General features: G+C 40.6%; 5 protein-coding genes and 2 long non-coding RNA genes across 11 annotated transcripts; 4 read left to right on the top strand and 3 right to left on the bottom strand.

Moving 5' to 3' along the window:
• Nucleotides 1-66,876: 66,876 nt before the first annotated feature.
• On the bottom strand, nucleotides 66,877-79,848 carry LOC134552083 (uncharacterized). Its single transcript, XR_010080761.1, has 3 exons — nucleotides 78,794-79,848; nucleotides 70,884-70,993; nucleotides 66,877-68,487 (listed from the first exon to the last, which is right to left on the bottom strand). It is a non-coding gene; the product is annotated as an uncharacterized LOC134552083 (long non-coding RNA).
• Nucleotides 79,849-90,209: 10,361 nt separating this feature from the next.
• On the bottom strand, nucleotides 90,210-140,807 carry BASP1 (brain abundant membrane attached signal protein 1). 3 transcript variants are annotated; one of them, XM_063400367.1, is made up of 2 exons: nucleotides 140,649-140,807; nucleotides 90,210-91,841 (listed from the first exon to the last, which is right to left on the bottom strand). In XM_063400367.1, exon 2 carries the CDS (start codon nucleotides 91,830-91,832, stop codon nucleotides 91,101-91,103), a length of 732 nt encoding a protein of 243 aa, XP_063256437.1. In that variant the 5' UTR covers nucleotides 91,833-91,841; nucleotides 140,649-140,807; the 3' UTR covers nucleotides 90,210-91,100. The 3 variants fall into 3 exon arrangements, with proteins under 3 accessions (XP_063256437.1, XP_063256457.1, XP_063256447.1); XM_063400387.1 differs by lacking the exon at nucleotides 140,649-140,807 and adding an exon at nucleotides 140,524-140,545; XM_063400377.1 differs by lacking the exon at nucleotides 140,649-140,807 and adding an exon at nucleotides 140,383-140,512.
• Nucleotides 140,808-226,546: 85,739 nt separating this feature from the next.
• On the top strand, nucleotides 226,547-391,786 carry MYO10 (myosin X). The gene is made up of 41 exons (XM_063400355.1): nucleotides 226,547-227,230; nucleotides 261,050-261,148; nucleotides 298,747-298,905; nucleotides 318,450-318,637; nucleotides 326,197-326,331; nucleotides 327,341-327,465; nucleotides 328,385-328,398; nucleotides 328,522-328,606; nucleotides 329,269-329,372; nucleotides 331,400-331,529; nucleotides 332,462-332,580; nucleotides 333,307-333,453; nucleotides 333,633-333,733; nucleotides 333,951-334,017; nucleotides 335,126-335,218; nucleotides 335,967-336,035; nucleotides 336,215-336,297; nucleotides 337,773-337,881; nucleotides 340,640-340,720; nucleotides 362,045-362,169; nucleotides 362,317-362,431; nucleotides 365,491-365,597; nucleotides 366,549-366,758; nucleotides 367,058-367,097; nucleotides 367,529-368,431; nucleotides 369,683-369,806; nucleotides 371,087-371,330; nucleotides 373,532-373,627; nucleotides 376,983-377,076; nucleotides 377,883-377,938; nucleotides 379,471-379,613; nucleotides 380,058-380,252; nucleotides 381,324-381,481; nucleotides 382,755-382,878; nucleotides 383,852-384,149; nucleotides 384,852-385,059; nucleotides 385,659-385,795; nucleotides 386,602-386,722; nucleotides 389,146-389,598; nucleotides 389,971-390,162; nucleotides 390,442-391,786. Exons 1-41 carry the CDS (start codon nucleotides 226,562-226,564, stop codon nucleotides 390,550-390,552), a joined length of 6,831 nt encoding a protein of 2,276 aa, XP_063256425.1. The 5' UTR covers nucleotides 226,547-226,561; the 3' UTR covers nucleotides 390,553-391,786.
• Nucleotides 391,787-405,218: 13,432 nt separating this feature from the next.
• On the top strand, nucleotides 405,219-470,122 carry RETREG1 (reticulophagy regulator 1). Of its 3 annotated transcripts, XM_063400322.1 has the most exons (10): nucleotides 405,219-405,854; nucleotides 419,620-419,726; nucleotides 419,904-419,936; nucleotides 421,471-421,501; nucleotides 456,566-456,692; nucleotides 458,569-458,653; nucleotides 459,849-459,986; nucleotides 461,700-461,764; nucleotides 462,880-463,006; nucleotides 465,899-470,122. In XM_063400322.1, the coding sequence occupies exons 1-10, from the start codon at nucleotides 405,271-405,273 to the stop codon at nucleotides 466,408-466,410; spliced, it is 1,809 nt and encodes a 602-aa protein (XP_063256392.1). In that variant the 5' UTR covers nucleotides 405,219-405,270; the 3' UTR covers nucleotides 466,411-470,122. The 3 variants fall into 3 exon arrangements, with proteins under 3 accessions (XP_063256392.1, XP_063256402.1, XP_063256411.1); XM_063400332.1 differs by lacking the exon at nucleotides 419,904-419,936 and having other exon boundaries at nucleotides 405,229-405,854; XM_063400341.1 differs by lacking the exons at nucleotides 405,219-405,854; nucleotides 419,620-419,726; nucleotides 419,904-419,936; nucleotides 421,471-421,501 and adding an exon at nucleotides 446,394-446,930.
• LOC134552052 (uncharacterized) lies at nucleotides 426,204-437,726 on the bottom strand. The gene is made up of 3 exons (XR_010080750.1): nucleotides 437,004-437,726; nucleotides 436,792-436,843; nucleotides 426,204-430,069 (listed from the first exon to the last, which is right to left on the bottom strand). It is a non-coding gene; the product is annotated as an uncharacterized LOC134552052 (long non-coding RNA).
• Nucleotides 470,123-470,635: 513 nt separating the features above from the next.
• On the top strand, nucleotides 470,636-478,639 carry ZNF622 (zinc finger protein 622). Its single transcript, XM_063400302.1, has 8 exons — nucleotides 470,636-470,697; nucleotides 470,968-471,158; nucleotides 472,854-473,477; nucleotides 474,874-475,137; nucleotides 475,804-475,966; nucleotides 476,739-476,851; nucleotides 477,675-477,818; nucleotides 478,407-478,639. The coding sequence occupies exons 3-8, from the start codon at nucleotides 472,856-472,858 to the stop codon at nucleotides 478,532-478,534; spliced, it is 1,434 nt and encodes a 477-aa protein (XP_063256372.1). The 5' UTR covers nucleotides 470,636-470,697; nucleotides 470,968-471,158; nucleotides 472,854-472,855; the 3' UTR covers nucleotides 478,535-478,639.
• Nucleotides 478,640-520,181: 41,542 nt separating this feature from the next.
• On the top strand, nucleotides 520,182-554,117 carry MARCHF11 (membrane associated ring-CH-type finger 11). The gene is made up of 4 exons (XM_063420037.1): nucleotides 520,182-521,982; nucleotides 522,912-523,067; nucleotides 546,544-546,736; nucleotides 553,792-554,117. The coding sequence occupies exons 1-4, from the start codon at nucleotides 521,323-521,325 to the stop codon at nucleotides 554,112-554,114; spliced, it is 1,332 nt and encodes a 443-aa protein (XP_063276107.1). The 5' UTR covers nucleotides 520,182-521,322; the 3' UTR covers nucleotides 554,115-554,117.
• The last annotated feature ends 22,599 nt before the right edge of the window (nucleotides 554,118-576,716 follow it).

Raw genomic sequence — 576,716 nt, 5'->3', positions numbered from 1 at the left:
ACAGTGATGTATCTCTGCATACCTGTATAAAGCACAAAGCTGTAAACTTAAGGAGAGTTATGAAGATTGAAAAAAACTCATACATTTTTATAGAGAATCGGTGAATGTCATAAGTCAAGTCTTGGTGGATTTTATATTTCAAAACTCTTTTAGGAAGAGTTTTCATTAAAAGAAAAAATTCACCTATTTGATAAAGATTTGGTCTTATAACCTAGATAGAAATTCTTCTTCATTATGTCAGTTTCAAAACTCACATTGAATTCAGCAGAAATTCTACAATCTAAGCAGCACACTACTTTTAAAAGATATGGAAAGAGCAATAAATTTAGAATAAAAAAAACAAATATTTGTAAACATGATAAAAAAGTTGCATTTTTAATAAAAATGTTCTTCTATACTCCCATGACTGGCATCAAGTTGATAATTCACAAGAAATTAGAATTTTAAATGGACAGATAAAACAATAAGCAAAGCCTTTTTTTAGTGACTCAAAACTACATTTTCATTTTAACACATTTCCTACTGGTTTCTTGGTACACATTTCACTGAGGTGTGGAGTAAACAAACTTCAAATGATGTCTAAAGCAGGAATACTGGATCTGACACCTTAGCTAACTCTTACAAACTTGACAAAAAATATTCTTTTAGATGCTACTCTGACAATTTTTACATCATTCTTACAGCAAAAAGAGAAGGAGAGAGACAGAGAGAGGGAAAGTAGCAAAGAAGACAAGGACCCAGCAAATATTTTGAAAGGTTTTTGAGGAAAGTGTTTGATATCAGAAAGTGTGCTACAGGAAGTAACAGAGATACACAGTTCCTTGCTGTGTGTGTGGAGAGGGCACTCACAGGAAGACTCCCAAAGCCAAGCCCCGAAACAGCAAGTCATGGTAGCATCATTTCTTGTGACTGCTACTAATATTTCTGGACTCCAGAGCCTTAACTGCAGGCCTTTGTCATATGAATTTGCTTATCTTCTGGAGAAAATTAACTAAGGTTATGCTATTTTAAAAGAAGGTCTGGAAATAGAAGTTGCTTGCTCTTCAGTTTAACAAAAGCTTGTCTTGTTGCCTTTCAGGCAACACAAAAACACAAAAACAAAACCAAAAATATAAATACGGTAAATATGTAGCCCCCAAGAATGCTTTGCCTTCCTGTCACTTTGAATTTGCAGAGTTCATTTGCTGGCTACTACATCCTTTTGAGGAGATCTAGGCCTTCAGTTGAAATAACAAATACCCACACTCTCAAACGCTGAAATCTGAGAATCATTCCCCACAGGAAACTCAAGTAGATAAAAACTCTCCCCAAGCTCTATCTTGTAATCATTCTTTAAAACAGATTGCACAATGCTGATTTTGAAGGTCAGGTGTTGGAATTAAAAACAGTTATGCATGAACTCTCATTTATCTAAGAGCAGGAGCTTCTAAAGCATAACTGGATGAGTGAGGCTATGCCATACACTGGATCAAGAACAGGCCATGCACTCAGTGGTGGCAGTTCAGCACTGTCATTCACAGCTGTCTGTGGCATTGCCCAAGGCAGAAACCACATCAGAAAGTGATTGTGTCTGTGCTTCCTCCACTCCTGGACCTTTGCTTAAACCACCTGCCAAGGTGAGTGGCCCTAAAACAACAACCTGAAGCTGAAGCACAGCAAGCGTAAATACAGATTGTTTTATGGTGAGTGTGTGCTTAAAACAGTAATCACCAATACAGAGGGTCAGTTCCAAGCATTAATGCCTGAAAGAAACACTAGTGGTGGGTGTACATCAGAACCCTGTGTTTTTCTAAAAGACTGGATGTTGACTCAATTTTTTGCTATTAACTTAGGAAGAAAAGTCATTTAAATTAGGCTTTAGTAAAATCTAAGGTTAGATAAACATGACTAGACTAGCTACTAGTTCAATAATAATTTCTCCATAATGTTGTCCTCTGACTAAACCAAGAACCCCCACTCAGGGACAAGGATTTAACTTTGATCCCTAGAGTAATTACCTTCCTCAGGAGATTCCTATTGATCTGTTGATTCCTTTACTGATATATCAGCAGATAGAAGACAGTCCACTTCAATTAAATGTCATTTCTCCTGTCCAACAGGGTCTTCAGTATGAACTCAGTCCTCACACTCATGTTCACGCTGGAATACCACCATTGTGACTGCTTCAAGTCAGGGTCTTCTGGGTTTTTGCATTTTGGTTTGGGTTTTTTAAAGAGATAGAGGTCATCACAGCTTCTTTTCTCAGCCTCTGGGGTCTGAAATTACCCATCAGGGAGAGGAACTAGAAGAGGAAGTCAGCACAGAAACTTGGGAGAAGTGGTAGGGGTCATAACAAGAACAGCAGAGGAAAGGCACAGTTAGTAAGTTCTGTTATACAAAGACTGTGAGAAGTAAGCCAAAAAAAGAAAAGCTACATAAAATTGTCCACTGAATGATTTGACTCCTCTGGGTTGAAGATATTATGTTATCATTTTCAGAGAATGACTGTAATAAATAACTTGTTATAGAGGTGCACAAAATCTGTATCGTTGTTAGGCATAATTCTGCCAGACACTTTGCAGCAATTAAAACAGTAACTATTGTTTCAAAGCACCCCCACAATGCAGAAGAGATGATATAAACTACTGATTTTACAGAAACATTTTATCTGAAGGCTAGAAGCCTCTGAGTATTGTTAAAAATGCACAATATATTTATAACCAACCTGTCAGCTAAAGCCAAATTACACAGAAGTGGAACGATCTAAAATCCTGTAGACCTAACAATAGTCAATAATTGGCTAATCATGAAGTAGATGATGTCATTGGCAATAAAGAGATAGGCATATATGACTTATTATTCCATTTACAAATAGTTTATGAATAACTAAGAATTTTTTGATAATATTCCTGATAATGTCAAAGTCATTGATAATATATACTATTGCTGGTTATAAGCAATTATTATAAAATATTCATGGATTTCTAGAGCTGATTAATGGCATTTGATTAAAAATCTGCTGGGTCCATTAATAACTTGTTGCACATAATTTATAAAACTTTGAAGCAAAATCCTATAAATGTTTATTTTGACTTTTAAGTTACAGTCCTTATACTTCACATAATGGTTAAATCAATGTGTGAAGAAAATTAACAGAAATTTTCACTGTTGCACAAAGCATATTTTTGCCACACATCATTTTTCAAGTACTTGTGTTTAAAGTCTGGAAATCAAGATTAAAATTACTTCATATACAGATTGCAAAGTGTCTTATGCTACTAATTTACTTTATCAGGTTACTTTATGTGCTAAATTCTCTGCTTGAACACCTTCTTTGTGGATGCATTACTGTCAGAAACAGCTATAAAATGAACCATGCCTTTGAAACAGGAAAAATACGGAATCTGAAATTATGCCATAGCAAAGGAAATTTTGGTGCCATTAATTCATTCTCGCTTTCAAGCTCAGGTCTGCTTCTAGACTGTTCATTTATGATACACCTGTTTCCTACCTTCAGAGTTTTATTGAATTTCTGACAATCGCATGCAGCCTAAAATCTGATCATTTGCCTGTAAATGTGTTGCAAAGGGATGATTTAAGGCAGCTTGAAATTTCATCCCTGTTTCTCATGGGCCTTTGTTGTATAGGTGCCTGTCCTCCAACATGTACTGTCCTCTGTGCTGAATATTTAGTTATTGTGCCCTTTAAACGATGAATTGGTGACCTACTGTGAAGAAAATAAAACTGACTCTTTAAACATTTACCCAAAACGTGACTTAAAAAAAGATTTGTATTTGCTTTTCAGTATTCTGAAAAAGTTCAACAAAGAAAATATTGAGAACTGTTCCAGTCACTGTTGAGAAATGATCATTTATTACTCTCCCTGTCATCTTTCTTCTAACGGGGTCCCTTCATCTGTATGACTTTTTGCATTTTGACTGTCCTAGTGTATTTGAAGGGACACAGTGATTGAACTCATCCTTGTATTGGTTGTGCTCTGCGGACCTCCACTATGCTGAAAATCAACAGCTTCACCAAATTCTGGTTTTCCCTCTCATGTGAATAAAGGAACTAGGCTGATTCAAGGCATTATTAAAAAAAAAAAAAAAAAAAAAAAAAAAAAAAAAAAAAAAAAAAAAGGTAGCCATTTCTTTCCTTTCTGTAGACTAGAGGGATGCATTCCCCCTATATACCAGCACCAAATATCTGTCTTTCAGACTACTAGTACACATTTCTTCTGTGGAAAAATTTCAGAATAAACAGGACTGCCACAGTATTTCCACGTGAAATGTTTTTTATGTTTCTCTAATCCAACTGCTTTGGATGTAAATGTAGAAAAGCCTAAATCGCTCTCATCTGTCCTTAAAATGACCAGCCAAGTCATTGTGTAGCTGTGCAATCACACCTTCAGTCTAAACAAGCCTCGTGATAAGTGCTCCATCAGGAATCCCATTCCAAAGGTACATTCTAACAAATGTGCCTGGCATGCCTGGTGCAGTTGGTTCTTTGATATCAATTATTTGGCAGCTCACTGTTTGCACAGTATAGTCTGGGTTCTGCTTGGAGACAATACCTACTGTAGTCAGACTATTTACTCTGTAAATAGAAATAAAATTCCCCAAGGGAACTGAGGCAGCAAGAACACTTTGCTTTTAATTATTTGATGAAATTAACCAGTTCCAACTGTCTCCAATTTGATCCTGGTTATAGTAATTCCATTATTAATTCAGTCTTCCTCACACAGCTTACAATGACCATGTACAAACCTGTTGTTTGAAGTGAAATAATGCCTTAAGACTAATAATTGATAAGGTATCATGCAGAGTACTATCAGCTTGCAGTCTGGCAGTTTCATTAATGTACATGCTACACAGGCTTTTATTAAGTTTGCTTCTCGAAGTTTCCATTTAAAACCCATTAGGCCCGTGAGAACAGCATACCTGAGCATTTAAAGTGATAAAATAATATCCCCTGTTTTCCAGGTCTCTTTTCTTTGCATGGGAAAAAGCTTATTAAAGCCTATCCTGGTGAGAAACTTCATAAACATGACCCACTCTTGTCCTAAGTCTTACAGATCAGAAGATAATCCAGTCTCTCTGAACACAGGCTCTACTGACTGAGTTTTACATAAAAACATGTTATTCTTCAAAGTGGCTCAACTATACCTCAAGCTATTTTGCTACATATCTAGGAAAAAGAGGGCCAAGTGGTGGGACTGTGAAATACCTGAGTAACTCTGAAAAAGAACTCAGCCATTTAGGTCATTCTAGTCAGGGCAATGACACCTATGGGAGTTTTCAAATATTCCTGGGAATCTATTTCAGTTTATTTCAATTAGGGATTAAAGAGGCTACTTGCATCTTTCTGCCTCTAAGTATTTTTCAAATCTGGCCACTAAGCCAAGCAGCCTAAAATCCTGAATATTTTTGTCCCAGAGCCATAATTCCTCACTAAGCCTTTGACTGGTTGATCACTGTTCCCATGGGTTTCATACCAAATAATGACTTATAGCACAAAATTAAAAAAAAAAATCAGCTTACTTAAAGAAATATTATGTTCTCATTGCTATACCTGAAACTTCACTTGCAATAACTTCCTACTCATATAATTGGAAAAGAATTTTTCTCTTTTATCTTGAAAAAGATAAACAGAGAGGTCTTAGCTTTATTTGTAAGAGATAAATAAAACTATAAAAACAAAGTTGAGAACACACCTCAATCCCCCACCTGAATTTTTTATTTATGTGGATACAAAAAAAATGCATTGTTCTTTGTAATCTTATTAGTTGTTCAGGGGATACTCTGCAAGTCAGTGAGGTGATTAATTGAAAAATAAATAGAGAACGACCATTCTATTTTTTTTCCTATGTGTAAATATGGGGTTTTTAATGACATCCATTTAGTCATCTGAATACTGAAGAAGTATTCAGCACAACACAGTCAAAAGAGCAAGAGTAGATTTCTGGACTTTATTTCTGGCATAGGGTGAAAGTTCAGTCTAGCTCACAAGATGCATTTAGCTATTTCTGATTGTTAAATGTCAGCTTATTCTTGCCTACTAAATAATAAATTTGGTTATGCCCTGCAGTGATTGAAGAAAGTGCCTCTTCATACTGCCATTGTGACACTTCACAGGATCATAGGAGCTCCACATAGCCTTCTTGTTGTTGTTGTTGTTGTTGTTGTTGTATCTTTTTGTAAGTAAAAATACTTTAAACTAAAATAATAGCTGCACACAGCTTTTTAAGCTATCTTGAAAATCAGGCTTTTCTTGGTCTATTACTGAAGTTATTTTCATTTTTCACAATTTTTTACAGTATTTTCACTTTTTTCTCCACTTGTTTGAAAGAAATTATGTTAAAAAGGTCTGTGTTACAACAAAACCATCAGAAACATTTACTTACTTATCAGGCTACTCAGAATTTTGATTAAGTTAATGTATTTTATTAAGCATTTCATTAAACTCAGACTTTGTCATAGGCTGGACCAGCTCCAGATTCATAAGCCCATGTTTTTAAAATTCAATACATATAACTGCCTATCCAGAGAAATTCTTTGAGCCTGAGATGATATCCTACAGAATTGTTCCTCCCATCTACAAGCTTCTCCTAATGCTTGACATCATGAACAGATTCATCATTACAAAGAAGCCCTCAGGCAAGGATCTGGTATTCAGCTTTGAATAAAATCTAAGTTCTCCAGCAAGGCCCCAGACCTCTCTAGATCTATTTCAGTAAATTACTCTCCTGAAAAACAATTTAGTGAGCATTCCCTATGATTGGTGACACTGATGAAAACAACACATCTCTCCCCGGTGTACATCGATACAGTTACACAGAAGCAGAATGACATCTCTAGAAAACGGCAAACCTTCCAGCCTTATTTTACCCTGTCTCTCTAGTTTGACAGTAGAAGATTCTCTGTGGTGTAAAAGAATAATTATTTTAACAAGGTTGGAAGACATTGAAGATGGCAGGAAGGCAATTTAAGTCATTGAGGAAATTAACAGGGCACTTTAGAGTTATGGGATCCAAAGGCATTAAACGGCCCCCAATGTCGAAAATTTTAAAACTATTCAGTCTCTGAATGGGCACTGACCACCAAAGAAACTTCTTAGTCGTTATTTCAGGTATATGGTACAGCCTCAGACACTAGTAAAACATCAGTCTTCAGAGGATTCAAGGCTGGGATTGTCATGAACATAAGTGGAAAACACATGCAAAGCTGTGGACATTTTATAACATGGATCACAGTTCTTTGGAAAGGATAAAGGATGCAAAATATTCCACAGCCATTGTACCAAAGGTTGTAGGTGCCTCTGATCTTACTGTGACTACCACCATCACATGCAGCAACACTGTTCCTCTATATCATGTCCCAGTGCTCAATTCTAGGGGCACAAGTTCAGTACAGACCAACACACTTTACTTCATTACTCCAGTGGGCATTTTCTTTCTCTATTTTCTCCCTGCTGATTTTGCCTATTAGCCCTGTGTTCTGCTCTGTTAGTTTTGCATTCCTGTAAGGTTCTTATCTATTCTACTCTCTTAATAAGAACAAGACTGTGAGATTTTCATGATTCCTAGCCTATGAAACAAAACATGTAGGAGTTATAAAGAGAAGAAATTATAAAGAGAAGAAATATTCTGTGCTAGCTAAATAAGTAAAGAATGAGTAAAATTGTGACAAAAAATAAACAAAACAAAACAAACAAAAATTATGTATGATCATAATTCCTTTTCATTTAGAAGCTCAGTGTATTTTTCCACATGATGGATTATTTCAATTTAGAAAACAAACAAATGTAACCCATTGACCTTCATCAGTACTTCAAGGTTCATTAAGGGGTACTGAAATCCCACTCTCATCTTCATAATCCATTTGCTGGATGTCTACATAATAAAAACCAGATAGATAAAGAAATACTTAACTATTTTATGCATTTTATTCAATTTTAAGAACTAAAAATGCCAAAGTACACAGATAGACCTGATACCAAAGCTGGGTTACAGATATTTAAATATTCAGAGGAAATGGACCCAGGATTTTATGTCTGCCTTACAAAAGCAAAGGCCATGACTTTAAAAAACACAAAAAATACCTAATTCATGTTAAATAACTAAATTATATTACTTTTATCTAGGCAGTAAGACATTGTCCTGAAGTACAGTAATCCTTGTTAGAAATTGTTGCACTGTGACAGCTTGTGCTACTTCTTTAGCACAGAAGGGGAATTATGACCAGGCAAGTTAACTAATTTGCTTTTGTTTAAAAATGTGTGGGTAGTGATTATTAACATTTATTTTTTATGTTATTTTAATTCAGTTTTATTGTCAAACTATTCATGTCACTATTGTCCCTAACAGGCATAATTCTGTTACTGGGTCATGACTAATTTGCAAACCCAGAAAAAAAAAATCTTTTAAATCAGAATCAATAATACCAAATGTAAAAACATTTAAAAAAATGTTTATCAGAAAGTCAAGGCTCAAAAATTCATTAATTGAGGAAGAAATGGGCAAATCAATATGCCAAAGTTTGAGCAGAAGTTAAGGTCTGTATTGCATAGAAGTCCAGCAAGACCTGGTTTTAAACCCCTGCCATGAGGCAACAGGTGGAATCAGTCCTTAAAGTCATACAAAAAGTGAGAAGACATTACCTGGGAATCAGAATGGGAAGGCATAATTTGATCCCAAGTCATAATGATATTATTTAACAGTGTTTGTTTTCCCTCATAAAGTATAGAATGAAGAGTTGTTAACAAAATATCTCTGTCAAACACTGATTGTTGTCAATAAATTAGAATACTGCCCAAGCATGACCTACATTGCCTACCTAACCTGTGTATAATATTGTCATTCCTTTTCCACCCACATCCATATTTTGGTCTATCAGCTTCTTTGTCTCATTGTGTTGACAGTAATCTTAAAAGGATTTCAGTTTCTCAACATGTATGAAGGGATTTGATCACCTTGGACAAGACACAGCAAAACAAACAAAAAAAGCAGAAGCTGAACTTTGAAATTATCAACATTCAAGCACAAGTCAGCCCTCAGTAATGTTGACAAGGGGTCACAGACAGTTACATCCAGAAAGGAATGAAATTAAAGTAATGGTTTTCTGACCTGATAGAAGATTGACCTATCAATTAATAGATGCTGATCAGAACAAGTTACTCAAAATTGGCAAGCTTACTTTCAGAGGCCACAGACAGAATTCCTGCAGGTGTAGGCAGATATAGCACTTTAGAGGCATTGAAATATTTGGTTATGATTTTTTATTTCCTTATTCTTTTGATATCTCATTAAAGATGAATAACTATCAGATAAGTGAGCAAGCCTCTCCTGTACGTTCTCTTGCTATTTCATTAATTTTGTACAGGTTTCCTAACTTCCATAGTAAATTAAAATCATTTTTATCAAGGTTTTCATGCATTTAAAGTAGGTCATCTGCACAGGACTCATGTTAGAGAAGCATATTTGTTAGTGAATAAATTAAAGCCATCATCACTATTCTTTTCCCAGTGGTCAAGTGTTTGAGGCATTAGAGTTCTTATCCCATTCTGACTTTAGAACTGTATCACAGGATAGAAAATAGTTTCACCATGGTTCTTGGGATCAAATGTTGGTTCTTGGGATCAACATTTTTGCAAATGTTTTTTTCTAACAAATAAAATTGAATGCTTTTCTTATTTAGTTACTTTGTAGTTCTCATTCAAACCCCAGAAGAATCCTTGTTTGACATTGATTTTGATGGCAGTCATAGAAAATGAGGACAAGAGGATTTGGTATTTCATCACAATTCAGGAACTGGAGGGCATCCAATGAAATTTCCAGGTGTCAAATTTAAACCACGTTACATAATAAACTGCCCAACCCATTGACACAGTAAGCTGTTGAGGCCAAAAGACTGAACATGCTCAAAAAAGAACTAGACAAAAATCACAGAAGACAGGGCCACTAGAGGCTTTTAAATACAGTGGACAAGTAACAGCCCCTGGCTCAGAAAGTCTGCCCTGTTAAATGTCCTAAACTGAGAGGTTTCAAAGGACCATTTTTCTGTGCCTGCCCTGATTCTCAGTCTCCCTCTAAGCACCACCAATGACCTATCATGAGCAAGCTAAACAGACCTTTGGTCTCAGTCTATATGACATGGCTTAAAAATGAGTGCAATATTTTCCCTTCCAGTGTCATATTTAGAGGGGTTTTTTGAACTTGTTAGGTCATGTTTGAGGGTAATAACTAAGAAGAAAAAAAAAAGAAGGAGGAGGTTTAATCAGTAAATATATATTATTTATAATTTGATATATTGTTATTGCTCAGAAAAATAACAAATTAAATGGCAAAGATGAGAATGTAAAGACAGATCATGTCACAGTTAGATATGAATGAAACTGTCAATTATTATCACACCTGTAACAGATGGCGTGACCATTAATCATTTTGTAGTGATAGTGAATTTACTGCCCAGAGCAAAAATGAAATGTTCCAATTAGGCTTGTGCTCAAGTAATAAGAATGAGCTCAATGGTTTTGGTTTTGAGACATTTGGTTTTGAGGATTCCAAAACCCTTTGAATATGTTTTCTTCTGAAGTCCTTCCTCCAGGATGTTTGAATAGCTTTTTATTTGTTTTAGAACAAGAGACAGAAATGCTAAGGGTTGTGACCACATTCACAGAGGTGTATTCTTTATGAAGTTTGTATTCACAGAATCACAGCATCAAGGAATAACAGAATGGTTGAGATTAGAACAGATCACAGTGAGCCTTCCGATCCAACTTCCTTGCTCAAGCAGGGTCATCCTCGAGTACATTGCATGGAATTGTTCTAAAATATCTCCATTCAGGGACAGTTCTGAAATATCTCCATTCAGGGAGACTCCACAATCTCTCTGAGTAATCTGTTTCAGTGGTCAGTCCCCCTCACAGTAAAGCCTTCCTCGTGTTCAGGTGGAACTTGCTGTGAATCAGTTTCTGCCTCTTGTCTCCTGTCCTACTGTTTGGCATCAACCAGAGGAGCCTAACTCTGTCTCTTGGCAGTGTCCCTTTAGATATTTATACACATTAGTAAGGTCATCTCTCAGTGGTCTCTTCTACAGGCTGAACAGGCCCAGCTCCCTCAGCCTTTCCTCAGAAGCGAGATTCTCCAGACCCTTGACCAATCTAGTAGCTCTCCACTGGACCTGCTCCAGCAGCTCTATGTTTCTCCTGTATTGAGGAACCCAGAACTGAACACAACACTCCAAATTCATCCTCAGCAGAGCTGAGCTGGGGGGAGGATCATTTCCCTCCACCAGGTTTCTGGGGCTGGGGCTGCCTTGGAGCCCCCTGGAACCTCCCTGGGGACTGGAATGTGCTGTGGCCAGGCTGGGCTATAGGCCCACAGCTTGGCCCGTCTTCGTGGAGCCCATGGCCAGGCAGGGCAGGGCTCTGAGGGGCTGGCCCTGCTCTGGGCTCACTGGGGCAGGAGCTATTGGCCCCAGGGGTCTGAAATATGGTCCTGAATCGTGGCAAAGAAAGAGCCTGGCAGGGCTGGACAGGGACAGGCAGAACAAACAGTGCCCTGTTAAAGGAGTGCTCTGGTTAGGGGGTGTTTGGGCAAGCACCCCACCCCCCTTTCTAGAACAGCACACCTCCTGTCTGCACACTGGCATTCCCACAGAGCAGCCTGACCTTAAAAATGACCATCTCAGTAGCAAGAGAACTAACCTCATCAGGAACAGAGTACATTAGTGAAGCTTGAGTCTCTAGTGTAAACTTCTGGTCATTTCACTCTCTGCCTTTTCTTGAGAGTAATGCTGCGTATAATATTCATGGAACTTCAGTTGCAGGGATTTCTAAAAATAAAGTATTTTTCAAAAAAACATTCTCGGTCCTCCTCTGCAATTTCACTAGTTACAGTCCCACCAGTCAGGTGACAGCTTTCAGGTCCCAACTGAGCAATTTAGCGTAAGTGTCATATAAAATGCTAGTATCATTCCAGGCAGCCATTTAGCCATTTCACTTAATGATATTTCCTACACCACTGCAGTAGCCTTCAGGCCTGATTTTTCCATCTGTCTGGAGACTTGGAGATTCAGGGCCTTGATCAGGGCTGCTTTTTTTTTTTTTTTTTTTTTTTTTTTTTTTTTTTTTTTTTCCAGACTAACAGCCTATGGCTATAGTCTAAGGTCCCTAGTTCTCTTTCTATCCCTCATTATTATCTCTAGAAATCTTCTACTCACCAGAATATTGCTACAGATTCTAATTGCTGCCCCAGTGCAAGCTGCATGCTTCTGACCTCTGCCTCCTTGCCCACAGTCCCCATAAAGGGAAGATTTTTCCATCTTGTGCTCATCTTACATATATAAAATGCCATCCAGCACATTATCTTATTCCACTTATTCCAAAAGCAGTCAAATATGGATGCCTGAAAAAGAGTGAAGAAACAGGGCAGGCATGTAGCAATGTCCTAAATATTTAGCAGCTTACTATTAATTTGCAGACTAGAGACTTTCTGAGCCAAAGCAATTATCTGCATGTAAAAGGCCACAGTGCGCTTCTCTGCCACAAAATACAGGTTTCCAAATTTTAATCCTACATGCAGGTTTATTGTGCACGTAAGCCCACAGCAAAGGTTACACAATTTGATTGTATGTTTTCTAATGAATTGTCTTTTTTTTGTTTTGTTTTGTTTTGGTTTGGTTTTGTTTTTGTTTTTTGGTTTTTGGTTTTTTGGTTGTTTTTTTGTTTTGTTTTGTTTCTGGTTTTGTTTTTGTTTTTTTGGTTTGATCTTGCCACCTGATAGCTGAGTCTAATGCCACTCAGTCTGTGTACAGAGGAAGAAAGCAAACAGTTTTCTGTGTTTACCCTCTGCTCTGGGCTATCAGACATAATCAGATACCGGTCCTTGCTTGACATACCCACACTGAAGCTGGCTGGGGTACTCTTACACTTTACTGCAGCAGCACTGGTAATATAGTTGTAACAAAGGGGCCTGCGACTCCTAGATTAGCTGTATTAACTGAAAGCAAAGCTCAGGAATGCATTGAATTTGGTTTGGATATTCTCTTTGAAAAGCTCACAGTTTTCCAGAGTTTATGCCTATAACAGAAGACAAAGACAATTCAGTCTGCCTTGTTCTGCACAGTGTTTAATCTTATCTACCTTTCCCTTTTTTCTTTCTTGGGCAGTAGGTGGGAAGACATCATCACAAGCCAGTGTCAGTAGGATGCTAGAGGCTAGTGAGATAGATAAGGTTTCATAAACCCTGGAATGCAGTGAATAAAATACCTAATATGAGACAACAGACCGGTTGCCATCCCCTTATGGACAGAATCCAAGAGGGGACTGGTGAGTGGTGTCTGGATCACTGCTACTCTGTGTCCTTTGGTTGCTACTCACTCAGTTCCCTGCCCTTGCACCAGAGCTGCTCTTGTCTTGACAAACAATGAGCCCAACAATTAGGGAGGGGTGCATCCTGCAGCAAAGGGGCCAGCACAATGCAACAAAGACAGAGAGTGGGGCATTGGATGCATTAAAGAGGTAAGGATGAAAAGACTGCTTGCAGCAGCCCACTTAAATAGAGAAGTTGCTCACCTGCAGAGAGCCAGCAGTAGACAAAATTTCTGGATGAGGAGCCTATTTTCTCTTTCCCACAGAACAGACCATATCCTCTCATCTTATTCCTCTCCTTAATAACATGATATCACCTTTGCCAGACTTCTTTCTCACTTATAATTTTGCTGACTGATTTTTTTCCTTATTCTTCAATTTGTCTGTCTTTACAGAACACAACAAAATAGCATCAACGTTTTTTAGAACCATTTATCTGTCAATCTGTCAGCTCCTGTTTAACAGATCTGATGATTACAGGCAATCATTTCAAGTGCAGTGTAGTGCTAAATCAGACCTTCCCAGCAGAAACTGAAGTTCCCAGTGAAGCACCACACTTGCATTCTGCCCTCAGAAGGCTGTGGTACCTAACTGAGATAAGGCACGAGACCTGCAAGCTTCTCACAGATAGCATCCAACCACTTTATTTGACATGGGATTATAGGAAATTTTGGGTACCTGGAGACAACTACCAAGTGGCAAACAATTTACATATGATCATTGGACCTTTGTCTGATGGGAATATTTCAAAGTACATTTCTATAGTTATACAGCTTACAACAGAGAGACTTTGTTTGGATTTAGTAGACATGAATATACCTCTCAAAATAAAGAACAGTAGAAAAATGCCGTATTCAAATGAGACTATTCTAAACGATCATGAAACATTTTAGAGGCCAATTCCTAAACTAGTGGATGGGTGTAAGGGAACCTGAAGTAACAAAACATACCCTAGTGTCTCAAAAATCATGCCTTAGGATATAAAAGTGTTGTTTGAGAGTTTCTACAGAAATTACTGGTATCAGTTCAAGCTAATGTTAATCAGCTGACTCAAGTCTCTAGGAAGCCAGAGGATGCTCTTCCCATTTGGATGTGTAGGAGACATTGGAAAATCTTAGAATGCTTTATTCCAATGTTTACCAAATGAGATAGTTTACAGTTGCCTGCATTCCTTCATATGAAGTCGTCATGATTTAACTGCACCTGACAATAAAGCCACTCATAGACACTCATTCCCCTGAGGTGGGATGGGGGAGAGAATAGGAAAAATGAAAAAACTCATGGGTTGAGAAGGAGAAAGTTTAATAGGGAAAGCAGAGATATGCACTGAAGCAAAGCAAAACCAGGAATTCATTCACTACTTCCCATATTCAGCCTTTCCCAAGAAGGCAGGTCTTCATCACACATGAAGATGTCTTGGGAATACAAAAGCCTTCACTCTGATACACAAGCATGATGCCACAGTATGGAATATCCCTTGGGTCATATTGCCCTCCCTCCCCACTTCTTGTGCACCCCCAGCCTCCACACTGGTGGGGTGAGGAGCAGAAAAGGCCTTGGCTCTCTGTAAACACTTCTCAGCAGTATCAAAAACATCCCTGTGTCATCAATGCTGTTTTCAGCACAATACCAAAGCATGACCCCATACCAGCTACTGTAAGGAAAATTAACTCTGCCCCAGCCAAAAGCAGCACATAAGCCATGACATACAAGGCATATGTTGACTCTAGTACAGCTAGATCACCCAGCTTTTATGAACCAACATACATGAGACATCCAAATAGATCAAACAGCATAAAATCATACTGCATGTAGGCAACGCTCCAGTAAGCTCACAGTTCCTTTCCAAGCTGACTGAACCTAATTAAAGCATATCTCAAGACATAAAATTAGTAAGGATATGTCAGAAAGTAAGCATAAGCAAACAGATTCATAAAGAAGTCAGTGATAATTGGAATTTCAAATGGTGACACTAGCTTGCAATGTCAGCATAGTAACCATTCCTATGGAGATTAAGAATTCACTGAAAATTAATGTAGAGCCTTTCACAGGCTAAGCAATGAAAGATTTGAGCAGATGGAGACCCCTTTGCCCTAGGGGTAAAATTAATATTCTCTAAATGCATGTATTTCCCAGAATGCTGCATGCCCTGAGAGAGCTCCTAGTTATTATTCTGCCATTTAATTTCAGGGGAAAGAAAAGTATTCTTAAACATTTTTCGGTAGCAAAGGAGAGAAAAACAGTGAGGTAAGATGCTGCATAAAGTGTGATGTCTTGTCACAGTGAAGATTTCCACTTCAGAATATATTATTTTAGTTTTAATACCATTCAAAAGTTCTGTGTTTCTGTCATGACAAAGCAAGATGATCTTAGGGAATCCATTTTCTGCACTGCACCATCATATGACTGGTATGGACAATGGTACAGTTCTTCACACTAAATATATGAATAATATCACCAGTACTATCACAATTCCTTAACTTTAACCCCATAACACAGAGGTTTTCCAGGATGGTACTGCAGTGCAGTTGGAGAATTTACAAGGGAGTTAAATCTTCATAGAACTCACTTTTTTTTTTTTCTCCATTGAAAAGAGAGTTCATAAATATCCAAGAAAAATTAATGGATTCATTTGGTAGTGGGGCTATTTTGCCACAAGTACACATATACACAGCAGAGGCATAGTGGCCCAGAGACCCATTCCTGCTGCAGGAGCTCTGAGTGCTGCCACAAGGTGTTTCCTGACACACCACCTGCCCTGCTTGATAGAGAATGGAGCCATCCAGAACTACGGAATGGGTCCAGTTGGGAGGGACCCCAGTGGGTCATCTGGTCCAACCTCCCTGCTCAAGCAGGGTCATCCTAGAGCACATGGCACAGGATTGTGTGTCAAGACAGTCCTTGAATGTCTCCAGTCAGGAAGACTATACAATCTCTCTGGACAATCTGTTCCAGTGCTTAGTCACCCACACAGTAAAGAAGTTCTTCCTTGTGCTCAGGTGAAACTTCCTTGTATGCCATGCCTTATATCATACTAACCCAGGACAATGAAAACAATACATCTTTTTAACAATTATCTATTATCTCTTATATGTAAATATTCATTTCACTCTAGAATATGCAGGTAGCATGAGAATCTCAAAGCTGTGCTTCCCTTTAATTTGTTCATTTTCTATAGATTTTTTTAAGGTTGGGATATGTATATTATTATGTATATATATATATATATATATATATAATTTTAATCATATAACAAAGAAAATTAATATCGTTTTTTAACCTGCCATTAAAATAACCCCACATCTGGAACATATTACTGTAGGAGGAGGAAAATCACCTGCAATGATTATCTTGATAAAGGCACATTTTTTTGTGACTGAATAACAGCAATATTTGCATGTCGCAGAATATTCCCCTGGCCTTTTAAAATTCTTGCACCGTAGACATAAACTTCTAAGATCTCTTCATCTTGTTACATCATCAAAGTGAATATTTTATAACTGTAGGGCTAAGAGAAATGGCTGAATCCTCTACCTTAGTGGAGGAGCGCCACTATTAATCAGAAAGGAACTAAGACTCAAAGCTAGTGGGTTTGGGTTCCACAGTCACGGTTTCTGCTATACAGGGGAATGACTGAACACTTTGTAGCTATTTTAGATACTGATAACAAATAGTTGTTGGGCTTTATAAAAACTTCCTGGAACATGCTTAGCTGGCAGATTGTTTGAGGTTTTCTGTGTGCTTTATGCACGAAGTAGAGCACAGGTTTACAAGAAACCTGTAAGAGAAAGAAAAATACTTGTTAAGCCGTATCTTGTTGAGCAGCCAACATTTAGAAAAGTTTTATATGTTTGAAATATACTTGATCTCAGCTGCCATCACATGCATCTCAGGGTTTGATGATAGTTGATGTTCAAGGGAGAACAAATTTAATGTTTGCAGCCCTTAGAATTACAATATAATAACAATAATAATAATAAAGACAAAAAAATTTTAAAAATGGGGGGTTTTTTTGCAGCTCAGAAGTAAATCTAAAATTCCAGGATGTGCCGCTTCCTGGGATGAATAGGTAAAACTGTGTTAAGCTGAAGTTAACTGGGTTTCCTTTCTCAAATTGTGCCAGATCAATAAGGCATCTAAACATGAATTAATTCTTGCTGACTCTCTCTGCATTAGCATGTACTGCAGGCTAATGGAATTCTTCCTACCAAGTTCAAAGTAACAGTACTTTAAAAAAAGTTTTAAAAAACAAAAAAATTACTCAAAGGAACTACCTGGACATGTTTTAAATTTTATATTCAAAAAATACCCTAAAGAGCAGAAAGCACTAATTTATTAGGATAAAGCTTTATATGCAATTCTGATTTCCATCTCAACTAACAGAGCAAAACATATACTAAAGGTCCTATTTTCCTGTGGCAGAAGGCTTTCATCCTGTGCACCAGATAAAACACTTCATTCTGGCCCTCTGAGAGTTGGAGGGAGATCTGTTACCAAAATGGAAGGTCAGAATGTGAACTATGAGTGTATTTTCCATGAATTATTGACCGAGATTTTTTCCAGTAATAGGATAATTGCCTTCAGAAAAAAAAAAATAACTAGCACCAAAAAAAAAGAAGCTTTAAGCTTTATTTTCCCTGTGTGTGCTAGAGGGAGGGGAAGAAGAGCACCATTTCATTGTTTATTTTAAGAAAAGAGCTTTTTATATAAAGATCCATTATTACCCTGGTCACTGACCATACCAAAGTAAGAGCAGTTAGGAAATGCGGTCCTTTTCCATTTTGAGTTGCAAATCAATAATTCCCATCCTGCATTTAATCTGCGTACACTAACGCTCAGAGCTCAACCGTGCCAGTTTTTCTTCTGCATCCATTGAGTGCATCTCCTGTTCCAGCTTTATTGTGTCTCATCCCTCCTCCTTGCACTGAAGAGAACAGTGACAACCGGGGTGCTCCACCACACACACCTCAGCCCTCACTGTGCGGAGTCAGCGTCCACCCTAAACCCAGGACAACTGTCCCTGACAACCACTTTTAGTGTCCAACAACATGCTTGGTCTTTTTGCTCATTGCCTTTCCCACGTTTACGTTTCCTTTGTGCACAGCCAGTGCCTGAAAAGAGCTAAATAGGGCAGTGTATGGTTTAGGGATGCAGGGGTGTAGGAGAGGGTGTGTGCCAACTCAAAGTACCTTCTGCTCTTTGTTTAAAAAAAAAAAAAACCTGGGGGAAATAAGATTAGTCTTCTGGTTGCTTGATAGTATAATCCCCATGAGCAGACTTTTTCCCATCTGGATTAGAAAGATGAGAGTAGCCAGGGCTTGCCTGTTTACAAAACCATAGGGTACAATCCGTATTACTTGGACAGCACATAATAATTTAAAACATTAATAATAATAGATAATTGCTCATAAATTTCTGTGTTGTGAATGTCAAAAGCATTTTCTTGAAGCAGAAATTTTAGGTTCTCTTGTGGGTTTTTTTGTTTTGATTTGGTTTGGTTTTTTTCTCCATTATAAAGTAGAGCGAAGAGTTTAATGAGAAAAAAGAAATTACTTTTTTTTTCCATTTTTTGTATTAAAATAGTAGAAAGTTGGAGACATCTTAGTCCATAGCAAAGTATTCATACCAGGATATGAAGTGAATTAACATTTCAGCAGAGAACCAGAACATATGATTTTTTGCCAAATATTTTTTTCTGCAAGTGAAACCAATTTAGTTAAGCATTTTTAAGTACCAATGTTCCTTCATAAAATAAAATATTGACTAGCTCTAAATATTGACAGATAAATCATGTTGGGTAGATTGTTTGGTAGATTGAGTGCTGGATCCACTGACCTTGAAATCTATCATGTTTTACAATGTATATTCAATTGCCTTAGAGGGACATATTTTTCTTTATTCTCTGTCAAGCAAATACCTGACATAATGTGTGCTCTATTTTCAAACAGAATGATGATTATTTCCATGGAATATGGCATGCAGGTGCAAGAGGAGGAGACAAGCAAAGGTTATTTTAATTTAGTTCTCAGCTCTCCCTTGCTCCCTGACTTGCTTAGCTCACCACAAATTCATCACCACACAGCTCAGCTATTCCTGATACGCTGCCTTCAAAAATGTATTATTTATGGATGCAGTCATGTGTTAACTCAAATGTCTGGAACAATTCCATGACAGAGATTCAGAATGAATATTACACCTTCTCTACAATTCGTAGTAGTCTTTTCTTAAGCTGATGAAGCAATTAAAGTTAAATGTACCATGATCCCTGTTGCTGCACATCTATGTTCAGAAGATACTATTTTACTTCCTAAACCAGAGAGCTCTGTTGCTGCAGCAAGGGCATATAAGGGAACAAGGATAGATACCGCAGAAGGAAAAGGCAATCAGCATGATGCACAAGGAAAAGTTAATAGCAGAAACAGAACGGGTCTGCCACATCTGCATTCAACAGCTCCCTAAAACAAAATACTATTGGATTACATTTTCTCATTTGGGTGTTTGTGTGAAATTCTAGAGCCATCTATACAGGATTAAATAGGATAAGAGTACTCCCCATGATAATAAACGTTAAATCCCTTGGCTGAATGACAGACAGAGGGTGATCTTGTTTGTGTGTGTGCGTGTGCACCGTGTGTTCCCTTGCATGTGGTGGCCCCTGTAGGCTTGAGTGATTCGACTGCATTTCTGGCAGAGCCTGTTATTCTGCATGCACACAGCCAAACACATTAAATATTTATCACATTGGAGCAGAGGGATGCTGCAAATGTGGAGTGCTAGTAACAATCTCGTCCAAGCATCTTCCTAATAAAGTGCAGATGTGATTTCAAAATGGAATGGAAGTTCAGAACACACGCATGCGTGCACACACACATGCACACAAAATACACTGGGGTTTAGTTATCTTATGCCTCTTATTGATTATTACCAGATGGGAGGGCAAAGCAATAGCTGACACATTAACCATATGGATCTGCTTTAATTTACCCTGAGTTATAGGTTTACAATTCTCTCTTCTCACTTTTTGGCTCAGAAACCTACAATTTGCTAAGTGGGAAAAAATGTAAACTTACTGTAAAGGAGCACATTTCCATCACAAGCCTCCTAATGTCACTCTCATGGGCTGAGCTATCTTTCTCTACAAGAACTGCATTTCCAGCACCACTTCCTAAAGCCATAATGAGTACTGTGAACAGGAGATTTTGTTGCAGACTGATGAACAAACAGTGCTTCAATAGTGATGAGCCTTGCAGACAATAGATCCTAACTCAGGAAGCTTTGTTTAAGATTCTGCTTTTCACAGAGCTGCTTCAGCAAGCCTCATATAATATTACAACAAAAAAAAATCCAGAAATGGCAGTCAAGCCATCATTCTATTCTGAAAATTAGGAGACCTCAGCAGATGCTTTGAGCTTCAAAGCCTTGGCTCTGGAGGCTTCCTAAATATTTACTCTTCCTACCAGAGTCATGTATAGCAGGAGCTACAAATTCTCTCAAAGTAACAAATTAAAACACCCACCCAACTGTGACCTTCTGAGACTCGTACATTATGTATTAGAAGGCTGGAGTGTAAATGGATACTTCAGAGAAGCTTAAAGGAAAAAAATAAAAATTATCTAATTGATGAAAAAAGCTTTTTGGTCTGTCCACTAAAAGTAGATTTGAAACAATGTATTCTCAGTACAGTTTAACCTTTAATTTCTATTGTTTTGATTTTACAGTCACCTCCACCCCACTTCCAAGGGCAGAGGGCAAACAATCCTCTACTGCTCATAAGTTTCACTTTATATATATACACCATTATAGTTTTCTAACCTTTCTGCTTTTCAAGTCCATTACTTATGCCCACTGCCAAACAAGTTGCTGCAGCCTTTTCAGTTCTTTCTAAATCCATAAAAGAGCTCTAAAAGCAGTGTCATGGGCATCAGAGAAACAACATAGAAGATCAAGACAGAATGAAAAGAAGAGATGCAAAATAGAAAATCAGGTCTAGAGAGAAATGTGTACCATGCTTCAATGTGCTATTCATATCCTCTGAGGGTTACAGGCAGATTCCAACCTTTTTGACATTAAAAGGCATGAATCCTTTCTTTCGGTTCTTGAGTCAAGAAAAACTGTGATAAAAAATAAAAATTTTCAATTAGTCAGAGTCTTTCCCCTCAGTTTTGTGACTCCTTCTGTGCAATCTTGGACAGCTGGGGGGTTTTATTCAATTTTCTTATCCCTAAAATGGAAATAAACACTAATTCGTGTACAATAATTGCTAGGGGAATTAGCAAAGCATTTTCAAGTTCATAGTTAAAAGCTATGCTCCATCTACTCTGCCTGGACATAATTCTAAAACCACAAAAAAGCTGAGAAGGTTGCACCCTATCTGGTAAACTATTCTCAGTTGAAAATGTAATAGCCCACTGGAACAAATAGCAAAAGCCCTGCTGATTTTAACACAGTTAGGATTTCACTCCACTAAACAAATTTCCTAATGGAAGTCATGCACTTCAAACATTTGCAAAGCAAAGCCATACATATTCAGTTTCAAAAAGGCATTTTGTAATTCATGCATGACTGATGCATTCCAAAAAAAAAATTAAGTTAAATGTCGGTGTTCTGTGGAACCTGTACAAAACATGATGATTGGCCTTCAGATCATGCTATTTGTAAAAAAACACTATTTTTAAATTCAGTGGCTGCTAGAACAAGGAAATCATTTTGTATTATAATTTTTGCTAAAAGCTAACAGCTTAACACTGCAACACACATAATCAATGTCCAAAGACACACTTTAGAAAACTTTTGTAGTCTTTTCCCTTCCTCAGCACAAGAGTTCAATTTACTGTTACACTGTTGGTCACCTACCAAGCCTTTGAGAAAAGCAGTTTGGGAATCTATAGCTCTCAAATCCCAGCCCTGTGCATCAGCAGATAAAGCACACTGTTTCCTTTTGTGCACACACTGCTCCAATGGAAGGAAAGACTCAAGCCATCTTACTATAATTTCACCATAAATGAAGGTATATTACAGATGCTTCCCTGAAGATGAACAACAAAGAGTAATATATGAGAGCTTCTCTTGACAGTAGAAGCTTTGTATGAGAAGACTTGTGTGCCAGAACTACAAGGTGCCTACACCTCTGTGGAGAAACAAGATGACATCCCGGTGATACAGCCTTGGCCATTAACTCAGTGACACAACTCTTCATTACTGGGGCGTGTTGGCCCTTATTTCTAAATGGTCTCCCTGGAGCCATACTGGCAGAAGCTTGCAAAGAGGCAGAGCTGTGCTGAGGTCCTTCAGTTTCAGCCAAAGGCTAATGCATTCGTGCATTACCTCTGCACCTGCACAGTTAGTGGAACAATTAAAAGGATGCAATGAGAGGTATTTAGATTCAATCAGTGTTGTAACACAGAGGGGGGAAAAGAGACTCAGGATGGTACACTACATACATGCAAAAAGGCACACTGGACACACTGGGAACCAGGTTAAAATATTCCCACTGCAGCCATAAAGTATAGGCACAGACCAAATGCCTTTTTTTTAACAGATGACAGAAAGTCTACTGTTTTTAGAAAGCAGCTTGGAGGACAAATTCAGTACAGAGTATGACAGAGTAGATTTTTTCCAGCTCTATTAATGTTTAAATCCAAACATTCACACTGAAAAGTCAAAATCAGAAATGCTGTGTTTCAAACCTCTTTCACCAAACCAGAAAGAAAGCGACCAACCCTTGACAGACACCTTTGCTCCTAATTTCCGATCTGCATTTCAACTCAGACTTTCAGGCATACCTAGTCAATGTTGGGTAAATCATCAGAATACCTAAGTGGGATTTGAGTGACAATGTGGGTGCAAGTCCCTCCAGTACAGGCAGGGGCTGTTATTTGCTTACTTGAGATGCCACATGCAGTGTACAACACAAATGTTCAGATCACAATTGTGTTGGTAGAGCCCCTGAGTGTAGCTCAAACTTACTCAGCAGCTCTGCTGGATTTCTTGATTTCACTGTTTCTATATCAGGAAAATGTTATACCACTTCTGACATCAAGCAAGCATGCCACTTATGTGTCCATGTCCCCCCGTTTAATGAAAACGTATCCAGACATAAAACTATGCAAGAAACTTTAGCTGTATCAGTCACACTGGTTAAATAGGTGTGCATATGACTGGTAAAAATCCTTGTAACACTGCCTTAAGTCCCGGGTTTTTGTTCTGACACATCTGTGACTACAGATTAAAATCCAGGTGTCCTTCTGCACCTTCCTGACAGATGCTGCTAGCCAGTGAAATGGACCTAAATCAAAGTTGTGGGCTGTAACCCTTTCAACTGTTTCATTTTAATCCATTGCCACAAATCTGCTGGATACCATAGAATCAGTTATATTGTCCAAAAGTGCTTTTGTCAGTATAGCTCATCTCACACATTGAACCACTGTAAACTATGCTAGCCCTAGCACTTTTCTGCTAGTATAACTCTGATTCCATTAGTAGGGTTTTATTGGAAAGTTATCCAGTAAAGCTATCTGTAAAGCCAGGTCTTTCATCAGGAATGAAACTGCTAACAAGTTTGAAATTTAAATTACCATTACTAGCCAGCTGAGTTATCTTGCTGAAATGAATGGGCCATTTGGACCCCTCAGAACTACTGCTGCAAGCTCTTTGCTCTCTCCCCTGTGATTCAAGTTCCTGATGGTTTTTTCTTTTCTTTTTCTTTTTCTTTTTTTTTTTTTAAGCAGAAACCATAAAAACTGGTTACTAATTACTATTTTTCAAAAATTCAGAGTATCAAGCCATTGATTTAAAATGGTGTCTGACATGATCTGCTGTCATTTTCAGACCTTCTCCACGCACTTACCTGCAACAGGGTAGAAACCCTGTAGGTTACCCGGAAAGCTTCCAAGCTCCTGCTTTGCCCAAGAAAATACACCAAGAACAATCTCACTGTTAATGTTCAGATCCTCTCTTATGTGACTTTGGGGAAATATTTTTATTTTCTTTGTTATTGTTTTCCTCTCTGGTGAAAGGGTCTAGTTCTCATCCTCTTACCAGCCTGTTGTGATGGACCTTGTAGGTGATTGCCTGAGTAGGGAGAGCAACATCCCGCTTTCAAATGCTTGAAGAAAATAAAAAATAACAATTTACTCAAGAGATCAAGAGACTGCTACCAAAAACAAACCTGTAAATGCATCAGTTGTGCTCTTTCTGGCTGCTGCTCTACTGAGTTGAATCTTTTTGGGTGAAAGCTGCAGAAGTCCTGCTGTGACAGCCATAGGGACCCTTAGCTGAGATTTTGGCTACATGATGGAGGAGGCAACGATGCAGGTGTTGATGTAGATCATAAAAAATGTACCATGGCAGCTCCTGAAAAAGCAGAAAACTGTACATTTGAAAGCCTGTGAAAGAAGCAAGCTGCATACTGAAATAAAGACGTTTGATCATCCAAGAAACATGGCCCTGACTCATCCAAGGGTGCTGTGGGACAGCCCCAAGCTGTACTCAAGTCACATGATGGCTTTGCTGCTTGCCAAAAGTCGGGACAGCTCTATTTGCCTTGGGTTATTGGCTACACATGTCCCTTGCCTACAAGTGATCTCATGCAGCTGTTCATTAGAATGTCAACTTCGCATGAAAAAAAGAAGCAAAAAATGATCACAGAAAGTAAAAACCCACAAGTTTAAGGATTTGATGGGGAGGAAGGTAAAATGCAGAGACTTCATGGGTAATCAATATCCTTCCTGGTTTCTTCATAAAATTACCTGTTAATTCAATAGACTGTGGATTACAGTATAAAGGTAATTTCAGATTCTGAAAAGGTCTTGAAAAATCAGTGGTCACTGAATAAATGTAGGCAGCAGAAGAGTGCTCTTGATTTTGTATGTGAAAGGAGAAAAAAGGCTTGTCATTGCTCTTCCACGGACACTGACACAGCCCAGAATTATGGTCCCATCTCACCTGCTTCGTGCTTCAAAGAGTTATGCCTGTGAATGGAGGCAACCCTATCCCACATTCTTCCCTGTTTGCTTTCATCATCTGCAGTGTGTTCAGGGGCTGACTAACGCTGTGTAATTGATGAATATTCACACTCTGGAGCGTCATGGCCTGGTAGGTAACAGCTGGGAAGAAAGAGATTTTTGTTAAATAAATAGAGCCAGAATTAGAAGGCAAGGATTTTAGTTAAAGCTAGGTCTTCTGATGCATATTTCTGACAGCTATTCACTTGCAGTAAATGCTTCAAGATGTACAAAAAATCTGCATCATTTAAGACAGCTGGTTTTCTTTGCCATCAAGTGTTTCTGAAGCTGCATTTTTACAGTTTGAAAGCTACTATGCTAACTTGATGTCATGTATTTGAAAATTACCTGCTAGAACAAACAAACAAAACCAAAAAACACACTGTTTTCATTTGCTGCCTTTTTTTTACAGGACATTGCAAGGGTTCTTGAAGGATAAAGGTGGCAGGAGCATTTTCTAAGGGAGATAAACATAGACTTAATTTTTCAGAGTTATGAGAGCTGCAGACAGTAAAAACACCCACAAGGCCATGCATAAAGCAGAGTAAGGCAGAAATGCAGAAAACAGGTCAAGCTTGCTGTAGGGTCTCAAGGGAAAATGAGGAACACTATTAAGCTTTACACTTTGGGTTCACATAGCTGGCACAGATTAGGTGTTTGCTGGGTTTCACCCACACGTGTCCCGACAACATTTGGCAGTTTCACTTTAAGATGGCTTGTATACAAATTTTGAGCCAAATATAGAGCCAAAGTCTGACATTCTCATATCAGATTCAAGAGCTTGATGCTCAGGGCCTGCTCAGAGCGGGAAGAATTGGAGCAAAACAGTGCAAGCTCACAGGTACCAAATCAAAGAAAAGAAAAACTCTTTAGTAGGTTTTTTCCTCTTCCCCTTTTATTTCTTCTACATTTTTTGTCTTCATTTTTCTTCTTTCAAACCTACCGTACTGGTTCTGTAGGACACAGAGATCAGATTGACTTAAGAATTTCACAGAGATGGCTCTTGACGTAATACTGAGACATTTGCTTATCTCTCTGGGCACAGCTCTGCACTCCCTCCTGCCTATTCCACTCCAGTGACTGTGCCTTCAGAGCTCTCCATACAGCATGTCTGACTCTTACAGGGTTGATCAGCAATAAGTATTTTGGTCACAGAGGTTTTGAAACACGTGGGAGAAAAACACGGTGATAGATTTGGCTATTTGCACCACAGGATTAATCCAAAAGATACATGGGGTCAGGTAACTGATAATCAGGCCAGGTTTAATCTGCTTGTCTTCCTTCTTGCACTACGCTTTCCTCTCACTGAACAGAGACATTAACCAGGTGAGTGAGTGGGTGGGTGGTGGTGTAGAAAAAGTGCTAGCTCAGCTTGCTAATGACTTGAACTGCTCAACATAATGACAGATTTTGGCAGGTTCTGAAAATCATGATAGTAGTAACTGGCGCATGTTATATTGTTCATCTAAGCTTCCTGGAATATATTATACTAACCATTTATAAAATAATATTATTTTTTCATGTAGTACTTGGACAGAAAGGGAACAGAAGAAAAATTGTTCTTTCACTTTCTACAAAGCCAATGATACAAACAGTTTATAAAGCAAAACTGAAAGTATAAATCACATTTTGGTTTTGCTTACTTCCTTTTCAAAGATTTGTGGAAAGGTAGGAGTTGAACATTCATTAATATATCTTTTCTTATGAAATAGCAAAGTCTTTTGTCAGCTTCACTGAATGTCTTTTGATGGCAAACAATTACACTAAGAACAGTGTACATAAATGAGAAACAGATCATTTCATTTCCCATTGGAAATAAGAGACCATATTAATATAAAGATGATACCGAAACCAAAATTGTAAGTGGATTTTAAAAATCCTTTGTTTACTTACCTAGACAGTACTTAAGCTTAGAAAAAAAATTATTGAGCAGTACTTATAAGGTGCATTTGTTCTTCAAAATGCTTCATAAATGTTACAATTCATATCCTAAAGCAGTCTATAGTTCTTCATTTCTTTTTTCAAATGACTGAATTTAGGAAGTCACTTTAGAAAAAGACTTTACAGATTTCTAAGAAAATAACTTGTTCCTTGTTCATATATAAAGAGGAAGTGAACATAAAAGCTAGCACTGGATGTCCAAAGCTCCAGCCTTCCACCTGCTGAGATTTAGATCAGACTAAACCACCCTCTCTGCTTGTCTGGCTGTGTTTTCAGTGATAAGGGTTCTTAGAAAGGAGGCTGTCACTGTGAGTTTTCAACAGTCACTTGGTCCAGTTAAGAAAACCTGTCTTCAGCATGCAGAAGTAGCAGACTTTATCATGACTAATGAAATTATAACTCATTATCAAGTTCTCCAATAGAACCCATTCACCCATAGAATCATAGAATAGTTTGGATTAGAAGGGACCTAAAAAGATCACCTAATCCAATGCCCCCTGCAATGAGCAGGGACACCTTCCACTAGATCTGGTTGCTCAGAGCCCAACAAACTGACCACGAATATTTCCAGTGATGGAGCATCCACCACCTCTCTGGGCAACCTATTCTAGTGTTTCACCCCCGCCTTGGAAAAAAAAAATTTCTTACATCTAGTCTATGTTCACCATGGCCCCCACTGGTGACCCATATGCTAAGGACCAGAAAAAGGCATTTGTTCAATACTGCATTTTGGTCCCAAAGAAGAGTTCTGCTGGGAACAGGCAAAGTCACCAAGAATAAGTCACTCCTCCGGATTCAGTAATTTCATTGAGTCTGTTTTAAAGAAACCTGGGAATAAACCAGCATGGGTGGCTGAACCATCTGCTGATGGGCCCAGAGGCAATCTTGAGCAATTGAGGCTAGGAGCTCTCATTCAGAAAATGTTTACACCCCACTCCCTGTTGTCTAGAAAAACATTTCAGAGACATTTTTAAGGTACTTAGATCAGAGGCTGCAAGCAAAGAAACAGCCACACCATAAATTTCAAATGGTACTAAGTAGCTCAAATGTAGGAATCAGGTGGGAATCATAAACTGTTGAGCATTGTGAAAACATTGAAAGCAGTACTTGGGTTAGCTAGCTTTTAAGTTACTTTGGAAAAGCCTTTTTTAATACAATGACTACAATGTTGGCACATCCCTAGGTTGCAAGAAAGTAAATACTCATTTGACAGTCCACTGAGTAACTCACAGAATATGTGCTAGCAAGTGTAAAAGCACTCCAACATCCAGCTGGGATTTTACTCACAAATACAAAGTTGGAAGTAAGTATTGATAAAAATAGAATGTCAAATAATGTCAAAAAGATGATTTTTGAGTAGGCCTAGTGAAAAAAACAGTTACTTGGTTTTGACCAAGTGTTACTTTTGCTCATGTCACCATTAAAGCAGGAAATTCTAAAGAAATGTAAAAGTATACATTTCAGACAAACCCTTCCCAAACTAACACTTCAAGGTTTCTCACAGAAATCTCTCTATATGTTGTACTTACTCTGCCATTTTTGTTCTTATTGCTTCTTCCCTTTAATTTTTTTCAAACTTTCATTCTTGAAGTAACTTTTCATACTAACACATTCTCTGCCCATAATTCACCATCTACCTTCCTAAATAATTAAGACAAGATTTATGTCTGATTTGCTGAAATCACTGTATTAATTATTTTCCAATGAAGAGTATACAAAATGAATAAAAATAAATCAAAATCTGAATTTTACCTTTTTTTTTTTTTTTTTTTTTTTTTTTTTTTTTTTTTTTTTTAAGTAAAAGAATGTGGGTTTGGTTTTGGGTTTTTTTTCAGTTCCCCAGGTCACCAACTTTTGTTGCCACAGACTGTGGAACTATGACAACATTTTTAAAAATGGTCTTCTAAACAAGTTAAAATCACGCCATACAGCAAACTGAAATGAAGCAATGAATCGCATCTCCTATGGGTATAAATCTGCAAAATTTCTTTTGGGTTAGTTGTTTTATACTGATCTGCTGAGAAAGTGGAGATGGGGAGGGCTTAATCCCTTTTTGCATCATTCTTCTTATTTCCTGCTACTCTCCTATCCTCTTATCATCCCTTTTTGACTGGTAAGACTTAAAGTCAGAAATATTTTCAGGAAGTTTTCATAATGCTGGTGACACATCAAACATGCTAGAGGGAGCTGAGAGAGAGAGATTAACTAAGTAACTATATTTGTATGCATTAGCTTAAAAAGCAATTAGGTCCTGTAACAGGAGAGCCAACAGATTGGTGCCTAGCAAGAGTATATATGACTAATTCTGTGTGACTGTGTCAGGAAGAGCAGTTTGCCCACCAGAGAAGCTAACGTATTGCTATATAAGAAGCAATCCACTTTGAATTTGCATTTTTAAGCTTGAGCTGCTCTCAACATTTAGGGATATTTTTTTAGTTTTCTGCTTCCTTTTTTCCATAATTATATTTGACAACTCTATCCCTCCCACTCAGCCCAGTGCAAAGCAATGCAGTGGGAAAAGCATTGTACTTCCACCAAGTAAATCAGTAGTTGTATACTTTCTTGTCTGTCTAACCCTTCTTCTCTTTCTGCTCCCCCAGGAAGCCCTAGATCCAAGATACAATAGAGGACAAAACCAGAAGATTCACACTTCTAGAAAAAAAACCAACAATAGAACTCTATTCACTGCAGTGACAGCAACATCTGGCTTTATGTTAAAGCTTTTCTCACATCCTACTCACCCCTAGATTCTCCCTGGTGTAAAGTGACCATCCCAGATGGATGCATTTGACAGTTTTCCCTTAGCATTACTTTGGACTGTAAGATTGGCTAAAAGCAGAATTATCTTGCATGTGGTCCAAACTAGGCCACATCTGAGCTTATTTTACAGTGGTACTTGTTCTGATGTGATTGGTTCTTGATTTAATGGTATCTGATATTGTGGTAACACTGAGAAATCACTGAAGGCCATGACGGTTTGTTCTTGTAGGTTTCTGGCCCCTGGTTCTTGGGAAGAGGGAGATGGAGGATGAGTGAAATCCTGCAGAGCTTCAGGTTGCACAGCTCAGTAGCAACCAACCACACACAGCTGTTAGGTTAAACATCTTTACATCTTTATCCTCCTCCTCAGTGGACCACGTTACCTATGTCTGAAGTCACACATTTTATATCAGCTTTGCATTACCTTTCTGAACACAGATCCACGGCTTTCCACCTAACTGAGGCTGGAGAAAATTACACAACTCCTCTTCTTCAGCTTCCCTTCAAGTAATGCTATCAAATATTCTCAAGTCTTCAGTTCAAGCAAGTGAAAAACACTTGAGGCAAGGCCTAAGCTACTGATTATTAGGTTTCCCCAGCTTACAGATTTCTTACAAGCTCAATTGTATTTCTCTTTTTTTTAAAGCAGTACAGGAAAACTCCTGCTGTAACCTGACACATAGTAAGGGAGTGCAGGAATTGATAAACAATACAAAGACTAAAGATCAATTGCTTTGAGAACAACTGATGAGATCATTTACTTATGAAATAGCAGCCTTGACAACAAGGATCGGGTCTCCCTGAGCTAGTTCCTGAAGTGTAACCATACCAGGTAATTAATATCAGCCCTGAGAGAGGCTAACATTTCTGTTCAAATCACATTTCTTTCTTCTATCTATGGGCTTTTCTGCAGGCTTGAGGCACAGTGGAGCAGAACAACAGGGAGTGAAGTTACTATACAGGGTTCATTGTCTGCAGAACATGCTGCTACCTAGTAGTAGAAAAGGCAACAAAGAGACTGCTAGAGGGTCACTAAGAAATAATAAAAAATAATAATAATAAAAAAAGGATCCAGAGCTGAAGCACTGGATATGCTTGCTATTATGATTTGGCTCAGAAAACAGAGCACTTTCCAGGGCCTTTTCCAGCCTTTGCAAGAGGTTGTGCTTTCTGGAACACAGAACAGAGCAGGCTGAGTGTGTTTGCCATGCCCTGTCACACTGTTCACAGCAATTTTGCCTTTTTTATCCTTTACTTTTCTGAAAGGAAGGGTAAAAAAAAGTGTCCTAAACATTTCAAAAATATAGAAAATGCCAACCCAAAAGAGCAAAAGTAATTAAAACCTAAGGCCAGCTTAAAAACCATGTTGGAAGTCATACAGCTGCAGCCTTCAAAGGCTTACTTTTTTCTGGAGAGGGGTGGAGAAGAGAGCTTTGATTTTAAAACAACCACCACCACCACAATGGATCATTTGATCTTTTAGTTCCTCCTGTTTTATTTTAATTAATGTTTCAAAGTAACGATTTAATGTCAATCCAGCTTTATTATAGGTTCATTGCAGGATTAAGAGAGATTTGAAACCAAGCCCAATACAGTCAGCAGAGACAAGCTCAAAATGGCCACTCAGCAAATAAAAAGCATAACATGCTGGTAGTGTTTTGAGCAATCGACCAATAAAGTCAGGCATCATTTATAAATACTGTGTAATTTCTTTCCCCCGGCAATGAAAATCTTTTAAACTCCCAGTTAATAGGCCTTTGTACCATTTGTGAAACATTTTTTTCTTTTTCTTAAGAGAGCATTCATTCATTTTAGGTTATTAATGAACAGAATCCTGCGTATATGTGCATCAAGTACATATAGTTGTCATTACCCAAGATAAATGCAACATGTGTTAGCAACATCATACCATTTGATTCCACTCTTTTCCAGATTTTCAGGTTCAGAAACATCACAATTTTCTAATTGAAGAGGTGTCAAGGCTCTAAAACATTCATGACTGCACACTCCTCTACATGGGCTATGTACAGGACACAGAAGGAGTAAGGCTTGTGAAGATGATGAGCCTATTTTAAATCTTGCAGAAGCAGACACTTTTCTAACTCTTCCAGATAGATTGCATCCAGTTGACAGCCTGCTTTGTTGGTATTAGAACTTTTTCTAGGAACCTATTAGTATTAAATATGGGTCAGGTGCCAACCTATTTATTTCACTCTCCATTAAAAGAGCAGTGAATCTGAGCTCTTTTATGAAAAAGCACTGTTTTGTTTGTCACAGGTATGAAAAATGTCCCTTTCTCTCTTCCAGAGGTGAAGTTTTCCAAGTCACAATGCTGAACTCCTCAGACCACATCTATAGTACAACTTCTGCCTTCTGGCTTTTGCTGGTTTGAGAAGACAAGGGAGAGGCACGACAAGGTGTAACACCTTGGAAAGCACAATCCCCTTTCCACCATTTCTTCAACGGACATGTGGGAAAAGATGAATTGCCCTGTGTGAGGTATGGATCCAAAGGTAAGGAACCGGGGTATTATCAGGAAAGAGGTGTAGCACAGCAGTGTGGGCACTGGGGCTGCTGTGCAGCAGGTCCAGCATGCGCCAGCACGGTTCATAATTGCTCTGCTTGGTTTGGCACAGCTACTTCCCTCTCGTTCAAATGGACAACAGTTCACAGCTGTGGATATATTTCCCTCATTCACTCTTCCCCTGGGATTGTGTCTACAGAGGCTATCAGGGGCCCCCATTACATTAGCACTGCTACTAAAGCAAGACAGTACTTACAGAAATGTATTTCAGTCCTGAATCCTGCAGACATGCTTTGGCTACTTTTGTCCACTTAATGAGAATATAATCTAGGGCCCAGCTGGTGTAAGTCAGCACGGAAGCAATGAGCCTAAGAAAACTGTGCCAATTTACCTCAGTGAGGATCTGGCCCAGGGGATTCATAATGGATGGAGTTGTCTAGTCAAGAAGAGACTGGAACAGCTCGAGATGACTGTATTTCTCCCCCACTTTCACAGTTCAGACAGCTTCTGCCAAATGGTATGAGCAGCTGGACATCTCTTTCAAATCCATATTTAATTCCCTAAAGCTGCATTGAAATGAAGAATCCTACTCACAAGAAAAGAAAAAAATCAATATTTTGCACTGCTTTAGCTTCAAATTTTAATGAACGAGGAAGGCGCTGCTATAGTGTAGGAAGAAATCATATAACCAGAGTATCAAGGAAGAGAAAGACAAGAAAAAGAAGCATCTTAAAGCATTTCCTTTTTTTATTGCTCATGGAGAATTTATTTATTAAACGAATTTAATAACTTTTTTACTTAAGAGTGAGTAATAGTAGAGAAAACTTACAGCCTGAGAATTTAGATGATTGTGCCAAATAAATAAGTCAATATGAGTTATTGTTATTCATGATATTGCCATCCATAGACAGAGATACTACAAATATATCAAAATACTTGAATTGGGATCAGGTTATTAAGATTAATCTTTCTACTTACATTCTGTCTTTCATCAAAATGTTAAACAAATTTCAAATCAGTGAATAACTATAGCTGTGGATGGAAAATAAATGTCCTTTAAATTCTGATAGAAATTTTGTTTTTCACCTTCTTAATTTAAGCAGAAGAAAGTCCTCTTCAATACTGTTTGGTGCTAAAAAATTAATCAGATATAGCTGAGATGATGTGAACATAGGGAATGGAATATAGGAAAGAAATAATGATGTCAGGTAGTGGTATTGATTTTGTTGGGACTATCTAAATTGTATGAGGGTAGACTACATTATGGAGTGGAACAGAATCCATGTAATGTAGTGTCTTAGATTATATTTATAAATTCTAGTCTTAAGAATCTGTTTTTAGGTCTTTCAAGTTGAATTCTCACTCTCATTAAAAAAGGAAAAATCCCTCTAGATTTTGTTTACAGACTTGGAAAAAAAATAACCTGATACCCTCAGGTTTCACTTGACTGGATTAAAGAAGTCTGGTTTAGCATATAGATATTTCTGAAATTTTTGTTAGCACTAAATATAACATTCCATCAAATTGACATCTGATCCTTTCTAATGGATCACATTTTAAAATTAGCATCTCTACATCTTTTTAATTTTCACTGATAGTCTAAATCAGAATAAAAAATTTGACACCTTACACAATACAGATGTAAGCTTCCACCTGAGACTATAAAAAACATTCAGACTTCTTTTACAGCTGGATCAAACCCTAAAAACCCAAATAACCCAGCAGCCAAAGATAAGATTATATGAATCTCAATTTCTCTTTTTGATCTTTTAAAGGTCAAAGTGGTATTGTTTCCTCTTAAACCAGTAGTTCATCTCTAGAAATAAACAGGAAAATAGTTTTTCAGAGAAAGAAGTTCTATTTCTCAATCAGGTGCAGTTACACTGATATTTTCTACAGTGAAACATCATTTCAAACTCCACCATTAAATAAGTTGAAGGTGCTTTCTGTTGTTTAGAAATAACTTCCACTAAAAGCTATGATATATAGGGTAAACATACCTTATATACAGCATATATTTGAGCAAATGTGCCTGAGCATGTCTTTTGAACTTGTATTTTCCTGGTATACGAGGGATTCCTAAGACTGCCAGAGCTGGTGTGGTTTTGAAAGGTAAAACTGCCTAACCATCAGGCAATGAGAAACCAGATTACCTGCTTGACACAGCTTCAAGGACAATGTGCATGTTCTGTTCCAAATCAGACTTCAAAAGAATACCATAATCAAACAAACTGCACACACGAGGTATCCAAGGACAGCACAACAAAGGCTGCTTTGCAGGGACAGAAAGAAGGAAGGGAATGGGAAGCAATATAGTCAACCCTCATGGGCAAAAGGATGTATACTCATAAAGAAAGTGAAAATCGAAGTATCCAAGTGTATTTGAACAAGGTAAAAAAAGTGGGGTGAGTTTTTAATTGATTGCATAAGTGAAAATTTTATACACCTCCAGACCCATATGGACCGATCAGCTGTTCTTCTAAAGGTTTTCTTCACAGTTAAGAAAAAAGAGGTAAGCCAGAGCTGTGAGTGACCTGTGTAGTAATCCAAATTCTGAAGTAGTAAGTGCAAATTCTGAAGGTATCCCATCTCTGGTGACTGTTCACACCAATAGAAAACCAGTCCTTTTCCATTTTTGTGAGTGGGATAAGACCTATGATAGAGATCTACAGGATCTAGCCTTGCCAAGCAAGCATACTTCTCTGTGACTGGATTTGGGGGGGGAACCAAAACAGAAATCTAGAAAGCAGCATCAGTGCAACTGCATCCAAAACCTATTTTGAGTGTTAGTTGAGTCTAAGAAAATCCAGTTTGGAAGAGTGTTGGGTATTCCCTGTGTATAACTGAGGTTGGTGCAAGCATGACTAAACATGTTAGTTTTTCAACTAAACATCTCAGTCAAACCAGATAAAACAATACCAAGAGTCTGAAAACTGCCCCTTCAAAAGGAAAATGTGTGGGTGGGGGTCAGGTGTCTTTGATGCAGGCCAGATACAACACAGGAATGTGCAATATCCTGCTTCCTTCAACACCATCAAAGAGCTAGAGATCATCTCCCTGCTCACAGCTTCAATCCTTCCAGCCAAAAAGTTCTCCACAGAGGCAACGTCTCTCAAGGGACTGCTTCGAGGTTGTGCTTGGCCATCTGTGCATCTGCTTCTTCTTTTTTTATGTTCTCCCTTAGGGGATTTGTTGTTGTTGTTATTGTTGTTGTTGCAGTTTTCTCTCTCTGACTCCATATTCCACCACCCAAACAGCCCTGTGCCAGTCTACCCTGTACATAGTCCTGAAAGGTGTTGGGCACACCTGTGGTTTGGAGACCAGTTCCATGCCATAAAGCAATTTAAATTTTCCCACTTGGTGTGGTATTTATACTTACCTGCTTCTGTCTGCAGAGGCCTTGATGCTGCTGGGGTGGGGGTGTACAGGGCATTTAGCAAGCACAGGCCCCTTGCAGACTGCAGGGTGCTGAGCAAGCTCAGCAGCTCCCTCGGGTCCCTGGGAGCTGCCTCTGCAACCAACGTGGCGCTCCCTGACCAACTCTAGCTGCACTCAGAGCAGTCACAAAGATTGCACTCATATGGGCCTTAGAGTTCTGCAGCTTAACTCTCGACCTGTAAAGCAGCAGTCATTCATACACCTCAACCTTCCGAAGGCCGTGGGACAGTAACTTAAACAAGGTTTGTGAAGTACACAGAAATGTTATTATCAGCAGCAGGGCCCACGCAGAAATTAATAATTGTTTACTCAGAACAAGCTTAGGTCTGAAGGTATAGCAAACAAAGGGCATTGAATACTGAAGGCTAGTGATAAAGGAAAAAAATATGGCCACTTCCTCACCATCTCATGCACTGAGACATGAGGAGCAAAGTACCAAGTGATTAATAATTTAAACATCTGCTATATCATATACGTGGAGGAATAAATTCTAGACTGAACACAGACTATTAATTAAGTGCTTAAAATTCTTTTCCATTCTTTTTTCTTAAATTATCTACCTTCCACAGTATAAAATTTTGCAAATATTGCTTTACATGCAATGCAAATAATACTTGCAAAATATATTTTGCAAATTCAATTATTTACTAATGGGGTATGATGCATTTCACCACCCAGGTTGTCCACCAGTATTCCAAACCTTGCAGACGCTGTTTTGCAGGAAAAAGGTACCAGATAGTCATATTCCATTTCCTACATTTGCATAGTTGAGACTGAACATAACCACTTGATAATCTCAACAAATATAGGAGAGCTCAATGAAGAAGAGAAACAGCAAGAAAATGTCAGTCAGTGTCTGAGGGAGAAATTAGGGGAGAACACTGCAGGGGGATGGGGGATACAAAATAAGCAAGCAAACCAGAAAGTCAGTTTTTTTCTCTGCCATTAGAGCTGCATGCCAGCTCTAATGAGAGCAGCAGCTAAGTAGTCCTGCCAGCCCTCCAGGTTGGAGACGGCTATGGTGACAAGGAATGTGAGGAATGAAGCACTGCTGCTGCTGTTACATCTGTTTTAAAATCTGACATCAGCCTCTCTTCAAAGCTATCTAACCCAGCAATTTTTGCAGCTATTAACAAAACACACTTGGTATAATGGAACTCAAGGTGGAGGAAGAGTCAGACCCAAATCCATGCAGTTTCACAGCTGTACTGTTTTTATTTTACCCCTTAAGATTTTGCTGTCCATACCCTTTGATAGATGTAGTTGTTTGCTTTTTTAATTAAGTCCAGGTCATTAAAAAGGGTAGAAAAAAACAACCATGAGCACGGTCTCCAAAAATGTTAGAAAATTAAAAATTTTGGCCTCTGTAAAAGATTCCAAAAAGTAAAAAGAATAAAGACAAAAATGGGAAATGAATGGCTGCAACTGGGAGTCCCCAGCTCAGTATGTCTGTCACTAGTAGTGCATTATGCCACAACAAAAAAGATCAGCAAACTGGAAATTCCTCCTGCTGTGCACAAATGAAGCCAGAAATGACTGTCCCTGCTGAAAACATCAACCTCTATGTGCTGCTTCACAAGCTGGGTACATTTAGGTATCTTTAAACGACAGAGAATAATCAGCAATTATCATGATTTAACAGCACACTTAGGCACAAGGTGGTTTCATTTCCATTCTGATGTAGATCCTGTTAAAAGATTTTTTTTGAAACCACTGGAGGATCTGAGATAACCAAGGGGAAAATAATAATAATTTTTTGAAGTTCCAGATAGAAAAGGACTGAATGCCACTCACTGATTTACTGCAAAAAACTAAGGCAAATTATGATTTTTTACCATTTTTCCCCACCAGTTGTTCATGTTTTACCCAGGGCTTTTTAGAGGCAGAATGCTGCCTTTCTGGTCAGCAATTCTACAACTTCCTAATGTGTACATTTGTGTGAACAACTGTTATTGAAATAACTGCAAAATATCACAGTCTCTCCTTACAATGTAATTAGGCATTGGGCATGATAAGAGTATTATTAATGCAATTAATTAAATGAAATTTCATTAATTAATAAAATTAATGAAAATTTATTGCCTTCCAGTATAGTTGCCACAAGTAAGGTTATTGAATTCTCATATTACCTGATTGTATGAAGTGCAACAGCACCCTTTATGTTTAGTATGGGATGTATAAAGGGTTAAACACAAAATTTAGACTATTGAGCAGAAACTGGTACTGGAATGTTACCCACTCTGTGATTTAGTATCAGAACATAATCTAAAGAAGAAATTTCATACACTTTTTCCTTGATCTAATTAGGAGGTAGACAGTTTTTACCATCTGGCAAGATTTCTCCCAAAATAAATTTCAAGTAGAACCAAAAGAACGGCTGACTGTAGAAACAAATGGAGAAATCACCACTTTTTTAAAGCAAGTTACAGGTGTATCTTAAGTAAGGGACAACAGGAGAAGCTTGAACAGAGAAAAACAAACAAACAAACCAACAAACCAACAAACCAAAAAAAAAAAAAAAAAAAAGAAACCACCACCAGTTTGTAATCTTTCTTCTATTAGTCTTTTCATCTGAGGAGTAAGAGGTAGAAAACAAGACATCAATTTTTTTAGGAATTTTCACAAGGACAAGGGAGTTGCAGGCTTCTAACTCTGGCCATATCTATGGTGGGAAAATTAGTAGAAATTATTGTAAATAACAGAATTAGTAGACATGTGGATAAAGATTATATATTTGGGGAAAACATAGCAGGAGTTTTCACATGGTTCTGCCTAGCGAATTTATGGGAGTTCAGGGTCAACAGGTACATTCAGCTGATATAAACTACCTGGCTTTCTAAAGGTGTGCTTTTTAACACTGTCCCTTAGCACATTTTCAGAAAACTAATTAGTTGGGGCATTGCATGGTGAATACCTCATTAAAAGTCAGGAAACAAAGAATAAAAATAGAACAGAACAAGATTATTAAGACTGAGAAAAATCTTAGGCTGCTCCATACACTGATAATTAACCAGAAAGGATGCGAGCAACAAGTTGAAAACATCTGCTGATGATATGGACTAGGAATAGTCCACAGAAATAGGAGAGAATGGGGCTGAAAGAGTGCAGAGGTGCTTTTCACACTGCATAATAAACCGATAGTTTTAGTTCAGCTGACAAAAATGTAAAAGAATACAAAAAATGCACAAGGGCAAGAAAAATCCTAAATTTGTATACAAAATCATGGGCTCTGAGCTGATTATTAAGAACAAAATTGAGAACAAAACATTCCACTGTAAGGAACAGGGCTCCCTACATACTAAGCTCTGTAATTCTGTCTCTGCATTTTAAAAAGGACACAGCAGAACCAGAATAAATGCATGAAAAAGATAATTAGAAATGTGAAAAGGCTTCAATAGAGGTGATGACTAAGTAGAGTAAGACTCTCATCTGGCTCAGAGGGAATCCTGGGGAATTAAGATAAGGGTCTCTAAAACCATAGGCAGCAGGAAGAGGAAGCATAGAGCTCAACCATTCATATTTTCTCTTAAGTATTAAATGTCATTGAAAACACTGAAGGAGCACACTTCAAGACAGACCTAGTGCTTCACTTAGGTGTTGTTAACTATTGGAATTCCTTGACAGAATAGTTTGTGGACCCAGAATTTACTTGTCTTGAAGAGAATATTAGTCAAGTTCATCCTAGGGAAATCCCTCAAGAATTACTTTCTCTCCAGAAACCACATCTAGCTCATGTCCTTTTCAGGTTATTCAAGGGAGGAAAGTCCCTTTCCCCCTGACACCTGGTGAGACAACATGGAAGTTGATAATGAACAGATTTGTCTGAGAGATTTCTCCAGAGATCAGCACCAGCCAACAAAAAAAATGTCTTTGGAGACCAACAGAAGAGTAGAGGGATTTTGAGATATATAATACTCTAGGACTGAGGCATAAATCTGGATTTATGATAGAATAAGATGAAAAATTTAATGAACTCTGGCAATACTAGAATTTTCTGTGAACTCAAGGGAAAATCAGACAAGTCTCTGGAGAAACACCACTACACGCCTGTCCTGTCCGTATATTCTTAGCAGCAGATATCTATCAGTGGATATAGTAAATGGAGTTAGACACAACTTCAGTCTGACCTACTGCAGGTATATTTTTTGATCTGAACTCTGTTTTTATGGCATCATGCAGGCAGGCAGTGGCATGGCTTAAAGCCACCTCCCTACTCCTGAGACCTTGGTTGCTGGGCTCAGGGCCAGCTTAGAGAGAGCACAGCTGCTGACTTTGAAAGCTGCTGTGAAGAAAATTAGAAGAAGCTCCAGCAGACACTGCCTCTCCTTCCCTTGGGAGATGCTTTTAGCTGTGTTGTTAGCTTTGCCTCTTCCTGAGCTATGCTGCAGCTGTGTTATGGCCATGCCTGCACCTGGCCATGTACCCCACTGATCAGAGTTCCTGCTCCTGGCCCACAGGCTGACTGCCCACTGCACCCCAGGACCTCTCTTGTCACTGTGGCTTCACCTGGTGACCACTGGCCCCCAGCTCTCCCAGCCCTTCTCTGCTAAGCTTGCTGGGCATGGTGGATCTGCACCCAGCCAGGGATGGCACAGCCCCTGCAGCCTGGGGGCACCGTGCCCATAGCCCATGGCCCCTGCTGTACCCCAACACACAGCAGGAGTGCAGAAGTTTGATCCGTATCTCCTGCTAATATCTACCCTGGATCAGAAGGACACGTGAACAAAACACGAGGAATTTGAACAGCCAGGAGAACTGTGCCACCATCTTTCATCTGTAGAAGAAACATCTCCTAGCACACTGTCACAATTCAGAAGAGCTTCATTTATGTAAGGATACCTACTGTGAAATTCCATTGATTGCATAATACAACATTTCCTTTTGGAATTGGCAGCTAAAATATATAAAGCCTTTTATTGTAGGAGACTTGTGTCCAAAGTTAGTATAGAGGAAAAGTGGAAAGAAGGCTATACACAGGCTGTTCTCTTTTTCTTTGCAGTGCTTTTAAAATAATGTTCCTCATTCCTGTGCATTTCTTCCTCCAGAAGCGCTGCGAGAAATAACTGGAACTATCTGCTCTAGTGGGATGGCAAAATTGCAAAGCTCTGGCTCTGAACACAAGTATAAAAGCACATTGAAAGCCAAGAAAAAGAGAGGGAAAGGGAAAAAACCCTCCACTGACATTTTCTTTTTTGCTTGGTTCATGGCAGTACATATCCCAGTAAATAATATAAGGCATTAAATTTTAAAATGCTACAATTTTCAAAATGCTGGTTCCTTCTTTCTAGTTTGCATACCAGTGGAGTTCATTTATTTGATTTTTTCCATACTTATGAAAATTTGAATTTTCCTTTTTAGTTCCATCGTGGGAATCTTAACTCATTTAGTCAGCTGACTCCAGGAACAGAGGTTTTAAAAGTAGAACATTAAACATTGACCAATTAGCAAAAAAGCTCTAGGAGTTGGTAACAATTACAATTGCAAGGACCCTTGGTTTTAGGTCTTAAAGTTTTCGTTTGGAATCACTATATTTCTGTCACCCATACTGATGGAAACAGTAGAAGTCACTGTCTCCCAAAACCTCTTCTTTTCAAACTAGGATTCCCATAAAATAGTGCCCAAAAGAAATTTAGAAGGGCTTTTATGCAAAATACCTGTTATGTGCAGGTAAATGTCTGATCCTGATCAGACATTTCACATTTCTTACTTTCCCCACCCCTTTTGTTCATTTGTTTGTCTGTTACCATTAGGTTTTTTCATGCCTCGGTAAAACATGTAGCATTGAGCCAGCGAGTCTAGAGTTCAAGAATATTTTTTCTTTGCAGACAATTTAAAGTATTAATTCTGTGAAGTCAGGTCTGCATATATTATAAAGATTAGAAGTTAAAAATAGATATGAACAGTTTCCACTTCCCTCAAAAATGTCTTTTGTGTTCAAGAAAGGAAAAAAAAAAAGAGTGATTATTAGGAAGAGAATTAGAGAAAAAGACAAAGTTCAGAATAGGCTTAATTTTAATACCTGGTATCACTAGAATTAATTCCAAATGAATACTATCAAAACCAGAATGAGATTTCAGGTAAAGCTTTCTGAAATAAAATTATGTATGTAATTATGATAAATTACACAAAAGGGAAAACAAAGGTTTGTATTAGTAAACCTTGCTCTCCTTCAGGCATTACTGCAGATCAGAACTAGGACATGTCTGGGCTCAGGAAAAGCTGCTGCTGGTAACTCAGATGAGTAACACAGGTTCCTTTCCAGTTACATTTAGATGAGGGTTCACCTGTAGTAGCAACTCTGGTTTTGCCTTTTGTCTTCTGTTGCTAAGTGATATTTAGCTCTTTCCTTTCTCCTGATTCTTGAGTTCAAGTGAGAAGAATAGGCTCAACCTCTCATGAGCATAACTGTGAAAAGTGTTTAGCAACTAAGGTTTCTTTGTCATTGCCCTGCAAGGAAAAATTCAGATACCTGATTTTCCATTTACAATGCCAAAACCTAAACCTCTTATGCCCTCATATAGTCTCTCTCACTCACTATCTTTTAAACCACATATTAACAAGACTAAAGGTTTCTTTCCAAAGAAGCCTTGGAGCATTTTGGCTGGCTCACATAGGGGATGATTTCTTCACATGTAACAGAAATACCATAGTAATCAATCCACTAAGGGAGAAAAATTAAATATTCCCCCAGCTATTCAACTTCTAAAGGATTCCAGCAGTTTCTGAATTTAATTACTGACAAGTTTAGATATGCTGGGAGATTCCAGGGCTGATTTTATGCGCTTTCCCTTGAACCTCTCTTGTCAGACTTTCTCACAGTCCTTCCTAAATGAAGGCCCCAATTGTTTAGACTAAATTGGAACACTGTGTTTATGTCCATACAGCTTAATACTAAACATAAACAAAATCACATGAAAATTCTTGGTATGAGAAAAGAAGACATATCTCCAGTGTAACCATTTTATCAAAGAACACATAATTTATCTTAAGATCCAGAAAACAATATTGCTATTTAAATCCAAACAAATTATACTGGAATGTAAAAAAATGTACAGATTTAGACTCAATAAAGCAAGTGAGCACTGATTTTTTACCACCAAGTGTTCAGACAAGTTACTGTGGTGCAAATATGTTCAACACTAACCAAAAATGCAAGACCGCTGCTGAGGTTCAATTGCACAGAGCAAAGACCATTGAGGAAACTTTCACAAAGTCAGCTATACCAGTGCATGTATTTTCCAAGCCGGGGGCTGTTTGTGTGTACACAGGACCTTTGAATTTGAAATTGGAGTTCTCATCTAGGAAGACCTGGCAGCTCTTGGCTTATGAGTACTGTAGCCTGAAGTCAAATAAATTGTTCAAAGACAATGTAGCTGCACATTCATGCTCAGCTACAAAGGTCACATGTTTGAGATGCAGAGATCCAAGAAAAAGAGTGAACAAGAGTTTGTGGTTGGAACGAAAGTTCTTGAAAATATTTTGTCTTTACAATCATAGCAGAATACTCTGAGTAGAGTCATTTCCCTTTTATTTTTATTTAAACCACTTCATAACGAAACACCTGAAGTTTCTTAAAATTAAAAAGTAAGATTATTAAAATAGTCTCTTTACTAGAAAAAAATCTACATTTCTCTTCACTCTTTCCAGTATCATTATAAAGCAGTCCTCTGTACTCTTTTCCTTGTACTTAAGTAAAAATGCCGAGCAGAGGAAGATCACAACTAAACACATACTCAACTGTAAAAAACTGCAAAATTCAAAGACTGATTTCCTGATCCCTTCTCCATTCATCCTTCCACTCTTACTAAAGCTGTGATCCACACACCACCAGTAATTGCATTTGTGGTCCACTGGTGTTTGAAATTCCAAAAAGTGGCAACAACACCCAGGAATTATAGAAAGGTTGGGGTTGGATGTGTTTATCTTAGATACTTGTTAACTTGCTCTGTCTGGTGAATAAATTGTCAGCAATCACAATATTACCAGTGAGTTACTGAAAATACTAGGAATAAATGCAAAAATTTATATAGCTTGAATGCAGGAGGATTTAAAGGTGTTACCCTTTGCTAATGCCTATAGTGACGATTTCATTACCAAGGACAAGAGGTCTAAATGGATGTCTCTCAATGTCACTTGTGACTTGAACCAAACCATAATTCAATCTGCACTTTCAACTCTGAAGAATCAATGAAGCATGTAGACACACACCACAAGAGAGAAACCAAACCATAGCTGTATTTTGGGGCATTTTTACAAGATGCTTGACATATCTGCTATGGGGTTATTACCAGGAAACAAACAACTGAACACAAAAGGATTTTTTGTTGTTGCAAGAGTAAAACTCAATCCTTTTCACTTCCTACATTCCCATTCATGAGAACTCATAAATCATTGCTATACTTCCAAAGATCTACATTTTCAGCCTATGACACTGAGTCTTACCCTCAGTACACAAATACACCCATGAATCTATTTGGAGGCACCGAAAACACGCTTACGCATGTATAAGCATGTTTCAGATTTAATGAGCAGTGAAATATTAAGTGGCAGTGATAACACTTCCACACAGTTTACAAGCTGGTATTTAGGAATGTACATGCACTGTAAGGGCAGTGCTATACTATAAATTGAAACAAAAATAAACAGCTTCAATATGTACTTCCTCACACAAAAATACCTCACTGACGGCCTTACTTAATGTTGCGTAAGAACACCGTATTTAGAAAACAGCAAGCAGCAGAGGACTATTCTGCAGAAGCAGGTCCTCTCAGGAAACAAATTAGATGCAAAAGAAAATTATTTTAGCTAGATCTTACCTTGCACCAGAACTCATTCTCTGTTGGCAAAAACAAAGATTAAGTTTCAGTTCTTTGTGAAGCTAAATTGCCTTCAGCAAGAAGACCTGAGCAGGAGAGCCGACTCAAATTGGATGGAAAATCACCATTCCACCAGTAACTGCTAGCTAGCTGGATTCTCAGACACATCCTAAGTTTAATTTTTTAACAGCATTAAAATTCAACCAGTATGTGGCATGACCTCTCTTCACTGTGATGTGCTAACGAGGCAAGAAAAAGTAGGAGCTTCTCCCCACAGACCCTCATCACACAGATTGCTTGGCTAGGTTTTAGCCCACAAAGTGCCCTCTCATAAAAAGGACTTTAAACAGGTGTTATCATCATGAGGATAGAACCAGACCAGAAGATGAAGTAGCTTGACTTGAAATACATTAATTCTGTATAAAGGAGGTGTAAAATTGGGAGAACTAGAGTTGATGCAGGTCACTGAGGTGAAAGTGGAAAAATACTGCAGGAAAAAAGAAATCCATTTGTTAAAGTTACAAACTAGTGAATGGAAGGAAAAAATACTGTACAGATGAAAAAATGCACAGTCAAATGAAAGAGTTAACAAATAATTTGAAACAGGGAACTACAAAAGTATTTCCTACTGGAGATAGTTGGGGAGGATATTATTCTGATTCAGAGAAACATGATTATGTTCTCTTCTTCATTTTTTTCAACCCAGCATAAAACAAACCATTGGACATTTGCATTGTCCTTGTAGCTAAATAGAGGAATCCCCAATGAAAAACAAGGGAACCAATTAGTATATTTGTAGGGGGAACCCAAATTACCATGGCTAGGTGGTTCAGCATATACAGCAAAGAACAAGTAAGGTAGAATTGTTTCCTTAAACAAAAGGGTTTGGAATTCTGCATCATCCCAGTTTTGAAACTGTAACTAGGAGACATGATCTAGCATTTTAACTACACTCAGAAGTTATTTTCTTTAGTAGATGGCTTCTCTTGGACTGTAACATAGAGGGAACCAGACAACAACTGAGCACAATACAGCCTAAGAAATAGTGCATTGGGATTTTATTGTAAAACTTCTATTCCCAATCTTACAATAATAAAAGAAAATGATGAAGGTGTTCGGTGAAAATGAGGTGGAACTCTCCAGTAGGCACGTACTACAGGAGATCTTAGCTAAAGAAATGGGAATGAGCTTTTCCAAAAATTACAGAAAGAGAGGTGTTTGTACAAACACCAACTAAGGTTTCCTTTTACAACACAAAAGCAAGAAACAGAGACAGGAAGGAAATCACAGGGAATAGCTTGAGTAATAGCCAAAATGCAATTTCAGATCTGTGTAAATGTCAAGGTGGAGGAAAGAAAGCACGGAGATCTCAGACAGAGGGCAAAAATCAATTCTCCAGTCAAACAAAATTATGTAAGAAATGGGGGAAAAGAGAGAGAAAGGAACAAGCACTTTGAATAAGAGCTTTTCTCCCAAAAGTTATTCTTTCCACCTGTAAAAATAAAACTCACAGTCCTAGCAGTGCCGGTAGACATGAATAACAAACTGCAAACATTAGCTGAAAGAGCAAAAGTGTAATATGATAACTAAAAGAAAAGGCACAGGAAGAAGAATATTCAGAGTAAGAAGTGGTCAGATGGGGAAGACTCACAGATTAAAATTTTATAATATTTTTATCTTTCAATTCCCAGACAAAAAAAAGTTGACCAAAACATTAGAACAAAGAAGGAGGAAGAAACACTAACAAACACTTTTTCTTCAATTTTGACTGAAAGTAATGAAGACTAAAAATATTAAATTATTGCCAAAGGCAGAAATTAGTGCAAATAGGAAAACTATTTGAAAGGAACATAAATAATGTTAGAAGGAAGCACAGTGTGAAGCCTCTCAGGTGTCAGAGACAGGGAGTGCAGGAGATTCATTAATTTCCTGGGTTCCTTTTAATTTATGCTTATAAAACACTATTTTAAAACTTACAATTCTGGAAGTTTTAAAATTCCAATTCTAACTTTTCCAGTTCTGAACTCTTTTGCATACAGAATTTTTCAGATGCCAGGAAAAAAACCTAACATCAAAAATCATAGCATCATCTCTCATAACAAACTTATTTTCCCATGACCAGAAAAATTAAGCCTTACTGCAAGGTAAGAGAAAGAGAAATTAGTAATTATGAAGGGAAGATGTATCATGTGACTGTGGTGGCTCAGGTGCTGCCTTCAGTGATAGGACACATAGAAACAGCCATTTCTACAAGATCAGGCTATGCATGCTGCACAGAAACATCATCCAGAGAAATTCTTGCAGAGTGCTGGCGTGGGAGTGCTGCGCTCAATGTATCTTTCTGATTCTGTATCCTTGTCCAATATATAGCTGCTGGCATGCTGAGGCAAAATCTAAATATGGAAAAGAGTTAAAGGGTAAGTACTAGAAATAAGATTTAAAATGGAGGCAGAAGATCCCTTGTACTAGATCTGCCTTTTAGACTTTCAGGGTTTAGCTTTCAGCACAGCCCAGAAGCTGAAGGACACTGGAAAGTCCTTCTCAGGTCCATTCAAACCATAATAAAAAAATATGATCATGAAGACTATGATGCCAATTTATGTTGCTTATCAGTAACCATGATTGATATCAGAGCTAGACCACATAAATTGTTTTGAAGTCTAATTTAGGAATAGATTTTTGCCAATGAACTCTTTGGATTAGCAGTGAAATTCAAGGAGTTCATTCAGTACGCCATAGGCCTATGTATACCTTATTGTTCCCTTAATTCATTGCACTATGTGATCCAAATTATTTCCTTGCAATGATCCACTAGGTGATCCACTAGCTTTCCAAATGATATCAAAAGATTTAGAAAATGAGGGTGAGTTTTCACGCTACCTTCAGAACTGAAGAAGGAGGTTGACAACCTGAGATGAACATTTGGGCAATCTACACATTTGACCTAAATTAGAGCTCTTTCTGACAGCTGGAAGAAAGTCTGTGAAGAAGCTGAAACCTTTTCATTTCAAAACATTTGAAATACAAGCGGAAGAAAACACTATGTTTTCTTGACTAGGAATTTACATATGTATTCTTGTCTTTACAAGTATAGGCTTAGAAATTGCCCAAGAACTAGGAACACAGGAGATGCTTAAATCAGGACTTGAGGCTTCTAGGAAACAAACAATGACAAGAATAATTTGGTAGGCTTGCTTGTTATTTACTTTATTTATTTTATTTCATTTCATTTTACTTTATTTTATTTTATTTTATTTCATTTCATTTCATTTTACTTTACTTTATTTTATTTTTTCCTTAAAATTACTATAGGTAGATTTTGAGGGCTTTTTAACCTAACAATCCCCTTTAGTTTTTGAAAGACATTGTGCTTGCTTGCCCTTTTTTGAAAATTCAAGTCAAGACCAATGAAGAAGACGGTATAGATGGTTGCCTTTACTTTGGAAAAAAAAAGATGGAGTTAACAGGAAATTGCACAGAAAATCCTACTCTGAGGTTCAGATGGCACATGGGCACATTTGCAAGGTTGGTTACTTACAGATTTCCTCAGGCAAGAAACCAGATTTCTGGTTTCCCACCCTAGGTTTCCTAACATGATGCATTTCTGTGATTTGGGAAGGCTGACCCTGACACCACTGGAATGGTTGCATTGCAGAAACAAAGCATGCCCAAATACAGGTCCAGGCCTGGCAATTTTAAGACAAAAGATAAAAGGATGTAATCCTTCCCTGGAAAAAAAAAGGAGTACAGGCTCTTTTGTCAATTAATGTGAGGAATAATTGACGTTAAAAGCCTAAAAATTAGTTATAGAACCATGGACTGCCAAATTTAATTATAGGTGGAACAAATGTGGTGGGAAAGAGGAGTTTCCTTTTCTGCTGCTGCTCCTTTCATACAGGCACCAATCAATGAAATCAGAATCTGAGGGACAGTCTTTCTACACTTGCTTTTTTGCGAGTAAAAAGTAACATATTCAATCATGTGGAACAAACATGAGGTAGAGATTTTCCACTCTAAACAAGAAAAACCCTAAATCTTTTGTAAGCACGTATGAAAGTTAAAATAAAGACACTCTGAAAGGTTCTTTTCCCAAAAATGGCACACAGTGTTTAGTGCTACTACCATCCAGTGAAAGGCTGGATTGTGTCTCCACCTGAAACTGCTCCTTGAACACTACTCCTCTTCCCCTGTTTCTCCTCAGAAGAGAAAGACTGTATTAAACTTTCTCCAACACCTCTGGTGAAGTGTGTGCATTTACATTCAGGTTTCCCATCCTGATCTATTTTACCTGACCTTGCTGTCCCAATAAGGCTTACTCCAATGCCTAATAACTGCAGCACCTCAGAAATTCTGGTGATAGCTGTAATGGGATAAAGGGTCTTTTCTGAACCTGATATAATAAAGAAAGAAATTCTCAATGAGTCATGTCTGACTGACCATAATTTGATGTTATACAGATATGAAGATGAACATTTATGGTACAGTGATTCGGCATTAGTAGCAATTGAGCATCCCCAGGAAAATGCAACCTACTATGGGAAAATAAGGATCACAGGACTTCAGTCTCTTTTTCATCTCTGGCTGATATGTTCCAAGTCATGTGGCTTTGTAAATTCTTACTGATCTTCATCAACGCGTCTCTTTGATGTTTAAAGTCTCAGCTGGAGTCACATTTGTAAGCCAATAGCTCCTTTCAAAATATTTATGTCCTTTGACTCACAGTTCAAAACAGGGCAAGATTCACTTTGCATAATCACTTTGAGCAAGCACAGTGTTTCTTTTACAGCAATTTGAGGGACAGGCACATTGTGTATTTTAAGATGCTATACCTCATGCAAATTTTGGCACCAGTGCCAAAGAACTATAACCTTTTAGTGACAGATAACAGTGTGCTCAGTTATTTTCACAGTAAGCCAGTTTTGCTGTACTGAAATCAGCCTGAAATCAGCTTCAGTGATCTGTAAGTTTTCCATGACAAGAATCAAACTATAACAGCATTCTGAAAATGGTAATCATGTACGTACTTTACTGCGGCACCCATCAGTACAAAAACTACCTATGAAAAAAATACAGTGGGAAGAGAAGCTGATTAAGACAGTAGGATTCATTAGGCTTTGATCTCATAGAATTTAATAAATAATGACATCTTTTCTCCAGAATTCTTTAAGCCATATGCACTTTCTCCGGTAGGAAACAAAATGGTGGATTTCAGTTTCTAGAGCTCTCTGCAGAATATAGATTTTATGAATATCACCACAGGATTTGCTTTGCAAGACTTTTAGATTTATGAATCCAGTGCCCTTCTGCTTCCTAGGCATTCTTGGCAAGATGCTGAAGCCCCCAACAGGATGTCAGTACTTTGGTTAGATGATCCAGAGAGGGTGTGAGACAGATAGAGAGGAGGAGTAGTGCCTTCATTTCTCATCTATTTGCATAGCTCAGTCTGCCTGGGCTGCAGGGCTCAAACCAGCTGCTACACAAGAGATGGCAATTGCCACATAGAAAGACACACTCCAAATCATTCCATAATCCACATTTCAGATAGCCCTGCTCTCAAAGCCAGAGTCAAATACAGGATTATATTAAACATAGGTGTCAGTTTCAACCTCTTTGCAGCTGAGCCCGAGAGGCGCTGCTGTCTTCTCTCTCTCATTTGCATTCTCCCATCTGTTCTTGCTTCATTTCCTGACAGCCCTCACAAATTATTACACTCCTTTCTCAGTCCTCCTCCATTTCCTTCCTTCTCCCATTACAGCCTCTGTCACTGCCTTCTCGCTTGCCCTTGCCTTTCCAGACTGTCACAATCCTTCCTCCTTCTCCAGCTTCAACCACCACCTTCACCACCTTCAACCAACCTTCCATCCCTTGCTCTGCCTTGCCTCTCCCCATCAGCAGCTGGGCCAGGGCCCAAAGCTTCCTGAACCTGCTGACTTTATGACAAATCAGTACAAATGCAGCAAAAACGTGGTAGTCTATAAGCCTGTTGTGACAGTATATTGCAGTTTCATCTCTCACCAGGTACGCATACAACCCTGAAAACAGTGGTATAGATAAAAGTTGTGTCATTTAAATGAGATGTATTCTTACGTTATATATCAGTTATTTTTTCATGCATTGCAAAATGAAAGAAATGTTTAGGTATTCCCCAGCCCCAGAAATTTTGCAGAAAATTCTGCTGAATTTCTGGCTAGGCTATTTGAGGAACATGGGAAATTACCAATTATCTTTCAATATTTTCAGTTTTTTAAATCTGAGAAGAGTCTACCATGCACAAAAAAAACTTAACGGAACATGGCTGCTTTATAAAATAAATACCTCCACATTATCCTTGCTATATGAAATCCATTAAAAGGCAAGCAGAAAATGCCTAGGCATTTTAGATGATCCAACATCATGACCACTGAGGTGCCAGTAATGCCTCAAGTTTTAGCTTTCATGTTTTTCAGATTCTGTGCTGCTTAGGAGTAGTTCTGAGCCTCATATTAAGTGCCGGTGAGCTCTCTTCACAGAATAGGGAGACAAAACGAATCCTTTTCCTGCTGAACACTAAGGACAACTTTCAGGCCCAAAAGCACAACAAAGGAGAACTGAAGAGAGAAAACAAGAAGAATGAGACCTCACAACCTGAAACTGTAACTGGACAATTAAACCCCATTAGTCAAATGGACCAAAACTTATAAAAATGTAAGACCTCGTGACTGGTGAACCATTTTGTGACCATTCTTGGTCCACTCTGGGTTTAGCCCTGGTCAGGCTCTTGTCATGCCCAAGGTGGATCCTGGAGGCCTTTCAATAAATACCTAATTTATTCTCTAGCTCTGTCCAGTCTCTGTTTCAGGTCACCCTTCCCTAGGCATCACCAGAGCAGGTCCAAATGTATAACAAAAACTGCTTTGCACTGTAACCATCAATTTTACTAGGGGCTACCTTAGAAGTCTGCCCAGGTTATTGAGGATTTACCCTCCCATACTACAAGGCAGAGCTTTTAACCACAGAGAAAACAGCTGACAATTACAATGCTGTGGTTCTTACATCCTATATACTTTCATCCAACTGCAGCAATCCACAGAGAAATCCCCTTTTCAAGACCTGCTTCTGCTTCTCTCCTGTTGCATCCACATTCTTAATGTTTCTAAAGAAGTGGAAAGACACAAACCCACATGGGCAATTTTGTCCATAAGGTAAAGTGGCAGAAGAGATTTTCATGAGGATATACAAGATCTACTTGACTTACACATCTCTCTGTCATTCTCTAGCAAAGACAAATCAATTCTGTGAGGAAAATTAAAATTTAGAAAGAATTGCTGTCATGCAATTTGCCTCTGCTTTATTTCAGGAAGTTTGTTTTTATCTTGTGACTGATCATGTGAGAAGGGCCAGTGGATTGATGCGCTGTGGAACAAGTTGCAAAAATACAGAAAATAAATGTCACTGCTTAAGAAATTTCTTCCCTCTGTGATCTGAAGCATTATCCCTGGTCTGCAGGGGCCTAAAGATTATTATGAAAAGTTAATCAGCTTATTATATAGGGCTCCACTCCATACCAGGATTTTTACTGCTCACCAAAGAAGGTTGAAAATCACTGCTCTAGACCCCTTACAACCAGGTTTTGTCTGCATGGTTACATTCTGCCACAACAGCTACATAAGAGGAATTAACCACATTTTCAGAGCTTGTTTCTCTGTACTGCCCTAGAGCTATGCGTCACTATTTTTACCTAGCAAACCCTGGCTTCAGAGAGGGTCCAATGAGAGTGTGCAGAACACACCCACACGGAACTCCAGCAAGTTTGCTGGGATTCCCCACACTGAATCAGGAACAGAAAATGTATGTGATGTGCACAGCTGGTTGTATTTATACTCCTCTGACCAATCACACATTTGAGGATTTTGGTGCTACAGAAGTTACTCAATTCTCTTTGCTTTATGTTAGGTGTCAAGGAATAAAATTGTACTGGGTTGTAGAAATAAGATGACTTAAGCATCTACACTGAAAGCACAAAAACAGATCCATTGTCATAGGGTGACCTTGAATTAGGCCCTCAAAAAGTAATTCTACTTTGACATCTTGAATTTTTGCTTTGATTCCAAGTGAGGAAAAGGAGACTAACATGCATGACATAATCTGACTATGAATGCCCAAAAAAGAATTTCTTCTGACTATTTACTTTGTATGCAGTCTTGCATAGGTTTATTTTTATATCTGTGACATCTTTATTTGCTGCTTGCTGCCTCTTCCTAAAAACAATAAGCCCTTCCTGTTCTTTTGCTGACCATTGTAAGTAAACAATTCTCCTTTTGGTTTTAAAATTATATTTTGCACAAGAAACATTTGTCCCACATAACAGCCAGTAAATTGAAGAGGACATTAAATGGGAGATACACCTGTGTATAACATATTGCACAAAGGTTTATGACTTCCTACATAGTGACTTCTCTACTATTTTACTGTTGTGGGCCACAAGCCATTCTAGAGTGATCGAGAAGTCAGAAACTTCTCAAGTGCCATATTGTCAAAGAAAATTACAGCATACATCTGATGTTGTATGTAGATCTGGACCTTCTTCACTTCCCAATCTCTTCTTCCACATTAGTTTATGGACAGAGTTTCAAAAGAGCTTGAACACAGTAGTAGACCATCTTGAAGACTTGACCCAGAACTTATAAAAATCTTGGAAGCTTAAAAAACCAAATATCAGAAACCTGGAAATCCTGTCTGCATCTAGTACCTGACCCAATATTCTAGGCTTTCTGTTTCTGGAAGTTTTCAAAATCACTTGCAAAACCTCAAGGAAAATGTTCAAACTGTTTCTGGAAAAGTCTTACTCCAACTATATGGAATCCTTACAATAGCTGGAGAAAATCAAATAGATTTAGCCAAATCTTTAGCCAAATAGCTGGGTTTGAGTTACTGCTGCAGTCTTTAATTTCCATCTATCAGGCATGAAAGGGACAATTCTGCTTGGCTGAATATGGTGAAAAAGAACTATTTGCTCTTATCTTCCATTCTCCTGCCCATGTGGAAATGTATAGACATCTCTGATCCATGCTTTGTGCTTGTTACAAATGCTGTCCCAGTTTTTCCAGTTTGAATACCTGCAGGTTTTCTGTGCAGGAAGAGACATGAAGGCAGCCCTGTGCTTAGAAGAGAGACAGAGGGTTATAAGAGCACTGGAGATCAGTTTTGTTCTGAATTAGAAAAGCCTGATAGAGAGACAGGCAGATAGCAGAGACAAGGCAAAGACAGGCTGAGAGAGTCAAGCAGGTTGTTGATCTCCAGAAGCAATTATCAGAATGACTTTGTGAAGCACATAGGGCAAACAGAACATGCAGGACTGGGAACAGAGAAATCAGGCAGTGAGCCTGGATGAGAAGACAAGATGCTCTCCGGTGAATTCCACAGGTTTGTGCTCAGGGGTTGTCAACACAGATGCAGATCAGAAGTGACAACACAGATACTAGGCATGGAAACCCGACCTTCTAGTGCTGCTATCAAAATCACAGTGGGTTCTTGCTGACTACTGGAAAGAAGCTTCTGAAAGAGCCGTGCTCTCTCATGCTAGCCAGCCTGAGCAGAGGGTGAGTCCTGGCAACATATCACAAATTCAAACTTACTGCTTTATAACTGTCTGTGACTTTTCAGCACGAAAATTCAGCCTAACATATCTGTCATGACTTATCACAACATACTCTGTGAAAATGTACCAATAGTCAGTCAGTACTGGTATTTTATCAAGAATCTCTTTCAAACATTATTTAGGTGGGAAAAGGGAAAGGAGAGCTGCAACAAAGTGATACATTTGAATGTTTTATTTTATTTTTACTGTCTTTAAATACATTAATCAGCTTTATACTTTTTCCAGTTTTGTCCTTAAGTGCAACTTCTCTGGTACAAGTTATCGCATAATGTGGTATGTAGTCTAAAAGCTAATGGTGTTATCTAAGAGGTAAGCTGTTTGCTTTAAGCAACTGAAGATTTCAAGGGGAAGAGAATAGAGGGAATAGTGCAGGGGACAAGATTTTTCCTGGTTTAGGCACCACCTTTTTATCTGCGACTTCTCAGTCAGAGTCACTGCTCAGGAAATGTTCTCATGTTCTCACTCTATTTCATACACAGTGAACTGGGTTTCAATTTGTATTCTTTCTTAGGTTTAGACAATAGTGTTACTAAACAAAACAGTGATCTTCTCTTTAAAAGTTCCCTATAGGAGCAGAAACTATGAAAGGACAAGGTAATGGCCTTCGTATCAGGAAAATGTGCTTTGCAAATTTGCATTTAAAATGGATTGGGCTACAAGCCTTCTGGTGCTGGGGGAATCATCATATTTTCCATATGTATAGTAGAGGTTACCTACTGTTCAACAGGTAAAACTGCTGTTCCACTTTTTCCAGGGATAAAGCAACACCTTCTTTGCCACATCAACATCATCACCCATGCCAGATCCCAAGGAAGGAACAGGAATCTATATGAGTCCTACACTGAAGAACAAAATATTAGATAAGTAGATATCACAAAAAAAAGGTGTCAGGAGGAGGAGCAAAAAGGTGGCTAAAACCTGCAAACCAGCATAAAGATGTTTTGATGGACAGGTGAGACAGATTTGATAAGCATGGGGCATGGAGCTGACAGGATAAAGTTACCACATTACCAAAGAGTGAGACATTCAGAACAGAGCCAGGGGATAAGGAACAAGTGAGTAGAGGCCAGACACAGAGTGAAGAGATGGAGAGGACAGAAAGGTGAGAATAACACTGTCAGAACAGTGTAGAGTTCTTCCTCAGGATAAAATGCTTGACTTTGTGAGAGTGTTGAAGACCTTACAAGTGAAGGAAGGAAAAAAAATTAATGTGGACCTGTTTTGACTATCTTTGCTTGTGCTTATGGACAATTACAGGAAATTCAAAGTGATCTTACAGACAACACAAATAATAAACTGAGGGACAGTACAGTCCAGTGCCTCAGCACATAGGTATTAAAAGAGAGAATTCATAGAACCATTCAAACAAAGGAAAACAACAGATTTTGTCATGACTCTAGAAAGTAGGGAAAGGGAAAAAACCACAAGAGGAGCAGATTGGTACTGCTGTTATGGGTGAAGGCTGTCTTATACTTCAGTGACATCCCACTACATCAGCAGCAGGCAGGGATAAATCTTAATGCTCCCCAGCATTTTAATTCATTAAAAAATCCTGTTACATGAAAGACTCCTTTTTGCATAAATCAAGAACCATCAATGCAGAACAATGGGTCAGAGCTTTGGCAAATTACACAAAGATGACTGATTCATGCAATTACCAAACTGTACAGGCTGAACTAATTGGTGATAGAATAATGACAGGACAAAATTCAGGCACTCAAATGTGAATGCTTAGAGATCCCATTAACTCTACAGAGAACCAGATACGTGGACAGCTATGAAAAAACTCACATCCAAAAAGAGAACACAAAGAAGTCACAAAGGTATTTAAGAGGGCAGAGAAAGGAAAGCATGAAAATTTACTGAAGATTCAGCAAAGAAAGACATACAAATAAAAAGCAGAAGAGATGAAGAAAATTCAAAGACCAATGGTTATGGGGGGGGAAGATAATAATGAAATTCCCTTTACATGGGACCACATTCAAAAATTCTGACAAGTCATTATGGAAAGGATGGCAGACAAGAAAAAAATGCCCCATAATGAAAAAGAAACCAGTGGCTCAGAGATCTTTGCTTGTGACATCAATGAAGTGCAAAAGAGGAAAAAATAAATGGACTGTGAAGTTCAGACTTACACCAGATGCAAAGACAGGGCAGCAGAACAGAGTAAGAAAAAAAAATAGAAATGAACTGTGGGCATCAATGTGTGTGAAAGGTACAAAGACCTCTTCAGAAATGTACATAAAGAGACAGAAAAAATAGCAGAACCAAATTTTGACTCTCTGATAACATAATAACAATACCATGAGGCCAAGTAAATTAAGATAGAATATCAAGTTAGAAGTAGATAAAGTGAAAGTTCGGGTAGTACAGATATTAGGAAGACATTTAGCAAAAATAAGAGAGTTATTACTCCTGCACATTAAACCTAAATTTCAGATGATTCCTGTGAGACACACACCAATAAAAAACACACTCCATGTAGCCAAAACCCTGCTGCATCCATGTAATGAAGCAGTGGACTTTTAAGGCAAGACAGGAACTGAGATGCTTAGAGACAATGAATTATCCTATTCTTAAGACAATAAAAAAGTTAATACCTCTTTTTATTTGCTTCAGTGTCACACATTAAATAGCAACATTTCAGAAAGTAGCATATGATAGAGATCAGACATCCAAACACATACATTAAAAATCAAAAGAAAGAAAATAATTAAAAGAATAATTGCTCACAGTTAAAGAACTTATGATATACTAAAGCAAAATTCTTCATAATAAATTTAGTACAGATTACCAAGTGAGAACAGACATCTATTTTGCAGCTGCCACCATAGCAAAAATGACTAGTGCACATTACAGTGGATAAATTCTGCTCTTTCACTTGGAAGCTCAGAAAGCATGTAGGAATGAGCAGGAGACAGTGATGCACCATGGGGCAGAAAGATCATGCTAGAGCAGAGGAGTCTCTGTCTCTGAGCACCCCAGTCACTGAGAGCCAAGGAGCGGAGCCAGTTTGAGGAGACTGTGGGGAACACACAACCTCCATACCTGGTGGTGGGGATAATTGGAGGAAAAAAAAATAGTGCTGAAAATAGGCAGAGAAAAAGATCAAAATCATTCACTTTTACTTATAACAAGAAACAGTAAATCATGCCTTTTATAATTTTCTCCTACATGACAGTCATCTGTGATTACACACCCAGACAGCAGTCTTTGGATCCACATTTGCAGTGGAGGCACATGGAAAGGACATGGCCCAGGGAACAATAGAGCCAGCTTGAGAGCTGGCATCCCTGTGAGGGCTGCTGTGGCAACCCCATCAGCAGTGGGAGCTGAGAGGAGGCATGGTTCTGGTTATGACCTGTCCCTGAAGGCGACGGTAACCCAGGTTGTTGTTAATAAATCTCTTAGGGCAGACTAGAGTGAAATGGCACTGAATGATTCATGTTTATAAATAAATATATATATGCACATAAAGGGTTTACCTTGCCCACGCACGATCCATGGCCCTGATGAGCCAGACCACTCTTGGGTCCATGTCCCATTCCAATCCTCAGGGACCTCCCCAGTGCCAGGGCTGTGGCTGCCCCAGTGGCCCAGATGCCCGATTCCTGTCTGGAGAGGTGGGAGAGGCCCTGCTGGCTTCTCTGCTCTCACCACCTGGGGAGTCTCTGCCCCTCCCAGCACTCATCCCCAGGGAGCCATCACTGGTAATGTGCTTGGGGCACCATTCAGGCAAAAGAAAATCTTACAGGTCCTGCATCCAGGTCCCCACCAGGCTTCCCATGCTGGCAAGTTAAGCAGAGTGAAGACACAGCCTGGAGCCCTCACACACAGCAGCCCAGCTGTTGAGCTCCCATCCTTGACAACCCCATTTATGAGGGGTGGGAATGGAGCAGAAGGACAGCTTTAACCACATGGAGGTGCACTGTCATGCCTGTTTTATTTACCAATACTGGTGAAAGCCCATTATGTGCCACTCAAGTGGGAAAAGTTCAAGCTTTGTGTTCAAGGAGAGGGAACTATTCAGGCAAAGTTTCAATACCCATGACTACAGATCATTTTTAAAGACTGGTGCCTATTATTCAGCCTGCAATGTTAGGTATTTGATGCATGGTACACAACACAGGTATGTGCTTACCAAGTTATGCAAAGCAGCCTTACAGCACAAAATAAATAGCAACTAAGTCAGATCATGAGATCTTCTGCCAGCTAGTACTTTTTGTCCTTCCATAAACAGAAATATAAAATGTAAGTCTAAGGGAATGTTCTATCACACTGCCAGGGCAAGGGGATAGAAAGAGTCTAGTAACAAATCCTCCAGAGCAAACATGAATACATGTTCACACTTGTTGTGTTCCACACTTGCAGAGCAACTGTGTCTCTCCAGACAGCAGGATTTCACACAAGCCAAATGTGTAGTACTTTTCCCCTTTATTCTCATGTCATAATATCCTCACTAATGACAGCAGAAAATCTCCTAAGAGATCAGAGCCACTCTGAAAATAGGCAAGAAGGACCATAGGGAGGCCAAGAATGGAATTCATCTTTCCTAATTGTAGGCATACAGAAGTTACACATCCTCTAACTACTTGCTTACTCATCTCTTAGAGTTATAGACAGCTAACTCTGGATGAGGTAACTGTCCTGGAGGCCCCTACTTTTTCCAAGTAATTTCAGGGGAAACCTTATAGCTAGTTTAGAGTACAGACTGGCCTTTTTGCAAAATAAAGAATTAGAAAAATCCAATTTTCCCAATGCCAGTCAGAAGAACAAGACAATTAAAATTCATTATCTACTTCCAAATGAAAGGTGAAAAACCAAAAATTTACAAGATCACAGAATGGCCAAGGTTGGAAGGGACCTCTGGAGGTGACTTGGTCCAGCCCCTTGCCCAAGCAGGTTGCCCAGGATCATGTGGTTTTGTAATATTTCCAAGGATGGAGACTTTACCTCCATTCTGGGAAACCAGTGCCACTGCTCAGTCACCCTCACACTAAAGAGGTGTTTCCTGACTTTCAGGTGAAAACATCATATGGCATCTTTCTTGTATTCCAAGAGATAATCATAAAAGACATGGGCCAACCCCTTTGTGACAAACTCCCTGTAACAAATAATGGCCTTGATGAAACAGGGTAGTTTTTGATCAAGCCTCAATTCTTTTTTTCTTCACTGCCTATTGCACCAATGTATCACAGCTGATTGTTTGAAATGCTTGAGGCAACGTGTGGAGTTCATGGGGAGTTCATGCCATAGTAATTCATAAGACTGATTACGAAAGAAATTTTGCACCGAGCAAGAAGAGGTTGAGTAAAACAGGACAAATGGCCTGATTAAAGACAACAGGTAAAACCAGAGCAAACTCTCAGGGAAGGGAAAGAGACCAACAACTTTTTACTGTACATGCTATAAAAGAGAATGAATTTGATGGCAAGTGAAGGTAGATCACTTTAAAAGGAAAAGCAGTACATTTATATTCACAAAGTCTCCTATATGAGGCAACCCAGTATTAAATTTGTATTTTCACTGGCAAACAAGACTGCAACATGACGGAGAAGAATAGTAGGAAAAGAGAATAGTAGGATTTAACATCTTATTCTGAAATTCACTTTCATTTAGTCTTCAGTAATAAGAAGGAACATCTTCAGAAAGTTGTGATTAAGAAAGGGATCCATATCTGCAAATTAATGAAATACCCCCAATACCTTGGAAACTGTCATCTCAGTAGGACTACTGGTAGACAGCTTCTCAGAAAATATATTTCCAAACAAGACACTAAGTTTCAAAGGCTTGATGGAATACTTTCACTTAATTTTGTATAGAAATGAGATATTTCTTAAAATGGGCTCGTAAATTCCAGATATGACTTGTTTTCCCATTAGCAAATAAGTCTGCTTTTAGGAGTGACCACATACACTCCTGAAACACTTCTGCTTTACAGGTCCATCTTGACAACCTATAAAGCAAGAGCACATGGCTTAGCATGTGGTTCTAATGGTCAGCTTGAGTGATACTCAGGCAGAGATCAGATCAGTACTGGGACAGCTCTTCTTTTGCTGTTTATGAAGTCCTTTGTCAGAAAGCAGTTGACAGCTACAAGCTTACAATTTTTTTAAAAAACCCAAACATTTAAGCACAAAAACTGGATATCAAAAACTCTAACAACAGAAAATGGGCCCCACAATTTCAGGAGAACAACAAAACTGATGAAAGGGATGGAAGGAATGTCTTCTGAGGAGCAGCCAAGGATTTTGGGTTTGTGTAGTTTGAATAGAAAGAAGGAGATTGAGTGGTGAAGTCATTGCTCTCTACAGCTTCCTGAGGAGTGGAAGGGGAAAGGAATGTGCTGAGCTCTTCTCCCTGGTATCCAGTGATAGGACATAAGGGAAAGGTTCAAAGCCAAACCAGAGGAGGTTTATACTGGACATAAGGAAGCATTTTTATTTTACAGAGAGGGTGGTCAAGCACAGGAGGAGGCTTCCTAGAGAGGTGGTTGATGCCCCAAGCCTGTCAGTGTTGAAGAGGCTTTTGGACAATGCCCTTAATAATATGCTTTAACTTTTGATCAGTGCTGAAATGGTCAAGCAGCCAGACAAGATGTGCATTATAAATCACTCACAGCCTAAAATATTTTCTTATGTCCTATTCTATTCTAAAAAAAAAATTCTTCAGACAGTCCACCAGTCTGATATGAATAGAACATGAGACAAAAAGCAATAGATGACAAAATAAATTTCACATACCCCAGCACAAGATGAAGCAGGTACAAAGCACTAGCCAGTGCTCAAAAGAAAGATGATATTTTTTGCAGATATTTTCTACTAAGTAAACAGAGGCTTTGTACTAAGACACAGAAGATATTATTCCCCCCAAAAAACAATTAAACTCTCATGTTTAGGACTGGTATTCCCCAATCTAGTGTTCTTCCCCAGTTTAGTGTTCCCCTGAAAACACTCCAAACAATGTGCTGCTCATTAACTTCCTTCTCCCCCCTCTCTCCTTCTGAAAAGGGCTGCAGAGGAGAATTGGAGGTGCAAAAGTTAAATATCACTTGTGGAGATAGGGAATATTTACTAGAAACAATGAGAGAAGAAATGAACAGTTAAACAACAATATAAATAACAGAGTGTACAAGAGAGGTGAACAATTCACACACAAGAGCTTAACATGCAAAATCTGGCACTACCCTGACCACTCACCCTTGTGAGCTGGGTTAATTGGTCCAGCATCAAGAAGAACAACATGTATTCTGTGCAGTGGCACGAGGTTGATCTTAAATCTTAATCTACTTGGACATGACAGTTCTGTAATAGAATTTTAACAGTAAGAATCTGTACCTTTCAGCTCGACACTTCCTGAAATTTTCCCAAACGTGGAAGCAAAACCAAAATAAAATAAGATATGCATGCAGTGGGACAGAAGATATCTGTAGGAAAATCTCATTCTCAGTTCAATGATAAAAGTGGAAGCAAAACATGAAGATCCTGAAGATTTGGACTAATGTAATGAGAAAACAACTTTTAATGGAGACAAAAATGTCAATTAAAATGTTTATAGTCACAGCACTTTTCATTGCTGCATGACAACCCAATATTTGTTCAAATAGCAGGGATAAGCCAATTCCATATCTTCAAAGAAATAAAAGTGAGGAAATTCAAATAATACCATAGAAACAACCCTATTATCACCTCAGTAAAAGAAAATTGGATCCCCCTGGATCTCTACGTGAACACTCAAGGTATTGACACAGAAATCCTAAAACTGATAGAATTGGGTATAATGCATTGCTTCCATTTTTTTACTGTAGTCATTATCTAATCAGAGATGGAATAAGTGGGTTTCCCCACCTTTCTGCACTGCACTTTCCCTTCATGTCAGAATTCCCAGTAACTGATACAAACCTGCTTCAGCCCTGAATTGTTATCAATTACAGCCTGGTGCAATTCTGGTTTAAGTTCATAACAATCTAATATACTTTTGCAACACCAATCAACATCAATGTGAAGGGTAAAAGGGAAAATGTCAAGGTTATTGTTTCTGGCAAAAAAAAAAAGAACTTAATTTTTTTTTGAGTTTTTAATCTCTCTCAAGATTAGATGAGCTCATACACGCTGGCGAGGAGGTGTGCAGCATCAGAAATTCAGGGGTTCAAAACTGGAGGCAATCTGCAGGGGTCAGCAAAGAACAAATGTCAGCCAGTCACATTTAAACACAAGTAGACTACAGCCAACTTCTGTGTCATTTGTAGAATTTGCCTTTCACCTGCATGTCCCAGTGATCACAGCACCTTCCCTGTCCCCCTGTAGGAACCATGATAAGATGAGGTAGCTCACTCACTTCTGCCTAACTGAAGAGCTTGCCAAAAAAAAGGCCTGACCAGGGCTCACACATGTAGCCAATGTGCCATCTCAGAGCAGATGACTCAGGTGAACAGATGCTCATGATTTATTGGGTACTTCATATACCAAAGTTAACAAAAGGCAAGATCAATGAGAAAATAAAACAAAACCTGAGATCAGCTAAAAGTTGTACTTCATGACAGAAACCAGAAGTCCTAAGATGTGCATCCAGCCTGGAAAGAAAGCCTTTTGCTCATTCAGCATAACCACTTAATTTTGAAATAGACTTAGTTTGATTGTATGAGTTCACATTATGATTCATATATTTCCTGGCTTGAAATGGGTCTCCTTATTCTTTATAGCTATCTCTTTATTAGTAGCACTATAAAGAGTGTGATTATTGTCTCTGCATTGCGAATCAAAACCTCATGTTTAAGTGACACTAAAATGTTAAAATTTTTGACTTATAAAACCCGTGTCTTCCATTCAAATCAGTGATTCTTCTACTCAATAGGTCAAAAAAAGTCTTACTCACAAAGAAAATTCAGATACCTGAAGAGGGATGCAGATGTTCTCTAAATTAACGACACTGATTTTATTTCTTGTCATGACTACAGGAGTTTAAAAGTACTCTTAGAAGAAGAGTCTTAAGATTACTCTCCTTTGCATAATTGTGTCTGCATTTATTGTGTGGTTGTGGCTGTTACTAAGCAATATTCTTTCACCAATAGATATTTTCACTTATAAGCAAGTCAAGAACTAAAAATACAGGGTTTTTTGATAAAAGCCCAAACATTACACATATTAAAACAATTTTTTATTCTTAGAAGTTGAATATACTTTGATTAGAAATTTGGGGGTTCAGTTTTGTTTTACTTTCTTGGCATTTCTAAAACTGATTATCAAAAAACCTACCAAAGTCTATCAAGTATCCAATACAAATGAAGAAAGGAAAATTAATAAATATGCTATTTGGACAATTAACCAGCAGTCATTATAGTCCCCCCCTAAAAAGGCTTAATATTATATTGATAAGGCAGAGCTTTTTTTTCACTTTCAAAATTTAAGTGATTCTATGACTGCTACACTATATTAAACAGACACAATTCCAGCTCCAATAGAAGGATAAAATCTAGGAAAGCAGAATGATAGCATCCAAGCATCCAAGATTTTGTTCAAACAATTCCCAAGAACAATCACCTATTGCACGTTTTCCCTTTCTTTGAACAAATTTTTAAAAGCCCATAAAATGAAGATGACATTTATAAGGATCAGTAACAGCCATTTACAAAACAAACAAAAATTGCTGTTGTTAAAATAAAAATATTTCACATTACAAATTTGCATTTTTAAGATATCAGACTAAATTGTGCAGGATTTGTTACTGTCTCAATCCAGCTTTTGTAATCGTGTGGATTGGGATCCTCATGGTTTCTTATAACATATGCCCAAATGGAATCTTATAACATATGCCCAAATGGAATCCACACCCCCTAAAATTCATTTCTTCTTCCCATATTAAATTATTTTACCTTAGCTGTTTTTTGATGGTCTGGTGGCATTTTGAGAGAAGTTCCTGAAGAAAAATATCCAACAAAAGCACACATTCTAATATGAAGTACAGTAACAAAGTAGAAAACATTTCTTACTTAGAAGAAGGAAACACTAGCATACAGGCAACATTTCACCTGAGATTCCAGCTGCTTGAAGAACTGTTCATGGTGAATGAGAGTTTAATTTCTTACAGAACTGTTCTTTCTCTTTTTTCCCCAACTCTTCCTAAGGTAGCACCACAAACTCTGAAATTTCTCCTGTTCCTTCCAAGTGGGGACATGACTGAAACCAGAATATGAGGTTTGGAGAATATGGATTATATCTGCCTATCAACAACCAGCTGCCCTGGTGTTTTGATTGTGCAAGTTCATGCTCTCAAAATATGAAATTCAAACTCTTTCCTATATTCTCATGATTTTCTACCATGAGTAGGTTAAAGAGTTTGTTTTCAACTCCTCTACGTGTCCTGTAGCAAATGTGTGTGACTCAGATTAGTAATGATTCTTCTGCTCAGAGAAATTACTTCTCTCTTTTCAGATCACCTGTGTCATCTGGAAACAAAGCCAGTGACTAAATACAGACTATTAGTAACCAAAATTTGTGGTTTTTAAAGGAGCTGGTGGACCAAAACTGTTTTATAGTGTTTGAGATTAAAAAGAGAGAGAAAATATAAGAAGCACTTTTTCCCCCAAAATATTTCTATTATGTAGCAAAAAAATCAAACCAAAACATTTCCTTGAATCTATCTAGGAGCAATGTCTATTACTTCAGAACAAAGAAAGAATTTGCAAATTTCATCCATTTTCAGTATATAATTGAGGTTCTGCTCCTGCTGGCTCACATGATACATCTGCAAATGTTTTGGGGAAGAGAATAAACCAAGCACAATCCACCTTGTTACTTATTCATTTAAAAATCAAAGAAATACTGACTTACAGAAGGACAAATAAATCTCAACTAACAGAACACAGAGAACTTTGGCAGTCTGCTTGAGCAACTGAAGACCACTAGAAATACTTTTATAACTTTTTTAAAAAAATATTTTCCACTGGGAAAAGATAATCACAGTTAATTACCTCCAAGATATTTGAAAAACAAAATTTGCACTGCGGTTCCCCATATTAAAACCTAATGTAGGAAGCATAATCCAATTGATGTAGTTTTACAAGGAGGACAGGTACGTTGGAAAACTGAACAAATTCTCGAATTTTGGAATGAAATTTCAAAATTTCAGTAAGTGGTGTTACTTCACCAATTAGTTTCAAGGCATCTGCATTTCTATCAATCAGGGTTTCTGAGGGCTCATCAGAGAAGACAGAAGGACCTTCCAGAAGTTCTAATGGGAACCTGGCAGAAGTGGGAAGCTGTTGACCTATAAGCACGCTTGAAACAACTATGACTGGTCAGCATTAATATGAAAATAAATAAAATAAAGCAATTTTTACTTAATTTAAATCAAATTTGGCAGAGAAGATTGTGGATTTCATCTTGGAACATAATACTTTGCACCAGGTGAAATATTCTGGCTCAGGCTGAGTGGTAGATAAGTTTTAAAACTGATCATTAATTCAGAGAGCTCTTGCAAATCACAGACAACCATGAAACTGAGGCCTACTTTGAGTTCATGGGAAAATACTTCACCATAGAAAAATTAGAAAATATGACTATGTAGAACAGCACCAAATACCACAAACACAATTAAATTTCTTGTTCTGTTTATCAATGTCCTCTAAAGAAACAACAGCAACAACAGAACTGTTGGAATAGTTGCAAAGAGATGGAAAAAAAAGCCCAAGATAATTTTTTGGACAATTCAGATGTTTCTCTTCTCTTCTCTTTGTCAAAAACAAGTACTTAAGCACTTTATAGGCTCATAGAGTATTCTAATTTTACCAGCATTATTTTCCTATCAGAGGGTGAACATATTGATGAGAATATTTTAAACACAAAACATTCTTCATGTTCTAATATCCAGTTAGGAGTAAAACATCTAAACTAACTTCAGAGAAGGACACTATTGCATATGATGGTGTTTTGGAAATTGCTTCACGTTGGAATGCTTAACTGTTAGCAGGGAAGGAGACTCTTGAGTACCATATTTGACTTTAATCTGTTGCAAGAGATACACTAACTTCATTTAAAAGACTGCTGCCTGTACACATGGCTAATAAAAACGAATTTACATCTGATAAGGCTGTTGAATGCAGAACCCTATCCCACCTATGCCTTGCTTGCCTTGAATTTATGGATTTGTGCATATACATACCTCGGCACAGAGCTATTTACTTGTACATGAAATGTCTATGTTCATATATGCATCTGTTCACACATGAACGGTGGCATAAATTCCTCCCATTCTGTTTTCTTAACATGCAACAAATACTAAAATAATTCAGAGGGAAAAAATATAAAAAGAAGAACTTACAGAAATTTGAAACAATAAATATGTATTAGTCTGGAGATTTTCCTCTCTGCAGAACCAGGACTGAAGAATTATTTTCTATCCTTTATACAATAAAATTTTCTAACAATTGCTTACATGTTTTCCAACTTTTACCTGTTTATACTGAAGCATTTCTCATGTTCGTTTTTCAGAAGTAAATAAGTGATTCCCTCAGAAATTAAACAATATGGTGGAACCACCATGGTAGAACTTTTTAAGGATATTTTTTAGGGCTCCTCTGTTCTTTTGAGCAGGAGCTTCACATGGATCACTTCCTATAATGGGGGTTTTTTTCTGTTCTGAATGTCCATTCAAACTAGTTGATAGGCCCTGAATGTTTCCATTTGTATCTGCTCAGTGGTTTGATAGCTAAACCTATAAAACCCTATCCTCTCTGGTCAGATGTCTACAAAGCCTGAGGGACAAACAGGACTTTCCCTGGAATTGTATCTGCCATGGCAGAACAACTCAGTGGCTGCTCTAAAAAGACCCAGGGAACAGAGTGATGGAAAAAGAAGCAGGCTATTTTAGAGCAAATAAGAAAAGCAGAAACTGAGTTGCAAAACCAGAAGAGATGCTGGAGGTGTGTGAGACAATGTGATAAGAAAGTAAACAAGCAGCAAAGAGTTGCAGAGCTGAGAGATGAAAGCAAGATTATCCCTTGGCACTGAATATTTTCTGTGACACTCAATATACCACTGAGCCAAACATTCCCAGTACAGATGACCAATGCACAGAGTCTTTTAAATGTCTATTTGCAAACTGATTTTCTCCACTCTCAGGCTCTGAACTGAAGAAGTGCAAAGTACTTTATAACTACTGAGGGCCATGAGAGCTGTGTTCTGAGCAGAGGAGCTGCTTTCAGGGAAACAGACACCTAACTTCCACAACTTCATTTGTCTGGGAACTGAGAATCGAAACATCCTTTTTTTGAGGTTTTTTGGTTTGATTTTTTTTAAAGTTGTTGTTGTTCCAAAAAAATAACTTGCCCCCAGTTCCATCTGTCAGACGGCCCAGACCTTATATCTAGGACTGGTCTCCAGGTGTGCCATATATTGTTCTCAATCTTTTTCACAAATCTTGTTAGTAAGTAATTTGTTCTTAGGAAGTGTTAAAATATAACCAGAAGGGAGAGATGAAGATCTTGATCACACGAGGTTTTCTGAATCAGCAGTGAGATCCTTTGAATATAGTATGCAGGACACCACCCTGAAAGTCCTTACTGTTGGAATGTGTGGTTTTGCTATTTCACAGTATGGCAGGCACATTGTATCATATTCACCATGTGCTTTAATTTGAGAAATGTATGCTATAATCACAGCATCAGTTTACTCATTTTATAAAAATTTTCCATTTCATATGTTTTACAATCTGATGTGACTGGATATGCTAGAAGAAAGTATTCCTCCTCTACTTGTCAGCTTTGTTGTATCACTTCAGCTATTAAAAAAAAAAAAAAAAAAAAAAAGAAGAGGGGAACTTTGCTCTGACTTAGCCCACAACTGCTGACCTTTGTGCTATATATAATTTTTAAACAACCACAAAAAAACCCCAAAAAAACCTACCTAAAGTGGAAATTTTCTCTGTGACTTCATCACATCCATAAAGAGTCCATAGAAGAATGGTGAATATGAAGAATTAATTATGTATATAATTATCACTTCATCAGCTGACACTGTAATCCTGGCAGAAGGGAAGAAGAAAACAATAAATCACTGGATATCAAAGTTTCAGCTGGCAGCCTTTCCCTACAGAAAAGACACTCTATCTCTAGTTTTCACCACTTTTGCCCAGAGCCTAAGCCTTACAAGTGAACCTCTTTGTCCTGCACCACCCTCATCCTCTGGACCCCCAGAGTCAGTTGTTTTGTAGTAAACAGCTGTTTGAAGAGGCAGAACTACAAGCAGGTAGAAAAGAGCACTGTCTTTAGCAAAATGCTTCAGCTAAAGCAAAAAACTTTATTGAATTGATTTTGGGGTTTGCTTTTATCTCTGTATAATAGAGACCTATCTAACTACAATGAAGAGCTATCTAATTATATCACTGCAGTCAGAAGAGCACAATAAATCTAATATCAGGAAGCACTATAGCAAAAGCCTCTCAAAGCTTTCTCAACCCCTTCCTGAAACATTATTCAATCAACTAAAGAATTATTGTGACTTACCCTTCAAAGTAAAAACACTTCCTCTTTTAATCTGGGTAAGAATATATGCGAGCTTCATTATGAAACAATTAGCAATTGAATTAAAGATGGAAGCTGCTAGCTGAAAAAATTTACAAGGATTGCAATGGGCTTTGCTGAATAAAGTAACAGTTTTGAGTGGTGGTGTGAAATATTTGGGGGTTCTGATGCTGATATTGCATACACTTCCCTACAGATTCTCAAAACTTAAATCTGAGCAGACGTGTTTGTATGCTCCTTAATTTTCCCTTTATCCTGAGTCATTTGCTTCTGATAAGGTGTTTGACACCATCCATATCCCTCTTTCTCAGCCCTACATATTCTTATTGTTATATGTCTAATTTCAGACATCTAAATATTTCCTCTGTTGTACATTGATCATCCAGCAGAAAGCACTCAGAGCGGTCTAATTAATCCAGAATATCAAAGCTATCACATCAGAAAGACACATCACAATGTAGAACTTTTTCATATAGTGGTTCCTGGAGATAAAATAACTTGCCTAGAAGAATGTAATCTTATGTGTATATTTCTCTCTATTTCCAAAGTCATAGTGTACATGTAAAACTAATGTTGATTCATGCCCACTTTTATACTTCTTCCTTATTATCATAATAGTGTTGATACATGTTTCCATGTGTTTGTCAAGATAAGAGGTTAACTCTGAATATTTGAAGGCTTCACTTAATTGATTTTTTTTGAAACATAGCTAAATTCTCTTCTGGCTCAAACTAGAACAGCAGCACTGCATTTGATCCAGGCATTTAGAGGGTCAGCAGAGTTTATTGGTCAAATTCAGCTTTCAGTTGCCATAAATTGAGAGAGACTTAATTGATTTCTGCTAATGTATTGTAGAGTTGCACTTGAACATTTGGGGGCCAAATTTAGGCCAAGGACAGTAAGGACTGGAGCCACAAAACAAATGTGACAGAGAAGTAGAATTTAAATTCAACAGTTTAGGGGCAGGTAATAAGCAGAACAAGGCAACACCAGGCTGGGTAACTGACCAGTCAAAAAGCTACCACAGTTACCCTGTCAAAAAAGCAACCACCCTCTACATTTCCAGCACTACCTAGTGTATTAGCTGTTGGAGAGCATTTTGTGTTGTACCTGCAGCACAGGTATATCCCAGGTTATAAGATTATGAAAACACTCCCACTGATTGACCTGTCACCTACTGCTGGTATTTTTTTTTCAAATTAACTCCAAACAGCTCAGTTTCTAAAAGAGAGCTAACCACTTTCCCATGGTGTCATTTACAAAACAGCATGAAAACAACAGCCTCCAGGTGCTGTGAATTTCAAGCTGTTCCTTGTGAGATAAGTGCCATCAAGATTCCCTCATTTAGTTTTGGCAATCCCGTATTTAACCATGTTGTTGAGTGTGCTGAAAGAAAAATCTCAAGGTTTGTTTTTTTCTTTTTTCCAGTGTTCATGTGAGTGTTGCTTGAGAGATTACAGAATGATTATTTTTCAAATTTCCTTTGAAGTACATTTGTTATTTGGTCTCTTTTCTTACACAAGAGCTGTTTCTTGGTTGCATTTTAACCTTAGCTGAGAGCAGGGAAGGGCCTTCCAAAGTTGCACACCAAGTGTGTGCAGAATTTCTAAAACTGAGAGACTTTGAAGCTCTTTTCAGATTCTAAAGAGTATTGCAGTATGGTCAAAACAGGGAAAGATAATCCTGTGCTTGAAAAACATGCTCAAATATAGTTTTATAGATACAGACCCTGTGTTTAATATGAAATGACATGCTTTAACTTCACAATCAGCTTTTTGGATCCCACTCTGCATTAATTTCTGTTTTCTTCCTGAACTGAAAAGATTCAAGTATCAATGAGCCATGTAGAATCAAAAAACCTATGCCTTTCCATTCATAATCATAACAATGAACTTACCAAAATCTCAACATGATGCCCACTCAGTTTACTGGAGACTGAATACAGTTGTTTGACTTTGGCTGGATTCCAGGTACCCACCAAAGTCACTCCATCACCTGCCTCTACAACTGGATGGGTAGAGAAAATATAGCAAAAGACTCATGAGCTGGGATAAGGGGAAGGAGAGATCACTCACCAATTACTGTAATGAGAAAACCAGACTTCACCTGGGGAAATTAATTGAATTTATTTCTAATCCAAATCGGTGCAGGATAACAAGAAGTATAAATAATCTTAAAACACCTTCCCCCAACTCCTCCTTTCTTTCCAGGCTCTGCCACCCCAGCAGCAAGACAGAGAATGGGAGTTGGGGTCAGTTCATCATAGGTTGCTTCTGCTGCTGCTCAGGGAGGGAAGTCTGTCTCCCATTCCAGTGTGGGGTCCCTCCCACAGGAGACAGTTCTTCATGAACTGGTTCAGTGTAGCTCCCCCTCGATGGGTGTGCAGGTCCCTGCCAGGACCCTGCTCCAGCACAGGCTTCCCACAGGGTCACAGCCCCCTCTCAGGCATCCACCCACTCGAGCATGAGTGCCCTCCATGGGCTGTGGGTGGATCTCTGCACCTCCCTGGGCTGCAGGGGCACAGCTGCCTCACCATGGGCTGCAGCACGGGCTGCAGGGGAATCTCAGCTCCAGTGTCTGGAACACCTCCTCTCACCCTTCTCCAGTGACCTTTGTGCCTGCAGGGTTGTCCCTCAACATATTCTCACTCCTCTCTGGCTAGAGTCTCTTCTTCACAACAACCTGTCCTTTCATTCTTAACTCTGCTATCACCAAGGTGCTACTGCTGTTGCTGATTGAGTCAGCCTTGGCCGGGGACAGGTCCATCCTGGAGCCAGCTGGCATTGGCCCTGTCAGACCTGGAGGAACTTCCTGGCAGCTTCTCACACAAACCACCCCTGTAGCCCCCACTGCCAAAACCTGGCCTTGCAAGCAAATACACTGATGGAGAGTAGCAGGGAGCACAGAACACTCTGTGGAGCCGTCTGGCTTTGGGTCAGTAGAAAGGGAGACCTTTTGGGAGCAGAGACTGGGGGATAAGCCAAGACCTAAAGGCCATCCCGTGCCCTTGATGAGGGGGAGCCAGCCTGTGGCACCTCAGAAGGGCTGGGCTATGAGAGAGAGGTCCCATCGATGGCCCAGTGATCATCCAATAAATGCAGGTGGGTGACTTGAGACAAGTAAGGGATCATCCCAGGAAATCATAACAATTCAAAATAACCACCCATGAAATAGCTCAGGAAAGAGATTAGATAATGTCCTGGGCTATCAGAATCATGGTAAAAGTCCCAAGGCAGGCTAGGCAGGGACAGCCAGGGCTAACAGTGCCCTCAGATGTTATACAACAGCAAAAATAATGAATGTTTTGGACATTATGTTTATGCTATGATTTTTGTGTTTGGTTAAGTGTTACTTAAATGAGACTTTAGTCTTCCATTAGAGGTCCAAATATTTTTTTCATGCACAAATCCTAAGTCCTAAAAGCTACCATTTGCAGATATTTGAGAGAAGTGTTTAATCTACAGATGGATTAAGTAAGAACAGATGCAGTTTAGTCTGCAAACTGAAAACACATCAAAAGTATACCCCTTCAGACAGTACACACTCCTACAACCACCTGTAACAGTGATGTTTCTTGCACCTTAAACTTAGTATGTGAAATGAAAATTACTTGATCACAAAAAGTCTGCTTCTAGCAGATAGAAAATTGTCCTGTACCTCATGTTTCTGAGCCAGTGAGACTGGTGAAACCCAGTAAAAGCTATCTCAGCTAAAGAGCTGCCACTGAGAGCTTCCTCATTCCTTTTTTATATGCTGTGCCCAGTTGAAGCATCATTTCCAAAAAGTGCTCCAATTAGGTTTGGTAAAGTTTCCAAGTCACATTTCTGTGGGATGAGGAAGTCCAGCATAATGACTCTGAAACAGACACAGCACATCCATTGAGCTATGAATGCTGCTTCCTCTCCTGCTTTTCTTTGACCACTATTCATTTATTCAGTAAAAAATGCACTAGTAACTAGTATTAGCAACTGCTGTGCTTTCAGAATTTGCCAATCCATGGTTCCAGAGAGGAAAATCCCCTTTCTCCTTTCACACTAGGTAGGAAACCTTCTGGTGTCTGTCTCCTGGTGATTTGAGGTTCTTCTGTAAAGCCCAGATACATCTGAGAAGTTGTTTCAGTGGCTTCAGTCACTGCACATTGAGATGCTCGTTGCCATACTCTCTTGTACATGAATGACACAGAAATAGCTGCCCTGCTTATGTCCAAACCATCATATATCACCCTTAGACATCTGCAAACTATTTTGTTTTCTGTATAAATGTCTACATGTCATTTACCCTCGATCTGATACAGAACTTCCACTAACTGTGTATGGCTTTATGTCTATGACCTAATGATTTTACTATCTATTTATTATTTATTGTATCATTTATTAGTATTTATAGGTTTTTTTCGCTGGAGGAACAGTTGATATTCTTTGTTTTATTCAGCCTCTTTAAATAAATGTAGTTCAAATGTGTCTGAGCATCAAGCAGTGGTGATTCTTATGCAGCAGTCTAAGTCACTGTGGTTCCCCAGAAAGTGAACAGCAGGGGAGTTATGCATCCATTCCTAGGCTTTCCCAGTCTCATACTGTACATGAAACATCCTAAACAATCTAAAAACACAGGGATGCTATTTAGAGTAACACAGTCATGCTTCTCTTGCTACCAGAAGCATGAAAAAAGGATAAAGGACATAGCAGAGAGAAAATATGGGTACATAAAGCCAGCCGTGTCTTAAGCTGCCATGGTTAAATTCACAAGTATGAACTAAGATCCAGGGCTCTTCCTAAATGAAATCTGATTTAATCAACTTGATTTAAATTCCTGATTTGGAAATGGTTTGAGGTAAAAGAAAGCAAGGCAGTAAACCCAGCCTGGAGGAATGTCTCATCCTCACAGTGGTCTGGCAGGTTGCTTAGTGGGGATAGAAGACATAAGCCAGAAGTGCAGTACACACATGTGAAATGGAAAATGGAAGGGAGAAACTAGATAACTTCATTGAAAGCTTCAATCTTAAAATAGAGTTGTTTTAAGCAAGCAGTATCCTGAATAGAGACTGTGTGTGAGCTTATTTCTGCTTCTAAGTCTTCTCTGCTGCCCGCCACAGGAGATCTGTATGAACATGATTGCTAAGGGCTGTAACTTAAAACCCAGAACAATGCATTAATAAATCTGACAAAGAACACAATGAGCACAAGTCAGACTTGGGAACTGCAGCAAATGCTGGAAAGCTGATGTGGCTACAAAAACTTTGTCTCATGACTGCCTGGATTGCTTTTACATGAGTCACCCGACCTCAGAATGTGGTCCTGCAAGGGCTGAGCCTTCCGATTTCCCTTATTAGGGGTTTATCGTTTCTCAGGTTTCACCCTGCAGGACTGTCATTTCAGACAATGGCAGTGGATCTGATGGAAGCATCCCCCAAGGGTGGCTAGTGATTCCTTTTGAGCGTTGTGATAAAATTGCATAAATATTTTGCTTACTTTGCAATATTACTTTGCTTTGCAATATTTTGGTTACTAGATGAGCAGGATGCTAATGTGGTGACTACACATGCAGAGCCCTCTAATGTGGTATCAAGAAAACCTAGAATATATCTCTGATCATGTTTTCACTACATATTAAACTTGTCTGCATCAGAGCAGTAAAATAGGTCCACAGAACCAAATCAAATGTAAAATGGCTAAACTAAAACCAGAAAAACAATATACTGACTTAAGAGTCCCAATTTATTGAGGGACATGAAAAGATCACATGCTAATAACTAACAAAAATGTCCCTTTAGAATATCAGTTCTACCGCTGAGTTCAAATCCTGTCTTACTCAAGTGCTGTGTCATCAGACCGCAAATTTCAGCCGATACTGTGAGGTTTGAATTCTGAAGCCTGCCTAGATCCAGATTTGGGAATTCAATTCTAATCCATCTTGACTTATTATCAACTTCATACCTCCTTTGTTCCTCACAGAGCCCAAGACTACATTTTCTTTAGTGTCAGAAAGGAAATGTTCTCTTTGAAAATTTCAATCTTATTTCAATAACTTCTAGCTGCTGAAATCCACAAGGCTGCATTTTAAGCTTCATTTTAATTTTTATAGGTATTTAAGCAGTTCTACTACTCCTATTTTTAAAATAAAAACTATAATCCATTTCTCACTTGCAAATAGATCTGCTGTTGGTGAAGCAGGCTTTGGCATGGAAGTGACTACTTCCATGAATCCAGAGGACAAAAATTTTATTAAATGTTGTTTCAAATTTTTTTCCACTTCTGGAGCATATACACTGTGAATCAAACCTTTAATCTGAGTGATTGATATGCCAACTTATACATTCTTTGCTTTGATCTTTCAGTTCTACCACAGAGCAAATTTGGCCTCATATTTAAAACTTGGAAAATCCCATGGTTATAACGTCTGCTTTTTCTCACTTCCCATTCTGCAAGAGTTGACTTTTTTGTGGTTCCTTTGAGAAGTTTAGCCCAGCATCTCCCTTGAACTTTGTTTTGTCTGTGTATTTAGATAACTAAAGACCACTGCTTCAAGATTTCTCTTATTATTACTTTACAGCAAATCACATGGTAGAGATCTTAATAAATTCAAAAAAAATGAGCATGCATTCAAAAAAATTGCAAGCGAGCATGACTTTTAAGTAACTGCTAAAGTCTCATTAAGCTCATGCCTGAAGTAAAATCCACCTAAGTATTTTGCTGAACAGAGCCCTTTTGGATCCGATCCAACGCACATTGCAGCCAGTCAAAAATTCCCATTGACTTCAGTGGGCTCCCAGCCGATTCCTGGGAGGTATTGTGTGTGTGAAGTGCAGCGCTTCTGCCAAACTTCAGTTCTTGCTCTGACATGTGTTCTGTAGCTTTTTTATACTGTCTCCTCTCAGCAGAAAAATGTAAAACGTTAAGGCCTCCCTGAAAGGTCAGAGGAGTTTTTTTCACCACCACTTTAAATGCACTCTGCTCAAAACTGAGGCATTTAAAAACCATTCCTTTCATCCTATGGGAAAAATAAAAGTAAATAATTTCAGGTCTAATATATAATTTTAGGTCTGATAAATGTCATTGTAGCTTTATAATTTTTGGTTACATTAGTATTTTTATACAAATATTCAGGACATTCATTACAAATACCATATATATGTATAAACAGAATGTAAACACACTATTGTACATAATCACAAACTTTATATGGTTTAAATAGTTAAAAAATATTTTTCTTCTGCAGAATTACAACTTTCGTAGGTTTACATTCTGTGGGAAATTTTAAAATAGAGACATTTTCAGTTCACATGAAAACCAAATTTCTAACTGTTCAATTTTGCATAGAAGAAAAATTTGTTTTTTTCTGGTGACACCTTCTAGAGTATTTCAGATGATATAACCTTCTATACTTACTTCTGCTGCAGGCTTTTACTAGTAAACATGGATATCCATTTTTTAACATCTTCCTTTATTAAAAATACTTCGTTATGTATACAGCCAGCACCAGAATACAAAACTCAAGTTGCACAAATAAACCTTCCAAGAGCACAATGCATCAGACGTTAATCTTAAATGGGGGCTCGCCATTTATCATAGTGTAGCTCAGACTTGGGGATTTGTACTGTGACTGTTCTGTTAATTAGTGAGCACGAGTATGCACAGCACTTTCGTTTGGCTTGCCTGTTTGAAGCAACTCAGAAACACTAATAAATTCCTTCTAAAATAGCCTTGCAGTTAAATAAATGTGCTTTGTATACAATGTGACAAGCTAAGCTAAATTCAGCAGAGGAGAGCTCTGTTTTCTGGGAACTGTGTTAATTTTGTGGCAGCTTCATTAAATATAAAAATTGAGGCTAAAATCTTAAGAGTCTTAAGACCAATGAATGTCTGAAGTCTAAATGAGCTGGCCTGGTCCAATGCAGCTAGAGAACCAGAAGCTGAATATGAAATTGAATAACAAGAATGGGAGAGAGAGAAAGAGAAATAAAGAGAGAAAGAAAGAAAGAAAGAAAGAAAGAGAGAAAGAGATAAGAAAACGAGAGAACGAAAGAATGAACGAAAGAATGAAAGAATGAACGAAAGAATGAAGGAATGAAAGAAAGAACAAAAGGAAGGAAAGGAAGGAAGGAAGGAAGGAAGGAAGGAAGGAAGGAAGGAAGGAAGGAAGGAAGGAAGGAAGGAAGGAAGGAAGGAAGGAAGGAAGGAAGGAAGGAAGGAAGGAAGGAAGGAAGGAAGGAAGGAAGGAAGGAAGGAAGGAAGGAAGGAAGGAAGGAAGGAAGGAAGGAAGGAAGGAAGGAAGGAAGGAAGGAAGGAAGGAAGGAAGGAAGGAAGGAAGGAAGGAAGGAAGGAAGGAAGGAAGGAAGGAAGGAAGGAAGGAAGGAAGGAAGGAAGGAAGGAAGGAAGGAAGGAAGGAAGGAAGGAAGGAAGGAAGGAAGGAAGAAAAAAGAAAAAAGGAAAAAGGAAAAAGGAAAAAGAAAAAAGAAAAAAGAAAAAAGAAAAAAGAAAAAAGAAAAAAGAAAAGAAAGAAAAGAATTTACACAATGAGCTGTATGTGAAAGATGAAAGGACTGAACTTTCTCCAAGGGAATTTACGTCTCTCTTTCTGTGCCTGAGTAGTCACTGTACTGGCTTTTGATTGGCCTTTTACCATAGCAAGGATTCAGTGTGTTTATTCTGTAAAAAGAAAAAATTAAATCATTGTCAGTCATCTCCTTCAAAGATTTTTTGTCCTCCACCTTCTCTGCCTGCCTTTTATTTATAGCAGTGACTCTTCCAAGTTGAAGAGAAAATCAGAGAAAATGGTAACTTGAAAAATCAGCTGTTGATACAACTTTCTCCTCTCCCACAACAAAATCAGACATGGTGTAATTAATTCTTGCAATGTTTTGCACGAACCAATGCCTTGTTCTGCAAGGATCTTTTTCTTCACTCATTACTAGTCAAAGAAAAATTCCCTCACTTTTGTTCAGAACAAGATTGGGAAATATATTCTCTTTTCTTTCTTTGTTTTTTAACATGTGAAGCAGTGCTTGGTAGGACAAACACAGATAAAGTAGAGAGGCTGTTGGAACAAGAAAGTGCAGTGACTTCTTTTACTCAATAACAAAAAACAACAGATTAATTGGGAACTTTGTTCCTCAAAGAGAAAGCGATCATATTCTTTCTGTCAAGATTTCAAAGTAGTTGAAAATAACCAACCAATGAAAAAGAAAAGAAAAGAAAAGAAAAAAGAAAAGAAAAGAAAAGAAAAGAAAAGAAAAGAAAAGAAAAGAAAAGAAAAGAAAAGAAAAGAAAAGAAAAGAAAAGAAAAGAAAAGAAAAGAAAAGAAAAGAAAAGAAAAGAAAAGAAAAGAAAAGAAAAAGAAAAGAAAAGAAAAGAAAAGAAAAGAAAAGAAAAGAAAAGAAAAGAGAAGAAAAGAGAAGAGAAGAGAAGAGAAGAGAAGAGAAGAGAAGAGAAGAGAAGAGAAGAGAAGAGAAGAGAAGAGAAGAGAAGAGAAGAGAAGAGAAGAGAAGAGAAGAGAAGAGAAGAGAAGAGAAGAGAAGAGAAGAAGAAAAGAAAAGAAAAGAAAAGAAAAGAAAAGAAAAGAAAAGAAAAGAAAAGAAAAGAAAAGAAAAGAAAAGAAAAGAAAAGAAAAGAAAAATAAGAAAGCCTCTAAAGCAAATAAATCAGATCACCGCTGTAGACTTTGCAACATGGGGAAAGTGGGATGCTAGTATGCAAGAGGAAAAGTGTAGATAATTTTTTCAGATCATACCTGATGGATTCTTTAAAAGAAACAATGGTCGGGAGAATTACAGAGTAAAGAAAAAGTCCACAGCAGAGACTTTATACTTACAATATGTCAGCAGTGTCCACCTGCAGAAGATCACAGAACTACTGCAAAGGGAGAAGTGCCAAAAACTGCTGAGTCTATAAGTAAAGAGAGAAAATGAATAGGAGAAAGCAAGAGGAAGCCTCCACCCTTCATGCTTTCCTGACCTCTTAAGTTTAGGTAGTGCTTTTGAATCCTCTTACTGACTGGTTTCCCTGGTGCTTCTCTGGCAACTTACCCCTCTCACAGACTAGTTAAACTAACAGACAGTAATTTATACTTCTGTAATTCACATAACGACTCCTCATCATCCCAGGATAATCCAAAACATTTTCTTTCTTATTGGAGCATAAGCTTATATTGTACAGATATCTACATAAAGGGCAGCTTACCAAAATACTCACTTGGAACAGCATTGTACACAGAGGTTTAACAAATCTCTATACTTTCTGATAATTTAATAGAGTTGGTATTATTACAGATACATGAAAACATAAGCCCTTAAACTCTGTGTCTCACCAGCATTACTTCTCACCCAGTTTTATCAGCAGCTGTACCAATGGCACAGCAGAGCAGCTGCATCACCTTTTCCCCCCCCCTCAGATGACACTGCCTAGTCAGAGCGGAATATTTGGCTGCAAGTCCCCTGGACTTTGAGAGGCAAGGGAAGTGAGAGGAAAAGTGGGCAACATGAGTAACTAGAACATGCCTGATTCCAGAACAGCAGTTAATAATGAAAACCAGAGATAACTTCTCCAGGACGAGGCTGCATTGTTTTCATGTTTCCAAAATCAAAGTGAATCAGGCTGTCATTCTGTAATGCACACTACTTCTTTACCTGCTGTATTACTGCTAGGCAGCTGAAGCCCAGACTAGGTGTGACTGCTTTAGACTGATTTCAAGCCTCGTTTTACAGTGAGATCATTTTTTAACCTTCTGTGCTATTTTTTGCTTCATTAAGGGTAGAGAAATACATTTGAGAACATCTTCAGAATGCTTCAGACTCTAAAAACTTAAAAATAGAGCTGATTTCCTAAAAATAATATGTATTAGTAAAGCAGCTGCTAAGTGCTGCACAATAAGAAATCAATAATATTAAAAATATTTTTCTGTCCCTATCTTTTCGCTGCCTGCTTGAAACCTCCAGCACCTCTTGGGAGCTGTTCTGATTATCCTCTCAGGCAGTTGCTTTAAAACTAAGCAAATCAAGGGGACAAAATTTTGAAAAATTTTTTTGTCTTTGTCCCAAGGTAGAAAAATATCTCATTAAACATAAAGTCATGATAGAGTGGGGATATCTGTGATTGTCTGGGTTACCAGCCATAGCACGTGGCTACACTTCACTGTACAAAATGACTGGGCCCAACTGCAGCAGCTGTATGTAATGGGTAGATACACACTGCCATTTTTTCTTCCACAGAGAAATCAACATATGAAGCATACATCATAGTTCATGAGTGGACAAAGTATGTGTTCTATAATTCCATTTGTTTAATGAATAGAAACAACATCACTTTTTGAACAGCTAATGCAGATAATGAGCATTATGAGCCATTGCAATCATTGTGATACCAAATACTTTACACGTCGGAGAAGTTTGGAATGCTTCCCAAAAAGAAAATCATGAGAACTAGAAATATTGAAATTTTCCTGAGTGGGGGGGGGAAGAATAATTAAACCACAGTGTTATTTCATCTCTCTTAGATCTTTGTTAACCACATCAGGAAGCGAAAAAGAAGCTGTCTTTTCTTCATTAACTATGTTTAGCCTTGATACAATGGCTCAAGGAACATGGCTCTCCCCTTAGTTATTCAGTAACTTCTCATGACGATTCCAATTGTACACTCTGTAAGAAACTCATGTTTCTTATTTGTAAAAGATAAAGCTGTTCAATAAAGATTGGGGACTTCGTGGGAGTAGTATAAATAGGGACAGGCAAGTATGAAAGAACTTCACGCCCGTCTGTATCTGCAAAGTGATAAAACAGTGGAGAAAACCTACATGGTAAAGCAAAAGCCATCCACTTTTTCAGATACCAGGTGAGAGGAACCTTTGGGAACCTCCCATGAATAAACAGTCCAGACCTTGCAGAAGGGCATGGCTGATTGTTCAGCAATTCCAGTTCTTCTTATGGAAAAGATGCATCTTGCCTACATGCAGGTGCGCCTGTTGAACAAATTTTTCCTTTTTTAAAATATTTGATTCTAGTAGCTTTAATGATTATTTTAACAGCATAATTTTCCTGACAGTATAATTTTCCTGGCTAAAATCATGGGATGTTGAATATGTAGTCTGGTCCATAAATTCACTGAAATTTGGAAGAATTTTGACAAACTAAGATGGGAAGCGTGGAGGACACGTGAAATCTGTGGTAGTTTCCAAAACTCTTGATATAAAATCCAGAAGTTTCTGCAGATATTTTGTTCTGAAGCTTTGGTGTTGACAGATGCCAGAAGCCAACACAAGTTCAGAGGGAGAAGAACCCATGGAGCTTTCATCTGGAAAGAGTTTGAAACAATCCTCAAAATTGTTAGTTCCTGGGGTTTAAATGGACCAAATTACTCTGACGCATATGGCTGAGTCACTTAGGAGCAGCTTCTTGTGCCCAAACGTGGCTGTGTGGAGATGCACAAGGACTCCAGAGAGTCTGACATAGCTTCAGTTTCTAATCTTGTTGCTCCCTCCCCACAACAAAAATGAAAGGCTTAGAAAATAATTTTCTCTTCAGGATAAAAAGAGGGGATTTAAAATATTGTGGTTTCCCCTGTGCCTATTCCAGCTCTGAATTAAGTCAGTGCTAGTACATCTACGCACAGGACAGGACAAAAGAAAAAGCACAGAACAGCAATGATTGCTCAGCAGTCAGCACTGTACATGAGGCAGGGGTTTTCCAGGTCATTTTTATCTAGTTCATCACTACCATTTGCTAGTCCAATTCTGCCAAATCAGCAAAAGTACTTCTTAAAAGAAAGCCTCACCCAGTTCTGCACAGGCAGCAGTCTAAGAGTTCGCAGGGTTACTGGCACTTTTCATCAGAGATCCTTTGTGATTGCCCTTTTAAATAAAGCACACAAAGATTAGAAAATTCTCACTGCTGCTGGACATATTCACATCCCCAAAGGGATTGATAACAACTGGTGATTTTGCCCAGTTGTAGCAACATTGTCCTTGCCTATAGCAGGCTGAGACATGAAGTGAAGAATGTGCGCGGAGGCTTGTGACCAAAACACAAGATGTTGTTTCTCCTTTCAGGAGTGATTGATGTACACAGAAAAAAAGGTAAACAGTTTTGCCTATTGATGGACTGGTGGAGAAAAGAATGGCTGGAATGAAACCATGTAAGGGGAGGGGGGGGGGGGGGAGGGGAAGTGAAGTAAAATTGAGAAATATTTCATTGCAGTCACTCAGACAACACTTCAAAAATCCATGTAAGAGTACCTTGTACTGCCCTTAGTCCTGCTGAAGGCAATGTAGAATGAATTATTGTTCCATGAAAGCAGATACAGTCTAACTTTTATTCAGATTAAGCAAAATAGTAGTTACTGGGACAATCTTTGGTAATCACAGAACCATAGCAAACTTGAAAGACTTTGACTTTCAAAGTCTTTTAGGGCTTTCCATTGCCCTGCCCTAAGGGAGAAACAACTATATCCATGTAAATCCTGTCAAAGGGTTCCTTTTGCCATCCTTAAGCTCCCTCAAGGTGCTTCCACGGCCTCCCCAGATAATTTACTGTGCTCCAAGCCAAGTCTCTTCAGGAGGAGACTGGTGCAGCTACATCCCAGGAGGAAGAACGAGCAGCTGGAGGGCAGACAGAATCAAGGAGCCCTGGTGAGCTAAAATGTGAGCAGCTCTTTTTACCCTCGTGGTCAGTCCAGGCCTGGCAGCACACAAGAACTTCCAGAGAAGCTGCTCATAAAATGGCCTCACTGGGTCAATAAGACCATTGTTTTTAAGAAAAATACTAAAACACGACACATCTGCCTGTATATTCATAGCGATAAAACAAGGGAGAAAATCTACATGGTACTAGGGTAAAGCATGTGATGGTTTCAGGTACCAGGTGAGTTGGTACATTTTTGTTTTGTACATGGTTCAAGGTTGTACGTGAAGCCTTTTCAGAAGCACAGGAGCTCTCTGGAAGGCATGTGATACGTATCATGTTCCTTTTAAAGGGGTGATTTGGCCACTTTAGGAAAATCTGACCTATTAACTAAAACATGTACTGGGGAAAAGAAAGAGATCCTTGATGAAAAGGTTTTCCTGAAAGAGGAAGTAAATATATATGTGGGAGAGCTGGAGTGAAAGGAAAATTAAGAGCAGTGTTAAAACTAACAAGGCACTTTCTCTGTGCTTGCACATGCAGGAAAACCCCTCTGCTTTCTTTTTACATAGTGTGGCTAACCTGCAACCCATGCTATCTAGACCAGACTGCCAGGCAATGTATTGCCTCCACACTCATTTAAAGAGTTGCTCTGGAAATCATTATCCTTGTCTTTTGCACTGATTGCAAACTTCTGCTGACATCCCCTGATGACTGACTCCTTCCCAGATGATTGTCTGACCTTGTAATGCCTTTTCAGTCAGCTTCTCTATGTACACATACCCTGCCACTGACTTGCCACAGATGGATTGATTCTTACTTTCAGTGTCATCAGACTGATTCTGGGATTTTAAAACTAGACAGTAAGGTATAAAATCAGTGGAAACAGCCATTCACATAAAAATTGCTCCCTTCAAAAATCCTTATCTATGGTGAAGCATTATGACTAGAATTGACTGTATTGGATCTGATCAACAGTACCATCGGATCTGACAGTATCTCATGACACCATCACTAAAACAGGAAATTCACTGACTATTAGCTCAGATCACTGAATAGAATTGTTGCCACAGCTTCCATCCCATCCTCTCATCTTTATTGGAAACACTGCATGCATTCAGGGCTCAAGAGAGGAACTTGAACTTCACTGACATCACAGCCCATTTTACACTCCTATACCCTGCTGTAGAAAGGTTTTGCTCATGATGCTGAAAAATTGTATGGAGTACACCAAAACATATTTTATTGCATTTTTCATCCAAAATCAGTCTCAGGAATATAAACATCACACAAAAAATCCCTTTAAAGGCATTTCAAATGTAATCTCTTCTCTAAAAATGTTTGCAACAGTGGAAATGTCTTTCTGCCAAACTAGATGCTCCTCCAATCATTACCAGTTTTGCTTTTGCCTAAAAGTGATATCTGTTCTTGCAGCAGCTACATTTTTGTACTCAGCTTCCTCCTCTACAATACTGTATGAGACCCTATACCTGAGGTGCTGCTCTTCTCAGGACACAGCCCATGTCTTTATCAACTTAGTTCTACCATGAAGTTAAATATCACTTTCATGTTTATACCAGCTCTCATCTTGATCAAGGAACTGAATAGCCTTTTTCCTGGTTTTCAGACTTTCAGCTGAGAGAAGCACCCTCCAGCTCAGCATGATAGAATATATCAGCCACCTTTACTTTTTGGGGACTTGGAATAGAGGTAATCAACACAGATTAAAACCCTCTGAAATCTTTTCCCAGTCCCTGCCATTGGTACAGCCACATCAAAGCCACAGGTAACAAGCACAGATGGAACCCAGTACCACAGAGCTAGTCTGAATGTTAAAGGTCCATCTGATAGTTCAGGTCTTAGCCTGTTTAGATCTCTATTAATGCAGGCATCTTGGTTCTGGCAGATTAAACAAGAAAAGTGGTATAAAATTGGGTCAGGTATAGCTAGAAAAAGTGGTAGTGCAGTGAAAAGTCTGGTCCAGCATGTGTGTGATACAGCTAAGCTTGAGCACCAGGATGCAGTGAAAGGCAAAATTCAGGCCCAAGATAAGTGCAGTATGACACACCAGTTTAAATTTAACACTTACCAGGAAGTATAAACCACTTCTCCCCAGTAGCATTATTTTTTATCTTCATTTAATTTTCATGTGCATATGTAGAAATATGCTAATCCTTATGTTGTCCCCTATGACTACAAGAAAAACTCCGAATCATTCATAAAAACTGACTACCTAAAGTCTTAAATAATTCCTTTAAATGTGCCATTTCAGAACTTGTATTACTTTCCTAATTAGTATTCATACACTGCTTCAATTCAAACCCAGATCTGTCTGTTATTAGCAACTCACTAAAGTTAACAGTTTAATTCACTCATATCTGACCATTCAGTGCTACATAATATAATGTGACATTCTATTGCTAATGCTTTTTTTTTAAGTCTGTATGGAATAACTGAAATAAAATGACTTTCATACAGTTCAGTGGACCTAAATCAATATTTTTGTCAGCTGATTATCTGCCCTCCCATGTTCCAGGTTTTCTTTACTTAGTCTGCAATGTGTCCAGATATCATTAGATCATCCATTTACCATCCCTCAATACTTATATTATATAAGTATGATTTTATGGATATGTCTTTCAAAAACTAGCTATCAGAAAACTATTCAAAATTTATTCTAGATTAAATGGTAGAAAATATTTCTAGATAGTTTTAGAGCTTCTTTTACTGGGAAATGTTACTCAAGTTTTAATGGGATTGAAATTTTCTTTTGCAATGTAGTCATGACGAGATACTCTTGTTTGCCTTTTGAAAAAAAAAAAAAAAAAAAGCTAGCTTAGGAATGCTGTCTTTTATTTAAAAATAAAAAAAAATGAAGTGCAGCTGACAAAGTTCAGATAATTGGACAGAGCAGCAGAGCTTAAACCAACAATGTATTCAGCATACTGACCCGTGATATCTTTTGAAATCTCCATAGGGTCTTTTAGCTTACAGTGAGCCATTGCAGAATCCTGGACTGTTGCAGAATAAAGGTTTTGCTCTTTCAGGCATGCACCAATTTCCAATAACATAATTATTTTTTCAGCTTCTCCTTTCCTCCAGATCAATTAATATTCTACTTGGTAAACAAAAGTTTTTGCCACCTCAGTCCAGAATCCTGCAAGTAACGCCAGAATCCTACAAAAAATTAAAATCCAGAAAAATGTGATTTGTGGACCATCAGTAGGGTCTGTCATTACTGCATACTATTCTCATTAAGATGTAACAAACCTATCAGTGGTAGAAAGCCAGTGAAACCAGGATGGGAAAAATGGGTGCTAAATGAGAACCACTGGAATAGCTAGAACAAAAGACCAGCAGCTGTCCCCTGCCACACTGGGTACCTCTGGTAGCCCTGCTTCTCAGGGGTGTGGGTAGCCTGTGATTAAAACATATCTGCTATTCACATTTAAGGCTTAAAGTACTAACTGTAAAGTTTTAAAGACCATTTTGTGGCTAGGAAACTTACAGTCCTGCTGCTATGCGATTTGCCCCATTCCCAATGTGAAAAGGCCAGCTAGGGGCAGACCTTGTTTCTGAACAGGATGGAACTGAATAAAGTTTAAAAAATTTATTCTACTAATTTTCTGTCTTCTAATGTGGACAGATCTGTTTCTGTCCTTGAATTGAACACACTACAATTTGTTTGATTCTCAAGAGGGACCAAATGTCAAACTTTACCAAGTGTTAATCTAAAATTACTGGCCAGCTGAACCAGCAGTGATGTTTAGCAAGCTATGCATTTTGCAGCAACCTGATGACATTATAAAAAACAGACTGATAGGACTTGCAGGAAGATTTCACTCTAACCTCAGCTGGAATATCCTGTAATGCCTTTAAATTTTTGTGTAGTAAGTGAAACAAACTTGTAACTCCATCAAATCTGCATCTCACTTGACTGAACAGTCTCAAAAAAGTCATCTTCATCAAGGCGAGATGTCAAGAAATTAGGTTAGCCTCCTGATACAATAGTCACCCTAGGACAGAGGCTCAAAGAGATGTCAGACCTAAATTGTGCAAGGAAGACAAGCTAAAGATAGAGACAATACATTTAAACAGCCATGAGAATGTGAGCTGGAATTCATATTTATTTCCTAGACACGTAAATATGCTAAAAAAGAGACAAGAATCCTGATAAGTTGGAAAGACTTGGTAGCCCTGTGGTGACCAGCTAACATACAACAGTGCTGTCTCCAGGAAACAAAAGGATTGTGTCATGTGTTCTGTGTCCCAACTCCTGTGGCCATGTTTCAAAACATCCACTCCATTCCTCTTTTCCCCAATAACAACAACAAAGCAAAAAAAAAAAAATCTCCTCTGCTTATCTAACTTTATAGCCAGATCTTGACCCCACCATGATAAATGCAGCAAGCAAAGCTCTGCCAGTCCTGGAGAAGACACTTTTTTTTCATAGCAGTGAGGGAAACCAGAGGTACATTGCTGTTCCTTTTGCTTGCTGTGTTTTTCCCATGGCTGGAGTGCCATGGTTTCTAAATCTGACCTCTTAACAGCTGATATGCATTCATGTTGCATGAAATATGGTATGGAGGTTAAATATAAAACAAGATGTAAAAATTGTATATATATATATATATATATAAATATAAATAATGAAATGAAAGGCAGAAAGTCAACCAGATTGCAATCAAGATAAATGTCAAGAGTTTAATGCAGAAAGAAAATATGTATTGCTGAATAAAAACAGCAAACCACCTGATTAGCACCTCAAAAATCTTTGAAAATAACCTTAAATACTATGAATTACAAGCAATGAGACAACAATGGAAGCATAGCAGAAGATGTACTAAAGAAACGTATTGTAAGAAAATGCTTTCTTGCAGTAGTGGCAATAAATCTGAGGCATTTCTTTGAGACACTCCCCTATTTGGTTAAATAAGGATAAATTCACAGAAATGTGATGCAGTGACAAGAAGCTCCTGAATGAAGACTGAGGACTTGATGCACCCACTGATTCTGCACACTGGCACGAAGCTGGAGTTTGTGGTGATCTGGAAAAGGCAATGGTCAGGTGAGACAGAGACCAGACAGACCTCCTAGTGCAATGCTGGGACAATGGAAGGGCCAGCAGAAATTCAGAAGCCACTGGCTATTTAGATACTGGCAGCCACACGGACATGTGCCTGGAAATGCTATCACAGAGGACATTAACACATCCTGCAGTGTTTTGTTGTATTGTTTCTTCAAGGAGGTGTCTATCCTGTACAGAAGGGTACAGGACCAACTACAGGGCAAGTGGTAGGCATTGCTTCTAGCAAGCCATTTCATTACTAATAATTTGACATAACTTAAGGGTTTTTTCCAGCCCCAAAATACTATAAAAATAGGAGAGGAGAGGAGAGGAGAGGAGAGGAGAGGAGAGGAGAGGAGAGGAGAGGAGAGGAGAGGAGAGGAGAGGAGAGGAGAGGAGAGGAGAGGAGAGGAGAGGAGAGGAGAGGAGAGGAGAGGAGAGGAGAGGAGAGGAGAGGAGAGGAGAGGAGAGGAGAGGAGAGGAGAGGAGAGGAGAGGAGAGGAGAGGAGAGGAGCTGTACATTCAAAGACATCTGAGCTTCTCTTTTCTGTGCAAGTGCAAGCAAAGTATGAGCAAAGTCAATGGCACTGACCTTCCGATTGCTGAAGGGAAAGCAACAGATTCTTGACAGTTTCCAGGGCAAAACAAGGGAGACCTTGCAAACATGACTCTGTGGGGACTCTAAACAATAGCAAAGGTTCTTTCCCAAGGTTGAATTTCTGTATTCCTTTGGCACACTTTCACAAAAGGGTGGGGTCCTTTGAGGTTATCTGCAATGTGCTTATGCTCAGAGCATTAACATGCCTGTTAGCTCTGTTCTCTCAGCATACTTTTACTGTCATTAAGGAGTGATTATAATGCAGAAAAAAAGAGTACCTTGGAGATGAGACACTGGACTGAAGAAAAATAAGCCTCTAGGCTCTCACCTCTTCTCATGGCTCTTTAGGCAAGCAACATGCGTTACATTTCTATTAACTATACATGTTTAGTTCATAAGCTCTTTCAACAGAGATTATTTCTTTTCTTTTGTATGTAGGTATAGCTGCATTTTGGAGCAGCGGCCTTGGCCAGAATGCCTTTAACCAGTTATACACTGAGAAACTTAGGAACTATGAAAAAAAAACACTTGTGCAGGCCTCTCTATTAATAAAAGTATTTAAAACATCATACGGCAACATTCCTTTTTTATATTTTGAGACTACTGAAGACCTCTAAGCACACTTATCTTTGGCTGTGCTGACTCTCAGTTTCCCAAACACAAGCGCATATCTCTTTGACCATTTGCTATTGATTTCCAGCCATGTGGGGCACAGCATTTCTTTGCAGTATTGACACTGTTGGGACAACACTGCCATCAGCAAGAAGGTTGTGAGAACCTCAGCAAGTGTGTTAAGACTTTGCTGTCCTCAGCTGCAGAGGCTGCTGGGTTTGGATACAGCTGTGGAGCACAGGGGTATTTTTAATTACATCAAAGAATTAAAGTAAGACTGCATTCAGCTTCACATTAAGGATGCAAAAGCTTCATGGTGGTGCAAGATTCATGGAGGTGAATGACCTGATCTAAACCCAAGTGAAATATTCCTGCCTTTTCCAGTAAGCTTCTCCCAGGCGCACAGCTGCGTAACAGTATTGCCAGCATGGTATAGGAAGTTTGTTTGATTTCTGAAAAAAATTTAGAATTAGTATTATGCAAGTCTGTAGAGTGAATCATCCTCACTGCATGGAGAGAAAGTATTTGAAATAATTTATACCATTTTAAAACACCATTTTCCTTATTTACTAAATACAAGCCTGCTCATCCCTTTGGTATGTGTACCAGCTGTGTTTCTATTTACCATTGCCCACTTCTTTCAGAACTTCTGCTCTGCCTAGAAGTTTACTAATAGGTAGGCCAAATATGCTACTTTAACTGGTTTTGTGAATCCTGGGCTCTGCACTGAAATCATTGTCCATATCCACCAATGACACAACTGCACCAAAGTGCAATTACTCAGCTATTCTGTTGAACAAAAATAAAACAAATAGGTAAAAGTAGTGAAAAAGGTTTATACTGGGCTAAACTCTACTCAGCTACACAAGGTTATCCATATTTGAAATCCACAGGACTGGCTTTTGTGCCAGCGATGGTTTATCTCCTACACAATAGTAATGAGGAAAAGCACAGAGTGTATCAGCAGTAGAAATATTTTAATAGGACTAGGATTAAATTTAATTGCCTCATTTTAAAAGATCAGTTTATCAAATCCACTGTCTTAGTCCCAATTAAAATGTAGTTTGCATGCCTTTGTCTTGCTTCAAAATAGCAAGAGAGCATTATTTTTCACATGTTAAGGCAGGCAAAAGCCATTTCTACTTTGACTGGGATAAAACTTATATGAGATGTGCTTGTCCACTTCTTCCAACCTCACCTAGGAATACTTGTGGCTGTTGTAGAGTGACTATTTGTAGGAAAGCAAACAGCCCCAGATGTAATACTTCTTCTCTAAGTGTGAGAATCTCCTTTGCCTAGTTCTAAGGGGTGAAAGTGAAGATTTAATCAGTCTTTACACTTATATATTTTTTAAATTATTTAACTTTTATTACTGTTGCACCATTTATACAATTACATATAATTTCAATGCATCCATTGTACATTTTGTTTTTTCATTTGTTTTCCAATGAGTGTGTGTTGGTGTCTGTGACACAGAATGGAAGAGAAACTGGAACTGCAATGAACGCAGACTTTTTCATTTCCACTGACCAATAAACAGAACTACAGGTGCACCCAACCACGGACATGCATTAACTCGTCATGAGAAATCTAGGTAGGCTAAGTAGGATGAGAATGCTTTTTACTCCCAAAAAATATTTGGAGAGGAAGAATTGGAGGATTGGCATTGAGAAATATGTGGACAGCTAAGTGGGTTTTGTCTGAAAGTTGGCATTCATCCACTGCATAAAAAAAATATCAAAATAAGAAAGGCTGTAAATAAAAAAAAAAAACACCACAGAAAATACTGCTTTCATAAAGATCTGATTGCCTTGGCACAAACCTAGTGGGCAGAATCAAACGCATCACTCCCAAACCCCATTACAGAACAAAAAGAAGATTTTGATACACTGGTGGAGTGCATTTACAGCAGTTCAGATACAAAAGATGTGCTGTACTTTCAGACATCCATTTATTTATTTATTTATTTTAATCCAGGACTTGTGTCAAGTTGGCAGAAAGTATATTAGATATTTCCCCACAAAAATACTATTTGGATTCTCCCCCCTCCCTCCCTCCCAACTTGATGGGACATCCTTTTCATTTTTTCTCTTTTTTTTGTGTGTGTTTTCTCCTTCTTTTCTGGGCAATACATATTTGCTATTTCAGATCTGAAACGAGTTAGTATAGCTGAAAAAATAAAAAAAAGACACAGGTTGTTTTAAGTGGTTGTTTCAACAGGCTGTCCAATTTAATCTTGCACTGCTATGGTTTGATCCGAATTAGTGGCTGGAGCTTCAGAAGGTTTCGCTTCCTCTGGAGGGGCTGCAGGGTCCGAGGCCTTAGCAGTCGAGCTAGGTGCTGCTGCTGCCGCGGGCTCCTTGGAAGAAGGCGCAGCCTCGTTGCTGCTAGGTTTTGAGTCTGAAGCTGGGGCCGCTTCACTTTTAGTTTCTTGGGCTGCAGGCGTTGCGGGAGCCTCAGTCTTTTTGGCTTCCCCTTCCTCTTTGCTCTTGTCATCTGCTTTACTGGGAGCTGTGGCTTCTGAAGGCTGGGAAGCTTTTGCATCGGTGCTAGGCTCAGAGGGTTTGGGTGCTTCGCTACTGGCAGCAGGAGCAGAGGCAGCAGTCGGCTCCTCTTGCTTGGGGGCCTGTTCGGTGTTCTTCTGTGGCTCTACTTTTGCATCGACAACAGCCTCTGACTTCTCAGGTTCTGTTTTCTGGGTTTCTTCCTGGGTCACTGTTTTCTCCTTCTCCCCTTCTTTTTCTTCCGTCTTATTGGCAGTGACCTGAGTATCCTTTTCTCCCTTCTCCTCTTTGTTGTTCTCCTTCACTTCTGTGGTCTCTGTGGCTTTCTGGGCATCCTCAGCCTCCTTTGGAGTCTCCTCTTCCTCAGTTGCTGCTCCTTCAGCCTTCTTGTCTTTGTCTTTAGCTTTTTCATCATTGACACTGTATCCCTTCTTCTTCTTGCTCAGTTTGCCTCCCATGTTGGAGCTCTATAACAGAAAAGAGAAAGGGTTGATTACCCAAAGCCCAGTATTCATCACTGAGGGAATCAACAGAGTGCAAAGGAAAAACTGATTCTGGCTCCTGAAGAGGAGACCACATGGGGTTTGGTAAGATGTTGTCAGCTGAATTACCAATGCTGCAGAGAACCACTGCCACTGAGCTTATGTTCTGCTCAGCCCTGCAGAATTTCAGCCAGCAAACACCCTTCTGCCACATCCCCTTACAAACAGTCCTCTGAACACCTCTAACCCTGGTTACAGCTCAGAGGGGAGGAAAGGGACAGAGCAGCAAGAAGTAGCAAGAGGAGGGAGGACTAACATACCACCACAACCCCTTGTGGCCTGAGAAAGAGTGGAAGTAGAAAAAGACATATTTGTATTCAGCTTGGGAATGAACTGAATTTGACTGTCAGTCATGGCATCCAACCCTGTTTAACACAAAGTCCACCATCATTTTGGCACAGGCTCTGAACCACTGCTTCATTAAAATTTGGAGAAATCAAAGGAAGCCTAGAATCAGTGAGAAGGCTAATGCAGAAGACTTCATCTCCTCCCTACACCTCACAGCCTGCTACCTTCACGGCCAGTTTCCCTAGGATGTGCAGCCTCTGTAGAGGGCTGATGGCAGCAGGGGCCAGGAGCATGTGGTTCCCTCACCCAGAGGGATGTGGGCATCCCCATCCCACATCCGGCTGTCCCCGAAGCAGGAACGGCCCCCACGCACAGAGTCCCACCCAGCTTTGCAGCTTCCACAGGGATCGCCCGCCCAAAGCCCTGTGTTCCCACACTCAGCAGGATGGGACACACAGAGCCTGAAGCACAGCAAGACTGTGACCACTCCATAAGATAAAAGAAACAAATACAGGTACTTCTGACCACAAGCTTACACGTGGCACGTGACATGATGCAATAAAAAATGGGAGAAGAGAAAAGCATATTTGTAGCCTCTGCTCCCAGTTTTCAAGCATGACAAGCAATCAGGTCACTGCTCAGTTATTTAAAAGAAGTTGACCACGTGTGTCATATCAGTATTTACATAGCCTTTATGTGGAAGTCTTAACTAAGAATATACAAAATCTTTCACAGTACTTCCAAGCAAACTTTGTCTATGAAAACAGAAGGAGACACATATATACTGGGCCATTAATGAAAACAAAAACCTCTATGAATGGAGAAAAATTGCATTTCTAGTATTAAAGGAAATATTCGATTCATGATTAATGAAAGGTTAAGAAAACTATTTCTGTGTTTCCCATTATTTGAAAATAGGAGAAGGTGACTTTTTTCAAAGAACTGTCAAACAAATGTTTAATTTAAGAACTTCTCCAAGGGAGATGAATCATTCTAATTTTCTGTTTTGCACAGGTAGATATAATTATAGGCTGCATATTTTTCACACACTTGCTAAAACTGTGAATACAAATCAGTAAAAATTCATAGGATTGCTCATAGCAGGCTGAATATAAAGTAATACTACATACCACTAAGAACTAGCTGCCTCTCAGTTGATTATCTGCTACCACAGACACAAGCCCCGGGCAGAGCCCAGCAGCCAAATATCCACAGGTCTTGGGCAAAACTGAGATATTATGGTCAGCAGAGATTTCATCTTCGGCTTTCAAAAAGAGTAACAATTTGCAAATACCATTGAAACATTATCACACAGCCCTGCAAAATGGTAATGTGATGTTACTGAAACGTTGCTTTATTGTCTGAAATTTTAAATGACCAGCAATAAAAAGATTAACTCCCACAGAATCACAGCTGAGCAATGTAATCTCTACCTTCATGGCAGAGTTATCAGGTTTTTAGGTATTTAGGGCAGGCTATGGATATTAGCTTGTCATCTGACAAATGTATAACCTTCTTGATTACTCCACAAATATTGCCCTGATTATTGCTTCTGTGCAGTTACAACCAAATACTTTGAAAGAGCTTTTGCAAGTCAGTTGGATTGGAGATTTATATTGAAGCCATGCGTGTATCCCAATTTGTAACCCCTAATTAAGCCTTTATTTGTTTTCCAGCAAAGCCCAGGTGCAGTGAGCCTAATTTCATTTGTTGTGTCTTCTCTATTTTTCAAGATTTTGCAATTTCATGGACAGTAGTAATTTATACATTACGATTTATATTTCCTTCCATAACCATCTTTTGACCTCAGATACAGTTGGATACATAATGTCTATGCCAAAGGAGCTTTAAAAAGTAGAGAAGCATGCATACGAGAAATGTGTTCCCAAACTAAGAAAAGAACATGCACTGTCTCTGCTTGGAGGTTCACTCTGAAATCTGTGTCTCAACTGGCATCACAGCCAGCTGGCTCAAGATCCTGGAGCGGAAGACGGGGAAGAGGTTCAGAGACTACCATTATGGTCTATTAGCAAACATTTACACTTACAAATGGACTGCCATCTCCCAACACGGTTCCAACTACTTTATAGCAGAATAAATTCACTCTTTGGGACACTGACTCTCATATCTCCCTGTTGAAAAGCTGCCTAGATCATCGTGATAACAGCTATGCCAGGCTATGATGCAAACACAGAGCAATCACTAGGGTCATCACGCAGGTAGTAATGTTATAATGTCCCTTTTTCCCTAGATCTGATTTACAAACATTCCTCCTGTCCCCAGACTTCTGATAACACATCTGGGCTTCCCTGTAACCTTTTTCAGAACAGCCCCACATGCTCCACTTCTTCAAACAGATGCTGGTCTCGTCCTTGTCCAAGCCTGAAGCACAGCTCTGAACCACCCAGCACAGAGTCCAAAGGTGTGGCAGACACAAAGCAGGCCTTAAAAAGTGTTTTAAAATTACAACCAGCTATACCTGCAAGAAGACCAGCATGTGGACCACCACACTTAAGCATCTCTGTGATTGTGCTGGATATTTTTGTGGGGATAATCCTGCCTAGTACTAAGCAAAAGTGAATGTCAATGAAATGTCTCCCAAGTGAAGCAAAGTGCAGAAAGTCATTGAGATGAAAATTCATACAGTGGTAAACCCGCTCTGTGTTACTACCTACATGTTAACACTTGAAAGGGTACAGACATCTTTCCCACCCCCTCACCAAAGGACTAAATTTTGAAAAAAAATAAAGGAGATGCACCCTCTGTCCCAGTGCAACTGGGTCCTGGCTTCACTGCTCAGCCTCTTCCACTACCCCTGCCCCTCCCTAACCCCATAATCATTGCATTCACCTTGTGAATGATGGACCCAGGACCAAAGTTTGCCTGCAACTATCGACCACTATTCACAGCCTGAACCCCAGCATGTCTTCAGTTGCTTGCACTTCCACCGACAGGTACAGGTTTTGAGCTAGCCTAAGCAGCTGCCAGCTGAACATAATGCTCTTTGTAGCAAGCAGGTCCCAAATGAAGATCCTTGAAAATTGTGATGCTGAGCACCACTCCTATAAAATGGCACATTTGATGGCTGTGCCTTCTCACTGCTGGAAAGAAAAGGGTCTAGAGAGAGACAGTCCAGAAGCCAATTTTATATAAGAAGTTGCAATATATCAGTAATTTTCAGACAACTTTGGTGAACAATTCTGCCAAGCAGTACTTCATAAGAGTGGGGCAAAATATAACACTTGTAAGCTACAATAAACTTTGTCTGCTTCCCAGGCTACTCAGTATTCTTTGTATTGCTCTTCTTATGGAAGAAGAAACTCATCCAGAGTTCACTGTGTCTCACTGTTGAAGAGCTATGCCTTGCAACAGGAGCAAGGATTTCTTCAGTTTCTAGAAGTTGTTACACTTTTTGCATATCCTGAAGTTTCCATTCTCCTGCAGGAAGCAGGAACAGAACCAGAGAGCTTGCATAGTTATCTTTCTTATTTTATAGTAGGAATAATCTCTGGCGCAGATTACTTAGATTAAAAAATATCAGGTGTACAAATCACTTGGAGAATGTTAAGCACTTTGAAATTTGCATATTTGTGATAATCAGGACTCAAAGATTCAATGTCCATAATACCATAATGCAAGAGGAAGAAGAACTCATGGCACATTTCATCTGAAGACTCATAGACCTGAGTCCCTGGAACATGAGAAGCACACATTTGTACAGTTTGTAAAAGGAATTATTATTTGGGAGTTTTATACTTCAAATTGTACTTCTATATTGAAAAAGTCCCTACAATTAGACTCTTACTATCTCTTTTGTCAGTAAAGTTTTGTCTGCCCGAGTAGTTTTATGTGCTTATAAACTTATAAACTTCTAACCATTTCCTTTAGCGCAGGCTTTCACGCGCCATTGAAGAGTCTGTTACAAGAACGGGCTTGCCACCACCCTCCCTCACAGTACTGAGATCAGGGCAACAGGGAAGGACAAACACACAGACTGCACCTGATGTTACCTCAGTCTGATTACCAAAGCTAAACTTCCAAAGCTCCTGTCCAACTGCATGCAAAGTGCGGGGAGCTCAGTCCACTGCCAGAAAAACCAGTTCAGGAAGACAATAGGTACACTCTGAAATTCCACCGCCTCCAGCGCAGGGCAGGCACCTGCGGCGGGTCAGGCCAAAGTAGCCCTTGCACAAGCCTGTTCCCAGGCATGAGTTATCTCACACTGCCTGCAGACAAGTGCTGTGAAAGGCACATCCCTCACAAGGCAGAGTTTCAACACTCCAAATCAAATGAAATACCGATCCCAGAAAATGCTCCACCCCCCAGGTGCCAAAAAGAAATAGAAAGATCTTGAAGAAACCATTACATCTCTGTACCTTATTGATTCACCCTACACCTTTATTAAAAAAAAAAAAAAAAAAAAAAAAGTGCAAAAGGTTTTCATTAAGGGACACATATGAGAATGGAAAGAAACAAGGGGTATGCAAATGCTGTTTTTGAAAGATTTTCTGAAATTTTTATGAAAGAAAAACACCCAAAACTTATTACTTCCCAAAATATGCAATAGAATTTCATGCCCCCATTACATGTACACACACGTACACACACATACACACACACAGACATTCCTATCCGCACCAGGTCAATCAGTTTTCCAGGTTAATGTTAGAAAATGTCTGTTAGCATACCCTTAGATAGAATTAGACTTGCTAGCCTTGCCTTTTAGCAAGAAAGCCAGGTTTTTCTGTTCTTTCTCTATTATCTTCACTCATCTTCCTTTTTGTCTGATTTCACTTGGAATTAACAGAACAGAAATGCTAGGTCTCATTCAGGTTCAAGCCTCTTCAAACCTCAGAATTAGTGACTTTTCTTTTCTTTTCTTTTCTTTTCTTTTCTTTTCTTTTCTTTTCTTTTCTTTTCTTTTCTTTTCTTTTCTTTTCTTTTCTTTTCTTTTCTTTTCTTTTCTTTTCTTTTCTTTTCTTTTCTTTTCTTTTCTTTTCTTTTCTTTTCTTTTCTTTTCTTTTCTTTTCTTTCCTTTTCTTTTCTTTTCTTTCCTTTTCTCTTTTCTTTTCCCCTTCCCCTTCCCCTTCAAGAGTTAGAAAAGGGGTGCAGAGTAACAGTGAATGCTTAAAACACAGAAATTATGCTCACTTGATTTCCTAACCTTAATCTTAAAAGAAGACAATTCCAATTTCAGGACCTACTTGTTTTCTTTTAAAACACAGACAATAAAGAAATTCTGGGAAGTAATGCTGCCAAGTTTAAGTGCTTAATTCTCAGCCAGATTTCAGTTCTAGTTTTCTCTGGTGAGCAGTGTAATACATTTAATGCAGATTTCTTTAAAAACAAAAAAAAAAGGTACGTCAATTTTTATATTACTTTAAATTTCTCAGGGACATGTACACCACACAAAAATGGGAAGCATGATTTTTAATATGAAACATTAATATATCCAAATTATCATCGTTGATAATGAGATGTTGAGACTTCAATTACGAGAGTTATAATAATTTAAGCACACTGAAGGCTGATATAAAATTATCTGTCTATTTAAGAACTCGTAGATGAAAAACTGCTTCATTTGAGAAGCATAACTGCTATTAAGACAGTAAGTTATCAGAAAAGTTAACAACCACATGACAATTGTTTTGAGAGCAAATTAAAAAATTGTACCTGAGATACTGCTAAGATTTATGTGATTGTGGTCAGAGGTGTGTATTAATCAATCAATTAGGAACCAAATTTCCTGAAAACAGATGAAGGGTGATAGTCAACAGTTTCATAACAGGTAAAGGTTTTGCCAGAATTGTCAATTCATAGAGCATCAACCTGAAACCACAAGTACTTCATACATATAATCCATCATTGCACTCTGTGTGTAAAAAAGGTAGCTAGCTAGACAGAATTCCTGAATGAAAATAAAATGTGTCCATTATTTGATCAAACAGTGATGAAGATTTTATGGGCTACTTTGAAAGCCAGTGTTGGAGACTCTGGACCTGCATCCTCCTGACTTGGAGGGCCCTACAGATGAAGAACCTGGATGCACAACAGTGACTGAAGGTCCACTACTCACCTGGCTGTGATCAGACACCAGCACTCTCTTTGCTGTAGGAGGGTCTGTGGGAACTAATACATGGCAGCACAGCCTCATGCAGTCTGTGTGTGTGTCACTCCATATGTGCACCTCGTGCAGCCTGTGTGTGTCACTCCATGTGTGCATTCTCTCACGTGAGAACCACTTGAGTGAAGTGCTGCCCTGTGTGCTGCAGCCACTCTGCAGGAGCAGGTCCCCAAATACAGTACACATCAATTCCACAATTCACATCAATTCCACAATACACATCAATTCCACAATACACAAGTCGCCTCTCCAGCTACAGAGCCATCTTGCAGAAAACATGAGCTGCAAACACAGGCCATCCTCACCTTCCTGAGTCAATGAGCAGCATGGAAAGAATGCTCTGCTGTGCATAATTTCCCCACTCACCCCAGGCAAGGCTGTGCTTTGTAGGCAGAGATAACATCCTTTATTAGACCACCGAATAGGGATAGAGATAGCAGCACCCCTATTCTCCTCAGACACTTGTCTACCACTGACATGTTTTGTGTTTTCTTCGTTACTTTCCTATTGCTGGTTTCAAAGTAGAATTGCAGTGTTTTGCCACGTGTGGGCTTTTTTCACTGATCCAACACAGCTCTACTTTGCCCAGCAGTGCAGATACAACTTCCAGCACGTTCAGTTTCATCCCTGGCAGCAAATCCAAGGCTGTTTTGCATTGTGCATAACAAAAACAAGTCATATTAAAAACTGAACAAACCAGAAGCAGCATAAAATATTTTCTTTTTACAGTGCAGTGGATGTATTGCTAAGCTTTGCATTCAGTTCATCTGATGCTCTGATTGTTTAAATTAAAAATGCTGCCATCAATTTCTATTTATTTGCCTCATCTGCTCCATTCTGTCTACCAGTCTTCTTACAGATTCAAGACCCATTCATAACATTTCTTCCATATTCAGATTAACTGCATATGTTCTTTTTGTTGAATAATAAAAGCAGCTTGCAGACATGCTAGTTCAGGCACACACATGCAGCCAAAAGTCAGCCTGCCCCAGAGTGAGATCTTAATCACACTATTGTTAGGCACAAGGTTGGAAGAGGAAACTGCTGTAAACACCTGCTTTGCAGAGACTGAAATTAACCTTACAAGAACACCTCTTGTAGAAACAGCTTGCAGGATTCAAATAACCTGGAAGACTAAGCCAAGACATATAAGCATATGCTGTCTCCTTCTTCTTTCTGAATTGCCACATCATTTTTGGCTTTGAGCGTGTCTCCTCAACAGCCAGTTTATCAAATATTTTGTACTAGCCAGTTTTCTAACCTGGATCCTAGAATCAAGTTCCTAAGTAGGACATTATGCAAATTTCAGAGGTGGTTATTACCCACGTCTTTGAAGCTGTTTAGGTCCCAGGACATGCAACACTGAGGGAGAGGTGAGATTCCACACATATTATTCCAATTATGGCAAGCCACTTTTTGCCTCCCTCAAATACCTGACACCACCACCATGTAATTACAAAAACACACAAGGTGATAAAAGCCTAGATAATGGGATGGTTTCCTTTTAAATAGTGTTATGCTTGAATTCTGTCCCTCCAGTGCAATCCCTACCATGGATCTCAACACCACAGATATGCCTGGCCTGTAGACCCAGGAACAGCTCTTCCTTCGGGTGCCTCCAAAGGCTACATTAAAAATGTAACAGTCAGATGCTAGCAAGCAATGAAAACATTATCCTCCTCCACACTACAGTCCTACTGAGGAGCAGGGGTGGGAAGGCCTCATTCCTGGAGGGAATTCACACTGGAAAAGGGAAGCAAGCTTAACACCTATAGCTTATATTTTTCTAGCCTCTTCCTGAACAAAGAACAAACAGTCCAGAGAACACAAAGAGAGTTGAAACTTATGCTTTCTACATTTAAAAAACAAAAAGAAATAATCATATGATCCTAATCGACATGTTTTCTTCAATAGCAAAAGTTCTTGGTTACTGTTTGTATAAATAGCAAACTTACCTGTTATTTCTTAAAATAGTCATGGAGAGCCACATTCACATTTTGAATAAGGCATTTGGGTATTTAACTAGGGAACTCTCACTGGAGAAAGTTATTTATGGATATCTATATTTACATTTGATCTAACATTCCACACTCAAAAACACCTCTATTACTTTAACGTCCATTTAAATGGTCAAACTAGTTTTAATCAAACTTGAAAGAGTCCTTAGAATATAAAATACAATATGCTATAAGAAACAGATGCATTAGCTTTGAAATCTAGGAACTACCAGTTTTGCTTTGAAAATGGATTCTCCAAGTAATTGCTAAATTCTTCCTCATTTTTGTTCTCCATCTCATAGTGCTGCTCACTGAAAAAAGCAATGGTTGTAAAAAAACAGTCTTAAATCCTGGCTGTAAGAAAGTATCCTATACCTAGGAACAGAACTTAACAGACAGCTGAGACCTCGGATGGGTCATGACAATCCTTAGACTATGTAATTTCCTTCTGTTTGCATGACACCCTCACCACAAGGAATGAAACCCCATTTACAATTATAAACCAAATCCAGTTCTCAGTTTTGTTTTCCATTTTTAAATATGAGGCACACTGACTGCAGCACACCATTTCTGACTGCAGCACACGACTCCACAATTCCACTACTGAAAGGAGGAAAACAGGGAACCAAGAGCAGCCGCCAGTGAATTAACGCAACACCTGCTGCTGCTCTGCACATCGTGGTGTTCACGAGAGCCCTGCAAGCTCTTCCTTCCAAAGTATACAGGATTTCATTTACCCAGCAAAACAAAAACATAGCTATTTAAATGAAGTATTTATTGTTGACTCCTTTATTCCATAACATAACCATTTAAGTATTTTAAGATTTAGTATCTAGTTAACATATTCTGTCTGCTTCTATGTGTTCTATATCTATATTAAGCTGCAGTAATAGCTTTTCTTTCTTTTTCCTCAAAAGGAAATGATTGCACATCCACTTGATGTTACTGGATGTACCACATTTTTGGGTTTAGACATTAGAAGAGGTTGGCTGGTTTTAAAAGGACACTGACAGCTCTTTTCTCCCTAAGAACATGCATCTACTTCAGTCACTGATGATGTGCCCACCCTCCCGATAACCTCAGTCCTGAACCTCAGCCCTGAACCTCAGCCCTGAACACAGCGACAGCATTCCTCACAAACTGAGGCATATGCAAGAATCACAGGATGAAACCAATTTCACCCTCCAGTAAATACACAATTGCTAATGACAGTTAAATTAGTAATTGAAACATTATTCCAAAAATACCTGCACGTCTAACATGGCAGTAGAAAGCTGAGCCTGCTTACGTCTTTAGGATAGTGTTACACATCATGCCTCTGGTGCAATTTAACCTCCTGCAAGCAACGAGCACAAAGCCTACTCACCACCTCAGCAGCACTTATAGGGTATTTTACACCCTGAAGAGCTGCTGCATTTCTCCTTGAAATAAAAATTTCTGGCTTTCAGTCCTGTCTACAAAGTCTCGTTTTAAACAAAAAATGTTGCACTGAAGTCAACATATTCAAGTCAAGTCATGCCTTGCATAACATCAAAACTACCTATAATTAAACCTGTGAGACTTTGGGCTGAATTACAAGTATTCCTCATGTTGCTAAGAAAAATTCTTCCTCGTGATCACAGTATCAGTGTCAGCAGCTTATCAGCTCTCAGCTTCTCACAGCTGTGTTGTAATAACGTCTTCTAGTAAAGACGTGCTCAAAAGAAATCAGGAAAATGGAAGACTGAATGCTCAACACCTTGGAAAACTTTCTAAATTTGTGTTCCTGAGCATTCATTTGTGCTATATACATTTTCTACCGGACCACAGCTTGGTCTATTATATTAAGTTTTTCACTTGGGTCTCTCTCACTTCCTGATTCTCACACCAGCACAATATGTGAATTTTTTTTTTTAAACCAGCACGCATTAAGACAAAAGAAAATCTCATATTCCAGACTTGCTTTTTGATCTTATTTAGAATGCATGCTTAATACTGTATTTTGATTTTTTTTCTTCCCCTTCTCCTTTTTTAAACAAAACTTTACATTCAAGCTGGTTTACCAGTTTCACTTTAGTCACTTGGGGAGGTTTCTCAAAACAACATGGAAGGGGTACTCAAAAATCACTAAAAGAAAAGAGCATTAACCAGTCAATTCTTATTTGTGTCTCATCTCCATCTTTTCCACCACTGCTCATTTGCACTCCTCTAACGGCTGTTAAAAATACCAAGACATCTTATGTAATCCTCAATTAAGACTTGCAATATTCTCAAAAATTTGAGAAATGAGAGCTGCATTTCCCGATGCAGATGGAGAACCATAGGTATGTATCAATGAGCACTGTCAGTGTAGCCTTTTACACTCCTTCATGATGGTCATAAGGCGAAGCATATTCTGTGTGTGCCAGAGGGTTGAGAGGAAAGAGCCACAGTTTGCTTTTTGATTTCAGTGGTGCAAGATGATAGTGGGAACTGCAGAATAAAACCAGCACCTGTTAGAGAGTTTCATCTCCTGATTCAACAGGATAATGGTCAGCTTTAAAAAAGTCACTTTAAAAACTTAAAGTGTTTCAAATCATCCCAAAGTAAGAGGCATGGCAGGCAGTAAGCTACACCATGTCACGTTTTTAAGCCATCAGACGTCAGTTTGGATTCAAGACTCCCAGGCCCGACTGACTGCCTAAATTTCTTTCTGAAATCTTCACTGGCTGTACTTTCTCTTTTCTTTTAGCTTGTTTTGGTTCAGGTTATATTGGGATGTCTGATCAGCTCTGCTAGAGGGAAGGTTACGTAAGACTGGAGGCTAACAAGTCCATTTGGCAAGATATGAAGTGAGCAGCTAGTGCAATCCATGAACTGCACTAAGAGATTTATGTTCAAACCAGGAGAGGCAGAAATCCAATTTAATAATTACTCACCCAGAACCATTCCAAGCTAGCAGCTACTCAAAAAAGAAGAACAAACATTGCAGCAGCAATGAAAACTAGAAATCAGGAAAGATCATCAGATGAATATCTCATCTCAATAAAATAGCTTGGTTTACATTTCCATTTAAGTATCAGTAGGAAATCTGTCCATAAGAACAATCCAATTTAAACTCACTAGATGAGAGAGAGAATAACTTTGCAGGGATGTCTGTGGATTTGGATGCAGTCCCTTTTCCACCCCCTCACCTGAGCATTAACTTGCATTTTATGTCAATGAATTTAGTTAATACCTAATATGGCCACAAATCAATTTCAGTTCAGAATCCATACCAATTGTCTTTGATGATACAGCTCCTACATAGACCTCCATCAAGGCTGAATGGAGGCCAATTTGCAGTTTTGGTCACCTCATACCATATAACAGAAAAAAGCTTACTTTCCAAAGCCCACATGCTATTTATAGAGAATTCTTACAGTCATTCCTTCAATTTAAGAAGATTTCAGCCCATGGCTATGTGAAAAATTATTTATTCTAACCAAAGAAGGTAAGCAGACATCAATATAAAGTATAACTGAGCTATTTCAGGGTTTAAATGAGAGAAGTCTATCAAAGCAATGGAGACTTCAGAAATATGGAAAATTCGTTTTCATTTTTCAAGACAGAGCCATAAATAAAAAGAAAAATACCACTAGAAAGGTTCTGCTAGCTGTTTCAACACTAACATATTTTTGTAGTAGCCCATGTTTCAAACCAGCACTGCAGTTCCATTTCTCTGTCCCCATACTAGCAGATACATGGAACCCCTCTGTGCCTCAGGAAGCCCATGATGTAGGAGTAAGAGGATATAAATTCATTTTAATTCCATTAACAGAACACAGCTGCTACAGCTCCCAACAGTAACTGGCTTTTTCAGAGGCCTTTTATATTCAGTTCTCCTGGCTGCTGAGGTAGCAGTGGTCAGACTGGCCAACACTTCATTTTGGGGATTTTTCCCTTTCTGCTCTAGCAGGTCAGCAGGTGGGACAGGGCCCCTGCATTCCCCTGTGAGATCTCATCAAGAAATGTGAACTGCGTTAGTGCCTCTGCCCTGCTGCCTCAGCTCTGGCTCCCTGAGTTTGGCAATTCATTTGCTTGGGCGTTGGGGAGAGGGAGCTGCACTTGATAAATACTAAGATGTTGGCTGTCAGGAGCCAAGAGGCATTCAGCTCTGCAGAAATCATGTTCACAGTTCTGCTAACTGCAGTTTTCTGGGTAATCCCCCCACTATGCACAAGCTGAGCACTAAATTCACACATCCCAAACAAGGAGGCTGGGTTGAAATATGATTCGAGTGCATAGAAGTCTCTTATCCATATTTGGAAATATTACTTTCAAAGGTCTCATGCTATCTCAAAAAATGCTAAGTGAGACAGTTTCAAGAAATACGTCACAAGAAACACCTAACTATTTTAAGAATATTTGCAAGCCAAATATATTCTTTTAAGTGTCTTACCTACCACAAACTCTTACTGTCTATATTTCTTTTCTTTTTAATCACAGGTAACTGGTAAGCAATACCACAAGTAAGATTATTCTATGATTTACATATAAACCAAAATAAAATCCTTTTTTTCCAGAAATGGCCAATTTCCATGTCCACTTTCAGCTCAGCATTTCTTCATTATCAGTGGACAAATCTTCTATTCAAGTGTTTGTTAGCTTTTGCAAAGTGGTGAATAAAAAAAATTCTTTTCAAATTCTAGTCTGTGTGAATATGTGAGTCTAAGAAGTTTAGATTCTTTTGTTTGCCAATGGCAGCAATATTTGCTCATGTCACAAACTTTGCCTCACAGAATCTGACATGAGCCACTTCATTCCAAAACAGAAATCAGATACAGAAGGAATTACTCTCCTTACTCAGGACAACTTAGATAAATAATGCAAAATGACAACCACCCCATCACATTTTCCCTAAAATCACAGCATTATGATTTACAGAAGGAAGCATCTGATTCTTAAGGTGAAATAGCCATCGTAGAGTAGTGGGACAATATTCTTTGGTTTAAGCCTCTGGGACCTGTCATAGTACAAAGTGTACCATGGAAAAAATGACAGATGAGATTTCCCTTTCAAAGCAGACACATTTCACTGCACTAAAACTGTAACACATCACAAATCATAAGACTACCTTTCTCCCTCTTTCTATTTTCAGGGATCCACAGCAACCTGGGGTCAGACAAGGCAAGAACCCAAAACCTCCTCCACATTTCCCATTTGCTCTTGCGTGGAATGCCATCTAATTTGCAGCCCAACTTCCTTATTTGCAAAACAGGACAATATCCCTTTTCATCCTCAGAAACGCTCTGATGCCAACAGGTGCTGTAAGGGCTTGGAGATATTTCTCCTTGTTTTAAAAAGCAAGCCCATCCCATATGACTCTTGCACCCCAATCCTCTGTTAGAGAAGGCTGTTTTTCTGTATATTGGCACTGTACTGAATTGCTCTCTCTGAAGCTTCTCACTGCACACCACGTATGAGAACAGCATAATAAGCAAGTCCTTCATGGGGATTTTACAGTACTATGTCAATACTTCAGTAGGCATTTGTAAAGCATCTCTGACCAGTTTCAGGTATTGCTGAAAAATCCTTCTGGAACCAAGCTCCTTCACATTTATGCCTCTAGGCTGAGAACATCTGCACATGGACATTTTGATTTATAGTTCCAAATATGCACATTTCGCTCAGTTTCGGTTGACTTGCCGAGAAGGATTTTTTCTCAAGCTGAGAAAGCTCAGGTGTATCCAGCTGGATGAAGATGAAGCTACTGCTTGGCAGCCATCTTAGGGCTTTATTGAAGACAGATGTAAGAAAACAAAGTCATCTTTTCTTAAACAGAAAATTCTAAATGTTTGAAAAACAACCATAAGCCCTTTTTAATCTGCTTTCTTTGGGTTTCTGGGCATTGGACACATTCTGGTCACTGCTATATTTATTTTATCAGATTAGATACACGTCTCTGTTAAAATGACATCCCTTTTAGGAGCAGTTATTCAAATTTGAACAGATACAAGAGGAAGTTCTAAACTGGTTCACTAACTTTCCAAGACCTTTTTAAAGATTACACAAGTCTGAAAATTCTGAGTTATATTTGTCACATTCTACAGAAGCTTCCTTTCCTACCCACAGATCTGAGCTGCAGCAATTACATTATTACAGTCATAGAAAGTAATGAAAATCGGAAGTGTCTTTCTCTAAAGTGTGGTTAAGCATCAAGTAGACACAGCAACATGGCACTGCTGGAGAGGACATTCAACAGAGCAGAATATGAAAGGATCACCTGAAAGAAATGGCTGGAATTAGGGATTTGAAGGGTGAAAAATTTAGGTACATTCCCCTCTATCATGGCACTCAAACTAGTTTCTGTTCTGGAATTTCAAAAGACTTGATAACTAAATCAAGATCAGCAGTACAAATTTGACCAGGTCAGTATGAAGGCAATGAAGAACAGCCCCACAGCTCTCAGTTCTTAGTACCTACACTGAGGGAAAGACAGACTGCAGGCCAGGCTCAGAGTCACAGACTGAATTTGTGAACAGCTAACTTTGTACATTCTGATTTGGGTTTTTTTATATATTATGAGTAGATTATGTGGCACTGAGGGACACTGCTGAACTTTGCAGCGCTGAGTTAAGGGTTGGAGCCAATGATCTTAGAGGTCTTTTCCAGCTTACATGTTTCCATGAGTCTATGTTTCTACAGGTTATGTCAGAACACTTACATTACATAAACACAAGTCTTTTAAAAACATACTTCAAATGCAAAAAGTTCAAAAGTTACAAAAGAAGAAAGAAAAAATCAAGAGGTTTTTTTTTTCCCTTAAAACTAAAAGAAAACTACTTTCATTATCATATTTGACAGAGACCAGTCAGGAAAATATTCACGTGTGCCAAAAAACATTAGAGATTCTAGCCTGAGAAAGAAAAGAACTTAAAGTTAATAAATAATATGGGATAATAACCAAATGACACTCAGCTTCAAATTTACACAGTTTCTATGAACTCTTGTATTTGTAAGTTGATAGCTCATAATTTTATCATAAACCCAAAGCATTTGGATTTTTTTTAATCATCAGCTCTGGTACTGATTACAAAAATACTCTAGATTTCACCTCTAATCTTGGATTTAGCAAGAAAAGTCTTGAAAGATTCCTAAAATGGAAGGCAATTTTTGTCTCATGTTCTCTTACAACATCATTTATTTTAAATGCTTATGCCTGGGAATACTACATGCCTGCAATGAAGGTATGTGAAACATTCATTTCAAAAATGGATGTCGATTTATTTCAATCATTCATACCTGTTAGACTGGTATTGAGATAAGTTCAAGGAACACAAGAGTCCTTTAAGTTTATTTTTAAATTTGTGCGAGTGTTCTTAGAATGCTTTGTTCTGGCAGGTTAACCATACGTACTCAGAAGCCAAGATGTGCAGCACCATTTGAAATAGACCTAATAAAGGACTGTATAAGAAGGCCATAGAGAAAACCAAAGAATTGTAGATGGAAAGTAGAGAACTGAGTCTCTGGTGACTAGTATGTCAGGAGTATGGAGATAGGAGTCTGTCAAAGTCAGCATGGATAGAGAAAAAGGATATCTCCTGGCATTTTTCCATTTTAAATCTACACATAAAATCCAAAAATGCCCCAAAATATTAAATTAACTTTATAAAGTCAAGAAAAAAATTGTCATCTACAAGCTAGATATAGTGAATCACTGTAAGACAATCTATGCCATTAACTCTCCAGCCACTGAGCATTCTGACATAAATTCCTTTGCTCGTTTGCACATAATTGGTATTTTTATTTTTGGTGCTCTTGATTGGTTTTCCAGCTGGACCACTATAGCAGTCATTGCATTGTATTTATTTTATTAATAAAATTCAATTAATCCACAAATTAAAATATAGGGATTTTACCTGAGTGCCTATAAGACCATTTCAACTGGTTTTCTTGGATATTTTTGAACACCATTTTTCTATCTCATTCTTATTTTTGGCATCTGGGAAATAACTATTTGCTATCAGACAAGATTAAAAGAGCAGTTCTAAAACTTTTTCAGAATAATGTGGTAATTCAGATATAAATCAGTGTGACAAGATTCATCAGTGTAAATCAATATTTCAGTATTGCTGCAGAGATGGGGTCTTCCTCACATCTTTTTAAGTTTCAGATTTTATTTGCACGAGTTACATTTTCAAAATTCAGTTAGGTGGTCTTGAGAGCTTTTCCTCATGATCTTTTGCTCAAAGTTAACTATAGATCACAGTGCAAAGCAAGAACTCAGTCTTTAAAAAACGCCATCATCATTAAGAATAATTTTACAGTTTGATTAAATTACAAAATAATGCTTAGAAATGTTAAACAAAAATAATTTGCGATGAATGTCTGTGAGTCAGTACTCAAATAAGTATTAAAAAAACTAAGTTTTATATTTAGGAAGGTGGAACTTAACTGGGTTCTTTGATGACATCTCCAGCATTTACTAGCATCATTCTCTTTCAGTAAAAAAAGCAGTAAGAGACAGAAAGATTCCAGCACTGTTTGCTTGTTCTATGAATGAAGTTAGAAGCTGGAGCAAAGAATACTTAACCAGAGGCTCTGAAGCCAGCTGGCTTTGTTGAACCCAAAATTCAACATTTTTTTCAAAAATCTAATGTTTCATATGCAGCCCAACTGTGTGACATCTACAGTTACTCAAATGCAGTGCTCAGTTGCCAGAAATATGCTCATACTAGCAAGCAGCAGCTGGAATACATTAGCCTCAATGGTAAAACTGGGTGAATATCAGTATCTGTAAGCTAATAGCCAGAGAAAAGAAATATTGCAGCTATTCATGACCACCTGCCTATACAGATTGAAAGAAACTAAGTCTCTTCTCAACTGAGCATCACTCTCCCCAGATCACTGTAATGACTTTCAAGTAGTGCTTAGAAAGTTAGTGGAATCAAATTTTTTACATTTGCAAGATACACCACCATTTCTCCACCGTAAATTGCTGAGATTTTCATCCTCCCCTTGACTAGCACCTCAGCATGATGCTGAGCAGCAGAATGCACCACGGAGCCTGTGAAAGCTCAGTACATATGTAGCATGTGGAACAAAAGACTCAATGTTCAGCTGCAAAAACATTCAGCAATTAATTAAATATTTAACTACAGAAGGATGAAATTAAAAGCCTGAGTTTCCATTAGCCCTCTGTTACTCCACCATGGACTTATGTCCAAGGGAACAGAAAGGCTTGTCATCCATCATGTGACATGATCAACCCCTTTACAGCTCTGTTAATAAGTAGACAGGAGAAGAGAGCAACAGGAGAACGACTTTGTGCACGTACCCATTTTTTGTATTAAAAAAGAGAGACATTAGAGTCTGATTGCAATTAAATTTGCCAGGAAACAAAGTCTGGAGTTTGTAAAGAGGTAATAAGATCTGAGAAAAGAGGGGTTTTTCCCTTTTCCTTGGTACTGGAGAGGTAGAGGGGGGGAAAAGAAGAGTAAATGTTAAAGGTTACCATTCTCCATTCCCATCCCAAGATGTGGGGACTTCACTGAGCCTGTCAGTCTGTGCTTATTTTGAATCAATGGTTACCCACAGAAAATAGGAATGCATCACTGAAATGCTTATTTTCCCTTTAACACCTCATAGGAAATCTTGCAGCTCTGAAAGGGTCCATGCTCCACTGCTGATCTTGCTAAGGTTTGAGAGACCACCAGCAGTCCAGGACACTGTGCAGATTTATAAGCACTATGGGATGAATAAACAATCACAGCCTGAAACAATGATGTCTACATGAAGACATTCTACAGAATTGTTGTATGAACACCTCCAAGCCATACTTTTGTTCTTGGAGCATGATATTGCTGGGGGGTTTCTGTAGCACTAAGGAGACACATTTCTTTCAGGTATTAGCATAACTTTGGTTGTAAAGGTTCATGGAGGTTAATATTCCTATCCACCTAAATCCTCCTAAATTTTCAACTGTACTTCAAATGTAAAAAGAAAATAAAATATACACTATCCTACCACATTTTTTCCCCTGAAAAGACACAGGACTTTGCATCTCATGAGGATTTGGTATCATGAGGTGAAACTGCATAGGAGACCTAGAAGCCTGAACAACTTATATTTGGTTAATGTATTCCATGGAAATGGGATATAACATTTGTTAAATAGTTCTTTCATCCCAGGCTATGTTTTAACTCTTTTCTACAGCAGTGTTTTAGATCTCAAAATTATTAAGGCATTAGGGAACTAATCTGGACATTACAAGCACAGTTGCCAAGGTAAGCTCTTATGTAGAATCTGCAAGTGAAAGGTACAGAGGAAAGTTAAACCACAGATTTAAACTAAGACTACTAGCCCAAATATAAGGTACTGAAGCATGAGTTATGGTTGTAATTGAGAAAACTAAGTTACTTGATGATATTGTCCATACTGAGCATGGTCAAATAGGAAATATTTAGCAAACAATGCCAGGAAAAGGTTACTAAACTGGTCCTTACGCTTTTCTGACAATTCAAATGTTGTATAAGCATTTGACAAATGGCAGACATCTCTGCCACTAAGCCCCCAGGATTAACAGTCATTTTAAGATGCCACCGATTATTTTTGAGGTCAAGATGTGTAAATGTTAAAGAGTAAAACTGCTTTTACATCCAACAGAGTTTGCAAAAGAAGGAGAAAGGACAAAAGGGTGACCCTTTCCCCTCAGAAAATCTGAAGAAAGGATGTCTTATCTGCTTTTAAGTGGATATTAGAAAATGGCATGTCACCTCCTTCTCACTGTTTTTCCACTGGTTTTTTACCATGTTCCTCACGGTAGTGTGGACTGTCCCACAGAGAAGGCAAGATGTCTCCTTTTCTAACCAAAAAACCCAAATCAGCTTGTATACATGGTCAGTGTGGTTCATGTAATTTTCTATTACCATGACAGAGCACCTCAGCCTCAAGCTGTCCTGTGCATGTTCAACACAGGACGTGCCCCATTTTCCTTTTCCTGACACCATTTAACATCATATTCCTGCTTCCTCTGCATTGGCATGTAGCAAAAGATCCCATGAAAAACAAATTGCCAGAAGTAAATGCATATTTTGCTCTGGTAAGGAGGGGAGGACAGGGACCAAAGAGAGAATAAAAAGCTGATATATAAGAAATCTATCCTTCACATGTTCAAAAAGAGCAAAAATATGCTAACACAAGATGAGCCTTCATCTGTTTTTCCAAGGGATCTTTGCAAATAAAAGGTTTTCCCCACCCTTCTAAGTGGAAGCTAGATACACTAGCTGTTGTACACAGGTGTAAGATGATGCCCTGGACTAGATAAGAAAGCATTACACAAAACCAAAACAAAACAGCAAACAAGCAAAGAACAAAAGCTCTCTCAGATCAGTAGCAGCAACTCCAGCAATGGAGCTCGGGATCTGTTTGGACACAAGGCTGGCTTGCCCAGGTGCCTGGTCCATGGGGGAAGGGGCACAGTTTGGATGCACAAGGTTAAGCCCAGCAAGGCATCAAGGGAAATGCCAGCAAAGTGTCCAGAGGAAAGTGTTCTACGTGACCCATTCCTGGTAAACGGCTGCTCAGAGCACTTGGGTTGAGATGTGGGGCTGACCCAGGAACCTGAGCAATCTACATTTACCATAACATTCAGCAGAAAAGGGGCATGAAATTGTTAAAGGATTTGACAAAATCCTCACTTTTAGTTTAATCTAGAGCAGACAGAAAATAGTAGAGTTACTTAGCAACGTAATTTTATTTTTTTTATTTTAAGAAATAGATTAAATTAGAGGCAATAATCTACATCTCTAAAACTACTTTTATAATTGTTCGTATTGCTATAGTTGCATAAACTTCATTTATATGCTGGAAGTGATTTCTGTGCATGTTTTCTGTGACAAGCAGGGATAACAAACAACAGTCTTCTGTTCTTCCCTGTCACCTTATGCTGTATGTCACATTTTGGTCTGTACAGTACCTTCTGTAATTTACCCTCCCCTTTTACTTGCAGTGCCACTTCACTTTTATAAAACACAGCTGTCAAGATCTTCAGTAACCCAGAAATTCCCAAATTCACTCACTCTCAAGCATCTTCCTATCTATTACACTGCTTGCAGCATCAGAGTGGTATTGTGTGGAACAAGGCTGCCTTAAGAGTATAGCTGCCACTATCTATTGGCACAGGACACTTTAAAATGAGAATGTAGTAAGAGACAGAGTTCAAGAATTGTGCACCCAGTCCAGCTGGAGAACATACAAACATCTTACAACTGTCTCATTAAATGAGTTCAGGGAAAGGGCATTGCTAAAAATGAAGAACAAATGTCTTGATTTACAGATCTACAGAGCATTTGCTGCAGTACATTAAACAGCAACAGAAGTTGTTTTTAATTCAGCCTCTTTCTCTGAGAAGCACATAATGACACCACATCACTGCTGCTAAGGAGGGGCCCAGAAAAAACATGTACAGTGTAAGTCTGTGCTACCTTTCCCTTAAAGCCCATACCAATAGAAGGTGATGACAGCAGAATGGTTATATACAAAATACTGCTGCAGTTACCAAAATCAGGACCTTCAATCCTTGCCCTCCCTTTCTGACCACTGCCTGTCCAGCAGCCAGGAGATGCTCTCTACGACCACCAAGTTGCTCAATGCGCTGTACGTCACTGAGTTTAAGGGACTCAAATTCGTGCATACAAGCAGTAGGATAGAAGATCAGAGATTGCACATTCGTATTTTCACAGTAGGGACATACAAATCAGAATACAGATTTACCACTTACCAGCAATAAGCAGCTGGTCCACAGCAATTGTACTGTTGAATGAAGGCAGGTTGCTGTCTGCTACCTCTGTGAAAGAGCTCTGTGTAGGGGCAATTGCTTCTAACTGCTACTCCACTCTTCCCAAAAATGCCTAAGCAACTTCCCACACATTTTATTTCTCTGTTACTGCAAAAGGCCATGCAGCACAGGGCACATAGCCCAGATCCCACTTGGATGCATGTGAAGCGCTGTCAAATGCATCTGCCATGGTGAAACCAGGTCAATAAGTTCATGGCAAATGTAAAAGAGCGCTGCTTGGATTTGGGATTTTGGGAGAGGGGCAGCAACTCATTTCTTTTAGGCACACCATTAGTTAACTTTCTGCAGCTAAGCAGACTATCAGAAAAAGACTCAGGATTATAAGGATCATGTATCCATGGTGATTTTAATAAGAAATCTTACTTGCAGTAGACTAGATAGAAGCAAGAAAGAGAATCAGGCTTCACGGATGATTTATTTTAGTTCATCTCCTAGGAAGTAGAAAGTCACTGGTCTGATTTGAAGCCAAAAATTGTTAGACTCGATCAAGTTCCTGAGGTTCAAATTCAACTATATTCCGCCCTCAAAAACCAGGACAAGACAACTGTGGCTGTCTTTATCTTAAATATACCAGTTCTCTTTGGTAAATTGCTTATAATATACTAAGCCAAGTTTTGGCAGAGTCATGCTGTGAACATTAATTTCATCAACATAAGTATCTAACTTTACCTGCCCTGTTTCTTCTCCTGTAGCTTTCTGACAGTGCAATATTTATGGTACTTCTGTTCCTCCCCAAGGCCACCAACATTTAAGAATGCGCAGGTAAAGTAGCCCAATATAGCTATACCTAATTTTGTTAATTCTTCAGCCAGGAAAGAGCAGGAGTTTGGTTGGATATGTCAAGATGATGTGTAGGAAAAAAAAATAAACACTAAACAGTTACAACTTTTATTTTTATTTATATTTAAATTACAGTATTATAACTTCTTTCAGCTGATTGCAACATTTTCTGAAACAAGTTCATTGTTACTGTTTATTTTGACAAGCTTGCCTATCAAGCATTTTTAAAATGCTCACTACCATTATATTCCCTGAGATCCAGCAGTACCAGGACATCTGGACATGCAATACCCATGGGATTCTGTGACTGAACTGTCCATCTGCAGGTGTATCCCGAGCAGTGAAGCTATTTGTAATGCTATTCTATGTCCATTTGGCTTCCCCAGTTGTCTACAGCTATATTTTACTCAGTGTCCTTGCTCAGTCAAAAAAGTAGAATTTGATAGAAAGACTTGTAAGAATACAGAGAAAAATACCTGTTTGCATTGAGACTGACTCTGTAGGAGGGAGATGCCATGGTTAGAATTTTAGGCTTGAATGAGATAAGACTGGAATAGAAATTATGTTAAGACATCTGAGAAAAGCACTCTGACAAATGGCAAACCAGCAATGAAATGTTTGCGTTCCTTTTGCAAGGTCCAATAGCTCTGTTCCCATAGCTACTGTATGTTCAGATGGATGATGTAGCTACAGCAACAGAGCCAACATCCATGTTCAGTGTAGAATTCCTAAGTCATTACTTAATCCTTCTTTTACCTCCCTGCAAACTTCTAAACGAGGTGGGGGAAACAGGATTATCTTGTTCTTTGAATGAATTAAATCTTTGCTAAAAATACTAGAATTAAAAGATCTACTGCAGACAACTGGTGCTGGAACATGCCTCCCTGACACAAATGACCACTCCCCATGATTCTCCTGTCCAGAGACTGAAGACCATTGCTTTTTTGCTATGAGAGCTTTCTCTGCCTTCTTCAGTGAGTAATGTTTGGCGGTCTGCAGCTCCTCCAGGTCCCACTATATCCAACTGCAGCACACAATCACTTGTAAGCCAATCCTTCCATTGGGTATATTTGGTTGTTTCTTATCTCCCACCACCCACCATGATTCTGAAGATAAACTTCTACTCAGAAATTACGCACTTTTTCATCGCAATTATTTGCTTCCACTTAATAGTGCAAGTTCCTGACATAAAAAGGGAAATATTACATCAAGCACAGAAAGTGTTGTTTAAAGCACAGTCTTTTCATCTTCAGCATGTTGTTTGCCATATGATTGCCAACTGGATAACACTTGACAAGCCAAGGGCATATTTTGTTATATGTATGTACAAGTAAAGAGAAAAAAGTTTAAAGTTTAACCTACTGTAATGATTTCTGCTTTAATACCCCAATGCAAACCTCACCAAAAACAAGGATTCTTATCTAGGGGGATTTATAGTGTGTCCTTAAGAGGAATAGACAGCAGAAGCCTTGATTTCCTAAGGATCCCATACAAATATATGCCTTATCATTGTAAAATGCCAATGTGAAAACACCAACAAAAGCCAGCACCCTGAGCTCTACCTAATTTTGCTTCAATGTCCTATTTAAAACCAGAGTTTTTTCTAAGCTGCATAATCTTAGTCAAGTGGTCAGTCTTTGCTAGAACTCTAAAAGGATTAAGCAACACTTAAGCCCTGATTTAGCATAAATTAATCTGTAACTGTTGATTAGAAGAGCACTAAAGCAGTTTTATGCTAAAGTCAGCCTTAGAATATTCTCAATTAGAAAAAAACCCTCACTGTTTAGAAATAATTTCACAAGAGTCCATAAGGCAGCAGATTCTCAGTGTAAATATTTAAACTTTTAATAACAAGATGTTTAGGCAAGCTCATAAATCCATGTGTGGCATAACTACCCAACATCTACACTGATGTTGCTAATTTTGGTTTGTGTGGACAGAAGGAAGGCTCAAGTAAATACTGCAGGCCACTTTTTTCCATACCCTGTCTTTCTGTCAGGTCAGAATTGCTACGCCTTTCAGAGACATTCAGTTAATGTCAGAGTAAGTTTTTTTCTGTCTGAAAAGGTACAGCATAGGTAGCTTGTATGTAAAGTTTTTCCTTCAGCAAGTGTTATTAGTCAACAGTTTTCCATTAAAAAAATAAGTGGAAAAAATGGTACAAACACAGCCCAAGTTTCAGCATTTTCAGGGACAAGATGACCACACAGGTTCTGGGAAATGACCATTTCGTAGATGAGGCTGGTGTGTTTTCTCCCTCCTCCCCAGCATTACAACATATCTTTCCCACACCCCGGGGCACAGGTTCTGAAAGAGGAAAGTTTCACAAGAGGCGCCGGCAACACCACACACCAGCCTGGGACGGCAGAAATGGTGCAGGAAGTGAAACTACCGTAAGTTCACGAGTTTTCTAACACACAGCTGAACACAGATACCATCTAGCTGGAAGGAATGAAAAAACGCAGGGTTGATTGTGTTCCTGCAATGCAATGAGAGACAGAAAAACTCAGAGCAAAGAAATTATGGGGTTTTAAATCACTTCACAGGTAGTCACACTGGTTGATATTCCACATGTATTATGTTTTGTAAAGAGAATTTACAAATAATATCTCTTTTTTTGTTGTTTTCTTGACAAACTGTATCTGACAAAATAAGAACCTTGCAGGTCACCAGGTCATCTCTAACCCTGGTGTTGTAATACCTTTGAAGTTCTGCAGCAAAACTCATTTAAACATCTAAGGCCAGCTATCAGGTTGCACTGGCAGTGTTTTTAATATCTACAAATTTAGGATGATTGTAGGCTCTGAACTAATTAAAGGCAGAACTGGAGATAGGCTGCTCCACACAAGATCTGCATACAAGCAGGCATTCAGGCATGATTGGAATTTCAATCAGAACCAGGAAAGGCTTCCTACAGCACAGAGGTATTTGCCACCACCCTGAAAGTAACAGTTCTGAGGCCGAAAGGAAAGAGTAGCAGACCATCAACATTTTCTTCCAACGTTTGAGATTCTACCTGCATACCACGGTAGTGTGAAACATGTTTGGTACAAGCCTAAGCAAGGAGAAAAGAGGATTCACAGGGCATTCTGCTGCTTCCAGACCTGAACACAAACAGGCCTTCACCTCAATTTTAACATCAGATTCTTGAAGAATCAATGATCTGGATGACCAGGACTTCTTCAAGCTGTGCCTATTCTATGAAACCAACAACTACACACTACAAGGAACTGGGTCTACCTCATCTGGATTTGGCTTGCTTTATTGCCTTGAAAAAAATTCAACACAAAGAATCTCCATAGGACAGAAGGCAAGCCACAGTTGCAGAGAAAGCCAAGGTTCCTTCCTGCACACCAGACACTGCAAGGGGATAGACAGGAACTCTAAACGAATCCAGCCTTTTCAACATAGTACAAACCCTGTAAAAGTGAAGTGCAAAACTGCAAAATAATTTGCTGTGGGATTGCCCTGGACATGCGAAAAGAAAGGAGTATCACTTCTTTCTGAAGGAAAGATGGAAATAACCGCAATAAATTCTATTTCAATGCTAGGATATCAGTATGGAGACTAGCAATAGGGAATAAATTGTAAACTGTCAGTATCCTCAAAACTCAACACTACCAAGATATTAGTTTTGTGTAATATAAAAAAAATTTAGAAAAAGAAATCCTCCAAATTCAAGAGAACCTAAAGTGTCACTCCCTCATAGAGGCACCAACCTTATTATCAAAAGCAGTTGTGGTATTTATTCCACTGTACACAATAAAAATGCCAGATCCAGGATAACATTTCTTCTGTTCTTCATTAAATTTATTCCTTAAATTTTACACACTCATTCCTGGCATGGTTTTAAGGTGTCCCACCTATCTGAATTACACATTCTGGTGTGTTCAGCATTAATCAGGGCTTTCTCATGGGAGTGCAGTGAACTTTTACTGCAGCAACAAAGATTAGCACAATGATCTGAATGAAAAAGAAAGTAACATCTCACAGACACAGTAAACCCTACGACTTCCATCCTGTATTTATTTTAAGAAATGCAGTAACTTACTCTAGTCTACCTGTGGTAGGAGAAAGGTGTTTTACACACAAGGACATCAGAGCCACAGCATTACTTGACAAATATTTCCGAGCTTATCAAACAAACAACTGTCATCCTCTGATCAGTGTGTCAAAAATGAAGCTTACATAAATGGAAATGAAAATTCAGGTATTAACAGCAGGCGATCTGCACCCATCCAGTAAAACTAGCAAGAGAATTAATCAGTATTCTGGTAAGGAATCTGGAAGTGTGAGAGGAAGTATGGAGGATCATCCCAGAGGCCATCCCATAGCTCTAGACATAGCTCTAAAAAAGTTTGGTTAAGTGGTTCAGCCTTCTTTTCAATAAAGAAAAGTAAAACTTTAAAAGAACAACAGTGACATGAACAATATTTAATCAGTATTATTTTAAAGGAATAAGCCATGTTGTCATGAGAAAAAAAGAACTTTATTCAGACATCTCCATTTTATATATTCTTCTTTTCGTGTGCACCAACAGATTAGAATAGAAAGCCTTTAAAGAGTCAAATGGATGCATTTGACTATGCAAATAGAAGCTGTTTACAGTGAGTGGTCTGAATTGACTGCAGGAAAACTTGTTATTACTCAATGTTGACAGTGGTAGCCATGAGGTGTTCCAGGAAAGGAAAGGAAAAGAATTAGGAGTTGCTGATATGGGTAAAGTCATTCATGTATAAGAATATATTCCAAAAGGCAAGATGAAAAAGTGAAATTGTTCATTAGAGAGTGAAAAACATCCTAAGAAATGACTGTGGGAAAAGATCATAACAGATCTAGAAGCTGTCAAGAGATGGCTGGTCTGATACACTTTTAATGCTAAGTCAGTATTTGCAAGGTAAAAACTAGAGAGCTTTATGCAGCAGAGCAGGGCTGAGCAAATTCAGGTCTCCCCATAGGTCTGTGAAACTGTGTTATGTAAGTTCTTTCCATTCTACATACCTCAATTATTCACTACTTCCAACATACCAAGCCCACAGGAAATTTTCTCTGTATCCAAATGAACGTGGTTGCCAGCTGAAAGTATTTTCTCCAGCAAAGGAAGTAATCCAGAGATAGAAACTTTTGCTTTGAGATACTCATTTGCACCTCCCACTTTGTGGGGGAGGTTGTGGGGGTAAAAACTATCACAGAGAATTTCTTAACCCGTGAGAGGATTTCAACTGAGTGCAGCTGAAGATGTGGCTGATGGTCAAGGAACAAAAGGAGCTCCTTGCTCTCTTGTGCATTAAGAGTGTGCTTCCTGGGCTCCACCCACTCCTACAGCCCACAGTGGAAAAGCTGATCCCATAAAATTTAGGATATGTAAGAGAGGATTTAAAATAAACCAAAAGTAAGGAAGGACCAGTATTTTTTTGAGATGCTGCAAATACACAGAAGAATCCCTGCCAGCTGGCAGGCTGGTGACCATAGGGCCTGCCAGAATAAGCTATCCTGTGCCCTGGCGCAAGGTTTTGGCAAGCTGCAACGTCTACTGGAAGTATATTTCCCGTGAGCCTTGGCAGCACCAGGCAGTCTCTCACCTCATCTGCATCCATGCAGGAGTGAACACAGGGACAGGGGATGAAGGAGAACAGAGGAGCGCAAAGGGAAGCCCACGGTCAGTCAGGGCTCTGGGACTGCCTTGCAGCACGTGGGAGGAAAAGAAGTAGAACTTAGATGGGAACCAACTGCAAGAAAAGCCCTAAGATCCAACGACGTGAAGGATTTGAGAGAAGGCTGAGGAAATGGCACTAGGGGGATTCTTAATGGCAGAGATGCCTGTGCCAATAGTTCACTAGAGAGGGTTCAGCACAATAAATCAATGTATTTGAAAGAAGCTGTTGCTGTGATAAGGAATAGGACAATTGTGACAAATTGTAAGGGCAATGTCCACAGAGCAGAAACACAGAAGCCCCAGACAGGGGAAAATCACCCTGTTAAGGGATCAGAAGAGAGGAAGCTCTAGCCTGAGAGCCCCTGGGTGAGTACAATCTTACCTACCTTCTTTCAGTTTGGAAACTGGGAGGTGGAGGGGCTCAAGGGGAAAGAAGATAAAAGTGGAAACAAACTATTCAAGATAGCAAGGCTTGATTCATACAAACAAATTTTGGTTTGTGTTGCGAAATCCATAGAGAACAAGTGCTTGTGCCTGCCTGCTGCCTTGCAAAGATTCACAAGGTCCTGGAAACAGCTAGATTGGGTCTGGTACTGAACAGGAGTTCAAACCATGGCGTTTTGTACAATCAAACCTCTCTACCAAGCCGTTCTCATCTGTGTTTTTTTCTTTCCCATTATCTGAGCTAATGAAGAATTGTCCATTATGCTGGTCCAGTCCCAAAGCAGTTGCCCAAGAGGAACAGAGGTGAAACAATTTCCAGTACTGCAAAAAACACATTTTGGCAGACAGCAATGGATTAAATACAAGCAAAGGGTTCATCTGTTTTTTCCATTCACTCTAGTGTTTAATTCTATTAAGGTTATTTTAAATAAAGAGCTCTCACTCACTACTGTAGGGGGATATTTTTGAAGTAATTCCAAGATATTTTCACTGTGCTGCATTTTTTCTTTTTTTTACTCTAATGGGAAATCCTTACACACACACACACATGCCTCAGTTTTAAGAAAATATGTCAATTCTTTTATGTCCTCAAGGACTTGGCAAACAGGAAGATTTTTCAAACAGAGGAACGGCCAAGTAGAAGCTTTTAGGTTTATAACACAAAGGCCAGTGACATAAGGCACATACACTCTGTATCACAACTGCTAGCTACTGAATTTTCACAGTGGGTCAGTGACTTGATTACATAAATAGTGGAAATAAGAGATCAAAGAATTCCCAACACAGCCAATCTATTAATAAAATAAAGTCTTGCTGTGTATGAAAAACCAGGAATTGGCAAAAGATTCGAGGAAGGTTCTGGGCTTAAAAGACAGCACAAAACCAAAATTAAAGTTACTGGCTCCAGTAAAGTTTGTTTAAATCAATTTTCATTATCTAAAACTTTTTGAAATATGTTCACTGAACACCTGGTATTTAGGATTCTGGCTACTACAAAAAGGAAAGGTAGTAACTTAGAGAACTTGTTTCTGACTCACAGCTCTCATCTTTACTTTGCTTCAAAGAAACCCTCAGATCATTTTCATTGCTGTCATATCTGAGCTAGGATAAACATGTCCAAAAATGGTCAGCTAATTATCCTCAGTGGGTACTTAAGAGTACTGATGAACGTGACTTTCTCCACCAATGGTAGATGGCAAGGTTTCTCATTTAGGCATTTAAGTTTGCTTCTTAAGATACTTGGCAAGAACTGCAACACTACATTTTCAATTTCTGTAAAACCTACAGAACAGAGCTAAATCTTTTTATGTACCAATGATGTGTTTCAGAGCACTAGGCCTTTGGTGCAAGGACCTTCACAGATGATGAGCCAAGGCTTCAAAATACCATCCAACTCAGGCACGTCACTGTAACTGAATTCAAACACCTGCTAACCACAGCTAAGATATAATCTCCTTCTGAGACCCAGGTCACACTGAAGGGATAAAAAGAACCAAGGTAGGAGTTAAAGCATCTTCTATAACAGCTACTTGAATATCTTAACCAGATGGTCTGTAATGATTTATTGCTTAGCCTAGGCAACTCAACAAAGAAGTCAGGGCTTCATTTGCAGTCTAGGAAATGAAATTTCAGGTGTCAATACATAGCTATCTTCAGATGTAATATCACGATACACTTTTCCTAGAAGCGTGGTAAGGGAATTGTAAATTGCCAACATACTTTGTCACAGGGAGTCCTTAAATAGCACCTGCAAGATGCCCTGTGCAGCCTTGAAGTGCTCCACAATTCTTGAGATAGCAGCCAGTTTAAAAACAAAACATAATCTCATCTTTGCTTTATTCTTGATGTGCATGATATCCTTTTTTAGCTAATTTGAGTGTTGCTCTGTGCAAAAAAATGGGTTATTTGTCTGGAATAAAACTTCTCCGTAGAGTGAAAAAATGTTTTCTTTTTTAATTTTCTTTTAAGATGATGTGAGGAAATTATTTCTGAAGCAGTACAAGTTACGTGTACAGTTGAAATGGAAAACAGAAACATTGTTCCAAGAGGAAACGGCCTCAGAATACTTAATGAATTTTCCATGCATTGCTTCATCTGACCAGTTGCATTACTCACACCATAGAGCATGCAATGCATCTTCTCACCTCCCAAAACTGCGCATATTTTAGACAAAAACAAAATTAAACCCATGTAAAGTTAAGAAATTGCAAGCACTGAAAGCAGGTGATTAATGAACTTATCAATCACACTCGTAGCAGTGCTAAATTTGGAGAAGATCTTGCTCTTAGCTTAAAACAGATATTAGTGAGAGATCTGTCTTTGACATTCAGAGTTATTTTTTATTTCTCTGCTGGAGTACTTCACAGGAGAAGTATCTGTACAAAATTCGTACTTGTTAGCTAGGACAACGCACACAAGCCAGTTGTTGAGGCCAACAATACCCCTGAGCAATGCTTCAGCGCTAGACTGCGGAAACAGCAGAGCAACCCAAATGAACCCAGAATTTCAAGGGAGAGCTCTTTATATCCCTCTAATTGGGTGGACACATCAATCCTTGTTAGAGCACCTCAGTGATTCATTTGTTGTTTACTGAGGCATGTGCTGGAAGAGTCCACTGGCATGCCTTTAAGGGTCACAGAGAAGCCTCTTCCATTGAAATTAAAAATCTAGTTGTCTTTAGCAGCTTTTTAATAAACAGGACTTCCATTTGACCCACATTAAAAGCTTGCTTTGTTGAGATTTAGAAAGAAATGTTTGTCCTCTCAAAAGAGCAGAGGGTGCTGTTAATATTCAGATTAGATTTTTGCAGTGATTATGTATTATTAACACTTGAGTTTCAGATCAAAATTCATATAGCTTCTTCCTTGTCTCAAGAAGTTCTTCTCAAAAAGTCACCTTTCTTCCTCTCAGAGGCAGCAGCTTTTATACCTCCTGGAGTCTTCTTAACAAACAGCTTTTCAATCAGACATGCTAATGCAGGTGAGGAGCCGGAGCGCTCCAAGGCCTCATCAGGCTCAGGCTCGCACAAGACGCCTGCAGCACCAAGGCACTGCAAGGCTGCCTGCCCTTAACACCAGCTGCACCAGGTGCTGGTGGTCATGTGGCCACCGAAAGCACAGCCTGGGCTAACCTCCTGTGTGTCTGTGGTGCTGCTTGCATGGTTTCTGCAGATTGCTGGGCCCTGTGCTGCCACGCAGCTCTAGCATGTACCTTGAGCTAGCTCAAAACCACTGGTCTGTCACAGAGCCATCCCAGCAGCACCAGCAGTGTGGATGTGGAAAGAAGCCCACGGGCAGAAGGAGAGGGAAGCAGATTTTGATGCAGCAGCACAGTTGTGCAGCTTGCCCAGCAGGACCATTGGGGAAGCTCTCAGGCACCGCTCCTCACATCCCCAGTGTTGGGAAGATTCCCCATCAAGAAGCCTAGGGGTGGTCAGGTCAGAAAGCTTTGTGAGAACACAGCCTCACTCCAAGTCAAAAACTGAGGTTTTTTTCAGTCTCCTTGACTGCTTTTAGTATTTATATCAGGGATGATATGCTAACCATACACTTGTTATCTAAATTACATCACAGATTATAGAAGCTTCATTCTTTCACCCAACATGAGTTTGCTTTACAGAAGCAAAACCACTAGAAAACAGAGGTCAGTGTCCTGCTCCCTTTATCAGAGGGAACACTGGTGTGCTTTAACCTGCATTTACGCTGACTGTCTGTGCTGAAGGAAAGATACTGGACCCATTAACACTTGTAGGATGGACTCAGCCTCTGTAGTGTCATTCATATGTAGAAGTGTGCAAATGCCAGGCAGCAGGATCTCCATCAATACTGTCATCTCTCATGCTGCCGTTTGGTAATTACTCAGTTTTTTAAAACTGAAGAGGGTCTGTTAGATTTTACAAGCATTTCTGAAAAGCTGCATGTGCAAAAAAAATGTTTTATATTGAAAAATAAAACTCATATGATTACCGCTGATTTTTATAGGTTACTTTTGTTCCATTTAATTCAGTTGAAAAGAATGGAACAAGGATACTTACTCCAGGCAAAGCAATACTGAAACTGGTACTGAAACGTGCAGTTGAAAGGCAGAACTACAGAGCACAGAGAAGTATAACATACTGGTGTCCATGTTAATGGGAAAGCAGTAGGGCAAAATGCATGTGAAATTCTACAGGAGGTGGTTAAAATTCTCAGAAGGATAAAATTAGCTCCCACAGAGCTTCCTCATGAATGTGGCTATGGTGCTACTGTGAACAGAGCCAACTGCTGCACTTCTAAAGCTACCAAATGCATGATGGACAGACTCCCACTTTTATGGCTCCAATATAAACAAGCAGAAAGCTGTAGAGCTGATGGATGAGGCTAGTCCAACTAGTCTCCACTTCCAGATAAAATCAGAAAATGCATTTACTTGCAGTTGGTTTCTCAAAAATCCCATCAATAGGCCTTTCTTTTTGCTGCATTGCCTCAGGACATGGTAGAAAAGACTTGCCCGGGAGTTTCAGTAGGCAGGAAGTGTCCAGTGAGTTACTGCATGAAAAGACAATATGATTGCTGGGCTCACCTCATAAAACACAGCTTTACACAAGAATAGCACACTTACCTTACTGTCCTGACAAACTGTCTTATTTTTGGCTGACAGTGCTAACTTCCCCTCCCTTGAGCAAGTGGTACCGTTTTCCTGCAGCCAAATGGCTGACACAGTAGACATAAATACAAAACCCCTGTACAAAACCAAGCGCAGATTTACAGCTGTTTCAAAAATACACTAAGTGAGAAATCATAAATTATGCTGAGCAGCTTTCCAAAGGTAAGACATTTCAGAAAAAGTGCTAAGTTCCTGTTTATGATAAAAAGAATTTCTTAAACCAGCACTGGTGTAGCAATTTGTTATGTGCAACATGTTTTGGTTGCTGCTTTACTGAACTAATTCTATCAAGCACTACAGCCTGTAGTCTGAACGATCTGTTTTGTAGTGGGAATCAAGAATTACAGATGAAACTGTCAAGTCAAAATACCCTTTATCTTTTGAAGCAAACTGTGACTCTCTTATATGAAACAAAAAACCCAAACAAAAATCCCACAACTCCTTTGAAGAGATCATAAATATGTATTAGTAATTAAATTATAGGCCCCTTGATTAAAACTCATGGAAATCCTCCCAAACTCCCTCTAACCAGCATTAAGCAAACACTAAGGAACTTGAAAGTATGAACCCAAGTTTCCAGTTCAACATAACAGTTTTATAATAACAAACTACACACTATTTTAATTATTCAAATCAAAAGGCAACATAAAATTAGAATTTAGTGAGCCTTCTGCAACTCTGTTGCAATGCTAGGATGACAACATCCCTTGAGCCGTCTGGCTCCTGGCCAAGACACCAAAATGTCAAATGGTCAGAGACATCCCTTTACTCACCACACCAGTTTACTCACACCTGAGTTTCACACAACAATCTTCACTCAGATGTAAACAGAAGGATTGCATGATAAACTGTAAGGGTTATTGCTTGCTTTAACAGGAAACTACTTTTTAAAAAAAAAAGCAAGCTTAAGATTTGAGTCAGTCTTCATTTACACAAAATAATGGACGTAAGAGATGCAGACATTCATTAAAGGCCACAGTCTGAGTTAACTCGGTTCTGCTTTCCCACACTGAAACTCCTTTGCAAGACCTGTAGTGGTCTTTGAGCATATTTCGCCCTTCATGACAGAAGTAATTCACTTACTATATTTTAAAACATGCATTTTATTGGAAGACTTCACAATTGGGGTTAAAGCACAATTCTTTTTTAAATTCCATAATGTGATGTTTCTATGTTGTAGTCATTAGATGAATCATCTTACAAATGTGGGTTTAGATAAAAGCATGCTTAGGTGAATAACACTAAAAATTTTACAACCTTGAAATGAAGGTGTATTTAGGTGATACAGCTAAGCCAAATAAAGTAGCTTGCTGTCAAGTGGGACAGCCACTGCCAGCTCCTCTTTCCTTGCAGCTGGTCTGGCTCTTAGCTGAGCCTTCTGTGAGGTGATTCAGTTCACTGAGCTGTGAGGAAAGGAGCCCAGCCAGAAGAAAAACAAAACAAACAGGGGAGAGCATGAAGCTAGCCCACCCCATGGAGCTGCTGGTTCAGGTCAGCTGTCATACCTGCACCCTTGGGGCAGAAGTATCCAACACCATAGATGGGAATAGCTCTCAAATAAGAGAAAAAAACACAGAAATTGTAATATAAATTTTAAATTTTCACACTATGTTTTTTGTCTTTAATGTAAAGTAATGGGACCAGCTCTGTGATTCATGCCAGGCATTTGATTGGCAACTGGGGACTTGAATATCTTCCCAGTAACTCCTACAAATAAAACACTGCAAAACAGCATAAGGAGTACATATTTAATTATGAATTCAAACAAAGACATTTTCTTTATATTAGAACTACACGGCAAAAACCTGTTACAGTCCTCCAAAAGATTGGCATTTTTGGCATTTTTATATAAACTTTCACAGTCAAACAGGCGAAAATTTAGCTGCTTAGAGAGGGTCACTTTTCCTGTAAAAGAGCATGTTTCAATTCTCCCCTGCTCATTTTAGACTTGAACCTGAGCTTTCAACACCTCAGTGAGGGCTCAGAGCAGAGACATTCTCCTGCCAGCTGGTACTTTGTACAGCACAAAGTAGACAGCTCTATCAGCAGAGCTGAGCCTGACCCAACCAAAACAAGACAATAGTCTGCTGAATGTTTTATAGGAGACAAGACTAATACCCCAGCTGAAGTCAGCAAGAGCAAGGGTTTGCATCCTGACTGTCTATGTTATATATGTCTTTCTTTAATTAACACTAATTAGTCCACAGGCTTTGTGTCATATTGCATGGTTTAGGTCCTAAACCTAGAAAGTCTTATGAACTGTACTCTTTATTAAGTGGCTAGTTACCTTACAGTAGAAAATGGAAATGTTTTTACTATCACAGAATGGTTTGAGTTGAAAGAGACCTTAAAGATGATCTGATTCCAAACCTCCTGCCGTGGACATCTTCTACTTAACCAAGGGCTGGGGCACCCACAGCTTCTCTGGACAACATGTTCCAGTGCCTCACCTCCCTCACAGCAAAGAATTTCTTCCTAATATCTAATCTAAATCTACCCTTTTAATTTAAAGCCATTCCCCCTTGTCCTATCCCTACATGTCCTTGTGAAAAGTCCCTCTCCTGCTTTCTTATAGGCCACTTCTAAGGTCTCCCTGTAGCCTTCTTTTCCCCAGCCTGAACAACTCCAACTTTCTCAGCTTGTCCTCATAGCAGGAATGTTGCAGATAGTAGTCTCAAAAACATACTCTAGTCCTGAAATACAAACTTAAGTGTTGATTTTGAAATTCATGTTTATTTTTCTTGGCCTGTCTGTTCGGTAGAAAAGGTTCCTGTAAAAGTGACTCATTGTGCCAACCATATCTGACTGATACCTGTGAGAAATTTTTCTGTGACAAATCAGACCAGCTCTGAGTTTAAGCATCACCATGCACATAATACTTAAAGATAAAAACTGTTTTCTGGGATTTATCAACCTGTAAACGAAGTTCCAACATGTCATTTTTAGCCCCTCATCTTGCTTACCTGTTGCTTGCCCTGCAGAGCTCCATAAAGCAGCTGATGAAACAGGCTCGGTTGGATTACTTGTGAGCAGTTTTAACATGAGATTAACCACCAAAACACAGCTGAAGGCAGCTCTGATGCAGGATGCTGACTCAAACCCAGGACAAGCAGTGAAATCCCCACAAGCACTCTAACCCACAGCCCTCATTCTACAGCTCCCACGCAGAGATGTCCTGCAGAGAAGAGGGCACTGCCTGTGCATACACCACTACGCACTCCCTACCTACTGTGGTACATGCGTAGCAGTACACACTTGCAGAACCCAGTTTATCTAGGGCACACTCCTTTTCCTCACTGCCATAATTACTAGGTGTGCTTTATCTCGTGTACAGGCCCATGAACTGGAAAAAAAATCCATTTTGCAGAACTTTGTGTCAGTTTATAAGAGCTTATTAATATTAATAAGACCTAGTGCCAGGGATGTTGTTTCCAACCAAAATAATTCTAACCTAAGGCATGTTGTTTTCTGACCTGTCTTCTCAACATGAAAACTGCACTGCTGCACACACTTACCTTGCACAGATTAAAAAGATAATGCTTCTTTCTCTTCAGGCAGTAGAAAACTCACCTTCAACATTGATACTATTTAAATTAACCTACCACTGTTTTCTCAAAGGAAGCAAGGAGAAAGACAGGCAGAAAAGTAGATGGATGACTGGGATTTAATGTTCTGGTAAATGCTTTTGTATTATGATTGCAAACAAAGGTGTTTTATATATATCTATATATCTCCATATAGATATATCTATATATCAATATCTATCATATATATATATATATATATATATATATATGTATATGAACATCAATCCCAACCAGTGCTGCCCACTCAAACATCCAAATTACAGTGAAATTCTAGTAGCTCACAGCTCTGACTTTATTAGTGCAACTCAATTAGATTCAAATCAGATACTCACGGATCAACAGGAATAAAACCAGAATCAAGCCCACCAGTCCAGTTCTGCTCCTAATCATGCCTCCCTCATGGACAGGTTCACTTTAAAAAGTGCCAACACACTGCTGCACACGACTTGACATCTATACATTGCTAAATAATCTAACAATTTGCAGCTAAGGGAAGGTGAGCATTCCCTTATCTCTACTAATACCAAGACACGGGCAACGAGCCAAGAATCTGGTACATTAAACAGAAAACAGGCAAAATCTGCAAGTGCGTCTTGAGAGCACACTATTTCCAGTAAGCACATATGGAAACTAAATACCTTAAATTAGGTTGCCCTCAGGTAGGAAAAAATGATTGATTGAATGTTTGATTGATTGATTGACTGGTTGACTGATTGATTGATTTATTTCAAACACACAGTCCAAAGTAGCATGGATAGCCCCTGGTATTGAACCAGGAACTTCAACAGCAGCTGCCCATCTGCACACAAAAAATAAACTGGACAAAAATATTCGTTCAGCTAAATACTATCTTTATTCAAAAGCATTATTGAATATACCAAGAATTTCTTTAGAAATTATATAAATTTTCAAGCTATTGTTATTATACCATCAAGCTGAAAACACATGAATAGCCTTCTCCATTCATCTGTGGAACAACCCAGAAAAAATTTCTGCAGCCTATAGAGGAAGTAGCAAAAGACATCCTAGTGTCTTATCAATCAGAAGTATGCAACTGACTCAGATGCAGTCACAAAATTTCATTCTGGGTTTGAAGAGTAAAATTTTCAAACACACACACATGATTACTTATCACAGTCTTGAAATAAAACTTAGGAACTGAAAAGAGACAATAATTTTTGTAAGTTTTACTCCCCTTCTTGCACATCAGCCCTAATTTGAAGAATAGCCTCAAACTTGCAGCCCATTTAAAGAATTGTCAAAAGTACTATGAGAAATCTCCATTTAACAGCCTATGCTGTTCAGTATCAATAAAATAAATAGCCTCTTGCCAGCTCTAGAAAGGCTTTATCTGTGTATTTGTTTCTAGTATATACAATGCTTATAAAGCATCTTAGCAGAGGGTTCATCTTTGGATCTCAGTCTTTACAGAGCTCAGACACACTGCCAATAAATCAGTACACTTGGGAAGGATTTTGTTTCAACTGAACTTATTTCTCTGCACTCAAGAACTAGCTCGCTCCAAAGGTTCCCCACGCCCCTGATCACACAAACCACAAGACTGAAAGATACCTCAAGAGAAGTCAAGATATTTCCTCTCCTCGCCCCAAGGCAGAATGAGTCACATTTTAGTAATCTCTCAATGGTTATTTCTTACCTAGTCTTAAAATAATCATTCACTTCTTTACACTGCACAAAACCAATGTGCTCATATCTCCCTTTCATAGGTCCTGTTCGATCACTCTTATTGTTTACATGTGCATGCACTTGAACAGTAGCTCTCTTTTATGTGGCATGTCACCCATGCAAGTCATATCTTTAAATGTTCAAAGCGCGATATAAAAAAGGAAATTTTTCAATGTGCATTTTAGGATAGTTAAAAGGCAATTTATTCTATTCTGGTTCTAAACACTTAACACGACTAAGGAATGGACCTCTGTTATTGTTTTTTTCCCTTTCTCATCAACAAAATCTTCTTTGTAGTAATTCTGACCATATATTCCCAACAGCTACCACATACTGTCTTTATTAGAAACTTTTCCACAGACAAGGAATTTTGACTATTATTTATTCATTAAAAATTATTTAAATAATTTTAACTCAGCTTACTGATCATCTGTCATCTGTTACACAGCAAAGAGCCACTCTTTTCCTCATGCAGTCCAAAGTTATCTACATGAACAGTGGAAATCTCATTTCTTACGTACAACTCAGTTACTTGCTAGTCCTTAGTGACCAAACACAGGAAGATGATTCCTTGTTTCCATGAAAGGCTGTAATGTGATTGTAATCTGTGAGGTGTATTGCTAAGATTAAAAATTATTCCACTGTGTTAGTTAAGATGAACACTCTGTCTTTTTTATTTCATATGAAGGTATTCCTGGCTGTGACTCTGTAACTTTGAAATACAGTCTCTTAGGAACCATGAGCAGATTTAACCACAAATAGCTAAATGTGCCTAGATACATGAAGTTTTATTTAACTATCTCCCTAGCTAATTAGATCAGAGGACCAGGATCATATGGCTAGATTAATTAAGACAAAGCAGGGCATCTGTAATAACTAAGTCACCTCTTTGGTCTTCCTTGCAGAGCAGGGAGTCAATGAACATCACCAGTGCAGCAGCCAATGACTGGCACTTCCAACCATGGACACAGTCTCACCAAAGCCGCTGTTTCTGCAAGACAGCCCAGAAGGCTCCCCTGGACAGTCTGATTTTATTTGTTTGCTTTAAGAAGACCAGAGGAGCTCCTTCCCAGGTGGAATCCCCAAGGCTGCTCAGAGGTTTCCAAAGACAGCAGAGTGAGACAGGCAAGAGATTCAAGCCAGGACCTAGAAGCTTAGAAAAAAATACTTAAAATGCTGAGGACCAGGCAGTAGACCCACATTCAAATTCCAAGGGTGTTGAAAAGGAAGTCTGGGGACTAGGGAGGAGTCTGGTTTTTCATTCCAATGCACAAAATTTCTGCGTACTTGAAACAAGCATTTTTAGTCAAAACTTGAAAGGCCTTGTGGGCGGACATCAGGCTGTGAATAAACCTTGCATTTATCTATTATTTTGGCTCTATCAGCACTGTCAGTTTTCTCTGTGTATGCAGTCAGTTAACTGAGATGACTAGCTGTAATTCTAATGAAAATAATGTCCTTTGAGGGGTTTTTTTTGGGAGCACGATGTACAGCAGATGATCTAAATCAATACCCTTCAAATCCCTGGCCCCCTGCTTGGGGACCCTCCACAGAGACCAAAGGCTATTTTGTGTCTTCACCCTGTAGGTACAAACTTGTCCCTGAGAATGAAAGACATACATATCTGTCATCATGAACTCACTTGGTCCTCACCTTGATGGCATCATACTCAATGTCCACAGCAATCACGCTGTCATCTCCATCATTTATAGATGTTATGCTCTATGTAGACACAATCAAAATCTAGAGCAATTAGAAGTGGATCCAAAGAATGGCTCTCTATAAAAGAAGCCCAGGCCAGTATGACTGTGACAGCTACTGGCCTTTACGCAATATGCAACCCAGCACAGCCACAGCTTGACAGACAAGCTTTGTCTTTTATAATAGCAAATGTTTCCCCTAAAACTGTATTCTGGAAGATTTTTCAGCTCACTAATGCAGTCTAATTATGAGCTTGCAGCAATTTAATTTTCTACAGAAAGCAAACCAATCTAGTTCTTCTCGAAAATAAGACTGACAATTCAAACTATCACAGAAGGTTTGGGTTTGCTAGTAGATTTTATTTTTTTTTTTAATTTAGTCAAGAGCCTAAACTTTTTAAACTTTTGTTTAAAATTAAAACATGTGTTAAAAGGAAAAATTCTCTCCTCTTTCAGTCAGCAGAGGAAATCACATTAATATTTCTTCAACTGGTAAGAAGTTTAAAACTGCTGAATGCTTTCATCTGGCAGAGCTCCAAGTTTTCCATATTGTTACAGGATTTGCATGAAACTTTGTTTAAGACCAAGTTCTCATGTTGATACGATCTCACTTTACTAAACATCTAGATTTGGGAGCCATATGCATGCAAACCACTGGGGTCTGTTAGCATGAGTTATAGAGATTAAAATTAAAGTTTTACAAGACGAGGTTCTGGACTGTACCTCTGCTCATTACATATGAATTCCAGCACACAATTAAGCTGATGACATAGATCTCCCTGTGTTCTGCATGTCTGCTAATGCACACACTGCATGTTACTGTGTGATTATCAAGGGGTTCCCTGAAATAGGCTGAGTTAGTCCATGGCTGAAAATATGGACTTCTAGACAGGATAAGCAAGGGAAATGGCAACATAGCCACCATGCTAATTCAATTTAAATGCAGGTAAGTGAGCTACAGTAAGATGGCAAGGAAGGGCACAGAGCCAAAGCTAGGTGAAAAATTAGTTTGAAGACAATAAAACTTTTTTTAATGGGATGCATTTACAAATATGGAGAGAGAAAATACTGTATATCCCAAAAGGTTAGAATACAGTGTCTAATAAGAAGCATTTAAAATAGCTTCTTCAGTCAGGAGAACATGTGCCAAAGAACTTGTTTTTTAAGTAGAAAGGAAATAAAAGCTGCTGAGATAAATATTTCTATTCTCAGCCTGTAAATTTACTGTCTTTGTTCCACAGAAAACTCCTGGACAGATATTTTCTTCTCAGCCATGAATCTGTCAGTGCAGAATTTCCTTCGTTCTCTATCACCTCTGTGCTTCAGATGGTGAGGCACTCAGATGTTCCTCACAGGGTCAGTGGCTGTGGGAGAGCATGCAACGCCAGCTCACTTCCCTCAACACCATAGTCCATATATCAGAACTCAGAACACACATGGCAAGTATTTAAAGACACAATATTTATCCTGCTTCAAGCATTTGTCATATGTTAACCGATACGTTTGCTCTTTTCCATAATGTCTTGGTAACAGTGACGTTCCAGGAGGTGTTTGCAAAAACACCTGCAGGTGATTTGCTGTCCAGTTTGAACCCTTGGTAACAGAAGGTACCTCAGCACTGAAGGCCACTTTCAATACATTGTGGCCCAGTGGATTGTCAATACAGTGTGCTGTTCCATCAGGAAATGAGACACCATAAGGAGGGCCACATTCCAATTGCTAGCAGCACCAATGATTTCTTCATGAATCTGTCAGTCACTGACTCATCCACAGAAGAGGATGACAGCTGAACTTTCAGTGACCTAACAATCATTCCAGTGCTTATAAAAAAAATACTGTAATATTAGTTTTCTTGAGCTCTGTTGAGGCTTCTACTCACTATTACACAAAAAGGAAGAGTGGACTCCAGTGGACTATCATATTTCAGTGTACATGGCAGCTCTTACTTAGCCTGGCTCTAAAAGCTAATTCATTAAGGTAATGTCATCCGTTCAAGGCAACTGGATGGAAGGGATGGGCCACTCTGCAGAAAGCTGAATGTTCCTCTAGATATCACTAGGGAAACTAGCACTGAATAAATCATTAAAATGCACAACACTTGTCGAACATCAGATGGCTACAAGTAGCTTAAAAGGTTTCTCCTGGTACTTCTTCACTGGAGGATGTTTTTTTTCCAGATGAAGATCTCCAAAGGTAGGAAATGAGAAAAGGGAACAGCATACAGAAACAGAGAATGGATAAATTCTTCTTACTAAAATTCTCTCCTGTGAGTAATACCAGATCCTTCAAAAAAGATGATATCCTCTAGGGCAACTTGTCACTCTCCTTGAACTCTCACATCCTACATGCAGAATTCTAGAGCTATCAGAAAGCTCTTAGCTGTGATCGCTGGAGTTACACAGAGCATGTGTGGACTGCAAACAAGGAAAGGGTTTCCACATTTCCACATTTGCTTCATTCTGCTAATTTAGGCATTTGAATTACAGGCTATGGGGCTATCCTGAGCACTCAGGTACCCTACAGACGCCTTGCTCCTAGTGAAATCCCCAAGTGAAATAAAGTTACCAACCAACAGTGCTCTCCTACATCTCAAGCAAAGTGTGGAAAGGAAGAGCCTGGAAAATCTGGCCAGATTTTTAATTTTATCCTCTGGAGAATTCTGTCTCCCTTGCTTTGCAAGGCCTGTAGATCTGAAAAGAAAAGCAATGGCCAACACACATCTTTCACCCTCTCTTCAGTGACAGCAGCTATTCCCAGTGCAGGCTATACATTCACTGGTACAGGGTTTACATGCAGGGATGAGTGATGCTGCTGGGGGAAAATGAGCCCCACTCTCTCAGCACATCTAGCTAGGAAACGGCTAGAGCAGCTAGCACATCTTCCCCATTTGCTTCAGTTTTTCTGGGGACAACAAGAAACCCACAAGAACTGTTTTCACCACCTCAGATCTCACTGAATTTGCCTCTCCCCACCAGATCTGCACAATTAGCAGCAAAAGTCAATCATGCACTTACCAGCACTGGCCAAAATACAGCAACTTTGCATTACTGGAAACTTTGTGTATGAAAGGGAAAGGTAGAAATAATCCGAACACCTCATCCAGTGGTGACAAGTTTCACCCTGTCCTTTTCCAGACTCTTAATTTTATACCACCTCTACCCGGTTTTTGTTTTTGTTTTCATTCTCCGCTAATGATGCGCTTCACTGCCTTGAGGAAGGATGATTACAGCAAGCTGATGTAGCAATTCTCTGGCTCTAGTCTATCTCAGACAAGCACATACCAAAGAATTTCTCATTGTGTAACTCTTCCATGTTGACTATGTTTGTAATTGGGTTTTCATTGTTTTCTACATCCCAATTTGTGCACGTTTGGCATTTGTTTTTCTAAGGTATGAAGATGAGAGAAACTTGCATCAGTTCTATCGTTTTTGATCCATTCTTTGTTTTGTCTAACTCTGCTCCCTTTCTTCTCCATAGTGCAGCAATCATCTTAAATTTGTCCAGCAGATGCACATCTACAGGATCCTGCTATGTGACCATCTACTTCATCCTAAAATAATCACATCAAGATGAAATTTTGAATATGAGCCCCTCCATCACCAACCAACCACATAAGAAAAACAGTAATAGCAGAAAATAAGTTCAAAAACTATAACCATGCTCTGTCCTTCTGCAGGGATTATGTTCTGCATCCATTGAGTATTTAAAGACTATTGAAACAGGAGATAGCCAGCAGCCCCCTGATTTCACTGCTTGTACAAAACTAGCTTCTGTTTGTTATGCAAAGTCATAAAGGCATAGATATCTGTCATTAGAGTTAATCCTTGGGAAACTTTGTCATTACAGATACTAGGCTTTTGACTGAAGGAAAAGGTTATGCTTTAACAGTGCATTCATACCCTCTTCATGCCAAGGCATCAGTAGTATTACAATCACCATCATGACATCATCCATCAAGGTTGGTAGCTAAGGCCCAGTCTTACCATACATTTAGTGTTGCACCCTTTGTAAGGACAGTAAGTCTCTAATCAAAACGAAGATCCTGCCATCAGTCCTATGGTTTACATGAAGTACTAGGTCATGCTGCTCCAAAGAACTGCTAAGGCAGTGTACACAAAATAAAATCTTTTGAAACGGCATTCAGATTCCTAAAGGTTAAAAAAACAATCCCTGGATCAGCAGATCATAATCATATGTGGCACCACTTACTAGGCTAAAATCTAAACTATGCAACATGTGACTAAAAAGCACGTGGCTTTCCCAGTGCTATCGCCCTAGTGGGGTACTTGGCAGTATATACCCAACAAGTCAGGCAACTATACAGACTACTTCATTCCTATTCTGCAGAAGACAATACCAAACACATCAAAAGAGATCAGTCTATGATTTATATCCTAAGGCAGAAGGTTTTTATTAATAAAACTGTTTCCTCAGAGTTAAATTCCATTAACCGTACTTAAGACGGAATTACTACACATCTTGCTCCCAGGCAAAACCTGACCATTCCACATGTGTTACAAATCAGAATCTCTTCACATTTATTGGTGTGCAGAAGCAAGTCAAAGGATTTATTTTCAGATTCTGGCAAGTCAAAGATCTTTCATGTTTGAGGAATCACATTGCTATCGATCTATTTCTATTTGAAACTTACGAATTTTCATACCAAATAACCAATAGATACATTTTTATATTAATCACATTTCTCCATCTTGAAGTAAGAAGCTTAAGCAGCATCACTTTTAGGGAACAGAACTGTGACATACAAGATATTGTAAGGAAGACTTTAAAGTCCCTTCCATTCTGCATGAGGTTCCCCCTCTTCTTCCCCCTGCATATTTTTTTAATCTTGAAAGCATTTCCTACTAATGCATGAAACCCCCATTATGCTGCATATGGTTTTTGTTATCAAGTCTATAATGCTTTCAGAATTTCTTTTGATTTCTCTGGTTTTTACCTCATTCTTTTCATTCCTAATTGACACAGAAGAAACATCTCAAGTCATTCCTAAGTATCTTTCTTTAGTTATAAATCAGTCTCCACACTTCTGTAGCGTACTTCAAAATGGTCTGCCTTTACTACCCTTGTATGAATGAAGGTAAGGCCTTGAATAATGGTTGATTATTATACTCTTCATTATGTATTTGAAGATCATCCAGTTTTCTTACTTGAAGAACTTGAAGATTTTACCCATGAAATTAACATTGCACCCATGGCCACTACACTTACACCTACACACCTAAATCAAGACCTGGGATTTGTGCACAAATATGTACAAAAAACTGCAGAATACTCTTCATACACGTGGGACCAAACAAACAAACAAACAAAAACCCCCACCACCCTCCAAAATTCTTTTCAAAATTAGTGCAAGATCAGCTTTCCATGGCAGATTTCCAAATAATTACTAGGCTCAATGGTAGCTGAGTGTCTGAAAATGTAACCACATGGAAATCTCCAAAGATTCCATGGGAAGGCCAGTTCCTACCCTGCTACCAGCTTTTATTTCCTGCCCTGCTCAGTGTGTGCCATTGGGCCACGGGTGGGTGCCGGCACAAGGGAAGAATTCCCCATTGTTCAGACGGAAGCCATCGTGTACGCAGGAGGTTCTGCTGAAGGACTTCATGGTTCACTGCATGGGACAAAGCCACCAGTGGAACACAGCACAAACAGAAGAAGCTTCACTTGGAAAATACAATTTATTCCACAGACTTGATTTTGAAAGATCAGAACACAAATACACAAGGACTGGAGACAGCTCTAGACATGGTTCAGAAATTATGGAGGTTGCATACTCTGTAGTCTTAGGGTGAGGGTATGCGGCAAAATTCCACTTTCTGAAATAAATCAACTTTGTACCGCCACGTTGCTTCAGAGGCTGTTGCATTTCAAATGCAAAGATGTATGGGAGAGGGTGGGGGGGAGAGAAAAAAAAATTCACCCAATCATTGCTTCAGGCAATAACTTGAACAGTGATTTAACAATTTTTACCCCTTTAATGCTGATTTTAACTGGATATTATATACTCAGAGGTTCAAATCAACAGAAAAGCTGCTGCAGATGCCATTTTGGCAGCTACATACAATTTCTCTGTATTACACAATCAGCTATTTCGTACATGAAGCATACAAGAATAGACAGAACCACCATGAATTTCCCAAAGTTTTGTGTTTATTCTGTCCGCAGCCCAGAGCTGGTACTCCCTGGCTAAACTGAAACACCCAGACAAAAAGAAAATACCCACTGCATATACAGTCCACTGGCAAGAGAGATCACAAAACAAAGCTTCTCCCTCACACAAAGTTCTGTGAGACAATGAATGGACAGCAAGTGCAAAAACCTTTGGTCATGACCTTGCTGCTTCTTTTTTCCTCACCCTAATGGTTGCTCAGAATTCTCAGAAACACCCTGAAGACAAAAGGATTGTATGGACAAGATATCTCCCCCAGAGAGAGCAGTAGCAGCAGATGCTGCATCTTCCTTCAGTATGGCACTCCCACTCCAGACTCTTCCTGGCTTAATGGGGAACATCTACCCAGGGGGAAAAAACCCTTCAGTGTTTGAAGCCAGGCCACCAGTTTAGGTGGTGCCTGGCAAGCATCTGGCAAGCTGAGAGGGGACATTTAGACATATTTTAGGGCCCTGATGGCTTCTTCAGAAGAGGTCTTAATTGGAAACACTGGAAATACCAAGTAATTGCTATGCAAGGGGCCTTGGGGTGTATGTTTTCTAGTGAATGTTCATCACCCTCGAGGGGAAGCAATAAAATCCACTGCCATCTCCTCTTCCGCAACCCACTGGCAATATTCTTTTGTCAGCTTTAACTCCAGCCTGACGAACACACCAGTTGTCTTCTATTGAGAAACTGTCATTAGCTTACAAAATTATCCATTTCAAACAGGCTTAGGCATGCTCCCTCTGAAGAGGGATATATATACGAATTTTGGACAATATCTGGGAAAGAAGAGCGATGAAGAAGGAACAGGCACCAAAGCCAGCATCGAGATGCAACAACTCGAACAAAAGAGATCTCAAGATGTCGCACTAACACGCACGCACACAATCTTTCTCTTGATGGATTGCTTCCCCTCGGCGGAGGGAGATGCTTGAGGAGCCCGCGTGTCTCCCAGACGGAACCCGGCAGGGAGCGCGTCCCTGCGGCGTGGCGGCTCCGCGGGGCTGCCCACTGCGGCACGTACGCGGCACCCGCTTCGCCCTCTGCTCCGGGGGACCCACGCACGACCCCACGCTGCTGCAGAGGGACCCCTGCTCCCGCCGCCTGCCCCCAGGCGCTGAGAGGAGCGGGGGCGGGTGCTGGAGCCCGGGGCGAGGAAGCTCTGGGGGCACCCGCGGGCGCTCGCCTGCCGCGGACCGAAACCCGCTGCGGGCGGGGCGGGGGCGGGCAGCACGGCCGGCCTTTCCCCCTTCCGAAATGCCAAATTTTGTGTCGGTGAGATGAGGAGGGGACACGGGCGGGGGCGCACGGGTCCGCTCCGTCACCGCGCACAGGCACAGACAGCTAAGCCAGGTGCAGGCGGGGAAGGAGGGGTGCCGGGTGCCACTGGGTCACCCCGCCGCACCACGCCGGGCTGCGGAGAGCGGTGCGGGGACGCGCCCGGGGTCGCGGCGCAGCGCGGAGCCTTTGTTCCGCCGCCGGCCCCTCCGCGCCGCGCTCCGCGCATGCGCCGGGCGCAGACAAAGGCGCGGGCAGGGCGGCGGGGGCTCCCCGCGTCCCCCGCATCCCCCGCATCCCCCCGCATCCCCCTGCCGCTCCGCATCCCCCCGCCATTCCGCATCCCCCTGCCGCTCCGCACCTCCCCGTGGCCCCGCATCCCCCCACCGCCCTGCATCCCCCCACCGCGCCGCATCCCCCCGCGCGGCGCCCACCCGGCGTGGCAGCAGGGCGGGGGTGTCCCGCGGGTGTGCGTGTGTCCGCCTCCCTTTCCCCCGCCCGGGAGCCGCCACGCCCAGCTGAGGCGCGGGGAAAGCGCCCTGCGGGAGCCGCGCTCGAAAGACACGCGTGTGCGTGGGGAGAGGCGGCACGGCGGGTCGGGAGGGGAAAGAAAAAAGGTCGAGGGGAGTTGTGGCTTTCTTTGGTGGAGGGAAAAATGGAAAGCCAGGAGCTGATGGGGATCTGTGGGGAGCGGGGGCCGGCAGGCGGTGAATATTCATAGAACAGGCGCGTCGGGGCGTAGCGCGGCAGCGGCGGTCCCTGTCTTGTTTGACGGCGGGTCCGTAGCCCCTGCTCGGGCAGCCGAGCCCCCGAGCCCCGGCTGTGCTGCCCCGCCGGGAGCAGCGCTTCCAACCCGCCGGCGCGTCCACGCGCACGCGTGACCGCGGAGGCAGCGCCGCTTCCGCGCCTCCTCGCCGGGGACAATCGCGTTGTCGCCTCGTCGCCGGCCACAATGGGCAAGCGCCGCTTCCCCGCTCCTCGCCCGCCCCGACGCCCCCGGTCCCCCGCGATCCGCCTGCAGCACCGCCGCCCCCTGCCCAGCCGCCCTGCCATCTTCCTGGCGCTGTGTGTGCTCTTCTCCCAGCGCTTCCTTTCATGGAGAGCTTGGGGCAGCTTCCTTTTTTTCCGTTTGTTTTTTTCTTTTTTTTTTCCTTTTTATTTTAAATTATTAATACTAATTAAGCAGACTCCCTTTGGAAACAGGCTAAAAGCACCGAAAAGAAATTGGGCATAAACCACTATTATTCCCACCACACCCACCGCTACCCCCACCCTTCCCCGAGAGAGCCTTCCCGGGCATTTAAATCTCACGGAATCGCCTTCGGTCCGTTGTGTGCCTCGATCCCGTTCCCAAGGTGGTCCCCTCTCGAGGAATCGAGCTCCTCGCAGCGATATTCCTAAAATGTGTCCGGGCAGGCGCCTCCCGGGCTGCTCCGTTCTCTCTGCTCTTACCGATTCACACGCACAGCTCCTCTCCCCACAATCGAGACACAACGGAAGGGGGGAAAATGATAAAAATGGCAAAACTCTCGCGGGCTGCTGTGTAAATGACACAAGTGAGACACACCGCGTCTTACCTTTGTGTGTTTTTCCTCTGTCCCTGTCGGTGTGTTTGTGTGCTGGGGTGTCACAAAGAGAGTCCCAGGTAGCCCAGAGCCCCCTCGCCTCGCTCGGAGCGCTGTGGCTCTCGCCCGCTCGCTCGCCGGGACTGGAGTGCCTAGTGCCTGCTGGAGCACTGCCGCCGCTACCGCGGCTGCTGCCTCTGCATTTCTCACTCTCTCCCCCTCCCTCTTTCCCTCCCTCCCCCCTTCCCTGTGACAGTCTGTGGGCAGTTCAAAAGCCACACGCTTTATTTATTTATTTTCCGGGCTGGCGGGCGGGGGATGCGCTGCGCGGCGCTGGCGCTTAGGGGGCGCACGGACCCCAGGTTTAAATATCAGCCGTGCAGGATGCGGCGGGGGGTGCATCGCAGCGCACCTTGCAGCATTACCCCCCCGCAGACCCCTCTAAAAAAGGGAGGGGAGCTGCCACCCTCCCTGCCCCGAGGAGCGCGGGCGCGGCGCTGGGCGCACGCCGAGATGCGGGGCGCTTCGCACCCGAAGCGCGGAGGGCGCGGCTGTGCACCGCGGGCCGGAGGGTCCGTCCCCGGCGGAGCTGGGATGCTGCGCGGCGGAGGGAGCGGGCGAGCCGGGCCGCCTGCCTACATCTACACCTGCAGCCCTCTCGGGGAGCGGGAAAGCCGTTTGCACGGCGGAGAGGGGCGGCACGGGAGGAAGAGACTTAAAATTCCCGAGCCTGGATGCTCTTAGCACGCTTAAGGAGAGGGTCTGCCGGTTAAACACAAAAGGCAGCAAAAGGGAGGAAAGCAACACATTTCTCAGGAGAATGGATCTCTCTCGGGCACTCCTGCAGCTGAAGAGCTGGCCTGAACGTCGCTGGGACTTCAGGACCGGTATCCCTCCCGCTCAGCCCCTGTTCCAAAGCATCCCTGGGGCCGCCACAGCACAACCGAGGGTGCGGCCCGCACTCTTCCGCCGCCCTCTTTTCACAGCCTGGCTGTGGCAGCGGCCGGGTGCGCCCCGCTCGTTGCTCCGCGCCCGCTCCACGCTGCGGGAGCGCGGCGGCGGCGGGCGGTGCGCGGGGCTGGGGCGCCCTCTGCTCCCCGAGCGGGGCCGGGCCGGGCTGGGCTGGGCTGGGCGCTGGCTCCGCCGGGTGAGCGGCCCCGGGACCCGCAGCCCGGTGGAGCGGAGTCGCTGGGAACGCACCGCGGTGGCGGCACGTCCTGGGGAAACATCTGGCTCAAGGGGCGCGATCCGGCCACGCCGGGGCTTCAAAGCCAGCAGCACCATCTTTCAGCAAGAACAATGGAGGCTGTTTTCCATTTATCTGGGGAAAAGGACCGAGTGAGAGACGCGTGGTAGGGAGTCTCGTGATTAGGTTAAGTCTGGCTTGCGTTTTCGATAGATATAGAGCGAAGAGGAGCAGGGCATGTGGAGAGGGAGGGCGCGGCCGCCAGGGTGTTCTGAGGGCCGTGGTGTGCGGTGTGATGTGCGGTGCGATATGCGGTGTGATGTGCGGTGCGAGGAGTCGCGCTTCCCGGACGTTCCCATGAAGGAAAACTATCGGGCAATAAAATGCACTTGAGTTTGTGTTTCACACACCGCACCCTGCAACCTGTAGCTGTGCCGAGCATCCACCCAGCATCTGCCGGGGCGGGGAGCCGGTCCGATACGCCAGAAGAGAGGCTCAGGGACGACCCGGCAGCGCGGTGGGAGCCCCGTTGTCCCCTCGCGGTCACACAAAAACCCCGGGCGTGAAGGGAGGAAAGGAGGAGCTCGGACACGGCGCGTTCACCGGGAAGGGACATTTCCTTATATTTTCGTGAAAGCGTTCGCAAACCAGTCTTTTCTTCATCTTTTTATTTTATGGGGTTCTATTTCCCTAGTTCTCCTTCGTATCTCCGCGTTCTCGTGGTGGTCTAACCCTCGCTCTGCAGCCGCCGGGGCGCACAGCTCTCCGTGCCACACCTGCCCCGATGCAGCATCCACGCTGCGAGGCGCGGCGCGGGCTGGCTGCGCCTGCCGCAGCGGAGGGGGCGGGCGGGACCCTCTCCCGCCGCGCCCGGCCGCGGTATCGCTGCGCTCACGGTGACGGGCTCGGCGGGGCGGCCGCACCGCACGGTGAGGCGTGCAGCGGCCGGCCTTAAATCGGGTAATCGAGGAAAAAGAAGAAAGGGAGGGGGACACGCCCTGACACGTCCGCGGCCGTCGGAGAAGAAGGTAGCTGCTCCCGCGGAGGCGAGGCCCGTCCCGCCCCCGCGCTGCCTCGCGTAGCCCGGGGAGCAGGGCTCCGCCCGCCCGCTTGCCCGAAAGCATCCCTGTACAGGCAGCGGGAACGCCGGCGCCTGCCCGGCGGTGGCGTGCCGCAAGGTCAAGGGAGAAAATCCCTCTCCTCAGTTTTATTTCTGAGCTAGGAGTATTTGTGAGGCAGGGCCGGAGAGAAGTGAGAGGCAAGGTGGGTCCAAAATTCAGTCATGGAGTAAAGCAGAGGGGGGCAGAACACAGCAGCACGTCCGCAAGAACCGCTCAGTGAGGGGCTGAGGGAGCCCCAAGCTGGGCAAGGCCGGGACAGTCAAGGCTAACAGTGCCCATGAGGCCATGACATTCAGACTGTCGAGATTGTCTTGTCAAATTGCCCGACCACCACACTATTAGTGTGAAGCAATAGCAGAGGGGAAGAAAGAGGCTGTTATTTAAGCTTGTGTTTAAAAGTGGGGTTAGGCAATGAATGCCCACCTGCATGAGATCAAGCACTATCAGACTTTGTAGCCAAATTACACAGGGTTCACAATAAATCTCAGAAGTAAAAGTGTTCTGAGTCATGTGCTTGAAAAAGCCTGTACAACTAAAAATGGCACAAAAATAGTCATTGCTACTATGAGTTTGTGGGGGGTTTCGATCCTTTTACTGTTTTCAGCAGCTAGTGGGCTGAGAGGGTAACCATCGTTTACGTGCTAGTATTCTTTCAAATATACACCTACATGCTAAATTATGTATCTCAAAACAGCCAAATTCAAAATTCATCAAATGCTCATTTCAGTTACTTAGCTGCATCAAGGTAAGATACATATCTGAATGGCTTGTTTAATAAAAGTGATACTGTTAGGCAAATGGGTATTCTAAACAGCCTTTGAATATCTTTGTCTTAACTGAGGGTGTGTAAGGTATCCTCTCCTTTTTCTTCTGAAATGAAAAAACAGTATGTGGAAGAAGAAAAAGTGCAGAACAGAGACAAAAAGATGAATAATCAGGTCTGTTGTGGAAACAGGCAAGTCTAGGCCCTTTTGTGTAATTAACAGCTGCTTTTTTGAAATCCACAGTTACTCTGCTTTGACAAATACTCAAGCTACCTCAGTTTCTTAGCCAGCTCTTCCTGTCACCTCTTGCCACTTACTGTATCTCAGCGTTCTTCCCTCCAGCTTCAGCATTTCAGGCCCAGCCTTGTTCAGCCCTGTCTCTCTTACAGATGTCACCTGCTGTCATATTTCCATCTTTTCCAGAAGGAAAAAAATCCAATCCTAAATACTCTTTCCTCATCTTTTTATTTTTTGGTCTTCAGTTAATAATCAAGTCTTTGTTCTGTGATTATATTAGGTCTCACAAGAGCCACAAGCCACATTTCTTAGCCCAGCACTTCCACAAGTCCAAAATACTCACAAGCCCTCCTCCAATCTCCTTCCACCCCTCTGCCTCTATCCCTGTCACCCACAATTCCATTTTTATGTCTGATTGCTCTTTGGTCTTTTTCCTCAGAAGAAGCTAGGATCAGTAAGGATCCTATGCTGGGGTAGTGGGGGAGATTTCCATTTCACTCCATAAGAAGAGAGAGATGACCAGCAAACAAACAAAGAAACAACAACAACAAAAACCCCACCCAAGTTAAAACCCTCACCTGTGCCCCTCTTTCAGCCGCGTCAATGAGACACCTCCTTCCTCGCACTGACAATCACGACAGAACAGAAGCAAGGCCAGGCTACTCGCAGCTCAGAGGGCTTCCCAAACCTGCCACCTCCGGCTGCAGCTGCAGGAACAGCCGGCCCCCCCCAGGCCTCCAGCTGCTGCCCTGTGCTCTGCTATTCCCGACTTTACACCACAAGAGGGAGCATTTTGTTCAGTTTATTGGCAGAACCTGGTTTTCCCGGTATCCAAGAGAACAACCGCAGTTTCCCGTATGTAGCGATTTTCCCAAGCATTTTCGTAATAATGGGGTTTTTTCTCTCACCACGCTATGCAAATTAAGTATTTTTTAAGATTATTATCCACGTAAAGTAAATTTTATAGTGAATATCCAAACTGTAATTACAGTTTAATTCCCTGTTGATTCTCTTGGTTAGAGAGTCATTTATTCTGGGGCAAATGCAAGATGCTAGTGTAAGACATATCTAAAATTTTCTATTTGCAGTGGATATCATTCTCCTCTCCTATATAACTACTAGCTACATAAATTACAAAAATTGATTGCAATGGCATAGGCAGACACCAGGTATTTCATAAATCTGCAGGCAAAACACATAAAATAAAGAGCTTTGATCACATCCCAGAATAACAACTTTGATAAATCGCTACTGGAACACATCAATCCAAATTTCAGTCCTGACATAAAGACAGATGCAAGCCTCAGATAACAATTTTAATCTGGACAACTCAAAGTCCTGTGGTGGTGGGCCTGAGTTTAGTTTTATGAGTTTTTTTGAGTTTAGACTGGTTCTGTTCATACCATAAGAAGTGGTGCTTCATGCCTGTAGCCAGGTAGGGATGTGTGGGTTGTGAACCCTGCTTTACCCCAACGTTTCTGGCTTCAGCTCAATCTATAACACAAAGCATATGTGCCTCCCAGGAGGTCCTGCACTAGCCCTCGATTTTAAAAGGCTTCTCTGCTCCACTGAAATCTGCATGCAAGTTTTCCCAAAGATGGATATATGTGCTGTTCTGACAGTACAATTATCTGGGTTATTTCTGTCTCTTACCCCAGTTATCCTAAAGAGTTAGAGTTACTTATGTGCAAAAGAAGCAAATGTGCTCAGCTGCCATAGGCTTCCCATATGATTTATTCATGCCAGACTTCTCCATGACAGTCCATAGGTTAGATCTCGGACTCTTTGCTCATTTTCACTGGTAAGTTTCACTGAAGAAATAGCTGAATAAGGTATTCACTGATTGGCTTCTATGGCCACAAAAATGTCTTTCAGTTAACAGCTGGAGTGACCGTATCAGTATCTTGATAGCGATCAGAATTGGCTTCTCTTGTAGTATTTCATTCTGTTCTCATTCAGCTACAAGAATGTCAGTAATGCAGGAGCAAATTTTCACCTGACTGGATGATCAAACTGATATGACAGCTACCTACCATGTACCTCCTAAAAGGCAGGAGAAGTGAGATTGAAGTGGCTTCCCCATAAAAAGGGTCAGATTGTACTTATGCCTTTAAGCCATTATTCCTTGACTAACAACATGCCCATGGAATTGTTGAGAACACTCCTGTTTGCAAAAACACTCCGCTGCTTCCAGTCAAGAGCCAGTTGTGGAGATTTATCTGAAAGCAAAATGTTAGCAGAAGATGGTCACACAAAGGCTTGTCTCACATTTCCTTCAGACTACCAAAAGCAAGTGTGAGCAGCTACGTGGTAAGTTACGCACCTCATACCTAGAAGACCTGTCTTTTCATACCAGAGATGGGCACATTCTCAGAGCATGGGCCTTACATTCAGCCACAGGATTCTCCATGTTGGAGCAAGACAGGCTGTCTGCTTCCTAAATGCTTCTTTGAAATGCTACACTACACTGATATTTTTATTTTCACATTTTTACGTGCCAAGTTTAGCTATAAGAGAGGATGGGTGAAAGTACTTGAGCTTTAAATAAGCCTTGTAATGTGGACTACCAGCTGTTTGTAGATGAATGACAGAGGGTCTGTAGCCAGGCTGTACCTTTTGCCTTTATTGGGTGAATCTTGTGGATGCTACAAATGAAAGAACATATGGGGATTCCTGACATATGGTAGGATCAAGGTTGCCACAGTACATAAATCTAGCACTCACTTACACACACAAAGTAGTTCAAGCTTTACTGAAAAACTTCTGAAGGAAAAAGATGAAGGCCAGTGGGATCTGTGGAGATGCAGAAGCTGGTAACTGAGTGTACCCAACACAGAAGTATCAGACATTGCCTGCTTTATCAGCCACAGTTTGTTGACCAGTGTAACTGGACAACTTCATGTAGATGGGGGGTTTTTTGACCAGCAGCTACTATTTCTTTAGGGGTTGGTAGCAGTCTTGGTGACAGGCTGCTGTTGCCACCACATTGCCATTCTGTCCTTCACTGAAGATCAATTAATTTCAGTAGCAACCACTCAGACCATGCAAACAGCACCTCCAGCTTCTATTTAGTGAGTTAAAAAGCTGATAACTTTCTGATGGGACAAGGAGGGCATCATCTGTTCTCATCAAAATCACTAGAAGAGGCCTCACTGCTGCTAGGTCTGACACAAAACTTAGAGGACAAGCCACCTGTTGGAATGGAAAGGTTTAACTTTCTGCAAGTATTTTCCAAGTGTTCTTCCTGGAACACCATCATTTCCAAGATGGTAAAATCCCAAGCACCTTCCAAGAAGAGCTGTGACCAGCAGTCCGTCATGTGACCTTACCGTCTAGACCACTTCAACATGGGATTTTTGTGAAGAGAAATATGGTTTTACTTCTGGTCAGTCAAGTTCACAGATTCCAGCTTCCATTGACGCCATCTGCTCTTAGGTCTTAGGCAAACTTGTGTGTTTTAATTCATCAGTCAGGATAACAAGGCTGTACCACACCACAGGTAAGTGCCAGTTTAGTAAATGTGCCTTGAGTTCCATGGGCTCCATAATCTTGAGTCTGAGCTGTTAACAAGCAAATGTTACTACTCAAATCATTGAAGGCTTTTTGCTCAAAATATGGTAGCCATTGCATTAGCAGAAGGGCTTTCAGGCAGCTATTTGTTTGAACTGAGAAAGTGAACTTGGAAGTGAGAGCACAGAACAGTGGCCAGTGAACAATAAATTGTTAGAGTTTAAGAGATATTTTACCTCTTCTTTTTACAAGTAGAGCAGTAAGGCCATGGTGCTGTGTAGGCTGCTCGATGGTGTGAGGATCCTAAACAGCATAAGCATGGCTGATACCCCTGTAAGTGGGAATAAAAGAGCCTCAGAGGCAACAAGGCCGGATTTAGTGGGGGCTGCATCCCTCTGTTGTGTTGGGAGCTAATGGCTGTGATTTTGGCTCAGTCACCTCCTGCTGCTTGTCCCAACATAGCCAGATGACTGAAATTCTGCACCAGGGAGGAAATACTGCTGCCAGAACTGCACCTAGAGCAGATGATTTCCTCCTTGCAGAAGAGAAGAAGGGTATTTGAGTTCAGGAAGAAGCTAACCTATACACAATTTTCAGCATGGAAGCCGCCAATGCTAAGAGTAAAAATCCTTACTGTTGCACCTAGAAAGAAAAGCTGACCACGGCGTTTTGGACCAGCCATATTCTGAGAGAATATTGGTTTTCCAGAACAGATGTAACAGGCTTACTTTTGAGGATTTCATGGTGAATTTGCAGTGATGTGTAATGAATGCATAGGCATGTGCATATTCTGAAGCTCCAGTCTTGTTCAGTCTACAGTCTACATCTGCTTGTCTTGTTCTGCCACTTCTACTCAATGTCTGTTCATTTTGTGTACTGAAGTTGGTCACATAACAATGCAAATCCTTTTGCCTTCTTTTTTTGCATATTCTTTTTTAGAAGCCTATTTTTTAGAAAAAGTATAGAAAATGTTTTTTAGAAAAAGTATATCCTGGCCTAAGTAATTAGGCCTCGGAGCACAGATGAAATTCAATAGTAGAGGACAAAATATAAGCTTTCCCATGTTGTTTTCTCAACCTTTTTTTTCTATCTATAGAAGCAAATACTTGCTAGCCTTTTCTATTGAATTTTGGAAATTTTGAGATTTTTAAATTATTTGCAAAAATTACCAGTTACAGAGTAGGCCTCTCTCATGGAGGAACAAACCTGTATCCAGCAATTTATATTACAGCCATGAAGAAATTTAGTCACAAAAGCCACAAGAATGCCCCAACCAGACAAAGAAATAGGAAGCTTGAAGGAAGGATGACTTTTCCTCCTGTTCTCTGTAACCACTGACATTTGTAAAGCTGCTTTCAGCACAAGATGCAAAGGCACTTGGAGCTGGTACAGCTCATTCCCAATACCATACGATGAATGACAGATGATGAAGGCTTGCCTCCACTTTCAGCCTTCTGCTGAAGATAGAACAAGATTTACCTCAGTAAATAGCAGGAATGTTGAGTTCACTGCAAGGTCATTGGCCTGTAAGGAATTATAGGAAGAATATACTGCAAGTTCCTGCACTGTTATGGAACAAAGGCTGAACCAGACAGTTTTTACCACAGTATACTAAAGTTGATATTGTAAACAAAAATTACATGTCAGCAGTTTGACTACAAGTTGCTTTCCATTTGATTGCTTAATTATCAGTTTCTGGATTTACGTACAATCCAGTTTTATTGATTACTGAGACCTTTCAAAATAAAGTGCTTGAATATAATAGTCCCTCTTCTCTCTCCAAACAAACAACTCTAAAAAATATCAGCTTTGAGATAAAGGGGGGGAAAAGGCCACAAACTGAAATGAGTTCCTTACCAATAAGTTTTCCCTGACAATCTGAATTGTTTATCTTTCCCTGATACACAGCCCAGTAGCAAAATGAACTCCTTGAAATGCCAGATTTCAAGATTAGAGACACACTACAGCATATTACAAGACCTATTTTGAGGAGTTAAATAGTTCCTTTTTATGCTTAAATCAGGGCAATCATTAATCCTATATTAGGCCTGTCATGGCTTCATCTGGAGAAGTCTTGAAAATCTTTTAAGTCTGAGACTCTACAACATCTTCATAGCTTCTTCCAGTGCTGCATTACCATCTCGGTGAATAATGTTTTCCTAATGTCTTATTTGAACCTCCCAAGTCACAAAATATGTCCCTTACTCTTGTCTGCTTTGTGCTTACTACTGTAAAAAAAAATCCGACTTTGTCGTCTTCATGACTTCACTTTGTGCAGTTATAGGCTGTAATCTCCCTGTTGTCTCTTCTTTACAAAACTAAACAAGCCCAGCTCCCTAAACTTTTCTTCAGAGATTATGTGTTCTGTGTCCCTAGCCACCTTGGTAACCTTCTGCAAGACCATCTTCCTCAAGAAGTGTGTCCCAGAGCCAGATTTGTTAGTCTAACTGTGGTCTCCCAAGCAGCAGATTAAAGCAAGGAGTAACCTCCCTTTATCTGCCAGCCATGCACCCCTAAAAAACCCTTAACCATTTGCTTTATTCATGTTGGGAGCACACAGTTGTCACATGCTCAGCCTGGCATCCACTGTCACACCAACTAATGCCCATGATCCCAGATCCTTAGCAGTGAGGCTGCTGTTCTTCCAGGCAGTTCCCTACTGATGCACCGGGTTATTCTGCCCCAGGTGTACTTGGCCTTATTGAGTCCCATTTTTTCACATCACTGTGAACCTGTAAAGTTCTGCCATTGGGAGCTGTCAGTAGGTGCCCCCTAATATAGCATCATCCACAAATTTGTGGATGGTATGTGCATCATCAAGACTGTGGATGAAGCAGTGGATAAAATATATTGTAGTGTTACCCTCTGAAGAACTGCACTAGTTAGCAGTCAGACCTCAAGCCATTGAATCCTTTGAGTCCAGATTCCTACTCAAGTCCAAACTTTCTGAGCTGCTAGGTAAGATTTGGGTTAAAGTAGGAGGTGATGTCAAATTCTTTACTAAGGTCAGATATATTGTAGCCATCAGTCTCCCCTTGCCTTCCTAGTCAATCATTTTGTCAGAGAAGGTAATTGGCTAGCAAAGGAGGATTAACCCTTTGGAACTGTTGACTAGCCCTCATTGCCTTCTTGTCCTTGGGTTTGGAAATGTGCTGAGGACAGTTCTCAGCTACCTCTCCTGATCGTTATTGTTTTCTATGGACAGAGGCACCACAATCACAGCAGCCATCTCTGTCAGCTTCCACCTCTTCCCATGAACTGAATATCTCCTCTAATGTGTTTTGTCCCCCCACTCACCACCTCTTCCCAAATATGTGCTAGTACACACAGGGCTCTGGGAAGAGGTTTTGTCTGTGAAGCAAAAAGGATTTATTACTTCAGTATTTCAGTCATTTCCATGTTTGTTACTAGACCCTCTCCTCATTCATCTGCTGACCTACCTTTTCTCTGAGCTTCCTTTTCCAGCTAACGTTCCTGCAACATCTGATATTGCCCTTTCTGACTGTGGCCAGTTTTAGCTCCACACCCACCTTCTGTTTTGACCATCCTGATTTTGTCTCTATGACATTTGTCCTAATGCATTGCTCAGCAATATTGTTAAACACTTATTTCATTGTCTTTCTTTGTATCCACTTTTTGTGCACCTTTTTTTTTTTTTTTTTTTGTGTGTGTGTGTGTGTGTTTTAGTTCATTGAGAAACTCCTGACTTAGCCAAACAGGCCTTCTGCCAGAATTCCCAGTCTTCCTGTCCAACAGGATGGTTTGTTCTTGAGCTCTCAAGAAGTTTTCTTTAAAAATTAGCCAGCTTTCCTGGGCATTTTTCCCCTTCATGGCTGCTTCCCAGGGCACTCTGCCTAGCAATTCCCTAAAAATAAGCTGAAGTCTGCTCTCCTGAAATACAAAATCCTAACCCTGCTGCTTTCCTTCCCAGTCCTCCTTCAGATCCTGAGCTCAATCATGCTGTGGCTACTGCAGCCCAGGCTGCCAACCATGACTGCATTTTCCACTAGCTCTTCATAGTTTGTGAACAATAGGTCTGGTGGAGCTCCACCTGTGGTTGAGCCTCTGGTGTTTGTATTGTGACATTATCACCAATGCAGTTTAGGGATTTCCTGGAATGTTGCCATGTTGTTGACATCTAGAAGGTTGAAAAGCACAAGGATGAGAGCATATAACCAAGAAACCTTTACTAATCATGTTAGAAAGCTTAGACACCTTCTGTGTCTTCTTGGTCAGGTAGTTCTTACCGACTAAGCGTACCCTCTTCCTGGGCTCTTGACATAGGGACATGCTCAGTGAGCAGCTTTATGCTGAAATACTGGACAGTCTGCCTCTTAATAAGCCTCCCTTCTCTTTTTCCTTGCCTATCCCCTCTTTTCCCCTGCTCAGCCTTCCTACAAGGCATGCCTTTACTCCTGTTGATCATGGCCTTTCAGTTACGGTTCAGCAGGGATTTATGCCATCCAAGGGGGGAATACAATATCTGCATTCAAGTCGTCCAGCCTGGAAGCCTGTTTCTAGCTAGCTACCTGTTCACTTTCACAAGTTATGCAAAACCTGCTGTGTTTTAACAAAGACTTATGTTTCATATTTTGGAGTGAGTAGAATCCTAGATCTGTCCCTCTTTTTGCCCTTCTTCACTTAGGGATAGATGTAGTTGTGAACAACACAGTTCTTCCCTGTGACAGGTCTCACAAGCACAGACAAGGTGTGAAATTAGTCACCAGACAAGCCCCAGAACTCAGATTCAGTTTTCTACCCACACCTGTATTTGCATCCTTGAAAATGCAAGAAGGTTAAAATAACAGTTACTTTGCCTACAGTGTGATATTACAGTTATGCTGCACATAAGAACATTCAGGGTGAGGAAGAGAAGAAAGAGAACATGCTCTCAACTTCAAAGTAGTCAGCACATTCCTTTAACTCAGAAAACTCTCATAAAAATGTAAATATATCCTATTTCCTATTGTATTCAGTAGTGCCTATATACATACAGCGATACAGTTCACAGCAATCTTTTACAGAGCTCCAGCCAAGCTAAATGCTTTTGAAATGCTAATGAACACAATGAAGCAATTCTTCATAACCCAAAACACTGCCATGCACTCAATAAAAGGAAAGCATCATTAAGAAAGGCTGTCTGTCCCCCTTCACATGGGAAACACTGTACAGGTTTGGTCTGTAGAATTTTAGAGTGAGAATCCAGAGCCACCATCAAGTGCTCATGTGGATTTCATTATATGCCTGATTATTTATAAAGCAGCTATTTTAAAATGTGTTTCAGCTACAAATAAGGAAAATTATATTTGCAGTCCATGTAACAAGCTGCAAGTAAGACTGTTTGTGGCTTGTGTATGTCTCTTGAATTTCTGATGCCAAACAACTTTCCTTTCCAGTGGAATTAGGAATGCAGTATCCTAATGGAAAAGGTACAAATATATGTGTGAATAAGCAAATACCCCCGGAAAAATTAAGAATCACTTATTTCAATGAAGAGGCATTTTAGATTACTTTGGATTTGTTGTCTCAATCTTAGGATGAATGCCAGTTGTGGAGAATTCATATTTTCTGCATTTCCTATTGCTGACAAGGTAAAGAGCTTTCTGGACTGCAGGTTACAGGACAGTCTTGACAGCGCCACAGTTGATGTTCTTTATGAAGGAAGGTATGGAAAATAAAATGTTTGCAAACAGAAATGCAAAATCTAAACTTCTTTCCCCCAACCCCTTCACAGCTTTGAAACTATTGGGCAGTTTTATCCAACAGTGCCAACAGAAATCGCACGTGAAAAGCTAGCATGTGTTCATTTCTGGAGGGACTCAGAAATGCTCTACTTCAGGAAAAAGTTTTAATGTCAACTTGCGCCTCAAGAACATCAGAAAGTATTGATACAAGCATCCTGAATGCCTTGGGTTTAAGAAAATATTTGGGCACATCTTTAGGCAGACAATTGGGTCAGGAGGCAAAAAGCATTAAAGGCACATTAAAAAGGTTTCTCTTAAGGCACATGTTCATAGCAAGTCAGCATCTGACATAAATGAGACCAGATGTGCTGCGCAGATGTTGGATGGTCTGACTTTGCTGCACACGTGCTTTGCAGTTGCTGTGTGCACATGCAGCACAACATGTGTGTGTGTGTGGTAGACACTGGAAATCAGCCACAGGGATCTGGAAAACAAACTTCCACTTGTTACAGTAACTTCAATTGCTCACAGAGTTCCTTGTTTCCTTGAACAAAGCTGTTCTCTTGATACGTTAAATCTAGCAAGGCCAGCAGGAGGATCACTTCCTTCATCACCGTGAAGCTCTGTAGTGCAGAGTTCTCACAGCTTCCCAAGCGGCTCCTGCCTTTTAGAAGGGATCACAGAGTACCACAAACTTGTGTGCTACAAATATCACCCATTGCTGTCAAAGGAGTTCAAGGCAATGTAGTTTTAAATCCAGGATGGTGGGTAGTCTTCCTAGACTCCTGGCTTTCTGCAGTGTGTGAACCCTCTCCAGTAGTGTCTTAAGTAAAATAAATGATTTGTTGCGTGTCTGGTCCTTGCTTTGAAAAATCAGGCATAGCTTTTAGACTGTCTCCCTGGGAATAAGCTGAGCAGCACTGTTTGCTGCAGCAGTGTGTCCTGCTCCACTAGGAACTGGGGATCTACTCAGTTGATTTAATGTTGGTGACAAATATCCTTGGAGACACTAGATCAGTGCCATTCTCTGCAGCAGGCATTGCTAGAAATGACATGAGCAGAAAACTTCATGTTTCTGCACATTTACCAATCCAAAAATTAGGCAGGACCCCCTTAGGGCTGGTTTTAATCAGAGGGGAAAGACTCATTTCAACTATTTACAATTTGAATGAACTTTTGAAGGAGTAGAATGTTTAATTTATCCTTCAGTTCTACAGAAATAGCAGATTTAATAAGAATCAGACTCTCAGAGCATGAAAAGGACCATTTTTTAACAATTAAAAGTATTTTAGTCTTTCCTAAAATAATTGCTGTCATTTCTATCGGAATTGCATTTTATGCTACAGCAACATGGTGTTTATAATTAGTCCCTCAACATCTTTATAATTTCAACCCAGCTAACAACCACCAGAACTAAACAAGATCTGTGCAAGGTCATAATAGTGCTTTCAATAATAGTACACAGGTCTACTTGGAAAGTGTAAAATATCTGAGACTTCTCAACTGCATTTAAAAACTGGAACATAGAGTGTTATTTTTGTTGACATTTGTTGGGCTTCCAGTGAACAAATAGGCCAGAAGGATAGTAACAGGAAATTCTGTTCACAAGATAAGCAGCTGCTAGCCCCCAAAGCTTCAAAAGTTCATAAGGGCCAAAAAATTTTCTTTCTGTGCCTGATTTAATGAATAGTCAGCATTCCACACCCGCCAAAGGAAATGCTTTGGGGACAGTTTTTACAGAGGCAATCAAATCTTGTGTTTGTGTGAAGAGGGACAGAGCTTGCCATTTGTTTGTGAAATAACAGTTTCAAAGGTTATGCTTTCACCACAAAAATCTTGAACTGTTGTCATTCCAAAATGCTTGAGCTTATTTTGTAACTTACTGTTTAGTTTCTGGAAGGAGTCTTAGTCCAGAACATGTCATTGTTTTTGCTTTGGAAACTCCCATGATTTTAAAGCAGTTTTCTTGAAAAGTGTTCTGGTCTGGCTTATGATCATTCACAAGCAGCTAACAATAATTGCTTCAGTCTTTTGGTCTTTTGTTTGTGGCCCATAGATGCTACAAGCTTTCAAGTAAACCCAAAAAGGAAAGAATAAAAAAGCACCTCAGTAGTAGGCTCCACAATCCATTAGTGAGATCTTAAAATGGGTATGTCTTCAGCAAATTTCTCAAGGCTGTGTGGTAAGACTCCTTCAGCTGATGAAGATGACATGACCTCATTTATTACTTCTCTGCTTATTTACATCAGTCAAAGCTTCAGACCTTGCTAACTTGAAATTCTATGTTTCTTTGGAAATATTTCCTCTTGGAAAAGCAGTGTTGGATTTTTATGCATAAAACATGTTCAAGGACTGTCCTTGATAGCAAAGAAGTGATAAATTTAACTTTAGACAGTATCATTTCATATGAAATTGTGAAATAAAGATGAAATGCAACAAGTTAATGCAGGTCCTGCATGATCTATTTGTAGCTGGGTGGTGACATTTTAGAGCCCTGAATTCTTTCCAATGGAAAAACATGCTGTAAGGAGCTTGGCATTCATGAAATCTTAATCCAAAAAGTAATAAGCCATGCTCATTGCAGGGAGATTGACATAATAACTTCAAACCTGTCACAAGCCCAATGACAGAAAACATGGTAGGCCTTCAGTCAAATTTCTCTTCAGTTCTTTTCAACATATAGGAAGAGAAATTATAAAATTTATGTTCTGCTAAAGTTTGGTAACCTGACAATGGGATCTGACAGCCTACACAATAAAAATTGTGTACATGACACAGCATTAATTTCTTTCACAAATGCTATCATTAATAAACTGATCATTTTCTCAAGGCTTATGGAATGAGGGAACAGAGGACCACACAGCTGCTCTGACCAAGCTGCTTCTGGGCCATGGCTATTCCAAATTGGCAGGCACTTGAGTATTCAGCTGGCTTGGACCACAACAGATCCAACAGGGCAAATCATTTTCTCTGATTTCCCCATCAGTAATGCAGACTCAGAAGGTGCAGGTGTAACTCATTTTGGAAATGACACTGTGGAAAGGGAATAAAAAATTTTTCAGGGACACCTTGGTTTCAACATGACAAGTCATACTTTTTTTCCCCTCTGTATGTAGCACGTTGTTTTCTTAATGTTGTCTGAAGTGCACAGAAGTAGAAACGAGCTGTGGCATTCATATACATTGTTCCTGTCTGCACATTTGAAAATGCATTTTCTCTGGAAAAAGTTGAATAGTTTTATTTTCTTCTTCTCTGTTGCTTTTTAAATTTTTTTTAAATATAAAATGTTCTTTTCAAGACAGAAATAGATCTTTCAGTTTTGTTTGAGCTTGAAAGCTTGAATTTTATTGGAGGAGAGGATGTTCTTTGAATTTTATTGTGTTTATGTGCATGTGCATTTCATTATTGTGTATTTATATAGAAAAGCTTGTATAAAATTTCACTAATTAAAATTCACTGCTTTGCTTTAGAAATATTTTTAAATGTCTAGTCTACAAGAAGCTTGAATTTCACCTGGATCACATTTTAGATTAGTCATCTATGTTTTTGAATAAGCGCACTTCAAGACTGAACCAGTGCACCAGATCATACCTCACTGAGCTTGGACAGAAATTACACCTTTTACTTCATTGCCTTTTTTCTTGACCTGAGCGTCTGTGCTGCTTTCACTGCTTTCCTCCGAGTCACTGCTTGGGTAAACTGAAGTTCCTGCCTTCCCCTTGCTAAAAGCAGCCCTCTGGGTTTCGCTGGATGCTAGCACATGGCATCCTCTTACAGTACTCTCACTGGATTAAGTCTGTAGGTTCTTGTGCTTCTATTTATAATATTGTTTTCATTTGTCACTACATAAAAGTGTTGAGGGCTTTTGTCTGTATCAGCGGAAAAGATGAACTTCCCAAAGGCTCCTGTGGAAGTGGTAAGACTCCTGCTTTGTTCAAAAGGAAAATCCAGTCTGGCCTGTCTCTGGGACCCAAACACAAAACTGAGCATATCAAACTTGGCTGAGGTGCTGCCTGTCACTGCTGTTCCAGAAACTGCTCAAATTCAGCTTTCCAAGCTGTCCTTCAAATTCATTCAAACAGCTGCCAAGAAGCTTTTTAAAGCCATAGCAAGTCTGAGATTTGCTGAGACAGAAGGGGAAGGCAGCTGGTTTTAGTCATCAGAGATCATCTGAATGTGCCCAGGTTTTGCCTGCTAGGTGTACACAGACAAACCACCACAGGAACAGGGAGCAGTGGCTTTTACAGGGACATTAGTGCTTGCTTTGCTGCCACCGGGCACGGTTACCTGAGTTCATGCCATCTCTCTTCACACAGGGAATCCAGAATATTTTGAAGTGGCATGCTTCAGCCTACACTGAAATACTCAGAGACAAGACAGCTTTTCCTCCCACTTAGTTGTTCCTTCTCAAAAACCAATCTGGCATTTTGTAGGGTAAATTTTCACCTGAGTATGGCACCATCCATGTCACTAGTCCATGGATAGTCACTGAGCTAACCCACACCCTGCCACATCCTCAACCCCTCTTTCTCAGCCAGCCTTGGTAAATACAGTTACATCTAGAGGATGCCTCTTGCTCTAGCTTATGAATAAACTTTTGCATACGAACATTCTGCATTCACTTGTTAAGTCAATGTCAAAAGGGTTTTTTCCCCTTCTCTACTCCTAAGTGATTGGTTACACACAAGCAAACACTGTCGGATGTTTTGATGTTTGCAAGCCACTTTCACTTGCAATTTTGAAATTCCTTCTTGTGTTACCCATGCAAATATGTGGTGTCCATTCATGTGGAATTAGAATAGGAAAGCAGTTGTAGCTGTGAGGCTCTTTGTGATGTAGTTAGAAATCCAGCTGCTCTCCTGCCTCCCTAACCCTTTTTCTATTGCTCATAATTCAAATTCCTTTTGGCTTCAATTTTCCACACTCAACCTCAGCCCAAAAGTGATTACATTGGACATCTGAGCAAAATCTGTTGAGCCATTTTTGAACAATTCAAGTGTGAAAAACCTCTGTCAAATGCTCTGACTATATATAAATAGAGGGGAAATTTTGAGCCTTTTTTTTTCTTTAATAATTTGTAGAGGTCACTAAAGAAAGTTTGTCAAGTTTTTTCAGAAGGGGAAGTTTAGAATGGGAAATTTTGTTACTTTGTATACAGCAGCAGCTTCCTAACCCAGCCTCATATCCCCTACTTTTCTCCAGTTCTACAGCCACATGCTGACATTTTACCCATAAGTGCATATGGGCACACAAGTAAAGGGCTTCATTCCATCTGTGCTGTCTGTGCTGACAGCAGCATAATTCAGGTTTCCTCTCTGCTTGATGGAAGTTTACTATTGTGTTAAAAAGGAAACCCAAAGCAACACTCTGCTTTTCTGTTCCAGCTGAACTTTGTTCACCCAAACAAAGTGTCTGAAGGGAAGACAGGACAAGGACACTACCTGGCAAAGCCTCCCTCTCAAGGACTATCTAGAGCTGTACCCCTGGAGAGCAAGAGGAGATGCTTGATGGCTAAAGACAGGCAAAAATCATATGTATCTCAAAATGAAGAAATGCCGAAAGGTCAACCCAAAGAACTACAGGCCAATCTGTTCCACTTTAATGGTCTTGGGGCAGGGGGGGCGGTAATTAAGCATGGATTTTTTAAGTGTGAATTAGGCCTGACCCACCTGATTGCCTGCAGTGATCAGCATCTCTGTTTCTGGACAAAGGCAAAGTAGTGCATGTCATTTGTCCTGACCTCACTAAGGCTTTTAGCACAATCTTGCATAATATTCTTGTATCCAAGTTAGAATGTTGTGGTTTGGATGAATGGGCAACTATCCATCTAAAAACTTATTCATGAGGCTCATAAGGGTAGAGGTTAATGGGTTATATTTTGTCTGGAAGCCGGTAACAAATGGAGTACTCTGAGTCTTTTCCTGTAACCTGTCCTGCTTCACAGCTTTATCAATGGCCTGACTGGGCTTTCATCCAGCTGGGAAATAACACCAAGTTTGGGGGCAATTTTTGACATATTCAAGGTGTAGAATTTAGGGGTGTAATCCATAGGGACCTAGACAGGTTGGAGGAATGGGACAGGAGGAACCAGCTGAATTCATCAAGGACTAATACCAAGTGCTGTCCCTGGACAGGAAATACAACCTGGTGCAAGGACACGGAGTGATGCTTGCCTGGCTGGGAGCAGCTCTGCAAGAAGGGGCCTGGTGCCTTGGCTGGCACTAGCTGGGTGACAGCCAGCTGCACCCTCGGCTGTGTCAATGGCCAGGACATCAAGGGGCGGGCCATCTCTTCTCAGCATGTCTTAAAGCATGTCTCAAATACTGCACCCTCTTTTGTCTTCCTGACACAACAACTACAACATTAACAAACTGGAGCAAGTTCAGTGGAGGACACCAAGCTGCCCAGGGTCTTGCCTTGTGGGGAAAACTGAGGCTCCAGGACTTGTTCAGCCTGGAGAAGAGATGGCTTTGAGGGGACCTATCAGGCCTGCTTGTACCTGCAATGAGGGAATCAAGCAAATGGATCCAGTCTCTCCAAAGCAGAGTGTGAGAGGACATGCACAATGAGCATAATATGAAACAAGAGATATTCAGGATAGAAAATGGAAAAAGGACTGGAAAAATGACTGGAAAAACGACCAAATTTTTTTAAAAAACTCTCAAGACAGTTAAGCACTGAAACAGGTTGGATATAATGGATATAATGTCTCTCTCCATCCTTGGAGAATTTCAAGACCACACTGAATCAAGCCTTGTACAATTTGGTCTGATCTCACAGATGACCCTGCTTGTAAGAGAAGATGAAAATACAGATCTCCTGAGATCCTCCCAGACTGAACTATCCTATGATCCTGTGTTGTATTAAAGAGTAAATGTAGTCTGTTCTCCTAAGTCTGATGATACAAATCAGTTCTGCATCCTGAGGGTACCTGTACTGTGGCCAATATTGTGTCAGGAGGCAGAGAAAGAAACTAAGAGAATACATTGTCTGCAGAGTGGTGAGTGCTCAGCACCTGACTTGGCCTTTAGTCCCTTCTACAATCCCACATGCAGGACTTTTCAATTTTATGTCTGAAAGTCATTACAGAAAATTATTTTGTAGTCTGCTAACAAGCTCTGTTAATTCTATGTGTAAGAATAAGGTCCAGCTACTGGGAACTTGGGGTATATACATATTGATATTTATTTCAAGAAGAGTAATTTATTGTTTCTACTAAATTATTTCTAAGACACCTTCCCCTCAAGATCAGAAGGCCCAAAGCAGATTTATTCAAATTCAGGGATACAATTCTCCCTTTTGTTCCTAAAGTCAGCAGGTAACGATTAGTCTAAGAATCAAAATGGGATTTCTAGGCTTTTTAACTATAATAAAACATGAGGGCCACTGTTATTCTTATTTGAATATAAAAAAATTTAATATGTGAGCAAATGATCATTTTCCAGACTCATTCAGAAGTTAAGTAATTGGTTTTTCCCATCCAGTGCCAGCTGGCACTGAATCAGACTTAATGTGCAGTAGTGGAAGTAAGGCTGGTAGGTTTGAGTCATATTTCAGTCATGACAATAGATCAGCTTGTATTAGAGAAGCAGGGTTGTAAAGAAGGTTAATTCCCAGGCATATAAAGTGGAAATGGATAATGAAAAGGTTGCAATAATGAAGGGCTGTGAGAGAGTAAAGGGAAACCAAAGTTGCTGGATGAGCTAGTGAATGTCATACAGATAGCTGGAACCTAATGTGGATGAATGTCTGGAAACAACAATGTAAAGAAAAACTATGATCAAAAGGTAGCAGGACAAGATCTTTTCCAAAAGCTTGAGTCTCAAACTGGAGACTAAGAATTTAGGTGGCTAACCAAGAAGACTAAACACTTAAGAATTTAGGAATAGTGTTGGATCAATTGTCTCATTTTCAAAATACAGTCTGCAAAAAATTATTTCATCAAGAGGTATATTTGCATGTAGAAGTAAAAAAACACACTTAGCAGAAAGTCATATACGGCATGCAGTAAGTTTTATAGTCTCATGCAGCCCAAAATATTATTGACTCATAGTGGTGGTATGTGATGTAATGATTATAAGGTATTAGTATTACCAATTTTTCCATAACCTAGTAACATCACAAGGCAATTAACAAATTGATAAAATCTCTGTAGCTGTGATAGCAGTTTGTTTTCCCTTAGTTCTTTTTGAGTTATCCTGTATTTAAACATAAGACTTTTCTTATATAAAAACAAGAAAAGTGAAAAAAAAATTAATTACCTGAATGTACCAGCAAGTGAAATATATGATTTATATTTATGTCGATATTAAAAAGAAGCTTACACTTAAATAAACTTGCTTTGTCCTATAGGTCCTCCTCATTATCAGTACAGCCATGATGTATTAACAATCAACACAAAGATACTTCAAAATAATGCAACTTATAGAAAAAAAACCCTAACAAGTAAGACCATATTGCTTTGGACTGTGTTCTTGTCAGACCTGTTTAAATACTTCTTAAAAAGGAATTTTGACTTGAAAGTGGGACCTACATGCATGATTTGAAGTCTGAAAACCATGGCTAGGTATGAGAAAAGTAGATTCAGTCTGTTTAGTGAATTTAAGACTACAGAACTTAATCCCTGTCCTATGATATATAAATGAACTCCAGCATAACAGGAGTTGTAAACAAAATTGTAAGAGTAATTGGATATATTTTGCTTAGTGTCAGAATACATACTGATCATTTTTTGATGTTGTTCCTGACCCTGCTTTTGTTATGTTTTCTTTAGTTTTATAGCACTGGAATGAGGCTGAGCTAGGAATAGCTCCTCAGAAAATCAGTTTCACCTGAAATCATCAAAAACAGTCACTCAGCTTGTCAATACAAATCGCTTCAGGTACCACAAGAGGGAAAAAGAAGGGAATGAATGTTGCAGAGCTCCTGTCCTTTATTGCCTAGCTTCATTTAAAGAATTAACTTATCGCTCATGTAAATGTGATATTATAAGAAAAATGTTTCCTTCTGGGCATAAAGGCTTAAGGCAACTTACTGGCAAGAAAAATTAGAACTAAGCTTAGATTTTTGAAAGGAAAATGGCTGGCATTTTGAAAAAAAAAATAAAAATAAAGACTTTGTGGACATTACTGGAAAGCATGGCACATTGTCCAGTTTATCTTAAGGCTAATAGAGTAGGTATTGATAGACCCAGTGCATAAAAAGGTATGGCTGATGAACAGAATTCCTTGTACAAATACTATAAGAGGGAGGATGTTGGTTCATGTTATCTGTATGGATGCAGCATTCCCCAAAAGCTGAAGTATTCCTCTTCAAATTGCTTATGTCCCTTTACTCTCCCTGGTTTTTTTCTAAATGGCAAAGTTGGTTTTGTCCCTAATACAGAAGGCTGAAGTGCCTTGTTCACCAGGAAGGGAAAGCAGCTCCCAGTTCTGACTGAGATGAGTGGCCCACAGCACAGTCTGTGCAGAAAGCAGCTTTAGACCAGGATTTCAGCCCTCACTTGCCCACAGGTTCTCCAGTTAAGTGATCTGCCAGTGAGACCCACAGTGAACTAGGGGCATTAGCAAGGTTGCTGGGATTGAGCTCATCCTATTCCTGTGCTCCTCACATCCTCGTACACCAATTTTCCAGATGCAGAGATAGAAACACAGGGATGCTCATCCAGGTAAATGTGGAGTGGTCTTAAGGCTAAAGCTATTTTAGATGTGAAGGAATACATACTTACATCATTATTCATGTGTTGGTTCACATGAGCAGTGTCTTTAAGTAAAGACAAAAATAATGGAAACTTTACAGCAAGTGGACATATAATTTTGAAGGCCATCAAATGAAAAGATAATTTATACTGAATAAGTGTTTTCCTAGAAAAATATGTTTACTTGTTTAGAAGCGTTGTGGGTGCCAAAAGTCATTTTTAAAAGACAACTGACTCTGCAGGCAAGCAGAAGGACTGTGCAGGCCATGCACTTCCCTTAAGCTATTACAATGATTGACTCAAATGGCTTGTTAGTTTAAGAGACTTCTAGAAGGAACTGGAGCATGCCATATACTGTTTATGTTTTAAGAAAACGTGGACTATGCTGATTTACAGCTCTCTAGGTTTCTCCTTTAAGCAAAAATACAGACTCCAGACAAATTCCATAGAAAGAGAAGGGGAAAAAAAAAGAGACACAAACAAATGAACCCACACAAAATTCATAATACTAGAGTATAGAGGACATTATACTCAGGCAAGTAGCAGAGTTCAGTTTCCTAGTTTCACCATCTGCTTTTCAACTTCTCTCCCTATGTGCTAAGCTAAAAGTTTTAGGAGGGCAGAGGGTCACCGTTACTTCAAATAATTGGTATTTTAAATATGTCAGAAATACCATGAGTGCTGGCAGGAAGCCATTAGCTACAGACAAGGAAGCAAAATTTGTCTTCTCAGATTTATAATGAAAAGTCCGTACATTACACTAAATCCCCCCAAAGGAAGAATCTTTAGGGATCAGTTCAGTTTCTCACAGTTTTACATTTTCATCAGACTATTCCTCTGCCTTGTGTATCTTAAATAGCTGCTTGTGCAAGAGAATTCATAACCTAGGGGAACAGAGCTCACACTGCATGAACTCTGGTTTCACACTTTTGAGAACAAACATGAACTTAAATCCTTACATTCAAATGGCATTTGCACTGGGTTTTTTGCTTTGTTTTGGTTTTTTCTTAAATTCTGTTAATCTTGTCATTGTCTGAGTTAGTAGCACAAAATTTTTCTTTAGCTGCATGAGCACAAAGGCTTCAATTTTGTCTGATTGTTAAGATACAATCTTAAAACCTTTAGCCACTCTGTATCACAGAGTGGGACTAAGCCTCTGAAGCCAAATGTGCCACACCAAGATACTTTTCCATAAAGAGCTTAGAATTCAAAAGGAAACCAAGCTAAGCCTTTCAAAATGCAGTGCAGCCCAAAGTGAGTCCAGTTAAGGAGAGATATGCAACTGCAGGTCTTGGTTAACAAATATATTTCTTCACGCAGGCACTTCTGAGTGGCATCTAATATAGCTTGACTGAAGGAAATAGGAACTCCCGCACCCATTTAGTCTGAAGTGAAAATTCTGCATCATGAATAGGCGTCATACACTCTCCACCAAGTCACATCCACTTTGTTTTACTCTGGGGAGAATTTAGCAGCAAAAACTTTTTAAAATTTCACATGACTTCTACCAGTCATTTTTAATTCACTGCTTCTTTCATGAAAATGGTACTTATTAGGTAAAATTTCATTTACCCCATAAAATTAATTTGAACTAATAATACTTAGACAGTTCTTAGAAATGTGATATTAGTGTTGGCGGAGTTTCCTCTATTGTCTGCCATGTTCTCTAAAATTATGCCAAGCCACAAGCTAGGTCATCACTGCTTATATAGAAGCAAGTAAAGCTAGCTAGTAATAGTATGCTTTTGGCAATTTTGGAGTTGCTATTTTAAAGCTCCTTTGCCTGGAGCTATCTAGTCTCAAGGGTTACAAAAGGAATCCTAGACTTTCCAAGATAGAATCCCAGACAAGAATGTATCCTGACTTTTCATAATTGAGAATGGCCATAGGATTAGACCACTATTTGATACTGTGTTTGGATAAGACCCTCAATTTAGATGTTATTCATATCAGATGTTTATTTTAAAGTGAGGCATATTTAGGGTTTTAATAGCTCAAGCCAGATTCCACGTCAGCTTTCTCCGTGCTGTACATAGGCACCACCTAGCACAACTGCCCCAGTACAACCCCCCAAGGTTCCAAAGGGGAGCTCTGTGGGACACCAGTAGAGCTTAGCACAGTTCTAACCAGGTGCAAGCTCAACCAGAGCTGCAGCTCAGCCTCTGCAGGACTAACACTAGAGCAGATCACAGGCTGCCAGTACCTGACATGTGACATTGAGGCTTGCATCAGATGAAGCTCAGATGTTTGTTCTCTGTTCACCTGCATTTGTCTAAATTATTGACTGAAAAGCTTCAAACTGGTTGCCATCTGATTTAAATGAGCCTGCTGGGCCTGTTTTCTAGCACCACAGGGCTGAGTCAGCTTATGAGCAGGGGCTTGCCCATCAGGTCTCTAGAGAAACAGCCTGGTGTGTATGAGAACTGCAGTACAAGAATCCAGATAAGGAGAACAAACTTCAGGTAGATGAAAATATTTCATGGTGGGGAAACTTAGTATTCATTTCTTTCATTGGTGACATCTTAGCCTGATACAGAGTGTATTGGCTGAGCCCTTTAGGTGAGGTTGTTGATACTCAAGAGCTCAGACCTTCAGCCCTTAGTATGATCTTCAGACCACTCTTGAATACATCCAGCTGCAGCTCTGGCATTAATTAGTGGTACCAAATATTTTATGCAACCATTAAAGATTAACTGTATATGTAAAATACACATCAGTCTGCACAAATGTGCTTGAAGTATCATTATATTTCTTTGCAAAAGCCACGATGGACTGGCCTTAAAAAAGTATACATGAACTGTTTCTATTTCACACAGGGCAGCAACTTCCAGCCAGACCCCACAGAACAATGACTTAATTGGGCTATTAGGTAGTCAGCCCACATGACCATATTTACCATATTTTCTCACTCTATTTGCAAGGATTACTAATTAGAAGCATCTCACCCAAACACGTTACGAAAGAGCTGAACACAACACCTGCTGTGCATCGTTTGTGTGCCGCATACACAAACAGTGCACAATTGCACACTGGAGAAAGTCAACGTGTGCCTAATGAGTGACTGCCACTGCAAAGCAACAAAGCTTTTGGCATTTCACAAATACTGAGGAAAGTGAAGGTTAACAGTTCTGGGATTATTTATTATATGCCAAAAGCCAAAACAATAGCTTTCTTTTTGATTTGTGTTCTGCTTTACGTTGTGATGCAAAACAGAAACAAAGGAATTAGAGGGATAAACCTCTGTGATATCCTTAAAGAAACACTTGTAAGGGGCATGGCTTCTGCCAGGACAGAAGATGGTGTAAGAGTTCTGCAGGGTTGTACCAGGGGTACAGCCAGACTAACAGCTAATACCTGGAAAAGAGTGAGCAGCGCACTCATGTTGTGAGACATTCCCAGAATATTTTTCTATCCTTTAGCAATTTGCAGTTTATTGGCTTCCAGAAGTAGTAGATGTTGTTGTAGTCTTTGTATGTGATGACCTTTGATGGATACACTTCCAGGAATGCTCGACTGCTTTTTGAATGTGTGTACCCCAGCAGTGCCCACACCGCTCCTTGGCAAGGGATTTCTTGCAACCATTTACCTTTACACTGGATGAGGAGATACTTCCTTTTCCTTTTATATGAAGTACCCCTACTTCTAATCTGGCATGCTAACCAATTCTTCTCTTGGGAGAAGTCAAACATCCAATACAACCTCACCATCTCTATGGCACTGGATGTTTAGGACTCAGTCTCTCTCCAGTTATCCCTTTCCCAAACTGAAAAGTCCTGGTTTTAGTGGGGAAGATCTTCCACACCTTAATAGCTTTCACTAGACCTCTTTTAACTTTGTTTCCGCCTTTTTGAATTAAAGGTGCAGAACTGCACACATCTATAATGGGGGTGTGCCATGGAAGTATTCAGGGACACACTGGTATAATGTCTTCTACATCTTTGCTTGTAACTTTCAATACCAGCCTTGCTTTCTGAAAGCTACTGATGTATCCACACATTAACGAGTAAATTCTTACCTGTGAGTTATAATAGTTTATTCAGAATCCATCAGTTAATATTTAAATTGGAAGCGTGTATTTTCATGAACACCACTTAATACTGAACTAAAATTGAATTTCAACCTTCATCTGAAATTCCAGTCACTCAGTCCAATAAGGGCTACATGCAATTCATTCTCCCTATCCTCTAAAAGCTGAGGATCGGGGGATTTTCTCACCTTGCTGCTTGTGCCCTTCCAATTTCTTTATGACTGTGCTGAACGACCTATCTCATCACATCAGCCTTACCCCATCTCACCATAATGTGCTGCTGATGTCCCTCATCAGAACTAAAACCAACCTTTTTCTCCTATCCTTGTATATTGTTTAATTATCTATGGAGTTATCCTCCCTTGTATGCAAAGGCCTCCTCCTTCCCGTAAGAGATCTCTGGAAGTCCAGGAAGACTAAATCAGACTGCACCTTCAAAAGTTACAAGAGATTTCTGAGATGTGACTTCCTGTACAAAAACATTGATCCTTTGAAGTGTGTCATTTATCCATGTGTTGGCTATATAAAGTAGCTCTGCAGCAACAGTGAACTCACTGATCGAGTTTCCTGAACCTCCCCTGGAATTTCTTTTTGTGAAAGCATCTATCCAAATGATTTTAACCTGCTAGGAAGAATCTGCAGCATGCCAGCCCAAACATGAAGATATTTATAGATTTCTTGCTGAAATCCTCTACGGATTGTATCAGGAAAATCATACACCAGCATGCAAAGTCTCCTACGCTGTGTTTCATTAACTCAGAGCAGTATAAGCAGGAGGGAAGAATTAAGAAAAAGCTGATAGAAAGGGGATAAAAGACCCTCCGAACCCAATCTCAGGTTCAAGGGAGTCTGTCTTTATCTACAGCAGTGATTACAGACACACATTTAACATATGTAATATGTTGGTTTATTTTTATTATATGTATTTATTAATATATGTAATATATTTATTTATTTTATATATTCCTCCAGAATCAGTATTTTCTAAAATAGTACAAAAGCTGGAGATGATAAATGCTATGTTATCTCACTTTCTCACTGTGAGGAAAAATAATCATTTATGCTTGAGCCACATGGGTATCCTGTGATGCCCCAAGAGGGGATGCAAGGCACCAGAAAGTAGTAACTCAGTGATAAACAGATATGTTTCATCTCATAGTACAAGTTTAATATTAGAAAGCAAAGTACTGAGGATGTATTTTCAGAGGTCACAAGATCCCATCACTTCTGATCAGGTGGTATTTCAGATGCTTCAGTACCCTGGGAACTGGGCTTTGTGAACATTTGTAAAAATGCTAACCAAAGACTATAAGGTCTTTTCTGGGCACCCTAATTTGAAAATAGAATTATTGTGTGACTACACTTTTCATAAAGCACAGTGATTTGGAGATTCTCCTTATTACATTAATATTTCAATTAGATCATTAATTGTTGTCACTGACAACAACTGGAAATATCACAACATAAAATGACACTTCATGTTATCCCAGACTCATTGCAAACCCATAAGCGTGATTACAACTTAAAAAGATAGCCATACATTTTTAAATTCACATTAATCAGAACATTGCTGCAAAAAATGAATGTCGGGTGACTTCAGTGCTGCAGGGGTAGTTCATCAATGGGATGTAACTACATGAAGTGTGGTGTGTAACTACTGAATAACTCACTTTCACCTTTCAGTAGGGATCACAGTGGACAATGGAAGCTTTAATATTGGCAAGGTCTTTGCTGTACTCCTCTGATACATTGGAACAATGAATATGTGCCATGGTTGTTCTGGGAATTAATATGGTTAGGGACAAACTGCCAAATGTAAAATAATTCCAGGCAATCTGAAAGTATCACCTCACTGTTATTTTTACCTACTGGCTTTTTAAGCTCCTGACTGAAACAAAGCTGTGCATATTCATCTTGCAAATTTCAGTGAAAATGTCAGAATCAAAAAGAAAAATAATTCTTTAATAATGGTGATTTTCTAAAACAGGTTAAAAGTATTCCTGAAAAATCTGAAAGCATCTGTGGAGTTACTGCCAAGGAGAACTGGATGATACATATACAGAGCTTACATTACATGTATGCAAAAGTTTCTCTTACTTTGGTCTGGCCACTGTTCGACTAATTCCGATAAGGCATCTCTTTGAACAAGCAAATGGAAAACAAATCCATCAAATGCTATTAAGGAAAAAGACATGTCTTCCTTCTCAGTGATTCTCAGCCACAAAATGGTGGAGCAAGTACATAATGGCCTCATTCTTGCATTTCTCCTCCGTCTGCTGCGGGTTATTGCTTTTCACATAAGCATTGTGTCCCACAAGTGTCCCCAGAATACAAGGGGAGGTAGAGAAACACCAAAAGGGAGAGGTAGAGGCAGCAGGCTCAAGAAAAAGCACAAGTGAACCTACAGAAGGTAAGTGTTAAAAGGATGGGGTGAAGGATTAAAGAATCAAAAGTGCAAAGTAGCCAGAGGAGGTGCTTAGCTGGGATCTCCAACAGTGCCCAATGCTCCACAAAATGTTTGAGGAAGCAGTGGATTCTGGCAGGGTACTCTACTTGGAGACATAACAGAAAAAGAGAACAGACACAGGCTCTCCAGTTGCTGAGGTGTCCCCTGGTCATGCTGCTTTTTAAGACTGCAATGGGTGGACAGTTCAGTTTGGACAAGGACAACATGAATAAGGATCTCAGGTATCAAAATCGAGTGGGCAGGTGCAGACAGAACCTTGGCAACAGGGTTTGGATTCAAAAGACTACAGCCTGGGACATTTGATACACTCAGTATACTCCCCTTGGCCATGAATTGGAAGCACAGCCATGTCCATCGCTTTGTAGTTGAGTTTTCAACTACTCTGATCTGTAGAAAAACATACATCAAACACAGGCCATATTCTAACACTCCAAATCACAAATCCAATAATGAGAAAGCTTTGGGTTATAACGTTGAAAAAATGTAATGTTCTGTACCATATAGTGGAGTCTCCAGGCACAGAAAAGAGAAGGAAACTGTTCTGAAAGCTTGGTTACAGCACATTAAGAAATGCAGAGGGTGTATAACTGGTGTGTAAGATGTGACATTTGGAATATTTATGCCAGCTGTGAAGCTAACTGAAAGTTTCTGTGGCTGGGCAGCCAGTTAAAATTAATTAAATTAAAATTCTTCCTGTAACGGTACTCCTGTGTCTCTCAGGAATCATGAGAGTTGTTTAATTACTATTTTTAGAGTACATCTGATAGCTTGATCAAAAAATTGAAGTGATAGGTACTATTTTATTCCAATTCTTTGTTATTGAATGTGACTATAACACTACAAGATCTAAATACTTTTTACTGTACTATAGAGCTTAATTATTTGAAAGTGGCAATAGTATCACACATTATTTTTAAAAACAAGATTGCATTTATTTAAGTTTTGTCTGTTTAGTCTTCTTTGCTCTGACATCATCAACTCCACAATTCTTCCTGTAAGTATGCATCTGCGTTTACAAGGCAACACTATAAGAAACAATAAAAAGTTGCATCTTGGGAATTCTGCCATATATGGATGATATTTTAGCTTTGCCCTTGGATGCTTCTTCAGCATATTGGTGAGAAATGCTTTCAGCTGGTTGGTGCTGAAGCTCAGTCTTAATTCAGGCCACTGAATTTTAATTTAACATACACTACATTTTAATTTAACACAACTTTTCTGACAGGCTGGGAAGAACAGCTAAAATAATATTGCCTCTCCAACATTAGCACAGGTGTCATTTTCAGGAAACAACATAAAATGGAGAGGAATTAAAATTAGAACTAAGTCTGAGTAGCTGCAAACACTGCAAGGGTTGGCAGCTCAGAATCCAAATTCAGAATCATCTGTTACATTTGACCTTGAATGTAAGAGCTGGGATAAAACCATTGGAGAACCACATCAATCTGGAGATCAACCCTCATATATTCTCCTTTTGCCAAACCAAGACCTAGTGTCCATTCTCTCTGCCTTCACATGTGAATCTGGTGTACATGTTACCTCAGCTGTGGTGTGTCTCTCTCTTGGAGGCATGGTCCCTGTGCTCTCTAGATCCAGGGTGCAGAGGGGCAGATGTGTGAGATGGGAGCTTACAGGCATTAGACCCTATGATCATTCTCAGCCAGTGGCTCATGTGAGCTCACTTTCCTTCTCTGCATGAATAAAGAATGCTTTGTTTGTACTGCAGAATCAAAGACTACATGCAGGCGGTTCCCATGGTATAGTGGGACTGCAGAAACTCGGCAGGAGGAGCAGCCAGTGCCAAATATGCTGTGTGGCTCCAACCAGCCTGCTCCCGGGTTTGCATCCCACAGCCACTCACTCTTGCAGACCAGGAAGAATAGTGAGAATTTTCTTTCAAAGCAGAAGACCATGGAAAGAGCCCAGCTGTACCTGTCTGCTCTGTGGGGACCTAATCAGTATTTAAAAAAAAAAAAAAAAAAAGAAGAAGAAGAAGAAAGAAAAAAATGGAAAAGAGCCCAACATCCCCTGACAGCCTTCCTCCTCCAGGCTCTTCTCTGCCAGCCACATTGCCCTGCCTTCACATCTATCTTCTGTCTCCTAGGCTCACCTCCATTTCTCTTTGCTAAGACAGGGAATTAAAATCTCCTTCTGGCCAGTGTCTGACACATGCTGCTGTTGCCAAGAGAGAGAAGCCCTTTTCAAACACTGCTCCTTCTTTTCTCTGTGCAAACACAGCACTTAATTGATTTTGCAAACAGTTCAGCCTGTTTTTCCAAGGGTTATAGCAAACTGTAAAATTTGCACTGTGCACTAAAACTTAGTGGAGGAAAAAATAAAAAATTGATCATACTCAGGGCTTGAAGAGTTTCCACACTGGATGGCAAGAGCTGCCTGTGCTGACAGGAGCAAGCATTGCCAGCTGTGTGTGTTGAAACATGAGGAGGTCTCCCATGCCAAAGAGCAGGGAGTGCCTCTCTTCCCAAGGATGTACTTGTGTGTTAGTAAGCAGCAGCTTCTGTTAAAAGAAAACATTACCAAAGTACATGATCCTAACTGAGTAGGGGCTGCTACCAATCATCCCTGAGTGCAAAAACCCTGCAAAGTTTGATATGAGCTGCCACATGTGGGTAGGATGAGACTGTAGTCTGAAATCATGGGCCCATATTTTAAGGTGGACACTTGGGAGTTTTTAGATAGGAATCCCTTGACAGAGGCTTTGGAGACTGACTTTCTAAAGATGGAGAGACTATCAGTCATTTTTCACTACAGATATTAAAGGTAGGGTACACATTAGTTTGAGAGTAGCTTGGATATCCTAAACAAACCCTTAGTTCATTTTTCTGCTTCTCATCTCCAAATGCAGTTGCATTTCACCACTGACTTCCACATGGCTGCATGATGATTCCACCCAGATTTGGATCCTCTGAGAAGAAGTACTTGTCTTTAAATGAGAAATTGATATAAAATTTCTGTTGCAGAGTCTGCATGGACTATCTTAATCAGGTAAATCCAAAGTTTATAAGCCTTGAGAATCAGAGAATATTTTATATGTATGTTTTATTCCTTTTTAGCCAATGTATTGATACTGTGGATTTCAGACAGGTATTTCAGTTCTTCTTGTGGATTATTTCATTAAAACTGAGTAAACATAGAAGGACAGCTTATAGTAAGTTTTCAAAATAAAAAAGCACTGAAGAAATGACATAAGCTGCTTCCCTTTGATGAAAGCTTTAACAAGTAACTGAAGTTTAAAGACATAAGAGGCATTAGTGTTTATATTATTTTTTTTTTCTTTCTATAATTGTCCCTGGTTGGGAATATTAACTGCTGATACATTGAAGTGAAAACAAGCTTGGTTTACAGAAGGCCTGTCCTTGCCCCTCATAACATGTCTTCTCCTTCATACCCTTCCGGTATATTTACAAAGTGTATGGTTTTAACAGCAAGGCAAACCTTTGTCCTGAAGGTTTATAGTACTGCTAGGTTCCCCATCCTTTCCTCTTTGATTTGAATCTGTATTTCTTTGTGTATTAGTTTAGAGACAACAGGATACTGCATCATTATCTTCCCTGTAGGTAGCTTCTTTTATATTTCTGAAGCAGCCATGACTGCTACCTCTCAGTAAACTGCTGCAAACAGCTCCTAATTGCCTTTCTTTGATAATAAATATAACATATGATGTCTTTTTAACTTTTAAATTTGACATAGCCAGTGGACTTGGCATCATACTGTCTCTGTGAAGTTACAAAAATATGGTTAAGGAAATTTGGATTTGGAAATTTCAGCCTTTTTTTCTAAACTAGCAAGGTAGCATGCCCATTTTATGAATGGCAAGAAATGGAAATTAACATTGATATCACCAGTTTGTTTTTTACAGTATGGTGCACATTCTGTTCCTGACTCTTGGGGCCCCATCACAAATGTTCCTGTACTGCAGCAGTGATAGATCCCTACTTCCTCCAAACTTTTTGTCTTCACATATGTTAAAAAGAAAAGACACACTACATAACATTTTCTTATAATGTATGTATAGGGAACCATTTCTTGGCAAATATTCCCAATAGGACTGTAATTATATCCCCCAAAGGTTAAGGCCAAAAATAGTTATTAATGATATATATGAAAATGTGGAAATATTTCATTTTTTTATTTAGTTCTACTCCAGTATATTGTACAATGTAACACTACCTATTTTATAGTGCTTTCTTACTGAGGATGTAATAGCTAGTGTTCAACTCACAATTTTTTAAAGCTGACAAGTCCATGATAGTCACTGTTCAAGAATTACTAGAAACTAAGTAAAATTACATCACATTGTCTACTGTAGCTGTATTCACTGTGTACTTGAAGAAGTAAGAATTTGATGTCATGCCTGTGGCTGAAACCTCAGTGGCTACTCTTAGGACAAGCAGTGACTAAAGAAGCTTTTGGGAAGGGCACAAGTGCCTGCTGATATACACATGGGTTTGGCTTGGTCAGCCAGACCTGTTTGCAGAAATGTTTGTGCTGCAAAGCCTTAAAATTGGGCACTCTGCTATTCATGTTTGAAACAGGGAATGAATGACATGTTTCCTGTGCCCAAACAGGCTTAAAACCTGCAGGGTAACTGAGTCTAGATCAGTTTATAAAAGTCCAGAGAAGAGTCAAAGCTATAATTCCCCCTCCCCTCCACTACTTGGCCCAGCTGAGAGCTAACAGTTCTGTCACAGCTCATATGGCACCTATGCAGTGGTTTTTGCTCTTCCATTCTTAAATCCCAGAAGTCAGGAGTAGCACCACCAAAAGCTTCCTCCTGCAGGAAGAGAATTGTTGAAGAATTACTACTGAGCATGGCTGAAGAGCAGCACATAATACACAGCTTAGCAAGAGGGACAGTCACGCAAAAGCTTAAGAGAAGAGTTGGCTTTACTGGGGTGCCCAGAGGCAGCAGTGGTTTTGAATGTGTGTTTGGATGGTGCTGGTTCTCCCTGCTGCTCTTTGCTCAGTAAGGCTGTGTTCATGTAGGCTGGTGTACCTTCCCAAGGGGCTGGCTGGCTGAGAGCTGGCAACTGACTGCTCAGCAGGAACCTCTGGAAATAAAGTCTGGTTTCTCTTACTCTTGTACAGCACAAGGAATGTCCTTTTTTTCCTCTGGGATGTAAGCAAAGAACATCTCATTTAATCTTGTTTGATTGCTTTTTAGTTTGTAGTTTGTAGTGCTGCATAGAATCACAGAATCACAGAATATGCTGAGTTGGAAAGGACCCATGCAAGGGTCAAGAACTGACAACCCAAGAATCACAACATGTGCCTGAAAGTGTTGTCCAAACATATCCTGAACTCAGACAGGCTTGATGCTGTGAACACTTCCCCAGCCAGTAATCCACTTTCCTGAAGCTGTAGCACACAGATAATTGAGGGAAAACAGCCCCAAGAGATGTAAGTATCTAATAAAAATGGCATGGAAATTCTTAAAATTAAAATATTCCCTTTTCAATTTGAACAAAATGTTTTCTTCAATCTGAAATTTCTCTTTTGGAGGAATTCTTGCAACTTCCAGATCTATTAAAAATGTTGCCCCTGAGCACCACAATAAAAATCCACTGCTCAGAGCAAGATTAGGTAGCTGAAATGGAAGATACACTGAACCACTGTGATGATAAACCAAAGTTTCTTGTCTCTCTTCTACCCCAGGAAATATTAATATCACAAATTAGGAATTCCTCTGAAATAATGAGGGAATTAATTGACTGTGAATTTGACAGTATACCTGAACAGTCAGCATGCAAAGCACAAGAGATGCTGAAATAGCTATAGATGGCTCTGGTTTACATTTTCTTACTTTGCTTCTGTGTACTTACCTTTTGGTCTGACTGCCCCAGCATGCCCATGAAATGAGTTCCTAGCCACTGTAAAGTAAGCTAAGTAGAATTCCAAACACCTGTTTTCAACACTGCTCACTCACACAGAGAAGAGATTAATATTTTCCTAGAGAATGAAATAAAGTAATAATAAAGCAGAGCAAATACCCAGAGCACAGCATCACTTGCCACATAATAAATAACACCGTCATTACAGAGTATCCTGTTGTTCCAGGTGTAAAGACTCTGCATGACATTGTAGAAAGAAAACTGATTTTTGGGTGCACCAAAATGAACAAAGTGAGAGGGAGAAATGGATTTCTTCTCCTTTTGTTAATAAGTTCCCCATCTGTTTTGCTGCTTCCAGGTCAGGAGAGATTCCTCATCCTTTTCCTGCTAATTTAGCTGCTGCAGAGAAGACTGCAGTGTTGTTCTCTAGCCTGTCTTTCACATGTGTTGCTCCAGAGAATGAGAGGACACAGGAGAGCAGGAGGCCAACAACAGTTCCTATGGCATCAGTTCTCCAAGCAATCCTTACCTCACCAAACACAGCAATTTTAGTTCATTTTTACCATGTATTCATCACCCACAGCACAAGGAATGCACCATATTTTTCTTGACAAGCAAGACTGGCACTAAGGCAGGTGAGCAGGCTTTTCAGAAGACCCTCAGGTAATCTCAGCTAGTTAGAGTGTTGTGAATATAATGCAAAGGTTGTGGGTTCAATCCTATTCACTTAAGGGTTGGACTTGATGACATTTATGAGTCCCTTCCAACTCAATATTTTCTGTGATTCTGTGTCATCAGAGTAGGCAGGATTTGGCTTAATACAGAATGTGAAAATAGCTACTAACCATAAACGCAATAATGGAGATTAAAGAATGGATAAACTGTTTAGTCTGAAAATGCATGAGCTGGAGACTTCCAAGGTCTCTGTGGATGCAAGTGTCAGGAAAAAAATTGCCAAACAACTTGAGTTCAAAGGTAGAGTTACTTCTTAACAGGACGACTCCTTGCTGAGCCTCAGGGGAGGCAGGGCTGCCTCCCTTTGTGCATCCCTGAGAGATGAGATGTTACACACTGGAGTGCTGTGCACAGCACCTGCACAGAGCTAAAGGCTGATGCACCTGTCTACATGGAGTGAAAAGGTAATGTTGAAATCAAATTAAAAAAAAAAAATTAAAAAGTAATGAAATATTGTGTTTGCCCTCATGTTCAGGGTGGCTCAGGTCTTGAAGATGAGGGAGTTGCATAAGAACTCTGTTTGCCAGCCTACACTTAATAGTTAGAAGGAAGAGTAAAAAAAGTGAGTTTCACTGGACATTTCTACATTGTATTTGTCCTGATTACCTGGTCTTGTTCAGTGGAATGAGAGACATCTGATTTTCATCTGCTGATCTGGATGGAAGTGAGGTCATCCCACAGTGTCTGATACCTTTACTAACATGTTGGGAATGTGTCCTCCAGCCACACCATTCCTCCAAGAGAATAATACAGGTTTCACAGGTATGAACAGAACCAAACAAGCCTAGGACTATTTCTTAGTCATGCTGATGGGAAGAAAGTCATAGGAGAAGTGTAGACAGGCAGTATCACTCTAGCTATCATAGCAGTATATCGGATTTGAGACAGAATTGGATCTCATTCCAGTATATGGAAATTGGAGAGTTCAAGCAGTTCATAAATGTAATGTTTTGAGTACCTGCTGTAGCTCTGGGCAAGGGGAAGAAAGCAACCTATTTTTCAGTAGCATTTTGTGCTGAATAAGTCCTAGTGTTTGTCCACCAGTTCCTTTGGGTAATTGGGTTGGGCAAGGAATAGCCAATGACCCTGAACTGATTGTTAGCCTGAAATTTGCACCAGGAAATGTTGGGAAGTGTTTGGAGACATATAGTCCAGAACTGAACAGCTTTAATGTTACACCAGAAAAGCCAGCCTTCTAGTATATATTGATTCATGAAGATTAATGCATAGAAACAGGTTCCAAAGCACTTAATGAAAGGGGATTAAAATGTTTTATTCTTTGGTTACTAGGTCTGAAACCCTCAGACTTATAAAAGATATGCTTAGGCAGAATCAGGTCAGTGCTATGGCCTCAAAGGAACTACAAGCCCTGAGTGTCCCTGCCCAGCCTCTCCTGTGGTTACAGCCACACTACCCCTGGCTCAGGACCTCATCTTAACCCTTCCTGAGGCACACAGAGCTTGTTGGAGCTATGCCAGAGGAGTCCTGGTCTCCAGCCCTGCTTCATGGATGGAAGGCCCATGCTGCAGCCTCATGTCCACCCCTGACTCTATCTTCATCCCTTTTTGCTCCAGAATGCCTCTCTTGCAAGGACCCTGAGTTGGCTCATCAGTTGCTTTGTTTGTGGCTGCTGATGGACCCTGACATCAGCCTGATGTGTTCAGACCCTGTGAGACAGGCACCAAGCAGAACTCCAGCTTCTCCTCTCTTGTAGAGCAGCCCCACTTTCACTGCTTCCTGGCATTCTTGGATCATGTTTGGAGATTAAATAGCTCTGGGTTTATATATAACAGCCCCTTAGCAATGTAAAATAACAATAAGATGTAAAAGTGAGCCTCAAAGCACTAAGACCTTTTTTGCTAAACAGAAAATTGCCTTCTTTTTAAAAGCACTGTGTTGTGTTCTTTCATAAACAAACTCCTCATTTGAATATTTTTTCATAAGTCTTTCATTTTTAGTTGTTTATCCTATGGGATTTTCCCAGTAAATTTATGCATATGCAACAATTATGTCCAAAGGTTGTATACGTCATCCTGGCATAACAAAATCATGCCAGAATAAGCTGTCTCTGTTCAAACCATACTTGACACTTCCTACTGTCACTGGGCCAAGCAAATAGCTGAGGTGTGGGTGTGTGCAGTTCATATGCATTGTTCCATTTTTTCCTGTCACTGTAAACTCAGCATTAAAATTCTCAGGCATGACTTTTTAGCAGAATAAATTGTTCCTATTGAGTTTTCAGGTAAGGATAAGGAAGAGACATTAATAATTCAAAGCTTTCTGCTGCTTTCAGAGTTTCAAAAACCAGCTGTGTTGTCTGATATTTTCCAAAAGGTCAAAGGCATGTTTTTACTGACAGTGAAAGATCTCACATTTGGGTGTTCTGAATGCACTTTACATGAAATGAGCAATAAAAATCTGACAGTCAGTGCACGCTTAGAAAGTTTGCGTCAACTTGAGTGGTTCTCCTGCAGATGATTCTTTCACCTGTATCTACTAGTCATGTGGCCAAGGGAACTTTTTCATCAAGCTGTGAGACACCTCAGGGAGAAGAGCAGCCTCAGGCTGACCTTTAGCAGTGTTTTCCAAGGACTCCTGCTACAAGAAAAAATATTCCAATCCATTTTCAGAGCAGCCCTAAGGAGATGTGGTTGGGCTTTTCTAGTAGGATGGGAGTGTAGAGAACCAGTGTTTGGTCTGCTGGTTTGTGTCCTACAAATATATTTACCCCTAGCAGCCATCTGAAAAACAGCCAACTAGTTAAAAATTGATTCCTCTATGGAGACACAGAAGATTAGTTTAAAAATATATATAAATTTAATTATTTCTTGCAATCTGGAGCATTTTCTCTATAGCACTAACTTACTGCAAAATGAGAATCCATTCAATTTTTCTTAAAAAGGTAATGTAATCTAAGGATAAAGTAATCTTTAATGGGCGTAACCATGATAGCCCATGCATCTAAGCATGTTATCTCAGATCATAGCCATGAATTTGGGATAATGATGTGACAGAGAAGACAAAAATCTTTGCAGCCATGGTTTCAGCTGGATATTTAAAAACCCCAATAAATTCTCTGCTTAGAAAAAACAGTGAAGAAAGTAAATCCCAGCTGTAGGGCTGGGGAAGCTGTAGGATGCTGACAAACTGTGGGAGTCAAAACCATTAGAAGTTGGTCTGTTGACTTTATCCAAGTCTAATTGAGTTACAAATCTTGAAAGATTTGGGTTTCTTACAAGATTTTCAGTAATATGTGATTTTTGGCTTGGGAGGAAATACCATGAGAACAGTCTTTTCATGGACATTAAAGTAGTAAACTTTGGTTGGAGCCAACCACACAGAACATGATGAGGTGTTTGCCAAGAGAGAATTGGAAAAGTTTAAAAACTTCAAACATTTTAGGCAGAAAAGTAGTGATGAAATGTAAGCATCAGGGAAAATTCAAACTGGTTTGTGTATTACCTAAGTATGTTTCCTTTCCTCTTATGGTGATGGCAAGGTTCCTGTTGTCTTTGTTGTGCTTTGAATTGTATCTTTAGCATTATCTTAGCTCCAGTACAGTCGTTTATTATGAATATTTCCAGTGAAAATTTTGAGGAAAAATATATCCAGCCCCTGCTTTTCTTCCATAACACATTTACATCTTCATCCCTCCTCATGGTTACTTTCTGTAGAGCTGTCTTGAGCATCTGATCACTTATTCATGAGCACAGCCACATCCTTAAAGCCATTATCAGGCTTTTTGGGGGCTTAGCTGCACCACTTAGCTGCCAGAAAATATTATGGATCTCCATCTAAGCTTATACTGACAGTTTTTGAATGGCACCAGTAATCCTTTGTGGGGTGGGGATGTATTGGTGGCATATCACGATGAATGTTCCCCAAGCTTCTAACAAGGCCTCAGCTGGGCTGCCTTTTGTACTGTTATTCTTGCATCTTACAACTCTGCTGCTTTATGAAGTATGTGATGGGCAAAAAAAGATATTGCTTCCCAGAGCTTTCTGCTGATCAACAGTATGAGATGAGATATATTTCCATCCAATCTGTTCAGTATAGGAAAAAAAAAAGCATAAAATACAATTACATAAAACTGAATCTGTGGGGAAAAAATTCTGGTTTAAAATAGTATTGCAGAATATCAGTCATGATCAGTTGTTTAAAGCACTGGGTAGATGATACATATACTAAGGCCAGATAGTTTTCAACTCCTCCTGTTATCTACTGATACCAGATAATTTTAGGTTTTGGCTTATTTTATGAAAATATTTTATGTTTCAAAGTATTTGGGGGAGGGAGAGCTCCTATTTTTATTTTGGCTCATCTTCAGGAGTCTTCCTGAAGTTATGGAAATCAGATAAAGGTCAGTAGATGAAACCAAAATATTGCCAACATGACAATCACAAAGTATCATCCTGTGCTTTCTGTCATCCTGTCATTCTATCAGTTCAAGCCTACCATAACTGTTCAATTCAACAGTGATAATTTATTTCCTCACCTCCTCAAAGTGTGTCCTGTTTAATTCCCTGAGAGACTAAGCCACAGGTGATTACACTGTCTTCAGCCAATTGTGACCCTATTCACCATCCAAGTCTTTGAAATATTCCAATCAAATTTACCACAGATGAAAACATCTACAATAATTACTGTAAGCATCATAAAAAAGAGTGACTCAAAAGTTTCTACGTGGATAACTACTACAATTTTTTTTTTTTTTTTTTTTTTTTTTTTTTTTTTTTTTTTTTTTGGTTGGTTGGTTTTTTTTGTTTTTGTTTTTTGGTTTGGTTTGGTTTTTTTGTTTGTTTGTTTTTTGGGTTTTTTTTTTGTTATTATTGTTGTGGTGGTGGTTGGTTTTTGTGGGGTTTTTTTGTTGTTTGTTTGTTTGTTGGGTTTTTTTGGTTTCCTTACTAGCTATCAGGAAACTCACTGAGAAGAAAAGCTCAGAGCTGAGGCCTGTGAGCTCATCTGTAGGAAATCAGGCTGCATTAGTGCTCACAGCCTACTGATCCCTAAGGTGCTCTGCAACTGCTAGCAGTGGATGTCCTCTCCCTTTTCTGGGTCAGATATACCTCACTACTCCCATAAGGCAAGAAAACAAAGAAACAAGCAATGAAGCCAGGGGGCAATACTCGTTCACTTCTTGAGTAAGGTCAGAGCTAGCAAGGAACAAGCAATAGACCTGAGGGGAGTCTTTTTTCCTGTCCAGGAGAACTACAGTCATCATCCTGTGCCCTCTTAAATCTATACATAATGGGTAAAAAGGTCTGAATTTTCAGAAATTTACCACTTACTTTAAAATAATGTGAGCAAAGAGGTGAATTGTGCACTCTTCAAGACTGTAAAACATTTTTCCTCTCACCAAAACTATTTTCATTTTGTAAGAGGTTACATGATGTGTTAATTCACATAGCAGCAGAATTGTCAGGGCAGAGAACTCTGCCTTAACCATTTTCTTCTTTTTTTTCTCCAAAGTTTGCAAGATTTCTAATTTGGGCTTTAGCAGGATAGTTCCCCCTACAATCCTAACACAAAAATAGTTTTCATCACTGTGCAGTCCAATACAAACAGCCCTAGAAAACACCTTCCAGGCTTCTAGCAGCCACTTGATATCCTCTTTGGATAACTATTTGGCTTCAGTAGGGATAAAGAAAACCTATGAATCTATCACCTACTTGTTTGAATTTTGCAATCATACCTTCATCACTGCAGGTTATATTGGTCCTACTGCAAAACGAAGTTAGTGGTTTAAACATTACTTAAGCAAGCATGCTTTCCACTGCCCTCCTTTCTTCCAATACTATGTGATTTTTACCTAGGGTATCCTAGATTTTTCTTTTCCTTTTATCTCCCCTAAATTAACATGCCCTTCACTGATATTATTAGTCCCAGGCTATGCATAAATCCAAGCATTCTTGAACTGTGTGAGAATTTATATCCAAGTTTTGGGTTTGAATGAAACCAAACCCCCAAATCTTAGACAATAATGCAGTTCTCAGGAATAAAGTTAAAATTGGCTGGGCACCAAGCTCATGGATCATTAGAGTCCTTTCTATAAGCTTTGTGTGTGTTACATTGTAAATAGTATATTTTCTTTTTTTCCATCTATTTCCTTTCTCATGATGTTTTTTGCAGTGTTGTAGCCCTAATGGCAACTAATAAAAGGGAAATAAATGTTGGTAAAGGAATCTGAAGTAAGTTTCATAGCTCTTAAATCAAATTAACTTCATGCAGTCATGAACTAATCAATTACCTTTCTCTTTTGTATGATTCAAGCTGGAAGTTGTGATTTAGGTTTTCTGTAATTTAGCTTTTTTTTTTTTTTTTGTACAAAGCCTTTAGAAAGACATAAAATTAGCACATAATAAAAAGAAGCACTGAATTTATGCCATTGAGAAAAAGAGCCATAACACACTCATACATATTATGTCTTATGCTGAAAAGAAATGACACCCCAACTGTTCATGCCTACAAGTGAATGCTAAATACTATTATTTCATGTAGTTACATTAGAGGATTTGGACAAAGATGTTGGAGCTGTTACTATCCTTGGAGGCAAATTATGTTTTAACACAAAACCAGCTAGAAGTCATCAGAGATAAAAATGCTGATATCAAATCTGGAAATTAGTCGTAATCTGGAAGAAGAGGATGACCTTTTAATATGATCCTTCTCTTGGGTGCTATGTCAAGAAATGCTGATCACTCTTTAGATCAGGTCTGATAGCTTGTTAGCAAACTATTTCATACCAAATTTGGTGTTAGTGCTGGGAGAGAGAACAAAACTGATTTAGAAAACTCAGTCGATGTGGAGTTATACTGGGGAAATTATGCCTCCAGAACAACAGCTGGAGTAGCGGCTGAGACAGAAAGCTACTACCCAGCTTCCACTACACTTGATATCAGGTTGCTGTAAGGTATGTTTAAATTCAAGAGTCTGTCACCTGTCCTCAATTTAACAACGAATGTTTCACCTGCTGAAATATTGAGAACAGGCTTTGGTGTTTTTAATTGTCATCATTCCCAGCTAGTTGGGCCTGCTGTCAGTGATTCCTAGCCCTTCTGTAATGTAAAGTTTTGGGGTTGTTTTTTTGTTGGGTTGTTGTTGTTGTTGTTGTTGTTGTTTGTTGTTGTTGGTTTGTTTGGTTTGGTTTGGTTTGTGGTTTGTTTGTTTGTTTTGGTTTGGGTTTTTGAGTTTGTTTGTTTGTTTGTTTGTTTGTTTGTTTGTTTGTTTCTCCAATATGCATTAGGTGTTGGTGGAAGAACAAACATCAAGTGTCTAGTTCTGGGGGTATCTAAGAGATTTTTTTTTACTACCCTAGAACTGGCAGTTCTGCAAACCTGACGATCACAGTTTTAGCTGATGGCCAGCAGAGACAAGCACTGTCCTCCAAAAACTTGAACCAACAAGAACCTTATATTAACACAGGTTCCAATCCTACATGTGAAAGAGTGACTTGACAGGAACTTCAGAAAATAAAGGAAAGTAACTGCAAGTTACTAAGTTCCACAAAATAAGGTAGGCTTCATTTCCACTGCTGCTCTATTATACTCAAAACATTTCTGTTACATTTTAACCTTGGATGTACATTCATTTGCACCAGGAAGTCAAGCATCCTGCACTCTAAGGAGTTCACATAAATTCAATATTGTGGACTAGAATGTCTCAGAGTGTCAAAGTCTAGATCAATTTGGTTTTGTAACATCTGCATTTTTGTGTGTTTCTGGGAAAATGGTCAACAATGGGATGTGGCAAGGTCTTAATTCTCTATGTCTGGTTTCATGCTGCCAAACCATGATGCAGAGGGCTCTCCTGTTGTGATGTGGCAGGTGAATTTAATAAGGAGGTGTTAGGCAATATTGGGAACTGTTGGCAAGTACATCCATGTGGGTTTGAATAAGATGAATTTTAAAAATGTAAGGATTATAAAGTTTTCAACTTTGGTAATAACACATGTATTGGCTTTGATGATTTCACATGGTAGCCCAAAAGCAAAAGTTATGATTCTTGTCCTCATTAGTACAGGCAGCAGGCTGAACATGGGCTTCAGTTGTTTCTGAGTTGTTTCTTCCTTGTACACTGAGATACACTCATCCTCCCAGGGATGTTTTCTTCTTGTGCTTCTGTGACTTTTCAATGAAGAGCAGGTCTTGTCCAATATTTTTTGGCCTAAATTATGTTCTTTTGTGTCACAGACCAACAAAAATGTTTATGGCCAGAATCACTGGCACTGCTACAAGTCCCTCAGTAGTATTTGTGGCAAATCAGTGAGACACCAAGTGTCACACTGCAGGCCCTGGACAGCCTGTCAGTCACTGTAAGACAAACAAGTTTAAATATTGGAGCTCTGCCAAACACAGTGCTTCAATAAGAATCTCAAATGCCTATGTTTTGGCACAGTAATCATGGCCATCACTCTCAAACTGTACAAGTAAAAAAAAAAAAAAAAAAACTAGTAGAAAGGAATCTTTTCTTCTAAGCTCCAAAGTACCGCATAGACAATTTAAGAGGTAGCAACTAGCATTTATCCTACAGTACTATACTGTGGAGAGACGTAGAAAGAAGCTGTGGAAGACTTGAAACTGTCTATTTTGTAAGGACTAAGCTGGAACTAGACTGGGATGTAAGTAATAACACTGTCACCCCTGAGTGAACTTGCTCACATGAACTTGCCCATCAATAGACAACTCAACCACTTGTTTTCTCTTTCAGGAAATAAAGAAAATAATAAAGTATACCTGGGCTGTGAAAGCTCACAGAGTCTCAGCTGCATCATTTGTCAGTCCCTATTGCAGAAATACTTGCACTGAAGCACTGGTCAGAGTCAATATCTAGATGTCAGTCAGTCCACTCTTCTGTTTAAAACAAGAATTATCATCATTCCTAGTTCATTACATCTATCACCAGCTTTCATTGACCTTAAGTAACAGCTGAGCAATGGGGTTGCTTAGTTGAGTGTTGAAAAGCAAACAAGTCCACCCTCTCTCTACCTAGCTTCTTTCAGTGTTGCACTGCTCTGCTTGTGCAGAACATCCTAACGTCCCATCTGAAAATTCAAAGTCAGAATACATGTCCTTTGCCCCTCGTTAAGGTCTCTGCTACTGCAATGAGGAGTCTGTGTTTGGCCTGCAATATCTGTAGTATCAAATTTGTGGACAACACTGAGCCGAGTCAGGCTGTTGATCTGCTGGAGGGTAGGCAGGCCCTGCACAGGGCCTGGGCAGGCTGGATCAATGGGCAAAGGCACGAAGTTCAACGAGGCAAAGTGCCAAGTCCTACATTTTGGCCACAAAAACCCCATGCAGTGATACAGGCTGGGGAGAGAATGGCTGGAAAGCCACCCATTTCAAAAGGACCTGGGGGTGCTGGTTCACCAGCTGAACATGACCCAGCTGGCCAAGAAGGCCAGTGGAATCCTGGCCTGTATCAGCAAGAGTGTGGCCAGCAGGACCAGGGCAGTGATTGCCCCCCTCTACTTGGCACTGGTGAGGGCACACCTTGAGTTCTGTCCGGTTCTGGGCCCCTCAGTTTGGAAGTGCTGGAGCAGAGAAGGGCATCAGAGCTGCTGAAGAGTCTGGAGCACAAGTCCTGTGAGGAGCAGGGATTGTCTAGCCTGGAGAAGAGGAGGCTCAGGGAGACCTTATCACTCTCTACAACTCCCTGAAAGGAGGCTGTAGCAAGGTGAGGGTTGGAATCTTCTCCCAGGCAACAACTGAAAGGATGAGAGGACATAGTCTTAAGCTGCACCAGGAGAGGTTTAGGTTGGACATCAGGAAGCAATTCTTCACAGAAAGTATGATTAGATATTGGAATGGGCTTCCCAAGGAGGTGGTGGAGTCCCTGGAGGTGTTTAAGGAAAGACTGGATGTGGCGCTTAATGCCATGGTCTCACTAATATGGTGGTGTTAGGTCATAGGTTGGATTCAATGATCTCAGAGATCTTTTCCAAGCTAATCGATTCTGTAATTCTGTGATTCTCTGATCTCTTTGTGTAGTCGTAGTCTGCTACTCTATTCCCCTTTAGCCCTTCCTTTGCCAGATAAAGAAGTACAACTCCCTCAGGTTTTCCTCAAAGCTCATGTGATTTACGTCCCTGCCCATCTTTGATAGACACTTCATAGACCCCCTCCAAATGTTAACATCTCTCTTGAAGTGTATGTGGGTTCCCAAAAGTATACACAGTAGACCAGCTATGCCCCACTCCTCCAGCAACAGATTAAGCACAGAATAACCTCCCTTGATCTCCTATGTTTCCCCTGTTTAGCTCTTAGGGATTTGCTTTGATCATGATGGGAGCACATGGTTGGCACATGTTCAGCCTGGCATCAACTTTACTGATTGTCTAAAGAATGTGTTGTATATGTCTGCTTACAGTTTATCCTAAGCTTTTCTCCTGGTTTACAGTGTAAAAGATATCTTCTGAATGGACTGGACCTTAGGTGAATAATACTAAGAGATGAAGGTGACATGTAAGTCACCAGATGGCTTCTGCCCACATGGTATTTTTCAGAGGAGGACTGTCCTGTGCTGCTTTCTTACAAGCTGATCTACTTTAGCTGCTCAGAAAACAGCTGTGGCAGTTCTTAAGAACTGTTTACTGATTGAAACCATGTAATATTATTAGAAGCATTTATAAGTATTGAAAACATAACAATGCTGAATGATCTAGCATCTTCATGGAAGAGCTGATATGCCGGTACCATTCTCTGAGATACGTTTTACAGCTGTAAATTGTGATTAAAAGAGTGGGGGAAAATGAGCACAACAGTGGGAACTATTCCAAGGGCAGTGATAAAGATCTCCTTCCTTGTCTGGAATTGCCCTTTAAGCCCTAGACTCTTAATCAGCAGCAAAAGGAAGCAAAAGCTTCCTTCCCTGACTAGACCTGATTTCAACAAAGATGTGAGAGTGTCTTTCACAAAATTCTCCCATCACAATCTGTGTAAGAGGTGCTTTAAAAATAAAAATTAAAATAGCTTGGTCGTTCCCTTCCTTCAGTTGTTAGACTAAATAATAAGAGACCAGCACCCTTTCTAATGGTCACTTTTATGAATACAAAGCTGCCCCTGTTTCACTGAGATAAAAAGCACTTCAACAGTGTGTGTTCTGCTTCTCCAGATAGTTTATCGTTTTTAGATGATGACATTTATGCAAGTAATCTACATCCAAAAAGTGAAATAGAACCATCTTTATAGAAAAAAAGTATCTAAACTTTGCAGGGAGATGAGTGTGTTCTTAAAATCTTCCCATCAGTAGAAAAGTTTTCCAGTTTCAGATCTGAGAGGGAATTAGGACTGTTGTCCTAAAGTGTATTTCACACCGCGTCATGTAAAGAGCATAAATTCCTGTCTTACTAGCTCAGGACTGACAATGAACACAGGACAGACTGAAAAGTAAAGGCACATCTGTACCTCATTATTAGGAAAGGGCCTGTGGCCTTTCCAATGCTAACATAGCCCAAAGACAATGAAACATAACTGAATAATGGTGACTAGGCCTGAAGAATGATGAACCCATATGGAAATGCACTTTATGAAAGGAGCAAAGGAAGACTGACAGGAACTGGGGTCAGAAATAGCAGCAAAAGGTGGTCAGCTGCTGAGGCAGAATACCCTCTATGTTTTCAGTCAGTGGCTTGGCAGGTTGCTTGAACACTCTCCTTTGCTTGAACAGAGCAATAGAAAAATTGCTAAATGTTGGTATTTACGTGTTTAAAGAACATCCCTGCATCTACATTGAAGGGAACTTTTATTCCAGGCATAGATAAGAATTTGAGTACTTTCAAAAAGTCGCATTAACCAGTTCTGTAAATCATTAAGTGACTAGTGTGGTAAATCACTAGAGAAAGTCTTCCATTGTATACCCCAAGAGGAAAGCTGTTGTGTTTTATACAGGATAATCATTATTCCAAATATAATGAGTCATGCTGTAGATCTGTCATGGAGAGCTTTGAACTCATAGCAAAAAGACATAATTCATAACACTTATAATTTGGAATATTTACTTAGGATTGCATGTGGCCATGGCTTTATGGAGACTAGGAAATATCACTAAATCTGCTTAGTCAAACTGACTGTATTGTAATAAGTGTTGCTCTCACATTTCTTTTCTCTTTTCCCAGCAGATTCTCAGCTCAGAACTAGAGCACTGAAACTGCTTTTCCCTAAGGGAAAAAATCTTCTCCCTTTGTATGCCTGTCCTTGTTGCTTTTATGGTCTCTGGCAGCTTCAGAAATCTGCCCCACAGAAGACAAAAGAGCTGTAGTTTCTGGTGTATGACTGATGAAGCAGGCATGTAGGTATGTCTGTAAGAGTTGGGGAATGGAGCTGAAACATACTCCAAGTGCTTCTATCTGGGGCACAGTTGAATACTATGCTAAATTAAGTTTGCTGACAAGTACCTCAGACCAGTCTATGAAACCTCTTTTCCTCTTCAGGTTTGCTAGCTTTGATGTTCTTATCTGCAGTGCTTTCAAAATGAAAACTTCAACATCTGAAGTTAAGTGTGAATTTAAACCTGTATAAATACCCTCTTTTTCTTTGAACAAAAAGAAAGTCTTCAGTATAACTGAAGTCTTCAGTATAACTATCTTAATCTTACAAATATGGGTGAAATTTGTGGATTTGCACAGTCTGCATTTTTGTTCCCAATAAGTTGTCTTAGTTTACAGCTGATGTTCATGTTGAGTGCTGAAGAAAACACTTTACTTAAATATTAATTGGAGTGAGTCCAAAAAATACGTTTCAACTAAAAAAAAAGCTGACAGTTTAAATTCTTGACCCAATTAAAACTTTTAAATTAAGCATGTTGGTCAGTGCAATATGTTAATTTTCCTTGCCATGTTGTATAAGATGCTTTGAGCAGGCTGTGCTGTTCAGCTTAGGCAGAGACATATATATAGACAGAGTATGCATAACTCCAAGGAAACCTCTCCCATCTGTTTGTGGGGTTTTTTTGCTTTGCAGCTTTAAGCCAACTCCCAAATGACAGAAATGGGATGTTTGACAGGCATTGAGAGTTAGTATGGAAAGAGCAGAGAAAGAATGAGTGAGCAGGACTGTTTTCAGCTGTAATCTAGAAGCTGCAGGGTTTACAGGTGGCTGTGGGATGTCCTTTGTGGACTGGTCATGCAAATTGGATCAATAGGACAGAGCTGATAGGGGGGCTCCAAAGGGCAGTGGTTTCAGTGAGTACAGGAACAGGGCTGACAGTGATGCTTCCTGCACAAGGGTAGTGTTGTTGCTGTGGGTTTCAATCTGAGTTAGATGCATGAATACAGATGTCACTAGGAAAGAATTCAAAATGTTCAGGTTGCCAGAGGTTGTGAAAGAAATTAACAAGGGGTGATAATGTGATTGGTCACATGTTTGTTCTCAAAGTACTTTTTCCCAAGAAAGCGCTAGCCTGGGTCATTCAGGCTGTGCAGAGTTGAGGGTGCCCATGATGGTTTTGACTACCCAAAGTTCAATATCATGCAGTGCTCAGTTCAGGGTAATAATCATGAATTATGGGGTTTCTTATCCATGTATCCAATTACCATTCATTAGCTTTGGGTTTGAGAAGGGGTTTATATGAAAATAGGGGCATATACAAGTGAATGTGTGCTGGCAGGGGGCCACAGTTTGTCCTTGCCTTTTGAAATTTTAAGAAAAAAGTATGAAATTACCCCTTTCTCCACAGAAGCTGATGCATTGCACAGACATCACTGGGTGAAGGCAGAGCCAGGCTGCAGATATGGAAATGAAGGGGAGAGCTAGCTCCTAGATTTAATGATTGGATTCTAAGCTAAATTTGGAGGGCCTTGTTTATTGCAGGCCGTTCTGACACTGTCAAAGAATCAGTTAACTGCTACAAACAGCTTGGTAGCTAGGGTTTTATATAAGCTCCTGTTTACCAAACGCTTCTATTGTCAAATGCAATTTCAGTTGAACTTCCTTGGGATATTTGCCTAAGGAGAAGTGGGTTTTGAGTATCAACTTAAATATTTGTTGTTTCTATGACCAATGCCACAGAAAAAGACATGGTTCTGTTGATAAAAATTCAGTAAATTGGAAAAGATTAAAGGGAGAAGAATAAAGAGGATGTTATGGAATATCAACAGGGATCAGAGAGGGGAGAGAGGATAGTAAAGGACAAGGAATGGTGAGGATGTGGTCAGACAGCAACAGAAAAGGTCTACAGAAGTAGGATAAAAGAAAGTAGGCAGTAGGGATTGTGAAGAACTAGAAGGGATTGGATGCAACTCTCTGAAAGGCTCAGCAAAAGTCACATGTGTCTCCTCCAGTGATCTGCCTGAGCAGAGAGGAGCAATCTACTGTGATTACTGTTGCCTCAAATGATAGGGGTCTGTGCCATGATATTAAAAATCCAGCTGGGTCAATAGACATCCCTAGAATTGTCTTTTATAAGAGCTGGAAAAGGGCTTGAAAATCACTGCCTGTGAAAATATTAAGACTTTAAAATCAAACTCTTGTCAACCATGCCAGAAACAGTTACTTATACTGTTGAAGGTGATTGTCTGTAACTTGCATTACCATACTTTCTAAATGGAACATAGTATGACTTTTTTCCCCCATCACTGTCTTCAAGGGTTTGGCTTACATTGTGTCACCTTTCATGACTCTCAGGGGCTTGTTCAATATTTTGAGAAGTATTAATAATACATTTTGGAAGCACTGCTAGTATTTTCAGAGGACTAATGATTCCTTATTTTGTGACACAAATCTGACCCGAAATTCTTTACTGAATAATATCTTGAATTGAACTACAAGACGATATTAACTGTTTGAAATAAGCTGGAATTTGCTGTTTTCCTAAGAGGATTCATCTTTAAAAAAGGAAAGTCATTCATAAAAAAAAGTAAATGTATCTCATTAAATGACTCTTTCAAAAGTTAATTTGATGGTTTTAGACTACTATGTTCTGCAGGCATATCAAAAGATCTAGAGAGCTTGTAGGGATTTAGTTAAGTACCAGCTTAAAAACGAGCTAAAGAATCCTTAATGTCTCAGCTTTCTCACTGATTAATGCATATTTTTAGTGGTTCCCTGTCTTTTAACTAATTAAACCAATGTATTAAAGCTATGTATGGTTGACATTCAACAAATAACATCTGTAACATATTGAAGTTAATAAAAGGGGAATTGCTGATTAATAGTTTATAAATGACAAAAGGACACCTCTCTTAGTTATATAAATTATTCTTTAACTTGAAGGTTGCTAATGTTGCTAATATAGGCCATTGTTGAATGCCTGCAACAAAGTTTTTAGTACCTCTGACTTTCATTAGTGCAAAGTCCTTGAGTGGTTCTTAATCACATTGCCAATTTTTAAGCAGCTTTAAGACACCAAGAGAAATTACTCCTTTTAAACCCAGTAAGTCCTGACCTGTAGTTCTTAACCTATCCCTCCTTAGACACAACCAGTGTGTAATGTTTAATGGGTGTGCATGCAAGTTCTAAATTCAAATTCAGTATCCCTACAGAGAATGGTTTCAACCCCCACCATCAGTCTCAGCCCCACCATCACTGCCCTAGAGGTACACAACTCAAAAAGGGTAAATATGGAAAGTCAGGAATTTGTTAGCTTGAACCTCAAGTGAGTAAATCTTTGCAGGAAAAGAAGGTTAGGGTAGAAGTGCATACTGGAACGCAGCATGGCACCACCTGTTAAGAAGGCTTGAATGAGGGTGAAAAGGAAGCAAGCATGTCTAATCAAAACAATAAGTAGATTGTTAGAATAAGAAGGCATCTTCAAAAAGATGGAATTGTATCTAAACGAGGAAAAGACAAAGGATTTTAAACTCTGGCAGATTAATTGTATAAATGCAATAGTGCATGTCAAAACAGAGCTCAAGGAACAATGAGCTAAAAGGATCAAATGAATATTAATTTTTTTTTTGCAGACATATGAAGAGCAGGAAGCATCCCAGAGACGTCCCAGAGCCAAATGGTGCTCATGGCATTGAAGGAGCACTGAGGGGGCAAGAATACTGCTGAGAAGCCAAATACATTCTTTAATTAAGCTTTCATTTTGAACTAAATTGGAGATCCATGTTAGATCCCTTTGGAGAGAGAAGATATTCCTCAGAGAGTACGTCTGACTCATGTGGCTAGAGAGGACAAAGAAATATTGACAATGGAAATACTAACTAATGATGAACAGTGTTTATACCTGGGCTTTAAGACAAGTCAAGGATGAAATTATTGAATTGACAATGGTAATGTGTAGCCACTTTGTTTAGAAGTATTTTGGTACATGATGACTGGAATGATGGCAGATATTATACCAGTTTTTAAAACAGGTTCTGGGAAGAAGAAAGGAAGCCACACATCTGTATCACAACATTTAAACCAAAGAAGTTAGTAAAACTCAGAAATAATTTAATTGATGGGCATGTGAATATATGTGGTTGGTGTGGAAAGGTGGCTGGTTCATAATTAGTCAAGTCGGTTTCCTTCAAAAGCTCTTGGGAATCCAAAGAGCCATGGGGTAAGACTGGATCAGCTATGAGATGGGATGCAAGGGGTGAAGAGAAACGTTAATTACAGGCTTTCAGAAAAGTCACCAAAGTCTGTGGGTGTCCATGCTCAAATCTGTGCTACCTAAATGACAGGAGAAGACAAGGAAGACATTGAGTAGGAAGTGAAAGGATTTACAGAGGATTTGTGTTCTTTCATGTGGTAAGGATGAAGACAACAATGAAGAAGAATAGTGTAACTTTCTGAAACTAGTGACTGGACAATAGAATGTTAGATGAAATTCAATGCAGGTAAAAGTAAGGTGGAAAAATTCTTTTTTGCATAAATAATGGATGCTGCATTGACCAGTGACATTCAGGAGTGAAGCCTTTGGATTATGAACTGCAATTCAATGGAAAATGTACAGTTCAATGTCTATTCAATAGAGTTCAAAAAAAGGCAAAATGAAAGGCATGATTTAGAAAGAAATGAAGGACAGACAAATCAATAGCATTATTTTGTATGCATAAATGCATTGTTCACCCTCAGCATTAATACTGCATGCAATTCTGCCTCCCTTATAAAACAAACAAACAAACAAACAAAAAATCACTCCCCCCCAAAAAGCAACAAAAATAACAACAACAACAACAACAACCAAAAAAAAAAACAAAAACAAAAACAAAAAACAAAAAACAAAAAAAAAAAAAAAAAAAAAACAAAAAAAAAAAAAAAAACAAAAAAAAAAAAACACAACCAAAACAACTAAAACCCCCAAAAAACACATAAAATCATAGAATATACTGAGTTGGAAGGGAGTCATCAGGATAACCAAGTCCAACTCCTGGCTCTGAGAAGGACACCTCAAGAGTCACACCACGTCCTGAGAGCATTGTCCAAACACTTCTTGAACTGTGTCAGGCTTGTTGCTATGAACACTTCCCTGGGGAGCTGTTCCAGTGCTCAACCACCCTCTGGGTGACAAATCTTTTCCTAATATCTAACCTAATCATACACCTAACCTAAACCTTGACTCGGCTTCAAGCTTTTTCCTCAAGTCTGTCACTGGTCATGTAAGTGAAGAAATTGGTGCCTGCCCCTTTTCTTCCCCACATGAGGAAGTTGCAGACAGCAATGAGATGCCCCCTCAGTCTCCTCCAGGCTGAAGAGTCCAAGTGACCTCAGCCATGTGGCTTCCCCTTAAGGCCCTTCACCACCTTCATTGCCCTGCTTTGGACATTCTCTTAAGAGTTTAATGTCTATTTCATATTGTGGTGCTCAAAACCTTATACTGTACTCAAGGTAGACTGCAAAAAAAAAAATAAAAAAGTTTGACAAAAACTGGAAAATCGTTTCAAAGAAGATAAACAAGGATGATTGAGTACATGCCAGAACCATAGCCAGTGTAGGGTTACCCAATTTCAAAAATAATGGGTTTATAAGGCAATGTGATAGAGGCCTTCAGAATCATGCATTGTGTCGATATAATGGTAAAGACTGCAAGCTTTCTGTATTTTGCAGTGTATGGCAGGCTTCTAGTCAGAACTGAATCCAAAGCAAATGGAAGAAGGCAGGTTTTGGCACAGCTGGTGGCAGACTTGAAGAACTCCATTCCAGAGAATGTTGTTGATACTTGACTCTTGTGTGAGTTGAAAAGGATAACGTGGAAAAAAGATCTGTTTAGGGTTTTCAAATGGACTAATCATGCTAACATGATTATGCCTAGACTATGTCGATCTAAAAATATGTGGTAGTTAGGAGTGTATTTGAGATAAGTCTTGTGCCTTATAGTTACTCTTCATTGACATCTGTTTATTGCCATTGTTGAAGAGAGGTTATGAAAAAGGAAATTGGTCTGTATTGGATTCTCAATGAGCATACCTCACTGTAGGCTTTCCACTGGGATTGTTCTAGGAGGATAAAATAGATTGTTGTGATAAACCTCACTTATTGGGAGACTTTAATGAATGATCTGCGCTGAAACAAATTTAATCTGTGGTTTATGAAGGATAGTCTTAAAACTAGAGAATCATTCAGGAATATGCTTTATTGTAGTCAAGGCTGCCTAGAGTTTGATAGAGTTGGATGTGCTTAGTAGTTCAAAATAGAAATGGTACTCATTATTTACCCTTTGCAGAATGCTTATCATTGCCAAAATCACCATCCTTCTCCAATCACAGGTGAAACTGGATCAGCTACATGGTGACAGACAACTTTATTTGAGTCAGGATTTGATTAAGAACATAAGGAGAAACAACACTGATTCATACTAGAAGGCCATCTAATATCTTGCCTATGACAGAAGTCAACTGAGAAAGATAATAAAGCATAAGGGATAACTTCTTTAAACAGTTAATCTGCCCTTAGGCAGATTCCTATATGGAAACTGCTCCATGTGTTTTCTTTTCTCTACATCTCTTCCAGTTCTCCTGCACATATTTTGAATGATAATGGTTCTATATAAAGTATTTTGCATGTAGGGATACATTTAGCAGGAGTATTTAAACATAGGATTATATATAGTGGCATGATATCTTCTGTCTTGTTCTCCATTCCTTACTTAGAATTTCCTAATACGTGGTTGGTTTTGTGATTGCTGTTGGACACGGAGTCAAAGATTTTGGGGAAGTATAACTCCTAGATCTTGTTACTGCATGGAAACATTGATCTCGGGTCTTAAAGTAATGGGTGTACAAATTCAGGATTGCTCTAAATTTATCTGAATTTCATCTGCTATTTTATGACCTAGTAAACCTCATAACATCTTTCAGCTGAACATTTCTCTTCATTGTCCTCAACAAATTGCCTTATAATGCAATTTTCTTGTCTTGTCCTTTGTGTGTCCCTTCACAGTGACCTGTAATGAAAGATACCTCCAAAGAGAATACATTTTTGCAGTCCTGATTTATTTAATTTAGCCCTGACTCTGCTATTAATCCCATGCTTTCATAGTGGACTCTGTCAGAGGTATTTCCTCTCTGGACATTATGCTATGAAACAATAAGCACACATGTAATGTAAAACAATTCCATTTATCATTGGTTTCATGTTATGCCTTTCTACAGTAGATCAGCAAATGCTCTGAAATAGTTTCTTTGTGGGAACCCAAGGGCTATGTTACTTAGGGTTAAGATTGTGACTGCTGTATTAAGGAAGGAAAAGCTTCAATGGAAGCCTGAGGCATTTTTTACAGAATTTAAATACATTTTATAACAGCATTGTTGGCCAAACCCCTTCAGGATCACAATGCAAACAAAATGAACTGGCTGCTGCTCGATACTGTGTTTCTCACCGCATGATAACATGCCATTGTAGTGAACTCTGAGAAGAAAACAGTATTTAACATGTTTGTTACTCTCCTCCATAAACTTTTATGATAAATGGCATTTGACACCATCAGAGGAAGATAAATGCTGGTGCAAAACAAACCTAACACAGAATCAAATGGAGACCAGTATACAGTTGAAATATTGTCCCTTACGTTTGGCATATTAGCCACAGCCTCAAGGCAGCCCAAATTTATTGAAATAAGCTACAATCCCCCCTGCACTGAAAATACTGATTAGGTGAATTCTTGGTAAAAGGGGTCTAGGGTGTAAACTTGTCAAACACCAACCAGGTAAAAAAGTTCAAAATTTATTCTCTTTTTACAACAGACTTTCTTACTGCCAGACCAAACTGGTGTAAGTTTGTGCAGGAAGGGGACTGGGAACATGTGGCTAGAGAAAAAGAGGGCATCCATAGCAACTGACATTCTGTAAGTTTTCTCTCTCCATCTATATATGCCTTCTTTTCTCAACATATTCTTGACATATAGTGCATGATTGCAGAAGTGTTCTTACTTTGGTACTTTTCTTCCTTCTGCCACTAATTTGAAATCAGCAGGAGATAATTTCTTATTTTGTGGATAGATAACAGCACTAAGTCTACTAAATAATTTTTTCTGATAAAGAATTTTTTCAAATTTGTGTATAAACAAGGGGCAAATACTGTACTTTTCCCCTTGTAAAAATTAAAGAACTTCATTAGCCTTGATGTATTTTCCTATTTGCTACTCACTTTTTGTAAGAAACATATAATATTAATTTTAGAGAATAGTAATTACCAGGGGGCTAGCAGTCCTATTTTGGTGGTTCTGCATTGCAAAGGTATCACTTGCAAGTAATGGGAGAGAAATTTCACTTGTGAAACTTCATTCTCAGCCCGATGATGATGTACAAGGAATAAAAGGACAGGTCTACCATGGTTAAAAGCCCAATTTGGCTGTAGCCAGAAATGAAACACAAAGCCATCTATTTGTTTCATTCTTCCTGTGTTGAACTTTTTGAATTTGTCATAAATAACTGCAAAGAGCATAGGCAAAAAATAATTTAGATGATTCATCAAATGGTCACACTATTTAGCCTCATTTTTTCCTGGGCTATAGAACTTTGCTTCTCTTTAACTTCTGCTTGGCCTTAAATCCTGAGATCACAGGCACTGTGAAACTGTAAAACAGAAGATTTTCATCAAAGGTGACTGTTTAACTGTTGTGTCATGAGCAATTAAGTAACCAGGAATAAGTTTTGTGCAGAAATTCTGATAGCAAGCATAGTAAAGACTGGCTTCTTTCATCAGTCCATGGAAGAGAAATGTAATCCCTGTTAAAAAAAATTATAGACTAGACATCAAAAAGGAAAACTAATAAAGTATAGTTTCATAATCAGTGAGGGAATTGGAATTTCTATTTATCTTTTGCTTCTGCCAATTTTTTTTGGTATCACATTGGATGAATGGCTCACTTTATAGAGAAGTTATACACAGTAGTGGGACAATGACAGAATCATAAAACATTTTGTGTTGGACAGGACTCTAAAGATCATTTAGTAATAACCCCACTGCCATGGGCCAGCATACCTTCTGCTATACCAAATTGCTCAAAGCCCCATCCAGCCTGGATATTCTCAGTCTCATCTGTTTCCTTACCCTCATTCTTTTCATTTGTTGCTCCATTTTCCTCTTCTGTATGTTAATCTACTTCAGGTCTTGCTTTGGAAAGTGTCTCTTGTTCCTTGTCCTCATTCTCTCCATTCCTCAAGCAGTGGTGCCCCAGCCTCCCAGTCTGGGCTCAGCAGCACTCCCTCAGGACTGCCCACCAGGAGCCACAGGGGGAGGCTCCTATGTTGAACACATTTGTTAAGTACTGGAATGTACTTGCTGATGAACAAAACATACCTGAGGCAAGCTGTGTTTCACCTGAAAGAGGTTTTCCATAAAGACAGTCACTTCTAAAGGAGTCCCATGTTCGCTGCATCTTACTGATAACAGTGCCCTGCTTTTCTGGCCAGAGATCCCTGCAGTGCACCAGGCAGGACGTGCTGTGGCCAGCCTGGAGCTATGATGCTGCTCTGCAGCTTGCAGCTGTCCAGCTGGCAGGAGGGTCAGCCTCAGCTTCTCTCCTTGGGCACCCTATTTCCAATCAGTTGCAAAGCTCGAGGAAAGAAAACATTTATAGAAGTCTGTCCATATATACTATTGTAAAACTTTATTTTTTAAAAGTGGTAAGTTTTCCCTCTTAAAAGCCACATATATAAAAGTAATATTGCTTACTAAAAAAATACGTTTTGGTTCTCTTTTGCCATGTGAGAGTGAATAAGCCTTGGGACTTATTACCTGATTAATTCTAGAAGAAATTAAAAATTTTAATTTTCTTCCTATAAAGGATGATTGATCTTCTGCATCCTAGGAATGGTGATATTTACATAGTTTACAGTGGGAGTGCCACCGTACCAGACATTTTGAATATGGGGCTGCGCATCTGATAGGTGCAAAATGAAATGAGGGAAATTCTCTCTCCCCCAAAGAGTCTGTGTAGCCTCCATCCTTGGTATATGAAAATTTCTGCTTTGCTATGTGTAGCTTTAAAGAGGTGGATGTAAGGGACAGGAAGAGACTCAAGCAGGCCTGTAGGGATTAACCCTGGTAAGCAACACTGGACTTTGCCTAGTCTGGATTCACTGTTTTCTGTATTATCTGTTTAGCAGAGGCCACAAAAGTTTCTCACCAAGCAATTTCCATCCATGGTAACTTATGTAAACTGTAACATACTGTAAAACACTGCATTCTGAAAGGAAAACAATCTATCTGTGTAAACAGTATAAACAGCCAAACACTTTAAAGTTTGCACCCCATTTGAGGTGTGAGCTTCACCTCTATGAATTTCATCTGTGGCCACTGAATTTTGGAAGCCCCTTCTTTTGTGAGCTCTCTATCAAATCTTCATCACAGCATTTGTGACTCTTAACCTTTCTGCAAATAAGCAAACACAGAGCCCATCTTTTTTATCCCTCTGGCTTTTCCTTGTTTGTTTGACCCCTCTTTTTTCACTCTTAGCAGCTTCTTCCAGTGCTTAAGATTTTTGTGTCATCAGTCTTAATTTAGCCCATAAATTCCAACCAGGAACTTTTTTTACCTGTTGCCATGTATTAACACTGGTGTCTATAGTCAAATTTTCGCTATTAGAATAAACAGTGTTGCATAACTCAACAATAATTCTAATACCAGTGTTCTGTGATTAGCCTAAATAAATATTCTGAGTGTTTTTTCCAAGTTTGCAACAACAGTTTAGGGACTTTTTTTCAGTAGTAGTCTTATCTGATTTTTAATCCTGAAGTACAGGTCTTTTCTAAGGACTTTCATAATGCTAAATTAAACATATATATGAGCTTTACCTCCAAACCTGAAGTCAGTGAGGTCGAGGAAGACATTTATTTACATAATAGTCAGGAAATAAAAGAAGAAAAAGTCCTTCCCTATAGCTGTGTCTCTGTATGACTTGGTCCTTTTCAACACTGATAAATCATATTTGCTCAAGTTTCATATTGGAACTACTAATGATGGCAATTTTTTTATTTTTTCCATTGAAGTCTTTTAGAGGTCAAAGTACATCTTCACCTGATGGTCAGGGAAGTGTGCTCTTAACCATGTATTTTGTAAAATGGTAACATTTTGTGAAGTTCTTATAAACTGTGATTTGTGCTTGCATTAGGAAGTTAAGGTTAAAATTACTCACTAGAGCACTTATTTTACTAAAACTGAATAGAAGTATTTTAGATACGGCATTACTTTTGACATGTCAGCAGTAGAATATACTCCAGCATTTTTTCTCACCTAGTTAGTGGATAGAGATCCTATAAATCATTTACCAACTTGATAGCATAGGTGAGTTGTCTTTTTGATAGGAAAGTTTACCCAAATGTCATTTATATCAGAGAATTATTGGGAAGACCATGAGCCACTAACTCCTGATGCTGTGCATGTGCCTACCTCTAGGTCTGTAGAAGTTTATGAGTGTTTTGTTCCTCCAGTCCTGTTCGTGTAAAGTTCTTATTCAAATTGAATGATAGAAGGAAAAGCACTAATCATTTACACCTTCTCAAGGCTCCTGTGTGACAGGCTGTCTATGCTGAAGCCACTTCTGTGGAGACAGTATAATGTAGACCTGACTGAACTACCTATAAAGTGGTTAGTATGGCATGTGACTAGCAGGGCAGTGTAGGACTGCACTAGGCAGAAAAAACATTACTTGTTCCATTGCTTGGATAGCTTTTCAAGTGCAGGTTTCAACACAGGTCACATCTTGTAGCTTGTTGTCCAGGCTAGCACAGGAGGTTGCAGCAGTGTTCCCAGTGCAGATGTCCTTTTTGTTTTTTCAGGTGAGCAATTCCAAATCTAAAACTGTTGTGTGTCAGGTCCACTGGTACTGAACACAGGGCAAGGCCATCACCAGGCACTGAAGAATGGTGTAAGGAGCCATAAAAATGCTTGAGCAGACTGATGTATCCACACAATGCAGTGGGGCAGCTGTGGGATCAGTGTAACTCCTCTGGAGTGGCACTGACAGGAAGCAAAGCAAGTCTGTCTCTTGAACATGAAGCCTCTTGGATCTCAAGCACAGAAATGCTCTGACCCATAAGCACTGCTTCCTTTTCTGGAGACTGGCTCTAGGATATGCATGCCAAACTCCATCATGCACTTCCATGCCCTAGGAGAGCTTTTGTGCAAAATTCCAGTTCCCTCAGTCTATGCCTTGCATGAGCTTAAAGGCATAAAAATCACAAATATAAATTTACTGCAGATCCTTGTCAAGTATAATAGAAGAACCTCTTGTCAGACATTTTCCATTTCCCATAGTAAAGGAAATCGGATACAATACGAACCTCTTATCTACCTTCTGCAAAACATCATTATAAATACTTTTTTGTCATGTTGCCCTAATAGTATTAAATAGTCTTAACATTCAGTCCTTGAAATGTTTTTAAGCCTTCCAGTTGTGTAGCATTCTTTTTGAGAGAGGATGACCAGGCCAGGTTGCACCCCCAGTTTAAGGAGAGTTGACTCTGGCTCTATTTGCCCTGTCCTCTGTCCATCTGACATTTTTTTAGCTTTGCACCACTGGTCTGTCATCACAGACTGTCATCACGGTGTCCTTGAAGCACAAGTGGCAGCCAGCTGCCCTTCCTGCCATGATTTACAAAGCTGCAGGCAGGAGTCTGGCTGTGGAAGCTGCATGGGATAGGGACCAGGGCAGCCTCCTGCCCTGCAGGACAGAGGTAGCTGGGTTTCAGCTGGAGCATTAGAGGGGGAAAGCTCTTGTTTCCCAAAAGTAGCTCAGGAGGTGGTTTCTGGAGGAAGTGGGACTGTGGTAGTATCAGAGAGCAAAGTATGCCCTGTGCAGTGCTGGAATGATTGTTCTTGTGTATCTTGCCCTTGCAGAACCCATGTGGGAGGTGTGAGTAGTGTAAACCTTGCCTACCAGTCAGTACTAAAATTAATTTCTCAGCTTTTTGTTCATTCACTTACTGATGCCATCCCAAATTTTCTTACGTCTCTTGACATGACTTTCACATTTCTTGAAAAATCCTGCTATCCTTTACTTGTTTTCTCCTCTCTGCTCATGCAGTGATACTAAGCACTGGAGCAGAGTGCCTAGGGAAATTTTGGAGTCACCCTATCTGAAGGCATTTAAAGTGCTGGCTTAACAGTTGCACTGGCTGATCTGAAAGGTCCTTTCCAAACAAAATTATTAATGACAGAGCTCTACTTCAAAATGGCCACATACAGGAATCAGAAACGGGGGCAGGCTAAAAAAGAGGGCTATAGAAATATTGCCCAGACATGTAGAGGTGCAGTTAAGAAAGCCAAAACTCCACTTGAACTGGCCAGGCCATCAAGGGCAAGACAAAGTGCTTCAGCCTTTGCATAAGCAAAAAAAGGCTGAACAACATGTGGGCTCACTGCTAAGCAGGGTGCTTGATTTCATAGCTGCAAAGATGGAAAATTAACAACTTACTTCTATACTCTGAATTATAAAAATAAATCTTAGCCCATTAAATATCAAAAATATACATAGATGAAGAAGTCCTTTAGGACTGGATAACTGTATGTTCACTTGCTGGCATATGGCACACATGTTTTTAGCACATGACTCTTTCCTGACTGAAATTTAAATTCTTAAGGTCACACAGCTTATAGTACTAACATTTGGTTAATTCTGTTCTATTCTCAAGGATAGGCAAAGTGACAGATGTTTTTTAAAGACACCTCTTCTCTAGAAATGAAAGAATATAATATATTTTCAAATTAAGTATTGCATGTCTTTGTTGCTACAGAAAAAAAACCTTGAAAACTTAAAAGAAATGTGATGAGTGGGAAGCTAAAAGAAAAAAGAGTCCAAATTATTACTCAGTTCTTGAAAGATAAGCTCATCACCTGGATTTTGAGGATCAAATGAATATTTTTGATTAATAGTTTGAATTGCCTGGTACAAAGCTGGATTATATCAATGGACAAGCTCTCATTAGTTGTTGTGACATCTGCTGCAAAAGGAAAATTACAAAGTAAAAGTATCTTTGCTAAGGCACCATTAAGAACTGTTCTGTTGAAATATTTTCTGATTCCCTTTTAGTATTGGGCAACATGTCGTGTTTGTGGTTATGACTTCAACATAATGAAGTATAAAATATCTGAATGTACTGCAACAAAAAGCATAATTTCTTTCCTCATACTGAGGTAGAACTGACAATTATTGTGAGATGCATGGAAGCATTAGTTCCTTTTAAATACAAAATAACTGTTTCATGGCAGTGTGTCCCAAGGCAAGGTCAGAAAATTCAACAGTGTTAGAGGTAGTAGAAGATAGACCACTGGAGCCCTAGTTCTGCATCATACAGTAATCCCTTCTGGGTTGCTTAAAAAAAAACAGGAGAGTGCTTTGACACTTAGAAAGCTAATGTTAGAAGAGTTGCTGATCTAAGAAAACCCATCAGTGATTTATTACCACAGTTCAGTTAAGCGATGAATTTGTAATGTGTCAGTTAATGAGAAAGATGGGCTTAACCATCCTCCCATCCCCAGCCAGTGTGGCAGGAGGTCAACATCCCCCATGCTTTGATGGTTTACAGCAGCAGTTCATGCAGAACTGGGTGACTAACAGCATGGAGCAGATCCAGACTCAATGGACATGATGCACATTTCCTTCAGCCTCTGCAGCTCTTTGCCAGTACACTTCAATTACGATTTGCATCATCACTGCAAGTCCTGTCTTTCATGTTTCCTGAACAAAAACAGCCATTGTTTGACACGTGTACAAAGGGCTGGAAACAAGTCCCCTAATGTTATTTTTAATATACTGTTGTGTTGAGAATGAGAGTAGCCTTGTTTATCCAGTAAGAGATTTAATTTGCAAAACAAGACTGGAACCTTTCTTCTGACTCACCTGTTTTGTACCACCCATCTTAAGTGTTTCCTTTGCATTCCCTTTATGGATACCGTCTGTTCTAAATAAAAAGTAAGTCAGGATGCTGTGTTTATATTTGAGTTCTTTAGTGCATGTGGATACTACCATATGGTTTTATTTAATTTCTAAAAGGAAATTCCTTCAAGATCCACCTGTGCAACAGCTGACTAGGAAACCTGCAGAGCTATTACAGTTCCCAAATAAGTTACTTCCTGCCCAGATTTCCACGTAGAAGAATTCCAAATCTGCAGAGAGGATGTGCTTTTGACCAGTAGTTGATTTTCCACTGTCTCCCAGCTTATCCACTTTAAAAAAACCCCAAATAAACAAACCAAAACCAAACGCCAAAACTTAAATGATGTCATAGGTATTGGAAGATATATGTGAGGGAGGAAGTTCTTCAGGCTGGGACCTTCTTTTCATGGTATCATTGGCTAGAACAGCAGGATTGTACCTGACATCAGAACTTCTGGGAATTACTCCTATACAAATGTGGAGGTGGGCGGAGAAAAACAGTATCAAGTTATTAAGTATGGTTTAAATATTACCTGAACAGTTTCTTCTGCAGATGCAGAAGAGAACCTGTAAAGCGTCAGAACCAATTTATAGTAATCTCAGTGCAGGAAGAGATTTTAAGCTAACTTTGTGTTTGCCCAAGTTCAGAGGCCTGGGAGCCAGATGAGCTTTTGGTGCAACTCCATATAGCCACAGGGCTAGAACTGGGTGGGAATGTTTTACCTATAGCACACTAATTTGTGTGTTAAAAATGGTTTGAAATCCACCAAGATGTTGAAGGAAGTTGTCTCAGAATAGCTAATGTGTCTGGGTGATCCTCTAGGCCACTTAGGGTAATTCCTTGTTCCAGTGTCTTCATTTATACCAGAATATGTTATCCCCTCAGGGTGACTGTTCTTGGAAAGAGTGGATTGGGCGGGATATTTCTGTTTCTCCCATTTGAAGCTTTTCTGTGTTAATCATTAAATGTTTTGGAAAGCCCAGCCATGAGGTCTGTAACTTGGGGCAGTGGTAACTAAGGTCCAGGTCCTTGTCCCACAGAACATGATGAAAACCATAAGAACTGGACCATTCCAACAGGAGTGACAGGGAAACCTGCTCAGCATCTCTGTTGTGGAGCTGAATCAGACCAAGGAGTAATTGAAACCTTAGCCTGGCTTATTGGCCACTTTAGTGTATATCATTTGGATCAAAAGTCTCCCCAAATGAAATTTCCATTGATCTTAACACATTCCCACAACCTTTTCTTAATCATTGGTATCTTCTGTCAGTTTGGTTGGAGAATTCCCCATCATCTATACTGGGTGTTAACTGTGGTGTGGTATAAAAATAGCCAAAGACTCACAGAACCAGCTGAGACTAAGAAGAGCTTAAGAGAAGAGATGTGCTACACCTGCTGACAGGGAGAACTAGCAGAGGATCCCACTGGTGGCTTTCCATCTTTTACCAAATCGCTTCCCTGTGAGGTGTACCCAGCATAACGAAATGCAGAAAATGGCACAGCACGACTTTAAGAGAGGGATATGATGGTATGGAGATCAGAAAGCAATCATATGATAACAACTTGGTAAATGTGAAAAGTAATTGTAGGAAGGCTACGTTCAGAATAATTTCACTTATGCCAAAAGGTAATAAAATGGCTAGAAAGTCACTGCCAAAGAAAGCTGAGAAATAGAGAGGTTTTCCAGAGGGAGAAGTCAGAGATAGTTTAATTGCTAATCTATTCATAAATTACTTTACTCAAGACAGAACAATTAATATTATCAGTGATGTTTATTTACCTTATCATAATAATAATATTTTGTGTAGCTCAGGATAGTTTTACATTATTAATAACACAGTAATAGAAGAGTCACCTTCCTAGACATTGCCGAGCTATATTTTGACCTGCTGCTGCCTTCAAATCTTCTTTGAAAAACAGACACTGAATTTACATCAAAAAACCTTTTCTATTTTATAGAGTGGGTTTGCTACTTGTTGTTTTCTTAAATAATATCCTAGTTTTTGAGCGAACTTTCTGTTCACTCAATTACTGAACTTACATGTGCATCATTGCTGTAAATCTCTACTATTATAAATCTCTCATGATACATCATTTTGTATTAATACTTATTTATCTGGCTTGTGCATATTTGAAAATGCAACTTATCTTTAAAAAAAATACATTATTATGATAGCTTAAATTTTGGGAGATGGGTTCACCGAACTGTTCTGGTTCCCCGGTGATTAACATTTGTGATTTTTCTTTTTAGTTATTGTTCGTCTGTTCACTATTCACAAAAACTAATTTTTCTGGGGGGAGAATGGCAAAGTATTGGTGGGTGATGAATGTACTCTCCTTCACGTGGTATCACAGTCCAGACACTTTTCCAAGTATTAGAAACTATAGCCATTTTACAGGTTTTACTGGAATAGTAAGTCTCCCATTTTATAATCCCATTAATTAGATAATTTTAACAGGGCAAGCTGAATACCTAATCCCAACAGCATTGTTCTCTGACTAGGGCATGAGTCCAGGATGTCTGGGTTACATGTCTCTTTTTGCCAAATTGCTAAACCTCTTTGTATGTCTCTGTTTCCTTAAAGTGGAAATAGCATGCGGAGCGTTAAAGCACATTTAATATTAGAAAGGGCCTTGAGATCCTTGCATAAAAGATATCATAGAAAATTATAAACATTAGACTCCAAAGCTTCTTACCCATGAGGACTTTATTTCCAAAATTGCAATAAAGTTCCAGTTAACTGTGCATATGAATGGGTTTCAGTATGTTCTACAAACTGAAAATAAAAATTCTAAATCTCCTTAAATGCATCAGCTCTAGCCAAGCCTATGCCAAACTCGCTTTTGAATTAAAAGGGTTTTGAATTAAAATTGTTTTGAATTAAAGGGATTTTTTTTCCAGATATGTGGCTAGAGATGTTGAGATAAGTGAACTGATATTAGGAAGCGGGAAGCCCACGTAAATTAGCCCAGACAAAGAGCCCCAGGGATGAGCTCCCAGTTTCCCACAGCTCAGAGTGCATTCTTGCAGTGTGCACAGGCAGGTATTTAGTGAGCTGCTCACAAAGATGATCTCGCTGGGCCACCACTGGCATTTAATTCCTGGTGTTGCCAGCGGGGCTTGTGGAAATGGGCATGAGGGCTGGGTCTTTCAATTCCTGCCTTCAAGCCATTGTGTTGCACTTAATTTAAAATCCTAGCTGATTTTAGGGAGGATTTGTATCAAAGCTGTTCAGAAAAATGCTGAGATATGCATATCATACCACTGAAAATCACTTTATTTTTACAAACAGTACTCCAGTATGTTAGCTGTAAACCAATAAAAGTGCCTTATATTATCATTCAGCTTTAATTTAAATTTGGACAAGCCTTTAGGAAATACAAGAGGTATGAAAACAACAACAAGCAACTGTAACACCAAGGATACTAGAGACTGCAAAATGTTGATGATTTCAACTGCTGACCTGAGCAGAACAAGCTCAGATCAAGAAGCTGAAAGAGCAGGGGAGATGGAAGCTCTATCAAAACCATTTATCAAAATACATTATTGATATCATGCATAAAATATCTAAATTATTGCTACAGTTTTATTTCCCCATGGGCCAAATCCTGTTGCTATTTTCACAATAAAGAAAGAAAAAAAATGTTTTTACCTGAATGGGAATAGTAGGATTACAGCATTCTCATGGGGAAATGAGAAGAATGCAGAAACACAAACACTGGTTATGCATATGGATGTAAATTTGATGGTGAGTGTAACTCACTTTCCCATGTTCTTCTTTGCCATTTGGTATCTGGTGAATATTATTCAAGCCCTTATAGCCCTAGAAAAATGTAGGCTGAATTATTATTTGTTAGGAAATAATCTCTCATGATTTTTAATTGATCTATTTCCAAGCAGGTCAAGTCCAGAATTGGTTAGCTAATATAAATGTAGATTATCCCCCCCAAACCAGATGCTTCTTCTCCTAGTGTTTTTTTACTAAAATAATGTACTATAAATAATTCAGAGCATTTGCAAGAACATGAAGTGAATTTTGACCTCCCAAGTGTGAATTTAAATTTGCTCCTGGCATGAATAAGAAAACAATCAAATTAATAGCAAGAAAATCACATTCCCTAATTTCAAGTGGGATCTGGACTTTATTATCCCACACAGCAGATGAACTGCCTTAACCACCAAACTGTTCATTCTTCTGGCATGCCTTCGTCATTTCCAACAATACTTCATTCTGGACTGCAAATATAATTAAATACCTCACACTTTTTTCCTCAGTGAGTATTTCAGAAAAACCAGTTTGTCCAAATAAAAATTTTGAAGCTTCTTGCAAGTTTCTAATCTGCTGAACAGAACTACTGAAGTGAATCTCTACTTTAAACCTTTTGGTTACAACATGCCTTTGTTGTGCCTTTGTCCCAAATTCACTTTTTTTTCACATTGCCATATGAGGTCCCCTGCTGCTCACCAGTGCCTGGGAGAAGAGCCGGGGTCAGGGGGAATAGAAGATGCTCAACTTCCCCTGACCTCATCCTGCTCCTGGACATGGATTGAGTCAGCTGGATCCAGCTCTCTGCATCTTCCTCAGCAGACCTGAGAAGTAGGGTAGCTGAGCTTTCAGGCCACTTTGGGTACAATCTGATGGCTGCTTGATTTTTTGTGTTTAATGCCAATCCTCTAGCATTTCTTTCCTCTGAACAAGAAGTACCAGATGTATTGGTGGGAGAGCCAAGCCTGGGGAGGAAAGGTGGTCTGTGGGCATTGGGAACAGCCCCACTCCTGAGACTGTAGGGCAGGGGAAACACTGTGAGCAGTGCCAGACCCTCCATAGGGAAACTTGACAAGAAAAGAGGTTTTTTCCACTCCCTTCCCATTTGTGAGCCCCTCATATCAGCCTCTCATGTCAGCCCATAGCATAATACCAAGGGAGAAAAAGTAGAAGCAGAGAGTTGAGAATGTCCTTCATAGTCCCTGTGTTACTGGAAAACTTAGAAACCAACATTGCAAACCTGCAGCCCCTGTTCTATTGCTGTTATTACATGGAATATCTTTGGACTGGATTGATGTTTTCAGCTGATGTTAAACTCCACACTAAAATTCTTACTTCAAAGCAGCAAGATTATATATGCCCTTGGGTACAAAAGCCTTTGGATCCTGTTGAAATAGAAGAAAAATAAGAAAAGGGGATTGTCGTTAATACTTTTCAAACTCTGATTAATAACCTGGTTTTCATTTTGAGGTTAACGTGCTAAATTTTAAGAAGATCTGTTGCAAAAGATAAGTGACACCAGAAGAAACAAGAGATTATTAATGAATGCCCATGATCTGCTTGCCTTGTTTTTCAGAGGAATTTTCCACATGTTGCAGTAGCTGCGTATCAGCTGGCAAAGTTCTTAAATTAATTTCATGTTAATTTATTATTACTTCATCTTTTCCTTTTTTGCTTATTACTGCTGCTAGTGGAGTTTTATACTTTCTACAGAAGATACCCTGGACTAATTTTTTAAATGCATTCCTTTTGTTTGCCTCAACAGTAATAGATCACAGCCTCCACCAGCCTTTTGAGATAAACACTGATTTCTGCTTTAGAACTTTAGGCCACCTATAACTGAAAAATAGTGAATCTGACACACGTAGAGCCCTTGTATTCACACATAAATAATAAGGACTTTGATTACTCAGTCAGCATGCAGTAATTGCTGCCATTTAAGCAATATGAGTAATCTGTTTTTTAACTCTGTACCACCTTCACGTCTGTAATTTCATGTGGAAGTATTTATAGTGGATAAATTAATAGTCAATTGGATCTTTCCTACCTAATATTTCATAAATGTTAATGCAGATATTCCTCAATTGTCTTAGAAGCTCTTCTTAGTCTGATTACTAGCTCCACTAGCTAGAGAGGAGAGGATTATTATTTATGTTTTTAGTACACGGGAAAACCCCAGTTGCCAGTCTCCTCAACACAAAATCCTACCATAGCTAATCCAGTGGGGGTGGGGATAACAATCTTACTGCATTTCCAGCTGGGGTCTCTCTATAAAATTACAAAATCAGCAACTGTGATTGCTGTAAACAGCCACCATATAAGCAGTGTAACAGTTACTGTTCCTTTTCTGTCTTCACATTTGTGCGAGTTCCAGGGAAAGCTTCCCCCAAAAGGGACTTTATAAGGAATTTGATCTTTGAAAATGTTTTATATTGAGAAATATTTTATGGTGTATTGAAAATAAATTTTAAATATAATGATTTTTTCCCCATTTATGTAAACAAAAGCTTGTTTGAAAAATAAATTTGATGGCTAGGATACCTTGAGAAACAGAGCTTGGTAGTGATCTGAACTGAACTTCTAGCAATATATTTGTTTTTAGATCCATGGAAGAATTGCATAAACTCTCAGCAGCATCCCAGAAGTATCATGTCTACATAAGATGCACTTCACATGCCGTTTTTTGTACTTTCTTTCCCTCGGTTTTTCTCAATTTTTGCACAAGAGAAAACTGAATACATAGGAACTGCAGGATTTTTGTTTGATCTGAAAGATTAGCGTATTTCCATGTGGATTTTACCATTGATTTTTTTGTTATTTTTTTCCAGCACAGACCACTGAGATACCCTAAACTCAGTGGTTGCTGGTGCTGCTCTAAACATCTGGCAGAGAAGTCTGCCGAAGGAGAATGGTTACTGTGTGATGGCAAAATTAAAGCCTGCACAAATGGAGAAAATTAAGGTTGCCGAGGTTACCTCAAGGCATTTCCTGTCTGCTCCGTGCTTCACCCTGCAGGATCGTTGTTTGTTCATTTTGATATGGCATCTGTATGTGCGTAAGCTCCAGGACTTTAAAATTGCAAACAGAACTATGTCCTAAAGTGAAATGTCCCAAAGATAATTCTCCTGCTCTTTTTTCCATGCGACAGTTCCACAGCTGTTCTCAGCACAGATGAGGGGCCGGTGCTGCAGAAAATATCTGCCTGGGGAAACTTGGTCTGTCAGGATGATTCAATAAAGGACTAGGGCCTGTTGGTGAAGGAAGTCGTTCTTTGTTGCTTAGGATGAGTTGAAGGAAAAGAGTATCTTCTATAATTTTAGGTCTTACAGGTTTGTCAGAGACACCTTTGCATACAAAGGTAATCTTTCCTTTGAGGATCCCAATATGTAAATGAATGCAGGGACACAGCATTGAAGGCCTAATCCTTTCACAAGTTTACTAAGTCCCACAGGAGTCAAGTGTGCCTGGCAGTGGGCCAGACCTTTTCAGTGAGTTGCTCAAGGTCAAGAGGAAAATCACTGGCAAACTCACATGCAGAATTCAGGTGTACATATCCCACATCACATGGGCATGTCTCAAGGTTGCTGTTTCCCTGAGATTCTCCTTGGGGTTGCTGGTCCCCAAGGTAATAAGGTTTTTCCCCAAGGTTGCTGTTCCCTGGGAGTTTCCCCTGGGTTGCTGTTCCCAGAGGTAATAAGGTTTTCAGTCTTCTCTTTGCCCTAAGTGTTTCACACCAGAGGTAGAGACGACAAGTTGAGTCTGCCGGTGCACATTTCCAAGGTTGTTTATTCTTCATTATCTCAGTCCTTTTTCAACTCTGCCAGGCCTCCCTGGCAAGGTACCTTATCTTAGTTCTTTCTCAGCTCTGCAAGGCATCCCCAGCAGAGCAGGACACGCGGCAGACTGGGCGGATCAGAGAGCCCCACACCTTATGTACAGTCCCCTGGACCCAACCACTGTCCGAGACGTATTTTTTATTTACAAAATTTTACCAATACCTATTACCTATACTAACATGTCAGTTCTACTCTAAGCCAATCTCTAAAACCCAACTCAGCACAAGATGGGGGACGAGAGCAAGAACAAGGAGGACAGGGGCCACTCCCCAATTCCTCCATCTTGTCTCTTCAGCCCCATATGCTAAGAATCCTAATTTCTATATTTATATTCTATAATAAACCATCCACTACTTATTTTAAATTCTTAGGATTTGTGATTCTTCCTGCATGTGAGTGTTCACTCCCATGGACAGGAATCAGAGCCAATGTCCTCCTGGGATCCGTGTGGGTCTAACTGACCCCCCTGTACCGATCCCAGACCTCCCTGTCTGGTCTCCAAACCCTCCAGGGTGGCCAGAGGGACGTTCTAGACTCCAACAGGCATGTTTCATTTTAGGGATGTGGATACATTGTTAGGGTTAGGCAGCTCAAAAAGCACAGTAGGTCTCCGATCTTGATAAAAATGCACGCATTATGCTCAATTAGACGTGTTGTAAATGATATTAGAACAATGTGTAATGTTCATCATGGGCATAAAACCCTGCAGTGTCATAGCAAACTGAAGATTATAGCTGCACACAATGAACAACTTAAATTGCTTTCAGTAAAAATTTTTATGATGACCTGAAGATCATTTTTGCTACTCCTGCATATTTTTGACACCTTTGCAATTCTTGAAGTCAGTAAATTAGAGTAGGGCTTACAGATTCTTTTCCCAACATGCACATTTAAAACATTACCATAATTTGCATTTCGTGCAGTGCCCTGGCACACTGGCCACTCTCAAACAGGTTTGCCTTGTCTATGCCAGTGCATGATTCTTTTTGATAGATGCAGTTTCCACATTTTTTCCCAATATTTTTCTCATGAAGGAATAGGATTAGCATTGTATTAAAGAAAAAATAAGTCTCTATAACAACCATTTTGTATAGGAGCTTTTTAATTGCATTTTCTGATTTGATTTTGGATAGTTACTTTAATAATAAGTCTTGGCTTTGTATATCAGACATCAACAACATCCTTTCAAAAAATTTAAATCTTCAGAACTCCTGAATCTTAAAAAAATCTTTTTCTTCATTGTTGAAAATGCTCAACATGGTCAAAAATTGGACCATGATTCATTTTTAAACTTTCTATTAACATAAATGGGGTTGTTCATGTGTTCAACACCAAATTTATGTTTACTGTGAAAAAATCAAAGATTTAAAACTAATATGGCTTTTTTGTATTGATTTATTTTCCCCTGACCAATTACACTTCAAAGGAACTAACAGACTGAAATTAAGTTGTACTCTCCTGCCTGTTTATGTTCTTTGTTCTAAAAAATGATCTGCAGATAAGCTGGTTGTGAATAAGGTGCACTTTCAGTATGAGGAAATGATCTAAGCTTTGCTAATCCATTTTGACCAAGGTGTTACATCCAGCAAGGCATTTGTTTTATGGATGTTTATGGTCTCCATAAGTGCTTACTATGAAAGGTGAAAATCAGGTAGATGTAGCTTCCATTTTAAAATGGGAGTCTGCAGGGCTTTTTAAATACTTTCCCACATCAGACTTCAAAATGGGGTCCTTCTGGTCTGCAGGGACTTTCCCCACTGCCTAATTACTGCTAATGACACCAAAACATAGGCAGTGTCAAGGGCATTATTTCACTCTGTGAAATCCTGGACTTTCAAGCACAGACTTTGATGATGTGCAGTGTCCCTGCACTAATTACAAGGGAATTTCAAGAACGATTTTAATTCGGTCCTTGGCTATGGTTACACACAGCTGTCATATTTTTGCACCTGCACAATCTGCTTTCTAGTGCCAAATTCTGCAAGTCTTGGCTTTTTGCAGCTCTGAATTCTGGGTTTTATTTGCTAGCTATTAGGTTTGTTTAACCCTTGCTAGCTATTAGATTTACTTAACCTTTCCAGTATCACCTGATCTGCAGCGTTTTCAGAAAGCTGCAATACCTTAAACTGTGAGCACTGGAGAAGATAAGGTGAGGTGTAGCTCATCCAGGTGTAAATTATGTAAGCCATATATTTTTATGTGTTAACATTTCAATAAAATGTGGGCAGGCACTAGGTGACACGACTGAGTCCCAGTGCCAAGGGTTTGGTGCACTGCACTTTGAAACCTTTTGGGTGGCTGGCAATGTGTGTCCTGGTGACTCGCTGGCACTTGGCTGCACCCACCAGTGCACTGGCTGGGGACATGGAAGAGGTTCTCCCTCTGGTTTCCAGGTACCCTGGTTTTACTATGAAATATCTTTCCATTCAGTGTTAGTAGTAGAATGAACCACGTTTGCATTTGTCAAACACAAGTGATGGAGCCATGGACAGAATGGATGTGAATGTCACAGCCACAGTGCAGGTGACCTGCCAGACTGATATATCCTCACAGAGAGGTAAAATTCCCTTCTATACTCTGCCATGCAGTACAAACTGGGCAGGAAAATGCACAGTGGATCATCAAAAGAGCTACAATAATGAATGTCTTGGTTTGCCTGCTCCTGTAAAGAATGTGGAAATCCTTTCTCCCTGGGTTGTGGTGACTACCTGGCACAGACTGACAGTGCATCCCAAAAATCTGCATCGGGATGGGAGTTATGCCACACCCCAGATAGACCATTTTTCCACCAGGAAGGCAGCACAGACACTTTCACTGATGGATTAAGGCCATTCACTGGCCTGTAGACTTGTGTGTATCATAAATTGTCCCATATTTGCTTTTGCTGACTTTTCTGCAGAGGGCAGGCCAGTGTTAGTGCAAAGTAGAATAGACAGAGATGAGGACTCATGAGCCTTAAAATTGCAGCTGAGACAGTGACTGTAGCTGCCATGCAAAGCAACATGCCCATAGATGTGAGGAGCCACAAAAACAAGGGAATGAGGAAGCAGGAGGAGTTGAGACAAGTGAATCTAGGCAAGGAGGTGTATATGCATCAGTATTTCCTCATGTAGAGTTTGTATTTAAAACTGCAAATAAGATCTCTATTTCCATTGGGATTTTAGTGAATCAGGCTTCTCTCCTGTGGTTTATGATATTACCTGAAGCTTTTGATAGAACTGCAATCTGGTAATTCACAACTGGTTGCAATTCATGCATTATATAAATCTGTCAAGAGCTTTTAATGATATCATAAACAGTGACAACATAAGTTTAAAATTTAAAGTAAAAACCTTTATCTTGCTTATAATTGGACAAGGTACTGGCATCCATTAATTTTAATAATATATGAGGAAGATGAAAACTTGTATTTAGATGTTAGATGCACATGTAAACATCCATGCCCAGTGTATTCCTTTGATGGCAAGTATCTTTTACAAATACCATTTGTGCTAGAAAAGACAATCTTCAACTTTTTTTTTCAGATCTGTCTGTTTATCCCATTGCATATATCTTGCACTTCATCTGTGCACTGTGAGATTCTAAACCATGACATATGTATTCCAGCAAACTGGAACAACAAACATAAAGCTAGCTGTCATCTAGCAATAAAGAAAAGCAGTAAATATCTGATCTGGGAATGGGTCAGTGGATATTTCATTGTCCTCGAGACAGATCAATAATAGCTTGTTTGCTGTATCTCTTGTCATCTTCCCTGGACTCGATGGTGTGCTTTATTGACCTTAATAACTACTGTAATACATCCAGACAAAATGAAAAAAACCCTCTTCTCTGTAATGAAAATCTGATAGCTTATCTGCCAAGATGTCCTATGCAAAGAGCCATGTCCATTCTGCCCCATCCCCCAGGAAATTGCCATTAGATATGTCACAAGATTATGAACTACCACAGAATTTCATATGAGGTTCATCTTGTGACTTCTTACAGTGGTATTTCTCTCAATCTCAGTTTTATCCTCAATAAATTGAATCCTGTTTCTTTCTGTCTTTTATTTTTATGACCTCTTTAACTGAAGGGATTTTTCATCAGGGAAAAGGAGAGTGAGTGAAAGAAAACTAGGCCCACAATGGACCTCATCACCATTATGTTTAACTAAAATTAGATGATTATACATATTCAGAGACGTAATCCCCCATTCTCATTGCATAACTTTCAGCCAAGGAAACAGCTCTGAAGTGAAGATTTTCCATCACTTATAACTAAAGTTCCTAAACTAGTGATTTTCGAAGACCTTTCAAAACATAGTTCACCTTCAGAATTATTTGGACTCCAAATCATTAGCTAAGAGTATGGTGGTACCAGTTTTGAGATGTGAATATTTAAGGGCTGTTTCAGAATTTCCATATTGGCAACATTTTCTTCATCTCACTTTTCTTCTGCAGAAACAGAGACTATTTGCTGGTTTTATAAAAAGTCTTTACTTGCAGACTTTAAATATCTGATGCTATTCGACTGTTACTAACTGGATGACCTATTCATGCCTGCAGAGCTTACTCTCATTGCCATCCCTGTGGACTGTGATCTTCCTGACCAAGCATGGCTTTAGCACAGCTAAAGAGACACCAGCTGTTTCACAAGCTACCTATGTGCTTGTGTGCTGCTATCAGGAATATTCAGTACTGGTGCTGACCCTTCGTGGCAGGCATCCAGGCCAAAACAGGATTATATTTAGAAGCTGGATTGCATCTGCTTAACGGAAAAAGCTTCATAAACGCTTTTATTTTGAAAGATTTCAAAAGCTGCAAGCCACCGGCAGTTGAGTCAAGAAAACGTTTGCTAATTTTTATCTGTCCATTGCATAGCATCCAAGTGTGAGTGAGGGTAATTAGACATAATGTGCCCTTTTTGGCTGCTGTTTTATCATGGTGAGCATAAGGACTGACCGCAAAAGATGTCATGGGATTACTGTACCAGGAGCACTGATGCCATTCTGTCAGCATTTCAAATTTTGCTACTGAGAAACATATAGATGAGTCCAAAGCTGAGGTCAAAGCAATTTGACAATAAACTTCTACAAAATGAAAACAATATTCTCTTTGTTTGCCTGTTTCTCTAGATGGGAATGCTTCAGCCTCCATTCTGTTTCCTACTGGCATTATTTTTTGGAATCTCAATTCTGCCTTTGTGAATTTTTTAGGAATAGTGTAAGACTGGAAGAAGAAAACCTCATGAATGGATCTGATGTATTTTGGACAAAAGATGTTGGGGGAGGACTACTGAGCAAGAAGTGGTCACTGTGACTGTCCTGATCATGCCACCCATTGTATGGTCTGGGTAAGTTAAGGTCACTCAGAAAAAAAATCTCCCACTCCCCCAAAGCCAAAAAGAAACCCATTTTGACTGACAGTTTTAAAGCAGTAGAGACATTAATTAGAAACCATCTTGATGTGTATGAACTGGGAAGTCTCATATCAAATCTGTGCTCTTACAGACTGACCCAATCCCTTGCTGTGCCAACACTGCATCACGCTTTGCAGTAGCACTGCTCTGCCAAATTACACAGGTGAGGCACAGCTCTCAGAGTTCAGACAAGTGCAGAACACCAGAATACCCACAGGACCCCAGGATGTACCACAAAGCCTTTCTCTTTACGGGTTTCAGTTTGCAGCACAGAGTTCCGGTATGGTTTAGCCACAGGCGGAAGGCTTACAGATTTGCCCTGTCCATGCAGCAGCATGTGGTAATGGCAGCTGCAGACTGAGGCCTGAGCAACACTTACTCCACTGAAACTGGAGCTGCTTTCCCACTGCATCGCTGTTCAGAGTGCAGTCCAACTACTTGAATGTTATTTGTGCGTAAATCCCAGCACATTTCCAACAGACCATGGGAGTAACTTGCAATTAGATAAAAATAACATTGGGCGTATTTCATAAACATTGTTATCGACTTTAAATGCTTAAAACAGGAAGGATTTGAAAATTAATATTTAAAATAGCTCACACATCACTTCATTTTCCTGGGTTTTATTGCTGCCCAGTAGCTGTGTGCTTTAAGGACCACTTTATGAAGGGTGCTGTGCCTGGGTGCATTGGTGACGGCTGAAACACAAGCTCATCTTCAGGCAGCTGAGACATCACAGCAGCCTTGGCATGCAGCGTGAAGGGAGTCTGTGAACTGCTGACTGTTGCCATTCATGCACAGGAGTGCATGAGTCTGTGCCTTAGACAGAGCTCCAGGCAGTTCCAAAAGCCCACTCACACGGCAATAATTTGGAAACAAAAGGTACCTGGTAGCAACAGAAACAAACAGGCAGAGGTGAATAAGAGAGGAATGAGAAGAAAACCCTAGGAATGCCTCAGCAGGTTCCTAGCCTTGTGAGCATCTTGAGGACATCTTTTCACTGCATGCATAACTAACTTGCTCAACAGAACCCTGCCCAGACTTTTCAAACTGCATTAGCACTTTACATCTAAGCATAAAAACCTCATTGGTTTTAAAATTTCCTCAGCTGGGGTGCTTCTATAAAACACATAGACTACTAAAAACAATTACTGTAAAATTATTAATGCATACTTTTTTCTGTAGGAGTAGTTATGGATTGCTACCTTGCTGCGGTCAGGTCAAGTGTTAGGAAAACATACAATGACAATGCTGCAATTCTGACTGAAATCTACTGACAATGATAATCCTTTATCATCTTACCACGGGGAACGTCCATTTCTTACATGCCATGTGTTTAGTGCAACATGAAGGCAAAACAGGCCTTACAATTTCTACTGCCTTCAACAGTGCCAGCATCACAGAGTAGAGGCATCATAATAATTATGACTGCTAGAAAGTCCTGGTAAAGATCTAGTACAGTGGTAGAACAAGGTGACTTCCAGTATGAAGTTTGAACTATTTCTCTCTTTTCTCTAAAAGCAAATGTTTTCCACAGCAGTAATCCTGACACCTGAGTAATAGGAAGAGTTGAATTTCTAATCAGGCTGAAACACTTAAGTGTAAACACAGTACTGGGTCAGACATGTGCAGCCCTTTATCTCCTCCTAGGAACAACAGAAAAACAAGTGAAAATGTGTTAGAGATGTGCAAAGAGAAGTCACAGGAATTTTCATCAGAGAGATACACTGAAGGCAGCTAAAATGGATAAGAATAAATCAACCTGGCTGGCTCCTTTAACTCTCTTTCTCAGACCATGGCTGTGGTCTTAGTCCATAGCTGGCAAAGCCCTCCTTTCTGGGGGACAGGGTGACTTGCAAAACCTGGTCTGACTGAGTGGAAAAAAACCAGTACTCAAAGGCTGATGAAATCCTGATTGTTCCCTGTTAGGGAACCTCCCTAGTAGGTGGATAACCTCACAAGATGGTAGCTTGTTCCATTTTGGAGAGCCCTATTTGAGTGCTTTGCTGCCCCTATTTCTTGGTATTGAAGCACACGACAATTGAATCTGGAAGCTTCCTTACATTGAGAGAAGGGAAGAGTTTCTCTCGTTCTAGGGTGAGTGGCTCAGGATGGGTCCAAGCCACAAGCACTTCCGTCATTCAGTGAGTCAGTATCCTCTGAGGATGACATTAATAAAAAGCAAAACATACAACCCTAATTTAGCACACATTTGGTTCTTAACAAAACCCAGCTCCATCTTTCGATGCTTATTTTTTAATGTTGATTTTTCCCTGAGAAGAGATGCACCTATTTTTTTGAAGATAAGAGAAATCTTCTCCCAGTGCTTTTAGGCAAGAGTTGATTCATTAAATGTACCTACAAAGTTGATCTACTTGTCTCTTTCAAATAGCAACGCTTATTCAGGTCAGTCATTAGCAAAGGCTGCCCTGAATTCAGCCATGCATTTTTATTTTTAGTCAGGACAAAATGCCCTTCAGATCTGTTGCCACCAAGAAATTTAGTCTAGATTGGAATACAAAGATTCTCTCTCCAGCCAGGGCAGAATCCCTCTGCCAGATGAGTCTTCAGTAGATGAACATTGGCTGCTGAGTTCTACCTGTGCACAGAGCAAGGGCTTGATCTTCTGCAGTTTTTATACTGATAACTGTGACATGGAGGAATGGCACTATTCTGCTCACCCTCCAGATGATTTCCCTCTATCTGACTTGCTTCTGCTGGGATTGTCCCACAAATATATCAGACTTGGCTTCCTCTCTAAAGAGATTTGGACTTACTTTTGAAATCTTTAAACTTGAAGGAGAATTTGTGCTAGATGCACAAGGGGTTAGATGTGTTGCAGGGCTTCTGAAAGAGTTTAGGATGCTTTTGAGGAAAAAAAAAAAAAAACTCTAGCAAAAATTCAGTAGTTTTCCAATGTAAAAAATTACCAACGTAACTGAAGGGCAGATCCCACATACACCACACTGTACTCAAACTTCTGCCCAGAAATACAAAGAAAAGAAATCTTTCCAGTTGTGGAATTCTGAACCAATTGTGTGTGTGTGGGGGGGAAGGGTTAAGTGGTCAGTATATTCCACTGTATCCTATTTGTAGCAGCTGGGCAGAAAAGGCAAAAAGGAACAAAGTTCTGGTAGCATACACACAGAGGTGTTTGCTGTTCCAAGAAAGAATTTGCAAAGATCCAAATGTAAGTTATTTTCCAGTTTCTGGTTGAAAGCCCATTGGAATTAGAAGGCTTGATACTGTCAGGTTGTTGAAAAACACCATGTTTGCTACCTTGTTTGTTACTCAAATGTTAACAACTGTATTTATGGAATTGTTTTCAATTTCATTTTTTGTTTACAGCTTGCTGCTGCATCCTGTGCAAATCCTGTAATTCACTGACTAAGAAAAGAATTGCTTTGCTACAGTTTTATTGGTGTTAGGGGACTGGTAAATGGTAAAACAATTGGGATAAGAATCAAGGGAAACAGAAGATTAAGTCTCACATATCCTTTAACCAGCCTGGTACTAAACATGACTACCATGTCTTTCCAGTCTACTAATTCTCATATGTGGCAAGAAAACAGAAACATCAAATACTGCTACAGGCAGACTGCATGCCAAGAATGCAGTTAGCACTGGGCTTGCTAACCCCCAACTTCCTCTAACATCTCACACTGGAGTGTTCAGTGTCTGTGTACACAAAACAAAGGTTTTCCTATTTCTAAATAGGGACCTAAGCTACCTCAGCAGCCTTTGATTCTATTCTGGGACAACAGACTGATGTAAGCCAGGAACTTTGCTTTTGTTTTAACAGAGAAATGTCACGTTTATTCACTTGAATGCATTCACTAACAAGGCAAACCTATATAGTTATAGTTTGACTGAAACCTAAACACATCCTAAAATTATGCACAATAATATACTAAAGCAAAATAAATGTATTTGGGTAATGATTTAACTACCAAAATTGAACCTTCCACATTAGTGCAATACCAGAGGAGGTTTTGAGATTTCAGAGCTGAAATTCAAGAAGTCGTAAATGTGATTATGAAAGATACAATCATAACATTTCATTTTTGTATTACTAAATACTGTTTTTAATAAATTTCTAAAGAACATTCTCCTCTACAATGTGTAGGTTCTCAGTATTCTGAGTGTCTCAATAAGACTGTGTGGTTGTCATTTAAGCCCTCACAGACTTTGTGGGAAACTCTGTCTCCTTTGAAATGAATATTTAGCTCTCCTGTGCTATGATGGGATTTCTTGATTTCAAACACAGGAAGGAATCCAGGGGCAAAGGGGAAGAATATTTCTTACCATAGCAGACACATGGAAAGAAACTTTTAACAGAAGAGCACTGACGAAAAGTATCAATTATCCCTCAGGCTGATAAAGCCTTAAATATGTGAAACGGATAAACTTTCTCCAAAGCACAAGAGACTGTGAAGGTTGTTCCTTCTGGCTCTTTGAAGCTGTGACCTGGCCCAAGGAACAAATGCTAGCAGCAGTGCAGACAGAGCACCCTTGTTCCTGTACTTCTCCATGTTGCAACAATATTTGTTTGCAAGGTATTTATATGAACCTGTTCGGGTAATTGATCAGAATCAAAACTTTTTCTGACAAGTTTTTGTTTTAAGAAGACAAACACAAAACCAGAACCCAAACCAAAAGAAAAGTTTAGATCAGTTGTTCCATCCCCCATTTGCTGCATCAATCCACAGAGATAAAACAGCTGTGCTACACAAGTAAGAAGTGCAGGAAAATAAGACCACATCTGTAGAGTGAGACACCGTGCTGGGGGCCTATTGCCCATCCTAGGTGCACTTCAGACAAGCACTAATCTGGTCCTATATCCTGATCCTTATTTACCAAGTATATGTTTCTGGAGCATATCTTTTAGAGTTATTTTCCACAGAGGGCTTGCAGTTGCAATACTCTGGAACTGCCCTCCAACAGGAATCCAAGCATGAGAAGTGGGAGATACCTAGAAAATAATTTTTAAGGTGCCAAGCTACAGCACTTACCCTTCACATGTCACAGCTGAGGAAGTAATAAATGGTGGGGAGAGAGCATAGGCAAGGTTTAAACTGGCCTGACACCACAAGTGAGAAGGCAACCTTTGATTTGTATTTGCTGGCTGAACAGTGCCAATTGCTTAAGATATGACTGGACCTTGCTGGGCTTTGATGCCCTTTTACTGAAGATTTTTCTTTCCAGAGGCCAGGAAAGTGTGGGTGTTGCTTGTTTGCCTCAGCTGAACAAGGATGACCTCGTTTAAACTGCTAGGGAAGTGTTTTGAGCTAAGCTGGCTGACACAGCACTGAGGCAGCAAAAGGTGCCCTCGTGGGCTCCCCTCTGGGCCCTGCTCTGGGGGCAGTGACCTGCAGAGAGGTGCTGAGATGTTTTGCACAGGTGTGACTACCTGACAAATGAACATGTCACAAACTGTGACTTCAGGGCTTGCAACTACAAGTTGCCTTCATGCTCTTGCCTTCATACAGGCTTCCTGGGTGAAGGCAAGGAAAATGTGTTCACAATCTGATTCAAAAAATGAGAGAAGCTTTCATTTCTTTTTATGATTTTCTTATGTTTTACTGCTGTCTTTATGCCTTAACTGATTCCAAGCTTTTTGATAGTTTTTGTCTGTCACTTTACTGTTTTTCTTCCAGTGGGTATCTTCATGTGATAAACCAATGCTCTTTACAATACAGCTCTCTTTTTGTTGGCATGTTCTGTAAAAACTATATTCCAAGCTGACAAACAGAATTTAAATGAATAGGTTGCAAGTAAGATTGTAAGAGAATACCAACTAGATTAAAAGATGCTGGTGACAACTAAGGTCAGCAGCAATCTTAAATGAGATGAAGGGTCAATGAAGCTCAGAACACCAGCACTGAGCTGCAAAAAGGGTATAGGCTGCCACCATGAGCAGTGCTGCTGCCTGAAGGGCCCAGAAGGAAGCAGGTCACTTCATGATATGAAGGATGGAGAGAAGAGGCAGACAAAGGGCTGTAAGCCCTGAAGAGAAAGGCTCTGCAAAGGGATTGACTAGAATGCAGAGTTAGACAGCTGTCTTGATATGTGTGCTGCCAGATGTTGAATGAGGAGGTGGCTCTCTGACATTGGGAAAAAAGTCTGGAGTCCATGAAATCATATACTGAAATCTTGTGATAGAGAATATTTTCTTATGTGGAAATTAAAACTTAGAATCTCCCAGGTGGAAGTTCTGCTCAGAAACTGAGTATAACCACACATACTTAATGGTCTTGACCATACTCTAAGCTGGTAGTGCTAAATGTGCTGTCATATGGCAATCCAGCTCCCCAGTAACAGTTTTGGGTCTGTACATCCCAAATAAGAAACGGGCATTCCTCAAAATTGGTGGCAGAAAATTGTAGTCTATTCCAGTATTCTGCCTGTACCCTGTCAACCAGTACAGGAACATTTGTCAATGCCCAGCATCTTGTCTACAAAAAGTTGGTTAGCTAAAACCTGATATGAGCTGACAAGTGCAATAGCAGCCCCAGAGTGGGGGTAAACCTCCTCTTTTGGAGTAAGTTTAAAGAAACAGAAATTCTCATCAGAAATACAGCCCATAAGCAACCCCTCTCAAAAATAATGTGTGCCATGGACAAAGACACTAAGAAGACCAATCTGAGAGCAGATGCAGATTTTATAGATAATGCTGGAAGAAATGAGGCCTTGAGCTGTGAACAAAGAAACACACTGCCTCATTTTGGTGAGCAGTGAATGTTAATTTAGGCTCCTTTAATCAGTAAGATTGAATTAACTGAATATATCATTTAATTCTTTGACTGAAATCAATCCACATGCCTTACAGAAGGGACAGTAGTGTTGTGGGTAAGGCAGATAACCTACTTCAGTGCTGTCAGTAGGGAAAGGAGAACTCCTCCAGAGGGTGAAAAAAGCTTTTGTGCAATAAACCTGTCAGGCATGCAAAAGCTAAAATCACTCAGTTCAGTGATACCACTGTGGAAAAATGGCGACTAAAAATAAGTTAAGAAAGAGCAAATTATCCTATACATGCAAGGAAAAATCATTAACCTTTCCAAAAAATCATTGAATATAAAACTTTTAGCATAAAGATGCCCCCCACAGATCTTGTGTCAAGGTTTGGGCAACAGAACGAGTCTTTGCTTATTGAAAAGAGAGCAGGATTTGTGAAATGCTTAGAAACTATTACCATGGACAATCAGATGCAGTGAAGACAAGGACTTGCTACAGCCCAATTTGTTTAGTTTCAAACACATTTACTTTTACAGCCTGAGGGCATGGGCAATCCTGACCATCCCTGTAAACTCCCAAGGGCTCTCCCTACCTCCTCATGGCCCAGTGCCCTTGGGGAGGTTGTTGGGATGGGCCAGGCTCTGCCATCACCCACCCAGGGTGTCCCCAACTTTCTCAACCCTAGGACCCACCAAACCTCATGTGGGCCTGATGGTTTTCATAGATGAAAATTGAGGGAAAAGTTACTTGTAAAAAGGGGCATCTAGAATTTGACCAAGTGTGCACAAAGTACTGAATGAGTTAACTGTCGAGATGTAATCACGTCTACAAACTTTGCAATATATGCAATAAATCTTTTTAAAAGACCCTAAAAATCTGGTCTGTGGAAATTCCCTGTGAAGAAACACAGCTCAGGTGAAGCATATGATTTATAGATCACTGGGCTCTAGTCAGTAAGTTGGTTTTGCCTCTGGAGCAGAAATGGAAATCTGCATGCAATGGGATAGAGCTGTTGATAGAAACAGGAATAATTTACATCTGTTTTAAAAGCCCAGCTTTTTTAAGCTCTGTCTTACAAAAGCTCCAGCTGCTAAGAATACTTGGGGATCTAAGGAAGGAAGAGATGTCTGTTTTTGTCAGACACCTTGGTCAGATATGGACTTTAGCAACTACTGGGGGAGGGAAAAAAGGTCAGAAAGACTGGGTGAAGATGAGTCCTGGCCTGTGTAATGCAGCAAATGTAACTGAGGGACACTAAAATAGCCTAACAGACCAGCTGAGAGCAAAGCCAACCTAGCAAATCTAAAGCTGTGCTGCATGGAGCAAGAGAGAGGCAAGAAAAGGGGCCCAAGGACCACCTCACACTGACCCCACACAAGGGGGCAAGATCTTCACAGACTGTGAGGTGTCTCATCAGGGAAGTGGAACCAAGCTTTTGGTCCATTCCTGGTCCTCACCTGAGCTGAAAGCTGAGCCGGCATGCATGTGAGCAGCTTCAAAAGGACATAATTTACCTTAGGCACACAATCAGTGGAGGAATTTCTACCGATTAAAAGAAAATCGGAGCTGTGCAGGACTGGCCAAGTCTCCAGATGTTCATGGAGCTTTGTACACTGTTGTCTGTGGGGTTTTCCAAATTCCAAACCAATTGCATAAAATGAGTAAGAGATTAGTTTGGGGTCATTTTCAGAGTGGGAAAAGGAAACACCGTGTTTCAAACCCCCTTTCCTATGAAACACAGATGCTAGTGCTTACAAACTGTGAGCAGAACTGACACAAAAAGACATAGAAGAAGAAAAAAAAGAAGCTTGTTGGAATTACTGTTTCCCTGTGCTCCTCAAACCCCTTTTCCTGGATCCTTCCTGCAACTTTTCAGTCGTTCTAAATCTTAACGAAATCTTAGGAGTTTAACAATTCTTTTGCAATGCTTCCCCACCACAAGAGAATACTCATTCTTTCTGCAACGTATTTTTAACCTGCATAAAGCTGATCCTATTCTAATGGTAATTTTTTCTTGTAATTTACTGAAATTCTCATTTAAAAAAACACAGGCCACTCTTATTGGATAACTGGTTCAAAGTTTTCATGAATTCCTATGCCAGTTGTGTTTCACAGATCTGAGTACAATGCAGTAGCCAGACATGCGCGCTACATTCCAATAACATGGTGTCAAATACAGTGTTCAATCAGAAGTCAAAATAATTTAACAAATACCACCAATCTGACTCAGCCCTCGCCAAACTAGGGCTTGTATGCGAAGGGAAGCTTTTTGGCACAGTGATTGTCGAAAAAAAATATTTCCCTGGGGTAACTTTGGAAGTGCAGTAGTTTGGAATAGAGTTACAGAGCTCCCACATTGGCATTTATACCTTAAAAACTACAGCAAAATAATGATTTAGGCTAACTTTTCTGTGAGCTGATACTGTGTAGACAGAGAAATTCAGGTGAAATCTTTTGCAAATCTTGAGTTTCAGAGCAACTGTAGGAAGATACAACCTGTTTACCTAGGAGTAGAGATTAGGGGGTGACAAGAGAAGTGATCCCCCAGCAGCCCCCAGGATGCTGCAGGGTGTCCAGCAGGGTGTCTCCCAGCTGGGATAGCAAGCTGCAACTGGGATGCTGCCCAAGGGGCTCTGTGCTGTGCTACCAGAAAGCTGGGAAGTGTTTCTGCTTTTTCTGTCAAAAGCCACTGTCACTGGCCGTGGGAAGGTGAGCTGTGGAGAGCCGCTGGTCTCTAGGAGATGGTCCTGTCCAAGGCAATTGCTCTCTGCCTGAAAACTTTGCCCCACCTTGTTTCTGTGTGATGGACCTGGCAGCCCAGCCCCCATGTAGGCTCTAACAGGTACGTGCTTGGCAGAAAGTCCTCCTTGTGTTGGTTTGTCCCAGTGCTAATCCTAACAGCACATCAGTTTTCATGGATGTCACTGTGTGAATCTCCAAGACCAGCACAACACCATCTTGGACATGACCTATCTCAAAACCAAACATCTTCTACCTGCTCTCCTCCTTATTCAGATTTTTTTTTTTTTTTTGACACAAAAGTGAAACTAGAAACTTTTTCCTTGTAAAGTGTATGTATTCTTAAACTTGCTTTTTTTAGTGATGTTTGTGCTCTATGTGTTGGCCATGACACCTTAAAAATGAGAGTTGCAGGCTCATGATTATTTCTACTACCAAGGGCTGGTCTCCCATACCTCTGCTCACATGCTTAAGTTCCCAAACCAATATTAGGGTTCTGACTGTAGTAGAAATGAAGGATACTGTAATTACTTTCGTTATGGTTCTGACTTAGTTTTTGGTACATTTCTTTCTGCAATGTGAAAGAAACAGGCCAGTATCTGCAAGATTTGAGTCTCCTTTGCCGTGTTTCTTGGTCTGTTAGTTACTATAGGTTCAGTGCAAAATTACGTCCTCAAAACCTGAACACTTTACATCTACTTTGCAGAAACGTAAAGAGCTGGAAAACTATGTAAAGGAGGGCTATTTTCATTTGCAGTGACGTCTCAGTGAGTGGCTGCTGCAAGATGTGCTTCGCAAAGCAACACGGCTGAGGAGAGCTCGTACACAAGTTTGCTACACATTTACCTACGGGCTGCCTGTGCGCAGCAGAGCCCGGCAGGTTCGTATTGTTCAGCCACCTCCGGCAGCCCCTCTGGCCGGATGGCGGAGCTTTGCACGGCTGTGCGCTGCCGGGCACGGGAGCGGAGCCGCCCCCACACCGGGGCGAGCCTCCGCTCCCCTCCCAGCGCCCGCGCTCCCTTCACTCTGCACTCCAAGGCGGGTTCCCGCGCCCCGGGCAGCCGGACACGCGTCTCCAGCACTCCGGGGAGACGTCCCGGGGGCGGCAGCGGGGCAGGACGGGACGGCAGGAGCAGAGCCCCGCGGGGCGCTGCCCGCACTCCGGCCGGGCCGGGGCGGGGCGGGGGCGCGGCCGAGCGCGGCGCAGGGAGCGGCGCGGCCCCGGCTCCGCCTCTGCTCCTGCCCCGCCTGGACGGGACGGGGCGGCCCAGGGCAGGGGCGTGCGGCGGCGGGAGCTTTCCTTGTCCTGCTGCTCCTCCCCCGCGTCACCCTCGCCGCCGGCTCCCCGCCGGCTATGCGCTGCCGGGACCGCCCGGCCGAGCGGCGCTGAGGGGGCGGCGGACAAAGGCTGCGGGCTGCTGCCGGCGCTGGGCGCGATGGAGCAGCGCGGCGGCTGAGGCGGCTCGGTGGGGCGAGCCGAGCCGGGCCGGGCCGGGCCGGGCGAGATCGGCACATGGTGCGCGGCTGGTGCCCGGCGCTGCGCACCCGCGGGCGGGCCGAGGGGCCACCATGGACAACTTCTTGGCGGAGGTGAGCGCGGGCCGGTGGGATCCTCCTCCTCCTCCTTCTCCAACGTGGGGTCGCTTTTGTGGGGCAGGATACCGGCAGCAAAGCGGCGGGAGGCTCACGGAAAGTTCGTTCCCTCGAGTAGTTCGGTTTGCAGGCTGTTCACAGGAGCAGCGCCTGGGGAGGAGGGAGGGAGCTGCGCCCCCCAAATTCCCGGGAGTGGCGGAACTCGGAGCCGCCGAGCTGGAGCGGTGCTGCCGCGGGCTGTCCGCAGCCGGGCGGGCTCGGCGCCGGCCGGGGCTCGGCAGAGCGCGATGGAGGCTCCGGGGCCGCCGCTCTGCCCCCAGCCCCGCGCCCACCTCCGGCGGCGGGGACCCCGCGGGACGCGGGCAGCGGGGGCGCCGGTGCGAGCCGTGTGCTGCTTCCTGCAGCCTGCGGCGGGGCAGCCTCCGAAACCGTGCCTAGGTGCGAGTGGGGAGTCCCTCCTCGGGGTTCCCTGTGTGAAAGCCGGGGAGCGCGCTTTGCCCACCTTGCGCGGGCACGGGAGGCTCCGAAAGATGGAGGTTTCGGAGGCAGGGATGCCGTCGGGCACTCTTTTATAAAGATTTGTTTATTGAGGGTATGTTATTGAGTACAGAGGAAATCTTTTATACAAAATGCAAAGGAGGGAGGCTGAAGTCCTGGAAGTCGTTTGAGCTTCACCGTGGTCTTGTGGATCTTGACAACTTCAATATGTCGGGTGAGGAAACCAAATCAAAGGTTCGTTGCTACTGACTCAGGATATTTGATAAAACTCAGAACCTGGGTCCTCTTCTGGTCCAAGCTAGCTGAATTTCGTACAACAATATTTCACTGGATCAGTTTATCCCACCTGGTGTCGGCACAGCCTGTTGAACATAAAGCGTGCAGGATCAGCGCCTTCTGTGTGTGTGTGTTGTGCCTGTAGCTTGCTGGCAAAGCCCGTGACTGCGCTGTGACTTCTGGTGACTGCCTGCACACTTGCTTTAATTGCACCTCTTGCCGAAGCAGTTGCAGTGTCAGGGTTGTAAATACAGGCCAGGCATCTGTTTCACAGGGCTGTGATTAATCTGCAAAACTGTCCTTTGCCCTCGTGAAACAACGTCCCTCGTGTTCTTGGTGCTGCTGTTGATGCTTCCACAGGAAAAATAGGTGATCTGTTTACCGAAATAGTAATTAGTCAAATAAAAGAAGGTCACACGCTTTATTGCTTGTTGCCTTTTCATTTGTCAGACAACAAAAGTTCTGTCAAGTGCAATAAGAAGGAAGAAATGCAGGATTAGCTTTGATGAAGTCTGAGTTAAGTAGTTATACTGCTTTTTTTTTTTTCCTTTAGAGGATGTAGCCCTCACCTTTCAAAAGCTTGTAAGCCATGAGCAATATGGTAGTATTAAGCTAGCCTTGCAAAATTAGTCTGAAGAGTCATTCGCCCCAACACAAAGTACTGCAGTGTGCACTACTTAAAGGTGAAGAAGAGTTTTCATGGTTTTGACTCCCCTATTAGGCAAAATTACTTGCTCCAGGGAAAATACAAGTAAATTTTGCCAGTCTGTGTTAGCATTTCAGCATATATTTATGTTAATGTGTGGTTGCTTCATGTGGACTTTGATCTTTCTTAAGAACTTTGACTCCTTTTCAACATGTTGATATTACTTTAAAAGATCAGTAAATATAGCACCTTGATTTTAATCTGCATCCAAAGTCCCACCCACAAGTATAAACATTTTCCTTCGCTCACTCTGGAGCAGAGCATATGTAAATGGAAAATAGGGAGCATGAGGCACAATAGCAGAAATGCACCGAGTCTGACCCAGCTACCACAGAAGAATGTCTGTTGAAGGCACTGGATTGAGCCACTAGGTAATTTAATTTCTGTGAGGCAGACATCCTGCAGCTGCTCTTTACAAAAATATTTGCTGACTTATCTAAGGGAATTACTGTTCTTGTTAAAATAAGTTATAGTGTGAGGAAGAAGGAGGAAGCTGGATGAAAGGCACAGGTGAAAAGCCCAATGTGCTCTGCTCTTCCTTGTCAGCAGTGTAAGCCTGCTGATGTGATTATATTTTGGGAGAAAAGCTGAGAGTGGGAAGGGTAAACACTGGCACTTCAGAGGGGTTGTTCTTCAGCATTACCAAGAAGTTCCTGTTCACCACACTGGGGGCAGAACTGTCTTCAGGCCAGCTGCTGCAGAAAATATTGTACAACTTAAAGGTGTTAATAGGAAAAAACAAAAAAAAAGTGTTAATAGGAAAAAAGCAAAACTGTGCAATATTATTTCTCCCATATTTTTCCATCACTAGATGCTAAATGTAGCATGCCTCAATGATGCTTACTGGAACAAAATGAGGCGAGTGAGACACCTCCAGAGAGCAGGAGGTGCATCAGTGGGAGGTACTCCTGTTGGGACTTGCTGCCTTAAGTGAGGTGTGGGATAACACCAGGCTCCTGCCAATCATCTGACGCCACCATCTTTTGTGACTTAGCAGCTCTTTGACTTCTCCATCTTGCTGCCTGGTGTCCTTTCTTTGCTCTTTCTTAATATTCTTAGCTTTTATTGTTAAAGGATGACAAGTGGTTGTACTTGTCTCCTGGGAAGCCTTGATTTCCATCCCTGTCCCAGTTTTCTAGCATGACCAATTTTAAAAACCCCCATGGTTCTGAGTGAAGAATTAGCCTAGAAAAGTTTGTCCTGTAACTTACTCCCCAACATGCTTTAATTGCTGCACGGTATTAATGTAATAACAAAGTTGCACTCTAAATACAGAGGAAAAGTGTTTTCTGAGGTTTTTTTAAAGGTTGTTGATTGGTCTGTGCTACCTTACAGTCTTTGAAGGAAAGTTGGAGATAGAATTTTAATTTTTTTTGTTTGTTTTTGTAGTCATATTTGCTTATCTAAAGTATTAAAACCTGTAGAAATCCTGTATGGGTATGTGCAATAAAGCCATTTGGCTGCATTGCTTAAAACAGCCTGAAAAATTGTTCCCATATGTTTTACCAACAGCCAGAGTGCTCTCAAGGGAACAGGCTCCTGTGGTAGCTGAGGTCAGACTTTTTTTCCAGTGAGAATGCATCCCTGCTAAAAGGGATGTATGCCATGAGGGAAGGAAGAAAGTAATTTCCAGATGAGGCAGAAGAGAAGGGAGGGGAGCTCAAACTGCCCCTTCAGCATCTAAAGCTCCCAAGCAGGTCTTATCAGGGCAGCAGGGGAAGAGGATGCAGAAGTCAGGTTTATCTTCTTCCTTTTGCGTGGCAGTCACTTTGACCAGTAGGTACGGGGTGTTGCACTGAACAGTGGTTGCTGTCCTTGTCACAGAAGAAGTGTGGCATTTGCTGACCCCGTAGAGGTCAGAAAAGGCTTGAGGTTGGGAGAAACTTCTGTAGGCCATCTTGTCCAAACCTGCCCTCCAAAGCTGATGCTCAGCTCCTGTGGAGCTGACTTGCAGCACAGTGTGCTTAGTGGTGGCTGCAGGGATTGTTTGGATTTAGCTGTTGCCAACCTTAAAGGATTCCCCCTGCACTTACAGCTGTGGAAACTGAGGAGAAGGGAGGAGAACAACCGTGTGTCCTGCCCTCTGTCTAGCATGTCTGGGTAGATGATGTTGAAGGAAATCACTATAAAAGCATCACTACCATAGAGGTCCTGCTGATGTTCCTCCAACACTGCACAGGAGTTTATTTGGAACTGCAGGGTACCCTCCCTGTGTCTTTTGAGGCACAGCAGATACTCTGTGTCTACCATGCTTTTATTTTAGCATTACCACTGGTACCTCCAGTTCAGAATGGTTTCCTTCATTTCTTCTGTCCACAGTTGCAGACTTGCTTGTGTACCCTGTTTTAAGGAGAGGGCTCCCAGCATGTGTTCTGAGGGAGCAAGTGTTGAACCTCCCTCTGTGGGAAGGATATGGGGCAAAAGTTTAGCTCCAGGAAGCTGTTGGAGGAGATAGCTGCTTGAACATGGAAACTCTTAATTCAGTTACACGGTTTGCAGCAAACTTTTCCTTGAGGCTCCCTTGTTGCAAAATTTGGCAGATCACAGCCTCACAGCTCCGAGTCCTTTGAGGGGTTCATCATCTCCTGCAGACAAGTGGCCTTGGCACCACCAAGGTTACTCACCTTAAGAGAAAACCTGGTGATGAAAAGAAATCCTTGCATCGATATACATGGATTCTGGCTCTGCTGTGCAGCCCAGTGTATGCATTTGAGGTGACCTTTGAAGTCTCCCCAGTTTTCATTTACAAGTGTTTTTTGATGATAACACAAGCATGAGTCTGATGTTCCAGCTTTTGGTATTGGTTTAAGCTGTGTCGCCTAGACCAGCAAAGTTGTCCTTTAGACTGGTGGGGCAAAACCATCATCCTGTGAGTGATGGCATTAAAGGTGTTTCTGGAGACCTTCTGAGCCAAAGCCATGCCAAGCAGAAACAGTGGCTCTTTTGGCCGTTGACATTGGCTGTGTTCTCTGAAGCTTCTGAGCTGTGACTTCTCATATTTGTTTTTTGTTTTTTCTGAAAGCTGATGGTTGTTTTGTCTACAGTTATTTTTAGGTTAATTAGAGAACACTGTGTTTTGAATAGAAGATGTTTCAATGGGGCTTAGCACTACCTTGTCAAATCAGAAAGATAAAGTTTTTTTCAGGTTTATTTCTCCAAGCTGGAAATCACATTCAGCTCATCAGTATCATGTAATGATTACTGCCCACCACAGATACTTCACATGTGCCTTTCATAAGACAAATTTGTGTAACTGAAACATTGTCATCGCTGGGCTGGAGCCTACCAACCCTGCAGGCACTGCACGTATTGTAAAATCACACAAGAATTCTCTTAAAGCTGCAAGATACATAAGTCTTGAAGTTGGCAATAAAGGTTCTACATTCTGCAGGGTCTGCTTGTGGGTTTTTTTTTGTATGTTCAGTCAGTCTCCAACCAAAGAAAAGCTGTGAAACCCACTATTACAGAAGACTTGGCTGCTTCTGAGTCTGGGGCTTTTTTTAACATTCAGGTGACACCTCACTGAAACATTAAATTTCTTTTTTTTTTGTCTTTTCCCTAATTGAAGGTTTGTGTTAGCACTTCATGTGTAAGCTATTTTGCTCTAACAAGATGTTATTCTTTATATATGTTTTTCTTTCGTGAGTACTGTGTATGGGTGATATTGACGGTTGTGAACCTCTTCAGCATTTTTTCTGTTTCAGAGCTGTCACACAGCCTGCTGGCTGGTAAAAGGGAATAGTATTTGAAAGCATGGCTAGTCCCATCTTATTTTTGAGGCCAAGTGGCACAGGCTTTTATCAGAAATGTTTCACATTTTCTCCCATAATTCTGTGATGGCAGGAGAGGACCACTTTGGGGGAGAGAGGAAGGCAAAAAGGAAGGGTAGCTTGAGCTTTCAGTGTTGGTGGGGACTTGTCCAATGAGTGGTCACTCATTGGACAAGTGTTTAGTGCACTTGTCCAGTGAGTGACCTGAGAAACCTTGCAACCTTTTAGTGCTCGTGTTGCCCCAGTGTTCCTCGACAGATAAAAGGAAAAGTTTGGGGCCCCTTATCAATAGTTATGCATGGTTGTACCACAGTGGGGTTCTGCTCTGGTGATTTCAGCTGAGTCTTTGTTTTCAGCATGGTAAGGCAAATATAGTCTCATGAATCTGGTTTTTTTTTTACTTTAGAAAATACCTGAAGAAAAACTGGTAGGTCTCTGGCTCTGTGTGCTAGAGCATATGTGTGAATACCTATATACAGTGTGACTGTGCTAACCAACCCCTAGCAAGTGAATAATGTGCCTCCTTCTTTTTTATTTCAGTATTGATTGTTAATAGTGATGGTACCTTTAAAAAAAATTCTAGCAAGACAGATACCTTTTTGTGTCTCTTGGATGGGCGCAGACCCAGTGGAAGGTGCAGCGGCCTCCAGCCAAGGGCAGGAGCAGCAGCTCCACCCCTGGAGCGTCCGGCGTGTTGATTGCAGTGCAGTGGCAGATCTGAAGGGAAGCGTGTCCTCTGGGTAGTTGGATCTCACCAACCTTTTTGGCTGCAGGGCCCCAGTATTTTTCCTTAGTGAATCACCGACTCCAGATGTGGTCAGAGGCAGGAACATAGTTTTGGGTGGAGTACAGGTAGCAGGGCAGGAGGTAAAAGTCACTCTGAAGTAAGATGTTTGCTGAGGGAGCAAAAAATAAAATAAAAAAAGAATTATCAGCCTTAAGTCACTAATAGTGACAACTTTACAAGTTTTGGGATGTGACCTCAAAACCTGCTAGATTGATTATGACTTCAGGCTAGTATCAGAGGGTCATGGCTTAGGCGTTCTTGTTTCTCTTGGTTTTTCCTGATATTTATCATTATGTGACATTTTAAACCATTAGCTCGAGATAAATGAGATGATTTGGTGTTATGACCATAGCTAATGATAAATTACTGGGTTTAGGTATTACTGGTTTAAATTTTGCATGGTGACTTTTTTCTCTCTAATTATTTAGGATTTTCTAAGATGTCCTATGTCTGAAATATGAGCACTATCCATTGGCCATACTTACCATAATGAAACTTTGTTCTGGACAGCCCCATGATAAGAAAGGTTAAGTGGATTGTCCTTTTCTTAAGAAGTCTGTTAAGTAGCTCAAACACTCCATTCTTATAAAGGCAGAACTTTTCAAAGTTTGGATTCAGAATGGGAACTGATATTGACTGTGTTCCAGATCTGCCTCATGAAATAAACTATATCCATGCTGAAGAAGAAACTACAGCTTTGCTGTGTGGAAAATGTGAGCATTATATTGGGAAAATATACTGGGAAATATTCATTAGGAAAGAAGGAATGAGTAAAGATTTCTTGCATTTCTAAATGCTCCTGTAAGAAGAAGGGGGATGTTGGGGGAGAATATACTGTTCACTTCTAGACTCATTTCTGCAGAGCTGGTGATTAATACTGTCATCTGAGGTAGGTTCAAATATAGTTTATGCTTGTTCCTGGTATCCTGAGTAAAGACAGCCAATGTAGGGATGTCTGGCAGCTTTTCTGCAAGGTCTTGTTCTGTGGGCATTGTGACTGGACGGACACTTTCCCACTGCAGACCAGTGAGTGACTGGGGAAGGCTGCTGAGTTGATTCAGCTGTAAATGCGTCATAGCCGTGCTTGTTTTACTCATAAATGTAAATACATGCTCTCTATTTAGCTGCTGTTTTCCTTTGGGCCAAGTGACCTTTTTTCAGTCCAGCCTGTGAAAGCCTTCTTATTTAGTATAAAGTTTAGGGAGTTGTTTTTTTTTTTTTTTCGCTGAAATTGCAATCATGAGTGATGTTGGAGTAACTTCATAATATATGGGGATTTTTTTGTTGAATAGGTTACTATGAACAGACACAATTTTACTTTGCATTGAAAGCATGGCAGAAATTGGGGTGTGTTTGGTTTTGCTGGCCAAAGTTAACATTTCTGTTTTCTGCAGGCTCTTCTGTAGAGGGGTTTAACATAAAACTTCTGTATGAGATCTTGTAGTTTCTCCTAGAGTGCAGTTGTGCTTAGGTATTTTTTCACCAAGGGGTAGTCACAGTCAGTAACTGGAAAAACAAAGAAGGCACACTTTAGCCCTTTTAAGGCTTTGTGGAAAACTCTGCAGTTAACCCTGGTGTATGGAAGGAAGTCTTCAAAAGTGAAAGGTGCTGGTCACTTGTATGGTTTGCTAAACTTGCATTGAAAATTCAGATGCAATGCAACTTAAGCTAGATTTCTTATGCGTTTCAGTGACTCTGTCCCCAGGGGTTAAATGTAAGTGTATTGGAGCAGAGGCTAAAAATGGGAGTCAGTGTAATACCTTTTACAGTTTCTAGGATTAATGGCATACTGCAGGAAAACATTCTAGAGGATAGACTTTACTCCTATACAGTCCTGCCAGACTTTTAAGTTTAATAGGCTTCCTGTTTTTGTATGTTAATACATTATAGCAGATACATACAGTGGATGCATTATTAATTATTGTGTGTATTAATTGTTTCAGTGGGGCATGTTGCCTGGTTTATGATATCAGACTTCGTTTTTTTTGGGAGTATGTTGTCTTCATCTTGCAGCAAGCCTCGCTAGGCTTTTGACTTAATATTAAGCTAAGGTGAATGTTCAAGAAATCAATGTTCTTTTGAATCCATCTGTTAGATGGATTAAATGTTTCTATGACATTTTTGGTGGGTTTGGTTCTGGTTTGTTCCAAAGGAGGAAGAAATAGAGGGTAGCTCAGCAGCAGATTTCAGGGACCAAGCTGTGCCTTCACACGGGATCCTGGCTGGTGGCATGCACAGGGTGAAGGGGTGTATTGGAGGACTCAGGAAATAAAAGATTTGCTGCCCTTTGATGTATTAGTATTCCCTTTTCCTATATATTCTTGGGAAACTATTCATAATCCTTTATTATAGGTCAGTGGTACAAGAGTGTGTTAATACAAGCCTCTTTTGTTTTGGAGAATGCCCTTAGGGGCATTGCTGTAAGGACGCTTTAGCAGAGGAAAATGTTTGGTTGTTGCTTTTTCCCCTGGGGGCAAAACTATATTCCCACTCTGAGCAGGTTTACCTGAGGGTGTTTTATCATGGCACATCTGGCTCTATACTGGGGTTGCCATTAAAAGTATTGAGAGTCTTCTGGGTTGTGTTCTCTCTTCTTAACTTCTTGGCATGGTAATGCTGGCAGAGTGGCACCCTGCTGCCCAAGTCTGCTATCATGGTTTCAAAGTCAGGACTGATTGTGGTGCCTGTAGGACAACCTCAGGTAGAGACCTGAGGCTCAAGGGTTGCTGAGTACCAACTGTCAGCTGGAATTACAAAGCAGAGTATTACTGAAAGTTGTCATCAGAGTTAACACCCCAAATCCCTTGGCCCTCTTTCTCTTACAGAAGGCTTTAGAAAACTACTTTTGATGAACTATCCAGCATCTGGAGAAAACATTTCTGTAGTTCTTGAAATGATTGTGAACCGTGAAAATGGTGCTACTGGCAAAGCCTTGTGTGGTTTTGGTGTTGTGTGCTGCCTGTGGATCTTGCTGAGAGAAGTGCAGGATTTCACTGAAAGGTTCTCACGCCTTCTCTTATGCATTCAGCCAAACTGGCCCTGGCTTTGGGGACAGGCGATAAGAAAAGTTTATTCCGTGTTTTAAAAAAGTATTGATGTTTATAGCATTATCGGAAATGGATTATTTGTTCTTATTTTAGTTGCTGTTGTTTAGAGTGACGTTAAAATGTTTTTGCAGATTAAGTTAAATATATTTGTTAAGAGAATGGGATTGTTTTTCTTATGAAGTTGTTTATCCTGGGGAGAAGTCAAATCCTTTTGTTTAATGTGCGCATCTGATTACAGAGCCAGTGAACATCATTTCTGTTTGACCATTTTAGTGGATCAAACCCAGCTTTGTGTCTTGGTTAGGTTATATTTTTATTTGCTTCAGAAAGGAGCCAAGTTGGCGGGACACGAGTCACATCAGGAGTCACATTGGAGTTCACGTCAGGACAAGGAGTAGATGCTCGTTCTGTAGGTCAGACTTCTCGCTTTGTTGGCTGTCTTCTTGGCTCTCTTCCCCTTATTAAATATAGACTGGGTTTGTGATTAGGGTTTATCCCCTCATTACAGCTTTCTGGTGATGGGTATGATGAATAGGTTTGTTTGGTGTGTCCAATCAATTAGTATATCCCCCAGAAGAAAGTAAAAGCAGCGTTTACAGCAGGGCTTTGAGGGGTGGCATTTCCTGCTGCCTTTCAGACCGTGTACCAGGATTGTCCCATGAAGTGAGCTCTTTGTTCTTGAAACTCCAGTCAGATTCTGCCATGTGATACTTGATAAGCTGTTTCAAGTAATAAACATATGCAGCAAATCTATGCTAGAAAATGTAATATGTGCAGCAGCCCCTTTTTTTCCTCCTTGTAATAATATTTATAATAATTTCCACACCAAATTTGAGAAGTTTTTATAGATGGGATTTTGGCGTTTTCACAGCAGTTAAGGCAAAAGGCTGATTCTTTGTTTTCTGTTAATTTTAAGAGCCTCTACTCTCAATTTCTGTTCCTGTCACACCATTTCTGCCATCATTTTGCCTTTGGTGATCCAGCACCTTAAATGACTAGGACTCTGGTGCAGTAGTTAATACCCCAGGTTTCTTTTGTACAGAAGCCCATGAATAAACTTAATTGCAATGTGATGAAATAGTTGTATTAAACTTTTACTGTGTAGTTACACCTTTGTAAGTAGGATGCCTTTGTACCCTGCAGTTAAGGTGGAGATGCCATCAGGGCCTGGTAGAGGACAGAAAGCAGTACGGAAATCTGTGCATTTTCTTACAAGCATCCAGTGATCCTTTGCTGGTGGCTTGTTCTTAGCTTTACTGAGTGAAAAAGGAAAGCACTGAGTCGTGGAATCATTTTCCTTCAGAGAGGAATTCAGCAGTTATTGTATTCCAGATGCTTCTGGACATAGGCAAATAAAGGCTGTAATTCTGAATTTTGATTTCTTGAGCTTGTGTGCCACTTACAAAAGCACTTCTTTATATTGTTTGGAAACGTTTGATTTGAAAAGTGCACCGTCGCTTTATGCAGTCAGAGAGGCCACAAAAGCTTTGCTGTTTTCCTGGGATTTTGATTTTTGTTTTCTTTCCCTGCTGGAAAGCATCAGAGGTTTTGGTAGGCAATATGAGCTGTGACTGTCCAAGAGCACAGGGATGTGCCTCCCACTCTGCATGTAGATGTTAGGCAGGAAGAGTGGCTGCACATAAATCAGTGGCTAGATTGAGAGGCTTAAGGCAGCAAAGGACCAGACACCTGCAGCAGCAGATCATGGGTCACACTGCTGCTGGGGTGGCCCCAGGGACTCCTGGGGAGGTGAAGGAGAGGAGCTAGCATCAGGGTCTGAGCAGAAGCGGGTGCTTTAGCAGGATGGCTCCTCAAAGGGGGCTCCTTGTTGGATACAATGTTTGATAGTTACCCCTTTGAAATGCATAAATTGAGGTGTTTTTATTGGTTGGTTGGTGGTGGTTTTTTTTTTTTTTTTTTTTTGAGTGTGTATTTGCTGGTTGGGTCTGGTATTATGGAATCACCTAAGTTGGTATTATGGAATATCCTAAGTTGGGAAGAGACCCTCAAGAATCATTGAAATCCAGCTCCTGGCCCTGCACAAGACACCCCAAGAATAACACCATGTGCCTGAAACATTGTCCAAATGCTTCTTCATCTGTGTCACGCTTGGTGCTGTGACCACTTCCCTGGGGAATCTGTTCCAGTGCCCAATAAGCCTCTGGGTGAAGAAACCTCTTCCTGATATCCAGCCTAGACCTCCCCTGACACAGTTGCATGTCATTCCCTCGGATCCTGTCACTGGGCACCAGAGACAAGAGTCTTCCCCTCTGCTTTCCCTCAGAAGGATGTTGTAGACAGTGATGAGGTCTCCCCTCAGTCTCCTCTTCTCCAGGCTGAATAGACCAAGTTACCTCAGCTGCTCCTCGTATGACTTCCCCTCCAGATTCTTCACCATCTTTGTGGCCCTCCTTTGGATGCTCCTTAATGGCTTTATGCTTTCTTATATTGTGGCCCTCAAAACTGCACACAGGACTCAAGATTGAGGCTGCCCCAGCTCAGAGCAGAGCAGGACAATCCACTCCCTGTCCCCACTGGCCATGCTGTCCCTGATGCCCCCAGGACAGGGTTGGCCCTCCTGGCTGCCAGGGCACTGCTGGCTCATATCCAACTTCCCATCAACCAGGGCCCCCAGGTCCCTTTCCACAGTGCTGCTCTCCAGCCTCTTGTTCCCCAGCCTGCACACACATCCAGGGCTGCCCCATCCCAGGTGCAGAATCCAGGACTTTACTTTGTTGAACTTCATGTGGTTGGTGATTGCCCAGCCCTCTGATTTGTCAAGGTCTCTCTGCAGGGCCTGTCTTCCTGTGAGGAAGTCAACAGCTTCTGCCATTATAAATGCCAAAATTTTGGAAAGTCTTGCATTTTATAGTAGTCTTTTTAAATATCTTTTCTTTTTTTTATGATGTTCAGCAATGATGTGCTTCTAGGTGGTAGAAGCATTGGTACAGGCATATTGGAGAAATCTGTGTTTTTTCTCAAGAAAGCTGCTGTAACATATGTTGCAAAAAATAGGACTTTGGCACTTGTTAGTAGTGCTTCATGGGTGGCAAAAATTATTGTAATAAAATTTTCCCTTTGTGGGGAACTGAAGTTCCTACTTTTTGTTACTGTGTGATCATCTTTTCCACTCATTTTGTTCCAGACACTCTACCAGAGGAACTAACAGTCACCAAGTGGCTCTTTCTCTCCAGAAGTCCAGTTGTGGTATTACCACTTGTTTTTCAAGAAAAAGCTGGATTTTTATCAGATCTTTGTAACTGTTAGAAAAGGGAAAAATTTCAAGAGCTCTCTGTCACTTGTTAAATGCTTTGCTGCTGAGACTGCTGGAGGTAGTCTGTACCTGAGACCATTGTTATGTTTGCTCTTTAAATCTTCACTTGTGGAAGGGTCTGAGACCACTGGGAAGTAAGGATGCTCCCTGTGTGTGCTTTGAAAAAAAAGAAAAGGTTGTGTCAGTCAGCTCAAAGGTATGACTCTGTAAGGTGCTGGTTCCTTTGTGGGTGTGTATATTTACTTAGCTTACCGATATTTTATTGTTCTCCAGCCGCAACGCTGTGCTGTTCCTTCCTTTCCCCATGTACCAATGGAAAGGAAAGGCGTGGGGGAAGAGAATACCTTGTATTGTTTGCTGATGTAGATCTAAACAGGATATTTGTGCCTTCTGTTAACCTGCTGTTTCTTACTAATGCTGATGTTACCTATGATTCTTGTATATTGCATGTACTTTTTTCCATTTCTTCAATTTGAGTAAATTATTTGGCACAGCTACAGTTAACTGCACAGGAGGAAATATATGGCAAGGAATTGCTTCAAGGTTATTTAGAAACAAAAAAAAAATTAGTTTATGTGTCTTCTACCTATTTCTGACCTTTGTAGTTGAAATTAACTGAAGCAGTAAAAAAAAAAATTGCTGTATGTTTGTTTATTTTTCCCAGTGACCTGGGAAGCTTGTTCACAGCTCAAAAGCCATATTGAGCAAGAATAACATAAATGTCTGAATTGCTGAAAGGTTAAATTCCCTGATGGAAAGGTGGTTTGTTGAGGAGGAAAAAAATAAGGTCAGAAGTAGTAGCCATTAGTGGCTATAAATAAAGCTACTCATTTAGGCCCTCAGAGGGATAAAAGAGAGAAGTTGTTGCAGTTTTTCATCTTGACCATGTGGTAAAAAGTAAGGTATGTCATGCCCTGCCATTTTTTAGGTGGTTTTAAAAATAGCTCCACTTGTGCTGTTTTCTGCTCAAGGGAAGGTTTTCAGACATACTTGGATAAGTGACAAAAGCTGTTTGGCCCCAGTCTGAAATAAATACAGGAGTTTATGAATCATTTCACTTTTAGTAAGTTGTGATCCTTGCAGGGGAGTGCCTATTCTGTCAGTACAGTTACAATTCTGATAAAACCCTGAATTTTGTTTTTAACCCAAATCTGTGATCATGTGTGCAATATGGAAATGGTGGATGGAGTAGCTAAGGTGTACCCATGGGTCAGTTGGCCTTGTCTTTTGAAAAATAAAACATGGTGTGCAACCTTGTGAAGAAGCAGACTCATTTTCTTCCCTGGGGACAACAGCCATGGGAGTGAGGAGGATGTAACAAACCAGCCTGAAGTAGCAATGCACTGAGACTGCCCTGGGGACCCTGGCAGAGTCTTGAAGACTGCAGGATCTCCCTGCAGAGTTTGGGAGCTGCTTCAGACAGATGGCTGGTTTTCCTAGGCTCCAGGTGTTGGGATTAACCTTTTTCAGAAGGGCACTAAGTGCAGTCTGGGTCTTTCTGTGTCTTTATTGCACTGTATACAGTGCTGAAACCACAAATTACACTTTTAGTTTAAAAGTCTTTGTTTAAGAAGTGATTCCCTTCTATGCTTAGCTGTGTTTTGGCCCAATTAAGTGAAGGATTTTGGGGCTCGCCTGAATAGCTGGGTAATAATTAACCTCTGTTTGACTTAGTGGTGCAGAACTAGAACGTTCATCCAGAGCTAGATTTCTTCTGCCTTGGTTTTGGCTGACTGAGCAGTGACACGTCGTGTCCTCTTTCCCCTTTCATGCCAAGTGTGTTTGTGGACATTTTACATGTGTCGAGCTTCATTGGAAAGTAATAAAAATGCAGTGCTCTTGTGCTTATCCTGAGTCCAAAGCTTGGCACTGAGCCTCCTACTCATTGTGGCTCCCAGCTCTGGGTGTGCATTCTGGCCAGCAGCTCTTCCGAGGCCGAGGGGGCTGTTATGAAGGTCTCTCCCAAGCCATGGGGGATGCAGGTGAGCAGCCTGTTCCCAGTCTGTGAGCTTTGATTCTCTCAACAGGAGATGTTGGCAGTTCCCAAGCAAGTGGCTGCAGTAGCGGTTTCTGACTGGGCAGGAGCGGGAAGTTGCTGGGTAAGCAAAGGCTTGGGGGTGGGTAGGTGTAAAGGCACAGAAGAGTTTTAGGGTTTTGGTGATGTATAGCTAAGCTATGCGATCATGTGTAAAGATAATGAACCCAAAACAAGCAGTGGGAGCTAGTGTTGAGACTCGGGTTACTAAAATTTGGCACCTTGACCTGCATAGTGCCAAGCTGTGTAATGTTTTCCATGGAAATTTAGCTCCTGGTGTTGCTCTATTTAAAATAAGTAAAGACATGGTAATCCCAGGATGAATATGGGACATAGTTCCACTTGAGTAAGAGCAGAGTCATAAGGTGTTTAATATTAAACATTTTCTGAAATACCTCCTATTTTTCATTTATAGTTCAGTGCAAGTCACTTGGCTTCTTACATGTCACCATCCAAGCTTGCTGTGGGAAAATTAATGAACATTTAGGGAAAGATGTCCCTAAGCGTGACAGGGAAGGTTGAACTAGATGATCTTTAAAGGTCCCTTCCAACATAAATCAATCTGTGACTGTGAACACTGCATCTATTGGGACTCAGGAAACTCCCAAAAATCACTTAACAGTATCCAGGAAAAAATGATTCAAATCCAGGAGGCAGCTACTGCTGATCTTGGTACAAGTTGTGTTGAAGTTGCAGTGACCATGGTCCGAGCACAGCTTCTGCAAATCTGCAGTGCACACTGCAGGGCCCCTCTGCATTGCTGCCGTGGCTCCCAGCAGTGGGTGGCACAGCCCGGCGTGGCCTCTGCAGCCATGTCTATCCTGTCAGGGACGAGGGCAGGAAGCCTCTGCCACAATCATGTCTCTGTGCTCTTCACACAGACGTGGCTTTGTTAGCAGATGACTTGTCTAACTTACCACTGCTTGTTAACCCATCTCAGGATCATTGTGTCATTGATTGTACATTGACCGTAGAGCTGCTTTTATTGCAGACATCCTTGGAAAGACAGAAATCAGTTTTTCATTTCTACGTAATTTCTTTTAATGAAGACACCAAGCTCACTCCTTAGCTATACAGGCCATGGCATGTATTGAGGGAAGAACATTTACCCCTGGCGCCTTTTGTACGGAAGATGTTCAAAACTGACCCACAAGATCCATAGGAGGTTTTGTTTTGTTTTTTAGGAAACTGTCCTTAAGAGACTACTGTCTTTGAAAGACTACAACTACTGCTGCTATATTGGCACACACAAGGCCACGTTCAATGATGTTTCCTTTAATTATCAGAAAGGAAGCACAGCAGTGGATGAAGCTGAGAGTAAAGGAGCGGGTGCCATGTAGTTCCTACCTCTGCCAATGCAACAGAATTGCCTCAGGGCTGGATAGGGGTAATTACACATCAGCCTTTGTCTTTCAGGCACCAGATGGTATCTTGAGAGCTGCAGCTAGCAGCAAAAAGTCCAAAGTTTGGAACATGGTGTAGAAAATAGACTTAAAAAAGAATTGGACATTTCTCTTTCCTCCAAATGAGCAGGAAGAAATTTCATGTGACATTATACATTATTGTGTCAAGTAGTAACTGAGTTTTACAGGGCAAGCAGTGCTCCACGCCTGTGGTGCAGCATGGTCCGTGTTACTCACGCAGCTGCCCTGGGAACAGCGGGTGTGGATGTGTGTGCACTCGGGGTGATCCATCACCAGCCCGTGCTCAGTCTTGAGTATTCAAGAATCAACTTGCTGCGGAAAATTCCTGCTGGAAGCTTTTTATTTTGCAAGAGAAGAACCACTGAACAATTCACTTCTTTTATTTCTGTAAACATGTCCATAAATAATTTTCGACAAAAAATAAATGGATACAGTTTTATCGGAGGGAAAGACTTGTACAGCATATTAGGCTAGAAAACCCCAAACAAGCTTCTTGCAAGTTGGCTGAAGTTGTGTATTACTCCTGGAAGCTGGATATGTCTGAGGTGGGTCTTAATGTGATCTGGAGGAATGAAAATAGAGCAAATATCTCTTCCTACTAGGTATGAGCCTAGATTCTGTAGTTCTGTACAAATGGAATCTTGCTTATGTGAATGTGAGGTGTGGATTTAACTCCTCTGAGAATGTCATGAAACCATATGTATATCTGAAAATATACACAGAAGTTCTGGAGGTCACATCTGAAGGTACATAAGCAAATACACTCGTGTCTCTATGAAGGTGAAAGGGAGCTGAAAACGTGACCAACACAATGTCATGTCAGTGCTTTCTTGAAAAGATCTATGTTCAGTGAGAAACACACTGCCAGGATTGAGCTGTGCTCATCTCATGAGTAAGCAGCTAGAATTATGATGAAATTATAGTAATTTCTTCAAAATTAGACAAGTTGGTACTTGAAACAATGGTGAAATTGTAGGAAGAGTGGCTCATGAGCAATGGGGCGAAGGTGACATCATGTGAATGCTGTCGTGGGGTTTGAATGATTTAAACTGCATTGCTGCACATGCCAAAGTGCTGCAGCCCTCAACAAAAGCTTCACTCTGCTTTTGTCGTGATTGTCCAGTTGCTACAGTGTTTTCCTTTTCCAGTATGCTTTTCCCTTTCCAATATGTTTTTCCCTGGGTGAAGAGGTGTAGTGTACAAATGAGGCTCTTGCCCTCTCTAGGAGTTTGCACCCATGCAAATAAAACCAGATCTACTGCCTGTGCTAAGCAGGGGGCCGAGTTCTGGGTAACTTGCTTGGAGGAGCAGCAGCAGGCACATAGTCCCTGCGGCTTGCAATATTTTCCACTGCACACATGAAAATGGTATGGAGCTCTGAGGACTCAAAATTAATTTCCTTAGAGGTGAGGAAATCTCTGTTCCTGCCTACAGAATGAAGTATTTCATATGCTGCATCATGGGTTAGAGGTAGTACGTGCGGTAAGCAGAAAGTTATTGCTCCACTTTGAGATGATGATTTGTGACTTCTTTGAAAAGAAGATTGGTTATTTTTAAGGCCAAGTCTTTTTGACCAGCCAAGTAAAATCTTGGAGGAAGCTAATACAGAGCTGGCAGTGTAGGAACGCATTTCTACTGCAACATTTATTTGGAGTAAAGCCTAAGCGGCTTTTCATGTTTCCCACTTGTGAGAGTTCAGGAGTGCTGAAGAGCCACCAGCTTCTGCAAAACTGTCTTGTGAGGCTGGGTGTTTTGCTAATCGTGAGCAAGATATATGGGCTTCTCAGTTATTTTGTTGCTGAGGTTAGTGATAACAGACTGTTGTGTTTGTTTTTTAAAGAGTAAAAATACAATTTTGGCTAAAGCAGTATGAATAAATAGTCACATGCTTGAAAACATTCACTTTTTTTGAAATTATATTTCTGAAGTAATTTGGAAGGGATGAGTACTCCTCCAGGTGACCAAGTTGGAGCATTTTTCTGAGAGGAGGTCTGGGCTGAAGAAGCAATCATTCATTCTTGGGTTTGTGTCACATTCATATCAGCTGAAATCAAGCACGTGCTCTTTCTGACTAAGGAAGCTTTCCTGAATCCTCTTCCTTTCTACACTAATTAGCAAAAAATGGTCTCTCTGCATAATTCCATGCTTCAGCATTTGTGGGAAAGTTGTTTTTTCAGTAGTGTTTAGTGTAAAAATTTTATCTAAGAGTTCTTAAAAAATCCCAACAAAACAAGACAAAAACCACCACCCAAACAGAACAAATAGCTGAGTGTGTTTGGTTTTTTTTATTTGACAGCATAGTAATATGAGTGACTTTTATTATTAGCGTGAAAAGTAGTAAAAGATAATACTGGCTGGGTATAGGCAGAGGAAGGCATTTATATTTGTTTTATACTTGCATTCTTTTGTTCCATAAAAAAATCTGATTATGAGCATGTACAATTAAATATGTTTTAATAGCACCGTGTGAAGCAGTCATGGAAAATTCCCAGTTTGAGCTTCTGCAGGCCTGCTATGAAGCCCATTTGCTTTGAGTTTTGTTTGGGTTATTACTTCTGCTTTTAGGGCTTTGGGTTTGTTTGGGGGCGGTTTGCTTTGGTTTTTGATTTAAGAATAAGCACCTCTCCAGGCAGGGAAGAATCAGTAATACTGCATTTTGAGAGCTCCACTTGCTTTTTAATTTAGGCACACTGATAATTTGACTTGAAATTATTGTGCAGTCCAGCTTCTTTGTAGATAATTTAAAGCAGAATCTTTGTGATGGAAAGCTTGCAAAGCCCTCCCAGGTCTCACAGACTGGGGTACTGCACCATGCTGTGGGAAGCAGATGTTTACGGAATTGTCTGGGCTGACGTTTACAGACTAGTTGATTGATCTAATTCAAAATTTTACAGAGGAGTTGGTTGATGTATTGCATTGCAAAGTAAAATGAATTTCCATTTAAATGTTTGTGCTGCTGAGTATACACACTCAGAGGTAACTGAAGAGAAAGGTCATGGTTCCCTGGGCTTTAGGGTCGATGAGGGTTGCTTGTGAACCTGCTGTCCAGTGTGTTGACTCATAGCTTCCAGCATACCTTTTGAGTGGCAGTGAGGGAGGAGGCTGGGAGATGCACAGCAGGGATGTGTAAATCTGCTGGACCAGCTACCTTGTACGAGAAAATTATGTTTTTGTCAGACCTAACGTTGCTCTATGATCTGTGCGTGTTGTCTATCTGTTGTCTGATAGCAGTATCTCTCTACAAATACCTGTAATGAGATGGTAGCTGGGTGGAGTTGGTCTCTTCTCACAAGTAACAAATGATGGGACAAGAGGAAACAGCCTCCAGTTGCACCAGGGAAGGTCTAGACTGGATATGAGCGAAATCTTTTCACCAAGTGTGTTGTCAAGCTTTGGATCAGGATGCCAAGGGAGGTGATGGAATCACCATACCTGGAGGTATTTAGAATATGTGTAAACATGACACTTAGGGATGTGCTTGAGTGATCAATGATCTTATTAGACATCTTTCTCAACCTCAATGATTCTGTGATGTTATGTTAGTCTGTGGGTAGTCAGAGGTATTGGATGATGTGTACTGAAATATGACTACTTCTTGAGGACAAGATGTGTAGAGTGGAAAGAGGAGCTTGCTCTTGGCTATGGTCATGCTAGCTCTTGCTAGCAGCTCGATCCCCCTGCCTGTTGCTACATGCTGAGCTCACCACAAAGATACTTCTGCTTCATATGCAAATAATGTGTCACAACCCCTACATCTCTGCTGTCATTTCATTGCTTTCACCAGCCTAAAAGTCTGCTGAATGTCAGTGTTGGATATCAGAGAGTCATAGAATTGTCTGTGTTGGAATGGACCTTAAAACCATTTAGTTCCAACTCTCCACTGCATGCGCCCTCTCATTCCCTTGGCAGGGACACCTTCCACTACACCAGGTTGCTCCACGTCCCATCCAGGCTTTACTTTAAACACTTCAGGCAGGGGGTGTCCACAGGTTCTCTGGGCAACCTCGCAGTAAAGAGTTTCTTCCTTAGATTTAATGTAAACATATCCTCTCTCAGTTTAAAGCCTTTCCTCCTTGTGCTTACACTACATGCTCTTTCAAAAAGTCTTTCTCCAGCTTTCTTGTAGGCCCACTTTAGGTACTAGGAGACCATAAAAAGATTTCCCTGGAGCCTTCTCTTCTCCAGCCTAAACAACCCCAGCGTTCTGTCTTCATAGGAGAGTTGCTCCATCCCCCCCCAGGTATCTTTGTGGCCTTTCTTTGTCTCGTATATCTCTGTCTCAAAGCAGCTGTGTTCCTGCCAGTCCTTCCTCTGGTCTCTCATCAGTTTTTCTAATTGGGGGAAGCACAGCTTTCCGCAGCTGGCACTTGCAGGTTCTTCCAGGCTGGGGAAAACGTGACTGTCAGTCACAGCTGGCAGGTGTTTGTGTGAAAGAAACAGGATCTCCTCCCTGGCTGAGTTTGGCATCTCGACCCAAGTAGGTCACATCAGTTAGTGAAGAGTGTGGTCTTATTTCAGACCTGACCCTGGAGAAGTGGGGGGAAGAATTCTGCCTCTCTGCTGCAGCAATGCTTCACTGCTTGCTTGAGCTAATCCCCTTGGCTAATGGGAAGGGCTTAGGTGCAAAGGTGCATATATTCATTGATATATGAACAGTGCATCTCTGGGAGATTACAGTGCATAGTCAAAATCATTTGGCTGAGGAGATCCTTTGCCTGCTGACAGGCATTTGTCTGTTCAGTCCTGGTTTAATAATGCTTCTGCACACTGAATGTAGTAAACTAGAAGTGAGTCTGAACCCTCATGTATTTTCTTACTCCTGGTCATCTCTGAGATAAATGCCTATTTTGTCAGGGGGCAATGCTTTAAATCACTTCTGTTTGGTTCAGCTCTTCTAATTGCTTTGTGGTTTAGTTTTGGATTAAATCTTCAACAACTTGCTGTATAGTAAAACATGCATGTGTGTAAAACAAAATTACAGAAGCAACTTCTCTGTGTTTCTCTGTGCTTTGCCTGCTCCTGCCATAAGTACTAGGCTGAGGTAGTAATTTTTCCTTTTGACAATTGCCAGCTCTTGTAAACATGCATTGAAGAAAGAAAAAAAATTAATACTGGAGTCATACAGTAGCATGGAAAGAAGGAAGCAGAATGGGTCAGGCGTGCCTGCAAATGAGGAAACGTGACACACCTTTCTGTTGAAAGGTGGAGTGCAGATTTTAAGCTTCTTTGGAAAGATGATGCCAGCCATGAGGAAAGGTATCCAAGGAACCTGTGAGCTGCTTTCTATGACTGCCTTGGGGGGGTTTGTCTAAAGATGTGAGATGGAACAATGTGCAATTACAGGGTTTGTCCAGTGTATGATGTACAAGTGTCTATGACAAGAGGAGAGAGGGTTTGCTCATATAAAATACATGCTTTGTTTCTGTGTTTTCTACTAAAGGTGTTCCCCTCTGACAGTTCAGTAGGGAATGGACTTCAAAGGAGTAATTTTTTTTAATGTAATATGTAGGAAAATGCCAATAATGACTTGCCATAATGACTCCGCTGACTTGCCCTGTAGATGTTTCATTTTATAGTTGCACAAGTGCATAAGAATCTAAACAGATTCCCTAATAAGGGTAGCATTACTGCAAGGAAATGTATCTGCTCAGGGAGAAGTGGAGTAAGCAAAAAAGCAGGAGATTGCTTTTCAGAGGGTTGTGACCTTGGGCGGCTGAATATAATGAGTGCAGTGTTTCAGGCTGCCTTTTTACCTTGCAACTGCTGCATGCCATTGGTATTCATCAGCAGTGACCAGGCTCTGCAGTGGGGAGAATTGCAAAGCATCCATCACCTTGTTTCCGAGAGAAGTTTAAAGTTGATAAAATACAAAAGTGTTCAAAGTGCATGCAGAAAATGCTGCCTTTTATCTGAACTTCATGGATTTGTAACTTTACCCACTACATAAACCTTATTGCTAAATCTTCCTTCACTATGGATCCCAAACTATCTTTTATACTAAGTTGCACCTTTGGCCTGTGTTACAGTGATGTGAAATGCCACCTGTCCAGCCTGCCTTGGTGTCACATTGCCTCTGGGAAAGCAGAGATTAGCCCTGATTTGACAGTCTTCTGCTCATACTTTGCAACAGCTGAGAAGGAGACCAGACTAGGATTTAATTTCTCTTCCACTACTGCCACCTAATTTTCCTTGTCCTGTGTGTTGGCAAAGTGAATTAGGTGTCTTCAAATGTTGCAGTTTATTTTTCTTTAAAAACGTATGATCACACGTTTGGGAAGTAACTCATAATCAGATATTTAATATTTACTGACACCTTTGGTTTGTTTTATGGTTGGTATGTTAGGTCCTGTTTATAAACTAATTACAAACAGTGAATTTCGAATTGAATAACAAGTTATTTAGCTTATAGGTTTCTATCCTTTGCAGGTTGACACATTCTCTTCATATTTCAAGAGAAAATTGATAAACATCGGAAGACAACAGTGATCAAACCTTATATGTTTGACATCTTTGTTCATGGCTGAGTTCTAAAATTTGTTGGGAGTCTTTTCTGAGTTCCTGACCTGGGAAGGAGGAGAAGAAGGTAATCACTGGAGAAGGAGGGAATGGGAAGAGCTAGCAGTTCTCCTGTCTGCTCCAGCCCAAGAGAAGTGTCCACCAAAGTCTCAGGGAGTGTTTCCTCCCAGGTATCCCAAAATATTGATCAGGGTACATAGGACAAAAAAAAGGTGATTATAGGAAAGTGGAAGAAAGGACACTCTTCAGGACTGTAGACAGGTGCAATAATTTCAGAGAGTCCTCCTAATAACCCTTCTTCAGATGTTGGGAAATAAATGGAAAGTGGAATAAACTTTGATTTTTCCGTGTGTGTAGACTTGTGCATCTCTTCACAGGTGTGCTAGGGAGTCTAACTGAGAGTCACCCTTCAACTCTTTTCCTGCCACTCCCTCGCTTCTAAAAATAGAGAAAATCTATTTAAACTGTGTTACCCAGATTACTCTTTTACTTAGGTACTTAGTTCTGTTCTGTTGACTAAAGCTCCCATAACTCTCTAGCAAAGAATCTTTTGCTTTTCTGTGCAGAAGTACAACACCCGTTAGTTAGTGTGTTACAAATGCTTTCATGCACTGCTGGGATTTAATTAAAGCACTGCTGCCTGCCTGCTTTTGTTTTTTAAGATGTGCATTTCAAGGCTGCATGCAAGGCAGTGAGCTCCAGAAAGTCAGAGGGCAAAAGGCATCAGATATCACAAACCATAGAAAGTGGACATGTCCTTCTGAGTTGCAAAACCTCTCCCGCAGTGAGGCTGGTCACACATGTTCAGTGTGAGGGGGCAGGCTGAGCCCGGCAGTGCTCAGCAAGCACAGCAATGTGCCTCTGCATCCCCCGGGCTCCCCGTAAGCATCCGTAGTGCTTGCCAGCCTTTCTGCCTCGGGTGCATGGGAGTAAGCCAGTGCTCTGCCCTCTAATGATAAAGTGTGCCACTATGTTTTGCTTAATTGGTTGTGTTTTCATCTGGTGATCTCCAGACAGGCAATTTGGAGTTGCTCAGTGATTATTGTGGTTTGCAGTGTACAAATTAGTGTGGGAAGTTGCTAACATTAGCCTTCCAACTTAGGACTTCAGTGGCAGTGTTGGCTCTTTCAGCGTTCATCTGAATTGCGAAAGGCAAGGAGGGAAAGCATGGAAGGACACTGTTGCCTGCCTTTGCTGGGACATCCATGCTCTGGCAAAGGGGTTTTCCAAACCTGCTTCTAGAATCCAGGCAGCGCAGGTGGGCTTCAGGTGTAGAGGAGTATGATTCCCCTCCTCCTTACCACCTGGAATTTTAGTATTTTTATTTATTTAATTTTTAAGGATGATTAGACCCTGGGAATGTAGTACTTGTTCCCCACCACCTCAAGCTGTTTCATAACCCATGTTGGACTCGTTCTGTACGATGCTGCAAGCCTGAAAACGTCTGCTCAAGCTTCCTAAGCTTCCTAAATGCACTTCAGTGTGCTGCTACCCACTTGCTGCAGGCCAGAAGTCCATGTTTTTCTGGCTAGGTGTAGACATAATGTGTTTATTCTTCAGCAGGCTTCCCCAAGCTGTTGTTCCTGCCTTTGAGCTGTGGTGCACTGCCTTGTGCCCACCCTGAGCGACCACATGTGTGTGGGGCAGGCTGCTGTGCTGCCCAAGTGTCTCATCTCTTGGAGCTGGTGTTGTGAAGAGGTGCTCGTGCCATATCCAGGATATTGCCCCTGAGTTTCAGCAGAGCATATAAGCAGGATGGAGCAGGGGCTGCTTATGGAAGCTGTTTGGTGAGTCACTGAGAATGCAGGACGTGAGCTCCAACTGCTAAGGTCTGAGCAACCCAGACCTCTCAACTGCTTGTGGTCAAAGTGTGGCTGGGATTTGTTGCTCAGCGAGGGGTCAGACCAGTCAGATGGGCTTCAGAAAAGCAAGGCTGAATGCTTGTTGAAAAGGCCACTGTACAGGTGCAACTGCACATCCGAATTCACCAACAGTTTTTCATCTGTTTCTCCTTATTCTATAGATGTTTATGAATATGCAGGGTCTTATGGACATCTGAAGGACATCATAGGTGGGCAAAGTTAGCAAAGAGTTCTGGTGTTTCTAGGGCAAACCCCATATAGCTTGCCAAAATTTGATGTTAAAAAAAGAAAATGAAAAACAAAACAAACCAACCAACCAAACAAAACCCAAACAAAAACCAACCAAAAAAACCAAAAAACCCCTCAAAAACCAAAAAATCCACAAAACCACATAAACTGAAGCATGAACTATCCAAGTAAAGAAATAATTCCATGTAAAATACATACTGCTAATACTTGTGTCCCTGTGGCAAGAGGGAGATATATTGTGAAAGCAAAGCTGCCAAGTGAAATGAAGCATACTGAATCATCAATTGTAAATTCAGTGTGAGGGGATCAATACAACTTAGCAAAAGAGTTTATAACCTGACATTTAAAATTCTCCTATTTTCAATAATCAGCGTTGCTGTTAATAAAAGAATGAAAGAACTGTGGTCTGTTATTCTGTTTTCTCACTTCTTTTCACACTTCCTTTCTTAGACTTGGAATGAAATCTTGCTAAGTCTTAGGGCACCCAAAGTGTGCCCCGTGTCTCTACAAAATCCTGATTTAATTTTAAGCAAGTATGGAGCTTGAAAGAAGAGAGGGGGAAAATACCCCAAACTACTTAAAAAGAATGTGCGCTGGGGGGGTCAGTTTGTTTTTGTATTAACGCTCTGATCTTATAGCTGTTTTTTGCAACAATTCAGTTTGGAAATACTTCCCTTGCTTGCCCATCCCTACTTCAACTCATGAAAATTGTTCATGTAAAGTGATATTTTTGAGTTACAGGGAGACATAAACAAAATACAAATAAATCCCTCTAATGTTTTCAGACCTGTAAAAGGATCATGCAAACTGACAATATGGAACATAAAACTGAAGTGGAACCTTTGTGCTTTGATGCCAGTAAATTGAAAAGTGAAAGCTGTAGTATTACTCTTGGGAATAATTTTTAAGTACGCTTGTTAACTTGCACAGTCTGCTGTTTAATATGGATTAGGTTTTTTGCACCAGAATCCCACTTGAGTAAAGGTATGCTTTCTTGGAATTGCCTGTTTCTTTGGCATGAGAAAGGAAAAGGAAAAGGCAATGCTGAGCTTCCTAGAAGACAGGAATAATTGTTACCTTGTTAAATGCAATTCCTCCTGCTTGCTTTTAGGTGCAATACTGGCATTGTGTCAGTGACGCTTCTTGATGCAAGAAGGCTTTGACGAATACCACCAGAATAAACTCAGATAGTTGACAAAGACTATTCAAAGGTAGAAAATGTATATGGATCAGAAATTTCATCTGCTTGGCAAATTCAAATCAGGCTGAGTCATTATAATGCGCCTCTAGACAAGGCAGATCCATGCTTGTGTAGCCCAACTAGCATCTGTAGAAAAAGCATAGTACTACTATATAGTTGTTTTGCACTGGATTATCTTCAAAAATTTCCATATCCAATTACATAGAGAACAGTGTTAAGAACTGAACAGTGCTTGACTAATGAACCTAATGAAAAGTCTAATGTCTCATGAAAGTAAGTGGTAAATGCTTCTCTTCAGAACAAATGTGCCAAAGCGAATGTTTTTTTCTTTTTACACCTAATCAGCTTTGAAGTACTCAATTAAGATGTTCCTCCTCAACAAAATGTTTTGAAATGAGACTGAACGTGTACTTTTGCAAGCAGTTCACATTTTGGAAACAAGACTCTCCTTGGGCTTTACAGGCAGTCAATGAGAAACATCTCTCAAGTTCAGTCTCAAACTAAACCTTGATTCAGAATGGTTGGTCTTTCCCTCGCCCTGTGGCTGGTGCTCATGAGTTGGCTTGCCTGGTCTTTGCTTTGTCCAGACAGGAGAGGCAAGAGGAAGGTGAAAAATCGCTTGGGTGTTTTGCCGAACTTGTGAAAAGTGGTTTTGAGAACATTAGCCACCTATGGCAGATGACTTTTAAGTTTTTGAGAGCAAAGTTTCTGAAGAATAGCAAAAGTATGTGGCTGAGCGCAAACAAAGAGGGTAGTGAAGAAACTCCTACCATTGCTTTGCCTGATTGGTGTTTGAAACCCCAGTCCCAAGAGGGCAGCTTAAGCAGGGAATGAGAAGTGAGTGCTAGCACATGAGGATTTAAAAATCCTTCTCCCTCTTGATGGCAGTTTATAAGCATGTCATGTAGCACAGGCAAAACATTGCCAAGCTGGCAGCTTTTGGACTGGGGACTGCCAGGCCCAACCAGGCATGGTGGATGAGCTACAGGCGTTTTGGCAGGCTGTTCTCCTTTTCCCTGAGTCACTGGTAGGCTGCACGGCAGTGTAAGAGCTGACTAGGTGATGTGGCAAAGAGTATATAAGCAGAAGCTAGTGGTGGTTGAAATTGTGTGGTTTGGGCAGTCGTGCTGGGACAACTACTTGTGCTGGCTGCATTGATGTTGGCTTTGGTGAATGATTCTTGGTGGAGACTCTCTTCCTCTGCTGCGTTCTTGCCCTCTGCGTTCCTTAAAATACCTGTTGGAATTTCTGTGTTTGGCTTTGTTGTTAGGGTTTTTTTGTTGCTGTTGTTTTGTTCATGTGTTTTCACATTTCTGGTCATGACTGCAATTAATTAAAAAATGAGTTTCTGAAATAAAAGATGAATGCCTGACAACACTATGCTGTCATGAAAGACAGAGCTGCAACTCTAATTAGATTCTGTGGACGCAGCATTAGAGCTTGTTTGATTCTCAGGATAAATGTTAAGGGGGTTTTTGAGTGTACTGTATATTCCTCTTCAAGAACTCAAATAAGGGGAGAGAATTACATGCTACTTTTAAGATGACCATGAATACACCAGGAGGTCTGTCATTTGCCTGGCCATTGCTACCCCCTGCCCCAATGTAGACCCTGAGTGAAAGATGTACAGTGGCCCTAAGCTCTTTTGCTGTGTGCTCCCCACATCTCACTGCTGTCATCAGTAGCTGTCTCCTTTTCCTTCTCTTCACCCATGTGTTTTCTTTTTGAATTACCTATCTTCCTGAGTTTTAACAGATTAAAATCCTGCCTCCTCCTTTCGTAAAGCTTTCATATAAGCTAAGATAGAGGGGTGAGGGTGGTGGAGGCAGTGCCATAAGCCAGGCAAGTCTGTGATACCCAGTGATGATGATGTAGAATGGGACTTGAAACTGTCCAGTAGTTAGAGAAAAGTTGCTGTATGTGTTTCCCTGCTGCATTTTGGCAGTTCTGTTCATGGTCAGTTGCCAAGTAGTACTTGGAACAATGATTTTTAATTTCAGAATTCATCAGAAATGCCATTGTCTGATTGCACAGAAGCCGTCATTTCTTTACCTTACATTTACAGGCATGAGAACAAGCTGTTGTCTGCCAGCAGCCTGTCTAACTTGACCACAATCAATAATGGCCGTAGGCTTTCCAAACCCCCTGCACTGTCATGTTTTTGCAGCCATGATGCTGGGGTATAGGTTAGGTGGTCTTGAATGTGAAAAAAAAGTATTTTGCCAAACTTGTCAAAACAAGCTTGCTGAATCTCTCATGAAAGTCATAACTCAGAATGTACCACTACCAGTAACTCTTTCAAAAATACTTGATGGTATCTTCCTTTGCATTTGCTTTGAGTGCAGAAATCTGCTGTCCTCAAGAGCTGACAACCACATCTTCAAAGGCTCTAGCAGAGAAGTGCAATTGCTTTTTGATGGAATTGCCTTTTGGCTTTTGACTGAGATCTGTTAGTGATGAGTGTCTTCACGCTCAACAGCAGAAGATGAGGACGAACATGCTTGTCCACATGCGTATATTGAGAATATTGTCTGTGTGCTGTTTGTGTTGGGCATAATGGGAAGATAAAAATTTTTGTGCTGTTATTTGTTGTGTTTTTTTAAATTTATGTAGAAAATACTATCTTATATGAAGCAATGCCCTTGTAAGAAGTGCTGGTGCCTTCAAAGGGCTGGGGAAGGTACGAATTTATTCTGGTTCCCTTTCAAGTCGGTAATAATATATGTTTTAATCCAGTTTCTTGTTTGTAAAGTAGTATACCATCACTAGCTCTCTGCTGTCTCCAGTTACTGAAACGGGAGGAGATGGAGCCTGTTCAAGGTTAATCAGCAGATGTTGTGCAGACCTCAGGAGCAAGAGAGCTGGTGCTTTGATCTGATGTGGGAGATTGACAGATGACAGAAACATCTCATTTTCAAGGACATTTTGCTCTGCAGGAAACTAACCCCCCTTGAACTGGCCTTATGGAAACATCTTCATGGCTTTGTTCTGCTTTAAAACAGGAAATAAAATAGTATTGTTCAGGAGACAGAACTAAATTTGTTGAGAGGAAGGTATTAGTATTTTACCCAAGTGTTTTCTGAGGAAATTGAATACTATTGTAAGGGTTTGAAAAGTAATTTTACCCCATTAAGCTCAATGAAGTATATGCCTTGATTTATGTAGATAATCAGTTCATGAAATTGAGTTTAGGAACTGAAATTCAGATTGCATTTTCAAATAAAATTACGAAGTGCTTTCTCTCACTATGTACAGGGTTCAACTAGTCCTTGTCTGTAGTTCTGTCTGTCCCTTTCCACCCCATCATCCCTGAATAAACCCTGCTGATTCCTGACTATTGGCAGAGAGGGGTAGCTGGCCTTTCAAGGAATGGAGCATGTTGGTGCCACTGTCTTGGAGCAATTTCTGGAGTGTTCATTTATTTCTCTTTTGTACATCGCGTGACATTAGTAACCACAGACTTTTATAGTAATTCCCACAGTCAGCCACCACTGATGACCAGCTCTTCTGGAAGCCTTTTGGTGATGGGAAGCAGCACCAGGGAAGCCAGGCAGTACAAAGGAGAGCATCCTAGACCAACATTCTGAATTGAAGAGCAGTACATCAGACAAATGGCCATTACTGCTTGTTTCCCTGGACTTAGATATGGAAGAACAGGTCTGGTTTTCTGCTCAAGAGGCTGAATGGTTCATATATATAAAGTCAGTGAGGGATATTCAGCTTCCAGTAAACTTTCCACTGAGTAGTCTGGCCAGGCACTTAATATGGTTTTGGGTACCTAAATTTAACTGTTTTCGGTAGCCAAAGCCAACAGGGAAGGGTGAGTTTTCAGAACAATAACTGACTATTAATATAAAGTTAGCAAAGTTGTGGTCTTTTTCTTGATGGCTTCTTTGTTTTTGTGGCCCCTCCTTAATTGTTGTCAGTTTGTGACTTAGGAAAGAGAAGGAATGAAAAGAAATGTGGTTTTGGTTACCTTTTGTATTAAAAAGCTATATCCTGCTTGACCTAGTTAATAACATCTCTTCCTGTCTCTCAGACTGTATTTGGAGCCAAGCTACTGAGGTGCATAAACAAAAGGTTCTCTCAATACATACTGACCATTGTTCCTTTCTCTTTGCCAAGCCTCAATAGTGACATACTTTTTGAATGCAGATGCAGCATAACCTACATTCATTGCTCTTAATTTAAAGCAGCTTTAACTGTTTGGAATTAACTGCATTGATGTGTGGACTGGATTTCACATTATAAGGTGTGAATGACCAGCGTTTGCACCGAGATGAGAACACAGTGCTTATACAGTATCTGCTTTTTCATGTGTAGACATATATATGATATATATGTCTCTAAGATGTAATTAATGTGCAGTTATTATATCCAGCATACAGCATGGATGCATATAAAATCTAATTTGTTAATTAGAGTTTTGCAATGAATGTGCCACCATTTTACTTAATTGAGATAAAGATCATCATTAAGTTTGTGACTTTCAGCATATATATCCAACAGAAAGTAAAAAATGAATGGATTTTTGTCATCTCTACAAACAGAATACTGAGCAAGACATGAAGTAGTGTTTGCATTTTCAGCATCAAAATCTGTGAGGTAGAAGGACCCAGGACTTCTCCAGGTGGTCTTGCAGCTGTGAGATTTGAAAAGCTATTTCCTTTCAGTTTTGCAGTCAGGAGAAATTTATTTGCTACGGAAATGATGGCATACAGCTGTTCTTCTACGAACACTATTCCAAGTATTTTTACAACCTTACTTCATGGAAATAAAAAACACTGGGCTGTAGTTGGTGCTCTGTGGCTTTCTCTGCCCTCTTACCACAGAAGGCTGTCTTGTCAGGGAGCTCTGCAGTAACCCTAGACACCAGGCTTCTCCCTGCAAAAAAGGTTGAGGTCAGTGTAGCCACAATGTGCACTGAGAGGATTTCTTCCTCAGGTGAGTCCTGTATGCCAAGTCTTGTCCATAAATTAGGCACTGGTGAAGATTTTGTCACCGGTGCATGGCCAATGCACTGGAGAGGGATGGCAGCTGGATCAATGTCTGTATAGCTGGCGAGGTATCTCTTACCTTTTTGTTTTCCCCACTCAGAGGGGAAAGCCCATGGACAGACAGTCCATTGTAGAGCTACCTTGCCAGGGAACATGTTGTATTTGCATTCCAGATGCCTCCGGCTTTGTGAACTGAATTGTTTCAGCCTCCTTTGAATACCAGCTATTGACCCCTAACAATGTACATTTACCCCTAACAATGTACATTTGTTTAAATCAACTCCTTTCCCTGCTTTAAAAAGCTTATTATAGCACTAGCCCAACCAAGTGAAGGCTTCTGTGCAGACTCCTTTTTTTCCCCTTCATAGCCGGAAAAAAACTTTGCAGCATTAATTATTTAATTTCCAGACAGAAAATATTCTCCTCCTTCTGAGAGGCTATTTTGAATGCTGAGGTTTTGGCAAATTTTGTTGTGGCTTAATGTTTACAAGCTTTTCATTTCTCTTGAAAGCATAAACTGCACGTTACTTGAGCTTCTGAGATGCTGGCAAATAATTAACCAGTGGAATAACAGGGACTTGGTTGTCCTGAGACACTTTAAGAACTTGGCTGCATTTTGGTAGATAGGTTTTTTTGCTTTTTTGTGTGCATTTAAGTGGATTGAGTTCACATAGAAGGAGGTGGTGGAGACTGACCAGGACAGAACTTTAGTGCCCAGAACTTTTTTGCCCAGGCTGGCAAAAGTATTTTGAGGGAAGTGGGGGGTGGGGTGGTATAGGCTGGGACCGAATTCTCTTTGCTGCTTGAAGTGACAGTAGTACATGCACCCTCCCCTCAAGCCACCAGGTTTCCAGAGCCTGATGCTGACAGTGACCACCATCATTAAATCATTTGCAATTTGTGAAACAAACTATGACTGTATGCTATGGGGGGAAGATTGGCTCTGCCTTACTCCTGTGGGGTTATTAGGTCAAGGCAGAAAAGACCAGTGAAATAAAAAAATTTCTGAGAGCTGGACAACCTTGTAGTCCTTTCATTTTATGCCATAATAATCCCACTAATAACAGCAAAATATTCAAATGTGGAACAGTGGTTGTCTGATTGAGTGTGATGGTTTAATGAGCTGAGGATTTTTTCTTCTGGTGTCCTGTGTTAAGTCAGGAGTATCTCATCTTGTGAGGTTTCTATAGACAGTACTGTTGAACCTGCATTAATGTGAAAAGTCCTTTGTCTCTACCTGGCGGTTGTGGTAGATATTCCTTAGTACCAAATATGTGGCCTTCAGAGTTGTCATTGCTCCTGTGTCTGTGCCTGAGGGACACAGGACATTTCTGTTTGCTGGCTCTGGTGCGGAGGTAGCAGAGAAGTCCAAGAGCAATGCCCTCGACATCAGCTTTCCTTCCTCTGGGAAGTGCAGGGTGAGAGATGCCCTTGGACCAGTCAGCATGGGGGTGTTTGAGGTGTTCAAGAGAATAAAAACAGAGCAGTGCCCTGGGTTTCCTGATGACCAGAGTCTGTTGTAGACCCAGGAGAGTGGGTGGAAGTGTTCCAGCTGCTGTTGCTGGATTTTGAATTTAATGTTCAAGTCCTATCTATTGCTTTTACCACTTCTGGGGAGCCATCTCCCCACTGTTTCCCAGTCCCCTGCTCCCCCCACCCACCTCAGGTACTGATGCTCTCCTTTCCATTTCCATCTGCCCTAACCCTGCACTTTTGAGTTGATAAGCCTTGCATTTGAGCTGCTTCAGGATTGCTGTATAGCTAGAAACCATCTGACTCGAGATTTTGGAAGTAAAAGGGATCAAATGCTCCACAGGCATTTGCAGCGTTGAAAATGGAAAGCAGTTTGTGAAAAGATGCAATGGCAAAAAATAAAGAGGGATGCTCTTGCCTCATCCTCTGTGTCCAAGTGAGCTCTTCCCATTTAGGGAAACCAAACAGCAAGAGTTTTTAAATTCTCCATGAGTGCTATTTTGTCTCAGTGCTGCTATTGTCCCATCATAGAAAGAAAAATAATGTTTGTTGAACAGTATCTAAAAGCATCTGTAACTGTAATGTGGCTGAAGTCCATGGTAAGCTCACAGGCCACTCACCTTAAATAGGCAACAGAATAAAAAACTGTATTTGTCTAAATTATTTATCAGGACTGCACCCCCTCCACTTTGAAAAGACTGTATGTCTGATTTCCTCACACCTTATGATTGTCAGGATACATCCTAGCACTTTCCTACCACTCCTTTACTTTTTCTTTTAGGAGGGTGTTTAACTGTTCTGGTGAAAAAATCTCTGTTCTCTAAAGCCACTAAAATACTGTTGTCCTGATATGGAGCCAGATGTTTGAAGAGGATGGGAGTATAGTCTGGGTTGGAAGTCAGGCCATGGGTCATTGCTGCTCTGAGTTTTCATGCCAGCTAAATCTTCTCCTACTCAGGAGCAATTCCAGTGGCTATTGCTTATGGGATGGCTTTTGCTGCAGCTGCAGCATCAGCTGTGCTCCTCCTCCCTTGTTCTCGGTGCTAGATATTTTTGTTTTCTTAATGATGCCTCTACCAGTCAGGTGGTGGATGCAGCATTGAGCTCTACCTGCTCTACTAGACTGACTTAAATGTCTCACTGATAGTGTCTCCAATGCCTCCACAGCAAATATCAGTCCTTTGTAATCTTGCTTGCTACTAGTTGGTCTTTTTTTATTTTAATCCTCTGCATTGTTGTGCAGCCAAGAGAGGAGAACCATATAAAGGGAAGTAGTTTAGAAAAAAGGTGAAAGATAGAAGTGCTGGGAGTGTCTGACTGAGGTTGAAAATAAACAGGTTGGGAGCCAGCTGGCTTTGGGGCGTATCTTCTAAACTGTGTGTAAATTCAAACACTGTTCTGTAATTTTACATGTGCTAGCATGAGGCACATGACTCAGAGAATCAGAGGATTGGCTCCAGCTGTTCTTGCCAGCATTTAGGAACTTTAAAAAAAACAGCACTTCAGTGTAGTTCTGTGTTTACTCATCGAGCAGAAACCAACAAATACTTGCTAAGAGATTTTTCTTTTTTCACTTGCTTATTTGAGTTTTACTTTCTCTCCTATTCCTTGATAAGTATTTCCACAGAAAAATAATGAGTAGAATTCTTTTTTCAGTTTTTCTATTATGTCACCTATAATGCTGTTTTTTCTTTATTGCAGGGGTCTCGGGTCTGGCTGCGAGAAAATAATCAGCATTATCCCAGCACTGTTCATTCCTGTGCAGAAGGAGTTGTCGTATTCAGGACAGACTATGGTCAGGTATGGGCATTACTCCTCTATGTTTTGTCTTTTTCTCAACTCTGTAAAAAATAAGCTTTCACAGAATCATGGAATGGGTCAGGCTGGAAGGGACCCCAGGGGCTCATCTGATCCAACCTCCCCACTCAAGCAGGGTCATCCTAGAGCACATGGCACAGGATTGTGTCCAGATGGTTCTTGAATATCTCCAGTGAGGGAGACTCCACAATGTCTCTGGGCAACCTATTTCAGTGCTTGGTCACCTTTACCTGCAGTAAAGAAGTTTTTACTTGTGTTTAGGGGCAACTTCCTATGCACCAGTTTCTGCTGGTAGCCTCTTTTCCTGTTGTTTGGCACCACCAAGCAGATCCATCCTCTTGACATCCTCCCTTCAGATATTTATACAGATTAATGAGGTCATTTCATAGCTGCCTCTTCTTGAAGCTGAATAGGCCCAGCTTCCTCAGCCTTTCTCAAGGCTGAGAATAAGAGAGATTCTCCAGACTCTACCAATTTTGTAGCTCTCTCCTGGTCCAGAAAGTCCATGTCTCTCTTGTATTGTGGACTCCAGAACTGCACACAATACTCCAGATGTGGCCTCACCAGGGCTGAGAAGAGGGGCAGGATCACCTTCCTTGACTTGCTGGCAATGCTTTTCCTAATGTATCCCAGGATCTCATTGGCCTTCTTGGCCATAAGGACACACTGTTGGCTCATGGACAGTTAGTTCTCCACCAGGATCTCCAGGTCCTTCTGTGCAGCACCCTGCACTTGCCTTTTTTGAATTTCACAAGGTTCTTCTCTGCCCAGCTCTCCAACCTGTCAAGGTCCCTCTGAAAGGCTGCATAACCTGAAGTGTTGACTTCTCCTTGCAGCTTTGTGTCAGCAGTGAACTTGCTGGGAAGGGACTCTATTCCCTCATCCAAGCCATTGATGAACAAATGAAATAACACTGGGCCCAGTATAGAACCCTGGGGACACCATGAGTGACAGACCCCCAGCCGGACTCTGTACCACTGATCACAACTGGCATCTGCCACTCAGCCAGTTCCAAATCCATTCTGCTGTCTACTCATCCACCTTAACACTCCTTGAGTTTGTCTATGAGGATTTAGTGAGAGACAGTGTCTAAAGCCTTGCTGATGTCGAGTTAGAAATTATCCACTACACTCCCTTCATCCATCTGGGTAGTAGCTTCAGCACAGAAGGCAGTCAGTCTGATCAAACGTACTTTTTACTTTTAGTGAACCCATGCTGACTGCTCCTGATCACCTTCTCGTCTCCCGTGTGGGTCAAGATGACCTACACAAGGAGGCACTCCATCACCTTTCTTCCATGGAGTGAGGTGAGGCTGCCTGGCTGGTAGTTCCCTGTGTTCTCCTTCTTGCTCTTTTTGAAGACAGGTGTTATGTTTGCTTTCTTGCAGCCCTCAGGCACCTCTCCTGATCTCCATGACCTTTCAAAGATGATTGTGAGCAGCCTTGCTGTGGTGTTCACCAGCTCTCTTAGCAGCCCATGGATGCATCCTGTCAGGGCCCATGGACTTGTGGATCTCAGGTTTGTCTAGGTGTTCTCTGACCAAATACTCCTTGACTAAGGAAAAGTCTTCCTCCTGATGTTCATTTGCCCTTGTCTCCAGGGTCAGAGATCCCTGAGGGCGGATCTTGTCAATGAAGATTGATGCAATTAGGTATTCAGCATCTCTGGCTTCTCTGTGTCCTCTTTTACCAGGGTCCCCTCTCCATTTATTAATGGGCCCACATTTTCCTTTGGTTTCTTCTTGTTATTGATGTTTTTGAAGAAGCCCTATTTATTATCTTTTACATGCTTGACCATATTCAATTCTAGATGGCCTTGGCCTTTCTAGTCTCATTTCTACTTATCCTGATCATCTTTCTAAATTCACTCCAAGGGGCCTGACCTTACTTTCATCTCCTGTGAACTTTTTTGCTTATACTTGAGCAATGACAGTTCTTTATTCATTCACAGAGGTTTCTGGTGCCCTTGGCCTGACCTGTTTCTCATTGGGTTGCATTGTTCTTGAGCCTGAAGGAAGTGAGCCTTGATTACTGACCAAGTCCCCTGGACCTTTCTTCTCTGCAAGGCCTGCTCCTGTGGAATTCTTCCAAGAATATCCCTAAAAAAGCCAAAGTTAGCTGATCTGAAGTCCATGGTCATAATCTTGCTCACTGCCCTACTACTTTTTTAATAGTTTAATACTGAATCCCCCCAGTCTCATGGCCACTCCAGCCAAGGCTGCGCCTAACCTTCATTTCCAATAAGGCCTTCCTTGTTGGTTGCTGTGAGGTCAAGCAGCTCATCGTTCCTTGTGGGATCCTCCACTATCTGTGACAGGAAGTTGTCATCTGTGCTTTCCAGGACCCCCTGGCCTGTCTGTGCTTTGCTGTGTAGCTTTGCAGCAGATGTCAGGGTGGTTGAAGTTCCCCCATGTGAACAAGAGCCTGTGACTTTGAGGCTGCTGTAATTGCCTGTGGAAGGCCCAACCCACTTCATCCTCCTGCTCAGGCAGCCTGGAGCCAACACCCACAGAGTGTCAGCCTTACTCATCTGCCCTTTTATCCTGACCCATAAGCTCCTGGCTCGCTCATCATCCACCCTGAGGCAGAGCTCAGTCCATTCCAAGGCTGCCTCACAGAGAGGGCAACTCCACCACCGTGCCTTCCTGCTCTGTCTCTCCTAAACAGTGTGTAGCCCTTTGTGGCAACACTGCACTGTGGGAGCTGTCCCACCACATCTCCGTAATCACAGTAGGATTGAAGTCTTGCTGACAACAGTGAGTCACATCTAAGCCAGCATGCCTGGTGCTGCGTAGGCCATTCTGTTGTTAAAACCCCCAAAATTATGGTGGTGACACCAGCTGTGTATTTTCTCTTTGTGTGGAGGGCACAGTGGGAAACTAAAAGGTTTGTGAATAAAATATTAATTCTGTATGACCTGAATGTGCAACTTAGTTTTAATAGTTCTTTCTGTTGCCTCTGCAGTCAGTTGCTATGATTGTGTCTGACAAAGCTGAAGTAATGCTGCTGGGTGTGAGAGCCTTATTCCACATAGGTTGGTGATTATGTAGTTTACTGGAGGAAGGTGGCCTCTCCAAGGCCTTACAGTAACAGAAAGTTGGGGCTGGCACGTGGCCAAAAAAATAAAAGCATGTCTTTCAGAGACAAGGAACCCTTGCTTCCTTTACATGCCTTTCTTCAGGCAGGAAAGGAACCAGACAGAATTGCAGAGTTGCTTTTGATGGGCAAGATGTAATGTACTCATGATTAAATTGCTGCTGTGCTGGCACTGTGGGATGAAAAGGATGGAGTGACCACATTAGTGAAGAAGGGAAGAGCTGTGCATGTCATCTGTCTGGACTTCTCTAAGGCCTTTGACATGGAACCCCACAACATCGTTCCCTCAAAATTGGAGAGATACGGATTGGGTGGATGAACTCTTTGGTGGATGAGGAATTGGTTGGATGGTTGCATCCAGACAGTGTTGGTCAAGAGCTGAATTGGTGACAAGGATGTCCCTTGGGGTTCCTGGGGACTGGAATAGTTTAATGCCTTCATCAATGGCATTGGCAGTGGGATAGAGCACAGCCACAGCAAGTTTTCAGATGACACCAAGCTGAGTGCTGCAGCTGACAAGCTTGAAGGATGGAATGCCATCCTGAGGGACCTGGACAAGCTTGAGAAGTGGGTACATGAATATACTTCATGAAGTTCTATGAGGTCAAGTACAAGGTCCATGCGTTTGGGTTGGGGCATCCCCTGTATCCATGCGGATGGATTGAGAACCGCCCTGCCAAGAGGGATTTCATAGTGCTGGTTGATGAAAAGCTAGACATTGGCTGGCAGTGTGAACAGCTCAGGAAACCAACTGTATCTTGGGTTGTATCAAAATCAGCATTGCCAGTAGGTCAGGGGAGGGAATTCTGCCCATCTACTCTGCTCTCCTGAGAACTCACCTGGAGTGCTGTATCCAGCTCTGAGACCCGAAGCACAGAAAGGTCATCAACCTGTTGGAGCCTCCAACCATGGAGGAAGGCCATGGAAATATCAAAGGGATGGAACGCCTCTCTTATGAGGTCAGGCTGAGAAACTTGAGATTGTTCAGTATGGAGAAGAGAAGGCTCCAGGGGGACCTTACAGCATCTTACAGTACCAAAACAGGGCCTACAAGAAATTTGAGGACAAACCTTTTAGCAGGGCCTTTTGCAGTAGGACAAGGGGTAGTTGTTTCAAACTAAAAGAGGGTAGATTTAGATGAGATCAGGGAAGAAATTCTTTATTTTGAGCATTGTGAGGCACTGGAACATATTGCCCAGAGAAGTGGATACCTGAAAGTCTTCAAGGTCAGGTTGAATGGGGTTTTGAGCAACTTGGTCTAGTGAAAGGTATTCCCCCTTGCAGCAGGGGGATTGGACTAGACGACCTTTACAGGTCTCCTCCAGTTCAATGCATTCTATGATTCTGTCGTTCTTTTCTCTTTCACCAAGTTATTGGTGACCCAGACACACAAGGTATGGGGGAAGACATCCACAAAATTAGACTGAGAAGAACTACTACCACTGGGTACAAAGCCTCTTCGGAGAGAAACAAGAAAGCCACCTGTGTGCTCGTGTGTTCTCTGTGGGTTGCATGTAAAACCTTTACAATTCTCAGATTTGGGACGTTGCATATTTTGACTTTTCTTACTGAAATTTGAAGTCCAGTTAAGTGGAACTGCTGAAACTGTCTCCTCTGTTGGCTTTTTCAAGCTGAAATAAGTAGGTTCCATCACAAGAGAGCATCACCATTACATTCGAGCTGCAGTGTAGAAAGGCTGCTATGTACACTAGTATCCTTCAGGAAATGTAATCTTAAACACATCTTAAAAACAAGCCCTCTCCAGCTCCTAGCAGGAGTGACCCACATGCTTACATGGGAGACTGCCTGTAATTTTTACAGGATTTTGTAACTGGATGTGTAGCCATAAAGACCCTGACTTTTAGAAGTGTTTTGAGCTGCAAAATCCTTATACTTAAGGGAATCACACATGCCCCTGTAAAAGGGACAGCTTGCTTTGGTGCACTAGAAAAGAATGGCAGAGCTGAGCTAGTGCTGACATCCACCAGCGGGTAAGTTGCTTGTTAATGGTGTTCTGTGTGCGTGTTGTGTGTGATATTACTGCCTTTCCAAGGTGTCCATAAGGTGAGCTGAAACTTCAGGTAATATGGAAAAAGTCTCAAGTCTTTACTGTGATGTCATCCAGTTGATTACATTTGCTTAGAAAACCCTGGTGTTAGAAACATCACTGGGCGAAAAATTGCCTCCTTTGTTTGGGTGTGCATGTGTTAAAACCAGGTGGTGCAAAATGAGGATCAAAATGGGACGTAGGGATCAGCATTCAGACCTGTCGTGTCGTTCTACCTCCTCAGTAGGTCTGAGCTGGCAGCTGCACAGCCAAAGGCTAGTAGAAATTCACTGCATTTGATAACTTTACATAATTTTCAAGGCTTGTGGTTTCAGGAGTGGACTTTAGTGTGTAAAAGGACTGTACCAGCTGACATTGGTCTAATAATATCTTTTCTCCGGTTGCTTTTCCTGATGTGCTTTTAGACCATCCTGCCCTTGCTGTTTGGTTACCTGTGGGCTGCAGAGGGTTGCAAGCAGGTGAAATGGAACTGAGATAATGCCTGGCTCTTTCCTCTGACTGTTTGGCAATCCCTGCAATGCTCGGTGTCACTTTGAAGAACCAGAGAGAGGAAGCAAGGAGTGAGATTGCAGAAATATGGGGTGATGATGCTTTTTGCAGCATGGTTGGTGTATTGATTACCACATCATTTTGACAGCTGGAGCTCATGTTCAAGTCTAATGACAAACTGATGAAAGCATTGGGACCTTATCAAAGCACAGCATTGTTATTCATCTGCTCTGATTCAGTAGCTTCTACTAGACTTGGCCCCTTTCACCTTTCCACTGAGCATTTTGCATGTCTTCTGAAGATATGATTGGCAGGGCAGTGAGACTGGGAAGGTGTGTTGCTGGAGTTGGTTTTGGATTTTACGTTTTAAAGTCTGGACTTGCCAATATCAGTTTGCAGAATTATTACAATTTCGTAGCATGGTACATTACTTCTTAGTTTCTTCTTTCTGTTCTGTGAGTGGCAGGAATTAATTTGCCACAAAAAATGTGTAGCAGCATACAGTTGTATGCTGAAGGAGTGATTGTAGGGAATCCTACCCAGGGTGAAGGTAGAATTATATAAAAATACTTTAACAAGCTGCATAGCAATTTCTTGATTAACACGTGGTGATATAATTCCTTCTCGAGTATTCTGGTATTTATTGCCTGAATGTTACAGTTGAGCAGTTCATTTGCTAATTTTCAGTGAAAACAACTGTGATACTGTCATCTGCTGTTGTCATCCTCTGTGAGATGGTTCTAAAATTAGCTGATTTGATGGTCTGCAATATCTGATACATGAGATACGGTGTACTAAAATGGGGAATATCACATTGTAAGTTTGGATTTCCCTTAGCAAATAGCTATGAAAAATTCTTAGCTCTTTATAAAAGAAGAAAAATGTGGCACTGTACCGGGGTAGATGAAAGCCTCATTAAATACAAGGAGGGGAAGAGTACGTCAGGCCTGGGTTTCAGCACCCTGGCCCAAGATAAAGGAGTGGGAGATGAAAGGTGTGACCTCCCTTTTAGCACGAGCTCATGATGCTGGGCTGCAGCTGGCTCTGGAGTAGCTCTCCAAAGCTTCCTGCAGGCTGGCCTTTGAAACAGAGAGTCTGCAGTGACTGGAAAAGCTACAATTTGCACACAGTTCATACTGTAAATATGTTACCCTTTATAAGCATAAACCTCCTGCTTTCCAGAAGAAAAGATGCTGTACTCATTTGCTAGCTGGTGGGTGGGTAGGTTGTCTTGTTTGGTTTTTTGTTCCACTAGTGTGCAGAAAGCTGGTGGAGGGATGTCCTGGATGTTTTGAAAACACCATGTCTATGAGTATACTGTATTAATACAGTATATTCATACTTGGTATGAATTTATTAAGTATGTCAGTGAAGTCTATGAACAGTTAGAATTAAAAAAATAGGTCCTAACCTTTTGTTGTGTGTTTGGATACATATTCATATATAAGATGACATTAGTTACTAGTTTTGTTTTTTGGTGGGTTTTTTTTTATGTTTAAGGATGTTTTTGCTACATCTATTTTTAAGGTTAAAATTATTTCTTACTTAAAGGTTTTATTTACAGTAAAGCAGACATTTTCTCATTGTCTGATTGTATTCTTAATGAAGTTATGTGAGCTTATAAAGTATTCAAGTGAATGTTTAAATAAAATCCTAAAAGCTCTGCTGTCATTCTATGCTTTGTTTGAAATTACTTACTTGTGTATGTTCAGTAATCAGTGATTCCACTGAGAAAAAAAAAACTCTTTCCAGTTTCTCTCCTTTTTTTTTTTTTCTGAATACTGTGAAATTTATTTCAGTTCAAAGAGGATTGCATTGTGCTCCTGACTTGTACAGACACACGTGAAACTGTCTGCAGTGAAAGCATAGATAGCAAATACAAAAAAGCTTGGGTGGAATGAAATCTTTCAGAAAAGCTGTGTTGTGTTGTGTGGCATTGATTTCAAGAACATTTTTCTAGTCTCCTAAATAGGACTCTCTACTTTTTCTTCCATTTGTACATCCAAGTAAATATAAAAGTAATGCCAATAAATATAGTCAGCATCTAAGGACTCTTTATTTCTTTTAATGCAGTCATAACTGTTGGTGTAAGTAGCACTATGTTTAAGCCTTTGAGAATTGAGGACTTCCAGAACAGCACCTAAGAACTCTCATTTTTAATAACATCCATTCCCTTGCAAGGGAAGAATTGTATATATGTAAGACATAACTAATGTATGTGTGTAGGGGAAATCTTATCTGAACAAATTCATCCAAGGAAAAGTAAAAGTTGAATCAATTGCTGCAAACTGTCCTCAGACCGACACTAAAATTTCAGGATACTTAATTGCATATCTACTTAGCTGACTGAGAGAAACTTTTACATCAAATGTTTTAAATAGAAGCAGCTGAGTGATAATATCCAAAAAATGCAGGCTCTTTAAAAACAGATGTCATATTTCCCCAGCATATTTCAGTTAAACCAGCTTTCAGTGAATTTTCTTCACAAAGAAGTTCTTCACAGCATGATGTTATGTCAGCAAACAGAGTAGAGCTTGGTATCCTTACTTTCAAATCAGAGGCACCTGTAAATGGTTTGGGCAGTAACAAAAGTATATTTTCCTGTGTGTTTAACTTACTGTGGCTCTTCTGTGGCATTTGTGCATCTCTGGAATTGGAAGGCTGCAGATGTTCCTTGTTAAACACAGCTCAAGTATGTTTTCCATGGAGGTTTTCACTTCTTTTTTTTTTTTTTTTTTTTTTTTTTCTGGATTGAAGGCTGTGAGAGTTTCTCATCGTGACCTCATTCAGAAGTTGTAGACCTGGGCTTTGTTTGAGGTTTGGGGTATGTTTTTCTGTTGTGGTTAGTTTGGGAAGGGGAGGGGAGCCCTTTTGTTTGACTTTTGAGTTAGCAGTAGGATTATGTTGAAGTTACTGTGTGGTTATACCAGGAGAGCTCATGTTTTCCTTACTTTTGGTTTAAAATTAAAAAGAAAGCCCCAGACCTGCAGGTAATGGCTAAGCATTTCTCATAAGGACTCTTTTCTTTGCCTTGTGTCCTTTCTCACCCTTACTTGGGACTCTCTTGTGCTAGCCTTTGCTGTTTTGAGGAGCCCTTTTGAACAAGAGTCTTCCGTTCATATTCACAGGGCATGAATAACACCACTGAAGTGACTTGGCTTAAGTTACTGAAGTCGGTAGGACTGTTTATCAGTAAATGCTGTGTTTGGCTGCATCCATAGTTCATAGGATCAGGCATTGGAGAAGTAAATCCTTCTGGACAAGGATTTTCTTAGCTAGCATTGAAAAGTGTCATGCTTGCTTCTAGCTCTTCCACATGAAGGCCCGAAAATATTTCCAAATAGCATTTTCTGGACATTTCCCGGAATTCAGTATCTATTACGCTTCAAATGCACATTTGTGAGGGAGCATTTTAAAGAAGCCCTTTGTGAGCTCCCTTGTATATACAGCCTCTTAAGAAAATACACAAGTATATGCAGTGGGCTTTGGTCTTGGCTGCTTTTAGAGTTAAATGAATCCATCTCTTTCTGCGAACCTTATTTATGAAGACTTCCATGCTTTTCAATTTAGTCGTGCATATGAAGGGTAGTGACTACTGATTCCGGACATTGGGTAGCTCATGTGTGTTTTGGGCAGTAGATCCCCTGCCTTTGGGGCTCAGGGTCAATGCCAAATTCAGCAGCTTTACAGCAGGAAATCAAATTCCATCTGTCTAAACATTGTAAAGTTCATTTTATTCTCCAGTTAGTTATATTTGGCTTACTTGTAATAATTCTACTGATTCGCATACTTTAAAAGCTTGGTGCTGTGGCTATGGTAATGCTAATTTCTTGGGGGGCGTTTTTTGGTGGTTTGGGTCTTTTTTATTGATGTTTTTAAGAGATATGTGTGGGAGTTTGGGGTTTGGAGGATGGTGTGGAGTTGGGGAGGGCCAGAAGTCAGCCAGAGCGCCTTTTAGTACTCAGGATTTATTTTCTGTGGAGAAGTGTTTACATCTTTATGTTGGATGTCAAAGTTCAGCGACTCTCGCTGCAAGCATCTGTTGGCGCGCCTGTAAACAGAGTTGGTGACAGATGTGCGGCGGCAGCCTCCTCCGGGAGCATCCGCAGGGAGCCTGGCCTCCCTGCCCTGCACAACTGCGCCTGCCTGTCCCAGGGGCCCTTTGCTACCCCAGCCCAGGGGCATCTCCTGGAAGGAGCTGCGAGGAGGGGTGGCTGTGCCCAGCTTGCCCGTGCTTGCTGTGTCCCTGAAGAGCAGAAAGGTGCCGGTGAAGCAGGCGATGCGGCGGAGGCTGCGCGTGCCCTGCAAGCCCTGCACGTGTCCCACAGGCCCACTGAGCCGTGCCACCCCAGCCCTCCTGTGAAGCATTTAATGGAGTGTAACTGCAAGGCACAAAAGCCTCCCCGTGCCTGGTAAGGATTTAATGCCACTGCAGCAAATGTTTTCCTTAATGGAACGGCTGCTCCTAAACCCCAAGCGTTACTTGTCAGTACCATGTTTGAGCACTGGTTCAAGTGGAAGCACTCACAAATTGAACAAGTGTTTTGGGTTTTTTCCATGTGTGTCATCTTCTTTTACTTTTTAAGTACTTGCTAATTGGAAAAAATATTAATTTGGGTCTTTTAAATTCTCCAGCATGGAAATATTAGGCATTTAATTATGCTAAAGGAAGCAATATCCATATGAGAGAACAGTTCTCTGCCCCTAATTCAGGCACTAATTCAGCTTGTCCTTTTATCCCTTTATATCAGGGGTGATATTTTTACATGACTGCCATTCTCTGAATATTTGTTCAAGGGTGATAAGGAAAAGCCTCTTTTCGCATGTACTTTTCCCTGAACTATGTGTCTGTTAAATAAAAAATACAGAGCAAGTTATGAATTACTTCTTGGATATGTTGCACATGTTCTGTCCTTACTTGTTTCCTGTTACTTGCCTTTCTGCCAAAACCACTATCGGTTTGATTGATTTCAGGAAGGGGAAAGTTTTAATCCTGAAGTGAGATATTTTAAAAGAAAGGTTGAATGGTAAAAAAAAAACCCACCAAAGTAAAACAAAACAAAAACCTAAAAACCAAACCCGTCCCAACTGCCAGACCAAGGTGATTGTATTATCCCTGCAAAATGAACTTTCGGGCTAGCAGTGCGTGGCCAGTTTTGGTCAGAAGTCAGGGAGTTGGCAAGTGAGCAGTCAGGAGATTTCTAATGCACAAATGACGGGGGCAGGAGGGCTGAGCAATGACTATAAATAACTCCTTTAACATTGGATTTTCAAGGGTTTTGTTCTGTGCTGCCTAAACAAAATGGTAGTGTTTGCTCTAGCTTTACTGAAATTAATTTGTTTGGCATTAGTGTAGCCGTTGTTAAGTGTTTTCCTAACAATATAAATTAAATCTGTAGGAACAAAAGCATTTATCTGTGAGCAGATTTGTTTTATGCTTTTTATAAGACCTGACTGAAAGCAGTCGGCATCTGAGATGCTGACAAAGAGGTACTTTCTGCACCCCTCCCGTTTGCTGTGGCCACGTAGCGGGGTTGTGACTATGTAAATAGTTGAGATGTCAGTCTTCTCTCTTGCTTTCTGCAAAGAAAATCCAAACCATCTGTCTTTTTTTAGTGCCTTTATTATGCCTGTACTAAAGATAGCAAAACTGCTTTGTTTTAAGATTAAAGCAGATGTACACAGGCTGCCATATTAATTTCTTTTGTAAGGGAACACAGTTCAGCTGTTCACAAAACATGGGAAGGAATTCGGGCAGCATCGTGCCAGAAAACAACGACAACAATGAATCTGTAGCTCTGTGATGAACAAGCTTGTCACTTCAGTTGTTCCCCTGTTCCTAAATTCCCTTGGATGTGAGGCTGGTCTCATTGTTCAGCATTGTTGGTGTTTTTAGGAACATATGGTTTAGGTTAAGCACAATTATGTGCAGGGATACTTTGCTCTCCAACAGGGCATTGCTCAGTTTTGCTCTGGTGAGGGTTTGTACCTTACAGTGCAGATAAATGGTGGGTGGACCTTGAGATTTTTACTTGGAGAGGATGAATTGAGCAAAACACAAGTGGCCTAGAGTGCCCTATTTTTTATTATATAGATTTTTTATTTTCATATTCTTTTTTAATTAAAAAGTCAAATGAGTGAATAATTCTGGACAGGATTTTACACTGATAGCTTCTGAGAAAATGCCGGTGCATGTGCAAGCACCATTTTAAAGAGTTGGTGGTGGGCAGAGATGTCTCTCTCCTTTACACCACCGTTTGGCAGAGCCACATCCCATCTGCATCCCACTTCTCCAGCAGGGACTGAGGATTGCACTTAAAGGTGTGAGCTGTAAAAAATATTTTTTCCATTGCTATTTCAAGCCATTTGAATAATTTAAGAAGTGTAGCCATTGGGCTGGTGTGTGGGGTACTGCGTTAGGTGTGGTGGTGATCCCAGCCCATGGGCTGGAAGCAGGTATGGCAAGGTGGGGTGATGAACCTATAGGAAAGGAGACACTATCCACTGGCAGCTCCTCTGGGGAAGGCTGCAGTGCCTCTGGCTGCATAGTGCTGGTTCTGTAGATGGAAAGCTCATTTGATTTTTGCCCTGTCCTGTGGTCACTCAAGTAGTTCCTGAAATCTGTTACCTCTGTGTACCAGAGAAATACAGAAACAAAGGGGGATCTTCTGCAGCTCCAGGTACCCTTCACTATACAAGCTAAGTTTAAACAAACTAAATCTGAACAGACTGGTGTTTCAATGCCAGATCACTTTCAAATCTCAGTATCTGAAATACTGTTTGAAAGATGAAGTACTTCTTGCAGAGCTTCAGGTTCTTTTAGCAGGCAACATAGGAGTTTCCCTTTGTGGTAAGATGTGTCATTGCACCTTTGGGAGCCTCATGACATTTGTATTCTTGAACATTGCAAAGTGGCTTGTTTGAAAACGTCAAGTGTTCTCATGAGAACATTATCAGAGCAAGATTTCCCCTAAAGCATTTCTGCAGTGTGATAATAAACTCTTTCAATGTTAGCTGCAAAAGGAACTTTAAGCGCTCTTTCATAGTGGTGCTTTTATTTATGCTAAACCAGGGGAAGAAAATGTTAGTGTAGGTCATGTGCCTCCTCCTCATCCAGCACTCTTTATTTTGTAAAACAAGCCAGGTCCTGTTTAGCATACACATGGTGAAGCTGAGAGACGATTGAAGGAGATTTATCTACCCAAGCTGATTTAACCAAGTACAGTCACAAAATGTACATGGAGAAAACCCCTCTGTGTTGCAAAGTCATACCCTGGAGAGTTCAGAAATGCTGCGGGACCTCTTTTTTGCACTGTAGAAAAAGCAGTGTGCTGCCCCTTTGCAGTTAGGTGGTTGTGGCACACACTGCAGAGGAGAGGGACCTGTTCCAGGGCGAGCAGTATCAGTCTAAGCAGCTTCTGGATGTTCTGGAGTTACAAGGATGTGTACATATGAGGGTAGAAGTGATGGGTGCTTCCTCAAAGCACCCTAGTAGTCTTCCTTGTTCATTTTTTTGGTTAGTTTGAGGCTTTTTTTTTTTTTTTTTTTTTTTTTTTTTTTTTTTTTTTTTTTTTTTTTTGGTACCTCCTACCTGCCCTTTGTTCTGTCTTCCATGCATGGGCTCCTGTGCTTTTGCTTGTTTGGTCTCTCCAAGCTTCTGCTTCAGCTCCAGGAGAGCATGCCAAGGGCAAGAGGCCTTTCCCAAGGTGTTTGGCTGCTAAATGTCTGAGGCTCTACTGAAGGCTTGCCGCATGGTTTTTCTCCAGTGATTTGTAACTTTGTAGAGCTGATGATTTTTACAGGAAAGATAAAATCTTGCCTCTTGGAAACAATTGTTCCATTTTTAAATTAAACTTGCCTATCCAAAGAATGGCCTGGTAGAATGTTCATGTATCAAATCACCAGAGTTATCGTAGGCCTGCATGACACGAAAGTACTGCTTTGCCTGTGATGATAAGGTACTTTAAAAAAACATGCATTACTAGTAAGATGTCTACCTGCCACTGAATACTTTGTCCAAAGCTTTCCACATATAGCAGAAGTAGGAAACGCATTTGGGAAGGCAGCAATCTTAATAGGTAGAAGTGACACAAGCCTATAATGAAAATAATTACGTGTATTTTACTGTGGATTATTTCTCTCTTGAAAGTGTGTTTTCTCACTAGCATCAGCAAGGAGTTCTAATTAGAAGTAAATAATAAATCCATTCCATTATTAATGCTGCTTTCAGGCAGGCATTTAATATACATTGAAATCTGATGGTCAAACTTCATTGACGTTATCAGTGCATCATTACTGGCTTAAATAGAATTACAGAGAGCTTCTGTCACCACAAGATTTGCCGAGAAAATGTAAAGTTCTGACAAGGATACCTCAAGGTCTGCTAGGCATTTGAGATATGTTAATGTTTTTCACATGTCCTCAGTGGAGGTGGGGGGAAGAGAGGGCAGTATTACTGTGTGATCAGGAAAGCAAAGGGAGCGTGACAAAGGCTTGATAAGTCCAGCACACGAGCATGTATTTCTAGGAAGAATGTGATCACTGCCCTGAGTTTGCACATGAACAAAACCCTTGATGTGGGTACGGGCTGCAGCCAGCAAAGACTGTGCAGAAGGTGAACAGGAGGCCAAGAAGCACAAGGCTGCTGGGGGTCCATTTTTTCTTAACCACTCTTGGTTTTCTTCTGGGTTGATTTTCTGGGCATTTTTAAAAATGCTTGCCCTATATTCCCTGTGTGTGACTGTGTTAACAGATCAGACCAGACGCTACTGTGAATATTCAGTTACTCCAAATTGGTTGCTGATCTCTGTTAATCCCAAGCATGCTGACAGTGGATGTATCAAATGCATTTATTCACATTTCAGAAATGAGCAGAGCTATTGCAATGCAATGCAGTGTCTTAGTGCCCCTAATAGGCTGATACAGCTCTTCTGGAAAGTATTGTCATGCATGCATATCTTGTATAGATGGTGAAATGGGGAAACTTGTGTGTAGGTGCTCACACAGATATGTAACGTGTACTGTTTCTTAAAATCAATGGACTTAGAACGTGTTTACTCTGCATCACATGCAGGTCTACAGCTGTAGAAAAAATGGTGGACAACAGTAGCCTACAGAAGTTTTCTAAGCGCAGGCTTGATTTTTCACTTAGAGCATCACACTGATGCTAGATTAAAGCAAAACCCGAGGCCTTGGCTAAAGAAAACACAGTCAGGTAGAGCAGTATTCAACTTGTGGTATTGATAAGCTCCACAGATGCACTTTGAAAAGTCCTTGAACATCGCTACTTGAGTCAGTGCTGTTTGAATATGAAATCCTTAAATCTGGCTCTCCACAAGCTGAAACAAACAGCGCACTGCACATTATGTCCTTCGAGCAGATTAGGCAGCTTGAAGTAGACAAAGATTCAGGCACCACAGAGATCCAGAGCTGCTCTCGAGTCATGCATTTTTTGCATAACTTCCAACTTGTGTACAACGTGATGCACTTATCAGTTTTAGTGTGGACGCTATGTAAATACTAAGCACCTTATCACATGTGGTTCAAGGTTGCAGTTACAAGCAGTGCTTCCTCTATTTATGTGTGAAAATGGAAAGAAATATCTCACCAGAAGTGTGTAATTGAATAGCACACTGAGACAAGCATTACCACACTGACACTTGTAAAGCAAATTCACCTTTGAAGTGATAGCAATGGGAAACAGTAGCCAGTTCTCTTTTGTCAAGAAATTTCTAAAGGGACAGACTAATTTTTATAATGGAAGATGAAATATAACTTATAAGGAAGCTGTTGGAACCTGGTTCCAGGTTTTTTCAACACTGGTAAGTATCTTGGGCTGTTATGACCCATGAATTCATGGTGCCAGACTTTGCCTGTGAAAGGGAATCCAGTCAGCCTCTTTCCCTTACACAGCACAGGTTTTACCTCTGTTTTTTAATTTGCATTTGGTATTATGTGTCAGTGATTGATACTCACTAGTAGAAGTGTTGCTCTGAAGACAGCGTCCTGTCACCTCCACAGTAGCTCAGGTGTGGAGGGATTGAAGTAGCAGGTCCTGCATTAGAGCAGGACCCAATGGAAGCAGGTGAGTTGCTGGCTGAGGTGACCCTGCTCCTCCCGATCTTAGCATTAACTTTTCTTCTTGGCGGGCATAAGGAGCAATCGTGCACAAGCTGCATAAGGAGAAAGAGCTATCCCCTGTATTTCCAGACTTACTTACTGGTCCAAAATACTCTTGCCTTTTGGAAGAGTTTGTGAGATGATGGAACAGTGGAACAAAAATATGGATGCTAAGCTAGTAGTTTCATCTACTGCTGTAATTAAGCCCTGACCGCTTGCAGCTTTGTTGAATCTGTTTTATTTGAAGCTAATTTAGTTTCCAGTCTGGCAGGAACTGTCCCCTTAATGTCAGTTTTTTCTGTGCCCTCCTTGGCACAGTGCATACTTTCCAGACACCAGTGTGTTATTTCTGTCTGGTAAAGGCACCCCCGCTATACTGATGTAGTTTTGAATTATACAGCTACCAGCATGCACATCCCTAGGGTGAGTAACAGCTCTTTGCAGTACATGTGTAAATATTTACATCCATTTCCCTCCCACTTGGTAAAGCACTCCACTTTTGTACAGTACAAAGTGCTTTGTATACAGAAAAAAACACATTGTTTAGTTGGTCGGGTTTGTTTTGAGGGGGCGTTATGTTTATTTAGCAGAAGGCCAAACGAGTTGCAGCATGCAGTTTGTGGGGCAGTCCTGCTTTCATCCAGTTTCACAGCTGGGCTGGCAGATTTATGAGGAGGTGAGGGACTTCTTCAAGGTCAGACAGTGAATCAGTGGTTGGGGGAGAACCTCGGGTCTTGCTGACTCCAGGGCTTTATTTAAAAGTTCCAGCACACAGACCTGGCTTTGCAAATTAATGCAGAAAATAAACCAAGCTTATCCTCAGCCCCACAGTTAATTTCAATAAACAAATTTTGTGGGGGCTGTTATACTTGTTTAGAATGAGCTTGATTGGGACTGATAGGCTCAGACCTGTCCTTGCAGTAGTGGGGAATTCTGGAAATTATTGTGGTGATTTCTTTTCACTCTTTGAAAAGGTTTGAGTGCTTAAACCTACACATTTAATACAAGCAGATGTATGCATCAGCTACTGCTGTTTTGTCTTTGTTGCAGAGCAGTAACTCGTGAAGATCCTTATCCATCTGTTACACCACTGTACCAAGTAGGGCATAAAAGCAAAAGTGACCAACTTGTAGTGCCAGAACCATTGGAAAACTCATGAGAAGTTTAGTCTGGCATCTCACTGTGCTGCAGCCAGGTAGGGTGAGCTGCAGCAGTGAGGATGGCTGGGGCTCCTGCAGCCAGCCCCAGCAGCAGCTGTCCTTGTAAGGAGCAAGTGCCTCCCTGGCATTTTCTTGTACAGGAACACGCAGTATGGCCATGCATGTCATCAGAGGACTGGCTCTTGCTGCCCTGGACTTGCAAGAGAGAGGTTCCTTAGGTTTAGAGCTCTCTCCAGGTTTTTTGTTCTTGTGATTTTAACTCTTTCCAGCATTTCTATAGATGGCAGTTTCTGGCAGTTGCCTTCAGCTAAGAGCAGCACAGGATGCTTGGTGACTGAGGTGAGTTTGTGAGTGCTATTTGCTAATATCCAGTTATGAAACTTAAGAAGTGATCTGCATTTCTGTTAGACAAAAAAAATTATGAGTCTACCACTGGAAAAACAATTAGTGTCTGTGTCAGCACAGGTTTGCCAACAGCAGAGCATCGTGCTATGTTGTCCTGACATGTCTGCTGAGTTTGGAGTCACCCAGAGTGGTGGGACTTCCATGATTTGTCAGCATTAATTCCATTTTCCTTCCTTTATGCTGCTTCACCTGAATTCACACTTAGCTATCCGTGTCTGAATGTGCAAGGCCTTGTGAATAAAGTCTGGAAAATGTAGCAATGAAATTTTTTTTTTAACCGCTTTGGTTTGGAATATTTTCTTTACTTTCTCAGTAAGCTGTATTTTGAACAGGCATGTGGTTTTATTTAATTTTCTCATCAAAATGTGCTGTTGCCAACTTCAGGTCTTAAAACTTTCTTTTGTTGTGTATTGACTGCAGTATTCCTGGGGCACTTCTTTGTGCTTTTATGTTTTGTCTTCTACATATGGATGCAAATGGATATATTCAATTCAGTTCTTTTATGATAACTGAGTTTTGGGCTGGATTTGAATTCCTCTTATCACTTGTGTGTGCATGCAAAAGTTAGAGCATATCAGGAAAGTAAGATGTGCTCTCACTATCTGTCAGATGAAATGCAAAAATAAAATCTCCTGCTTTATGCATTTAATAGTAAATTAATAGAGATCTTATCATTTGTTAGAGATGTATATTATTAACCTCAGCTGAAAACATGATGTGTGGTAGGAAATCAAGCTAATACTTGCTCCATCCATTAAAAGGAGCAAGCACAGCAAGAGGCCAGGATAATGAGATGAGAATAAAGGGAGCAATGAATTTTACTATAGTTTTGAAAGCTCATTATTGAACAAGAGGTTTGTGAAGAGGCTTGGAAGAAAAGCCAGCTCTTGCTGTTGGAGTACAAATGGAGCTTGAACTCTCTTTTAAAAGATCTTGCATCTGTTGCAAGTGTATTGAACTACATGGTAGTGTAGTAAGTGAGTTTTGGTCACTGAGCTCATGGAAAACTTAGTTTCTGGGTGTATAAATTTAGGTGTAAAAAGACCTGTTTTTCACTTCATGGTTTGTGTTTGAAAATAGGTCTGTGTGTCAGAAAGAAAAACCCAAACCTCCCTCAAATGGTGCTCTTTTTTTCTTTTTTTTTCTATTTCGTTTGAGAAGAATTGCAACTTTTTTATTGTAAATAGTCTGAAACAGGTCTGTAACCATAGGAACATGATCATTTTTCTTAACAGAAGATACTAATGAACACACCCCGTTACACTTTTGAGCTCCCAGTAAGGTTAGCAGCCATATGTGCAGCAGTTCTTTGGGCAGTACCTGCACTGATTCTCACTTGTGTGCCTTGGGTTTAGCCAGAGATCCTGTTGCTGTCCCTGCAGGGGAGATGTAGCCTTAGGCTGGTGAGCATCCAGGGGGTGAAAGCTGTCTATCTGATGTGAGCTCAGTGTGTGGTCTGTGGAGTAACCAGAATCTGCACTCCTGGCAGCCTCTTCCCACTGGAAATAAACATTTGCTGGTTGCTGATCTTTGCCCAGCGATCTAGCGGGAGTGCTTGCCTGAACTTGTCTCAGCAGTGTTATCTTCTGAGATCTTCAGACAAGATGGAAGTGTCTTACTAACACTTAAAACTCCTTTGTGTTTTGGGAGTGTGTGCTGTGCCCTTCCTACATGGCATATTTTGTGCCTGAGGAGCTTGAATTATGGGATCTGTTTCCTGTGGTCAGTATCCCATTCAAAGCATCTGCCTGTAGTGTTGTGCTCCAAGGGGATGTCTCTCCACTGGTTCACAGCACCTTTCAGAGATCACTGAGTTGACAGGGCTTCGCATGCTAACTCACATTTTGCACCACTGTTTAGAAATGAGATTGTCTTTCACCCCTCCTTTTCTTCCCAGCACTTTTTCTTTCTAGGAAGTGGATTGCACAAAGTTAAAATAAAAGCCTCTCTGTGGGCACTGCCACCACTGTAACTTCAGCTGATGTAGCACAGTGGTTTCACTGTAATGGTGCAGTTGTATGAGAGGAAAGACGTGCATGCAATTAAGTGCTGATTTTCTGGGGGCAAAGCTGTTCTCAGTTTCTTCACAACTGGGCAGAAAAATTTCCTTTATGTCCAAGGACCCCAGGCCAGTCAGCATGGGTTTTGTCTCAAATGCACATGGAAAAGGGTCAAGTGATTGGAGAAACAGCTGATACAGCTCTGTTGGAAGGGGTTTGACTTCAAGTTGCTGGCACTATAGTAGAGGGAAGGACCTTTGGACTGCTGGAGCCCACAGCACTAAGGGAATAACTTTTGAGTTTTATTGCTTTTGTGCGTGTTTTAATTGGATTGAACTGTGCCCCAAGGGGCCTGGAAAAACATTTTGGCAGATGTGCTAGCGCTTCCCCGGCTGTGTGGGCAGCCTGCTAACCCTGGAACAAGTAACCCCAGTAGCCCCATGAGCAAAAGAAAATTCACTGAAAAAGCATCATCAGTATAACCATGGTGAGGTCAAGGGCCTCTGCTGGGAAAACCTCCTGTCTGTGATTCACGGGATGCATCAGCAGGATCTGGTGTAGACCTGCCCTTATGGGAGAAGGCTCTGGTGATGAGAAGTGAATTTGTGTGGAGACCAGCGGTTGCTTACCCTCTGCCCGCAGCCCTGCGTATCCGGGTGCTTGAGTTACCTTGCAGGAGCAGGAGCAGGAAGAAGGGATCCAGATTAGTGCTGCTTCAACTTCGTTATTGACTTAACCCCTTTGACGAGTTTGTGCCTGGCATGTGCTCTCTTTGGCTTGTCCTCTCGAGAGGTGCATCCTGATGGTCCAAGTTTAACCTTCCCCTCACCAACAGGCTTCCTCTGCCAGTACCTGGGCTGCAAGTACTGCTTCCCTGCCTGGGAACATGAAGCACTGCTTATCGACAGTCTCGTGGTAGGGTGGAGGTTCTGTCTTTTTGTGCAACATCTGATAAGGGGACCTATTTTAACTGATCTTGATCAGGTCAGTTAGATCAAACCCTATAAAAAATGATCATTGAAATCACGTGCTCTAATTTAGATAGTGGTAGGAACCTGTATAGCTTGCTTTTAGGGATGCTAAATTTCTTCCCAGCAGTTGTTGAATATTTGATATTAAGATTTTGTGCTCAACTTCCAGCACCCGAGCTGGAGCCTTTTCAAACCATTTCCTTCTCTGAAAATTTCAGCTACAAAGAAACTTAATTTGGTTCTTTGGAAACTTGCATTTATGCCTATGCAGTTTTTACATGTGGTCATTCTCTTGGTATGCTCCTGTGGGGTGTTCTTTCTTCCCACAGCACAGTAGTATTTTTGCAGAGAAGCACAAGATTGTGTATTTTCTGTTGAATCTGCAAAGCATGCAAGGCCTTGTAAGGGTAGTATCAGCAAATTTGTTTGTTTGACTGAACTTTTTCAGATGAGTGAAGCCCAGAATTGAGAACTTCCAATATAGCAGTAGTTTTATATTCTTTACAATATTCTTTATTCTTCTCATAAGAATAATTTAATTTTAAAATTTTAATTTAAGTTTAATTTTTAAACCATACTAGAAAAGAATAGGATTTTCTTTTACCTACCTGTCTTGAACTAAATGAAGTGTTGGGTGATTCCTCACTGGTGGATGTAATACTGGTGGAGGCCTTTGCGGGCTTTGCCTTGTTAGCTGTATCTTGTTCATCAGAGTGTATGCTAACAAAAAGGTGTATGAAGATACTGGTGCAAATATTTCTACTTGAAGTTGTACTAATGAAATGCACCTTTTTTTCCCTTCCTCACCTCTGTGTTCTAACTGTGGCAAGCATAAACAGTTACACAAAGGCCCAAGTCTGGCCTGCAATCCAGAGCACTTGACTTTTGACAAGACGTAGGGTCTTTTTTAGAGTTCAGCTGTGCTGCACATGCTGGTGCAGTGGAAACCAGTCTTGCCCTGCTGTGCCCACAGCACACTTGAGCATTTGTTGCTTTGTGAAACATCTTTATTGCTGAGGCTGTGTTTCCATGATTGCCTTGCTATTAAACTGAACTACAACCATGCTTGAGCTTGGGTATTAAGTAGTACCTCTATCCCACCTTTATGAACTGACCAGATGTGTCCATCCTGTGGTCTTTACTTTCCACACCACTGAGAGTGGATTTCCCTGCATGATGTAAAATGTGATGGTACATGATTGGAGCCATGGGCTTCATGGCTCTTGGATGAGGACAACTGAAGTTAGGTATCACACAGAACATCACTAAACTCAGGCTTTAAAAATCACATGGGAAAGAGTTAGGAGCCATGAATCCTGCACAAGAAGTTTCTGTAGAGAAGTTTCCTCTCCTAGTTTAAATTATTATCAGGAATAGCAAAAATCAATATCCAAATGGATGGTAGTGAATGCAAGATACTTTAGAGGGAAGGAGAGAGATTTGCAGTATTTCAGGGCTCAGACTTTGCTAAATAGAAACTGAATTTAGGTATTTCTAGGTTTTCCTATGTTACACAGCTGCTCACATCAAAAGATCATAATGGTCTCTTTAGCTTCATCATCTTTGGCTGTAGGATCGAAATATGCTTGTTTCTAGAAACTTCTCATTTAATCTTCCAGGATGAAGCTATGTGCAAAAAAACCATGGTATTGGCAGAGCAGGAGAGAACTTTTGCGGAACTAAGTCACTGGATTTAACCAGAAAGCATAAGCCTAGACTCAGTTCTGAAGCATACACAAGATGGAACAGGCGAGAAAAATAATAAAATAATAGAATCATTTTGGTTAGAAAAGACCACAGAGATCATTGAGTGCACTAATCCAGCACTGCCATTGCTTGAATCATGTTAGGTCAGTACTCTCAGGGAGAAGTGGCATTAGCTCAGGTAGGTAAATTAAATGGTTCTTTAATGCATCCTTTGCCTTCTAAGCTGATGCTGTTTGTTCTGTAGGAGGATTTTTCAGTGTCATAGCTTGTATGCTGTACTGCAGTAGGCTCAGGCAAGTATACCCATTAAGTAAGTTACATGGAAAAAAACCACTCAGACCAACTCTGCATTTTTTTTCTTTTACATCCCTTGCATCAGAACTTGCCTTTTTTCTAATGAGGAGAAAAAAAAAGAGAAAATGAGAAAAACTAAAGTCCTTGCTCATCTTGCATTCCACCAGAAATCATAATGAACAACATAAGGAACTTTGCAGACAATTGGAAATTTATGGTGAATAATTCTAGCATTTAAAGTAATAAGGACTGGGCTGTAAAAAGCCAGACAACCCATACAGCCCCCAGTGTCCATCAGTGCAGGGCATTAGGACTCACACCTGCCTGGGCTTATCTGCCATCAGGTCAGCTCTGTCCTGGGTGGCCATACAGCTTCATTCCCTGTTCTGCAAGCCTGTTTTACGTTCAGGCCTATGCACTGAAAATGTCTGTTACAAAGAGAACTGGTTGGTGTCCCAGCAGGGAGATTGCACCCTCGATGAGACTGTGTATCTATAAGCTGAACCTGTCTTGGGAGGTGACAGGAGTCACATCTTTAGGGGAAGAGAACATTGAAAAGGCAGCCTTTTCTTGGTAGCAGAGAGCTTTAAAGCTGAATTCTAGGATGTGTATGTATCAGAAAACACAGTAAAATAAACTTCTTTGAGTTATGAGGGTAGCCTGGAAAGGTAAGTAGAGGACAACACTATTCGCTAGTATACGAGATTGCCATGTCTATGTGTCTCTCACAACCTTTCCTCCATTGCAAGCAATCAGAAAAGGTGGTCCAGTTTTGATCTGTCTGTTCTAATTTGTTTGTAGTAACATGTTAAGGTAATCTCACGGTATTTCATGTTGGACTTCTGGCTAACTCTCGTTTTAAAGAAAATAAACTGCAGCTTTTACAGCTTCATGTGCTTGAGGTTTGTCAAAGCAAATTCAAAAACAAACAGCGGTATCCTTACAAAGACAGAAAAGTACTGGTGTATTTTTCTTTGCAGCAACAGTTTGGGTTTTTCTTTCCAACGCTATAAACATTATGGTTATGTGTAAAGCTACCAAGTAATTCTCTGAATATAAGACATCTTTGTTGTCTGTCTCCATAATTCTGACACAACTACTGAAGCAGTACTGTCCTTATTTGGGGTGGAAGAAATAGTGCTGTGAATTACTCTTTGCTGGTGTCTTGGGAACCAGTTGCAATTGGGCTTCTCCAACATACACATACATGGTATCTGGGATGTGATTCAGCTGTGGTTTTCAAATGTATGACAGGCAAGCTGTGGAAAATAAAAACGCACACCTTTTAATAAGGAGAGGCACCTTCATGTGTGTTCTGTTTGCCCTTTTGCTTCTTGCAGGGCAGGAGTTTTATAGTTCAAATGCAAACCAGCCAGTTTATATGCAGATCTTATGGGAGTAACGTACAGAACAGTCTCTCAAACTTTTACAGCCAAGAGCAACTTCTTTCTCTTATCTGCATATAGTGCACATTCTCAAACATGAAGCAATATCTGTGCCATGCAATAAGACTTCTGACATGGCTTTGAAAAGTATTGCATCTCTCAACCACTCCATCTGCCCATATCTGTGGATTCATGCCCCGCAATGAACGATTGGTGCCCCTGTCTCCTCGCCAAGTTCTAGCAGTGCCCTTGTCCTTCTCTTTAGGAAGCCTGCCACAGGAATATGACCAAGACAACCTATATTCAGACCTTCTATAATTTCTTTTATTTTTTAAAAGATTTTGCATTTAACATCCACAGGCTTTTCTCAAGTGCAATGAAAGGAGATTCTTACCTACACAATAACAGAAAATGAACAGTATTATATACAATATTTTCCCTAAGGATGTAAGAAAGGGGAACTTGTAGCAACTCTTAAGACAGAAAGAAGGAAAGCTGTTTTAAGCTGTTCTATGAATTCTTGGGCTCCTGGGCCTGGTATATTTGTCTATGCTCCTTGTAATATTATCAAGCAAAAGAATGTAATATTGTTTTTCCCCAAACTAGACATATTAAAATTTAGAAGTGTTTTCATATTTGTACGTACAAAAATCTCCAAGAGGTCTTTGTACTAGACACTGTAAAACTTTATAGCAAAGAGGTAGGGTTTTTTCCTAAAAAGGTTTCAGTCAAAGAAAGAGCCCACTCTGGCATTCCTAACAATGTATGCTTTATTTGAGTAATAATCAAATTTACTAGTATGCCTTTGAGAGAGCCTAAGTAATTGGTACCTGACTGTGCAATCAGTCTGAGTAATGCTCCTGCATCAGCCAGGGGTGCACTGTGCAACTTCAGTGCAACTTAGAAGGTGACTGTGCTGCTTTAAATAAGCAATTTCTCTTTTTCATTTTTTTTTCAAGATTCTGATCTAAAGGATAAATACGCATTTATGCCCTTTCCCTTATTTCTGCAGCTTTTCAAAACAAGACACAGTAGGGTTTATTTATTTTTTAAATGCATGTGTTGCCTTTTTTTTCTTTTTTTCTTTTTTTTTTACTCCACTGCTTCCATCTCTCTTCACTGTGGTTTCATGATTGGACCATTGTCCAATATTCAGCTGGTTTTGTTCATCTTAAATCAGAGCAGTTGTTGGACAGGGGAGGCCTGGAAAACTTTGGTCAGGCAGTGTTGCCTCCTAAATGTAAATGAAAATATCATAAATGACCTGTCAGGGGCATTCTGACCCCTCTGACTCAGTGAAGGCTGGCATGTGGCTGCAGGGACCCTCCAACTCCAGCTCTCCAGCTGCATGTGGGTCTGAGGGCTCTCAGTTGACAGGGACCCGCTGGGCTCTCGGGGTGTGGATCTGGGTTTCACGTTTGTCATGAAAAAGGCTTAACCGCCTTGGCTGCTATCTTAGCATACGTGCAGCCTGGTTTCGTGCTTGTCCAAACCTGTTTTGTTCTTCCTGGCAGCAGACTCTCCTGTTGCTTCAGCTAACAGTGCTGGGAAGGTTGGGGGGGGGTGGGGGTTGGAGAGCCCGTCCCCATTGTGTGGGTTTGGGACGTTTTGGATTTCCTTGCTGAACGCTGTTGGGGCTCTCTAAGACAGTTCAGCCTAACATGTTGGTGGGCACCCTGTTGTGAGGATAACATGCAAACATGAGAGCCCTGAGAGTACTGAAGCTTTGACCTTTGCTGTGTGGCACAGCTAGCAGGGGGCCTGGGTAACTTTTTAGGAAGAATTCCTGGTTGAAGAGAGTGAAACAAAGCCCTGCTGCAACAGGCTGGCTGACCAGTAGCAATGACCCACAGTGCTTCTCCAGGAACTGTCAGTGGTCATCTGCTGGAGACTGCTGCGGTTGTCTAAGCACTCTGGTCCTGGAGAAAAGTAAGATTCCAAGGGCAGACTGTACTCCATGGAACTGTAAAATAAGATGGTTTTGTGTGTTTTTGAAAATAATGTTTATCATAATTTTTGGTGCTGAGATCTCCTTGATTAGTTAACCTATCAGAATATATTACTAAGAGAAGCCCAAGTTTTTGCTCACTGTGTAGAAATTCAAAATTATTCCAGCTTCTTCCTCCTTTCTCCCACCTTTCACCTGTCAGTTACTATTTTTGCCAAGTTGCCTGAGCTGCGGTAGGAGCAGTGGGACCCTGTGCCCTCTGCAGTGACCCGTGGTTGTCTGCTGGCAGGGAGGCAAGGTCCCTTGCTCCTTCCCTCTGCACACACAGAGTCTTTTGTCATGGTCCTGCTAGCAGGGCATGTGAGAGCAGTGCCTCCCGGGAGGGATTATTGCATATTATTGTTGCAGACTTGGGCAGCCAACCCTGCAGTAATCAGACACTGGCAGGTTGCTAGCCACAGAAACAGCACTGTGGACCGGGCTGTTGAGGTTCAGTGTCTGAGCCTCTGAGAAGAGGGGTCACTGGGGTGCAGGGCTGAAGCTGATCTTCTCTTTAGCTCTGGCAAAGCTAGTAAATCCATGCCTGCTGCATGAAGCTTTCTGCTGTCCCTCTCACCCCTGTTGGCACTGCTACGGGCTGTAGTGAGCTTCCCTGCGGGGCCCCAGGGAGGTCAGCAGGAAAGCTGAGTGAATGATCAATCCCTTCCTAGACCCAGGCTAGTCCCATACATGGGCTGCCAGTGCCTCTGGACCACATCTGCTGGGGTCCTGGTTAACACACATGGGTAGGAGGAAGCTGTACTCATGCTGTGAGGTTCAGTTCCAGCCTAGGCTGTGAGACAGGGCTAAAGCTGCTTCTGTCCCAAGATGAGCCATGGTTATGAACGACACTGGCTAATTCTGAGTGTGGATAAACCACCTGCACTTACATGTTTTATTTGACAGTGTTTCCATGCTAGCAAAAAAATAATTTGTTGATCTTTAGGGCACCTTCTCAGGCAGGGGAAACTGTGCTGTTGTGAGACCCAGGGCTGACTTGGGTAGATTAAAAGGCAGCTTTGGACACCTGCTGAGAGCTGGTCTGTCGCTGCCTACAGTATAATTACAATTACCTCTGCATGTCAGAACCAGGCACATAAGTAAGAAGAGGTCACCTCCTCCTGCGGTTGTTTAAGGGCACCTTCCATTATCTTAGGTCAGAACTGGAAAAAATCCCAGTTGCTGTTCAGCTGAATTAATGGCTGTAGTGACAGAGGGAGTGGCTTTGATGTTTCTCCTCAGACAGCATTTTCCTGAAAGAGTGATGAATTGTTTTCAGATCAGCACACATGGTAAAAGTCAACTTTGAAATGGCATAGCCTTGTTGACTAGGCTGCTTCAGAAACTGTACTGCATGTTTAGGTTTGTGGAAAATGCCCAATATTTCATGTTCACTTGCCCATAATTCTGCTTTGAGCATTCTCCATTGTGTGTTATGGCTCATCATGTCCATATTTGTTTTCATGGACAGATGTTCTTAGGAGCTTACCATTTTCAGGGCTTCAGTTCCTTCCTTTTCCACCTCCTGCCCTCTCTCTGCTCCCCACAGTGTAAGTTACCATTGTACACCTGCAAGTTTTGGGGGAAGGAAAGCTGGCTAGACTGTTACCTTGTTAAAGGACCGCTTTGAGCTGTAGATAAAATATGCCCTTGGCTGTCTTCCTAGCAGTACAGCTGTGTCAAAACCTCTCACCGCAGGTAACCTGCAGGAACAGCAGGTAGTAAATGCTGTCTTAATGAAAAGCCCCCCTGATCCTTTAAAGATGAGAAAAGAGTGAGTGAGGGGCTGATATTCATGCCAGGGTTGTACCCAGTTCTTATTTTCTGGGCTTTAGCAACAGTAAGTGGTGCCAGGGGTGTGGGCAGGAGTATGGCATGCCAGTAAAGGGGAGAGGTTGGTTAGTCTTTACAAGGTAATTAGGGATACTGTAGAAATGCCATTTTGTAATACTGTAGAAAGACAGATTAAAAGTTAACTTTAAAAAGAAATATAAAAGGGCTTTTTATTTGCTAAAACAAATAATTCATGCTTCAATTTGGACTTGAGCCTTTCACAAGCGGAAATTACATGAAGTGTGTGTGTGAGGGGTTAGGTTAGATATTAGGGGTAGGATCTTCACCCAGAGGGTGGTTGGGCACTTTACCAGGCTTCCCAGGGAAATGGTCATGGCAGCAAGCCTGACAGAGTTCAAGGAGCATCTGGATAATGCTGCTAGTCACGTGGTGTAGTTTTAGGTAGTTCTGCAAGGAGCAGGGAGCTGGACTCTGTGATCCTTAAGGATCCCTCTCAACTTGAGGTAGTCTGTGATCTGTGCAAAATCCTACAGAGCTTTGTACCATCTCTCATTCAGATTTTTTATTCTTGTAACATAAAGACAATAAAACCCTAAAACAATTTTTTAACAAGCAAATATGAGGGTAGACCCTTATCTAAGTTTCACTGAAGTGGGTTCAAAAGGACTTGAAAATGAATCCTCAAAGATAATTTCAAGCTCCACCAGTTCACTCTTGTGTCAATCTCTTGCCTATTCTGCTTCTCTGGAAACGGGTCAATATGTAAAGATTTAAAAGGCATTTCTTTAAATTAAGGCAGGAAGGTCCTATAGGAGCAGGCACTTTGCTGTTGTGAACCAAAGGTTGTTTGATTAAAATCTGAGTACAATCAAATATTGCTGCTGTGAGGCATACAGTACCTAGACTAGCAGAAATCAAGCCAAGATTTGGAGAAATTAAAAAAAAATAACTCAGGGAAACATAAATTGAGAGTTTTACAGTTAAAAGTTATCAGGAGATCTAAAAGCTGAGATTCCATGTTTATGGGCTTCCTCTATACGTATGGAAGTTGTCATGTCTTTAATTCACAAATAGCTTTAAAAATAGTCCGTGCAGAGGGGATTTTCTTGCCCTCAGCACTGGACTCATGACTAATGCCTGTCAGTATCCTATTCTTGCTCTATATTATTTTATTGCTCCAATGTATTTGGGGTGTCTCACATGACATTGACACCCCAGTTTCAAGTAGAGCATTAATTTGTTGTCTGACAACCCTTTTGTGTTTCCTGTGACATTTAGGTCCTCCCTTGGGTGTGGGCAGAACAGACCAGTTGACTGACAGCTGGACTGAGGTGCACCTCTGGCAGTGTTTCAGGGACTGGAGATTTTGAATTCAAAATGAAATGCATGTGTGGGTTGGAAAGCAAGTTCTTGCCTTGACAGCTGGGACAGGGTGGTTCCAAAGGAACAGATCTCCCTGTGGGGAGGTGATGGACAGGAGAGGGCACTATGAGAGAAACAGGGACCATAATGGCAAGAGGCAGAGATGTGGAGGAGGGAGGAGAAATGACTGGAAATAGGGGAGGTTTGCAAGAGGAATGCAGTGGTGGAGTTGGTGGTGGAAAGCCCTGGAGGAGAGGCATGCTTTGCACTGTTGTCAGTGGTGTAAGACCTGCAGGAGAGGAAGGTGTGAGCGAATTTGGTCTGGGAGGTTACTGCTCGAGCCTCTGTGGGTGGTGTCTTTCAGGATGGAGGTAACAGGGTTGTAAGACCTTGCAGTCCTCCCTGTCTGGTGCATTGATGTGGGAGTCCACTGGATCATGCTGCCAGCAGCCAAGTGCAGTCTGTGCTGGCACTTCTCCAGCTTGACTCCTGGCCATGTTGGTTGTCTCACGGCTGGCATGAGGGTGGCCCTGGCACTGGAGTGCCATCACTGGGTGATCCTGCAGGTCTGCCAGCTCCTGGCACCCAGCCAGTGCTGGGTGAGAGAGCAAAACCTTTGGTGCCTGGCTGCATCTGACCAGAGCTGAGGGGTTGGTTGCTCCCTGGTAGGAGGGACGAAGGAAACCTAAGTCCTAAATTGTCTCAGCACATGGAAATTTGCCGTGAAGACCATCCATTTCTGTGGAAAAACCTTTCTTCTGGGTCTGTTTTCTTTTTAGACCCTCCCAGCCCTCTGCAGCAGCAGCCTTGCAGGGGAGGAGCACCCCAGCCCGGTGGCTGTGATCCCCCTGTGCACGGGGGACCAGCTTGCACTGGATCAATGCAAGGACCTTTCATCCATTACAGCTGGTGTTGTGGCAGAGCCTCCTTGGTTTTGGCAATAATACAGTGGTGATAAATGCCAGAAACTTTCCTGATGGGAAGTTCCTACCAGGCAGCTGTGCCTGGCAGCAGCTCCCTAGGTAACTCCCCTGTGCATGACTTCATGCAGGTGGGACAATTCCTACAGGGTTTGGGCACCATTGGCACCCACAGGCTATGGGGGCTGCACCAGCAGCCCAGGCAGGGTCAGTTCATGTAAAGGGTTGAGAAGAATGTAGAGGGATGAGGCCAAAAGGCTCACAGTGGCATTGCTGGGGTTTTGTTTGGAATCCGGAGAACATCGCTGGAGTATCGCCTCCTCTGGCAAGCCTTCATTTGGGACAAGGCTTGCTCTGCAGGGATGTTCCTCTAGAGTTCCAACTCCCATAGAAACATTGCCTCTGATTTCACTGCTGTGGAGTACACACAGGCTGCTCCTATTCTAGTTTTGGAGACACTCCAGTCAGCTATCTGCAGGGCTTTTTCCTTTTTTATTTTGTTCTTAGAAAAAAGACCTATTGAGATTAATTGCTTTATGTCTCAAAAAAGCTGGTATAATTTGTAGGCCGCTTATTGACCATAGTTGTTCCACTTCTTGATAGTGAGGCATATTATTCAAATTCGGCTTTGTTCGTTCAATTGAAAATAGTCATTGTTTATTTCTCTGATTCACAGAATAAATACAAATTTGAAACTGAAAGTTTCACTTGAGCAGTAACTAATGTTGAGAGGAAAGCTAATGCTCTCAGTGCCTGGCATTGTCCGTAGACACACTTTTCCATTGTGTGGAAAATGATAGATGAAGGGTAGGAGTTTTTAGTTTTCTGGTCTTCTTCCTGTGAAGACCATCAGTTTTCACCCCCTTGACCTTTGAGCTAGTTAAGGAGATGTGTACTGAAGGCAAAAGGAGTGATCACCATTACCTCTGTTTACTGGTTGCTCCTTAGAGTAACACTGATTTGGGAGTGCCTTTGGTGGGGTGTCCTGACACAGATGGCGATTGAAGCCATGGGGAACGGGGGCCCAGACCTTCTGTTTTTCTGCTACAAGACAGGGTGTGCTCTCTGCCATGTGCAGGTCAGAGCCTCCTCGCTGGGTTTCTGTGTGGCCAGAGCTGGTCAGACCTTGCTGCTGACTGGCCGCCTGTCAGGGAGCTGGAGACACGTGCTGGGGTACGTGTCCTGTGTCCTGCCCTGGGACTGCTTCACTCAGTCCAGCACTGTGTGAAAGCTTGCACAGCTGCAATTCTCTCACTTCTTTGTTCACAAACGGAAAGGAGCACTTTTGCGTGGTGAAGAAGGTGCTGGTGACATGTGAGGGATGTTCCATATTTTCTGTAGTACTGCAGTCGCAGTATTTATAGGTGGGCTTCTTAAACTTTGAGGTTTGTGGTGTCCACAGGTGCTGTAAGTTATACATGGTCACTTGGGAAGAAAGTTAAAGATGCACCTTTTTGTTTTTTCCTTTTAAGAATTATATGGACTGCCTAGAGGCTTAGCTTGCAGTAGTGTAATCTAGGTAAAATGGATGTGTTTAGTTCAAATTAAATTTCTTAATTGTCTGTGTAGGGAAGCCCAGTGGAAGGGGTCATAAGTGTTGAACCTGTAATTAGAAACTTGTTTATACTTGATGGCAGAGCTTGTCTATGAATGGAAATGGTTCAGAGAGTGAAGTAAATTTGAAATACCTCTCGTGGAATAGGCATTACGTGGGAAGTGTTGATCAGACAAGACTGTTGACAGTGGTCAGCACATAGAGGAACAACAAAGAGGCACAATTTAGTGGGTTGCTGAGCTCTGCTGTGGCACTGACCAGGGCTGTCATCTTGGCAGCATGCTTCCCTTCCTGGTGGAGCTTGGAAGCAGGAACGGATATTCCGTGTGGGTGTGAGAACCTGAAAGTTGTAGTAGGAAAGGCATTCAGGGAGGTGCTGCAAGTGATCACTGGTGCTGTCCCTGCTGGAGGCTGGGGAGAGGGTGAGGAAGGCTTCAGGGCAGGCTCCCAGCACTTGAGCCTGGGAGCAGCTACTGACACCGGTGTCCCAGGTCCCAATGAGTCTGAGAAGGGATGTGGAATGGGGACTGAGAGGAAGGGTTTGGAAAGGGGTTGGTTGATAGGACAAAACAAAGAGTGAAAATGGCAGCAACCAAAGTGAGCAGAGGGTAAGGATAAAATGAAGAATTACCACAGCTTACAGGGTGTGTGTCACTCAACTGACTGGGTAGGTACAGTGATGTGCAAAGCGGTCATTTAGACATATTCCACTAGAAATCAAGATTAACATCTATCAGGCAAGAGAGACCAGGGAGTGCAGTGCTTTGCAACACAGAAGGGGGAGAATTTTATAAAACAGGTGGGAAATAGGCTGATTCTCAGTTGATCTGTTTATGGGATAGTTGCTTGATGAAAAGGCCAGAAAGTCATAGATAGCAGATTGGTAATAATTTTTTCCTCACATCACTAAATGTTTTACATAAAATTATTTAATTTTCTTCCACAGTTTCATAGGTAAGAAACTTCATTGTGTAGTTTTCTGTTTACTTTGATTGAGATTGAATTACCTTACATCAAAGCAAACCTTGGGCCTTGGTACATCTTGTTGTCTGAAAGATTATTTTGGAACAATACAGTGGGTGTCTAAGATCAACTGTTACAGAAAAATAGTAAATCACTGGACAAAAACATTACTTGGGTTGTACTCTTGTAATAACTAACTGTAGAATTTTACAGTATCAATAGTTCTGCCTTACATTTGATCTTAACTTACTTTAAATTTATAAGAGAGCATCCTTGTTCTGTATTTTAAGTGTCTAATTAGACAGTAGATCTCTCCAGGAAAAAAGGGTAAACTACTACATTTTTATTTTTGTTTATAATCTCTGGGTCCTTGGGCTTATCATGATTTATTTTTCTCCCTGGAACGCTGCATTCCACAGCTTGTAATGGCCTCTTTTTCTGCTTGGACTCATCTATAAAGACATTTTGTAAGATTTATTGCATTCTTTTAACTTCCAACATGAGGGAAACACAAATGATGATCCTCAGTTCAGACCAACAGCAGAGAATGAGAAAATAATTAATATATTTAAGTGGATGTTTCTCTGTACAGTCCTGTGTTTTGCTGGGCTATGCTCATCTCTGCTGTGGGGTCAGTGACAATAGGCAAAAACATGCCTCAGAAAAAACAGAGGGCACTGATGTCGTGAAAGTCTGAGCCAAGTCCTCTGGAGCTGCTCTGGAGTCATGGATTTTCATGGACATCACAGTAGCCATTGGGATTAAACCTGGGAAGAGTTCACATAGGACAATCCAAGGGACAGCAACAGCAATGCTGTGGGCTTTTCTTTTTGGGTCAATTAGTTTTGCTTTTTGGTGCTTGTGGACTGCCCAGATGCTGTAGCAGCTGGTTTTCTAGTATCACAGGAATTACTGAAAAAAATTGGGTTGTTTGCTTGTATATTTTTATTTTGTAAACCTGTCTCTCAGATGACTTCTGTACAGTAGCTCTTTTTTTTTCGCTTTTCCCGTCCTACTGAATTTTATGTTTACCATATTTTACATTATCCTTCTGGTTATATAGATTTGAGCAACTTAGTTTAAATTGAGTGTGTGACAAAACTCTAATATTTCTGGTTTATGTGCTTGGCTACCAGGATTATCTTCTGTAAGGCCCTGCAGTTTATAGAGTACACCTAGGGTTGACAAAAACAATTCTTGTGCAGGAAAGAGCAGCCGAAGGAGGTTAGTTGCTCCATGTCTGTTACCCCTACCAACAAACACTCTCAGTTTATTGGAACAAGACTGACAACAGGGACGTTTTAAGCTGCATAACCATGCCCAAGCAAGGCAGTACTTGGCATCAGTCAGGCAGTACCAGGTTCAGCATGTGTTATTAATGTGTGGCAGGTGACCAGCTGATGCAGTTGCTGCCCACGTGGTGGGTAATGGGTCACTGTGTAGAGGAGGTTGTTTTAAAATGCTTGCAATATGTGAATTCTTCAGTAGGTGACCTTGCACATTTCAGAGAGCAGTTTCACTAATGATCTAGCTTGTGTCAGGGCTTCCAAGATGCATATGAGCCTACTTCTGCCTTTAAATAAAAATCTCACAGAAATCTCACTAAACCAATGAAGGTTATAATTCAAATACCAACTTGTTGATCAGGAAACTTTTGGAGCAGCTTCTGCCTTCCTCCCATCCACTATGGGTCATCAGCACCAGACTAAAACCTCACCTCCTTGTGAAAAGCATCCTGAGAGATTCAGTTGTGTATGTGCTCCATGCAGGCTGGAAATCTCCAGTGTGACTCGTAGCTTTTGCAAGAAACGGGGATTATGGGGTTTTTTTTGATGTACATAAGCATTTAATTCAGCATTCACTTACACTCAGTTGACTCAGCTGTTGTGAAATCTCTTGATGCCGTTTAATGATCTGGTTCAAGCAGGGATTTTTTAAATGTGGCATCATGTCACAAAATGGCACCATAAGAGAGAAAGCATGTGTACTCTTGTCGTTGAGAGCTGATTTTGATGTACTTTGCTCGTGTTAATAAATTGTATTACAAATTACATCTTTTGTTAAAAGATAATTTCCATTTGATCTTGAGCTTAGGGGTATTTTTTTCAATGCAGAAAGTAATTTTTACATTGTTTTGTGGTATTTCCCTTAAATGGAAAGCTTGAAAGACAACTGGTTTTCTCCCTACACGCCAGATAATTTGTGCAGTCCTCTGTCCATTGGTCCTCTGGCTTTTTAGGCCACTTCTTCATTTGAGTCCCTTTTGGGCATGTTCATCACAGCACTAGTAAGCTGTGGTAGGGACAGCAGGGCAGTTTTGAAGGATCTCCTTTCTTAGTGAAATGCACTTGACTGTTGTTAGTCTGAGTTTGCTGTTTTGTTCTATATTTCTTAAGCTTGTTCTTTTTTGTCATTGTTCTTTGCATTGGTTCATCCTCTCAACCTCTAATTTTCCTGTCCAGAATAACATTCAGAGTTCTTATTTTGCATGCTGTCTCTTTAAGGTTTAATTGAGAGTTTTCCATGTATTCAGCATGTTTGTTATCTTGAAACATTTATATCTAGAAAGGAAAGAAGTTTTTGCTGAATTCTCATGTAGCCTTGTCTTAAATCTTACTCTAATTTCCTGCATATTTCACTTGACCTTCCAGAAATGCTGGGAGGGTCCTTGAGGATGGATGTTCCTACACTCTGCCAACAGGGTCCTCTTGAAGTTCAGGAGCCAACTTGGTCATCTTCCTGTTCTTTGTGCTGACCCTGCAGAGTTGCTCTGGGTTCCTATTTCCTGAGGATTTCAAGTGCTGTAATATTTCATAACATAATCTTCTAGTTAGTAATGATAAAGTTCAAGGTAGTTTTCCATGTCCTTATTGTAATAAAGGTGTGATTCAAGATGAAATAAAACAAAGCAGGCCTTTCAGAGCTTGAGCAGCAGGGCTGCAAAAAGCCCATTTTAAGGAGATGAGGTCTGTACATGTGATCCTGCAGCCCTCTCTCACGACTTCAGTCTTGTTAGATGAGTTTGATCAAGTGTTACAGAGCCTTTAAGAAATCTGAGGGATACATGGTTCTGGCAAAAATTAAAAATAAAGGAAAGGTAGCTACCCAGTTTTCAAGAAGAGCTCCTTCTCCTTTCTTATTTGGGTGGCAGCCATTATTAGAATTTGGTGTGTTTTCTAGCCAAGGGATGCACAGAGCTCACAGTAAAAGTTCCTCACCCAAACAAGAAGGCACTGTGTGGCAGAGATGGAAGTATTAGAACAACTAGACTGAAGAAGAGAAAATGGTGAGTTTGAGTGGGAAGGGTGAATCTACAGAGACCATCTTCTGTAGTGCTGCCATATGCAACTCATTTGTCATGTTGCTTCTCTTGGTGTTGGTCTGTGAATTCTTTACATTAATGGACCTGGTGAGTGATGTATGGGGTGCTCTGCCTACTCTACTAACCTGTGCACCACTCATCAAAGGATAGACATCACAAATATGGAGATTATCCTCCTAGAAGTGATATTTTGCTTCCTTTCCATGTTCACATGAGATGCACTCACAGGATTTGTGTCATCCCTCTTTGGTTTACTAATTCTCTCACTGAGTCTGTTTTTCTGTGTCCAGGATGACACATAGCCTCTGTTAAGTTGCTTACTTTTCTAGGATTTGCTCTCCTTATAGCCCTTCTATTTCCAAATCCCTCAGCTTGTGGTATTTTTGTTCTACAGTATGACCTTTGAGTTTTCCTTTACGGTTCTTCTGACTAGGAACTGCAGTTTATAACTTTTGAGATGCAATTATCTCTAATTCCACTTACGGTTTGTGTGGTTAGTCTTGGGACTGCTAACACAGTTTTCAGCCCCAAAAGGTTTTGCTATCAGTTGATGCTCTTCATATTCATTCTGTGTATTAGATGTTCTGTCTGGACCACATGCTCCTACAAGTCTCTGCTTTCTCCATCTTGGCAGGGCTCCTCTGCCCTGTACAAATCCTTGTCCTGTCATCCTTACGGTTCTTTACTGCAAAAGAAAGCTCTCATCTCTCCATATCTGTCTTTTGTCTGTCTGTCTGGATGGCCTCCTACAATGTCACTTGTTCAGTCTTTCATTGAAACACACATCAGGTTTTATGGTGAAAACCCTCTGAGGGGTTTCCTCCTCCTGCACAGAGGTGACCCCCAGGCACAGCATGACCCCCAGCCTGCAGCAGCATTCCCACAGAGCTCGCTGGTGCTCAGCTGACAGTTGTGGCTCTGCTTCTGTTGGCTTCATAAATACTATTTTAAAGGATTTTGGAAGGGTTTGGGGTTTTTCTGATGTTCCACATCAGTATTCCCACAAAGTATTTGCATTAATTCCATGCTCTGACCTTTTAACACTGAAATGGCGCCATTAGCAGGGACAGTGTTGTCTGAGAAGCGTTGGCCATGGGTGAATGTGGGCATATATCTATACGGATGAGGTGCCAAGAGGTAAATTTGCAGGAAATGGGATGCTGAATTCAAAATCAATTGTTTTGTAGTCTTTGTTGATGTTATTAGTATTCATAACAGTTTAACTATTGAGGATATGTACATCTTCTTGCATATTTGTGGTAGTTTTACAGAAGGTGGATGGAAGTGTGTTCCAACTGAGTATTTATTTTTTTTTAGAGCTTCTGCTGTTTGTTAAGAACTGGCTTCAGAAACTAATCCCAAAAGTCAATTAAGAAATCTGTTGGCTTATTCATTTCTAAATATCTGCTGCACAAAGAACTTAGAATGCATCTATGGATGCTACAGTAATGACTGTTTCCTGACTGGAGAGTTGAATGGAAACATTTGAGTGGATTTCAGATCAAACATATGAACACTTGCAGCCTGTTAGAATGTTAATTTTAATTTGCTGTTTTGCACAGTCAAACGTTTCCTTCTAGAGCAATTTGAGTGTAAGTGGGTTCTACTGTAAGAGGTGGTTTCTTGTTTGGTTGGTTTCGTATTTTTGGGAATGGTTATTGCTTAGTTTATTTTTCTCTTGATAAAGTCTAGCAGTAATGCAGTGTGAAACAAGATTGAATTTGCCCTTAAACAGAAAAAGCCCTTACAGTGCTCAGTGCACTGTCAGTATGTTCTAGTTTCTTATGGCCCATGTAGGTATTTGGGGCTTCAATCAGTGTCAGAGAAACTTTTGGGGAAGGTATCCCTGCCAGGCTATTCTATTTGCAAGTCTGCACACTGATAATAACGATGGGGATATGAATGGGTATGAAAGCTCCATTCTCAGACAGGAGTTTTTGAATGTGTGCTCTGATTCATATTGGTTTTGTTTCCCCTCTTTCAGGTGTTCACTTACAAACAGAGCACGATCACACACCAAAAAGTAACGCCTATGCATCAAACAAGCACAGAGAGCGTGGAAGACATGGCAGCACTTGTAGATCTCCATGAAGGCTCCATCATGCACAACTTATTCCAGCGATATCAGCAAGATAAAATATATGTAAGTTTTTTCTAAAATTAAGAAATATATCCAGAGGGAATGTTTTTGAGTGTCGAAGTGCTGTGTGTGTGCTATCTCCTCTCCTAATACTTTCCAGTTCCTTGTGTAGCCACATAGAACTGAAGCATGCCTCATATAGGGCCTTCTCACCCACAGTGATGGAAGGAGAAGGTAGCTCAGGCTGGACACGCAATCCCTTGGAAATCTTGAAAAAGTGGCATGCTACGTACAATTCTACACTCTCAGTGACAGGGTTGTGTAAAGGACTCTCATTTTCCTCTTCTGCTTTAGACTCTGCCCCAACAACATGTGCTGTTCTATGTCTATGTCAGAGAGGATGTGGTGGAACTTAGCCTCTCACTGCCATCTGAGATCCTGTCAGGCCAAGATCCAATTCTGATCAGCTTCCCCTCTTGTATTGTAGTAGAAAGGTTATTATGAAAGAAGCAGATTGTCAAGATGAGCATTCGTGCTGTTAGATAAAGATAGCTGGAGTTTAGGGTCTATGAGAACAGACAGCTGTTTAGTGGTTTCCAAAACTAGGAAGTAGACCGCAGAGAATTCCTTTTCTTAACTCTATAATGAAGATTTTTATGCCTAGATTTACCTGCTCCTTTAATATTTTCATTAATCTTGAACTAACTAGATACAAATCTCTCCTGAGTCTGGAACTGCACTAAATATGAGAAAGATACCAGGAATATTAGCAGCTACTACAGGTTGCAAAATTGCACTTTTCAGTGGTTCAGTGGTTGGCCATTTTGGCTTGGGTTTTTTGACTAATAATTGCAGAACACAATTTTTGTTTCATCACATGTCTGGGCCCTTGATTTGACTATATACATGCTTCATTTCAAGCTTCATCTACTGAGTTTGGCTGTGGGATTGCATTTTATGGAAATGGTTTGCTCTGGCTCACCCTTGGAAAATGTATGATTTATCCCCAGTCTGTACCCTCCCTGCAGTATCCTGTATCTGTAACCTCATTGGCTGGAGAATGTTACCGCGCCCCTTTGAACCTCTGTGATAAGAATGCCAAGGCAGAAGGCTCTGCCCCTCTTGCCCCTCTACCCCTGGAGGCGTCCGGACGCTCCTCTCTCCTCTCCCCCCCTCCCCCCTCCCCTTCCCCTCTCCCTCAGTGAATAAACCCTCACCTCATCAGCACCCCACCGGCGTCTGAGTCTCCTTGCCTGCAAGCCCGGGAACACCACGAACCAAAAGACCCCGGGGGTCTCCGGGGGGCACTCCCCGGGGACCCCCCCATAAATTTAAACAACAACAGATGGCGCACCAACGTCGGGCAACAGCATCAGCGACCCTGGGGCAAGATGGACCATGGTAACTCCGTTTCTGTGCCGTCTCCGGTGGAGCGGCCGTTCTGGGCCATCGCGGCCCGGGGCGGCCCCTCCCCCACCGCGCAGAGACCTCGTGAGCCACCACGCGGCCGTCCCACCACCGCCGACCAGCCCGGCGCGGGCCCGGGTCCCGGCTCCTTGGGGCCCCGGCCCGCCTCGGCGCTGCGCGGGCTGCGCAGCCCCGCCGGGCGGCGCGGCGTGGGGCCGGCGCGGCTCCGCCACGGCGAGGCTCCAGCGTGAGCCCCGGCGCGGCGGGCCCGCCTCGGTCCGGTGGCGCGGCCCCGGCCCGCCTCGGCTCGGCGGCGCGGGCTGCACGGCAGCGGCGCGGCACCCTCCGGCCCGGCACGGCCCCGGCGGAGGAGCGGCCCCAGCCCAGCGGCCGCGGCGCGGGGCAGTCCCGGCGGAGCCAACACGTGGTCCCGGCCCCGCCGCAGCGCGCGCGGGCCCCAGCACCGGGAGAAGCCGCGCGGACAAGCAGCCCCGGACAGCAGCGAAAGGAACTCAGCCAGACAGCCATCAGAGAAGGAAAAAGCAGTCTTCAGTTGTGCCCAAGCCCCGCACCTTCCAAAACTCGGTTTTGTAAATTGTGTAACCTCCTTCCTTACCCTTACCCCCTCCTCCCCTCGCTGCTCCTTCTCCCTAACCCCCTTTCCCTTAACAAACCCCCGAGAGTTAACCCCTTCCTGCTCAACCCGGCATGGCACAGCTAACACCACGTGCTGCGCTGTGACCGCATGGCCACCATGGCCACGTGCTCTCAGTCCCATCTTCCGCTTTCCAAGTCCCACAAGGTAAACGCTAAGAAACCAAACCCCAAAGCTAAAGTGAATTTGTAATACCAGTTTTGCAGCCTTGTATAATTGTTAATGCTACTTTGATTCCCTTTCCCTGTTTTTCTGCCCCTGTTCCTTGCTGTTCTGGCCAAACAGCAGGGTGTCCCAAACCCCTCCATTTCCTTCCCATCCCCATGAAGTAGTTTTACAATTATGCCTTTCTAGTTTTGTGTGTGTAAATATTGCAGATTCCCCTGTTTTCTAATTTAGAAAGCAGAGGCCTTTTCAGGTCACAAGTGTAGATCCAAGGGAAGCAGTTTTTGAATTGTCTTCTTGTAAGGCGCGATTCAGTAGTGTAGACTATTGAATCTGTAACGCTTTTGGGTTTATGCTGTCCTCAGTTAGTTCTGAGGGTGATTGATAACCTAAATTGGTGTCTGAGAAAGTATTTGACGGTTTTTGTAGTTTTTTTCTTTTGTTTCTCTTTTGATGACCTAAAACTGGGGGTCTTTTGTTTTGGTTGAACCAGTTGGAAAGTGAAAGGAGTAGTTTGGCTCAGATCCGTGAGTGTCGGTGACTTGCTGTTCAGGCCTTACGGGAATTCCGTGACAGATAAATGGCAGCTTGAGTTGATTTAAATTCCTCACTGCCCCTGCCCGGCCCCAATGGGGGAACTGCAGCAGGCCACCTGGAGAATCTGAAGCCGTGTGTGGAGCCCGGGGAACTCCACGTGTTTTCCTGTCCCTGGAATGGGAGCAGAGGTCAGCGCCTCAGCCTAAGCTGGGGGCTGTGGTGGTCTGAAAAGCCAGTTGGAAAAGACTAGACACTATTAGGCCAGTCACGCTGGAAAGGCTCAAACAAATTTGTTAACTTGTTTCAAATCTTGCAATATAAACTCACATAACCCGTCTACTGCAATTACAAGGTCAGAAAAAAGTTCACAGTATAACATAATCCTTACTGCAATTGTATTTGGTTTCATGCTGCAAAACTGTAATTACTGTTTCATTTTTTAAATTGTTAATTGTCATATGTCATATTTCTCTTCTCACATTTTAAAGAAAAAAAGGGTGACTTGTGGGATTGCATTTTATGGAAATGGTTTGCTCTGGCTCACCCTTGGAAAATGTATGATTTATCCCCAGTCTGTACCCTCCCTGCAGTATCCTGTATCTGTAACCTCATTGGCTGGAGAATGTTACCGCGCCCCTTTGAACCTCTGTGATAAGAATGCCAAGGCAGAAGGCTCTGCCCCCTCTTGCCCTCTTCCCCTGGAGGCGTCCGGACGCTCCTCTCTCCTCTCCCCCCCTTCCCCCTCCCCCCTCCCCTTCCCCTCTCCCTCAGTGAATAAACCCTCACCTCCTCAGCATCCCACCGGCGTCTGAAGTCTCCTTGCCTGCCAGCACGGGAACACCACGACCCCAAAGACCCCCGGGGGTCTCCAGGGGGCACTCCCCGGGGACCCCCCATAAATTTAAACAACAACATTTGGCTTCTTTGTTTTTTAAATATTGACATATCTAAGTGAAAAAAATAAACCTTCCCTATATTTAAGATTTGATAAAAGGCTAAAAAGGGCACAGTGAAATACTATTCCTTTGCATATTACCCTAAAAGTGGATAGCATGGGGAATCCTCAATACTGAAGCAGTTATCTTTACATAAGTCTTTATGTATATTTTTTTCTCAAAACAGATGAACTGTTTTACCTTTCAGAAAAATGAGCAAACAAAAAATGAAAAGCCTAAATGAACAATCCTGCCTGTTTGAGGAAAAAACGTACTTGGTAAAAGTTTAGTTTTCTGTCAGTGTTGTTAGATTAGTACATGGTACTCAGTGTGAGTCAAAATTTTAAAAAGTTGTTTCATGATGTGCACTCACATAGAGGACACACCCCCTTTTAAAAAAACATGAGGGTATGAGTGTGATTTTTTTGATGAAGCATAGAACAGCCTTGTTCTGAAGAGACATGTCCTAGCATCTTTCTTAGCTTGTCAAGGCAAGTTTAGGGTGTTCTGATCCTTGGTGCTTAGTGCGGTGTACGTTTCTAGACAAACAGGTTTGTGTGCTGTTGATGATGACAGATCTGCAGTTGCTACTGACTGTGCATTGTCCCTTCAGTTTTGCTAATTTAACTGCTTACTCTTTTGAATCCACCTGAAAAAATGATTGAAAAGGTGGTTGGAAAAAAAACTTGTGTTTTGAGATGCAAATGAAAACCTCTCTGTTGCTCTCTATGTGTAACCAGGACCTCACTATAGAAGCTATATATCTTCTTTTTTCTAACCTCACTGGTACCCCTACTGCAGCAATAGTAGTCTTTTAGCAGGAAAGGGCTTCAGGAACAAAAATATCACAAAAAGCTGGTTAGATGTCTTGAGTAATTTCATGAAAGTTGATAAATATAGGAGCATATATTTTAAAAGGGGGTGTTGTCATTGCAAAAGGAGGTCTGTCATTTTAAGCCAAATCTTCTTCACTGTATTGAGCAGTTCAATTATATTTTAATATTTAATGTTAAAAAAAAAAAAAAGACTGAAGATGCATTAAGCTTACCTTTTTTGAAGGTTACTTTGCAGCTGATCATTCAAACTTGCTTGATCATTCTGCTTTGGGACCAAACTAGTTCTAGTACACAACAGTAAAAGCCACTGGAGTTTATGCCAGGAGCCATCAAAATTTTCCAGATTATACATTTGCCTTCTCCCTTAACCGGGAATTGCTTCATCATTGTAGTTCACACATTGTCTCTTGTATCTGCTTCATCACCTTGGCTGTATCTGCCCCTGGTGCATTAGGGATAGATTGGGAAGGCATGTACCGCTCTCCACTGTGGATTTAGGGGCTGGCCATCCCAATGAAAGACTTCTTGCCATCCCCGGATACAAACCACCATCTAATTGCTGTATTGTGGCTTTTACCTCAGTTCTGTGCACCTCCTTGTCCACACCCTAAGTAAGAGAAAGAGATCTGCAAAGGTGTACGCTGTCATTTTCTCAGTTCTGTGCTTGTCGTATTACAAATACATTAGTGTAGTTCTTGAGCATGGCAGGATTTTGTTAGTTTTCTCAGTGGCATTGAGGCCAGGAAACACCTTTTTACCTTCACAAAGAATGCACTTAGCTGGGATTTAAGTTTTGGGGCTTGCTTGTTCACACACACATAAAAATTTTATCAAGTGCAATCAGTTAATTGTAGTGTAAAGTGTATATATTTTCAAAGGTACAGAACAAAGGGAAATTTAAACAGTTACTTTCTCAGAAAGACCATTATTTATGCAGATCTTCCACTCTTACCTTGTGTGTTTTTCTGTATTTGAAGAGATGTTTCTCCAGCAGCGAGCATTTAAATAAATATCTTCAGATGTTTGAGCTCAGTTTAATCTTTCATTTCTTACTAGCATTTTTGTCTCACATACTCATACCCGTGTTCCTAAACTTTTCACTATTTCCTAATTCATACTACAATGTTATTTGCTATGGATGCCAAGTTTTGTCAAACATGTCAGTAACTTTATTTGCTGCTGCCAACAAGTGCAGCTATAAAGGGTCACCAGAGGATTTTCTATATTTCCTGATACCTCTTGGGGAGGGAAGAATATTGACTTAGATTACAGATTATATTCATAGTGTGAATGATGCCTGGCTCTGAACAAAATGAGTTGAGGCTCTCAGCTGAATCTGTGCTGTTTTGAGAAGGTGAATGACAAAATGTTGTTCTTGTTTGTGTGAAACCATCTTTTTCTGTCAGTGTCATGTCTGTTAACATCTTGTGATACATTTTGTGTGAATTTCCGTTCAAGAGTGCGTGCTTTCCCTTTTTGGCCTGTGAGAAGCATAGCCTATACAAGTCCTTTTTTGATTCTTCCAGGCAGGCTGGTAGTGTCTGGGGGTTTTTTTCAGCCTTTGTGATTAATACTGCACTTATTTGAAGGTTTGTTCCATGGTATCACCACGTTTGTTGTCCAGGAAAGGACAAAATTGAGGATGGCAGTGGTATACAGTGCATGGGCTTTCATTGCTACTTCATTTCCCATTTTGTTCCTATTGGGAAAAACAGTGTCTGATCCAGCTGTGGACATCAGCATACAAGGTTTAATGCTCATCTTTGAATGCTCAGATTGGCTTGCATGCTAGACTAGTATGTGGCAAAATATGGAAAGATAAACACTAGTGCTAAAAATGGAAGGTGCCCACATTTGAAAACAGAGCCTTTTGTGAAGGCACTTGGGGGATTTGGTCACCTCTGAAGCGAGGCCATCACAGGGCACATGGTGTGGTAAGGCCAAGTGCTGTGGCAGCCACTCTTGTTGACGTTCAAAGGCAAATTGTTCCCAAGCTGTTGATTCTGGTTTACTTTTAGTTAAGTACACACCGCAGAGCAGACTGGCTCAGCCTTGGAGAGACTGCCATAAACCACAGGGCATGGATTGTGCTGTGAGTCGCAGAAATTATGGTGTTTGGGCTGGCTCTGGGATGAGTTGCAGTTGTCTTGTCTCTGCCAGTGGTTGATTATTGATGCAGGTGAGCGAATTTCAGAAGAGCAGGGTGGACAATGAGAGAGCAGCTTTTGCTGAGGTGAGAGGCAGGCTGGAAATAACTGCAGTATATATTGTGCAGGTCAGTGTAGAGGCTTTCAGCTTCATATCCACCCTCATTTGCACACGTTTGAGCAGTAAACAAGTTTCAAAAACTTTTGATTAGCTTTTTCCTTTGGAATGAAGTTTAGAAGTGCTAGGTGGGCACATTTCCCTTTGAAGCGGTGATGATGATTTGACACATGCCTGTCTGGTTCAGGTGGAGGATGTGCGCCATGCCCAGAGCGGCATTCTGCTTGGGCTGCAGTGTGGTGGTCCCTCGGTCACCCTCCCCTGATGGGGGGGAGAGTGACCTCCAGACTGTCCAACAGTTGGGTGTGGTGTCCAGGAAGGGTGAGGGACAGCACAAACTATTTTTGCTCACTCTCAAATTAGGACTTCAGCTTGCCCGCCAATAATTACAACCATCTGTTATGTTTGCGTGCGTACGTATGAAAAGTTCTGTACCAGCCACGTCGACATGTAATGCTGTACCAGCCACATCCACATCAGAGGGAGGATGATGGTAATTAGGAGCTCAGTTTTCATGGCTAGCTTCCCTTCTCTCTTCAGCTGAAGCAACAAACATAGAATAACTTGGATGAAAAAGCAACATTTATCCGATTTTTGAAAAAGGTGTTAAACTAGAAAAGTTGTCTTTTCCCTGACAAAGTTGTTGCAGAGGTCCTAGTCACTTCATTGTCGAGAATGTTCAGTACTATCTGTTCTTAAAAGGCATTTTCAGTTATTTATGCATTGACTTTTAAATCTATTAGTGTTTATTTACTTAAGCAGCATGTTCAGTTGTAGTTTGTTAAGCTTGCAGTAATTAGATAATTTATCTCCCTCGAAGTCATGAGGGCTCCCAGAGGCAACTAGTTGATGTTTGTGCAGTATTAATCAATAATCACCACAGGGGTTTTTTCAAATTCTGTTTGCAGACGCAGACACTTTAGTATCTAGGTCAGTTGCTCCCTGTGACTTGTTTTCCTGGATTTTTGCATTTTATTTTTTTTCTGAGTACAGTAAAACTCCTTTCGAATCCAGTGCAGTTGCTCTGTACCATGCTATGATGGTCAGCAGGAAGTGTATGTTGCTGCGTGTTACAGGGAGAAAATAGCAGGGCACATTAAAGTCATGGTTGATGTAATGCAGACAGACATAATTCATACACTTCAACTGCACTCCTGCTCAGATGTCCTCTAACACGGACACAAGTTGCAGGTGAAGGCAGAAAAACAAAGGACTATCAGTAGAAGCTAATAGAATCGCAGAATCACTGAGGTTGGAAAGTACCTCCAATGTCTTCAAGGCCAACCTTTGAATGAAAACCACCATAAACACTGCTAAACCATAGTCTGAAAGTGTTTACTAATAGAGACAAAACCTCACGACTGGTTTCTTAAATGGCAAAAGTTGGACACACTCCATGAGGAAACCGATCCTAAAAAGAATGTATATCATGGACTCCTACAATGTCCTGGACAGCTCAGTAGCCTTTGGCCTGTCATGTGCCTTGTTGTAAATAATTGTGGGCCATGGACTTAAAAAACCCCAGACAACGGTACACAGAAACGGTGTCATTAATTAGTACCATAAAACATGTATATAAATATAGTACATGTCCCTAGAACAATTGCACTAGCCCCTAGAAGCATATTTATCCTGGTCTCGTCTGCAATCCAGCTGTGGTTGCACAGTTCCTCTCCAGAGGCATCCAGTGCTGTAGAGCTGTCCCAGGTAACCAGTTTGCAGGATCTGCTCTGTGGTCACTGAGGAAACTGCTGTTTATTTAATTGCTTTGCTTTTACAGTAAAGAAATCTTAAAAGTGTGCTGATGAATCTCAGTGTTTTTCACACCTTCCTGTGCTACTGGGAAGATGGGGAAAATTCTTGCCAGCAGCTCTTTCCCTGGAAGTATGGGGAGCAGAGAATGCTGTTGCTGAGAATGCATGACAAATGTCTATACATAGCTGCTTACCTCCCTAATTAGAATGTTATGCTTGCACACATCAGATAATGTTTTCAAAATGCGGTTCAAAGTGAGTTCCTGTCTCCAAGCATTAATTACAGCTTCCATTTCACATCTGTTGCTAGAGAGCAGCAGACAAAGATCTATAAAAACACAGCAGGCTTTTAATTGGAAATCTAGTGAAATTTATTACTGGTGATTGTTATTTCTAAAGGCTGGTCAGTTATATAGATCAACAATTGTCTACCACAGGCAAATTATCATTATTTATTTATTTATTTATTTTTAAGAATACGTGTTAATGGAGAAACACAGCTGTAATGATATGAGAAGTAAACAAATGCCATCAGTTGGTTAACCAACCTGGCCTTTGACTTCCTCCATTCTGCTTGACTTGTGGAACTGCTAATAGTTGTAGTAACAACAATAAAGAGTTTTTGTCAAAACTTCATCCTCACAAAGTCCTCGACTGAAAATCCTGGGGATTTTAAAGGTGCATATTTTCAGATCTCAGGAAGTGTGTCAGCCTGAGGTCCATGTGGTGATCCATGTGGTACCATTAAAAGAAATGAAGGCTGTGTGTCGCTGAGTACACTGCCACGTATGCCACAGCTACACAAACACTTTGCAGTGTGTGCCCTGGCTACATGTGTGCAATGCCTGCACCAACACGTAAGTTTATATTATGGTTTGCAGCCCATAAGATGTTGTTGGTAACCTACTGGGTGTACCCACTGCAGTAAGGATCTTACCTGCTAGCATCAGTGGGCTGCTCTAGTGAGATGGAAAGGGTAAAGAGGTCAAAGTTTTGCTAAAACTTGAAAGCTCTTTTATTCTGCTCTGTACCAGTCTTTTTTTTCTCAGTTGGTTAGTTGGTTGGTTGGGGAATAAATAATAGATGAACTGGCAACAGGGTCAGTTTCTGTCTGTTGACTTCCATGAATTTTCTATTTATAATACAAAAGCTCTAAGCTGTATTTGATAGTAACTTCATACAGAAAACTGCAAAGTAGAAATCTGTCATCATGTGCATATTTTGTCATTGGTGATGGTATATATTGCTAATGTCTCCCCGGATTTGAAGGCTAGTATTCATGTTATTTTCTCCATACCTTTATTGCATGTCACTGCTAACACTATGAGCCAAGAACAGAAAGCAGACCAACATGCAGGATGAAAAGAAAAACTATCAGTATTTGCACAAATACCAACAGCAGCTTAGTGCTGTTTGGTCAGAACTTTTGCAAACGGTGCTGAATGCTTCTGCACGCGCCGTTCCCTCACTCGGAGGTGAGCATTAGCTCCTTTTTCTAAGGTCTGCTGTTCCCAGACCAGCAAAGTCATTGAAATCAGGGCAGGAATCCGAGCTCCAAAACTTAGGGCGCTTACCTGTCCACCAGCACATGATTTCTTGACATGAGTTAGGCTTTTACTGTAAAGCCAGCTGTGCAAAATTTACTGCTTGTGCTGCACTGTTCAACTGTCTTATACACATATTCCAGCAGTTTAATACTAGAAAGCCTGCAAACAACCCCTTCAAGTTGGGAGTGAATTAACTTACTTTTATAGCTATTGTTTATCTGTGTGAATGGATTATTGATTCATAGCCAGGCTGTTACTTTTATTTGAAAAGAGGTGGTTCCTTTCACACAAGCAGTTTCAGCTTTTTCCCTTTGATGTTTGTCAGTCTCTCCTTTTAAAAGCAAATGGAATCCAAAAGTTCCATTTAGCAGATTTTTGACAGTTAATTCCATTTGCCATCTCAGTCCTGATTTCTCCACCGATGGCTATTTGGCAGCAGTTCAGTGTCATCCAGCTAACTACCTGGCATAGAATTAGATTTCAGTTATGCCGGGTTTTGATGTCTCTTTTCATGCTCTGTTGAAGAGTAATTCCTGTTCTTCCTGCTTTCCTCCTAAAAAAAGCCCTTTCTATAGAAGAGATCTTCAAATATTAAAGAGCCACGGAAGTTATGGAAATCGGGATATCAATATGTAAAATACTTGCAAGCAGAATTAAACAGATCTGCAAAGCTTTATATAAAAATATTTTGCCAGTGTTTTAGAGACACTGCTCTTTGGTTCATCGTTTTACCAGCATTTTGGTTTTCCTTTGTGTGTATTTTCTGTGAAAAGCCCCTTCATCTCTCCAGTATGAATGTATAGGAAGGAAGAAGACCATTTTTTTCTTTTCCTTGCTGGAGGGTAAATTAGACCTTCAGACAGTTTTGAAAGACTCATTTGAGCATTGTGCAATAACAAAGCAGGAGGAAGAACTAGTGTGTTGCCACAGGCCATTTGAAATTAAGTGATAAGCCATGGGGTCTCTGCTTTTTGTGAGGCTGTTTTTTTTTTTTTTTAATTTAAGCTAGAGCTTGACTGGTTAAAAATGTGCACACAGATTGCTATAGTCTCGTGTGCAAATTTATTTTCACATGCTGTATTGCAGCCCATGAAAATAACAAAAATCAATGTCTTGTTCTGATCAATCATGTTTGTGTTCAGGAGGTCACTGCCTCTATCTGCTTGGCAATGGTGAAGATAGAAATTCTTCAGTAATTGTTTATATGAAAACTGTATAAAAGGTCATTATTCTGACCCAGAACATAGGACTGCTGCATAATAGAGATTGCATTGTATTACTCAGCAAAAAGGTACAATAAAAACAAGGAGACTCAGTGTTTTTTATACAGGAGAAAAACTGTGACTATCTTAAAGAAGGAAAAATGTCTATCTGATGTCTGTATTGTTATTTGCTGGTTTGGTTTTTTACCTTTGGCTGTAACAGTGCTCTTTTATCAACCTTTCTTTATATTGATTTCATACTTCCTAACTAGACTGGTTTTCATGTGGATTCAGGATAACACTTGCAGTGTTTCCTTGAGTAATCCCCACCCACATGGAATAATCTGTCCAGCAGGAGGAGGAGAAAAGAAAGAGAAAAAAAGAAGATGAGATTAAGCTGTGAGTGTATCTCTTAACCAGGTGGAGAGGTGTTCTGGGGAAGATCTCTGAGCCTTCTGTGGAAGCAGAAAGGTGTCTGCCTCTGTCCATTTTTGGATATATACATTGGCAACTAGGGTGACCAAAACCCAGTTTTTAACCCTTAAGAAACAGACCTAGACAGTTTCATTTAGCTTCCTAGGACAAGGACTCAATGAATGCACAAGATTGAAGCTGTAGGGAGGAGAAGGATTCTCTTAGTGTAGAAATTAAGGTAGCTGGGTTACAAAGTACAATTCTTTTCATGAAGAGCTAGCACAGCCTTTGCCCTTGGAGGGGCTTGGGAACAGGATGGTGTTGCTTAATACTGTTGCACCAAGGGAAGCTTAAGGTCACATTAGCTGGACTGAAGGGTCAGTAATAGAAAAGGCTGCGTCTAAGAGGGTGTCCAAGTTGCCTGTGATCATCTGAAATCACATTTTAAAATAACCCAAAACTATTCCACAATCTTCTTGTGAACTGTGCCAGTGGAATCAAGCATAAAGCCTGGCTTTGGAAAGGTCTTAGCCTGTTATGCCTGGGATGTGATCTATGCTCAGCACAGAAGGAGAAAAGGCCAGCAGGGAAGTGTTTGGTAGGAGAGGCTGCTGCAGTTTCTTCATGGGCTGATGGACATGGTTTGAAAGTGCAGCTGAGCAGTGTGAGAAGACACTTTCCAAAAACAGTGACAAAGAGAACGTGTGAGAAGGTGGGTCTTGGCTGTAGGTAGCTGATCTTTCTAGTGACATTCTGTGTCATGTTCTGGTTCCTTGCTAAAAGTCCTCTCCTGTGGGTGCTAACACTTGTATTTGTAGTGTGGCCTGTGTATTTACAAACAGTCATTTTGCCATCAATCCTACAATGACCTTAAGAAGAAAAAAGGACAGTTTAGGGGTCATAATGTTGTGTGCATTGACAAGGAACTCAGAAATAGAGAAAAGCGAAGCTGATGTAAATTTGGGCGGTTGGAAGTTCACCATGAGTCACCAGACATGGTGAGGACTGCAGGAGCCCAAGCATGTAAAGATGATTATAGAGTATGGCATTTCCATCTTAGAAATGGCTTGATTGGTTGAAAGAATTTAAAACATGTAGTTTTAAAAAGCATTTAAAATTGTAGTTTAGTACTTCACTTTGATTATAGTTTTTAAGAAAGAAGCATTGCTTCAGACATGAGACAACTAGATTCTGTCCCACTGAAATTAGCATGGGACTAGCTGAAAGACTGGGTACACTTACCACAGTGGGGATAAATCGAGGTCCTACCATGAATGAGGCATTAATTACTATCCCCTTTATGGCATACCATTGTCCCTTCTTCTGCCTCCCCGAAACAGCACGCCCATGTGTCCCAGCCATCTTTCTCCTTTTTCCACTGATGTGTATGTGGTAGACATTTGGTTGTCTATGCCACAGGATAAACTCAGCCCTGATTACCATTTGTATTTTGTATATCCTTTCACCTGAGAGAGCTTTGAACCACAAAGGCCATATCTGCAGTATGGAGCAAACTCTTCTGTTCCCAGGTTTTTCATCCTGACACCTTAAAATTTGGCATTGAAAACATAACACAAATTTGGTGTTGAAACAGAAAAACAACAACAACAAAACAAAACAAAAAAAAAAAATAAAAAAGAAAAAGTTTGATGGATATTTTGTGGTCTTTTAAAAGTTGCCTGCCACTGCATGTTCTGTTAAAACACTGGTTCTATTACTCAGTATTGTTCCTGTAGCTATGATAATTTAAAGGTGAGATGCAGAGGTTATGTGGAACGGTCATAAAAATCTTTTCCCATGCCTTTTGTAAAAGTAACATAGAAGTAGCTTTGAGGTGAGCCAGTTATACTGCGGTTTAATTTGAAGTTTCCCATATATTAAGGGTAAGCCCAGAAAGTAATACTGTGGAATAAATTGGCAGGTTGATACCAATACCCCATTAAAAAAAAAAACAACTTTTCAAACACAGAATCAGTTCCTTAAGGGACTCCAGGAAAGTCAGGAAAGTCAAGAATTGTTCAAAGACAATCCAGAAACATATTTTTTGAAGCATCAGTAAACATCCTTTTCTTCCTGTAATAACATAGATTTTTCACATTCTAAGGTGGAAAGGCTTGAATGTGCTCTTAAGAGAGCTGGACAAAGTCCTGTTTCTCTACAATGTTAATGTATATATCTGTAACAAAACATCTTAATTTCTGTATTTGATCTATTTCAGCATCTCTAGTTCCAAGCTGGGAAGAATATTTTGATTTTTGGTGATAGTAAAGAAACACAATAATAGAAAGAAACAGAGTAATGAAATCTTCTTATGCCTGTTTTAATAGTGCAAGCAGTTTTGGATTCTGTTGAGGTTGCTGGTCAAAGATTCCATTCAGGAGCAGCGCATAATGCGCTTCAACAGAGTCCTCCAGTCTGCCTTCCCTCTCCCAGTCTCCCTGTGGCATGAGATATGGAAAGCCTAGAAGAAGTGTGTGTCCCCCTTTTTATTTATTTATTCATGACAGCAGGACGACTGGGATGTCTCAGATGCTAGAAATCTGTGAAGTACAGAGGGACACCTTGATGTAGAGGGAGAAAGGTCATGAGAAAAGCAGTGTAAAATAAATTTAATTACGTTACAGGGAAAATCGAGCTTGGGTAGAACACAGATATCGTAAAGGATCCTCAGAAACAGAAAAGTTGTTGTGGAGAAGTTTTGACATAAAAAGGAAGAAGTGGAAGGTGTATGGTTGCTGGATATGGAACAAACCATAAAAGATATACCCCAGAATTCTAAAAAGCATCTGTGAAGGGGAAAAAGATGAAAAGCAGGGTGGCTCTGGTGTATTCAATATGTTTGGTTTATAGGACTAATGAAGTGGTCTCCCATTAGGGAAGTTTTCTTTTTCATTGCTTTTTCATCGCTTTGTCATCATTGAAAATCTGAAAAAAAATTGAGGGGAAAATTTCTTACTATACTTTTTTCTCTATTTTAGTCTGAAAACCTTTTCTACATGGGAGAGTAAGACATTTCAAACTGTGTTTTGTGTATACATTGCAAACATTTTTCTTGTCATTCTAAGTGTAAAATACATAAAGTGTATTTGGATCAATAAAACCTTGTATGTCATTTAAATTTGTTTGGCATCAAACTAAAATAAATTGACTGTGTCTTTATTTAAAAAAAAGTAAAAACCACCCTCTCATGTTAGACAGGACTACTCTGACTATGTGAAGTTTTGCTAGAGTATTTCTGTGGGTATCAGCAGTCTTTTGAGCTCTTGTTAACAAATTGTTTTTCAGTGTTTGAAGAATGATAGGATGATTTCAAGACAGAGGCTCAAAGCTAATTGCTCACAGAAGGCAACAAGCAAAACAAAAAGCTTTCAAAGAACTGATGAAAAATCTCTTCCTTTCTGAAGTACATCTTTTATTTTGTCTTGCCTTACTCAGTGTCTAGCTGAGAAGATAGGATTGGAACTTCTAATTTTGAAAGTCCTTGTAGAGGATCGGCAAACACTCTTGTTTTTCCTTTATGCTGAAAAGGGGGAGCAGGATTGTCTGTGGCTTGTGAGCTAAAGTGTTTTATGAGATGAATTAACAATGTAAATAAAATTCTAGTAAAAGTTTGAAAGTGCAAAAGGAACCCAACCTTTAATACAGTAATCAAATTGCTGCATTGGCATTCAGGCTGAGTAACTCAACTTTCATTTATTCTTTGCTTTAAATACCTATATTAGCTGTGACCTGACAACAAGCTGTTACTGGTTTGGTCTGTACCAAAGTAGTTCAAGAGTTTGTGTGTGGTTCTGTCTGAAGCGTTGGGTCAGTCATATAACAGGGAATAGTAAACTGCCCTGTTCACTGCCATGGATTTAAGGGGTCAGGCTCCTAACAGGAGTTCTCACAGTATATCACTGGAAAACCTCTCAAACTATTTCAACTGGAAATCTTCAGAATTCCCCTGTCTGCTTGCTAGTGCTCTGGCAGCATTTCTCCTATTCATAATTGCTTTGGAATGCTGTCATTAAAATAAGTAATTACTGACTTCAGAATCAGATTAGAAACTTCAAAGAACAAAAAGAAAATTTAGATTACTGTCTTACAAGCAAAGTGGAAGTGACATTCTTGTGTGAAAATACCTTTCCTGAAATTTCACCTGCTTTGTGATGTTGGCATAATATAGTAATTTAGAGATCCTGCTTCTGATTGCTAACCCATTTAATGTGCCATATGATGGTGCAGAAATAGTGTTCAGGAGACAACACATGTCCACTGTGCAGTACTGCATTTTTTGTGTATTTTGACAGCGGTTTAACCTGCTGCTAAGATGCTTGCATTTGCCAAACCAGAAGGTCTGCCCTGCAAGAAAGGGTTTAGAGTTTAGAGTGGCTGCTCAGGGTCTCCAAGGGAGGGCAAGTGGGGGAGCGTACAAGAAAGATTGAGAGGGACTTTTTACAGGGTAATGCACTGACAGGACAAAGGGAAATGGCTTCGAACTGAAAGAGAGTACATTTAGGTTAGCTCTTAGGAAGAAATTCGTCACTGTGAGGGTTGGGACACTGGAACTATTTGCCTGGAGAAGTTGTGGATGCCCCATCTCTGGAAGTGGTAAAGGCCACATTGGATAGGGCATTGAGCATCAGTTTTAGTGGAAGGTATCTCTGCCCACGGCAGGGGTGTTGGAACTACACCAACTTTGCTCTATTTACAACCCAGGCCATTCTGTGATTCTATGAATTTGGGAGATTCTTCATGGGAGAACATGTATCCTTCCCCCAAGTCCTTAACTTTGTGGCTCTTAGAGCTGCCAGGGTAGAGTCTAGGATCTACTGCTTATAAAATACTGCTACTAGTAAGACCTTATGATAGGTACTGGATGGGATAAGTAGTAAGCATGGAAGTGATGTAGGAAATGATTCTTGCAGCAACAGATCTTGCTGCAGTTGAGTATCCCAGAGGCAATTTACAAAGACTTCTGGAAGATTTGTCCTTTAACGTGAACTTCTAAAATAATTGGAATAGTTTTTAATTACAGTGCTGCTTTAGCCCATTGATACTTGCTGAACTACCTTGGGTAAAGACAGAACTTTTGCTTGGGCCAGCTAACTTCTTAGTCCTTGCAGACTAAGCTGATTGTGGCTACCCCTGGGTTGGACTGTGACACCTGGTAGATGACAAATGTGGTAATCTGTGTCTGGGAAGAATATACTTTTTCTGTGATCTTGCCTTGGTTCAAGGAGGTTGTGTTTTGAGGTCCTGAGTTTGTTCTGTCACATGCCATTATGATTTGGTGGCAGTTTGTCTACACATTTAGCTTGTCCTGCAAAGAGGTAGTACGTAGTTAAAGCACCAGAAGACTGGAACAACAAAGCTGCACCTTTGTCAGTAGAGGTGGTGGTTCTTCATGCTTTTGCTGAAAGAAAAAAATAGAAGGATTTTTTAAAATAGTGACATGTCCTGAGCATTACTTCATTAGGTGATTTAGAAATTGTTTTCACCAATATGATTTCTGCTGTTCACCAGGTTTCTTTTATTGCTGTAATACACCGCCCATTTCTCTATTATACCTTATTGAATTACAAGGCAATGAAGCCAGCTCACTTAATTTAATAAACTATTATAATTCACAGTAATGACTAATATTCTGGGAGTCTTTCTGTTACTTTAAAAAAAAAATGTGCTTAAATCATGTGAAAGACTGCCTGATTTTAAGTGAGTGTATGTAGAAGTGGACTGCTGTCACCTCTTCTGATATTTGCTGTTTAGAAGAGAAGCAAGAAAAGTCACAATGTGTAGCCCGTGGTGATGCAGTTTTGCCAGTGCTTTATTGTGGAGATATTGTTCTGTCAGATACTTAATCATGCAGAAGCTATAGAGTGATTATTTACTTATGAAGCTAGATGGTATCATGTTTCATGGGGATTTTTTTATTTACATCTTTGCCATGCCATCTGTTGTAATGGCGTGCCTCAAGTAACTCTTTTCCAAAGACTTCAGCCAGACTTTAATAAGGGAAAGAGGAAGATCTGTAGCAGTCTCTTTTATTGCTCATACTTGCTCTGCAGTCATGTAATTAACAAAGAAGCCTCTTAAAATTTTTCCCTGTGCAATCTGTGCTGAAATACATATCAAATAGAGGAAGTTTCTTTTTCAGAACCTTCCTTGTTACTTATTACTTATTTAAGAATCCAAGAGGGGATGATCCCAGGAAATTAAGCTGTTGTCTCAGTGCTGTAATTGCCCTGCCATACGATCTCATGTTGAAATGGTATCTCTCCTCTAGATGAAATCCCCTGAGCTGTTGCACTGCATGGGAGGGTGGGGGGGCGGTGTTATAAAATGCAGATTGAAAATTCACCACTGTAAAAGGTACTAGAGTTACAGTGAGGAGGAATATTCCCCTTACTGCTAATAAAATTGTCATGATTTCAAGGGCACCGCTGCAGTTCCCTTAGCAAAAGCTCAAAGCTGCAATTTGTGTCGGGCCTGATGGAGGGTGAACAGGTGGATAATGGGGACTGTAACAGCAGGGTAACAGTGAGAAAGGAGAGCTGATACACAGCGATAATTGCGTGTTAATTATGGAGAAAAAGAGTGAGGCAGGTAGATGCAGGCTCTAAATGCTGCAAAAGAGACTGATAGAGGGGAAAGAAAAGTATGGGGGAACTGATGGTCCCTTTGTGTTAGTGAATGCCCTGTGTTGGCATTAGAGGAGGCTGCAGGAGGAGCACATGGGGCTGCCTTTCGGTGGTTTGCAAGATGCTGCTCCCCTTATCCATCGTCTCTGGTAAGGGTGCTGTGGGGATGAGGAGAGCCCCAGTCCTGCTGTCAGTTTTGCAGCTGGCTCCTGTCAGCGACGAGAGGGGTGACTGCTGGTAGGGCATCTGTCTGTACGTGAGGGCTGTGTTACAGGGCTGGAGACTGCCCAGCCTGGCTCTTCACCAGTCCGGAGCAGGGCTGCTGAAGCCAGGTGTCAGCTTCCTGCCTGTGACCGCAGAAAGGGCGCTTGACAAAATGAAATTGGTAGCGCAGCAGTAACACTGCACATGCCATACAGTGTATCAATTAATTCCACATGCCCCAGAACCTCTGGAGACAGCATGCTTAATGTTATCTCCTACCTCACTTAATGTGATTTTATTAGAAAAATATATTGAAGTGAATAGAGGGTGAGGGAGAAGTTGAACAGCATTGTGAACAGACTGTTGCAAATGATCAGGTTACCACAGCCTAATGAGTTAAGGCAATGGGAATGGGCATAAGCTGCTACCTGGGTGGTTTTAACTGATGTGTTCTCTAATTGCAGTGGGATAGAAATTAATGACTTGCCAGCTGCTGTTTTGCATCCAACTAATACTAAAAATGTTGAGGAAATCTAGCGTTTTTGGAGCAGCTGCCTCTTCACACACTTTTCTTAGAGCCTGTTATTCTAAATATAATGATTCTAGTGTCTGCCATAGTGCCTGATACTTCTGTTTTAAAAGTGAGTAGCAGAGAAGGACTTGGATACTCTACGTGGAAATACAGACTTTTCCACCACCATTACTTGGGCTCAGACATGTTTTTATTAAGTTCAGCAAGTCCCTAAGGAGACATGAGAAGCAGCTGTAGGCCAGCGCTGATAGGCATTACCTTGCAGCTGTAAGCAGCATTAAGGCAGGGATTTGTACAGTCAATACGCTCAGTGTTATAGGTTGGGTAAGCTTGAGAACATGACAGAGGTGGGAACAACTTTCACCCTTTTGTTGCTTTTCTTGAGAGGAAGAAATCAGGGCGAATTGCTGGCCGCCTTTACCCAAAGGATTGTTACTGTTTTTCCAATGTGTATTTTTTGTTTGTCCTTTGAGAAGAGCGTTAACCCACCACACGTGTGCTGACTGCTCTGGGGGTGCTGTGTGCTTGCAGACCTACATTGGTTCCATAGTTGCCTCGGTGAACCCCTACAAGAGCATCCCGGGGCTGTACGACGGCGCCGCCGTGGAGCGCTACAGCAGGCACCACATGGGAGAGATGGCGCCGCACATCTTCGCCGTGGCCAACGAGTGCTACCGCTGCCTCTGGAAGCGCCACGACAGCCAGTGCATCCTCATCAGGTGAGTGCTGCCCGCTGCTGCTGCTTCCTGGGCATCCCTGGGTATTTCAAGGTGGTTTGGGAACGTGGCTGGGGGCCACGCTTTCTTTTTTTTTCCAGAAGAAAGCAGGCTTTTAAAACGGCAGTTTCACAGAGTTCTGAACTTGTGTGGTGTCATTCTGTGCACCTCTAACAAAAGGTTATTTTTTTAATGCATTTTACAATTATATTTAGTGAAAAGTGTCTGTTGTCTTTTTGTGCATTTTTTGGTCTTCACACATCAAATGTTACCCTAACTGTTTTCCCACCAGTTTAAACATCTCTGTGGAACTCAGGAGTTTGTCATCACAAGACCCTGATTCCTGTATGGAAAGAAAAAATTACCCTACCAGTTCTTGAGATACGTGGTAAATAAGAATAGCAAAAGAGAAACCCCTCCACATTTCAGCCATTTAATTCTGCCTGATTAATCTTCCTTGCCTAATCTTGTTGTGCTTTAATTTAATGGTGATTTAATAGCTTCCCGTTTGAGCCACTGTGTCACTGGTATTCAGGATCTGGCTGTGGCCGGGTGTGCGTTAGGGAGCAGTTGGCATTTCAATTGCTTTTCACTGCTTTTAGCTCCTCCTTCCCTCTGGCTCCAGAAGCACTGAAAAGGCAGCCAGCTATTTTGCCGTTCCCTAGCCTGCCAGCTCAGCTGTGTTGGCTCACACACAGGCATGGAGACCAAAGTCTGGCCTGCCAGATAGAGAGGACCAGGTCACTGCAGCATGGCACCAGCCACCGGGCTCTGGGCTGGGTGTGATGCTCAGGGGGGTAAGAGACCTTGTGTTTCCCCTCCCTCTCCTCTCTTGCCTTCACAACACAGCGTTATGTTTTGACAATGTACTTGCTGTCACCTTCCTGCTCCATGAAGTTCCACGTGTAGAGCTCTTCAGGCACAAGATGACATGATTTTGGCTGTCTCCCCACCTCCCCAGGAGTCCTTGTGGTGGCTGTAGGATTGACTGCAGCACGGGGCAGATGGTGGGACAGAGAGGGGATGAAGCAGAGTGAGAGCAGCACCTTTTGCAATAGCCAGTTTCCACTGTCTACTTTCTATTGTCATTTCAGATTATGGGCCAAGTTGCAAGGCTTCATGGATAAGAGAGGGATTTGGTGTATGTAGTTCAGCACCCAAGCCGTTGTTAGAAACGTGGATTAGCTGCAACACAGCTAGGCCTGCTTGCAACTTTCTGCAGCCTCTCAGGTCACAGTGTCCACCTGCCCTCGCCTCTAGCCAGGTTCTGCTTTGCAGTGACACAAAGCTGAAGAGTGTGCTTTTTCAGCTTTAACTGTATTTCTCTTTCTTATTACTTAATACATAGTTCTGTACATATAAAGATGAGCTCAGGTAAGAGTCCACACAAAAATGAAATTCACTGAGATCTTTGTCATGTGACAATGGCTAGCCTGGAGTCATGATTTTGTGTTTCATTGCCAGGCAGTTACTTGTGAACAGCCTGTGCACACAAATTTAGGGACCAAAACAATTTCTGGTGGCCACTCTTATTTGCCATTCTGTAGTAGCCTCAGTATTTTACCTTTCATTCCAGTTCCTCACAAGCTGCCAAGAGGAATGCAGGTGGTGTCCTAAAATGGACATAAGCAGAAGTCTGTCATGTTCCAGGGGAGTCTTCAGCACTCTCTGCTCTGTAAACCATGTGCTTTGGTACAAATAAGCCATAATATGGAGAAGTTTTGTATTAGGAATCCCTTTTAAAATTGTTTCCTGTGGTCATGGATTGAAACAGTGATGTAAGTGTAAGTTCTGTGTTTCAGATAAGTGGCACAATGCAACCGTATAAGGGTATCTTGTTTCTGCAGAAATTGAGGAGACATGCAATTCAAATTTAAAAAAAAAATGAATGCCAAATCTGCTTTCCTAAAAGAGCATTATCTGCTCCATCTGTGAAGGACTCAGAATAGGATTTTTTTTAAATTACTGACAGTTTCTATGGCCTTCCTACAGCTTAGGAATGTCCCTGTTATCACATACCTAGTTTAGGGTGTAGGAAGTGGAGGTATAACAATGTGCTTGGCAAATTCAGCATCCTGGTCATTCCTGCATCTTTTACTGGCTTAGAATTAAATGTTGCAGCAAGTCACAGTACTGTCACTGTAACTTTCTTTGTTACTGCTGGCATTTGAAAAAGAAAGTAGCCAGGTGGAGGTCTTTAGTGTTTGAATTCAGACAAATATTCTGGTCTTGCATTTAATGTAAGACACGATAAAGAGGAAGACTCTGTTGCATCTCGAAAACACAGTTAAAATGAGGAATTATTCAGGTAGGTCTCACATTCTGATAGGCAGTTTGAGCTCCTCCTGACCTTGGGATCTCAGCACTCGGTAGCAAGGTGTAACAGCCCCACAAAGGAAGGCGCTTGGAATGCTTTCTAAAGATCCTCTGGACTTGAAGTGCCCTCTGCTGGCCCCCAGAATTAGCTCAGTTTTGGTTTGGGGCTGCTTTCTTCAGGCTTTGGGTTCAAAAACCTGTGAAAAAGCTTCTAATGTTTTGAAGTATTAATATTGGGTATTTTTCTGGCTGGGGTAGGGTGAGAGGGTGAATTGCAGAACACAAATTAGAAAAACTCAGAATATCATTTAAATGTGAGACAATTTTTCCAGTATAACCATCCAGATCAGAGGTGAAAAGGAAGGAAATATAGAAGAGAAATCAAATCACCCAAAGATGCTGATTTGCTGGTGTGTGTAAAAGGCATTAATTCACAATAATGCTTCATTAAAAGGACTCAGCAGCCTAAAATGTCAGCAAAACAGCACACTGAAGAAGTTGTACACAACTGGTGTATTAGGATATATATGTCGTTGTGAAATGGTGTTTTAACTTCCCCAGGCTAAAAAAACTAGAGTTTTTCTGTAGACAAAAACATCAGCATCCATGAATTCTCAGTTTCATGTTGGTCTGAACCATTACGGCAGGGTCCAGTTTCATTTAAAACAGGGGAAAAAAGCCCACCGTGTTAAAATCACCTTCTGATTTTTCAGCTGGGTGCCTCAGGAACATGAAGGAAGTCCTTCTAATTTGAGCCATAGGCAAACAGTTTGTCCTGGTGTAGGAAAGGGGTTGAGTTCCCCCATGATTTGCTGAAGTTCACAAGCTGAGACCAAGTTCAAAGCTCCATGCCTTTGTTACAAGAATAGGAAAATATCTGTAGGCTTGGTTTGGGATTTTTTTGCTGCTCTGTGTAAGGTGTCTGTGTAGAAGCAAACACATGCTCTTCTCTCAGATAAAATTGCAATTGATCCACATCAGAGCACTCCTTAGGAAGTGTAAAGGGAGCTGCAACCATTACTCTGTATGACACTGAAGTCAGTGCTGTGAGTGGGAAATCACTGTCTGATAACTGATTTGTTCTCTCTGTTACTGTGTGATGGCCTGAAACTTTTTGTTGTTTTTCGGCTTGAAAATCAATACAAACCAAACCCTTTCTGTGGGATCCAGACCTGTCATGGGTCTGATGTTCTTGTGAGACTGACACAGCAAAGTTCAGATCAGCATTTGATGAAGTATATTTGCTGAAGGGACCTGTTTTGTCTATGTGTATCTGCCTTGGGTTTTTGAAGGCAGCAGACTGTAAGGCTCCAAAAACCTCACTTGACAAGGCTCTTAAAAGGACTTATGGTTGTTCATGTACTCAGACACACAGGAGAAATACTGACAAGATATTCTCAAGAGGTCAAAACAACAAAAAACTTTATTGGCAACTTCAGAAAATCAGAGAACTTTTACAGAGGCTTAAAGCAGCATTCCATCAACATAAAACACTTCTCAAAGCATTAACTTAGCCCTTTAACTTTCCAAACTCTAAGTTCATCCAATTTTAAGTTACACAAAACTTTGAGAAGAGGGAATTGGAAGAAGAAAGGGAAAGAGAGAAAGGCAGAAAAGATACAGAAAAGAACAAGTATAGCTACCACTCCTGGTCCCAGTGGTGTTCAGCTGATAGAAATCCCAGGAGAGGTAGGGTCATGTGCTGGCCTCGTGTGTCTCAGTTCAAGGACTCTTTGGCCTTCCCAGGCCCTTCCCCTATGTGGGGCTTCTGGTCATTTGGCCCTCAGGAACTTCGTTAGGGATTCCAGAGGTGTTCAAGGAGCAAAGCCTTCGGTGTGCCAGTGATTAGCAGCCACTACAGACTATTCTGTTTATTAGCCAGACAGAACAGGGAAATTATTTCGTGTTATGTCCTTCAGACTGAGGAGTCTCTCTCAGTGACCCCTTTTTACACTGTGGCAATCATGAGTCTAGGCTGCTGTGCCCTTGGCCTTGCATAGAACAAGTCATGGAGAAAGTCTAAAGATCTTTTAAGTGGGGGCCTTCTGGCCTGCTGTCAGACTTAATATGTTCACAGTCCTGAACGTGGTGATGTGGAACAAGCTGGGCACTTAAACTCATGGGCTGGAAAGGTTGCATTAAAAAATTCACCCTTTTACTGACCTTGTAGGCAAAAGCTTTCTAAGGACTCTGAAAGATTGATCCCATGTAACTGTAAAAGTGAATAGAATGAAGTGGTTGCTACTAAATGAGTAGATAACATGGTGTAAATTCATCCTTTGGACTTTGTGGACCTGAAGGTGATTCAGAGGAAAATTTTAAAAAGTGATAAAAAGTATAACATGGGAACTGGCTAATGGAGACAAGCAACTTGAATTTGGGGCACTAACCATCAAGTCATGCACAGCAGAAAGAGAACCAGGATGAATTGCTGGTTGCTCCTTCCACCATGAGAACTGAGAGGTATCAAATGAAGCTGAAAGAGGAGATTGATCTGAAAAAACAAGAGCATTTACTTTTTAAGGGAGTATAGCTAGAAACTCATAGATGGTAAATATATATTGAGGGTTACAAGACACATAAAAAATAGGTTTAGATCAGGAAGCCTCTGAAGAGCAAATAACTGGAAGGTGGAAGAACAAAGAAGGGAAATAATCCTATGTCTTCCATGGGCATCTCCAATTGGCAACTGTCAGAATAGGACACTGGGCAGGTTCAGAACCAAACCAGTTCTGAGTCTCTTCTGTTCTAGGAAAAAAAGAAGAGTATGTAATTGTGCATAACACCAGCTGTACCAGAGAGAGGTGCAGGAGATATTTTTCCATTGGCTTTGAGTATCTCCCTTGTAGAATGGCTCTCAGTTACAGCGGGGTACCTTTCAGCTTACACAGAATTAAAGATTTTCCAGGTCAAGAAGGGACAATGGGTAGGGACAGAGGAAGGATGGTATCAATGAAAGAGGTGATGTCCTCAATGTCTCCCTGTGCCTGCTGTTGAGCTATGTGCATGGCTCAGAGGGAAAGAACTAGGCAGGAAGAGGTACCACTTGATGATTTATTGCACTGGACAAGAATAATGCAAGGGTTTGTGAAGCTCACTCAAAACTACTAGTAGAAATGGTTTTTTATGGTGAGTATTGAATGCAGGAATATTAAGTATTTGCTTCTTGGGCAAAAGAGTTGAGTGAGTGAGGGCCTGCAAAGAAAAAGGGAAGGAATACTGTTTAGGGCAACTTTGGGAGGAAACTTCCAAAGAGGTCCCTCTAGAAGGCATATTCAAGCAGCCTTTCCCCCAGCTGGTTCGGGAAAAGATTTCCGTGGAGGAGAGTGGAAAAAACCTGTTTATTCATCAAGCAAAGTATTTACAAGCATCAAAATGAATAATATGACACAATAAAACCTCTCATGGTTCTGAAGAGATGGCAAATTCAGAAAGTCCTTGTCATGGGGTGTAGCTCGGCTCGCTCTGTCCCTTATCAGTCCCTCTGGCACCGAAAAATGCCATCCTGGACCCTGGTGGGCCACAGGTGTGAGCTCCCGGTGTTTTTCTGGGCTTTTGCCCCAGCGTAGGGCTGAACAGTTCCAAGAAAAAGAAAAACCACAGTCCGGGGAACTTGTCTGCCTCAGCTAGCTAAAAAAAACCTAACTAAAAGCAGAGCAGAGCTCATTCCTGCTATCCATGCTGCAGACAACACCATCTATGAGAAGGAGTGCAGAGGAGTTTCTGGAAACAAACCCCACCCTTCTTCTTCCACCCTTCACTCTCAGAACCAGTGTTAAAGGCACAGAACTCAATATCCAGCACAAGCAGAGCAGATGACTGGGGATACAAGCACCATGAAGTCACCCTAGGACAAACACTGAAAAGGCCACACATCAAGGGTAGAGTTACATAGAAAACACTACAGAATTTGTTTGATGTGGTATAAATACAATGGATGAATCACACTTGCTGGAACATATTGTTGGTTGTGAAGATGTCTTGTTATGTTTCCTGAATGTCTCTTCCCTAATTTTATTGTTGACATTCATTTGCAGGAAAATGTCATGCTGGTTTTTTTGGGCAGTACTTTTCTTCTTTGCTTTTTACTAGAAAGCATCGTTATATTTTGTTGTAACCTAAAATCGGTGAGGTTGTTACTCAGCAATGGCACAATAAAAGACTGTTAAATTATCTAAGCTTGCTCCACATGCCCAATTGTGCTGCATCAAAGTTAGTGCCAAAATTCCTACTTGCTACAGTGGAAAAGGTGAAGTAAGACCAAAATGTACCCTCTTTCTTTGGGAGTAAACTGGAATGAGGTACAGCTTAATTAGGAGCTAGGCCACAGTTTAGGATGCAGTGCTGTGACTGTAGATGAAGAGTGAGCAAACTAGACAAACTTTACCCACAAGTTATATTTCTTAATGGCTCACAGTGTGTGTTTAGGCTACATAATTGAAGGGAAAGGGAATGGGAGAAATGAGCCAAATCTAAACTTTCCCTTTTTAGAGTGTTGGTTTTGAAGAGAAACTGAGTATATTGCCTTCTATTTCTATCAGCAGGGTTGCTTATTAACAGTTTGTTTTTAAAATATCCGTTTAGCTTTATGTATTATCAAATAGCTTTGTTCTCCTGTGGGTGGTGATGAGAGGGTTTATATCCGTGATGGTAATGAGAGGTGGAAATTGTATATTTTGAACTCACATTAATCAGGTTTGTTTCAACTGGTGTGTAAAAGGTTTATTTAAAGAGTATGCAGCTCACTAAGAATTTCAGCATTAATTATAGAAGTAGCCTTTATGTGTTAGAGTGTGCACTAGTGTCTCTAACTTCCTCCTCCTCACAGCAGGGCTCCTTCATTAGCTGGATTGCTGCAACAGAATTTTCCCATCTTAATTCTCAGTTTGGTCTTTATCCCTGACCATTGCTATGCCTTTGTTGTGACTTTGTTTTAACGTGATGGTGGGAAGTGTTGGATAATTGTTTGCATTCAGAGAGCTCTTCGTTGCCTCCTAGGTGTGTGTACATAGGCAGTCAGTGCCTTGAAATGCTGCCTGAGCAGTGGTATGGAGCCTAAGGACAGCTTGTGTTTTTCCTTGATGTCATATTCAGGAAGTTTAATGGGGTGTTCGGGCTCCATTTGACCAACACTTCTAATCACCCTCGTCTTCCTGACTTCCAGTAATGTAGAGTTTGGATGTCCAGCCAGAGGGCTCTTCACTGGCCCTTGGGACTGTGCAAACCACTTCCTTCTCTTCTTCCAGTGGCGAAAGTGGTGCTGGAAAAACGGAGAGCACCAAGCTGATTCTCAAGTTCTTGTCTGCAATGAGCCAACATTCACTGGAGCTGTCCTCCAGAGAGAAGACCTCCTGTGTGGAGCAAGCAATTCTTGAGAGCAGGTATTGGATCTTTCAATACACGAGTATTTTTTTCAGAAGACATAAGACTTGACATTGAAATAAGAGCTTGCAATGTAATCAAATATGTGTGTGTGTTTACTGAACAGTTAAATGTATACTGGAGAAAGGGAAATAATACATTAAACAAAATTACCTGGCTGCTCTAGAGAGTTGCGAGCATGGTAGTATCTCTTAGTGAAGGAAAAATATATGCAGAGTTTTGAAATTGATGAAGCTTTAATGGTGGCTTTCATTTTTGTTTGGGGCTAAATTCAGATAATCAGAGTAAGGGAAATGGGTGATGGGAGGGAGAAACCTTTGGTTCAGTTTGTGTAGCCTGAGGATACATTACAACAAGATACAGCATGGTGAGGATAAAGTGCTCAAGTGGTAAAAGCATGCTGAGGAAAGGGAGGATAAGGAGAACTGATAAGACAGATGAGTAAATGCATCAGATAAATTGGACACAATCTACGCAAGCAAGCAAGAAATCTTGGTGTTCAGGTGAAACGACACGGTTCTAAACTATTTAAAAACAAAGGCAATTTGAGATGCTATTACTTTTGTTTATCTTGCTTCATCTCTGCTGTACGTGCTGTATCTTGATGTAGTTTTGGGGTTTTTTTAATTGCCCGAGGACAAGGACTCCTTACTTCTGTCTAGCAATTTGCATGTGCTGAGATTTCTTGTTGCTATCATTTGACTACTGCAGTGAGAATTGTGTGCATCTTTTGAGTGATCACAAGAGAAGCAGCAAGCAGCAGTCACTACTCTGCAGCTGCAGGGTAGCTCTGTATGGTTTATTATCCTGTTGCATGAATACTTGCATCTTCTGCTGGGAAACTGAAATGCCCCTTGCTAAATGGAGGATAATGCTGGGATGTAGGCTGCTGCTGAGGAGAGTGTCAGAGGGGAGCTTGTCAGAGTGCTGTTCCTTTCACCAGCCCCATGTGAAGCTGTTGGCATGCTGGTCACAAGTTAACACTCCTGTCATTCTCTGTCTTCACAGCCCAATCATGGAAGCTTTTGGCAATGCCAAGACTGTTTACAACAACAACTCAAGTCGCTTCGGGAAGTTTATTCAGCTGAACATCTGTCAGAAAGGAAACATTCAGGGGGGAAGAATTATGGATTGTATCCTCGTTTGGTGATTTGACCCCGGTTTGTGGGAAGCGCCCATGTACCTCCTTGATGGAGGACTGGGAGAGCTGGCTTGCCTTTGTCTGTGCTTTCACCCCATCCTGAAATACGTGCAGTTAAATTGAGCTGATGTAGGTGGGAAGGGGAAGCAGCAACACCAAATTCACACATGCACAAATGCTTTTGTGGCAGCGTGGAGTGTTTGGGGTGTATTTGGAGGAGCAACATTTTGTGTTGTTACCACTAGCATGACATGGCTCATGCATTTCCCATGTAATGAGCTAATACAGCCTCAGGAGTCCTTGGGAATAACTTGAGTTGTCAGCCATTTCCCTCATTACTGTATCCAAAGATAAGCTGCTTACTTCCCTGGAAAAGTACTTGAAGGAACAGAGCTGCTCACTTTCTGCAGTGTGAGTCTGGGTGGGTTAAATCCTCAGATTTGTCCTGCATTTGGCAAAATTAGACTATGAGCTAGCTCCACCAGGGCACCAGAGGTGTCAGGATGAGGAATATTCCAAGGGGATCCTACCTGCTGTTTTAAACATAAACTGCTTTTTCACTGGGAAAAATTTAATTCTTGAGGTTGTTTCCAAGCTTTAGGGGGAAAAAAAAAAAAAGCAAAGGAAAATAGATGTCATTTAAAATGCAGAATCTGCCAAGTCCACTTTTGAAGGGATGGAAGAGATGGAAGAGAAGGTGTTAATACAATGATATTAGAACTGCTACAATATTATCATTGTTGCTACTTTCTTGTTGTAGGTGTATTGTATGAAACAGGCTTCACATGTTCTAAGAAAATACCATAATAGTCCTCCTGTTGTCTCAAATGAAAGAAAAAAGATTCTAAAAACTTTTACATTCATTGATTTTTACTTTATTCCTTAACTGACGTTTTTCTTGCTGGCTCCAGATTTATTGGAAAAAGTAAGTTGATGTTTGCTTTTGCTTAGTTAATTGTGTTTGATTTAATTTTTGTCTGAAACTGTGGATGAAAAATTTGTCTTTAAACACGATCACTTAAGTGGAAACTGTTTTTTTCTTTGACAGAATCGTGTAGTAAGACAAAACCCCGGGGAAAGAAATTATCATATATTCTATGCTCTGCTGGCAGGGATAGAAGAGAGAGAGAAAGGTGAGTGGCAAAGCACAAGTCACACAGCTGTAGTGGTTTTTTGCTAGCAGTCAGCAGTGGTGACAGCAGTGGAGAATTTAACTGCAGAAACCCACTAATGCAAGCTGAGAAACAGGTTATTTATTCAGCTGGGATTGAGTGAGTGTGAATTTGAGCTCAGCTTGATAAAGGAACCCACTTAGCTGAAGAATGTCACTGACCTGACAGTAGTTTTCCTCCCAGCTTCTGCTGTGGCCTTGGGAAAATTACGTGGGGACAAACATGCCTCATTGTGTTCAAACTGAATATTTTTTCTGGTACTAAATAACTCCACAGCAACAAAGATAAATAATTCTGGTCGCTCTAATCCTTTCTCATAAAGAAAGAGTCCACTGAACAAAAGAACTGACGTTTATATATGTGCAAAATTGCCTAAAGCTGTCTCAGCATCTCCCTGTGGTCTTGCTGTCTTTGAATGCTAAAAAGTAGAGTTAACTCTATTATGCAGCTGAATAAAACAAAAGACAGCAAATAACCCCCATCTGATTTTGAAATAAAACCTTGTCTTGTGTATTGTCATAATTTCTAAGCAAATGAATTGTGAACTGTTTAACTCTGACATAGTAACGTGGAGTACTTTTGTTTTGGTATTTCTTTTCACTCACCCTGTTTTCTCCCACTAGATGCGTTTTACTTATCTGTACCTGAGAACTACCACTACCTGAACCAGTCTGGATGTATAGCAGATAAGACAATCAATGACAAAGATTCTTTCAAGGAAGTCATTGTGAGTTGTTTCCCTAGTTCTTTTGCTTTAAAAGTGCTGGAAGTTCAGGTGTGTGGGGCCCATTGACAGCAGGGTACAAGGCCTTCCTGTGCCTTCCTCCGCCTTCCTCCATGTGCAGCTCTCTCATTGAGCTTACAGGGACTTAGATTTTCTCAAAATGCTTCACTGTCATTTCGAGCATGCCTTTATCTTTCTTCCAGTATTTCATTTTTACTCTGTTGTTTCAAAGTGTGCTGTAATTGAGCAAGATGCTTGTGTTTTGAAATGTAAAGAATATCTGTTGGGAAGTCAGTAAGACTTTTATATGCCTTTGCATTTCCCTCCATTGTGTTTTATTCCAGATATATATCTATCTCTATCTATATCACTGTTTTTCAGTCTGAAAGCTTTGCCCAAATCATGTGGCATCTACTGCATGGAGTCTGCAGTGCAACACACAGGGAATGAAGCACCTGTGACTCTTTAGGTTGCAGCTGGAAAATCCACTTGTGTGGAGTAACTCGCACAAAAGAGTTATGAAAACATAAGCACAGGTTAAATAATGAGTCCTGATGGAATCTCTGAATGGCTTTATATCACATCCACAGCAATTAGTCCATACTGACCACGCTAGTTGGGTATTACAGCACTGAGGTGATGTGTGTTAGATTTTAGAAATCAGATAAAACATTTGGTTTTATGCCCTTCACCAAACTGGTTTTGCTTAGCTATGTTAATCTTTTTGCCAAATTGGTGAACTAATGTGTAGTGGATGCAGCAGATTTTTCCAGTGTAAAAATCCCTTATCTTGTATGGCAGAAGGAAGTGTTGGAAACATTGGAAACTTAACTATATTGTAGTCGCGTGCTGAAGTTGATTAGCATGGCATTTAATTTGTGCTAATTGTCCCAGAGTAGGTAGGCCATGGAATCAGCTGGGTGGGTGAGGTTTGCCTGCAGCGTAGGCAGGCTGGGAGCAGGGGCTGCCAGGCTGCAGTCCCAGAGCAGGAGGTGGGCAGACACCCCACAGCTCACCCTCACCTGTCTTCTTCTGTTATAGTCATCTCCTTTGCCTGCTTCTATTGCAGCGCAAGTCTTGGAAATGTTACTTAAGAGGAACTTTTTTGTAGGAGACAGGGAGACAGTGAGCATGGAGATGAACTCATAGCATTGCTGCCCTTTTGCTGTGAAATGTTTTCTTTACAAATTAAACCTTCAGCCATTATCTCTACCCTGCTTTGAACTGTGGGATGAGTCTGAGGCTTTTCCATTTGTAATGGATGATTTATGAAAGATAAAATGTGTCATCTGTCAGACACCTGCAGTGACTATAACATGATGAGTCTGACTGTAAGGATACAAAAACTGATCTGGTCTCAGACAGGCTCATATTACACCCAAATTTAGAAAGCTTGATCATTTTGAGAGGCATACAGTTACCCCTTCTGTGTCAAAGGAAAGCATGTATTCCTCTTGTTTTAGTGTTTCTTTTAATGTTCTACTATTTGCTCTTCTCCTCATTTATGTATTGAGCCTTGATTGTTGCTATATTGTGTATTCATAAATTTAACGCTTTTTATTTTGATACCTTTATTACTCAATTTTACAGGAAGTTGTCAGACCACATTAGTAAGATGCATGTTTCGGCACAAAAATGATCAAATCTTACATGCTGCTGTGTTTCCTCCCCCATGCTTTGTTGCCTTCAAGGCCAATAGGCAAATTTTGGTAAAAATGTGCAGGAGGTAATCAATGAATAATTCAAATTAGAATAATTGCATTTGGTGCACAACTCAGGCGGTCGTTCCAATATTTATAAAATTTTAATGATGAATTGGAAAGCAAATTACGACATCATTAGAGCATCAAAATGAAATTTCCTAAAAGCAGAGTGGTACTACGTGTTCCAAGATGTCCCAGTGATGCCTTAGAGTGTATTCAGTTTTGGATGGAACCCAAAGCTCTCTTTTAGTCCTGACTTGCTCTTCTAAGGCCTCCCATTTCTGAGTGTCTGTGCATGTTATTGAAGAAGCTCACATGTCATTCCAGACTGCAATGGAGGTGATGGAGTTCAGCAGGGAGGAAGTACGAGAAGTTCTGAGGCTTTTGGCTGGCATTTTGCATCTGGGAAACATTGAGTTCATCACTGCTGGTGGGGCCCAAGTGCCCTTTAAAACAGGTGAGAAGGCTGTGCATCCAAATCTCAGTGTTTCTTGGGGTTCTGAAAGCCTTGTGCATCGTTATTATATCTCAACACAGCAAGGACAAGCAAGGAAAGGGTTTTACTGCGTTTTAACATCTGTAAATGTTGATTAAAATGTTACTTTGGGAGGATGGAGTTTGATAGATAAGGCAAAGTAGTCTGCTGCTGGATGCTTGGTCTTAATATGGGAAGACCTTGGGCACATATCTGTTCCATTAACAGTAATGAAGTTCTATTTTAATCTAGTTCCTTCTTTGAAGAATTCTCAAGTTGATAAAACATAAGTGTTCAAATACATTCCCTAACCAAGAACTCCACTGAAAGTATCTTTTTTTTAGAGCTTTTGATGTTTCAATTACATATCTGAAAGAAGGTGCTGGTGTGTGTAAAGATTGAGCTGGTGGGCATTTAAAATGTTTGTTTAAGTATGGCATTAGAGAGTAGCATCAGGTACTGCTTTATGTACCATATTAAAGGAAAACTGAAAATGAAAGTATGCATGGAAGAAAAATTTCATTGGTTCATCCTTGTCATCCCAAGCAAAACAGAAACACATTCATGTGGACAAAGGGTCAATTACTGTTTGTATCTGGGAAAATGTGTTAGGGCAAGCAGTAGATTGTTTGAATTCTTGGCATGTAATATTAAGAGGAAAATAAATATTTGTGACTTACTTGTGATGTATTTCTACTGCTATTTTCTTCAGTTGTTCATATTTATGCCTTTTCAGGAGCAGCAAAACAGTATCCATGAATTTCTAGTTGTGTTTTCATCCCTAATCCCTGTCATTTTAGGAACATCCTAAATGATGGTGGTAGTAGTAGTAGTAATAATGGTAGAAAACCGAATTGGTCTCATAGCTTTATGCATTTAAGGACATATTTGTATTTTTCTTTCTCTTTTGCCAGCCCTGGGTAGATCTGCTGAGTTACTGGGGTTGGACTCCACACAGCTAACAGAAGCATTGACTCAGAGGTCGATGATACTCAGGGGAGAAGAAATCCTAACACCTCTTAGTATACAGCAGGTAAAGGCATCTCAATTTTGACATGCTTTTAGGGTCTTTGAAAGATGTCTTGGTCTTTAAGTCCAAGATTGGACTTGACTGATCACTCAAGAACTGAAGCTTAGCTCATGCATCAGAGTTGTAATCAGAAATACTACACAGCTTTTTTTGGGAAGGGTATAATCACTTTAGGTCTCATCCTGTTATTCTGGCAAGGGCTTATAGCTTGTTTCTTGTTATTCTTATGTAGCCTGATTACTTCCTATTTTTTTCAAATTCTGAATATGTAGGCTGATTTTATTTTTCACCATGGACACTTGTGTCAGGGGGGTGTTTTTTCAAATTTTTCAGGAGAAATATTTTCATTTACAAGAAGAGAATTAGAAATAGGTGTGCATAACATTACGTTTCCCTCTGGAAAAGGGTGGATTAAGATGTTGTTTCCTACACTTCTCTTTCCTTCCTCCACACTTAAAGTTTATAATTTCCTAGTTTTTTTGAATGCTTTAGCCCTGACATGTAATTCTAAAGCCACAGAGGAGTACAGCTGTTTTAAGTTAAACTGTTAAAGCTGGAATCATGATGCCTTATAACTGTTAATACAATTGCTGCCAAGCTACATAGGAACAGGAAGCTGCTTTGGGTTATACATTGTCTTGTGCTGTGCTAAGGACACTGACCAGCAGAGTCTGGCCAGTTCTCAGGCACAGGGTGGTTGATGTGCTGTGCATTCCCTCTCTAACACAGGCAATAGACAGCAGAGATTCTATGGCTATGGCACTTTATTCTCAGTGTTTTGCATGGGTCATTAAGAAAATCAACAGCAGAATCAGGAGCAAGGAAGACTTCAAGACTATTGGGATTCTGGACATATTTGGATTTGAAAACTTTGAGGTAAGTTTCAAAAGCCTATTCAAATGGATTGTCTGCTGTTTATGCTTTATTGCTCTACATATTTTTGTCATCTTCTCTGGAACTTGATTTTTAAACGTGTTATTACCTAACCCATTCCCTTGTTTGCAAAGTAAAATACTTGAAGTGTACGGACTTTTGAAAATTTCTTGTCTCTTTAGGTCAACCGTTTTGAGCAGTTCAATATTAATTATGCAAATGAGAAGCTTCAGGAGTATTTCAACAAGCACATCTTTTCCTTGGAGCAACTGGAATACAGCAGGTAAGAGAGAGGAAAATTTGAAAGAATTTTGTCAATATCATGTTCACCTGAAGTCTTAGTTTGCAGCTACCTTAGCTTCCTTTGAAAGTCTCTGTTTGGAGCTGTGTATTTGATAAAAGCAAGCTGATTTTCCTGTAATTTGAGATAAATACACCAGCTTCTCCTATTTCTACAACTAAAATAATTTCAATAAAAAGGCCTGCTTTATTTTCCTTAGGGAAGGACTAATTTGGGAGGATATTGACTGGACAGACAATGGAGAGTGCTTGGATCTTATTGAAAAGGTAAGAAAGAATTTGATACTGTTACCTGTTTTTTGTTCTGAGGTAATATGTCTTTAAAACACAAAGACAAATGTGTCTTTGTCAACACAAAGAACAAGTGAAGAGAATGGTGGATCTTGCATGTTTAAATAGCAAACTTTTAATCAGATCATTTTCATGTATGACTACGTTAAGGATTCTATTGTGAGCTCTTTTCCTTGCAGCAACTTCTCTCGTTGTGTGATTAAACACAAAAGCAATAAGTGGAGATGATTAAAAGGAGTCATTTGATCCATGCTCCCTCTTGCAGTCAGTGCAGGCGGGCTGTGTGAGCTTACCCCATGGCAGGGTGTGTGACTGCAGGAGCTCGGGGGAGCGCAGAAGCAGAGTGGCAGCTGGCAGGACGTGGCTGCAGTCAGGGCAGTTGTGGCTCCTCAGGAGCTGCTCTGAGCCCTTGGGAAGTGCCTGATTAAAATGTGCACCTGGAGAACTGTGTTTTTCTGAGAGGCTGTATCAATCTGGAGCTTGCTGGACACATTAATGAACTGTGGGGTAGCTGGCTTTGTTTACCAGCTCCTCTAGCCTGAGAAGTAGGGAACATCAAAGGAAATGGTGCAGAGGCTTATGTAAAGAGAAGGGAGGTTGTGCTTCATGCAGGATGAAGTTAAACTGCCTATCCTTTGCTCTGCTCCTGGGCACTGTGGGTGCTAAAAGTTTGCATTGGTTCAACAGCTGGGTGGATAATTATATGAAAGAAACTTTTTTGAAAGGCTGTTTTACACAAACTCCTCAAACTCCTGATCATTGGAGATCCTGGAGGCGGGGGATATATTCTGGAGCAATGTCATTGTATGCATCTAAAAACTGCCTCCATCAGGAGAACTGATTCTTCCAGTAGCTTTTTTTGCTTTATTTTGCCCACAGATCATATGCTTTATATTTCAAAAGGAGCATTGCCAGAAAAACAGGATTACAGTCACCTTCAAGAGTGTGGTTTTGTTGTATATGAGTGGTTTTGTGCCTCTCTGCACACAGCAACTTCAAGGACTTTGTGATTTTTCCAAACTGGGGGCAACAGCTGTGTCCATCCATGTACTAATTCATCTTCTGCCTCTTCTTGCTGTTCTAGAAACTGGGACTACTGGCACTCATCAATGAGGAGAGCCATTTTCCTCAAGCTACTGACTCCACCTTACTAGAGAAGCTGAATGCCCAGCATGCTGTATGTGATGTTTTGCTGATACTTGCTGTGCAAATTATGCAGGATCTCTATGCTTGGGTAGCATGGTTCAAACATATGGGTGCATAGTTCTAGAGGCTTTTTTAGATGTGATCCTACTTGTTGGAACCAGAGCCGTCACACTATTTCCATGGCAATCCATATACTTTATTGTCAAGGCTGAGTTTGTTACTAGAAGGACATATTCTTGTTGCTGTTGACTTAAAGGTTTCTGTTGTGATGAATAAATCAAATTCTGCTCTTAATGAGAGCTCTGTCAACCTGCAGTAGCTCAGATTATTTAGATCTTCAATTTCCCTTGATGTAATAAAGCATTCACCTTGATGCCATTTACTGAAAGTTTGCTGTTTCCTCTGTCCAGACCAGTGTTACCTTTATTTGTGATACTGGAATTATTTTGCACAATTTCTGGGATGCAGGCATATCCACCAATCTTCATAACTGCTAGTTAAGAGAGCGTCTTCTCTTTCAAAGTGCCTTTTATAGATGGTTCTGCCAGATGGGATTCAGGTTTAGTATAATGCCTTTTTATGTGCTGTAATCTGTTATTACTGCATTTGAAGCAGCCCAGACTAACAAATCCTATTATCATGAGTTGCTTGTTTGCTTTTGGAGCACTAATCTTCCAGGGAGTTTACTGGAAGACAATGGTCTGTTTAGGTATGGGTTGAGAGGATAATGTGACAACCCCCTCCAAATATTTTTCTCTTTTTTCTTCCCCTCCAATCAGAACAATCCTTTTTATGTAAAACCACGGGTTGCTGTTCACAACTTTGGAGTGAAGCACTACGCTGGGGAGGTAATTTCTTTATTTGCTGAAATTATTCCAAGCAGAACTTTCATTAGCTTAATTTTCCCCCAAGGCTGCTCAAAATTAACTAAAGCGCTCTGTTCCCTCAGCACTTTTTACAGCACTGCTCTTGTGAGAGGTGCCTGACTGTTTGGCTTGTTGTTTGGACCAGCTCTGTTTCCTTCTAGGTCCAGTATGATGTCAGGGGGATCTTGGAGAAGAACAGAGATACTTTTAGAGATGATCTCCTGAACTTGTTACGTGAAAGCAGGTAAGTTTCTGCAGTTTTTGTTAAGGACACGATACTCAGGGGTGTTGTAACTAACTCTGCCGGGATTGAACACCTATTTGTGCTGGGATTTGAGTTTGTTAGGTGTTGCGTAGCAGCAGACCTTGACAGACCTGAAAAGAGCACAGAGTGAAACAGCAATGAGCGTTTGGTATCACAGAAATGAGCATGGCAGAGTTGCCTGTAAGCAAGCAGGTCTGGCTGTAATCGCTTCTGACAAAGCTGGGTTTGCCTACATGGTACTGTTGCTGCTGTTCAGTCCAGGGGGTTCCTAGAGAAGTGACTTGCTGCTGTGTAATGAGTGAGTGAGGATGCTGGAAGGTGGTCGTGGTTTTTACTGTGTCAGAGTGCCTCATAGGCAGCGTGCATGTGTAGCGTTTTTACTTCATGTTTGAATTTCTGGAATTCCCTAATTGCTAACACTTGCTGTCAGAGACTACCACGGTGCAATCTGCCATATAGCAATGGCTTCAAGGGGAGAACTTCTGTTAAGTTTTATCTGACTTAAAGTCTGAGCTTGGATGCCTTTGGTACCTGCATGTCTCATATCATTCTGCAGTGTAAGGTCTTAGGGTCCTTATAGTGGTACCCTGCGAGCTGTGGTGGTACCACATCTGTTTTTGTAGGTGTTTGGTTGAGACTCCAGGGCACCCAGAGGAATGGCAGAAGAGGAGGGAGCTGAGCCTGGATGTTGCTGTCTCATCTGCTGCCCTCCCCTATCCCATCCAGTCACCCTGCCTTGCTGTGCGAGTTGCTTGTTTGTAAATCCCTTACGCCCTTCTGTGCAGGGGAAACTGTTAATAAGCAATTCCCTCTCCATGTTATTTGTTCTGGATTTATGATATTTCTGATATAACTTCTGTCAACTGAAGTATCTAGGTAAAAAGAATAAATGAGGTAAACTTGGCTGGGCCTGGTTTTGCCTTTGGACTGACATCTGTGTGGAACTTGAATTAAAATGTCTCTGTTTTTGTAGAAATGCTGAGAGGAGAGTACCCAGCCAATAGGGTAGAAAACAGCATGCACAGCTGTTATCTGAAAGTGAGGCTTGCATGACTGGCTGTTTTGTGTTACGTCCCTAACCAAGCTGGAAGTCTTGGTTTTTTAGTCTTTGTTCAGGTACAATTCTAGTTGCACTCAGCTGGAGTTTTGGTTGAGTGAGTGGAGTAAAATGCAGTAAAACCTCTAGGACTTCACACTTCATTTCCCTAATGATGTGTTTGGAGTGGAGAAAAAAGAACCCCCTTGTTTTGTTGGTTTTCTGTTTTGTTTTTTCTCCCCTGGATAAATTCTGCAAAGGCAATATCTATTGTTTATTAAAGATTGTGGAGAATATCAATATATATGTTTATGATGGAGGAGCTTCTTGCTAAGTGATTTCTTTGCATTCTACAGTGGTGAACCTCATAGTCTGTTAAGGTACACTTTAGAAATACTATTTTCCTTTTCCTTTTCAGTCTTGATTTCATCTATGATTTATTTGAACACGTTTCAAGTCGCAACAGTCAGGACACTCTTAAATGCGGAACCAAGCACCGAAAACCCACTGTCAGTCTCCAGTTCAAGGTTAGTTAATGTGTTGTCTCTGCTCTGTAGCTAATCAGTAATAGACAGACCATGGTCAGAAAGAACAGGTGCAGATTGAAAAAGGCAAAACTTGAGCATGAAAACATTGCTGTCTCTTCTGTGATACTGTCCTTGCTAATTAACTGGTTGACTGTCCTGGCTACCTTCAAGTAGACACTAACCTTTGCCTCACACCATTCCCACAAAACTCCTGTTGCATTCCACACTTATCTATTTGTTATTTTAAAGCTCATACATGAAGTTGGTCTCTCTTGTCCTGGTTTGTCTTTATAATCTAAATCCAGCCACAAAATCCCACAAAGCCTTACAGCAGTGCCTGTATGCTAAGAAAAATAAGTGCTGAATAAATACCTCATTAAGGTGTTGCCTTGCTTTAACTTAAAGTTTGGAAGGCATTTTTGTTAAACACCTTTTTATGAGGCTTTATAGCTTCTCATCAAAAATGGCACCAAATTGAAATCTAGCATGAGGTCTATCTGCAAATTATTTAAAAGGGAAAGGTTGGCATGGAACATCTCCTAAATTGCGTGAGTACAAGTCTGGATTAGTTGCTTTTCATTTTGTTTGAATTAATATACATTTGCAGAGTTCATTCACTTTTTTTAAAAAAAAGCAGACTAGAACTGCTTAAGGGCAGATTTTATCCAAACAGACTATTGCTAAGTGTTGGACAGAACAGCAAAGAGTGTATGCTGGGACACAGACAATGTCTTTTATTAAAAAACACTGATGCTGTATTTTCAGGACAGCTTGCTTTGTGCTACCATAACTCATCTCAGAAGTATCCATTTCTTGTCATGAGATGGTGTTATTTGCTGGTTCTCTGGGGTAGCAGAAGGTACTGTTTCCACTTGGTCATTTGTACATGTGCAAAGTAGACCTTTGAGATGTTAACCTTACAAAAACAGACCATATTTTTTCACCCAAGGTAGAACAATTGCAGTATTCCTTCTGTTCTCTGTCAGGGGCCCTGGAAAGCATAAGCGTGATAAAACATGAAATCAAAACATTATTGTCTCTTATCTAACGCTGCAGTAACTGACCATTAACCAGCTGGGCTGCTTTACCAGAGGCTGACCTTCACATCATGCCTTCCCCAGAGAATTAGGTTGGGTGTTTTTCACATGTTTTAAAGCCTTACAGGGATTAGTCCATCATATTTCAACTGAAGATAAGAACTTTGCCTTCACAGTTTTATTCTCATGATAAACTGGTTGGCTCTTCTTTTCATTTGATGACCTGCCTAATGCAGGCCTGGGGGTGCACACAGAATAACAGAGTTTAGATACCATCTGTTTCAGCCTGTTGATTACAGCAGGGCAAGCTCCAGATTAGCTCATCATCTGACAGGGACTTAGAGGCTTGCAGTGCTCTGCAGAATCTGGTTGGCTGTACCACAGGTGAAAGTGAAAATAGTTTAAATCATTTTTGTTAGGCTGACCAACTTTTCCAATCTCTAAGTGGGAGCCTGGGATGGGAGAATTGTCCACGAATGTAATTTTCACACGGGTTTAATATGAATGAAGTCTTTACTTTTCAAAGCTGTAAATATTTGTCTTTACACAAAGATTTTCATCTCTGTATGTTTTGTTGTGCATTTGCTGCCCAGCTCCCTGGCCCGTAGGCTGGCAAAGGCAAGCGAACCAAGAACTACCATTTATGTTTGTTCCCAGTTATTTCACTGTTTGCTCACTTTGCCCTGCACCAGCCCCTGTGCACAGCCATAACTCTGCCTGCTGCCTTTATCACTGCAGGTTCAATCACCAAGTAAGTGCTTGGTCTACAGATTAAAGCAAGAATTTGTTATAACAGACTGACATTGACAGTTTTGCTCTGAGACATATGGCAGGACACACAGTGTTGCTCCTTTAAAACGTGCACTTTCTGCCTCCTTGGCAGCCTGCTCTGTATTCTCTCTGCTGCCTGGCACAAAGGGCCACCTTTGAGGGGTGTAACTTTATCACTGCTAACTTTGTGGGCTCTTCAGAGCCTGAGCTCCTCTCCTGTGCAATCATTTGTATCTCTGCAAAGTAAATGCAAGACTTCAGTTTAAAAAGGTTCATCATACTTAATGATACCGAATGAGGCAAGTTGGAATAAGATACGGAATGACGGCTCAGGCGGGAAAGGGCAGATGTATAATTAAAGTAATAATCATAAAAGGACTGAGGGATTTTTGTGATTTTTATCTCCAAGCTGAGGTTCAGACAACTGATAGTATAATGTGCCTTGGATCATTCAGAGTTCTAAAGCTAGGAAAAAACCTGATTTCTTCAGGGAAGATGGAAAATGAGTTGGGGTGGTTGAAATGAAAAGAGGAAATCTGAGTTGGTGGATTTCACCATAGACTCCTTATCCTTCCTTTTGACTTGTTCAGGTTTAGCTGTTTGAGAATGTGGATCCTAAGTCTTAAGCAGTCATTTTAAAGATCCATGAAACAGCAATTTGGTTGTTTATCAACATTTATCTTCATATCAATCCGTGAATCTTGTTCGTTGTAAAACAGTGATGCCAGTTTTGATCAGAAGAGCCAGTGGAGGAAGCGAACACACCCGAGCTGACCCCGTCTGTTGGGAAGCAAGAGCTTCCACGGTGCAGCAACTCCTGGCTGCACCACTAGGTGCTGCAGTTAGATGCTGTCTGCAGTGCTGAGCTGCAGGAGCTCTTGCCTAAGGTTATGTTGCTTGTACTAAAATCCAGCTTGTGAAGTGCTATCTTCTCTCTACCTGTGTTCCAGGAATCACTTCACTCTTTAATGGCGACGCTGAGTTCTTCCAATCCTTTCTTTGTTCGGTGCATCAAACCCAATGTGCAGAAGGTAAGATTTAAGTGGTGTCCATCTTCTGTGTACATCTCAGGCCTAATGTTTTGCTGCCTGTCTGGTTATTTACTACTGTGTGAAGCAGAGGGTAACATTCTTCACTGATTTTGCAGAAGGCTCTGCAAGAAGAAGAGCTTTTGATTGATTTTTTTTTTTTTGCACATGGCCTGTGCACCTCTTGAATAGTCATTGCTCACAACACTGATAAATAACTGGCTATAAGGAAGGTGATAAACAGAAGGTAGAAGGCTGCACTTCTTGTGTGACAACTCTGTGAGAGCCTTTTGAGGGAGAAAATATCAAAATCACAAAGTTTAAGTCACTAGAGGCAGTGATTCAGATGTGTATAGAAAAACTGGTGTGAATGACTCTGTTGTCAGACTCTTTCAATTTATGAAGATACCTAGAATTGTGCATTCTGGATGTTTTGTTCTGTTTCAGAATTTTGTTCTTAAAACAGGCTTGGAGACTAAGGCTTACAATATCGATTTGTCTTTTGAGTTACAGATAATTAAAGTGTCAAGATTTGCCTAAATATGTTGGAGGGCTCTCTAGAAATGAAGTGGTAATGGTAGAGTAGTCATTGAAATTATTATTGTTAGTGTGGTTCTGATGTCCTGGGGTTTTGCACACCTGTTTTGGATATAATAGACTGTTATTCAGTCGTGGTCTGCTTTTGTGAAAAATACAACAGGCAAAGGTGCTAGTGAATCTGATTTATGGTTTTCACATGGCAACTCAGAGATTGGTGACTTTACTATAAAGTCATATTTACATGTTCAATTTTTCTGGGCTCTCTAGTTAATCAGGATACTAACAAAACAAACGTGTGGATTTCATTGTATGTTTTAGTGCTACCTGGACAGTACATCCTTGACTTTACATGTTCTCAGTTGCTGACTGTTAGCTCTGCTTTTTTGCTGCTATTTGTGATGTGCCAAATAACATGCAGATTTTGGGCACCTTAGCAAGAGAGGGCAGTCTGGAAGCAAATAAAAACAACTTTCTGTGTCTTGAGGTGTTTGGTGCTCTGAGATGTGAAGCCACCAGGCAGCTGAACCCACGTGGGTGACAGAGCCCCGGCGAGTAGGTGGGATTTGTGACCCCACGTGTTTAGCAAAGTCCTTGATCACAGAAGGAGGGCAGTTTTGAAAAATTTGTTTGCTTTCCTACTCCTGTTTCTGTCTGTCGGTCCTGGGAAGCCCCATGACCCTTAAATAGAAGGATTTTGGTAACAAACTCACAGGTTTTCCTTATCTGTCCTTTCATACCTGATAATAAGGCTCATCTCCACAGTAGCAAAGTTACAAGGATTTGCTGTGACTGAAGTAAGAACCAGGCACTAGTTGCATTTCCATAGTAAGGAAAACACCGATGTTTCTTGTTCTTCATCTTTTCCCACTAAAATGCTTCATCCCTGACAAATTTGGCATGTGTTACTGTATCTGTGCATATATTTTACCACCACTAAAACACAGTTCTCAAAAAATTAGCATCTGTGCAAGGAGAAGAAGCTTGAGACAGTCTCTGGAGACCACCTCAAACTGCAGGAGGGAATGCAGGAACAGATTGGGAAATTTCTGTAGACAATCCATTTCAATGTACATGTAAAATCTCACTGAAATCTTATGCAAAGATGGTTGTACTGGTTTTCCATTTGCCTTTATTTGATTGCAAATTTAATTTGAATCAATGGCTTTACTAAATAAGAAACACTGAAGAATGAGAGTCAGGTGTCACAGAGCCTCTCTGTTGTAGCTGACTCAACAGAAGACTTGACTGAAAATGAGAAGGAAAGCCATATATAATGCTTGTCGATGGCATTCTTCATTCAGGGAAGTGTTACCAAAATGCAACTTTGGGATTCACTGTTGGGAGTTTTGTCTGCTGTACACCGCTCTCTGTCCCCTGCTCCACATTGAACAGACACAGTGATTTTTAGTGCTAACCTTGTGTCATTGTTGGCGTCTCTCCTTCTGCAGCAGTGCAGGTACTGGAGCAGGCACAAAAACAGCATTTGACTGCTGTGTACCTTTGCTGGATTCGGCAGGGGCACATCCCATTGATCAGTTTGTAGTTTATCCTCTCGTACAACATGTTGCTTCCTCTCAGTTAGAGGCAAAAAAGGTGACTCAGTTTGCACAGCTGTGAACCAGCATGGCTTAGAGACACAGGAACGAACTGTACATGGACTACCAGGGATCACCACATACCATGACTCACTGTGCAGGGCTGGTTAGAAAAAAACTGCTTGAAAGATTCAGATCAGCTATTGAAGTGGAGTGGACTTGGATCAAAAGAAAGTAAAGGTCTTCACTGAGAATTTTCCTCTGTGTTTTCCATCTGCAGTCATGGTGATATGGAATGATAAATGTCACTTGGAAGATACTTAAACAGTGCTTACCAAATACCTAAGTATGTGGAAGAAAGAGGTGTTCTGCTGCTTTTTTAAATACACAGCATTAAAGGCAAGCTGAACGAGACAGATTAGTTAAGGAGAGAACTGAAGTTGTGTTATTGGGAGCAAAGCCTCTCTATCTACTTGTTCCTCTCTGGATTGGGTACAAATAGGGGGCACAGCTATTGGTGAACATCCTTTGTAACTAGAGGGGAGGAGCTACGGGAACTCAAGAAGTGTGTTTGAATTCTGTAGGTGAATGAAGTTAAGCAAATAGAAGTCAAATTCAAGCCTTTGAAAAGCAGAATGTAAACTACTTTCTCTGCTGTTCTAGATATTGAAGCATATTCATGTTGGTAGCAGATGTGATAATTTACAGCAATTATTTCATTGTTTTAATTTTTCAAAAGTTCAATTTTTAAATATGTTGCAGTGGCAAGCAAAAACAATTCAGCATAAGCAGTAAAGCAAAAATAATTCAGCATAAGCAGTAAACCACTGGACATTTACATATGAAAGCAGGTTCTACACTCATTAGTGCAGTTTCCTAAAGGGAGCGCATGAAGTACGTGACCTTTTGTCACAAGACATTTCAGCAGGCAGGCCTCAGACGGAAGGACAGAGGACCCATTAATCTTTGGGAGACCCCAGAACAATCAGTGTATCTGTTTTCACAATTTCCAATCTGTTCAGAACTATCCATGACATGGAAACTTTTCCACTTGGTATGCTTTATGAGTGTTTGCTGCTAATGAAGGGTCTTTCTCCTCAGCTCCCCTTATCTTCACTGCAGCTGGCAGAACTATGTATCATTTCATCCCTTTGAACTTTAGCACATCTTTCTCTGCTTCTTGGTTTCATGTTTCTTTTTCTGTCTCCTGTTCTATTTGATAATGAGTCCTCCCTGCAGCCTTGCCTCTTCTGATCTCCTTTTCTTTGGTACCTTAAATTAAAAAAACAAACACCACCACAAAAAAACACCAACAACAAAACCAAACCAGCAACAACAAAAAAGACTGTCTTTTTAAAAGAAGCTGCAGCTATTGCTATCATCAGCTGAATGTTTCTTCCAGCTTGCTGCTATTAATAAAGTTGCTAAGCCTTGGTGCTATTCAGGAGACAGATGAGAGTAAATTTAAGATCTAAACTTCCTATTCAAGCTGTTTCAGAGGCAGAACTTTTCCTGTTGTCCAGAAGCAGCCAGCCTTGGGCAGCTTGGCTTAGGGGCTTTCTCAGGTTCCCTTTTCTGTTTAGGCTATTTCTTAGAAATATATTGGCATAATCTCCAGTGGCATGATACTGGTATAATCATAGCGAGTGGCCCCAGCTCCAGCATCTGCAGGGCCTCAGCTGTGTTGATCTCTCAAAACCTCAGTTATTACAGCTTATTTTTATAATCCTCTGTTCTTGAGACTTCAGCAGGTTCAGATGTGGCTGTTCTCTTCTGCACGTAAATAGGTGCATGCAGTTCTCTTTCATTACAGATCTAAGGACAATTTGATCCTGATAGATAAAATCCTGGCTTAATTATAGTTTAATATAATTCACATGAAATAGGTCACATTTGATGCGGACAAAAATTTCACTTTTTAAATTGTTTTTATGTTGCCACTAGGCAACAGGATTGCAGAGTCTCTACTCATGTCCCTGTCCACTCATTTATGGTCTGTCTCGTTCCTCCTTTGCAGTGATGGTCTTGTCACTGTCAAGATAAAAGCTGCCTTCTCTCAGACCTTGTGATCTCTAAAGGGACAACTCTGTTTCTCTTCATGTTTTTACATTAACTGTTTTTTTAATCTTAAAATTTAATTAGCTCAGGTAAACAAGCGAGACAAAATTAAACCTGTATTGTAAACCTACTGCAGGGTAGGGGCTACAGGGAGCAACAGGAAAAATGAAACTGGTAGTACCTCAGCAGTTCAAAGGAAGACTGGTAGAAAAAAACTCTGTAATAAATTCTGTGAGATCTGCTTCTTAAGAGTCCTATCATGTGCCATATACGTTCTGGGAAAATTAGTATCAAGGCAATAAGATTGTTAACATTGCTTCTGGGGACAGAGCCATTTGAAGGGATCAAGGTATGGCTGTTGGCACCTGCAGTGTATTTTGAGGCATAGGTCATTAATGACCATGAGACACCCTGGAGTAGCAAGCAGTTTGTCCTCTAATATGACATAAGATACAAACCTATTTTGCTTGGCGCCTGAATTAAGGTTGTGTTCTTAAAATAGCTGTGAATCATTACAAATGTAAGTATAGCGTGATACCAGCCTAAACACCAGGTAGAAGTGCAGCTCAGGAATGCAGTGCAAAGGGAAAGCGCCAGCAGAGCTCGACCCCATCTGCAGGGGTGATTGTGTGCAGGGTGTGGAGCAGGTACGAGTGCAGGGAGCGCAGTAGGTGAGCTGGTTGTCAAGCTGGAATTGCAGTATTGTCATATTGAGACTTGACTGTATGAATTACTGAGTTTGCCTTCTAGGGAGCTTTTTTTTTTTTTTTTTTTTTTTAGAAATATGGATAAGCAAGTTTCATGGTACTGCAGTACTGACACATAACCACTTCTATGCCCATCCTACTGGACTTGTATACCAAGCATTGGCTTTATACAGTAACGTTCAGCAGACTCTGGGTCTCCTTGAGGGGAGCAGATGCCTTTGTACGTTTTTAAAGATGCTGAGCCCAGCAGTTAAAAGTCAAAAAGTGGAAGGCCCTAAATGGAAGTGTCTCTAGGGTTTAGTCAGTTGCCAAGCCCTGGGGTAGCTCTTCTGCAGAAAAGCTGCAGTGGTGTCTGGTACTGGGAGCTAGCAGATCTCACAGGGTAAATTTGACTTGCTGTCCATAAGAAAAAGGTAATAGATGGCCTGATCACGTTAATAGTTACTCTGTCATACTTTGAAAGTAGAGGAAATTGATAATATAGCCCAGGTACAGCTGCTGGGTGTGTGTGGGTCTATCTGTAGAAAGTTGAGTTCTGGCAGTATTCATTTACAGCTGTATAAATAACTCATATATTAGAGATCCTTATTGCCTTTTTTAAAAATCTCTCTTTAATCTCAGTCGTTCTCAATAAATACTTGATTTAAGAAGGCTTCTTGGCTGCCAGTTACTGCTGTCCTTGCTTCTGGAGGCAGCAGAGCCACAGGCTTTGAGCAGAGATTGCTCTTGCTCAGGCAGCTTGGATCAGACTCGGGGAGCTGCTGCTCAGGCTCATAATTTGTGGGGAGAGCAACCACTTCCCAAAACCACAGCACACTGGCCTGATCTCACAGGTCAGCAAGTGCGTGGGGCCAATTGCAAACTGTCCTCCCTACCCTTAACTAGTTCATGAGGCTTTATTATTCATAACCAGGAAGGCACAGTGGGAAGGTGTGGTGGTGTGCCCGGCCAACGCCACTTAATTCAGCCACCTGGATCTTGTTGCCTTGGGTTTTGCAGAATTGCATAGCTTCAAATCAAGACTTGTGGAGTATGTCCCAGCTGCATCATTTTCTGGCACATCACTTGAGTAATTGGGTCAGGCTGTAGAAGACTCGTTCCGTAGGTAAAAGTGATAAGGAGAGTGGGCGTGAGGAAAGCAATCGCTCCTGCTGGCAGAGTGCTGGCAGTGATGTTACGTGCAAATCTGAATCCCTGTCTGAGAGAACAGGGTGTTTCATGCTGCATGTAAGCCATGCTTCTCTGAAAGATCACTCCCATCACTGCTGTGGTGCAGCCTCTTGGTTATGCTGCCTGAGAGCCACTGGATTGTCCCTTTGTCCCCATCTCAGAGTGTCCCTGCTTGCTGGGCTGAAGTAGGTCATTCCGCTCTCCAGGCAGTCACCCAGACAAGGCATGTTCTTCTTCATCAAGGTTTGTTGTTTGCTAAGCAGGGCTGACAAGGCATTTCTTTGCTAAGTGTATTAGGGTTTGTCTTTCAGTGACCGTGGTTAAGGAGTTTAAAATTGCGCTGTCTAAGGCTAGGAACAGAGACCTGAGGTGGGATGCTGCAGGCGAGGGAGCAGACACTGCTGTAAAGGTTGCACCCAACTCCAGGCAGAGCAGGCAAACAGGAGTTTTGCATGTTTGGTAGCGCATAACCATTTGGTAGGACTCTGTCCACAAGTGGTAGGAGCAATTTCTGGATCTTGGGTAGTAACTGTGGCAGTATGTAAGCAGGATGGAGGGACGTACAGGGAGCAATTGCTGCTTCGGGAGGGACTTGGATGGAGCAGGACCAGAACAATTGTATGGAAAAATCAAATGCCCGGGGATGGGATATTTTTAATGTGCAATGTTTGCTGTGTAGTTCAGTGTAATATATAGAAGTGAGAAAGATTTTGACTGCTTCAGCAACTGATTTGCCAGCAGCAGAGGATCTTACTGCCTACAGCTGACTTCAGGCATTACAGTAATTCTTGCATATTGTGCCACCTGATGGATTTTTTTGTGGCTTATGAATGCCTTTATATGTGCCTATGTGGCATGGATAAGAAATCTGCAACAACTGATCCCAAGTCTGAAGTATTTGCTTTTTTATAAATACCAGCAAAGAACTTGGTTTTTCATCCTTCTTGTGCGCTCTACCAAGCATTTGAATTGCAAACATTGTCATGCAAATGTATGCGTTGAAAAACTGTGTACTTCATCAAGCTCTGGAAGTTTTCTTCTTTAACTACTACAAAGAAGAAGTCCCCCCATCTCTAAATGGCAATTTACATTCAAATCCTGTTTGCTGTGTTCTCATGGTAACTACTCCAAGGGAGCATGCACAGCCCATGATAAATAGACATCCCTAGAGCTCCAAAAGGATCGCTGGGGTACAGAGCAATGTTCTTTAGCAAAAACTTTAAAGTTCGCAACTGTCTTCCTTGCTAAGCTGTGTCTTAGGGCATATTGTGGATTTTATCTCTTAAGATTTAGGAATTTGTTGGCTGTGAAATATATTTACATTCTTGCTGCCTATAAGGCAGAGATGAGCCCTCATGTCCTGTTAGTCAGGAATATCTTCAGTGATTGCTGCAGAGCCAGCCCTCGCTAGGCTTGACTTCCTTTGAGTAGCAGCAGGAATGAATTAAGCAAGTACAGCCAAAGATATCACATGAAAGACTTGAAATACCAGTGAGCTGAAGAAAGCTCTGTTCTGTGTGTGTCTGTGTGTGCATAGCTGAACTGCTAAAGATTCGTTTTTTCACGATGGATGAACGCTGAAGGGGGAAAGCGTCTTAAAAGGTAAGGGGTTTAATTCATGCAGGTTTTTAAATTATTTTAATCTTTCATACTTGAAGCTGCAGTGGACTTGTAGAAAAAGAATAGAAGGTGCCTGGAGTTTGCCTGAGCAAGCTGTACTGGAAATGTTTCTGCGCTTGTATTTTCTTTTAAAGAGGGTAAATGCATGCAGAATCAAGTTTATGAAAAAAGAACTAAATTTACTGGTCTAATCACATTTTCAAACTCCAGGACAGCTTTACTGCCAAGCAGTCTGCTTTATTAAATCACACTTTGTTTGAAAGTTAAAGGGGTGATTGTTTGCAGAGCTGGGAAAAAGTCGACAGAAGTAGAGCTGTGTGTGCAGAGGGGGTAAGACTTGTGTTGTAGTGAGGGGCTGCTTTCTGGAGAAAGGTCTTTTCTGTTGATCAGTTGATAGTGTAGATTCAGGAAAACCAGCTATTTAAAGTTCAGGATTATAGTATTCCTGCCATTTATTAAGGCATAAGGCATGTATTTTTGCATTGATTGCATGATAAGAAAGTAATACTAGGGATGGGTGTATTCAGAGTGGGGGGAGTCAAGCAAGGTTATCTTCAGAACCCCCAAGTCTAAATGAATGTTGTAGTTTTACTGGGGAAACTTTGATGGGGCACACTTGAAACAGTAATTTTTTGCTGCACAAATACAGGAAATGGAATATCCCTGGAAAAAAAAATATTGCAAGTAGTGATGGAAAGGACAGCATAGCAGTTGGTATATTTTGACCTTCTTTGCTGTGTCAGCTCTCCCTTCTACCCCCAGTGAAATAATCCTCTAACACAGCAGGTAAAATAGTGTTGTTCCCCACTGGTTGCCTTTGCTTCTGGGATCTGCATTTTGTGCTTTGCTTTCCCACTTAAAGTGCTTGTCTCTGCAAACATTAGAATTCAGCCACAGGGTAGCAAATTAGGATAAAATTGCTTGAGAGAACCTGTTATGAAGGGAATGGGTTTGATCCTGCATCATTGAAGTCTATGGGAGTTTTATTCTGGTCTCAAGAAGTGCAGCCCTAGATTTGCCTTGCAAATCTAGATGGAGGGTATATGATCTGATAAAGTGCCTATGGGACCAGGAAACAGTGTTGCCATAACTTGCTGTTGTTCTTCTCTCACTGATGTTAAAATATGTCCTTTTAAACCTCAGGTGGTAGCAGTGGTGGTAGGTCAAAATGTAGCTGGATTTGTTATATGCACGTTGATGATATGTATTCAGTATTTATTTTGCTAAATCTTCTTCGTTTCAAAAAAGATAAGATTCATGTTGTTTCTCACTTGTTGGCTTATTCAAAAAATGTACTTACAACCTGTGACATAAATGAAAGCTTAGCAGCACTGGTTATCACATAACAGATTACTGAAAGTTAGAGTGCTGTCCCAGCTATTCACGGATCTTTTTCAAAGCTACTCTCAGAACACAAAATCTGTTTGAAGAGCAGGAATTAATGTTGTTTAAGAGTAGAACTTGGACCAGTTACTAAACCTTTTTGCCTTCGACTGTATCTATCTGTTTATGTACATACGTGTATGTGAGTTTTCTTAATTTAGTCACAGGGTGCAGCAGAGACTTCAGGGGGGGAACCTCACTAGATGCATTTGTAAGGACTGAGTACACTTCAGAACATCTGGTGCCACCTCATCAGATGAAACATTAAACACAAAATGCATACTGAAAGCCCATCAAAGCGTTTTATCTTTGTTGTCTTTTACACTCAGAATTTACTGCTTGTGGTGGGTTTAGGCAGTTTATAAACCTCAGTAGCAAGGCAGGTCCATTCCTAACATCGTCATTAGAAGTCAGGTTGTGGTTTCAGTTGTATGAAGTGGAATGTAGTAGCTGTAAACTCCGTGTTTGAGGACATCATCAGAGCTGCAAGGGTGGTCAGCCTAACCTACAGGAGGTTTTTGGCTGACACGTGATGAGGTTTGAGGTTACTCTCATTGGTTTGTCTCCTCTCCACATTCCTAATGTGTATTCCCTGTTCAGGCAACAGGGAGCTGGGCAGGTGATGCTACTTAGGAGGGAGGTGCTGCTGGGGAGGTGATGGCAGCACTGTTCCTTAGGCTTTGTGGGCAGTATTTGTTTTGTTGCTTGGTCCCAAGCAGCGGCAAGCGCGCTTAGTTCAGGTCTGTGAAGCTGCTGGCTGCCAAGAAGCCCATTGCACCATGTAAATCATTTGGGACAGTGGCAAGTCTTTTGTTTTGGCAGCCACCTTGGGTTGTGGTACACACCTGTGAGCATTGTACAATATCTAATGTAGAGAAGGCACATTTGTCACCACACTCATAGTGCTGTGTTTATTCCCACTGTTTACATGATGTAATCAATCATGGCATTTCTGAAACTCACTCTCTATAGACCCAGAAAACCCCTAAGAATGTGGTAGGTAGGTGCTTAGGAGGGATCTCCAAACCTTCAGCAGTGAAGCAGAGATAACGTAGATGGGTTGAGAGGAGACATCCACTTTCAGAAAGCCAGATAAATGCCAAATCATCTGTGATACTGGCTTTGCCAAATGAATGGCTGCCCCAGATTCAGCATGATGAAGATGAGTATGTCCGTCTGCAGCTTGCCAAACACACCATTTGTGCATACTTCATACTTAGCCAAAAAGAAACAGTGACCAGCCTCATCAATTAAAAGTAGTATTTCAAAGGGAGAAATGATGATTTTTATTAGAAGTGGCATAGTACCTAAATTAGCTTCAAGGAAGCTTTTAATGTAGGCAAAAAAATTGCATGTCAAACAAAATTGCTTTTAGGAAAGCTGATTTTATCTCAAGTGTCCCCTTCTGAGCCAAACATTAAAGGTTATGTTGGGTTGTATACTTAAGCCAGCCTAGGAATTTCTCAGGGAAGAAATGGCTGTTCAGCCATCTAAAAGTGCATTTTCCTGTGACCCCTGGCATGCACAACATAGCTCATCTCAAATCAGCCTGGTTCTTACAGGGCATGTACATCTCATTGGCCTCAATGAGCTCTATGCACACATGCAAATGCTTTGCTTGAGTTATTACTGGTTTGATGCTGCTTTGGCCAGCAGGTAGCAGAGCACCCAGAGCCACAATACCTCTTGTCACACAGCTGTGAAGGGAGAGACATTTGTGCAGCTCCCTTACAGTTCATGTCCAGCCTAGAGTCACAAATCATCTGTGCAGTGAAGATAAGACTTGTTACATCCATTACTTCCAGTCACGTGTGTTCCATGCAGCTGGCCAGTTCCTGGAGAAAGAGTGCTGGTAAGGCAGCAGTGAAATGCACTGAACCAGTCACGGAGTCTCCACAGTCTGTTTTCACCATCATTAGAAAATATCTCTTCTCTGGAAGAGGGATAGAAAGAAAAATCCACTTCTAGGACAAGAAAAGGCATATTCTTATTTGAATATGATATAACCAATTGTAAAGCCATAAGTAAAAGCAGGAGTTTTCTCCACAAAATCATGTTAAAAATGAATGGAATCAACCAAATGTGTGGTTCATGTAACCAAGTGAAGATGGAACTAAACCTTACTGAAACAAAGGGCTGTTGACCAGCATCCATGGCTGTGAATTCTGCAGGCTTGGAGGAGATGAGCAGTGGCAACACCATTAAGTCACTCAGAAGGCAGTTGAATGTTAAATTAGTTAGATCCTGATGTACTTTAACATTTATTATAATTCTCTCTTTCTCTCGCTCTTTAGATAGGTATGTGTAGATAACCAGTTGATGGTTACTTTGGTTACCATATTGATGTTAAGGAGGTTTATTCATTTTGGATAACCCTGCACCATGCTAATAGAGCAAAGTGAATTTACTCTGTAGTTAACTCTTCACAGTTGTATAGGAATTGGAACAAAAAAGTCATATTAATGCTTGTCAATGCATAACCTGTTGCAATGAGGTGACAGTGGTGGGGTTTTCTTTCTCTACTGAATGCAATTAGTATCAATGCAGAAGACAACAGGAGCTTCCTGCTGTATTAGCCCAAGGTGATGTTGACTCACCTGTGTGTGGCCTCTGTGGCAGCACAGAGAGCTGTAGTCATTGCAGCTCCTCCATCCCATGTTTACATAAAATGAAGAAATCAGTAAAGGGACTTTTTGTTTGACTTACACTGGAAATTTCAGAATTGCCAGCAATATCTAATTTGATTTTGACGTAGTTCTCAGAAACATCAAAGAACTGAAGGAGGAGAATCTCCAGGTCTCAATGAGAGGATGGGCTGGGACTGTTGTGTCATAGCAAACCTGTCCAAGGAGAACATATTTATTGCCTTTTTCTGTGAAATTAATGTAAGCAAGAATGATCAACTGCCTTTCCTGCTCCTGCCCTGCGAATACACACATGCACACATTTCACTAGTCTTGTCTCTTCTCTAGTCAGCTGCAGGTCTGCAGAGCAAGTCCAGAGTATATAATGTAAAAATGCATAGGAATACAAAAACAGCAGCTCAGAGGACCAAATTCTAAGAAAAATGCCAAAATTAGACTGGATCTTTCTGGGATGTACTGAGATATAAGATGTAGCAGTAATTAACAGACAAGTAACATGGGATTGAGCTGGGCCATTCACGTGAGCCTTCACACAATTCTTGCTGTCAGTTAGGTAGACATCTATGCTGGTTACAGGGATCTCCATCACCTCTGTAAACTTGAATTTCCTGTCTCTAGACTGGAAAATGGTCTTAAATGCAGTGTTACAGGGTTCCTGATGCTTAAAGGAGATCTCCAGACCACACACTGCAAGTCTGCTGGAGCCCAGCTCTGGAGCAGCCCCCCAGTACCCTGGGCTCCCTCAGGTTGAAGCGAGCCTTCGGAAATGATCCAAATCAGCCAGAGCCATGTGCAGCCCACTGGGGCATTTCAGTGCAGAGAGGCTTGTGTGCTGGGCACTGTGGCAAGGGCCAGCGCAGGGAGCTGGGAGGCAGGGATACTGCTGGCTGGCAGGGCCCGGAGGCAGCTGTGAATGGAGCCCTGTGCCGGGTGGGAATAATCTGCCCTTTCAGGGCTGCCCGACCTCGGGTGTCCTAGCAACACAAAGCTGCTCGGCTGAATATTCTGCGGCGTTCCTCATTTGCACATATCTGATATCGGCTGTGATTTAAGCCTGGCTGATCTCCCATTATGGCTTTCGAACAACAGGCTTGGTACAGGAAGGAGAGGAGAAAGGGCTACTTAGCAGAAAATTTTATCAAAACACATACCTTTTTTTGGCAGAGGAATGGCTCTGAAACGTTTCCTTGCTTGGGAAAGCACAGAGCAGCAAGTGTGAGCATTACGTCAGCCCTGTGCTTTGTAGGCATCCTGTATGGAGAGAGTGAACTGCGTGCAGGGGCAAAATGCTTTGGAGAAACTGCTGGTGGCCTCAGTCTTGGAAAGGAGGCATCATTTAGGATCAGTCTTGGAAAGGAGGCATCATTTAGGATCAGTCAGGAGTGCTGACTTTTTAACATTTCTTGAATTTGATTTTAATTTTTTTGGCTATGAAGTTGCTGGCCCTTGAGGCCTTATAACAAGCAGGAGCACTCCACATTTAAATCAACTAAGGGCCAGCTGACACTTTTGTTATTTTAAATCTTGTCGTTTGCAGAGGTGTACACACACGATTGTTGTGTCACACAGCTGAGCAGCACAGGTTTGCTCACAAATCACTGAAATGACTTCTGAAATAGCGAATTTTAAGTATTCTCTTTAAAGCAATGCCTCAAAATAGAAGACTATCAGGATGTAAATGGCATTTGGGTATGGAATCCTAAAGAGATAGTGTGTGATGAGATCTAGAGAAGCAGTATGTGGGTGCCCAAGACTGAAGCTCAGAATAAAATCAGATTTGGATTCAGAATCCTCTTCTACTCATTTTGTGCTCTAGGAGTTGATGTTCCTTGTCCCTCTGTGGAATGTAATGTTAGTGCCCTCCACCCATGAGCTGGAAGTGAGGTTCTTCCACCTCCTCCTTTTCACTTAACCTGCAGTAAAGAGGAGGAGGCAGTGACCCTATATCCTGTCTTCCCCTGCATGCAGCTGTAGTCTGAAAAGAGGTTGCTCAGTTTTGTGCCACCAGGGAGAGCAAAGAAAATAGTGATGATGTGCATCAAAGTTATCTGTAATACCATTTGAGGATGTACTGCTGAGGTGACCCTGTGTTAGCACATCAGTGAGAACTGGCTTCTTGGAGGGTTTCAAGGGTGAGATTACTTGTAGTAACAGTACACCAGGTACTAGAAGCACACAGGATTAGGTTCTTACACAGATTGCTACAACGTTTTACAGCCGTGTCAGGCTTTGGCTGTGCAAGAGGAAATTCATCTTAAACATCATTCATGTTCTCTCAAGTATTTCCATCCTAGTTTTCTATTCTGTGATGAAACTTTGTACCTTTTGGGAATAAATGCTTGATACCACACACCATTATCTGAAGAAATCATGTTAGAGGGACCATGGTAAAACATGTTTTACTGCTTTTAAGCATTTAGTAATGTTTAATTTATATGGCCAGACGGACAGTAAATTATCAAATAACAAAACAAATCTTGTAAGGTATTGATAAAAAAATCTGTGATGGAGGAGCGGCAGTACAGTGAATAAATAAAAAAAAAACAAACCACCCCACCAAAAGAAAAAGAAGGGTGAGGTCTAAGTTTGTGTAAGTTATTTGATGGCATGGAGGGTCAGGGTTTCTTGCTGCAGCTGCTCTGTGTGCAGCCTCAGTCTTCGTAACCCATAATGAACAATGGAGATGTTGGTTGCCTTGACATGGGGTTGGTGAGGAAGGATGGCTGTCCCTGCAATTAGTACCTCACAGCATGTTCCTTCGTGGAGGTCTGTGGCTCGGGCAGCCTGATTGATTTTCTTCAGAAGAAGCCTGCTGACTACTCACAATGTGGGGAGAGTGAGGCCAGATTGGGGTTTAGTCTGCAGGGACTGGAGGCTTTAGTGAGGACGACCTCAGACGAAACGGCAGCAGATGACACACAGGGGGAAAGGAGGGTCCATGAAATGTTCCAGCTGGGTCCCGTGCTGCCAGTCACACCTTCTGTCAGTGTGCTGAGACCCTGCCAGCAAGGCTTCAAACCTTAAATCCCTGTTTCCCTAATGCTTTTAATTGCCTGTCTCACATGGATGGTCCTGCAGTTCTGGGACAAACAGCCCATGGGACTTGCTGTGCATTTCAATGGAGGCCCTGAATAATGTATTCAAACAACAAGGACTCACTTCAGCTGAAAGTTTAGGCAATCACTTACAGAGCTGTAAATATGTCCTTAGAAAACTTTGGTATCTCCGGTGTTTAAGCCTGTGCCTTTAACAATCGGTTCCTATCCCATGACATGGTAACCAGTGTGTAAGAAATAAGTCATTCTGAGTAGCTAGCATTCCTCTGAGCCCATGTGAGGGAGGCAGCAAATCCTGGCTTCCTTTAGAAGAAATTATGGATACCTTTAAAAAGGAAGGTTCACAAAGAGGCTGGTGTATATTTACTCAGGGGTGGCTTTTAGTCCATACAAACCAAACAGAAAGATTGAAATGCAAGAGTACAGGGACAATGACTAATAAAAAGTATATTAAATAGCCCCACAATTGTGATTTTATTGTTGTTGATGAAAGTATTGAAATCTCATCAAGCCAGTCAGAATCATTTGAGTATTTTTTCCCCAACAAAGCATTTGCTTCTAGCTCTTCTCTTTGCTGAATACAGTCAAGCAGGACCTGAAAAATGACCAGAGCATCGTTGTGGATGGATCTAATTCAACAGTGTCTTGACCTAGTTGAAATCTTTAAAAACTACTGCAAATAGTCAGTGTAGCAATGTACTGCCCCATAGCTCTTAAATGGGCAGCAGTCTTAAAAAGGTCCTTGGGATGCCCTTGCTTGTAAAGTAAGCTGGGTGAAAGGCTGAATATAAATACAAAAGCATTTTCACATTCATTTATTGAGTCTCCTGCTTTGACTGTTTTGGTAGAGTAGAAGACCTCTAAAATTACAGTGTTCCTTCTATGCAGTAGTATTTTTAGCACAGGAAACTCTAACCTGTGGCATGAAAGTGGCTAATTCTGCAGTGTGTCTCCTATCTGAAGTACTCAGGGCTGGAAGATGAGTGATGCAGGTCAGATGCTGTAGTAGGAGTTGAAGTGATCAGCTAATGGTGTAAATGATTGCTGCTGGGAAATGTGGTGCTTTCACGTTCAGACCTGTAGAGACTGTAAAAAGAGCCAGCATGTCATTACTGAGCGTGCAGTGAAATCTGGCATGGAGTTTGCAGTGGAACTTTCTTGAGGCACCAGGATTGTTGCAATATACCCATGTTATTTTTCCAGAAAGTTACTACCAGCAGTGTTAGTCATTTTTAAGGGCTTTTTATGGATTTTTGGGGTGGGTGTGTGGAAAAAGGCCAGGAGAACTTTGGACATATGAAACATTTACTGTTATTTCAGGTTTATTCAAATATTCCTTGACTTGCCAGTCAGTAGAAATCCCAAATAAATAATAGCTGTGGCATGTTCTTTGTTTTTATTGTCCTGTATTTTTATGGTGTTTATCTGGACACAAGTACTCTGCAACAGTAAGGGAATGCCTTCCAAAACAAAGCAGGCATCAAACTTGTCTGTCTTCCAACCCAAACCTGTTCCAGTTAGAGCTGATTGCATGCTAGAGAAAAATGTAGAGGGTTTCTTCCTTTGAAATAGGCTTCTAGGTGAGTGGGACCTGATGCTCCAGGTCCTTGGGCAGGACATTCACAGGTTTTAGTGTTCCTTGTGCTGGAAGCACATAAATTCTGAGGTTGAAAAGCTGTTAAATAAATGGTTGTCATCAAAGCTGATTGTGCAAATGACTGAAGAAATGATGGCCAGAAAAGCAGAGGGTGAAATGATATGTTGGAAGTAGGGCGATGACACACACAGCAGTGCAGCTGCAGTCTCCAGGTTTGACAGGCCTTACCCTGCCTGTCCTGGTGTCATAGAGCTTTTTCCCATTGCAGGTGAGGGCATTTCCCTTTCACTTCTTTCAGGCTACTGGCTTGAATCCTTGACACCAGTAAAGGCTGCCAAGCAGTACATTTGGATGAGAATCACTGAGCACAATTTGGTTTAAAAAAAGGCAAGCAATGGACATGCAGAATTCTTCATATCAGTTCAGCTAGATTATAAATATTAGATGTTTCTGAAATGGTCTTCTGATTTCAGTCTAATTTCTAATATTATTAGAAATTCTAATATTATTCTAATATTTTTCAATTCTAATTCTGAGTTCTAATATTATTAGAAATTAAATTAGTCACATTTTTCAAACTTGTCTGTGAGGAGAGCCTGGAGTTTGTGTTGACTCAAGGAGCTGTTGACTGAAATCAGAAGACCATGGAGACCATTTCAGAAACATCTAGCTTAGCAAGTCTTACTATTTCTGACAAAATATATACGCTTGTAGGTGAAAACTAGTTCCAAACCCCCTCTAAAGCAGAGAAAGACTGACCTCTTTTTAATTTCTGATGGTTTTCTCTAAAGTAAATTTGCCAGGATTTCATTTTAGGAGTAAAAGAGCAGACTTAAAGAAACTAAGACATCGAAAAAATGGTGTTTAAATTTAAAAAATTACTTTTTTACATCTTATCTGTCTCATCTTTTTTTTCTGCATGTATTTTCCACAAAAGACTTTCATAAGCCAAGAAAATCAACAGTTTAAAACAGTAGCAAAGCTGACATAGTTCTGTTCAAGTTCTTACAGAGAAATCTAGAAGCAAGGGGTGGGATTTTTTCCCTCTCTCCTCTCACCCCTATCCCTCTTGCCAGTCTTTCTGTGAACTCCCTCCTGCCTACCTAGAGTCTGTGAGGCTGCTCTAATTTGTCATTTCTGTGCCTGTACTCTAGTGAGGCAGCCAGGAGTTCAGGGAGGAAGAAGGATTTCCACAGGGGGAAGTCAGGTGTGCTCTGTGTTTCAGCAGATGATGGATTTCTATGCAAATTACACACAGAACAACAAAGTGTTGTGTTCTCTGTGTTGTTCAGACCTTGGGGTCTTCACTAAGGGTACTGTCCAAGGAAAGGAGATGATGTTTTTTCTTAAAACTTGGCCAGGCTGTAAGCTGAAGAACTATTTTATTATTAAAATTATGCGTAGGTGTTAGGTGTCTGTCCTAATGGCTGCTTCTAATTGTGATTTGAGGCAGAAGCTTTGCCCTTTGGGAGACTCACCACAGATCAGAGCAAGCATTTAGCAGCTTAGGGAGCCAAAGTCTCGCCAGTTGAGACTCCAGGTCATATTAAAGTCTTGGCTTTGGTGCTGTCTGGTGCAAATTCAGTGGAGACTTTTGGATCCAGGAAATCATGAATTACAAGTGGTGTGTCTGCACCACAAAAAAAACCACCCTTATCATGTGGAACAGACCTGGCTCGTAGTTACTAATTTCACATTGATATTGCTCAGTGCTTAACATGACTTGACTGATGCTATTCTAGCTATTGTCCAGTGGTTTTGTGTGCTGGAGTAGTTCAGCACTGCCATTCCATGATAAAAGTGAAATATCTACTGAAAATTTAGTTGATTGTATCTCAGAGACAATTTTGGAAGCTATCTGTTGACTTTCCCTTCTGTTGCCTTCTCCTTTGTAAATTTGATCTTACTTTGCAGGAGTCTGAGTTTTAGGAATTACTTCAAATTTTTGCTGTGGAAGATGTACTGTTCTGAAATCAGTCATGGTTCTGTTGTCTTTCTGAAGTTTGCCTAGAGAATCCAATTACTTCCTAAGTGTTCACTTGTGAACCAAGCTTTAACAGCAATACTGGTAGAAAATCAGCAGACCCCAGAGCTGAGTCCTGTCCTGTCTTGCTTTGGTATGGAAAGTTAGGAAGTCTGAGTTAGGACTTAGCACAGGAAGTCTGAAGGAGCACCAGTAAAGATGGAAAGCTGATCATCAGCTGCACAGTTAGCCCTTGGCATGGAGATATGATACTATTGCAGATTTAACTCATTGCTGCACTAAGCAATGTTCAAGTGGAGATGATTGTCACTCTGTCTGAGAAGTGTTGTAGTTCAGTAGTGGGCTGTGTGCAGTTCTTGCACTCTGGTTCACTAAAGGCATGCACAATTGATTTCTTTAATTGCTAGGAGTCCTACTGGAAGTTATGCTTATGATTATCCCTGCTCTGGGTAGGGAGGGAGGAGTAATTTTTTAGTATTTCACATTGAAAAGTGTAAGAGATGAGTCCAGCACACCTCTTATCACCAACCCTTGGTTTACTCAAAGCAGCCATACTTGCTGCAGAGGTAATTCCAATGATATGCCGGGAAGATTTGACCCTTTGATTTAATGTCTCGTGTCTGTGAGTAATTAAAAATAGCAAGTAATGTAAAGTGATGGAGTAGGCGCTAAAAGTGATTGAATAAAGTTGTAATGGTCTCCATGTTGTCCTGTGTTGATAGCATGCTAACATCTCTTGCAATGTTTAATGCTTTTTTTTAAAAAAAATGCAGGTGTTTGAAGTTGGGTATCTGTGTGACTTTTATAACTTCTGGTGATGGGGCAGGGCTGTTTCAAAATTCTGTAGTTGTAGGAAAAATGTGACCAAAATGTTTCTTCTTCCTTTGTGGTTCAAGGTTTGTGTTTTGGTTTTTTTTTTTAATCAGTAACATGAGCTTTCAGGCCAGGTGTGGTGCTGACTTTTGGCTCGTTAAGAGCCTGGAGGTGGCAATAAAAGGGTTAGGTGGTACAGCAGCCATCTGTCTCTCAAAGCAGGAGCTGCTCCCTTGCAGAGGGAGAGGCTGCCTAGTGAGAGAGACATCTGTCATGTCACCAGCATTTTGCCTGGCTGTGGTGTGTCCCCACTCCCATCCATGGATCTTCCTCCCCACCTCACACCAAAATATCCTGTTGTGTTTGCAAGGCTTGAGAAAAACATCACCTTTTGAGCCAGCAAGTTTGGGTGGGTTAGAAGGACTAAAAGTTGTTCTAGTGTTAAAGGAAAAAAGGAGCCGTGTCTGCTTGTGGCAAGCATCAGCCCTGAGTTACACAAGTGAAAAGAGAAAGCTTTTCCTTATGATTCCTGTGTGTACATCTGTGTCCTTTCCCTGCCACCTGCACAGAAAGAGGTAGGCATGGACATGCAGAGGGCAGCTTTTGCCAGGCTGGTTCCCTGGCCCTTGGGTGCCATACAGTGGGCACACACAGGGCACCCTGTTGGCCATGACAATATCGATACCCTCACTGAAAGCAGTCATGCTGTGTGTTCCTGGAAATACAGAGGCTGTACTCGTGGTGGCAAAATCCAGATGAAACATATTGTTGAGGAAGGTGAGTTTGTTCTCATCTTTCACAGAGAAGTTTCCTCCCTCTGCTGTCACCACTAGCACACAGCATTCTTTTTCATGAATAAAGGCACTGATGGATAAGGTTATACTGGATAGTTAAAATGGACTTTTAAATCTGTGCTTTCCTGAAGGTACATTTTAATAAAAAGTTAAAATCTGGGCATGTAATTTATTTGTTAAGTTGAATTTATTTGTCAGGTTAAAAAATTTGGGGGAGTAATTTGTTTGCTAAGTTGAACAAGAGGCATGATTAAAGCCAGTTAATAAATACCAAGACAGTCCTCTGATTGACAGTTTCCCAGGGCTTGATCTTGCTGTCATTTCTGTCAGCTGAAGAACTTCAGATCTTTATGTGAACCATTGCCTGTATCTGTGAGATCCCACCTCCTGAACTTGCAAAATACGGAACACTGTGCTCCAGCTCTGCAAATGGCTGCGGAGGAGGGTCAGTGGGTTAAAGTGGATGATGATAATTCACGCTGATGATTTAAATGGTGTGTTTACATGTGGTGGCATTTCCGTGTGGGGGTTCCCCGTGTTTTGCCAGGCAGCAATTAGCAATTCTTGAGCAGCTTTGCACAGCTCTGTCTGGGTTACCTCATGGTTTGCCATGATGGAAACACAGGTGACTCAGGGGGTTCTCAGATGGGATGAGGGCATTCCTGAGGTGCCCAATGGCAGAACCATACTGATCAGTATCCACAGCTTGTCATAACTGAGTGGCTGTGGGGTTATCTGTTTTCTGAATGGAAAACCATGCTGAAAGAACTGCAGGCAAACTAAGGGAAATTGCTTCATGTAAGTGGGGGTAGGGTGTCTGTTTACAGAAAAGAATATTTCTACTGTTCAGAATAGCAATAAATAGAAACTCTTTTAAATACAGCTTATTTAAGATTTGAGGTACCACTGGCAAACTTTGCTCCTTATCCATAGCAGCTAATTGCCAGTACACTAAAAATTGAATATTTTCTATCCTTCTGGTTTTGTTTTTTATTAAATCCATGTGGCTTTTATTTGTGTATCTTCAACATTTGAAATCCTCTACAGAGATTTTAAATTCAATTGCTGAAGAAGAAAAATAGTCCAGCTTATAGCTATTGACCTGTTAGTTGCCTGTGCTTCTTTCTGTTGTTTCTGCCTGCCCAGCAATAGCCTACAAATACACATGAAATGGAAAGAGACAGTTGATTGAATTAAATGGCTGTAAATACTCTGTCTGTGGAAATGATATTCTGTAATTACCCCATGATTTCCATTCTCTCGATATTTCTATATGCTCAGAACTGCTAATAACCTTTTAAGACATTGTGTATCTAATTATTAGGCTTTGTGCATTTCAGATTCATACAATCTGCCCTTCTTTATTTCCCCTGACATCTCTAACCATTGCTATTAAAATTGTTGTTTTGAACCTGCTCATTTCAGATGCCAGACCAGTTTGATCAGACAGTGGTGCTTAACCAGCTGCGTTATTCTGGGATGCTGGAGACGGTCAGGATTCGCAGGGCTGGTTTCCCAGTCCGGAGGCCCTTTCAAGACTTTTACAAAAGGTAAACACAATGACTTGTGGACTTCAAGTGTAAGGCATGGGTACCAAGTCAATAGTCCCAGGCTGAGGCATAAAAGTAAAAAGAATCATATGGTGAAAATAGAATTTAGTCTCTTAAATGAAACAATAAATACTTTCTGGTTGCCAGGTATAAAGTCCTCATGAGAAACTTAACCCTCCCTGAAGATTTAAATGAGAAATGTGCCGTCTTACTTCGTCTGTATGACAACACAAGCACTGAGTGGCAGCTTGGAAAAAATAAGGTAAAAATAACCTGATTGTGCATATTGTGGTGCTGGTGCATATACAAAGCTGAGGGGACGGGATTTAGCTGCAGACATGTAGTTCTAATGGTAATTACTTCTGGCCTTTAAAGAAGCTGAGCATGCCTGTTGGCGCTCTTGAAACTCTTACAGCAACAATTAATGGTTGTGCTGAGGAATTTGCTGTCTAAGGCACTTAGAAACTAACTGGTGATTTCAGTCACAGAGAAAGAGCCCACCTCAGTTTTCTGTCACTGCTCACAAGTGGTAGGTGAGGATCCACTGGTGAGGGTCACAACTTAAAATTTGGTATTTGGGTTTTTTCATTTTTAGAAGTATGGAACATGCGAGGTAACACCTTTGTTCTGCAGGGAGCTCCACTCATACTAGTAAACTGACCTAATCAATACCTCTTCAGTGGCAGAAATGAGGGGGAAGAATTTTAGCCAGTGTTCACATGGCAGAATTGAGCTCCAAGTGTGTTTGCAATCCTAGTCTGAGAGTCTTTTCCAGAGGTATATTAGACCTTGATATGTGTTCTACCAGACATCCTGAACTTTGCCTACATTATTTGTATTTAAAGAAAAAAAATCAAATTATTTTAAAATACATTAAAGAATCAAATTTGAATTTGAGAAATAAAACAATCCAGGTGTTTTTACATGCTCATTGTGGAAGTTCGATTGTAGACAACAGCTTGTGATTTATGTTCTTGGATTTCAGCAAATGGTGTAAAAGCAGACTCGGGAGAAGATTCCCCATTTCAGGATTTGAGATCTCCTAAATATTAAAAACTTCTTTAAAATGTATTTTAGTGCCATAAGGCAGCAAATTACTTTGTAAAATCTGATTGATTTCTGTAAGAAATGCTCTTCCCTTCCCCCTCTACTCCCCACAACTGGATGGTTTGGAAGAGTTTCTTCTCTTCCTCTGTATGCTTAAGGACTCTTAGATTTGCATTGGGAAAGTTGTTTTAATCATCTTACAGTTACTGTAAGAAAGAAGAAACAATCTGGAATATTCTGATGGCAGTTGATGTCATCTTCCATCCCATTTTTGTAGCCAGTGGCTTACAAACAGCACAGTGGTAGCATTCAGCTGCAGAGCTGGGCCGTGCATCCCATTCTGTTTCAGATGCAGCATATGAACAGTACTTGTGCATGGACCCTGGAGAGTGCTTTGGCATCTTAGGGACATATGTTTATCAGAAATTGTTTTTGTCAGCTGCTCATCGGGACCTCAGCAGAAGCCAGAGCTCTGTTGTAACTTCCCTTACTGTGGCCTGGGCTCATCCTCCCCCAGGAGGATGCCTGCACTTCTGTGAGACTGCATGAACAGGAGAAGAGCAGAAGAGGACACTGCTTTCACTCTGATCATAGGATGAGGCACTATCCTGCCCCTATATTATTTTAAAGGGATAATAATGTCATTGCAATGATTCAGCTTCAGTGTGATTTTTCCTTGTCTTTTACATCTCAAGCTGCAATGCACCTGATCAGGAAAAGGCATTAGCCTGAGCTTAATATCTGCCTACCTTCCATTTTGGTTCCAGAAGCAGCTGAATGCTTCTCTGAAGAATTTTGTTGCGTTTTTGAAAGCCTGTGTGTAGAGCCAAGACAGATTGCCCACTGAGTGAAAGGAAAGGCTTTTTCCGTGAGGGAAAACTTCATATAGAAAGAGCTGCCCAGTGCTTCTCTGACGTTAGGACTTTGAGCTGTCTGTGGGACTTTTTCCTCTTTCTTGGGTAAATTGTGCTAGAAAGTCCCTTTCTAGCTTTGTTCAAAACTCACAACTGTGCCTCTCCTGGACAGTGCTTCTTTGGCTTTGATGATGGGCTTTTTTTTTCATATAACACAGAGAAGAACAGCTTATTTTATGTGTGAACACCCCCAAAATTCCACTGGGTTGGGTTTTTTTTTCCAGGGGGTGGGGGTGTGAGGGATATTTTAGTTCAGTTTTTGGGATTTTTCTCACATCAAGAGAAAACACCCAGCATTTCAAAGATGTGTTCCTGCTTTTACATGTCTTTGCAGCCCTCCTCCCTTAGCAGAGCCCCCCTGTCCATGAGCTTTCCTCATCCCCACAGTGTGGTGTGCAGCCTGGCTCTCATCCCACATGATCAAAGTGTCACTAAAGTGGCTATTTCCAGCTGCCCATGTGTTAGGCAGCAGCATGCCAGGCTGTTGTCACCCATAGCTGACACCAGCATACTTGGCCTTTAAAAAAGAAGAGCTGAGCAGAGCTGGAAAAAGCGCTGACAGCAGATAGCTCACCACTGTGTGAGTGTGTGGTAAAGAGCAGATGTCAAGGCAGGTGGAAGAGGCAAGCTGCCTCCCCCATGCCCCTGCTCGACTGGAGAAGCAGTTTTACTCTTTTAAGGCAAAAGGGGCTGTGTTAGCTCAGTGTATGTCAATGCCGTGTGCTAAAGCTGCCTCTGAGAGGCACTGGGCAGTGCAGGTGAATGATCCAGGTTAGTGGAAGCATTCTGTCCGTGGGAGGGTGGTCAGCTCTGCTGAGGGGTCTGGCCCCAGAGGCTCTCTCGTGTAACAGCAGGAAAACACAACCGAGTTGATGTGAACAGAAGACACTCTCATCTCTGCCTGCTTCTGCACTCCTGCAGCATTGTCTGTGGAAGCAGCAAGCCTTGCAAGGGGTTGTGGAGCCTGATGTGCCTGTGAAAAAGTAGATTATCGGGGTGGTGTTTGTGACCCTCTGATCAGAAAGTTCATGCTAAGTCCTGCAGCTTCTTTGGCCTGTGTTACTACAGTGGGAAAGGCTATTTAATGAATCCCATTATGATGTTACATTTAGAAAAACCCTGCTCCTAATGAAAAGTTGCAAAAGAGTAATCTGACCGTTCCCACTGAAATCCAAAGTTAGAGGATCATCTGCTGGTGTTTTCTTTTAAGAGGACTACATCTTGTTTATATCTTTTCTACTGAGGAAATAGTACATTTTTCTCTGAATTCAAAGCTGAGGCTTGCTGGTTGGACTGATCTGGCTCTTCCTTAACTATGATGCTCGCCAAAGTTTGTTAAGCCAGAAGTTTTCTTACGTAGGTGTTTCTCCGGGAGTCCTTAGAACACAAGTTGGAGAAACAGCGAGAAGTGGAAGTCACCAAGGCAGCAATGATCATCCGAGCGCACATCTTGGGTTATGCAGCCCGGTAAGTGACTACATGAGATTATTAAGGATAAGGATTTGAAAAATTGGATGAGTTGTCAGGAAGTGAAATCCTTCTGACATAATTCTCAACTTTTCCTAAGGGCCAGGCATTCAAATCCTGTAAGTGGCTTTTGAAAATGACAGCTGAAAATACCCGTGAATAATGCAAAGTTTGAATTGTTTTAATATAATGAATAGGACAATACAGAAATTTGGAGGTCAGCCAGCATCCATCTGATTGTATCATGGCATTAGAGCCATGGCAGGAACTCTAGCTGGATGGCACCTAGTTGGGCTGCCTCAAGTCACCAGCAAATCCTGATTTATCTTTGCTTCTTCGTGGTCAGAAAACAGAAGGAAAATAAAACTAATCCATTTGGTTCTTGGAGAACCAAGACATCGTGTTACTGATTAATGTTTGACTTGTTTACCTGGCTTCATGCATTATATGTTAGGTGGAGTTGTTCATCCCACCTATTATTTCTCTGCTTTCTCTACCAGTCAGTTGAGGACAGTTTAAGGAAGCTTGTTTGCATAGTGAGGTAATTTCTTTTCATGTGCTCATTAGTCCTGTTCTTATATTCTACCAGTATGTTACTTAAAAACAATGTCCCTTTTTTAATGCCAGCTATCCTGCTATGCATGGTCTTTCTTTTCAGAGATGTGGGGTGAGTATATATATTCTTTCTCTGCATGTGTGCACACACACAGAACTGTCTTTTTGGCATCTCCTTGGCATAAGAACGGGTAAGATGTGCATTTCCTTAATGAGGACACACATGGTGCTGTCAAGAAATGAGAGAATCTTGCTTCTCAAAGGGAGAATAATGTGAACAGTGAGGGGACTGTCACAGAGCTGTAACTATCATGGGCTCACTATTGCAGGTCACCATGGCAAGATCCCTCACAACATGTTTCATTACAAATTTGTTTCCTTTTTTTCTCCCCCCAGAAAGCGGTACAGAAAGGTTCTCTACTATGTGGTTGTGATACAGAAGAACTACAGAGCATTCAGTGGTAGGAAGAAGTTCCTGTGCCTGAAGAAAGCAGCCACAGTCCTTCAGAAGCAGTGGCGAGGCCAGCTTGCTCGGCGCCTCTACAGGGAGCGACTGGAGGAGAAGCAGAGACAAGAGGAGGAAAGACGAAAAGAGGAGGAGGAAAGGTGCAGTCTCTGGCTTACATCACTGTCCTGCCCGTGCCGTATTAGGCATTGGTCTGAAAGCCTTTGTTTCAGGCTATTCTTGAACAAGTGATTTTGGTAACCTTTGCTGCTTTTGCTAAAAGAGGCATATAGCGATCGTGGTAGTTTCATATTCACAAACATTCGTTGTGATCTTATTTTTGGCTGTCTTTTCCAGGTGGCAGATGATCTCTGTAAGCTGAGCTATTGCCACAGCAAAGGAATGTGATGAGCTTATGCTGAGCTTGACTGACTGACTTTTTTTCTTCACTCACTTTCAGGGAAAGACAAAGGCAAGAAGCAGAGCGTCTTGCCCAGCAGGTAAATGATATTCTTAATGCTTTCAGCCACGCTGTTTATTTGAGTATCTCAACCCAGCAATTAAAAAAATAAAAAGTACCTGTAGCATTAAAACTAAACTAATTACAGGAGCTGGCAGATAAAGCCAAGGGAAACTCAATATATTTTACATGGAAATTTCCTTCACCTGATGCTTCATTTAAGTTCCGGCAAAGATTGAATTTTCTGCACATGCTTGGACTTCCTCTGCTCAGCTATTTCTGAGCATATGTAATCATGCTTTAATATTTTTCTTTTTCTTTTCTTTTCATTTCTTGCTGATATGAAGATAGACCTCCTTTTAAATGAATGAGCGTGGTGGAGTATAGAGCTGTAGAAATAAATTTTATAAAAGAAGCTTGCATTTAGGGGCCTAACTTGATTTTATTTTGTTTCATTTTGTTTTTATGCAGGCTGAAGAAGAGAGAAAGAAGCAGGAACTGGCTGCCATTCAGAAGGCTCAGAAGGAGGCTGAGCTGAAGCGGGAGGTGGAGAAGCAGAAGGAAAGCAGGCAGGTGGAAGAAATCCTGCGTCTGGAAAAAGAAATCGAAGACCTGCAGCGTGTGAAGAAGCAGCAGGAGCTGTCCTTGACACAGGCTTCGTTACAGAGGCTGCAGCAGCGTCGGGATGAGGAGCTCCGGCGGCTGGAGGACGAAGCGTGTCGAGCAGCCCAGGAGTTCCTGGAATCTCTGAACTTCGATGAGATTGACGAATGCGTCCGAAACATCGAGAGGTCTCTCTCTGTGGGCAGTGGGTGTCCTGCTGAGCTGGCCGAACAGACTGGAAATGCCTGCAGTGAAAAGCCCAATTTTAACTTCAGCCAGCCATATCCTGAGGAGGAGGTAGATGAGGGCTTTGAAGCCGATGATGATGCATTTAAGGATTCGCCCAACCCGAGTGAGCACGGCCATTCTGATCAAAGGACCAGTGGCATCAGAACGAGCGATGATTCCTCAGAAGAGGATCCTTACATGAACGACACCGTGGTGCCAACCATTCCTGCTGCCGGCGACGCCATGGTCGTACCTCCTGCCCACGACACAGTGAGCCTCCACAACTCTTCGAGCGGCGAATCCACGTACTGCATGCCAGAAAATGTGTCCTGCAGGCCCCCGAATTCTGTGGAGCTTATTTCTCCCGACGGAGACTATGATTACGACCAGGACGATTACGAAGATGGCGCTATCACTTCTGGCAGCAGTGTGACCTTCTCTAACTCGCACAGCAGCCAGTGGTCACCAGACTACCGGTGTTCCGTGGGGACGTACAACAGCTCGGGAGCGTACCGCTTCAGCTCTGAGGGAGCTCAGTCTTCTGTAAGTAGCAGTGCTTTTATTAGCTAATAATTGATAGGTGCTTTCTGATTTTTTTTCCCTGCTGTGCAGCTGTAGACTCACTGCAGGTGTTCTTAGAAAGCATTGTGTAGCTGGATTTGCTCACAGAGCCTATGGAAATAGTGGTCTGTTGCCATCTAGATGCCACTGGGGTGAGTGCATTAGAGTCAGAGGCAGCTCAGGTGCTTTTGCTGTCCTGAACTTCTGCACAGATATGGTTTTAACTGCTTTAATGCACCACTGTGTGTTACTTGGTGAGGAGCTCAGTGCACAGCAAAATTCTTCTCTGTGCATGTGTTTGGAGTTGGGGTAGCAGATAGCTTGTTGAGGAATTGATTTCAGGGAAGCCAAATTTAATTATGTGTGCAAGTTGCAAGATATTCAAGAATAAGATGCTTGCAGAAGTCCCTGACATACCAGGTATATTTTGAGATTGTTTGGAGAGTAAAGTTCACGCAATGAAAAATGTTTAAATTACTGAGGCAGACACATATTTCACAGAAAAATTTTTCAGTGCTGTTTACTGAGTATACTGTGGGGTTTCCTTCTACAAATATTTTTGAAAGAATATGATTTCCTCTACCACTCAGCCAGTGTTTCTGTGAGACAGTCTGGGAAAGTGAAAAGGTATTTCAGGAACACTTGTTTAGAAGGACTTGTTTTTATTTCAGGACTTGTTTAGAAGGAAAACTTTAACGATATAATATCTACTACATTTGAGGCAGTGATAAGCAGTCCAGGAGCCATTGTGGGTGTTGGGATAAGTTTACAGTGCTTGCCTGAGGAAAAAAAACCACTTTCAGTGTCTCTGTTGAGGATGCCTTCCGCTGCATGACTCTGGATGTGTGTCAGATACAGAACAGAAATTCTGACTTTCTGGGGTGAGGGAAAGCTAGTACCACAGCTTGTGTAATGTTTTGTTCAGCATTTTTTTAAGCTGTTCCCCACAGCACTTCAGTGATAGGGGCAAGTAGCACAAGGTGGTTTACCCTGACCATACTCTTGCAAAGGGATAACTTTCCTAAGCTCTACAAAGCTTTTACACAGGTTTGTGTATTCAACTGCAACTGCAACTAACTGCAACTTACTACGATGTGCTCCTTCGTTAGGAAAACCAGTGTGGAATCATGTCCTTCCAATACATGATAAAATGCTTTAGCTAGAGCCTTCTAAACCAACTTGATCTTAACTCTTTCCTGAGAGATTATGACCTTTCTTTCCTTTCTTGTGTAGTTTGAAGACAGTGAAGAAGATTTTGACTCCAGGTTTGATACAGATGATGAACTTTCCTACCGGAGGGATTCTGTCTACAGCTGTGTCAGCCTGCCCTACTTTCACAGTTTTCTGTACATGAAAGGTACTGGATTAATCAGAATTTGCTAAATAGGCAACATAACCAGAAATATTTCTTGTATATTACACTCCATTTCCTGTAGAGTTAAGCTATTTTCATATTTTTCAAAGGGTGATGGATAAGTGACTTCATTGAATTTGAGCTGTTCTCAGGTTGAGTTACTTGCAGTGGCTTACATCTAGCAATGTTTTTCCCCTCTGCAAAAAAAGATCAATATTTCGAGCTGCCTCTGTTTCGCCTTACATCTTTGCTAGCTCGCAAACAATGAAATATTCAGTATAAATACAGAAAAATAACTCACAAAGCCAAGTTGTACCAAATTATGAGGAAAGCTTATTCCTGCTCTCAAAATCTTGTAACACAGACAGTATTCTACATTGCAGACCAATTTTACTGACCTTAGTCTAATTTCACTTTGGATCTGGAAGACATCAAGAAGGTTACATGTAGCAAAGGGGTGTCAGAGACTCTGAAAGAATAAAAACAGTTCTCTGCTTAAAATTCTTGGGTTTATCTTCTGATGATTGACACCAAATTATAACGTAGCTGAATCCTTGTATGATTTCATCACTACAGTATATCTTATGTTCCTGGAATAGGAACAGTCATGGGTGTACACACCACAACGTTTCTGTGAAAAGTGCTGCAGCTGACAGTAGCATGGCTTTTACTTTCTGACACAGCTAGCAGTTTTTGTGGGATGACAGGAGCGTATCTGTTTGGTTAAGGTTTTTGTGACTGTGCTGTAACTCCAGTGCAAGGTGCATTGCCTATTCTGTGGCCACACTTTGGTGTGGCTGAGCTCACACTGGTGTATTTCCTACTCTGAACACAGCTTTGTCCGGTTTTGTGGTTTTGAGTTAAACATTGTTACCTTGTAATAACCTGGAGAGGGGGAAGATCTTAACGCTAAATTTTTTTAGATTATCACTGAAATACATTGAGAGCTGTCTTAAAGATCAGATTCTCATGTGCAGCAAGACTTTTCAGCAATTTATTATCATAGATATGTACATGTACATGTAATTATAGGTATGTTACATATATTTTTGTAATACAGAGACTTACTACAATTTATAATTTAAGGGTGTTTAGATTGACAGCAATATTGATGGCCATAGGGATATGCAAAAGTGAGGTTTTGTGGCTTACAGCAGAGACTCAGTTTAACTGCAGTGTTGTTGGTCAGCACCTTCCAGTTTTGGTGGTGTTCACAGCATCTGTTTTATGATATAGCTGTTTGTTTTAACTGCAGCTGAACCCACACTTGTCTCTCTTGCCAGGTGGCTTAATCAACACATGGAAGCGACGCTGGTGTGTCCTGAAGGATGAGACCTTCCTGTGGTTTCGTTCTAAGCAGGAAGCACTTAAGCAGGGCTGGCTTCACAAAAAGGGGGGTGGATCATCTACTCTTTCCAGAAGGAACTGGAAGAAAAGATGGTTTGTTCTCAGACAGTCCAGATTGATGTACTTTGAAAATGACAGTGAAGAAAAGCTAAAGGGTGCCATGGATGTCCGAACTGCCAAGTAGGTTAACATGGTTTTATGTTCGCCACGGTTCCTTCTAAGCAGTACTTGGGGCTCAGTCTGGGAAGACACTGAGTGCCCTGCCTACAAATTGTGTGAATGCAAGCAGGAGAGTGTGTGTGGTGAAGTTAGTGAAAGCAAGTGTTGTCCTTAGTTGGCTCTCTCTTAAGTCTAGAGAGTGCTCCAGAGCTAAGCCAGTGCCAAATACTTCAGAAAATGCTGCTGTAATGAACCTATCTATGCTTTCTCCCAGACTAGAGGCCCTACTTAGTCTGTAATGATTCCCAAGGCAATTTGGGGCATGTTGCCAAGTAGCTTCAGGCAAACCCAGAATGAAGAGGGTGGAATTAATAGGCCCTGAGTATATTGAAGTTTGCATGGGTCAAAGCTGAATCTTCTGTATGTATCTGGATATTTTTTTTCATGCTCTAAATAAAAGTCTTTAAAATGCATATATTCATTAAAAAATAAGATTACTAAACCTAATAACTTATGCCTTCTTAACTGAAGTTCCTTAAGCCTAAGAATTTTACGCTTCCTGAAGCATGCAGAAAAAGAAGTTTTCTACTGGATGGTATTTCTCCTTCTAATCAATTTAGGATTATCTACCCAATTTAAAAATTAGAGTGTGCTAACATTAGTTGTCTCTTTTCTCTATAAAGTGTACCTAAGCTTTCATCCAAAGTAGAGAGAAACGGAAATGGTTAGTAACACTCAATTGCACTCTGTGCCTTGTAATCTGCAAACATCCAATTTGTTTGTTACTTTAACAGAGAGCTTAAACTAAATGGAAATCTTTGATTAGTCTTTTCTTTGGCAGTCCTGGCTTCAGCCTGATTTCAACTAGGACAGAAAAGAGTTTCAGTGAGAATCCTGACTTGCTCCTGAAAAAAACAGTGGGCTGTTGGCAGTCAAGTAGATCTCTGAAAAGAAGCTGAAAAACCTACTTTTTTGTTGTTGTTAAAATTAGATTTGACTCTCTCTCATGTACCATGGCATTTATTTAGCATATTTTTCTTATATGTTGAATTAATCATTCTTTTTTGTTGTGTTACCTCATCGCTTCATTGGCCCTGCCCTATAGACGCTCTTTGCTGCACGTACCTTTAAAATTGTCAGACAAAGGTTACTGAACCTCGTTTGAACTGTAGGTTCAATCAATGACTATTTGTGTATAAATTAGCTAAAAGAAAGGGTACCATACATGTATTTAAAGAACTGTGTTTCATAAGAAATAAACAATAGCTTTTCTAGATAATGTTAGTATTTACTGAGTGCATTCCTAACCTATAGTGCAACTGATGTATTTCACCACTCTCTATTAGGGACCCTGTTCGATTTAAAAAATCTTAGGCTGATTCACTTAAAACACAAAACAGGGAGGTATTGTATTGGACACTGTTACTGAGAGGGAAGGAATCAAACAGTACAAAATTACAGCTTTTTGTGTTGATAGCAGATAGATCATCCTCATGAGTCTGATATGCAGAGCTTGCATATGTTGTTTATAGAACAGATTTATGAGAATAGTATAACTGATAAGAAAATAGCAACCTTCAGACAAACACAGCAAAACTGCAAAAAGGAAATTAAGTTTATTTCTTAAGCTACAGGGAAATCTAATGTCATACTTTAATTATTGCTAAAATCTTCACTGTTGTTTTTATATCAATACTTAGATGTCCAAACTAAAAGTTAGAAATATGTAATTTTTCAGGAGACAAGTCCTCAGCCTTATCTGGAAGTCAGGTTTGGAATTGTCTTTATGCTGACTCACAACCACACAGAATCACTAATCCAATTTTGTTTGCTTTCAGTTTTCAATCTTCAACAGCCTTCTTTTTAGCACTCCAAAAATCACTTGATTATGCAGTCAGTTCAGAAATACATCCATTTCTTCACTCAGTTATCTTTGCCTTTCTTGGGGTTTTCTTTAGCTCATGGTAAAATTGTAACAGAATGGTCAGTTTGGTGACCATAGTAGTTTGAGTATTTGTAGTGTGCAGGCAGAAAACACAGCTTTAGTTTGGCAGACTAATATTGGGTCTGATAAATCATGTTGTGAGTCTTGCAAATGAACCTGATGAAGACTGACTGCTGTTGTTTCAAGTATCAGTAGTTTGTGAGCTTCTCAGCAGAACAGAATTTTCAAAATGTTGTTAATATGTAATGCTCAATCTTGGTATTTTCCCTTTTTTCAGAGAGATTGTTGATAACACAGGCAAAGAAAATGGTATTGATCTAATAATGAGTGATAGGACCTACCACTTAATTGCTGAATCTCCTGAGGATGCAAGGTATGGAAATCATGGGGCCTATCTTCTTTTCCTTTTCTTTTCCTTTTTAACCCTTGTGTCATTCTGACTTTGGCTTGTCACTAATTTGTTTCACTACTTTCACAAAATATTCAGGCTGTGTTAAACACGTTGCATTTACACACTTTTCAAAAGGCTTGCTGAGGAGACAACCTTATGGTAGACAGTTACTGGGAAGAGTCAGATTGCCAATGAAAATTTGCCTAGAATTGGGCTGTTACCCATGTGTTACTAGCAACTTTCTGAAATACAATTTGTCTGTAGAGAGGCAGTTGTTAGGCACTGATGCTTGGCTTGTGAATTTGTCTGCTGTGTTTAGCTGCATTGATCAAATTAATATTTGAGATCCTGTAGTCTGCCTGACCTGAGATGAAGCACTTTGTTCTTAGGGGTGGGATCTATTTAACCAGAACCTAAATTTTTTTCAGATACAAGTTGTAATGCAGTCACTGTATTTTAGAGCAAAAGCATATTGATGTAAGAGAAGTGTGTAAGAGAGTGCTTCCCTTTCTGCATATTTAAAAAGGGTCTTGCTTTTGTTGCTAAAGGATCCATATCTAACCATGAGGGAGGCAGGTGGGTGAGGTGCAAGTCTGACTTGTCAGATCAGTTGTAGAGCATCTTTAAAAAAAATCCCCATGCTACAGTTCATGCAAGATAATAATATGCTTGCCTATAAAAATCAAGCATTTGAATAAAATTAACTTAGTAATCAGAGCTTATTACCCATTGCCTTGCTGCCCCAAGGTCAGAATACAGTATGCCTTTGTCAACATGACTTGAGCTACTTTGCTGAGAAGCCTCCAAAGTTTTTTTGTATTCTGTTCTTTGCGAACGTAGAATGCCCTCCTGTATCACAGGACCACGAGTATAGATGTAAATGTAGCAATGCAAAACCCATCCTCATTTTTTTAGGTATCCTTAAAGTTATCCTTGAAATAACTTAGGAGCTTTCTAGCAGTTACTGCTAAGATTCTTTGGGGATGTAAGCATATTTTAAAATGAAGGCTTAGCTAAAGTCTCTTCTGCCAGACTTGTGCACATGCCCCAGGGACCAATAAGCAATTATCAGCACACAGACTTGTTGCCATGCACCTCCTTCATTTCCTTCTTAAAGTTGGAGGAGGAGACACTATACACTCTTGTTGTGTATAGTATGAATAACAAACCATCCAAATTAAACTACCTTTTACCAGTGTATTTCCTGCTTCTTTTTTTCTCACTCATCTCAGAAGACTTAATGAGGAAGATGTGTAAGGATTTGCAGACAGGCTTGTTAACAAAGCATTGTTAACAAAGCTTTGTGAAAAGTAAAGTATGAATCATTGGGCTGTGTTTGATCCACATCTGCTATTGAAAAAATATTTTGTACCTGGGCTATATCAGGATCTGAGGTTGCTTTTTGTTCAAATTAAGGGAAAAACCAAGGAAAACATGGCACGGGCCCCCAGAAGAGGAGTTACTATTATTGAAGAAGTAATGCTTCAGTGGGCAACCATTGCTGAGGGTTTGTTCCTTTCAAATCCCTAGCTTCTTTCCCTACATCTGTGTTCTGGGACTCAGCTGAAAAACAAAAGAGGTCCTGAGGGGGAAGAAAGCAAAAATAAACTCTGCCTTTGTCTTTTGCAAAGTGCCATGATTAATTTCATTTTCATTGTTTACACAAAGATTAAATGAAATCAGGAAAACTCTGAATTGTTCTTTAAAATCCATCCATAAATTATCACTAAATGTGTATACAGTGCTATGAAGTCTATTTTTTTTTTGTATTGAAATAGAAGTTTCACATTAAATACATTTGCAATTCCTGAGCCCAGAAAGAAAAGCTGAATTTAATATGTGGGAATTTTTTGGTAGGTGAGGCTTAGTTTTCTTCATTTTTACTTCAGTTTCAGCTTTTCTTCAGCTGGTGGTTTCTCCTCTCTAGATGACAGCTCCTCTCCTTTTTTTGCAGCATTGCCTTACATCCAGCAAAGTGTTAATTACAACCTCTCTACAAGTGTCTCTGAGTCTTAAAAAAAGAATCAGAACTAAATATGTTCTCATCTGCTTTATGGTCTGGCACTCTCAATCTTTGTTTTTCTTCATTGCTTGCACTGTTTCTAATGAAAGCGTGAGCCAATAAAAAGAATTTAGGATATGGCAGTGATGGTACTGCTTGACAGCCTACACATTTTTTCTCAAGCTATTTTAGCAGTTCAGTTTCCAGAAATCTACATTTTGCGGGAACAGTTGGCTTCTGAATGCTGGAGTTAAGGAGACAGCTCTTCAGTGTCCTAGGCAAAAATTCCATGACTAAAAACAGTTGCAGAAAAGATAACTTCACATTTAAGTCCAGCAGCTTTGCAGTAGGTTGAGTGTCTGCTCAGCCCTGAGGTGGTGGAGGAGACTGCAGGAAAGTGAGGAGTCTGTTTTAAAGGCTGGGCTTTTGAGCCTTTTGAAAACTTGGCCCCAGGTGGTTTTCATTAGAATGGCAAATCCATATCTCAAAGAATAGCATTCTGGAACCTGTTGAACAGGCCAAGCTGTGCCCTTAGATTTCAGTGGGATTCCTTAGAGCAGTTGAGCTTTATCATATACAAGTGCCAGAAGGATAGAGGTTTCCCAGAAGCAGAAGGTGTGGTTGGAATTAAATCCATCTGCAGTTGCTGCTCAGGAGTAGGGGCTGAAGCACTGGAAACCTCTCTGCCACTTTTCCTGTTGTGGATATATACAGTACCACTGGAGTGGCACAAAATTGCTCATCCTTCCAGCAGCTGGATTTTTCAGTGCTCCAGAGAGAACAAAAAACTGTAGAGCTATTTGCTTGGGGGGTTTATTCTTTTTTCCCCTCTCAGTTGTGCTTCTACAGAGAACTCAGTGGGCTTGGGTGGTCTTTGCAGAAGTGTCACTGTAAGAAATTACTACCAGTCATTACTATCAATGCAGCACAATTTATAATCTGAAGGTTGGGATTCCCATTAAAGGCTTTGTGTGTAGCTAGCAATGTATTTTATTCCAGATGAAACATGTGGAATATGTTACAAAGACTCTCCAAGCACTCAGATGTTTCTGTGTGCTCACAGCAGTTTTTCAGACATGTCACTTAGTCTGCCAGGTACTTTTTGTCAGGAAGAAGGGCATGACACCAGCGTGGATGGGAGATCTGAAGGGGCTTGCTTGCACCCAGTGTTACATGAACTGACATAAAGCCTTGCTGCTTTTATTTCTGTTGACAAAAGGAATCTTAAGCAATTTCAAAAACCTGCAGAACCTGCTAGATCTCTGCAGAACAAAGGTGACAGAAGGCTTGTGCAGAGCCAAAATTTTACTTACACTGCTGCCTTTCTCTCCCCAGCCAGTGGTTCAGTGTACTGAGTCAAGTCCATGCATCCACGGAGCAGGAGATCCGGGAGATGCACGATGAGCAGGCAAATCCACAGAATGCTGTGGTAAGTCTAAATCTGAAGAACTTTTCAAACCAAATCTTTTTAGAAAATGGGCATTGTGGTGGCCACAGCTTCTGAGAGTCACAACCTACTGTGTTTAAATGTGGTGGTAGCTGTGACACTGGCTAGAACCTCCAGGTCCTTGGTCCTGTAGCTGTACAAGGAGAGAGTGACTTCTGACTCCTCTCCCATCATTTGCCTTTGTGAAAAATGACTGTTGGTTTTGGGGGTGTTTTTTTCTGGTCCACTTCCCTATCACATCACAGTGTATGCTTGATTTTGAAATTTTGCAAATATACTGTTAATGAGTAAATTAAAAACCCAAGAGTTAAAAATTCAGTATTTCTCTGATCCTGCATTTGTCATTCTGTACAACATACATTGGTAATTAATAGAATACATCTGGAACCTAATACCAAGCAAATGAAAACAAACTTCTGCTTAATGGCTTTAGAAGTTTGTTTTGAGAGGATGCCATTTATATTGGGATGGCAGTTTTCAGTGAAAAATTCAAGAATGGTTGAAAGCACAGAAAAGAGCAGGTTTTGAGCTGCCCCTATCCTAACTACAAATAATCTTTTAATTACCTGTTCACCCAAATCTCTTAGTTTTCCTCTCAGCAGATTTAATGGTTAAGAGAAACTGTACTCTTGGTTAAGAGTACTAAATGGTTAAGAGTACTGCCCAAACCTGCAGTACATTTTGCATGATGAGCGCTGCTGCTTCTTTCTCCAGTCTCTCAGAAGAGTTCTGTGAGTAATGTAATAGTGAATGTCTTCCTCATTTTCTGGTTGGATATTTGTTTATAGGGCACACTTGATGTAGGACTAATTGATTCTGTCTGTGCTGCTGACAATCCAGATAGGTAAGTCAGAACCATGTCTGGTGACTTTCTTTTTCTCCTATCTAGCCAGAATCAGACCCTTTATACTTTAGTCTCTATATTCTACTGGCCAACCATGTATTAAAGCGATTCATTATTGCCTCCCTTTTCATAGCACTAAACACCACATGTTAAAACATGGAACAGGAATGATGGTGCATTTTGCGTGGGCTTGAATAATTTCTGTGACACTTCTTTATACCTGAAATCTTCAGCTCCTAAAGTGATCCAAAAATGGAAGATTAAATACTTCTTTCATTTATACAAGTAATGCTCCTGAAAAAAACCAGCTGATTTTTGAGTCCCTTAGTAATGTAGTACGCAGAAAAAATAATTTTAATTCTTTTTCTGTTCAGCTTCTCCTTCATGATTGTTGTATTCTTCAGGGATGGAAATTTTTTCTCCAGAATAAAAATGTCTTATAACAAAGAAGACAGTGCAGCATGAAAACAACAAAATGTTGGGTTAATCTTAGGTTTTGAACTACTAATGGTGTTTAGGGAATTAAAAAGTAATCTGGGTTCAGACTACACCTGGTTTATAAAGTTACTGGATGTAGGTGTTATTTGAACTGTAGGGGCTCACTCTAGTTTCTCCTCATTGTGTACATGTATTAAACAGCTGGTTTTAAGTTAGTGCTTTGTCCTTGGCCTGCCAAAACACTGATTCCAGAAGTAACAGTGACTTTACAAGCCCAGGTTTCCTAAAGAATACAACACAAATGTCCAGAGCTTTCACAATTTTAAATTACCATTTCTCTTTTTTTTTTAAGTTAATGCACTAAGTTAAGCATTTCTCTTGTAAGCATTTTTCACATGGATTTTTCAGTCTTGTGTGGGAGATTATATGTCATGTTTTGGGGGTTTGCTCCAGATGAAAAAAAATAATGGTAAAGGGTTAAAGCAAGCATTGTAGGCTGAGGAACCTGCCTGTCTGATCCAGAGAGCCATCAGCACGCTTCTCTTGGGCTAATTCTTCATGCTTCAGTGAATCCTGGTGTAGGATTGGATAAAAGCCAGACTCTCATTAAAAATAGATTGTATTCTCGGTGAATTGGGTTGCACTGCATTAAAAATAAAAGAATCCATGTTCACACACTGCTTTACTGTAGACCCTTGTATACTGTAGTTTGTTTTAGCTAATGTAGCCACTGACTGAAGCAGAGACTCTAAATAGATCTCACCCTGAAACAGTTCTGATTCACATGCAAAGCTGATTAAAGTTTGGAAGTTTTTCTCACTACAGATTTATTTTGAGATATGACGAGTTGCTGCTAACAATTTGATGTTAACTTTCCCACCATTCATAGCCCATGCATTTTGGTGTGAACGTAACATAACTGAGTCTTTTCAAATGCGTAGTATTTTTCTTTAGGTGATAACTAAATAATGCATTAGAGGTGGACCATATTTGTCTGGATAGAAAATGCAAACAAAGAACAGTTTTTATGGGGTGAGATAAACAGTATGTAAGCTGATTATAAAGGCTGTTTCAATTGTCGTTTATTTTCATAGACCCAATTCATTTGTGATCATCACTGCTAATCGTGTTCTTCACTGTAATGCTGACACTCCTGAAGAGATGCATCACTGGATAACCCTTCTCCAGAGGTCAAAGGGGGACACTCGAGTGGAGGGACAAGAATTCATTGTGAGGGGTAAGATCTGAGTGGGGCAGTAAAAAGTAAATAACATCCATTATTCTTTGAAGAGATTGTTCCCACAATACAATGTGGGTAATATGCCAACATGATTAGTGTAGCAGCCTCATCTTTGCGTGGTGGACTTTGCTCACAAATTAATACAGCTGAAATTATATTCTTGCTGTGCCATGTAAGAAAACACTGTAATGATGACAGTGGTTTTGTAAGTTGCCAAGATAATTCTTCCAGTGAAACATCAAAATTGAAAGGTTTTCATATTAAGTTTATCTTTATAATTTCATTGTTTGAGAATTTTACTTCATGCTGTTTCATATGTAGCTTATCAGTTCACACAATGTGTTTGTTGCTGTTGAAAGTATACAACTAACTTTTAGCAACCTACTTTCGTCCAACTCTGTTCAAGAAAAAGAAGTGTGATTCAAATAATGTCCTTAACAGGGTGGCTACACAAGGAAGTAAAGAACAACCCAAAGATGTCCTCATTAAAACTAAAGAAACGTTGGTTTGTTTTGACGCACAATTCTTTGGACTACTACAAGAGTTCGGAGAAAAATGCTTTGAAATTGGGTACACTGGTCCTGAACAGCCTCTGCTCAGTGGTCCCACCTGATGAAAAAATCTTCAAAGAGACGGGTAATTGTTTGCTCTTGTTCCAGTGTGCCTTCTGTCCTTCTAGCTAGTAAGTGCAAGAAACAATGCATAAGAGTACTTTAAATGGATTATTATGGGTGCAGTTCCATGAACAAATCTGGTTCCCAAGTCACTGAGGTGTTCTACAGGGAATTACTGGGTGAAAAACAAAGGTAGTGTACAGAGGAGTAAAATTTGTTCTCACCAACATTCAAATTATCACAGACTGACACTGCTGCCAAGTTAGTGTAAACACTTACGCTTACACATCAAAGACCTGGGGAAAGACATGTGTAGCACTCTCCTCATACATTATTTCATGTGCTGAGGAGCTGTGAGGGCCACCATTGGAGCAGGTCTAGGGAGATGCAGAGTAAGAGTGCAGTTTGTGGTAACCTACATACTACACCCGAGTCAGCTCCACTGTGCACTTTCAGAACTGGTTTTCAGCTCGGAAGCGTCTGTCTGCAAACGAGAAGCGACTGTTGACAGTCCTGTATTATCTCATTGGGGTCACTGACACTTCAAAGAGGCTTTCACTAGTGAAAAGATGAAACACATTTCCTTTCACTGAATCTGTTTCATAAAAAGCCTATACAGTGATGCAGAGAGAGAATTTGAACTGAGATGCTCCTCCTGTCATAGTTTCCACCTCACTGGTGTAAAATTAAAGATGGAGGAGGTAGTCTGTGCTTTACGCCTGTTTGTACGTGTGCCACTGACTATGAAAGACTCTGGCGTACAAAGCAAGTCTGTCTCAGATTTTCCTGTTACAGACAGGACTGGAGAAGTAGGGCCCACAAGCTACAAGGACCTCAGAGCACTCCACAATATTAACAGTGTTGTTTTACAGTGATTACTGGGTAAAACAAAGGGCTGCATGATGCATAGTTGTAGTCTGAGGTTACTCCTGGGCTTCTTTAAAGGAGAAAATCTCCTTTAATACCACAGTATCTGTATTATGATACTTAATAACTCACACAGCTTTAGCTCCCAAAAGACTGCCAGCATGATCGAGGGTGCAGCACTGGGTGTCTGCAGCTTGTGTGATGACCAGTTTTGCTGTTGTGCCAGGTTACTGGAATGTGACCGTGTACGGACGCAAACACTGCTACCGTCTCTACACGAAATTGCTTAATGAGGCAACCCGCTGGTCAAGTGCCATCCAAAACGTGATTGACACAAAGGCTCCCATTGATACTCCAACTCAGCAGCTTATTCAGGATATTAAGGTAGGCACAAGCAGGATGGCATGGGGTGAGGATGAATGGTTCCTTAAATCTTTGTTTTGGCTTTGCTGTATTGGGTAATAACGCAGAAAATTACGTTTTAATTACACAGTGACATGGACTAAAATTGTGAAACCTGAATGTATTCTCTGACCTGATAAAGGAATTTCTGTCTAAACAGTAGAAGAGCAAACTTTGAAGTGCAGCTTGGAGGGCAAGAGGGATAACTTTTTTCCATTAAAACAGTAACAAGTTTTACTGGTTTGTGTAACTTGACAGACAGGGCTGCACCTGGCAGTAGAGCACATTCTGCAGGTTCATGAGTTAGCAGATGTGTTTAGCTCAGTCCACAGTGAGCAGCACACCAGGACGTGGACTAAACAGCTCTCCTGCCTTTTTTTTTTTTTGTCATTATGGTCTTTTTCTTTTTTGATAGCATGGGCTAGGCATCTCATCTCTCTATGTGATGAGAAAAACATTCAATTAATGCTTCCTGTTTTGTGATCTCATTGGAGACAGTGCATGCACAGCCAGATAATGTCCTTCTGGAGCTTTTTGCTAATGTGCATTTATGAGAGAGGATGGTGATTCTCACAAGAGACCAAAGAAATAGGCAAGAGGGGAGAACTGCTTCTGACCTTTGCCCTTAGAGAGTGCCACCTTTTCTCTCATGGAAAAGAGGTATTAAGTTCTCAGTTCCAAGATTATGAATGCTGTTTTTCAGAGCAGGCAGGACTGATACAAGACAATGGTCACACATCTGTCAAACCTGGCTTAAGAAGAACAGTAAGAGCAGTATTTGGATGTCAGAGTGGGTGCACCAGGTTTACAGCAGCACTTTGGGCTATTTTGTTTGGTAGCTTTTTCAGTTTCTAGCTGAAAGGCCAATTAGTTATGCTGGAGAAACACTTTTAAATAAAACTTGAATACAGATGTCATATTTCCCATTATGAATGACTGGAGTTAAAATGAGTATAAAATGAAAACACACTTCAAAAATTGTTATGATACTTCATTTTGGTGTCCTGCAGCTCTGCTGTAGTTTGTTTTTTTGCTGCACAGATAAAGCAAGCCTATCCAAGGCCTAAGGCTAGCAGGTACTGAGCATTCATAGCCCACAGCCTGCCATGGCAGCCACAGCACCCACAACTGGATTTCACACCAGATGGTGTTGGTAACACTGATTGCTCAGTTTTTATAACCAACCTAAGGGCACGAAGCATTGCATTATTCTTAAAGCTGGACCCCAAATCCTGTTTTTTTCTAACCCCAATAGGAAAACTGCCTGAATGCTGATGTGGTTGAACAGATTTATAAGAGGAATCCTATTCTGCGTTACACTCATCATCCATTGCACTCACCATTACTGCCACTGCCATATGGGGACATCAATCTAAACTGTAAGTTTTCCAGTAGCAGAACCACTTTTCCTTATGAAAGACTAAACCAGAGGATGGAATTTTTAAGTCTGCAGTGAAGTAATGGTGGCAAAATACATGTTTTTAGTACAAATAGACAAATTTCCCTGTTCTCTTTTGAGAATAGCAGTTTGCCTAGCATACAGCCATGGGCTTGTGGTGTTCCTGCAAAAGTGTTACAGAAGGGGAGGTTGCCATTGCTTTCAGCAATACAGCTAAGAAGGCTGAGTTTGAAAAATCTTGCACTGAAATAAGCAACTAAACCTGATTCACTCAGTCTCCTTGAATCATATTCTCCTCCTCAAATTAGTGTTGCTTCCTACCCAATGCAGGAAGCTGCAGCAGCCACAGCTTCCAATCAACAGCTGTTTGATTTATCAGATGGGATAGAAAGCCTTATTTACAAGAAATAACATTTATGAGTGTACACAGTTTTAAGAAGTAATGCCTTAGTTCTGAAATTAGTGTAATTATCTCTTTTAATCTTCTTGATTCCAACACTAATTTAGAAGTCTCTTTTGAATGAATGGTTCAGAGCTATTGATGATTATGAACTCGGTGTCCTTAAAAAGGATTTGCTTACCTTAGGTTGCAACTGCATATTAAACAAGATATTACTCAGACCACAAGTTTCATCCTTGGGAGGAGAGTGGGAGGTTAATATGGAGTGTGATATGGCACTTCGGCAGTGTGACTTGCTCTGAAAGAAAAACTCTCGGTCACAAAAAACAATCAATTAAGATAGTTTTTCAGTTACTAAATTTGGAACAAATCTCAATAGCAAATTAGCTCATAAAATGAGTTTGTATCAAACATTTGAAATGGAAAATATAGATTCTAATATCCTGCATAACAAAGGTCACAGAGTAGCATTAAGCCATTTCCACATTAAGCCAGAGTGCTTTTTCTTTCACATCTCAGTCTAAGCACATTTCTCCCAATATTTCTTTTGTAGTGCTGAAAGACAAAGGCTACACGACTCTGCAGGATGAAGCCATCAAGATATTTAATTCTTTACAGCAGCTGGAGTCTATGTCTGATCCCATCCCTATAATCCAAGGTATCCTCCAAACAGGACATGATTTACGACCTCTCCGAGATGAGCTCTACTGTCAGCTCATCAAGCAAACCAATAAAGTGCCTAACCCTGGGAGCGTGGGGAACCTCTACAGTTGGCAAATACTCACTTGCATGAGTTGCACATTTCTGCCCAGTCGCAGCATCCTCAAATATCTCAAGTTTCATCTCAAAAGGTGAGAACCTTTGATCTGCTAAAGCACCACAACTTGTAATAGTGTTTAGATATCTAGGAGTAAGACCGAAAGTTGTATTCCCTTAGCAAACTGGATATGCCAAACAGTGATTCTAAGAAGAAAATGTAATAGGAAGAGTGTGTGTGAGTTGGTCTGGATGGAATTACACACATTTGAAGAATCAAGCAAAATGCCACAAAATCGAATGCACAGTTTGTTAATGTTGGCAAAAGGGGCACTATACAAATTTAAATTACTTTCATCCCATATTCCCAGGTCCCATTCTCAGCTGTCCAAACTAATCTGTTAAAAATTCTTCATCCTGCTTACCTTAATTTTGAGATACGCGTCATGCATATTAAAGAACACTGTCATATTTAAAGATGTATTTGAGGTACAAACCTATGATTGCAAATCTGATTTTAAATTATTAGTGAGCATTAAATAATAATAAATCACTGTTGACAGTTCAGCATTAACCAGAATGTGGAGTTCCTGTTGCTGTGATGCAATGGAAGAATGCAGTGTGTCATTAGGAAAGTTAGTCCACCAACAAACTCTATAATTTAAAAGCTTTGTCTGTACTTGGAGCGTGTCAATTAAATAGTGTACTGGATACAGAAATACTTTCAAGGGAAAAAAATTCTCAAATAAGCAAACTTCATAGACTGGCAGCTTAAAGTAATAACTTTTGTCTCACAGGGTTCGTGACCAGTTTCCAGGAACTGAAATGGAGAAATATGCACTTTTTACTTACGAATCTCTGAAGAAAACCAAATGCAGAGAGTTTGTGCCATCGCGAGATGAAATAGAAGCGCTGATTGGCAGGCAGGAGATGACATCCACAGTTTATTGCCATGGTGGGGGCTCCTGTAAGATTACAATCAACTCACACACTACAGCTGGAGAGGTGAGTAGTGACGAATGTCTTTGGAACAAAATCAGTGTGTCCCTTTACATGCCAGTCCCAGGCAGCAGTAGTATTACACTTGGGAAGCACTGGGGCTTTCTCTGCCACTCTCTCCTTTCTGGGAAGGAAAGGCTTCCAGTGCTCCCTCCCTGCAGTACGTTCTGGAGAAATCCCTGCCACAAAAACTGTCTTTGTGCTGCAGAGGATTACCTAAGTGTAGTTCCTTCTTACAGGAAGAATTGCAGGAAAGACTAAGCAACTACGCAGGGAACATTATTGGAGAAACTTTAGTAGACGTTGGTGTGTATGAGAGCCAAGATGCTTCCTAAAACTGGAAGTCTCTTGCCGAGTTGGTAAAATACAGGGGATTATATCTGGCCAGGAGATAGCACATACATATTCTGAAAGAATAAAAATTACAGTGGAATTTGACAGCGATTAATAATAATAATAATAATAATAATAATAATAATAATAATAATAATAATAATAATAATAATAATGCTGATGGGGACAAGTTAATAACGTTCTTAGCCTAATGTAAAACCTAGCTCTAATTTTTTTCTGCTATGGTTTTTGCATGTGCTGCTTTCCTTTAGGTGGTTGAAAAGTTAATTCGTGGCTTGGCCATGGAGGATAGCAGAAATATGTTTGCTTTGTTTGAATACAACGGAACTACTGATAAAGCAATTGAAAGCAGAACCATTGTAGCTGATGTCTTGGCAAAGTTTGAAAAGTGAGTGTACCTCTCCTTCCTCTTCACTCTAATAAGTAGCAATTAAATAAATTTCCAGTGTCAGTAAATGCTGAATTTTCTCTTTGACTTCCTTGTTTGTGATGATCTAGCTGAATTAGACACGTGGCCATTTCTTGAGCAAAAGGATCTCTTTTTTAGTTTTCTTAAAAGAAGACTTAATAGCCACCTATCCACTTGTGTTGGACACACTTGTGTTGTCCTCTGTCCTGACACCAGTAGAGCAGTATTTCTCATCACTATTTACACATTTTCTTTTCCACGAGTACACTTTTTTCCACCATTACTGGCAATGTGGCTGTGATAACTGACCTCCAAGCAGTCCCTGCCATTCTGAGCGTTACCTAACTTCATATGGAAGTCACCACAGTACAGCTTACAACATTTCTCTTACCAGTAAAATTGAAACCACCCACAGAGCTGTAGTAAGAAAATGTAATACAAGCCTAAATACCTGTTTGTCATCCTTACTTTTTATGCGTGGCAATCAGCCCCCTTTACCCACATAAAAACAGAGAAAAAAGGAATGTTTTATAACAGTACTTAATAATGTGGCTTTTATTAACACCTGACTTTTCTAAAAGTCACCATTTACTAAGAGAAGATGGGTTAGAAACTGTTGATTTGAGAACTGAGTCAACATTTGTCCTCGATTTTGCTGTAGGCTCTAAATACACAGACACACATAAAGCAAAGTTCAACTGATGCATTGCTTAGATTCCAGAGGTGGAAATTTAGAATAGAGTTTGATTTCACAGATCTGATCTCTCTCCCTCTTAACAATGCAGACTTGCTGCCACTGCTGAAGCTGGGGAGATGCACTGGAAGTTCTACTTCAAGCTCTACTGCTTCCTGGACACAGAAAATGTCCCAAAAGATAGCGTGGAATTTGCCTTTATGTTTGAGCAGGTAAAGAACAAAGGTTCTGTTTTGAGGCACTTTTAAGAGGAGGAAAAAAAGCAAGAGATCTAGGCAGCACAGAAAGAGTTTTGATTTGCTTCTGTTCAACTAAATGCACTACTACTCAAGCATCAAGAGCAAAGGAAGTGTTTCAGTGGTCAAAATAGGCCTGTCCTGACATAAATGAAGCATGTATGATTTCTCTAGTGTGATGTTTCTTACTTGTCAATTGCTTTCTGTATACTGGTAGAAAAATGGATAACTGGATCTAAGCTGCATAAGAAAGAATACTACTTGCTTTTAATTTTCCTCTTCTTAAACCATTTTCTGAAGAAATTGTAAGAAATAAAGTGAAAAAAGTGTAACTAGCAACAAATTAATCAATAACACACTCCTGCTGGCAACTGTGCAGAACTAATTGAGCAATAGTTTTTTATCTTTTAAAGAACTGACCATTTCGTAGGTACCACAGTATAACAGGCCAGTCTCAGCAGTAAGACAGCTATGATGAATGTGCTGAGCTCAGAATGTGGCTACACTGCAAACATAAATAAGTTAAATTGACTTCTAATGAAAATCAAATTCATCAGCAGTTGGATTTCTGTTATATCGGTCCCTGTAGTTACTCAGAAACTCACTGATGGCATTTATTTGTGTTGGTTGATCTTCTTCTGTTGTACCATGTTGCAAAGGATTAAAAGTTCTTCCAGTAGTCACCTTCTTCCAGTGGGCACTAGACACAGATCAAGATTTCTGTGTAGGGTTAAGATTTCTGGCTCTTTGCAACAACAAGACACTGACATTCTGTTGGTGAGCAAGACTGATGTGACTGAGAACTGACATGCCTCAATTTTCATACATATATGAAGGGTTTTCCCCTTCTACATCTTCCCTGGAATAGAGTATTTCTTCCTTGTTCAGTTTAGGTTTTAAGGCACCATACTACATCACAAGTCTACCAAAAGTCTCCTTCCTGAGCCTACTACTGTAGCTCAGTCCAGAACTGTTTATTGTTGGCTGAAGCATGTGGGCAATAGGTTGCCTTGGCTGGGCTTAGAAACAGGGCCATTCTGTCTGTCTGTTGTTACCTCTAGAGGAGTCACCCAGTGCCTCTTGTTTGGGATGAAGTTCAAACAGCAAGAAGAAAATCTATGAGAACTCTGCATACAATCTGCTATGTTGCATTATTGGCTTAAGAGGCAGATTCAGGCAGTTTTCTGTATGAACAGCTAAAACAAGCACATTTGCTGAAGCAGATTGTTTTCATGGAGCATTCTGTGCTGACTACTGTTTAGCCAAACACTTTATGTCTTGCCAAAACCAGTAGCATTGGTTATAAAGCATGGCATTCAATCCCCACTAGCAATATTACAGCAATACCTTGAAGAGGTAGCATTACATTCTAACATCAATTCTGTTCTATTTTTTCTAATTATCTGCTTTTGATGTCAGTCATCAACCTTTTTCAGACAATTATGAAAATTCCCTTCTGTCATCAGTTTTAATTCTGCAGTCTCCATTATTTTAAAGTCTGAATCCTTTAATAATCATAAGGCGCTGAAGAAAATATTTTAGTTCTTCTTCCTTATTAAAATTCTGTCCTTCCATTTCTAAAAGACAGCTCTTTCTTCTGCATGTGTACGATCTCAGGTAAACCGTTTTGCATGTTTAAAGGCGCACTTTGTACACCTACACAAACTAGTTGTTACTCAGCTGTGAATTATCTCTGTGTGTTTACTGAACTTGCAATTCCTGGATCACCAGACACGATGCGTGTTTGCTTCCTCTACTACTGTCATGTGAAAGAAAGCACCTAGCTGCTGCACATTTTCACAGGTTTGAACGAGTGTGCAGAGAGCTGGGATTCTGAGGAGTCTTATTGGTTCAGAATCTCATCTCTGATGCTAGAGAGTACTGTGATATGTAGATGTTGTACTAACTTGATTTGGGAACCATTGAAGATGTATTGTTTCCCCTCAGTAAAATTACAAAGCTGCCCTAGAGCTTGGCTGGGGTGGCTGGAAGCATCAGATTATTGGCAGCAGTAAACAAAACTGGAGACCCATTTCTTCCTAATGCCCTGGAACATAGATGGCTTCTCCTCAATCAGACGTTTAGATCCTGTTTTCTTCCCTTTACATTTTATTTTCCTTTTTTATAGTTCAATTACTCTTAGATATGGGAGTTCACTAAAAGTTGTTCTAGTAAAAATAATTCCCATTTATCAGGTTCCTCAGTTGCCTTGCAGTTCTTCTGGTAAACCCAGTCTTATCCAGCTTAAATTTGCCAAAAGATTTACCCCATTTGATTTATTTAATGGATCATATATTTCAGGTCTTGGGTTTACCTGGGAGTAAATCTCTACTCCTCTTGTTTCTCCTATTTCTTTCAAAGGCTGCTTTATAAAAAGCTACCTTTTTTCCCCTTGGTAGGCTCACGAAGCAGTGATTAAAGGACATTATCCTGCTCCTGAGGAAACCCTGCAGGTCCTTGCAGCTTTGCGTCTTCAGTACCTCCAGGGAGATTACGCTGTGCACACGACCATACCAGAACTGGAGGAGGTCTATCCCTTGCAGAAGCTGAAGTCTAGGATTACACAGTCGACCAAAACATTTACTGCGTCGGAGAAGGCCGAGAAGAAACGAGCCAGCTTTCTTGAAGGAACGCTGCGGAGGAGTTTCCGCAGTGGCTCTGTCAGCAAACAGAAGGTTGAGGAGGATCAGATGTTAGACATGTGGGTCAAAGAGGAAATCTCAGCTTCCAGGACTAGTATTATTGACAAATGGAAAAAGCTCCAGAGGATGAATCAGGAGCAGGCCATGGCAAAGTACATGGCTTTGATTAAGGAATGGCCTGGCTATGGTTCAACACTCTTTGACGTAGAGGTAAGACCATATGAGCATTCAAACCACAGCTCACACTGTGTAGGTGATGATTTCATTCCAGAGCAGTGAAACTGTAAATACAGTATCACAATGCTCAGACAGCTGATGTCATAAACTTCGAGCTAATTAAAGCTTACTCCCATTGGCAAGAACTGTAGCTATTTAAATCCACCAGTTAACCATAAAATAGAGGGACAGAATGCTATTCTGACAGGTTGCAAACAAGCATAAGAAGTATAAAAGGCTCCATTTAAAGAGGGACAAGCAATATGCATTTTTTAACAAACGATTACAGACAAAAAAAATCAACAGTAAGTGTTGTGTGGCTCCCACTGTTCCCCCTGCTGTTAATTTACCTTTTTTTTCCTCTAGTGTAAAGAAGGGGGATTCCCACAGGAGTTGTGGCTTGGGGTCAGCGCTGATGCAGTTTCTGTGTACAAGCGTGGGGAAGGAAGGCCTCTGGAGGTGTTCCAGTATGAACACATCTTGTCATTTGGTGCTCCACTTGCCAACACCTACAAGATCGTGGTGGATGAAAGAGAACTGCTTTTTGAAACTAGCGAGGTAAGAGCAAGGTAGTTTTGTTATTGTGGTCTCCCTGTTCTGGCAGCCAGGCCACTTAGTAATTCAAGTAACAGCTGCAAATGTTAGAGATTTGTTCAAGATCCCTGTAAAGCCAAAGGGAAGACAGAATGACATGAATGGAAGTGCTGAGTATTTTTATTTGTTTAGCTGCAAAAGGGTTTTGTTGAAAGCTTGACAGTTTTATATAGTTAGTGTCCAAAGAAATCCATTCATCTACTGTTACCTTACTGAGAGCTGTGCTCTTCATGCTCTTGGCAGGTGGTTGACATTGCGAAGCTGATGAAAGCTTACATCAGTATGATCGTGAAAAAACGCTACAGCACCTCTCGATCCGTGAGCAGCCATGGAAGTCAGGGCAGCTCCAGGTGAAAACAAAACCAGCTCTACTGCACCCTAAATAGAATCCATCACTCCTTGGCCTCAGAACGACCTGGGGACATTGATCTCCTTTGGTGACAAGCTAACCAAGAACCAGAGTTTCAACGGAAAATGTCTTCAAACAACGTTTTAGAAAGAACACAAAGGGCAGGGGAAAATCAGCTGAAATAGTCACATACCAGAACTGCTGGCTCATTCAAAACTTTCCAAAGCATTATTATCTTCAGCTGATGTAACAAATGCCTTAAGACTCAATCCACTGCAATACAAGCAGTCATAAGTGCCTTACAATATTAAGCCTAATTTGTATTGACCTAAAATTGCTGATAGAAGTCAAGAGGATTTCCTTTGTCTTTTCAGAACACTGAAAACAAAGTTATATTCATCCATTCTGCACTAATCTACTGGCCTGTATACAGGTGGGAAGGGGGAGGGAGGAAGAGCGTGGTATTTTTTTTTGGAGTGCTGCTGGCAGCTTTCCTGATGGACGCCAACACTTTGTTTCCCCTTGCTTCCATGAATGTGCACATTGTGCATGAGTATTTGAGCTGTCAGTAAAATTTGATGAATTTTATTCTGTATTTCACAAGTCTTTTGAAGCAAAGGGAATAAGTATGTGCAATGGTGTAAACAGTCTTTCTGTACATTTTAATAGTTCAGAGTTATAGTTGTTACAATTGTATGGTTACTTTATAAGCAGTTTTATTAACAAGTAAATTCCAAAATTTTCATACATTGATTTTACTTTTGCAAATATATGTGTTACCATATAAAGTAGCAGAAGTCTGCATTCTGTATCTGCTGTATGATAAAGAGAGATGTAGCTGAGAATATTTATAGACTACCCTAATATGGAAATACAGTTATCAGTTCAATTGTCCATAATGTCAGCTTAAGTTTTTAATATTTTCTTTGAAAGACTTCACTGTTTTATATTTCTGGCTGGACTCTTCAACCCAGACCTACTGCCAAAGGCCAGAGCCCTTCAGAGTTGACTAGAGAAGGCAACATTTTATAATGCAACTGCTTTAATACAGAGTTTTCTATTTTACCTGGTTGCCTGATGAAGGTTCTTGACAGTACCCTGTAAATAAATTGGGGAATATCAGCTAATAATAATTTGATTTTGGACTTTTATTTTTGTACAGAAATACTGTAATATAAGGCAAAACCTTGTCCAAAAGTATCTTTTTGTCCACAGCAAAAAAAAAAAAAAAAAAAGAAACCTGAAAAATCTTACTATTGTTAAAAACATCAGCCTTTAAGGAATCATGCCTACTTACTGGGAAAGAAAAAAGTCCAGCAATAAAGAAAATATATGTAATATATTGTGTTCTGTTTCTATTTCCTACTGAGTCAAACTTGCATGAAAACCCTAATTTCCTGTCTTCTCAGGAGACAGGCCTACAGCACAGGCTGCGTGTGTGTGTGTGTGTGTGTGTGTGTGTGTATTTTTGCTGGGAAAGGTGCATGTGCTGTGTGTTGTTCTGGGGCAGGTGCCCTTGTCCATGCCATGTGTCTTTGCACAACATAGAGGGAAGCACTACTGAGCAATTCCGTGCCACAGGGAATGTGCAAGTGAAGCTTTTGCTATTTATGTAGCCTTGATTCAAGATGGCTTGTATTTATGAGCCAGCCACATCATGGCAGTGCAGCATGCACTGTGCATAGCCTTTGTAGACTACAAGGCTTGCTCTGAGAAATCCTCCACCCTCCTCCCACTGCCAGATACTTCTAGTCACTCCATCTGGGACACCACCCTGCAGTCCCTAAAGGCTTGTCAAATCACACTACTAATGTAATATACCCATCCTCCCAGAAAAGGTTAACTTAATGTGAGGAAGACTAGAAGAATGAAAGAAACTATAACTTCAGTATGTATAGTTACACACACACAGAGTACCTGAGACTGACTTTTTTCTATTTTTTCCCATATGTAAGTTGTTTAGAAAGAATTTAGCTGCTCCTAGAAAGGATCCTTGGAATGGAATGGTTTATACATTTCAGCCAGCACAACGAAAAATTTTGCCTGTGCGTAAACATGCTCGGAGAAGGCCCTGCACACCAGCATAATCAGTAATTGGTTAACAATCCAGGAATACACAAGATGACAGTCTTGTACAGGGTCACAGTCTTGAGAAGCAGACACCACTACCTGATTCATGTGCCTCCTGACTGACTTCTGGATGCTCTCAACCATTGGGAGGGATGTTTGCTCTTGGTCAGTACACAGAAGTGCCTGTCACTACATCACTGAGCTTCATTCATGCCAAGTCAATCAACCTGCCATGCAAATCTCAGTCCAATAACTGTTTACTGAGGCAAAGAGAAAACGTTCATAATTGTCAATACTCAACAGAATGAATACACAGATTATCAAAATAAATACAGCATAATAGACACACCTGTGTTTGGAAGTGGAATGGCTGTCCATGAACTTGGAACTGACCCCAGTTGTGGAACTGGCACTCATTTCCCTCTGGAAGACAGTGGTTACCCCAGGTGGGTACACCAACTCTGTCAAAAACTCTCCAGAAGCACACATTGGGTTCCTGAGCCTTGGACTGCACCTGGTGGAATACAGCTGTGGCTTTTTTTTTTTTTTTTTCTGTTAGTTCCGACATACAGCCACACCAAGGAGAGCCCAGGAGCCCACCAGCCAGGCACCCTGCAAGAGCACAAGGCTGGGCAGAAACTATGTAGTCAGACCTGGGAATAGTGTCAGCTGCAATGGAAATGAAATTGTATAGCTTCATCTTAGTATGCCCTTAAAACATAAAATTGCAGAATGGTTTGGGTTGGAAGGGACCTTAAAGATCATTTATTTCCAATCCCCTTGCTGTGGGCAGGGACACCTTCCACTAGACCAGGCTGCTCAGGGCTCCATCCAGTCTGGCCTTGAACACTGCCAGATCTGGGGCATTCACAGCTTCCCTGGGCAGCCTGTGCCAGTGCCTCACCACCCTCACAGTAAAGAATTCCCAGTACCTAATCTAAACCTGCCCTCTCTCCGTTTGAAGCAATTCCCCCTTGCTCTGTCATTACATACCCTACTAAAAACTCCTGCTCCAACTCTCTTGTAGTCCCCTTTAGGTACTGGGAGCCTCCTCTAAAGCCTTCCTGGAGCCTTTACCAGGTAGAATGACCCCAAATCTCCCAGCCTGTCTTCATAAAAGAGGTGCTCCATCCCTCTAATCATCTTTGTGGCTCTCTCTGGACTTAGCTGGCCATGCCTCATTTCCTCCTACATCTTCAGGCTTCTGTCTAGCACTTTCCCTGTGCCTCATAATACAATACAAACACTTCTTTGGGTGCCAGAATTCTTAATAAACTTAATTACAGAAGCTATGCAGAGGAAATGGCTTCACCCCAGAAGTGTTGCATCAGAAAGCCAGGTTTCCAGCCCCACATTTCTGAGGCATTACACCTACTCACAGGTCTGCATCAGCTCAAATACCCAGCACAGGCACACTACAGCACTGCCAGTCATGCTGGCCCAGGTCCATTTTACAGAAACATGGCCAGAACAGTGTCTGCTTTTTCAATGCTGACAGACTTACTCACAGCACATGCACTCCACATCATTTACGACTCTGTGAAGAAAGTACAAAAGGGTACCAATCACGTATGACAGCACTGTCCTGAATAAAAGTAATTCTTGTGTAGCCCAGCCCGAGAAAGCCCCTGCAGTTCACTCCACAACCTCCCACAACATCACAAGAGACACGAGGCCCTTGGTGCAGTACAAAAGCTCCCCATGCCACAACAGCCATGGGAAGCCAGCAGAAGAGGGCAGCAGCGACCCAAGAAGTGAATCATACACCGAGTAGTTCCACCTGGACTATGAATTTACCTGGTCTTTATCAAGAGAGGGAACAGGGAGGGAGTCTTCTCATTGTTCTTGCTCTCTACGTGTTGCTCAAAGGATCACCAGCTAAAAGGTACCAGCAAAAGCAGGTTCAATATTAAGGTAAAAACGTGACAAAATTTGTTTAGTTTTGCCCTAGTGCTTACTAGATGGTTAAAGCACACAGAGGAAAAATAGACTAAAATCTAAAATCAATCAATCTAAATCTAAAATCTACCAAAAGTAACTTACATGGAGGCTGAGGATGAAAAAGGGGTAAGAATGGAAAAGGATAAGGATAAAAAAGGAAGGAGGGAGGCCCACCTATTGAGTCATGAGGTTCAGAGTGGACCCCTTTGCCAAACTTAGTCCCAGAAGTGATCAATGGTTTAGGACTAAAGGTTTAAACCACACTTAACAGCACTTAATTGATAACCTAATTCAAACAATTTAACAAAAGACTCGACATAATTTACTACAAGCATGACAGTAACTCACAGGCCTAACTTACTTACTAAATAACATTTTTAAGAATCTAAGAGACCGATATTCCTAGTAAATTTTCTATGGCAGATTCACACTTGCACGCACACAGACCTAAAGGAGTACGTACCTGTGAGAATTTCCCCTTGGGTTCAGCTCATGTTGGATGCCTTTGCATCTATTCAAGGGGCGAAGGGTTGAACCTGAAGCAGCGGGGCTGTCACCCAAAGTCTGTCACTGGCTCCAAGGACACCAAATTTGAGAGTTCACTGGCCCTGAGAGGCCCCACTCAGAAGGAGGCTGCTGATTGCAGCCCACTGTGGTCCTGGAGAGTTCACAGGGTCTCACTTAGGACTGATGCTTATAGGGTTACATGAGAGCTGGCTAAAGTCATAGTAATTTTCCATCCTGGCAGCAATCCAGGTCAGTAATTTCTTTGAAAGTTCGATAACAAAAATCTTATTCCACTTGTGTTTTTTCAGGCAAGAAAATAATTTTCTGAGGGTGTTTGTTAAAAAGCAGGAGCTCAGCAGACAGCCCAAGTTCCTGGGAACAGTGTTTCTGATGAGCTCAAGAGGAGTTTAGCCCAGGTGTTATCTCCTTTTTCTTGCATAAAAGTTTATTTTTCCTTTGCTCCCTGACACCCACACACATCTTTTTGGGGAGACAGGAGTCACACTTCTGATATTACCAGCTGATCAACAATAAGGGGAACAGGAACAGGGACAGGGCCAGACTTGCCAGAGGTTTAGGAAAGGGGAGGGCTATAGTAACCAATCTAGCAGCAAAGGGAGGCTTAAGAGGGGATACTTCAATTAAGCACCGGCAGACAAAACCTCAACCACTAGACAGGACTGTGGGGTACCCCCTACACCCCCACTGGGATATGAAATACTTCTGTGAAGTGCCTGTACACCAACACACAGTAGGGGAAACCAGCAGGAGGAGCGAGAGCTCTGTGTGCAGGGACAAGGCTTAGACCTCACTGCAAACACAGGGATGTGGTGGGACAGCTCCCACAGTGCCATGCTGCCACAAAGGGCTACACACTGTTTAGGAGAGACAGAGCAGGAAGGCACGGTGGTGGAGTTGCCCTCTCTGTGAGGCAGCCTTGGAATGGACTGAGCTCTGCCTCAGGGTGGATGATGAGCAAGCCAGGAGCTTATGGGTCAGGATAAAAGGGCAGATGAGTACGGCTGACACTCTGTGGGTGTTGGCTCCAGGCTGCCTGAGCAGGAGGATGAAGTGGGTTGGGCCTTCCACAGGCAATTACAGCATCCTCAAAGTCACAGGCTCTTGTTCACATGGGGGAACTTCAACCACCCTGACATCTGCTGCAAAGCTACACAGCAAAGCACAGACAGGCCAGGGGGTCCTGGAAATCAGTGGTTTCTTCCTGCCACATAGTGGAGGATCCCACAAGGAATGGTGTGCTGCTCAGTCCATAAACAAACAGAGAAAGCCTTGCTGGAGATGTGAAGATTGGGCACAGCCTCGGCTGTAGTGTCCACGAGATTGTGGGGTTCAGTAACAGGTGAGGAGGAAGCGGGGCAGCAAGTAAGATTACAGCCATGGACTCCAGAAGAGCTACTTTAGCCACTTCAGGGACCTTCTTGGAAGAATCCCATAGGAACAGGCCTTACAGGGAAGAGTGGTCCAAGAGAGCTGGTCAGTATTCAAGGATCACTTCCTCTAGGCTCAAGGACAATGCATCCTGAAATCAGGCAAAGGGAGCAACACACCTGTTGGATGAAAAAAGAACTGCTGTCATGACTTATGCATACATAGGAAATATACATGAGATTGAAGCAGGGTCAGGCCACTTTGAATACAGAGAGGCTGTCAGAATAAGCAGAAATGAGGCAAGAAAAGTCAAGGCCCATCTGGAATTAAATCTGGCCAAGGATGTCAAGAAAAAGAAGGGCTTTTTCAAATACATCAATAACAAAAGGAAACAGGTGGACATCATAGCAAGGCTGCTAGTGATCACCTTTGAAAGGTCATGGAGATCAGGAGAGGTGCCTGAGGCCTGAAAGAAAGCAAACATCCCAGTCTTCAGAAAGGGCAAGAAGGAGGACGCAGAGAACTACCAGCCAGTCAGCCTCACCTCACTCCATTGAAAGATGATAGCTTGCCTAATTCTGAAAACAAAGATGGGAGAAGTGGCCAATACCCCAGAACACCATGCAGCCCTTCAGAAGGACCTTGACAGGCTGCAGAGATGGACAAAGAACTGTCTGAAATTCAACAAGAGCAAATACAGGGTCCTGCACCTGGAGAAGAATAACCTTATGCACCAGGACAGGCTGGGGCCTGACCTTCTGGAAAGCAGCTCTGTGGAGAAGGACCTGAGAGTGCTGATGAACAACAAACTGTCCATGAGCCAACAGTGTGTCTTCATGGCCAAGAAGGCTGATGGGAACCTGGGGTGCACTAGGAAGAACATTGCCAGCAAGTCAAGGAAGTGATCCTGCCCCTCTGCTCAGCCCTGGTGAGGCACATCTGGAGTACTGTGTGCAGTCCTGGGCTCCTCAGTACAAGACATGGAGCTCCTGGAGCAGGTCCAGCAGAGGGTGAAAAAGATGATTACAGGACTGGAGCATCTCTGCTGTGAGGAAAGGCTGAGGGAGCTGGGCCTTTTCAGCCTTGAGAAGAGAACTGAGGTGGAGTCTTATCAATGTTAATAAGCATCTGAAGGGAGAGTGTCAAGAGGATGGAGACAGGCTCTTGTAAGTGCCAAGCAGTAGGACAAGAGTCAGAAACTGATGCACAGGAAGTTCCACCTGAACACGAGGAAGGGCTTCCTCACTGTGCAGGTGCCTGAGAACTGGGGCAGATTGCCCAGAGAGGTTGTGGAGTCTCTCTTACTGGAGATATTCAAGAATTGTCTGGACATAATCCTGTGCTCAAGTGAACAGGGATGACCCTGCTTGAGCAGAGAGGTTGGACCAGATGACCCACTGTGGTCCCTTCCAACTTCACCCATTTCATGGCTCTGTGAAACATCCTCTCATTTGAATTCGTTAGAATTAAAAAACAATAGGTTCTGATGAAATTCCATCTTCAAGTCCTGTTTTCTCAATCATAAGGAAGGCTCATGCATGCACTCTGCACAATTCCATACAAAGGAGACTATCTATTCTGCATTCTGAAAGACTTCCCATTTTTCTTACACCCTGCCTTCTGAGAGAGTATTTCCCCATCCATGCTACCACATCCAGATGTCTAGATGCAGTGCCAGTATCTAGCTTTTCTATCTAGGCATTTCTCTCCCTAGGAATTTCACAGTTTACTAAACCTAACATCGCACCTGATGTTTTTACTTGATCACTCTTTCTACAAATAAAGCCAAAATGTCCCAACTTGCTGATTGACAGTAATTTTGATTCTTCCTCGACAATGACAACTCCTGTATGAGCTTGCCTGTTTAATAAACTCTAAACAAATGCTAGATTTAAAAAGGTTGCTGGCCTGCTTGTCCTGCTCTCACGCGAAGCTGACTGAAGACTGGAGCTAAACCTATAAAGTCATTATTGATTCTCCACCACATACAATCAAACAGGTAATGCCATCTAAGAGATTACAGTAATTAGATCCAAAATTAGATCCATGAAAATCAATTATTCTTACTGATCTTCTACATGGCATGATTTCACAGACAAGAAGATCAGCATAGTTTGGTGTTAAACACCTATAAATTGTTGAATAAACATTTTATGAGATTGCTGTACAGTACTCTTTCTGGGCTAAAAACACTTGTTTTAAGTGGCTTAGCTGGCTTTGACCATAGCTGTTGAGCCACACATTTTCTTCTGTAAACTCCCTTGTCCCAAGTCCTAAACAGTCACATCAGAAATACTATTCTTTCTAATAACCCAAGACATATAAATATTTATAATTGCTAAAATAAGTGTATATAATTGCTACATTAGCTCAATTCTATAAAACCTGGATTGAGAAAAGAACACTGCATTTGAGCATAGAATATTTACTACTGTCCTCACACATCTACCAGACAAAAAGGAATATCTGATGTGGGAGATATTAGAGATTCCTGATCATGATCTCTGTTATAGAAAATATAAAATTGAAGCATAATTCTTCCATACATTTATTCATTGTTGAGTTCTACTCTTAAAGGTTTGTGTTCACAGGCATTAAGGAGCACAACCTCTGGCAGTGAAGGAGAACAAATCTCAAACCCTAGCATTTTTGAATAAGAAGCAGCATCAATAGTGATATATTTTCATCACTTGTGTTAAATTTTTCATCTTCTCATTAAGCACCTTGTGTTAGCATGGCAAGGTTCTGGTAGCAGCAAGGGGAAGAAGGAGGGGAACTACAGGGGTGGCTTCTGTGAAAAGCTGCCAGAAGCTTTCCCTATGTCTGCAGAGCCAATGCCTGCCAGCTCCAACACAGACCTGCTGCTGGCCAAGGCTGAGTACATCAGTGATGGTGACAGTACCTCCGGGATAATACATGTAAGAAGGGGAAAAAACTGCTGTGCAACAGCAAGTGGGAGACAGGCATGAGAACCTGTGGGAGAAACAGCACTGCTGACACCAAGGTCAGTGAAGAAGGAAGGGAGGAGGTGTTCCAGTCACTGCAGCAGAGGTTCCCCTGCAGCCTGTGGTGCAGCCTGTGGCAGGGCAGCTGTCCCTCTGCAGCCCATGAAGGTCCAGGGATCCAGAGATCCCCTGCAGCCAATGGAGGATCCCACACTGGAGCAGGTAGGTGCCCAAATGAGGCTGTGACCTTGTGGGAAATCCACACTGGACCAGCTCTAGTGGCAGGACTTGTGACCCCACAGGGGACCCTCACTGGAGCAGCCTGTTCCTGAAGGACTGCACCACATGAAAGGGACTCCACCCTGGAGCAGGGGAAAAATGTGAGGAGTCCTCCCCCTGAGGAGGAAGGGGTAGCAGAGACAATGTGTGATGAACTCACTGCAGCCCCCATGCCCTGCTCCCCTGCACCACTGTGGGGAAGAGGAGGATGAGAAATCAGGAGTAAGGTTAACCCTGGAAGAAGGGAGGCATGGGAGGAAGGTGTTTGGAAAGGGGTTTTAAGATCTGATTTTATTTTTCATTATTTGAGTAGTAATTAAACTAATTTCCCAGTGCTGAGTCTGTTTTGCCTATGACAGTAACTGGTGAGTGATCTCTCTCTGTCCTTATCTCGGCTGCTGAGCCTTTCATTATATTTTCTCTCCCTTGGCCAGTTGAGGAGGGGAATTATGGAGTGGCTGTGTGGGCATCTGGCACAAAGCCACGGTCAAGCTACCACAGTTTTAGTTTACAAGGTCAGTCAGGTCCCATGTATTCCCACTGCTCAACAGATAAATATTTCAGTGGAATGCAAGAGTATTTTGAAATGCACAGACTCGTACATACAACACTTTAAAGACATGTCACAGTCCCAATTGTATTTTTCATCTCACAGGACAACACTTAATGCACTCCTGTTCCATAGTTAAATATTATATTACAGTTAAATAAAAGAACAAAGAGCTTAGAATGTCGTTTCAAACGGCTGTCTGCCAATTATTAATTGGAAAGTTATTCTACACTTCAACAGTAACTTCAACAGTAACAGTAAAGCTATCAGACTTTAGTGAAAAGACACAGGAGAAATTCCATAAAAGCATGCATGAAGCTTCAGGACTAAATAGGATTACTTAAAAGTGCATGGCACATATGTCACCTACAACACCAGTATTTAAAGTTTTGAGGGATCTAGGCAACTAAAACTTTTAATGTTAAATACTCAATATTATAATAAAGTATACAAGTGGACACCTGAAGAAATATGATCTACTGAGAAGAGACAGCACAGGTTCTGATTAATAAAGCTCTGCCCTAGAAGCCTGTTGAAGTTCTCTGAATTCAGAGATCTCTGATAGATCTCTGAATGAGGGCAGTCTGGTTTACCTGGATTTCAAAAAGGCATTTGGCAAAGTTCATCACCTAAGGCTTAAAAAGGAAGCTATGTATCCACATAAGAAGTCCTGAAGTGGATAAGTAATTGGCTAGAAGACCAGGAACAGACAGTAGGAGCAAACAATTCATTCCAAACAAAGGAGGGAGATCATTCCTGAGGTTTGGGAGAGGCTCTAAGATCTTTAACCTATTGAAAAGTGAACTGGAAAATTATGAAGAGCAAGCTCAGAGTTTAGTGATGACATCAAGTTATTCAGGAAAGTCAGGATAACGGCAGACTAAAAAAACCCTGCATGACTTTACCAAACTGAACAGTTTTCCATCGAAATGGCAAATAAATTCCACGTAGATAAAGTGAGGTGGGTGAGGTGAGAGGAGGGAAGCCCAATACCAGAATGAGCTGTACAGCAGGCTCTGAAGTGAACATCAGCACTTAGGGACAAAGTGGTGATGTTTCATTAGTTACAGAAAAAAAAAAAGAAAACCAGTCCTTAGAAATTATTACAAGAGCAAATCATGGTGCAGTGTTATGAAACTATTCAAAGCTATGATCTGTTCCTACTTCAAACAAATGCAGAGACAGTTCTAGTCTAGGTGAGCAGAACCACACGAGAAAGTTATGTTGTGTTGAAAAATCTTATTTCAGTTATAGAACTGAAAAAAATCAGGAAAAGGGAAGATGGATGTTCAAAGTCATACCTTATTAAGAGCAAGTAACACACAAGAGTGCTGCAATGGTAAGAGTGACTAAGACACAATTCCTCAGCCTCAAAGCAGAGAAAAGTAAGGAAGTGCCATGGGTATGACTGGGCAAAGAGTCAATAATCCTGCACTAATTATAGGTCACTAACAGGACAAGGGAAGCAATTCTTCCCCTCCTTCTACATTTGTGAAACAACATATGAAATACTTTGTGCAGTCTGGGACAACTCAAGACAGACACTGACACACTGGAAGGAGTCTGGCATGCCCCTGGAAGGTCAGTGGCACACAGCTGATGCCACAGAAGGAAAGGCTGGGACAGTCAGGTTCACTCACTCTGGAGGACAGAGGTTAACAGGGATCTACTTACAGAGTACCTGATGTGTGGTTATAGAATGGATGAGGACAGAGCCCTTTCCTACGAGGTGCAGAATCAAATTAGGGGAAATGGGTGAAATAAGAAATTTTGAATAGATAACAAGAAAATACTCTTGGCAATGAGTGTGGTCAAATGTTCAAACAGGTTGCCCAGAGTGCTTTGCAGAATCTCTAGCCCTCAGAGATGCTCAGAGCTAATCTGGGCATGACACAGAGCAACATGCCACAGCCAAGTAACAGGATACTGTGTATGTGGGGAGAAAGGTCAGACCAAATTTCTTGCAGGCGTTCCTTCCAAACTAACCTAGTTTGTGATGCCGTGGTGAAACCAATGGAAAACAAGCTTAGACAAAAAAGAAAAGGGAGGGAAATTAATTCCATTTTGAGTTGGAATTCTCAACTGAATTCAATACTTACTCTATGATGACATCAGCATTTTTAAACATATTTCAGAAGCATTAGAATACTTTTATACTTGAAAACTCCTTTGAAACAACCACTTACAAAGCTTTCTCCTTGGCTTTCATCCATCATTTACACTGTAGTCCCCAGCACCAGACCTGCAGTCCCTAACCTAATTATGTGTATTACAGCTCACACATCCAACTGCTCATTGGTTGCTAGTCCTTATTTTTCCCATCCCAAACTCAAAATGCACACAAACCTTTTAAACCCTGGCAGGCAAAACATCAAAGTACAGGAAGATCAAAGCCAACCTATTTACTACTATTTTATTTCTGAAAAAGACATCTAAACTTTCAATGGCTGGGAATGAAGCATCCATTTCTTCTGTTACAATAATGTTTATAGCAGAGTGCTTTCAGTAAAATCATTCATATAAACCAAGCTAAGGAAAAAGCAACAATGAAAAAAGAAGAACTGGCATCCACCAAGCATTCTTTTTTTCCATTAGCTAAATTACAAAACTTACTCGGGAAGAGCTTCTCATCAATTTCTGTTCATATTCTTCATGGTATATGACATGACATCAGAGGAGTAATCTAGAATGGATGCAAGTTTAGTCAAAATCCAAAAGAGTTCCCTTAATTGTAGTCTACCCTTTCCACTGAAACCCCACCTCATCCTTCCCACCCCCCGATTCCATCCCCCCTTTTCTGAGGAGAGGGGAGAATTTTTGAACACCAGAGACTGAAGGGAGGATCACAGAGAGTAAAAACTTGGGGCAGGGGGGACATACAATCACTCTCAAATGTTCAAAAAAAGAAGTGGAATATTGGTAAGGGAGGATTGCCTTAAACCTGCCATGGTCATAATCCTTGGGAGTGCGGGATATAATCCTACAGCTGGTTAAACCCAAAATTTATCATTCTAACTCCAAGGTGCTTTCTGAGTCTTATTATCCCATGGTCACTTTAAAAGGGCATGAGGAACATCTGACTCCTTCCCAGGCTTACCTATTAACTGTTTGGAGATAGCTAGATTTGGATGCTGGATAGGACTGCCCACATTGCTGAAATAACTGAATGCTAGCAAGGGAAAGCAAATTGCCTCTGGCTAAACTGGGGATGGTTTTTGCAAGTTAGGGGCAGCGTTCACTAGAGCAGCAGCTCGGCATCCTGCAGTGACCTGGAAAAAGGGTGAGTATAGGAGAAACTCTCTCATTTATGCCCACCTCTCTGTCTCCTTTTCCTTGCAAAAAGGCTGGTTTTACTCCTGTGGATCGCTAAGATTTCCTGTTACGATTCCCTCTGCTGCCTCTCTCAAAACCAGGGAAGCAAACTACTACTACTCAGCCTAGGAAAGCATGAGATGCTCAAGTGACAGCAGGAGGAGTGCTCATTACCTGTGAGCAGCTGCTTGCACACACAGGAGACAGCTGCCTGCTTTCCAGCACACGGAGAACACCCTGTTTTGACCAAGCCTTTTAAAGAAAAATTTTCATTCATCAGCACAAAACTGAAGCAAGAGAACAAAGTATTTCTCCACCCTTGCTGCAAATACTTCCCTGTCTTTTCTATGTGTTTCAGGTTACTAGAGGAGCCTGTCTCTTTCCTTTTGCTCTCTCAGACTTTCAGAGACAACACTTCATCACATTTTAGCTGGGCTTATTATTCAGGTAGGTCTGCATGGCTCCGGGTTTTTAGACACAAGAGCATAGAAATATAACTAATCAGCATAAAACTAAAATGTCCTTTAGAAAAATGTTAATTGCCTACATAGAATAACATTCTGTATGTTTCCTCTCAGGTGCTAGAGAGGGCATGTGGAATAAGAAAAATAGAGTAACTCCTTTCCAAGGCTATTTGGTGAAAACACAGAGGAGACCTGCAATCCACAGCCAATGTTACAACTTAATGCTGTAATTTTGTCTTCTTTTACCTCAGAGAAAAAAAAAAAAAAAAAAGACATGTTGACCTTCAAGTCAGCGTGACTCCTTTTCCCATCAAAAAACATTCTAATGGAGTAACTCAAGCTTGAAACAGTTGTCAATTCCCAATTCAAAATTATTATTCTTGCTCTTGCAGTAAAAATTATTTTATTTTACACACTTTATCCTGTGAAATATCTTCAACGATTCCAATTTTTGGCTCTTGTTATTCAGCAACAGATGCTCGAGTGACACTTCTCGCCAGGCATGCTCCCCAGAATTCAGATTCCCAGCAGTCACATCAGCTACTACACACATCACCAGCTCGAACACAGAGCCACACGCCCATCTGGAGCCTGGGGCTGGCCAGATAGGCAGAAGGGCGGATGACAGGACGGCACGGTATAGATTTTAGGTGTGTTTCCTGGATACTTAAGATGCAGATGTAAGCCATCAAATTCCCATAAGGCTCCTTTGTGGTCTTAGAAGCTTCCAGCATTATGACAAAGGCAACTTACTTCCATTTGGGTTTTTTTAGGATTTTTGGGAATGTTATCATAGAACCACAGAATATCAAGGAGTTGGAATAGACCTTAAAGATCATCTAGTCTCACCTCCCCTGCCATGGGCAGGGATAGCTCCCACTAGACCAAGCTGCTCAAGGCTTTGAATGCTGCCAGGGATGGGCATCCACAATGCCCCTGGGTAGCCTGTTCCAGTGCCTACCCACCTGCACAGTGAAGATTTTCTTCCTAATGTCTAACCTAAGTTTCTCCTCTTTCAATTTGAACTCCATGTCCTATCACTGTAGTTCCTGACAAGTCCCTCTCCAGCTTCCCTGTAGGCTCCCTTCGGACACAGGAAGGTTGCTGTGAGGTCTGCACACAAACTCCTCTTATCCAGGCTGAACAGCCCCGACTTCCTCAACCTCTCTTCGTAGGGGAGGTGCTCCAGAGCTCTTATGAACTTGGTGGCCTCCTCTGGACGTGCTCCACCTGTGCTTGGCCGTGGCACATACACGCGAGGAGGAGATGAAGGACGAGTCTCACTGGCAACACCTTCGGGAGGGCTCCACCTTCCCAAATCTAGAAGGCAACTGTGCACCCAGCTTTCCCCCGGCAGGGAACCGGAGTGCTCCCGGCGGTCTCTCCCGCAGTCCGGGGAAGCTCCCGCCAGGGCCGGCAGCCTCGGGCCCGCCGCTCCCGGCGCCTCCCCCGCCCCGCCCGCCGGCACCGCCCCCGCGGCACCTGCGCGGCGGCGGGTGCGGGGGAACGCGGGGGCAGCGCCGCGCCCCGCCCCGGGCCCGCCTCCGCCGCCCCGGCCTGGCCTCAGCTCCGGCTCCAGCTCCGCTCGGCCGAGCCGCAGCCCGGCGGCCGCACCGAGCCATGGCGAGCGCGGCGGTGCCCGCGCAGCCCCGCCAAGCGGAGGCCCCGCAGGAGCGCGGCGCGGCGGCGCCCGGGGAGACGGAGCCGACGGAGGTGCCAGGCGGGCCCGGGGCGGCGGCGGTGCTGGGAGAGACGGGGCTGGCCGTGGGCTGCTGCATCGTGGCGGCGCTGAGCTGGGAGCGGCCCCTCCGCAGCCTGGGCGGCTTCGTCTGCGCCAACCTGCTCTTCTGGTGAGCCGGCCGGGCCGGGGTGGGCGCCGGGGTCGGGACCGCCCCCGGGATGGGGAAGCCTCCGCCCGGCCCGCGCCGCCCCGCCCGAGCCGGGCGTCTCCTCCCTCCGCCCCGCGCGTCCCTCGGCCCCCGGGAGCTGCCTTTGCCCCCTGCCCTCCTCTCCCGAGCGCTCTTCCCTGACCCGCGCCCCGGCGAAGGAAGGTCCCGCTTTTCCCTTCACCTGCGCCACGGCGTTCCCCGCCCCCAGCCGCCGCTCGGTCCGGCCGTGGCCCTGGCGCTGAGGGCATGTGCCCGGCCGGGTCCTTCCACCGGCGGTGCCTGCCCCGGCCTCGCACACACCCCCTCTGCCCCCGTACCCCACAGCGCCATGCTGATGGTGATGAGGAGAAGGAATCTCAGCTGGAAGCTGGGCAGGGCGGCTGCAGGGCACCCGCCGAGAAGTCAGATTGTCAAAGCCCAGATGAGCCGCGGGCCCGCATTTCTGTGCAGAGTTTTGAAACCGGCTGAAATCAGCTCCCGAGCCCATCGGTAGTGCTGTGCTGATGCCCTGGGCCGGTGCTTCAGAGTTCACTTTGGATATATGTGCTTTTCCAAATTGGTGGCCTACTTAGTGGAGTCTTTGTGAAGTGGGCACAGCCGGAATGTTACTGCAGTGCACCAGTTCTCTTTTTGGACTAAGCTTTTTGTAGTCGGAGACAGTTCAGTTGAATAAACCCCAGAGATTAGCATTGGGATGTGTTCATTGTTGTGTTTGCCATGTCTCTTCTATTAATTTCTGTAGGAAAAAAGTTGTCTTTATGTGAAACTTCTTCAGGGCTTTCCCGTGATCTTAAGTTTGGCCGTTGCCTATGATTTTTGCTTTCTGATCTAAAATGTTGTTGTATGCCTGCTTGATCATGTAGAGCGATTTATAAATTAGTTCACTGTCTAATAATACTGCAAAGGTTCTTACATCTGAATAGTGTTTCCTTTCCTGTGGCTAGAACTGCCTCCTTTCCTTAAGTGAATAAGAGGGAAACAAGCAGTGCAGTTGATTAATAGCAAACTCCTCTTGGTTCTCTATAACCCTAACAGTGTGATGTTTAAACATGAGATCCAAGTCACAGAAAGAAAACTTTCTGGAGCTTTGTGCTACACAAGAAAATCTCTGCAAATATTTTCAAAATCATTTTATCCTCTTTGATCCCAGGAGCAGAGTGTGCGTGACGTCTGATTTAGGTTGATTTTTATTATCCATCTTGCTCCTAGGTATCCATGGTAAATCCTTTCATTGAGAAAGTTACATGGTTTTGCTCTCATTTTCTGCATACTTCAGTGGTCACCTGTTCTTTCAGCCATTTGGGAGAGTCATAATGCTTTATATTTCTTTTCAACGTGGCTCTGATAAAATTTTCAGGGATGACATCTAGGAGAATACATATCCATGTCTCAAGGAATAATACCTGCTGGGCAACTCGTTGGCTATTATTTTGGCAGATTTGATCAAAAGCAAAGTACACAATGCCTGCATTATTCAATGCCTGTAGGAAGTCTCCTGTGGTAGTCTTACTGGCAACTTGGTATGTGACCAGTATTTGAAGTTATTTTTTCAAAATTCATAGCTCACTCTACTTTGTTACTTTCAAGATGAGTCGGAACAGCAAAAGTCAGGGCATGAATTGCTCATTTTTATTTGGTGGCATTGTACCTCAGAAGGAAGCTCGCTGTCCTAGTGCCAGGGACTTTGGAGAGGTGTAGATGAGCTAGAAAATGTGTAGAAGCAGGAATGATGACCAGTAAACTTCTGTGGTTTGAGAAGATCAGGAAAGATCTTGTTAGCAAACCCATGAAATCTGACACTCTGAAAATTAAACAGTTATTTAAATCTAAGGTCACATTTCCCTGTTTGGTATTGGAATCATGAGTGTTTGCAGCACAGTGTGTTTGCTGCTTCTCCTTTTCTTGTTTGAGGTCCAGCTGGTCAGCCGGGTTTGTGATGACTCAGACAGCGGCTGCTGCTTCAGAACTGGGAACATCCAGCCCTGCTGCCTGTGAGGTCTCTCCCAACAGGGCTTTGTGCTGGCTGGAGCCTATAGGTAGAAGGAACATTTCCTAGTTGCTGCTTCCTGTGCCTCTTCTTTCTTTGTCGTGTGCCTACAAGTGTCCCTGCCCCATAGAGGGACTCCCAGTGCCTGCAGCCTCTAATCAGGATATCTCGGAGTTGAGAACTCTGGGAGACTTCTCCCACTATAACAGCAGCAGCTGTTGGTGGAAGAGAGAGAAAGGGGAGGTGAGGTTTTATTTTACAGTTTTCTGAATTTTGGAAAAACAACACCAGGTCCTTCCTCCCATCCATTTAATTTTGTTGGGGCTGTTTTCCCTCACGGTTAATTTAGTTCTTGTATGTACACCCATCAAAATACTTCGTGTGTAAACTGTTGCAGTTGAAGCTGCTGGGAGCGAACTGTTTTTCTGGTGTCATAGGATATTTTTTTAAAATATATTCTATTATAGGCTCTTTTGTGTTAAAAATCTTTTAGCCATTGTACTGTATATAAATGCATTTTTGATGACTACTGCTAAAATAGTGTTCTTGTAAGTACAAGAAATTTATTAACTTAATTCTGATTTCCTTGATTTATTGTGGACTCTCTAATAAGAAAGCAGTAAAAGTAGACACAAATCTGGCTACTGAAAAAGCATTTTTCAGTTACCACCTCACTTATTTTTTCACTATGAACAGCTTTAAGCCTCTTGCCCCAAATGAACCTGACTGAAAAATCTTTAAAATGAACAAGGGTTAAATATATGTATTATTTTGCACCTAACCATCTGAAATATGATTTAGATTCTTGTACTGTATATAGTTTGCAGACTGAAGTAAAAAATAACACAGGAAAACAAGGTTGGTTTTTCCCCCCTGTTTTACACCTGTTGTACTGAAAAAGTAAGTGATTGGCCCACAAACAGAGAAACACTGCTGGTGCCAGAAGTTCACTCCAGGTGTTCTAAGTTTTAGGCTGTTGACTGATAACTTTCAGTCTTAGGTTTAATCTTAGCTAAATATTAACATTCAATCCTTGATTTTAAAGCTAGCATTCTATCCTAATTATTATTCTCTGTGTATCTGGAATAGAGGGAATAGTGGCAGCTTTTTGTTCTCCCAGTCTGTAATTTTAAATTTCTGTAAGGTCAGAGGAACAAGTTTATTTTCAGTAATTCTGTACTGTTCTGTGTGTTTTGTAGTTTGCAGATATCTATTTCAAATATGTGTTTTCTATCTGCAGGTAAATGTTTCAAACCTAAGTACATTCATGTCTGCAAGGTCATCCCTATATACACCAGTTGCATCTGTTCACCAGTTGCACAATTTCCTGATTTCCCCAGGATTTTTCATGAAGGGAGGCATCAGAAATATGAAGATGTAATAGATCTTTTCTCTTTTCCCATCTCCTTGTGGAATGAATTTATTGCATTACCCTATTTGTTATTCTCTTCACCAGCCCAAATCCACATTTTTCTTTGAGGATTTTAATATGCCTTCTGACCTCAGAATGAATATTTCCATGTTACTGCAGCTCTGTTTTTAACAATGCTATGATGTTATTGTACAGGCTCAACAAAGTAACTGACCAACTGTAAAATACAAGTGTCAGTCCTTGATCTAGACAGGTGCGCAGGCCTAATTTGCCATTAAAAATAGTCTTTTGTCACCATCCATACTCATATTTTTTGTTTTTGTTTGGTCTCAGATCTAGTGAATATTTTCCATTGTTGAGAGAAACAAGAGGGAAAACAGTATGGCTTGTATCTGAATTGACTGTGTGCATTGCATCAGGTAAAGACTGTGCATTTTCCAGACAGAAAATATAATCTTTAAATGTTAGTAAAAAACACACATGCAGAGTTTAGAGGCTTGGTGTGTTTTGTTTTTAAGTATCCAGCTTGTTATAGGAGTTATTGATGTGTTTGTTTTGGTTTAAAGTATCCAGTTCACTTAAAGATTTGTTCTTAAAGTGTTTCTTACTTGAAGTCTCTGCTTGGCATTGATAAAGTATAGCATGAAGAGATCTCAAAGTACTTTTCATGCATTTATTCTTTCAGTGTCAGAAAGCAGTACTAAGCCAAGCATTTCTTTCCTGTATTTGCACACAACTTGTAAATGCTACCCCTGCTGTACTTCAATCCTTGCCTATAAAGCAAAATTTCTGCCCATTTAGAGAGCAGTGTGCATGCACAATGTATGCCTGCATTTTTATTCTTTGTTACAAGAAGGAAACTGTCCTTTAAGACATGCAGCAGCCCTGTTTTATATATTTGTGGACTGTACATTTTTGTTCACTATCGGTGCTGACTGTGGCTATCACTTGAAGTGTAGTCTAGGGGAGCTACTCAGGACATGCTTGGTGACAAAATGGCAAATCAAGTGAGAACTGGAATAAAAGAAATCTTTGAAATCAAAACATAAATAAAAATACATGAAAATTAAGTGAGTTGGAGTAAGGCAGGGTACTGATATTCTGAGGCCAGTTTGTAGGATGCTGGTCTTCAGATCACTTCATCAAATCTGTAATATCTTCCAAGTCAAGGGAACGCATATGGATTTTTACTTATAGCACCCAGATGCTAAATATGGTTTTGAATGTGGGAAACTTTGGTCTTTGGCTTTGTTACAGGAAATCTTAGAGCTACATTCATAGCTGTTTTGGGATTACTTTCCTGAAATCCAAAGTATCAGGATAGCACACAAGCAAATTCTCCTGCCTTAAATTCTAGTAAGACTTTGTCTGTAATCACTCATGTAGGAATAGAAGAGTAGGTTAAATATTGACATTATTCTTTTGTAATGATAATACATTCATTATCAGAAAAGAGGAGAAAAAATTCTGGCATAGACAGTTTTGAAATTGACTGTGCATTCACGTGAATGGGTTTCATATATGGTTGCTTTTTGTTTCTTCTACTCTGAAAGTCCTAACATTTAATTTGCTGCCTTTTGCTAAGTCTTTGTGACTTATTGGTATTGAGATTTATTTTCTTACACCTAGCTATAGTACAGAAAATTGCTGATATTTCTTCAAGCTTAAAAAAATGTTTGTGGCTTGTTGTTTTTTGCTTCCTAGAAGGTGGAATTATAAAACACTCTTCCTCAAGTAAAGCTAAAATTCCAACCTCAGCACAAGCTGTGATACAATATTAGGGTCTATTTGTTTTTACCCAGGCAGTTTTAGGCCTATGTTCACTTTTTCCAGTACAAATTATGAAAACTTTTAAAGGCTGTGGAGGTAGAAAAGTGGAACAGAAAGTTAAATTCATTTGATTTAGTTAGCAAAAATAATTAAAAGCCATTAACAGCTTTTTAGTGACAGTTTACATACTTTTGGCTGAGAGATTAGTTTACAGGAATGAAAATTGACATTGTTTGAGAGCCAAACGGTGTTACATAAAAACCTGGACAGCTGACAGCATTTTTCAACCAATAAAATGAGATCAGGTTCAGTCAGAAAATAAATCAAGTGGGGTAATTGAGGAAAAGCTGAATATTTTAGGATCAAATCTGGGATGAGAATTTTATGGAAGATGGAAATTCAGAACAGAGGAGAATAGAAATTAATTGCAGCATGGCTTGTGTTTATTCTGTCTTTCTGAAATGTACATGTGCTGGTGTGTCTAGTTGTTTCAAGAGAGAAATTATGTTTTCTTTGTGTATTGCCTCAAAATAATGAGACCTTTCAAACAGTAAGTAGAATTTTGAGAACAATGGACGTTTTAGGGGGATATGCCAGGCTCCATGGTAGATGTTACAGGACTAATGAGAGCATTAAAGAAAAGGAGATTTAGAGCAGCACGGTAGAGGTGCTACTGCTCAAACTGCTGCTACTGTATGAGAAAATGGGATTAAGATTTCTTCTGTACTTTGCCAGAGCACAGGTTAATTAAGGTCATCTGGGCATTTGTCTGCAAAAACAAAGCAAGCAAGGTTATTTGATGTTATGTGTTTAAATTAAAATAATTTTAACTCCCATGGAAATATCATACCCTGTTTTCACTGATATAACAGTAGAATTAGATGTCATGGTGGACTCAGAAGGTGTATAGTTTAGGTCATTTAAACTTTCTCCTTGTCAATTGTTTTTTATGTGCCTGTCTGAATGCAACAGGTTGCAGAAAATCTGATCCAAAAGCACAGAAATTGAAACATGATTCTAACTGCTGCATTCCTCAAGAGGTTTCCTTGCAAACAGTGTGAGATAATTTTGCAATGTGAAATTATTAACTTGATTCTATCTCCCAGACCACCAATATACTTCCAAATGTACCAGTTTATAAGCACATTTATCTTTGGTGATTAAATGCAAAGCATTAAATGGAATGATGAGTGTTTTTTCTTAGAGACTTATACTATTTTTTGGTTTATTTAGATGTATTTTTAAGTCTAAGAGCTGGTTTCTTGAGCTGGGGTAGAGAAACTACACAATTTGAATTCCTGTCCTATGTGTTAAGTTAGCATTGTCCAGCGATCTTTGCTTTTGTCCTGAAACCTGTGCACAGACCTTCCATAGAACCACTCCTTCTACAGAGGGCTGTCAAAGTAACACTAATTTACATTTCTGGGAGTCTGTTTCTTAGGACAAGAGGTTTATTTATTATTCAACGATTTTTTTTCCTGGTAAGTTCTGAAAGGTTTTCTAAAAAAATCCTGATTTGGTTTGTGCTTTCTGGCTGAATAAATACGATCCTAATCTTTTCAATGAAACCTGACAAATAAGCCCTTTGAATAAAAGGTTGATGCCTGAGTTCTCTTTGTCTTAACAAAGAAATAATTAAAAAGAAATAGATGCAAGTTTTAGAATAATAAGCATGCCTTTTCTGCTCGAGTTTGGTTTTTTAAAATTATTTGTTTATTTTTATGTACCTAATGATAGAATTTTTAAATTTCTGGGTGCTATCCAATGGGACACTCTTTGCTAGCTGACACATAGGTTACAAATCAACTGCTTTTCAGTCCTTCATTTTACTCTGTTTGAAATATCTCAAACACCTAAGTTTTTGGATGGAACTCAGAGAAAAACTTGAAGTGAAAAATGGTACTTATTTCTAATTTATGTCTTTATGGAAAGTTTTTCTCCACTAAATTAGATATGATCTAAAACATTTTTAATGTCATGTTTTTCAGAAGCATTCTATTACAATATTTTGCAGGTTTTCAGTTAAACAGATATACAGCTTTCTAAGTTCAAGATGCCAGGCACCCAGAATGCTGGGGTACAAATTGTAATTGACATAAGATGTGGAGTAAATGCTTTTGAAATTATTTCATTCAACAAATTATGCTTTTTGAAAGGGTGGGGAGGTTTTTTAGACTGAATTCAAGTCTTTGTTCCTTCTAAAATCTTTGACAGCACATACACAGATTGGGGTTTTTACACGTAATTCCCTCTCTTCAACACAGAGTCTGCTGTACCAGTTTTTGTGTATTTTTCAGACACACAGGTTGACAGTTAAGTATCATATAAATATTATAATATTGTACCAAATTCTATTCTGTAAAGAGATTCTACCAAAAAAAAAAAAAGTGTGCATAACTTACTATACCTTAAGTGAAAATGTACACTTTTTGTGTGAGAATTGGGAAGGGGTTTTTGCACTATAATTCTTGAACAGGTACCTAAATACTTTGGCTCAAGACCAGGTGTCTTGGTTTTGGCTGGGATGAAACTATTTTTCTTCCTGGTACAGTGTTGCAGTGCTGTATTTTGGATTCAATATGAGAACAAAATTGATAACACACTGATGTTGCAGTTGTTGCTGAGCAGTGCTTACCCCAAGCCAAGGACTTACCACTTTTCCATGCTCTGCCAGTGAGCAGGTGCACAAGAAGCCAGGAAGGAGCACAGCCAGGACAGCTGAACTGAAGTGGCCAAAGGGATATTCCAAACCACAGTATGTCATGCCCAGAACACAACCTGGGAGGAGCTGGCCAGGAGCTGCCCATCACTGATCAGCCTGGGCTGAGCACTGGTCAGCGGTGATGAGCAGTGGTATTGTGCATCACTGGTCTTTCTTGGATTTTATTCCTCTCTCTTTTTGTTGTATGACATTTCATTTATTATTGTTACTCTTACTAACTTTATTTCAATTATTAAAGCGTTCTTAAGCCCCGGCTTTTATTTCTTTCCATTCTTTCCATCTCACCAGGACAGGAGAAAAGTGAGCAGCCTTAATTGCCAGCTGATGTTATACCATAAGATGTACTAAAGGAACAATAGAAAAAATACCTGACTTCTGACTTCCAGTGTTTTGAATACTCAAGTCTTGGATTTCCATATTTGTAGATACAGCATTTTGATATTTACAGAGGCTTAGTATGAAAATCATTTACACAGAGGAGCAATTGACATAAAAGTTGTAAATTAATTAGACATAAAACCAGGATTTGCAAACCTGCTTTTGGAATGGTTTTTCAGTTAGAGTTTAAGCATTAAATTACCTGTTGAGTTGAATATATATTTTTTCATTCTTGATTCACAGGAGGGTAAACAAAATTATTGACCCGGTGATCAATAAGGATACAAGCTTTCTGATACTACCTTTACCATGTATTTTGAAAATGTTGTTCAGGCAGTGAGTGTACTTCATGTTGTAATTAGAAGAAAACAAGCCCTCTTCCCCTTCCCCAGAACTCTTGCTTGAGACAGTCACCAGAATTTATTGCAACCAGACAGGTGTTGATCACTCCAGCAGTAATCATGGAAAGAATGGTCTGCATTCAGCTCCAAGCAGGAAACAGTGACCACCAGGAAACAGCTATTGCCACATCTTTTCCTTACCCAAATGCCTTCACTGTAGAGGTTTGTCTGAAACAGTGCTGGGTGGTCCCCTGGAAGAGCAAAGTACACATGGCTTTGAAATTAGCAGTTCAGTATTCTCAAAATGCACTAGAAAAACTTCCTGTCCACAGAGGAGGGCCATTCTCTGTGTCGTTTATTCATAGGCTGTGCTTGCTTACCAGTGTCAATTGGAAGAAGACCCATTCTGTGGAAGGCTCTGGCTGAAAGATTTTCACCTAAACATTTTATGAGGAAACAGTTATATACCAACCTGTACTCTTTAGAACTCCACAGAATTACTCTGAAGAGTTTGGCCTGTGGTTTTAAGATGAAAATAAGAGTTTGTGGAACACAGAACTGAAGTCCACAAGTCACCTATGCAGCCAATAAATGTGTCATAGAAGCTGATAGTGAAGCAAAGCTATTGACAACTTTCATTTATTTATGTGATTATCTCTGGAATTCATCTAAGGAAAGATAGTTATTAAAAATGTACCTGCTAAGGCTTTCCAAAAATAACTAGCGCTGGCTGCTGTCTAAATAATTTAATTTTGATTAAATGTTTTCTTATGTTTTGTGTTTACAAAGTGCAACTCATTCATAGTTCTTGAATGTGTTGTAAATAACCCAAAACCTTGACAGCTGAAATGAAAGAATCAAAGTGATTTATTTAACATTTAAAACAAGGTGGTAGGTCTGTGCTTTCCCTGTATCTCATGATACAATTAAAAATAGCTTTTGTCATGCCCTATAAGTTATTATGTTTACTGACTGTAATATTTTATGGTATTGTTAACCTTCAGAATTTCTTAGCTGGCTTATGACACTTGAATAACTTTGTACAATCCGGTTTGTGCAGTTAATTGTCCCAGGTGCTCTGGGACAGTTCTGGTGCACTGTGAGATAGCTGCTTTTTGATACAACAAATTGACAGCACTGACAATGACCATCCCATGCCATAAAGAACTGGAGAAAAGACAAGAAGGAGAAGATACCTTAGGCTACTTTTCTATCTTTAGGTTCATCATCATGCAGTTGAAGAATTTCCACTTTTAATTGTGGAAGATGTCAAGTTTTGATTCTTGTGCAATTTAGAATCGTTTCAGTACAGCTGCAGTATAACCAGGCCCAGAAATGGACACTGTTGTGCCTTTAAGTTCTAAGGTCAGCATCTTACTGAAAAATATTTGCCAACCACTTCTAATAGCCTAAAATAGTCACAGAATGAAAATACCATTCAGGTTGGTAGGGGCTTCATGACGTCTCTAGTCTGACTTGTAGCTCAAAATAAGATCAGTCCTTAATTCAGATCAGATTGCTCAGGGTTTTGTCTTCACAGCCATCAAAGCTGGAAATCCCACAACCTTTGTGCACAACCACTGCTTAATTATTGACTGATATCACTCGTATTTCATTTCACAAAAAATCATTTCTCAATCTTCCACAGAGCCGTTGAGTGGCAGGCTTGGCTCCATCGCGTTTGCATTCTTCCTATGTAGAAGAACGTAGGTTGGAGGGACAGCTGGAGGTCAGCTAGTCGGGCTTGCTCAAATGAGCTCCAGTTGGAACACATTGGGTTCTTACACAATTCACCTTCTGAAAGTCCTGCTCCATAGCAGTCTGCCACCTGCTTAGCACCTCCAGTAGCTCTTCCCCTTGAGTGCCCTGGACCAGAGGACATCCTTCACAGTGAGGCCGCTGTTACCATCAGTGCAGGGGGCAGGCATTTCTTGCAGCCTCAAGGCCAGGTCAGGCCTGCATCCCACCCTGTCTGAGTGAGGGCCTTCCCTCTGCAGGGAGTGCCTGTTTCAGCCAGTGACAGGGACTGAGTCCTGGGCACCTCATGACTGGGGTTTTTTACAGTCTTGCACTGCCTACAGCAGAATTTCTCATCCCCTTGGTGTGCAAGCTGTCCTGGTAACTGCTGAAGTAGATATCTGGAGTGCGTAATTCTGTACGTTGTTTTAACCTTTGCTTTCTTAACTCCCCCCTTCCCCCCAAAAAACATTCACTGCATAAAACATACTGTAGAATTCAAGGGTGGAACAAACCTTGGTTATGTCTCTAGTAATGGTTTTTACTTCCACACCACTTGAGAAGAAATTAAACTATTTGAACTTCAGTCTGTTTTGTTTATTGCTTAAAAAAGAGAGCATGGTCAGGAAGTTTTTCCTATGTAGCGTTCTTCTACAAAACAGAAGGAGTGCAGTATATGAAGATGTCATTCTGGAGCCTTTCATTCTAGTCAGATACGTGTGTTAGAAATTTTTAAGAGTAAAGTCTGTTATTTTTCTTTAAAAAGAATGGGGGGAAATGCCCTAACCACAGAAACTGTTAGTCTGGTTGCTATATATCATGTTGATAATTCCTAGAAGAATTTTGAATCCTGACAGTGGTAGCATAGTGTTTTTCAGATCCCAGCATTTTGAACTAACCTTTTGGTAAGCTTACAATAGATATATGCCAAAAAAGTACAAGGGGACCTCAGCAGCTTTTCACCAGGAAGGGCTTCAAGGACACAGATCTCTGACATATGGCTCACAAACAGTTTCCTAATCTGTGTTGCTCTGGCACCTGAGGGCTGACACAAGCTGGCTGTGAGTGAATTTACAAGGGATTGTCTTTTGTGCAAACATCACAGTCTAGGTAAAGAGCTAATAATGTTAAGGCATGGGAAGTTCAGTCAGAACAATTCAAAGCTCTCTAAATAAGTGAAGAGTCCTTGTTTGGTGGCTACATTAGCTGCTTCAGCTAGATTACAGTTTTTTTCCTCAAACACTGGAGCAGAGAGACTGCAGCATTGAGAAGGTGGAATGACATGACTTGGAAGCATCCTTCAGAGAGGATGCTACCTGGTTAATCCTTGTTGGCTAATCCTAGTCCGCATTAGTGCAATTGTTTTTAACAGCAGGTGACAGCTGTGATTGCAGTGAAACTAACAGTATGGTTTAGTTGAGAGCATAAAGTAGGTCAAACATGTTCTGTGCATTTTTGAAAGCTATACAAAGCCTTCTCAGTAAGCATCTGATCTTACCTTGAAAAGCTAGTAAGGTGTGTGTATGTACACATGCACACACTTGTATATAAATCTTGGTATTGATGTGTGTATTTGAGACCATCAAAGAGTGACCAATGGTAATTGCTAAATCAGGGCATTCTGTGTGATTCTGTAAACATTCATGCACAAGCACCATGAAGACCATATAGAATAGACATGGTATTAAGCCCAAACAATTTAAAGGTCTGCATTTGTTATAAGTTTCTGCTGCCTAGAAGTTGGATGAAAAATTCTTCATTTGATTTTTTTATACAGCATCACATCTCTCCTCCCAGCCCATTATCAATAAATTGAGTAGGCTAAACAAAGCCTTCCAAGCAGTGGAACTTAACACTTAAACACAATCAAAGATTTTTAATGCTGAATAATATTACCAAGGAAGATAGTAGGACAGCATGATGCAAAGCTGTTACCAGTTTTGATATATTGGGATATGGTTGGGAAGTTCTGATTAAGTTCTGATACAAGGTTACCTTGTAATCGTTTTTCTCTGCACTTCTCTGTTGGTTTTCTTCAGCTGGCTAAGTTATATAAAGGTGCTGATTTTGTACATTTATTTTATAGAAAAATCTTATAATTCAAATTCTCTACAAATATAAAAACCCTTTATATTTGGATAAAATCTTCAGAGTGAGCTTATGTGTTTATATTGGAATTCATGCACTGGTCTTCTCAGGGTGGTTGGTGTTATGTGTTAGTGTTAAATGTGAAAATTAGCAGCATGAACATTTTCTTTAATGCAGTCTTTGAGGTTTTCAGGGAATACTGGAGCAGGTTGCTACTACAGCAGTGTGTCCTGAGCTTGTTAGAAATATTGTGAAGTCAATTTTCTTTCTAAAAAACCCAAGTGTGCTCAAAGGGTGCCTCTTGGCTTCCTGCAGTGGCCATGTTTGCTACTATTTTCACTCCCCTTCCCCCTCTTTCTTGCAGAAAGGCTCTGCAGCAGAAACAGGGTAGCCAGCTGCCCCATTTTCATATCTGAGAGGATTCTTGAAAACATCCCAGCTTTGTATGATTTTGTTTCTGTTGCTATTCTCATTGGATCCAGTGCCTTGGACAGTGGCTTCTTACTGGGTTTGGCTCACCTCAACTTTTTGAAGTGAATTGCTTTTACTTTGAAAAATTAACTTGTTCACTATTTCTGTTCAGATCTCTGATTTAAAGTACTCAAAATCAGCTCTTAAAATACTTCAGCTTTTTTATTTCTTTAGTTGAATTTTAATAATTTTTACTGCACACTCTTTTTTTGTGAGTTTGGATGTTTGCCAGTAAAACAGATAGGAGAGCTAATCTCTAAACACACCTGGATGGCAAAGTCAGCAGTGCATTAGAGTATAATTCATACTTTCTGAGTCTGTTTGACTTGACTAGACATGCTCTAAAAATTATGTAATTAAAATTCATGAAAGCTTGTTATGAAGACAAGTGCTATGCTGTGATATAGATTTACCTTATCTTTGTGTTTGAAAGAATGATTTGTATAAAAATCTTGCTTAAGCATAGGTTCTGTAGGAAACAGAAAAGAAAATTCTTAGCCTTTTTTTGTGCATTGTGCCAAGACAATTAATTTTAATGAAACCACAGTTAAATTAAAAGTAGTATTTTCTGTGCAATAATTAAAATATTTTGTTTTCTTTATTTTCTCTGTGCTTAAATAAAAGTATGGATAAAAATGTACTACAAACTCAGTGTTTAATCTTTGTATCTTTAAATGCCATGCTTGGAGATCTCAATATTTTCTTCTCATGGAAAGATTGTGGGGAGCAACTGAATTAAATTATTGCAGTCTGAGTCTATTTCTTCGTATTTGTTTTCAGTATTAGTAGCAGCTGCCAGTTTTTGCATGCTTCCAATGAGTTTTAAAGTGTCCAACAGTTATTTCTTCTTGACATCCTAGGTTTGTTGCATTGACCCCTTGGAGAGTGTATCATCTGACTTCCCTTATAATACTTGGAGTGTTAATTCTTCAGATAATGAAGGATTTGATATTCTCAAAGATAAAAGGTAAGTGTACTGATAGAGTTCTATGCTTAAACACCTGCAGTTTGGAGCATGCTAGTTCATTCCTACAGCCATGTCAATATTATGATTACTGTAAAAGTATCAGCTGATTTTAAAGAATGATAGTACATCTGTGATGGTCTATTGCCATTTTCAATGAAGCTTTTGAAATTTTTATAGGAAGCGCATTAGGAGTCTTGCTTCATCATTTAGGTGAGTGCAATTGTTATGAGTGGACAGTAATTCTTGTTTCTTAACTGCTAGGTCTGAAAATGCATTCTTTGCTAAAATACAAAGTTTTTCTAAACATTCATACTTCTTCTGACATTAATCATGTAAATTTTGGAAATTTTGGGACATCGAATGTAAATCAGAGAAATTTGTAAATAGAGAAAATACCTATCTTAGCACAGTTGAAATAATAAGTGAGCAGCATTCTCTTTTACTTTGTGTAGCATTTTGGTTCCAGTGTGTATAAAGTCTTACAACCAATACAGCCAATACAACCAATTTTGAAAGAGATTTGGAGTTTGTTGGCTGGTCTGGTGTTTTAGGGTTGTTTTTTTTTTCAATTTCTGTCCTGTACTTCATTATCATCTTGAAAATTCTTTGACAGAATGCTCGTCCTAAGTTTTAATTTTCATTGCCATGAAGTTTTTTTTTTTTCAACATTCTTATTTTGCCTTCGTTTGTTGTTAAATCCCACGCAAAGTTTGAAAAAACATCTGAACATAGTACAAAAGCAGGAAATAGGTGTCAGAGAAGCATGGTATTCCTCTGTGATGGACTGACATATAATTCCTGACTGCCAAAGCCCATTGTTCCTTGCTAAGTTACAGCAGGTATTTGCTACCTTTTCTAAAGTATCATTTACTGTCATTCCCTTTTCTGGGACTCTTGGTTACCATTCTGTTTCCTGCTTGAGTATTACAAGCCCAGAGGCCCGCTTATAAAGCTAAGCAGAATTTGGGTTTTTTATGCTTTGTGCTCTATAAACCACCACCACCATCGAACACCTTGCCAGCTGGGAGGCAATGATTTAGGTAAATTCACTCGTACCTGTAATTAATATTTTTGTAGTGATCAAATCCAAGATGTACCACACTCATGTTTGTTTGATTATTTAAGCATTCATTTTAGAGGTGAGGCTAGGGAGACCTCTCTTTCTTAGCTTATAGAATAATTATTTACTGTAGTAAACTCATCTGTTTTACTATTGCCTTTAATGCAATAGACAGTAGACAGAGTTCAAGAAAAATCAGACTCTCAAAGTAATACTGCAAGAACCTTGTAGTAATGAATAGAAATCAATGAAGTGCCACTCCAAAAAGCAGAAAAAAATCTTCCCAGTGTAACGTATCTGTGTAGCTGCTTCACACTTCCAGCCAGCCACTAGATGGCAAGACTCTTACAGATTCATGAGGAATGTGGAGTGGTTATCAGTGTATAGAAGTAAAGGGTATGTTGATGTAAAAGTTACGTTGTTTATTGTCTTTGTGACATCCTTCCATGTGGAAATGTAGCCGTTTCTGAAGATCCTGACTTTTTCCATGTATGATTTTAACTGTATGTCAACTTGACAGAAAACAATTCAAGAATGGTTAGTGTAAGATAATACAGCATTCCTGTTTGACTGGTACAGAGAATTCCTGGATATTTTGTCCCAATTCTGAACATGCTCTATGAATAAAAATAAGAATTTCTGATTTAGTGCATTGTGTTTCATCTTACATTCCTACAATTGCAGGTGCACAGCTTTGGAGGACCATCACTGGCAAGTAGGTATTTTATTTTTAATGCATGGTTATTTATTACTTTTGATAGTTGACCTGGAAGCGTTTTAAAATTCTGTTTTCCTCTAATAAATTGCTGAATTATTTTGATCTTAAAATATTTTCTAAGTTTATTACTGCTTGTTGATAATTTTAATAAATTCTTTCATCTGCTTTCATTTGTATTAAAGTATAGAGTAACATATCAGAATATTTCTAGAAATGCTTTTTCTTACACCAAGATTATCATGTTTTTTGTTTTCTGGGAATTAGTGCTTTCTTTGAAAAGCAGAATAATACTGTGTTGGTCAAGGAGGTAACTTTTAGAACATCATTATACTGTGCTGCTGATTAGAAGTAGGTAAGCTTGCTAGGGTTTCTCTTTAAATCAACACAAGTAATTGATCATTATATTTGCCAATAAATATTAGTTGATATCCATATGAATAGAAATTAATAATTCTGAAGCTTGTTGACTTCCCATTGACCTGTCTTAGGCAAATGTTTATGTCATGGTAGAGTATATAATTTATCTAATTTGTTGGCAGTTGTCCTGGTTCCAGCCAGGACAAGGTTAATTTTTGCAGTAGCCAGAAGAGGCATGGCCAGGACCCAGAGGTTATTCTGTACCACCTCTCCTCATTTTCCGGGGCTGGGGGAAGGAATCCCTTCCAGGTTGTGCAGTGTGGCAGCAAGGTCACTTGTGGTTGGGGTTTATGCATGAGGTGTGAATCATTCACCTGGCATGTACACTCTGATATTGTTGCTGTTACTGTTTGTTGTTCTTTCTCGCTGCTGTTTCCCATAAATTGTTCTTGTTTCAATCCATGATCTTTACCTTTTGTGTCTCCAGTTCTCCTGCCAAGCCCTCCACAGGGGAAGGGCTGATGGGGGAGTAAGTGAGCAGTGTATGGTTTGGAGTGTTTCAGTGGGATCACTGGATTGGGGAGCATCATTCCTTAACCACAGCAGCAGGTTAATCAGTGTCTAAACAATTTGCAGATAATCCATTTCAGAACAAAAGGTTGTGTATTTAAGGCATTTAAGGCTTTTACAGAGACCACCAGGATTTATTACATATTTGACATAATTTGAAAATATATCCACTGGTACACTATTTATTATAGCCTGACACTGAAGAAACAGTAATGCAGTGTTGGAAAAGGGAAGATGCCAGGTTTTGTTCTCTTTCTAGAGACAGATACCAGGGTCATAGCAATTACAGAAAGCAGTTCAGATGTGCAGCTCCTGTTCAGTTTCATACCTCTAAACTTCCATAGGTATGAAATATCTTCAGACTTTCCTATAAGCATGAAAGAAGTGATATAGAATTGATGACAGCTTAGTTCATTAAATGAGCAGAGTAAAATGCGCTTTTTTTACCATAGCTGATGCTACTCCTTGTATCTGTGTAGTGGCAGTGCTTCAAAAATTTTATTTGAGAAGCTATTGCTGTGGCACAGTAGATTAGTGTGATTTATGTTTCATTTCTTCCACCTGTTCTTTGCAAGAGAAATTTACATAAAATTTACTACCTTTCAAGGTTTTGAATCTGACTTTACCTGTCTGTTTACATTTGAGAAGAGGGAGGCAAAGAAAGCAAAATTTCTTGTGAAGTGAAAAGAAATACAGGTTTTTGACTGCCTTTTGTTTCCATGAAAAATAATTCTGGAGTCTGATACTTTTTTATTTTCCTCTTATTCTCCAGTTCGTCAGGTCCCCAAACCAGAATAATTGATTTTAATGAAAATGCTACCAATAGTACTTTCTTGGATTCAGGTTTTCAGTTGTTCAGAATCCTGGGCTTGATTTGCTGTTCTGTGGGGAGACAATGCAGAAAGTGGAAAAGAGGATTTGATGAGCTCACCATAGCTCATGCCCTTGGGCAATATAATACAAGCATTGTATGTGTCCATCTAGCCCAGCATCTGCTCTCTGAAGGGATCCAGCCAGGAGAAACATGACCTTGAGTAATGTCCTGCATTAAAGCAGGACAAGCTTGCAAGGTTCTCATGGTGTACTTTCCCTGCTACTTCCAGCTGAACCCTACCCCCACCCCGAGCTGTTCTAGGTGGACCTTTTGTGAATTTGTCTCCTTGCTTTTGTTCTCACAAACTTCTGCTGTTGGCTTCATCCTGTAGCACGGAGATCCACGGCTGAACCACGTGCTTTGTGAACAGTCTTCTGTTTGTTTGCTGCTCTATAATGGTTTGTAAGCTCTTCCTGCTTTTTTTCTTGTTGGAAGAAATAACTGAGCATTACTCTCTATTAGTATTCTCCAGAAAGCTTTGACTTTTGTAAACTTCTGTCCTGTCCTATTCTCTTCAGTTCATGACTGCTTAATTGTTCCTAAAATAGAGGTCCTCTGAGTTTTGATGTCTTCATTGTGCTTTTCTGCATTTTTCTTCCATTTCTGTCCTCCTTTTTCTTGGGGGGACAGAATTACAAATATCATTCAGCATTCATGGAGATCCTTGGACTATACATTGTCTCTCTCTTCATAATAAATCCCAACACATGACTGGGGTTTTTTCAGCCTCTGCTGAGCTCTGAGATGATGTCTTCATGGATATATAATCACTTCAAGGTAATGTCCTGAGTAGTAAAGATCAACCCATGTGACTTTAAGAGTTTTGGGGGCTTTTTCTCTTTGAACTTCTTCACATTTCATCTGCCTTTTTGCAAGAAATCATGTGATACTTGATTAAATTCTGCTGGTTTTTGCAACTGGTCTCTGTCTTTACCAGAATAATTCCTCTTATTTCTCATGGCTTCTCAGGCTCCATAAAAGCATTTGATGAAAGCCTTGTCAGAAATCCAGGAGATTTTTTATGGACATCAGTGTTCATCTAAAAGCAGTTTCACTTTTTGAAAGGACAGAAGGTTTGTGATGATGTCCTTTACAGCTGCCATTAGGATTGGCATGCATGTCCTTTGTTAGTTTTCAGGACAGTTTGCCCAGAGCAGAGATGAGTGTTTAGTGGTTTGTAGTTCTCTGGCTCTTGCATACCTTCCCTAAAAACAGATGTTGCTTTAGACACTTCACAGTCCTCTGCCTGAAGGCAGCTTTAAGAGACACTGTTTAACATAAATGAAATTTCAGCTGTTGCACCCAGCCTTTCATTTATAGCTTTTATACGTTCACATAAAGACTTTGCATTTGTTTGCACTGTGGGTGGGTTTTTATTTTTCTGAATGCTAGTATAAATGTGCCTGTTGCTTGTGTTGAAACTGAAAGAACTGTAAGATGTTGAGGCTGGATGCATGGTTTCCTTTCATTTTACTCAAAATTGGATATGAAAAACTGTTTTCATGTTATCATACATGAGCAAGACGTGCCAAGTGCAGCCCCATACCCAGCAGAGAATCACCTGCTCTTGACTAACTTAGCAAGAAACAGTGTGGTAGACCTGTGATACTTGCAGTGAGAGACAACTCCTATCCTAAACAATGTCTATCCTAATAAATTAAATGTGTGCATGATTTTTCTTTGGCATCATGGCCCTACAGCCGTGCATCCATTGTTTGTAATTGCCTTAAGGTCCGTGCAGAATGGCTGTGTGCAGGCAGGAAAGGATTTCTGGCCTGTGCCAACTTTGAAACTCCTTTGGATTGTTCTGGCAAGTGCTAGTTGGCATCTGCCAAAAATGTGCTGAGAGCTATTTTAATGATTTAACTGCAGAACTGACCAGTTCTAGTGCCTGACAGAGTTGCCACACACAGTTTGGTTTATCAAAACAGATGTAGATAGAAAGTACCAAAAATTATTCGAACAGACTTGTTTCCTGCCCTACCTTTTTGTTACATGATTCTGGTTTTGAAAATTAGTATCAGTCAGTCACTATCACAGTAGGATGTTTCATAAATGGTGGCACTGATTTCTGATGAGTTTTATAGTGAAATGGTAAAACTTTTGGTAGTTGGAGGGTGAATTGCTGATTCACCTGTTTGACTTTTTTGAAACTTGCATTTTTTCAACATTCATGTGCATTGTGTATTTCGTCTGATGCATGTACATTCAAAGTATCAGAAATTGAAGTACTTCAATGAAAATGTTAATTTGTGGCACTTGTTTTTGGTCCTCCTTCGTCTTTGTTGATCATTGCTGACTAGTCAGAGCAAGCGCAGCCTCCCTTTTTTTATTGCCATAACTGTAATGCAGAATGCTTGCTGTCTCACATGTGAAATGTGTCTAGGTAAGAAGACCTGTGATTGTATTTCTAATGGAGTCATGTAATACTATTTTTAAGTTTAAAATTTCAAACTGAATAGAAGCTGAACCTTCCTTAGGGAAGGCAGCACTGTAACACTTTTTTTTCCCCTAAATCTGTTTCTGAGCAACTGCTGTACCAGTATCTTGCCTTTGTGAAAAATGGGTGGCAGCTGTTAAAGGAGTACTGGAAAAGGCCACTTGTTACATTACTCTTGCTTATTATAAAAGTGTTTTATTTCTTTCTATCCTAGTGAGATTTCTTTGAAATGTGGTGTTTCTCTAATCAGTAGATGTATTAGAATAGCCAGAGGAATTGTAGCACACCTTCATTTCTTGTGTGGTCAAACCTAAGAAGGTCAAATTAATAATAACACAAAATTATTCTTTTAAAACAAGACTAAAAAGCCCTAGTTGCAGCCTGAGAAGGGACTAAGCAACAGTCCTTTTAAATGGCCATCAGGAAGAGACTGAAGACAATAAGCCAGAAACAAAGAAATTAATCCTCTGAAGAGCAGCAGCTCTGCATAGCTTGTTTTCAGTCCCTTGTTATGTTCTATCATTTTCTCATATCAAAGCTCCTGACTTCTGGGAAGGGCCTTGCCTGACCAGACATGGTGTTAGGCTCCCTCCTGCACTAATGACTGCTTCAGCCACACAGACTGCAGTAGGTGTGTAGTACTTATTATTATACATTGAATGTTTTGGATATAATTCTTTGGGCTATGAAAATAAATCCTGAAAGGGTTCTCCTGGCCTTGTAGGTTGAAAGAAAGGGTCTTTTATTCCCAAAGCACATATTCTCCTCTGCTTCCAAGAGGTGAAAACAAGCAAGTGCAGCACCATGAACAGCATGGCTCATCCCCTGCTGCTGATATGATCAGGTCAACGAAGATTTGGAATTCTGTAAGAAAAAACTGTAACATTTACTAGAGAAAAAGGACACTTCTTGGCTGAAGCTTTTAACTGGCAGCTTTATTGAAGCACTTTAGGACTTGATGTTGAAAACCATGTGTTAATATGGAGATGCTCTTGAAGCTCGGTAGTTAGCTCGCTGGGATATTTCTGAAATAATAGCCTTCACTGATAGAAGGTTACAAACAGACACACAGAGGTTATTTTCTAAGACCAGGACATTCCTGTTCCTCACCACCTCCCTCCTCCAGTCCCTTTGTGGATTCCTTTTATGAGGGCTAGCTGTGGTGGTACCTGTGGGCTCCCAGAGCCATCAGACTTGCTGCCCACTTCCAGGCAAGCATTTGGTAGGTAACAACATCCATTACTGGGTCAGCTGATGTGACAGATCAGCTTCAAATTCAGGTCACAGCTTTTCCAGACCTGAATTCATCTTTTGAGCTACACTGATTTCACACTTGCATCAGCCCAGCTCATAGACATTTGTATGCATTACAATGGTCAGTGTGTTCTGAAGAATAATATTCTGTGCTAGCACCATTCAGAGCTTGACAGGCTTCGCATAATGTGTAGCTATTGGGCTTTTTTCCAAGAGGAAGAAAAAATAATCTTTTCAATCGAATCATAATTCCATAATGCACTTGTGCAAAATTATTTCTAATGTGTCACTGAGAGCAGTGAAGAAAACTCCTCATATATATGAGACAGTTGCCCCTTTCATCTAATTACCATGCTTTGTTTATTATGTCAGTTGCTTTACATACCTCTGATTTGCATATGTTTTGCCTGCTGGGTTTGCTTAAGACAATCTGCAAGTCATGTGCCTAAATATTTCTTACATAGTCTACTTGGTCTAATTTCATGATCAACGGAGAAATATTTGCAATACTTCATGATATATATATATCCTGATCGATCTCCTCCCAAACAAGTGTCTGTAGGCTGGTGAGGTATATTGTGTCTTAATGGTGGCTGTTTGTTTCCCTTGAATATATACAGGAAGCCTAGGGTGGTGAGACAAGTGAGGGCATTTAGAACCCTTGTGTCATTGTTCCCTGTTGATCTGAAGTTTTCTGTTTTGGAGATGCCATTGACTGCTGCTCCTGGCTACAAAAAGAAGCTGACCCTTTGCCACAACACACGGGAATACCAATCCACAGCAGTAACAACTGCAGGGCATGAGGACTTGATTTATTTACCTCTTTGTGTACATAAAGTTCCTCTGAAATGAGTCTCAGGCACAGTGTGATTGTGTATTCAGATCACTCTTGAGACACCAAGGAAATGCTGTTTCACTGTATCTCAAAATAAAAGTCCTGTCCTTCAGGGAGTTGCAAAGAGGCTTCTTTGCAGATGAGTGGATTAGATAATAAGAGGTCTTTTTCCATTAGGAACTCCAACAAGATCAAGGCTGTAGCAGAAGTGTTTCTGTTTTACTCTTGTTAATCCATTTCCTTGATGTTACAGATAGGAACAAACTTAAGTAAGCCAAGGGCAGTCATGTGGGCCAGTCAGTACCAAAACACGACACCACCAGTTCCAGTTTCTGTTGCACAGTCTCTTTGTCTTGTTTTGGTTATCCAGACAAGATCCATTCCTCACACGGCCCTACACAACTGCCTGAAATCTGGTAACAGACTGAAGAAAATACTTCCTGTGGACCTACAGCAAGACAGAGGGCAGAATATAGCCTAACAGATAAATAAAAATAGGCTCCAGAGAGCACATACTTACTTCTTCAGTTATTTCAACACAATCTGAAGGCATCTTCAGTACTCAGACTTCCAGCCTTGGTATTTCATAGTGGTTGCTGTTCTGTTCATCTTGGCTCATATATTCGTATGAGTTTGTGTTGGAAGATGTATGTGGCTGAATAAAACACCTCAAACAATTCTGCTTCAAATACGGTTTCCCCAAATGTTCTTAATATATAAAAGTTGCTGCAGTCCTTCAGAAATGGATGCATACTTTGGAAAGCAAATGGAAATTGAGTTTTATTTGCAGCCTAAACACGTACTTTTTCAGTAGCCACTGTACTGTTCAACTACCAGATTGTAATTGTCCTTTGTTTTATATAATGTGTTGCCTCACCTCAGGCAGCGATATGTGTGGTGGTTTTTTTTTTCTAAAGCACATAAATGATCAAACCTTCTGCAGATTGCAGAAAGAATTGTCTACATTGCAAAGAGTTCTCAATGCTTCGATTTTTTTTTTTATTAATATTGTGCAACCTTATTCCTGCTTTCTGACTAGTTATTTCCAAATTGTTAGCTACCTTTCCAAATAATGGATTCTGCTGGATTTGTTTGGTTTATATTGATACATGATAAAATCAAAATACTGGTAAATTTTTTCTTACAGGAGCAAAAACTAATACTTCACTAGAAATGCTGTAACTTTGGCAGAAGTGTCACACTTAGTCTAAAAACTGTTTAATACCTTTTTCTATACAATTACAGGAAAAGGTTGGTGGTTGGTCGGTTCTTTTTTTTAAGGGGAGGGGAAATAAGGGATGTTGCACAGCATTTGTAGGTGTCATGCATCTCACTGGTAGAAATAGTTGGCTTGTTTGGCTTGGTATTTTTCTTATATTTGCCAGAAATAATATGTAGTGCACATAACCAATTTCTTCTCCCATAGAGTGGTTTGCAAAGTTTTGAAGTCAGGCCTACTCTCTGTACTACTCTCTAGTAATTTGGTTATAGCTCAATTCTGTCTTAGCAATCACAAGGCATTTTCCTCTCTTCCTTGTCCCCAGAAGCTCAACTCACCTTCCATTACAGAGGGTGCACAGAAGAGATGAGGAGAAAATGTTGGAATTGTGCCATTTCTTTACAATTACCAAAAAACATTGCATTCCTATTTCTGTAAGCCTTACTTGTCTTCTGTCCCTATTAGCTGAACATAAAGGTTGAACATTATCTTGGCTATAAGAAGAGCAACTTCTGAAGAAGTAAGGGCAGAAACAAAGGACCAGCAGAATTGTACTGGGGCTGCTTTAACTGTTTTTATACAAGGATATATTCTAACTCAGTTATGTTTTCAGAAACTGTCATTATTTGTGTGTGAGTATCTGTATTGCTCTGAGCAATGCTCAAACTGAGCAATATCAGTAAACACTTATGAGTATCATGTAAAAGACATGGCTTGTGGTAAGACATGGCTCTGTATGGTAAATGTCTTGTAAATGCATCTCAGGCATAGATTTTTTTTTAAGACTTGCAAATAACTCAAGTAGAAGTATTCTTTTTTTCCACTGCACTGCTTGTTTAATGAGTTGTTTCCCATTTTGCATTTATACACTTGGCTTGTCAAATATAGCATGTTCCTGATGAGTTAGGGTAGTTGATTTTGTGTCCTTTCCCAGCCTGAGCTCCTGTAGATTTTGAACGCTGATTCTGTCCTTTGCAGAGTCTGCCTCTCCTCCTGGGGTATTGCAACTCACTCATCTGGAGGATTAAGGCAAATACTGAATGAAAATGTTAAGGACATATCAGTCTCATATAGCAAGGCACCTCTAATACCCTGCCCTTGCCCTTTGGTATAGCTTTTCAATTAAATGTGAAGTTATGGGGATTGCATATATGCTGTGTTTTTGCAGTTTGCATCTAAGTGTCATGTAGCAGAACTTCAAAAGCATTGTAGCAGTTAACATGTATGCTTTCATCTTTTCTTCAGGACAGGCTGTGTACTTCTTAAAAAGAAATGTGCCTTCTTTTTACCTTTTTGGATACTGAATTATCCTCTTTGACTGCTTTAATAAGTCCTTAGCTTTGTTAATAACTTGCTCAGTATCTTCTAAAATCCAAGTGAGAGTAGTTGATCTAAAATTGCTTGGATAGCCCTTTTTTCCAGTTTTACTTAATAACATGTAATTCCTAGAGAAATGCATTCCTCTACTTATTTGTCCCACAACCCTGTCCTTTCCTCTACCTCACTGGCTACTTGTAATCAAAATTATTCAGAATAATTTTAAACTTTTAGTTCTTTTTGGAGAGCTCTGAAAGCATCCCATATTGTTTATTTGGGGATTGCAGTACTGAGATACTAAGGAATCACTTGGAAGACTGCTGTTGTGTACCTCTGGGAAATATTTTTCTTCTGTTCTGGTAACAGAGGTGTTCTTATACAAATATTTAAATACAATTTTAAGTTTCAAAAGAACACCTCACATGGTCTGATTTGACAGTTGTTTTTTTGGTCTTGCTAATCTCACAAACAAGTGATTTCAGTTATAATTTCTAATTTCAAATATTGTTTGAAAGCTTTTGGTGGGGTGTGTATGTTCTGTTTGTATCTTCTCAGGGATAAAGAAATGTCATTCCTTTATTAAGCCAGAAAGATTAATTGCATGAAAGAACTCAAGGCAATTTCATGTGGAGGCTTCAAAAGATCCTTATACCTAGCATGTAGTCGTGCATTTCTGTACCCGAGCAAGTGTTTCTATATAAGGAAGTTAAACTAGAATTTTCTATAGCCTGCTCGCTGCAATTGGCTCAGGACCAGCACAGACACAGTGATAGGGCTTTGGAAGTGCACCTCAAAGCCCACTGTCCATCTCATTGGGCAAAGAGCCAAATAAGCCCACCTAGACCATCGAGTACTAAAGAGCCTGCACAGGGGGTGCACGAGGCTTTTTGGGAGTGCCTTAGCCAGTGTAACTGTGCTTGGTACACTGTGCTCGGCTTATCTCTTTTCATTTTGTAATGTTTATTATTTTTGTTGTTATTAAAACCTTTATTTTACAAAGCATATCCTGAGAAGCCGTCTCGCTATTTTATTAAGCCATTTCTCCGCTGGCTGGACCCTCGGAGGTATTGAGAGAAAACTCGATACTAGCACTGTGGTTGGACTGGATGATCTTGAAAGCCTTTTCCAATCTAAATGATTCTGTGGTTTTACCAGTTTGTCTCCATGCTGGAAAAAAAAGTTCACCTGGATACTACGAGATATGTATTTTTACTATACTTAAATAAACTAAGTTTGAAATACTTATTTTTTTAATATTTTGTTCAAGTGAAGTCTCTGCATCCATGGTTGAATATGTGAAATAAATATCTGACGTAAGTGCAGTCTGTGCAAACTTCAGGGTGTGCTGCATCCTGTGCAAAAGTAATGTATTTCCTTTGTTACACATTGGTAAAAATTAAATGCTACACTCAGTTGGAAAATGTGGTCACAGTCTGTGGTGATGGGAGGATGGATATACAGCCTTTGTTTGTTGTTTTTTGTTCAAACATAGTGCATTTTTTTCTTCAGCAATTTCCAACATATAGTAAAGCCAGCTCTATTCTGGCTATATAAATATTTTATATTTTGAAGTAGGGAGCTGCAGTCACTGTTCACTTATTTGTGGCAGTCTTGCTTCTGGGCCCACTTTGTTTAAAATGCAGTTCTGTTAAAGCTGTCTGTGAGCACAGGCAGGTGGTTTTGCCCCTTGTGAACAGCCTAAGAGCTGCTAATTCTGAGCTGACCCAGTTCTGAAATGCTCACTGGCATGTCATGTGCCACCCATATTGTCATCACTGGGAAAAACTGCAATCTCCCCACTGCTGCCTGCCATCGTCTCAGCTTCCTCATGTCTTTTTTTTTTTTTGTCACTGTGTTTATTGTAATGGTAGAATGTTTATTTTGATCACAACACTAACCAAACACTGGATAGAAGATATGTAGAATTGAAGGTATTTGGGGCTTTTTTAGTTCAGCTTTTTTGTAGCACTTTGAAAATAAAAGAACTTCTTAAAGCTGCTGCATTTTAATTTGTAGACTTGTACGGTGTGGTCGCTTGCTGTTTGGCAAGTTTTCCCAGCTTTCAGCAAGGGAGTTTGGAGGTGTCCTTCATTTTTTAATACTTTCATATTTCTTATTTATACAGCAATATTGACACCAGTATTTTTTACCAACTGAGCTAAAGCTTTAAAAATCTTAATTACAGGGAAAACAAAACATACTATCTTCTGTTTTGAGATGTAGGCCACACTTTGGTCATACAATGAAAGCTACAAGCTTCTCTTAAAATATTTGCCTATCCCATCTTCATGGGTTGACTTAAGTCTGTGAACATCTCTGTAGAGAAAATCTAGCTGAAAAACTGCAGAGGAATTGTGCTGCTACCATCCATCTCAGATTACTTTTTCTGTTTTCAGGGACCCCTTGTGAAGCAAGCAATTAATCTTGTGGTGTGCAAGCCCCAGAGAGAGTATCAAATGAATTAAAAGGGGCAATATCTGGTTACCTCCTGAATCTAATGAAATGTTGTTTTCTGACTGTTCTTGATCAGGTCAGCTTTTTCATGCTAACCATAGCATCTCTTATTCTTTCCCTATATTTTTTTCAAATCTGCTTGGAAATGGTCAGTATTGGCAGGTACACTTACACATTGCTGTCAATTCTGAATATTATTGCACTTTCAGTATAAATATTTTGCTTTGGGCTTTGTTTTTGTTCGGGGTTTTTTTTTTTTACTTGTTTCTATTTACACGTTGTTGTTATAAATAGAATGCTTCAGTGGCAGGGTGTAGAAGGATACACTCTTAATTTGGCTGTCAGCCTAAATAGCATTACAGAAAAACCTGTCCAGGGATGTGACTGATGGGTATTCTGTCAATAAGAAAGTAAAACTTGGAATTGAATCTATGTGGTTCAAAGTGACAAAGACCCCTCATATCTTAAGTAAAGATTCTTCCATTTGAAGGATCCAAGAGGCTTGGACATAGTCTTACAAAATGTCAGCCAAAAAATAATGTCATGTACTTCAACTCCTGTGTTGAACTTACTAGGTTCAAGTTACAAGAACTGCCCCTTGAAGGGTGGCAACAGCCTTCCCAACCAGCTCAGACAGGGAAAGATGACTTGGATTCAGTCACATAATTTTGAACAGAGCAACTGGTCACTGCCTCTGTCAGGTCTCACCCTGAATATTTATCCCTAATCCATAAAGATTTATGAACAGGTATTCCATATTCTGGGATTTGCTAATTTTTGGCCAGAATCCATGTGTCCTGCAATTTGTAGTTGTCATTATACAGAAGGAGCTTCATATCAATACAACAGAAATGACTCTAAATTACTGATGGGAGTGCAATCTTTAATTCCTTATTTTCAAGTGAAGATACTGTATGCCAAGGCTTTGCAGACAGCACAGACTGGAAAAAGTCAATTCCTTGTAAAGGACATCTGTTTTCTAGGGCAATCCTCTGAGTTAGCAAGGCTATCTCTTCTAGTGCAAGGACTTCAAAGAGCTTAGGCAGACGAGGTAAGACGTCTAGACAGTGAGACCTTAGCTGCAATTGTTGTAAGTTTGAATTGGTTAATAGTACTTTTTTAGAGTACCAAGGTACCAAGCCTTGCTAAAGAGAACAGAAACCTGACATGCAGTTGAAACATCCTTTTTCTAATTCTTGTAGGTTCACACCATAAAATAAATGTAACTACTGCCTAGTCCAGAAGCAGCCTGCCTGCTTGCCAGAGCTGCTGGATATGTTTGCCTGCCTTGGAGATTTGTTTTGCTTGCAAATGTAATGTTGCTATTTTTCACATTTTGTATGTATTTTAAAATGTACACTATTATAGAATGAGGTGGATTGCATCAAATTAGTGCCTAAACTGGCAGAATGTTGTTGCAACAAGTACCAGACAGATCACGAGTAAAGGATGACTGCATTTTTGATGAGTGTAAGAGTGTGAATGGAATGACAGACCCCAAATTGCTCATCAGAAGAGAAGCTTACAAAGCTGACATTTTCAAAGGGTAGAGAGTAAATTTAAGCAAAAAGAGTAATGTTAAAATGGTCATGGCCTGTGTGCTATGTCTGTTCCATTGCACATGTAATATTTTTGCCATCGGTGTTTTTATTCTATTCTTACCACTTTCCATTTTAACAGTTGAACAACTGTGAGAGATAACTTGCAATCCTGAAGTCATTTGACTTGTCATCTTAAAGGGTATTTATAAACTATAGCATTCAGGGAGCTCCCAGTGTTACCTTAAATAGAGAGACTCCTTTTAGGATTAAGAAGAAAATTGGACTGTTTCATTTTGGAATGGCGTTTCTTAAATGTAAGTCTAAGGATGGTTGATTAAAAACTCCATAAAAATGGGTAGCACGCTGAATGATATTCTGTATTTTTATATTATCGCTAAACACTGTGTGAAAAGCAAGTGGAATGGCTTGTGCTAAACACGTGAAAAAGATGTTTTTCTCCTGCAAATACAAGCAGCTTTTATCCTCTTTTAATATTGGCCTATATTAACTGTTTCCTGTAGGCAGAAATGCTGCTTTTGTTTTGTTTTTTGTTTTTGTTTTTTGTTTTTGTTTTTTTTTTTTGAGAAAAGTAGGGTTTGTTCCACACAAACAACAAAAAAAAGATCTGGTCTCCCAACAGCCTATTGAGTTAACTTGTGTCAAGTTTTCAAATTCTAAACAATCCTTAAAAGATAATGGAAATCTGAGGGTAATAAGAAAGAAAAGGAAGCAAGCAATTTTGATTAATTTGAGAACTTGATAAAAGAAGCAAGAAACATTTGTGATCAATGCAACAAGGTGTTTAGAAATATGTACTAGTTATTGACATGGAGGGAAGAGGACATCCTTGCTTAGAGTATTTAGAATGATGCTAGTCATGAGAAAGATCAGAAGTAGTAGAGTAGTCAGGTACTTTCTATAGTAGTCAGGTTTTGACCTTTAATTGGATCTGGTTTGCCAAATGCAAGCATTAGATTACAAAACGCATGATGGAAATTATTTATAGGGTACACAAGAACATATAGTTGTAGTTGGGGGGGAGGTATTTGTTTTTTTAATGCTGCAGACATCTGGGTGGTTGTAACATGTGAGGGTGTGCTTCCCAGCCCAGCATCTGATTAGTCACTAATTTAGTAAGGAATGTCCTGGCACAGTTTTGTTGAAGCATGTGAGCCTATCAGCAGAATAACATACTATATTCTTTTAGGTGTTTCCACATACAGCTGAGTAAAACAGCTCAGCTGTTCTGAAATAAACTTCATGGTATTCCTTCCAAGTCTTTTTCTTCTCTTATTTCTTATTGACAGAAGACATGTTCCATGTTTACTTACTAAAATATGTTTCAGGCTTTAAACATTTTTAATTAATATTCCAAATGTTTTAGAGTCTAAAAACACTGAAGATAAATTCTAGACAGCTATTTTATTTTTACATTAAGGGAAACAGAAAGTAACATATGCTCATATTCTGTGTGTTCTGCAAGTTTCCACACTCAATGAATACAGATGATCAGACATATTAAGGTGACCAGTTTAATTAAATTTTTCAGAGATAAATATTTGCTGTAGCACAAAAGCATGTTCTCCCAAGTCAATCTGTGTATTATGGCCACAGCACCATATGACACACATTTCCTTTCCCTAGCTTAGATTTTCCCTGGCTCCTCTTTCAGAAGTTCAGCCTTTTTTTACCCAGTGCTTGGATTAGTAGTATGATTAACAGGTCGCTGATGTAGCTGTGGCCATTGAGGTTACTCTAGGTCAGTTCATAGCAAGAGGTAATGCTTAAGAGAATTTCACAGTGAATAAAAAATATCCGCTGTTTGTGCTGGAACTGTTCTGACAAATGTACTCATAAGGGATTTGAAAAGGCAGTGAATAGTGGGGTGGCCAGGTACCAAATTATTCAATAAAATTAAGACAAGGACCAAGTATGAGCAATATCAGAAGATCCTTACAGGATTCTTTCTCAGTAAAATAGCATCTGAAATTCAGTGTAGATAACTGTGAAGTTACGCAGAAATACCAGTACTGAATTCACATATATAATAACAGTGTCTGAAGGTGACTGTAACCACTCATGAATAAGATGTGATTTCACAAAACCAGCACTGAACAACAGACTCAATCTACTGTTAAGTATCAGTAAAAAAGACATGCAAAGAAAAAGCAATGACAGTCACCTGCCATTCTCATAAATCTATTGTATGTCCAAATCCTAAATGCTCTGTGCAGGACTGATCTGCTACCTTCCAGAAAATGGTACAGGAGAAAAAATAAGCCAAAGCACAGCAACAAGGTAGATCAAATACACAAAACTATTTCCTTATAAAGAACAAGGAAACGAGGTAAGACTTTTGAAAAGAGAAAATTAATAATTAAGGAGAAGTACAGTAGATGTCTCTCAAAATACCACATGGAACATACCTTCTCACTCACACTTTTGGAACGAGGAGGCATCAAATTAGCAGGCAGAAAGCTGAGGAGAAATAAAAATATGTAATAAGTTTCAGAAATCCTCAACACGATTGTTGTGAATGCTAGAACTATAGATGGATTTTAAATATAAATTACAGGACAGGTTTTTTTTAAGAAAATTAATTGAAGGCTTTTAAATTAAAAAAAATCACCACTCTGACTTTGGAAGTCCACAAGCTGCAGATTGTTGGAAGCTCTATTGTATTTTATGGAGCCATCATTATGTATTGTCCCATGTTTTTATTCTGTTGCTTAGATATCCCCAGGTATTCAGTTTTGGCAAGCGTTGAAGACAGGGCACAGGGCTAGATGGGCCTTTGGCAGACCCAGCATAGCTGGTCTAGGTAATACAAGCATTGACTTTGTATTCAGTTAAGTGACACAGTAAGACTGACATAAATGCTTGCTATTTATATCTGCATTTGTATATAAATTGTATATAAATGTTAAACTCTGAGAAATCTGAGAAGGGCACGTGAGATAGCTGTTGCTCAATTTTAGATGGAGTGTCTGTTGCTACCACCACATTCCAAGGAAGTTGCGAGGTCAGTGTGTACCTTAACATTGCACTTTTATGCATTTAGGCATGAGATCGGAGTAATATAATTAATCAGAGCAACAATATCTGAGGTTTGCATGTCTGATCTTAAAAAAAAAATAAATTTGCATATCTGATGTTTGCATGTCTGATCTTTAAAAAAATACTGTTCTAAACACATGTAGCTTGCCTTAGAACACAAACTGAGATATGTCTGAACAATTACTGTATGAAGTTCCCATGTCAGGGTTGTACAGGAACAAGCTGTTTCCACTGTGTTCACCATATGTAGAGAATTTTCTTAGAATGTTTGCCCAGACAACTTCTGTCCTAACTGGTTGGCTGAATCACATATTTTTTATTATAATCAAAGTCTCAAAGTGTGGGAATTCAGCTAGAAACTCAGTGTGATGATACGCAGAAATAGAAGCTTCTGAAAATGACACATAAGTTTTTTTCTAAAGTTTCAAATACTTTGATCTAAATCCTTGCAGATGTAACTTGGAAAATACTTATTTCTTCAATCATTAATCAAACGCAAAACATACTGAAGAGGCTGTTTGTTTTTTGGTGGTTTGTTTGTTTGTTTGTTTGGTAACGAGTAATTTTAGCAGATGGAAATTAGTCTTTTGGGGCTTTCTTAGTCACTGAAAGGAGGTGAAAAGCATTGCAGGCTACCTGAAAAGCAGTTGAAAAATTATTTAAGTGCTCTAAATGTTTCCCAAATAAATTATTTGGGGGGTTTTTTGTGGGTTTATTTTGGATTTAGGTTTGTTTGGGATTTTTTGTTGTTTGTTTGTTGGGTTTTTAATATGAAAAAACCAACTCACTGAATTAAACTAAAAGTCTGAGTCAAGAGAGGTTTTTCCCATACTCCTGCTTCCCTTCTTTATAGGAACATCTATAGGAACATCCAGGGAGATGAGTTCAGTGATCTCTATTCAAGATTCTAAAGGAAACATCAAAAGCTGTGATAAAATATTGTGTGTTTTACAGACTTACATTGATATGTGTGAATTTAGATATAAGTAACTTCCAAATTGAAAGCTTAATTTTTCAGCCTTCTAGCAGCAAATTGTACTTCTAAAATGTATTTCATACGGCTTAATAAAAAGGATTCTTTATACATCTTTTGATGTCCATTTAAAAGTGAGGGAAAAGGAAGTTTTAGTAATGACAGGAGCGGTTGTTGTGCTGTGCAATACCAATGGTCTATCTCTTGTGTTCTAAACCACCTTAAGAAATGCACTGAATTTAAATAAAAATGAATAATAAAATTTGTCTTTGGGACACAAGCCTAGCTAACTGAAGTTAGTTTTGTCTTCCCAGCAGTTCTGTCAGCCCCTAGCAGATTGTCATGCCCCCTGTCATCCTCTCCAGGCAGGGTGAAGGTTATCGGGTGCGCTGCCCTTCTGGCTGAGCGCCCTGGCAGCGCTCGCCTGGCCAGCGCGGGGGATTCCTCTCAGTCACAACTCAGCAGGTGCCCTTGCTGACAAACGGGCTAAGCTGCAGGTCCCATTGATCATCACCCCTCTTCTGAACCCTCCTTGACTTGTACTAGCCCAGGCGCCATTTGACTTTAGTTTCTTGGGGCTGGGTGTGGTTGCGGGAGAGCGCTGGGTTCTCTCTTGCAGTCTTGGCTGCTCCTTTGCCTTTTCCGTGCCTTTTCCTACTCCTTTATTATAATTCTGTGTGGTGTTGCATTGGCCTCCCACTGCTTTAAATTTGCAGATGTTTCATGGAGGGCTGGATATTAAAAGAGCAGAATGGTTGTGTTTCACTTTAGAGAAACTCTGTGAAGAAATTGGTTTACCCAGTCACTTCAGGATAGTTAGCTTTGTTTTAATCAGTACACTCGGAATTAACCATCTTACCCAGTTTCTAATTGTGTATGGGTATGAATTGCCATCGTGTGAAACATACTGTGCTTTGTATAATGTATTTCTTCCTGCTGCTTCTCATTGTTACCCTTCTGTGTTGTCACAAGTGATATTATGTAGAACTATTGTCTTTAAGTTTTGGTGTTAGCATTTAAGAAGTTTATGTCTGCTTTCTCTCTTCAGCTGGTAGGGCTATAATGTGGGGTCAAAAGGTAGTATGAACTGTGGTGATAGGTTCCTATTTGTTTTTTAACTAGCTGGTTGATCAGAGTACACAAATACATGCCTTCCAAAGTGGTGTGCACTCTGATATTTTCTCCCTGATTTTAGTTTGGAAATACTTTAAATTTTGCTTATATAAATGTACATGTTACTGGTTTTCTTATAGGATATCAGAATTGCTAACTTGCTGTTACAAGTGTTGGAGTTGGAAAGTAGCATGGAGATGTAGCATACAGATTACCAGTTTCTCCATCACATGAAATTATGGCCTTGAAACTGAGTCACTTTAGTAACAATTTAATAACCTTTTCTTTTGCCACTGCTGCACAGTTTTACAAACTACAACACTGAGACTGAAAAGGACAATTCTAATGAAAAAAAAAGCTCTTTTTAAAGGGAGAGAATATGATTGTAATTTTACTATCAGCCATGTAAACACTGGAGGGTTCACCTCTTGTCATGTAGTAAGCAAACAAAGAGATAAATTGATGTTAGTAAGTTGATAAATTTGCAGTCATTTAGTCATCTGTCTCACTTCCACTATACAGGCATTGAAAAAAGCTGTGGAGCTTCAGGAATCAAAATGATTCATACCTACTATGAAAACGTTTGGCTAACAATTCTGAATATTAATCAAAACTTTGGCTCTTCGTGCTGGGATGGAAGAATAGGGTTGGTGTCAGTGAAAATGATGAATGATAGACAACTGGGTGCTGTGCTTACATTATAATGTACTTGATGTCCTGCAGTTATTCATCCTTAAGCTTCTAAGGTCTAATTCAGAACCGGTGACCTGCACATGGATCTTAGTTATAGCTTGCAATTGCACTAATCCCTCTCTGGAGAGATTTTTCTTACGCTGCACCAAAGAAGAAATTCTATGATTAGATGGAAAACTGGCTCCTACCCTCATGTTCATAGGACGATTGAAGAAATGGTGGGTCATCTAAGCAAACTGTGAGCATACCAGCAAGATCTTCTAGACACAGGTGCTCTCAGTGTGTGCTCTGAGTATCTTGCTATACGGTCTGCCTTTCATATAGTTAATCTTTTTGTCAATAGGAAAAGAAAACTACTGCTGAGAAGAAACAGATTCAGAGTGCTACAAACCAAGAGACAGGGAGATGGGCAGGTTTCAGTATCTTGAGTAGCATGTATGCCTGGGGAACAAAAATGCATTTTAATGTGACTTGAATGAATTACAGATCATGAGATGAACTAGTGTCTTTGCAGAAATGTAGTATAATAAATCAAATAATTTCATGAAACAATATGTAAAAGGTGTCTTGAAAATTTTGAAAAAATACTTTTAGAAATGGTTGAGATCATTGCCAGGTGGGTTTGGGTTTTTTGTTTAGTCTTTTTTTTTTCGCCTCCAAATATTTGTTTCTTTTATAGCTGTTTAACAAGATTCCATGGCCAAAAAGTCACAGAGCAGTTGAGATTTTCACCCTTAGTGGTAAGATCTACCTTCCTGTCTCCAGCTCCTCTCTATTTGTCACACAAATCCAGCATGATCTGTCATATTTGTAAAGAGCAAGATTTGTTATATTCATGTGACTAAAATGTAATAATCTGCTTTTAAAACTGCAGTTAAAGTGTCTCTTACTTCCTTTAACTCCTCTTTCTGCTTGTGTTTGAAACTTGGAAATATTCTCATGCACAGGGAGCATTATTATGTGTGCTTTGTGAGAAACATAAAACCTTATAGCGACAAATCATTGTTGCTGATATAAATCAGGTTTTGGTGTCTGTTGATAGTCAGTTTGCTTTCATACCCAATTTTTTATGATTCTCTAAAAATACATATTCATGTGCTTTGTTCTGCCCAGTGACTATTTCTTGCATGTGGTATCTTGTTTAGCTTTCTGAATGTTGAATTGCTATTTTTTTTTGTCAAAATGGAATGCTGTTTGTTTGGGATGTTTTCTCTGAAAATGCAGCTAGTGATCTTAAAAATGTTTAACAATTAATTATTTCATCCAGGTACAAATAAGAATCCTGCATAACATGCAGGATTCCATGAAGAAAGAAAAATTTTCTTGAGCACTTTTTTTCTTTGCTTTTATTGGTCTTCAGCTGTTGAAAGATTTTGGTTTTTTCTTCTTCTTTTTTTTTCAATCCTGAACCTTGGTACAGTTAAAAACCAGACTATGTTTTGTGTGAAATAGTGTCTTCATCTTTTTTAGCACACTGCTTACTGCTTGTGGTTACACATGGTGTAATTGCCCAGCAAAGAACTGAGCATGTTCAGCAGGTCCGCTTTGAGGATTTTTCATTTACGCTTGTATGGAAGGTTTCCTCTCTTTTAAAACCAGCCCCGTCTGTATATCTAACAGTGTATGGAGAGACCTCAAAGAAAAGTAGACACAATAAGTATTTGCAGTTTCAAGTCAGCTTTACATAGAAAGAATTGTGACAGGAAACTTTTAGCAAATTTTGGTTGAAAATATGGGAAAAATGAGCATGCCCTTCAAAGTGATGAAATATGGTAAAACATACTTCCATATGTGTGTGCTTATAAAAAGAAATGTACACATGCCTGCATACACACACACAAATGTGATAATTCTATTCAGTTTCCCACATTGAAAAAGAGGGGAAATAGTCCATTTTGGGAGACTTCCTATATGTTAATAATAGGATTTTTTTCAATAGCATTAAAAGTAATTTCACATTAATTTTCATCCTAAACTTATCTTTGACAATGATGATAATTTTTAAACCCATGCTTTTGCTGAAGATAATATCAGTACAAACCATCTACCTGAAATAAAATGCTAGATTTTTCCATTCATTCTAGAAATGCAAACTAAACTAGATGTTCTTTTGGGAGTAGGATTATATATAGAGAGAATTTTTTTTAGTGTCAGTCGAGGGGATTTAGGGTGTCTTTAAATGTACAGTAGGGAGTGCATTATTTTTTCATTCACATTATTGGACGTGAGACTCATTCACAGCTGAATAATTAGAAGAGGGTTATACGTTGAAAGAAATGTGTTTCCTATTAGGTGAGGAGAGACATCGAAGGCAGCAGTGGTTATGAGTAGTTCTGGAGCTGGTTGTCCAGCTAAAGCATACCACTGGCTGTTTAATTAAATCTTTGAAAGCTTGCAGCCTGGGTGATCACACTACCTATCTCCTAAACCCTTGAGCATTGTCAGTATCTGAGTGTGTAAAACAGTGTATGTGACACTATTTCCAATCCTTTTAGCTTTTCAGTGAGGTTGCTTCCTTGTCTCTGGCAAGAACATAGCTTTGATTTCCCTTCTTTTGCTAAAGACTTCTGCAGTCCCTGGTGCCTGCCTGTAAAAGAAAAATTTTACATAGATGTCCATATTATTTGGGGAAAAGGCCATTTACTTGATAATTATGTTCATGTCAGTTCATGTTAGTTCATGTCACATAACATGTTCAGTCCAAGTCTAAACTCAGCAAGAGCAGAACTGGTAAGATTGCCTGATCAAGCAATATGTCAGGCATCTGATGTGCATGCCAGCACATCTTTTGGGGTGTCTTCATACCTGACAATAAAGAGCTGTTACTCAACAGCTCTCAAGGAAGTTTTCAGAAAGGTCTAGAAGAGGTCAGCTAAGTTGAAAACAGGATAATGGAGAGAAGCAGAAGTAAGAATAATTTATTCTTAAAGTTATACAAATAATTTAAAGAAGATCAGGTACTCTGGAGAGCTCTGTCTAAAAATGTGGTAATGATAGCCAACACAGCATGAGGAACAACTTAGAAAAGAGGTCAAAATCTGTAAATAATAGTATGCTCTCACTGGGAATAACTATATTTCTGGTCTCTCCTACCTTAAATTGATCATGGTAAACACAGGAAGAATTTGCAAAAGAGCTTACACGTATGATACAGGTGATCAAAATAGGGCTTTTACAGCTGATGAGCTGATCAAGAGGAGGACATTGTAGATAGAATCTTCTTCCTCTTGATTACAAAACCAAGATCTTCCATGTTCCTTTCAGAAATAATAGCACAAGGGGGAGGAATTCACTGTAAGGTGGAAGGGTTTGTTCTTTCTGTTGGAAGAACCAGTAGAGCTAAGGGGAGGGAAAATTTCAGAAAACGCTGCAAGAAGTGAGAGACACAGCAAGGCTGGAATGTTGCAGCTCAGACAAAGAAGTTGCTCAGAGAAGCGTGGATTAGTCATGTGAGTTGAGGCCTCAAATGGGGCAAGAAGGAATTTAGAAGGACAGAGAAGAGTGACTCAATTCCAGTGCAGTTAGTGCAGTTCTTAGCTGCAACTAAGCAAGGAAATAAGAATCTCCTTGAAAAATAACATAGATAGGAAAAGACTTTCCTTTGTTATTCTGTCATTTCTAGTCACTTTGAGTTTTCCATATGGGAAAAGTTTAAAAATGATTTTTAGCAATGATAAAAAATGGTTTTAAACAGCTTCATCTTTCAATGTTGCAGTCCTATCAAAAAAATCCAAACTATAATGATCTGCAAAAACAATAAATCATTGTGAAAAGCTAAAGAGACTTAACTGTCATCTGCCTGTTCCAGTGTAAGACTTCTTGGAAACCAGTTGAAGTGGCTAGATCAGAGCAAACAATATTGGGTGGGTGTTGGCTGATTTTTTGTTCCCAAACAATATGCAGTTAAGCTGCCGATGCCCTTGCCACAAGATGTTATAGGTGTTATCATAGGATGGAAATCCATCAGAGCTAAAAAATAGGCATCTCTGCTGGGTCAGATCGCTACAAGCTGGAGTCTGGAAGACTATCTATAGAAGGCAGCAATGTATTTTTTCTTTGGCTGTTCCTTTTGGACACAGCAGAAGATGCCAAATCCCTTTGGCCTGATTCAGTACAGTACCTCTGTTCACCTGCTGCTGTTCCACCCAAGTGTTCTTGGGAAGGTCATTCCATCTCATGCTGCTGTGAAATAATCTGGAACCTGATCTGCTGGAAACCTCCAGATGGGCCAATAGAAGTTCTTATTCTCCTGGGCACAGAAGAATTTAGAATTATCAAAAAAATGAGATAATTTTTCTAGATAGTCTTTGTGGTATCAAGCAAAATACTTCAGTGTGATTGCAGTTCCACTAATTATGCACTCATGCTGTTCTCAAGTATGATTTTCAAAAGTGATGAGCAGTGATACCAGTAGAAACTAGTCTAAGTATTGAAGTGTTTTATAAATGCTCTAATTTCAAGCTAACAGATCCTTGACATTTTAGATAGGTATTCATTTAGTAGACAGTTTTGAACCTAATCTTTCCAGGTCTTCCTTATGAATAAGTAAAGGTGATGTTATTCTCCTTGTCTCAGTGAGGGCTGGGAAGAGTTGTAAGGAACTGTAAAAGTAAACAGGTTTTCTGCTGCAGTGATAAGCTCTGTTTGCACTGTGACCAAGAAATAACAGTGCAAAGCTGCACTTGAAGAGTCTGGAGTACATCAAGTTCCAAAGCTGAAATACAGGGATACACATGAGACTGAAAGCTTTTCAGCTTGAGTGTGATCATCAAATGCATTAAAATGGATTAATATCATAAATGCATTAATATTTAATAAAAAGGCATTTGACATAGTAAATGTATGTGGCTGTGTAAGAGTATATTGCAGTGCATGGAAACTAAAGCAGCCCAAGTTGCATAAGGGGTCCAGTTTTATTTGCTTTCATTTTTGATGCTGCATTTCAGTTTTGAATGATTCTCCTAAATGTTTGCAGGTTTCAATTTTTTCTTTTGCTTCATTTCCTAATTAGAAGACATCACAACTTTGATCTTAAGATGAAACTGTTACACAGAGTCGTTTAATTAATTAAGATTTTTGAATTTAGCAGCTCTGTTGTTTCAGGATAAGATTGAAGAAATTCAACTCTTAATTATTTCATCTATAACTATCAGAAGTAAGAAAAGAAAAGGAAAAGGAAAAAAAATATTACATTAGAATATGCAGATGTTGGTGACCATGGAAAGTCTCAGTTGTAGGCAGGACATTTATTAATACTTACTTATATATTGCATTGCATAATTCAGTCAGAGAACTTTCCTCTTGTTTTTATAGATCTTACTAGTCCTTTTGAAGAAATTTAGATGAAGAAAAGAAGAAAGGGTAGAAAGAAGTTAAAAGTTAAGCTAAAAGTTAAGCAGCTTTCCAGAAATTATATATTAATCATAATGCATCATATATAGCTTAGCAAATCAAAGATACATGGCATACCTTTTTCCCAGCTTTGCTTATTTTTAAAAAAAAATATTTTTAACATGTGACATGCTCAGGACAAGTCTTACTGTCTCATGCAGGACAGGCAGGTATAAATCTTTCTGGGTTCTTTCCTAGAAAAAGAGAATTCTTATGTGAAGATCTCTGACTGTAATGTGGATTTGAAAATGTATTAAGAACAGCAGGTCAACCTCTGTTCAATGAAGGAAGGGAGCTGTGTGAAGGAGCAGTGCTTAGCTATGTGCTGAGCGACGGACGTACGGGATCCTTGGAGTCTTGGACCGTGACAAAGCCTCACCCGCACAGATAAGGTTGCAGGGGTGTTGAAAATTAATAGAGACAGAGCTGGTGTAGCTGGAGTGACAGAATCCTTGTCATGCATGCAGCAGTAGGAGGAAATCCATATTCAATTCACCATCACAGAGGCAATCAAAGAATTTTGGCAGAAAGCTTCCTCCTGCCAGCATACTTTGGTTTTTCAGGACTCTTTCAGCACAGTGTTCTGGTATTCCTATCTAAAATTAGTTGTGGTAGATGAGCTTGGAATCAGAACTTACAAGCAATGCAATTAATCATTATTGAAAACTTGTCTTCCTATTCCTTGTGTAAAAAAATACTAAGTTTTTGTGGATTTTTTTTCATCTGTGAATTTAGTCATTGGAGAATAATTTGGTTTCTTCTTACAGCTTGTGACTGACAGTTTGCAGGGAGGAAAAAAGGATTTTTATAGTTTAAAGAGTAAACTCTTTGCCCTCATATTTTCAAGCCTGTCACTTTATTAAAGTTTGAGTGATTTAGCTTCTCATCATTTCAGTTGGTGCTTACACCTGAGAAAAATGGGAGATATTGAGGAAGATTTCCAGTAGAAAAATAAAAGTACTAAGTGGGTGGTGATTCTCCCTCACATGACCAGAAGGAAAACAAACTGTTTGGCTTTTGGCTGTGCTCGCTGCGAAACACCCTGTCACAGTGTGTGAGGTGAGTCACGACTTGTTTATTTATAGCCCCGGCCAATCAAAGCCGGCCGCTCTGAACTTCATTCAAGACCCGCAGCTCTCAGGATGTCTTGTAAACATTTGCTCCCTGCGCAAGGAGCGCTCTTCCTGGCGGCGAGCAGCACGGGTGCCTGCCTGGCGGCTCCTAAAACACAAAACAGAGCCGAAGATCATTGCCTGGATTATCTAGATTGGTAGAGACTGAGAATTGGCCTTTTCCATCTGAAATGCCAGACAGTGAGGATCTGGGACAAGATGACAGGTACTGTACTTGGCTTGTGCTGGCTGTGCCGTGCGGTGCGGCAGGGAGCGAGGCTTCACGTCATGAATGTGTGTGTGCTCCCGAGGGCTCAGCCCGGGATCAGCTTTCTGTGCCCTGAAACCGAGCTGCTGCTGCTGCTGCTGCTTCACGGCTTTGCCTCCAACGCTGGCCCTCCCAGGAGGGAAGTGTGAGCCTTGGTGCCTGACAGAGGGTAAATGGAACAGCTCGGACTTACTGCTTAGGCGGAAAGGAAGAAAGTACTGTGTGGTTTCTACCTGGTCACTTTTTCCTTCAAAGCCTCAATATGTCAGGGATGGAAATAGTTTAGTTGGAGCCATGCTACTGACAGAACACTAACTCATTTCTGTGAGATAGGGCACTGTGTCCCTTTCAGGTATGCCTGTCTTTCTGAAGTTCAGCTTTTATTTTAATTAGCTGATTAAACCAACAGTCAGAACAAAAAAAAAAAAAAAAAAAAAAAAAAAAAAGTAATTGGATCCAAACTTGATAACAATTTTAAAAATACTGTTTTCTCAAATATGATCCAGTACATTCTTATGAAATAAATGCCCTAATTAACTTTAGCCAAATAGTTTTTATAATAGGTATTTGAAAAGTAGGTGTTATTGATGTTTGGCTATGACAGAGCTTATCATCTAAATTTCTTAAAGTCCACATGGTTTTTCCATAGTCTTGATGCTAATCAAAATACTGGCCCTAAAATGGTGCTACTGAAATAATTGATGTTGTAAAAAGAGTCTTTGTCATGTATGTAGAAATAAAAGCTTTCTTCTTTCTTAGAAGTTAGTGAACAAAATGCCAGAACGCAAAGACAAATCTAAGAAATTAAGCAACTACAGAGATCAGAATTGGGCATTTCATTATGGCTTTGGGCTTGATTTCTTCTAGTGAAATTTAAATCTGAACCTCTGTGTGGATGTTTTTTCCAGTGTGTTTGTCAGTGTGTTGTGAGCTGAAGCACAGGAGGTGTTTCTGTTGCGTGCTGTAGAGCAGCAGTCCACGCACGCTCCCCTAAGTGGAGAGCGTGGGTGAATGGGTGCCCGGGGCAATCGGGTCCCTGCAGGGGCGGGGTCACCTACACATTTCCGTTTGCAGGGAGAGCTGGGCTGTGCCCTATATATACATAGACGACACAGATTACAAGTAATTGCAGTTGCAGGTAGCATTTTTTCCTCTGTTAAGGAAATGTTGACTCATTACTGATAGCCACCAAAGTGTTAATTGCTAGTCTTTAAAAAATGTTTGGGGAGGTCCCCTCTTTGTTCAATTGTTTATTTTTCGATAAAGAACAAAAATATGTATGACCCCTTAAAACAAGTTTTCAGCTTTGTAATAATACCTAATTTATTTTGTTCACAATTCTTTCTCTGTAAAGGCTTGCAGCAAGCTTTGGCAGCTGAACAGAAGGCCTAAGACTCTAAGACCTCTTTTTCTATCAAAGTTGCGGGTTTTTGTTTTAGAAGAAAAAAGATGAGCTTTTCTAAAGCAGTAACCTGAAAAAACATAACAGAGCCTGCTCTGCCCATTTATCATTTTTGAAGCTACCATTAAATTAACTGACCCTGATGCTCATCCCTCTTCCTTTTGTGTCTTTGCTATTGAGCAAAAAAGTTTGAGAAAGTAGTTTAATCAAAAGGTTCCAATTTTTTTTTTCCTGAAATTAATTTGCCTTTTTGTCTTGGTCATAACAAATAGGATACAACCGGAGAACATTGCTAAAGAAGTAGTAATGAGGTTTGGTGGAGGTCAGAATATTTTGGTCCAAGTTAAACTAGAGGGAATAGAAGGAGGAGCTATGGGAGCTATACAGGAGCAACTAATCTTAGAATTACAAAGGAAGAAATTGTAATGTAAATGTACAGATAATGGTGTGATTTTAAGGGCGTACTGAATCAAAGCTTCAGCGCGTGTGCATTTTAAAAAGAAGAGCAGTAGTATTTTGTGGAAGGTGCAGAATGAGCTTTGATCGCTGGTTGGTTTCAGTGCACTGCCCTCCTTGAAGGCCCTTCTCAATGCAAATACTTCTTACATCCTCTCTCCTCTCAAGTTCATGTCCTACTTCAGAAAATACGTAATACTGTGTCACAAGTGTATTTCATGAACATTGTTACATCATAGCTAAATATGTGGTATTGGTCAATACTCTGTTAGTCATACTGCAAATAAAAATGCAAAATAAGCAAAGGAACAGATGCACAAATACTTCTTAGTAAAGCTAGCCAAAAAGCAAAGAGTTGTGAAGATCAGGTATCCACTCATATCTTCTGTTTTGTTTTGGCACATGATCATGGGTAGTAACAAGTGAGGAAATGCATGGCCACAAGTAGAGGATTGAAAACAGTGCAGCACAAGAAGATATTTTCCTCAGTAATTCTTTGTCATCTGGTCTACTATAGTTTTGGTGTCAGACAGTATATATATTTTTTTGAAAATTGACAATTTGTGAGTAATCCAGTGATAGTCAAGAACATATAAGAGACACTGTGAATATCAGTCCTGAAGTGGTGGAAAGACATGGCTTTAGGAACTCTCAGTAATGCATCAGAGTAGTAAGTGATAACCTACTTGTACAAAACACATTAAAACCCATGGAAAAGAGTCAAAATGAAGTTGTGCACAGAAAAAGTTATTATTAGGTAACACAGAAAGTATTTTAAAATATATTTTTGGCACTTGAAAATACAGTTTTCCTCCTTTTTTTTTTTTTTTGTGCAGCTGTTCTGCACTTCCTAGCTGACTTTGAAAGGCCCTGAGCTAGGAATATCCCAGCTGAAGAATATAGAGGCTCTGAAGGAGGAAAATCAATTAATTTTCTGAAAAAACACTAAAATAGTTGTCTTTGCAAGAGAAAAATAATTCTAAAGGAATTGCTTCCAACAGCTGGACAGATCTGTTTAAAGTTCTGTAAATGGAACTTTATGGACTTGTTGCTTAGTAAGGAGTTTCCTTACTTTTCTGAACAGAAAAATCTCTTTTGTGTTTGTAAAGTTGCAAAAGGGAACCTGACCTGAAAAATCCCAGTCCTTGGACCATCTTGGTAAAAGGACAACAGCACGTACTAAATAAATAGCATTATAGTCTTTGCTAAACAGAAAGCAAGTTAATAATACCATTTACATGGCACTGAAACACTCCATTTTCATGCAAAGAGACATTTAAAAAATCTCAGTGACTAAGTCATGAATTTGGACTAATGGCACGTGACTGTCAGATCATGCTTTGAATGACCTCAAAGTGCAGTAGTAGCCGGTGTTCTCCTCAGGGAGCTGGGCAGGAGTAGTACAGGTCAGAGGAAGGGTTTCCTGTGAGAGCTGACCTACCAGTCTGCTCAGCAGAGTCTGCCAAGAGGAGCCCAACAATGCCATGCCCCAATTTAGCTGGAGTATATTTTGTTTGTCTTAGCAGGACATTCAGCAAAAAGTGACAACGTTTAATAGTGTCTGCTGTATAGAGGAACTTGTGTACTGGAATCACCTTCAAAAAAGGCTGGAATTAACCAGTTTGTGTTTGGTCAGCTGACCAAAGACAACAGAGCTCCTTATTAAGACTTCATAAGATGACTGATGTATTATACCTGAATAGAAGAGATGAACACATGCCCTCTAAAATAAAATCTTGTTAGTAATGCGTCATTTTTTTCATTTAAGCAAACTGTTGGACAAGATGAATTCCCCTATCTCTTTGCAGAACACTTCAGTGTATTTTATAAGAATAAGTTTGCTTTCATTTTCAGAAAACTTTGTTCTCGTCTAGTAATAGAAGCAAAAATTAATTTACGGGATTGATATTGTTTAGCAGGACACCAGTGGTAAAATGTTCCTGTGTCAATTGAAGAGAAGAAAATATAATTATGGCTTTAGTTTAACACTATGGAAGGAGTATATAGAGTCAGGGATGAAAGGTTGCTTATCTGTCAAATGGCCCCACCAGTCTGCTATGCAGTCCATTGAGAAAGGCACATCCAGCCTCATCAAATGTTGATGATTTAAAAATATTTCTTGTGTAGTAATATTACAAAAAAAAATCATCTTGGTCAGGAAATGAAAGAGGGAAAGCTGTGAAATAAGATATTTGTTCAGCTTTTTATTCCACCCATTCCCTTGGAGCAGCAAATTGGCCTGGTCCACTGTTAATAAAAAACACTAAATTAAAGTGTCAGATGGAGATAGATGAGGCCAGGAAGAAAACACTATAAGAGTTTGAGAAGCAATGTTAGACAGTATTAACACAATTAATTTAGTTCTTATAAGGAGATTTTTGGATTGGAAAATGTTAGCTACTCTTTAGAGCTGATAACTGCATTCGCCAACTTCAATTTAAAAACAAGATCTGTCTCTATATCTTAGAGATTCCAAGGCCAAAGCCTCAACATTGAAGGGATGATCAAATGTGATCAGTTTAAGGATGTTAGTGACAATACTACATACTCATTACTACCAAAAGTTAGTGAGCCTAAATTGTCCAGCCCCTCTTGATTAGCAATGGGAAAGAGGGAGGCATATGAAAATCTACAAGCCAAAGAGATTTCTGTTAGGAAAGCTTTGTAATATTTGGAGCAAAAAGATTAAAATTCTCCCTGGAGTATGTTTGTAGATACTTCCTGGTTTTGCTTTTTCTTTTGTGTAAGTCTTTGATGCTAGGATGATTTTATGTGGTATCCCAGTGATTCATTTAAATTGCAGGTCTTGTTGACTTGGTCATGGCCACATGACACGAATACAATTATTTTAGTATACTTAACGACTGCACAGGATCCAAAAGTGGCACAGGATAGAGCCCGGTTCTACATAGTCACCTTTAAAATTAGCCACATAGGTCATTAGGATGCTGTGCTGTGGGTTTAGTAGTGCTGGCCACTCTGTCTTTCCACATAGTGCACATAACATTCACGAATGTGTTGCATTGTGTGTCTGTAAGGCTAATCAATAGTGCATTGTGTTCCACCACAGTTCAATAGAAGCTTTTAGAGGTTTTGCCATTGGTACTTTAATATACTTAACTGTGAAATTTCCTTTTAGCACTATTTTATATTTTGGAAGGAGAAAGGGGTGTTTATTTTCATTTTCAGTATATGTCCTCCTGAAATTTTTATGTAAAAAAAATTACACAAACCTTTTTATTCTAGATACTATTTTAAATCGCTTATCTCTGTACCTTAATAATTTAGAAGAAAAATTCCAAAACCTACTTTTTTGTGTAGGTCTTCAGGTATAAAATGTTTGCTTCAGAGAAAAACTGAATCATTATAATCACTCCTTTCTGCACTATGGTGACTTCTTACAGCAGAAACCTGTGAAAGCTCTGAAAAGGTAGAGCTGCTTGATTGGGGTTTGTTAACAGTTTACATGCTGGGTTTAATTTGATTAAGTTTCATGATGAACTCCTGGTTGCCTGTTTGTCCTTTGACATCCAGATCCCTTTCAGTTGCACCATTCTGTAAGTTCTATATATTACCTTTTTAAAAACCACCAAGTATCCAAACTACCAAATAGTCATATTACCTGTATTTTGATCTACATATCTTTGGGAATGTGACTTTTGGTTCTTCCACCTTGACTACTACATTCTAAGTAATGCTGAAAATTACAGAGTGCACAGGCTTCAAATGTGTGTGGTTACAGCTGGGCAATCAGGCAGGTTTATAAGGTCTGTAATTACTAACTCTGTGTTTATGTGGGTGCTGTCCTTCCGATCCTCCACATCACGGTGTTCTCTTGTCACTGCTGCGGTTCTGAGTAGCGTGTCTGTATCATGAAGATACAGAGAAAACTGTGTACACATAATTTTAAAAAATCCATCACATCACGAAGAGATCTTTAAAGCAGTAACATGAGATCTGCTGACCTTTCTGAGAGAAATGTGATGGGGCTTTGCTTGAACAGATGTCTAGCTACGAGACGGCAGCATGACACCATCAGTCATTTTTAGCGAGTGTAATGCCACTGACTCTTCTGGCCAGGGTTTGTGACTGTGATCAGTGGAAGCATCTGGGTGATAGAGTGTTTTGGGTAGATTTTTTTTTACAATTACTAGGCAACAGTTTATATATTTGCTCAGTTATAAATCATAGAAATGATGCAATAGGCAGTCAGAAGGATGTGAGTAATTTATTTTTTCTGAACACTCTCAACCTTATAGTTTTAGAATGGAAGTGTAGCTTTGTATATCAAACTAAGGATAAGTGATGGGAGCATAAAATATTATTCTTTCTAGATGATCCACAAAAGCCTTTGAAAGTATTCAGAGTTGGCTGTTTATCTCCAAAGGAGCACCTAGACAGCATTCCCCAAAGCTGTTTTCGCAGGGAGTATAGGGTTCACATTTAAGTAATGTATTAAGGTACTGTGAGTACCTTAATTATCTCCTCTAATATTATGCTGAAATAGATTTATATTCTTGGTTGACTTATGTCATAGTCAGGCACTCCATATTTGTCATCTACCTCACTTCACGTGCCTTCTTCTTCCCTTTTTATCTTTAAATGCGACCATTGGAAAATTCATTTCTCTAGAGTATGCATCGTGTGCCTGTTTCCTTGTGATCTAATGCAGGCTTAATAGTTATCTCTGTTTTTACAGGGCCATGGCATAACCTCTCTGTCTTTGTGTACATACATTATATGTTGTACATACGACTAAATAATAGACCTCCTTTCTTTCTCACTGCCCCTTCACCAGGATCTGTTGTTTCCCCTTTGTTCAAACCCTGTTGATTGTGGGTAACACTGTTATTTAAGTTGGCTCAGGGTAAAAAGACAGAAAGACAGACACCACCAAGGCTGGTAGTTGTTGGGAGGTGTGAACAGAAGAGGCAGCTTATGCATCTGGTGGTCACACGATCTGATCGTCCAGATGTGCTGATCTGGATGATCAGCAGGATGACTTTCTTATACCTCTAATTGTCCAAGATCAGAATAAGGCTTCAAAATAGTCCCTGGTGTTCCTTGTAAAATAGGAAATTGTAGCTGTTGTAGAACTGATAAATGTGTGTTACAATTTCTTGTGGCCTAGAAGTAACTGCGAGTAGTCTTTTGTGGAGCTCAGTAGTGGAATTGCAAAGTTTTGAAGCAAAATTCACCTGTACCCTTTACTCCTCTTTCTTGTCGTCTTGGCCATGCACCACATGTGGACCACAGGGCCAAAGCATATAGCAGTTAATTTTATCTGCACTGCAGCTCATGCTTTCAACAACTTGGCCAAAGAAAGCATCACTATCACCAAGCAAGGCAACTGCAGACAGCTTTCCCTGCAAATGTGCACTTTTTCTTCATAATTTACATTTTTTTAAATGTTTACTAGTTATTCCATTGTGCCTTGTTATAGCTCCTTCTCTTTAATCTATATTGTCTTTATATTAGTGGTTTGCATATATGAAAAAAGTTTGCATTTTTATTGTACTTTATGCTTTTGTCTTTCCATCCTCTGTTTTTGCTATTAGCTTAAAATTATTAAAGTATCTACCTGTTGCCCTAAGTATTTCAAAGCTCTAATTTGATAGCAAGCTTCAGACCTTTTCATTTTTGCTTTGTGCTCTCTCAAAGTTCTACTTTGATTGTCAACAATTTTAAATAAAGGGTAGGAGTAAAAGTCTGTGAAAGGATTTTGCTGTTCTGACCACTGTCTCGATAGTAGTTTTCAATACTGGAATAAATGGGGCAGCTCTTAAAATACTTATTGTTAAAGTAGATGTAGAATGGTTTACAGAAGCTGGAAGCAGTGTTTCTCTAGGGGGAGTAGCCTATCCATAAAAATTGCAGTTCCCATAGGCCAAAACCCTTGTATGATACTTTTCTGAAGCTGCTAATAACCAGAGATGATGGCAATTGAAGTCTCTGCTGTGGGTGGGATGCAGATACAAAGTCCTGTGTAACACTGCTCATCTCTCCAGCTGGCTTCCTGCAGTGATCTCTGTGAGTTATGCTATGGTTTTATTTGCATCCTCTGTCATGGGCAGATGTCTGCGTTCAGTGCCTTGCATGGCTGGGAAATTGCGAAAGTCACGCAATCCAAGACACAGGGCTTGTATCCTATGCCTCTCAGGCGTGCTGTTTTAAATAATTCATTTTGGTTTTCCTCAAAGGGGAGAAAACCCCCGCACCCTGACTATTTTGTAGTGGAAGAGGAAATCACACCACTGCATCAACATAAATACTAGAATGCAGCCAGGAATAGGGCACCAGTTTGGGGGTTTGGACTTTACTGCACCTCACCCCGTGGCTGAAGCCGCTGTTCCGTGCCGGTCGCGGTGTCGCTGTGTCCCCGCCGGGCAGTGGGGCTGTGTCCCCGCCGTGTCCCCCAGCCTCTCCCGCCCTGGCTGTGCCACCACCTCGTGGCGAACGAGGACAGCCGGGAGGCAGGGAAGGGTCTCCGCGGAGAATTTCTGACCGAAATTGTGCCTTTCTACAAAAACGAGGCTACAGAGACCGTGTGTAGCTGACAGGGAGTTTGATGTGACCGTCTGTGCACCGAGCCGTGTAGAGTCATTTTTTCACAATGTAGATTTTTATTTGTGTTGTCACTCAATCTACCTGTGACAAAGCCTTTACTATTAAGGCAGTGATGGATTAGACGTGTAATGGGTTATACGTCTCAGTGAAAAGACCAGAGTTGCTCATGGCTGGCTTGGATTCGCTGTGATCAAAGCTGTGTGTACTTAGCAGTGCTTTATGCAAAAAGTAACTCAATAAACCTGGTGGAGCATTTACTTCAGATTCTCAGTGTTTGCACAGTGGCTCATCCTTTTTTGTACCAGTTTGACTTGACATTGACTTGCCTGTGTATGTTTTTATTATTATTTGTTGTTTCATAAAACAGCTTTGTTGCAGATGCTCTGTTCACTCCACAAAGGTATATGATGTGACCATTTAAGCTCAATATTGGATAAACTGATCAGCCCCAAATGTGATAGACACATGTCCTATCCCATGGTTTTACGAAAATTATTTTATACAGTGTTGGGGTTTTTTTGGGTGGGGAGGAAGTGTTAATAAACATACTGGACAGTCATAAGATAAGCTTTAGAAACAGTCCTTTCAATATCATAGAAAAACTAAAATTCAGTAGGAAAATCAATGTAAACAGCAAGACTTCAAGAGAAATTTCTTTTTTTTTCTAGGTTGGGTAGCAATTTCATCATCATCGTTTGCAGAACAAGATAAAAAATAGAATAGAAAAAGCACGAGGGCTATATGCATAAAATGAAATGTGTTAATATGTGTGGCCATCTTGTGGCAATGAGAAGTACTGTGGTATAGTTTTAAAGAAAAAATAATATTGAAAAACAAGTTTGAAGTCAGTTGCTTGATTTAGATGACATCTGTGCCTTGAACTCAATGTCTTCATATGACCAGAATGAATAAGCAGTAATTTTTGTATGGACTGAAAACTGTTACTACTGAACAGATTTCTTTTTTTTGTTGTTTTTTTTTTGGTTTTTTTTAGTTAAAAAGATCAAATTAGTTCAATATAAAATATGAAGAAACAAGCACAGGTGTCTCTAGCATAGCAACAGCCATTGCATTGCCAGAAGCTAAGGCTTTACATGATGTTTTCAACCAGTTTCAACTTCCATATGAGCCGTAAACAAAGTCGGATATTTTTGTTTGTTTTACTCAGCTGGAAAGTCACCGATTCCAGTCAAGACTACAGACCCAGAATAAATCAGTGCATTTCAGAAACACTGATGAATTTATTTGTATTTCTTCAAGAAATGTCCCACTTTAAGGAACAAAACCCTGGCAAGGTAAGCACTTCCCAGTAAGATTAACAGTTCTAAATGATTTCATTAAAAGGTGAGATAGATTAAAAAAAAAAACAAAAACCAACAAGTCAACAAGTGAAAAAAACCCCAGAGAAAATATACATTCTGACACATTCAGTCATGAGTTTCAGGTAAGGTGGGTTTTTTTTTCTGTGAAGAATATGGGTAAGTAGTCAGTGAGAAAAGCTGTTCACAGTAGAGCTTATAGCAATACAGTCCCCTTGCAGCTGTTGGAACTTCACTATGTTATTCCATGGACTTTTTAAAGGAAATTTAAAACACCACAATTTAATAAAACTTTAAAGGCAAAGAAGTAAATAGGCATGTTCATAAACATAAACATGGGTTTTATTCTTAAATAACTGTAGTTTTTAGGAATAGCTGCATGAAGAGTTAGCCTCATACTTTATTGTGGCAATTTTTCTTCTATACACTAATATTTGGTGATTTTCCCCTTTTTTACGGAAAGACTGAGCTGGAGAACCCAGTTCATGAAGAGGCAAGCAAGAGTAAGGCTTTTTTTTCCTCCAAGTTGGAAGAATATCATCTAGAATAGAACTAGAATAGTTCTAGTCAAAAGTGATGCGGGTGGTTTTTTCCAAAAAGAAGTATAAATAATGTAAATGTATATTATGATAATAATAGATTACATTTTTGTAATGCTAAATTGCTTTTGTATTGCTAAATACTAGTTAAAAGGAGACTACAAGGCTTTGTCTCCTCTTTTAACATTGCTTAATTTTGCCAGAAAAACTTTCCTGAAAACATGCCATTCAGAATTAGCAAATTGAAAATATGTAGTACCACATTCAAATATTAGCAGTTTAGACTGAAAATACAGATGAGCAACTGGATGAAAAAAGTGAAAACTAGAGGAGAATGAAAATTATCTAGAAAAAATGAACAAATCATATAAAGAGCAGTTATATGTTTGGACAATAAAGTTATATTTAAAAGAAGTAAGTTATAGTGAAGTAAGGAAATATGGTACCAGTAATGTGGTAACATGATAGTAACTGTATGTTAAGAGACATCTAATACTAGTTTAGAAAAGATAATTTTGATAGCATGTTTTCCCTTCTTTTCCCTGACCTCATTCTCTAAGCTATGTCATTATTTTACTGCTATAATTAGAAGCAAATTAGGCAGTAATGCTGTGTGCAAAATTTATTTGAATGAACCATTTTATTGCAATTCAGCTCCAAAAGCAAATGGATCCATTCTGCAGATTTCAACAGGTCAGTTGAGCACTGTGCAGGTGTGAGAGATGCACTGTAACGTCTCAGTCACCACAAAGGCCAAACATCAAATTTTATACTGAAAATTCGGCTCAGTCTTGTCATTAACAGGGGTGCTAGAGCAGCCAACAAGTATCAAGAGATTGCTTGCCAGCAATATGAGAGAAAACAGTTTCACAAAGTAACGCAACAGGGGAGAGAGCTGTAGCTGGAGGAAGGATGTTTTGCTTTTGTAAGCATGCAGCAAGCATGCATTATAATATTGCAATTAGTGAGTTGGGTTTTTTCCTGCATATAAATTGTCCAGTTGATTTTCACGAAATGAGGGTATAATTTCTAGTAATTCTAGCAATAAACATGAGCTTGTTAAAGCTTTACAGTAAATGAGTTAAAATAGCATGTTTTTTATGGTAGAAGAGGATATGCATCCTAACTATCCAAAATGGACTGTTTGATGCTTATTTTCACCAGAAGTGTTAAAAGTAATTCCCAGTTTTGAAAAACAAACTTCAGTTTTGCACTGCATTCTAGATTTCATTAGCATGCAACATCTTTGTTTTGCAAAATGATCTGATCATTTATGTGAAAGTGTTAATGGTGAATTTTAATGTCTTTGTCAGTTTTGCCTACTAGTCTGCAGCATATGTACATTTTTCACTGTCTTGGGAAGTTACATTCCTGGAGTTGTCCTCTCCTATGTGTTGTGTAAGTATGGTCTCTTTTCCAGTCACGATTTGTGTATGTGTGTACTGTTCATTATTTGGTCTCTGTGTAGGGACTATTTATTTTTTATTTACATACCTGTTTACACACTCCTGCAAGTTTGCAGAAGACACCAATCTCTGTGGTGCAGGTGCCACACCTGAAGGATGGGACGCCATCCAGAGGGACCTGGACAAGCTCGAGAAGTGGGTGCATGGAAATCTCATGAGGTTTAACAAGTCCAAGGGCAAGGTGCTACTCCTGGGTCAGGGTAAACCCTGGTCTCAGCACAGGCTGGGGATGAACAGACCCAGAGCAGCCCTGTCCAGAAGGGCTTGGGGGTGCTGGAATGGCTGGACATGACCCAGCACTCAGAGCCCAGAGAGCCAAACGTGTCCTGGACTGCATCCAAAGCAGAGAGGGCAGCAGGGAGTGGATTCTACCCCTCTGCTCTGATGGGACCCCACCTGGAGTCCTGGGGGTCCCCAGTGCAGGAGTGACATGGACCTGTGGAGTCCAAAGGAGGGACGACATGGAGATTATCAGAGGGCCCTAGCACCTCTCCTATGAAGACAGGCTGAGTTTGCTGGGGATCTTCAGCCTGGAGAAGAGAACACTCTGGGGAGAGGCCTTTCAGTTCCTAAAGGGGGCTTATAAGAAAGCTGAGGACAAACATCTGAGCAGCACTTGTTGCAATAGCACAAGAGGTAATGGTTTTAAACTGAAGAAGGGTCAATTTAGGTTAGATATAAGAAAGAAATTTTTTACAATTTTTTATCATATGGAAGTCAGCTTTACAAGTTTTTTCAGTGTGTTGATTCTGGCACAATGTTGCATAGTCATGTTTGTCAAGCTGAGATATCAAAATCAGGCTAAGTCAAGGTAATAATAAATATTATAATGACCAGAAATTGTATCTTACCGATAGTAAAAAAGATGTTGATATGAATCGATATATCAATTGATATGAATATAATGGTATTTTTCTGTGATGAGTGGAAATGGCTCCTGAAAACTGGATTTTACCTTAGAAGTGTCTGGCATGAGCATTTCACACTGCATTTTTATGTAAAACTAGATGTATTATGCAAAATTAGTAGTTATCTGATGCAAAGGCATTGTTTAAGCTTTATCGAGAAACTTCTTGTATAGCAATATTTTAATACAATTTTTTTCTCTGTCTTCATTTTTATCGCAGTATTGTGTGCCTTTTTATGTCCCTTCCTTAAGTGCAATGAATTTGGACAGAAACTGTGCAGCAAAATGAAGGCTGTTCTGATGAAACTAGATTTTGGAATAGTGGACTATATCAACCAGAAGAAAAAAGAGAGATCTGGTGAGTAGTTAATTATAGTCCCATATATTATTATATAATATCTTTATATTTCTGTATGCAGAGCATTTTATTCACCTTGCAGAAAGTTTGGTTTGTCCTGAGAAACCAACTGTAGAGATGTTTCTTGCTTTGCACCTGGCTACTGTTGTATGTGACAATGTATGTCAAATGTCTGGGTATGATAATAAAGAAATTATTACTTCATGGAAAGAAACACAGCAAGCTCTTTGTATGTGATTAGATGTGCTGCTTGTAAGTTTTCAGGAAAAAACTACCTGCTGTAAGCTTGCAAGGCTTATCTCTTTAGACGAGGCAAATTTGCCCAGCACAGAAACTCACTCAAGAGTCTCAAAATAAGTACATAACAAAATTTTCAGTAAGAGACTGAACTCTGTTCCACCTTGGTTTTGCTCCCTCCAGCAAAAAGAATTTGTTTTCTTTTCCAAATACTCCAAAAGCATATAAGGATTGCCACAGGATAGAAGCTACAAATTAATCCAATTTTCTATGTGGAAAGAGGAGACATAAATTTAAAACAAAATTTCACCTATCTCAGCCAAAATCTTTCTAATACTGGAAACTTTTAGATTTTAAACAATAAAGCTATTTCAAGGAAAATCTGCATATGAACAGCATTTGTTTTTTGTGTGTGTTCCAGTTTTGGTAACTAAACCTTTGTAGTAATAGTCACACTACTTGCAGGTAGCCTACCCTCTTTAATTAGTGCTACATCAGTAGACTTAATATCTGCTTTAAAACATGTATTTCTTGTAACCATTATACAATTCATTACACAATGTGCTGTTCCTAGACCCAAAGAGAACCACCATTTGTCTTTTCCCTTCTCTTAGATGTAATGTGATAGTAACTGGAAATATGGAATAATGCATTGGATATTTTCTTCTATGCATTATTCTACTTGTTCAGTGTTTAAGTGAAACTGGCAGATAAAAAGATCAGACTGTAATTTAATAAACTTCATAAGCCAGCACTGGGAAAATGGTTGAGGTTAGATGTGTTCTTTCCTGCATCTCATCCTCCAGTTTAATTTAAACCAGACAAGTTCTCTATCTTGCTTTGCCCCTTGGGTTCACCATGGGCTCACAAACCTTGTGTTGGCACAGGAGAGGAAAGAGCAAGTTGCAGGAGAAAGCAACCAAGAACACTATGACTGTGGTTTTCATTTTATATTGGTTTAAAAGATTCTCAGACAGAGGAGGCAAAATTTGTATTTCTGCTTATCTGTAAAGAGCAACATTCTACCAGAGGATGCTTTGTGTGCATATTTGCATATGATTGTGAATGCAGGGTAGCTCGGTGTTGGTAGAAGGGGTTTATGAATGAAGATTACATGCAATTATCAAGAAAACTGCATTTTACCAGCAGTGTAGTCTAAAAGAGAGATACTTATTGCCAGGACAGTTGACATTCTAATGAGAAACAGATGATCCTGAAGGAAGTACGATGCAGGTAAATAAAATTACTGGAATGCATTCCGAATAACATTCTTTCTCCCACTTTGGTTGCTGTATTTTGATAAGCAGCCAGTCTCTCAGTCAGCTTTGTTTCCCTGGTAGCATAGCACATAAACGATGCACTGTGTCAGCAGGTGGAAGGTTATTGTGCTAGACAAGCTGTGAGACAGAGAACACAGACTGTACCTGGAAATACATTGTCATGAGTAGGATAAAAAATGTATCTTTTTTCTTTCAGAAACAACAAAAACAAAACCCACAGAAGATGACAGTGAATTAGACATATCAGCTCTCTGTCCTAAGGTGATTTTTTTTCAGTCAGCCCTGTCTTGCTTTTAAAATCTATATACATAATGGGAGGCTATCTAGATTGCTGTCTCTGTTCTTCTGTGGAAGACTTTAACCTCCCCAGGAGGCTGTGTTCCTGAACTAAGCAGGATGCTTTAGAAGTGATTCAGAGTCTCCACCCTTAACGTTAAACTAATTAACCCACTGCATTTGTGACTTCTGGCCTTCAAGGTAATGGTTTCATTGGCCTTCTGAGCTAAGAACGTGTTTATTTTATATTGGCTGTAGAATGATTACATTAATATTTAAAAGCAAAGGTGGTTACTTTTATTTCCAACAGTGAAATTGCAGTTGATTTTTATCAAATTAAAATAAAAAAGGGAAACATTAATAGAAAACCAGTGTAATTTGTTGGATATTTTTGTAATCACTTGTCTAATAATTTTAAATGATGGTGCAAATAGGTATATTAAGTATAAAATCTTTCTAGATATGTATGAGAACACTTACATTTCTCATTTGTCTTGTAGCATTCTAAATGACTGTATGGCAGAGGTTTTCCTGTTATAACCAGAAGATATTTTAAAAATCATCTTAATAGGAATTATTACGCAGTATTTGATCAGTAGTGTATAAAGCCTGACTTTGAAGTGATTGCTTTGGAGGTGGTTTTGTGCTGGGGGAAAAAAATTCCTATGGGATAAAAATTTGCAGCTGACTTAAGTAAATGTTGTTCAATAAAGTGGTAAAAGATAATGACTTTTTGTTCAGCTAATTTTTGATTGGGCTGGTTTACAGATATTGGGCTGTTTTTCTGGCCCAAGTTTACTAATTTTATTACATTATGTGTATTTTGTATTTGCAGGCATTACAGTAGGATTGCTTTCAGAATGAATAACTGGAATTTTCTATGCTTCTTTAGTATAATACAGCCTTTAGTTATTACAGAGGGATGCTTCACTTTTAAGCATTGTGTAGTATTTTCATGTTTCTTCAATTAAGGCTTAAATAGGAGGTGATTTATATTGCTATGACATACAAGAGGAGTTTTTTCAGTCTCTAAGAACTGGCTTTCCGTACTGTGATTTTTTTTTTTAATAATACTATTTATGTGGCTCTTTTCTGTGTAGGTTAGTCCTGCAGTTGTTGCCAAAGAGCTGTCAGTGTCTGACACAGATGTCTCAGAAGTCTCCTGGACCGATAATGGGACCTTTAACTTATCTGAGGGGTATTCTCCCCAGACAGACACATCTGACGGTATGTAACAGCTTCATCTGTATCAGCAGTGGGTTCCAGACATGCAAGTTACCTCAAAATGATTTGACAGTTTGAGGACAGAAGGTTTCGGGGTTGTTACTTTTCTCTCTGAAATGAATTTAAGGTTAATCTTAGTGTTTTGTATGGTTTTGGATGCATCTTGTGTAAGAACTGTCCTCATCTTAAAAATATTAAAGTACGTCAACAAGTGTCTAAATAAATAAGTAATGCTGGGTAAAACCAACACATTCAGTAAGTGCCAGATGTAGCACTCTCTTCTACCAAACCTTTTAAGCAAGTAAACCTTTTAAAATTACTACCAGTGATTTTGTGAGTAAGCTAAGCAAATAAAAGCTGAGAAAGAAACAGTCAATACATTGACTTCTTAAACAGCCAATTAAAGTATTATTAGGTTTTACTACTAGAAATAAAGACAGCCAGCAATGAGCCTGTGAAGACAGACTAGGAAAAGATTCTCAAGCACTTGGCTTCATCTTGACCAGAAAAAAGTTCTTACTTTTTACAAACCAAGTTTCAGTAGACACTTTGCTGGAATAAAGATTAAGGAAGAGTTGTTTGGTGTAATCTCACCTGAGGATCTGTTGCTTTGCTCATCTTGCATTTCTCCTAGGAAAAATTCCTTGTGAATGACAAGCAGGATGATACTACAGGCCAATTTAATACAGTCTGTTATTTTCCTAATATTTCAAGCTGTAAATAGACAGGACTGTATGATTAGAGAACCATAAGTTGTAAAAAACAATTGTCATTCATCTCATCTGTCTTCCTATCCAAACCAGGTTCAAAGCTCTTCATTAAAGCTTTATGAAGTTTCTCAGGGCTGTGACCACTTGAATTCTGAACACCTCTAGTAGTAGAGATTCAGCAACTTCCCTGGAAAGCCTTTTTCAATATTTGCTTACCCTCATGATGAAAAGGTTTATTTCTCATAGTGAGTCAAAATTTCCTGTGTTCCAGTTTGTGTCAGTTTACTCTGATCTTTTCACTGTGCACTTGCTAGAAGAGTCAGGCCCATTTTCTCTCTACCTTCCCATTCAGTGGTTAAACTGATTCCCTCTTTGCCACCTTCTCTTGGGGCTGAATGAGGCCCATACTCTCAGCATCTACATACATCTTGCTCTTTAGCCCCCTAAATAATCATGCTGGCCCTCCAGAGGATTCAGTCCTCTATGCCATTGTCTGTCTAGAACTGGAGAGGTCAAAATTGGGCAATGTACTTCAGTGTGTACTCTCAGTTGATGAACAGAGGAGGAAAATCCCTTCCACTGACTTTCTGCCTTCAGTTTAGCTACTACAGCTCAGTGTGTGGTTGGCCTTCCTTGCTGCAAGGACATACCACTATCTTGCTGCCCTCAGATCTTTTTCTAGAAAGCTGCTTTCTGTCTTGGTTGCTCCCAGCCTGTCCTGCTGCACAGGTTATTCCATCCACGATGCAAGACTTCACATGTGCTTTTGTTGAATGTCATGATGTTCCTTTTCAGCCTGTTCCTTTCTCCAGCCTGTTGAGGTCCCTCTGAAGGCATCCTGACTTCCAGAATGTCAAATACACCTGCCCCACAGCAATTTCCTTCTGCCCATGAACTTGCAGAGTGCACTCCAGCCTGTCATCTAAGTCATTAACAAAAACCTTGAACAGCGCTGGTTTCAGTCCCTGTGACCAACACCAATAACCAGCCTCCAGCTGCACCTTGTGTCGCTCATGAAGCCTTTGACCCCTGCAGTCCGGCCACTTTTCCACCCACCTGCAGTTCCCTTACCCTGTTCGCTCACCCGCTTGGCTGTGAGGATCATGTGGGAAACTATTCAAAGCCTTGCTAAGTGAAAAATAACAACATCCACTCTTCTTCCCCATGGAGCGTTTCAGCAAATGGAACATGCACAAAAGCACAAGACCAAACGGGATCCAAGGACTGGCTCATCTCCTGTCAAGCTCTATGCACTCGAGCCACCACTCTGCTTGCAGCACAACCCTTCCTCCTCACTTTCCCAGCCTGTCTTTCCTAAAGAAAATGAGGAAATGACATATGAGTCATTTTTAGGATTTATTTCCTTAGCCCTTATGAATGCTCCTACAACAAGCTCCCATTGCTTGTTTTCATAGAAAGTAAGTTCAGACTAAGTACTTTTTACCTTCTCGTTCAGATTCTTGATGAAAATATTAGCTTGTGCTTATTTAGGCTTCTTCCACAGGCCATGTACTCCACGGTATGTTTTACACATTTCTAATAACAAATACTGTGTCATTCATTAATGCAGCCATTAAGAGTTAATGTTCGATTACATCCTGCTTTTTATCCTCCTGAAAACACGAAACAATTCTGATCATCTGTAGGGCTTCCATTTTCTGTTTCCTTTTTAATACAAGCATTTGCCAAGAAAGGAAAAACAAATTAGGCTTTACATTGCTTTTATATCTTTATTTTAAAAGATAAATATTCTTTTTATTATTCCATATGCATGTTAAAAGCTTGTAACACATCCTTACATGTTTACATATTTGTAGTTTATATATATTGCGAAGAAAAATAAATTTTAGGACTTAATGTGGTTGGTATATTTAGAAACAGCAATGCTGAAGATTTGCATGGGTTGTTTCATTACAGATAGATACCTAAAAAAGTTAGCTTTCAAAAGTTATTTTGTTCAAATAGTTAAGCTGATACCAGTTGATTTGTGATGCTAGATTTATGACCTAAAAACCATTTTGTTTTAGATGTCACACAAAGCTTCTTCTAGTAAAGAACTACTGGAGTAGGGATTAGTAAATGTATTTAGAGGAATACTTGCTATTTGCATTTTTATGTGTGGCTGCCTTTTTGGGAAACCTTTTGTGAGTGCTAACACTGTTTTCTTCTGTTAACCCTCTAATAGATTTTGACCGACCTAGTGATCATGAAGAAGCTTTCACTAGAGATCTTTTAGAGTTTCCCTCTTTAGAAAATGGTGCCGGCACCAACGATGACGATGACTCTAGCATCGGTTTGCCCACCCAGCAAAAACGAAGGAAAGAGCAGACCGATGTCAAGGCGGATCGAGCTTCCAGACAGAGTAAAGAGAGACCATCCACTGCAGGGCTGTCCTTGCCTTTGACCAGTGACCAAACCTTTAATTTAATGAGTGGAATTGCTGGCGATGTCATCACAGCGGCGGTGTCTGCTGCCATCAAAGACCAGCTGCAGTCCCTACAGCAAGCTCCCGCACAGGCAGCGCCCAGTCTGAGTGAGGAGTCAGACACAGAGGAAGCTGATGATTTTGAACTGCTTGACCAGTCTGAGCTAGAGCAGATTGAGAAAGAATTGGGACTTTCACAAGGTCAAGAAGCAGAATCCCAGGAAAAGAAAAAATCTTCAGGCTTCCTTTCAAATCTGCTTGGAAGTCATTAGCCTGGAAGCTGCAGCTGATAATACAGAAGAAATTAAACAAAAAATACAAAAAAATACAAAAATACCATCAAATGCAAAAAAAAAAAAAGAGAGAGAGAAGAAAATTCTGAGCTGTAAGCTTTAACTATCCCTTTAGATGTGTTGTAATAATTTCCCTTATGCAGAGTGAATTAACTGGATAAATATCAGCTAATACTGATAGTTTAATGTTTCTGGTAGTTATACCTCAATGTAATAGCATGGAAATGAATTATCTATCCACTGTTTGGTTGCAGATGCGTGGTGGAAGTCAGTTGTTCAAAACAGTTGGGGGAGAGGTTTCTTTTCTCTTTTTGCCAACCATATATTTTGGGATCCTGAGCCAAATTTTCAATATCAGCAGTTTATTTACTCTAGTTTACCAATCATGTAATACAATTAATGACTCATATTGTGAGGGCAAGTTACCAGAGGGCTGCAGTGAGATTAACTGCATCTCACCTCCTTCAATCCTACCAAAAATTATGGATCCTTGTAGTTAGCATTATGTGTAGTGCATCTACTATATATGAAATACATTAACTGGCACAACTCGAGTTTAAATATGTGTGCAACACTATAAAAACCCCCTAGATTTCATACTTAAAACCCTTGGATTATTTTGGATATGGTGATGCATTTCCAAGTTTTTTTGCTGTTATAGGCTTGTAAAGTGGCATGTCATATGACTGACCACCTGCTGTGTTCCTTGATGGAGTCTGGTCTTTGGCAGTATTGCCCATGTGAAGTCAGCCAATGAATCTTTATGTTTAAAAGTTAATATTGTGTAAACTGAACAACCTTTTTGGGAGCAGGTGAGGGTAGTTATTATTTGGGGTAAAGATTAAAGATTAGAAAAAAAGCATAAAGGCTTTTTATGTGCCACTTCCTTAATTTGAAGTTCTGTAGGTTTTGGGCTGGATTTTTTTCCCATGATAGCTGCTTCCACTTGGTACAAAAGTTGTATTGCAGCATTATTATTTTAAGATACTTAGAGGCATTTGGGGAGGTCAGTTGCTAGAGAAGACACTCAGAATCTTCTTCTTGGCATGTAATTTAAAACAAAAAAAAGAACTTGTTTAAATTATTTGCCAGTTTAAAGTCCACACATGCTGAGTGGTGGCATGGGATCTCAAGCAGATAACTTATTTTTCTAGGGCTTTTTTTGTTCACCTGTGACAAAACTGTATTGCAATACCAAGCAATAGTAATCCAAGAAACAGGAAGAAATAAAGCTAGGTTTTTTTAATGTGATGTATACCATTAGCAAAGTTGAGGGACCATGTCAGCTGCTACTACTACTCAAGTAAATTTCCATTTGCTGGCATTTGAAGAGGTAAATACTGTCATCTAGGACCCTCAGAAAGTACAGCAACAGATGATAAAAATCTTCCACTAACATATATGTGTAGGTAAACCTGTGTTTGAAATTAACTCCATTTTGTATTTTTATTTTCCTTTTGAGGTGGAAAAATAGGCAAATGGCCAAAAAGAGTATAGCAAAAGGAAGGATGCTGAGATTTTTTGACACTAGCTTTATTGTTGCTTGTGCTTATTGTGTCAGTAACTCATATTGACCGTGTTTGCTGTCCTTTATCAGTAAAAGGGTAAGCCTGTGCCTTCATTATCAAATATGTTATGAAATAAGTGGATGCTGGATATACATCCCACAAGATGATGCAGCTTTCAAAATTACAATGTCTCAACCCTTGAGTTTCTGGAAATCATTAAAAAGCATGGCCCACATCACTTCCACAACATTAGTTGCTAAGTTTCTTCTTTAGCGTTCACCAGCCTGTTCTTCTTATTTGGAAAAAACTAATAAACAAATAAACAAAACAAAACAAAACAAAAAAAAATCAAATACCCAACCAAAATTTTAAAAAAGCTTTTGTTGGAAAATCAGTGAGTTTAAAAAGTTCTCAGATGACTTACAAGCCTAATTTCCTTGCCGCATGTTTAGGACAATCTGCACAGTTAAAAGAGTACAAATCCAAGTTGTGGTGAAGCTTTGTAGGACCCCCAAACAACTGCGTGCTTCCTTGTCCAGGAGTACTGGTGCCAGAAGGGGAAACAGGCTGTGGGACTGGGAGAGGCCAGAAGGAGGGAGCAGTCCTTCACGGGCTTTTCTGGAGCAGATTGGCAGGACAGAGTAGCTGGCTGTCAATGGTGGCATTGTAACAGTGTGCACTTTATTGTTGTTTTATGAAAAATACTTGTGGTTATGAAAGTATGTAACACAGGGGCACTCTTATAGAATAATAGATTAGATCAGAAAGAAAAGCAGTTGGAGGAGTTTCTCAGACTTTTTGTTAATTACCCATTTTCTGGTTTCAAGATAGGTAAATAGATTGATTTTTCTCCAGTGCGAGTCTATTTTTTTTTCCAGAAAGAAAAAACCAACCAAAACTTGAACAAGTAAATCATTAAAGTTAGGGACATAGTTGCTTCTCTGAGTGTCTTTAGAATTTTTTTTTCTGTTGTCATGGTACTCAGTTACATTCAAACCCCTAAATACTGTCTAATGAGAAGGATGTAATTCTATAACATTTCATATTCTTCCTCAGGTAGTGAAAAGATGTTGAATTTTCTGCAGGAAATTATCTCTTCCCTTGCACATAACCACATGTAAGAAACACTTTTCTTGGACACAATACATTCCACTGCCAGCAGTTTGCCAGCAAAACACAAAGAAAATGTTTTTCTCCTTTGTGGATCCCTTCCATACTACCCTCAGCTGGAAATCCCTTTAGAAAACTTCGTTTTGCTATATTATAGCAGCCACCACGAAATAGGTGTTCCTTAAAAATCCTTGTCACATTGGTCCACAGCGTCTTTCCTACCAAGCACTGTCTTCACCTTCCCATCCTTCAAAGTGAATGCATGGGCAGGAAGACAGGCCAGAGGGCATAAGGCAGTACATGGCTTTGGAAGGTGCAGTTTTTCCCTGGAAAGCCTGCTTGTGTGTGACTTCCAGTCAAAAGGCACATGGGCAGCGTAGAGGGCATAGTGTGAGCCAATGCCATGGGGTGACTGTGTGCTCCTCCCTGGGATCAGTACTGCTTGTGCTGTGTGTGTGCTCGTGCCTGGCAGCAAAGGGCTCACCCTCCTGTGCCTTGCAGTGGCTTCTTCACGCGTCCTGATGGAAAAAAAGCACGTATGTCAGGGCAGGGATGCAGGTCACTCCTTCATACTCGGAAAATTTCCCCTGTGTCAGTACACGTGAGTGACAGGATCACCATCTGAGCACAGGCCTTAGGTGTGTCAAATCCAGTGCAAAACCACCTGTTTCCAGCATACAGGGTTTCCATGTGTACGTACCACACACTTACTGACCATTCTTCTGTCTGTTAGTGGAGAAAAACACTATTCTATGCAGAGGAGTTCAAATAATTGTAACCCAAAGTAACAGGATCTGAAGAGATACTCGTTCTACTTGTTCTGTGTTCGTTCTGCACTTTTTCCAGGCTGTCCCAGCCTTCTGAACAAATCCCTGTAGTCTCCACGTCTGTTCTCAGCACATGAGCGGCGTCGCAGTCTGTGAGTAACCCCCACCCGGGCAACCAGAAACTGGAGAATTACAAAATGTCCGTATATAAGTATTCTGCAGCACTTTACCTGCCTGATCACTGTTTTGTAAACATGGAACTATTATATTGATTGTTTTAATAAATACATGTTAGTTTTTATCTTTCATCATCTCATTGTGTGTTTGCTCCCAGAAATGGAAAAAACCCTATAACAACAAACCGGGTGACCTTATCATTCCCTACAACTACAAGGTTCTAGCTGGGTGGGGTTCGGCCTCTTCCCCCAGATAACCAGCGACAGGACAAGAAGACAGTCATAAGCTGCAACAGGGAAGGTTTAGGTTGGGCATTAGGAAGAATTTCTTCACAGAAGGGGTGATTAGATACTGAATGGGCTGCCCAGGGAGGTGGTGGAGTCACCGTCCCTGGAGGTGTTTGAGGAAAGACTGGGTGTGGCACCCAGTGCCATGTTCCAGTTGGCACGGAGGTGTTCGGCCATGGGTTGGGCTCGATGATGTAAGACATCTTTTCCAACCTAACTGATTCTGTGAAAACAATCGTACAAACAACACGAAACAAACCCACCCAGGCCCACCCAGCCGAAACAGCCGCTCCCGCCCCGCCCTGCGCCCTCCGGCCGCCAGGGGGCGCGCGCGGCCGCTCCCGCCGGACGCCGCGCGGCGCTTCCTGCCCGCGCGCCCCGCCCCGCGCCCGGCGCCGCCAGCCCCGCCGGCCGCAGGTGCGGGTCCCGGGCCTGAGGGGCGGGATGGGACGGGATGGGACGGGATGGGATGGGATAAGATGGGATGGCCCGGCCCGGCCCGGCCCGGCCCGGCGAGGGTGGTGGGGGGCAGGCGGCGTGGCCCGGCCGAGCCGGCTGCGCTCCCTTGGGATGCAGGCTCCCTGTGAGCCCGGCCTGGTCCGCGCTTGCCCTGGTGGCTCCCGGCTGCCGCCTGCGCCCCGTCTTATCTCTTGGGGTTTTTTGTAATTTGTGTTTATTTATCTATAGGTTTTGCCCGACTTTTTGCGCCCCGTGCAGTAAACACCCGCCTTGTGCTACGATTAGGGACACGGGCTCAGTTAAAATCCAGCCGAAGGCAGCTAAAATCAGCCGTAGCAAAGAGCCTCAGGGGAGGTCGCGATTTGTGTGGAAGGGCTTGGCTGTGCTGCGAGCCTGTGAGTGCCTGGGCCCCACACAAGGTAGGACTCGGGGCCTGGGTCCTGTGCCTTAAAACGGGAGGGGAAAACGCGGGTGGGCCGTGGGAAGATGTTGTGTAACTATACGGGAATTTCTCTGTTTTATGCAGTTTGAGTTGTAAACACGTCTCCACGAAGTAGTCGGAGGTGAAGATTTACGGCTTTAGTTTCTCTTAGTTACTCTTAGTTACAGACCTTATCTTCTGAGCTGCTTTCTTTCGGGTGGGGTGGAGCGGCAGGGGGTTGGGTGTTTTTAAATGCCCCCGTGGTAATGAGGCGTGCGGCTTCCGTCTGTCTGTCATGGACCAGAGCAGAGTGCTCTGCCTCGGGCTCCTGCAAGGAGTTTCTCGCTCACGGCCAGCGTGGCTCTGCGCCGTGGTTTGTGGCAAAGGTTGGGCGGGGAGAGGGGCAGGGAGCGCTGCAGCTGGCAGGGGAACGCCTCGGGGAATACTTGGGATCTCTCCGTGGGTGGAGAGCGCGTTTTTCTCTGAAATGCAAAAAGCATCTGTTACACTGAGAAGATTCGTGTAGTACTCCAGATAAAAGAATATGGCCTTTATTTTCTGCATCCCTTCCTGTCACTGTAGCACTGCACACAGCACAAGCAGTAATAAGTAAGGAGCCCAGTGGTTCCAGGGAATGAGCATTTCATAATGTGTGTTTTGACTCTACATGTTTATGACTTCTGCCACTGCTTCTCCCTGTTAGTAATTTCAGGGAGGGGCTGCTCTTCCTCTCCCTGCTTTCAGACTCCTTCATCCTGATGTATTATTTCTTCTTTCTCCAGATTAAGCCATAGTTTTTCTAGATCAATTAAAAGATGAGGGCACTTTCTGTGATCTCCAGATCATGATTTTTTTGCTCTTTGCTTTTGGAGCATTCAAGAGATTCCATCAACTTTGTTTAAAAAAAAAAAAAAAAAAGGCAAGCTAAGTTTCACTAAGCAGTGAGAAGGAAAGAAATGTGTGGGTTTGAAAAGGACAGCATCAGTGGCAGGTCACTGCTCTCTTTCCTGTCCCAGCCCCAGTAACACGGCTCAGCTGGATGGTGGGAAGTGGAGGGAAGCCAGGGTTAGCAGTGGTTTCGAGTGCTAGATCTAGACATGACAGACTGCATCTCCAGATGAACAGCTCTGCAGGGTAAAGTGTTGTCAACACGACATGCACTGCTCCAAAGTAGCTAAGAAGGCTTTATTTTTAAATGCAGTAACTTTTTTTTTTTTTGCCATTTAATAAGGTTGTGGAAAATAGAAAATAGGCCTGTAATTGTGTTTTCCCATTTAACCCTTATTTCTGAGGAATCACTGGTCTTAAAAGCCTTACAGTTGGCAGAACATGAGCTTGTTAAGAACCTTCAGTCACTGGTCTTCAACGAAAAGTGCAGAACTTTTGAAATACTGTCGCTGTGATTGGGGGCCCTCTCCTGGATCTCAATCCCAACAGGCACAGCGGGTTCTGCATCCAGAGCTGGGATGCTCAGCTCTGCTGTGGTACAAGTAAACTCAAAGTCTTTTACTTCTAAGTTTCCTCTCTTGATCCGCACTCATTGCTGATGCTGGTGTTTAATAAATTTGATTTTGTGCAAGACCTGTGTGTCTAACATTGCCTTTAAAGAAGGTTGTCAGGATGTTGTGTTGGGGCTTTTTTGTGTCTGTTACTTAATTTTTTTGGCACGATTTTATTTTTTCCCGCTTTCTAGTAATGGCCACCTACACTTGCATCACTTGCCGTGTGGCTTTCAAGGATGGTGACATCCAGCGTGCCCATTACAAAACCGACTGGCACAGGTATAACCTGAAGCGTAAAGTTGCTGACATGCCTCCTGTCACCGCCGAGAATTTCCAAGAGAGAGTCCTGGCACAGAGAGCGGTGGCAGAGGAGCAGAACAAGATCACTGCCACTTACTGCACAGTGTGCAGCAAGAGGTTCTCCACCTTCAATGCCTATGAGAATCACCTGAAGTCCAAGAAGCACCTGGAGCTGGAGAAGAAAGCTGTCCAAGCTGTCAGCAAGAAGGTGAAAATATTAAATGAGAAGAATCTGGAAAAGGGGCTGGCCCCAGAGAGTGTAAATAAAGATGAAATGAACACAGCTATTCAGCAAGCCATCAGAGCCCAGCCCTCTTCATCTCCAAAGAAGACACCTCTACCTCCTGCTGATGCAAGTAGCTCTCCAGTTTCCAGGGAAAGCACCAGCTTGTCCCAGAGCAGAGAACGACCAGAAATTCCTCCACGGCTGCAGTGGTTTGAACAGCAAGCAAGGAAGCTGGCCAAGCAACAAGCAGAGGAGGAACAGAATAATAAGGAAGAGGATAATGAAGAAGGTAAGGCAGTAAACACACTGACAGAAGATAGCTTGGGGTGAGCTGTGGTTTGAGAAGAAGCTTTCTCCTGCTTCTGTAGCTGTGCAGCATTTTCCATCACAAAAGGTCTTGCTGTTGATTACGTTTTCAGTTTAAAAGAGGACTTAAGGTTGGCCCATGTTTGCAGTCAAGGACTGTGTTAGTGTCTGAACTGCCAGCTGTTACAGACAGACACTAATGTGTGTAAAGAATGAGTATAGCCACTAGTATGAGCACTGTTTCCCACATAAAATGGCAAAGGAAGTTTTCTTTAAAGAAGGCTAATGTAACAGGTTACCCTAAAGCTGCTTCTGAAAAATAAATGAATGAAACTCCAGATATGATCATTTGCTATTGTCCCAACTCATTTCCTCATCTGTTGAAGGGACGTGGTTGGTTTTGATTCCCTCTGCCCCCAAGACCAGAGGCTCTTTAACCTGACTGTGTGGTGTCACTTCTCAGCATGTTGATGTCTGTGTTAAAATGGGTTTAAGAGTTGCCTCCCCAGTGGCCTCTTCCTGTGAATACAGCTCTGTGTTGGAGGTCAGCCTAGAAAGCAGACAGCTGAAAAGATCAGAGCTCCAGAATTTCCAGAAAAGGGTTGTATTTAACCTGGACGCTTTCAGTGCTGTAGTTGACAGTGCAGCTCCAAATGCGTCTATTGGAGCAGTTGAATGGGGTGACTGAGCTGTAGCCAGGGGACGGGTATGAAAGGTGGAACTTCATTCCAGCTTCTGAAACCCCTGTGTCACTGTACTGCATCTGTTACAGCAGTTTTGTGCTCTTGAAATCTCAGTTGCAGTTCATTGAATCTTTTCCACATGAGAAGAAACAGTTACCTCTGAACAAACATCGTAACACCTAAAGAAGCAGCCGGCTTGCACTTGTCTAGTGTTAATGTGTTGGTCATAAATTGTGTTGTGAAAATCTCAGTAGGTTTCTGAATGTTAATTGTTCTTTGAAGTGCGTAAACAGGAGTGTATTTTCCCTCACTGCTGGAAATGAGCATTTTCCTGATGTTACCAGAGTTATCTTGTTTTCGATGAGCCGTGCCTGTGTTCTTGTCTTGTGGTGCATTAAATTAAAGGCCTAGAAACAGCACTTGAGTGTCAATAGTTGAGAAAATGGAGGGAGAAAAGTATCAGGTCAGCCAAGGGTTTTTATGAGCAACCTTGTGCTTTGCTGTGCATCTTAAAAATAAATGTCTTTTACTGGCAGTGGTAAATTCTTGTACCTGAAAGTGACTTTGTGGCACTTATCTGTAAGAACAAAAAGTGCAATATGTTCTATGATGGCTTTTTCTAATTTATTTGGGACTTTTTGCTTGGGAAAAGTATAACATCTTTTAAATATCTTGTTTTAAAACTTCCTTTAAAAGACTGGGAAGATATGGATTCTGATGAAGACATTGGCTCCGATGAAGAGATGGAAAGTGTGGAAGAGGAAGAAGAAGAAGAGGAACAACAGGCAGGGGCTGAAAGCGTTCCTGCTGTTGGGGCCATACCAGTCACAGACTGCTTGTTCTGTCCCCATCACTCAAGATCTCTCATGAAAAATGTGGCACATATGACAAAAGTTCACAGCTTCTTTATTCCAGACATAGAGTACCTTGTGGATCTCAGAGGACTAATCAAGTATCTTGGTATGACAGAATTTTCTCTTAATTTTTTTTTTGATATGACACCAAGTGTTTTGGTTTGGGTTGCTTGTTTTTTGTCTGAGTGCTGTCGGTATGTTGATCAGGACCAGAGACTTTCCAGGGAGAATAAGAGAAAACTTGGATGAGCAGACATGGTCATGTACCCTGTAGGTCTCACATAGTTTTCTGATGCTAAGAAAGTTGTTCAGATAACGTGAAATCTGGGAAAAAACTCTGTTGCTAAAGTGTGTGTATGAACTGCCTTGTCCTACCAGTGAGTCACAAGTATTTGTCTCTTTGGTTTATAATGCTTGTGGGAGAGCTAAAAGCTAGGAAAAAATGTATCATCCTTCAAGTCTAAAAATAATGATGAGAATAAAATAATTTTGGAGTATTGGATAGAAAAATGTATTGGAAGTGTGAAATTTGCTATTGAGATTGCTGAATGATCCATACCATGTCACAAGAGATCTTTAAATGGCCAGACTTGTCCCTGATGGGGCCATATGGTCAAGGCATAGGAACAGCAGGGCTATCCTGGAAATTAAGGGCTTGAGGCTCCTCTTAAGTCTCTGTGCCTGCAAACTGGGAAGGCTTTGTCACGGAAATGTTAATTACTGGCTAGGGAGATTTTGTTCAGACTAATAGAAGTGCCGATGTTTTCTGCAGGAGAGAAAGTTGGCGTTGGGAAAATCTGCATCTGGTGCAATGAAAAGGGGAAATCCTTCTACTCTACGGAAGCGGTCCAGGCTCATATGAATGATAAAAGCCACTGCAAACTCTTCACAGATGGAGATGCTGCACTGGAATTTGCAGATTTCTATGATTTTAGGTGAGGTCATTTCTCTTTGAGGGGACACAAGTGGGGACAGACAAAAGGACAATTAAATATTACGTAAGAAACCATTACTCATTCTTAAAATTTAGTGGTGCTTTGGGTTCCAGGGCTTACTTTGCACTGCTGGTTCCCCACTTTTTTAGGTAATGGTAACAAGAAGATTGGTTGTTTTCTTCTGTGATCATTATTACCAGCCCTACATCAAAGTACATTTTGAATTTTGTTTTGTATGTTTGCTGTTACTGAATTGAGATTTCAGTGCACCAGCAAAGCCATGAAAGGTCATAATCATCTTTCCCACAGATTGTGGACTTAACACCTGTGGGTTTCTTACGTAAGTTTTAATGTTTAGCTGCAGTTGAACGGGACTGCTGTGATTTAGAGGCCTCTTGTTGAACTTCCTGCAGCTTATCCTAAGCTGTGTTCATTTTAGTCAGAAATACCTCGAATTATGGCGACAGGTGGAGCTTCTGGGAGCGCTCGTTCAGTAGCTGTGCAGAGCTGGTGACCTTTCACCATAAGTCACTGTTAAGTGTGCAGCAGCAGAACTGTGCTGAGTTGCAGAACAGGGTGCAGGAAAGGAGTTCCTTGTCTCCAGGCTCTGTTCAGGGCAGGGTTCTGCTGTTAGGAGCTCAGACCAAGGCACGTGAAACATGACAGTGTTTGTGCCTTGCTGTAGCTCTGCATGGTGGTTCTTTTGCATAGTGGGTCTGGATAGCTGTGGTTGCTCACCATGATTAAACCATGTGTTGCTGCTCTTCCACAGGAGCAGTTACCCTGATCATGAGGATGGGAAAGATGTGGAGGGTCCTGGAAAGCACACAACAGAGAAAGGGTTGGATTATGATGACGACACCATGGAGCTGATCCTTCCATCAGGTGGGCACAGGGTTTGAGTTACAGCTTACTTTCCCTGCACTTCCCATATCTGGCTCCAGTACCTGCAGCACAGGCCACTGTTGTGTTTTCCTCTGGGAATGGGGTTGTGTCCTCACCTCCATTATTTTCACTGCCAGGTACTTCAGCTACTTCAGCACTGATGGATATGTGGGCTGGGGCAGTGGGTTGCTGTGCCCATTTTAGTTCATTATCATGTGACTCTCATTGTATGCTCCACCAAGAGTTTTCATATTTGTTTGAATGCAACCTGGAGAGGCTATAACTTAGGTTATCTAGTGTAGGGTGTTTTTGTAGAGAGCCAGCTCCTACCTAATTCAGTAAACTAGTTCAGAAAATTAAATTATTAAATAGCCTTTTTCTAGTTCAGCATTTGGCACTCTCACTTTGTCTGTTTGTTTGGTGGTTTTGTATGAGGGGGCATCAGCCCTTTAATTTTGAAAAGTGCTGCCAACTCTGCAGTTACACAAGTTTTCCTGAATGTCAGCAAATGGCTTTACTGTTTACTCAAAACAGCATTGCCTCTCTGCTCATTCCACTAATTAAAATTTTCTTTTCTGATAACTGCCTGCTTGTTATCTGAGCTAAGGCCCTCTTGATTAGCAGCACATTTTGTGTTTTTTCTTCAAGCAGCTCTTACAGTGCTTACATTGAGTTCCTAATAGTCCTAAAATGTTTAAGGTTGTGCACCCTTGAAACACATTTCTCAGCAGAGGGGTTTTCCATAGTTTTCACAGTGTGCTTGAGTACTCCGTTTCAGCAGCTGTTCCGTGCTGGCTAGTGAGGTGTCCCCTCCTGTGAGCAGGTGCCAGAGTGGGTCACCGTTCCCTGATGCGGTACTACAGGCAGCGCTTTGGCGTGACGAGAGCCGTGGCCGTGGCCAAGAACAGGAAAGCCGTGGGCCGGGTGCTGCAGCAGTACCGAGCCTTGGGCTGGACGGGGCAGGCAGGTGAGTGACACTGGGAGGGCTTCGCAGGGGAGGAGCCTCTGGGGTGTCAGCACTGCACAATTCCAGAGGCTGACTGTGCTTTACACGTGGGGTTTGTGCAGTAGTTGATCTTCCACTCAGTTCATTTTAATTCCTGGCATCCAAGCAGATGCAGGAAGTTTGTTTTCAATCCAGTGCAGCTTATGTGCAAGCTTTTCATTCCATTGTTTGTGATACTTGGTGACTTCCTGAGATTTCTTGGTTTCTGCCTGTCCAAGCAACTACCCTTGTTATTAATTAATATAACATAAGTCATGCTTTGACAAAATACTTTTCCAGTTGGAGAACAGTGTTGTGGTCTATATCCACTTTTGAAATATAAGAATCTTGCTTGGAATGCAAAACAATCTTTTGTCTTAATCACAGTCATGGGTGTTTGTCGAGGGAACTGGGCTTTTCCCAGAGAAAAGTGGAAAGAAGAGTGCCATTATGGGAGGGAAAACCTATAGGTAAATGCTGAAGTACGTGAGCAGGTCAGCTGGTTTGCATACAGATTGTAAGTAAGGTGACAGACATTGATCCATCTCTCTTCCTTCTCTCTCCCTGCAGGGGCCATCTCTGCTCAGCAGCGTGACATGCAGTACCTGCAGAGGATGAAGTCAAAGTGGATGCTCAAGACAGGGATGAGTAACAATGCTACAAAGCAAATGCATTTCCGGATGCAAGTCAGATTCTGAGTTCCAAAGAGAACTGCCTACAACTGGTTATGGGAAGGGGGATTTAATGGTTTTAGGGTTGTGGATTCTCTTATTAAAATGGACTTGGTACCTATCAAATGCTGATGGGTTTGCTGGTGTGCCTTCCTCTGTAAAAAGAATGGTGGGGAACTTGTCTCTTCTGAAATAATCATGGGCCTAACTTAAAAATAAAATATCTTCACTGGAACATGTGGCAGAGTAGTCATGGCTGTGACTGAAGGTACATGCATAGTCTTGCTGCCCAACTTTGTGCAGCCTCTTCTGGGGGGCAGTTGACATTGTCATTTGTCTGAATATCTTCAGTTTCAAATTCTGCTAACTGGTTGAAGTCAAGAGGAGATCCTAGATCTAAATGCTTCAGATGGAGTGTAGTGACTGTTTTCAGTTGTGGTGCCAGATGTATTAGCTGGGTTCTGTTTTGGAGTTCTAGCTGGCACTAGTGAGGTGAAAATTTGAGCACAAATTTTCATGGAAGGTTAAGTAATAATTGCTTGAAGAAATGCACTGATGGAAAGCATAACTCCAGGATTAATACTGTCCTCAGAATTAGGCAGACTGTACTTGCCTAATGCTCCAGCTCTGGGCTGGATTAATAATCTGCAGTGTTGTTGTTTTACATTGAATGAAATGAATCTTCATTTCCTTAAAACTGCTCAAAATTATCCTAACATTTAGATGAATGTCAATCAAAATCTTGCATTTCCAGCTTAAAACTCTGAAGATACTGTGGATGACAGTGTTTGTTGTTCCCACTCAGTACTGGTGTTTGGTTATCATCATGCAATGACCCTAGATATGTACTGGCTGGCACAGGCAGGCTCTCTCGCTTCAGCAGGTGAACTGTAGCAGGCTGGTGCAGAGAAAACCTGTGTGTTAAAGAGCTGAGGCAGCAGTGCTGTGTTGGTCCTGCTGGTGTGGCTGTGGAAGGTTTCCATGGCTTTACCAGTTGTGACCTTCCTGTGAGGAGCCGGGCACCTTCGGAGACGCAGGCTGGCTCCTGATGCCCTAGGCTGTAGTGTGCTGGACACTGAGCGTGTGCCACAGGAACATGGCTGTTCCTCGCCTGTCTGTCCATTGGGCAGGCAGCTGGCTACGGCCACGTTTCACTTCTGCATTTAGGATTGCTCTGGATTCCCCAGCAGTGGCTTTCACTGGTGTGATTTTGATACAAGTTTTCTTTCTTTCTTGTGAGTGGTGTGTGCCTGATACCACTCAGAATAGTAGGGAACCTCTTTGTCTGTTAACACTGTATTTTGACTTGAAGTAGTTCTCTAGTCTCCCTAAGAGTTCAGAACAAGTAGCACCATTGTCATGTCAGCACTTCTGAGAGAGGAATGTATTTATGGGGCTCTTAGGAAAGTGTTCATTTCATAGTGAAGGTGAATGCTGTGTGGGGGTTTTGGTTTTGTGGATTTGTCTGTGGTGTTTTGCTCATTAGTGGTTTTTTGTTTCTTTAGTGAAAGTTCTACTGCCTTGGAAGTTTTTTTTTTTGCTGTTCCTGCATTTACTGAAAACAAAGAGCTTGAGCAGTAAGGGAGGCTTCAGGTTTGGTACAGAATTTAGTAAGTAAACTGGCTAATGCATTTTAAAAAGGTGCAGATTTGAGTGAAGGGAAAACTGAAGCAGAGAGAATTTTTGAGAAAGGCTGTATTCACATCCAAAACCTTAAACTAAGGTTGGGTTGATGGAGTACCTGCTTTTTCCTGACATGGTAGAGTTACTGCCATTGTATATCCCTAGCTGGATCTGGTGCACATTTGAATTTATTGTAGAGGGTTCACTCTGGGTTATTCTCAAAGCTAGAGGTAAGACACCTGGTCTCAGCAATGTGACCCAAGCAGTGTGAATCTTCAGAGCCCATATCCCTTATTACAGTCATGACCTGGCCCAGCCTGTGACTGTGGTATGGATTTCTAGCACTGAGGGTATACCCTGCTTGTGTTTGGTAAGTCTCACCATCTGGCCATTGGGAACTGCTCATGTCTTTTTCTTTGGAGAATTACTATCAAAGCATCTTATGCTTATGGATAAATTAGATTATCTTTACACATAGGATAAAATGCCACAAAAATACACAAACAGAAAGGGTTAAGACTCACTAACCTGAATATTGAAACTTGCAGAACTGGCTTTGAATACCAAAATAAGTCACCAGTGAGAAGAGCAGTATCAGAGCAGTATGCAGTCTTGAGCTTTTGTAAAACACTCATGGAATATGTAAAACTGAAGAATTACTCTGGAAGAGTCTTGGGAATAACCTAGTACAATTGCTTAAATCTTAGTGGTCAAGTTTTTAAGGAGTCTTGGCAGTGAAGATAAATACAAGGAGATAATTGATCCTCTGACAAATTAATTTGCAGCTGTAAGGTTCAGGCTGAAGGTGCATGGAGTTTGCCACTCTCCTCAATATGAAAGGGAACCAAAGGCAGCTCCTGTTCTCTGTGCAGATCTGCTCAAAGAAGCCTACTGTTTATGAAGAAATGGGGATTGCCTGAGTTTCCTGAACAGTCTAGTTCAGAAAAAATGCGGGTAAGTAAACATTGTAATGTAAAAATTGTTAGTCATTTTGCAGATCATGGGGAAGCAGAAGGAAGTAACTGGTATAATTTGCACCTGTGATTCTGTCCTATACATCTTGCTGCAGTTTAGTCAGAAGAAAATGGAAGAGAAGTATGGGAACCTATTGGTATTTACCAGAAGAGTTTTAATACTCAGGTGAAAATGTCTGCCTTGGAAAACCAGCAGAGGGCATAGGAAAGCTTTTCCCGGAGTTGTGTTTACTATGAAAATAATAAAAGGCTAGTAAGAGAGCATTCATGCAGAACAGAGGTAGGGTGAGACTGCAGAGCTCACCACTGCCATGAGTCAAGATTAGCACCAGGATTCTGTGAGATACATTGCTATTAATATCTTTATGTAGGTCCTGGGAGACCATTGCATGTGCATTGCTGGCACAGGATGGCTGAAGCAAGTATGTGGGGATTGTCAGCAGGGTTCAGTGACAGTGCTACAGTCTGCACAGCTTTTAGGTAATTCCAACTACGTCAAAGTATTTGAGAGTATTTTTATTAAACACACTTCTCAGTGTTTAGTCTTTTACCTCCCTGTACCAAGGATACCTGAGGACAATTTTTTGTTTCCTAGGAGAATTCCAAATTACATTTGTTCCTGTCAGGGACCCGTGTTTCCAGCTGTGATCTAACCTTGCACGTGTGCTCCCCTGCTCTAACCTTGCGTTTTCTGGCTCTTACGATGAGTAGATTTGAGACTGTCTTTGGATACAGTGGATACTCAGGAGCAAGGATTTCCTGGTATGATTCAGTGGACATGCGGTTCCCACAGCAGAATATCATCCCTTCCCAAGCAGTGCATTCATTGTAGGAAAGACTGGTGAGAAGCATAGCAAAGGTACCTCATTTTGGATAAGGTTGGGGTTCTGCCTGCCTGTCCATCCATTAACAGCTAGGGATTGAAGTGATCCCAGTGCTGCATCAAGCACTGCAGAATGAAGCAGCAGAATAAAAGAGCTGGTGAAGCTGGTGGAGCACATCTGTACCTCTGACATCTCCTTTTGGAAGTAGTTCTTCTGGTTTGTACACTTTAGATACCTAAAAACAACCCTAATGCTGCTAGAGGGAAAAGCATGTACCTGCCATCTGGAAGGAAGGGGCTAGGAATGAGAGAGAAGTGTATCAATGTAGTTTGGTAGAGACACGGGAGACTCAGAAATGTAAAACAAATTAACAGCTAATTATGCTGAAGCTGAAAGTTAAGTATTTAAAGTAAGCAGCCCCCTTAAGAGTCTACTATTGATCCCTGATTAGTTTCTTCAAGGCAAAGGGCCTGACATGTAAAGATGTTGGACTGTTGTCTGGCTAGCAGGACAACAGAGGGATGTTTGAGGGGCATCTCAGGGAGATTCTCCACTGCAGCTCTTAGGAGTTATTTTTGCTCTATTAAAACTGAGGCATCCAGTGCTAATGGCTTCATCTGCTCAGGACTTGGGCCATCTTCCTCCACACTGTCAGCTCAGTGCTGCTGGTGGGGCACTGCACTGCAGGGACTCAAGTGGGTTTATACTATCATGACCTACAGCGGATGGAATGTTATAAATAAGCTTTAGGACACATCTAACTGAAAAGTAAAAATAAATCTTAAATTCCTTGAGACTTAATGTTTGATTGCTTTAATCCAACAGTCTACCATGCTGCAGTTGCAGAATAGCAGTCACCAGACTATAATCAAATCCTTCAGCAGCTGGCAGAGCCTGGATGTTTAAAATGATCATCTGAAGGCACTTCTGACCCTGAAACGGAAATTTCTGTTGTCTCCCACTGCATCCCAAACTGTGTGAGATGCAGCAGCCATGCACTTCAGGAGTCATAGAAGTGATGACAGGACACCTGTAACTGGTTTTGTGTTGAGAATGTCTGCACATCTAGTGTACCAAACTAAAAGGCAGAGTGATAAATCCTAGCTGGGCCAAGAAGGGAATCAGAATCACTCTGAAAGTGCTTCCCAGTGGAAAGTTACATGAGTCTTCCCAAAAGCAAAAAGCAATCTGTATGTTACCAAGCATGTATGTCTTCATACAGTTCTCTGATGCAAGGAAAAGGGTTGTCTAACATTGAGACATATTTTCTGTCATTCCTTACACCTGTTGTCTTGGAATCTTGTTTTTTACTTTACTGTATTTATGCGTTCAGCTTCATGTTTGCCAGAAACTTACAGTGATAAATTTCATAATCTTTCATGTGGAAGTAAGAGGCTTGCTCCTCCTGCTTCATGTTAATAAGCGAAAGGGGATGTGTACCAGGACTCAGAAGAACTGCGTGTTCACATCAGATAACCACATATCTCAATATTCCTTTCCTGAAGGATCTTCAGGAAACAGGTCTGCGTAGGAATGACTGGCAATCAATAACCTGAATAACAGACTTAGCAGCAGCAAATGCTATTGATTACAGAAGGGGAAAAGGAAAATCTTAAATTTTGTATGAGCTCTAGAAGCCACAAAGAATAACTTGATGTTTTACAAAAATGAAATTTGTAGCAAGATACACTTCTCCTTGGAACACTTCTTTGTTTATTCTGCCAGCTCAATGAGAACTTCAATATTTAAAGCATGCCAGGAAGACCCAGCGAGAAGTTCACGAAACTGAGTGGCTCAGTAAATAGTCACAAGTCCAACAGAAGCTGCATTTCTGCAACAAATGGATAAACCAAAAACTTCCGATGTCTAAGAGCAGTGCAGCAGGATATTCTGTTACTCAGCTCTGATGACATTTTCCAGCAAACTGTGGTGGAAGGAGTTTTCCTGATCATTCTCACTGTGACTCATGGGCTACAGTGCTCCAGAGCTTTTGGCCTCTGCAGGCTTTGCAGCACATGGGGATGTAGCCCTCAACACCAGCTGGAGCCTGTGCTGTCCATGCCTCAGCTTCCTCTGGTTTCTGTGGTTCTTTTAAGCTAGAAAAGTGGGCATGCTTGTAAACCTCAGGGCCAATTTGCCTTGCATTGCTCCACCTCAACCAAATCCCTCCATGGAAAAACAATTTCACATTTCCTACCTCTTCCAATGCCTGTTAATGTTTTGCAAGGTTTACACAGTCATCTTCACATATGTTGGCTTCCCTTTTTCTGGCTTGGGTAGCTTTCCACCCTTAAATTTCTGCACTTTACAGACATGAAAGCAGCCTGGCTTTCCTAGGCAAGACTGCATTGGGTCTTTCACTGTTCTGCTGCCCTAACAGCAATGCCTTAACAGGTAGGGCAGCTGTGTTTGCTCATGATATATGCACTGAAAATCTTGATAAAATATTCACTGAAGTGTTCCAAAATCCAGATATTTTCTGACATCTTTCATAGGAGCAGTCATACCTATTTTACTTAATTCCTTGCAATCATGGTGTTTCAGTAGATCCTGCCATTTAAGTTGCCATATTTTAACTAACTATACTGTGCAGACTTTCAAAATATGGCATTTCAAAATGAATAATTATTTCAAGGGGTTTTTCCCACCAAGTACTAAGCATTACCAACTGATATTACCTTAAACTAGCCAACAATAAACCCAGACTGTAATTTTTACTGTTTAATGTGTTGCATTGATCCCACATCCAAGTAAATGACTGGTAAATGTCATTGTCTTTCTTCATCTTCAGTACAGGACAGTTCCCTCTGCTTTCCTGCCAGTGGAAGGTTCATTGTCCCACAGAGAAGGGAGGAGTGACCTGTGAGGTGCAGAGCTGTGTCCATCACCCTTGTAGATTTGAGAGTTTTGCCAACAGGTGTCACTAGAAGCCCCATAATTCATCAGAGTCTGTCTTGGTTTCTTTCCTTGTCTGCTGAACTCAGCCATGCCTGACATAGCTGCTTGAGAGAACACGTTGTGCTTAGGTTTGTCCTTGACTCTTTGCCACCTAAAGGTATCGTGGTTCTTCCTGTGACACAGTACCTCACAGAAAAGGGGCTTTTTATAGAAGAGGGGAGGAGCAGTACAATCATGGCACAGTCCTATAGCCATTTACAGAGCACAGAGAGGATTAGGTGGCTCTGCTGTGCCCACGCAATTCTTTAGAAAGGAGCTATCAGGAATTAACGAGCAGGATCTAATGCAACATCTTGCCTTGCCCCAGGTCTGGGCATTTGTCAGGAGTTGTAATCTGAAGCAGAGGGTCCTCTCCTGAGGGAAGATGCTTTTCAGATAGCTGACCAGAACTGACTTGAAGGTTTGAGTGCTTGCAGGAGGGTGCCCTCTTCTTAATTAATAGACCAGCTGTTCAAATTCTTGTTACTAGGCAGCTAAATATAGAAATTAGCCAGATGCCTTTGAAGTTTTATTTTAAATGACTTGTTCTTTTGGCCCCATGAATCATCCATTTTTTCTGTATGGTGGCATGGCTCCAAGAAGCAATCCCAGCACAGCCATTAAGAATAGCTGAGGTACTTTGGGCAGGATTACAGCCAAAGCTGTACATGCATTCCAAAGTTACTCAGGGTCAGGAATCAGTGCCAGAAACTGCAGTCAGCCCACCTTGACCATTTATCATGGCCCAACAGCAAGATCACCCACACTCAGAAGGTCACGAATCATTGAATCATTTGGAAATCCACCTGTTCTGCCCATGGTTAGATACCTGTGCACTGTATCCTTGTTTTGCTGCTGTTCCTCTTGTTCCTGAGTCATCTCAAGCTGGCTAGGAGCTCACAGGGCTCAGTGGAGTAGCCCCAAATCGATGCTTTGTTCCTTGACACCAGCCCTCAGGAATTTGAGCTCTGAGTATAGCAAAGGAAGCCACTTGATAACTCTAGCAAACAACCAAAGGAACTCTGATAGCAAAATAACTTTTTACATTTTTTCTTTGTGCAGTTTGTGTCAGCAGGAGCAGATCACAGCTCCCATGCTTACCTAAGCGAGCCATTCCAGCATGAAGGCTCCTGAACTTCCAAGCCCATTTATATGCCTATCTGTGACAGCAGCAGATATTAACAGCAAATGAGTCAAGCAGAGAGAATAAATGAATCCTCTGTTATTCTGTATAATATTTTACTGGCTCACTGATTGTGGGGAAATAATGCCCTTCTGACTGGTTAGGTTGTTTGATGTCTAGTGGCAAGTGCAAGAAGTAGCCGTGTCTAGGGCTGAAGGTCGTACAAATGCATTAAGTCATATGTCAGGAGCATCCAAGTAAACTGTGCCCCACCTGCCCACATGGTCAGTAGCTCTTATAAGCAGTTTTACCTTTGGGCTTTCAAACCTTCACACAAAAAAAAATGTCTTAAGTGGTTGCCTTGATGTAGTTAATCAGATCTCACTCAGTGTTTTTGTGTAAAAACATTATGAAAGCAGTTTATGGGTTTTCTTCCCTCCTTAGCATTCCATTCCCACTAAAACCTTGCACCTTTAATAAACCTTTGCTTCTCAGGGTTTTACTGTGTACCAGTTATATCTTAATGTTTGTGGGGTCTTCTTGTGGGACCAAGGCATGCGTTCCTATTAGATCTTATCTCAGAGGGAAACTCTTGAGAATTCTGAATATATGCACCTTGATCTTTCCTGTTTTAACTCATTAGTCACTTAACAGCACCTCTCAAGGTTAGCAGAGCAAAAAATGAAATCTGCAGCACAGCTTAAAGGTTTTGGAGGAAAAGAGTAAAATTGTAGGATAAGGGGAAAATGTTTTGTGCAGTCCAAGACCTCTGCATATTGAATGTGTAAAAGTTTTCATGCAGCCTGCAATAAAGGAATCCAATGGACTTCTAGAAGATAGTATTTACAGAGTAGTTACTTAATGTTTTCAAAGTGTATTGAAGAAGTAGATGACTTATTCTTATAAACTAACCAAATGCTTCAGAAAAATATGATATATAGCCACTTCAGCATTTTCCAGATATGGAATTGGTGACTGGTTCTCAAGTAGATGTAATGTATTTGATTTAGTTCCATTTTAACCTTTTTGCCTCCCTTTTTTTTTTAAGTCATGTACACAAGGCTTTTGCTTTTTTCTCTATACTGTGCTACAATTAATGATTTTTTGGAGCCATTGAAGACTCAACTGGAATTCCTTCATTAATGCAACAGCGTCAGTTTATGAATGAGTACCCAGCAGGTTTTGAAAGGCCATCTTCCTCCTTGGCCAAGGTGATGATATTCCAAAAAGCCTCAGCATTCCTGCACATCTGTTCATCTTCTTCTCTGACTTGGCCTCTCTGGAGTACAAATACAGATCAAGGTTACAGCAAGAAAGAGGTAAATGTATCCAGACAGAAGGAAAAGGAAATCTTGCAGTAGGCACCAAGGTCTCCTTTACAGCATGGAGAGCTGCACAACATTGGGGGTGTTATCCCACAAAACTTAGCTTTTTTTAAGGGCTCTGATTCCAGCTGATGTTTTGGCATAACATAATTTGCATTATTTACAAACATGATTTTAGTTGTTCAGTCTCTTTGGCTAACATGGGATGTGTTAACCTGATTGCTTTCCTCTTCCTACTGTCGGATGTCTGTATGTCCTGAATTTTGAGACTAAAATACAGAGAAATGCTGTTGATTCAGTCATCAGATCAGCCCCCCAGGAAGTGATCTCTAAGCTTTCTTCCAGCAATGTCTCCTATCCAGTCACTTGTGGAAGACACTCATCTTTGCAAGAACACAGCACATTCAGAATGACTTCAAACAGAACAAACAACTGGATGTGGTTTTTTCTGTCTTTGGAGACAGAACTTGCTATCTTACGCCAGAAGTTTGTTACAGTCTCGACCAGAGGTGTAGAACTTTAAAGATAGTACACCAGCCTGATCAGAAATGCAAACTCTTGTCCACATCCAATAGCAAACACACAAATTGCCTTGGAGTCAAATATGGCCCACACTAGCCACAAAGGACAAGGCAGGCCATTACTTCTTGTGATAGGGTTGCTGTAGCATATCCACTATAAAGCAAAACCATTTCTGATGCAGGGATAAGTTGCCTCCAGAAGGAAACCACCACAATGTGAATCTCAGCCAGCTGACTGGAAGCAGCTCACTCCAGCTACCGGGAGTGTAAGAGCTCCTGTGTGTACCCTGACAGCTTTCACCACAATCCAGCTTTATCACAGCCCCTTACACTCAGTGTCTGCCTGAGAGGGGAAATGTTGTCTCCTGCAGCTTTGGGGAAAACCTGATGCATCCTGTGGAGTTAAGGGGTCTGCATAGGAAATCCCACCTCTGCCTCCCACTTGGCATGTGCATTGAGAGTCCAGTGGAGGCTTGATCTGTTTGATCTCAGTTCTTTGTGCTGAAAGGAGAAAAGAACAGAACTGACTTTTCTGAACCTGTGCTTGGAGACAACACTGAATCATGAGCAAATGTTTTGAGAAGGGAAGTTTTTCCCTCAGAGCCCTGAGGTAAGCAGGTTAAAAAAGAGAGAGAGAATGGGACAAAAGATGCAAAGAAACAATCACAGCTGGAAAATAACAAGTCTGTACACTGCAGTAAAGACCACTTCACCTTTATTCGTCCAAGGCAATTGCATTTCTGCCTAACAGAGGGACACAGCCAAAATTTCTGTCCGTTTGCACTACCTGTGGTAGCTCCACTTACAGACCAAACTATTTACCACCATAACAGAAACCCAATCTTTGATAAATAGTGTCACTATGGGTGCCTCAGAAAACATGGACACCATGGCGAACAATGCTGGCAGGATTCCTGAAGACAGTCTGACCTCTGTTCCCTCCGCTTTCACTAAGCTATTCACCCTGGAACATCTTCCAGCTTTCCCTTGCTTGGGTGATGAACTGGGCAGATGGCATGTGGGGGCATGTGGATGAAGAGTTTCACATTTGTTCGGAGCCGCCTTGTTGCCTTTCCCTGAGCTGGTACTTCACTCAAGCTGAGTGCTTCTAATGTTAGCTCAGGCACCATATGGGTGGGAAGCATGGAGTCTTCCTGCAGGAACCTGGAGGAACATGCCTGAGGTGGCTCATGTGTTCCCTCTGGCACCTCCTCTGTGGGACCTGCCACAGCCATGAATGTCTCCTCACTGCTGTCCCCACACTCTCCTCGCTTTCACGCCCCGTGTCTCCATCTGCCCCACTCCATTTCTGCTCCTGTGGCCCATCCACAGCCACACTTCAGCTCCAGCTCAGTGGCAACCCCCCAGGATTTTCAGCCAAGAGAAAACAAGGGTTAGTCTGCATTCCAAGCAGAGCTGTGTGCAGGATCAGAAATAACAAACTAGACCTTGTGGTTCAAATTCAATAGTCATAAATTCTGTGTAATCTTAAAGGAAATGGCAGCCTCTGTCCAGCACACCTTTCCAGCCTCCCAGCTGAAATGCAACAGGTTCTAAGTTTGATTCCAGCTCACAGCTTCCCTTTTCACTTTTTTATCTCCTTTAATAGTCATCTTCTCTGATTCAATAGAGGTCCATAGCATCACTGTGTGAGATGTAGATAGTCCAGTAGCACAGCATATGCTGATTTACCTAGGCTTGCATTTTATTTGGCTCCTAATGGCAGGAGCCCAACTCATCAGCATACAGAACCCAATTTACAGTATTCATGACCTGGACTTTTTATCTCACTTGGAGCCATATTCAGTAAGTTAACATGAACCTTAAAATGGTCTGTATTGAGAAGATAGCCCTGTTAATCAAAATCTTTTTTGCATATTATTAGCTTGGTTAAACAACCTTAAAGAAATTAACGACTGAATGGAGGAGCAGCATGCAGAACATCAATAGTGACACTGATCCAGCTGGTAAGCATGAATTATTTGCAAATGGGAATTGTGCTAAATATCTGATCAGAGTAGGCAGAATATTGTGGACTGAGAGCTCAGGTGTTCCCTTTTGCCAGTACCTTTACATTTGTACAGCAGTTGCTATTGTTGATGGTATTTTCTGTTACCTGGGCAGATAAGAAGGCTCCTACTCAGTTGTAGAGCTTTGTCCACTATCTAAACTTTTCCTCTGCATCATTTCTAGAGATGTAGGACAGTATGAGCACATTTTTGGGGGAACAGAAACCAAGAAGTACTGGAGAAATTACTCCTTCCAGCATAGGACTTGGTTGTCCTTAGGATCTACAGGAAGTCTCCTCAACTCCACTGAAAAGTTTCTTCCTCTGTGGCTTGGGCTGAAGTCAAGAACAAAAGCCCAAGACATTTTGCAGCACTTCAGCAGTAGTTTACTTACTGATGGTTCCTTTGGCAGGTAAATATCCCTGAGTGAGTAACAGGTAATGAGGAATGGCAAGAGAGGTGATCATTGATCAATGGGGCTAAATTAATCAGAATAATCAGCCTCACATAGTAAATTACATGTGCATTTATGTGGAAAGTCTGTTTTTTACAAGTCCACCAGCTTAATATGCAACTGGAGGCATGCCACAGCAAGGGAGAGGAATATTACTTTTCTTGCTATAGTCCACTTCAGAGTGCATTGGTAATGCATCTTAAATGATGAGTCCAAACTTTAGGTTTTGATTGTTCTCCTTTTTAGTGGGAAGAACTCCATGCTCTTGTCTTAATGTAGTAATTGATCCTGTTGAACTTTGTATGTTTTGAAAAACATCACTGCAGTACTGGAAGAGATTCAATCCCTTCAAAAGAGACTATAAAAGATTGCTTTCATCTTCCTCACATCACTGTAGAGATTAATAAACATTGATATTGCACAGACTAAAGGTGCACCTGGTACAGTTTCCTGTCTTGGTAATGCTGGACTCAAGGTGTGTACTATCAATAGCAGCTCTTTAGCACCTTCTCCATCCCCCAAAATCATGTTTTTTAAATTAGGAGAAAGTTGCAAGAACCCTTTAAAATATTTTCATGCATAGTTGGATTAACTTCTTTCCTTTTACAGGAAACTGAAAAAAAAAAAGAGCCACGAAGAACAGAAGAACTCCAGTGCCACAGGAGCATGTTGTCACAGGAATTATGAGTCTCATCTCAATCCCTGCTGTATGGAATATCAAGCTCTCCCCTATAGCAAAAGGTGGCAAACCCAACCCTCATATGCTTCCTCCAGTAGAGACTTCTAGGGTGCATATGTATTGTATTTTTAAGCTTCTCTGCCGAGAAGTGAGAGCTTTTATTAACTGTTCCTCACTCCCTTCTGCCCCTAAGATAGTTTTCTTACTACAGTCTACTTGAAAGTGCTTTGATATTGCAGCTTGAATGATGCATCCAAAATTCAGGTTTTGATTGTTTTTCTTTTTAGAGGAAGAACTCAATGCTCTCATCTTAATGGACTAATCTGTCTGCACATGTGACTGCAGTGCTGGACTTGCAGGTTACCCAGCTAACCTCCTCTGTTGATATGGGACGAGTGGTGGACATTCCACCTGGATTTTTCCAAGGTTTTCAGTACAGTTTCCCACAGCTGCCTCCTGTGTTGGGCCGCGTGGTGGGTGGGGAACTCTCTGATGGGCTGCACACAGAGAGGAGTGCCACAGAGCTTATTTTCAGACTGACAGCCTGTCACACATGGAGTGCACCAGGGATGAATATAGGGCTCAACAGTGTTTAATATCTTCAAAGGTCATCTGGAAGATGTGATGAAGTGTATTCTGATGAAGTCTGACAATGAAATCAAACTGAGAGGGGAAGTGGGTGCTTCCAGAGAGCCCCACTGCAGGAAGACCTGGATAGGCTGAAAGAGTGGCATGATGAGAACCTTGTGAAATTCAGCAAGGACAAGAGTGAGATCTTGCACCTGGGAGAACATAACCCAAGAGTGCAGCACAGGCTGGGATCTACCTGGATAGGGAGCAGCTCAGTGGAAATGGACTGGGGGTCCTGGTGCACAAGTTCAGCATGAGTGAGCAGTGTGCTGCTGAAGCAAAGCAAGCCCACAGGGTGCTGGGTTGCATCAACAAGGCCACCACCAGCAGAGATAAAGAAGTCATTGTCTTTCTCTACTCAGTGCTTGTCAGGCCACACTTGGAATGCTGTGTCTGGTTTTGGTTCTCACTATACAATAAGATGCAGACAGGATGGAGAGGGTCTAGAGAAGGGCCACGCGCCGTGTGAGGAAAGGCTGAGAGTTGGGTTTGTTCAGCCTTGAGGAAAGAAGGCTCGAGGGAGACTTTATCACCATATTCCAGTATTTACAGGGTGGCAACAAAGAAGATAGAGACTCTCTTTTTACAGGTAGTCATATGGAATACAAAAGAGATAATGTGTACAAGGAACTCCTCGGGATATTCCAATTCGACACAAACATTCTTCATGATGAGAGCAATCAACCAGCGGAATAATCCCCCCAGGAAAGCAGTGGATTCCCCAGCACTGGATGCTTTTACGATCCAGCTGGACAGGGTCCTGGGCTGCTTTGTCTAGACTGTGCTTTTACCAAGAAAGTTTGGACCAGAGGATCCTTGAGGTCCCTTCCAGCCTGGTATTTTATGATTCTGTGTAGATACTGATGTTTTCCTGGAGCTGAAACAGCCCATGGATCTTCAGCTTTAAGGAGTGGCTAAGGAACAGCCCCTACTCTCCTCTCTCCCTGCCCTCACGCCCTCCCAAAGCTCTAACAGCTAACTGCATCAGTTTTGCCAGCTTTCCTCCTATGTCGTAAAGTTAATATCTGGAAATGGCATCATCTCTAAGGTAAGGACAGACTCCACAAGACATTGAAAGAGAGAACAGAATTAACGGAAAACATTTTAAAAGTCTCAAGCCTTTAAACTCTGGCAGCACTGCTCCATGGGTACCACAAAAAAGCTGAGCAGTTGTTTGTATAAACAACATGCAATCTTTGTATATGACTTTGATTCATTTTTCCTTATCCTACTCCCAAACTGGCATTGCCAAATTCTCACTAGCCTTCCTTCCCTAGCGTCCCACAAGCCTTGAGCATCATTAGACTCCAGTTGTCTTTAGCTTCAGCTTCTTAAGTGTACTTGATACAATTTTCTTGGTTTGTTTTCAAGAAAGTGAGTTCCCCTGTAGTTGCCCAGCACAGATTTCCCTTCCCCCAACCCAGTAGTTTAGGTGGTATCCTACAAGTAGGTCACATGTCCCAGGATAATTTTTTGGAGGTTTCCAAGGCTAGGTTTCTAAGGCCAACTGCTTGTGCTAGACTACATCACCTGTGTTGCTTCCTGATGTGTCCTGTTTTAAACTCCTCACACTAAGGCAAAGACAGTCGTTTAGTTCACACCCTGTAATGCAGACCAGACCTGTGAGTCTGGTTCCTCCTTCTCTCCCTCAGCACTTTACCTCAGTGTCCAAAGTCTGCTTTAGAAGCAGCTGAATAATGATGATTGCCTTAGGCAAAGAACTCAGGTGTTACCTCCTCCTTTGTCTGACTGTGGTCAAGTTGAGTTTGACTCTTTGCTCCTTCATAAAGCTGGGCCAATTGTTTTCATCCAGTGCTCTGTTTTTTGAGTCTGCCTTCTGACCTGGCTTTATTCAATGATGTTGGCTGTAGAATTAGTGTCTAAAAACAAACAGTGCACATTCTCCTCTGCTGAGTTTTTCTTCAGCTCCCCATCTCCTCAGAGCAGTAAATCACAGCATTTCTTTCTGAGAGGCCTCGGTAAGAAACGATAGGATTTGTTCAGATCTGTCTTACCTGGACAAGGGCCTTTACATTTTTTTTTCTTGATTTTCCAGCTCTCTGGGAACATGAGAATATCTGTACTGGGTCTTATGAAAAGGCACTTAATCTAATAACCTGTTTCCAGTAGCAGCCACAATGCTGTGGCAAATCCACTTGAACAAATGGCCCATAGAGCCAGCAAAGGTGAAAGGAGACACTATCAGGAGTCTGTGAACCTGGCCATTTTCAATTATCCCTCCTCATATGTCCTTGGCAGTCATACCTCTTTTAATAGCAGCACTGAAGATGCATTCCTGCTTATTTCCTGTAGCATCTCTCCATGGTCAATGCATTTGAACTTGAGCCTGCTGATCCAGTGTGTCTCCAAAAGCTGCTTGTTCCAGAGATCCTGGAATAACCTCCACATCTGCAAACTAAAGGTCCAGCCTCTGTAAAGGTCTTCTTAGAAAGGCAGGTACTTATTCACTTGACTTTTTATTAAGCCTTCTCCAGCTTTACTCCCTTTCTTTAGATGCAGTGAACAGGACAGTAGACTGTACTTAAGATCATTGTGATTGTCAAAGTCTTTTTAGGGCCAAAAGTCTTATTCTTTCATAATGATTTTGTTGGCTAAATGTGCAGCAGTCAGTGAAAAACAGTTTCAGGGAGCTGTCAATGGTAACTCAAAAACCCCTCTTGAGTTAGAACTGCAGGTTTTAAGTTCAGCATCATGTATATGTAGGATTAGATTATTTTTCCCTCCAAAATGCATAACATATATTTTCTGATCCTGAAGCTTATCTATTCCCTCTTCCACCACACAGACACACATTTTTACAAGTTCCTTGTCATCAGGTGGGCATTTTGCTGCTGCAGAAATTCCAGTTGCCTCCACCATTGTGAAGATTTCAGTGTTCCTTTTCAGGGAATTCATGAAGACATTGAAAACAACTGATCTCAGGATGGGTTCTTAAGTGAGCCCATCAGCAGTCCACATCCTAAGAAGTCACCGTTAACTCAACCATCTGCTTTCAATCCTTTAAATCCAAAGAAGGAGCTTTTCTTCAGTATACCCTTGAATACCATCCACATGGGACTTTATGAAACAATTTAAAAGCCCAGGTGAATGCGGCTGACTGAATCCGCTGAATGCGGATCTCCTGAATTCATGTGCTTATTGACACCCCCACAGATGTCCAGAAGGCTGGACCAGAGGTTTTCCATTATGGAAGCTTTGCTGGTTCTTTCCCAGCTTGTTCTGTACACCCCGTGCTCTGAGAGCATATTTTCTAAAGCAGAGTCCTTCTTTGGGTGGGAGGGAGGGTCTGTGTTTCCCAGAACCTCCTCTGAGCTGTGCTTTGGGATGGGACCAACCCTGGCAGGCAGCACTGTGTACGTGCTGCTGTGGTGTTGCAGCATTGCTGCCAAGCTATGGGATATGTTGCACAGCCACCTTACCACTGGGTTGGGAGAAGATGTCTCCCCAGCCTCTTCATCAACAAAAAGAAGAAAAAAGTATTTAATTGAACTTCTCTGCCATGACTATTTTATTCCTGAATGTCCTTTCTACACCTTGGTCATCCAACCATCTCACAATTCCTACTGCTTCCCACCTCTGACTATTTACATAACATTCTTGCTGTCAGCATAAGCATTCATTTCAAAGTGCTCCTCTAGTTCATATTTTGCCCTCTTAAATTCCTGTTTACAGTTGATCCAAATTGCTTTATGGCCCTTCTTGTTCTAATTTGAGCATTACTATTTTTAAGTATTGGCTTCTGTTAACATATAGTGCATCCATTCTTTACAGATTATTCCTGTCTCCTCCCTCCTTTCTACCGAAAGTCTCATCCACCTATTGGGACTCAAGACCTCTACTTGCCCCCATGGTTTCTCACAAGAAACAAGAAGTATTCTGAAAAAGTCAGGGTAGAGGTCTTGGACTACTGTCTTGTTCTTAACAGCAGACCTTATCCCAAGCTTATCATCCTACCTTTCCCTACCATTTGGGCCGGCATTCCTGCACACCTGGGGTCTCATTCTTGTAACCTTAAGTACCCTCCACAGGCATGCAGCTTCACTGCCTTGGTGCCTAGCAAGCAGGTGTCCATGCTACCCTCTCAGCCACCACAATCCCAGCTGCTTGTTTTCTGTCAGAAACCCACTACCACCACTTCCTTCTTCCTGTTCTTGAAGATCCCCTTTACCAATGGATTGGATTTGCTGCAAGAGAATATTAATATGAGCTGGAAGCCAAATCTCATCAGTGCCAATAGTGTTTTCCTTCCATCAGGATACTGGTCTTCCTAGAAAAGTTTCTAAAAATCCTGAGCAGACCAGAGGCATGCAGGAGAGTGAAGAGAGAGCATCTTTATCTGTCCTACAATTAACAAACAACCAGCTCAGACCACCTATGGTCTTTCCTGTCCCAGTGAAGAGAGGTGACTCTCTTCAAATAAAGGGTTCTATGCTGGCTTTCTGGTTTGGATGGAAACACAGTGGTGGTTCTCTCCACTGTTACGTATTCCTAGCGTGCACAGCTCAACATCAGGTGAGGAGGTTTTATTTCACTGACACAGTACATATAAAGTACTCTTTGACTGATACTTTATTAAATGCTTCACCTGTAGTCATTGTCCTTGATACCCTGCTCTTGCAGAGGAGTCTTGGCAGGAGTTTTGGAGGGTTTTTAATGCAATTAAAACTTCTGGAGAAGTTAATCTGGCAAATAAAGCAAGGAATAATAGTAAATGGGCTTCATAGACTGGGTAATGAAAAAATGTTATTGCACTTTATAAGTGTTTTAATAGTATAGAATTTTTTATTTTCCTTTCTTTAAATAATTCTGATTTCTCAACTGATAACAAAGCAGTGTTTGATCCTCTCTGTGCATTCATCACCATGGTACCAAAGTGCCTTACAGAGAAATAAGGCAGGTGGTTGGCAGTCTTTTCCTTGAGACTTTCAATGGAAGTGGACCCTGAAGGATTTTGACAGCCTGCCTGTGTCAACCTATTAGTATTATCAGTATTACATTGGCATATATGCATCAATGAAACAAACCCAAGGATTTCTGAGTCGCCTGGATGCCATTGTAACAGATGGCTGGGAATAGGGAAATAGCCCAGAAAGCATTTCTGCATGCAGTAGTGCTGCTAGCTGAAACAAACCTGAAAGTGTTTGTTCACCCTGAAGACATTATCAGATGCTTTGGTGGATGGAACTATCACTGATAATGTGGCCGAGTTAGTGAAGCACTAAATTGTTGGCACTTTCAGAGATAGGTTCCAAATGTCTTGGGTTGTGCCTGTTACTGAAGAGATTAGCATGAGCCTATTGCAGTCTCCCTGAGACTGCCCATCATCCTTGAGGGAACAAGTTCCTTTGGGCTGACAGACAGGACACTCAGCAACATGTGAAAGTACACATTTACATTCATGGAATTCAGTAACGATAGGCCAGAAATGGAGCCTCCAACAACAGATTTTTAATCTCCAACACTTTTTAATCAAAAAGAACTTTTCTAGTTATCTTTCTCCTTTATGACATCTCCCTACCCTCCACCCACATCCCCTGCCAGCTTCTCCACCCCAGTGGCTTCTGGGGTGCTGTGCAATCAGTACACAGAATTTATGTAACTCTTCCCATTCTGCTAATTCCAGTTGATGGCAAATACACGTAACAACTGCATTCAAAGAGAGGATTCTGTACTTTATTTTCTGAAAAAAGAACACTTTATTTCTGCTTTGTGCTCATCTGGCTGAAGGTGGACCTTGAGTTTATAAGAATTTTTATTTGTCATTGTCCTCCCCTTTCTAGCCTACAGCTGTTTGTTTACTCCCAGAAGCCACAGTGGATCTGGTACCACAAGATTAGGTCTAATGACAGTTCAGTTTCCAGAAGGTGGAAACAGTTCAGTTTCCAGAAGAAGGTGAATATACTGATCTGGTGGAAAAAACAATTAGTCAGGGAAGAAATATGCACATGTTTATGTGCAAGGTACCTTTTTTTTAGTTAAGCGACATCAACGCAGATGTAAGCAGATGCAAGGGAACAAGTACTGTGGATAAAGTTAAGCAACTGATCTGCTGTGAAAGCTGATCTGCTATGAAACATGGTGAGGAAAGAATTAGGAAAACAGAAAAGCATCATCTTAAATTTTCAAAGGACAAACCTTGACAACATGTCAGGCAGTGTGTGGTATATATTACAGATAGCTCAGCTGCATCTCACAAACATGTCTGAAGATTTCATTTTTCCACATGCCATTTTGCAACAGCTAGCATGTTGGGTTTTTTTCTTTGTTTCTCCCTTACTCATACAAAATTCTTGAGTGGGCTGGCTGTGAATTCCCATCTTTCTAAGCAGAAAGTATCCAGTTCTGCTTTTTTTTCCACATTTTGAAGAGATAGACAGGAGACACAGTGGGGAACTGAGCTGAGAGAATTAATTTCTGCATCTGAGTTATGGTGAATCTGTGTGGTCCTGTGCAGAGGTGAACACCATCAATATCCCTTTATTAAATGCTGCTTCTCCTTTTGCGAAAAGAAAGAAAACCCTAGATTCATGGCAGCAAAATTTACTCTGGTTCTCAGGATACTGAGAATCAGGCATTTCTAATCTCCTCATGCCTACCAACAAAGAGGTAGACACAGAAGCTGGGTAGAAGAACAGTGAGAAATTAGACAGGTTTCTAGCAGAGTTCCTAACAAATTCCAGTGAAATAATCTGCAGAAATTATTTCTATCTGAAAGAAGAGACAAATCTGATAAAATCATGTCTGTCTCTGAGCACACCTAGCTGGACTTTTTTATGGTCTAGCAGCTCTTAATAGTCTCCTATCCCTGCAACTGTCCTGCACATAACAGCATATCTCATCCTTTTATTAATTTGTCAGTATTTTTTTTTGCTCTTGTTGCAGCTCTGTGGGCACTGTGCAAATGATGGAAATCAGACTGGATATCCCAGCCTTGACTGAATAAAGACTTACAGGGGAAAAGTGAAGACAGTAAATTGGCTTCAGTGGGGAGGTACAAGCTTGGCACTACCTCAGGTGGAGCAATTGTAAAAACCAGCATTCCAGATCCCAAGGAAGAAGTTACAAATACTTTAAAATGATCCAAAATACTAAGGAATGAAACCAATACTTGGAAAGGATGGGATAGGGAGAAGAAGGGAGCTTGCTCCAATACCCAGACTAGATTTGCTTTGACTAGTGCTAATCTGGTGAGTAGTAAACACAATCATACTTCTGAAGAAGAATTTTAAAAGGTCAATGAACATCACAGAAATGTAAGCTTCTTGGTTACTTAGAAACAGAGCTCAGTGATTCAGAGCCATTTCTTAAACCAATCTTTGCTTTACACGATCCCTCCAATGCAGGTAATAGAAGAGTGATTCAGTCTGTCTGACATAGACTATCAAGCTCTGTACTTATCCCTGTTCGTCCCCATCTCCTTCATTTCCTTCTCTTAAGCAATGTTATTTGTGAATCCTGGATTGGATTCCAGCCAGGAGTATCTGAAAATGCAGTCTCATATTGCCTAAATCCATAAAGAGGAAACTGTTCAGACAACTGATGAACCTTCAGGGCAGAACATTAAATTGATCCTTTGGCAAGGAACATCATGTGTAACTTTACACAACAGTTCCCATAAATCCTACTAAGATTATCAGCCAAAGCATAGATTATCTTGAGCTGTGGCTGTCTTTTAGGAGCAGCTATGAGAACATTTTGTACTGTATGCAGGTACTTGTCCAGTTTATATGTTTCCCCCTGCCCACCACCCCAAAATCTGTGCCTTGAGAAGAGCTGGTGACAATGCCTCATCACGCATAGGCAAGGTGGCTGCTTTACTGGAGCATGGCAAATCACCCAGTGGAAATGGCACTGCTGGGTAGTCAGAAGGGAATGGCTCAGATATTCTCCTGAGATAATTGAGTGGAAGGGAAGCAGCTGTTGCTTCCTATGTCTCCATTATTTTCTTCTAAGTGTTGAAAGATCTCAGGGTAAGTTGTGAGGGGTCTTTCTGGGGCAGACAGAGCCTTGATGTCCTTCTTGCATTTTCTCAGCTGAGGGAGTGGCCTTCACTGGAACACTGTATGTTCCAGCTCCCCCGTTTCAGTCCCTAGAGGTTTTCAGTCAGCTTGCATCTCTGGTTCAGCACTATATGCAGCTGTGTGTACGTGTAGAGTTGCATATGTATTCCCACACACATTCCAGGTCTGAGTTACAGTTTGAACTACAGACCAAACTAGGCCATTTTCTGAGTTGTCTCTACCATTCTGCAGAAAGTTACTGTTCCCAAAGCATTTTGCTTGGAATTTAAATGTACTGTATACAAGCTTTGAAAAGAGCATTTTCCATATTGTTTTAAAGAAAGTCTTAAAAAATTAGCATATATTATTAGTACCTTTATTTTTTTAGTAGCTTTTCCTGAAAACCCTTCTGGCTGTCACTCTGCATGATTTCATGGAATGAGAGTTTTCCTCTCTGAGAAACATAAACAAAACTCTTCAGGTTTTTCAGTATAATATTTATGACCCTCTATTCTAATGCACATTTTTACCTCTTGGTCCCTGTTTGGTAACTGGTTACCTGTTACACGATAGAGTAGCCTTAAGAAACATTCTTTGTGAGCAGAATGAGTTACAAGTTTGTTTTAACTCTGAATGCAGGGCACACTTTTGGAAATGCTTGGCTATTTTTTCGCTTGGTTTTAAGTTATTTACCAGGCAACAGTGACATGCAATGTCATCATCCATAACAACATCTGCTGGTATTGAAACACTGCTCTCAGCACATGCCTCCAAATGGGTATTTGGTGGAATAGGTTCAGTGAAATTCTTAAGATTCATTGATTTGAGAAGGCAGTTAAATGGGTTTCCTCAGTTCATGTGCATTACTCTTCTCCAAGAGATGTGGAGATTTGGATCAAATTCAGCATGGCAACTGACATTCTTGTGTTCAGGAATCTAGCTGGCACATTACAAAATCTTTCAATACAGGCTTTCAGTTTTGAGTGGGTTGGTGATATCTGCATTTTCAAATTCCTGTTAGCATTTGAAATCAGGAATACCACTGCTCTGAAATTCCACCTCCACAGAGCTACCAGATTTCTCCACAAGTACAGCATGAAGGATGAGGATGCCTCTCCTATTCAGACTGATTCATCCTTCCTTAACACAAGGCTCTGAAGGAGTTAAATCCTCAGTCTAGTAAAGATTGTGTTCTTGCCAATCTTTTCTTTTTTTCTTTTTTTTTAAGGTGCCAGACATAAAAATAAAGAAGATGTATCAGCACACTTCCTTAGAAGCTGAGCTTCCTGATTAAGAATAAATGCAGGATATACAATCTATTTCATGCTTAAATGCATTCCCTTCTAGAATGTCATGAATACAATTAGCCATTAGCAAGATCTCCACACACACACAGGACTCAGGTCAGGAAATAATAGAAACAGCCACATACTGCTAAAATGTGGAGAGGGAGAAAACCGCAAAATAAGAGCCAACTGTTGTGTAAGTATTGTTCTGATACTGATCCATATCTGTCTCTAGTCAGGCTGAGAAGAGGGAATGAGGGATCATGTTGGAAAATTCCCAGCAGGAGCTACGATGCAATGTGTTTTACTCTTTATCACCGTGGTGATGGCTGATCCTGGAATGCTGCATTTCACCAGTTTAGTCCAAGGTACCTATATGTCAGTGCTTTTTAAGAGTATCTCAAACATCCATGAATTAAAATTATTTCAGTGACAGGAAATCCTTTCATCTTTTTGATGTCCAAGTACTAAAAATACCAGTGACAAACCTTGAGCACTCAAGTGTGGAAATGAATTGAAAGTTTCCTATATCTGGTGCTGCTTGGGGCCATCTCAGTACAGGAACCTGCTCTGTTCCTTTCTTTTGTGATTTCTTTTTCCCTGCAGCTTTTTCCTTATTGTATATGGGAAGGACTTCTATTGGATTGGTAAGTGCAACTTGTACACAACTACCTGAGTCTGCTCTCTGCACCTTTACACCTGTGGTGTATAGAGAACCTGGCTGCTACCAGGTTTAAGATATTCTTCAGTGCTTGGGGTTAGCTGAATCTGGTGCTTTGAGGAAAGTCTTCTCTAGGTACTTTTTACATCCTATTGAGTAAATTGCAAGGTTTTCCATTTTATTGTGTTATACAAATAATCATTGTAATTTTCTAGCGGTACTTGCAGATATTTCTGACACCCTGGTGAGGAGACAGGTTCTATCTCCTCACCAGGGCTAAAATGGGTAGATACATGTTGGATTTGTGACTCTGGAGGCGCTGTCATACCTTGGACCGAGTAAAAGGAAAGATACAGATTGATTTCCAGAACATCACGTGAAGCATTCACTCTGCCTATTTCAGGTTCAAAGGGGATAGTTTCAGAGAAGTTCCTCATGTACAAACAAATATGTATAACTCCCTTCCTGAATGACAGAGAAACATCTCCCCACATACTTCAGAGTATTTTTTTAAATCAGGATTTAATTTTACTGTCTGTATTTTAGTGTTACAGCTGGTTCTTATGCCTGGTGCTTTTTTCTTCTCCCACTGAGTCTAATTTCCTCAAAACAGAAACAAATCATGTAACTCTCCCCACGATCATGCTGCAATGATGTTGTCATAATTATTTCTATCTTCTCTTGTACAAGCCATGTTAAATAGTGGCTATTATAAGGTTTTTCAATTTAGACTTAATTGGCAGTCTGAAGCCTACCATTATTTTGCCATCCATCATAATGACTTTAAAGTGTACTCTGCTTAAATTCTGGATCCAGTAAATCAGGAACAGAGTATAGCTCTAGGAAATGAAAGAAGCCTAAGGAGGAAAGTAAAACATCTACATAGAACCTGCTTTAGATCCAGCTATGTTCCTGTGTTGAGGCAAGGATGGGAAGTTTGTTCCCCAGTAATAAATTGCAATTCTCCCTTCTAAAAAAAAATCTCTGGTGGACAGATGAGCTGAAATCATGTAGTAATGTTTGGGAGAGTTGGTGGCGTGTATTGAGATTGGACACCGAATCCTGCTGAGCAGGACCAGAAGTAACCATATGTCCTCAGTGTGTCTTTTCTTTCTGCTTGTTCTGGTGAATGGGATTATCTGTTTTCACACCCTAGTTACACTCAAGAGAGTATTTGTACGAGCTGAGCTAGGAAGGCTGTGTACAGGCTAGTAGTGCCATGCCAACACTCACTAGAAAAAAGCATCAAACAGGATATCAATTCATGGTTTGAGCCTTTTTTTTTCTCCAGAATTGTCCCTTCCTTGCTTTTCTGTCTCTTTCCAGAAATGCTGTGCTTCCCATGCTAGTTTCTGCTTGGATCACAAACCTCTCTTTTTTGATTTTCATTCTGATGCTCTCTCCATAAAATTAAGTGCAGAGCTCAAGGCCACTGTGTAAAGCAATCATGTTTTCATCTTGAATGGGCACATCTTCTTCTTTTAATGTTCATGATATTGTGTAAACATCATGCATAGCACTAAAATTGCCTGCCTCTCCTCTGCCTCCCAAGATCATTACATACCAGACTAGAGAAAGATACAGTTTTTCTAAAATTTATAGTTATAGCTGATGTTTACTTCAGTACCTTAGTCGTCCTGATCTCTACTTGGCTTACTTAATCGATTCTAACATCAGCTGTCTTTGAGGATTCTGAGATATATATATTAAAAATATATGTAATTATTTTTTAACATTTCACTGTGTGACCTCCAGGCTCAGACCCTTATTTACAGACTCTTTATTCACTTTTTTTTCTGAAAGCAGGTTTTGCATTAGTTTGCTCAAAACCTGAAAGCAGTGTCAAGGATTAGAGAAATCTAAAATTCCTCATCTACAGCTCCTCAGGTATGAATTTAATATGAGAGAAAGCTGACAGTATTATTGCTGCCAGGGCATATGGCTCTGAAACCATTCAGCAGGTCCACAATGAATTTGGTTTACATCTGAAAAGGATGCCTATTGACAAAAATGCATCAGCCCATTTATCTGGGGAAAATCAAACCATTCTTTTCTAGAATTCACATACAGAGCTTTGGAAAGCGCTTATTTTACAAACAAAGCCAGGCATATTGCTTCCTCTGTGCTGCACTCATCAACTCTGTATTCTAATAGATTTAACAAGAGGCACCAGTAAAACCATGGCTTGATCAGAGCAAATTCTTTATAATGAATGCTTACAAACGAGATTATTTTAGTCTCATTCCTCTCAAAGTGACTGGTTTCCCTATGGGGGTGTTTCACCCATTGCTAACCATGAAAAAGCCATTTGAGTGACTAGCTCCATCAAAGGTCACACCCAGAGAAAGTTGTCCATTACACTGCTTCCTACTTCCTCTTATTGCTCTTGGAGTAGTTGCAAAAAAGTACTTGAGATTTTATTATCTAAACTATGGGATCAGTTATAATTAATGTGAAACTGTTTGTTTCCTGGCAGGATGATGCCACGTCTCAGGATGTGGGTAAACTGACCATAATGATGGTCTCTCCTTTTAGGTGAGGAAAACTTGGAAGAAAAGCTGAGGAGGCCACACATGCTTTTATTTCTTCAGTAAATTGTGGCAATTTAAAGCCAGGGAGCAGAGAGAGTTACAAATCTTAAACTAATAATATTGGTTTTCCTTTCTGGACACACAGCCCCTCTACAAAACATTGTTATGAGAAAAATATTAGACATCTGCTAAGATGTGCTTAACAGAAATATTTATGTTACTCTTACACTGAATTAAGCAGGGTGACATACAGCAAATACATAGGAATAGTCATATGATTTACTAATTTTCACCATCACTACAGTTATTCTTCTAATCTTACATACTGAAATTGAAGCACTTTAGCTGAGGCCCTAACATTATCTCTTAAGCTTTTAGAAGTTCCTCTTGTACATTTCAGAGAGCATGTTTACATTCTGAGTTTTTAGATAGATACATAGATATAGATTCCTGTCCGTACTTTTGTAGATAGAAGTATTTTTTTTTTTTTTTTTTTTTTTTTGCATTTTAAAGAAACCGGATGGGGGGAAAAAAAAAGGAATGTAGTAAAAGAGGACCCAATTTCTTTCTCCATTTGAGGAACCATGGTCAGGATCTAATGAGCTGTAATATGGGGAAGGATAACTACTGATCAAAGCACCTGAAAAATTACATGTAAGCCAGGGAACACAGTTTCAAGGACTCTGATATCTTTCATCTTTTTTTATCATCTCTAGATAAGGTGAGGAGTATCCAGAAGGGCATATTCTAAAGATTGTACCTGCAGCCAGTTTGCTGATGACACAAACTGGGAAGAGTGGCTGACACACCTGGAGGGTTGTGTTGCCATCCAGAGGGATCTGGGCAGGATCGAGAAATGGGCTAATGGGAACATCATGAAGTTCAACAAGGGGAAGTATAAAGTCCTGCACCTGGGAAGGAGCAGCCCCAGGCACCAATATATGCTGGGGGATGCCCAGCTGAAAAGATGCTTTGCAGAACAGGACCTGGGCGAAACACAAACCAGCAGTGTGTCCTTGCCACTGGAGCAGCTATTGGTGTCTTGGGCTGCATCAGGAACAGTGCTGCCAGCAGGTCCAGGGAAGGGATTGCCCCCTCTGCTTAGCACTGGGAAGGCCTCGCCTTGTGTGCTCTGTCCAGGTCTGGGGATCCCCAGCACAAGAGGCCCTAAGACACACTGGGGAGAGTCTAATGAAGGGCCACAAATATGACAGAGGGACTGGACTATCTCTCTGTAAGGAAAAGATGAGAGAGCTATGGCTGTTCAGCCTGGAAAAGAGAAGGCTCAGGGGGATTTTATCAAATACTTTTTATCAAAGTATCTGAAGGGAGGGTGCAAAGAGGACAGAGCCAGGCTCTCTTCAGTGGTGCCCAGTGGGAGAACCAGAGGCAATGGGCTTATACTCAAATACAAGAGGTTCCCTCTGAACATCAAGAAACACTTTTTCACTGTGGAAGTGACCAAGCACTGGCATAGATTGTCCAGGAGGGTTTTGGAGTCTCCATCCTTGGAGATACTCAAAAGTTGTCTGGACATAGTCCTGGGCAACCAGCTCTGGGTGTCACTTGCTTGAGCAGCAGGGACTTGACTAAAGGACCTCCAGAGGACCCTTCCAACCTCAGCCATTGAGTGACTTGGTGAGAATCCCAGGCCAGGCTGACATAGTTAGGATTCCAAAACAATCTCTTGGTTTCCATCTCATTTGAGTAAGTGAATTCTGCTTGAGAGCCCATCAAGGGAGGCAGAATGGGAAAAGGATATCTAAGACTGCAGGAACATCTACATATTTTAGATACTAAATCACCTGATTCTTGGAGTGAGAATGAAAAGTGTATGGGCCTGTGAGTGATCAGAATTACTTCCAGTAGCTCTAAAGGCAGACAAAAAGAACTGGATAGAGCCTGTCCACAAGGACTACTGAGAAATATTGTCTCGTGTGTGGTTTCATGAGATCAGATGCCACTTCTCTACGCCTTCCTAAACAGCACTGTCTGAGTGCTTGGGACTCACTGCCTTCAGACTGGCCATTTCTTCACTATATTGACTATGAAAGCATATGAAATGAAGCAGCAAGTGCCAGAGATAAGAAAGACTTGTGGGTGATGGTGTAGAAGCAGCACTAGAGAAGGTGGTAGCAGGTCATAGAACTTAAACACAAGGTGAGGGAGAGACAAGATTTTTTTTTATTAAAAAGCCATCAGTGTTTGCCCAGGCAAATCCTTCATGCTCATCTGAAACCATATTTAACAACAGATTTCAAAGGGTCAGTGGTACAGGGATTTAAAGAAAAAGATCCTGCAAACATGTGATAAGAGCTTTTTCAGTGAGATGGTTAAGACAACTAAATTGAGGAGAAAAATAAGTTTTTAAATTTTGCTACAGATTTTCACTGCTCTGCACCTTGTTCTGCTCAGGTTGGGCTTAGATACCTGATTTGATATTCATTACCATACTAATTTCCCATCATCCTACAACTGGGAGAAGACTTCCCAGGTGAAAGACTTATGAAAGCAGAGTTCAGACCAAGCTTACCTCAGTCCTTGCTGCCTGTGTAAAATACTGCCAGGCCACAATGGTAGCTTTTAAATCCAAGTCTTTTGCCATAAATGTGTTGAATAGGAAGAACTCGCCCTTGCACTTTGACATACCACACCTATAGTTCAGTTAGGACAAAATTGACAGTAAAACATTCTTCTAGCATTAATAACTGTTGTAGCTTGGTGTAAGATGAGATGATATTGCTGGTCATAACATGAAAGTTCAACAAGTCTTTCTCTAACTGGCAGAAGAGGAAGCATGCCAGGTTTTTCAGCCCATGAATTTTAGGAGAGGAGTGAAGAGAATTGGAGAGGGCCTGTGAACTGCTTTGGCAATTACAACATTAAATGGAGACACATGTCACAAGTCTTAGTTCTATATAGATTTTATCAGTGTATAGAATAGCCCATCAGACTGCATTTTCCACATTTTCACCAAATTCACACATCTTTTTGCAATTAACACATGGTTCAACTACTGAAATAAAAAATCGTTGATACTTTATGTTTATGTCATCTGGCATTCATCCATAATTTCTCCCTGAATTATTCCATGTTGTCTGGGAACAGCATTTGACAACACCAGTCTTCAAAGGGTTAGTCCTGCAGGAACTGTGTAAAATGGATCCTGCAGACTCTTACATGGATAGTCCTGGTTTAGTCAGATGATGATTAACAAGGAGAGCTGATCCAAAACAATTGAAGTAATGTAATGTCTTTTTAATGATTTCATGCTGCTAGGGTGAAATACCTGATTTTGTGGCGTAATGCCTAAAAGTTGGGTGTCCATCCAATACCATGGGATCTTCAGCACTCCAGTCCATCCACTTGTGCGGGAAAACCTCTTCTGCCTATAAGGGACCCTTCCACAAAAGTAGTGTCTAAGGATGCAGGAACAACGAAATGTGCAATTTCTCTTAATGTCAGTAACATTGAGATTTTCAGTGTATACTAGCATGGAGAAATTCTTTATTGATACCAAATCTTGATTATAGTTTTTGTAATAAACTTAGATTTCTTACCAATTACAGTGATCCAGGTGATCTTATATTCCTAAGCCTGTTAAGTCATATTTTTCCATCAGCGTTAACAAAAAATCATGAAAATTAAACCAAAGAGGACCATTGTTAGAAAAGCTCATTGAAGTAGTGGCAAAACTGAGCTTTTTAAAAAGAAATACAGATTATTTATGCATAATTGAATATTGCTATAATTATCAAAACACGATATTCCTATAAGCAGGAAAGAATTTCTGGAATGTAAAATTTTGATATTATGATAGTGGTTTGTTAGCACTTAGCTAGAAGTTGTGGCAAATATAAACAGGACCAGTCCTACATCTGCCACATATTGTCATAATTCAGAGTTTATGAAAATACATTGAGTGATATCAACCTCTGGCAAAGCATTACTGATGTGAATGTCTGCCTCACATAGGCTGGCACAGCAGCAAAACACTGGGCCGAGGCTCGGCCCAAAGTCCATTGTACAGCTCTGCTGAAATTACTTGCAAGAAATGATAATGTGCAGCCACTGCTTTGTACACCAGCTTAGCATTGTGAAACAGGGCACTTCCAGGGGATGTACAGAAGTACTTGTGCAATTGTGAGACACATTACTTAGGTTTAATCCAGATGTACAATGAAGCCAAGGTACAAAATATGCAAAGAGATCCTCTTAGATGTGGCAAACCTGTGTGCGCAAAAGCCATGGCTCTGGCTACACTGCAGGTGCTGCTCTCTGTAGCTGATGGAAGCCATATAGACTGTGCTCTCATGTGGCAAGTAGAGCTTACATCACCTCACAAAGACTGGTGCTGACAATGTGGGGCAGGTGTATGAGGTGAACTCCTCAGGAGTAACGCCATTCCTTATCAGGATGAGCCATGGGTGATATCTTTCCTGTCTCGTATGTCTGGTTTCCTTTGCAAAGACCCAGGAGTGCAGGCAGGAAGGCAGCTGCAGCATGGAACAGTAACACCTTGATCTGAACAAACACTGGACCAAGAACTGTGAGACACAAGAGTAAGAAATGCAAACAGTGAGATGGAAAAATTAAGGTTGATTTTAGCTGATGCTAAGACATTTGCCATCAGGTGTGCACTCAGGTTTCTTGAAAGCTTGAACAGAAACAACACAAAGGATGTTCTCTCCTTGCCAGTCTGGGGTACATAACAGTAACTCCAGTGCCTGTGCCTGAGGTAAGTCATGCCTCTGTCACTCACTGTGAGAAGGTTTAAATTTCTTCAGTAAAAGTATTGGGCAGAAGGTTTAAAATGAAACAAAAAGAAATACTTTTTGACACATGACTACACTGTCGATTTCAATAATGCTGCTTTGTGTCAGCTTAGCAACAAGCAGTTGATAAGAGCCTTGGAAAATCCATGAGTGCATTAGAAGCTGTTAGCTTTAGAAACTCTTAAAAAGACCTTAAATAACTCATAGAAACTGGGAAACTGCAACAGAGGCATATACAGGGACTTTGCATTAGTTTGTATTTGTCTTGTTTTTATGATTAGAGTCAGAGCACTGAGTTAATGAACCTTTAAGACTGTTTGAGATGTATTTTTTCACATCTGTGAGTATCAAAGCAGACACTTAAAATGGATGTTGAGAGGTTACCATAGTCAGTGTGTTATCTGTACACTTTTAGCATCCTTTTTTTCCTAGTTTGTTATTTAAAAACTCAGTTAAGGAGAATGTCACTTGCCTGAGAGGCATTTAGAATCTTTATTCTCAACCTTACCAGGAAAGATTTCCCAGAGAACTGATTTGCAGTACCTTGCTGCAGAGTATTACTTGAATACTGCTGGACCTTCATAGAACCCATTCAAAACAAACACCCACACTGACTGTGCACCTCAGTAGTCTCTTTGTCCCTCTTTCAGTGTGAGTGCTCTGTTCTAGACTCATGTACATCATGTGTTTTAATTTTCTAAGATGAATGTCATGACCACCACATCAAAAGCCTTTCTAGAGTAAAATAATACAACAGAAATTTCTTCTTTGTCTGCAGCATCTGTTACCCATTATGGAATAAAAGTAGATTATTCTGATATAATCTATTCTCAAACACTCCCACACAAAATTACATTGTTTTTTACTCTCCATGTTACCCTCCAGGTAGTCCAATAGTGACTAGTTCCATTAGTTCTGTTTCCAGAAACAGAAGCTTTGCTGATTGGTTCCATTTTCTTTCTGTCTTTTTAAAGCTGTTTACACTTCCCATTGGATAAAATGCCACCTATTATCCATGAATTGTCAAAAGTGATTTTTAACAGCTCAGAAATTTCCTCAGCCAGTTCAAGATGTGTCCTAGGACATAAAGGTGCTGTCCTTGCCTTGGCACTGACCACTCCACTAACCAAGCTAACGAATAGTAGTAAGTCAATCAGCTGTCTGATGATGGAGAAGTCCGTGGAGCCACACTGAGTTTCATTTATCCATGGACTGAGGCATACCAAACAGAGGGTACCTTGGAAATGCCACCACTGCACCTTTAACTTTCAAAATTTGCACCCTGCTGCTCTGATCATCTGTGCTCTGTGCAACATCTGTATTTCTAAGTGATTCTTTCCATATGGTGAAAGTTCTGGAAATTGACAGGCTAATTTGTACAACCAGAATGTACTCAAATAAATAAGATTACACTAGGATCTTGGGGGCAAGGGGAATTTGCAATGCCATATGTGTTAATTTCTGTGCCAGATAAAATTATTTTAATCCACTGCAATTGTATGTGCTTTGCCCAGGAAAATTATACTCTTGATATCTTATTCTCTCTGCTGCATTTCTGAGCTTCTCAGACAATGAGAATGCTAGCCTGTACTGGAATAAAATCTCATCTATTGTGTTAGTTTCCATCCTTGCTTACTTGATTACTTAGCATGCCACAAAAACAGGCTCTTGTAGTGTTTGCTCCTTACCAACATTTGCCAAAGAGGATAATGCCAATTTCAAAATTGAGGTGATTTTTGGTATATTTTTTTGATGGAAGACAATCATAGTTTTGTGTCTCTTAAATAATTTCTGTAAGGAAAGAAAAAGAACAAGACAGACCCATCAGCTGGTTGCAAACAGTATTTGAGCTATAATAACAAATTGTGAAGGTGCAAGCTAGGGATGGTGAGACTGTTTGGACTGAGCATGTTAGATAGAGGAGGACAATCCTTTGATTCCGTCAAGTTCTCACTCTCACTCCTGATAGCTGAGCAGGTGTGTGCAGATATTTGAGTATTAGGTTTGACAGGAAAGAATTGAAACTGTCTACTGAACTCTACAAGTACTGAGCATAACAGAATTTTGGACACTGTCAGTGTCCCTGTTAAAGAACTGAAAGTGTTGTTAAAGTCAATGTAGGATTTGCGATTTATTTTCCATCAAACACACAGCTGAAGAAGTCTTCACAAAGTCAGTTTTGATAGTGAGTGTTACAGCATTTGAAGTGAAAACTGTTAAGATGACTGAACCCCTCTGTAAATCATTGCTTTGGACACCTTTCTCTCCAGCTGGACAGCTTCAGAAACTCCTCAGCTTGAAAGAATTATTTGGTCAACTTGTTTCCAAACCCTATTTCTTTTTTCCAGTGTAGCTGCAACTACAATAAACTCAAATAGAATGAAATGAACTGGCATTTCAGATTAATGTCAACATCTGTGTGAAAATACTTCCCATCATTGTACAGCACTATTAGCTATATATAGTTTATTTGGATAGCTGCATTTAGTACTGCAGACTTCCCTTCATTGCAGCTGCAGGCTATTAACCTAGAACACGACCTCTTTTAGTTATTACTTAAGGCAGTAATAGTAGTGATACAGATTACAATGAAGATCCCTGGAGAAAAAGTACAGAAATTAAACTTGATGTCACTAGAATTTTTCATGTCCTATAGTAATGCCAGTGTATTAATGAAAAAAAAACATATAAATATGGAGAAATAATATGGAAACACTTAGCTAAAGGAATCTCATTTTTTCTATTGACTTCTCTCCTAAGTATCCAAGATGAGATTAAAGGAGCAGTGTGTGGGGGCAATAAGAAGAGCAAACTCATACTAGAATAATTTAGGAAAGCAAATCAAATGCTTTAGGGCACAAGAAGAACACCCCTGCGACTAGGGTTTGAATATAAATTTCAGGTAGGCTTGACTCAGTATGGAAATAGGCCATGTCAACTTTCTTTGAAAGTTAATTACAGACCATTGCAGGAGGCAGGAAATTTCATCATTTAGACCCTTGATCTTTTCTGGCTTGTTGAGACCAATGAACACCTGACATTACCACAGGCTTCTGTTCATCTCCTTGCTTCAGAGTCCCCTAGGGATTTTTATGCTGCAGTTTAATGTTTATTCAAAACACAAAATCAAATTTGATAAAAATTAATAATGGCATTCAATTGGACAAGGATGTACGTGTGATTTCTTTTTTGTTTGATATCAAAGATACTAGTGAATGTATATGGGCATGAGGAGATAAAGTACATAAATAGGCAAAATGGTCACTTAGTTGGACTGCTGAACTTTGTTCTCAGGATCTACAACTTTAAAGTGCTAATTAAGATCACCTAATAACTTCTCTTATGTGCATCAGCTGTGTACCATTGCACACTGGGTATGCTGTGCAAGGGAACATTTCCTATTAAAGATGGTGAAACTCCTTTTCCCTATGATTCAGAGGAATACGATCCAGATATAAAAAGATAAAAATCACTGAATATTACTTTTTACTTTGGATAAGTCATCTAACCCCACTCTCTGAATGATTCATTGCAATATTATCAGGAGACAACTGGGAATGGGTATTATAAATAAAGGACAGACCAATTTCAAAAGAGGTGATGCTATCAGGAGAAGCATCTATGAGAAGAAAATAGATGCAGGGATGAAATTAAAGGGAACATATTCAACAATCTTTCTTCAGATTTTAATTAAACACCCAGGTTTATCTTTCAAGTAGTACTATGCTTCCAGCACTTGGCTAAAAAGAGCTAGCAGTCTCTGGGACATGCAGAATTTGAAAAGTTCAGAGCCAGTCATGGAAAATTTATAAAGGCTGCCCTATTTTACCTGAAGAGAGACACAGCCGTCCATGCATATTCATGCATTTTAATTCAATAAAAGGTTGCAATTAGTTTATACTGTGCACAATTTCAGGATGCTGCCCTTCCTCTCTTCAGTGCAAAAGGCACATACTTTCTGTAAATGATGAAAAAAAGCCTTTTAGTTAATCCTGAGGCATCCTATAGGTTGATTGCTTTGTAAGTATCCCTCGTCTACTACAGCAGGTGAAAAAACCTGAACCATCTATGGTATAACACTTCCCTCCTGTGCCATGCCTCCACAAATATATAACCCAGGCAGAGCAGCCGGTGGCACCCTTTCAAAGCAGTGAGAAAGGGTCCCCATTTCTTTAGTATATGCTGCCCAAAAGCCACTTTCTTTACTGCAGTGGAGAAGGTTGGGAAAAGAACAGTTTTCTAGTTAATTCTGCATCTTCCACACCACAACAGGATTTGCTATTTTCCAAATAGTTAGGATGGCTCCCTGAGAAGAGATGCCCTGCGGGGTCCTTTTACCCTTGGCAGCACAGTTCTTCAAGATGCCATGCTGCTATTTGTGGCATATATTTGATGTGCAGCTTCCTACCACAGCTGCACATCAAATATACAAAGCAGCAGCCAGGCATGCTTTGGCAGAGGGAATAAAATTATAATGTGAGGACTGGAAGAGAAGTTGCTTGTTTTTTATTGTTCTGGTAAGAAATTAGTAATCAAATGTACAGAAGAAAGTAATTGCTTGCTGTTCTAAGCAATTGTTCCAGAAAGAAGAGTTTGTTACCACAAGAACAAGTGTCAAGTTCACTAACTGTATATTCATGATTAGCAGTAGGCTTAATCTAGGAAAATTTTGAAGTTATATCCAGGATCTGTTCATCCAATTTAGCATTTTCCATGTATCTCTTTCTCCACCATCACCACCCAAAATGACTGAGGCAGAAGAAGGAACTGTGACAAAACAGAAGTGGGAGTGGTGATGCTTTAGTCCTTGTGAAGTCTAGAGAAAAAGTGAGAGGCTGAGATGCACTTAAATGCAGTCTGACTTTGCCTTGCTGCTGCTTCTGAGGTGATTGATTGAGCTTTTAAGTAGTTGCATACACATTTGGTCCCACTTTGAATGCCCTTAGGTATCCTGCCTGATCTCCAGAGGCTGCCCTAGAAAGGCACAGATTTCCTACAGGTCCTATGGCATATCTGCAAGCTCGGTGTGAGTGCAATCATAGCTTGCACCCAGAGGACGCAGATTTCAGACGAGCACACCTAAAGTTTGCACTGAAGTGTCTGCCATTGAGGCTGAAGCTACTCCTGCCCCAGTGCCTTCACTGTCCAGTAAAACTGAAGCAAGTTATATTTTGCAGTTTTAACAGTCAGCGACTATTCAAACTGGTTGCAGGACAATCCCACAGTCTATCATTTTCCTGCAGCCGTTCTTCAAAAGGGTCACGTGTCAATACCACATGCCTTCATCTCTGCAGGAGATTTTATTCAACTGAGTGTTCAGGTTCAAGTTTGCAGTAAACTCGGTGGCCTTGCCAACTCTAAGTGTGAACCTACATCTGGTAGTGAGAACACTCATGCCTAGTGTGCCTTCCTGTAGCGAACACAGGGTGCAGTGAAGCAAGGAGCTATCCCATGGATTTGTGCTCAAGCCTTTGTGTACTTGGTCTGTTGGGATGTCATGTCAATGAATGACTGTGATCCTTGCCACAGGCCAGCCCTGGATTTTACTGCACTGTAGGCATTTTCATGTTTCCCTCTTCTGTCCCTGTCCTGTCCTACCTTGCTTGCAAGGTATCACAGAGCCATAAAGAATCTTTCCTAAATAAACCCCGACTCAACACCCACCTCCAGGAATCATCTCCTAACAAGGGACAGAAAATCCTACATTTCCTTTACTGTCGATTTCAGACCTTGATTAAACACTCATGAGCTTCCACCAACCATTTTCTTTTCCTTTCCCACACCAGATAACATGGTCCTGCATTATCTTGCATTTTCCAAGGGTCTTCAGAGGAAGAAAATTAACTAAAAAATTCCTGAATTTAGTCAACATCACAGTCATCTGGCAGGAATCTGGCATCAGTGAGAATGGGGTATTTACTGTTTCCTCTTTAAGCAGCACAAAAGATGTCACTTCTGGTTTATATAACTCTCCAAAACAAGCCTTTCTGAAATAAGATTATTTAATTAGCAAATACAGTGGAATTTGTAAGAACTAGAAGATCTTCTTCAGTGATGTAACACCTTCCTAATCTAATCCAATGTGGCCTGTGGTGATTTTTATATGTTTCCAATAAATTTATCACAAGAAAGAGAACTTTGGCTCCCAGTACACATGGACAATCTCATGAGATAGCATATATATTTTTATAAATTCTTTTTGAGGAGGGCTGGGGGGCTAGAAAGATATAGAGGACAAGAAATTATTTCACAGAAAAGCACACTCAAGCTGCAACCTTGAAATTATAAAGTCTATCTCCAGCTCTTCTATTGAATGCCACTAATGTTTTGGAACATTTAGGAAGGAAAGTCTCATATCTACAGGAGCTGTTCTCTTTTTTAGGAGTTAAATAACAGACGACTGACAACGTCCACAGGTCACTTCTGACAGAGCTGGAAAACTCTCAGTCCAACCAGAGGAAAATCTGTCAGCTTGCAATTTTTCTGCCACAGTTTCTCAGAAAATGCTAGATTAGGTAATTCTTTAAGTTACGCTGATTCATCTTAGCTGTGACATGTTCTATGGCTGAGACCACACAGGCTGCAACAACTGCTGCTGCAGCAAGGGTGGAAGGCATGGTCTTCTTCTCAAATAACAGGGACTTGTATTTTTAATTTTTACTTGAGACTAATCCCTTGAAGACAAAACAGACCTACCTGTGGTGTGAGAAATAACCAGAGCAGTGCTTCTTCAGCCAGGAATGAACATCTCAGACCTGAGCGGATGCCCTTTTCCTTTCACCATATAAATAACAGTAAAATATGTCAGCAAAATACCTACTTAGTTGCCCTTTGTGATTTGGTTTATAGAGAAAAAATTTCATTCTCACTAAATGGGTATCTTGACTTGAGTTTTGATATCACGATGTGAGTATGACAAGTTTCAGTTCCTACAAAGTCTTTGTCGTGAAGTTCTCAACTTGCCCTGTGTATACTGAGGAGCTGGACCACACCAGGGTTCAGCTCATGGTGGGAACCCCCAGAAGGTGTTTCTGTAGAAGAAACTGCATTTCACTGCCTTGCTACAAACACTGGACAGTTTGCAGTTTTTCAAGTTGTCAGACATAGGCTGGAGGCATATTGAATGGACTAAAGGACAGCTATAAGGATATGGGAAGCTGTTACATTATTTTTGATGTTTCACCACTGCTTCTCAAAGTTTGATGTTGCCTGTACTGCATATTACAGACATTCTGATGCTTATAGACAAGGAAATGCAAAGAAAGTTTGTGGGGTTTTTCTTTTTAAAAGAAGGTGAGTTTTTTTGTAAACATAAAAAAGATCTGTACAGCTGATACTAAAATAAATTCACTTTGGCCTTGTACAGTAGCTTTTGCTCATATAACATCTAATGGAAAAGCTAATTGACATTCTGTCATTTCTGTTTCAATTAACTGAACTCACTGATGCCGCCCTCTAGAATTCCTGACAGCTGATCTATTTCCAAAATAAACCAAGTAGCTAAATTTATTTGCAAACAAAGATTACCTCAGTCTGGAATCTATGCTAAGCCTTTTTTCCACCCTCAACTGGTACAAGAGAAAATGTTAAAAAAATGCTTTCAAACAGTAAAAGATCAAAAGGGAGACTATATGTCACAGGAAGATCATGGCTGAGGAAAATTAATCATAGGCAGTTTCAAATGTTTTAAAAATAAATCAGCACCTTTGATAAAAACCAGAACACTGGCAATTAAGACAGGAATTCCAGCAGAAAAAGTACCAATTATGGATGGTATGATAGCATTTCAGGAAGAAAAACGTATTATAATCAAAATTCAGAACTTTTATTATCCAGGTAAGCCTCTGAAACCATGCTGAAATAACTAGTGAAGGAAAGGAAAAGAATGCCAACCAGCATTTCTTGGACAATGCAAAAGAAAAGCCCTACAGAGATCTGTCAGGGCCCCACAGACTCCTGTTCCAGGAGTGCCGAGAGGTGCCCGGGTGCGTGTGCCCGGGGCAGTGAGGGCATCCCTCGGGCACTGGGGCAGCCACGGCCCCGAGGGGAGGCTGGCGCTGGCCAGGCATGGTGGGAGCTGTGGCTCAGGTCAGGACCAAACAGCAGAGGCTCAGCTTAAAAGCAGCTCCCACAAAAAGCAGCTGTGGCTTTCCCAGCATCCCCAGCCACAGAAGGAAGGGGATGTCCTCATATTTCCAAAAATTTCTATATTTCCTCCATGATGGGGAAATGCACTCAGAGTCCCAACATGAGTGGAAGTTTGAGGAACGCCTCAGTCTTCTGCTGAGACTGGGTGCTTCTGCCTAAGTAGGGATGTATCCGTGTTGAGCAATACTGGCTTGGATAGGAAACTAGGTATGCATTTCCAAAAATGCAAGAGAGCAGTGTGAAAATAAAGATTTTCATTGGACAAGTGGTTTCTGCCTGCATGAGATTTGAATTGGTTGACATAACTGTAAAATCTTCCACTGCAGGATGAGTGTGTGTGTTCATACCAAAAATCAGGCACGCTTAGTGAACCAGCAAATAATCCACTGTCACTAGCACGGCTATTAACCATCTGTAGGGATCTTTTAGTGTAATAAATCTGAACATGGAAATGTGGCAAGTGGCCTTATTACTCAGGAGCATTTTTGCAGTTTTATGTTGCATTAAACATGCAAAATATATTTAAAAATAAACATCTGCTTCCAGCAAAAATGCCTCATTTTTGTTTACAGGTGAAGCCCACCAATCTGAGTTTCATTGTGAAAGGGGTGTACAAGCAGTATTCAGCAAATAGAATGATGTGCCTGTATTATTATTTAAGCAGATTTTTACTTTCTACTATCTCATTAGTATTTTGTTTTGAATATATTACACTAGCAATTACTCCCTTTGGTCCCTTATTAATATTTTAGGACTATATCATCTTGTTTTCCTCAGAGGTACAGGAAGCAGCAAAAAGGAAGAAACTCATCATTGAGCTGTTTTGTTCCTCTATTTACGGTACAGGTCAATGTATCACAGTAATTTTTTTTAGAAAATAAAGAAGAGCAGTGTTTGGCTTTTCAATGTGCACTAACAGTGCTTCCATTCCTATAACCCCTTGATGAGTTTGCTACCTGCACACCTTATTCCTGTGTAACCTCTTCTGTACATAAAGACTTGCATAAAGTGTCTATCTTGATACATAATTAAAAAACCAAAACCAACCAAATAATATCCCCTATTCTGTTTATTCCCTGAACATTTCTCCTCTATTCGAACACCTTTCTTGTATTTTTTTTGTTCCTGGATGTTCTACCTATAGCTGATTCTCCTCAGGTAAAAGAATTGGTATGACTTTCCTTTATTTTATCTGGAGGAAAATATTGCACAGTGCTGAGCTGGTGTAGTGGAGAAAAGAATATACCTGGAACAGAACAGAGGAAAATAGAGCAGCAACAAGTTCTGTTCCCTCAGGGTCTGTACTTCTCCTGCCTGTTCCATTGCCTGCTGGAAATGCAATTCATTTCACTGTCCCACCATCTTATTACTTCGATGTTATTTTTATCAGTATCACTGTTCCTTATTATTTGACTTATTATAATGCCTAGATATTTCTGCCAAGATCAAGACTGTACAAATATGGCCTGAATCTGCCAGTAAAATGTCACATATTATAACGGAAGAGGTAGGAACAGGAACACAGAAAGTGAACATTATTGTTTCAGTTTTATGTAGAGAGTAAGCCAAACTAAGGGAGATATTCTCGCATCTGGGAGTCTAGTGCTGGTTTGAATGTCCCACTGTTCCGAAGAAAGATGGCAGATGTGACAGCCATAGTCCCCTGGAGGCTGTTGGGCACATGTCTGGGAGTGCAAGGAGTAGCCTGTGTTTAGGCAACCAGATGCCTCTGTTCAGCCCACTTGAGGTCATTTGCTCAAGGTTGTTCAAGGAACGCATAGCAAAGCTGTGCTTCAATGTAAACCTCATAAGCTCCAGTTCACTGTCTTAATCACAAATTAATTCTTCCTGGTTTCAGCTCCTTTTTTTTTTCTTTCTCCCAGCCACCTACACTACTGCTGTTATGAAGTGAATTATCTTTTCTTGCTTTAAAATTTTCTTTATTCTGTTTCGATCTTTGGATTTTGGCTCCAGTCCTCCTCTCTCACTCAGCAGAAGGCTGAACACTGCTTTGGTTGGAGGCTGTGTTACAGAATGTTCTCCACCCCTTCTGCTCTTTTGTTGGCATCTCCTCCCACCGCCAGCATGCCAAACAACTCCAATGCTCTCTGAACACAGGAATCAATAACCTTCGTAATTCTGTTTTAGCCAGCGTGCCAGTAGCTGTTGGTAGACATGCAAACAGGCGATGGATTGAAAAACTCACGTCTGTGAAATACCCACTCACAATCAGCTCTCCAACATAATTACATATGTGTGAAAAAAAATTATTCTGATTCATGTCAGATGTGTTTCCTTTTAAGAGTCATGTTGTACACTTATTTCAGGCAAGATTAGGTAGAAAAGATTGACCTTCTCAAAGCACTCTGTTATTCTCTACAGTCACATCTTTTTTTCTTTTTCTGTCACTAAGAAGTTATTCCATTTCTATGTTGGCATTTTAATCTTCTTTTTATAGCCTTCAAAAGCCATGTCACTTACTGAACTTTTGCTGACAAACAAAAGGAAGAGAAAGAAAAATGGCATAAATTTCCACATTCAGCAAAGGGCAAGGGCATGCTGTATTATTCATATGTGGTTGAGTAACATTTTAGCATTCATTTCTCACTTCACTCCTTTAGTTCCACAGTATTTTCCTTCTGGTTTTGCTTTAGTTCTCTTCTACCCAGTATTTTTGACTCCTCTGTTTGTTCTGACATTTCCTTTTCTTTTTTTCCCAGTGATTTTTTATGATTACCTCTTCTTTCTTTAGAAATAATCTATTAGATTAGTTCTGTCTTCACTTTTATTTAGCCTCTCTGGCAACCCCTTCAGGCATTACATTGCTATGACAAAAATTATATGTAGAGAATTTTCTAACTCCACAGCATCTGCTGTTCATCAAAATGTCTCTATCAATGTGCCATTTTTCTTTGCTTTACATTATCAAATCTGGACAAATCCATGTTATTTACCTACTTAACTACCACCTTGTGAACAAATGCAGTTTTAGGATTGAAGCATCTTGTTCTAACACCAAGCTAAATGGCTACCACTGACTTAGCGAATGTAGAGCTGCCAGAAAAATAGATTTTCATGAGAATCGGAATTAGTGGTTGATAAGAAAAGTTATAATGATACTTCTTATTCCACTATGAGGAGTTAGCCTCTGAATATGCATTTTTTAAGAGCAATACTGTAAATAGCATTGGTGTTCCTTGTCCTTAACATATCTGTTGCACGGCCTCCATAACAGACACAGACTCTAGAGGGACTGAAATTGCTTTAACAGCACCTTGCCCCAACTGGTTTGAATGTCACCCTCCTGCAGTATGGGTTTGATGCTTTTCTGCTCAGCACATTGCTGAGCTGGTCTCCAGCCAGGCCGAAAGGTGCTTGCAATATACTCTGCAAGGCTCTTTGCAGAGCTCGAGAGCCCTGCGATGCCATGAGCTCGTGGGCTGAGGACTGCTGCTTTGGTTCTCTGTGTTGCTTCGATGTTCTGATAAAATATCCACACCGAGAAAGCCACCCCTGTGACAGCACAGCCAGTGAAGGCACTGGCTGAGCTCATCAGGTACTGCCTCATCTTGAGACCACACACGAGCGGCCAATGAGGAAGGCGTGTGATTCCATCACACTTTGGATCTAAATGTGGCTGTGGAAAAGCATATGGCTTCACAATTGTTTTTGGGGTTTTTTTTGTTTGGTTTTTTTGGTGGGTTTTTTTTAGATTTTATTTCTCTCTCCTTCCCTGCACAGACAGTTGCTGTCATCTTCACGAGATCAAATGTGCACTGGTGTCATACTTGATGCTGAAATTCACACCTACTTTCCTTCAGCAGCCCCAGCCAAACTTTAAAGAATTTCGAACTGCTGAGAGGTTTTTTTAGAAGGTATTTGATCATGATGCTTTTAGCAGATTTAATTTTGAAAATGAGGTGATGTAATGAATTAAAGAAAGAAAGAAAGAAAGAAAAAAAAAAAAAAAAAAAAAAAAAAAAAAAAAAAAAAAAAAGCACAGAAGACCGGGAGAGCTACTGTTTCACACCCAAAGAACAGCTGTTGAATATTCGTTCTGCAGCCTCCCGCAGCCAAAAGCCCCGATAAAGCAGACAGATCTGTAGGTGTGCCCTGAAGGGCCGCATCCTGCGGCGCTGGGGGCCCGCGGTTAAGGAGCCCCCCGAGCACTGGCGCCGGGAGCAGGGCCAGGAGCTGGCCACGAAGGGAAAGGAAGGGAAGGCAGTGCCCGCGGGGTAGGCGGGGCGGGGCAGGGGCCGCCGGGGTGCGGGGGAAGCCGGTGCTGAGGGCATGAATGCCGCGGGGTAGGCGGGAGAGCAGGCAGGGATTTCCGTCCCGGAAAGGGGCAGGGGTTTCGCCCGGCTGGGCAGGGGCCAGGGCTCTGGCGAGGGCGGCGGCTTTGCCGGGGCGGTGCGGGGGCGGCGGTGGCGGTGCCCGGTGCCGGACCCGCAGCTCGCTCCCTCCCTCCATTCCTCCCTCCCTCCCTCCGTGCCCCCGCGCGTGCCGCCCGCCCCGCCCCGCCCCGCCGCCCGCGGCCCCGCGCGCCGCTCCTCGCGCAGCGCCGGGCCGTGAGGGAGCGGCCGCGCCGGGTCACCTTCCCGGCCGCCGGCAGCCCGAGCCGCGCCCGCCGCCATCGCCGCTTCGGGCCGTCCCCGCCCCGGGGGAGCGGGTGCCCCGGGGCATGAACTGCGCCTCGGGGAGCGTCGTGCTCCCTGCCGGGGAGCCGCCGCGAGCCGCCGCCGCCCCGCTGGAGCTGCCGGCCGGGGCGGGGGAGGCGAGCGGGGACACCCCCGAGGAGGGCGAGGGCCGGAGCAGCGGCTCGGAGAGCGGGGCCGCCGGCGGGGACAAGCCCGAGACGCGCTCGGTGTGCAGCAGCAGCAGCGAGAGCGGCAGCGGCGGCCACGGCGGCGGGGCCGGCCCCATCTGCAAGATCTGCTTCCAGGGCCCCGAGCAGGTGAGGAGAGGCGCCGGGCGCGGGCGGCCGGCACCCGCACACCCTCGCACGCCCCGCTCCGGGGCCGAGCCCTGTCCCTGGTGCTGATCTCGGCGTCGCTCCCCGGCAAGAATCGCCGTCCCCGGCGTCGGCGGCTGTGCGAGCCGCGGCTGCCGCTGTGCGAGCTGGCTGTGGCAAACGCCTGGGGCGAGCCCGAGCCGGCGCAGAGCTTTGGGGGAATTCAGGGATTTTGCCGTGTCTGGCTCGCACGCTGGGTGTCCTCTGGCGCTCGCGCTCCCTGGTTCACCTCTGAGGGACTCTACACAATACAAATTTCTCAGGTTTCTGTCAGACTTTAAAATGAGAGTGTTAGCTTACAGGTAATGCTGAGAAGACCTCCAAGTATCATCACTGCCGGGGCATATTATCAGCAATGGATCTAGCATTTCATAGCTTGTCTTGGAGTCGGAAAGGGGAGAATAGCTGATTTATATAATACAGAAACTACCGGGGGAAGTGATTATTTACATTATTTAAGGTCCTGGCTGACAGCTAGCTAGCTGAACAGCACAGAGCCGTGCTCCAAGAGCAAGGTTCTCTTGGAATCGTGACGCCACACATTTCTTTCTGAGTGATGACTGCAAATAGCTGTTGGAGAAATATATCCAACCACTTCTGGTACGTTTTGAGGTATTTGAAAGAGCATGGTAATATTTCAGTTGTTTCACAGAAGTACATGAAGATGTGTAGACAGCTTTCTGGCTTTTCTCAGTAGAAGCAGCTAGGTATTTTTAAGACATTTTGAGTATTTCATAGCCAAAAATACATGCTTTTCGACACAGTGAAATTGAGACCAGGTCATTGTTGAAGACCCCTCAATATTTTGGTATTGAGTGTACATGTACGTGAAAGGTTCCTTTAAAGTTGATGTTTCTGTATTGCCTTTCCAGGGTGAATTGTTAAACCCTTGTCGCTGTGATGGCTCAGTACGATACACGCACCAGCTTTGCCTGTTAAAGTGGATAAGTGAAAGAGGGTCATGGACCTGTGAACTCTGCTGTTACAGATACCATGTTATAGCCATTAAAATGAAAAAGCCTTGTCAGGTAATTTGTTCTTTTAAAAAAAAGTATATATTTTCGGTCATTTTTTAAAAAACAAAATTATTCTTACTTTTACTTCCAAGGTTTCTGGAAAATACAGCAGAAGATCCTGTATGCCTCACCAGCTAGTACTTGCACCCACCTGAAGTTGGTTTTTAAGACCAGTTACACATTAAAAGGTGGAGATTTGGTTCTATTATGTTCTTCTAGTTTTTGGCTTGCTGTGGAAATGGTCTTTAGAGGTTGGTAAATTCTGTAAGCAGTTAAATCATGCTGTGATGTGACAGAGAACTTGGAACTCCCAAATTCACTTTCTAAACTTTAAACATGTCTTTATTGTTTTTAAAGACTCACTCAGAGGTTGATTTTGTACTTTCTTCAAGCTTAGGGTCCAGAGGGGAGAGGAGAAGAAAGCTTCTGTTGCTTGTGTATTCATCTACTGTAAAAATGTAAAAGGAGGTGACTTTTCCGTCTTGGCACAATTCAGAGCAGTAGAACGCTCTGAAAGTTCTGTCCAGCAGTAGCTGTTTCAGAAGCTGAAATGTGCAATTACATTTTCCACAGCTCCGATTCAGCAACATGATGTTTCAGAACATGAGCTGGAAGTTAGAGCACTGTAGTGCAGGCATGTTCAGGGAGAGGTGGGGGGAGAAACTCAAAGCTCCAGCAGATCTCTTAGGGAGGCCTTAATATCACTTTGCATGTCAGAATTCTTTAGAGGTTTTAAACTCCATCCTGGAAATTGTATTTTATAACATCTGAGGAACACATTTAGTAAGATAATTGTATCTTTTTTTAGTTTTGATCCTAAGAGCTCAGAGATGATGGAGCTCTCAAAGGCCAGAGCACTCGGGTCATTTTTCTGTGCCTGCGTTTGATTGGAGTTTTATAGAAAAGACATGGTTGGATGGTGATGGCAGTTGTGTGAACGTGATAAGCATTCTTTGGATACAGAATATCTGGAGTATTTGCTTACAGCTGTTCAGATGAGGGGAAAGTACTTATAGAGCCAGTGGACTTCAATTTTTTTTCCTTTATAAATCCTCAAAGGAAAGATTTTGGTAAACTTTCCTGGAGAGAAGCTTTATGATGTAAAAAAGGTAAAGGATCTGTAAAACACTTCAGAAAATTAAGGTGGTAGATTTTGTTTCTACACAGACATGGTTTGGCATGGGGTTTGATCCTTTTGGCTTTTTTTAACCTTTTAAATATCTTTATTTCTTGCATATCCACAGTAATCCTTTTCCTAGCAAAGATTACAATAGCAATAGTTTGCAATTTTAGCATCTGAAAATAGTTTTTGGACAGCAAAGACATGACATAGTTGCCTGCAAAGAGGCATCTAGTACTATTTGAGATGTTCCAAGGTAGCCAAAATATGTACACAGAACAGCAGAAATGACAGAACTTGTGAGGGACTCTGGGGCTGCAGATGGAGGCCAAGTGGACATTGAAGGAAATAATGACACCTGGAATGTCGTTAGATACCTATCTGTGGACAGGAGAATCAAGCCCAAACTTGAAGAACAACTAGTTGCAGTTTCTGTGAAAAAGAGAAGGAAAGAGGAGTCAGTAGATGACACAGGAGGCAACAAAGTTTGGCCAAGCTTACAAGGGAAGTAAAAAGAAACTGGAGAGACAGAAGCTAAACATCATTCACTGCATGAGTTGTTACCATTTTTTTTTTTCTACTTTTGGAGGGAGAGAGGAAGGAAAGAAACCAGATGCATGTTTCTCATTCAATAGCTTAATACTAGATTTATTCTTATCCATGTCTTTCATTTTTTAGGTAAGTTATTTAAGTCTGTCCTTTCTTTCTTGACAAAATAGCATACAAAAAAAATTTCATGGAGTTGCAACTCAAATAATAAGTTAGATATACAATCCTGAGATCAAATTCCTGACACTCAGATGATCGCCCATCTCTTTGAGGGAACACAGTAGTACCTTTCTCAATCTGCTGCACAGAATATTCCTCTTGTAGTAACAGAATCTAAAAGGAAGTCTCAGACTGTAATTGTCTGTAATTTTATAAGGGGAATCAGTCTTAAAATGCCCTCACTCCTCCCTCGTATTCTTGACTATAATAGTATTGGCCGTTTTTGACAACTGTCTTGGCTTAAACTTTTGGACAGGTTCTGAGTCATTTTCTACGCTACACAAAAGCTTGTTTTAAGGTGATCTTTTGGTTAGTTTTGGCAAAAAGCTAAGGGTGAGACCAGTTCAACACAGAAGGAATTTAAAACATCTTCAGTTGAAGTAGTGAGTGTACTTAAAAGTTTCCAAAAAAGCAAGACTTCTTGCATTACATTAGTTACAGTATTTGGACAAGCGTAGTTTACTCTCTGAACAACCAGTAGTCTGCCTCAGTCCATCTTCCCAGAATTGTCTCTACCAGTCTTTTACTTATTAGAACTTTGTAGGCAGTGTCATAGGAGAGAAAACTGGTGCTATTTACAAAAACAGCTTTTTTTCAGGTAAATGCAGAATTACACTAGGTCTGTACAAACCTGCTCTATGTACACTCAGGTCTCTGCAGATTTACGCCAGCTCTTCAGGTTTGCTTTCACCTCCCGTATTTAAGGAATGCAACAATGTGAAGGGACTTAAAAAGGAAGATATTTTTCTGTGTTTTCATTCAGAACATAGGAATAGATGTGAATATTCTACTTAATATCTAGCATGTTCTGTGGTTTCTGTTGCTTCACGGAATGCCAAGTAAATCCAGGGGGTGCCTCTTTTGGGGCAGTACATTCAAGAAACAGAGTATTTCTATTCCGATAGAAATTCTTCCAGTGTCACTGTTCCAGTTCCAGTTTCAGCAACTACTACATAATTCACTTTTAAGAATATAATCCTGGAAACATATATTTTATTATAGGAATAAACTTTAAAACATAAAAAGCCCATCCAAATTAACCCATGGGCTAACAGTGGAAGATGAGCATACAAACAAGTTGATGACATTTGACATGATGCATAACAGAGATTTGGAATTTTTCAATATCCTTCTTAGGATCATATCAGAAAGACGTATTTAGCCTTGCTGTAGTCCATTAATGGACATGTTCATCTTGCTGGACTTGCTCCATTGGCAGGGTGGAATTTGATCCAGTTATAGGCAGGGCTATGTTAATAACTAGAAAATTCCCTTCCTCCCCTTTAAACTCTAATGAGGGGATCTGGAACAAATACTGCTTTGGGCAGGGATTTTTGGAAGTTTTTTTTGAAAGTACTTAAAAAGGAGAGAGAAACTTCAAATGTATGACTTAGAAATTAAACCCATTTAGAGTTATACTTGAGAGTAACAAAAAGAAAAAAGCACAAAAAGAAAACATTTTATTGGTTTGTTAAGGTTATAATCTGTACAGATTTCCTTCCTAAAGGAAATATATTCCTAAAAGAAATATAAACACAGTGTTTTGATTTTATTCGTGCTATCTAATTTTTATGGTGTTAGAAGATTAGTTCACTTGCATTTAAGCATGAATGGGTATTGAAGAATGTTAGTCCTCTGGTAAGATTTAGAAATAATGTTTAAATGTGGAATAGAATCCTGCAAAGGTTGAGAGTATATCCTCTGGTGCTAAAACCTGTCACTTCTGTAAGTGAGCAGTAAAGATATTTAGATAGTAACCTTTTCTAGACTGTTACTATAGTCTGTCATAAAATAGTGTTACGTTAGAAGTTTAATAAATCCTGTTCATTAAAACATTATATTCTGGTACTTCAGTGAAATGGATCTATTCTGAGAGCAATACCATAGATGGATGTGCTAATTAAAAACCTAATTCAACACCCCTCTGACATAAGAAAAATCACAACAATGATTTTAAAAAGTAAATTCGTACTTTTTAGGCCTGATTTCTTAAAATAGAAAAAAATTAAGGTGGTACTTTTCAGAACTTAAGGTTTCACTTTTCCAAATTTTGTTAATGTGGGTAATCCTCACTCATTTGAGAAAGCTCACTGGCATCAACTAGATAAGCATGAGCAAAACTGTGTAGCAGACTGCAGGTATGTCAATGCATGTTACATTTAAAAGTGCAAAAGTCAAGTCATTCAGATACTTCAGTATGGAGGCCAGTGTCCTGAAAAAATTGTGTAGTAAATGTTTAGTAAAAGTTTTTTCTTATGACTGTGCTCAGCTGGATGACAGCATTTAGTTCTTCTAGGCATAACTAAGAAGGGGAAAGGGAAAAGGCTGAAATCTCCAATTATGCATTCTAAACTGCACAATGTACCAAGAACTATCTATTACTGTCTCTCCCTGTACTGAAGATCCAGAAGGATACATTGTGATATTCCATACATCAGTGGACAAAAAAGAACAAAAAGGATTGTTCCAGTATTGGACAACTTACAAAGAAGTTTGAACAAGAGATAAGGGACAAATCTATGCTTCACTAGCCCTGGTACCGAGCCCCTGGTACACTGGACATTTCTAACTATGACAGAGTTTTTGGCATCTCAAATGGGAAGTGTTTTAAGAGGCCTCTTGAAAAGAAAATAATGAAGCTTTGCAGGCACCCTTTGAATGTGAAGGCACTGTGCAGAGGCTGTTGGAAAATAAAACATTTGGCTGATATAGGTATCATGAACAGAATGGAAATGAGATTCAATGCCTGAGTAGTCATTAGAAGGTAATTAATATGTCAATAAATGCTTGGAATGACTTAAAAAACCAAATCAAGTCTTTTTAATTTCATGTGATGGAGAAGAGAGTCCATAATAGTGGAGAAAGATGACCAGTAACATGGTCAAAGTAGTGAAATAAAAGGAACTGTACTTGAGGCAATTTTGTACTTGCTGAGAAAATTACTTTTGTTGTGAGCATAAAAGATGTGTTACAGTAATTAAGACATAACACAAAAGTGATTATGAGAAATTAATTTTTTATATATGAATAGTCGTAGATATGCTACCTAAAAAGCACATGCAAGTTTTAGAAAAAATGAAAACAGGAGGATCCAAATATATATTTAAATTTAAGATAATTCCTGATAAATTTAAGATCATTTCAAGAACAAAATGATGTATTGGAGAGGCAAAACTATACTGCTTGAGGAAGACTGGGACATGACAATCCTAGAGATTTTCATGAATGGTAAAATCTGTACAAAAAGTGGTAGAAGTAGACTAATACTTTAATTTTAGTTTTTTAGGAGAGAGAAATCTGAAACAGAAAACTACGTGTCAGTCATGAGCATAGATATAGTAGCTGTACTTCTCACACTCTTGTTTGTTTGGGGGTTTTTTGTGGTTTTCTTTGTTGGTTTTTTGGGGGGTATTTTTGGGTTTTGTTTTGTTTTGGTTTTGGTTGTGTTTTTGTTTTGTTTTGGGGTTTTTTTTGTATTTTTGTTTTTGTTTTTGTTTTTTTGGTTTTTTTTTTGTTTGGTTTGGGGTTTTTTGGGGTGTTTTTTTGGGTTTTTTTGTAAGCATCTGTTTTTGCATTCTTCTAAGGAGAATTTACTAGACCAGATAGACCTTTTAATCTGATACACTCACAGTCATCTCAGTGACTGCACTGTATAGGTGCTGATTATGATCAATTCTAAGTAGCATGCCTAATGAGTTTGGAAACAAAAGGATAGCAGTGCTGTTGGGAGGGCAGCTGAGGGGTTTTTCTGTGGTGGGAAAGGCAAAATACATTTTCTGTCTTCTGTCTACTTTCTGTTAAAGATCTGAAGGTAAATGAGAGACTGAAAAAGAGAATTGGGTAAGCAAGTGTCAGTGGTGCAGAGTACAGAAGAGGACAGTAAAAATTTTGCCACCAACTTAAAAAACAGAAATGCAAAAAAATGGAAGTCGTCAAAGAGAAAATTCTGATGGGATAATGAATTTCATGTTGTATTTTCTTTGTTTTCTTCTAATTAGTGCATAGAGAGATTTGGAAATAAAAGGAGTAGAGAACTGGCAAGTAAAGGCAGCAAAAAGGTGTGTAGACAAAAGTCAGTTTAGCTTGAGAAAAACATTTGATTGGCCATTGAGATGAGAGCAGATTTTTCACAGAGTAAGTGAGCAGGCCGCTGGTGCACTGCTAGCACACTAGGAGCTGAATATTTGGGTGTTAGCATACAGAGCTGAAGGAGTGCAAAGTGGACATTACAGTGGAAAGGAGAAACAAAGCTTTAGAAACTTTAGAAAAATGGATATAATTGTCAATTTATGACAAGTGAGAGAGAACAGGGGATGGAAGAATATAATAAGTACCAATCACCTGAAAGTCATGAAATAATGAATAATGAATAATAGTAGGTGAACAAAGAATTGATTCATTCATCACAGTGAGAGTTGGGTAGGGATAGAGAAGAACTAGTAACAAAAGACTAGATATTGACTACAAATAAAGCATATTTGTAAGTTATGAGAAGAAATTAAATTTATCTTAAGACTTCAGAGCAGACATCAAATGGGAGCTGAAGCCATCAGGAAGGAATATGGGGGATTACAGAGAAAGGCAAACAGTTTAGAAGTTCTGTCAGGCTTCCAAGTATATCCTAAGGTAATCAAGTAGAATACAAAATTAAAAAAGCAGAGCATACTTTAAAAAAAGAATAGTATTAAAAATATGTGGATGTGTGCCCCTCTTTTATTTTCAGTAACTTCTCAAAAAAGCAATTTCTTTCTGTTTTTATTTTGTGAGATGTGTAGATTGTGCTCAAGGCAGTTTGACTGCTAGAATAGTGTGAGAAAACAGTGCAATGTAAACTGTGAACGGTACTTGGAAGTAATTTTTTAATTACAAGTGTCATCCTGATCTAGTGGTAAGATACATAATATAGATTTAAAGGCTGGCATTATCTTGGTTTATCAAATGGTGGGTTAACTACTTAAAGAAAAAAAACGGTGGATTCCTTCAGACTAAGATTTTCATAGGGTGAATGACTTGCATAAAATACAGTGCCAGGTTGTTTTTCAGAGAAAATATATTGAATGACAGTTATTGCTGGAAATATAAGCATAAATTGCATATTTGCAACAGATTTCATTATTTAAAAAAATCCAAAAGTAGAAAAGAGTGTGAATGGAAATCAGGGTTGCTACATATACATAGGTGCTGCCATTTGAAATGCTGAGAATAACAATGCAAGGCTTAAGATATGGTGTCAGACCTGCGTTCAGGAACCTTTGTGTTACTGGTTTTTTGTTATTTTCTGTGCTTGGGTGTTTTCCCAATGGCTTGATCTGCTAAAAAATTGTTTAGTGATCAAAGATTTCTGAGTTTTTACAATAAAATTTTTTGTCTTTTTGTTGTATGTCAAAAATCCCTATTATTCAGGTCTTTAATTCCTATCAACAGAGATTAGTGGAAAAATACTCAAACCAAGAAGTGTTCTTCTATTTTTTAATATGAAAAATTGTTAATACATGATGGTGTACTGCTTTCATACCATGTATCTGTGATTCCTTACCTTATGCCAATTTGGCAGGGCAAGTAGCCTGCTTTGAGCACTAAATACTGTCAGTACATTCTGACTTCTCTACCAGTCTGTGTTAACTCTGAAGTGTCCCTGTAATTTTATCCATAACTGAAATTTTTCAAAGATAGTTTTATTAAGTTAATTTTGAAATTTACTTTTAATACTTCTTGGTTTTGAATGTTGGTCCATTCTCACTGAAATTTTCAGAGCTTCATCCTAATGACTGGCAGTCATACCAACTTACTTCTTTCTTAATTTGCTGTATTGGGGCAACAGCTTTTGCACCTATTACACTTGTATTTTTAAATTTTTTTGTCCCATGTGTAGATTCAAATTAGATGTTTGGTATTCACTCTGAAGATTCTTTCCTTTGCTTCAGCAGTGTACAGAGAATAGCCCCTGCCTGCTTTTGTCCCTACAGTGCAACAGTGAAGGAACATTTTGACCTCAGTTCCTTTGAAGTACTTGCCTGAGTCAGAGGACTCTCATTGTGCGTTTTGCCCGCATAACTCTTTTGCCATGGGGTTCTTTCCTTCTTGTTTTAATTTATTTCATCTCTCCTTTTTTATTTACTTTTATTTATTCATTTATCTTTTTTTCTTCTCCTTTTGTTTACATTTCAGTGAAGCTCATGGAGAATGAGTATTCTCATTCTTGGCCACATGCTGTTTCCTTACCCCCTACTCTATTTGTGTGTATGTGACCCATTTTTGCATATTTTTCTGGCAGTGTCTTCCCTCCAGGGCAGCATTAACCTTTGCCAGTTCTGTGATGAGCATATTCCCAGTACAGGGATATACCACACTGTTACCCACACAAACCATATTACTGAATGGGGGCTATTTCCTAAGCCAAGGTTCATTTTTCTAATCTTTTAAGGCCAAAGAACAGATAAAATAATTCCTTAGTAGTTTCACAAAGTCATGAACCTTGCCATCAAGATGAAATGCTAGCCAGCTGTATGTGTATTTAACTACTCTCCCAACACCGGACGTATATTATTCCAGGCACTTCAAGGATTTTGGAAAAAGCAAATTTCATAAAACTGGCAGCCAGGAAACTGTTGCTGAAGAAGACGAGAATAAACTTCAGTATGCCTTCTCTTCTTTCATGCTAAGGAGGCTTCCTCTGCTCCATGAGCAAGAACAGACAGACTGAGAGTCTACATCTAATGGAACACGTTATGTATCTCTCATTGCTTTATCTGAGCGATCTGCAATTTACAATCTACTAGAGCTTGTGGTTACTCCCGGCACATTATGTTCCTCCTTGAATGACTAAAGTCCACATCTGTTTCAGGGCTGCTCTTTCATAGGAGGAGAGAAATATGACAAATTTTACTTGAGGGGATGGGTTTAACAGCTGATGTGAGCGCCCTGAGTCACACCAGAATAACACAAATAGAATATGGGAGACTTACACTTTCAGCCTTTTCCTGCACCTGCAGCACTGTTCCTTCACATAGCCACTGTCTTTAGTGAACACAAGAATCATTGTAAGCTCAAATCATTCAATGTCACTTTCCAAAAAGGACACTTTGATGGTACTTGAATTTACAAGCTTAAAATCCTCCTGAGACTTAATAAAGAGGGTCACTTCCTCCTCGCCCACCATTTACAGAGTACTGCATATCATCTCATTGCCTTCTGGATGCTTGCACCAAATAGGAATTTGATTAATAATGGATGCTTTTCTGATATCTGTCAAACTTACGGAAAAGTCTTCATATCCTCCACTACCTGGTATAAACAGAGGGACCTTCAAATACATCTTGCAGAAATCCATTCATGCATCAGGGCTCTCTACAACTTCCTGAAAGGAGGTTGTGGTGAGGTGGGTTTGGCCTCTACTTCCAAGTGAAGAACAAGCAATAGGACAAAAGGAAATGGCTTCAAATTGTGCCTGGGGAGGTTTTGATTGGACATTAGCAAAAATTGCCTCATTGAAAGGGTGGTCAGGCATTGAAAGGCTGCCCAGGGAAGTGGTGAAATCACCATGTCTGGAAGTGTTCAAAAAGCATGCACATGTGGCATTTGGGAATATAGTTTAGTGCTGAATGGAATTGTGCTAGGTCAATGGTTGGACTTGCTGATCTTAGACATCTTTTGCATCTTTAAAATTCTATGATCTGATACTCTCTGAGATTTCAAAATTCTCTACTTCTGCCTGTTCTTCCTATAGCCTTGGTTAAAAATTTAGAAAATATGTGAAATTGCTGGTTGTCCTATGGAAATGTGCCTGCTTCAGAGTTTCTTCACTGATAATTGATGCCAAGTACTATGTTCAGAAATTTGTGGAAAATCTATTGTGCATTCAGTGAGAAGATTTTATGGCTGTTGGAATTTTAAAAGCTTATCTTTCCCCTGGACCTTTCTCTCCTGCTTTTGTAGATGTCACTGATACAATTACTGTGAACCTAGCCCCAGCAATTAAACCTATAAGATCTAAGGACTTCAGTCTTCTTGTCTAGATTGTTTTAGACTAGAGAGCAGTTTCAGTAGTTTAAGTACTCCCAAAAGTCTTGGTGGTCATCATGGGACACAAGTGAGTCTTTTTCTTCATTATATGATTCTCATGCATCAGGTCCTCAAGGGAACCTTCAAAACTCTTCCTTCATTGTTTGGGTTCAGAGACACAGACTTCCAACCTGTTTACTTAAAAATCAACTAGAATTTCTGTGCTGCTATATCCTACAATCATTCATTAGCATGTCTGAAGTGTGGATAAGAAGCCATGTCTTTGTCCCAGTGTCACTCCCTCTGTTTTCATCACCACTTCTCTGGGCAACCTGTTCCACTGTCTCACCACTCTCGCTGCAAAGAATTTTTTCCTAGTATCTAATCTAAAGCCAGTCTCTTTTAGTTTAAAGTTGCTAAACTTCATCCTATCACTACACTCCCCGATAAAGGCTGTCTCCCTGTCTTTCCTGTTGTCCCTCTTGTAGGGGAAGAGAGTTTTGTAGAATATGTTTTATGACAAGAAAAAGAAAATTACTTTAGAAAGCTAACTTTTATTTACAAACTCAAATTCATGCACAAATTTGTATGCTTCCAAAGGGACAGTTAATTTGCACATCTAATGTTTATTTTTATTACTAAAGGAAAAACACTTTCAGAAAACTTCTGTATGTGCTGGAAGACAGCAATCCAGCTGTTGAGACTGTCTGTGGCCATCAGCTCTGAAGAATGTGAATCCAAAGTTGCAGCTACTTAGCATCCTGCTGGAGGATTCCACCACTGGACTTGGTTATCTTCTTGGTTGAGAGTCCAGGCTGCTTCATTTTGAGGGACCGTGAGCAGGCATTCACAAAATGCTATTTTGAAAGCTGTTCTATTAGAGAGTTGCTTGAGCTTGTTTTCACAGTCACAAAAAAAAACCAAAAAAACACAATCTTTCTCCTTCAACACCTCATTCCAAGTTCCCTGACTGGAGAAATGATTCATTCCTTCAATCTCTCTTCTCCCTTAGAATCCTCTGAGTTAAGGCAAATACAACAGGAACAGTTCTCTTCAGTACAGCATAGCAAAAACCTGTTTGGTATCAGTATGCTGGCTATTGTAATGATTTAATTTGGGATAGTTTATGATAGTGATTCACAGTCAGTATTCTGTAATTCTGAGTTGGATGCTGGATAAGTTACTAAGTCAGCCAGGCCTGACTGGGCAAACCCACCTGAAGAAGAGAATTAGGTCCTCTCTTTACCACATGTCTGAGCCATTTAGTTCTTTGAGTGCCCTGAGTTATGGGATCTTACATTACCTGTTTCACAGCCTTGAGACATTCCATTAGCTTTGTCTGCAGTCATCAGTCCTAGATGCTCTGCCCTTTCTCAGGCTTGATGTTTCCCAGAGTCTAATGAGTAAGTGAGAAATCCATCTGAGATGTAGACCCCTTCTCTGCATTTTCATTAGACATCATCCATGTCAGAATGAGTTGCCCAAAAACTCTGGAGATCAAGAAATTTTTGTCTGGCTACAGTGGCAGAACCAGGGCCTTTTGAAGACTCCAGAGAAGTGAAAAAGAATCATAGCATCATAGAATGGTTTGGGTTGGAAGGGACATTAAAGACCCCGTAGTTCCAATCCCTCCTGTCATGGGCAGGGATGCCACTCGGTAAATGAGGTTGCTTAGGATCCCATCTAACCTGCCCTCAAGCTGTTGCAGTGTTTCACCACCCTTCTGAGAAGAATTTCTTCCTAATTTCTTTCTTTTTTTTTCAAGTGGGTAGCAAGTTGTTTCAGGGCTTATACCCTACAGGACCACTAAGCTGTTTTTCTAAAAGTGTCCTAAACTAATTTAATCAGAGTTCAAGTGTTACTATTAATATTGGTAAGGAATCCAGAAACAGTGCTGCCTGTAAGGTAGAACCATCTTATGAGCTTCTGTTCTGAAAAGAAGACCAATAGCTCCATCATATGTAATTAGTGAATGTAAAGAGGGGACAACAAAATGTGACTGTGTAGAAACAACAAAATGTGACTGTGTTTATGGTCATAAACTTTAAAAATTACAATTACAGAACAGTAAGTGGTTCTTCCATAAGTGTGTTTTCCATATGAACAGCATGTACTTATATTTCATTCTTTTTGGTGCTTTTGATATTTGAGAGAAACTGATGGTATTTTTATTTTATGCCTGTGTTTGTACTGCAAGAGATGGTACATAGGTTATATGTAAGTCATATCATACCATCAAGCCAAGAACAATTTATAGCTAGGGAATTTCAAACACAGTGATATGAATGGATATTACAGTTTTTGGTATTGCAACCATTGCATCTTGCAGCACTGTGATTGCTGATGCACAGTGTAACAAGTCAGACAGCTGAAAATTTTCAAAAGCATATTGTGCAATTTAATTTAATTACACAAAGGGATTTCAGACACATTCATGAAATGGTTAGAAAGAAATAGAGAGTTTCTGGTATAGTATATACTGTAGAGGCAGCTATTATCTTTTTTTACAGAGCTATAATATTAGATGATATGTAGTATCTAAATTGCCACTCTGTAATTAAGCACTACAACTTATATATTCTTATAAAAATGGAATCTTATAAGTAAGTGAGTGATCAAAACCATGTATACTATTAGAAAAAGTTTAGTACTGATTCAAAGAATAGCACCTATTAGTGTGTAGTTGTGATTATTTAGCAATACCTGAAAAAAAGAATGCAATTGACTGTTAAAATTTGCTGTTTAATATATAGTTAAACAACTTAATAAAATATATTAATTAATAATAATTTTAACATTAATACATTATACTAATTTGTACAAATGTATTATGCATCTTTTTAAAGCCTTCTAGTTATTATACATAATGTGTGATATATGGAACAAATAATAAATTACTTAATTCTTCCTCTAGGCCAAATTTTCAAACAGTATATTATTTACCATATTCATTTGTATAGTCTAAAATTTTATAATTATGACTAACTACTCTTTGAGTGAAGATTTATTGCTAATTTAATTGACTACAAAATCAATCCAATTGATTTAATAATGTAAGAAATTACATTCAAACTGACTTATAAAGCAGACTCTGCCAGATTTCATACAACCCAGAACCCAGGATTGTCTTCTTCATGATTACATGCCAGCCAATAATAGCTTGGTATTCTTATCCTGCCTTCTAACCTTTGTCCAAGATCCGCATTATCTTACTTCAGGATTAGGCAAGGCAACAGCTTGAATTCAGGATATGTTTCTTGAGTCTTTTTTTGCCCTTAAAACCTGAACTACTCTTTGTTTCACATCTTACAAAGAAACACATAAAATTGGGATTGCTTCTCCCATGAGCATCTTCCAGATTTTCATATGAAAATTCTGATCGCATTCTGTGAATTAGTTTTTGCACAGGGCCAAAACGAGCAGAGGCCAATATTTGTACTCAGTTGATTTCGGGTGAGGTTGAATCCTGCACTGCTGAAACACATCATTGCCATATAGCAACAGAAAGAAGACTGAACAGGGAAGGTGCACCTTCCTAACTAAAGGTGGGGATTTGCTTTGTTCCAGAACTATTGTTCAACTTCCTTAACTAATGTTGCTGCAGGATGCGGGGAAATCCAGTGATAATACATGGTGACGTTACTTCATTGCATGTCTTTGGATTCATGGAGTGTTTAGAAGCAGATAGTGGAAAGCAGTAATTACGATGTACTTTAAACAAAATTATGCTTTACAGCTAAAGTATGCTTATCCAGTTGAATGTGTTTGTGCATCTACATTCTGAGGGCCATTTTCCAGTCTTCTTTCAGTCAGCTGGAAACTTTGAACTCTGAAATTCCAATTATATGGAATTTCTTTCACTTTCACATAATTTCTATGGTTCTTTTCCATTAAAGCTTTTTCAATCCTTCTTTTTCTGCATCCAGAGCCCACTGAAATATGCCAGTGTCAGAAATAGTTCCTAATGCTTTCTTTGTACGTACTAAAATCATTTCCCTACTTATCCCTATGGAGATGATGTGACTAGAGTAATCAATTTCAATTTTGCTTTCCCTTTGATTCAGTGAACATCTATGTATTGTATGGGAACTGGAAGTGTTCCAATAAATTACTTGGAAGAAGTTCTAATGTTGAATATCCTGAATAACACAGAAATCTGAGTTATTAAAATAGTATCCTTAGAGGTGAAAGTTTAAAACCTTGCTTTAACTCAGGTGAACATTGGGTTTGAGGCAAGTTTCTCATAAGGGAATGGACCAACCTTTAAGGTGTAGAATATTCTCAGTAAGCTCTCTATGTTTCCTTTTGCACGGTTGTAAAAATTATTTAATTATTCATAGAGTCAAAAAGACAGAGAAAGATCAGCCAGCACTTTCAGAAAGTCAAGCTAGCAAATGAAATGTGCGTTTCAGTAAAGAAACCATAATTAATACTTCAATACTTTCAACATGATAGACAAGAAGGCATCCTCAGAAATTATCAAGAACAGATGATCTCTCCGTATAGTGACTAGTGTCCAGGGTATTTTTGTGGAAGACACTTGCTCTGGACCTCCATGCTGAGCAATTTTTTACATACATTTGGTGAGTGCATCAATATCAGCATGAACTGCACAATCTTAGCCTCATGCTCAGCTTTTTTTTTTTTTTAATTTAAAAGTTGTCAACAGTTTTAGCTAGAATTTACAGACAGTTCTTTTCCCAGGAAAACAGGGAAAAGCAAGTCCAGAATCCTTTGTGGTACTGTCTATTCGTGTTCAAAAAGCCAAATACAGAACTGTACAGGCAAAAGGTGCTTAACTCTCCTAAGTGACTACATGGCATGAAAATTGTTAATACCTCCTTCATACCACTCATTTATGATCTTGCTGAGGTTTACTTCCTCAGTGCAATTACAGTGAATGTTTTTTGTCTCAGTTTATTTCTAGGAATGTGGACCTGACTGTAACAGGACAGCTTATGTTTGAGCTAAGCTTTCATCTTAATTTTGAAGATCATCATTAGGTTGCAGAGACTGCGACAACCATGGCAGGCTTTAATTTCCTCCAGTCATTAACATTTAATTTTCAGATAATGCTATCAGAAGTACTGTAGTTTGCAATGAAATTCAGTATTTCCAATACAGCTGCAACAGAAATTGAACAGTAGGAATACTATTAATTCACATAGAAAGGTAATTTCGTTTTCACCAAATATACACTTCCATCGAATGTGCAAAATACAGATGAGCTAAGCCACTAAGCTAAACTTAGTTAGTTTGAGTCTCACAGGAGTTAAAAGTCAACTTAAGAATAATTTACTTAACTGTACATGTTTCTCATTTCCTCCAGGAACCTTCCTAGAGTGTTTCTTCTTTGCTGTGTTGTATATCAGCAGATATCTGTTCTTGTTTGTTGAAGATCTCCATGAGAACAAGGTCTAGCAAGCATGCGACTTCTCCCAGCTTCCTACAGAATACTTCACCTGTATCTTCATCCTCCTTAGATGGCCTGTAACAAACTCCCACCAGGATGTCTGCCTTGTCACCCTTCCCCCTGAATCTTTACGCATAAACACTCAACTCTATCGGTACCATCATTAGGCTCTGGGCAATCATAACACTCCTAATGTTCAGGGCTACTTGTTAACTCTCCTTTCTTGCCTAACCCTTCTGAAGGGTTTACAGCCATCCATTGCAGCACCCCAGTTGTGCAAATCATCCTACCATGCCTCCATGATACCACAGTTTTCCTGCTGCCCAATGGCTTCCAGCTCCTCCTGTTTGTTGCCCGTGCCGCATGCACTGGTGTGGATGCACTTCACTGGGGCTATTGATCCCACCACCTTTTGAGGGAGAAGCCCTAATTCCTACATGACCATTCTCAGGTGTTTCTGTGCTTTCTAATGTGTCAATAACTTCTGCTGTTGCTGACACATAGATCTTCATTTCTGCCTCTACTGAGATGGCAGACCAAAGGACCTTCATAGCACTCTGCCCCTCCAACACTGGCGTGCTACCCCCAGGCTGATCTCTAGTGAGCATGGCTTTATCCATTTTCCCTTCAAGTTTACTTTAAGGCTCTTTCAATGAGCCCAGAAAACTCCTGTGCAAAGATCCTTTTCCTCTTTGCAACAGATGCACCTTGTCTGTCACCAACAGGCTCAACGCCATGTAAATTGACCCATGATTAAAAACCCCAAAATTCTGCAGGGAGCGAGTTGCAGAGATTTGCCTGCTGCAGTCAGCAGGAACTTGTCACCATTGTCCCCTGTCATTTAGGTCACTGCATTCTGTTGGACAGAAGATGGGGAATCCTCCATATCATGCATTCTGTCTGCCCTTGTGGGCCTGTCCCAGGGAAGGCAGTTGAACTTTTTCTTTACTCTGATATTCCTCAACCTGCTTGCCTTCTCGTACAACTCTATCGGCAAGCAGAGAAGCTTCCATGCCCAGACACAGCTCCCAAAGCAACACTCTCTGCCTCTGGCCTCTACTGGTGCAAGAGCAGGGCACACTCTGCAGCCTGGCACCAGGGTGTCAGTGTATTCCCACTGGAGCTCTGCCTGGGCAGCTGCCTCAGATGGTCACACAGTCTTGCTTAATTCCTTTCATTTTTTGGCCATCAACAAAAAATAGACATTGATAATTTCTCAGAGAAAGAATAATGTAAGACTAATGCAGTTGATATCACAGCTCTGCTTGTGGTCTAAGATCCCGATTCTAACATGATTTTAAAAATCATAAGATAAAAGGTTGAACTGTTCTGCTTAGCAAGTAGTAAGATTTTGAAAGATGAATGTAATAGAATGTGAAGGTTTTGTATGTTGACTAGGATGTCCAGGCTTCTGGACAGCCAGAAATTCAAGATACACCCATTCTAGGTGTAGATGTTCAGCTAGTTGTGTACATGCAGTAAGTCAACACTTCCAGGAACTGTCAACTAAATTGCTTGAGTGGTGCACAGATGGACAGGATCTGCACAGTAAACGTTATGTTTTCAGAATGTCCCAAGTAAAATACTGGTGCAGCCTTCCAAGCTGACAGAAAAATTATGTGCAGCCCAAACTATCTGTATTGATGAGCTCTCTGCCAGATGAAAAAATAATGGGCATCATGACTACAGGCACTCTGTGTGTTAATAATGTATCAAAATAGGCTGCCATTTAATGGTGTGCTGCATTTTTTGTGACATTGATTCTTTTAAGAAAAGTCATTAAAATAGAAGCCAATAGCTAAAAAAGACATTTCTAATGTTTGTGTGTGTGTACTCAAAACTACGTATTTTTTGTCCAGCCTGGTTAGGAAGTCAGTTGTCTTTGTATACTGAATCATGTAGTCAGTGTGTGCTTACTGCAAAACATTTTAGAAATCCTAACTATCTAATCACAGAGACTACCAACAAGATAAAGTAAGGAACAACCATTCCAAAAATGATTTGTTGGACTTAAATCATGTGTTCTTTTGCTTCTCTATGAATTTTATTCATATGTATGCAGATTACAAATCCTGTAATAGATAATAAATGACAGTAGGAAAGAACTTTTTCTTGTGAGAGTTGGTTCTAACAATTAGAGCAATCTAACAAAAGGTTTTTGATGTTGTATATTTGGTGTGTCTTCAGGTGGATCACGTTATGTTACAATAAGTCACAGCCAGGCATTATTGTTATTATTACGTAAAATATTAATTTCAGAATGAGTGAAGGGATTGAGAGGTTTCCGTCAGCAGTGCCCATAATAAACTGTGCTTCTGAGAGAACAGAGTGGGATAACCCAGTAACAGCTCTTTGGCTTAAGGAATTTTAGTGGATTTTGAATTGGTACAGCTGAAGCCGATACACATTTGGGTAACCATAAGGAAATTTTATATGTTCTTTATTGAGATGTAGGAAAACCTATAGTTTCTTTGCAAATGTTTTTAATGCAAAGTATTCTAAGTACAAGCACAGTCTCAATACTTTTTAGATCACTTTTCTGTCATGTATTATACAATAATCAATGGGCTTTTACAAGGCATTATTAAAACGAAGCCAAGTTAATATTGATTTATCTCAAAGATGACAGACCTCTGAATATTTTATCCATCTTTATGTTAGTAAGGACAGGCACATAACTGCATTAACTTTATTCTTTAACAATTAGTCCATTAAAGCAATATGTTTCCTTCAACTTCTGAAAGTCTTAACCTCAGAAATGAGGAATTATTTCCTTATATTTGTATTTTTGCTTGACAGAAACCTTAGAAGAAAAGAGGAGCAATGTTTCTGGGGTCAGAATTTGAACTCTGGAGTACCATTAATGTACTATACTCCCAAATGATTTATCAGGGGAAGACCAGTGGTAAATAAAAGTTTTAAAGAACCAAACATAATGAAGTGTCAGTAGAAGTAAAAGTCTAGAAAGTTTTCAAGGGCAGAGAGTATTACGTTAAAATCAGCAGCATTACTTATATTTTGTTTAAAACACCATTTTCAAAGGAAGTTTTTGCCATCATTGTAAATTAAAATAAAATGCCTTTTTTAATGGGCAACTGAGATGTCATGGTACATCATAACACTACAGATATGGTGGGAAGGAACATGAAATGAGATTTTATTTCATAGAAATTTAAATGAGATTATAAAAAATTATTATATCTGAAACCTACAGTATTGTTGTAGTTATCTAGATACAAAATATTTCACATTTTCTTTCTATTTCTAGTTATTGAGCAAAAATTACAATCTTTCTCATAATATTTATCTTTTAGGGTCATGTACTTTACAGAAGCTGACACTAAAATCCTGTCTAGGTCTTTTCTAACTTGGCAAAATACTTAGCTAAAATAACTGTTACTGATTGTGGAATGTATAGTCAGCAAATAGCAAAAACTATTAAATGGCAAAAAAAATTAAAAAATCATACTATTATTTACAATCCTGAGCAATTTTTTGAGGCAAAGTGAAAAAATTCTCAAAATTCTTGAGGCAAGTTAAATGAAGAAAATGAGAAAAACACTAGTGGAAATAATGGATTTAAATCATGACACACTAATAATGTGATCATTCAATTTACAGTGCTAAATAATTACTAAATAATTTAATAAATATTTACAGTGCTAAATAATCTGTTACATTCTGAATGCAATTTCTCAACATTAACTATGGCTGAATTATTTTTACTATATTATTTTTGTGACCTTGTAAGTCATTAATTTGACATTAAATGGTGAAGTGATTATAACATAACAGTGCATACAAAAAGGAAAATGACTGTGAGAAATCAAAGAAAGTTGAACAGACTTTTGATGCTATAAAAAGAATTTTACTCTTAGAAAGAGCTTTCTTTTCCTGGGTTTCTTTCAGTTGTATTCTCACATGTGTTAGCCATGCTGTGAGTGAGACTTCAGGCACAAGCAAATGGTGTGACCACAACTCCAGTTCCTCTTCACAAGCTTTGTTATGAAATACAAAGCAACCAAACAATTCAGTCCTGTGCAGCTCATCTCCTTATCTAATGGCTAATGCTGGCCATGTTTAAGAGAGGACTGAACATTCCAAGCCTATCCATATGTGAATAACATGGTAACTACAGAATACCACCTTCCTCATGTGAAAACTATACCTGTCTCAGTAACATCTGCTCACTTTTTTATAGTTTGTACCCACACTCAGTCAAATTTATGGGAAACAAAATCAAGACATTTCCCAAGAGGCAATCTCAGACAGTTATAAAACAAAACTTACTGGAGAGGGGAAAAGAGGAGGAAATTTTAGTTGGGATTAGTTAACCATCAGGAACATCCACATTCTTCCTGCTGTTATAAATGCCAATCCGATTCCAATTAATAAAATAGAATTTTATTAATTAGAGAATTACAAGACAAAATTTTGGGCAAACCAACAATCGGAAGCACAGTGCCGATGCCCGGGATCGACACTGGGTGAGCCTCAGCTACGGCCTCTATCGCACCATAACCCCTCATTCACGAACTGGCTCCCTTTGGGGTCCCTGTTTTATACAGTTTATTTGGCTGGCGGCAGAGGATTTCCCCACAGTTCTTTGTCTTTGGGATGTTTTCTTCATACTCATTTCTGCGTCCGGTCTGCTGAGTGGGGTTTCCCCATGCAAAGATGAGTGCGAAGTTCGTTCCTCCGGTGTATGAATAGAAGGCGGTGTTCTGAATGAGAGGCGTTCTCCTGATGGTATCTTCCATGATGGCTGGGCATTTCACAGTTCTGCTGCCCCTGGAGGACTGATTTCGATCTTGATTAGCCTTTTATTTTGGTGTCAATAGCGGGCTCCCAATTCCTGGCAAGGCATTGTCCTTCCTGGAATAGCAGCTCCTGGGTGTTGCCTGTACTGAAATTAGTTGGTTTCGTGCCCAACCTGCTTGTATTTTATTTCACAAAACATATTTACATTCTACATATACCAAAAACATGAATTAATATACAGTATTTATTACACTGCCATTAGCAATAAGAACCAACATAAAAGATGAGGTCCCCAAGCTCATCACAGGTTAGAGCTGAACACCAATCCACCTCATCCTATCACTCCTGGGTGCTGGATTCCTATGGCAGACTGCTGACCACATGGAGGCATGTTAGTGGTTTCACATAAATTTTCTGGGCCACTAAAATGTCTTCTGTCTTACACACCCAGTCCTTCTTCGCCCATCTACTGTGGAATATCATCTATTAGCTTAATTTACAGATTACAGTGGTAGAGAGGAGAATTTCCTAAAATTTTTCAATTTCTTGATTATTGCTGACCTTCATACTGAAGAAGGTGGAGGACTAAAATTTCTTTCATAGAACAGAGACAGTGAATACCACAGAGGTTAAAGGAGTTGTGTAACAGAAGAAAATATTCAACCCTGATTTGGAGGTTTTGATCTTTTATTATTTTGATGGGGGTTTTGGTTTGTTGGTTTGTTGGTTTTTTTTTTCCGAACTGTTCTTTGATTTTTAAAGGCAGAAGAGTTAGGAACAACAACCTCTGGAATGCTTGTGCTTTTTCTCAGTAATTGTAATTTGATAGTGTGCTAATATGTTTTGGAATTACTTGGCTTTATTGCCCTTAAGAGAGTCAATTACTTGCATTCTTGACAGATCAGGAGAAGAACAGAATAACAAGAATATATTCTTTAGAAGAGGCTAGGAAGAGTTGAGGATCATATCTATGTTTCTTAGAACTTTTCAAGGTCAAGTTTTTCTAGAAATAAAGAATTGGGGAAACCCAACAAAAATCCCTCATGAAATGTGTGGTAGGACTGGTTGACACTGAGGAAGAGACACTGGCTTTCAGGCAACACCAGAATAGGGGATAAGCTTTGTATCTAGACTGTATGCTACATTATTTATCCCAAATGTTTGGATTGCTTTTCCTTTTGTTCATTACTCTCTTTGCAGACTAACTATGAGCAATCTAAGTTAAAAAAAGAAAAAAAAAAGAAGAGAAAATCAAAATAAATGGAAGTGAGTTTAGGAATTTCTGCATTGCTGAAATTGCACTGTGACAGATCTGCTGTTAATTTCATATATATAAGTCTTTCCAATTTATTGTGAACTTCTTCTGTGAATTTGACAGTGTAATATTTTGTGACAGTTAAATCTTTATTTCATGTAAATGGACTTTGATTTCAGTCATTCCAAGAAATTTAATACAAGTCTGTCTCAAACTGATAAAGAAAGAAGATAGACATACATAACCAACAGCATTTTTGACAGTTTTCTGCCAAGCGACACTATGCAGCTTTAGCTGAGAAATGAAAAATAATTGTGTTTAACATTACCCTATGGAATCTAAAGAGTGTTGAATGAATTTCAGTCCTGAACTTCCAATCCTGTAAACTGAGTCGGTCACACCATTCTGTCATGCATCACTTGTTAATGACCTTCTTTGACCTTTATAAAAAACATAACAAAGGAAATGAGTATCCATTGTTGCTTTACCTAAAAAGGTAGTATTTAGTATGAATAGCCCCATTCCAAACCCTCAAGTTTCATAAAAAAGCTAGTATGCTTTTAATCAGTTCATTATAAAAGGATAGTATTTCAAGATAGACAATTTACAAATTATTATACATCTATCTTTTTGAACTGTTATATTCAGAAGGTTGCAAGAAGAGAAGGAATGAAGCACCAATTGTGCATATTAGGCTACAGTAGAAAAGTTAATGGGAAAAGCTGAAAGAGAAGAAAGGGACAGAGGACCCATTGCTCACCCAAGCTCTTCACGGTGGGTGGTACTTGATGGGAGGAAGAGTGTAAGTGGGACAAAAGAGGATCAGAATGAATACAAGAAAAATGTTTTTGAAGAAAAACTTTTTTTAATCTGAGTACAGTCAAAAAAATGGAGCAAGTTGGACAGATAAGCTGAACAGTCTCCATACTTGGAAGTTTACAAGGTGTTACAGAATAAACCCCTGAGCAACCTGGTCTGAACTCATCCCTGATCATGTTTTGAGCAGGAAGTTGAACTAGAGGGCTCCCACAGCCCCTTGCAAACTGAATTATTATTTTATCCTATGATTATATGGTACTGGGTACCCAATGGCTGTAGAAAAAATAAGGCTTTAGTAAAGTAATAGGAAAAAAAAAAATTATTGCCACATGGGAAAACAGGGAAGAAAACCTTTATTGCAATAGCTTTCTCCACTTGTTCCTTATTGCAACTGTAGAAGGAGGCAGGTACATCCAAAATTAGGAGCAGGAAAGATGGCTGTCTACAAAGTCTTTACACCAGCCATGGAAGAAGTGATGGGGCTGGAGTGGGGAATCTGCCAAAGTAATTTAGATAATTTTGTCCAAGAAAAGCCATATATGTTAAAAGTAATCTAGAAAAATTAGTTCATTATGCTGTGTTTTGTTTTTGTGACTCTTGTAACAGAATTGTATTTCTCTTATCTTGACAGAAGTCAGTACACACACTCTCTTATATTTAAATCTTGTCACACCATAATCCAGAGTCACTTCACATATGGAAGGTACAGCCTTCCCTGGAAAGATGGACATAAGTGGGGTGCACTGAAAGGAAATGTTTGTGCTGTCTATATTCAGGGCTCCTCCTGAGTTTTCATGTTGCTTCCACACTAGATTGCAGGAGTCTTTTTGTGCTGTTAACACTGGTTTATGCAGAGAAAGACAATTCCCTTGGTATGTCTGGAACTTCTTTGATGAGAAGCCTGAAAGTGGAAAATGGCTTCACACTTCAGGAGGGAGGGATGGAAAGGAAACCTGTCACACTAACATAACACATATTTTAAAAAGTCTTCTTCCTTTTCTATTCTGTTCATTGCCCTTAAAAGATGGAAGACTGAATTGCATTCCTAAGACTTAAATTTTTTTGCCTACATGTTCAAAACAGAAGTAAAACAATTAACTATTCGTAAGTTCACAGCTAGATCGTATTGATAGTGACACTGGAGGATACGGGGAAGCAACTATTCGCTTCACTTTAAAAGTGAAATAGGAAAAAAGATATATAGAATGTCAGTATCAAGGATATTAATAAATACCTATGAAGATATGTGTAAATATTAAAATAATTTCTGATTTCAGGAAAAAAGACGGAGTTGAATGTGCAACCATGGACAATAACATTTTTATCTTATACAACTTTGTTTCTCTTTTAGTGGCAAAGCATTACTATAACACTGGTTGAGAAAGTGCAGATGGTTGCTGTAATCCTAGGATCTCTGTTCTTAGTAGCAAGTGTGACTTGGCTTCTATGGTCAGCCTTCAGCCCTTATGCAGTATGGCAAAGAAAGGACATCCTTTTTCAAATCTGCTATGGAATGTATGGTTTTATGGATCTAGTATGCATAGGTAAGCTCAAAATCTTTAAACAGCACAGACTGTGGTTTAAGACTGTGACTATTTCTATTTTTCTAATTGGTCACTCTAATTGATCACTCCAGTTCTTTGCAGATTCATTCTCAGCTGATATATTTGGCAAGTGCTGCTTTTTACAGTGTTGCAAATACTGCAGAGAGAAAAGAATCAAAGAAGCTTCACTCTCAGATTCATCAGTCTATTCCCAAAATCTTAGTGGTGAGAACAGGATCAGTTTAAATTTCTTGATGAAACAATTAGCAAAGTTCAGGGAGTTAAACAGATGAAAATATGAAAGACATTACTAAAAGAATTAGTAAAATTACACTAGATTGTGTTTAGGTTGTACCATCATGAAACACAGAAGAAGCCTTTGAAGATATCATCAAACTGCACACCCAAAATTAGGTTGCATAGATTTATTTAGGTCACTGTGCTAGAAATGGAGAAGAGAGAAGGCAAGCATGAGTTCTTTGCATATCATAAACAATTATGGAACACTCACACAGTGCTAATTATAGTAACTTCCTTTACTGTTAAAAAGTCCTAAGTCATTTAGCTGAAATCTTGTAAAAGAAAATACATTTTATTGCAACACTGTACTGACCACTTTTGAAATTTCTGAAAATACACTGAACTCAGGAATATTTAAATAGAAATCTCTTTAGTATTTGGTAAAACAACCTGATTTGATTGTTAGAATATTTATGATTATTTGGAAAGAAAATTTACATTAAATATTACATAATTATATAATTTAGATAATAAATTTACATAATTAGTAGTAGTGATTTAAATTAAACCACATTCACAGAATTTTAATTGCAAGAAAATACAGAAGTCAAACACCATCTGATATTTGCATTGACATTTCTGAGAGATAAATGTTATCTGAATCTTTTATATGGGAATTAGGACATTGCTGAATTCTGCTTTGCAAGGAACAAAGAAACAGAACGATTCCTAATATCAAGGATTTTGCTTCAACTGTAAAGCCACATCACTTTTTATTGAAACCATCCCATTACTGTAAAAGTATTTATATTTCAGCTACATCAGCAGTTCTTTTCATTTTGTAATTTTTGCTAGAGAAGCCTGCTCTGAAATATTTTGTGACACAGGCTTTCTTCTGTTAACCCAAATCTCAGGCAGAAAAGTGAGCAAATCTCATACTTTGGACAAGTGCTCATCTTTTAAATTATAAAAGGACTCAGCTACATGTCCTCTTAGATGCTGATTTCTAAATGCTGCCTCTTCCAGCTAAACACTCAATATAGAGGGCTTTGCTTTTGTTAAAAATACACTAAAGGAAGGTAAAATGTGCTTTGGGCATTCCAAGGATTTCATTTATATGTTTTTTGGGGGCGTTTTTCCCCAGTTAAAAAAATACTTTCGTATGCATCAGCTACCATTATAACCAAATTACCAGTTACTTCAAATTATTTTCGTTTTTCCCATTTCCTTTATTGTTAAAACACCTAAACTGATTAAACTCAAAATCAGCCAAGAACATCTGTGGGTGATCAGAAATACTACTGTATTTATCCATAGAAGTAAATATTTGGAAGGTGACGTCCATAGATTGGTACATGCAGTTCCTCTGCTGCCTTTCAAGCCAGCTGGGCTCAAGCCACCACTGAAGTGGAAGCTGCTGAACAAACCTCGCATGGAGCATCTGGGTCAACTACACCCTGCAGGAGCAATGTAAACACATGGATAAACTGACTTGCCTGTCATTTAATAAATACATATTTTATAGAACTATCATAAATAATATATGAAAATTTAAATGGAAAAGGGACTAAAAATATTTGGACACCTTTTTGTAGTTACAAAATTCACTGCAGATACGACTTAGGAGTTTACTAGACTGTATCTGGAAATTCAGAAAGCTGTATAAAGGAGGTTTGGTAATTGAGAAATTTTGGTAATCCATATTCATTCAGACCCACTTATTCTGCATATAATTTCAAGTAATTTGCATTCTGTTAGCTTGTAAGATCAGGACTTCTTGTAACTCTTAACAGTATTCATTAATATACTCAACTTTATTCAATTTCATCTTTTTCTTTCATGATAAAGTAAGGGGGTTTAGATTGATAATTTTAATTTAAAATTTTCAAACAAATTTCTCTCATAGATATATGTAATTATTACTTATAAATTATTTTAAAACCCCCAAACACTTTCCATTATGCTGAGGACTTCCTAAGGCATTAATTTACTATTTTACCATTATTATGTATAATCTCTTGTATCATAAAGCTTGTAATGCTTACAACCAGCTACAGCTGTCACTTAGGATATTCTCTCCTTTCATTTGAGTTTAGTCATCTGTGGCATTCTCTTAGTTTTCAATAGGACTTACAATGAGCGAATACTCCCACTGTAATCTCTCTTTACTTCAATGAAAAATGTATGCAGACATACAGGTGTTCCTGTGCACCACATATTTCAAGATAATGCTTGAGATGCTGGTGGTATGACCAAGGTTTATTCCACCTGCCTTCAATTATGCCTCCCTACACCTTTGCAGAAACAATACAAATACTTTTGGTCATTTCTGAAGTGCAGATATCCTCACACAAATAGTGTGAAGCACTTTTTGAAATGTTTTGCTGTAATTTTTAAAAGCAGTTTACCTAAAGGTACTGATATATTTTTATGACATCTTTGAAAATGTGCAGATAACAATTAGTTTACTCAGTGATTGACTTACGTATCATACATAGCACACCAGTCACGTTCTTGTTAAGTAAATTATACCTAACTTGTATTTTACTTCTTTGTTTTTACTCTTCAACAAAAGCAAAAATCCCAAATATTATAGTTCACCAGAATAATATGTTCTGTTCATGTTAGTGTACATGTTTTATTGGTATCCACTGTTCTCTTTCTTCTAGTCTTTTCCCATTAGTTTTTTTAATTTTCCCATAGTTCTTCCTGACTAATAGGATCCTTTTTACTTATCAGTGTTGGTTTTAACCGTACAAGTCATTACCTTGTACTTTTTTGCATCCAAGCTGAGCGTAAAGCTGTTCTCTTTGAAATCTGCCATTGGTAGAAGTTTTCTAAAGCAAACTGTGAACACCCTGATCACACAGAACTACAGCCTGTGAAACTCAGAGCTATTCCAGTGACAGTGCTAGGATCAGACCATCAACACAGGGATTACCAAAGGGAGCGAGTTCATGAAAGGAATGAATAATATAAATCCCTTATCTACTCACTGAAGGACAGTATATCAAGCCTTTGCCATTCTACTTTCTAAGCAATTAATTTGCATAACAGAAAAGTCACAGAATTTTATATATTTTTCACTGGAAAAGAGTTGTAATTACTGGTCATAAATGGTTCTAACATGAAAAAAACCTCTCACAAATAATAACAGCTGACTTGCAATCCCAGAACAACAGTGCTGCTACTTTTCCAGCAGTGAAAAGCAATTGTTATATTGCACTAGATACATGACTGGTGCCAATAGTACTGCAGCGAGGGAGTAAGAGATGGGAGCCAGTGTGAGGTGTGAATTTCCCTCTGAAAGCCTCGTTCTTCCCTGCTAAGGAACTTTTGATGCCTTGCAACATTCCTGTAACTCCTTGGTTGTAAAAAGAAAGAGGCTGAAGTTACAATGAACACATCTAGCTGCACCTCATATGTCTTTACTCAGAAAGCCTTTTTTTCTCCCACACTAGATCTAATTCTAAATAGTATATAAAGAATTATATTACTATTTTCAGCATGGACATGTTTCACTTTAATGCTGTGAGCAACTGATGGCTTTTTAATATCTTTTTAGGGTTTTTTTTGTATCTGTGGGCCCTAGAATAGTTTTAAGACATGACATTTTGTCCAGACGTAAAGTCTGTTTCTAAAAATGATCTTTTATCCCAGGATAAAATGTTGTGATGTTTCTGTGAGGACCATTCCTAAATTATTGTATATCAGATTAGTGTGATAAATAAGATAAAGTTGTAACTTAATGCCACGAGATATGAATGATATAAGACAAGTTGATTGCTTGTAAAGACATTCAGTATTAAAGAATTTCAAGTATTTTGTGAGTCAGGGTAAGAAAACATTTGAATACAGTGAAAGAATAGAATAGTACTTGGCAAAAAGATAAGAAAAGAAAATAAAATTAAGATTCTTCATAATCCTATTGGCTGGATCCCACTGCAATTCCTCCATCTTAGAGATAAAACCTAAAGGTAGAGTCTTCTTAGGACCATACAACATTTAGATTGGTCCATCATTCAAAAACTCTGTTCCTTGTAAATATTAGTTGGACAGAACACCTGAACAGCTAACAGTAGTGAACTGTAATACTTCTTGGGATCATCTAAATCAAAGAAATATTTTTCCCCTTCAAGTGTTCAGCTGTGTCCTCTATGCAGGTGAAATCATGGTGTTTGGAACAAATCCATGTTCTTCAGGGGTTTGTTCTTGTTTTCTCTCTCATAGCTACATTCATTGCTGTGGAACCCTTAAGAAAAAGGCAACTATTTGTCATTTTCTTACAGCTCCACTTCAGAGACTAACTGCTTGTATTTTGAGCATCGGAATGCCTCTGGGCCTGGAAAATCTCTAGCAGTTAAAACTTACCTGGAGTTCCTCTTGTCTGTGGTCTTGGAACTGTTGTGCCAAGAACTTCCCCACCCCCCACCCCTCCAGTTCTTTTGCCTCTTCTACATAGGTATTTTTCAATCTATAGCTCTATCAAGAAGGGAGCTAAAACTTTTTATGAGAGGAATTATGAAAGTGCTCCTTTTCTCCTTCAGCACTGCCAAATCTGACAACTTTATGCCAAGGCTTGCAATATTTGATTCTTTGTTTTGTAGCTCTTTTAAAGTATATGAGCCTGACAGTTTCCACCATAAAGAAAACCTCTCATCCTTGCCAGTGTTTAAAAACATAATTCCAATAAATCCTGAAAGCCCCAAGACAGTAAAAGAGAGCTCCCTGATAGAAATCATCCTACAACATTTTCTGTCATAATTTTAGAAAGATATTTTGACTGTTTAAATGTACTTCATGTACCTCAATGATCCTTTCTCAAATACTTCCTTCTCTGTTCTGAAATATGTTGTTCAGGTTCTAGTGGAGCGCAGACATGTATCTTTACTTTGGAGTAAATAGGTTCTTTTAACTTTGCTTCATCACAGACTTGAGAGAAGTTGGACCAAATAATGCTGTGTTCCAGGAGCAGGTTGAGGAAGTTTATTTTCATCTCCTTAATCAGCTTTACAGGAAATCCAAAAGAACATGAAAGGGTGAATCTTTGTCACAGCAGTAAAACCATGGCTAATTTGGTTTGTAGATTCTGTGTGGAATCAAATACATTTATTCTGTTTTATACAATCAAAGCAGTCTCGAAGGTACATTTATGTATCGACTAAATCATTATTATTATGCTAAATTTGAAAGAAAGGTTACTTTATCTATATCTGAGAAGATAAAGATAGAAATCTTGCAATCAAGAAAAAATTCACTAAAATGCTTTGCTGTTACAAAATACATTTAGAATATTTACAATTTAATTAAGTTTGTTTTGTGCTACTTTTGTTGTATTGGATGCTTCAATGAATTCTTGGCAACTTGAAAGCCTAGAGATGCTGCATTCACTATCCTGGCCTTTTGAAAGAAATCTTTGTGTTTCTCCATCTTTCAGTGTAATGATCTTTAAAAATGTGTTAGAGTAGGGGTTGTTATCTGCAAATCATTGCACTTGAATGTGAGGTTTGCTGTTCATGTAAATATTTTTACCACCATTTCTGTTTGTGTCATCTTTCTGTGAGCATCTCCTTTCTGGTATCAGTTAATTGTGCTAAAGGACCTCAGACACTTAAATCACAATTTTCTTTTGTAGAAAAAGTTGATATACAATCTCTTGGGCTGAAGGACACCACAGATCATATTATAGATGTGGTCACGTATAGGAAAATTTTAGGCAAGAAACACACTGGATAAAAGATTTATAAATGTTTTTGGCTAGGCAGATTGTTCTTTTCCCAAAGCAGGGAACCAGAGAAAACAGGTGGTGTTGCTCAGAACCGTCTAAGTGTTCTCAACCAGGCTGGCTGAGGACAAAACTAGTAGGAGGGCAGAAGCCCCATGTGTCTCCCCAGAAGATCCATATTTGAAATAGTCACATATAAAGAGTATGACTATAAACATATACATACATAAAAAAGTTGGGAGCTTAATTTCTTCAAATAAGTTGCTTGAACACATACAATAGGCGTAAATATTAGCTACATGGAAATTTGTAAGCAGATTGGTCTTTTGAGGACTCCAGAAATTCTGTATTTTCCTTTAAGAACCTTTTAAAAGATTTCTGGGTCTCAAGAAAAAGATGATTTGCAACTTTTTTCTATTATTGAATACTGAAAAGAAAGAAGAAAGTCTAACATCCTTACCATGCCCATTGTAGTTAATAATAACATTTAATTTCTTCTTGTTCTAAAGAAAGCAAGACAGAAGAGTCATTATACTTACAGCTGTTGCATAAATATTCTGTGCTCTTAAATTGAACCGGGAATATGAAAGCAGTTAAATTTGTCTGTTTCTCTACTGAATTATACAAAACACTCTTAAACAAATTTAGGACTATCCTGTTCGTAACAGAAGGTCTAATCTATTTAAAGGTCTACTTAAACCAGTACAAATCTCAGTAAATAAATAGAACTTACCATGAACAAGGGCAGCACTAGCATAAACAGACAATATCCAAATCTGCCAGTTTTGCATTGGTTTACTTAAATCTGAATAATTTATTTAGTTAGGCATGCTCAGATTATGCTAGTATTGATCATGCTGAGCTTTCATTCAGAACAGCTTTATTTCCTCTGCATATTCCTGCCTCCCAAACAAGTGAATAACCAGTTAAATTGCTTACAAACATTTTGTTTGAATTATTGATGTTATGAGTAATTTAATTGCATCTGGAAATTGCGAGAGTCATTAAAATGTGTTAAATCTCTATTTGCTCTCAAGATGGTATCCATTGACATTCTGTATAAATGTGTTTTTTTCCCTCTTACTTTCAGGACTGATAGTCCATGAAGGTGCATCTGTTTATCGAGTGTTTAAGCGCTGGAGGGCTGTGAATCTACACTGGGATGTGTTAAACTATGATAAAGCCACGGACATAGAAGAGAGCAATCGAGGAGAATCCTCAGCAGGGAGGACATTGTGGCTGCCACTGACTGCATTTAGAAACAGAAGTTTAGTTCATCCAACACAGTTAACCTCACCGAGATTTCAGTGTGGCTATGTGTTGTTACAGCTGTTCAACCGCATGAGACCTCAGGAGGATTCATCAGAGGATAACTGCTCTGGGGAAGTGGTGATGAGAGTGACCTCAGTGTAAAGATTGTGCTCACTGTGCTACGCAGATAAGGATAATGTGCCCTGGTGTTACAGGACTTCAGAATGTAGTTAAGATGAATGGTGAAACCATTAACACTTGAAAAAATATATACACGTCTTTTTTTTAAATTTAATGGTTTTTATATGATCAGATAAAACACAAATACATTTTTCTGGGGAAAAAAGTCTCTTGCTTTTTATATAGTCTGATTTATTGAATCTTTTCTCAATTTGTACCTGAGTGTATGTAACATAGCTTAACTCTTAGGTCTTTGAATGATGAGGAAACTCATTTTTAAGTAAAAAGATATATTTAAATGTATTTTCTTAAACTCTGGCTTTAATCCACTACTGTTATTTTTTTCCACTTTCATGAGGATTAAACGGGACAGCATTCTTCCAAAAAGAGTAAGAATGTTGACATGAGTCAAATATCCTTCCTCTTCTGTCTTTATTTTGCTGTTGTTTGAAGCTCAGTTCAGGTGTGTGAAAGTAAGTGAGGGATATATTGTCCTTTGCATTTAAGCAGGAAGTCCAGTGGGTGTTCTACAAAACCTAAAGGAAGATGGGAAATCTTTTCTTTTAGCTCTCCCAGATGTCCATGCAAGATATCAGACACAAGTATGACACAGACAGGGGAAGAGGCTTGCACTGCCTCTTGAGTCTCTGAAGATCTGCAGAGTGCTGGTGCTGTGCCTGTGCACAGAAGTGATGTTACCTTCTAAGCAGCACTGCTGGAATTAGCAACGTGTGAATTTTTAGTATCTTTCTAATTACAGGTCATTGACATCCCCTTTTTAAAAAAAATAATAAAAAAAAAGAAACATGCATTGCAACTTCTGGAGTAATAAATCCTGATAGAAACTGAAGTATAAATAATACAGAACCTTGATTTTGCCAGGGAACAAATCATCAATAGATAAATCAATGCTGTGAAGTTTGCTTCTCTTGTTTCTTTTTCATGGAAAAATATCCAAAAGAATTTAATCAAATGGTAATGGAAATAATTTTCAACTTAACAACAAGCCTGTTGAAGAAGATTGAGATAGAAAAGTAAGGCTGAAATTACTCTGAGAGCACTAGCTTACTCAGTACAGTTTTGTAGAATCATAGAATATACTGCTTTGGAAGGGACCCATCAGGAGCATCAGTCCATCTCCTGGCCCTACACAGAACACCTCAGGAGTCACACCATGTGCCTGAGAGCATTGTCCAAACACTTCTTGAGCTCTGTCAGGCTTGTGCTGTGACCACTTCCCTGGGGAGCTGTTCCAGTGCTCAGTTCACCTCTGGTGAAAAATCAATTCCCAATACTCAGTCTAAACCGCTCCTGACTCGTCTTCAGGCCATTTCCTCGAATCCTGTCACAGGTCACGAGAGTGAAGCACCACCCATCTGTTGTGATTTCACTCCAGCCAGCAGCCACTCACCCAGTCCCCCACCAGTGGGACATGGGAGAGGATCAGAAGGGTAAAAGCCAGAAAACTCATGGATTGAGATAAAGACAGTTTACAAGGGAAAGCAAAGCCATACACACAAATTAAAACAGGGAATTAATTTACCACTTCCCATGGGCAGGCAGGTGTTTGCCATCTCCAGGAGAGCTGGTCCTCATCATACATAGTGGTTAATTAGGAAGACAAAAGTCATCACTTCAAACATCACACCCTTGCGTCCTTCTTCCCCCCACTTTATATACTGCAGGTGATATCACATGGTTTGGAATATCTCTTTGGGCAGTTTGGGTCACCTCTCCCAGCTGTGTCTCCTCCCAACTCCCAACAACCCTTGCCCTCCTCACCAGCAGGGCAGTATAGAAAGCAGAAGAGGTCTGTGTGAGCCCTGCTCAGCCATAACAAAAATATCTCTCATAACATCTACTATCAACCCTGTGCTCAGCACAAATCCAAAACACAGTCTGTACCAGACATTTAATTCTACTCCAGCCAAAGCCAGCACATTCCACCCCTTATTCCATAGCATTTACATCATGCCAGGTGCCCCACTATTCAATACCAAATTGCAGTAACCAACACATCGCCCTTCTGCTTCTCCTCACGAGGATGTTGAAGACAACGGTGAGGTGTCCCCTCGGTCTCTTCCCCAGGCTGAACAGACCAAATGAGCTCAGTTGCTCCTCACAGAGCTTCCCCTCCAGACCTTTCACCATCCTTGTGGCCCTCCTTTGGGCCTCCCTTGGACACCCTGTAACAGTTTAATGTTTTTGTTACATTATGGCACCCAGACCTGCCCCCAGCACTGGAGGTGAGGCTGCCCCAGCTCAGAGCAGAGCAGGACAATCCCCTCCCGTGCCTGCCTGGCCATGTTGTCCCTGATGCTCCCCAGGATAGGCTTGGCCCTCCTGGCTGCCAGGGCACTGCTGGCTCATGCTCAACTTGTGATTGACCAAGACCCCCAGGGCCCTTCCTGCAGCTGCTTTCCAGCCTCTCATTCCCCAGTCCATATACACATCCAGGGCTGCCCCATTCCAGGTGCAGAATCCAGCACTTGATTATGTTGAACTTCATATGGTTGATGATTGCTCATATCTCTAATTTTTTGAAGTCTCTCTGCAGGGTCTCCCTGCCCCCGAGGGGGCCAACATGTCCTCCCAATTTGGTGACATCAGCAAACATATTTAGTGTTCCTTTGGGTCCTGTGTCCAAGCCACGAGTGAAGATGTTGAAGAGAACTGGGTCAAGGATGGAGTGCTGGGTTGAACTTGTGTGGCTGTCAGATCCCAGCCCACCCAGCTTCTCTATCACCCTTCTCAACAGAAGAGAGAGGGAAAATAACATGAAAAATCTTAGGACATCACTAACCAGCTACTGGCTCAAGCAAAAGAAGACACAGCATGGGAAAAAAAATTAATTTTTCCCAGTTAAAATCAAGTTGGGTGTTGAGAAACAAAGATAAAACACCTTCCATCCACCTACCCACCCCTTCTCCTCCCAGGCTCAGCTTCAACCCTTCACTCCCAGCTCTTCTACCTTCTCCCCGTGGGCAGTGCAGGGGGATGAGGAATGGGGGTCTGCAGTCAGTCTAGAACAGTTCCTGTCTGCTGCTCCTTTCTTCTCCTCACACTTCACTGCTCCAGCCTTGGGCTTCTCCATCAGTTTCAGTCTTTCAGTATAAACCTGCTCCAGCGCCCCATGAGCTCTCTATGGTCTACAGTTCCTTCAAGACATGTGTGCCAGGGGCTGCAGTGTGGCTGTCCGCTGCACCATGCTCTCTGCAGGGTTTACAGGGCAGTACCTGCTCACCACGACCTCCCCAGGGTCATGGGGCAATCTCTGCTTGGGACGGATTGTGTTAGGCATGGGGCAGTCCTGGCTTCTCCTTACAGAGGTCACCTCTGCAGCTTCCATCCCCACCTGCCCCTGGGCACCTCTATCCAGTACACAGATAAACATTCTTCTGTTTCAAAAGAAGTTTAATCAGTGGCTGAAAATTTTTTATTTTTGTGCAGGAGATGGAGTACTGAGGCTGGAAAATTCCCTCTCACGAATCAACAGGATGGTGCTGAAATCAGTGCACGCCTTCCTTTTTTAAGAGGTTTACGTGCCAAGACCAGACGCACGAGGGCCTCTGTAACCAGGCTTGGAAGCGAGATAGAAATAATTTAAGCATTGGTGCTTAAAAGCTCCTTGTATATTCATAAACATTTATCCAATGAACTCTACGCAGGGCCCAGCATTCTTTGTTACAGTCTCACAAGCTCAAAGTTACATTTACTCTATCTGCAGATTCCATACTGCTCTCTAACCAATTCATGTGAAAAGCAGTACCTAAGCCATGAACAAAGAAATGCTATCTCAAAAAACCCAATTTATCTCCTGCACGGCAAATTACCAGCATACAACAGGCAATCTCCCTGAGAAACTATGACAATTGACTTCTGGGTTATCTTTAAACAATTTCCCAAAGGAGGAATTTAAGCAGAAATAAAAGATGAAACTATGACTTGAGAAACCTGCTCTATCACTGGGAAATGTTTGTTCTTAATTACTACTTAAATAAAGGCTGCTTTCCCAGAAGGACCACAGCTCCACTTGACCAAATTGAGATCACAGTTAGTATCTCAAAAAAGCACTTGCAATACCAGCATAATAAAGTATGCTGTGATTACTTATGTTTCACACATTTTAGGTACTTGTGATCTCTGGGATTTAAAAAATATTTAAGTGGTCTTTTACAGGATCCTAAAAACAAAATCAAGAACTATATGAAAGCATGTTATTATAAAGAAATCTTTTTGATTTTCATTCAAATGAGTAAGGTGCTGGGGAAAAACAATACTCACCAGAAAAAATCAATAGATATAATTTAAGAGAGAACAGGATTTCTGTGCACAAATATGTGAAGGACACCTAGGTCTAGAACACTTAACAACTTCTGAGTGAAAAAAATTGTTCAACTAAGATACATGAAAATTGCTTGTAAGAAAAATGCTTATGGCAAATATCACAAAAACCTCTTTAATGGTGGGAGAACTCAACATTAATTTCTATGGCACAATAATTTTGCATATGACTGCATTTATGTATTTCCATACGTAGAGAACAACTTCAGGAAATTATAAACAGCAACAGGATTAGTATAGGCTGGATGCAGTTGTTAAACAATATTGAAATTGTATTGTCCTGCACAATATTTTCAGTAGTAAGAGTGCCTAGTGCTAGATATGAAATTTTATTCATTGACCTTGTATTTGGATTTGTGCAGTACTTGCAATATTGTAATCACCTACATGCCAGAAGATGAATTTAAATGAAAACAGGTGCATAGAGAGGATATTAGGATGAGAAAGGAGCAGGGACTCTATTCCAGTCACTATGGGGAGGGGAGGAGGGGTGTGCACAGAATCAGAAGAGCCTGGCTTGTTCTGCTTAACAAAAGTCGAGAGTGAATGCTATTGTTCTCAGTTAATACATTGCAGAATAAAATTTATTTTAGGCAAAGGACAAGTCTAAGACAGCAAAAGAACCCAAGGACACAAATAGATCAGAAATAAATTTAGCTAGAAGTTCAAGGTAGTTTTAAAATATTCATGGAATGAATCACAGGCAACAATTCAAGCTGGAAGGACCCACGGGAGGACATCTAATCCAAGAAGCAGAGTCAGCTCTGAGGTCAGACCAGGTTGCTCAGGGCTTTAAGCCTTCACGTCTTAAAAATCTTCAAGGATGGAAATTGCACAGCCTCTATGGGCAACCAGCTCCAGCTCTTGACTGTTCCCAAAGTAGTATTTCCCTCTATCCCACATTTTCTCCTGTTACAGCTTACATCCACTGTCTCTCATGCTCCCATAAAGCCCCATGGGTGGCTCTGCCTTTTTGATAACCCCTCCCTGGGTCCTGGCTGGCTGCAGTTGGGCCTCCCCTGAAGCCATCCCTTCCTGAGGCTGAATAAGCTTCCCGATTCCTCAGCCTCCCCACACAGGGCAATTGCTTCTGCTGAATTCGTTCAGTTGCTTCATATCTTTCCTGTACTGAGCTGCTCAGGGCTCTTCAAAGTATTAGAAGATGAAAGAACTTGGCGGTGAAGACAAAGGCAAAGAAGGCATTGGGAACATTGGTCTTGTCTGTGTCCACTGCCACAAAATCACTCTCCCCACTGTGCACACACTGTGTGCTCCCCACTGTGAGCACACAGCTCCTTGTTTGGCCTTCTACTGTGTCATGGGTTAGCACTGGCCGGATGTTAATGCACTCATGAATATATGTTTTTTCCCTAACAACTACTGTGGGATGTGATTAGGAACAGAGCAGAGCAGGCTTAAACCTTGAAAACAGAAAAACAAAACTTTATTACATTACATAAGAACAGAGATAGAAAACTCTAAACACACACAGAGACAGAAATAAAAACTTCTCAGAACATTTCTCCTCCCCCAGTTTCTACCCTTTACACATTAGTCTTCATAGACCAAATCCTTGGGTTTTAAATTAAACGATCACTACTCAAAAATAACAAAACAAAACAAAAAACCAATCTTCAATTCAGCAAGGTAGAGAGGAATCTCTCCTGAACCACAGACTACTCTTCAGGAAAGGCAGGTCCACTCTTTGTGTGTTTCCATGTCACCCATGGCACCGCCCAGAGAAGTCAGCCAGGGGACACTTTCTCTGTCCTATGTCCAGTGCTCTCACCACTGTCCATAGGCCAAAACTGCATACAGGGCTCTTTTAAGGATGCTTGCATGCCGAGCTCTCCCCATCTTTCCCCTGGGGCCGGGGGCTTTTTTTTCCTCTGCGGGCAGAGGGCACCACCACACCCTCCCCTTCTCTTCTCTGTTTGCTCTACTCTTAAAGTGCCAGTCACTGTAGCAAAGTCAAGCCAGCGGCATCTACCCAAAAATGCAGTTTGTGTTTAAAGAGACTGGAGTTCAGTCTATAGCTAACATTATGCAAGAAAAGTCCAGCTCAAAAAGCCACTCTTCTTCATCCCTGCCCACCTGGGATTCCCTTCATCTTCCTTCATCATCTCAGTCCCAAGCTGTTTCTCTCTCTTCTGAAGCTACCAGCCATGAGAAGCAATATCTGAGAAAAGTCTCTTTCTGCCTCAGAAAGAGCTAAAAGTTCTTGGCTCCCAGCAGGGTCCTGGACTCGGCATCTCTTTACACAGCTAGAAACTTCTCCTCTCTGTTGCCCCTGCTTTTTTTTCGCTGCTAGCTGCTGTTGATATTCGAAACTCTGAAGCAGCAGTCTCTCTCCTTGGGGGAGCAGGGGGAGCGGGGACGGGACGGGACAGAAGGCAGCTCCACAGTTTTCCACCCCTCCATCCTGGATGGGGCCAGCTCCCAGTCTTGTTCACTCTCTTCCCTGCCCCCCGGGGCTCCGGCTTACCTGAGCCCGACCACGTGTTTCCCCTCCCCCACCCAGCCTCGTGGCTGGGCAGGGGAAGGAGGCCTGAGAAGTCTCTCCGCTTAAACCGGAATCCAAAAGAGACTGAACCCCCCTGGAGTCCTGCTTTTAACTCTTTGTGTCCTCAGAGGCGTGTCCAAACCTCCGAGTGGTCAATCTAAGTGCCAGCAGAAAAGCTGATTACTGACTGGCCTACCCACATCCCCCTGGAAAAATTGACCTTCCCCCCCAACCTACATACTGCTCACACAGAGGATGAAGATATTTGTCTTGCCCTTGACATCCCTTCCAGTTCCAGCTGAGCTTGGCTTTCTTAACGTCACCCTTGAAAGACTGGCTGATATTTCTAAAGCCTTCCTCTGTAGCCTGGTGCTGTTTCTGCCTCCTTTCTGTGGCCATTTTACAGAGGAATTCTCTCATGAGATCTTGGATTAGCCAAGTGGTGCTGCTGACTCACCTGCTTGTTTTCCCAGGTATCTCACGTGGTCCCTACATGGCAGTTCCCCTCAACTCTTTCACCCTTCAGAGCTGCTCTTGTGTGATCTCAGCTGCCTATGTCTTGGACAAAATGCTCACCTGGTGCCCCACGTTTGGGTTCTGCTGTTCTCCTCTCTCTCTCCCTCCCTCCCCTCAGGATCTTCATCTCCTCTCTTCCACACTCTCCAGAGCTAAGGCTGCCGTGGGTCACCACCTCCCCTGCTGGTGTCTCCTTGAAAGGCACAGCAGATCTATCAGTGTGATCCCACTGGATGGCCCAACCAGGCCCTGTATCAAGAAGGTGTCCCTGACCCATCCAGACCCATACTGCTGCCTGTGTCCTGACATGCTGCCCCTGCAGCAGTGACAGGGAGGTTCATGGCCCCCAGGAACACCAGGCTCTGCCCTGCCAGGACTCCCTGGAAGGTTTTAAGTGCCCTCCCTCAGTCTGACCCCATGGTCAGTAATGTGGTACACTGCACGTGCTCTCACCAGATCCTCAGCTGTCCCACCACATTTCCCACCTGCTCCTGTAAGCCTTGGGCATCCCTCATTCTTATCCTCCCTGCCTGACTTTCCTTCTTGTCTTTCCTGAGTGTGCGTCAGTGAATTACTGGAAGAGCCTCCAAGAAAAACAGTGACAAAAAATCCAGCCTGAATCAGAGGGGTTTGATGACTTTACGAAAGTAATTGACATGTCATTACTAGTGGTGGCAGAAGACTGGGATTAGTACCCTTCTGTCCTGGTTCTTCCCCTCTGTGCTCATTTCCATGGACACAAAATGCATGCATGTCTGAAGAATTTCATGTCTCCTCTAAATAATTAAACTTTTTTATAACTACTCTAGTTAAGTGAGAGATATTTAATGGACACCAGAAAAACCACCATTTACTTAAACCTTAGGACCAGATATAATGTAGGGTGAGGTCTTGCCTGCAGTTCCAGACAGAAGAAAAACACTGTAAGTCAGACCACATGTCAAACCTGCCTTTCAGTCACCATCCTGTTTGGATATTAAAACCACAGTGACAGAGAATCAAGGTGATGCACAAACCAAAGGTTTGCACCACCACCTCTGGGAAGTCACATTTTTTCCATTTTCCTCGCAGTAATCACCACTGACAGTAAAACAACTTAACTACAGACAGCATAAGGGCAACTTTTGAGTTTCTCTTTTGGGACACAGTAGAAATAGCAAGAACTGTGCAGGGTACAGCCCTCACATTCATATGACTTTGAAAGCAAAGAAGAATTAGATTCTGCTCACTCAAGAATAGAAATGTTGGCTCTTAAACTGAAGATCATTATCCCCAAACTGTAGAGGTGAAACACAACAAGACATTCAAGGAAAAGCTATTTCCAGTCACTACTGTATACATAAGGTTTAAAAATGTTTAAAGTAAAAAAAAACCCAAACAACCCAACCCACAACAAATAGATCACTATTAGAGGCATATAATTTAGAAAGTCAAACTGAGCACCACTCCCTAGACTGGAAAGACTCAATAATTCTTTTGAATATTAATAAGAAAACCAATAGAAACCAAAAAAATACCCCTCATAAAGAGTTTCTTGACCAGTACTGAAATATAACTCCAGTCTATGTACAGCAGAGTATAGGACAATATAACTGGATGCTACCATACTGCAAAGCATAGTTCTCCCTCTGAAAACTTTAATGGTGCTTTAAAAAGAACTGAAGATTTCTAGTGGATTGAACTTGAAAATATTTTGTTATCTGTCAGATCTGAAAGTCTGTAAATTATGTGCCAAGGAATATGAACATTGTCTAATGATTGAAAAATATGAACTGTTAGCAGGTTTTGTGAAAAAAATGAAGATGCTCTTTAAAACATTTTATCTTTCTTGTTTGCCTTAAATAAAAAAAAAAGTAAAAATCAATCAGCCTCATAACACTTTTAAAAAACCCCTAGGGAGTTACCAGTTCCTAGAAATACCTCTTGTATAAGAGGAGATAAAGTAGTGTTCAGGACTGAATTGACTTCCTTCCTTTGCCACCAAAATATATTCAAAAAACAATAATGTTTGGATTTTATTTATTAAAATTAGAAAAGAGGTTTTGGTTCTTTACACATTCAGAAATCTGTCAGCTGGGTACTAACATTCTTCCTAGATTTAGGAAGAGATATTTATAATGCACTGTAGAGTGCAACCACAGTCTAAAGGTGATGCATACATTAAAAGCAGTCACATGGAAAAAAAAAAAAAAAGAAAAAAAAAAAAGAAACACTAGGAAACAGGTCCCTGAGAAGCATAACACCTTTGAAAAATCACCTGCTGATAACAGGAAGAAACCAATCATTAGCATAATTTCCTCCTGCTGTGGCCAGCCAGCTATCTTGCGGGCTTGTAGAAACCCATGAACATCCTCCTGCTTAACGAGCTCTGTCCTGACAGATCAAAGCCATCCTTTCCCCTGGAGCCTCCTCATGTACAAACTCCAGCTGAATTTGACCCTGACATGTCACTATTTGCTCCCTTACTTTAGAAGCAGTGGGCTTGAGGGCCTGTCCTCTGAACAACACAAGAACTCTCAGCTGGCCAAAAACTGGTGAAAGCCTCATAAAATGACATGTACAGCAGGAAGCAGCTGGCTGGAGCCAACCACAGAACTTGTTTTAACACCAGACCAAGCAAACTGTACTGAACTAGATCCTTGCTTGCAAGTCCATCCAAATGCCAGAATTTAGGATCAGTCATGGACAGAGACCAGAAATTGTACCAAGGTCACCAGAGGAGGAAGAGTTAAGGTGAATGAGAGGGACTTGGATAATGATGGCATAGTGACCCAAAAGTCTTTCTTCAGTGTCCACTGCTCCTTCCTAGCCTGAAATCTTGCTTTGTCTTACACAGGAAGCTGGAAAAGGAACGGCCAAACTTCTGAAAGCAAAAATTATGTTGAATAATTTATCCAAAGGTCCTGTTTTTTAGGCCTGATCAGCACTAGTTCCTGACGAAAGAGTACTTCTCCCCTGTTAGGACCTGCCACTAGAAACTGAAAGTAACTCAAGTTCTTGTTAATAGATCACTTGGGGCAGATTAGTGTGACATGACACTGAGTGCTCAGTGTTTATATATATATATATATATATTAGAACAATTTGGTTGCAATGGAAAGCAAGTATGTACCTCTTTTGTTTGTTATTATCTATAGTAATATAGCATATAAAGCTCAGACACCACACAGGAACCCAGTAAGAAAGACAGTTTTACCATTGGGCACAAACATACAAAATCCTCTGTGTAGGTGCACAGACACACTTGGATTTGTTTTTCTAATGCAACTGGTTAAAACAAATAGTAGCTTGGGTCTGGTTCGGGGACAGAAACTCAGTGTCAGCTGCGTTTCTCCTGTCCAGAAGTGCCCCTGAATAAAACTCTTTCATGTCTCTAATAAAGAAGGCATAGAAGGCAATTAAATCCAGAAAAGGCACAAATAATAATTTTGGTATAATATGTTTTGTGCAATATGCCCCTGATCTACTGGACAAGGACATCTGTCATCCAGGCACGGACTGGCTCCATCTGGGTTGTGTTGCTTGTTAGACTTTGCTATCTCTTGTCCCAGGCAGATTCAGCTTGTATTCATGAACTTCAGAGTGAGTTTTTACACTTTGAAATGGAAGTGGGCTGATGTGAGCAATACATTTCAAGCTACATTCAGTGCACACCAGGGTGGGACATTTGTTCCCACTAAACACATCTGGGCTATCGCTCACTCCCAGACATTAAGGTAATTCATCCACATCCCACTTTGCCACTGATGACAACTTGGCATTTGTCCATGAAACAAGAGACTCTGAGAGGCCTGTTCAATATTTACCCTCACATGAAGCGCTTATCACCTTCGTAGGATATTAATTTGGGTATTACATATTTAATAAACCCCCCACTTACTCCAGCAAAGTGTACTTCATTTTGTTTATCAATTAAAACGCTTTTTAAAAAGTGACAACACAGTCTCTGTAACAACCCCTAATGACCTATCCACCATTTCCAGTCATTCATAAGGATAAATTAGTTTTCCTGTCCTCTTCCCAAACTCTCCTGCTTTCTGCAACAGTTTCTAATCTGCCACTCGAGCAAAGCCCCAGTCACCTCATGCCTCACGCACTGAAAGGTGTATTCTTCACAAGACAGGACAGCCCTAAACTCACCGTTTAGGTCAAACCAACATTCAGCTCAGCTCTGTCACCCCGTCAGTGGAAATTGTAGGGCTCAGTCTCTTCCCAGGTGCCCCCTTGGGTGGGTTAACTGCTGTAGTAGAGAGCCTTGTGTCAGCTTTTTCCTGCTTCCCCAGCTGGCATGAACTCACCTCATGCCACAGCAACCTCAGGAGCTGAGACACATCGTGCTCTACAAAAGCCATCAGAGGCCAGCAGCCATCCCCTCATGTGCACTGAAAACACAACCACACCCTGCTCAATACAGCTAAACAGGCTTCATTCTTTTGCTACCCCTCTCTGTTCTGCATTTCCTTTATCAGCACACCTTGTTCATCTTGCCCCAGGCATGGACAAAGGTAATGGCCCCACTAGAAGGAAAGAGGAAAGTTACCTGTGACCAGATTTCTTGGAGTTAGAAGCTGCCCTCTCCTCTGCCAGGCCCATTGTCTTGTGCTGCCCTTCAGCAGCAGCAGCAGCAGCGGTGAGGAGCTGTGATGGCTGCAGTGCTGCATCCTTCCACTGCTGCACTCTGTGAACTCAAAGCAGCCCTCAGGAGAGGGACTGCAGGCAAAGCCAGTGCTCTGCGTGTTTGTGGATCTGACTGAGCCTCTGCCACCAGCCAGGACAGGCATGCTCTGCAAGGAGGGACACCCTGAGCTCCCTGGCAGTGGACAGACTGCTCTCTTACCCCCTTAGGGACTTCAAGCCTAAGGATGCCCAAACATTCCCGCATTCCCTCCATGCACAGGCTAGCAAGCTGACAGTGTGAATCAATTGGTTGAAGACATCACAAATAAAGGCCAAAGGCTCTTCAGCTGAGTTGGTAAGGGGCCAATGTAGCACAGAAAAAACAAAGTTATTGATGGAAAGTGATAGAGGCAAACAGGAACTTAGGCTTTCACCCTGGCTCTAGTGAGGGCTTTCACTCACTTTGCTCCTCTGTGATTCCCCTCATCTTTTATGTCGTTAGATTAGACTTTAGATTCTTAGATCTTTTTATTTTCATATACAGCATCCTCTTTCTGCATACATAGCATGTCACCAGGGGCCTCTGCTCGTCAGCAGGGCCTTTTAAAGCCTACCTAAAAGGAACATAATGTAGTGTTATATGGCAGCATCCTCACTCAAAACCGTCAGGATAATACTAAACTTGCATAAATACAATTTCAGAATTTTATGCTGGCTTGAATATAACTAATTTGATAAATAAAAGACTGTAGAAAAACATATGCGGATTCAGTAATACAGATTTCCAGTAATACAGATTTACAGTTTTGAGGGAAACATTTACAGTAACACAAGCATCTATTGAAGCTCTCGTTCTAATGCATACATTTAACTGCCATCATTTCCCTTGAGAGGGAATTTAAAAAGAAAATATAAAGCCAGTGACTGAGATTTTGGGGAATTGATTTAGTAAGAAGAAAACCCCAAATATTTTTATAGAGCTTTTCTTTATAAAAGTAAGGCATATTTCTGAAAAAATGACCATCCATATCTTAAAAGAAACTTTAGATCCCATAGCATTTTAGCTTTGGCTAGCTTGGGCCTCTCTGCTTACATGAAGTCTTTTTCAAACTGAGCTGTCATTTGCTCTTTCTGATTTTTCTTTTTTTTTTTTCCTTTTGTCCTGTTCAATTCAAATTCTCAAGTGGTTTCACAATGACAGAACAGTTCTACTCAGCCAAAATGGAAGACAGCCAAAATACCCAGATGAAGAGATTTTCAGATGATCTGGGGGAAATGCATTATGCTGAAGGTACATCATTATTTTCAGTAGCATTTGGTGAAGTGGAACAGGCCGTAGGTGATTATTAGTCATAGAAAGATGAGCACTTTGGCTCCTCTGTGCAACCTTTCCTCCTCTGCTTTGGTTTCTCTGAAGTCACACTTGCTCTGGGCTATGGACTAATGTTGTACCTACTGTCTCAGCATCAGCAGTGACAGAGAAGTTTCTCTGCAAAGTTAAAGCCAGAGATGCTGCTGTTATACAAAAGCAATCAATAATGTTATTTAACCCAGAACACTGAGAATGCTGCAGCACACAGCAAAAGCATGCCATGATTACATATTTTTTCCACTCTTATTAAAAAAAAAATAGACTACTTTGGGCTGGAAGGGACCTTAAAGGTGATCTAGTTCCAATCCCACTGCCATAGACAGGGACATCTTTCACTAGGATGCTCAGAGCCCCATCCAACCTGGCCTTGAGCACTCCTGGGGATGGGGCATCCACAGTTTTTCTGGGAAATCCATTGACACTTACTGTCTAACCTTTTCTTAGTCTCATCTGCAAGCTGGATAAGTCAGCTTTGATAGCATCTGGAAAAAAAAATACAGAAACCCCCCTTGACCCTGAGCTCAGAGCCAGACCCTGATTATGAGAAAAGAAGAACAAAAGGATGTCATGAAAATTTCCCTATGTGCATGCTGCAGATCCACCAGCTGGCTATTGTTTTGAAGGAAGCTTCAGGACTGAAAAACCTAAATGGTGGCACATGCCAAAAAGGGAAAAAGTGAATTTCAGTAGTGATTGATAGACAGGGCACAACTCAGGCTTATTTAACCCAGAGAAGGCTCCTGCAAGGCTTACTTAGTAAGAAACCTGTTTCAGAGAGCATCAGCTGACCTTGTTGCAATGAACTTGGATCTTTACATTTACCAAGAAACAATTGCAAAAAATCCAACCACCCATATACCAGCTACTTTGGGACAGTGAAATACTCGTGCTACATCAGCTTTTACATGTGCAATGCTTTTTAGGTTGTTTGAACTCACCTACATTAAATCTCTAGAAGTCAACATTATTAGACATAGATTGAAATAGTTGTTCTGGTACTGAAAGTCTATTCTTTTTTCATGCACAGTGGTCAGAGACTGATTCATCCTGACTGAGCTCATATTTCAGTGGAGGAAGAGACAAACTAGCAGGCAGCAAGGGATGACAATGTGATAAGAGATGTACTGTACCCTTCCTCCCCTGTCACCATAACCAGATTCAAACAGACCTGTGAACTCCAGGTAGTGTAGAGAGGACTTTTGCTACAGATGACAGGAGAATGACAGGAGCACAAAGGAGCTCCACTCAGTAATGTTATTTCTGAATCAAAGCTCAAGCTCTGCAGTCTGCAAGCAGATCAAGTTACCTGATGACTAAGGGGTTCCTCATGAAATCTGGACTGCGCTCCCAGTGTACATGCCCACATTTGTTTATCCCTGCAATCTGAAAAAGAAACTAACCTCAATAATCCACAATATCTTGCACAGCTATTTTTTCTGAAAAGAAGAATTCTATCATTCATGGCAGTGACAAAAACCATGGAAGCAGAGTAGAGAAGCAGCACCAGGTGAGGTGGTCCATAAAGTGAAGGAAAGCATATGTGTGCTAAGCTGCTGCACAATACAGGGGCTGGAACCTAATGTAGATTTAGACTTCCTCAAATCACAGCAGGATTGCCTCAGTTAGGACATAGAATTAATTCCCCATAATCAAGAAGAGAGAAGGATAAGTTTTATTTTTTTCCTCAGGTGATGCTTCTGGATGGCAGCAGTGTCTGCTCTCTCTGTTATGAGAATGAAGCAATAAATAATGATGCAAAGACCTGTAAAAAGACAATTTCCCTGTCCCCTGCATTCCTAATTTCTGTTACATTTCAGAAGTAGGTAAAGCAATATCCAATTAGTCCCATAGATGTTTTCTCCTATAGAGCTGGACATAAATGAATTTGGACTCATAAGAAAGCCCATTATCTAAATTGCATGCAGTTTATTCTTTAAAAAATAAATATTGAATTCTGCTGTTACACAATGCCCTCTTCACATTAGGTTAATTAATCTGGTACCATTAGTTTCACGGGGATATTTTGTGCCCTGAATAAGCAGGGCTGGAAGACTTGGGCCTTTCATCTTCTTGGGATGATCAGTTAGAGATGAAAAATCACAAAGTGCTTGTCTGCTGTGACTGAGCTTAGCTTGACAGCTGGCCAGCCTAATGCTAAATGTGCTAATCATGATAAAAGCAGGGTAATTAATCAGAGCACAGCAAGGACATGCCCATTAACAGTGCTGAAGGCAAGCAGAGGAAACCTTCCCACGTTACAATACATACTTTTCTTCCCCAGAGAGCTTTTGGCATACCTATTATGGAAATGTTTACTTCGGTAGTGCTGAGAGGGAAGTGGTGGTGCAGTGACGCTGCTGGCTGTGATGAGGTGTCACAAGGGAAGCCAGCAGATATCTCTACAGAGGGGCACCAGCAAAAGGACTTCCTCCCTTCTCTGTGATGGGTCTCATAAGAAAACTTAAACTAGAAAAGAATACACAGTATAATTCAGAAACTGACCTGCTCTAGCAAGGGAAGACCTTCTCCTATTACAGTCAGAGTGAATTGCATGTGGTTAATAATCAGGAGACACCTTTTGGTCAGATGCAATAATTTGTGGAGTTAAAAGGATTGCTGTTAAGGCACAAGAGATTCCTGCTAATACTTCAGGTAAAAAGCTACCACTTTTTTACATCAACCATGGCTGCTTACCAGGATTTAATTTTTATTTTTGGTAGAAATACATTATCTACTTAAAGGAATAAAAATCCTGTTGAAAAAAAGGCCTGGAAATCCTCTCTTCCATATCCATCTCTTGAGTAAGTCACCAGATGTGCTCAGAGGAATACCTGGGTGGAAATTCAAGATGTGCTGCAGCCTTTCACACAGCCCCCAGGGCAAACCCTGCCTTGGTGCCTGCGTGTCCATGTGGAACCCTGCCCAAGAACTGGATGAGAAGGAGCAGCAGCGTGACTTTCTAGAACAGGGCAGGGGCAGGGAGCCTGCCTGAGTGCTGAGGGCTGGCTCTGCTCACTGCACAGCACTGGCTAGGACAGGATGTACTTTGAAAACCCTGTGGTGCTAGCTCTGGATTTTGCTGTCTGTGGCTGTGTGGACTCTGACCTGATAGGCTGATAGGTTTGTTGTTTTCCTGACAAAAAAGTTACACAGACTGAGACAGAGCAAATTACAGGACTGCTTCATGTTTCACCCAGAGTCAGTGGACCTTGAGCTCCTACTAAACCATTTGCCAAGCTACAGGAGGATTTCCATGTGAAGAGATCACTAGATTCCTAGCCTCTAAGGCCCAAAGGAATCATTTTCACAAGCCAGGTGGGTATCCTGTAAAGCCTAGACTGCAAAATGCAGAACATGTGTGGGAACCTTGAACAAAATGTTCTCTCTTTTATCAACAATGAACTGAGCTTGGATCTTCTACAGAAAAAAAATAAGTTCCATTAAGACCATGCAACAATAATGGTAATGGATGGGTCTTTTCATTAAGTGATGAGAGAAATAACAGATTACAGCTATGGAATGGAAGTCTCTGTCCCCAGAAATAAACCAACATTGTTTTTGTAATAGCAGAAGATACCCCAGCTACCAGTGAGCTACATTTCTCCTTTTCTGAACAGAGGGTTTGCACTTAGCCATATGTTAACTCAGAAGATGACAGCTCACAGAAAAATTGCATGAGGTAGTAAAAAAAAAACCAGTAACAGAGAACTGCTTGCTGGATTGTTATGAAGAATTGCTGTGAGAAAATGTTCATCCTGAGAGGCTTTCCCAGGAGCACCTACATTCAGCTGCTCTCCCATTGTAAAACTACCTAGGAATGGCAGCTGCCACCTTTGCTAAGGGGTGTTGGAACAGATTCAGCCATGGCAGGGGTCATGTACAGAATGCGGGTTCCTTCTCACAGATATGACACCAAATGCCTGTGCTGTGCATATAGGGCAACAGCAAACTTAAAAAACAAAACAAAACAAAACAAAACACCACAAAAACCAAAACAACAACAACAACCAAACAAATAAAAAACCCCAAACAAACAAACAACCCCCCAAACAAACAAACAAACAAAAAAACCCCCCAAAACAAAAAAACAAACCACACAACCCAAAAAAACAACAGAAAAGAAGACTGGGGATGCAGATGGAAAGGACGAACAAGAACAGAAACATGCTTAGTTTGCTCTCACACATGAAATGCTCAGATAACCTGCATAAGTACTGGTTCCAGGCAAGCCCTAATTGTCATTACTTAACATCACAGAAAAGAAAATCCTTACCCCACCAGCATCACTGCTGCAGTCAGGCTTGCTCTGCTCACTGCTGGAACACACGCTTAGGGTTTAGTTTTCCTCTGTGGGATTTGTAGGCAATACGTCTTAGCCCGATAGTAATACCCAGTGCCTCTGGAGAAGGAGAAACCCTGAGGGGTTTCCTCGTAGTTCCAGAAGGTAAGATCCCCTGGGCAGGCAGGGATGCGGGTCCTTTCCCGCAGATGGAGCCCTTGCCCCAGCCAGCAGCCGCTCCTGGCTGAGCCCCGGCCGGGGAATCCCGGGCTGCAGCACAGGCGGGGTTCAGCTGCTCCTTCTCTCAGTTTTATCAGCCTGGGATTTTATTTTCACTCCGGGACATTTGCGTTAAATGAGCTGGTTTTATTAGCCAGTTCCAGGAGAAGCCAGGATGCTGGGGAACTGTAGAGAGGGCAGCTTAGTACTAACAGGGGATCCGGATCACAGGGGGAATTGAAAAGAAGTATGAAAGCAGAGTTGTCAAGTTACCGTTTGTTGGGACTTTTTGTTTGTTTGTTTGTTGTTTTTTCTTTCCCAGAAAAAAGTTCTATTCTGCAGGAACTTGTAAAATCTGATGGTGGTTTGATCCCTTTTCCTATTGTTGCCTGTAATTAGCCCCACGCCATCCTGCAGGACTCATTTATGGACAACTCTGCACTGCCCAGGTGACAGGAGTGGGACTGTGTGCCACTCATGCAAGAGGGGAAACCAAGTGGTTGAGCCCAGCATTCCTGAAAAATACCAGCACAAATCTGCAAATGAATTTCTGCCTAAAAGACTCAAGTTTCAAATTTTGTTTTATCCTCAATTAGGAAAAAACAATTTTTAAAAGTGCTCAAAGAGGAGCAAATGAATCACGCTCAAATGATTCATGCTAAACCCAGTAAAGTGATTCATGTTGATGAACTCCAAATGTTTTATTTGGAAGCTGATATCATTTCATTGAATTGTTTTTAAGTGGTTTTTGTTCGAAGAATGAATGGAGACATTTTTTGGAGGGACGCTGGTCAGGCTGGTCAGGAGACAGGTCAGACTTGGAAGGAAGGGAACATAACACAGATTTTATCCAAGCCAAAATGAAAACTTCAGCATCTAAAAAAAGTTTTAAAATCATTTTGAAAATATTTTGGTTCTGTGTCAGTGAAACTGATCTAATTTCACAATTCACAGGGAATTAAAGAGTTTCATCTGAAAAAACCAATTTCGAGAACAAACCCAGAAATATTTTTGATCCCAAAACACCACATTTCTTGGCTGCCAGTGCAGCAGAGAACTAGATTATAGTACTGAGACAGATGTTATCAATAATAATAGGCCAAGAAGTAACTACATGTCTCAGTACGAGAGTCCTCAGTATTCTGAATCTCATCAGGCTGGGAGGGGACACAAGAACACTCCAGGACAATCCAGAGCAGTGACATTAGGTAATGTCACTACTCAGAGAGCATGATGAAGTTAAATGCATGTACTGAATTCACTGCTTTCACATTGGGTGAGCAATGAAGTACGAGCCCCCACAACTGTAAAACTTTGTATGATGCTTCAAAAAGGTTTAATTTTTATGTTACAGAACCACAAACTTCCTCAATTTGGAACTGAGCCTCCCAGGTTCTTACCCCAACCTTGTCTTGAGCGAATCTGACAAAGCCCAGGTACTCCCTTCCTTGAAAAGCCAAGGAATTCCAGGGAAGCACTGCATGCCCTCTGCAGCAGGGTGAAGTTGTTCAGACTGCAAGGATCTGCTCAAGGACCACTGTCTCCGGACATCAGGTCTTTGGAAGAAGTCTTCCTTGCCCTCAGAGGCACTGCTTTTCTCAGCAAGACACACGCAGCAGAGGGTCCTCAGACCACTTTTGCAAGATAAAAGAAATATGAGGAGTCCAACCACCAAAATTGCTGTGAACACTTAGGCACCATGCAACCAGAATACTTCTTATATCTGTTATGTTTGCTCTTTGGCACTCATATAATTCAGTATTTTAAACATAAGGTATCTTTTCATAGTTGATATTATTTTTCCTAGCTAATTATGAGAATGGACTCTTATGTACCATAGTTTTTAACCTAATACTGTTGTGACAATATCTGGCTTTAATTAGGGTAATATCTATTACTTAAGTAAAATATAAATTTAATCACATTGTTCATGAAGAGAATTTAATCTTATTAGAAAGGATGAAGAAGGAAAGATGGGAAATTTGCTCTCCAGAATAAACCCATTAACACCTTCTTCTTACAAAATAAACCAGGATAATCTTTCTGCATGGTATTAAGATGGAAAAGGCATTCCTACCTCTTATTTTCATAGGCAGTGTTGGTTAGCAACAAGAGCTGATACTGCCTTCAGCAAGTATCCCAAACACTGTAAGTCAGCAGAAACATTTATCATTTTCACATGAATCGTTCAACTTGGGTAATGATCCAGGATGACTCTTCTCCACTAAAACATTCAGGCACAAAAGTAAATTAAGTTCATGCTGTCATCAGCTGCCAGATTTTTCCACACAAACCAACCTTTACTTGCAAAGGATCTATCAATTGTTTTAGATACCAGAAAAAAATAAATTATTTGGGGGTAACAGTTGGAGGGTAACTTTCAGGATTTAATAGTCTGAAATCATGGAAAGTGAGGCTTTAGCTCCTCTTTTATATATGCAGTTAATACTTTATAGTAAAATCTTTCTAGTTAAGCCTTTTGAGTCAAAAAAAAAAAGAAAGAAAAATTTTTTTAAAAATGAAAGATTTCTGAGAGGCCTTCAGGGCATCTCCTAGGTGGAGAGAAAATTTTAAATCAAAATTAAGCAGGTGAGGTATAAAAGCCACCACAGAAGAAGCAGGGAAAACGAGTCAGGAAAACAAGTCAACAAAGCAAAAATACCTAGGGAAAAAACAACAGACAGAATAAAGAAACTATTTAATAGCAGGTTATTTAGTACTGAAAAACAGGCAGCAGTGTAAATTGCCATCACCTTGTAGAACACCGTGCAGGAATAGAAACCCAGGATCACTTGCACACCCTCAAAGGCAAGCTGATGTCCGAGTGTGCTGCAGGCAGATGTTACACAGCTGCTGGAACCTGCCCTGCAGCTCCTACTTCAGGAACTCAGCGGGGCTCCAGGTTTTCATCCCTCCCTGCCTCTGAGCGCCACTCTGGGATGTGCACAAGAGGAAAGCGAGGAAGGAGGGGACACCAAGACCTCCTGCAGCTGGCCGTGTGGGGTGGGGCAGGGCTGTCCCCAGGCTCTGGGACAAGCCCTGCAGGTGTTGGCCCACACCCATCCCTGGCAGCGGCCGTGCCAGGCACGCTGAGCCGCTCGCACCAAACCCGGCTCCGGTCCCTGCCCGCAGCCCTCGGGCCCAACATGAGGGGCTGTTTCTGCAGCAGTGAAAGGACAGAGCCGAAAGAAGAGCAGCTCACAGCTGAATTTATTTCCTCACAGCTATTTTAGGTATTAGGGTGCTCGCAGTGATCTCTAGACTGTGACTCTACATCCCTGCTCCTTCAGCTGGGGATGAAACCAGTGCTTGAAATGACTTCACCTTTCAAATCCCAGAGACCTTCGGCAAAGCCCAGGCAGTAAGAGCTAAGATGGCTCAACTTTTTTCTTTTTTTTTCTTTTATTTTTAAACATCAGAAACGTTTTGGTTTTGAAAAGGAAGCCCAAACTGTCCTTTCTTCAAGAATAAATATTTGCACAAAAACTGGAGCAGGCAGCAATACAAAATGATCATATCCTCACATGACAGTGTTTTCCACACTTGCCTGCATAGTCAATCATTTGTGGTTTGTTTTTTGTGTGTTTGTGGCCCAGCCTGTCTGACCTGAACCACAAACATTTTCCTGATAAGTTTCGGAAGCATCTTTGCCCAAGGAAGGGGAACTGAAGGCATTTGAGATGCCTGATGGCATCTGCCTGGCCTCCCTCTGCCAGTGCAAAAGGGCACAAATCTTCCTCAGGGACTGTCATCCCAACCAGCTTCCCATGGATGTATCAGATACCCTTGCACATCTCTAGTGCCATCCAGTACCTCTGTTTTGTCAGCTAAATCAAGCCTTTGGTGTAAGACTTTTCCCAAAACTCTGTCTTTTGTTAATGCAAATAAGGAATTAATGTAAACCTGCAAATGTGTCACGGATCCAGAAATGTGTAGATTGCTTCACAGTGACAACTCTCCCTGCAATCAGCTGCTCTGCACTGATAGGATTTTCCCCAATATGAGTCTACACTTACATTAATCTGTAAGGGTATTGCTGGCAGAACACCTTATTTAAAAAAAGAAAGGCAGGCTGAGATTACACAAAAAGAAGTAGCTATCGATGACCTTAGAGAAGAATCAGAATGTAGCTTAATATTAGTGGTATTTTTTCTACCTTTTCTTCATGCACTAAATGGACAAATTAAGCAAAATTTGTAAACACATGAAGTATTGCCACCCTGCAGGCAAATTCTCTATAGAGAAAATTAAGTGAAGCCCAGGAGTGTTTCAAATGGTGCCTCAATACTCCAGGGTCAGCACAGTAATTCTGTATGCACTTTTTTTCATTTTCTTGATACACCATGGGTGACTTCAGTCCTTGTTCAAAGCAAAGACTTGATCCTCTCATACTGTCATAGTTTCCTATTTTTCTCCATGTTTCCCTAAAAAATTTATTAAAGAAAGAGTTATGTTCTCCAACACTCAGGTCTTGGTTCAGTTGTGCATTTACATGGGCACATTTGGAGCATTTGTCTTAAAACCTGAGCGTACCTTGACATTCAGCCATGAGGAGAATGCACTAATTTTTTCCAATCTTGGCAAGACGAGCACACTTAAATCAAAACAACTTAGTCATATTATGAAAGCTGAGACCCCTGCAAATTTATATTCCTCGCTGTGTTTGGGTATTTGTGTGGGCCCAAGGCCAGAAGCAGGCAAAGGGTTTGAAGGAGCAGAGAAGGAACTCTGTGT

This window comes from Prinia subflava, chromosome 1 (assembly GCF_021018805.1).
Source record: "Prinia subflava isolate CZ2003 ecotype Zambia chromosome 1, Cam_Psub_1.2, whole genome shotgun sequence".
In the NCBI taxonomy this organism is placed as follows: Eukaryota; Metazoa; Chordata; class Aves; order Passeriformes; family Cisticolidae; genus Prinia; species Prinia subflava.
Note: the sequence above shows the minus strand (reverse complement) of the source record. Positions and strands in the feature narration are given on the sequence as shown.

What these genes read in the sequence shown, in the direction of transcription:
- BASP1 (XM_063400367.1), bottom strand. Translation starts at nt 91,832, where the DNA reads ATGGGAGGCAAACTGAGCAAGAAGAAGAAGGGATACAGTGTCAATGAT.
- MYO10 (XM_063400355.1), top strand. Translation starts at nt 226,562, where the DNA reads ATGGCGGAGCTTTGCACGGCTGTGCGCTGCCGGGCACGGGAGCGGAGC. An exon ending in TGGACAACTTCTTGGCGGAG is followed by an intron (nt 227,231 to 261,049) that starts GTGAGCGCGGGC and finishes TCTTTATTGCAG; the next exon opens with GGGTCTCGGGTCTGGCTGCG. An exon ending in CAAATCCACAGAATGCTGTG is followed by an intron (nt 377,077 to 377,882) that starts GTAAGTCTAAAT and finishes ATTTGTTTATAG; the next exon opens with GGCACACTTGATGTAGGACT.
- RETREG1 (XM_063400322.1), top strand. Translation starts at nt 405,271, where the DNA reads ATGAAGGACGAGTCTCACTGGCAACACCTTCGGGAGGGCTCCACCTTC. An exon ending in TGCGCCAACCTGCTCTTCTG is followed by an intron (nt 405,855 to 419,619) that starts GTGAGCCGGCCG and finishes TTGACATCCTAG; the next exon opens with GTTTGTTGCATTGACCCCTT. An exon ending in TATCAGCTCTCTGTCCTAAG is followed by an intron (nt 461,765 to 462,879) that starts GTGATTTTTTTT and finishes TTTTCTGTGTAG; the next exon opens with GTTAGTCCTGCAGTTGTTGC.
- ZNF622 (XM_063400302.1), top strand. Translation starts at nt 472,856, where the DNA reads ATGGCCACCTACACTTGCATCACTTGCCGTGTGGCTTTCAAGGATGGT. An exon ending in GGAAGAGGATAATGAAGAAG is followed by an intron (nt 473,478 to 474,873) that starts GTAAGGCAGTAA and finishes TTCCTTTAAAAG; the next exon opens with ACTGGGAAGATATGGATTCT. An exon ending in GGAGCTGATCCTTCCATCAG is followed by an intron (nt 476,852 to 477,674) that starts GTGGGCACAGGG and finishes TCCTGTGAGCAG; the next exon opens with GTGCCAGAGTGGGTCACCGT.
- MARCHF11 (XM_063420037.1), top strand. Translation starts at nt 521,323, where the DNA reads ATGCCGCGGGGTAGGCGGGAGAGCAGGCAGGGATTTCCGTCCCGGAAA. An exon ending in AAATGAAAAAGCCTTGTCAG is followed by an intron (nt 523,068 to 546,543) that starts GTAATTTGTTCT and finishes TTTCTCTTTTAG; the next exon opens with TGGCAAAGCATTACTATAAC. An exon ending in TATGGATCTAGTATGCATAG is followed by an intron (nt 546,737 to 553,791) that starts GTAAGCTCAAAA and finishes TCTTACTTTCAG; the next exon opens with GACTGATAGTCCATGAAGGT.